We start from the raw sequence: 487,587 nt of genomic DNA, 5'->3' as shown, positions 1-487,587 counted from the left end.
CTACTCCTGCTCCTATTTCTTATGTTCTTCTGTTCTTAACGTCAGTGGAGAGAGCGTTAAGCACAAGTTAAAGGGATGTCTATTGTTTCCAGACAGGACAGTTAGTGAGATTTTGCAAGCCCAGGCAAGTCATGGGAGTTATAGATAGTGTAACATGAACCCAAGACTTGATTACCTGTAAAGACTCACATTCCAACCATTATTTTGTAAATTGAGTTTGTGTCTTCATATACCCTGTTTGTAAATCAAACTCCCACTCACCTGATGAAGGAGCAGCAAGCGCTCGGAAAGCTTGTGGCTTTTGGTATCAAATAAACCTGTTGGATTTTAACCTGGTGTTGTGAGACTTCTTACTGTGTATACCTTGAAACTGAAGCTCTTAGATTTCTCTCTCTGCCGTTGTTCGCTATCTACTGCAATGGTTGAAACTTTGAGCGTGCTTTTGAACATTTGGATTGTTAATATTTGTCTGATAAGCTTGTATAAATGTTTAACAAAAGAAGCACAATGCCAATTAAAGACATTGGCTTACATTCTTTGTCTCCACGGTAATGAGGTGGGCAGGCAAAAAGCATTTCCTGTACCTCAACAACTGGGAGAGCAAGTAACTTGTGGGTGGGACTGAAAGCCAACGCGTTCAGTTAATGTGCTGACAGTCTTACACTTCAGAATTGTTGTGTTGGCGGAAGGATGGCAATGGCAGGTTACAGCTCCGATCAGGATTCACCGCCAGCCAGAAGAGCCAGACACACCGTGAGCTCACACTCCAACTTTGACATTGATTTGAGAAATAGGACACTATCTGTGAGAATCAGTGACCACTTCGTTCAGACTGTCGGCGGGATTATCTGCCCGTTCGCGATTGCAGGGGCGAGTGTTTGTGTCCTCAAGCAGCTGCACGCCATGGCATTACCTGGTGTCCTTAAAGACGTGGCGGAATTTTTCGGTGTGATTTTGGTGGGATTAAGAGGAGGCAGCATCGTAGTCGAGTTTCAGGGAAGTGAACCACTGAGCCAGCTCACCTGTGAACAAGTTCTCCAAAAGCTCCATACCGAGCTGCTGAAACTGATGCCCTCTGGTAACTTCAGGGTGGAGAGGATTCGAAACCCTGCCGAACCTGGAAGTCCACAGGAGCCGCTGGTCTCAAGTAACTGGCTTTAATCATGTTGGGGGGGCGGGGTGGTGGAGTGGTGAATATTCTCATAGATACATGCTTCCCTGATCCACACAAATGCAGCTGCCCAGTGATACAACTGCTGGCCAGGGCAGGGACAGCTGCTGAATCCCTGTCCATTATGGGGGAAATGTGTTGTTTTTGTTGTGTGTGTGTGTGTGGACGATTTGAATAATCAATATCATGTTTTTCCCGGGTTTAAAACAAAGAAATATCATTGTTTAAGTGCTCCCCGATAATTTGAAAGCTGCACTAGCATATTCACACACAAGGAAAGCACGGGTTGGGGAAAATCATGCACTTTTACAAGTTATTAACCAAAATGTAGCAATTCATATTTAACACTGAAGAGAGAAGTGCATGTCTGATGAAAGGCCTTCCTCACACCTGAAATGCTATTTAGGTGAATTCAACCTCTGCTTGCAAAAACTTTTTGCAGGATTTCTGTCGCCACACAATCAGTTTCTTGTAGTCTCGTCACCAGGGGTCACTTTGTCTTCAACAGTCTTGGAGATCTTACCATGTTACAGATTTTAGATTTTTCCCAGACACAGTAGATCTTGCTGCCTTTTCCATGTTTCCCCTTTTCTCTGCAGACAGCACTTCTTCTTTAAAGAATCAAGAGGATAAACATGGCTGCTCCATCATGTGACTCCCCATCGTGTGGGTTCCTTTACCAAATCTGGTGTTATTCTTAGATTGAACCACATCCTTTTTCTCAGTTATGCTCTATTCATTTAAGATACCCAGTTCTAACCTGTGCAGCTTGCTGGGTTACAACAGTTTCTTTCTTTCAAAAGATCCGTTCAATCCAGGAATGCTTTCTGATGGTCCCTCAGGATACTTTTGATTGGATGTGGTTTAGTTACATTTAAGAACATAAGAACATAAGAAATAGGAGCAGGAGTAGGCCAAACGCCGGTCAGACCACGCTGGAAACCGGTGGGAAGAACATAAGAAATAGGAGCAGGAGTAGGCCATCTAGCCCTTCGAGCCTGCCCTGCCATTCAATAAGATCATGGCTGATCTGAAGTGGATCAGTTCCACTTTCTCGCTTTCTCCCCATAACCCTTAATTCCCTTGATCCTCCAGATCATCTGTATAAATGGTAAATAGTTGAGGCCCCAGCATCGATCCCTGTGGCACTCCACTAGTCACCAATCGCCAATCAGAATGGCACCCATTGATACCAACTCTCTGCTTCCTATTAGACAGCCTATCCTCTATCCATGCTAACACCTTACCCCCAACTCCATGCACCCTAACCTTCTGTAGCAGCCTTTTATGAGGCACCTTATCAAACGCCTTTTGGAAATCTAAAAACATCACACCCACCGGCTCTCCTCTGGCTACCGCACTAGTCACATCCTCATAGAAATCCAATAAATGCGTCAAACACGACTTCCCCTTAACGAATCCATGCTGCGTCTGCTCAATCAAACCTTTCTTTTCTAGGTGCCTCGCTATTTCTTCTTTGATGACGGATTCTAGCATTTTTCCAACTACAGACGTTAAACTAACCGGCCTATAATTCCCTGCCTTCTGTCTGCCTTCTGTCTGGCACTTCCTTGGAATCCAGCGAATTTTGATAAATAATTACTAAGGCATCCACTATCACCTCTGCCATTTCTTTCAGAACCCAGCACATTCCATCCGCTCCTGGGGACTTGTCCACCTTCAGTCCCATTAGTCTATTGAGCACTACCTCGCTAGTGACAGTAATTGCATTTAGGCCCTCAACTCCTACCATCCTTCTATCTTTAATATCCGGCAAACTATTTGTGTCCTCCTCCGTGAAGACCGAGGCAAAAAACTTATTTAAAGCCTCAGCCATTTCCTCATCTCCCACCACTAAATCCCCCCTCTCATCCTCCAAGGGTCCAACATTCACTCTAGCCAGCCTCCTCTTTTTTATATATTTGCAAAAACTTTTACTGTCCTTTTTTATATTTAGTGCTAGTTTAGCTTCACAGTCTATCTTTCCTTTCTTTATCACCTTCTTAGTCATTCTTTGTTTATTTTTAAATCTTTCCCAATCTTCTAATCGCCCACTATTTTTAGCGACTCTGAACGCATCAGCTTTTAATTTAATACTCTCCTTTATTTCCTTAGATAACCACGGCTGGTTATCCCTTCTCCTACAGTCCTTCTTTACCATTGGAATATATTTCTGCTGAGTACCGAAAAAGATTTCCTTAAAAATCCTCCATTGTTTCTCAGCCGTCCTACCTACCAATCTGCGTCCCCAATGTACATTCGCCAATTCCTCTCTCATCCTATCGTACTCCCCTCTGTTCAAACAGAGGACACAGGTTCAGGAACCTACTTTCTCATCCTCTATCTGCATCAAAAATTCAACCATACTATGATCACTCGTCCCAAGAGGATCCCTCACAAGAAGATCCCTAATTCTACTTGCCTCGTTACGCAACACCTGATCTAAGATACAGGAGTCAGCTGAGTCACTATCGACTAGAACTGATTAATTAAACAACTGGATTCATCCAGTTTCTGAAGCATTATTTTTGGGGCCATTAAAAAGGGAGGCAACTTTCAGTTGGTGAAACAAGAGTGCTTTAGAGTTGAGTGAAAAGAGGGAGGAGGGGAAGCTGAAAGACTTGATGCAGAGTTCAGGCCAGGCAGGAGTGGACCACGTATGCAGGAAGTGTGTCCAGCTGCAATTCTGGATTGGCTCGCTGTGGAGCATCCGTGATGCTGAGGACATCATGGATAGCAGGTTTAGTGGGCCTGGTCACACCCCAAGCAATGGCTGCACAGGCAGAAAAGCATTGGGTGATCACCAGGAAGAGTAGTAGTTGTAGGCAAATGGTGTAGGAACCTCCTGTGGGCATTCCCTTCTCAAACAGGTACACTGTGTTCGATTTAGTTGAAGGGGATAGTCTTTCAGGGCAAAGCAGCAAAAGACAAGTTTGTGGCAGCATGGTTGGCTCTGCTGCATAGTTAGGGAGGAAAAAGATAGGGAAAGTTTTAATGATATTATCTCAATTATAAGGGGAGCCAACAGACATTTCCATGCCCGTGAATGAGACTCTCAAATGATATGTTGCCTGACTGGTATCTCAGAGTGGCTCAGGTCTTTCTGAAGGGGCAGGGTGAACAGCCTGTGACATGGGCAAAAAAAGGGATGAGGTTTGCAACAGGAGTTTAGGCAGTTAGTTGTAGATTAAAGAGCAGAACTTCTACGGTTGTAATCTCTGGATTACTTTCAGTGTCATGTGCCACTGAATATAGCAATAAAAAGACCAGTCAGATGAATGAGTGACTAAGAATTGGTTAGGACGGAGGGCTTTAGATATTTGGATCACTTGTAGAATTAGTGTTCTATTGATTTAAGACACCCAGTTGTAACTGTGCAGCTTGCAGGGTTACAACAGTTATCTTCTTTCTTTCAAAAGACCCATTCAACCCAGGAGTGCTTTCTGATTGTCTCTCAGAATATTTTTGATTAGGTGTCGTTTAGTTGCATTTCTGATATAGGAGTCAGGTCACTCTCAGCTGAAGCTGATTAATTGAAGAACCAGTTTGAAACAGTTTCTAAAGCATTGGGTGCCACAGTGGTTAGCACTGCTGCCTCACAGCTCCAGGGACCCAGCCAAGGGTCACTGTCTGTGTGGAATCTGCACATTCTTCCTGTGTCTGTCTGGGTTTTGTTCAGGTGCTGCAGTTTCTTCCCACAATCCAAAGATGTGCAGGTTAGGTGGATTGGCCATGCTAAATTGCCGTTTAGTGTCCAAAGATGTGTTGGTTAGGGGGATTAGTCATAATAAGTATGTGGGGATGGGCAGGGTAAGATGATCTTTCAGAGATTTAGTGTGGGCTCGATGGGCCAAATGGCCTCCTTCTGCACTGTAGGGATCCTATGATGCATTGCACCTGAACGGGAAAGGTTGCTGGGAGGTTTACTCATGTTAATGAGGAGGTTTTAAACTAATTTGGCAGGGGTGTGGGACACAAAGTAGATCTGTAGTTGGGAGTGAAGTTCAGTCAGATATAGAAGGAAAGCTAGGTTGGTCCAGAGAAGCAATGGGCATGATAAGGCACATGGGAGGATTGGAAGGCTAAATTGCATCTATTTTAATGCAAGGAGCCTGTCTTGTAAGGCAGATGAACTTAAAGCATGTGGAACTATGATATTGTTACAATCATTGAGTCATGGGTGAAAGGACAGGACTGGCAACTCACTGTCCCAGGGTATAGAGGTTTCAGGCGAGGGATGTAAGAGAGGGGAGGGCATGGCATTATTGATAAAAGAGACCATCACCTCAGTAATGAGGGAGGATGTCTTTGAAGTTCTTCAAATGCGACCATATGAGTGGAGCTTAGAAATTAAAAAAAAGCTATCACTTAGCTGGGATTATACATTGGCCTCCTAACAGTCAGAGGAGGGATATGTGGGCAAATCACAGAGGAGAGAGAGGAATAGGGTTATTGTAGCATTAGCAATGAGAAGAGGTTGGAGAAACTTGGGTTGTTCTCACTGGAACGTAGGAAGTTGAGGGGTGACCTGATAGAAGCCTACAAGATTATGAGACGCATGAACAGAGTGGATAGTCAGAAGCTTTCTCCCAGGGCGGAAAGGTCAATTACTAGGGGCCATAGGTTTAAGGTGTGAGGGGCAAGGTTTAAAGGAGATATATGAAGCAGATTTTTTAGAGAGTATTGGGTGCCTGGAACTCATTGCTGGGGGAAGTAGTGGAAGCAGATACGGTACTGACTTTTAAGGGGCATCTTGACAAATACATGAATAGGATGGGAATAGAGGTATATGGTTCCCTGAAGGGTAGGGGGTTTTAGTTAAGTTGGGCAGCGTGGTTGGTGCAGGCTTGGTGGGCTGAAGGGCCTGTTCCTGTGCTGTAATGTTCTTTGTTCTTAGTAGGGGATTTCAACTTTGCCAATATTAATTGGATTCGCCTTAGTATGAAAGGATTAGATGGGGTGGAATTTCTAAAATGCATCCAGGAGAGCTTTTTGTGCCAGTACATGGATAGTCCAACAAGGGATGGGGCATTGCTAGCCTAATCCTAGGAAATGAAGCTGAGCATGTGGTCAAAGTGTCAGTGGGCTAGTATTCTGGGGATAGTGGCCATAATTCAAAGTTTCAAAATTATTATGGAAATGGATAAGGATGGTGCAGAAATCAAGGGGATGATTCTCCCAAAAAAGTTGTAGGACTAAATTCATGGGTAAACTGGTGTAAATCACAATTGTTTTTTCAGTGGGAATTCACACCAGAATCTCCCACACTCTGTGCAATGCAGGAGCCACAATCATGAATATCATTAAAAGCTCAGAGTGGGTGGGGCCTATTCACGCCAAAGTCTGACAGTTCCGGATCTCAGTGCATGCGCAGTGGCCCCGGACAATCAGCCTGCAGTTTGCTGGCCAGCTCGATTGCTGGTCAGCCCGGGAACCCTGCAGTGCACATGTGATTCTCCCAGCCCGCCACGCTAAACAATTAGTGCATTGGGATGGGAGAGTCGCCACTCAATTATCTGAATTGGGAGAAGGCCGATTTCAATATCATTTGACAGGATCTGGCAAATATAGACTTGGAGCAGCTACTTGCAGGCAAATTTATATTTAGAAAGTGAGAGTTATTTAAAAGTGAAATAGTGAGAGTTCAGGGCCAACATGTTCCTCTAAGAATGAAGGGCAAGAGCAGCAAGTCAAGGAAATCCTTGATGTCAAGAGATACTGACGGTTTGATAAAGGAAAAAAGAAGCATATGGTAGGTACAAAGCACAAAAAATGAGGGTGGCCCTTCAGGAGTATAGAGATTATTGGGGGGGTGTGGGTGTGCTTAGAAAAGAATTTAGGAGGGCCCATGGGTTCCAGGGTAAGTTGATAAATTGGATCAAAAATTGGCTTGTCAACCAGAGGCAAAGTGTAATAGTGGAGATTTGCCTTTGTGATTGGAAGCTTGTGACCAGTGGTGTACCGTGGGGATTAGTGCTGGGATTCTTGCTTTTTGTTATATACATTAATGACTTGGATGTGAATGTAGAAGATATAATTAGTAAGTTTGCAGATGATATGAAAATTGGTGTTGTTGATAATGAGCAAGATAGTCTTAGGCTACTGACTGATATTGATCAGCTGATAAATTGGGCAGAGCATGGCAAATGGAGTTTAATCCCGATAAGTATGAGGTGATGAATTTTGGGAGGTCTAATAAGGGTGATGAATTTTTGAAGGTCTAATAAGGGTTGGAGATACACAATGAACGGTTGGACCCTAGAGAGTATTGAGGAACAAAGGACCTTGGTGTACAAGTCCATAGATCCCTGATGATAGAGCATAGGTAAATCGGGTGGTGAAGAAGGCATACAGAATGCTTGCCTTCATTAGCCGGGGCTTAGAATATCGGAGCAAGAAGAACTTTATGAAATATTGATTAGGTCAGAGATGGAGTATTATGTGCAGTTCTGGTTGCCACACTATGGGAAGGACATGATTGCACCAAAGAGGTTGCACAGGAAATTCTTTAGGATGTTGCCTGGGGTGGAAAGTTTCAGCTATGAAGAGAGACTGCATAGGCTGGGTTTGTTTTCCCTGGAGCAGAGGGGGCTGAGGGAGTATCTTATAAACGTTCTTTCGACTTTGTTTTTTATTTGGGCCATCCCCCTCTTCCTTTTAATTTGTCCCTAAGTTAATTTGAGTTTGTTTACTTGTTTGGTGCCTTAAAAGAGCTACATAATTATGAGAGGCATAGAGATAGGTAGATTGTAAGAATCTTTTCCCCATGGCAGAGGTTTCTAAGGCAAGGGTGCATAGATTTAGAATGAGGAGTAAGTGATTTAGAGGGGAACTGAGGAAAATACTTTTCACCCAGAGGGTGGTGGAAATACGGAACATGCTGCCTGAGAGGGTGGTGGAGGCAGGTACACTTGCTGCATTTAAGAAGTATCTGGACCATAGGTGTAGAAGCCTATGGTTCAAGTGCTGGTAAATGGGAGTATAGATTGATAATTGATGTACGGCATAGATATAGTGGACTAAAGTGTCTGATTCTGTGCTGTATGACTCTACGACTATATGATGTATGTAATTTGCACTTAAGTCTGGAACACACATTTTCTCCTTGTGAGACAGTGGATTAGTTCTTGTATTACACATACCAGGCCAACTGGTGGTCATTTTGTGTCCATTTTAAGTCAGTTCAAAGATTCCACATTGAATAGAGTTCATATTTTTAAAGTCATGTTTATGACATGCCTTTACTGGTGTGATGTTACAATACCTTTAAAAGTTAAAAAAATTATGCTCACAGCCTTAGGTGATGTCATTGTTGGGAGGAGGAAAAAACTGTGGGCAGGTCAGGTGACAAGGGTTCATTTTCAATTTGAGAGTTGGAGTGTTAGCAGCATCAAGCTGGAAGAGAACTCTCTCTCCCTTTTCTTAGAAATTCTGTTGTTTTCCTGAAGGGTGAAAATCAGTTGTATTTGGGGCTGGATCTGAGTATCTCTGCTGTTTTGAGAAGTTGTGTTGTCTTCAAACTGTTCGGAATGAATCCAGAGAACTGCAGGCTTCTACCAAAGGACTTAAATTCCCTTATTACATAAGCAGTAGACTTTGCTGTATTGAACCTGTTTAAAGGGTTTTGTCTGTGGCAAGGGTTTTGGTTTGATTGGAACACATTAGATATCTTTGTTAAGGATTATACATTATAGTGGTTGTTTTGTTTCTTGTTTGGGGTAATTGATAAAAAGTATTGCCAATTTTCTTACCATACATGTTAACTATATACTTAAATAAATTTTGTTTGATAAAAGCTCCCTAGTGGGTCTTTCGAATCATACCAGAAGTGGAACATATGTTTATCCTAGCCAAATTGAAGATGCAAAACTTACGATTCAGTTGGGCTTCATAAAACACCTTGGAGTTTCTAACCTGAACCATAACACTAGGCATGATACTGTGCAACATGGTCCTGAATTTGATCAGTGGTGTGCCATTCAAGATGGTGAATCGGGACGTGCACTCCATTTCCATGCTCTTGCTTTTTCCCATTTCCCATTTCCCATGTGATTACAATTAAAATTTAAAGGGGCATGGAAGACATGTGTGATCTGTGATGGGGGATGCTGTTCATTGTTGAAATCCACTGTCAGTTGACTATGGGTGAGCTATGAAAGAATCTTCTGGTCAAATAGGGAGGTTCTACATTATGGCGAAAATTTTCCTGCCAACTACTTTGTGCTCTCAATAAGTCATTTATTAATGGCAAAGGTAGCACAGGGCTTTTCTTTTTTCAGATTTTAATTTCAAAGAACTACAAAGAGTTCACATTCAATTAGTTTCACTTTATTCATGCATGCATCATCATTACTTGCCTTTGAGCTCAGCCAGAGATGTGAGTGTATCGATACATCTCATGGTTGGCAAGCATGAATGGTTACAGGGAGTTAGATATTCCTATTATTGTGCAAGAAAAAATGGATGGGATTTTCTGGCCGCACTCGCTCCAAAACACGAAAATCTTACCTGAGGTCAACAGACCTTTGCTGACCCCACTCCCCCAGCTCCCTGCCCGCCACCATTCCCGTAGCAGGCCAGATAGGGAAATTTTAGTCAATGTGTTTTTGTGTTAACTCTTTATTGAATATTCATGTTACTGTCCAGTGTTGTACTCAGCATTCTGTGGACATGATTGACCCTGGTGGCTCAGGTGACCCTCCCTTCTATGCACTGTTAAGGACATTGTCTCATATCACTCATGGCAGGGATAACTGAATGTTGTTGCTGAACTCAAACCCCACAGGGACACTGCCAGGCAACCACCTGAGATGGACCCACATGTGGACAGCACTGATCCCTTCCCTTCTGATCCCAGGGGTGGCATGGGGGCACAGCAGTTAGCATTGCTGCCTCACAAGGACTTGGGTTCAATTTGGGCCTTGGGTGACTATGTAGAGTTTGCACGTTCACCCTGTGTCTGTGTGGGTTTCACCCAGATGACCCAGTTTCCTCTAACAGACCAAAGATTTGCAAGTTAGGTGGACATTCTATATGTGTGAGTTTATGGGGATAGAGTGCAGAGGAGCCTGGGTAAGATGCTGTTTCAGAGACACAGTGCAGATTTCATGGGCCAAATGGCATCTTCTACACTGCAGGAATTCTATGATTCTATGATTTTCTCATCTTGTCCACAACGTACAGGACATCATGCACTTCCCACTTCATGTCTGTATGCCCAGCCTGACCCTCTGCCCTGGCCTGGATCCCTCTTTTGCTCCTCCGTGCACCTGAACTGCAACCTTTCAACCTCCACCCCCACCCCCACAGCCTCTGCATTGCTTCCAATGCAAGCATATGCCTCCCTAAGTAAGGAGACCAAAGCTGTACACAATACTTCAGGTGCAGTCTCATATATACATTGTACTGATGTAACAATACTTCCTATTTATACATTCCATCTCCTTTGCAATGAAGATCAGCATACAAAGAACAGTATAGCACAGGTCTTCCCAAGCCTGCGCTGATCATGTCCTATCAAGACAAACCGCCTGTATCCCTCTTTACCCCGCCTGTTCATGTATCAATCCAGACACGTCTTAAATGTCACTAACATATCTGCCTCAACCATCTCATTTGGCAATGCATTCCAGGCTACCACCACCCTCTGTGGAAAAAAAGCTTCCCCTGTACGTCTCCATTGAACCTTTCTCCCGTTACTTAGAACTTGTGTCTCCTTGTAATTGTCATTTCTGCCCTCGGAAAAATCTTTCAACTGTTCACCCTATTTATACCCCTCATAATTTTTAAACTTCTATCAGGTCGCCCCTCAGCCTCTGTCTTTCCAGGGAGAATAATCCTATTCAATCTCTCATCATAGCTAATACCCTCCATGCCAGCAACATCCTGGTAAACCTTTTCTGTACTCTCCCCAAAGAATTGGACACAGTGTGTGACCTAACCAACTTTTTATACAACTGTAACATAATTTGCCAACTTTTATACTCGATGCCCTATCTGATGAAGGCAAGCATGCCATATGCTTTCTTCACCACCTTTTCCACCTGTGCTGCCACTTTTAAGGATCCGTGGACCTGTACTCCCAGACCTGTGTTCCAAATGGTTCTGCCATCTATTTTGTAGCTCCCATTTGAACTGGATCTACCAAAAGGTACCACCTCGCATTTGTCCAGATTAAATTCCATCTGCCACTTCTCCACCCAATTTTCCATCCTACCTATATCCTGCCGTATTCTCTAACAATCTTCATCACTATCTGCAACTCCACTAATCTTAGTATCATCTGCAAACTTGCTAATCAGACCAGCTATGTTTTCTTTGAAGTGAAGAGGTCCCAGCACTGATCCCTGCAGAACAGCACTAGTTACAGACCTCCATTCAGAAAAATACCCTTCCACTGCTACCCTCTGTCTTCTGTGGTCAAACCAGTTCTGAATCCATTTAGCTAGTTCAGCCCTGATCCCGTGTGAGTTAACCTTTTGCATCAGCTTGCCATGAGGGACCTTGTCAAATGCCTTGCTAAAGTCCATGTAGACGACATCCACAGTCCTTCACTCATCAATCATTTTTGTCACTTCCTTAAAAAACTCAATTAAATTAATGAGACATGACCTCCCTCATACAAAACCATGCTGTCTGTCGCTAATAGAACCATTCAGTTCCATATGTGTAGATCCTATCTCTAAGAATCTTCTCCAACAATTTCACTATCACTGACGTCAAGCTCACTAGCCTATAATTACACAGGTTAACCTTGCTATCCTTCTTAAATAACAGGATAACATTGGCTGGCTGAGCTTCAATCTTCCGGGACCTCACTGTTGACAACAAGGAAACAAAGATTTTTGTTAGAGGCCCAGCAATTTCATCTCTTGTCTCCCTCAGTAATCTGGGATAGATGCCATCTGGCCCTGGGGATTTGTCTACCTGATTGCTTTTTAATACATCTAACACTTCCTCCCTCATAATGGTGACTTGCTCTAGAGGGTTTACATACCCTTCCGAGACACTGTCAATCAACACGTCTCTCTTTGTGAATACTGATTTAATTTGCCTCCCTGATTACTTGCTGAACCTGCATGCTAACTTTTGTGATTTATGTATGAGGCCACCAGATCCCTCTGTAGTGCAGCAATCTGGCCTTTCCAATTCCCAGACTCCTTGCAAGCTGCCTTTTCCTGTTCCCCTCCTGTATATGGAAAACCGCTCACCTCAGATGGAGCTGCATAAAGTCGACTGCTGCACATCACCTTTGAAAGAATATGAGCTGGGTGCCATTGGACTCTTGTGCATTGCTCACTTTTGAAGATAGGATGTAATTTAAAAAAAAGGCTAATGAGTATTCGTGCCATGCAAATGTGCTATAAGAATGAATCAACACAGGACAGTCTGAGGCTAGATGTACAATTTCTGATATAATCTCTGCATCTCAACCCACCATGAAAATCAATAATCTGCATCCTCTCTCATCCATTCATCCTGCATATCACGTTTCCTGTTCCTGTGGGCTCCAATAATACCCCCTCCCCTCCCCATCATTGTGTGTGATTCCGGGTGCTATAGTTTTGTGGCAAACTATGTGCATCAGTCGTTCATCTATTGCAGTGAATCAACATTAGAATCTGAGTAAGATCATAACATTGTGAGAAATAGGAGTAGGAGTGTGCCATTGGGCTTATTGAACCTGTTCCACCATTCAGGAAACTTATGGCTGATCTGATTGTGACCTTTTAATAGCGTTTACTTGCCTGTCACCCTTGACTCCCTTGTCAATTAAGAATTTACCTAAATCAACCTTGAATATAATCAATGGCCCAGCCACCGCGGCTGAATTTTCTGATTGTTCACGCCAGTGGGATTTTCCTTTCCTATTGCAGTGAACGCCTGTCACCAGATTTGCTTGATTGTCACCAAATTCTCTGCCTTTGCTGCAGTTGGAGTGAGTGTGAACGGACAGTAAGATTGTGCCAGTCTGTTCACTGGGGAAAAGAATTTCAAACACTGATTCCCTGAGAGAAGGAATTCCTCCTCATTTCAATCTTAAATGGGAGCTCTCTTATCTTCAAACTGTGTCCTCCCCTATTTCTGGATCTTCCACATGAGGAGAACGTCTGCCCAGCATCTACCCTGTCAAGATCTCTCAGAATCTTTTATGTTTCAATGGTATTACCTCTAATTCTTCTAATTAGTGTATATCCATTTCCTCATAAAAGAATACCTTAACCCAGGAATAAAAACAGACAATGTTGGAAATACTCAGGTTTGGCAGCATCTGTGGAGAGAGGAACGGGGTTAATATTTTAAGTGCAATTTGACTCTTCTTTGGAACACTTTATCCCAGGGAAGCAATAGCTGAGTGGTATTATCACTAGGCAGTTAATCCAGAAACTCAGCTAATGTTCTGGGACCACAGGTTCCAATCCCACCATGACAGATGGTGGAATTTGAATTCAATAAAAAATATCTGGAATTAAGAATCTATTGATGACCATGTTGATTGTCGGAAAAACCCACCTGATTCACTAATGTCCCTTGCCTTGTCTGGCCTGGATGTGACTCCAGAGCCACAGCAACCTCAACTGCCCTCTGAAAGAAGACTCTCTGGTCTGGGCAATAGGTGATTCCCTGGGTCTGGGCCCCACGTCCTTCCTCATCCTCCTCTCCTCGCGTCCCTCCTCCTCCTCTGAGCCCTGCGACCCCCTCCTCTTCCTGTCCCATGTCCCTCTCCTCATGCGCCTCCCCTCTGTGTCCCCTGTCCTCATGGTCCTCCCCCCTCATCTGCAGTCTTCCTCCTTCCTCCCCTCCATGCCCCCCATCTCCTCCTCCTCCTCCCTGCCTCCCCCTCCTCCTCCCCCCACATGCCCCCTCTGCTCCTCCTCGTCCTCCCCCAGCATCCCTTCTCCTCCTCCCCCGTCAAACCCTAAACCCGAGGATAGGCCCTCGACCCTGACACTGAGGACAGGCGCCAAACCCTGACCCCGAGGACAGGCCCCAAATCCTGATCCTGAGGAAAGATACTGAACCCTGACCCCGAGGACCCACCCGGCGCCCCCCCCCACCCCCGATCGCTGGCTTATCCCCATGCAGTGGAATCGCCCCCACCGATCTGACTCCCCCTCCCACTCTGCTTCAACTGCCCCCACTCTGCTCCGAACCCCCTGCTCTCCTCCGCCCTCCTCCCTCCTCCTCCCATCCTCCCCCTCCTCCCCTTCCACCCCTTCCCACCTCTTCCCCCTCCTTCTTTCCCTCCTCCTTCCTTGGCAAGAAATGCTGGCCAGCCAGTGATACGCCTGTCCCACAAACGAATAAAGAAAAAAAGGAATCAGCCTTGTGAACCTTCTCTGCAATGTTTCCAGCGCAAGTATATTTCTCCCTAAGTAAGTAGACAAAAGCTGTATCAAGTACTTTGAATGCAATCTCATAGAGCCCTGTACAGTTGTAGCGATACTTCCCTATTTATACATTCCATCTCCCTTGCAATGAAGACCAACATTCCGTTTGCCTTCCTAATTACTTGCTGTACCTGCATGTGAAAATTTGTGATTCATGTATAAGGACACCCAGATCGCTTTGTACTGCAGCAGTCTGCAGGCTCGCACGATTAAATAACGTACTATTTTCATTTTCTTCCTACTAAAGTGGACAACCTCATATTTTCACACATCTTACTTAGTTTGCTAAATTTTTGCCCAATCAATCGTTGCTCTGCATCTCTTCGCAAACTCTTTGAATTGAATAAGAACATAAGAATTAGGAGCAGGAGTGGGCCATCTGGCCCCTCGAGCCTGCTGTGCCATTCAATAAGATCATAACTGATCTTTTTGTGGACTTAGCTCCACTTACCCACCTGCTCACCATAATCCTTAATTCCTTTACTGCTCAAAAATATTTCTATCCTTGCCTTAAAAATATTCAATGAGGTAGCCTCAAGTGTTTCACTGGGTAGGGAATTCCACAGATTCACAACCCTTTGTGTGAAGAAGTTCCTCCTCAGCTCAGTCCTAAATCTGCTTCCCCTTATTTTGAGACTATTTCCCTTAGTTCTAGTTTCACCTGCCAGTGGAAACAACTTCCTTGCTTCTATTTTATCTATTCCCTTCATAATCTTATATGTTTCTATAAGATCTCTCCTCATTCTTCTGAATTCCAACGAGTATAGCCCCAGTCTACTCAGTCTCTCCTCATAAACTCGTCCTCTCAACTCCAGAATCAACCTAGTGAATCTCCTCTGCACCCTCTCCAGTGCCAGTATATCCTTTTTCAAGTAAGGAGACCAAAACTGTACACAGTACTCCAGGTATGGCCTCACCAGCACCTTATACAACTGCAAAATAACCTCGCTGTTTTTAAACTCCATCCCTCTGGCAATGAAGGACAAAATTCCATTTGCCGCTTTAATTAGCTGCTGCACCTGCAAACCAACTTCTTGAGATTCCTGCCCAAGGACACCCAGCTCCCTCTGCACAACAACATGCTGCAATTTTTTACCATTTAAATAATAGTCCATTTTGCTGTTATTCCTACCAAAATGGATGACCTCACATTTACCAACATTGTACTCCGTCTGCCAGACCCTCACCCACTCACTTAGATTATCTATATCCCTTTGCAGACTTTTACCCTCTGCACACTTGGCTTTTCCATCCATCTTAGTGTCATCTGCGAATTTTGACACACTGCACTTGGTCCTCAGCTCCAAATCATCTATGTAAATCATAAACAATTGCTTTAACAATGGACTCCTGCACCAAGGTGCTGTGGTCATTTTCTCATTCTCCCTACTGACTCTGTTTATATCCACACAAGTTGCATGAACTCAAACCTGTTGACAATTGCAAGGGCCGAGGCACCTTCATTGCTACCTAATTGGGTCTTCATAACTGCCTGTCTTACAGTAACATCCTTCTGTCCCGATGCATCACAATGTCCAAAGCTCAGACTCAGCAAGAGTGCAATTGTCAAAATAATGATTAAATAAATGCATATGGAGAAAATGGGGGAATTGGAGTGAAAAAGATGGAATTGTTTAAGGCTAACACTGAGGCTGTGTTTTATGTTCACAAGTTGAATAAAACCACCCCACCGTGTGAAAGGAAAATGCAGAATGATGACTTAGGGCCAGCAATACAATGTTATTACTCTAGTCTCCAAAATTATGGATGGCAAGAGGGCATGGAAATTGAAAGCCATTTTGAAATTGCCAGTTCATAATCTATTGAGCTTGCTTTCAACCCAGTTGTCACAATTTTTTGCCGCATTTAATGAGCATTGGATGGGAAAATGTTTGGGATGCTTTATAGTCGCCATGATGAGGTGGTAAATGGGTGGAAGCAAAGACCTGCCACCAGGACCATGGCTGAATGTAGCAGCAGATTCAGTTGGGGAAGGTGGCAATGTCTGTATGATCTGAATTCACTTATTGACTTTCTTGAGTCATCCATAAGAGATAAAGGCAGACTCAGAAAACAGGAGACCTTTATATTTGTAGCTGGCTCTCATTTGCTGTTTATGTCATAACCCTTCTGCCACATGATGCCCTGTAAGAAGTCTCACAACACCAGGTTAAAGTCCAACAGGTTTATTTGATAGCACAAGCTTTTGGAGTGTCACTTCTTCTTCAGGTACCTCTTCTCACCTGACTTTAACCTGGTGTTGTGCAATTTCTTACTGTGTTTACCCCAGTCCAATGCCGGCATCTCCACAATACAATGTCCTGCCCACACTCGCATTTGGACATGGAACCACTCCTCATTTCTATTTGGCCCCATTCCTGTCAGAAATGACAAATTGGCACCATCTGATGCTTGATTTGCAGAGCTGTAAAGGTTGGAGCAGGAGCAGGCTGGAATAGACGGAACTGTCACTATTGTTCCGCCTCCCTCATTTCACTGAAAAACAGAAAACCCAGCTCTAGGTGCAGTAAAGCTGATGGGCCTAGGCTTCTGTGTTTCTAATGTACAAATGTTCTTTTTTTCTCAAGTTTTCTGATCTCCTCCTTAGTATACCAGAGGAATCGGTTAGTGTATCTTGCAGATTGGATAAAGTTGGGAGATTTTAATTTTCAATTCAAATCCAATCCTAAGTGACTGGGTTTCTTTTTCTTAAAATTAGATTAAGTTCATTTAGAGGTAAAGAACATTATGGACTGGATTCCTCTGTGGAGCCAATTAGTAGCATGGGTCCAACTCAGTCCTAACTCTGACTTAATTTGCTGTGTCAGGGGTTATTGAAGATTCTGCTTCCTGAAGGGAATGTCCCGGTGTCAGTTTTCAAATCGCCAGCAAAGCTTCTGTGGGGCCAACATTGCCCAGGATACTGGGAAAACCGCCCCTCATCTTCATCTCAATCAATATAATTTATTTAATTTAATCAGTACATTGGGGGTATCTATTGAGCAAGTCAATGAAGAAACTGGCTAGAAGTGAGACTTGGATGACTCAGGGACAGGACTGGGTACTTCAGGTGCCAGGATTCAGATGCTTCAGGAAGAACAGGGAGGGAGGCAAAAGAAGTGGTGGAGTGGCACTGTTGATCAGGGACAGTGTCATGGCTGCAGAGAAGGAGGATGCTGTGGAGGGACTATCTACAGAGTCTCTGTGGGTGGAAGTTAGGAACAGCAAAGGGTCGAAAACTTTGCTGGGTGTATTCTATAGGCCGCCCAATAGTGACAGGGAAGTTGAAGTGCAGATAGGGAAACAGATTCTAGAGAGATGTAGTAATAACAGAGTTGTCGTGATGGGGGACTTCAATTTCCCAAACATCGATTGGAATATCCCAAGGGTAAGGGGTTTGGATGGGGAGGAGTTTGTTAGGTGCGTTCAGGAAGGTTTCCTGACACAGTATGTGGCTAAGCCTACGAGAGGAGAGGCTGTACTTGACCTGGTACTGGCGAATGAACCAGGACAGGTGTCGGATCTCTCGGTAGGAGAGCATCTTGGGAATGGTGATCATAATTCTATCTCCTTCACAATTGCAATTGAACGAGATAGGATCAGGCAGGCTAGGAAGGTGTTTGTCTGGAGTAAGGGGAAATACAAAGACGTCAGGAAGTTAATTGGACAAATAAACTGGCATTCTTGGGCAAAGGTACCGAAGGAAGGTGGTGGATATTCAAGGAATGTTTGTCTGGAGCTCTGCACGACAACGTTCTGATGAGACAAGGAGGTTTTGGTAGGTCGCGGGAACCGTGGTGCACGAAGGCTGTGGTGAACCTAGTCAGGAGGAAAAGGAAGGTGTACAAAAGGTTCAGGGAGCTAGGAGATGGTAAGGATCTTGAGGAGTATAAGGATTGTAGAAAGGAGCTTAAAAGGGAAATTAGGAGAGCCAGAAGGGGTCATGAGAAGGCCTTGGCAGGTAAGATTGAGGAGAATCCCAAGGCCTTCTATAAATATGTGAAAAGTAAAAGGATGAGAAGAGAAGGGATAGGACCTATAAAAGGTGAAGGGGGAAAGGTCTGTGTGGAACCAGAAATGGCAGAGGTGCTTAATGAGTACTTTGCCTCAGTATTCACGGTGGAAACTGATCTGGGCGATTTTGCTACAGGTTTGCAGCAAATGGAAAAGATTGAGTATGTGGATATTAAGGAAGAGGATGTGTTAGAACTTTTGAATTCTATCAAGATAGATAAGTCACTGGGACCAGATGGGATGTACCCCAGGTTACTGTGGGAGGTGAGGGAGGTGATTGCAGAGCCCCTGGCGATGATCTTTGCGTCGTCGATGGAGACGGGAGAGGTTCCGGAGGATTGGAGGATTGCGGATGTGGTTCCTATTTTCAAGAAAGGGAACAGAGATAGCCCGGGAAATTACCGACCGGTGAGTCTGACCTCAGTTGTTGGTAAGTTGATGGAGAGGCTTCTGAGGGACAAGGTTTATGAGCATTTGGAGAGGTTTGGCATGATCAGAAATAGTCAGCATGGTTTTGTCAAGGGCAGGTCGTGCCTTACGAGCCTAGTTGAGTTCTTCAAAAATGTGACTGAACACATTGACGAAGGAAGTGCCGTGGACATGGTGTACATGGACTTCAGCAAGGCGTTTGATAAGGTCCCCCATGCAAGACTTCTTGAGAAGGTGAGAGGGCATGGGATCCAAGGGTCTTTGGCCTTGTGGATCCAGAACTGGCTTGCCTGCAGAAGGCAGAGAGTGGCTGTGGATGGGTCTTTTTCTGCATGGAGGTCAGTCACCAGTGGAGTGCCCCAGGGATCTGTTCTAGGACCCTTGCTGTTTGTCATTTTCATAAATGACCTAGATGAGGAAGTGGAGGGATGGGTTAGTAAGTTCGCCGATGACACGAAGGTCGGTGGTGTTGTGGATGGTCTGGAAGGATGTCAAAAGTTGCAGCAGGACATAAATAGGATGCAGGACTGAGTGGAGAAGTGGCAGATGGACTTCAACGTGGATAAATGTGTAGTGGTCCGTTTTGGCAGGACCAATGGGATGAACGAGTACACTATCAAGGGCAGGAGTCTTAGCAGTGTTGAAGAGCAGAAGGATCTTGGGGTTCAGGTCCACAGGACTCTTAAATCGGCCTCGCAGGTGGATGATGTGGTCAAGAAGGCGTATGGTGTACTGGCCTTCATTAATCGAGGGTTGAGTTTAGGAATCGGGAGGTAATGCTGCAACTTTGTAAGACCCTTGTCAGGCCTCACTTGGAGTACTGTGCGCAGTTCTGGTTGCCTCACTATAGGAAGGACATAGAAGCATTGAAAGGGTACAGAGGAGATTTACAAGGATGTTGCCTGGATTGGGAGGCATGCCTTATGAAGATAGGTTGAGGGAGCTGGGACTCTTCTCCCTGGAGAGACGAAGGTTGAGAGGCGACCTGATAGAGGTTTATAAAATGTTGAGAGGAATAGATAGGGTGGATTCTCAGAGGCTATTTCCCCGCGTTGAAATGGTCGCTACGAGAGGACACAGATTTAAGGTGCGGGGAGGCAAGTACAGAGGAGATGTTAGGGGTAAGTTTTTCACTCAGAGGGTGGTGAGTGAATGGAATCGGCTGCCGTCAGTGGTGGTGGAGGCGAACTCGCTGGGGTCTTTTAAAAGACTTCTGGATGAGTATATGGGATTTAATGGGATTGGGGATTATAGATAGGTCTATGGATTGGTAGGTGTTGATGTGATCGGCGCAACTCGTGGGCTGAAGGGCCTGTTTGTGCTGTAGTGTTCTATGTTCTAAGTGTCTGACCTCAGCAGTGGCTGGAGTTCTCCAGTCCCATTTCAGTGAATGGAGATTTTGCAGAGTGCCCAATATCTCTGTTCTCGCTGGCAGGGGGAGTGGGGTGTAAAATATCAGAGAATTCCAGCTTCTAGGTTCCCCCACATTAATGTGTTAATCTTCACAGTATGGCAAAAACTTGCTATCCCAGCTGCCTTTTTAAAAACTGAAGTGTGCGCCTCTTTCTTTGTGTTTTACCTCCATGTTCATAATCTGAGGGAAGAGCTTACAACAGACGTGCTCCTGTCATATGCCCGGCACCACCAACGTCTCAATACAATGATTGTGAGAAGTTTAGTTAAGTACCAGAAACTCTTTTATTCTTCACAGTCAGAGGGGGACAGAATTTCAAAACCTAATTCATTACCAGTTTAACCACTTACCATCTGTATTCTTTTTAAACATGTGAACACATTTTTCTTTAACATACACCCTCAAATCTTATGTGTTCGAAAATACTGAAATATTACATTCTGTCATTCTTGCATGCAAATCTCATTATCTCCTACTTATAATTTTCACCGAGTTTTCCCAATCCCTTGATGTAACTTAAGAACATAAGAACATAAGAAATAGGAGCAGGAGTAGGCCATCTGGCCCCTCGAGCCTGCCCCGCCATTCAATAAGATCATGGCTGATCTGTCGTGGCTCAGTTCCACTTTCCCGCGCTCTCCCCATAACCCTTAATCCCCTCTCTTATCAAAAACCCATCAACCCGCTTCTTAAAAATATTTAGCGAGGTAGCCTCCACCACTTCAACGGGCAGAGAATTCCAGATATTCACCACCCTTTGAGTGACGAAGTTCCTCCTCAACTCCGTTCTAAACCGCCCCCCCTTTATCTTGTTATTCACTTATTGTAACTTGTTTGTAACTTATTGTAACTTTATTGTAACTTGTTATTCACAACATTTCTTCAGGTTTTCCAATAATTTTCTGCCAAAGCTATGGTGGTAATAAGAAAAGTCTATGTCCTGCGCATTTGTCCTTTTGTAAGTTTTTGTATTTCATTTCACCAAAGGGTTGACCTGTACTTCTACTCTCCTTGTGGGAAGTCTTAGGCTACAGAAGTTCAAAAATAACTCATTATAATTCTGATCAACTGAACAGTGTAAGGTAAGAGGCCAGTCAGGAATTGGCCAGAACTCTTTTCTGGTGGAGGTATTCTGGAATGCCAAACATAACAATCATTCTCACATAAATTATTAAAAGCAAAATATCATGGATACTGGAAATCTGAAATAAAAACTCAAAATGCTGAAAGTACTCAGCAGGTCTTGCAGCAGCTGTGGTGAATTGATTATGACTTCTTCAGAACAGAAGGAAGGTAGAAATAACCACTGTCACATTTACCTTATGCAATGCATCAGGCTTTAAATAGGGATTAGGTACTTCATTGTGAAACCACTGTATACTTAGCAAACCTTGTGATCACTGTGGTTACCTTGCAAACTCAAATTTTGACTGGAACACAAAATCAGTTCTCAATTGCCTTAAGCTATGTTCATTTGATGTTTTTTGTAGAGGTGGATTTCGCACGGCACATTCTGAAATCTGTGCGCAATGAACTTGAAGCTAAAGTGAAATTGCTATCAAGCGGAACAGTGGATTGGCTTGACATCAATAATACTATAGGAGATCTCAACTGCCTTATTAAGGAATTTGAAGGAAAGCGTGCTAAGATTTCCATGCTGTCACAAAACGGTAAATAAAATTCAAGTTAAATGTTCTCAGTATCGGTTGCCAGGGACCTGGGTTCAATTCTGACCTCGAGTGACTGCCTATGTGGAATTTGCATGTTCTACCCATGCGTGGGTTTCCTCGGGTGCTTCGGTTTCTCCTACAGTCCAAAGATGTGCAGATTAGGTGCACTGGCCATGCTAAATTGATCATTAGAGTCAGGGGGATTAGTTGGGTAAATACATGGGGTTATGAGAATAGCCTTGGGTGAGATTGTTGTCAGTGCACATTCAATGGACTGAATGGTCTCCGTCTGTACTGTCGGCATTTGGATTAAGGACTCCACCTCTTGCAACAGATAAAATGTTGAAATTATTTGACAAAATAAATCATAAAATTGGAACGTTATCAAGCTCTGCATGATAACGTTCCGATGAGACAGGGAGGTTTTGGTAGGGCACGGGAACCGTGGTGCACGAAGGTTGTGGTGAACCTAGTCAGGAAGAAAGGAAAAGTGTATAAAAGGTTCAGAGAGCTCGGAGATGGTAAGGATCTAGAGGAGTATAAGGCTTGTAGAAAGGAGCTTAAAAAGGAAATTAGGAGAGCCAGAAGGGCTCATGAGAAGGCCTTGGCAGGTAAGATTAAGGAGAATCCCAAGGCCTTCTACAAATATGTGAAAACTAAAAGGATGAGAAGAGAAGGGATAGGACCTATAAAAGGTGAAGGGGGAAAGGTCTGTGTGGAACCGGAAGAAATGGCAGAGGTGCTTAATGAGTACTTTGCCTCGGTATTCACGGTGGAAAGTGACCTGGGAGGTTGTACTACAGGTTTGCGGCAGTCTGAAAAGATTGAGTATGTGGATATTAAGGAAGAGGATGTGTTAGAACTTTTAAATTCTATCAAGATAGACAAGTCGCCGGGACAGGATGGGATGTATCCCAGGTTACTGTGGGAGGTGAGGGAAGTGATTGCAGAGCCCCGACGATGATCTTTGTGTCGTCAATGGAGACGGGAGAGGTTCCGAAGGATTGGAGGATTGCGGATGTGGTTCCTATTTTCAAGAAAGGGAACAGGGATAGCCCGGGAAATTACCGACCGGTGAGTCTGACCTCAGTTGTTGGTAAGTTGATGGAGAGGCTTCTGAGAGACAAGATTTATGAGCATTTGGGGAAGTTTAGAATGATCAGAAATAGTCAACATGGTTTTGTCAAGGGCAGATCGTACCTTACGAGCCTAGTTGAGTTCTTTGAGAATGTGACTGAGCACATTGATGAAGGAAGAGCAGTAGATGTGGTTTACATGGACTTCAGCAAGGCGTTTGATAAGGTCCCCCATGCAAGACTTCTTGAGAAGGTGAGAGGACATGGGATCCAAGGGGCTTTGGCCTTGTGGATCCAGAACTGGCTTGCCTGCAGGAGGCAAAGAGTGGTTGTGGATGGGTCTTTTTCTGCATGGAGGTCGGTCACCAGTGGAGTGCCCCAGGGATCTGTTCTAGGACCCCCGCTGTTTGTCATTTTCATAAATGACCTGGATGATGAAGTGGAGGGATGGGTTAGTAAGTTCGCAGCCGATACGAAGGTTGGTGGTGTTGTGGATGGTCTGGAGGGATGTCAGAAGTTGCAGTGGGACATAGATAGGATGCAAGACTGGGCAGAGAAGTGGCAGATGGACTTCAACGCAGATAAATGTGTAGTGGTCCATTTTGGCAGGACCAGTGGGATGAAGGAATACAATATCAAGGGTAGGAGTCTTAGCTGTGTCGAAGAGCAGAGGGATCTTGGGGTCCGGGTCCATAGGACTCTTAAATCGGCCTCGCAGGTGGAGGATGTGGTCAAGAAGGCGTATGGTGTACTGGCCTTCATTAATCGAGGGATTGAGTTTAGGAGTCGGGAGGTAATGCTGCAACTTTATAAGACCCTTGTCAGACCCCACTTGGAGTACTGTGCGCAGTTCTGGCTGCCTCACTATAGGAAGGACGTAGAAGCTATTGAAAGGGTGCAGAGGAGATTTACAAGGATGTTGCCTGGATTGGGAGGCATGCCTTATGAAGATAGGTTGAGGGAGCTGGGACTCTTCTCCCTGGAGAGACGAAGGTTGAGAGGCGACCTGATAGAGGTTTATAAGATGTTGAGAGGAATAGATAGGGTGGATTCTCAGAGGCTATTTCCCAGGGCTGAAATGGTCACTACGAGAGGACACAGATTTAAGGTGCAGGGAAGCAAGTACAGAGGAGATGTTAGGGGTAAGTTTTTCACTCAGAGGGTGGTGAGTGAGTGGAATCGGCTGCCGTTGGTGTTGGTGGAGGCGTAATCGCTGGGGTCTTTTAAAAGACTTCTGAATGAGTATATGGGATCTAATGGGATTGGGGGTTATAGATAGGTCTATGGCTTAGTAGGTATAGAAGTGATCGGCGCAACTAGTGGACCGAAGGGCCTGTTTGTGCTGTAGTGTTCTATATTCTATGTTCTATGTAAAATAAGGACTGCTGCACAAACTTGAAATTGTGAGAGCAAGGAACTTGCTGAAAGCTATGTGGGAGCTCATGGAATATCATAAAATTAACTGTAGAGGAAAACTGATGATACTTCTGGAATGATTTGGGATGGGAATGTAGGAGTGAGGCCATCCAAAAGTAAGTGCTGTATTGGACAAAGTAAAAATCAGAAAGTTAGTGGAGCATGTGACAAGAGTAATGCACTTATCCTAGGAAACGCTCAACTTCACATAGACGGGGCAAACTAAATGACCAAAAATAGTGTGGAGGAAAAGTTCATGGAATGCATTTGAAACAGTTTTCGAGAACACTTTGTCAAAGAAGCAGAGAAGGAACTGGTTAATCTGGAACTAGCTATGTGTAATAAGATAGTTATTTTATAGTAAAGGAAACACCAGGGAAGTTATTGCAATATTAACTATATGAAACTTTATCATAAGTTTGAGAGCAATGAGGTCAAATCTGAAAGTTTTAAAAACCAACGAAAGGGTGTTAAAGAGGAAAAAACAGAATACGAGAGTAAACAAATAAGAAATTTAAAAAACAAGTTGCAAAAGATTTTGCAAGCATATAAAAAGGAAGAGATTAGTGAAAGCAAATGTAACAGGCACCTGGTAATACCACCAACTGTGGTTTCTAAAGTTTATTAGTGTCACAAGTGGGCTTATGTTAACACTGCAATGAAGTTAATGTGTAAATCCCCTAGTCATCACATTCTGGTGCCTGCTTGAGTATACTAAGGGGCAATTTAGCATGGCCCATGCATCTAACCAGCCCATCTTTTGGACTGTGGGAGGAAACCGCAGCATCTGAAAAAAACCCACACAGACATGGCGACACAAGCAAACTCTGCACAGACAATGACACAAGCTGGGAATCGAGCCTAGGTTCTTGGTGCTGTGAGGCAGAGTGCTAACCGCTGTGCAACTGTGCTGCCTGTTCCCCTCCAAACCACACTCCATCATGATTTGCATTTATATTGCTGTTCCTTCACTCTTGCTGGGTCAAAATCCTGCAATTCACTCCCTAAAAACATTGTGAGTTTACCTCTCACAGCTACAGTGGTTCAAGAAGGCAGCTCACAATCGCTTTTCGGAAGGCAATTAGGGACGGGCAATGTATTGCTGGTCTTGCTGGTGGACCTCATATCTCATGAATGAATTAAAGAGATGATGCATTCTCTGAGACATCATGCCATGAACATGTTTACTGAAGTTGACACCTGTGAGCTGAACATGCATTACTGAACTGATTATGAAAATGACTGAGTAGCAAGAGACGGCAAGTAGGGATAACAAGCGGAAACTCTAATTGGAAGGATGTGGCTAGGGGTATCCCACAGGGATCTGTATTGAAGCCTCAATTGTTTGCTGTAATTATTGTAAGAATTTTGAGTTTTATATGATTGAAATGTTTTGAGGCTGTATCTCTAAGTTAAGGTAAAATGAAAAGGTTCGTGTGACCTGTTCTTGGGTCTGCTTGACAACAGTTCTTGGTAAAGATGTTATTAATGATTAAAGGAAGGCCCAGCTTGTTTAGCTGGGAAGAAAGTGTAGATTTGCACACTTGGTGATAATGTCAGTAGCTTCTGCATTTACATTGGTTAGACTGGTAGGGCCAGATTTATGCGGAGTTGTGGAAACTCCACAGATCTTTAAAAAATTGCAGACAGGATCCAATTCTCAATTCCCAGCACCCTCAGTTTTCACTGGTATGAGAGAAGGGTGAGAACTGTGAGATCACATTCCCAAACTTGTTGGCTCCTTTGGAAACCATAGCTTGGATGCAGAAGTACTTTTGAAAGATTTCTCCAAAATTTCCTACTCATGTCCTCAAGCCAACTCAAGCCCCTAACCAACTCCCAGTGACCACCGAGTATCAACCAATCAGATCTTTAATATATCAATACCGAACTATAAGCACTTGACACTCCTTTATCTTATTTAAATAAGCTTTGAGCCAGTGACAAATTAGAAGACAGAAAAAAGCTTGTATACCTCTCAACTTTTTTTCCCCTGTGTACCTGTTTCAATAATGAACTCATTAATGTGTGTCTAGATTCTCAGCCAAGTGTCATTATTAATGCTTATCTTTTTTTCAACAATTCCACACATGCTATTATTACTGTTCATTAGTTCAGAGTAAATAATAGATGTATGGCTTCGGAAGTGTTATGAATTGGCATGGAGAATATGAGATGCATTAGAGTTCATGAGGGACATAGGTTATTACGCGTTGGCATGGATGGAGCATGTGGCAGAATTAAAGACACAACCTGCTCAGCCATGATTTTATTAAATGGTGCAGCAGGTTCAAAGGGCCAAATGGCCTAATTCTGCCCCAATTTTTTATGTTCTTATGGGCGCAAATTATGCTTCAGCAATATAAAGCCCTTGTTAGATCACACTCGGAATAGTGTGAACAATTCCTAGGGCACTACACTTTAGGAAGAATATATTAGCCTTGGGTGGAGTGCACTGGAATAGAATGTAAGTTAGCGTAATGATGCCTGGACCCCTAGGATTAAATTACAAGGGCAGGTAACACAAATTAAAATTGTGTTCCTGGTATTCAGAAGCTTAAAAGTTGATTTGATTGAAGTTTTTCAAGATATTAAGTGAAACAGATAGGGGGATGAAGAGAAACTATTTCCACTAGTTGGTGAATCTAAACCTAGAGAGCATAGCTTAAAAAAAAGAAAATAAATGATGAAGGAATTTAGGAACCACTGCAACATTCAAAGATTGCTGGAAGGTTGAAACTCAATTCTGCCAAGAGCAATTGATGTTGGACCAGTTGTAAATTTTAAGCCTGAAATCGATAGATTTCCATTGACCAAAGGTGTTCAGGGAAAAGGAGCAAATGTGGGGAAACTGAATTAGGTCACAGTCCAACCCTGATTTCACTGAAGGATGAGACAGGATAAAGGGTCTAAATGGCTTACTCCTGTGCTTATGTCCCTATGATCCTTGCCCATTTAAGGGTCTCAAATGACTCACTGTAACTCAACACCTCATTGCCTTTGGCAAAATTGCAGTGGGAGCAGGGGCTGGATTTAATGTGCGTCCCACCTTCAAACTTGCTGGCAGGGATAGCCTTAAATCTAGCTCTGGGTCATGCATTGTGACTAATAGGTGAGGCAGATAGAAAAGTTGTCTGGAGGTTGCTGAGTTGTTTGATCAGGGAATTAGAGACTGCTGGGTTGCTGTGATGTTTGATTTTCCTGGGATAGGACTATGAGAGGATGGGATGGTGGAAAGAATAGTGTCAGACAGTACAGTGGAGTACTTTTACAGCCACAACCTATACATTTATCTAATATCCTTGTTTAATAATCATACACAACCTGCTAATCTTTTTGTTTACCATGAGTAACCGTTTTTGATTGGATTGTCTTGTTTGTGAGTGTACTAAACATCAGAGCATGGTGATTGGTCAGATATGTTTGTGAATAAATGTTACTACTGTCCATTGATATCCCTTCATGAAATATTCTAAACTGATTATTTTAACAGGAAAAGGAAAAAGTTCCATACTGAATTTCCTCCTGTGTCTCACAGCTGATAATGAAATGGAATACAGGGAAAACAATAAGTACTTGAAGGTAGTGGTCACCTTTTTAATGTGTCAGCAACAAAATGTGTTTGAATTTAGGTAATTTGAACATTTAATTTAATCATTCTTTCTTGATGTATGAGTGGAACATAGGATAACATATGCTGAATGGTAAATATTCCACGTTAGAAATAGCTTATTTGCTCCTCTATAACATTTCCCAGTTAACCCCACTGAGCCATAGCTCATTGTAACCCTCATTCATACCTTTGTTGCCTACACACTTGATGATTCCAATGTTCTCCTGGCCTGACTTCATAAACCTGAGCTCATCCAAAGTTCTGCGGCCCATAACTGAAGTTGCAATGAATCTTGCATTGCTTTCACTCACATGTTCACTGATGTCTAGTGGCTCCTGATCTGGCAACATCTTGGTCGGAACTTTACCAGCCCTTTGGAGATGAGGCTGCAAGTTTGTTGGCTCTCTCTTACGGTTGGCAGTTTGGAGAGACAGCGGTGCTCGTGGTGGTTAATTGGCTGCCACAGATAAAATTGCCCCAGGATCCCGCTGCAGACTCCTGCCCCTTATGATTTTGCAATCAGTCCTCCTCATGACACTGGGGCTGTACACATTCTGCCACCTCTCTAGTCAGGCCTGCTTAGTTTGGCTGGTGACCTTCTCCTGCCACCCAAGGAATAAGACCCTTTGTTTTTGCATACTCCTTCCAATATTACCTCACAGGCTGCATTGGAACACCACAGTGCGGCATGCTATGGTTACCACAGTTAGCTGATATTGTTGACTTCAAAACTCTTTTTCAAGCCATGTCAGTATTCTGCTCAGCTTTCTGCTCACTGCAACTGGTATCTCTTCAGACAATTACTTACAGCTGATTGACAGTGAATTGCCTCTGACAATAACTAAAGTTTCTTTTATTATTTTCAAAGTTTAAAGTCAAATTCAAAATGTAAAGTTCAATTTGAGGTATGCTCATTAAGTTGCAAAGAGTTTCCACTCTTGAAATCCCTAACATTTACACTCTATTTACAATGCATTTCTTTTAAGACTACTGTGTGACCACTCTATACAAATGCATCAGTGAATTTTTGGATTAATTTGAGCTGTAATATTTTCAGTGTAATGAGGTTAGAAAGATTTAGCATGCCGCCAAAATATGACCATAGCGTCTGTGGCAATGAAACACTGGTACCTAAATATCCTCAAAAGATTAGGGCTAATTCCTGGTATCTTGAATAGAGAATTTACACTGTGAGGATGGAAAGTCAAGGACTGTAGATTTTAGATTTTCTTATTGTCAGGAATATTTGGAGAATTAATCTAAAGTTGCTTATATTAAACTTTATAATTTGTGTTTATGTATTCTGTGTAAAAGCTTTATATCTTACTGGTTGTCTACAAAAGCATCATCCAGTGGGTCCAAATGATGTACTATGTTTTCTGAGTAAGTCGTACTATTTTGGTTTGCTCAGGATTTGAGTAAAATAAATGCCAGTCAAGAAATGGAAAAGATTCCTCAAGCCGTGAGTACCAAATTAAATTTAAATATGTTACAACATTGTTTTGGCTATTGTTTGTATGTTAATTGTCATAGACAGCAGGGATTGATTGGTAAGAATATTATATTGAAGATTAAAAAAGATATCAGCTTCCAGGTGGTGGAAACTGAGGCTAGGGGGTTGGTAAAATAGCAGGGAGCACAATGCTGTTCTCCCACTGAGGCGGTTTTCCAGCGAGAGTGACTGTGAGATGGAGCAGCTACCTCCTCCATGGAGATGGGCATCTGAATTGCCAAATTAAAGCCATAATTATGGACTGTTTTATGAGGCTGCAAGCAGTTTTCACAGACAGAACAGACTTCCAGCCTGATCCCATTTGGTGGGGAGACTGCTATCTTCAAGAGTTGACGGGCTATTAGAATCTGAAGCTGGATGAGCCACAGGTAGGAGCATCAGGCCCCACATCCTCAACCATTCCCACAGAGGGAGTTCCTTTTTGCTCCTGCCTGTCTTCCACTATCAGCGCCTAACATATCTCCCTGAGGGCACTTTAATGTGATGCGTTATCAATGTCTCCTGTCTACCTCAGCAATCAGCACATTCCTCAGCAGATTTGCTGAGGCTTTACAGCTGCAGGCCTTCTGACTGAGCTACCAGAATCAACATAAGAACATAAGAACATAAGAAATAGGAGCAGGAGTAGGCCATCTAGCCCCTCGAGCCTGCCCTGCCATTCAATAAGATCATGGCTGATCTGAAGTGGATAATTCCACTTACCCGCTTGCTTCCCATAACCCTTAATTCCCTTATCGATCAGAAATCTGTCTACCCGTGACTTAAACATATTCAACGAGGTAGCCTCCACCATTTCAATGGGCAGAGAATTCCAGAGATTCACCACCCTCTGAGAGAAGAAGTTCCTCCTTAACTCTGTTCTAAACTGACCCTGCCTTATTTTGAGGCTGTGCCCTCTAGTTCTGGTTTCCTTTCTAAGTCGAAAAAATCTCTCTACCTCTATCCTATCGGTATCTTGTAAGCCTCTATAAGATCACCCTTCAGCCTTCTAAACTCCAACGAGTACAAGCCCAATCTACTCAATCTCTCAGTGGCCTACCGGCTATCTTTAATTGGATGTGTGACTTCAGGCAGTCAGTTCGAAAGCTTCTTCTGATAAGATCATCAAGTTGGTCTCAGCAAGTGCGGGCTTAGGACCTGTCATCATTCAGGTCAGAAGTCAGAAACTCCGAAGTGTTTTGTGAAGTCCAACTGGATTATAAGTTTTGTAATTTAAATTTGGCCAGGGTGAGCATGAGATATTTCACTTCAGGTGTGATTCAACTGACCCACTAGGGAGCTTTCATCAAACAAAATTTATTTTAAGAATACAGTTAATATTTATAGAAAGAAAGTTAACAATAAATTTTAACAATTATCAACAAGAATAAAAACAACCATGATATTGTATAACCCTTAATGAATGTAGGAAATGTTCCAATCAATGCTGAATAGAATGAGTCTATTCATAGCAATAGAATATAAATTTGGCACTTCAAACATTTCTGCTGCAGTTCTACCATCAAGCCAGCCACAGAATCGGAGCAGGCAAGGGGCAGACAATGGAAATGTCTGTTGCCCTCGGGCAGGATTTTCCAGTCTTGGGTCTAGCGAAGCTGTAAAATCCCAGCATTCACATCTGGATGTGACTTCTGATCAAAAGTTGGTTTGTCACAAACTTTAGAAATTGAGTATTCTGATTGTTCAGCACTGACCATAATTTTGCTACTAGTTGGAAACCCAGAATTCTTGTCCATTTTGTAACACTTATCTCTCATATTCTTATAAGTGAGCCTTTAATTACATTTCTTTACTCTTCTGGTTGCTTCCAAAGCAGCCAAACTGAGTTCCAAAAAAAACAGATGGAAAGAGTGTATGCTCTTCACCTTTAGCAATTTATAGCATTTTTGAACATTTCATGAATCAACTTGTGAATTTGCAGGAGCAATTTCCCCTGTTGCCATATGATCAATGATGGCTGAACAAATGAAGGCCATAACTTTGCTTACCAAGAATTGGAAATGAGCTTTTCAGACTCAACTCAACTCTGTGAAGTAAAATAATCCCCTCCACCCGCCTCCCCATGGTTCCTGAACCTTTCAATCAGCCAACACATATTCAATATCTGTATAGTCTGACATGAAGGTCTAGGCTCATAAGACCCAAGCTAAGTTATTGAGTATCGGTTGAAGATCTTTAAATGATCATTTTTAATTTTGGGATATTTAGAAACTCTAGGCTGTCAATTGTTTCTGACAACAATTGTGGATAATCTTTATTATGATCACTGACACAGTTTGGAGCACCTACATGTATTTCTAGAAGTTAATTTTGCAGCTATGGTACAAGGTACGTTAAAAATAAATCAAATTCCAGTTCATTGCAAACATTTACTTTTCTAGTCTTGAAGCTTCGCAAATTTGACCTATGATGGGAGCTTGGAAGAAGTTTTCTAATCTCATACTATTGTGGTGAGCCTCATCCAGCTGTAACACGTTGAAAAGATTAGACATAAAATGAGGCTTCTCACTACGAGTGTGAAGTTAGAAAGTTAATCCCTTTGTGTGGGAAATGGTTTTATCATGTACCTTGGATGAAGAGATTACCTGTTTTGGGTGACTCAGGCACCTATCAGCAAATACTCTCCAACAACTCTCTAGCTGCGTGGATTGTCTCTCTTCTGCTCCAAATCAATTGCAGCAGCTGACATCTTCTCCTGTGTTTAGGCACTGCAGATCACAGTTGAAATTTCAAGGTTTGAGTTAAAAAAATCTTTGAGCAATCTCAGTTGTAACCGAAGCTAGACATAATTGTATCCATCATCGGAAAAACTTCAGAACTTGTCATTGTTATAACAGAACACAATAATGAAACTGATTGGAATATAGGAGGCAGGAATTGTGAATGCCACGAAATAACAAATATCGCTCCCTGGAGATTGATGGGGCCCCAACCTTTTATTCTCTGAAGAAAAGTCTTGAGTTTGGAAATTGAATGATTAATTTTATTATGATCATTCCAAGTTAACTTCAGCAATAAAGTTTGAAATCACATAGTAATTTGAGTTGATAAAAGAAAACTGTGAATTTAGTATTTTTTAAATGAGATAATCTGAATTCAGTACTTTGGATGAAGAGCAGACAGTATAGCCAACTTTGTGAATAATACAATAAGCTTGTCTTTGAGTGTATGATGGCACTATTCCCATAATCAGATGTTCCGGGGAGGACCAGTGGTCATAAAGGATCCTGGTAAAGGAAACTTTGGGAGCTCAGCTCCTGATTTTCACCCATTGTTGAAATGGGTGAACATTCAGGATCTATTCTCGCATTTTCCCAAACAGCGCTCCATCAGAGTATGGCAATTCAAATAAAGCATTCAGTTAATTAATCAGCCATAATGTGTACCCATACTGTGTCTTCAAAGATGAGAGAAGAGCTGGAAAAAATGAAGGAAGACGAAAGAACAGGAAGCTTTCAAAGAATGCTTGAAAAATGCGAACGCACATCAACCTTTTCTAATTTGAAGGTAAGTGTTTCATAACTTCATTAAAAATCATAGTTTCAGCTTAATATTCAAATAAAGGGTAAGATAGAATACTGGTAATGTTACTGGACTATAATGTGAACCCTACGCTATCATTTATGAAATGTGAGTGTCATGGGCAAGAGCAACATTTATTACCTATCCTAATTGCCCTGAAGACAGTAGTTCTCGCCATTCCATTGTGGTTCTGGGATGGAAAGGAAGGGGTGCGAAGTGTGGGAAATGAGTCAGTCATGCTTGAGGGCCTGTCAACCTTCCATGACAGCTCTTCCAATATTTATTCCTTTTTACTCAACTGAAGATTCCCCACAATGTTGAATGGATGAAATCATAGGTAAGGGTGCGCTGTTTGCAGATTGAAAGCTAAAAGAGTGAGATGCACGAATACAGCTGAGTTATTATCAAACTGTGGAAGATCTGGAAATGAGGGAGGGAGTAGTGGCAGAGAGTGAAATACTGGTTATGATCACTGGCCATGGAGTTGCAATATTGGATGAAATAGTAATGAACATTCTAAATCTACAGTCTGATTATTTAAGCTAATTTTGGCAACAACTTGAATAGTAAAAACACTGAACAGGGTAGAATTTTTAGACCTGGACCTGAATTTAATGCTCCCTCTGGGGTCCAGGGACTAGGGTCCAGTCCAAGGAATCAAAGTCAAGGGCTTGAGTTCCAAGGCAGACGTCGGCAGCATATATTAATTTTCAGGTGGTACTTTTGGAAGATGGTTTGTGTAGAGAGTGGAACAGGGTTGGAGATAGTACTGAACTTTGGGGAATCCATTGGTTTGTCTGTTCCATGTACTTCTTGTCTATTCAAGGTGAACTCTGAACCGTTGAATGCTCAGCAATATTCCAATGCTTTTAGTTGCCCAGGAGAGGGGAAAGGGCCATGACAGCTTCAGGAGGAGGCTAGTGTATGTGTCATAGGTGTGGTACGTAGTTGTGAGGTCAGGAACATGGCATCTGTCTTCAAGTTTCTCTGAAAGGCGTTTTCAGTGTAAGTTGTGAGGGCTAGTATCTTGCTGAAACCAGCCTGGTTGATGCTAAGGACTTCTACAATTAGGGACATGCGCTGAAGAATGGCATTCAAGGATTTTGTATGGGACTGACAGGGGAAAGATTGGACAGGAGTTAGCAGCAAGTGTGGAGGCTTTTCTTGATTTTGGTATTGCGATGACCTTTGCTGTTTGTCATTTCTTTGGAATGGTGTTGGAATTTATGACCTTCATGTAAAACTGGGTCAGCCAGGCAAGAGCTCAGGGCCCTGGGTGTTTCATAAATTCTGGCACGATATTATCATACCCTCTGCCTTGACACACTTCAAGTCCTGTAAGTCCTTCTTCACTTCTTCAGCCTCAAAGTGGATGTGATTGAAGTCATTTCTTAGTTGACCCAGGATGTTCCTTCTGGTATTTCTGTCCAGATGTGCCTTAATTATGGCAAGCTGGAGACAAGGTTGGGAGTAACTGAGGGGCAGTTTTGAGTGGGTAACCCTTGGGCTGCTCCAAGATGACAGATTAGACAGCTGGAGTGTATGAGGATCAGTTCTGTTAGAGTTTCCTTTCACTTGGTGCAGCACACAAGAAACAAATATCAGATGCACATGAATTTATGGAATTGAGAATTATATGAGAGATACCAATTTAGGTAGCTAGGTATGACTTGTTTGGGAGCAATGAAAGAGGAAGTATTACTTAGAAATAATTATTGCTGTTTAATTTAAATGGGTGAATGTTTAAAATGCTGAAAAGGATAACTTTCATGATTGTGTTATTTTCCTTCAATATCCTCACATGTACTTTGTATTATGTATTCAATAGAACAGACATGTTAAGTACTGATCAGGGAAGGGCTGTTAGGGTTAACATAGGTGAATCTCTAACTATAAAACCTGTGCTAGGCTGCTTGGAGCAACCCAAAGTTCACCCCACCCAAAAGCCACCCACCCAAAATTGCACCTTAAGTTAAATAATTGGTGTGAAATAAGAGAAGGCTAGGGCCAAAATCAAACGGATACTTTGTTACTCTGTCAGTTGGTGGTCATACATTTGGGATGCTGTGCATAGTTCTAAATGATAAGTAGGATATTATTGTCTTGACCGTTTGAGAATATAATGAAGGTGATTTTTGGTATTAGGAAAGTAAATCATGAGGGAAAGATTTCTATTTGAAACAGGCAAATTTTTATGATCTTGAAGAGATTGGCAAAATTGATGCAGATAACTCCTTTCTCCAATAAGATGTTTAAATAAGCACAATTAGAAGTAAGGCAGACAGTAATACAGAAGATTTTTAATCTCCACAGCAATACGGGACATGTACCAGCGATCGCAGGACATATGCAAAATGAAGTTTGCCTACATTTATTGCCATACACTATTGCTCTCTTTTACAATAGAATTTGAGCATTATATTGAACGTTTAGGTCAATGTTCAATATTAGGTCATCCCAGCTACAAATTATTTTCTTTGAAAAATGGGATTTTGTATGTAATTAGAATTAAGGTGAGTGTTTGTCCTAAAATGTGATTAATGTCAGCTGTATTAAAAATAAATTGTTGGTTATTTGATTTAAGATGGAAGAGGCCTTGAAGAATGAGAAAAAATCATTTGATTTACTCCGCAATTATTTAGAGACAGGTGCCCTTAGATCTCTCCAACCTTATTTGCTTCCAGTGTAAGTAAAGCTTTTCATAATGAATATGCCTGCTTAAATACATATGCTTAATCCTGTGGGTATTTTAATATTATGTGATAACTTTTGGTCTTTGCATTTCTGGAAGTGAACCTTCCTCTTAGTACTGCATATTGGAAATTCAATTTGTTCAGAATAAGCTACAGCTCAATTAAAAGAATGGTTGGAAAATTGTAGAACAGATCAATGTTGAAGTTCTGAGAATTGAAGGCAATAGAGAAAAGCTCAAGGATGGAGGGTGGAAGATGATGGATGGCAGGTCAGGGGTAACAGCAGTGGGGGGTGCATTGCAGGGGTTGGTATTGGGAACTGAGGGGGCAGAGCCTGAGGATCAATGATAGCTGGTCCAGGCTGAGAAGGATGTATCGAAGACTGCTTAAAGCCAGGCAAGGGTGATGGAGGAAAGATTAAAGGTGATTGAGGGAGGGTACAGGTTGACCCTGACAGGGTCACTGTGCAAGTGTCCACAGATATGGCTACATTCACAAAAAAAAGTACTATACGGTGAGCTTCGAGGATGGAGTTAGCCACAGTGGGGTGGGTGAAGGTCAAGGTGTGGCTGTTGTACAGAATCGAGTCTCCCATTGATCAAAGGTGATCAGGACAGGAGGCAGGGCCTCAAAGATTGTGCTGACCAGAGCTCTGCCTTTTGTTCACAGTGCAGGCAAGATAGTTCAAGTGCACTCAGTGCTTCTGCTAGCCCTGGTACAGCTGCAGAGGAACTGGTCAAATGTTGCCCAGGACCATCCAGAAATCCATATCAGTTGGAAATATCAACTGGTCATAGTTGGTTCTTATAGGAATTAAGCGTCCACAACTGGTTTTAACAGGATACAACAAGAACATCTGGCAATCACAACTGGAAACCAGTTGGCATCCCCTTTTGTACTGTTGATTTTAACCAGGCCCATTTGTATCTGACTGGAACCAGTTAACTTGTATTATCTTGGATATATCTGGAGCAGCTTAGCATGGAAAGCGCAAGAGTCATGGAATACAGCTAGTCACAGAGTGTGAACTTGGGAATTTGGTGAGTGAGGGAATTTTAAGAATTAATCTTTTTCTAAAATCTAGTCTAATTTGCATTTAGAATTTAACTATAATTTACTGTTAAGGCTTAATTTCTTTCAATCTTTGTCAGGGATAGATAAGCTCCCCCCAGAAGAGACAGCTGCAGTTAGTTAATTAGATGGCTAGTTGAATCTGATTCTCTTGCTAAGAGTGCTAAGTCATACCTGTAGAATTTCAGCTAGTAGAAGTGGTCTTGCTAAGTAATTAGCAATGGCCAGAACAGCAAGAAGAAAATGCCAGTAGTGGATGAGACAACTCGGGATGCTGGTAATCAAGGGCCAGTCAGGTAATTGAATACACTGTCAGTGGTGTAACTACCTGCAACTTTCAGATCATGAAGTGGCTCCCACACATCAATTCACATATTCTACCTGATACTAAGGCCTGTATCTCTCTCCACTCTCACATTTGGATTGCATGATGCCCTTATGAGTGCCACTTTGCTGTGACTTCACAGTGCTATCTACTCTTGATGAGTGCAGGAGATCATTTATCATTTTCTTTCACTGGACCTTTGACCCTGAGTAATGGTGGAAATGTTGACTTCCTGCCCGCCCTTTGTTTGATTTGCTGTGCTCCTCCTGCAAGAATAACTAATTGACTCTTTGCTGCATAGCCAACTGTCCTGCCTACAAGCAGAGGTGTCACACATTACTAGTTCCGCCGCTGGTAACCTCGACATTACCAAAAGATTTTGCCCTGCATCATTGTTTCCCATAAGATATCGGAACCCCTCCTTTGCTCCAAGTGTTTTTTGATGTCAGTATGTGACTCTGGAATCACAAGCCCATGACAGCATGAACAGGTTTCTCAAAAAGAGCCAGCAGCTAGTTGACAAATTTCAGAGCCAATCATTAATTTTACCTACTGGCAATTATTAAATTAATTTATAAGAACGAATATTGTTGTATCTTATAGATAATTGCATTTTTGAATTAACCCTGACTTTTAAATAATCAGTAAGTTAAGATGCTGTACTTGTAACTTATTGTAGAGTTAAATTTTGAAATGCTTTTAGAGAAATGTGATCATATTTATGATTTTTGATGTCATGTATTTTCCAGGAAGAATATAAAAAATATTTATTCAACAACCACAAAATGTGTTGTTTGTTTGAAATATGGCTCAGTTTATCAGATGAAAATAAAATATTTCAGTGTTGAAGAACTGCAAGTAATTCTTTACGAGCTGGTGACCATGATAAAAGAAGGTATTCAGATCACATTGTGTTAAATATTTGTAAATATGCATAAATAGATCATGCTCAGGCGTGGTCTTTCACTTAAGCACTTTAAAACCATTAATGATTGTATTATTTTTATTTAACTAACAGGTAATGATGATGATGGCCCTGGTGTGGATGTACAGCGAAAAAGAACTTCTCGTAGAGCGTTAGAGAAACAATTTTGTCTTCTCACTACTTACTTCCCAGATCACAATTTTAACAAGGTAATGCATTTTAAAAACACCTTGCTTCTTCTGGTTTTCAATAGAAAAGTTGGAAGTCTGATTTTAACTTGTGTTATTTGAAGGATCTATTGCAGAATATTGAAGGTTCATCGTCGATTAAACTTTGTGAAGATGTAAAGAAGTTGGCTGGAACTTGCGAGTATTATGTGGGTGAGGGCAAGAATGTGATGAAGGATCGCATATTTATTCGGGTAGGTTTGTCACATTTAACCAATACCACTAAAATGTCCTTGAGTTTTATTTCCATGTTTCTTCTACTGAAATACTGTGACAGAAATTGAACAAAAAGAGGATGTCCTAAGGTTACAGAATATGGCACAGAATCATAGAATGGAGGCCATTTCCTGTAGCCCTTCATATTTTTCCTTTTCAGATAAAGATCCAATTTCGTTTTGAATTCCTTAATTGAATTTGCCTCTGCCACACTCACAGGCAATTCATTCCAGATCTGAACTACTTTCTGCGTGAAAAATTTCTTTCCTTATGTCACCATTGCATGTTTTACCAATTATCTTAAATCTATGACCTCTGGTTCACGTTCCTGAAATCACTCGAACCAATGGGAATGGTGTCTCTCTAATAATTCTATCCAGGCCCTCATGATTTTGAAGATCTCAATCAAACTTCCTCACAACCTTCTCCAGGGAGGGGAGTCCCAGCTTCTCCAGTCAGCTTATACAAATGAAATAGTCATCCCTACAACCATTTCTGTGAAATTTTTCAGCATAATGCCTTCATATCCTTCTTAAAGTGCAATCCCCAGAATGGAATGCAATTCTCCAGATGAGACTGAACTAGTGTTTCGTAAAGGTTAAACGTAATTCTTGCTCTTGTAATCTATGTCTCTATCAATAAAGCCCAGTATGCTGTATACATTATTAACCATTCACCTTCAATGATTTGTGCACATACTCACCCAGATCCCTCTGCTCCTGCTCTCCCTTTAGCATTGTACCCCTTATTTAAATCATCTTGTCATGTTCTTCCTCCAAAAACCAATCACTTCACATTTCTCTGCATTGAATTTCATCTGTCACCTGTCTGCCATTCCACCAATTTGTCTACATACTTTTGAACTTCTATACTATGCACCTGTGTTCACAATGCTTCCAAATTTTGTATCATCCACAAATTTTGAAATTGTGCTTTGTACATCAAGTCTAGGTCACTAATATATGTAAGGACATAAAGGGTTCTAATACTGACATTTGGGGAACTCCACTAGAAGTCTGCCTCCAGTTCAAAAATCATCCATTAATCATAAAAAATCGGAACAAGAATAGGCCGTTCGATCCCTTGAGCTTCTCTGCCATGGCTCATCTTATATTTTCATGTCATCTTTCCTGCCCTATCAGTGTAACCCTTGACTCCCTTACGATCAGAAATCCATCTATCTCAGCCTTAAATATACACAAGGAGTCTACCTCCACTGCACTCTCTGGCAGGGAGTTCCAAAGACGCGCAACCTGAAGGTTGTGAAATTATGGCCAGTACTCCAAATTCCTACTCTCACTTCCCTCAGGATCTTGGCTGCATTTCACCCAGTCCTGATGCCTTATCAATTTCAAGTACAGAAGTCTAGCCAATACCAGCTCCAATTTAGTTTTAAACATTTCACATGTCTGAATTACCTCCTCTTTCACCATGACTTGGCAGCATCTTCTTCCTTGGTAAAAATAGACGCAAAGTACTCATTTAATACCCAAACCATAGCCCTGCTTTCATGCATAAATCCGCCTTTACAGTTGCTAATTGGTCCTACTCCTTCCTTTAAATCCAATTGGTTAGTCACATGTCTTTTGGATATGATTTTTGGATTCATTTTTAGGTTAGCTGTCAGTCTCTATTTAGACTCTCCCTTTGCTTCTCTTATTTGCTTTCTCAATTCCCCTCTGAATCTTCTGATTTTGGCCCGGTTGTCCAGTGTGTTATTTCCCTGTCTTAAGCAACCTTTTTCTATTTCATCTTAATCTTCTCTCCTTTCATTCTCTATGGAACTCCGAACTTGATTGCCCTTTCTTTCCCCTCCATGGGAATAAACTTTGACTGCACCCGAACACACTCTTCTTTAAAGGCAGCCCATTGTTCAGTTAGTGTTTCTGCCAACCTTTGATTCCAACTGATCTGGGTCTGAGCCTAAATCTTATGATCTTTTTGTCTCATACTATATCTAGTGGCATATAAGGAAGAATAAATGTGGGCTCACATCCATTTCCATAGCTAATTTTTCCTAGAATAGATCAGTAGCCGGAGACCATGGCTTGAGGGGTACCATCAGTTGCCAGAGACCATGGCTTGAGGGGTACCACTCTGCATCAAGCATAGCTGATCAGGAAACTCCCCACTGTTACTGCTTGCCATACATGTATTTCAAGAATTTACTAGTTGATAGTTACCCTGTTTGACCATGTTATGAATGTCCCTTCTGCATCTATCAAATCCAGGAGTAGGACTTGAACCCAGACATTCTGGCTCTGAGACAAGGCTGCTACCACTGTGCTACAAGACCTCCTGATAAAATGTTTATTTTATTTGTTTATTAGTCACAAGTAAGGCTTATATCAACACTGCAATGAAGTTACTGTGAAATTCCTCTAGTTGCCACACTTCTGTGCCTGTTTGGGTCAATGTACCTAGCAGCACGTCTTTCGGATTGTGGGAGGAAACCAGAGCACCCAGAGGAAACCCACACAGCTATGGGAGAACGTGCAAACTCCACACAGACAGTGACCCAAGCGCCCAGGTCCCTGCTGCTGTGAGGCAACAGTGCTATCCATTGTGTCACCATGCCACACCAATGATCATTGTATCTTAAACGTTCTGCTACTGATTCTTGATCCACTTGACTACCTCATTACCAAGAGCCAAGTCTAGCTGTGTCTCCTTTCTCTTCAACTGTGTTACGGACCAGATCAGAAACTCCATAGTATATTATGAAGTTAGCCTAGACCCCAACTTTATTTGATTTTGGCATTAGGATGAGCACAAGGTGTTTTGCTTCAGGCGTGATTCCCACTAGAAAGCTTTTATTAAAACAAACTTCATTTAACAAAAGTTAGAATGTAACAAAATTAATTAGCATATCTTTGGCCAGCCAAAATACTTAAATATGGCAAGGTATAATTCTTAACAGCTACCTATATCTACAGTTATAATTTAAGCAATATCCCCACAAACATAAAACCCTCTTCAGAATTAGCACCAAAAACATACAGGCTCATGTGGATGCTAGGTTTCCAGCCTTGAACCCCTCTGGACAGAGATCCAGAAAGACACCAGTCTTCTGATTCCCATAGAGAAGGATATATTCTCAAATGGCAGAACTTCAAGGAAAGAGACCTAGTTTCTGGTTGACCTGTGTCTTCAGTCTCCTGAGAGAGAAAGAGCTACTTTTCTCTAAAGATCCCAAGCAACAACTGAGCTTGTTTTCTCCCTATAAGCCTAAGAACATAAGAACATAAGAAATAGGAGCAGGAGTAGGCCATCTGGCCCTTCGAGCCTGCCCCGCCATTCAATAAGATCATGGCTGATCTGTCGTGGCTCAGTTCCACATTCCCGCCCTCTCCCCATAACCCTTAATCCCCTCTCTTATCAAAAACCCATCAACCCGCGTCTTAAAAATATTTAGCGAGGCAGCCTCCACCACCTCAACGGGCAGAGAATTCCAGAGATTCACCACCCTTTGAGTGAAGAAGTTACATAAGAACATAAGAACATAAGAAATAGGAGCAGGAGTAGGCCATCTAGCCCTTCGAGCCTGCCCCACCATTCAATAAGATCATGGCTGATCTGTCGCTGCTCAGTTCCACTTTCCCGCCCTCTCCCCATAACCCTTAATCCCCTCTCTTATCAAAAACCCATCAACCCGCGTCTTAAAAATATTTAGCGAGGCAGCCTCCACCACTTCAACGGGCAGAGAATTCCAGAGATTCACCACCCTTTGAGTGAAGAAGTTCCTCCTCAACTCCGTTCTAAACCGCCCCCCTTTTATCTTGAGGCTGTGCCCCCTAGTCCTACTGTCTTTTTTGAGCGGGAAGAGTCTCTCCACCTCTATCCTATCCATCCCATTCACCATCTTATATGTCTCAATGAGATCTCCCCTCATTCTTCTAAACTCTAACGAGCACAAGCCCAGTTTATTCAGCCTCTCCTCATAGCTCAACCCCCTCAACTCCGGTATCAGCCTAGTAAACCTCCTCTGCACTCCCTCCAAGCCTCCAGTCAGTCATATGACTTTTTCTATCAATCAACCTAATTAAGCCCTGCTCTGAAAAACACCAAAAGAAAACATTAAAATAGCAGAACTGCATTAGCCCAGACTAAAACAAACAATCCAGCAATTAGGACCAGTAATGCTTCTGCAGCAAAAATATTTTGGTTGCCAGTTATAGACAAAGAACGGACTGCTTAAAAAGTTCCTGCACAGGAAACATGACACAAATACATTTCTTAAAGGCACACTATCTTCACAACTAGAAACATACTGCTATAGAAAAATTTCCTCAACACACTCTAGGAATTCCTGCCTCTCTCTGCTCTTTAATATACAGCACTCCTAGCCTATATTCAAATAATTAAAGTTCTTAATTATAACAGCTCTATGATTCTCATACTTTTTAGTAATTACCTCAGAAATTTGTTGGCCCAAGTAAATTGGGCACAAATAATTGAGGGCAGAACAGTTGAGGAACAACAGAAGATGTTCAGGGAGATATTGAATACCTCTCAATTAAATATATTCCTGAGAGGAAGATGAATTGTAAAAGGAAGAAAAATGTTCCACAGCTAAAGAAGGAAGTCAAAGAGAACATAAAGGCAAAAGCTAGGGCATTCCAAACTGCAAATGCTAGTGGTAAGCTAGAGGATTGGGAGAACTTTAAGATTCAGCGAAAGGCTACTATAAATAGAATCAGAAGAGCTAAGATGAACTACAAAGTTAATGTGCAGGTGCAGCACGTAATAAAAAAGGCAAATGGGATGTTGGCATTTATTGCAAAGGGGCCTCAGAATTAAAATAGAGAAGTGTTGTTGCAGTAGTATAGGGTGTTGGTAAGACTACATCTGGAGTGGTGTGTCCAGTTTTGGTCTGCTTATTTGAGGGAGCATTGGAGGCAGTTCAAAGAAAGTTCACTAGATTGATTCCGGGGATGAAAGGGTTGACATATGAGGAGAGATTAAATAGTTTGTGTTTATAATTGCTGGAGTTTAGAAGGATGAGAGGGAATCTGGTTGACGTATATAAAATTTTAAAAGGGATTGATGAAGTAAACATAGACCAAATGTTTCCTCTTCTGGGGAATAAAAGGTCACAAGTATAGGTTGGGAGATGGTAGATTTAAAATTGAGATAAGGAGGAACTACTTGACACTACTGGTGAATTTGTGAAACTCATTGCCCCATAGCGCAGTGGAGTCTGAATCGTTGAATGGTTTCAAGAAGGAGGTAGATATATTCCTAATACAAAATGGGACAAGGGGATATGGGGAACAGGTGGGGAGGTGGATTTGAGACCAGGGAGAGATCAAGCATGATCTGATTAAATGGCGGAGCAGGCTCAAAAGGGCGGAATTTGCCTACTTCTTACCTCATTCCTATGTTCGTATGTAGTTGGGAGTAATATAGAGATTTGTACTTTTGAAATAACTTGCAACATAAATCACTAAATATAAAATACATGACATAATATATGAAAGTTCAGCACAGTGGCAAAGTGATTAGCATTGCTGCCTCACAGCGCCAGGGGCCTGGGTTTGATTCCCGGCTTGGGTCACTATCTGTGCAAAGGCTGCACATTCTCCCATGTCTGCGTGGGTTTCCTCCAGGTGCTCTTGTTTCCCCCCACAGTCCAAAAGATTTACTGATTAGGTGCATTGGCTACGCTAAATTCTCCTGAAGTTCACCTGAACAGATGCCGGAGTGTGGTGACAAGGGGACTTTCATCGTAACTTCATTGCAGTGTTAATGCAAGCCTATGTGCGACACTAATAAATAAACTTTAAAATTCACCCCAGCACTATAATTTTAGATTGTCCAAGCTCCATCTAGTGGTTGAAATTTGTTGGAACCACCTGAAATCCTGTGAACACCTGCACTAACCAACATCTGTCACTAGATAGAGGACAGAAGCTTCAGTTCAGAACTGGAGTCAGTAGGAAAGCCAAGAGCACAGCAACTGAAAACTGACCCTTGGAAGATCAGAATGGGAGAGAGTGGAGGCAAGACTGGGATGGGGGGAGACAGTGATTGTTGGGAAGGAAGGGGGCAGTCCACAGAGTAGCCTCCCCCAGTAAGTTGATGCTTTGGAGATCAGGGGGCAGTGATAGGAGACAAGGGTATCAATGGGGGAAAGAGGGAGAGAGTGGAAGTGGTGTGGGAGAGGTTTTGGGCACAGAAGGTAATGTCTGTGGTAAATGACTTAAAAGTGAAACAAGCATTGTTAAATGAATATACAGACATTACTTTATTTCCAATGTTAAAATGAGACATGGAGTGAGACATGTGGTGGGATTTTACAGCCTTGTTTGTCTTGAAACCGTAAAATTGCACCCAAGTTCAACAGACCTTTCATTGTCTGCCCCTCGCCTGCCCTGATTCCTGTGGTGGACAGGACTGTAAAATTCCGGCCTTGAAATCTAGGGGATTTTCACAGTAACTTCATTGCAGTGTTAATGTAAGCCTACTTGTGATACAAATAAATAAACTTAATCTGAGTCAATATTTAGCAGGGACTTGCATATATTTTTGGTACAACTGAGGACCATGACCAGTAGATGCCCCCCTCACAACCCCTCCCCTCTCGGCGTTCTCTGCAGCTCGTTAGTGACTCTAGCACCAGAGAGGCTACACACAATGGTCTCAGAAATGCTTGTCTGTTCTATCACTATTTTCTTCCAATCTTCTTAATTTCCCTTGCACACTTAAGCTAGTCGTGGTGCCATGGACTTTGTTCTGGCTCTACCACCCTTTTATCAATATTCAGACTGGTTGGAAAATGAGATGTACTCGGAGCCTCCTGCACTACCTACCTGCTTCTTCTTGACATCTGATGGTTATCCATACCCTCTCTCCATGCATAGTCTTCAGCTGTGGGTGACCACATCCTTAAATATACTATCCACAAAGCTTTCAACCCTGCAGATGCACCGTACTGATACCAACTGCTGCCAAAACTCTACACCTAGAGCTCAAGCTTCTATATCTGATGACACTTCCAAAACATACGGTTATCCAGGGCACCTACATAAAACAGGATGTATATTTCATGATTGAATACTATTTACTCAATAATCAAAATGACTACTTTATGAAAAAACAAAGACTTACTAGCTATTCCTCTTCTGCTAACATCACTTCATAATGGGAGGCACTTAACCCTTATTTTGCAAAACAAATAGAAAATTTTAATTTCCCAGCTCCAAAGACTAATTTTCTAACTGTGGAGAATCTTTGATCCTAATCTGTCTCATAGTGATCTTTTCCTGCATAGCAGTGTTCTTTAAGTGTTTTCAAATGCAGGAAGGCCAGAACTTTGCTATGTGTTAGTGACTGTTTAGATAACATAGATTCAGAAAGAATGTTCGCGATGTTGGGGGAGTCCAGAACAAGGGGTCAAAGTTTGAGGCTAAGAGGTAAACTTTTAGAACTGAGGTGAGGAGAAATTTCTTCACCCAGAGAGTGGTGAATGTATGGAATTCACTATGTCAGAAAGTAATTGAGTCCTAAATGTTGTCTGGTTTCAAGAAGAAATTAGGTATAGTTCTTGGGGCTAAAGGTACAAGGGATATCGGGGCATCAGGATATTGAATTTGATGATCTGCCATGATCATAATGAATGGGGGAGCAGGCTCAAAAGGGTCGAATGGCGTAATCCTGCTTCTATTTTCTATGCTTCTATGGATCTTGTAGAAACATGGGGCCCAATTCTCCCATTGCGACCCCGCAACTTTTCTGGTGGGTCCGGTCGGGAGAATTGTGTGTTGCCATTTCGTGGGATTCGTGCGTCATAGAATCATAGAAACACTACAGTTCAGAAAGAGGCCATCCGGCCCATCGAGTCTGCATCGACCACAATCTCATCCAGGCCCTACCCCCATATCTCTCCATATTTTACCCCCTAATCCCTCTAACCTACACATCTCAGGACAGTAAGGGGCAATTTTAGCATGGCCAATCAACCTAACCCGCACATCTTTGGACTGTGGGAGGAAACTGGAGCACCCGGAGGAAACCCACGCAGACACAGGGGGAATGTACAAACTCCACACAGACAGTGACCCAAGCTGGGAATCGAACCCAGGTCCCTGGAGTTGTGAAGCAGCAGTGCTAACCACTGTGCTACCGTGCCACCCAGCATGTGCCGGGAATGCATGTGTGTCTCCCAGAGCCGGAGAACAATCGCATTCGAGACCGCACTGGAAACTGGTGGGAAGAGAGGTAAGTCATTTGAATCTTTTTTTAATGTAGTTTAAATATATTTTGCATGTGATTATGTGATTGCACGGAATTTGTCGGGACCGATAGCATCTCCCACCTCATCAGGAGTACTTCATTCCGTGGGGTATAGAGTAGCTCTCCATGTTCAGGGAACTAGCAGGCGAACCTGTCGGAATGAAGGGAAGAATCGTGGCCCCTAGGGGCTCAGGCAGTGGGGGAGGGGGGGAGCCTGGGCATGGGCACCATGGCAGTGCCAGCCTGTGCCCCCAGAACTGCCTACTGGGCAGTGCCAAGGGGCAGGGCCTATTGTGGGCAGGGCCTATGGGCAATCAGTGAGGATGGGGGGATCCCACTGCCGCTCTGTATATGGATCGGTTTGGGCTGGAGGGAGGGCAGTGATAGGGGTGGGCTGGGGAGTGATGGCCTGCTGGGATTGGAGGGGTATGCCTCCAAAGGGGGTTCTGAGCCTGAGAGTGGGGTCAGTGGGGAGTGGGGGCAGAGGTAGGGGTCTGCCAGGGTAGGGGGAGTGGGGGGATTGCCACTGCTGGGGAGGGTGGGCTGGACATTGGGGGGCGGGGAGGGAGAGGGTCATGGCTGGCCCGGAAATTGTTGTTGGGGCTACAATTGGGCGTGGAGGGGGAGTGGTGCTGGAAGGGCAGCACTGCAGAGGTCCCGGGCTGGCCAGTGATTGAGCTGGCCAGCAAATGGAGTGACTGACAGATCGGGACCGCTGCATATGTGCAGAGTTCAGGAATTGTTGGATTCTGGGGCAAATAGACCCTGCCCTGCCCCTCCCCCTCCCAGGTTTTTAATGATAGACATGATTGTGATCTTTGCAGTGCATAGAGTGTGGAGATTTGGGTCTGCAGTTGCACTGAAGAAACAGTCGTGATTTAAAACACTTTTCCCACCAATTCAGCACTTTTGGGAGAATCATCCCCATATTCTCCAGTATTGGAATTTCGAGCATTTTCTCTATTGCTGGTATGTTTATACTAATTATTCTGCCCAAATCCATCTGGAAAGTAAATTTGCACTCAATATGGAATCTCCTTGGACTGGAGAGAGGGTAGGAGATGGGATGGAACACTGTAGATCAGATTCTCTGATTCAGGCTCTCATATACGGAGACTCCATGCTGCAAGTAGACTTGAAAAGTCTCCTGTCTTAATGTTGTTCACACAAAGTTAAATGGGAAATGTTACAGGTAAAGACATGACAGATCTGAACATTAAGTTTGAACTGCCTTTGGAATTTCAATATTAAAATGACCCATCTGAAATTGCTTACTCAGGAAAACCTGCAGAAATATGTAACCATGCAGGAAGTACCAAGCGCAGAAATAGCACTGCAGAATCAGAAAATTGCAGCTTTGAAAAGCATCGAGGTTTATGCTCCATGCAAGATCTTGATTGGGAAAGAGCTTCTAGAAGCACCTGGCGTTGATGAATCGGATCCCTTAGCATTAAAAGAAATTAATGAGGTACTGAGTGAGGTGAGTCATGTGAATTAAATGGTAAGATTTGAGGGTCTTTTACACCTCTAAAGCAGAAACAGACTTGGCAACTTTGCTGTGATTGAATTTTGTTGAGAGTCAGATGAAGTTGTGACAGTACTGTGCCTTTAAGAAATGTATTTTAATTATGTTTCTCTGCAAGATTTTGTCAGCTCTGTGTTGTCTGCAGCTGGTGTCCTCTAATTGTTACTGAAACAATATAATGGATATCATGTTGATTTTAATGTGAACTAATGCAGGGTCCTGTGTTTTTTTAGTGTACCTTGGGATTGCTGAGTGGAGCTTGAGTGAAGATGGTTGACAGGCCAGGTGGTATGCCTGGGGACAGCTTTATTTTTTGCAGAGCATTCCAAGTTTTTAATTTTGTTTCACTTGCAGCCAGGAGCTAGTGGGAGAAGGCAGGGTCTTTCTCTCTCTCTCTCCCTCTCTCCAGAGGCTTTCTGAAAGTCCCAAGGCTGGGGAACAACATTCAAAGGACCAATTCATATAGGTGTTGAAAACTGTAAATCCAGCATCACATGAGCATTCTTGCTTTTTGTGCTAAGTCTGAAGAAGGCCGTGTCTGTGGGACGGTTTTCAACTTGGAATAGCAGAGATAGCTAATTGTTAGGAGCTGTACTGTACCATGTTTAAGTTTTATAATTGGTAAAAGTTATGCTAATTCCTTTTGATATATTTTAACTCTGTTCCTAAATAAACTTTGTTTGATGAAATCTTCCAAGTAAGTCACTTGAATCATATGTGGAGTGAAACACCTTATGCTCACCCCATGCCAAAATCAATTGCAAAACTTAGACTCTAGGCTAACTTCACAAAACACAGATTATATTACATGTGTCAAGAAGTGGGTAGCGGAGTGCACAGAGTGTCAAGCCTCTCTCCCCCCTCTCTCCTTTGGATGTTGTTTTGTTCTGTTTCCTGATGATCCCTGTCTATCTGCAGCATGAAGAAAAAAGATAAGGGTCTCATTTATCTTGACACTTAAACTCTCCCTTTTCTCAATCATCCTTAGCCTTGTGTGTGAGAGCAAGCAGGAATAGTTTCTGTTGAATTTTCTCTTCCCACACCTTGTGGTGTGCGATGCCAACTTTTATCTGTCTCCATTGCAAGGCTTTTCCTGCAGCAGCTCACCAATCTGCGCTCGCTCCTTAGGCTGTGATCTCTGCCTGAGCTGTGCTCCCCCCACTGTGGTGCACTCTTCTATCTCCCCCACCCCACCTTGTGGTGATGTATTCTCTCACTCCCCTCCCTGTGGTGTGCTTTCTCTCTCTTTTGTCTGCCCCCCGGTGGTGAACTCTCTATACCCACTTTGTGCTGTGCCCTTGCTCCTCCTCGTCGCCCTCGCCCACTCTTCCTCATCCCCTCTTCTCCCCATGTTGCACTCCCTCCATAAGCACCAACCAAATCTTTGAAAATTAGCAGTTGTCTTTCTCTGGCAATATTCACTGCTCAATTTCAAATCCTTTCTGAAGTTATGGTTGAAAGGATAAAGTTGGTTGACTGCATTGAAAATGCTCTTGTACATTTTTCATTATATTTTCTGTGTGAATATACACATTACAAATCTGAGACTTATTTGATTTGCAGGTTAATTCGGTTTTGTATGTCTCGGACTACTCTTTCACAACAAGTGAAAAGGAAGTGAAAGAGTTCCTGCTTCAGAGTGGCTTTCTTGACAAATGTCTGGCTACTCAATCAGACCAAAAACTATTTCTTATCGCATACCCTGAAAAGGTAACTCTTGCTTTTTACAGTACTACTTTGTAAGTTAGTTAATTTTAAACCACAAATTACAAACATAAAGTTCCACTGGTAAAAAGTACATTTTTCATATTTAAAAACAGAAGTGGTTTCCTACCTTTTGTATTTAAGTTTTGATGTGGAGATGCTGGCGTTGGTCTGGGGTGGGCACAATAAGAAGACTCACAACACCACGTGAAGTCCAGCAGGTTTATTTGGTATCACGAGCTTTCGGAGTGCTGTTCCTCATTAGGCGAGTGGAGAGTTGCGTTCACAAACAGGGTATATACAGACAAAGACTCAATTACAAGATAATGGTCGGAATACGAGTCTTTACAGGTACAGACGATGCAAGTGTAGAAAGGGATAATCACTGGTTAAAGAAGTGTGAATTGTCTCAAGCCAGGATAGTTAATAGGATTTTGCAAGCCCAGGCCAAATGGTGGGGGTTACATGTAGTGTGACAGGAACCCAAAATCCCAGTTGATGCTGTCCTTGTGTGCAGAACTGGGCTATCAGTTTCTGCTCGGCAATTCTGCGTTGTGTCTTGAATGCTGCCTTGGAGGACGCTTACCCAAACATTGGAGACTGAATGCCCTTGACTGCTGAAATGTTCCCCACCAGAAAGGGAACACTCCTGCCTGATGACAGTTGAATGGTGTCCCTTCATCCATGTTCGTAATGTCTTCATGGTCTCACTGATGTACCATGCCTCAGGACATCCTTTCTTACAACATATAAGGTAGACAACATTGAGTTGCATGAGTATATACCGTGTACCTGGTGGGTGGTGTTCTTATGTTGATGATGGCATCTGTGTTCATGATCCGGAGAAGCTATGACATTTTGTTCGGAGCCTTCAGCATGTCATTGATCAAGATGAACATCTTGCCAAGGTCATCCCCACACCCCTATTAGTTGCCTTCAAACAACCGCGCAACCTCAAACAGACCATTGTTCGCAGCAAACTACCCAGCCTTCAGGAGAACAGCAACCACAACACCACACAATCCTGCCACTGCAACTTTTGCAAGATGTGCGGGATCATCGACATGGATGCCATCATCATTCGTGAGAACACCATCCACCAGGTACACAGTACATACTCATGGGACTCAGTCAATGTTGCAGGAAAGGATGTCCTGAGGCATGGTACATCGGCGAGACCGTGCCGACACTACAATGGATGAACAGACACCGCTTGATAATCACCAGGCAGGAGAGTTCCCTTCTTGTTGGGGAACACTTCAGTAGTCAAGGGATTCAGCCTCTGATGTACGGGTAAGTGTTCTCCAAGGTAGTCTTCAAGACAGAATTGCCGAGCAACTGATAGCCAAGTCCCCACACATGAGGATGGCCTCAATCGGAATCTTGGGTTCATGTCACACTACGTGTAACCCCACCATTTGGCCTGGGCTTTCAAAATCCTACTAACTGTCCTGGCTTGAGACAATTCACACCTCTTTAACCTGTGATTATCCCTCTCTCCACTCGCACTGTCTGTACCTGTAAAGACTTGATTACCTGTAAAGACTCACATTCCAACCATTATCTTGTTATTGAGTCTTTGTCTATATATATCCTGTTTGTGAATCCAGCTCTCCACTCACCTGATAAATGAGCAGTGCTGCAAAAGATCATGATACCAAATAAACATGTTGCACTTTAATCTAGTGTTGTGAAATTTCTTACTGTATTTAAGCTTGGGAGACTTGCTCGCTGAAATATTGGAATTAATAAGGGAAGATTTATTGAACAAAGAACAAAGAACAACCCAGCACAGGAAACAGGCCCTTCGGCCCAAAGAGCCCGCGCCGCTGCATCCTCCTACACTTACCCTGCCCTGCGTGTATGCGAGTGGAACCCCTAACTTAGCCAGATTCAGGGGAGAATAGTGTCAATTTGGTACACCAATCAGCCTAAGAGCACATCTTTGGGGTATGGGAGGAAACCGGAGCGCCCGGAGGAAACCCACACAACCACAGGGAGAATGCGCAAACTCCCACAGACACAGGCCCAAATCCATGTATCTGCACAGCTAGCAGTGCTAGCCACTGAGCTGTTGCGGCGCAGGGGCAGGTCAGGATGATGCGCCTCCTGTACCAGAAGCTAGTCATTGAGAGATATAGCGGGAGCGGAGGGGGGGCTTGCCCTAATTGACACCCACATCCATCAACCTTGACACCCTTGAAATGACTACCCCATAAGAATGTAAATGCATATTGGCATGACTTCTTCTTAATTGTTAGTTGACATTGCCTAGCGCTCGGCTTCTACATGTGCTTTGGACCATTGAAGAAGTAGACTGAGCTTTCCCCCCAAGATGTGCAAGCATGGATGTGCTTTCCATCTGACAAGTCAGTATTCAGTGCACCAACAGACCATATCTAGAAACATAACCACAATTTAATGAGACAACACCACTAATAATTAACATTTATGTACTTGTTACACTGTGATCTCCTGAGGTGATTAGTTCTCTTTGTAACATGTCAATGACTGCGCCAATGAGATGAGATCCCTGCACTTGCAGCTGAGATGGAAGCTTGCTGCCTGGCATGATCTTGGTAGCCATCCTCTGGCTGCCTGAAGCCTGTTTAACAAACTTGTTTGAGCTTTATTTTGATGGGGTAACAGAAAGGGTTAACCAGGCCAATGCTGTTGATGTGGTGTACATGGACTTCCAAAAAGGCATTTGGTAAATTGTCGCACAACAGACTTGTGAGCAAAGTTAGAGTTCAGAATAAAAAGAACAACAACATGGATATGAAGTTGGCTGAGTGACAGGAACAGAGAAAAGTGACTAATGATTGCTTTTCAAACTTGAGGAAGCTTTATAGTGGAGTTCCTGGTGTTAGGCCCTCTACTCATCCTGATATATTTATGACCTAGATTTTGGTGTACAGGACTGAATTACAAGATGTGTGGGTGATACTTAACTTGGAAGTATTGTGAATCATGAGGAGAATAGCATGGCACTTTAAAAAGTTGTTGGAATGGGTGAACAAATCGTAGATGAAATTTAATGCAATATGTGAAGTGAATCATTTTGATAGGAAGAACACAGATTTTCGTAATATATATATGTAAAATAAAACGTATAATTCAAAGGAGTGCAAAAGCAGTTGGACCTGGATGTATATAGGTAGCAGGAGGGTTAAGAATACAGTGAAGAAAGCATTCAGCATCCTGAGCTTTATCAGTAAGCACACAGAGTGCCAAAACAAGCAAATTATGTTAAACTGTATAAAACACTAGTTTGGCATCAACTGGAGTTTTGCACTCAGTTCTGGGTACCAAGCTTTAGGAAGGATATGAAAGCACATGAGAATGTGCAGAAGAGGTTGACGAGAATGTTTCTAGGAATAATGAACTTCAATCACATGGGAAGATGGGACTGTTCGCCTTGCAGAAGAGAAGGTTAAGAATCGATTTGATAGAGTTAATCAAAATCATAAAGTGTCTGGGCAAAATAGATAGAGACGAACTGTTCCCATTGGTGGAAGGATACAGATTTAAGGTAATTGGTAAAAGAAACTATGATGACATGAGGAAAATCTTTTCACTCTGCAAGTGATTAGGACCTGGAATATATTGCTTAACAGTAAAGTGGAGGCAGGTTCAATGAAAACATTCAAGAATGAATTATTTTATTACCTGGAAAGGAAAAGCAAAGAGGAAAAGGTGAGGCGAGGGTTGGCAGTTGGTAAATTGCTCCTTCAGAGAGCTCACACAGACTTGACATGCTGAGTGGCCTCCTTCGGTGCTGCAACCATTCAATAGGCAGGTCTAGTCCCATGGGATATAGAGGGTGCTGCCAACGAGAAACTGCCATCCAGATGAACAATGCATCTTCATGTAGCTGGTGCTGATACACTCCTGGGTCAATCCCTCCCTACAAGGTGAGATATCCTGTATTGCCAAGCAAGCCTCAATGGATTGAGCAGTGCGTAATACTCACCATGGTAGTGCAGAAGAGGTAACTGAGCCGTTTGTGGCACCACTTCTAGGATCCAGGGGTGATCCCATTGTTGCTGCCTGAACTACATGCCAGCTTCCTTATGAGGAGGGCTGGTCCCTTTTTGCCATTCCAGAGGAAGAGAAGTTGCCACCTTTCTGGTACAGCATGGAGGAAAACCCGCAGGGACGGTTTGCTAAACCATGGGACCACCCAGTGTCTTCCCTCAGGTTTGTACTTTGTAGTTTGCTCCCGTAGTTTGTAGTTTGCTCCCGTTAGCTTATTTTTTTACAGCTTTGTTGACTTGTTGTTTCATTTTTACAAGTTTGTGGATCTGAACACAACTTTGTCTGTCTATGCATTTAGAATATTTTGCTATTTATATATTTTTCCTCTGATTATTCTAGAAATATTACTTCCAATTTCTCCTCTCTAAACTCTGTCCAGTTTTGAGTTCCTCTGTCTTCAGCCAATCACTGGCGACATCATTTACTGAAAAACAAGAGACGAGTTTCTGCCAGGGCTCTCTTGCTTGATGGTAGAACCCTGGACAAATAAACAGTATAAATAAACTAACGGTGGATGAGTGGAGAACCCCTGTGGTAATTAACCTCCAAGCTGAATGCCATCAATGAGGAAGTTATTAATTTATACTTGGCAATGAGTAACTATAGGAACATATCCAGTTAATTAATAAACAAAGTCTGAATATATTAAATTCAATTTTGTTTCCTAAGATGGATAACATATATGAGACAAGACTACCTCCTCACATCTTGCTCATTTCCATAAATTGTTACTCAACAGGAAACTATTTTGAATGGCAAACTGATCCATAAAAATATGTTCAACCTGAAATGAAGATGAATTGGTGTTTCTGAAACCTTGTCTCACTCAAAACTAATCAAAGAAATGACTAGTCTTCAAAGTAATTTGATTAGATTCAGAAAAATATTTCAAAATAACAATTATTTTCATTTTCTTTGTAGAATCCTTCCTTGAGCTTATCACTTGATAAAGAAAGTATTATGTCCAAACAACAATTGGATCAAAGGCAAAATGATCTCTTTGCACTAGAACGATTGTGCCAGGTTTGACTCTTGCTGATCATTCTACATCTTAGTTAATTGTTGAAGTTTGTGGTATTGAATTTATATTGGTTTGCTAAGAATACACTATAACTAATGATAGATTGTGAATATCTGTGCTTAGAAGTAAATCTGTATACTCCATTGATGACTCAGTGGGATTACCTTTGTTGCCTTCTTTGGCTATTGCCTGAAGCTTTACTGGATTGTAAAGCTTCAAACGATGTAACCTTGTTCTCCTAGTAGGCGCTGAGTTGTGCCCCCAACATCACACTCTCTCCATTTCCAAGAATGCGCCACCTCCACATTATCACTCCTGCCTCAGTTCATTTGCTGGTGAAACTGTTCGACATGCCTTTGCCCCCTCCAGACTTGAGTATTCTAATGCTTTCCTGACTAGCTTCCCATCTTCCACCCTCTGTAAACTTGAGTTTATTTAAAACTCTGCTTCCAAAAATGTCACCATTGAGTTCAAACGCCTCTATAGCCTTACTCCTTACAGCTCTGTAATCGACTCTATCCCTAGAATCCTTTGAGAGCTCTGTAATCTGGAACGGTCTTTGCCCCATATCCTTTAGTTCACAAAAATCTATCAATCTCTGATTTTTAAGAAGCTTAACAATTGATCAAGCATTGTCATTTTTAGAAGAGAGTTCTGAACTTCTCCTATTCTTTCTGTGTTGGAATGTTTCTTGATTACACTCCTGAATGGCCTGGCTCAGATTTTTGAATCATGCCCCCTAGCTCTAGGCTCGCCAACCAGCAGAAGTAGTCTCTCTCTAATACCCTGAGTATTTATACCAGTGATTAACTAAGTTTGATAAATCAAGAAGGCCCTATTTTCAACAAGCTCTGAGAAAATCTAGTTCTGTGAAATGGGTGCCATGATGAAAGCTTCTATCCAAAAATGCTCCCATATACAGAATCACAAATGATGTAGCAGACATTCAGACTTTTGTCCTGTGCCTCTGAAAGAGACATCCACTCAGCTCCATTGCCCTGCCCTTTCCCCATATCTCTGCAAATTATTCTGAGCAAGTATCGAACCACTTTTGAAAGTTATTATTGAATCTGCTTCACCACCCTTTAAGCTGGAGCTCACCATATTGCAAAAGCTCACTGTGTAAAAAAAAGACTTCCCTTCAATCTGAGCCTTTTGGTCACCAACCCTCCTGCCACTGGAAAGTTTCTTCTCACTGATGCTGTGTCAAACCCTTCATGATTTTAAATATCATGTAAAATCTCCCATTAGTCTTTCATGTTTTAAGGACCATCCCAAGTTTCCTGGACAATTCATATTATTGAAGTCCCACATCTAGGAAACCATTCTAGTAAATCTCTTCTGCACCCTCTCTCAAGACATAGAACATAGAAGAGTACAGCACAATACAGGCCCTTTGGCCCTCGATGTTGTATTGAGTTATGTCCAAACCCAAGATCAAGCTATCCCACTCCCCATCATTCTGGTGTGCTCCATGTGCCTATCCAATAACCGCTTGAAAGTTCCTAAAGTATCGACTCCACTATCACAGCAGGCAGTGCATTCCACACCCCAACCACTCTCTGAGTAAAGAATCTACCTTGGACATCCCTCCTATATCTCCCACCATGAACCTTATAGTTATGCCCCCTAGTAACAGCTTCCATCCACCGGAGGAAATAGTTTCTGAACATCCACTTTATCTATTGCCCTCATCATCTTATAAACTTCTATTAAATCACCTCTCATCCGCCTCCGCTCTGAAGAGAAAAGCCCCAGCTCCCTCAACATTTCCTCACAAGACCTACCCTGCAAACCAGGCAGCATCCTGGTAAATCTCCTCTGCACTCTCTCTAATGCTTCCACATCCTTCTTATAGTGAGGTGACCAGAACTGCACACAGTATTCCAAATGTGGTCTCACCAAGGTCCTGTATAGTTGCAGCATAACCCTATGACTCTTAAACTCAAACCCCTCGTTAATGAACGCTAATACGCTATTAGCCTTCTTCATGGCTCTATCCATTTGAGTGGCAACCTTCAGAGATCTGTGGATATGAACCCCAAGATCTCTCTGTTCCTCCACATTCCTCAGAACCCTGCCGTTGACCCTGTAATCCGCATTCAAGTTGTTCTACCAAAGTAAATCACTTCGCACTAATCAAGGTTAAACTCCATTTTTACTCCACTTTTCGGCCCAGTTCTGCATCTTATCAATATCTTTTTGCAGCCAACTAGAGCCCTCCACCTCATCCACTACTCCACCAATCTTGGTATCATCAGCAAATTTACTGACCCACCCTTCAGCCCCCTCTTCCAAGTCATTGATAAAAATCACAAATAGCAGAGGACCCAGCACTGACCCCTGTGGTACACCGCTGGTAACTGGCCTCCAGTCTGAAAATTTTCCCTCCACCACCACCCTCTGCCTTTTATGAGACATGATGTAGAGATGCTGGCGTTGGATTGGGGTAAACACAGTAAGAAGTCTCACAACACCAGGTTAAAGTCGAACAGGTTCAATAACCCTGTTGGACTTTAACCTGGTGTTGTGAGACTTCTTTCAATGAGACAGCCAGTTACTTATCCAAACGGCCAAATTTCCTTCTATCCTACACCTCCTTATTTTTTTCATGAGCCTATCATGGGGAACCTTATCAAAACGTCTTACTAAAATCCATATATACGACATCAACTGCTCTACCTTTGTCTACACACTTAGTTACCTCCTCAAAGAATTCAGTCAAATTTGCGAGGCAGGACTTACCCCTCACGAAACTGTGCTGACTATCCTGGATTAAGCTGCATCTTTCCAAATGGTCATAAATCCTATTCCTCAGGACCCTTTCCATTAACTTACTGACCACCGAGGTAAGACTAACTGGCCTATAATTACCAGGGTCATTCCTATTTCTTTTCCTGAAGAGAGGAACAACATTCGCCACTCTCTAGTCCTCTGGCAAAATCCCAAAGTAAGGACAGTAAGAACCCAAAGATCAAAGCTAAAGGCTCTGCAGTCTCATCCCTTGCCTCCCAAAGTATCCTACGATGTATCCCATCTGGCCCAGGGGACTTATCCACCCTCAGGTTTTTAAAATTGCTAATATATCTTCCCTCCGAACACCTACCTCCTCCATCTTATCAGCATGTATCACACTGTCATCCTCAAAAACATGGCCCCTCTCCTTAGTGAATACTGAAGAAAAATATTCATTCAACACCTCACCTATCTCTTCTGACTCCATGCACAAGTTGCCACTACTATCCTTGACTGGCCCTAACCTCACTCTGGTCATTCTTTTATTTCTCACATAAGAGTAAAAAAAAAGCCTTGGGGTTTTCCTTGATCCAACCCGCTAAGGACTTCTCATGCCCCCTTCTAGCTCTAAGCCCTTTTTTTAAACTCATTCCTAGCTACCTTGTAACCCTCAAGCGACCCAACTGAACCTTGTTTTCTCATCCTTACATACGCATCCTTTTCCCTCTTGACAAGACATTCAACCTCCTTAGTGAACCATGGTTTCCTCACTTGTCCATTTCCTCCCTGCCTGCCAGGGACATACCTATCAAGGACACGCAGTATTTGTTCTTTGAACAAGCTCCACTTTTCATTTGTGCCTTTACCTGACACTTTACCTGATGTTCCCATCTTATGCTCCCTAATTCTTGCCTAATTGCATCATAATTACCCCTGTCCCAATTATAAACCTTGCCCTGCCGTGTGACCCTATCCCTCTCCAATGCAATAATGAAAGACGTCAAATTGTGGTCACTATCTCCAAAGTGCTCTCCCACAAACAAATCTTAACACTTGGCCGGTTCATTACCCAGTACCAAGTCCAATGTGGCCCCACCTCTTGCCGGCTTATCCACATAAGACATTGACATCCTTCCTAACACAGTGCCCAAGCTGGGCCTTGATATGTGACTCATAGCTTTTTTGCTTTTGTATGTGATGGGGTTCATTTTAAACATTCCCTGACTACCAAAGATGGCCAAGAGGAGGTTAGGGGGGTTGGATAATTCAGCAAACATGTGAAACTTGACCCAATCCATCATGACTATGTCTATTTCTGTTTTAACTATGGTGGGAGGTGAGTCTGTGAATATACTATGTTATCAAGGCTCCATTTCTCAGATTCTGACAGCCATTTCAATTTAACCCTGGCTGTGTGGGTTTCCAAGAGCTTGCGAAATGTAGCAGATAAGGGAGCCAGGTGCAGCTGAATTCAGCCCGTAACTGCTTTTTTAGAGCACAGCTAGTGGGTCATGGGAGCAGAAGTGTTACCTCAGCCCTTCAAGCAAATCTTCTGCAGTGATTGCCTGATTTCCCCATTGTCCTTTCTCCTGGTTCCTGCAGATTGCTGGGCTGAAACCTATAAATCTCACAATCAATTAATGAGGGATTTGTACCACAGGGTTTGCTGCCAGCAGCCTTTCAATATGACTGGCTATGGGACGGAAAAGAAATCAATAAAGACACTGAGGCCCTGTTGTTCAATTCAACAGACTGTGTATTCTCCTCACTGTAAACATGAGGACTGGCTTCTTTCCTGCCTCCCCAGAAGTATTGGGCCCTAAGCTTGTGTTTATAAGGCTAAGAATCGTGTGATTTTTTTTTGAAACAGGCTTCTCAATCTGCCTTGCCACCTTCAAAGATTTTTTTTTAACCTACACTTCTAGGTCTCATTGTTCCCGCATTCCCTCTAAAATTGTACCTTTATGTTGCTGGCACAGTGGTTAGCACTGCTGTCTCAGTGCCAGGGAACCGGGTTCAATTCCCGGCTTGGGTCACTGTCTGTGTGGAATTTGCACATTCTCCCCATGTCTGCATGTGTTTCCTCCCATAGTCTGAAAGGCATGCTAGTTAGGTGCATTGGCCATGGTAAATTCTCCCACAGTGTATCCGAATAGGCTCCAGAGTATGGCAACTAGGGGATTTTCACAGTAACTTCACTGCAGTGTTAATGTAAGCCTACTTGTGACACTAAAATAAACTTAAACTTCTCGTTTATCCTACTAAGTTAAGAGTAATCATTGAATGGTGATCAGGGCCCAGCACTGGGGAGATACAAAATAGATTAACTGTTGTACAATGGAGGCATCTGGGCAACACTTTTTACTGTGGTGATGAAAATTTGAGATCTTTCCACAGGAAGTGCAAAAAAAAGTTTGATTGTGGAGATGAAAACCATTTGCTAGTAAAATCATTGGTACCCACTGCATGAATAGAGGGTAGCAACTATTCAATTCCTTATACCTGTCTGCAAACAAAGACAAAATATACTGCTATTATAAACAAGGCAAAAGAAAAATTGTACCTTAGTCTTACTGACTCTTCTTGTGGTACCATTAAGTATGGCACAAACCTGAATTGGCAAGTATTGACACAAGACATCTGTTAGAAAAACAGCATAATTTGAATTTCTATTGAAATAAAAATCACGAAGAGTCTAGACTGAGTAGATAGGGAGCAACTGTTCCCATTGGCGGAAGGAGCGAGAACCAGATTTAACGTAATTGGACAAAAAGAAACAAGTGACACAAGGAAAACATTTTTCACGCAACGAGTGGGTAGGATCTGGAATTCACTGAGTGTGATGGAGCAAGGAATAATCAAGGCATTCCGAAGGGAGTTAGATTATTATCTGAAAAGGAAGAAGGGTGTTGAATTTTAAAACAGTGGAGTGACGCTAAGTGAATTATTCCTTCAGAGAGCCAGCACGGAGACAACGACCTTCTTCTGTAACCATTCTGTGATTCTGTTGGAATGAAAATCTGGCATTTTTTATAATTGCCAACCTTTTTGCAACAACGCTGGGCATAGATTGAAGATCCATTAATGTTTTTTCCACAGTGTTTGATTTAGAATGCATTGTCTGTACTGGAGGTAGGTTCAATTGAGGCTTTTGAAAAATATGTTGATTGTTCTCTGAAAAGGACGAATGTGCAAGGTTACAGGGAGAGGGCAAGGTAGTAACACTAGATAAATTCTCCTGAGGGGAGCCAGCACCAGTAACAGGCTTAATGGCCTCCTTCTGGGCTGTAACATTATGTAATTCTGTGATATACATTAGCATAAATGTATAAATGCATATTTCTACAGTTTTCAGTTGTAACTGTGTACATTTTTAATTTTATGCGTCATGCATCATATAATTTTATCTCTCTTTTCTCCCCACTTCAGAGAAGTTTATCTGATGAATTTAAAAGGAATTTGAGCACACCAACATTATACCCAGTTTCCTATGCATCTATTCTCATGAAGGCTGTAAGTTCTTTATTGTCTAGAGTACATTATTCTAAAGTAAATGCATATTAATTAAGATTGGTATAATTTTAGAACATGTTCAAACACAGTCCTTGCCCGAAACACGTGACTTTAACCACTTATTTATCTCATAAGGGAAAGTTCTGTAAAATAATAATTCAGTGAAATGTCAGGAAATTTATTTTTTCATAATTCAGCTCATTTAATCTTGGCTGATGCTTTCCAAATATGTTTGCCTTGATTTTTCAGGACCTCTGTATCCTAAATTAGCTTTGACAAAACGATTGACAAATTTTCACAGGGATTTTTTTAGATCTGGCAAGCCAGCCAACATTGATTTTGGTGGGAGATCCTACCCTGGAGGTGGTACTGCAAAATCCCAGCCTTTCAAGAGAAAAATGGTCTAGCAAGAGCATTTATTCATCTTGATTTCTCCATTGTAATGTCCCTCACCACCAGCCCCATTTGTGGCATTGTGATGTTGAGAAATGATTCTGGAGTTTTGCCTCCTGGAAGTTTGTTGCGCACAATTTGTGTGAAGAATTTCATGATATCTATTTTAAAGGTATTTTCCTTTAGTTTAAAACTATGTCCCGTTCTTTTATTCCTGCAGTTTAATTTAAATAACATTCCAAGTTACTTTCTATTGCTGTAACAATCTAATTATAAAATTACCAAGTTGATCCTCCTTTACAAGCTATAAATTCCACATTTCTCCAACTTATTCTCATAAATCTGACCTTGATGCTACAAATGAGCCTTGTGACTCATTGCAGGCACACCTTCTCCCCACGCCCCCAACTGATCTCGAGCAGAGAGCCGTTGGATGCTAGGCACCTACCTCAGCACTAACTTACATGGAGCATGTCTGTTTCGCCCTGATTTTAGATACGTGGACGCGGTGGTAAAGGGGGAAATGCTGGTAAAATTGGGCATGCAGCCCATTAAGTCAATTCAAATGCATGCAAGTATATTTAAATGGCTGGTGTGCTGATCGAGGCAATTTTCGGGCCTTGGTAAAGGGGTACCTGGTGAGAAGGTGGGCGCGGATCACATTACTCGCTTCATGCCCAACTTTACAAAGTCTTTGCGCCCAAAAACGGGCACAACGCGACGGTAAAATTGGGCCCAATTACTTCGATAGAGGTGTTATCACCTGAATGATTACCCCAAACAAGTTGTAATTCTTGAATGTGTGTATTTACACGTTGATCATCACAGGCTCTTCACTCAGAATGCCTCATAGCCAATGTGCTTTATGTGCACATTCTTTGTCATGGTGATTGGGGTGGGGAGCTGGGTGGAGCTGTGGTCCATTTCTCCTTTCCCTAGCCAGACCATATTGAGTTCAGTGTAATGCTCCTTGCCTCTTTCCCCACTACCACAGCTACTTCAATGATAATTCACTTAAACCTGGCTGGGACTTTCTAGCTCTGGCGCAGATGGAGTGAGTCAATTAACCTTGGCAGCACCCTAAATCACCCGGGCGGGTGAGGTCAAAAATCCAGCCACCAGATTGGGAATTAAACTTGTGTGATACATATCATTGAGTACCATACCACTTAACATAGTACATTTAGCCATGAAGAAAACCCTGAATTTACTTTTATATATTTACATCTAAAAATCTCATAAGTTCAGATTCTAAATAATTTTAAACCGCAGATACTTTCAGTAAGTAACAGATATTTCTCCTTATTTCTAGGACTTCCTTTAAGACCCTAAGATGCAAGCCATCAGGCTTTGGGGACTTCTCTGCCTTTTATCCCAATAGTTTGCTCACTACTTTTTGCCTAGTAATAACAATTGTTTTACGTTCCTCCTTTTCATCAACCTCTGCATTAATTGCTGCTATTGGGATGATTCTAATGTCCTCCATCATGAAAACTTCTGGAAATTTGTGTTCCCCATTATTAATTCACCACTCTTGTCTTCTAAGCAATCAACACTGAAGTTAACTACTCTCTTCCTTTTTATATACTAATTGGATCTTTTGTTATCTGTTATAAAATTTTGTGCTGTATTTCTTTCATAATTTACCTTTGCTCTTTTTATTACTGTTTTCGTCACCCTTTGTTGGTCTCAAAGTTTCCCAACTGTTCTACCTTTTAGTCTTTCTGCCCAGTTCACTAAGGCCAGATTTGTCTGTTTGCCTATGTGATTACCTTGATTTAACATCAGAATACTAGTGCGGGACTCAAGCGTATTGCCCTTAAATCGAATTTGTAATTCAAGCAAGCAATGATCATTCTTCCCTGGAGAATCCTTTACCACAAAATCATTCATTAATCCCATCTCATGACTCAATACTAAATCCAGAATAGCCTGCTCCCTGGTTGGTATGGCAACACATTGTTCCGAGAAACAATCTCTAATACACTCTGACTGTGCCCTTGAGGTTATCCTTGCTAATTTGATTACTCCAGTCTGTATGCATATTAAAATCATTCTTGAGTATCATTATACTTTCTTACAAGTCTCCAGTATTTCCTGGTTTCTACTGCAGTATTCTCTTAAGGACCAAGAGAATTCTCCCATCAGGGACTTCTTTGCCTTGCTATTTCTTATTTCTACACAGACTGCTTCTACATCTTGATCTCCAATGCCAATATCATTTCTCAATACAGCAATGATTCCCTTCCTTTACTAACAAAGCTACACCACTCCTTTTTCCCTTCTGTCTAAACTTCCCAGACTCAATATCTCTGGATATTCAACTCCCAGACTTGGTCTTCTTGTAACTACGTCTCAGTAATCACCACTAAATTATAGCCCTTTGTCTTTATTTGTATGTTAACTCATTAATTTTATTCCAAATGCTATGTACATTCAGATACAAAAACTTTAAGTTTGTCTTATTATTAATTTTACTCACTCTAGTATGATTCTCTGGTGTGATATGATCTTCGCACACTCTGTCCCTTCCTTTCATTATCTGGTAACAATTAACATTATCTGGTAACACTTTAATTTTTTAAAATTTCCATGCAATTGAACCCTCTCCCCACTATTTAGTTTAAAGCCCTATCTATAGCCCTATCTGTAGATATTCGATCTACCAGGACAGTGGGTCCCAGCATGATTCAGGTGAAGCCTGTCCCAGCGGAACAGCTCCCTCCTTCCCCAATATTGGTGCCAGTTTCCCATGAACTCAAACATATTTCTCCCACACCAATCTTTGAGCCATGTATTTACCTCTTTAATATTATTGCCTCTATGCCACTTCACCCATGGCTCAGGTAGTAACTGGAGATTATTATCTTTGTGGTTCTGCTTTTAATTTAGCACCTAGTTGTTTGTATACCTTCTGCAGAACCTTGTTCTACCTATATCATTGATACCTACATGAACCATGGCAACTGGATCTTTCCCCTCCCTCTCCAAGTTTCTCTACAACTCAGACGAGCTAGCCTCAACCCTGACATCAAATAGGCAACAAACCTTTGAGACTCTCAATCCTAGCTACAAAGAAGTGTCCATTCTCCTAACTATACTATCCTTGACTATGACTATATTTCTCTTTCCTTCCCCCACTTGAATGACTCCCTGTACCACGGTGCTATGGTCAGTTTGCTTATTTTCCCTACAGTCTCTGTTCTTGCCCAAGGGAGCAAGAGTCTTGAACCTGTTGGACAAGGGCAGGGCCTGAGGTTCCTGCAATGCTACCTCTTAGATCCCTCATAGTCACACCCTCTGTCCCTGACCACTGACCAAATTCAAGTTAATTAATCCAAGGGGTGTGACTGCCTCCTGAAACACAGCATGCAGGTATCTCTTCACCTTCCTGTTTGAAGCTCAGACTCCAGCTCATTAACTCTGAGCTGAAGTTCATCAGGCAACCAAAACTTGCTACAGATGTGGTCACTGAACCACAATAAGGTCCTCCAGCTACACCACATCACCTGGCCTTGCATCCCTGTTTTGTTTAGTTAGATTTCAATTTGTTTTTAATTTTACTACTGATCTTTAGTATTCACTGTGTGACTTTTCTTACCTGACCAAAAATCTTAAAACAAATCAGAAAAAGAGAAATACAGGTCTACTGATCACTTAGTTATGATATCACATAGGCATGTTCACTCAATGTTGCAGAGCTGTTGCAATTTACCTCCCAGCTCTCTGGCCTTGATTTGCTCCCGACCCCACTGATCCAGGGAAGAATTTAGGAAAACACAACACAGCAATCCCTCCCTCCCCCAAATCCTCACCCTCACCTCACACTGCATGCTGGTTCCACCCTAGATCTTGTTTTTATACTCTCTGCCTCTCCTGTTTCAGGAACCAGTCTTAACCAGTTTATTTAACTGACTGCCCCAAATAACTACCCAAGCTACAGCAGCATCTCATATTTGCAATGTTTGTTTTTATTGCAAAGATATTTAAGTGCCACCCTTCAATTCATAGAATCCCGATAGTGCAGAAGGAAACCATCCAGACCATTAAGCCTGTACCCAGGCCTTATACCCATAACCCCACCTATTTACCCTGCTAATCTCCCTGATACTAAGGGGCTATTTAGCATGGCCAATCAACCTAACCTGCATATCTTTAGAGCGTGGAGGAAATCAGAGCATCCAGAGGAAAACGATTCCCAGCAATTAGTACTAAATTTTAAAAAGACAAGAGATCAAGAGTTATTCTTTTGATCTCCCATACATACCTCAGCTCCCAAGCTCCACTCCATGCAGCTATTGCTCTGTGTCCATTCTGTCTACTGTGGCTTTGGATGATACATGGGGGCTGTGATAGGGGGGTTGGAGATATCATGTGGTATGGGGATATGGAGGAGACAGGGGAATCGAGGGAATAGAGGATATGAGAGGGCATGGGAGATATGTTGGCATGAAGGAGATATGGAGGTGCATGGGTATGCAGGGATCATTGGAGGTGGTTGGCTAGGTGAGGGGTAGAGTGCCAGTGAACCTTGAAGATGTTTCAGTGAATGGCGGTGAGCTTTCTAAGCTGCTGGCCTTGGCATCTACCCACTTCTATTCTCTCCCTCCCCTTGGTCTGCTTCCTGGTGGTGGCCCTGACTCCAGCCCCTCTTTCCCATAAGACTATAAGACAGAGGAGTAGAATTAGGGCACTCTGCCCATCAAGTCTGCTCCACCATTCAATCTTGGCTGATACTTTTCTCATCCCCATTCTCCTGCCATTTTCCTTGATAACCCCGATCCCCTTATTAATCAAGACCTAATCGGGCTCATTTTTAACATTCAAGAAAAACTTGGACAGGTACATGGATGAGAGGGGTGTGGAGGGATATGGTCCAGGTGCAGGTCAGTGGGACGTCAGAAAAATGATTTGGCACGCCAAGAAGGGCCGAAAGGCCTGTTTCTGAGCTGTAGTGTTCTATGGTAATAGGTTCCATCTACCTCCGTCTTAAAGACATTCAATGACTTGGCTTCCGCAGCTTTCTGCGGAAAAGAGTTCCACAGATTCACCACTCTCTTGGCTGAAGAAATTCCTCCTCACCTGTTTTAAAGGATCATCCCTTTGGTCTGAGGTTGTGCCCTCTAGTTCAAGTTTTTCCTACTAGTGGAAATATCCTCTTCAGGTCCACTCAATCCAGGCCTCACAGTATCCTCTAAATTTCAATCCTTCTAAACTCAGACGAGTACAAACCCAGAGTCTTCAACCGTTCCTCATACGACAAGCCCTTCATTCCAGGGATCATTCTTGTGAACCTCCTCTGGACCCTTTCCCAGGCCAGCTCATCATGAAGATAGAGTGGGCAGGCACTGCTGACAGGAGGTGGGAGTGCGAGGTTCAGTATTCCTTCCTATTGTAAACTCCACCCCAGTGTGGAGAAACTGTTTCCTCTGGTGTGTAATAAAAAACAAAGAGATATAACCATAAAATTAGAGATCAGTTACTCATGAGCAAGATCAGGAAGTACTTCTTCACACAAAAGGTAGTTGAAACTTGGAACTCTTTCTGTTACAAAGCTATGGAAACTGAGACAATTGCCTCTTTCATGATGGAGATAGATTTTTGTTAAGGAAATCAAAGGATATGGAGCAATAGTACGCAATTGAGTTGATGTACACATCAGCAATGGCGGAGCAGAGAGCCAAAAGCTATTCTTATTATTCCCTTCAGATTCTCCAATTTGAAGGATGTAGAAATTAACCAATTTGTACACTTAATTCAACAGCAATTCCAATTCATAAGTAATTTTATAAGTGTTCAATGTTATTTCTACTTTTGCTTGGACCAGACTCTTTTCATAGTAAATTCTATGAAGTTTAATAGCAAACCTAAGTCGGTGACTTTTACAATTTCAGCCAGTTGCACATATTATAAAAATGTAAGTCACAGAATTCACCCTCTCAGACCTTTGGTCTCAATCTTGTGGAGATTGATGCGTTGTTTTTGTCTTTAGAGTGTTCAAAAATTTGGTTAACGATGAACCCCTGTAGGGTCAGGCTTGTGTTGATTTACTGATTGGCTATAACTATTGCTAGGTAAATTTGTTTGGCTTTTATAGGCATCTTCCTTTCTGAGAACATTTCACCTCAGTATTTCAGACAAGAATCCAATTGGGTTGTTCTACACTGTTCTTTATTCTGATTCTGAATAACTCTATTCATTAAGCTAGACTAGTCCAAAGTCAATCGTGTACTGTCTCATGGATCTTATCAGGATTCCATAAAGATTCAGCTGAAATTTTATGTTTTCAAGAAAGAAGAGATTTAGTGATTATTTATTAATACTTAAATTAAAACCCAGTTTCTCTAATATGATTATTACAGTAATTCATTAATGATTCAATCAAGATTCATTACTTCGACAATCATCTGTTTCAGCATTGGCTGTTAATTAATAGTAATATAAAATACAGTGATTATAAAAGGGCTTCTTCATTCACATGTTAGTGTTAAAATGGCTACCTTGACCTTGTTAGTTATTACAGTGAATATAGTATAAAATGGTCAAGTTCAACTAAAATCTAACTACCCAAAATCTATTTACAGCAGAGGACAGGGCACAAGTAGTAAAAAGCCATCAACTTCTGACTAAACTGCATTTTGCTGCCCTGAAAGTGAAAACTTAGATGGGACATGTGGAGATTCCTGCCTCATTTGCATTAGATGGCTAAATCTTCTTATGGTTCTGGTTCTTCATCCACCTTCAGGGCCAACTTTAGTGATATGCTTCTCTGCACCTTTGTTTGCTTCATATCTGGGAAATGATAGTTCTCTGGGTCTTGAATGTGGTAAAATTTCAATTTAGCCTCAACATTAAGCATGGAACTGTGCAGTCTCACCTCCTTTCAGTGTAATCAACATAATCCTACAGGCTATAATTCAAATATCCAAGAAAAAAAATTAAGATTAACAGCTGCATGTTTGCTTGCCATCATTCTTTTAATGTAATGCACTTTATAATCCAAAATTTACTTCCTGGCTCTCAGAATAAAATTATTTTAAAAAAATGACAATGAAGCAGTATGTCTGTGCTGGTCTATGGAGAGCTACCAAGCCTAACTACATCTTCCTACACTTAGTCTGTAGCTGTGCAGATCATGGTTATGAATGCGATACCAGGGTCTGTCTCAATCATCCTTTCAGACAGTGAGTTTCAGGTCACTACCACTCTCTACATGAATAAAAGTGATTCTTCATCTCCCAACTAATCTTTCTACTAATTTCTTCAAATGCATGACCCTCTGCTAAGATTGTCTGTCTCTATTTAGTCTCTTTGGACCCCTCATTTTCTATACCTTAATTAAGTTACCTTCAGCATCCTCTGCTCCAGAAAAATCATCCTCAGCCTATCCAATCTACCTTCATTGCTAAATTTTTCCAGTCCTAGGCACATTCTTGTAAACCTCTCTGACCCTCAAAGTTTTGCTGTAATGTGCTGATCAGAATTGTACACGATTCAAGCTAACTAGTGTTATACACAATTCTAGTGAAACCTCACTGATCTTGCAGGGAATAAAGGGAAACATGCCATATGTCTTTGGTTAAGAAAAGGTTATCAACCTTTCTTGTTATCTTCAAAAATTTGTGGGCACAAATACTGAGGTTCTTTTTCCTACCGCTACTCACATTCATTTCTACATAAATGTAGCGTTGTTGCATTGTATATATTTAACTTCATTGTTGTAGGAACATCATTTGTCCTACTTCACCTGTCAAAATTCAGTGGTCGCATTTATGGATAAAGTCTATGACTATAATTCTCTGGTTTTGCATGCTCTGCTACGGTTGCCAGTGAGAATAGAGAATCTGGTGCTCAGCCAAATCTCTAACCACAGCAGTGGGACTGGAGAATCCAAGCTGCGGGCAAGGTTGGAGAATTTTGGCCTATGAATATATTAATAGATTTGGGGTACCTGTCATCCCCTTCAATGGCATCATGTTTTTAAAGAGACATGTTGCTGTGTTGTTTCTCATTATATGCAGCCTGTTCCACTCTAGATGAAGGTGAAGACAATGATTTAACATTGAAGGTCATGGTTAACCACCTAATATTCACTGTGTTCTAGTATTTTTTTTTCCTTTTCTTTTCAAGGGAGATCCAACTGAAGTGGTGAGGGAACATGAGAAGATGCTGAAACTCACTGGAATGCAAAGTTTTTTAGAGGAAATTGATCATTTTGCATTTGAGTGTGCAAAATCTTCAGTGGGAGAAGTGAGTTTATCATGTATTGAAATAATCCTGTTTGAAATATAAGTTCATGTTATTCTTATCTATGGAAACACAAAAAATTATACTGTGTATAGCTTTTATGATTTTGATTCAACTTTAAAAAAATACAAAATCATTCTTTTAATATTTTTTGATCAGTTGTGGAATTAAACATTGTCAAAAGTATTTGGCCATCACTTCCGATTCTGAAAAGTGCCCAGCCTACCTCAAATTCCTCTGTGGAGGTCTAAGGGAGGGAGGGGAATGAATGGAGGGGTTTAAGGGGGGGGGAGGGAATGAGTGCAGGGTTTGAGAGGCTGAGTGGGGGGTCTGAAGGGGAGTGGAACATGAGGGAGCCTATGGGGATCTAAAAAGGGAGGGGACTTGAGGGAGAGGGGTCACCCACATGACTGGTGTATTGGGGAGGAGTGGGTGACCTGTTATTTGAAAGGGCAGGATGGGTTGTTCTCTGCTGGTCGGCAAGGGTGGGGTGGGAGGAGGAGGAGACCTAGTAACAATTTATAAACGTCAACTAAATCAAAATTGGTCTTTTCTAAAGATAATCTAATAATTCTGAAATGCTCCTCATAAGATATTCCCTTCGTGCCTTCCATTTTCCTGGTGTCATGTCTTTGCACTCTATAAACTGTATATCTCTCTGAAAATGTGGCTCCCAAACTGTGGATGCATACTCCAGATGTGGGCATACCAGATGCTTATAGTATGTGACATCCCAAATCAAAAAGATAACTAATTGAATTCTGTGTTAATATTAAACAGAAAGTGAAATTTGGGACTATTAGTAGATAGAGGGTGTTAATTTGCAGCCAAAAGAACTTTTTTGTTAAGGATTAAATCTGCCTGAAGAAATTTGTAGTAAGCAATTTCAAATTTTGCCCATAAGATTTTGCTTGAGAATCAGCTTTGCCTCATTCTGTAAAATATTGTATTGTGACATTTTTGCCCTGCACGAATGTAGTTTTTGTTATTAACAGCTCTGTAAAAATAAGAACCTAGAAAATCTAGAATAAGAACCTAGATTGCAACTTCGATGGTTACATTGGATCCACACCCATTGCTAACCTTGCTGGAGTTCGCAGAACTTCAGGAGGAGCTAGCAGGTACCCCCATGGGCACATCTGCAATGTCTGTTTGATGGTTAGGCTACCATTGATTCCACCACCCCCACTCATCCATCCCCCAAACCCACTGAAACTCACCTTCTGGGTATATCAAGTATAATTTGATTGTCTTCATCTACTTCATTACAGTATACTTCACTACTAGGACCCTGTGAGCAAATTCCCCATCAACACACTCCTCCCTCACATCAACTTGGCTGGATTCACTTCCACTTCATCTGATTCCAGATCCTGAGTAAACTGCAAAGTACAAATTCCTGATGTGTATAATTGTCACCCTTGGGTAATCCATTGCCAACACTGATCCAGTGAGAGGAGACAGATTCCAGCCTTGAACAAGGCTGACTGCAAAGTTCCTAAAATAGGGATCATTTGCAACCAAACAGCAACAACTTAAATTTAAGGAAAAATAGGAAACGTAGAGGAAAAGACAGCAGAGAAACAATGCAGCTTTTGTAAAGATATGTTTAGTCATTGAAGTAAACTATATTGCCTGTACTGGAAACCCAACATAACCTGTGCAGATTTCTATGCATTAGGACTGGAATAATGGTCTAAATCTGTCCGGAAGATCCGGACTATTGGACTGGGATAAACACAATAAGAAGTCTCACAACACCAGGTTAAAGTCCAACAGGTTTATTTGGTAGCAAAAGCCACTAGCTTTTGGAGCGCTGCCCCTTCGTCAGGTGATGAAGGGGCAGCAAGTGCCCCGAAAGCTACTGGTTTTTGCTACCAAACAAACCTGTTGGACTTTAACTTGGTGCTGTGAGACTTCTTACTGTGTCTTCCAGGAAGTAGCAGTCATTGGCAGAATGTTGTTCAGCTTGAGCTTCTCCCTGCCTGGTCGTTGCTCTGCCACTCTTGTCAGGTATTCAGAGCCCAGGTTCTCCAGAAATATGAAAAGTACTGTCCATTGAAGAAGTCAGTTGCAGCACTGTAATGTAGGAGGGAAGATGCATGCACTTTTGTGGCACTAGCTACTATTTGATAATTTTAAAGGTCCAGCACGAATGTTCACGGAGATAAATGTTTCCCACAGAGGTGAAGAGAGACATGACTTTCATAGCATTCTCATGTACATTTGGTTTCTGATGATTTGGAGACCAGAAAATCTGGGCCATTGTGCGAAAAGGATAATGAGCAGCTTTGTCACCTGTTCAATTTTCCATTCACTATTTTCAATAGGCTGATCATGATCCATAAAGCTGGCACACCAATGGCTCCCTCTCAATGGCCATGATTCTCCCATCACGATCCGCAGCTTTTCTGGTGGGTCATGGTGGGATATCCGCGTCACTGGCCTTGTTCCAGGATTTGCATATGTGCCAGGAACCCATGCACATCTCACAGCCCCTAGGCATGGGCATTTTGCCCCTTGGGCTGTGCCAGGGGGCACAGGCTGGCACTGCCAGGGTGCCAATGCCCAGGATGCACCACGACCCGCAGCACCTGACCCCTTGGGGCCCTGATTGGCTTCTCCCTTCATTCCAGCGGGGTCTCCCACTTGTTCCCCAAACGCCGGTCAGACCACGCTGGAAACCGGTGGGAAGAACATAAGAACATAAGAAATAGGAGCAGGACTAGGCCATCTAGCCCTTCGAGCCTGCCCCGCCATTCAATAAGATCATGGCTGATCTGAAGTAGATCAGTTCCACTTTCCCACTTTCTCCCCATAACCCTTAATTCTTTTGTCTGTCAAAAACCTATCTACCCGTGTCTTAAATATATTTAGCGAGGTAGCCTCCACCACTTCAACGGACAGAGAATTCCAGAGATTCACCACCCTTTGAGTGAAGAAGTTCCTCCTCAACTCCGTTCTAAACTGTCCCCCCCTTATCTTGAGGCTGTGCCCTCTAGTCCTGCTGTCCTTTCTGAGCGGGAAGAATCTCTCTACCTCTATCCTATCCATCCCTTTCATTATCTTATAAGATCCCCCCCAGATACAGAATGCATTGAGTTCATCGGGGAGGTGTGCATTGTTGCCAGCGATTGTACATGCCTTCACCTTGTAGCCCGTTATGTCATGTAGGCCTGCCATAATCAGCGAGTGTCCGTGTGGCTAGCCTGGGACTTTAGCTTGGTTTGATCCTGTCTCTTGGCATCTTTGATGGTTCTCTGTAGATCACATCTGGATTTCTTGTGTGGGTCAGGAGTCTGTGGCAGTCTGGAGGATTGGGAACCTAGTGCAAAATATAAAAACAGAAAACATAAGTGTATACAAATATATAAAAACGAAGAGGGTAGCTAAAATCAACATTGGTGTCTTAGAGGATGAGTCTGCAGAGTTAATAATGGGAAACAGAGAAATGACTGCGACACTAGAATCAATATTTTGCCTCTGTTTTCACAGTGGAGGACACTAGAACCATCCCAATAGTAACAGGTAATGCAGAGGTTGTTGAAAAGGAGAAATTTAAAACAACTCCCATCACTGGGGAAAAAGTACTGAGAAAGCGATCAGGATTGGGCGGCATGACGGCACAGTGGTTAGCACTGTTGCCTCACAGCACCAGGGACCCAGGTTCAATTCTGCCCTCAGGTGACTGCCTGTATGGAATTTGTACATTCTCCCCATGTCTGTGTGGGTTTCCTCCGGTGCTCTAGTTTCCTCTCACAGCCCAAATATGTGTGGGTCAAGTTGATTGGTCATGATAAATTGCCCTTAAATGTCAGGGGGATTAGCAGGGTAAATATGTGGCGTTATGGGGATAGGACAGGATCTGAGTGGGATAGCTGTTGGTGCAAATTGATGGGCCAAATGGCCTCCTTCTGCTCTGTAGATTCTATGATTAAAAGGCAGGTAAGTCGTTTAGATCTTCTTAAAATATGTTTTAAAATGCCTTTTAAATCTAATTATTGAGAACTTTCCGGTCCTGATTGAATCTCCCACCCTGCCAGGAGTACTCCATTCCACCGGGGTTTAGGATGGCTCCTCACGTTCGGAGAACAAGCGGGAGATCCCGCTGCAATGAAGGGGGAGGGCTTTCCGGACCTCCCAGGGAGTCAGGCAATGGGAGTGGTGGTGCATCCTGGGCATTGGCACCCTGGCAGTGCCAGCCTGTGCTCCCTAGCACTGCCCAAGGGGCAAAGTGCCCATGCCCAGGGGGCACCTTGGCACTGCCCACCGGGCATCAGGCAGTGCCGAGGGGTGGGGCCTTGTGTGGGCAGGGCTAATGGGCACTCTGCAGACAGGATTGGTCTGGGATGGAGGGAGAGCAGCGATTGTGGCAGGCGTCTGCCAGGGTGAGGGGAGTGGGGGCGATCGCCACTGCTGGGACGGAGTGGGATGTACATGGGGGCGCTCCAGGGCGGGGGAGGGGTCAGGGCTGGCCCGGGAATTGTTGTGGGGGCTGTGATCGGACTGTGGAGGGGAGGCTGGAAGGACAGCACTGCAGGAGTCCCAGGCTGGCCAATGATTGAGCTGGCCAGCAAACAGGAAGTCTGACAGATCGGGGCCACTGCGCATGTGTGGAGTTCCAGAACTGTCAGACTCCAGTGCGAATGGGACCCACTTCCCTGGGTTTTTAATGAGATTCCTGACTGGGACCTCTGCAGTGCACAGAGTGTGGAGATTTGGGTGAGAAACTGAACTGTGAAAACAGTCGGGATCTGGAGCAGTTTTCCTGCCAATTTGGTGCTTTTGGGAGAATCGCGGCCAATATTTCAATTGGTGCTCAAACTGCATGGAAATTGGTGTTGTGAGTGTGAAATCGTCAAATTTGCTCCATAGGTGAGCTCCATGTAGATCACCGAGTATTCATCATGTAATGTGGTTGTTCTAAGATCCATTTTATATTAATAAACAAATTTTAAAATATTCAAATAATCACAGTATTTTAATTTCATATAATTTAGGTTAAAGACTTGCTTTGTCAACTGGAAAATAGAGCGGACCAGCATAATCAGTATTACAGAAAAGAAGAATTGCAGAAGATTTTGTGCAACAGAGAGTAAGTACACAAGAAATTCTGTCTTCCACATTTTCATTCAGTTAGAGGAATATGAACGACTAAAGTAAATAGATATGAGACCAATTTTATTTTTCCTTTGGTTTCCTTTCTTTCTGCCAAAGAATATTGGAATATCGGAGCAAACAGAATCTTCTAGCTCATTTAGGTAGATTCATCCCTGAATGGATGATTTTCCATTCACAAATTAGATGCACAAATTAATAGTCTGTTGTGCTGTATAATATGCATTTGATAATGACATTTCTATTGTGCGCTGCTTTTCACTAGAAGTATAAAATTATTAAATTGCTGTTAAGTCCAGCTTTAGGAAATAATTTTACTTGTTTAATTCTACCTCAGATCCTTGCCTCTGAAGTTATGGAGGTTCTCTGATCCTAGCATAAGTACTTGATTCTCTGCCATCTGGCCTTTACTCTTAATTTCATATTTATATTGATATTTATCAATCTTACCATCATTTTAATTCTAATGCAGATTAATGGAATTACTTTCAATCTCTGCCAATAAGGACCATGACAATGTCTTGAAGAATACATTAGCAAAACTGAAGGAAGCAAGAGAGGGATTAATTTTGAACATTGTAAGTAAAGAGATTGTGGGCAAAAGCATGATTTACAGAAAGTAATATTTACCACAACAATGTGACAGATAATCTTCAATGTTGTAGGTTAAACCTTTACTGGGAGCAACAGCAGATGAAGCCATGGAACAATGGGATTGTAATAAATCACAGATCGACAATATAGGTATATTCAATCCATATTTTAATGGCAAACATCCTGCTTACAAGGTATGTAACAATCAATTGGCTGAATGTTTATTATCAAAAATCGATGGGTTGTGGTTTGGTTCAAGGTTTACATTCAAAAACTGCTTCCACCTTGAACTTGTCCAATTCCAGTTTTAAGGAAAACAAGTCAAAGGGCAGTGACGAATTCACTCACAGAAGCTAGGCTAAATCTCCCCTCCCTCCACCCAGCTACAATTAAACTACACACTGACTACTGTCAGACGTTCCCAACCAGCATTGGAATCTTCCTGAATACCGGGGAGGGCACTGGTTTCAAGGGTTGCAAAAATGCCAGATGTGCTACTGTTGAAAATGAGGTCTTGTTCCATTTGCCTCGAGTGATTGATACTTCTGCAGAGCAGGGTTTCAGAACTCCTACTGATCTGAGAAAGAGTAGAATTTCAGGACATCTATTATCCTGCACCCCTTCTGCAATGGGACTCCCCCCTACACAACTTCCCTGCTCCTGCCTCCACCCCTTCTCATAGGATCCACCAAATCTCAGGTAGCTTGGTTGCAGTCTTATGCTCCAGGATTTCATTCCTATAGTCAAAAGCTACAAGACATTCAAGAAACATCTACTTCCAAGTTTCCCAGCCTCAAAAACAGCTCCCTACTTCCTGACATGATTTGTGTCTCTGAGCTAAAATACAGACTATTGCTTCAGTTTGATGACATTACCTATATTTTTGAGTTAATAATAACATTTATATGGCATGTTTAATACTGTAAAATGCCCTAAAGGGTTTCACAGAAACATAGCACACAGTTTGACAACTGTGTAAGATATTCTGGCTGATGACCAAAAACTTGCTCGAAGTGGGAACACAGGTGGAAAGGTTTAGTGAGGGAATTCCAGAGCACAGGATCTTGGCAACCACCAATGATGGTTTGTTTTAAAATTGGGCAGCCAATGTCAGCTGTCCTCCATAAATAGCCTTGTCCAATATCTCTTCCATTCTCAAAGGCCAACATTGATACTTCTGCCAATTAAAATAACAGAGTCACCAGTGGTGCCACTCTATGCACACAAACAGAAAAATCTATTCACAGCAGCAGGACCAGAGAATCCCACCTACAGGTGAGTTTGAAGGCAACCAATGAGTGCCAAATTCTCTATCCTTGTTGGCAGCAGTAGTGGGGCATGCGAAATCAGAGAATTCAAGCCATAATCTGATTTTGCACTGAAATACTCGCACATTAATTGTCAACATACTATGAGCCGCTAGTATCTGTATTAAGCACTTTCTTACTTGCTATCGGAGATTTGCTTCATAATGGGAAATGGCAAGCTGCTTTGGCCTCAGTCAAAGTTTTGTGAGATGCTCCTGATAGTGAGCTCTAGACCAGAGGGAGCTTGACTGCAATCTGCAGAAGCTGACCCAGGGAGGGCATTGGTTTCAAGGGTTGCAAAAATGCCAGACATGCTATTATTGAAAACAGGATCTTGTTCCATTGCCTTGAATGATTGACACTTCTGCAGAGCTGGGGGTCAGAACTACTGATCTGAGAAAGAATAGAATTTCAGGACATCTATTATCTATTCCAGTGGGTTCTCAAAGCTTGTTCTAGATGAAGGAAGTGGATGAGTGAAGAGTATGACCATGTTTGAGAGGCTGCCACAGATTCAACTGCAGCATTCACTTATCTGATCACATGCTTCATGATTGACTGTAGAATATTAAAATCATACCGTAGACCATGATTCAGGTTGATAATAGACTCTTCCACATTTTGCAATGATCCAAAGTTCCTTGGCAGGCAGTGCAACGCATTGGGTTATTACTGATTTTTTTTTAAATTTGTTAATGGGGTGTGGTGTTGCTGGCTGGGCCAGCATTTATTGCTCATCCTCAAGAGCAATTAAGAATCAACAACATTGCTGTGGATCAACATTATAGGCCAGACAAGGTAAAGGTGACAGATTTTCTTCCCCAAAGAAATTAGTGAACCAGCTGGATTTTTATCAGCAATGGTTTCACGGTCACTAGAGACGTTCAATTCCAGATTTCTATTGAATTCAAATTTCACCATCTGCCATTGGTGAACCTGGGTTCCCAGAGCATTACCCTGGGAGTCTGGGTTACGAGTTCAATAACAATATTATCAAGTCACTGTCTCTCCCTGCCTTATCTTTCTTTTAAATTGTGTGCCCTTAAAGTCTGCATCTCTGACCTCTTCAGTCATGCTAAGACATGAGCTCTCCTGGGCACCTGTACATGCTGACCTCTACTCACTCAGTACAGACCCCTCCAAATCATTATGTAAGTTATGTGGATTGTTGATTTCTGTGCTGGTGCTTGGAATGATAAGAGCAAATGACCAAACAAAAGTAAATGACTGGCCAAAATCTTAAGGGTTCTTCTGCTCAGTTTCTTTCCTGAGTTATCTGACGGGCCTAGAAATAAGGGAGAGGCAAAAGAATTGGTAAGTGGTAACAAGTGTAAGTACCAGAAACTGATTGGGATGCTGTGTACCATCAGGCTGTTATAATGAAAGTGAGAGTGAAGAGTAGAAAAAAGAAAAGACGTTCATGACAAGAACAAAAGTCTGGATGTGGCAATGCTTACAACAGACAGGACATGGGAAAATTCACAATCCCATCAACGCATAAGAACATAAATAGGAACAAGAGTAAGTCATTTAGCCCTTTGAGGCCACTCTGCTATGATCAGCCATGATCATATTGAATGGCAGAGCAAGTTAGTATAGTGTACAACCTAACATCTGATTACTCTTATTTCTTGACAGTTAAAGCTATATGATATTGCATATGGATACCTCCAGATGCCCGATTTCAAAACATTCTTGGATGAAACTAGAAGAATTATGGAGCAGTACAAGGTATTTATGCCTTGCATTCTAATTTTGTTTTGTGTTGTAAGAGAAGGTCATTTGGCCCTTTGAGCCTGTTCTGCTATTTATTATGATCATGGTGTTAAGTTTGTTTATCGCGAGACTCTTCCATTCTTAAATCAAAGGCAAACACCAACTGCTGTCCGATCCAAAAGTTCTTTATTCTTCTTACATATGTAAACTGGCAAATCTCTGCTACATAACTTACACTCAGTGCTGGGAGTCAGATTGCAAAGGTGAGCTGGATAATGGGACAGTCCCTCTTTATGTAGCTTTTACAATCATTATGATCACATGCGATTTGATACAATATAGCTAATCACAAGACACCCTTTGTTCTAGTCAGGTTAACCATATCTAAGTTTATAATATTGTTATGTTGAAAGAAAGAGAACTGTTAAAAGGTAAATTCATTAATCACAGATGTCTTAAGCTTGTCATTTTGAAATCAACTCAAAAGTTCGTAGTTGCATGCAATGTTAACCCCTTAATATCTCAATGGCTGATCATCCAACTCAATAGCCTGATCCCATCTCCACCCCACTCCTCCCACTAAATTCCTTTGAACCCTTTTGCCCCAAGAGCTATATCTAACTCCTTCTTGAAAACATACAATGTTTTGGTCTCAACTACTTTTTTGTGGTAGCCAATTCCACAGACTTAACACTCTCTGGGTGAAGAAATTTCATAGAATCCCTAGATATAGAAAGGCATTTGGCCCATTGAGTCTGCACCAACTCTCTGAAACAGCACTGTACCTATGCCCTGTCCTAACTCATAGCCCTGAGCATTGATCATGGCCAATCCACCCTTACCTGCACATCTTTGGACTGTGGGAGAAAACTGGAGCACCTGGAGGAAACTTAATCAGACACAGGGAGAATGTGCAAACTCTGCACAGAGAGTCATTCAAAGCCGGAACGTACAATGTTTTGGTCTCAACTACTTTCTATGGTAGCAAATTCCACAGACTTACCACTCCCTGGGTGAAGAAATTTCATAGAATCTTAGAGATAGAGAGGCATTCAGCCTGGCGGTGTGAGGCAGCAGTGCTAACCACTGTGCCATCCAACTTCTCCTCATCTCAGTCCTAAAATGTTTACCCCTTATCCTTAGACAATGACCCTTGATTCTGAACTCCACCATCTTTCTGCATCTGCCCTATCTACTCCTGTTTGAATTTTATAGGCTTCTATGAGATACCCCCTTATTTTTCTGAATTGCAGCGAATATAGTCCTAACCAACTCAATCTTTTCTCATATGGCAGTCTAGCCATCCCACGAATTGGTCTAATAAATCTTCACTGCATTCCATCTACACCAAAAACATCCTTCCTCAGATAAGGAGACCAAAACTGCACACAATACCCCTAGGGTGCCTCACCAAGGCCCTATATAACTATAGCAAGATATCCCTTCTCCAATACTTGAATCCTCTTGTTATGAAGGCCAACATACAATTTGGGTTTTTTTGACTGCCTGCTGCATCAGCATGCTTACCTTCAGTGACTGGTGTACAAGAACACCCGGATCTCATTGCACATTCCCCTCTCTCAATTTGTAGCCACTGAAATAATAATTGGCCTTCCTGCTTTTGCTACTGAAGTGGATAATCTCACATTTATTCGCATTATACTTCATCTGCCATGCATTTGCCACTCACTCAGCTTGTCCAGATCATATTGAAGGGCAAGGCAGGCAGAAGTCAAGAACCCTGGATGACTCAGGATATTGAGGCCGTGGTTAAGAATAAGAAAGAGGCACATGACATGCATAAGCAGCTGGGATCAAGTGAATCTCTTGAAGAGTATAGGCGATGTAGGAGTAGAGTTGAGAAAGAAATCAGGAGGGCAAAAAGGGGATACAAAATTGGTTTGGCAGATAAGGCAAATGAGAATCAAAAGAGCTTCTACAAATACATAAAGGGCAAAAAAGAGTGACAAGGGAGAGAGTAGGGCCTCTTAAGGATCAACAAGGTAAGCTATGTGTGGATCCACAACAGGTGGGTGAGATCCTAAATGAATATTTCTCATCAGTTTTTACTGTTGAAAAAAGCATGATGTTAGGGAAGTTGGGGAATTAAATGTTGATGGCTTGAGGAATATACATATTACAGAGAAGGTGGTGCTGGAAGACTTAAAGTAATCAAGATGGATAAATCTGCGGGACCTGATAAGGTATATCCCAGGATGTTGTGGGAGGCTAGGGAGGAAATTGTGGATCCCCTAGCTGAGATATTTGAATCATCGATAGTCATGGGTTAGGTACCTGCAGATTGGAGAGTGGCAAATGTTGTGCCTTTGTTTAAAAAGGGCTGCAGGTAAAAGCCTGGGAACTTCAGGCCAGTCAGCCTCACATCTGTGGTGGGTAAATTGTTGGAAGTTATTTTGAGAGACAGGATCTACAGGTATTTAGAGATGCAAGGACTGATTATGGACAGTCAGTATGGCTTTGTAAGTGGAAAATCATGTCTCACAAATTTAATTGAGTTTTTTAAAGGGGTAACCAAGAAGGTAGATGAGAGCAGCACAGTTGACGTTGTCTACATGGACTTTAGCAAGACCTTTGATAGGGTACCATATGGTAGTTGTTGCATAAAGTTAAATCTCATGAGATCAAGAGTGAGATATCTAAATAGATACAAAATTGTCTTCTTGACAGAAGCCAGAGAGTGATTGTAGAGAGTTGTTTTTCAAACTGGAGGCCTGTGACCAGTGGTGTGCCTCAGGGATCAGTGCTGGGCCCACTGTTAGTTGTCATTTATATTAATGATTTGGATGAGAATATAGGGGGCATGGTTAGTAAGTTTGCAGATGACACCAAGATTGGTAGCATGGTGGACAGTGAGAAAGGTTATCTCCAATTGCAGCAGGATCTTGATCAGTTGGACCAGTGGGCTGAAGAATGGCAGATGGAGTTTAATTTAGACAGATGCGAGATAATGCATTTTAGTAGACTGAACCAGGGCAGGACTTAATGGTAGGATGTTGGGGAGAGTTACAGAACAAAGAGATCTAGGGATATAGGTTCATAGCTACTTGAAAGTGGAGTCACAGGTGGACAGAGTGGTGAAGAAGGTATTCGGCATGCTTGGTTTCATCGGTCAGAGCATTGAATACAGATGTTGGAACGTCTTGTGAAGTTGTACAAGACATTGGTAAGGCCACATTTGGAATACTATGTGCAATTCTGGTCACCCTGTTATAGAAAGGATATTATTAAACTAGAAAGAGTGTAGAAAAGATTTACTAGGATGCTACCGGAACTTGATGGATTGAGTTATAAGGAGAGACTGAATAGACTAGGACTTTTTTCTCTGGAGCGTAGGAGGCTGAGGTCTATAAAATAATGAGGGGCATAGACAAAGTAGATAGTCAATATCTTTTCCCAAAGATAAGGGAGTCTAAAACTAGAGGGCATAGGTTTAAGATGAGAGGGGAGAGATACAAAAGCATCCAGAGGGACAATATTTTTCATACAGAGGGTGGTGAGTTTCTGGAACAAGCTGTCAGAGGTAGTAATAGAGACAGGTATAATTTTATCTTTTAAAAAGCATTTAGATAGTTACATTGGTACGATGGGTATATGATAGAATTCTTCGATCAGTTTCAGCTTTGGTCAGGGTCCATTCAGCTCAGGTGGCTGGACGGCTGGAGGGTTATGGGCACTCCGGTTTCCTCCCACACCCCAAAGATGTGCTCTTAGGCTGATTGGTATACCAAATTGACACTATTCTCCCCTGAATCTGGCTAAATTAGGGGTTCCACTCACATACACACAGGGCAGGGTAGGTGTAGGAGGATGCAGCGGCGTGGGCTCGTTGGGCCGAAGGGCCTGTTTCCCGTGCTGGGTTGTTCTTTGTTCTTTGTTCAAATGCGGGCAATTGGGATTAGTTTAGGGGTTTTAAAAAAAAAAGAACGGCATGGACAAGTTGGGCCGATGGGCCTGTTTCCATGCTGTAATCCTTTATATTGAAGCATTTCTGCATTCTCTTCACAGCTCACTCGCTCACCCAGCTTTGTATCATCTGCAAGTTTGGAGATACTGCATTCAGTTAATATATATTGTGAATAGCTGGAGTTCTAGCACTGATCCTTGCAGTACCCCACCAGTCACTACCTGCCATTTGAAAAAGACTCATTTATTTTTATTCTTTGTTTTGTCTGCCAACGAGTTTTCAATCCATTTCAATATACAACCTCCAATCGCCTATACTTCAATTTTACACGCAAATCTCTTACATGAGACTTTGTCAAAGAGCCAAGTAAAAAGTCCAAGTAAACCACATCCACTGGCTGCACCTCATTTGTCAGGCATAATTTTCCTTTCATAAATCCAAGCTGACTCTGTCTGATTCTCCCACTGTTTTACAAGTGTTATGCTATAAAATCTTTGATAATGGACTCTTAAAGTTTTCTGAACTAACAATGTCAGGCTGACTGATTCATAATTCCCTGGTTTCTCTCTTATCTTCCTTTGTAAATAGTGGTATTACATCAGTTACCCTGCAATCTGTAGGAACTATTCTAGAATCAGTAGAATTGTGGAAGATGACCATCAATGCAGCCACTATTTCTAGGACTACTCAAGTTCTGGGATGTAGAGGATCAGGCCCTGGGGATTTATTGATCTTTAATTCCATCAGTTCCTCCCTCTCACTAAACCCTGTGTTCCCTGATATTTCTGGTATGATATTTGTGTCCTCTTTTGTGAAGGCAGAACCAAAGTGAATATTTAGTTGGTCAGTCATTTCTTCGTTCCCATTATACATTCCTGATTCTTACTGTAATGGACCTACATTTGTCTTCACTGATCTTTTTCTCAGCACATACCTATAGAAACTTTTGTGGTCGGTTATTTGTGTTTCCTGCAAGCTTACTGTCACACTCCATTTTCCCCTTCTTAATCAATCCCTTGGTCCTCTTTTGCTGAAATCTAAATTGCTCCCAATCCTCTAGTCTGTTGTTTTTTTTTCTGGCCAATTTGTATGCCTCTTCCCTGAACATAATAACATGTCTAAATTCTTTTGTAAGCCATGGTTTGGCCATCTTTCCCATTTTACTTTTGCGTCAGACAGAAATAAACAATTTCATAGCATAGAACCTCTACAGTGCAGAAGGAGACCATTTGGCCCATCAAGTCTGCACCGACAACAATCCCAACCAGGTCTTATCCCTGTAACCCCATGTATTTGCCCCACTAATCCCATTGGCACCAAGGGGCAATTTAGCATGACCAATCCACCTAACTTGTGCATCTTTGGACTGTGGAAGGAAGCCAGAAACCTGGAGGACACCCACACAGATACAGAGAGAACATGCAAACTTCACATAGGCTGGAATTGAACCCAGGCTTCGGCACTGTCGGGCAGCAAGCTAACCAATGTGCTGCCCACAGTACATGTTCTATGGGTTAACATTGGAAATAAGATTTAGTTATAGGAGGGTTTAAATTAATGTTTCTGTGCCCGGAAGGAACCTTTAGTTAGATTTCATGTTGGACAATGGTGTTTGTATGTGTGGGGGTTTGTGTCAGTTTCAGCTGGGATTCTATTGTGCTTATAGAGAACTGTGGCATGAAAGGTAGACATTGCTTAGCAACTAGAAGCCCTTGCAGAGAGAGAGTTTGAGACAGAGTTTTCTTTGTTCTTTTTAGCTGAAAGCCAGGTCAGTTGGTGACTCTCTTTGTGAGAAGAAAAGTCATACAAAAAAAATGTTTAAGTAAGCCAGTAACCTTTTGTTGTTAAAACTAATTAGTGGTCCCGTGACTCTGTTCCTTCACATTTGATTTAAAAAAAGTAAATCTTCCCACCAGGTTATAACATCAACTAGGATTGTAACACAGTTATATAATTCTTTTTACCTCTTGACAGTCTTACCCGGAAGAGCTTCACATGTCATGTATTGTAATGCACAGACACTGTTACTATGTGCATCAGTTTAGGAATATATGAAATACAGACTGAGAAAAGATCTTCTGCCTGGCCTGGGTTAGATAACTCTCAAGAGCAGTTGATTCCTCCCCAATTTCCTGTCCAGTATCAATCCCTCAGATTTCATCACTGAAACAGATTGCTGCTTTTGGAAGCTTACAGTATGCAGATCGGCTGCTAGAGTTCATAAAATCATAGAAACACTACAGTGCAGAAAGAGACAATTTGGCCCATCGAACCTACACCAACAGCAATTCCACCCATATCCCATCCCCGTTACCCCACATATTTATCCTCCTAATCCCCCTGACACTAAGGAGCAATTCAGCATGGCCAATCAACCTAACCTGTAGATCTTTGCATTGTGAGAGGAAACTGGAGCACCTGGAGGAAACCCTTGCAGACATGGGGAGAACGTGCAAACTCCACGCAGGCAGTGACCTGAAGCCAGAATTGAACCTGGTCCCTGGTGCTATGAGGCAGCAGTGCCAACCACTGTGCCACAATGCCACCCCAAGTCATACAATATGACTTACGTGTTCCCTACATTATGTTCCCTAAAATATGTCCCCTACATTACAATAGCGATTACACTTGTTACAATTGTTGCATTTCACCCATGTGGTCTTTGAATGTTTGCCATTGCTCATCCACTGTCATCCCTTTAAATAACATTTCCCAATCCATTGTAGCCAATTCACAACTCATCATCAGAGTTTCCTTTATTAAGATTCAGGGCCCTATTTTTAGAATCAATTGTGTAACTCTCCATCTTGATGAAGAATTCGAAAGGTAAAGTTGCCATAATCCCAGATAACTGGCGGTGATCACCACACCTCAGGTGAGGGGCAAGGTTGAGAAGCTGGATAAATGTGAACTTGTTCACTTTAGCAGGAAGAATAGAAAAAAGGTATGCTATTTGAATAATCTCAACCCATGCTGTTGGCTTCTCTCTGCATCACTAACCAGCCGTCCAGCCAATTGAGCTGAATGGACCCCGACCAAAGCTGAAACTGACTGAAGGATTCTATCACATTATGGTCAATCACCGCCAAAGAATCTCACACAACAGGATTGCCAGTTATTCATCTCTGATAACATCAGTCTAGGATGGTGTGTTCAAAGTACTTTGATGGTTCCTCAAAGTATTGGTCCAGAAAACTATCCCGTATACATTCCAGGAATTCCTCTGCAATATTGTGACTGATTTGTCCAATTTATATGCAGATTTAAAGTCATCTATAATTACAAATGTTCCTTAATTGCATGCATTTCTAATTTCATGTTTAATGCCATTCTCAACATCACCACTACATTTTGGGGGTCTATATACAACTCCCACAATTTTTTTTTGGCCCTTGGTGTTTTTCAGCTCTATCATATAGATTCCACGTCATCGCAGCTAATAACTTTCCTCAGTAGTGCATTAATTTCCTCTTTAACTAGTAATGCAACTCCACCACCATTTCCTTTTTGTCTGTTCTTTGTAATACTGAATAGCCCTGGATGCTCATTTTCCATTCCTGATCTTTCTGCAACCATGGTCCCCATAATCCAGACTAATTTGTGCCCATTTATATTTATTGCACGATTAATTCATCCATTTTTATTGTGAATGTTCTGCATGTTAAGTCTTAAGGCTTGTCTTTTTAATATTATTTGGGAGAAAGCTTTTCACTGTTTGGGGTCATACCTAACATAAGATAATTGTGATTGTGAAGCCAGTCACCTCAGTTTGGGCAGACTGCTGCAAGACTTCCTTAGGATAGTATCCTAGGCCCATCTTCAGTTGCTTCACCAGTGACACTCCCTTGAAACTTATGACTGCTTAATTTTCAGCTCCATTTGGAACTCCTCAGATAATGAAACAGTCTGTGCCTGAATTCAGCAAGGCTTGAACAGTATTTAGGCTTGACTGAAAAATTCTGCCACACAATTGCCAGACAATGACCTTCTCCAAAGAGTGACTGTCTCATCGCCTCCCTGTGCCATTCAGTAGCATTACCCATTGTTAAATCAATCCTGCCCCCCCCCAAACACACACACACACACACACATACACACACACACACACACCCCACCCCCGCCCACCTGCCTCCACCTGCATCAATATCCTAAAATGGATATCATTTACCAGAAATATAACAGAATTAATCATAGAAGTACTGTGGCTATAAGAGCAGGTCACAGGATGGGTATTTAGTGCTGATTCTCCAAACTGATTACCACTAAAAATGCACAAGGTGGGAATATGATGGAATTCTGCCTCCTTGTATGGATTGGTGCTGCTCCCAACAACACTCATTCAGCATCATCAGGGAGAAAGCCAGCCTGCTGGATTGTTACCAATATGCCCTCTCAACTGCATGGCAACCAATATGGTTGGCAATTGGGTGAAACGGTGGCAGCGGTTAGCTTTGCACCCTCACAGCACCAGGGACCTGGGTCGATTCCAGCCAAGATGTCTGTGTGGAGTCTGTGTGTTCTTCCCGTATCTGCATGAATTTCATCTGGATGCTCTGGATCCCTCCCAAGGTGGGCCTGGGTAAGATGCTCTTTCGGAGAGTTGGTGCAGACTTGATGGGCCAAATGGCCTCCTTCTGCATTGTAGGGATTGTACTATTCCAGGCTGGCTGTGCATAAACCAGTCTCTTTACCACATGTGCCCGACGATGCAAAAAAAATTAAAAGTGGCCGTGCATTTAATTGCTTGTGCACTTGAAACAAGATTGTAGGGAATGTTGATTGGCGCAATATTCGCTACCTTAAATGTTCACTTCCTTCACCTTGCAATATATATCATCATAAGGTACATTGCAACAACTTATTTACTTCTTCAGCAGCACCTCCCAAAACTTCAATCTGTACTCTCTACAAGAAAAAAGGCAGCAAGCATACTGCTGTTCCTCAAGTCATATGCCATCCTGACTTGGACATCCAATGATAAAGCGATGGAATTGTATCAAATTCCAGGAATTCTTTACTGAACAGCACTGTACTTTCACTGTACACACTTCAGTGTTTTAAGAAGGCAGCTCACTGCCATTTTTCTCAAGGGTAATTAGAAATGAAGAAGAAATGCTGGCATCTCCAGAGACCCTGACATCCATGAATGAATTATAGAACATAGAATACTACAGCACAAACAGGCCCTTAGGCCCACAAGTTGCACCGATCATATCCATACCTACCAGGCCATAGAACTATCTATAACTCCCAATCCCATTAAATTCCATCTTTTAAAATCTTTTAAAAGACCCCAGCGAGTTTGCCTCTACCACCACCGACAGCAGCCGATTCCACTCACTCACCACCCTCTGAGTGAAAATCTTACCCCTAACATCTCCTCTGTACCTGCTCCCCAGCACTTTAAACCTGTGTCCTCTCATAGCGACCATTTCAGCCCTGGGAAATAGCCTCGAGAATCCACCCTATCTATTCCTCTCAACATTTTATAAACCTCTGTCAGGTCGCCTCTCAACCTTCGTCTCTCCAGGGAGGAGAGACCTAGTTCCCTCAACCTATCTTCATAAGGCATGCCTCCCAATCCAGGCAGCATCCTTGTAAATCTCCTCTGCACCATCTCAATAGCTTCCACATCCTTCCTGTAGTGAGGCAACCAGAACTGCACACAGTATTCCAAGTGGGGTCTGACAAGGGTCTTATAAATATTTTTAAAAAGTGATGTGACTTTGCTTTCTCCCAAATGTTTCCATGCCGTGGCTTCCATTTGACCTGCATTTCCATCCTTTCCATCCACAAATGATCTATTATGATCTAAAGACACTTCTCATATACATCCAATTTCTGGCCAACTACTTTGCTTGATCTAGTTCATTCACTGGCACAGCACAAATGAATTAGCACTATACAAGTGTCATCATGTCAAAAAAAAGGAACAATGACTAATTCCTCCAGATTTTCTGTATTAGTTCAACATTAGAAAAGATCATAATGTCCATTAGGCCTGGCCTAACCAGCCGACAGTCCAACCTTGTAACCACAAACCACCTGATAACGCTTGCAGCAACAGGAAAATCTGTCTATTTTCCAATAATGGTGCAGTGTATATTCTAGATATTTCTATTCTTATTTCAATAGTCAAGAGTATTTGTTTTAACCATTACCATATAATTTCTCTGAAATTATTCAGGCTCTTTTAACCTACAGGAATGTGCCATTCAAAATCTTAGTGATTTTCTTGCCAAACATTTTGAAAAAGATGCTGACAAAATGCAGCGTTTTGTACGGTTGGTAACGGAAAAGGAATTGGATGCTGCTATTGGCTGGTAAGTGCAAAAGGAGTTTTAAAAAAAAACTATAAATTTAGAATTAAAGACATTTCAAACACCATCTTTTTGATGATGAAATTACCACTCATTCTGATATTTTCCTGCTCTTCTTATTAAGGACAGGGCAGAGATGATAGGGATGGTTCCCCTTTTTTCTGTATGATGATAGTATACTGTCGATACCACAGGTTGAAACACAATTGGGGGATGATTGATATCCCATCAACATTCCAGTTATGATTAGCTCATTGAAAGATCGATTTCCCATTTTCATGAGGCCAACAGGTCAAGTAGTCACTGACCTTTAAATCTCTCCCATTGAAATGGTGAGGAGCAAAAACTTTTTATCAGGAAACCCAAATGGCATTAAATAATTTCCCAATAATATTGTGTGTGACTATATGCCCAGAAGCCACTACAGACGTCACCTCACTTTCCAGAATCCATTTTGTGATGGTACAGTGTCCATTATTCTACATTGCTTTTTTTTTAAAAATAAAACTCCATTTCTCAATTAGCTTTACAGGCATGTAGTGATGGCCTTGTTGCCAAGGAAAGAGAGTTGCAGAATGTCTTATCAGCCAACGAGCTGTAATGTTTTACAGAGCGCATGATTTTGCTAAGGTGCCAGGAGTTGTAGTTGGTACTGTCCCTTTAAGAAATATATTTATATCAAGTTTCTTACCACGGGTATGTTTAGAATACAGATGTTTTTCAGGATGCTGATTTGTCTAGGAAAACCTTTAAATCAGTTGCTGGGAAAACAAGATAAGTACTCATTTTAGACATGGAGTGTTTGTTTAAGCAGAGCTGATGCATTTGAGTTTACTTATATTCCCCCTGGGATTTCAGAGTAGAGTTTTGATCAGGCTGATTGACAGAAAGAGTCATGTGCTTAATGGGAGGAGCTAAGCTTGCAGGAAAGAAATACTTTTGCAGTTCCATTTTAAAATATAAGCAGTTGCTGCCTGCATTGCTTGAAGAAACCCTGTCTGTCTGTCTGTCTCTGTCAAAAGCCTTTCCGAAAGCTCCAAAGCCTGGTAAAATAAGTCACACCAAGTATGCCATTGTTTTACTAACTAATTTATAGAGAGGGTTTAAGTCTATAAGAGGAATGTTGCTTGAATTTGAACTTATAGCAATAGGCTAGCAGTTACGACTTGTATCTTGTCAAGTTTGATAATTGTTCATTTGTTAAAGGTTAAGCTAATTCATCTGTTATAGTTAAACTGTGATGTTGAATAAAATTTGTTGTAATACAAGCTTCCCAGTTTATCAGTAGACATCTTATCCTCATACTAATGCCAAAATAGAAATCGTTGGGATCTATTCTGGCTTCATAATATCTCTTGGGTTTCTGATCTGGTATCCTAACACATGCAAACCATTCAGGTCCTATCTTTTAATCTATTAAATGATGCAATAAAAAAACTACATTCTCTGAATGTGCATCTCTTTCGTGACAAACAGCACAGCGTTCTATATGTAAGTGGTTGGTTTACTGCTGATGCCCTGGTGTTTTAGCACAATCAGCACTCGCCTATCAGTTGTCTGTCATCCAAATATGTCAATGCATGGTAGGCAGCATAGGCTGCCTCCGATCACTTTGATTTTAAACTCTGAGCAGATGCCTTCAATAACTGCACTGCTACATACCTGTGAAGTCTTGATATCAATGTATTCATTCGTCACACCAGTAAAAGAAAACCAAAAACTTAAGGTTTTTCTTCCCCTCCTTGCTCCGTTATCCTCCTCACTTCACTCAGTGCAGTTTTTCCATTCCCACTGTTTATACCTGCAGCTGCACCTTTCTGGACTGATTTGTAGGAGAAGTTGACATAGGTCAGAAGGTCAGGAACCTGAGGCATGTACAGTGAAAGGAGTTGCCCCAAAGCCAATGAATCATAGAATCCTACTGTTGTGGGAAATTACCACCGGAGTCAGACTGGAGGTTCAATGATATAGCTTTATTTCGGACACGAAGCTTCGGGCAGAAAGCACTGGTACTCTGCAGTACTTGGCAGCTACCTTCTCAATAATAAAATAGGAGTGGTTCATTTTTATATTTTTCAGACCTGGATAGTCCAGACATTAGCCAGCTAACACATCGTTACAGTGAGACGTATACAGACATTAGCATTTAACATTGTACTGTTTCATAAAATGGATACATTTCCTCTATCAGTGACTATCAATGACTTAGTTTCAGTCTATATATACAGTAATTGGTTATTCTGCATTTATGTATTCCCGTTCCCATTTATGACTAATCTCTTTATCAGACCATATTGTTCTGAGTCTGTCCTTATCTTTAAAGTGCCTCAAGCTCTTACTGGCTTCTTGCAGTATTTGTTTCCTGTATGTTTAACTTTAAATAACTGTCTCTGCTACATGTTTTAATTTCAAATAGTTGTCTGCACTAAAGTCAGTGCCTGCTTAATGTCTCTTTCTCAGGTAACCATTCAATGTGCCAGGCCACCATTTTGTGTGTCAGGTACCCATCTTTATGATTTTCCCCACTTCACTATAATGCAGAAGGAAGCCATTTGGCCCATCAAGTCTGCACCGACCACAATCCCACCCAAGCTCTATCCCCATAACCCCATGCATTTATCCCAGCTAGTCTCCCTGACACTAAAGGGTAATTTAGCAGGGCCAATCCAACTAAATTGCACATTTTTGAACTGCGGGAGGAAACCAGAACATCAGGAAGAAACCCATGCACTCACGGGGAGAATGTGTAAACTCCACACAGACAGTGACCCAAGCCAGGAATCAAAACTGGGTCCCTGGCATGGAGGTGGCAGTGCTAGCCACTATGCCAACCTGTATGGCTTGTATCGTGGTTTGATACATATTCCTGATCATGTTTTAACTGCCGAATGCTCATTCAGTGGCTGGTAAGCTGGTCTAGTGCAGGCAAGTTCTCTCTTTATTTTTAAATTTGGCCCTCTGTGTACCTTATCAGATGTTTCATCACCTCTTTCTGAAGAACTTACAAGTTAAGAGGACCAGTCCTTTGACATGACTCTCCTGGCCTTTACATATTGTCTTCTCCTGAAAGAGCTTGCAGAAGCAGGAAGCATTTATAGAACACTTCTAATGCACTCAAGTTATCTAAGATTAGGTTGATGCATTGGCCATACTTAATTTTCCCTCAATGTACCTGAACAGGTGCCGAAGTGTGGTGACCTGGGGATTTTCACAGTAACTTCATTGCAGTGTTAAATATAAGCCTATTTGTGACAAATAATTAAACTTCAAAGCACTTGACAGCCAATTGAAGTAAAGCTATAATTGGACTGTATAAAACACAGCAGACAATTTGCTAACATCATGGTCCTCAAAACAGCAATGAGATAAATGAACTGATAATGTTTTACCGTGATGTTGTCAGCTTGTGACTAGAATAAACAAATTGACAGTATATTGACATTAATTTTCAGTGGGCTGGCTTGGGATGTGGGACATGCAAGATGAGATTCGAGCCATTTTCACTTCCACACCTGCTTTGAGCAAAGTACAATAGTCTCCTGCCTGAAAATAGTACATATGATGTCAGGGCCAGTAACAAAGTGAGAATTGATTGAGGAACAATGGAAGAAGATAAAAGAAACGTTGTGCACATTTATATTAATGGAGTATGTTTCCACAGATCGTTAATGAAGGCGCATCTATATCATAATTTCAAACCACAATGTGGAAGTAGAAGTAACTCTGGTTTCTACATTTATAATGCTTGACAAAGAGTAGTCAATTGATGTCGAGAGAAATGTTAAATTGTTCAATTTTCTGCTGATCTACCATATCTCTTTTTTAGTACCTCCTGAACTTGTATACTCTGTATCATAAACATTCTTTTTAAATAGGTACATGGGCAAGAAAAGACTTCCATTTACTGAAGAAAAACTACGCAAACTGTTCAAGGAAGCACTTGTAGAATCTCTGAAATATTCTTTAGTGAAAATTTATGATATGCAAAATATTGAAGAAATGAAGAAAAAGGTATTTAGTTGTTTTACTTTGCACATGTCGAATGTATTAGCATATGAAAATCTGTTTCCATTATTTCACTTCATGTATCCATTATAAAGAATCCAATCCATATTTGTTAACATTTCCAAATCTCCAGTTTTGTTATGAATAATTTGTGTATTTATTCAATCCTTACTCCCATTGTTTTGGAACATTAACCAAGATACTGCTTTTCCTAGTTTTCTCATTTATTGCTTTGATGCCACTTGTGCCTTCTACAGCATGTTTTTTTAAAGTCCATTTCAAAATTTCTCTTTCCCTCTTTCTTCTGCAGATCCAATCCTCTCCCAAAGCCCCTTTGCCCTCCATCCTGAGCAAGGAAACCGAAACCAGTCTTTTTCTTAGTTACAAGTTTATTTTAAATTCTAACACTGCATAGTCACAAACTGTTGATCCGGGCCTTATTCAGTTGTGATCAGTTACTCACCCAGTATTCCCTCTATGTATTGCTCCAGAGGATGTACATTTGAGCTGGTGCCTAGCTGCTTCAAGGAGATGTTCATCTTGCAGAACACTGATGAGAACTGGATTCCTTCATCTGGGATAATACCCTTTCTGTAAAATAGGCACAGGATGAACTCATGGTCATTGCTATGCAGGGTCATGTTAAACTTTTTGCAGCCAGCTGGTGAAGCTGGATCCAAAAGCCATTCTTAACTCCGTTTCAGATTTATTCAGAATGTGAGACACTATAAATGTCTAGCTTCTAACTGATAACTAATGAACAAATAAACTAATTGAAAACCCCTTAAAAGTGCAATAGTCACTTTATATGTGCATAATTATCCAATATTTCCTCCACCAAGTGTATACACTTAACCTGAATTCATTCAATAAATAGTGGAGGCTGAATCATTGAATATTTTCAAGACTTTTGATTGAAAAGTGCGGGCAGTAAAGTGGAGTTATGGCCTAATCAGATAAGGTATGATCTATTGAATGATCAAGCAGGCTTGATGGGCTGAATGGCCGATTCCCATTCCTCTTTCTTATGATTTTTTGATTGTCAGTGAGGTGAAATCTTTAGTAGAGGAAAGACTCTGAATAGTTTTTTTCAAACAGTATGCTCTGTTGGAACACCAACGGCATGGTGGCACGGTGGTTAGCACTGCTGTCTTACAGTGCCAGGGACCCGGGTTCGACTCCTGGCTTGGATCACTGTCTGTGTGGAGTTTGCACTTTCTCCCCATGTCTGTGTGGGTTTCCTCTGAGTGAGCCGGTTTCCGCCGACAGTCCAAAGGTGTGCAGGTTGGTTGGATTGGCTGTGCTAATTTGCCCCTTAGTGACAGGGGCACTAGCTATGGTAAATGCATGGGGTTATGGAGATAGGGTCTGGATGGGATTGTGGTTGGTGCAGTCTTGATGGGATGAATGGCCTCCTTCTGCAGTGTAGGATTCTAACTCTTTCTGTTTACATAGGTTTCCAAAGACCTTAAGACAACTATATTGAAAGTAGTCGAAAACTTTGAGTCCAAGCTTGAATATGATCTTCATAATACAAGGTAAAAATCTAAAACCACAAGAAAAATATATTGAAAGCTATTTTGCACTCCTTACCTCATTAATTTTAAAAACTAACCCTGAGCACTACCTTCAACCATCCCTTACGTTACTAGATTTTCACAGGAAAGCTCTGCTCCCTGTATTGAGTCCCACATATTTGCAGCACAACTCAGAGAATCTGGCACCTAGGTCAGCATGTTGAGATTACAGGTATTTTTCAGGCATTAAAATTAATGGATACAAAATGACGATGGTTAACTTCTTAATTACAGCGTCTTTGGAGTTTGCTTCCAATGAGAGAAGTGGAGGTTGTGTCACTGAATATATCCAAGGCTGAATTAAATAGATTTTTGTTCTACAAAGGAGTCGGGATTATGGGGCGAGGCAGGAAAGTGCAGTTGTCATGTTTAGATCAGCCATGAAGTTATTGAATGGGGTAGTAGGCTTAATGGGCCTAATGAGCTATGCCTGTTCCTATTCATGATTCAACCAAAAATGATATAAATCTTTAGAATTTTCTGCTGGTGAGGACCAGTGCTGAAAATGGCTATATAGTCATTTCAAATTGACAATGTAAAGCTAAAATCAATCTATTGAATCAAACTTTTCATATATTAAGTTTAAATACTAATGTGTACGCCCAAGTAATTATAAAAAATTTACGGTCTACATGGGACCAAAGTCATCTCTCAGGGCTTGCATACCTTTTCGGTGTATGAATAATGGAATTATAAATTCTTATCATGATTTATTTCCACGGGAGAGGAAAGATTGAGGAATAGGGATGTAACTTGTGGCTAAAATGCTGAAGCATAGATTATGTAAATGTAACCAAATCATGTTCGATTAAGGTCATATTTTATACTTTACTCAAAAAAGTGTCAATTTCTACCATTATTAAAATCCCACTGAAAAGTGGCAGATTCTTGCTGTTTTCAAACATCTAATTACAATAATCACTTGTTTATTTATGGGAGCGACAAAAACAGCCATTCATGATGCAGATGGAAAAATAAATTTGGTAATGTTTCTTGGGGTTTTCCAGCTAGAGGGAGTGCAAAATTTATCAGCATTGGTTGAGCAGAAAGTTCAAAGTTCATTTTTTCTTGTAAGCTCCATTGGGTGCTGATGAACTATGTATCAAGGAAATGACAGAATCTTTCAGAAGATGGGTGATCTTGATACAAAGGAGACAAGCATTTGTCTCTTGAATACTAATGCTATTTGTTGATCAGAAGTTGAATTGGACCAGTCACAGCTACATCTGACTACAAGAGTACATGAAGACTGGTTACTCTGCAAATTCGGATCCCTCAAAACTTATTCACCATTGGGAAAGTACTTCTTCCTTGCAAAATCTATTTTATCTGTTATTGTGTTGTGGTTGTATCAGATTGACCATGTTTTATTATGATACTATGTAGGGGAATACTTATGGGACTTTGAAGTATACTCCAGGTTGGTAGGATTATAAAATCAAAATACTGTGGATGCTGAAAATCGGAAATATGCTGGAAATACTCAGTAGGTCAGGCAGCAGCTGTGGAGAGAGAAACAAAGTTAACATTTTGAGTCCCTATGATTGCTTCAGAGTTGAAATGTCAGCTCTGTTTCTCTCTGCACAGATGCTGCCAGACCTGTTAAGTTTTTCAGCATTTTTTTTCTTTTTATTGACAATTTCAATATACATATTTTAGATCTCATTGGGAAATGCTGCAGGCTATTCAGCTGAACAGAGAGCCATTGTTCTTAGTTAAACCCTTGAGAATCTTGTTCTCCATTAAATTTTCCGTCACACAATGCTGCTATGAGTAATTATCGATGTTTCGAGATGGCAATATAAAAAAGATTTTTAAACCCAAAAAGTAAAACTTTGTTAATTCATTAGTTTGTTTGTAATTATGCATTTTCAAATGGAAATGGTGTTGCACTTTGTACTCTATGTTTTAAATAATTTTGCAAAAGAATCTGTCTTTTCACAAATCAAAAATAGCACATAACTTACCAGCCCGGCTGGCCCAACTTAAGTTTAATCATCAACCATTATAATTAAATTGTGTCTGTGATGCTCTCCGTTTGTAAAATGTGCTAACTATTAACTTTTCTTTGATTTTAGATGGAAGTCTTTCATGGGAAAGGTAAAGACCAGGGGCACAAATTCCAAGTCAAGGATATGGCAACTGGTGACCTCATCCCTGAAGAATGAATTAAACAGAAGTGAAGTTGAAAATTTTAAGTCTGACGTCAGAGCTATGATCGGAATGGTACGTAAAGAATTTCATGAGTTAATTTCCACTTGGTAGAAACACCTTTATTCTCATCAGCTGAGTGTGTGGTAATCAGGGAAACAAACATCAAACAATTTCATTTGGAATTATTTGTGCACTTGATTTGCTGACTGTCTGCAATCCTCACTTTCAAGTTAATTAATGCTTAATTAAAATTCTCATGTGACAGTTAAAGTAAGCATGTAAGCTACTTACTAATGTTTTCTTTTCCAAAAATATACATTCATAACATTTTAAAGTACATAAAATGCAAAACAAATCAGTTACAAATCAAGATAAAAGGGGGGCGGTTTAGAACGGAGTTGAGGAGGAACTTCTTCACTCAAAGGGTGGTGAATCTCTGGAATTCTCTGCCCGTTGAAGTGGTGGAGGCTGCCTCGCTAAATATTTTTAAGACGCGGGTTGATGGGTTTTTGATCAGAGAGGGGATTAAGGGTTATGGGGAGAGGGCGGGAAAGTGGAACTGAGCAGCGACAGATCAGCCATGATCTTATTGAATGGCGGGGCAGGCTTGAAGGGCTAGATGGCCTACTCCTGCTCCTATTTCTTATGTTCTTATGTTACTTTCAATGTTGTAAGTTATTAACTACATTTACAATTAACACAGTTACAAATTTCATTGCATGACAAACAAAAAGTCAGAGAGGTTTTGTCCTGTTTAAGGCCCCTTGATGTATTGTGGCTGCAAGGCCTTAGATAGTCACCTATCACCATTGCGCCTTCGTGGCAGCTGAAGTAATCTTTTGCACGTCCACCACCATGTAGTCCTGGATCTTAAAATGTGCTTATCTGCAACATGTGGCCATGTACAACTCTTTGTCTTGGAACACCAGCAAGAATGTCTTTCACAATGTTGATGGTCCTCAACTGTTGTTGATGTTTATATCGGAGGGCGTTCCTGAGAACAGCTCATAGAGCATAGAGCCCTATGCCATAATGATGATCAGGGTGTACGCCGACGAAAATCATTGAATCGCTTTCCAGACCTTTTTGCAATGGCACATTCAGAAGGAGGTAGACAAGAATCTCTTCATCCCTGCAAACATCTCAGGAGCAACTTGCTGAAACAGTGAGACTCTAGGCCAGCAGTAAGACTCTCACAAGGAGGGAACTTCTCCCCACTGGCCAAGCTGTATCTTGATTTTTCTTTCAGAGTTCTGGAGATAAGGCATCCTACCAAATGACTTTGACAGTCTACTCAAGGAATCCAATAGGATTCAGCATCTTCATTTCTCATAGTGCCTTCAGGATGTTATGAATGGGCCATTGCCTGATGGACTTGTGGTCAAAGTGTTTTACTGCAAAATCTTCTCCATGAAAGACAGGTGGTTCAGCATGACCCAGCTGCTTGGAGTGCTCCACAGCAATGTGGCCGGACCTATCCTTTGCAAGACCTGGGACAGCACATCGTGACACTTGTTCTCTGTGTATCGAAGGTCTACACTCAACTTGAAACAGTGGAGCACAAACCACCAGGAAAAATTTTGTACATTATATCCTGGTCCATTTACAATCTCCAAACAAAGGACAAGATGACTTGGGTGATCACCATGGTGCAAGAGTGGGGAATGGATTAAGCCTACGTTGCACACATCAGCACTTGGAACTCCTCAAATCTGGTGACAAGGTTCTGACCTGCAATGGAGAGGAAGCGTTACTCCCACCAATTTTTGTTTCACCATGGCTACCCGCTTTTTCTAGTTTTTGTCCCATGCCTGATCCCTCCAAACAATATCTCAAGCATCTTTAGATAGTCTGACCTGACAATGAAGGGGCAAATGATGGATTGGTCCAATTCTCAAAGAACATAATGTTGTACTTGTTCCAATAAACTTTGGTTGCCAGTGACCAGTTTGAAATGGTCAAAGGTATTCATCAGACTGCACACTGAAAGTGGATCCCTGCAGAAGACAGTGAAATTGTCCATGCACAGGGAAGGTTTGACCTGAGAGCCTCCTCACCCTTCTTTTGCCTGCATCCTTCCTGATGGACTCAGCAAAGGGTTCCATTCAGCACACAAACAAGACAGGAAGAAAGGCCATGCAGGCCGGACTCCAGATTTGATTGGAAAGCATTTAGATTCCCAACTGTTGATTGAAATTGTTCTATTTGTGTACAGCAGTTGGATCCAGAAAAGATCACCAGAAAGCTAAATGTAAATAAATTTGTAGAAGTTCAACAGTACAGTATTATTTTTAAGGAGAGAATGTAAGAAAAGGCTGCTTAAGAGTACAGGTTTTCACTCCAACTTGGGGAATGACAGACATTTGATTTCAAACTTCAAATTCCAGTGTCCATGATTTCTGAGCCTATGCTCTGGAAATCCCTCCCTAAACCCCCTCCAACTTTCCTCTCCAACTTTCCTCTCCTCACTTAAGATCTTTCTTATAACCTTTCAACACTTCCTGACTTATTTAATTATGTTACACTTACAAAGAGGATATAAATTAAATGCACAGCATAGAGATACGATTGATTTTTTTTTACATAACTGTGGGGATAGACTATTTCTCTCCTGGAAGATCCCACTGATAAAGGATGGATCTTTTATACTAAAACAAACTTTCTTTACCAGTTTCAGTATAATTCAAACTAATGAATCAGCTTAACCTTTTACATTTGAACAATATTTAAAAATGAAAGAAAGCAACTTTACTTTTTAGCATATGACTATCCCAATTCCAAATAAGCCCTATTCATGCATAAATCAAATCCACTTTTAAATAAATAGCTAGCAAAAACAGGCATACTTGCTATAAATTATGTTAACTGTTTTGAAGCTTTCAGGGAGAGATGTTGTGGAAAGAGAGTAAGTTCTCAGGAACAGCTTGCACACGCCTCTGACTTTTAGCTCGACCACAACTGAAACTGACTGACGACTGTTTTCTGCTATAGACCTAATTCCTACCATCACCATATCAGCACCTGATTGATAACTCATGGTCCTTTCAAAATCTAATCAAAATCCCCAGGGGAAAATCTCCATCTAGAAATAAAAATCCATTAGCTCTATCCGAAGTGAATACTGCATGGCTAAAATGAGTAGGTACCCTGCTGTTCAAGCACCAGAGCTGCGTTCATTTCAGACACAGTAAAAAGTCTGACAACACCAGGTTTTAGTCCAACCGATTTATTTGATAGTAAACGCACAAGCTTTCGAGGTTTCCCTCTTCATCAGGTGAATGGAGAGTTCTGGCCTCAGACAGAGCATATAAAGCACAGACAGTTTAGAGATTACTGATTAGAATGTGAATCTTTACACCTAACCTGCTGTTCAAGTCCTAAAGTGGCCGACAATGTGAGTGGAAGGAGCACTGATCACAGGTTAAAGAGATGTGTATTGTCTCCAGACAGTACAGTAAGTGAGGTTTTGCAAACCCAGGCAAGTCACGGGGGTTACAGATAGTGTGACATGAACCCAAGATCCCTGTTGAGACCGTCCTCATGTGTGTGGAACTTGGCTATCAGTCTCTGCTCAGCGACTCTGCGCTGTCGTGTGTCGTGAAGGCCACCTTGGAGAACGCTTACCCGAAGGTCAGAGGCTGAAACGGCAAATTGGTGGAATGGCAAATTGCGCGGAGGGTGTGGAGAGTCTGTAGAAGGATCTAGATAGGCTGGGCAAATGGGCCAGGAAATGGCAAATGGAATTTAATGTTGGTAAGTGCGAGGTGGTCCACTTTGGTAGGAATAATGGTAGGAAGGACTATTACTTATGTGGCGAAAAACTGCAGCAGGCGACGGTGCAGAGGGACCTCGGGATCCTTGTGCATGAGTCGCAAAAACCCAGCCTGCAGGTGCAGCAGGTGGTCAGGAAGGCGAATGGGATGCTGGCCTTCATAGCGAGGGGGATTGAATATAAAAGTAGGGAGGTCTTGCTGCGGCTGTATAGGGCATTGGTGAGGCCGCAGCTGGAGTACTGTGTGCAGTTTTGGGCGCCGTACTTACGCAAGGATATTTTGGCCTTGGAGGGAGTGCAGAGGAGGTTTACTAGGCTAATGCCGGAGTTGAAGGGGTTGAGCTATGAGGAGAGGCTGAATAAACTAGGCTTGTACTCGTTAGAGTTTAGAAGAATGAGGGGAGATCTCATTGAGACATATAAGATGATGAATGGGATGGATAGGATAGAGGTGGAGAGACTCTTCCCGCTCAGAAAGGACAGTAGGACTAGAGGGCACAGCCTCAAGATACAGGGGGGGCGGTTTAGAACGGAGTTGAGGAGGAACTTCTTCACTCAAAGGGTGGTGAATCTCTGGAATTCTCTGCCCGTTGAAGTGGTGGAGGCTACCTCGCTAAATATTTTTAAGACGCGGGTTGATGGGTTTTTGATAAGAGAGGGGATTGAGGGTTATGGGGAGAGGGTGGGAATGTGGAACTGAGCCACGACAGATCAGCCATGATCTTATTGAATGGCGGGGCAGGCTCGAAGGGCTAGATGGCCTACTCCTGCTCCTATTTCTTATGTTCTTATGAATGCCCGTGACCACTGAAGTGTTCGCCAACAGGAAGGGAACAGTCTTGCCTGGTGATTGTCGAGCTCGACAATCACCAGGCAAGACTGTTCCCTTCCTGTTGGCGAACACTTCAGTGGTCACGGGCATTCAGCCTCTGACCTTCGGGTAAGCATTCTCCAAGGTGGCCTTCACGATACACGACAGCGCAGAGTCGCTGAGCAGAGACTGATAGCCAAGTTCCACACACATGAGGACGGTCTCAACAGGTATCTTGGGTTCATGTCACACTATCAGTAACCCCTGTGACTTGCCTGGGTTTGCAAAACCTCACTCACTGTGCTGTCTGGAGACAATACACATCTCTTTAACCTGTGATCAGTGCTCCTTCCACTCACATTGTCGGCCACTTTAGGACTTGAACAGCAGGTTAGGTGTAAAGATTCGCATTCCAATCAGTAATCTCTAAACTGTCTGTGCTTTATATGCTCTGTCTGAGGCCAGAACTCTCCATTCACCTGACGAAGAGGGAAACCTTGAAAGCTTGTGCATTTACTATCAAATAAATCGGTTGGACTAAAACCTGGTGTTGTCAGACTTTTTACTGTGTTTACCCCAGTCCAACGCTGGCACATCCACTTCATTTCAGACATACCAACTACCTGTAGAATGAAGCTGAATTTTTAAACATTTCCCCTTAAATATAAAATATATATAGATTGCAGTATTTTCCTCAAACAAGAAAATGTGTTTTTATAGTAGTATGCAGGTTTTGGAATACAGTGGCTGATTGCTAAAAGCCTCAAAAATATCGCTTAGGTGGTGGGATGATTCTTTAAATTTGGTGAATTTTTCCTGTCAGATTGAACAAAATAACACAAAATTTAGACTTACAGAAATAGGCCAAAGAATAGTCATATTGGACTCAGAATGCTAATTCCGTTTCTGTTGCCACAGATCCTGCTAAAAGAGTATTTCCATGATTTTCTCCCTTTTATTTCCTATTTCCAGATCTGCAGTGTTTTGGTTTTATTAAACAATAGACTATTCAGCGAAACTCCATATGTAGGATTTTGTACTCTATGGGAGCCTCCTTCCACCCTCCTATATTTAACTAATCTTACATATCATCTCCTTCTGGGATAGATGTTTCTAACAACATAGAGTTTATATGTTAGGTTTTCCTGTTAGTTGACTTTTTTTTGTTTGCTGTATATGAATGTCCATTTATAACTGTCTTTGAGACGTATATACCCCAGGGTATATTTGATGAAATGAAAAATAATGAGTTATTGTTACATGATGAAAAATTATAGGTTGTGCATGCGCACATTTTTAATCTGCTTTGCAAGTTGATTTGGCTCCTGAAACTTCCTGCCTCCATCACCTCTCTGATATCTGGATTGTGTGCTGAAGACTGTTCGGACTATTCTTACTGATGTCTTGTGTGTTTATTTTCAGGTTGATGTTGCACTGAAGGATACAAGAACCACTTTTTGAGTCACATGTGGGATATGGGGGCCTTGGCGGAGCTGAATTTATTACTCATTGCAAGGTTTTCTGAGAAAGCAGTGACGTACCCTTTCTTTGAATAATGCACTGAACTCTTTGCCTATTTGATATGCTGGAGTCCTTTTCTGGGACTTAAACGCAAAATTATATGTAATCACTTGATATAAAAAGAACTTGAATTGTGGGTATTTCCTCCAGCTTTGCAATTTTTAACAGCTAGCTACAAGTACTATAGATTGAAAGTACTTTTATTTGCCATGCAGAGCTTTTGCTTCTGCTTCAGGATTAAATTTTTTTATAAGAGATTGAATGTGTGCAGATTGGGGGAGTTAGGAGACTGCAAATTGCTCGATTCCTTAGTGAACAATGATTTAATAACCATTTTTCATGTTTGGGATCAGAGAAGACAATTTACAGAGCTGCTACAATCTCTCTTATTTCTAAGGCCTGAATTTTCATGACGGTAAGGGCTTGAACACATCCCCACTGACTCTGACAGGTCCATTATCATTACATATTCAATTCAGCATTCCACCCTGGAAAGCTGTCAGCCAATCAGATTTGGTTGATAGCTGTCCAGTCCCTCCAAGTATAATGCTGCAGTGCCTGAACCTAAGTCCTTGGGGGGTGTGGTCTTTCGGGTCAAACCAAGTAAACAAACTCAAATTACAATAGGTCAAAGAAAAAGGGGGCGGTTCCCCAAAAGGAGGGGGAACGGCCTGAACAGAAACAAAAAGTACAAAGGAAACTTAAGACACGTCAAATCAAAATGTGATTGTCAGGGTCTTTAACACACCTCAGCCCCTGCGGTGCCCAACGGGCGTGGAAGACCTAAGTCCTGGGACTTCAAGTAAGTACAGGAGGTGGGAAATGTCTTCATTTTGATCTGTTGTGGTGTTTAGATTTTAGAAAAAATGGCTTGTGAATAGGCTACGATAACTGAGATATTCATTCTGGATTTGAAATTGAGGAGAAAAGAAGTTGTGTTGCAAGTTTTTTCTCTGGACTTAATAAGGGAAATAACTAAGGTTATACAATCTCATTCGCCCCACTCCTGTTGCCAGTGAGAATGCAGAATTTGGTTCTTAGCCAAAACTCCATTCACTGCAGCAGCACTGGAGAATCCCAGCCGTGGACAAGGCTCTGGTGTAAATTTCTGTAGATTTTATATATTTCTACTCGGACATATTTCTTAATATAGAATGTTTATGGTTTCATCGTTGAAATTGGGAAAAGGCATCTGTTCATCATTATATTTTGGGCTTGTTTCCTTTTTTGCTAACAATAAAAACAATTATTTACCTTGAGTGTAAATGTCTTCCTTTCATTTAGAAATTGAATAAGGCCGTGTTATTCTGAACATACTTTTATATTTGCACACGGAATGTGGATAAATTTGGAAGCCAAGCTTTCCTGCCAATTTCTAATTACCCTGTATCAATGATGGGTTGTCATTTCCCTGAATGGTTGCAGTCTTTGTGGTGATGGTGTTCGCACAATGATTTATATGGAGGGGATTCAAAAATTGAACCAGTGAATTGGAAGGAACAATGGTAAAAGGGAGGCAGTGGCGTTGTTGTGTTGTTACTGGACTAATCCAGAGACCCAGGGTAATGTTCTGGGGACCTGGGTTCAAATCCCACCATGGCTGATTGTGAAATTTGAATTTAATAGAAACTGGAATTAAAAGTCTAGTGATGACCAAGAAAACACTGTTGTCATAAGGATCCATCAGTAATGTCCTTTAGGGAAGGAAATCTGTTACCCTTACCTCATCTAGCCTATGTGTGGCTTCAGATCCACAGCAATGTGGTTGACTTTTAAAATGCTCTCCAGGATGAACAATAAATGCTGGCACAGCCAGTGATGCCCACATCTCATCAACAATTAAATAAAAACTAATGTTCAAGTATGACATTGAAATTTGTAGCACACTATGGTGTTTAAAAGAGAGGTTCTACTTTTTCCCAGTAAAACAGCAACTGCATTTTAAAAGTTTTTTGTTGGCTGTAAAGTGCTTCCTGATATCTCGAGTTGTGAAAGATATTGTTCGTTCAACAATTATTTACATAGCAGATTTCATTGGAAGAAGAGAGCTCTGAAGATGTAGACAAAAACATTCAGAGATAAACGAAACAAAAAAATAGCAGTAGCAAGTCAAAAGCTTCGTGAATAGCATGGATTTTAAGCAAAGCACTAAAAGGAGATGAAACAGAGGGGCCTAAGGATGGAATTCCAGAGTGTGAGGTCTAGTTATTTGAAAGTAATGCATCATTAATGCAATCTCTCGCTTCCTTCCCTATGCATGGTATGTTTTGTCTGTATAACGTGCGAGGAACAATACTTTTCACTATATACTAATACACGTGACAATAATAAATCAAACCAAAAGCAATCACATTTTGAAATGAGTATTGCATGATTTCGACTGTGTATTCCACAGCTTTCAGTTGTGTATTCTTCCCCAAGTCTGGATGCTTCTGTGGCACAAACCACACCTAATATTTAAATGACCCATTTCCAGACGTGGAAGAGGAAAAGTAAAGTTACTGTGGAAAATCAACTCTCCCCATCAACAGCTGCTGGCCTTGCTGAGTATTTAGCTCTGACGAAGGGTCATTCTGACTTGAAACGTTGGCTTTATTCTCTCTTCAGGGATGCTGTTGGACCTGCTGAGATTTTCCAGCACTTTCTCTTGTTGTGGCTGAGCAGTTATTTGGTGACACAGTGGTTAGCACTGTTGCCTCACAGCACCAGGGATCCAGGTTCAATTCCTTGGGTCACTATCTGCGTGGAGTTTGCACGTTATCCCTGTGTCTGTGTGGGTTTCCCCAGAGTGCTCCAGTTTCCTCCCACAGTCCAAAAGATATATATACAGGTTAGGTGCATTGGCTATTCTAAATTCTTTCTCAGTGTACCTGAACAGGCACATGAGTGTGGTCTCTTAAGGTCAAACCAAATAAACAAACTCAAGTTAAATTAGGACAAAGTAAAAGGGGCAGCTCCCCAAAAGGAGGGGCAACCGCCCAAACAAAATCAGAGTACAAAGGAAACTTGAAAATATCAAAATAAAATGTGATTATTAGGGTTGATAATGCACCCCAGCCCCTGCGGTACCCAATGGGCATGGAAGGCGTCAACTGCGCCCACAGACACCATATGCTCCCTCTCCAGGGACATCTGGCCACGAATGTGGCCGAGGTAGAGGGGCAGACAGTCAGAATGATGGCCCCTCAATCGCCCGCTGCCTGGACCTGTAAATGGCACGTGTCACCAGGCCCAGGAGGAGGTCACCATCCGGATCCACCCTTTCCACACTGTGTGGCTGTAGATCAGGAGAGTGGGACTGAAGTGCAAATAAAACATTATTAAAAGGTTTGGCACGTGAGTGTGACGACTTAGGGATTTTCAGAGTAACTTTATAAGCTTACTTGTGACACTAATAAATAAACTTATTCTATTGCACTGAGACTCCAGAGCCATTCACCCAACCGGCTCCACAGCTCCCTCTAACGGCCGCAGCTCCGGGTGTGACAGCCAATCAGCGAGCAGCGCTGCCGCCTGCCCAATCAGGAGCGAGGAATTCAAACAGCGAGGCGGCAATCGGATTGGCCACTGAGTCGCGAGCTTTTACCGGCCGCGGGGGGAGGGGAGAGGCTCCGCGCCCCCCACCCCTACCTTCATCCGGACCCAGTCTCACCCCCCAATCCAACCTCATCCCGACACCATGAGGAAACGGAGCGGCGGCTGTGGCCGCCTGGCTGTGCTGCGGACTTACGGTAAATACAGGAACCGGGCGGTGAAGACCGCGAAGTGGCTGAGCCCGGGTACGGGCAGAGAGCATCTCTTCTCCTCCTCGGACTCGGTCAACAGCAGCAGCCGTTCCCAGAGCGCGGACAGCAGCAACCCGTCCTTCAGCAGCTACAGGAAAAGGTGCAGGAGCTGTCATTTATTTGTTCATTCACAACAATCAGGGCTGCCCTGGTGATACAACTGGACTGCGCCCTCCTTAAGGGCACCATCGTTCAGATACTGCTTACCCTGCAGTAATGATCGGTGATTCCATAGTCAGCGGAAAATTTTGGCGTTTCTGCGGCTGCAGAGTTTATTTACTAGTGTCGCAAGTAGGCTTATGTTAACACTGCAATGAAGTTACTGTGAAAACCCCCTGGACGCCACACCCTGGCGCCTGTTCGGGTACACTGAGGGAGAATTTAGCGTGACCAATGCACCTAACCAGCACATCTTTTGGACTGTGGAAGGAAACCGGAGCACCTGGAAGAAACCCAAGCAGACATGGGGAGAATGTGCAGATTCCACAGTGATGCAAGTCGGGAATTGAACCTGGGTCCCTGGCGCTGTGGGGCAGCAGTGCTAACCACTGTATCACTCAGTGATAGCTGTCTTGCTCCACTATTGTTGGGATCATTGAGTGGCTGCAGAGTGTTGGAGGGGAGAGGGGGTGAACATCCAGAGGTGCTGGTGATGCACACACATGCAAATGACATAGGCAGAAAGAGACCTGTGTTTTGCCCCACAATCAGAATTTGGGGAGCTAGGCAGGGAACAAGCAAGCAGGATCCCAGAAGGAGTCATGTCTGTATTACTCCTAGTGCCATGCACAGGTGAGTTGGGAAATACCATGATAAAACAGATAAGTGCATGCACGAGAGAGGGCTTTTTAAATTCTGGGGCATTAAAGGAGAGTCATATGGAATTGAAATGTTTAACTTTCCACAGATGCTGCCAACATTTCCTGTTTCTATTTATGATGCTTAGTCTGATTGTGGGGGCACGTGCCTCTTTCTACCTATGCCATTTGTGTCTATGTATCATAAAGTTTAGAAGAGGCACAGAAAATAATAAAGAACAATCCAAAGCAGAGTCATTGTTGTAAAGTTTTATAGCACAGAAAGAGGCCCTTCAGCCCATTGTGTCTACACAGGCCAGTCTGTTCTAATCCTAATTTTGAGCACTTGGTTTATAGTCTTGTATTTTACAACATTTCAGGTGGTCATTTGAATGCTTTTTAGATGTTGAAGATTCCTGCCTCCATCACCCTTTCAGACAGTGAGGTCCAGTTTCTCCCACCCTCTGAGTGAAAAGGTTTCCCCTCAAAAAATCCTGCTCCTTTCCTTAAATCAATGCTGTTTGGCTATTGATCTCTCTACTCGGGGGAAAAGTTTCTTCATATCCACCCTCATGATTTTGTTCACTTCAATTAGGTCCCTCACCTCAGCCTTCTTTGCTTTAAAAGAAAACACCCAAACCCAACCAGCCTCTCTTCATGGATGGTTAATCAACTGAGGGAAAGCCAATATCAATGAGAAAAGCATGGATTTGGACCAGGTAAATTGGAATCAAAGGTCAGGGTAAGCGGTATCTGAGTGATGGATACCCTTAAGGGCATAGTCAAGGTGTATTACCAAGAAGGGGAAAGTTAGGGCAAACAATTCCAGAGGTCCCTGGATGATGAAACAAAAATGCGTGCTTATGACAAATGTCAGATGGATAATGTAGTGGAGAATCAGGCTGAATATAGAAGTTTCAAAGGAGAATTGAAAACAAACAAGGGAAGCGAAAGGAGAGTATGATGCTAACCCAAAATGGAATTCCAAGGTTTTCTGTAGGCATGTAACTAGTGAAAGAGTGGTAAAAGAAGGAGGGCCAATTAAGGCCAAAAGAATATTTATTTACACATGAAGGCAGTGAGTATAGCTGGGTATTAAATTCACATTCTGCAACTGTCTTTACCAAAGAAGATGCTGCTAGTTTGGTCATGGTGTAAGAGGAAGTAATTAGTACACAAGCATTTAAAATTGATACGGAGGTGGTATTGTATAGACTGTCTATACGCGAAGTTGATCAGGCACCACAACTGAATGAAATGCATCCAAAGAAATTGCACTAGTCATAATTTTCCAATCTTCCTTAGATGTGGGGTTGTGCGAAGGACTGGAGAATTACAAATATTACAAACCAGTCAGTTTAACTTTAGTAGTGTGGAAAATCTAGAAACAGTAATTTGGAACAAAATTAATAGTCACTTGGATTAATTAAGGAAAGCCAGAATGGAACATAAGAAATAGGAGCAGGAGTAGGCCATCTAGCCCTTCGAGCCTGCCCCGCCATTCAATAAGATCATGGCTGATCTGTCGTGGCTCAGTTCCACATTCCCGCCCTCTCCCCATAACCCTTAATCCCCCCCGGGGGGGTGGTTTAGAACAGAGTTGAGGAGGAACTTCTTCACTCAAAGGGTGGTGAATCTCTGGAATTCTCTGCCTGTTGAAGTGGTGGAGGCTGCCTCGCTCAATATTTTTAAGATGCGGGTTGATAGGTTTTTGATAGGCAAGGGGATTAAGGGTTATGGGGAGAGGGCGGGAATGTGGAACTGAGCCACGACAGATCAGCCATGATCTTTTGAATGGCGGGGCAGGCTCAAAGGGCTAGATGGCCTACTCCTGCTCCTATTTCTTATGTTCTTATCTATTAAGGGCAAATCGTATTAGACTAACTTGTTGGAGTTTTTTGAAGAGGTACTGGAAGTTTGAGGATAATGCTGTTGTGGTGTACACGGACTTCCAAAAGATATTCCTTTTCCAAAAGATATTCTTCCTTCCAAAGTGAATCACCAAAAGGTGATTCACTTTGGAAGGAGTAATAGGATTACAGAGTATTGGGCTAATGGAAAGACTGTTGGTACTGTGGATGTGCAGAGAGGTCTCGGTGTCCATGTGCGTAAGTCCCTGAAAGTTGGCACCCAGGTTGATAGGGTTGTTAAGAAGGTGTACAGTGTGTTAGCTTTTATTGGTAGAGGGATTGAGTTTCAAAGCCATGAGATCATTTTGCAGCTGTACAAAACTCTGGTGCAGCTGCACTTGCAGTATTCCATACAGTTCTGATTGCCACATTATAGGAAAGATGTGGAAGCATTGGAAAGGGTGCAGAGGAGATTTACCAGGATGTTGCCTGGTATGGTGGGAAGGTCTTATGAGGAAAGGCTGAGGGACTTGAGGTTGTTTTCGTTAGAGAGAAGAAGGTTAAGAGGTGATTTAATTGAGGCACACAAGATGATCAGAGGATTAGATAGGGTGGACAGTGAGAGCCTTTTTCCTCAGAAGGTGATGGCTAACACGAGGGGACGTAGCTTTAAATTGAGGGATGATAAATATAGGACAGATGTCAGAGGTAGATTCTTTACTCAGAGAGTAGTAAGGGTGTGGAATGCCCTGCCTGCAGCAGTAGTGGACTCGCCAACTTTAAGGGCATTCAAATGGTCATCAGATAGGTATATGGATAATATTGGAGTAGTTTAGGTTAGAGGGTCATTAGATTGGTTCCATTGGTTGGTGCAACATTGAAGGCTGGAGGGCCTGTACTGCGCTGTAATGTTATATGTTCTATATTTGATACCACACAGCAACAGACTGGTGAGGAAACTTACTGCTCATGGAATAAAAGGGACAGGAGCAACATGAATATGACGTTGGCTGAGTAACAGGAAACAAGGAAGTAGTGGTTAATGTTTAGATTAGAGGAAGGTTTGTAATGGATTTTTCTCAGAGCTGGTGTTGGAACCTTTGCTCGTTGGACAGGAACTGTTATTTTTACTTAGTCTGGCCTAATGTGACTCCAGACCTGCAGCAGTGGACTGGAAACATACTGTTATCCCTCTCTAGCTTGGCCTATATATGACTTCAGACCCACAGCAATGTGGGCGGCTCCCTTCACTGCCCTCTGAAATAGCCTAGGAAGCCATTCGGTTGTACCATACCACTACAGTAAAATCAAAAAGGAATTCCCTCTCCTAACACTGGATGTACCCGCACCACAGCGACTGCAGTGGTTCAAGAAGGCAGCTCGCCACCAAGAAGGGCAGTTAGAGACGGGAAGAAAATTCTGACCTTGTCAGTGATGCTCACATCCTATGAAAAAAGTTATTATCTAGTTACTGCTGTTTGTATTCTTAGGATGACACAAGGTACTTTGAATTTCAAATACAGTTATTATTTATGTTGGTAAACCAATTTGCATAAATTCTGCAACCATTGGGAATCTGGAGTGGAGAGTGTTGTGTGCAGTAGTCTACCATTTTTAAGTTGATTTAGGAGCTCCAGGCTACCTGTGATTTAGCAGCTTGAATGATTGTGTTCCGTGATTACATACATTTCGAGAGGTTATAGTCCCCCACCCCCCTGCCCCTTCATTATTTATAGAAACTGCTTTATTTCTGGTTGCATTTCAGTCCCAAGCTCTTGATGTTTGTCCATCTAGTGAATTGCATTTGAAAGTTACAAGACAGCCACAAGATTTTGATTGCTCTTATTCAGGAAATCTTTCAAAGCTTCGGATATGCTCAAGGTTAGCTTCAGTAGTTGATGTTGGCAGAGAAAGAAATACTGTCTGTGATTTCAGCCTTCCCTTTACTGTAAGATTATCTTGCCTTTTTTCCCTGTAAATTAGAGCGGGGCAGCCAGGCTGGACAACCTTCTAATTGGCCTAGCCAGTGTGTCCATTAATTGGTGCAGATAGAACACAAGTAATGGGAGTGCTTTTTTGCCCCCAGGTAACTGCATCTCCTTTTATGGCTGTGTTTTCTCCTGAATTTTCTTGGACAGGGACCACATGGTGACTAGTACACTTGAGGCTTTTTATCACTGGTGGAAAAGGGAGGAACTGCAGTGCATAATGGATACAAGGAATTATGATAGGAAAAGTTCTTTTCATTTTAGTTTTATTATAATTTGGAACTTTTATCCATTTGAAGTGGAATGTGCGTTTGTGATTTAAGGTTTAATCATTTCCCATTGATTTTCATTATCTATGTTGAATAACCAGTGGAGTAGAACAGTTCTTCATACAGTTACAGACATAGGTATTCAGGTCTTGTCCTCTTTTAAGGTCAAACCAAATAGACAAACTCAAATTAAATTAGGACAAAGTAAAAGGGGCAGCTTCCCAAGAGGAAGAGGAACAGCCCGAACAAAAACAAAAGTACAAAGGAAACTTAAGATGCATCAAAATGTGATTGTCGGGGTCTATAATGCACCCCAGCCCCTGCGGTGCCCAGCGGGTGCAAAAGGCGTTGACTGTGCCCGCGGACACAGCATACTCCCTCTCCAAGGACACCTGGCTGCGAATGTAGCCATGGTAGAGGGGCTGCCTGGACCTGTAAATGGTGCGTTTCGCCAGGCTCAGGAGCAGGTTCACGAGGAGGTCGGCATCCCTCCCCTCCCCTCTCCGCACCAGGTGTCCGTAGATCAGGAACGTGGGACTGAAGTGCAAACAAAACATCAATAAAAGGTTCTTCAGAAAAACAAAAAGGCAGTGCAACCTATGACACGAAACATAGACATGGTCCATGGACTCCACAAGGCCACAGAAGAGGCAAGCTTGGGAGCCCATGAACCAGTGAATCCTATGATTGTGCGGAACTGCTGTGTGCATCACTCTCCACCCCAGGTCCCTGATGTAATTAGGGGAGATCCCTCCGTAAAGGGACCGCCACTGGGGACCTCTGCCGCCTGGCAGCAACAAGGCCTGCCAAGGTGTATCCGGGCGACAGGCGGGGACACAGTAGTGGAAGGTGTACAGCAGCAGCCCATACAGGAAACGCCTCTGCATGGTGGAAAAGGGGCACGGAGGACATTTCCGCGAGACGGCTCATGCTGTGGGGCACCAGACCCGAGGAGAGGGGTTATTCAGGTCTTGTTGAATGCTAGGAAAATGTGATACATTCAGTAAAACATTGCCTGGTAAAGGATCTCTGATCAATCCCTGTCGTTGTAAGTTACAAGGAGCATGAGCATGCTTTTAAGACTGGTCAGTGATGCAGAACTCGAGAATTTGTAGCTTAAAAATCTGGAGCAAAGAATATTTCAGACTTAGGCTAAGTAAATATTCACATTTTATGTTACCATTGATGTTTTTTCACCTGCGTGTTATCTAAAGCTCTGTGGAAACGTTAATTTCTTTTTTATGATGGACCTTGTGAAAATTTACATAATTCTGAACTTTTTTTCAGGCAACGGAAAATATTGCTGGATGTTTCAAATGCTAAGGCAACAACAAAGAAAAAGGCTAAAAAACAAACAATTAGCAAAAATTACATGAGAAAGAAAACTTATCCACTCAGAAATCGAACCCTTAGCACCATTTCCACAGATGATGAAAGCCAAGAAGACTGTGTTCTTGTGGAAGACAAAGAAAATTATTTTGCTCCTGTTACAAGGTACATATTCTTTTTTTGAGGCAAAGGTGACCATGTTCTTTTGGGATATTTGGTAGGGTTCAGGTGGGCATATGGATGACCACAAAGCAGATTATGTTGAACAATTTCTGAATAATGATCTGTTTAGCACATTCCACATTGTAAGATCTGTGGATTTTATTTCTGCAATTATTGACTATTGTCATGTAAGAAAACTAATTACTGCTGGATTATAAAAAGAGTTGATGAGCAAGTAACTGTGAGGGGAGATATCCAGTTGGGGTGTATCATGTGCTTTATTGTGCCTAATAACATGTTTTGGGGAAATTGAACATTTTCCATATATTTAAACTAATGGATAAAAGTTAGCAATTTGTGATTCAGCTTCCTAATCACTGGGGGGCATGATTACATTTCTGCATTGTTAAAAGGGGAAAATCTCTAACCTGTGGTTATTATTGCCGAGGTGGCATTAAAACTAAGGCAGAGTATTAGAATATGAGCTATTTGGGAAGTGAGTTGAAAGTGAAACCTTCAATACTAAGCTGCAAATACATTTTTCAATCCCACATGAGTTCTGCCCCCAGGCATATTTAACAGATTGAAATTAATGCAGAATATTTAAAATCTTATCACATGAATGCATATTAATATGTGAATGTTAATTCAGCCTTTCAGGTAACTTCTACAAAAGTCAGATCAGTTACAGAATAATGTTATACAGCTCAGTATTGGTAGACAAAGCTAAATATAGATGGGCTTTTTTGGGTGGGTGTTTTTGACAGACTTAGTGGGCATAAACCTGAAAATTTAATAAATTACACACAATTTTCCAGTGTTTTCTCCATTTTGGTATAAGTGAGCAGGGCCTAATGTGCATAACTCTGAGTTGGAGGTGAGCGGGGTGGAAGCTTTCTAAAATGATGGAAAAAAGAACAGGGAACTGAAATAATTAAATTTTTTTTGCTTCTGATTTTAATATAACTTCTTAACTTAATCTTTGATGCTTTATTTTAAGGGATTAATGGGAGCATTGTTGTTTCCGAAACCTTGGACATCTATTGCACACTGTTTGAGTTCAGACAAAAATTGTTAAACATCATGGCTTTGTGTTTTTTAAGTACTTGAGTTAGAATGGAAGGAAGATGGATGTTGTGGGTTTAAATATTTAATGAGATTGGCAAAAGAATCAATGCACCACAGGGGAAAGCTTGTTTTTGCAACTCGTGGTTTGGATTTGTAGTTCACTCCCTTTTCAGGTGATGGATGTTGATTAAATAGCACTCAATGAAATAAGTACAAGGTGAAAAATTGCAGGATGTGGGGGAAAGCGTGGAGAACAGTGACTTACTAATTACTCTTCAAAAGAACCAGCACATAAACCAGATGAACATTCAAATTAGGTGTAGGCCATTTGATCCCTTGAACATGCTCCACTAGTTGATAAGATTGTGGCTGATCTAATGATGACCTCATCTGTCCTTCCCTGTTTACCCCATGCCCTTCGATCCTCTGTTCAATCAAGAATCTATCTAACTCGGCCTTAAAAATATCCAGTGATCCTGCTTCCGTTGCTCTTTGGGGAAGAGAATTCCACAGATGAACAACCTGCTGAGGGATAAAATTTTCCTAATTTCTGAATTTAAAGACCCCTTATTTTTAAACTTGACTGCTAGCTTTAGAAGACCAAAACAATACACAGTATTCACAATGTGGTCTCATTGAAGTCCTGTACAAGTGTAGCAAAACTGCCTTACTTTTATATTGTGTTCTTCATGCAGTAAATGTCAACATTCCATTTGTCTTCCTAAGTATTTGCAGTACCTGTGCACTAACTTTGTGATTCATGTACCAGGTTATCCAGATCCCTCTATACTATAGACTTATGCATCATTCTCCATTTAAATAACATACTGCTTTTCTATTCTTGCTGCTAAAATGGACAAGCTCACATTTTCCATATTATGCCCCATCCGTCAGATTTTTGTCTGTTCACTCAAACTACCCATTTCCCTTTGGAGATTCCTAATGTCCTCTTCGTCCTTACTCGCCACTATAATTTTGTCATCATTTAGCTGCCCAATCCTCTAACCGTCCTAATACCATGAGTTCTTATTTTATGATTATGAGAGGAGAGGAGTTCACTGTCTCTGTGTGTTGGAGTCAACAAGGGAGCGAGCTATCTTGGATCTGGTGTTATGTAATGAGGCAGGTGGAATTAGGGACCTTGTGGTGAAGGATCCTCTTGGGAAGAGTGATCATTGTATGGTGGAGTTTCTGATGTAGATGGAGGAGGAGAAAGTGGGTTCCCGGATATGTGTCCTTTGTCCAAACAGAGGGGAGTACGGTAGGATGAGAGAGGAATTGGCGAATGTTGATTGGGGGAGCGCATTGGAAAGTAGGTCTGCTGAGGAACAGTGGAGGATCTTTAAGGAGATCTTTCTTGGTGCTCAGCAGAAATTTATTCCGATGGTTAAAAAGGATCGTAGGAGGAGAGGTAATCAGCTGTGCATAACGAAGGAGGTAAAGGAAAGTGTTAAATTAAAAGCGAATATGTTTAGAGTAGTGGGCGAGAAGAGGATTGGGAGAGGTTTAAATATCAACAAAGAATGACAAAGAAGTTGATAAAGAAGGGTAGGATAAACTATGAAGCTGGGCTAGCGCTTAATATAAAAAAGGATAGAGTTTTTATAAATATATAAAGAGGAAGAGGCTGACTAGGGTGAACGTTGGACCCTTAGAGGATGAGAGGGGGGACTTAGTGGTAGGGGATGGGGAAATGGCTGAGGCCTTGAATAACTTTTTTGTTCCGGTCTTCACGGAGGAAGACGTGAATAATTTGCCGGGTGTTAGCGATGGAAAGATGGTAGGAGTGGAGGGCCTGAATGACATTATTGTTACTAGAGAGGCAGTGCTTGAAAGACTGGAGGGACTGATTGTGGACAAGTCCCCAGGATCGGATGGAATGCATCCAAGGGTTCTGAAAGAAATGGCGGAGGTGATAGTGGATGCCTTGGTGATTATTTTCCAAACGTCGCTGGATTCCGGGGAAGTGCCAGAAGATTGGAAAACGGCTAATGTTACGCCGTTGTTTAAGAAGGGTGGCAGGCAAAAGGCAGGGAATTATAGGCCGGTAAGTTTAACGTCTGTTGTAGGTAAAATGTTAGAATCCGTGATCAAGGAGAAAATAGCGAGGCATCTTGAGGAGAATTGTTTGATAGAGCAGACGCAGCACGGTTTCGTTAAGGGGAAGTCGTGTCTGACAAATTTATTGGAGTTCTATGAGGATGTGTCTAGGGTGGTGGATAGAGGAGAGCCGGTGGATGTGGTGTTTCTTGATTTTTTCAGAAGGCGTTTGATAAGGTGCCGCACAAGAGGTTATTACAGAAGGTCAGGGGGCATGGAGTTGGGGGTAGGGTGTTAGCGTGGATAGGGGATTGGCTGTCAAATAGGAGGCAGAGAGTGGGGGTCAATGGGTGCTATTTGGATTGGCGGTTGGTGACTAGTGGAGTGCCCCAGGGGTCGGTGCTGGGGCCTCAGCTATTTACTATTTATATAGATGATCTGGAGGAGGGAACCGAGTGTATGGTGTCGAAATTTGCTGACGACACCAAGATTGTTGGAACAGCAAATTGTGTGGAGGGTGTGGAAAGTCTGCAGAAGGCTCTAGATAGGCTGGGCGAATGGGCCAGGAACTGGCAAATGGAATTTAATGTTGGCAAGTGTGAGGTTGTCCACTTTGGTAGGAATAATGGTAGGAAGGACTATTACTTACATGGCGAAAACCTGCAGCATGCGACGGTGCAGAGGGACCTCGGGGTCCTTGTGCATGAGTCGCAAAAACCCAGCCTGCAGGTGCAGCAGGTGGTCAGGAAGGCGAATGGGATGCTGGCCTTCATAGCAAGGGGGATTGAATATAAAAGTAGGGAGGTCTTGCTGCAACTGTACAGGGCACTGGTGAGGCTGCAGCTGGAGTACTGTGTGCAGTTTTGGTCGCTGCACTTGTGCAAGGATATTTTGGCCTTGGAGGGAGTGCAGAGGAGGTTTACTAGGCTGATACCGGAGTTGAGGGGGTTGAGCTATGAGGAGAGGCTGAATAAACTAGGCTTGTACTCATTAGAGTTTAGAAGAATGAGGGGAGATCTCATTGAGATGTATAAGATGATGAATGGGATGGATAGGATAGAGGTGGAGAGGCTCTTCCTGCTCAGGACAGTCGGACTAGAGGGCACAGCCTCAAGATAAAGGGGGGGCGGTTTAGAACGGAGCTGAGGAGGAACTTCTTCACTCAAAGGGTGGTGAATCTCTGGAATTCTCTGCCCTTTGAAGTGGTGGAGGCTGCCTCGCTAAATATATTAAGATGCAGGTTGATAGGTTTTTGATAGGCAAGGGGATTAAGGGTTATGGGGAGAGGGTGGGAATGTGGAACTGAGACATGACAGATCAGCCATGATCTTATTGAATGGCGGGGCAGGCTCGAGGGGCTAGATTGCCTACTCCTGCTCCTAGTTCTTATGTTCTTATGTTCCCTAGCTTCACTACTCCAAAGGTCACAGCATACATTGATGCGATTGTTCAGCTAGCTAAATGACCAATTACACGTACTTTATTAATTTCAGAATGTTTGTTTTTTCAATGAACACAATTATTAATTTATTATACAACAAGACTAAACAAGTAGAAAGGCAAAGCTTATTGTATACAGTATGAAACGTGACATGTTCTAAACACACTAATGCATCAAAAGAAAAGAGAAATACTATAAAAATGTTAATGTCTGTAAGGGAAAAGGATAAATGGTGGAGTCCTTGAAATGGTTCCAGGTTACATGGTTGGCTTCTCAGCACTGGCCCGGCGAACAGTGGGTGACATGCACTGCATTTCAGACTAACGTTGAAGTGACCTTGCAGATTATCAATTTCAGAATTTTAAAAGCTTAAGATTTTGGAGCAGCTTCCTTCCGCTCACTTTTGCTTTAGACTGTTTCCTCCGGAGGAGCTTTTGTCTTCTTTACCCAAGCAGTTTCAATCTCTTCCTTTAAGCCAAAATAGCTTCTTAAAGCCTGGTTTCGATGCATGTTTTTTTTCTAAGCCATAAATCAAAGATGTGACCATTTGTAAAAAGCGCACCCAAGGTCAAAGGTCTTCCAGCTTTTTAAAAAAACTTTAATTACTTTTCTTGTAAAATGCTGTGTTTTCTAGGATTAGCCACAGGAGTCCTGAATTAACTCTTAGTCAAAGGTTTTCAAAAACACACGTTCTTCTAAAATGATCTTCATCCTTGAAGATGAACCATTTTCTGTGATGAAACTTTTTAACGATTTAAGACAGGGATTTTCTCTCTGAGGATAGTGAATTTGTGGAATTCTTTACCACAGAGGACTAATAGATGCTGTGTTGTTAAGTATGTTCAAGGCTGAGACACAGATTTTTAATCAGTGAGGGAATCAAGTGTTATGGAGATAAGGGGGGGAAGAGTGGAGTTGGGGATGATCAGATCAATCATGATCGCATTGAATGGTGGAGCAGATCTGATGGGCCGAATGGCCTACTTCTGCTGCTATGTCTTGTGGCCTTTGATGTGATACTTCATCAAATGCTTTTTGGAAATCCAAGTATATCATGTTTACAGGTTCCCCTTTATCGATGTTACTTGTTAACAACCTTAAACAATTCTAATAAATTAGTTAAATGTTATTTTCTTTTCACAAAACCACATTGACTTTGTCCGATTGTGTTATGATTTTCTAAGCACCCTGCTACAACTTTCTTCATGCATTCTAGCTTTATCCTTGGGGTAGATGTTAGGCTAAATTAGCCTATAGTTTCCTGCTTTCTGTCTCCCTCCTTGAAGAGGAATTGCATTCACTGCTGACCTCCTATGTTATACTATCCTGTGATTCTAATACATGCTTTCACGTAGGTTGCTAGGACTTCAGAATGGATATTTTAGCAAATTAGATTTTAACTATTATTTTGCTTTTTGGAGATCAAGTGAGCCTCTGGTGCATTTTTGGTTCATTATTAATATTTTAATAACTGCATTGTTTAAACCTGGTGTTTCTTTCTTTGTTTCCTTCCCCAACATTTTTGGTGCTGTGCGAATAAACACAAATGTAAATAAACCAGGAATAGAGCAGAACAAATGCCAAAAGGATCTCCACAATTTAATTATGTCACTTATCGACGGAAACTGAGGAATTGTAAAGTTGTTTCAAATCAAGTTTTAAGTACCCAGTTTCAAATGAGAAGAAAGGTAAGGTTTTTTACTTGAACTAAATTTGTTAACAAATATGAATCTGACTCCTTTTATTGAGGAAGACTGCACTTGAGTTGCAGCAGAAAAGTTTATTTAATAATGGAACATAAGCATTTTCTCTTTTAGTTTGCCAACTAATCAGCTATTTTACTGTCAGTAATGTACAGAGCTGTGATTATCTGTAGCGCACAATTTGGCATGAAAATAATTCCAAAATTTGTCTCTATATTCCTTGCTCTTCACCTTGTATTGCATTGTAGTTAAAGCACCAATTGGTTTAATTGCATATATAGCAGAGAAATTTTGATTCTTGGTTTCTGTTGAGGTAACTAATGACCAACATGGTCAGATAATGTGCTTTATTTGGCTTGAATGGTCCTGGACAAGATGAAGAAAATCCTGCACCTAATTTCTATCCAGTAACTCCTGCTCAAATGTGATAATACAAGGATGTCAGCTGAAAACACATTCTTTTTGTATATGATGACCAAACATGTTAATTACTGAATGACACCCCCTGTCTTGATTCACACATGAATGTCCATTAAATGTGTCATTGGAGAACTTTGCTTGTGAAACAATTCTTTAGTAAGAGGCAGGCCCTTCAGAGGGGAGAGAAAATTGGAAGAAATTTTCTTAACGTTCTGGTGAAATGGATACTAAAATCAACCAATTCAGCATGGTACAAGGCTGGAACCTGATGCATTCTTGGTCTGTTAACTCTGAGCTCCATACGTTACACCTTATTCAGTTGATGGCAGCCTGTTGTTCTTCTATTGATTTATATATATTGTAGCAGCAGAATAAAATTAACAAAAAGTATAATGCACATAAATGACTACAACCCGTAAGATGTCTGCAATTGTACTTTTTGAGAACATATTTGTAGCTGTCAAAGGACCACAGACCTGAAACATTAAAAGTAACTTCCATTCTCACTAATCTGGCCTACCTGAGGACAGCAAGGAACTACTTTGTTGATTTATCTTTATTGGGGTGGAGGAGGAATTAAAGTTTGAAGTGATGCTATTAAGTTATTTTTACATGTTTCTGATTAACTTTGGGTTTAACTCATTCCCAGTTTGCAATGTTATTGTTAATTATGAATGTTGTGTATTAATGTAAACAAAATGGCTTTGGGGATTGTTTGGATATCATGTCCACGTGAGCTGGGAGGAACTTGTTACGCATCTGTACAGAATTGTGGCTATTATAAGCAAGAGAAATTTTTTTCTCTCCTCACCTGCCCTACTTTTAAGTTTGTGTGACATCTTTATTTTACACTTAAGATCTCAAAGATATTGTAGAAGCAGTGAGTTATTTACACCAGGTCTATTTCAAGGTTAAAATTCACTTGTACTTTTCATGTCACTATCTTTTGACTCTGTAAAATGTCCAAAAATCAACCAAGCTGAAGTTCAGAGCGTAGGGACTAAAGTTTGCAGCCCATAAAGATAAGGTATCCATGTGGGGATGGAGATAGTTGAAGAGCGCAGTGCAAAAGCATAGGAGTAAACAAGTTTCTTGGACTGAAACTAGGTGGTGAGTGGGTTTGTTTTTTTTTTCATTTAGATCTATACTTGGAAATTGAGGGAACTCTAAGGGTTATATATCCATAGAAGGTATGGTCCTGAAGATGGAATGTAGATCCGATGTGGAATCTGACTGAGGATGTATGCATCTGAAGCATCACTTTCTCTTTCTAAGCCAGCTCTTTGAAGATAAATGCTAACATTGCATTGGTCTTTTTTGATTTTTGTTTTGTATCAGTTTATGGTTTTAAATGATTTATGTATATGGGTATCTAAGCCTTTAAAGTTTTTAGCTTCTCAATTTTTAGAAAATATTCAGCTCCTCTCTTGCTGTCTGAAAGGATAACTCACACTTAGAACAATAGAATCCCTCCATGCAGAAAGAGGCAATTCAGTCTATTTAGTCTGCACCAACCCTCCAAAAGCACACCCCATCCAGATCCTCCCCTCCACCCTATCCCCATAACATTGCACATTTACCAACGCCAACCTACCCAGCCTGTATGTATTTGGACTGGGAGGAAACTGGTGCATCCAAAAGAAACCCATGCAGACACAAAGAATGTGTAAACTCTACACAATCACCCAAGGCCGGAATCAAATCAGGGTTCCGCTCACTTAAGTAATCTGCCAGTGTTCCTTTGCAACATATAGCTCCCATCTGCACTACTTGCTGTATTTTGTGTACATTTAATTTTTGGTGTGATTGTAGAGTAAAGCTATTCCAAAACTGCCAGAAAAAGAAGGAAGTGTAGCTTTTGAAGGCGTTATACGATGTGGAGAAATTGTTTATTGAGCACAACTCTCTTCCTTATGGTTTAATATTCAAATTTGATATGGTAATAAATTTGGTGGCTGTTACTCTACACAAAACAATTCTTTATAATTATTTGTTGCAATATAAATCGTCACTGACTTTCAAATGTAGAATCCATACTTTTTGTGCAAGAGGAAATCCATTTAGATCAATATTGAATCAATACAAATTATTGTGTGAAGTATCTTTTTGATTCATGAAATTTAAACATAGTTCAACTTGTCTTTTGATCTGCATTTTTACATTTTAAACCTGTAGTTAAACTAATCACGGTTTGAGATCAGTGAAGTTTGATGCTTTAATATCTAGAGAGAAACCATTCATACATGTAATTTGAATAAGGATATTTTCTAGTGTAGTAATGTATACAACAGCTTTAATTGGACAATGAATATAGTTTGAGCTTCTGTTAAATTTGTAGACAGTTGAATGTTATGTACATGTATGCAAATTAGTAATTTTATAAATGTCCTTTTCCTTTTCCCTCAGGAATTACTTGGGTCACTTTTAGAATCATCAGGATCATCTATTTCTTTTGCTAAACCAAAGAAAACGTACAGAACTGTTTGCAAGGCTGAAAACTCTAACCGTAATTTCAGTTTTGTAAAGAAACTGAATAGATCTCCACTGCAGACTAGCACGCCTTCCTGTACTAGGAAGTTAAGAATCAAGGAACCATCAAGATGTATGATTTCATTCAACAGCGAAAATGAGGAGGATTATGTATGTAAGAACAATGTTGCGTCTTATATTGAGGAAAGTATTGACTACTCCAGTGCAGGAGGAATTTGCTGCTTCCAGAGTAGTAGCACTTCATGCAAACCACTTGCCTCTATAGAACTTTCAAATCATTCAGAGTTTGTTAGATTGCCTCCAAAAAAGTTGGATAGAATTTGCAGTTTTGAAGCTGACTGTGAACCTGTGTCTTTGGCAGAAAATCTCGAACATGTCAATGCAGTAGCTTCTCATTTATTTCAAACTCAGAAGGATGATTTATGCCATACCTTAGACAGTACCTTTAATAATAGCAAAGAGTTGTTTTCTGATGTCATTGTATCTGCTGAATCTCCTGAGGCTGGTTTAATTAATGAAGTAGATGATACTAAAGCAAATGGCAGAAATTCTTTAGCAAAGTCTGGATTGCTTAACAGTGCAGCAAGTCTTGACTTAGTAACTAAGCAAGAAAACTGTGAAAGTAGAAACAGAGTTTCCAAATTGGACTTGAAACCTGTAGTACATTTAGATTACTTTTCAGTACCTAGGTATTTCCTCAAAATGAGATTGTCATCTGCTGAAGATGACTCTTCCAAAGTGAATTCTTCAAGTGCTGCTGGAAAGAAGCAGCAATTTGTTAATCTCTTACTTGAAAAATTAACTCCTCAGAAAACTATGAGAGAATCTTTTAATTGTGTAGCTCTTCAGTCTGATGTGATTCTCAATTCTCTTGAACTACAGTGGTATTTACCAATGAAGAAAGATTCGATAAGAAATCGAGTAAACAGGAGTGAGGCTGATGGTGCCTTCAGTGAACAAAAATGCAATTTTCATCTGCCAGAAAAAGAGTGCAGACACATACATACCCTGAATTTGCAATCGCCTCGTTCCACAATGTACTTTAGTTCCCAAGGTGGAAACTCTGGGAAAGGGTCTACTGCTGAATTCAACTTCTTCAAATCAAAGATAAACCAACAAAACAGAGAAACCATCTTGGTGAAAAATGGCAATTCTTCTGCGTTAGCATTTCAGCAAAACGTGGATCCTGTTTCAATTGCTGTGGAAAGTACAGGAAAGTCCACAATGCATTCATGTGAGCATCCAGAATTGCAAAGACCTGAGGTAAGGGATTGCACGTTTATTCATATGAATTATTTAGGAATATAAAAATTAAGAACATTCAGATTAAGTCTGTATTTCATGCAATCATGGCTGATCTTCTATTTTAACAATTTTCCTGCACTACCCCCATGTTTTTAATCAGAAGAACTCCTTTGATCTCAGACTTGTACATGCTTAACAACTGATTCTCCACAGTCCTTTGGGGAAGAGAATTCCAAAGATTCACCACTCTGAATGAAGAAATTTCTCCTCATCTCAGTTCTAAATGGTCTTTCCCTTATTCTGAGACTGTCCCCTATTTCTAAAGGTCCCAACCAAGGGAAACTTCCTCTCTACATTACCCTGTCAAGTCCTGTTAGAATTTTGCATGTATCAATGAGATCACCTCTCATTTTGCTGAACTCCAGAGAATAAAGGCCCAATCTATTTAATGTTTCCAAATAGGACAATCCCTCTGTCCAAGAAATTAATTTATTAACCCTTGTTGCATTTCCCTTTATTTAGGTGACCAAAGCTCCAAGTGTGGCCTCACCTAGGCTCTTTATAATTGCAGTAAGACATCTTTACTCCTGTATTCAAATCCTCTGGTAATAAAGACCAATATTCTATTTGCTGCCTTAATTGCTTGCTGTACCTGCATGTTGACTTTCATTAACTCATTAACAAGGACAGCCAAATCCATTTGAAGTTCAACACTTCCCATTCTCTCACCATTTAAGAAATACTCTTATTTCTGTTTCTCTTGCCACAAGTGGATAACCTGGCATTTCTCTAGATTTTAGAGTCATAGAATCCTACAGTGCAGAAAGAGGCTATTCGGCCCATCAAATCTGCACCGACCACAATCCCACCCAGGCCTTATCCCCATAACCCCATGCATTTACCCTAGCTAGTCCCCCTGGCATGGCCAATCCATCTAACCTGCACATCTTTGGACTGCATCTGGGAGATGGATTGTAATCCATCTCCTAAATTCCTGCTGACTCGGTTTGCCTGTCCAAGTTCCCTTGAAGCATTTTTGCATCCTCTCGCAGCCCTTACTTCCACCTAATTTTGTATCATCAGCAAAATTGGGACTTTGCATTTAATTCCCACAATTAAATCATTGATTTAGATTGTGGATAGCTGGGGATGTAAGTTTTAATTGACAGGATTGGGTTGTAGAGTTGAAATCAAAAAGGAAAGTGGAAAACGTAATCTCGCTGCTGCATTGCTTCCACTTACTCCCACACGGAAGCAGATTGAAGGGAATCTGTTTGCCCCGCTGTGGAGTCAGGTTGTCTTTAAAATATTACAATGGGTCTGCTTGCCTGAATAATACCAGAAGTGGGAGCGTTAACCCCAGAGCCCTTTGACCCTCCTTCACAATTCAATGGAATTGTGGCTGATGTATGTAAACTCCAATTTCCTGTTTTGTCCCCATGTTATTTGATTCCCCTGGTGATTTAGATCTGTTGACCTCAGTCTTAGGATCTACAATTGTCTGGAGTAGAATTCCAAAGATTCATAACTTGCTAAGTGAAGAACTGTCTCATCTTAATTCTAAATGGCCAATTCCTTATCCTGAAACCATGAACCTTGTTCAACTCTTCAATTAGGGGAAACAGTCTCTATAGGGCTTGATAGAGTAGCTTGTAAGAATTGTAGAATCTTCAATGAGAGAACCTCCTAATCTCCTAAATTTTTGGGAATATAGGACTATCCTGTCCTCGTGAGACAATTCTTTCATTCAATAAATCAATCTGAGTTTTTTTTTGCACCCTTTAAAAGACCAGTATGTCTTGGGTAAGGAACCCAAAACTATACACAGTTCCCCAGGTATGGTACTACAGCTTCCCCTTGCAATAAAGGTCAAGATACCTTTTGCAATAGTAAAACCATGATGCTATAACACACATCTTCAAATAGTTTCTTAATCTGGAATGTGCTCAGATCATGAAAGCTGCTATGTAATAGACAATATGAACTTGTACAGTGTTAATTTCATTGCGTGTCATTGACATTAAAACCGTAAAGTTTATGGGCCAACAGTGACCAATTGTGAATAACCATTTAAACTGGGACAGTTGGAGACACTCACCTGTTTAAGGTTAGCTAATTTGGCACAGACTAAGAATCAAACCTTGTTTTTCTGATGGGGAGGTGTAATTGAATGGGATTAAAATACTTCCAGATTTAATACAAAATGAGATTATAATCTGTTGAAGTTTGAGTAAGAGAAAATAAGGGATATCCTAAAGAAAATGCCTTCAATAGAAAATATTTAGTACAGTACTAAGAAAGTGCTGCTTTTTCTGTATCCACATGAGCTCTTAAGAGAAGGGATTTGCATTTCATCACTGGACATCTGAGTGTTTTGCAATCAATGAGGTACTTCTGAAGTGTTGTAATGTTAAATCAAGGCACCTGCATGTGGCTGGAGGGGAAAAATCCTCTTGGTACTATTCAAAGCAAAGTTGTGGATATTGCTTTATGCAAGCTGGCAATTGAATGCTGAATTTCCCTATGCAACAATCACTGTACTTCAGAAGTCATGACTGTGTCCTGTTTTGCAACATGCTAATGAGATCAATCTCCTTTGGCAGCCTTCCATCTTCTGAGGTTATGTTTTGTGCCTTGGTAGTCAACTCTGTGTTGTTCAGGAGCCCAACTCTGGTAGTTGGTGCAGAATTCACTGGCCTCTGCTTTCTCTGGATGCGCTTCTTGGCCAGCTAACTTTTTCATTTCTCCTTGTCTGTTCCATTGCCCTTCTATACAGTTTAGTCTCGAGAGGCCATGGCTATCAGCGACAGTGTCCCAGCATCTGTGCCAGTATCCATAATTTTATCTGGTTTGCAGGTGTTCTTGTAGCAGAGATATGGATGTCCACTAGACTGTCACCCAGTGTTCATAATCTTTGGATGTGCAGCTGAGCCAATGTAGATGTCATTTGCATAGCGATGAGTGCGTGCTGATGGAAATAGCTTCTTCCATAATCCTCTTGCCAAGAGACTTTCTTGTTCTAGGGTATGTGCATGTTGCTGGCTAGGCCAACATTTCTATTGCCCATCTCCAATTGCTCTTGAGAAGATGGTGGTGTGCTACTGCATTGAACCACTGCAGTCCATGTGTTTTAGGAATACCCACAGAGCTGTTGGGAAGTGGGTTCCAGAATTTTGGGTTGGGGGATGTAGGTTGGAGTTTGGAGGATTAATGGGTAAATATGTGGGGTTATGGGGATAGATCATCTTAATCAAGCCCTATCAGAGAGACAGTGCAGACCCAATGGCCAAATGGCCTCCTTCTGCACTTTAGAATTCTATTATTCTATGATTCTTTCTTGACCCAGCCAGTGAAGGAACAGCAATATTGTTCCAAGTCATGGTGATGTGTGGCTTAGAGGGGAACTTGTAGGTGGTGGTGTTCTCATGCATCTAGTGCATTTTAACCTTCTAGGTGGTAGAGGTCATTTGGAAGGTTCTGTCAACGAACGTTGGTGAGTTCCTATGATAAATCCTGTAGATGTTACATACTGCTGCCACCTGAAGGGCATGGATGTTGAATGTTGTGGATGGGGTCCCAGTCAAGTGGAGAGTGTTCCATCACGTTCCTGACTTGTGTCCTGTAGATAGTGTATAGGCCTTTGGGGTCAAGTGATGTGTTACTCACCACCGAATTCCCAACCTCTGACCTGCTTTTCTAGATACAGTACTTAACTGGCTAGTCCAGTTCAGTTTCTTGTCGATGGTAACTTGCTTGTGGGGGATTCAGTAATGGTAATGCCATTAAATGTCAAGGGCAGATGGTTATATTCTCTCTCTTTTTGGAGTTGTTTATTGCCTGTCACTTTTGTTGCAATTGTTACTTGCCAGTTGTCAGTTCAAGCTAGGCCACTCAGCTCCTAATCTCATTACAGCTTTGGTTTAAACATAGACAAAAGTGCTGAACTAAAGAGGTGAGGTGAGAATGGTTTGTCTTGGCATTAAGGAATAGTTGACCAAGTGTGGCCTCAAGGAGCCCTAGCAAAATTGGAGTCAATGGGAATCAGAGTGAAAACTTTCCATGGGTTGGAGGTCAATCAATCCGTTATTCTGATGATGGTTTACATCCCACCACATGTGGATGTGAAGATTGCAGTGGATGAAATATATACCACTACAAACAGCCTTGAGAATAAACGTTGCGAGACCATGTGCCTCGCTAAATATTTTTAAGACGCAGGTTGATGGGTCTTTGATGAGAGAGGGGATTAAGGGTTATGGGGAGAGGGCGGGAATGTGGAACTGAGCCACGTCAGATCAGCCATGATCTTATTGAATGGCGGGGCAGGCTCGAAGGGCTAGTTGGCCTACTCCTGCTCCTATTTCTAATGTTCTTATGTTCCTCGTGGCCGGGGACTTCAATCAGGCAAAGCTCAAGAGCGTACTACCAAGTTACCATCAACATGTCTCCTGTTCCATCAGAGGCCCAAACATCCTAGACAGTTGCTAAGCAAATATCAAACATGCCTACTGCTCTATTGCCCTCCCACACTTTGGCAAATCAGATCACAAGGCTATGCTCCTGCTCCTGGCTTACAAGCAAAAACTGAAGCGGGAGAATCCATCAAAAAGTCATGCAATGTTAGTCTGAGGAATTGGGATGACCTCCTACGGGACTGCTTGGAGTCAGTGGACGGGTCAGTATTTAAAAACTCTGCGACCGGCCTGAACGAGTATGCCACTGCAGTAATTGACTTCATTAGTAAGTGTGTAGAAGACTGTGCTGAAGAAGCAAATCCACGTATTTCCCAACTGGAAACCATGGATTAATAGAAATATCCACTACTTACTGAAGTCTAGGTCTGAAACGTTTGAGTCAGGTGACCCTAATCTACACAAGAAAGCCAGATACAATCTAAGGAAATCTATCAAAGATGCCAAAAGACAATACCCCAGACCAAGCTAGAGTCCCAGGCTAGCCACACCGACCCCTGCCAGCTATGGTGAGGTCTGCAAGACATAACAGGCTACAAGATGAAGATATGTAAAACCGCCAGCTCCAATGCACCCCTCCCTGGTGAGGTCAATGCATTTGATGCATGTTTTGAGCAAGAGGTCAGCAAGAGCATTCCCTCCACCCTGGAAGCCTTAGATGAATCTGTATCTGAGGTTACTGTTGCAGATGTCAGACCAGCTTTCTTGAAGGTCAACCCATGGAAAGCGACTGGCCCGGATGGGATACCCAGACGAGAACTTAGATCCTGTGCGGATCAGTGGCAGGGGTATTTGCGAACATCTTCAACCTCATTACAATAATCTGAGGTCCCTACCTGCTTCAAGAAGACGTCCCAATACCAAAGAAAAATCAAGCAGCGTGCCTTAATGACTATTATCCGGTGGCTCTGACTTCAATCATTGAAGTGCTTCGAAAGGCTAGTCATTGACACAAATCAATTCCAGCCTACTGGACTGCCTGGATCCAATAGAGTTTGCCTACCACTGCAACAGGTCCATAGCAGATGCCATCTCCCTGGAACACCTAGATAACAAAGACATCTATGTCAGACTCCTTTTTATTGACGACAGCTTGGCTTTCAACACCATTATTCCTATGAAACTCATCTCCAAACCTTTATGGCCCGGGCCTCGGCTTCTCCATTTGCGACTGGATTGTGACCTTCCTCACCCGCAGACTTCAATCAGAGTAAGGATAGGCAACAACAACACCTCCACGATCAATACTAGTGCCTCACAAGGCTGTGTTCTCCACCCCCTACTATACTCGTTATACACCTATTCCCCTCCAACTCGATTTTCAAGTTTGCTGACAACATCACTGCAGTAGGTCAGATTTCAAACGATGAGACAGAGTACAAGAATGAGATAGGGAATTTGGTGAAGTAGTGTGGTGACAATGTCCCTCAACGTCAACTAAATGAAGGAGATTGTCATCGACTTCAGGAAATGTAGAGGTGAACATGCTTTTGTTTACATCAATGGGAATGAATTAGAAAGGGTCAAGTGCTTCAGGTTTTTAGGTGTCCAGATCGCCAACCTGTCTTGGCCCCCCCATGCTGAGACTATAGTTAAAAAAGCCCACCAACACCTCCACTTTCTCAGAAGACAAAAGAAATTTGGCATGTTAGCTATGACTCTCTCCAACATTTACAGATGCACCATTGAAAGCATTCTTTCTGGTTGTATCACAGCTTGGTATGGTTCCTGCTCTGCCCAAGGCCGCAAGAAACTACAAAAGGTCATCATGCAAACCAGCCTCCTTTCCATTGACTCTGTCTACCCCTCCCACTGCCTCGGCAAAGCAGCCAGCATAATTAAGAACCCCAGGCATTCCGGACTTTCTGTATTCCTTCACCTTCCGTTGGGAAAAAGATACAAAAGTTTGAGGTCACATCCTAACAGACTCGAACAACTTCTTCCCTGCTGTTGTTAGACTTTTGAATGGACTTATCTTGCACTAAGTTGATCTTTCTCTACACCCTACCTATGACTGCAACACTACATTCTACATTCTCTCGTTTCCTTCTCTAAGGATGGTATGTTTTGTCTGTATAGCACACAAGAAACAATACTTTTCACTGTTGGTTAATACGTGTGACAATAATAAATCAGATCACAACTTTTCACTGTATACTAATACATGTGACAATAAATCAAATTATCTCAATCCCACGACATCATTGTAGGAGTTCCTCAGGGTAGTTTGTTTCAGCCCAACCATCTTTGGTTGCTTCATCACTGGCCTTCCTTCCATCAAGAGGTTGGAAGGGAGGATGTTCACTGATGATTGTACAATGTTGGTACTGTTTACAATGCCATTTAACATTGTGGTCATGCTATGTAAATGGATGGAGGGCATCCGCCTTGTGAAAATGGGATTTTGGATCCACAAGGGCAGCAGTGTCATGAACAGATTCATCCATGACAGGTGAGGACAAGGTCAAGTAGGGTTTTGCCTCTTGTTAGAACATAGAACATTACAGCGCAGTACAGGCCCTTTGGCCCTTGATGTTGTGCTGACCAGTGGAACCAATCTAATGACCCTCTAACCTAAACTATTCCAATGTTATCCATATGCCTATCCACTGACCATTTGATCGCCTTTAAAGTTGGCAAGTCCACAACTGCTACAGGCAGGGCATTCCATGCCCTTACTACCCTCTGAGTAAAGAACCTCCCTCTGACATCCGTCCTGTGATTACCGCCCCTTAATTTAAAGCTATATCCCCTCGTGTTAGCCATCACCATCCGAGGGGAAAAAGGCTCTGGCTATCCACCCTATCTAACCCTCATATCATCTTGTATGCCTTAATTAGGTCACCTCTTAACCTTCTCTCTAACGAAAATAACCTCAAGTCCTTGTTATTTCCCTCGCTATCTGTTGCAGACCCAGATGAGCGACTGTGTACTTTAGGACTCGGCTATCTTGGTCAGTATTAGTACTGCTGAGCTACTCTTGGTGATGGACATTTAAGTTCTTTACCCTTGTTACATTCTGTGCACTTGCCATCCTCAGTCCAATTGGTGTTCACCATGGAGGATAATTTATTCAACAGTTGAGGATGATGGGAAGGATTGCAATTAGCAGATGGCTTTCTTGCCCAATCTGTCTTGTGGTTTGGAGTTAATGTCAAGACATCCCGGGGCAACTCCCTCCTGACTGTAAATCGCTGGGGCTCTTTTGCCAGTGGGACAGGGCATACACAGAGATAGTGTTGGCATCTGGGCATTGTTTTTAAGGTGTGATTTGATGAGAATGAATTTGCTAGGCTGTTGCTTAACAAGTCTGTGGGACAGCTCTCCCAAATTTGGCACATGCCTCCCAAATGTTAGTAAGGAAGACTTTGCTGCTCAACTGGGTTGTGTTCGTCATTGTTTCCAGTGTCTAGGTTGATATGAGTGGCCCATTCATTTTCATTCCTTCTAGACGTTGTAGCAGTTTCATACAACTGGTGGCTTACTAGGCTACTTCAGAGGGCACTTAAGAGTCAACCATATGTAGGCCAGACCAGGTAAGGATGGGAGATTTCTTTCCCAAAGGGCATTTGTGAAGCAGGTGGGTTTTTTAACAATCAATAAGTTTCCTGGTCACTGAGATTAGCTTTTAATTCCAGATTTATGAGTTGAATTTTAAAGAATCTAGTGTGTGTCCCTTGTGTACTTACAGAAATTAATACAGTTTTATCAATTGGACCAATTACAAATAGATGGAGGTTATTGTGGGATAAAGTTGATGTGGCACATACTGGTGATGGGAAGATGTTCCACCTACTCTAAAATGTCCTGGAGACGTCATGATTCTGTTTAATTGCTTTGTTTGACTGCCGCAGCTAGAATTTTTTTCCAGTATGCAAATTGAGTGGATTGTAAAATTTGATACATTTAATAACTGAAAAAGCAAAAGTTTACAGGGCCTTAATGTAATTCCTGGATAAAATAAAATTTGAAATATCTGGGTGCTATGACACGTCCAAATTTCAGAAATCGGATCAGCACTTGTTTATAAATTTAAAGGGAAAATTTTAGCACTGTGATTGAAAATGTGTTTTTCTAGCGGCATTGTGAATACTCAGCGCTGTCAACAACCACCATTCATGGTGTCACAATATAGGGGAGGGTGGAAGGATACTAAAGAATTTTGTTTCTTGTAAACAGTTGTTTGAAAACGGTGGATATGAGGGATGGTGGGGACATCATTAAATGTTTCGTATACATACAAATGTAATCAGGAAATAGTTAAAAGACACATGATCTATTGAATTGCAGTGTATGAACTAATACAAACATGGTTAAATAAGTTTTATTTTTACACCAAGTCTGCAATGTAATTGGTTTTTTTATCATTTTACCTAGATAAAATCCCTGCAATCGTCATTTATGAATTCTTCAACAGTTTTCACCCCCATGGGCTCACGTAATTGGTCAAGGTTTAAAGCAGCTCATTCAATTCATAAAAGAAAGAAAGGTAACTGTTTGGGTTTAGTTTTGCTATAAATAATTCAAATTTTGCAATAACTGCATTAAAAACAAATCTAGCTAAATATTATATTTGTAATATTGCTAAAAAGGATATTTATGGCCTCTGACATCTTCTAAACAACCACACGTATTATTACTATTATGGGTATTAATATGTTTCTCCTTTGATTTGGTCCAACTCTGGACTATTATTTGGAGGTGGAGCACAAGTGATATGAGTTATATTTTAATAAAGTCTTTAGCATGTGAGATATGAGACAATTGTGCCTCACAACAGCATTGTAATATGAAATGTTGAACTGAGGCTTTTTCCTTTTTCTTGTATTTTTCTCCAATGTTGAAATATCAGTTAAGTCAATGCAATAAATTTAATTCAGAAGCATTTCCAAAATATCTGAAAAAAGTTTGTATTTAGAACCAACGCACCCTTATGAGCCAGAAAGAGGCCATTGGGCCCATCAAATCTGTACCAACTTTCCAAAACTTGCCTCCACCCTATCACCACAATGCTGCACATTTACCATGGCTGATCCACCTAACCTAATCCTTGGACACTAAGGGGCAATTGAAGCATGGCCAATCCATCTAACCTGCACAATTTGGGACTGTGGAAGGAAACCAGAGCACCCAGATGAAGCCCATGCAGACAACGGCCTAAGGCCAGCATCAAACCTGGGTCCCTGGCTCAGTGAGGCAGCAGTGTTAACCACTGTGCCACCATGCTGCCAAAACTCCATTATTATTTAACTTCATAACTATTCAATTCCCTGTGGTAGCTGATTGGTCAGTGTAACAATGCTGTTGTAGTTTGTCCGTAGTTTTGTTTTCAATTCCTGCACTGAAACTATAGTGTTAACTATTTCTTTATACAGAATTGAGATCAAATGCCCAATCATGTTTTAAGACTGGAATTGTAATATAAAGTAAACTTCACCATGAAGCACCAGTGTATATATAGTACTAACATGCATATTTGTGTGTCTCTCTCTTCCAGTCATCATTACACCTTTGAAACCTGGTTGCACCATGCCAGATGAAAACTCTCCAGAATCAACATACCTTTTAAGAAAAAGTTGTAATGATGAAAGCTTGAATAAGTTGGTTTCAATGGCAAATTTATCTCCAACTCCAACTAGCAGTAAAAGAAGACAATTGAGAGGTTCCTTTGCGGTAGATATATCGGCATGAAATTATATCCAGTTAGATCATTTTGCAAAAAGTTAAAACCTGGCCCCAAAAAATTAATTACATCATATTTATCATCTTGCTAGCATTGCAATGAAACTGATTATTTTTGCCCACTTAGTAAGCTATAAATCACTTGTGCAGTCATAATATTACATAGTTATTTTTAATTTTATATTCCAACATCTCAAGAAGAACAGCCTTTAATGTTTATTAAAGGCAAAAAATGTTCTGGGATAGTAAAGTGATATAACTTATCCAAGATGAGTGCATCCTTTTTAACTGCTTAACAGTGAAGAAAAAAAAACACTTAATTAAACAAAATGCTGTCTTTTGTATCTGATCTGTTTATCATTATTAATCATTGTGATGTATTTTTCAGATATTGAATAATTGTTAGAACATGATTCAGACATGCTAGCAGGTTTTGTGGAATAGGGAAAAGAGAGTGATAGATTGAATAAATTGATTATGTTGACTGAAATAATGTTATCCATAGATAATTTTACTCATACCACAAGAAATAGTTCAATGCCTGAAATTGAGATTTTTTTTACAAAATAATGCTGCATAAAGTTATCGTTGAGTGTATATTTCTGAAATTCCATGCAGTAATTATTTGAGACTCGTACATGAGCTGGGAAAGTTACATCAGTTAACCTAAAATATTACCTTGTGTTTCAAAATTACTGCAGCTTAATATGGTCCAGAACACTTGATGTTTCCCACTAAATGATTTAATACTTTTTCAGCCATATTAATAGTGTAACATTCCAAATTGAGCGTGTTTATAGTTTAAGAATATTAGGATATTTAATTAATTATCAACTTGAAACACCAAATATGTGAACAGTTTATATACTAATTATTTCTTATTAAATATCTTTTAGAAGAAATGGTCATCAGTCCTGCAGCCGATGTTCCTTACAGATGAAGAGAAAGTGTACAATGAATGTCATCAGAACGGTCCTATTTCCTTTAAAGAATGTATATCATTAGCCAAACTCAAGAAGTGTGAGAAAATTGGAGAGGGAGTCTTTGGGGAAGTATTTCAGACGACAAATGATGATGGAAAATCTGTGGTTTTCAAGGTACTTTGCCAAGAGATAATATTGTAGAGAATTTGAGTTTGCGTTTTACTTCACTAGAAAAATCATTTGGCCTATTACACTTGTACTGGTTCTCCTTAAAGAGTTATTCATTTAGTCCTATTCTCATGCTGTTTCCTAAAATCCTTGTACGTTTCCCTTTTTCAGATATTTATCAAATTTAATGACCAGAAAGTGGCTGTACATCAATATGTCAAGGTCAAAAATGGCACTGTTAACATCAAATTAGCTTTACATGCTGACTGACATTCCCACTTGCTTAACCTGCATGCTCCAGCATATATGGCAACAAACTACCCAAAAGAAGCACTCAGCACTGCCTGAATTAAAAGTGGGAGCATTGAAAATACAAGCTATGCAACTGAATGTGGTGGCCTTGTACTTTTGTTAATATGTGTTAAGAAATGGATTTGTGACTTGTTAGTTTAATAGAAGATATTCTCCAAGTTATTAATGAACAGTGTAAACCATATGAGGGCCAGAAATGATCTTCACCAGTTGCCATTTGCTTTTGTTTGCAAATAGACACTATTTGCTTGTCCTCTTTCCCCAAACTAGTTTCACCCCTATCAGCTAATCTGATAATTTGAGCCGTCTCAATCTTTCTTAAAAGCTTGACGTTCATTTACTTTCAGAAGATATGAGAAAGTTTATATCCTCTGCATATACTTAACTAATTTAGGAATCTCCTTCAGAAATCACTATTCCTTTGACTGTTGTATTCCAGATTGCCACAGAAAGCATCTTGTATAATGCTGCCAAGCATTTTCACTGCTACAAATAATTTCTCACTTTATCTTTGCCGCTAGTCTTTAATATAATGCAAGGTCCAAAGCTTGAATGTTCTCTCACTTCTAGGATCCTGATTTTGATAGACCACTGAATACAATATTGCACACAAATTTAAGGGACTTTACTAATTGGGAGCCTGTGTTGAAGATTTGGCACCTTTCACCATTTGCTTGGATTTCTGAAGTACTTTCAGGGCAGATGATGCATCTTTTTGCATGGGTGAATTTTAAAATAAATCTCTTCACTGTCACATGCTATTAATTAATAAATTGAAGGCACTGATTAGCCACGATTCTCCCATTTTGGGCTGGGAGATTTTCATGTTGGCTGATTGGCAGGGTTTGCGTCTCCCAGTGCCGGATTTCTGGCAGTGTCTGCCCCCCCACCTGACATCGGTGTGGAGATAAAGGGCAATTTACATGATTAGCTGGCCCAGGATGAAGTCTGCAGCCTGCTAGCATTGCTTGACCCTGCTGAAGTAAAGGGTGGCCATTTGTGACCTCATGTCACCCCTCCCCATGAGGGTTGGGCGGTGGGAGGGATGCTCCCTGGGCATTGGCACCCTGGCAGTGTTAGCATGTCCTGGCACTGCCCAAGGAGCAAAGTTCCAATGTACAGGGGGCACCTTAGCACTGTGCATTGGGCAGAGCCAAGTGGGTGGATCCTGATGCCTTATGTGTATCCTTATGATGGGGACAATCAGTCTGGGTCAGGTGGGGGGGGGGGGGGGCGGGGGGGTGGTGTCCTGCCTCCACTCTGCATAAGGTTTATGGGGGAAGCAGGGATGCCAGCTCTTTGGGCGAGTTGGGGACAGGGGACTTAGCCTGCAGGGGTGTTTGGCTCTCGGGGGTGGGGTTGGGACTGAGAGGGGGCATTACTGTCGGGATGGGGAGAATCATCGCAGCTGGCTGGGAGGGAGGGGGATTGGAGCTGGGCCCTGGAATGGTTGGGGGCTAGTGACTGAGCTGGCCAGCAATCGAGAGGCCATCAGTACAGGGCCGCTGCGCGTGTGCTAATCTCAGCACTGACAGATCGGCACATGTGGTAGCCCGCTCCAGTGGGAGTAGGCCCTGCCCACTGGAATTTAATGATATGCTGGTGATCTCTGCTATGCACAGTGTGGGAGATTTGTCTCTGAACTCCCACTGAAAAAGAAAGTGTAAATTGCTCAATTTTTCATGCAAATTCAACACTTCCAATTTTTGGGGAAAATTCTGCCCATTCTCTTTCTCTCTCTCTCTCAATCTGAAGTTTTTTACTAGTTTAGTCAGCTTTGGGCACTGACAGCCTCCCATGATTCCTGTATTACATTATCCTGTAGCGCCTCACTAGGCTAACCTAACTCTAGCTGTTAGCTTGAACTTGTGCTCATTGTCAATCATGGATTAGTATTTTTTACCCTGGTGCTCCAGTTATGTCTCCTACAACTATTCAATCCATACTCTTGATGCATTTTATAGCTAATTGCGTTCCTCTGTCTATTTTTACAAATTTGTACAGCCTGCATGTATTTAGGTCTATGTTATACTTGCCTATCTTATTTGAAAGTATCCACATAATTTGAATTAGAAGATTGTGGCTTCAAGCCATATTCAAGTTGGATTCGAGCACATCATCTGCATTGCTGCGTCAATGGCATACTGAAAGGCTGCCTCATTGTCGGAGCTGCTGTCTATTGGATAAGACATTAAACTGGTCTGCCTTTGCCAATGATTTGGGTTCTGTTTGAGATATGTTATTTGAAGAAGGGAATTCTTGCAAAGCCCCAGCTCTCCAGTGCCATTGAAAAATTTAGGCCTGGAAGTAACAATAGTAATGACAGCAAAATTATTGATTTTTGCTGTCATTACTCCTCTAAAGTCTGGCAGCGACTTTGGTGATAAGCACATGCATTGTTAAACTCTGAAAACCACTAACTGCTGTAAATGGTTCAATAATTCTGAATTGAAGTTCCCACAGACTGTAATCAATTAGAAATCATTGAACTGACGAGAGCTTGCCCTTTTATGCTAATAGTTCTACTGCAAAAGTCCTTGTTGAATGATGTGTGTGAAGTGCATAATTGCTACTGCACAAATTGGAACTGAAAATCGAATTTTATCTGTGGAATATCAAATGCCTTGTTTTTGGTAATTCCACTTTTTTAAAGTTTGCTATCTGGGGGATTTTTCAATGTGATTGACTGCTTACAATGCTTGATGAAGCTCAATGTTTGGAGATCCTTTTGACTTGGCCCAAGCTTCAAATTAATGTTAGGAAAGGGGAAGTCCATGCTACAGAAATTGCTAGATCTTTAGTGGCAGTTTTCTTCAAGTTCAGTGGCAAGCACTGTTAATTTCCCCTTGATAGCAAAATCTAGGACATAGATTAACTGCTTATTTGTTGAATTGACAATTAAGAGATAATGCCTTGTGCAAAGTAGCTGTTTCTCTTGCTTATACAATTATAACTGCATTTGAAGATAATTTGCAAACACATAATGCCCCTATTTTAGGTGTATATTTCTAATTCCAAAACATTATGCTTTATTCAATGTATTTGTAACAAAGCATTTGTTTGACTGGAACACCTTTACCAGCTTAATCTTTTGAGCTATATTGTCATTTCTACTTTTCAGATCAGTGGCAATTCTTACCACATTCTCCCATCTGCTTTCTAAAGCTAGTTTCAATGTATCCTCATTATATTTGATGGCTTTAATAAGAATGATACTTCTCTCCCCCACCACCAAATTTTATATTTTACTACTTTAATTCACACTCATTGAGGTAATCCCAGCTATCAGGTCCAGGCCTCAGGCAGTTGGCACAAAGAATAGCCATTTTACTCTTTTTTTTGGCTGTAATCCAAGCGCACATCTTTTGGGATACAGAAGGATTAGTAAGGATGCAAAAGGTTTAAGTACCAACTTTTCGTTAATAGTCAAAAGGGAGCACTTAATTTTATGTCAAAAGTGAGAACTGCAGCAATCTGGACAAGAAGCAAGTTGTATTAAGCGGAAGATATTTTGTTCCAAGTAAAAATGAGTTTTGAGCTTGAGTTTTGAATTCTGCATTTTTAATTGATTATCAAATCTTGTATTTAAGATTTATTAAATCTTAATAGAAGTGTGCACATCTGCATGCTTCCCTTATGCTGCCATCTATCACATGCTAAGGTAGCAACATATTCTAGAAGAGCAAATTCAAATCATCATCTATAAGCAACACCACTGTAAAGAGCTGCAAATTGTGTTTTCTTGCACTTGTATCCCAAATAATTCAACTGTGATTAACTTGCAGATAATTCCTATAGAAGGAGAGAAGCCTGTGAATGGTGAACCGCAGAAGAAATTTGAAGAGATTCTTCCTGAAATAATAATTTCAAAGTATGTGTTCATTTTCAAATTGGTCTTTAAGTTTCAAGCTGATCTTTTTAAAAAATAGGAAAAACATTGCTGGATAGTGAAGTGCTTTTCAATGCTCTTAAATCTGGTGCAGGAGAGATGCATATTAAAGTTCCCACTATTCTAGTATTGTTTAATAAAAATCATTGAGCAATCATACCACTTAACTAGTTTTAGTTAAAAAAGCAGCCTTGCCCCTACCTCAAATGCAAATCAAAATTCTGGATGGTGATCAGGAGGACCTCAAATGCATTTTTACTTAACAAACGACTTTCATCAAAGTTTGAAATTCTGATGAAGCATTTCTTTGTGCAGCTTCTAAGTCGTGCCCAGCAATTACAAGCAGTGCTTTCACTTCATCAGTGTGATTGAGAACATTGACCTACCCATTAAGGTGATCCAGACTTGTCCTCCTGATAACCATCCAGAACATTGATTTGTTACTAAATATTCTTGTTTATAAGTGTTGTTAAATTGCTTATTGTACAATCCTGAGTGTGCCAATAGTTACACTAACAATCAATTTAAGATAATTAGAGCTCAGAATATGGCTCCTTTACCCTTGTTTGGAGTGGTATCCATTTGTGTGTGGGAACTCCTTTTAAATGGAAGGAATATGTTGAAGTCTTGTGCCTTTTTTTAATTATCTGGGAACTTGAGGAACATTATACCTCGCTGTTGTTTTCTGCATAGAACTGCCTCAGCTAATTACAGTTGACTTGCTGAACAACTCTTTTCCATGCGGTATGAATTGTTGTGATTGTTTGAAGTTTGCCTTTTTCCGTTTGTCCTGATGGGTGCAAAATGAAGAACTTTGGCAACGTGTCTCACTTAGCAATATTCAAATTCTGTACTACCAAGCAAGTATAGGCATATCTTATTTGGAGTTGGAAACCAAGTGTGGTGTGTCAAAATTGCAGATGACACTAAGATGGAAGAGGAAAGTGCAGAGGACGCTGAAAGCCTATAAGGGGACATAGATAATCTAAGTGAGTGGACAAGGGTCTGTGGATGGAATACAATGTTGGTAAATGTGAGTACATCCATTTTGGTAGGAATAACAGCAAAATGGATTATTTAAATGGAAAAAAATTGCAGCATGCTGCTGTACAGAGGGACTTGGGCGTCCTTGTGCAGGAATCCCAAGGAGTTGATTTGCAGGTGCAGCAGGTAATTAAGAAGGCAAGTGGAATTTTGTCCTTTATTGTTAGAGGGGTGGAGTTTAGAAATAGTGAGGTTATATTGCAGCTGTATAAGGTGCTGGTGAGGCCACACCTGGAGTACTGTGTACAGTTTTGGTCTCCTTACTTGAGAATGGATACATTGGCACTGGAGGGAGTGCAGAGGAGAATCACTAGGTTGATTCTGGAGTTGAGAGGGTTGGCTTATGAGGGGAGACGGAGTAGACTGTGGCTATACTCATTGGAATTCAGAAGAATGAGGAGAGATCTTATAGAAACATTATGAAGGGAATAGATAAGATAGAAGCAGGGAAGTTGCTTCCACTGGCAGGTGCAACTAGAACTAGGGGGCATAGCCTGAAAATAAGAGGAAGCAGATTTAGGACGGAGTTGGAGGAATTTCTTCACAAAGGGTTGTGAATCTATGGAATTCCCTGCCCAGTGAAGCAGTTGAGGCTACCTCTTTGAATTTTTTTAAGGCAAGGGTAGATAAATTTTTGGACAGTAAAGGAATTAAGGGTTATGCTGAACAGGTGGGTAAATGGAGCCGAGTCCACAAAAAGATCAGCCATGATCTTCTTGAATGGCGGAGCAGGCTCGAGGGGCCAGATGGCCTACCCCTGCTCCTAGTTATTATGTTCTTGTTCATATGCCCTGCATATTCAGTAATGGTGACTATTGCTTTTTTTAATTTGCCAATTGAAAATGCAGTTACCTACATCTGAATTCCCAATTCGGCTAAGGTGTAGAGTAACACTGCTATATTCTACCTAACTATTCTGCAATCTTCCTAGTAAAGAAAATGCATACTGTACCAGAATAATTTCTATTTCTTGAACAGGTATCTTTGTGGTCTTTCTGGCCTAAGCGTTCAATTTGCTACTGAAAAATAAGCACTCTTCTGTGTCCACCTAAGAACTGAGTTGATTCAAAGTCATACTGCCGAGCTAGACAGCAGTTTTAGGCCGCATGACACTGCACCATCCGGTGCTCAATTGAATTGTTCTTCAAACAATGTAATTCTAAATGGAAAAATATTTCTCCTTTAGAGAACTAAGTCAACTGAGTGAAGACAGTGAAAACTGCACTAGTGGATTCATTTTCTTACATTCGTAAGTGCTCTTATTTATGAAATTTTGATTTGAATTTTGCAAATGTAACGTTATTACTTTGCTCCAACATTAACATCAGTTAATGATATAGGTGTTCTTTGAAATAGTTATTTGGAAAAAATTCACAATTTCTTTGACTGCTTTTATTAAGATTTGTAAGAATTTCCTCTTGGATCGACCATAATATAACCAATAACACTGAAAAAGTGCTGAACAGGAATCTGACAAATTACAATGATGGTTTTCAGAATTTGGTTTAGAAGTTAACTTCTAAGAGGTTAAGTGCCAGACGTCTACAATCTTTTAATGCCTGATGACATCTCTAGCAAGGTTTAATAATTGCGATGAATATTAATTGTCAGAAAATGCATCAACTTTGGCAACAGAAGCAAATTAATCATTAATTTTAAAAAATGAAATAAATAGCAACAAGCAATTGGATTAATTTTTCTGGTAAGTTGACTGTAGAATCTCACTAAACAAAGGCCATTCAGCCTTTATTGTTTGAAAGATTTACCCGCTGGAATTTGAGCATGTAAATTCATTACATTTTGCTCTTGTTGCTCCTATTTACTTCAGTTTTCCATTGCAGATGTACACACATTTCAAAACATTTAGTGAAGTGGCCAATAACAAATTGATTTTGTATTACTATGCCCATCTTAAATACTTTGGGGCTGAAATTTCACTGCCCTTTGGCCATCTTTCAGGTCCAGCTCCACTGTGGTAGAATGACAGGAAAAAAATTGTGAAAGGCTTCAAACAGATCTAGCCACTCGATTTGGATATCCATGAGATCTGTGAGCCATCAGCAGCAGAATTGCCCTTGACCACAATCTATAACCTCATGGCCCAGTATATCCCCCACTTAACCCCGATCTAATGAAGAGAGCAGGAGGACATGCCATGAGCAACATCAGGCATACCTAAAAATGAGGTGTCAACTTGATAAAGTGACAAAATAGGACTACTTGCATGCCAAACAGCATAAGCAGCAAGTAGTAAACAGACTGAAGAGATCCAATGACCATCGGATTTGATCTAAACTTTGCAGTCCTGCCACATGCAGCCGCGAATGGTGATGGACAATTAAACAACTTACTAGAGAGGGAGGCTCCACAAATATCTTCAATGATGGAGGCGCCTAGAATCATAGAAGTTTACAGCATGGAAACAGGCCCTTTGGCCCAACTTGTCCATGCTGTCCTGTTTTTGCCAGTAAGCAATTCTCAGTTGCCTGCATATTCCTCTACATCCATCTTGCCCATGTAACTGTCTAAATGCTTTTAAAAAGACAAAATTGTTAAAGGCTTTCTGGGAATCTAAATAAATCACATCTACTGGTTTCTCCTTTATTTAACTTCCTTGTTACTATCTCAAAAGAACTCTAACAGATTTGTCAGACACGGCTTCCTCTTGTTAAAGCCAATGCTTACTCAGTCCTATTTTATCATGCACTTCCAAGTACTCCGCAATCTCAACTTTAATAACGGACTCTAAAATCTTGCCAATGACCGAAGTCAGGCTAACCGGCCTATAATTTCACATCTGCTGCCTCCCTCCCTACATTAGCCTACTTTCCAGTCCTCTGGGACCTGCCCTACCTCCAATGATTCCTGAAAGATCACCACCAATGCCTTCACAATTTCCTCAGCTAACTTTTATAGAACCCTGAGGTGTAGTCCACCCAGTCCAGGTGATTTATCCACCTTCAGACCTTTCTGGGATTACAATGGGATTCTGATAGCATTGGGGAGAGTTATAAAACAAAGAGAGATCTAGAAGTACAGGTTCATAGCTCCTTGAATGTGGGGTTAGAACATAAGAACATAAGAAATAGGAGCAGGAGTAGGCCATCTAGCCCCTTGAGCCTGCCCCGCCATTCAATAAGATCATGGCTGATCTGTCGTGTCTCAGTTCCACATTCCCGCCCTCTCCCCATAACCCTTAATCCCCTTGCCTATCAAAAACCTATCAACCCGTGTCTTAAAAATATTTAGCGAGGCGTTACAGGGGGAGAGAGTGGTGAAGAGGGCATTCAGTATACCTTGTTTCACTGGTCAGAACATGGAACAGTAAGAAGTCTCAACACCACGTTAAAGTCCAGATTTATTTGGCAGCACTAGCTTTCAGAGATACAAAAGGGTCTAGAGGGACAATTTTTTCACACAGAGGATGGTGAGTGTCTGGAATGAGCTCCCAGAGGTAGTAGTAATGGCGGGTACAATCCTTGAGGCATACCACTGGTCACAGGCCTCCAGTTTGAAAAACATCCCTCTACAACTGGTCTTCTGTTGTCAAGCTCATTTCTATCCAATTGGCTACCTCACCCTGGATCCTGTGAGATTTAACCCTATGCAACAACCTATCACGTGGTACCTTGTCAAAGGCTTTGCTAAAGCCCATGTGGACAACATAAACTGCACTGCCCTCATCTACCTTCTTGGTTACCCCTTCAAAAAAACTCATTCATGAGACTTAATTTTCCATTCACAAAGCCATGCTGGCTATCCCTGATCAGTCCTTGCCTCTCTAAATGGCTGTAGATCCTTTCTCTCAGAATACCTTCTGACAACTTACCAACTACAGATGTAAGGCTCACTGGTCTGTAGTTCCCAGGCTCTTCCCTGCAGCTGTCCTTAAAGAAAGGCACAACATTTGCTACCCTCCAATCGTCAGGCACGTCATCTATGGCTGTCAATGATTCAAACATCTCTGCTAGGGAACCCACAATTTCCTCCCTAACCTCCTCCAACATCCTAGGATACACTTAATTAGGTCCTGGGATTTATCTACCTTGATGCACTTTAAGATTTCCAGCACCTCCTCTGTTATATGTACGCACCTCAAGACAGCAGTATTTATTTCTCCAAGTTCTCTAACATCCATGCCTTTCTCAACAGCAAATACCGATGAGAAATATTCATTTAGGATCTCGCCCATCTCTTGCGGATCCACACAGATTACCATGTTGATCCTTAAAAAGCCTGACTCCCTAGTTACTCTTTTGTCCTTTATGTATTTATAGAACCTCTTTGGATTCTCCTTTGCTTTATCTGCCAATGCAATCTTATGCCCCCCTTTTGCCCTCCTGATTTCTTTCTTAACTGTACTCCAACAGCCTCTAAACTCGTCAAGGGATCCACTTGATCCCAGTTGCCAATGCATATCATATGTCTCCTTCTTCTTTTTGACCAGGGCCTCAATATTTCAAGTCATCCAGGGTTCCCTACTTCTACCAGCTTTCCCCTTCACTCTAAAATTCTGGTTAACACACTTTTGAAAGCCTCCCACTTACTTAGCTGTTCCTTTGCCTACCAACAGACTCCCCAATCAACTTTTGAAAGTTCTTATCTAATACCATCAAAATTGGCCTTGACCCAATTTTGAAGATCAATGCAAAAGATTAGGCTGAAGCATTCGCAACAAGAGAGGGGACAAAACTTGATCTCCTCTTGGAAAATGAAGAGGGGCAGGTGACTGAAGTGTTAGTGAGGGATCACTTTGGGACCAATGACCATAATTCTATTGGTTTTAAGATAGCTAAGGAGAATGATAGGCCTGGCCCAAAAGTTTAAAATTTTAAATTGGGCCAATTCTGATGGTGTCAAGCAGGAACTTCCAGAAGTTAATTGGGGGATGCTGTGGGAAGGCAAAAGGATGTCTGATAAGTGGCACGCTTTCAAAAGTGTGCTAACCAGGGTTCAGGGTAAACACATTCCTCTTAGAGTGAAGGGCAAGACTGGCAGTAGTTGGGAACCCTGGATGAATCGGGATATTGAAACCCTGGACAAGAAGAAGGAAGAGGCACATGACATGCAAAGGCATCTGGGATCGAGTGAATCCCTTGAAGAGTATAGGGGATGTAGGAGTAGAGTTAAGAGAGAAATCAGGAGGGCAGAAAGGAGACATGAGTTTGTTTTGGCAGATAAGGCAAAGGAGAATCCAAAGAGCTTCTACAAATACATAAAGGGCAAAAGAGTAACAAGGGAGAGAGTAGGGCCTCTTAAGGATCAACAAGGTCATCTATATGTGGATCCACAAGAGATGGGTGAGATCCTAAATGAATATTTCTCATCAGTATTTACCGTTGAGAACAAGCATGGATGTTAGGGAACTTGGGGAAATAAATAGTGATGTCTTGAGGAATGTACATATTACGGAGAAGGAGGTGCTGGAAGTCTCAAAGCACATCAAGGTAAATAAATCCCCTGGACATGATGAAGCATATCCCAGGACATTGTGGGAGGTTAGGGAGGAAATTGCCAAATCATCGATAGTCACGGATGAGGTGTCTGAAGATTGGAGAGTGACAGATGTTGTGCCTTTGCTTAAAAAGGGCTGCAGATAAAAGCCTGTGAACTATAGGCCAGTCAGCCTCACATCTGTGGTGGGTAAATTGTTGGAAGGTATTTTGAGAGACAGGATCTACAGGTATTTAGAGACTCAAGTACTGATTAGGGACAGTCAGCATGGTTTTGTGTAGAAAGTCATGTCTCATAAATTAGATTTTTTTGAAGGGGTAACTAAGAAGGTAAATGAGGGCAGTGCAATTGATGATGTCTGTATGGACTTTAGCAAGGCCTTTGACAAGGTGTCGCGTGATAGGTTGTTGCATAAAGTTAAATCTCTCAGAATCCAGGGTGAGGTATCTAAATGGATACAAAATCGGCTTCTTGACAAAAGCCAGAGGGTGGTTGTAGAGAGTTGTTTTTCAAACTGGAGGCTTGTGACCAGTGGTGTACCTCAGGGATCAGTGCTTAGCCACTGTTATTTGTCATTTATATTAATGATTTGGATGAGAATATAGATGGCATGGTTAATAAGTTTGCAGATGACACCAAGATTGGTGGCATGGTGGACAGTGGCAAAGGTTACATCCAATTGCAGCAGGATCTTGGTCAATTGGGCTGATGAATGGCAAATGGAGTTTAATTTTCGCTGACGAATGGCAAATGGAGGGGCGGCACTGTTGCTTCACAGCGCCAGGGACCTGGGTTGAATTCTGGGCTCCAGTCACTGTCTGTGTGGAGTTTGTACGTTCTCCTTGTGTCTGGGTTTCCTCCCACAGTCCAAAGATGTGCGGGTTAGATTGATTGGCTATGCTAAGAAAAATTGCCCCTTAGTATCTTGGAATGCTTAGGTTATAGAGGGATTAGCGGGTAAAAATATGTAGGGATATGGGGGTTGGGCCTGGGTGGGATTGTGGTTGGTGCAGACTCGATGGGCCGAAGGGCCTATTTCTGCACTGTAGGGTTCTATAATGTATGATGATTATACAAGTGTAAGGTAATATATTTTGGTAGATTGAACCAGGCCTGGCAGGACTTACACAGTTAATGGTAGGGCATTGGGGAGAGTTACAGAACAAAGAGATCTAGGGGTACATGTTTGTAGCTCCTTGCAAGTGGAGTCACAGGTGGACAGAGTGATGAAGAAGGTATTCCGCATGCTTGGTTTCATCAGTCAGAACATTGAATACAGGAGTTGGAATGTCTTGTTGAAGTTGTGCAAGACAATGGTAAGGCTACACTTGGAATGTTGTGTGCAATTCTGGTTACCCTATTATAGAAAAGATTTACTAGAATGCTACTGGGATTTGATGGATTGAGTTATAAGGAGAGGCTGGATAGACTGGGACTTTTTTCTCTGGAGCATAGGAGGCTGAGGGGTGATCTTATAGAGATCTATAAAGTAATGAGGGGCACAGATCAGCTAGATAGTCAATATCTTTTCCCAAAGGTAGGGAAGTCTAAAACTAGGCGGCTTAGGTTTAAGGTGAGAGGGGAGAGATGCAAAAGTGTCCAGAGGGGCATTTTTTTTTACACAGAGGGTGGTGAGTGTCTAGAACAAGCTGCCAGAGGTAGTAGTAGAGGTGGGTACAACTTTGTCTTTTAAAAAGAATTTAGATAGTTACATGGTGTGATGGATATGGGCCAAATGCAGGCAGTTGGGATTAGCTCGGGGGTTTTTTAAAAAAAAAGGCAGCATAGACAAGTTGAGCCGAAGGGCCTGTTTCCATGCTGTAAACCTCTGACTCTAATCATCAGTTGGAAGTGCCAAGAGGATGATCCATCTCAGTCTCTCCAGAAATGCATTCTTCAGGCAATTCGATTCACTCCACATAATATCAAGAAACAGCTGAAGACACTGGATACTGCAAAGGCTAATGGGCTCTGTCACTATTCTGGCAATAGACCTGAAGATTTGTGCTCCAGAACTTGTCGCGCCCCTAGCCAAGTGCTTCCAGTATAGCTACAGCAGATATCGCCCCAGCAATGTGGAAAATTGCCCAAGTATGTCTTATACACAAAAAACAGGACAGATCCAACCCAGCCATTCATTGCCCCATCAATCTACTCTTGACCATCAGCAAAGTGATGGAAGGCATCATCAACAGCAGCAGCACTCTCAACTGCTCATAATCTGCTTATGGGCACTCAATTTGGGTTCAGCCAGGGTCAGTCAGCATCTGACCTTATTGCAGCTTTGGTTTAGACATGGACAAAAGAATTCAATGGCAGAGGTGAGGTGAGGGTGACTGCCCTTGCCATCAAGGCAGCACTTAACATGAGCAGGAGTAGGCCGTCGGGCCCCTTGAGCCTGCTCTGCCATTCAATAAGATCATGGCTGATCTTTTCATGAACTCGGCTCCGCTTACCCGGCCACTCACCATAGCCTTAATTCCTTTACTGTTTAAAAAAAATTTTTCTATCCTTGCTTTAAAAACAACTAACGAGGAAGCCTCAACTGCTTCACTGGGCAGGGAATTCCACAGATTCACAACCCTTTGTATGAAGAAGTCCCTCTCAACTCTGTCCTAAGTCTGTTTCCCCCTTATTTTGAGGCCATGCCCCCTAGTTCTAGTCTCATCTGCCAGTGGAAACAACTTCCCTGTTTCTGTCTTATCTATTCCTTTCATAATCTTATATGTTTCTATAAGATCTCTCCTCATTTTTCTGAATTCCAATGAGTATAGCCCCAGTCTACTCAGTCTCTCTTCATAATCCAACCCCCTCAACTCCAGAATCAACCTAGTGAATCTTTGTGCACCCCCTTCAGTGCCAGTATATCCTTTCTCAAGTAAGGAGACCAAAACTGTACACAGTACTCCACGTGTGGCCTCACCAGCACCTTATACAACTGCAAGATAACCTTGCTGTTTTTAAACTCCATCACTCTAACAATAAAGGACAAAATTCCATTTGTATTCTTAACAAACTCCTGCGCTGCAAACCAACTCCTTGTGATTCTTACACAAGGACACCCAAGTCCCTCTGCACAGCAGTATGATGCGATTTTTTTTTTACCATTTTTAAATGAGGGTCCATTTTGCTGTAATTCCTACCAAAACGGATGATCTCATTCACCGACAATGTACTCCATCTGCCAGACCTTTGTCCACTCACTTAACTATCTACATCCCTTTGCAGACTTTCAGCATCCTCTGCACACTTTGCTCTGCCACTCATCTTATATTTTGGCCTTGGAGGGAGTGCAGAGGAGGTTTACTAGGCTGATACCGGAGTTGAGGGGGTTGAGCTATGAGGAGAGGCTGAATAAACTAGGCTTGTACTCGTTAGAGTTTAGAAGAATGAGGGGAGATCTCATTGAGACGTATAAGATGATGAATGGGATGGATAGGATAGAGGTGGAGAGACTCTTCCCGCTCAAAAAAGACAGTAGGACTAGGAGGCACAGCCTCAAGATAAAGGGGGGGCGGTTTAGAACGGAGTTGAGGAGGAACTTCTTCACTCAAAGGGTGGTGAATATCTGGAATTCTCTGCCCGTTGAAGTGGTGGAGGCTGCCTCGCTAAATATTTTTAAGAAGCGGGTTGATGGGTTTTTGATAAGAGAGGGGATTAAGGGTTATGGGGAGAGGGCGGGAAAGTGGAACTGAGCCACGACAGATCAGCCATGATCTTATTGAATGGCGGGGCAGGCTCGAAGGGCCAGATGGCCTACTCCTGCTCCTATTTCTTATGTTCTTATGTTCTTAGCGTTATCTATGAATTTTGTCACACTACACTTGATCACCAACTTCAAATCATCTATGTAAATCGTAAACAATTGCGGTCCCAGCACTGATTCCTGACACACACCACTAGCCACTGATCGCCAACCAAAAAAAAACATTTACCCCTCCACTCTTTGCTTTCTGTTAGTTAACCAATCCTCTCCATGCTAATACATTACCTGTAATTCCATGCACCTTTATCTTATGCATCAGTCTTTGGTGTGGCGCCTTGTTGAATGCCTTCTGGAAATCCAGATACACCATATCCACAGGTTCCCCATTGTCCACTGCGCATGTAATGTTCTCAAGGAATTCCACCAAATTAGTCAAACATGACCTGCCCTTCATGAACCCATGCTGCGTCTTATTAATGGGACAATTTATATCCAGATATCTTGCTATTTCTTCCTTGATAGATTCAAGCATTTTCCCAATTACAGAAGTTAAGCTAACTGACCTATAGTTACCTATCTTTTGTCTACCTCCTTTTTTAAACATGGTGTCACATTTGCTGTTTTCCAATTGCAGGAACCACTCCAGAATCTAGCAAATTTCAGTAAATTACCACTAGTGTATTTGCTATTTCCCCCACCATCTTTTTTAGAACTGGGATGCATTCCATCAGGGCCAGGAGATTTGTCTACCTTTAGCCTCATTAGCTTGTTGAATGCTTCCACTTTTGTGGTTCTCACTTGCCATAGCCTTCGTAGTATCAATACTCTTGACCGTGTATGGCATCAAGGAGCCCTATCAAAACTGGGATTAATGGAATTGGGGGGAGGGGAGACAGGACTCGGCTGGATGGTATCAGACCTGACAAATAGGAAAATTCTTTGACTTCCAACCATTACAATCATCTCAGCTCCAAGATATCACAGTTGGATTTCCTCAAGGTAGACCCCTAAACCCAGACATTATCAACTGTTTGAAATGATTTTCCTTTCATCGTAAGGTCAGAAGTAGAGATGTTCACCGATGTGCTGTTCGGTATCATTTGTGTCCACTCCTACTGAAGTAGTCCACGTCCAAATGCAGCAAGATTTAGACAACAACCAGGCTTGGCATGAACAGTGGCATGTGACGTTCACACCAAACGAGTGTCAGGCAATGATTACCTCCAACAAGAATGGATCTAACAATTGCCCCATGACATTTAATGGCATTACCATTGCTGGATCCCCTACAATCAACAATATGGCATTACCATTGATCAGAAACTGAACAGGTGGGCTGAATGGCCTCCTTCTGCACTGGAGGGATTCTATGATCATCCAGGATAAAGCAGCCTACTTGATTGCTACCCCTTCTAACATTCAATCCCTCCGTGACTGCCGAACAGTGGAAGTTGTGTGTACCATCTATGATGTGTGCTGTAGGAGTTCACCAAAGTTTCTTAGGCAGCACCTTACAAACCCACGACTACTGCCATGTAGAAGGACAAGAGCAGCAGACACCTGGGAACACCACTACTTGGAAGTTCCTCTCCAAGTCACTCACCATCCTAACTTGGAAATATATCACAGTTCCTTCACTGTCGCTGGATCAAAATCCTGGAACCTGCTCCGAAATAGCACTATGGGTGTACCTACATTTCAGGGACTGTAGCAGTTCAAGAAGGCAGTTTACCACCACCTTCTCAGAGGGCATTAGGTGCTGGTCTAGCCAGCGAGGCTTGCATCCCGTAAAGGAAAAACAATTAAAAGATCATCAAAGGAACCCAGGGCAGAGGAGTGACCCAAATCCCAAAGATTTTCAACCTTGTTATGGCATGATGAAGGCAGCAGGATTGGAACTGCTCATACCATTCCAGAGTGCCAAGGCACTCCTACTCCCTGGGCCTTGAAAATGAGGTTAGATTTTCTACAGCTTGGGGGTTGAAGATTCCTGTTGCCCTATGCTAATGCACACATTTTAGCAATATCTTTTGTTTTATCATGCTGTGAATAACAAAAAGTTTCTATTCTCAATGCTATGTATCTGGGTTTTTAAAAATCTGAATTGTAGTAAATATTACATGAAGAAAGTTAAATTCTTGTTTTGTAGTGTGCATTGTGTGAAAGATTCTTACCCTCTGGCATTACTTAAAGCTTGGGACAAGTACCATCGAACCAAGATATCTGAAAATGACCGGCCAGGTGCGAATCTCAATAGCTTTTTTTGGTGTTACAAATATTTCTTTTGCTCCTGAAAACAAATGGTTTTTTTTCTGGCACAATTTAAGAAAATTGAGATCACTTTCCAAAATTTGGGACTGCCTTTGAAGCTTGAAGTTTACTTGCAGCAAGGAACTGAGCATCAAATTGGGCCAGGAATGTTCTGATTTCTTGCATGCCATTTATGAAAGCATAGCAAAATGCAGAACAAGCAAAGGTCACTCAATCATATCAGCTCTTTCCAAAGTACAGGATCAACAGTGCTTCTATCCTACCATGATTTGCTATTCCATACTACTGATTGGGATTTCTCAAAGGAAGGAATCAACTTCCTTTTCCAACATTGCCAGAATACAAAAGATTGATCAGAATCATTTGGGGAGAAATTGGTCCTTTCCAAAAAGGATGCAGAGCAGGGGCCAGATGCCCCAATTTCATGGTACTGTTTCTGTCAAAAACATCTGAAATATTGATGCCTCAGCAGGCTGTTTAATAAGGGGACCAGGTTCTGTTTTACTAAGGGTCAGACATTTGTGTTAGGACTTGTCTCAGAAATTCTGAGAAGTGCAGGTAGCAGATTTGGGTTAGGATTTTTTGTTGTGGATTTGACCAAGTTACTGCCCATCAGAAGGTAATTTTTTAAAAATCTTTTAAACCATGATTAAGAGTGCTCCTTTTTCCTGAGGGCTAATGCTAGCCCAGAATCAGCCCACCTTCCCAAGATATTAGCTGAGGGCTGCTGCTTGCATGATAGACAACTCATAGAATCTTATAATGGGCAAACTGGCTTTTGAGGTGTGACAGATGAGCATCTTATTTAAATGTATCAAATGAAACCTGAGGCCCAATTTTGAGTGAGCCTTTGGTCTTCTGGTAGGATGCTTGCTTTCAGCATGATTTTGTTTTGCCACAAAATTGGGCTCTAACCAATTCTTAACAAAAATATCTTAACATCCACTAAAATTGGGCTAACATCTTAAAATCTGCTGACAGTGTTGAGTCTGTTTCTTTTCAAAATTTCATCAAACTGCTTGCTACTTCTTTGAATGCCTAGCACTCATTTCTCTCAAAACTTTATAGATTGGACCTATTGTCTTATTGGCTTCTGTAATGCTTTCCTTTCAATTATTATAATGTGTTATTTTCTGTAAATTCAGAAATCAGCTCTTCTACAATATCCTCCTTTGAAAATACTGATGCAAATACTTGACTGCATATCGCTGAATCTCTCAGCGCAGAAGAGGCTCTTCGGCCCACTGAGTTTGCACCAACACATGAGAAATACCAGACCTTATTTATTTAATCCCATTTACTAGCACTTGGTCCATAACCTCGAGTGTTATGATGTGCCAAGTGCTCATCCGGGTACTCTTTAAAGGGTGTGAGGCAACCATCCTCTCGGCACATTCTGGACCATCACCACCCTCTGGGTAAATTACTTGTTCTCACATCTCTCTCCCCGCCCCTCACTTTGAGCTCGTGTCCCCTCGCTACTAACCCTTCAGCTATGGAGAACAGCTGCTCCTTACCACCCACATGTCAATGTGCTGTGTCACCAATGTTTTGATGGGGTAGGTTTCCCTCTGTATTTTTAGTCTTGTTGCTATTGGACAAAAAAGCAGATATAATTATTTTCAAAAAATTGTGTTCGTCGCTTGAAGTGAGTAATTACCATATTTTCTTTGTGGGTTTATTATCATTTGTTTTGCTACCTTCTCAACATTCTTGTTACCTGTCCCAAAGTGAACATTGAAAAGTATTTGTGACAAGTTAAATAGCTTTGAGAAAAATCATTGCTGTAGAAACACCTTTTTTAAAGATCAGAGTAATATGAATTAAGAATTATTGGAGACATAAGCAATGTTAAGTCATGCTTCAGTAATTTCAAGTTATTTGTTATTATGAAATAATCTATATTAAATTTCAATTTTAATACAAAACTGGTGATTGAATATAGTTGCATTACATGTTAAAGATTAATTGTTTTGTAAAACCCCCTGCCCGATTTATTGACATTTGAATGGCATCCAGGTAAAAAATATTTTCTTTTTACTAGATGAATCACACAATGAGCAACTCTACATCATTTTTGAATTTGACTATGGTGGTTGTGATCTAGAAAGCATGAGTACAAAGGTACTGCTTTTAATTATTTTCTATAGATAACACTAATTATCTTTCTATCAAATGTATTAAATCTAACTGTTTCTGCAGATACCTTCCCTTGAAGTAGCAAGAAGTATACTACAGCAAGTGACTGCATCCTTGGCTGTGGCTGAAAATGCTTTAAATTTTGAACACAGGTAAGTGCAGAAAGCCGAATCTTGCAATATCCTTTGCGTAAACAGAGAAGCATTTACTATTTTTCGAGCTTTGCTAGACCACCAAATGTCTGTCCTTTAAAACCGAGGAAGGTTTAGTCGCGTGTAATTAAACAAAATAAGAAGTCACCAGTGAGTACTGAGCTTGCCATTTTCAGGGATCTGTTCAATATTTAAGGGACTCCTTTTCTGAGAAAAGGTTTGCTTCAGAATCTTGACCTGAGTGGTCAATCATTTAGGACTGAGATAAGGAGAAATTTCTTCACTCAAAGGATTGTGAATCTTTGAAATTTTCTCCCCCAGAGGGTTGTGGATGCTCCATCACTGAACATATTTAAGGCTGAGATGGACAGATCTCCGGCCTCTCTTGTATGAAGGAATATGCGGAGTGGATGAAATTACTCCATATTCCCATCCACTTCCCATTCGCATATAGAATGTGAGATATTGAAGATCGGTTATGATAGTATTGAATGGCAGAGAAGGTTCAACATGCCTTGTGGTTCTGTCCTGTTCTCATGGAAAAATTATCCCCAAGCGAGGACACTTTCATGTTTAAGTGCTCCTTTGATTGTTCAGGCCATATTTTTGTGACATTGGAGTCCTGTTAGTTTGTGTGTTTGAGCAGTCACTTCAAGAGAAAAAAATTAAAATGCTGGTGAAATAAGGGCAGCTGTTTTGTTCATTGCCCATAAAACCACAAACAAAGCAGCCGATGTCTGAAGTGTTGTGAAATGTTACTTTCATTGTTAAACCAGCAGATTGACTGGAAGTTCATTTTCCTCCAAGTTGTGACCATTTCATAAGTCAGTATTATGCATTGCATTAAACTTTATGTTCCTTGCATCGTTACCAAATATCATTACTAGGAACTGCATTCCATTTAATGGCCGGCACAGTGGTTAGTGACTATCTGTGTGCAGTTTGCACATTCTCCCCATGTCTGTGGGTTTTTTTTCCCCCCAACACCCCAGTTTCCTCCCACACTTCAAAATTATGTTGATTGGCCATGCTAAACTGCCCCTGAGAGTCAGGGGGACTAGCAGGGTAAATATGTGGAGTTGCGGCAATAAGGTGAGGTGGGATTTTTAATGCTGGAGGCTAGATGGGCCAAATGGCTTCCTTCTGCGCTGTACGGATTCTATGAAAATAAACATGTCTTTGTCTTGAATTTGGTAGCAATATGAAGTCGTAGGAGATAGAGAAGCATAGAATCTCTACAGTGCTGAAGACTATTCAGCCCATTGAACCTGTACCGACAGCAATCCCACCCAGGCCCTTTATCCCATTAACCCCAAGTATTTACCCTGTTAATATTCCTGACACCAAGGAGCAATTTTGCGTGGCCAATCCACCTAGCTCGCACATTTTTGTGACACTGGGAGGAAACCAAAACAGCCTGAGGAAATCCACACAGACAGTGGGAGAATGTACAAACTCCACAGTCACACAAAACTGGAATTGAACTTGCATCTCTAGTGCTGTGAGACAGCAGTGCTAACCGCTGTGCCTCCATGCTGTCCTGTACAGCTGCATTTCTGCCATAATACCCTAATCCAATCGCAAAAACGCTCTAGCATATCATTTGTTATTATTGATTTTTGCTCTCCGTAGCTAAGCTGGTCACCAATTGTGATTTTTGGGAATGTGGCTATTACATTAATGCACATATAGAAACTATAGAAGGGCTTCTATTCCATCGATTTTTATTATCCTGTGAATTATGAGTTATATGGAGAATAAACCACATGCAAAGTAAGCGAATTAATCAAACTGAAAATGGGTAGTTAATTCTATTGCAAGAACAGTTGTTCTTAATCTTGAAAATGCTGCTTGTTTTTCAGTTTAGTTTTATTTTGTCATGGTGTTTTATCTAAAGCAACTAAATTTTTGGGCAGCAAATTCCATAGATTAAGAGGGTGGAGAAGTGATGGGACAGGTCTTTTCATTTGCCACTATTCCCAGCCATTTAAGTTCCAAATCTTAGGACAAAATTTTCAATGCTCAAGTGTAATGGACCTCCACCTGTGGAAGCGATGCCCCAGTGAGATGAAAAGTAGTGGACACCTTTTTGTTTTTTTTTGTTGCTTTGTCGAGTTGAACTGCATGTGATTATGTGGTAATTCCTGACATAACAATAAATCTGACAAAGGTGGGGTCCAAAAGCACCTACCATTTTAGGTTACACATTGTGGAACTTGGATATAGAACCATAGGACATTACAGCACAGAAACAGGCTTTTTGGCCCTAGGCTGTGCCAAACCATTTTTCAACCTATTCCCACTGACCTGCACCTGGACCATATCCCTCCACACCCCTCTCATCCATATGCCTGCCCAAGTTTTTCTTAAATGTTAGAAGTGAGCCCGCATTTACCACTTCATCTGGCAGCTCATTCCACACTCCCACCACTCTGTGTAAAGAAGCCACCCCCTCCCCCAAATATACCCTTTTAAACTTTTCTCCCTTAACCCATATCCTCTAGTTTTTTTCCTCCCCTAGCCTCAATGGAAAAAGCCTGCTTGCATTTACTCTATCTATACCCATCATAATTTTATACACCTCTATCAAATCCCCCCTCGTTCTTCTGGGCTCCAGGGAATGAAGTCCTAACCTATTCAACCTTTCTCTGTAACTCAGTTTCTCAAGTCCTGGCAACATATTTGTAAACCTTCTCTGCACTCTTTCAACTTTATTAATATCCTTCCTGTAATTAGATGACCAAAACTGCACACGATACTCTAAATTCAGCCTCACCAATGTCTTTTACAACCTCACCATAACATTCCAACTCCTATACTCAATACTTTGATTTATCAAGGCCAGTGCACCAAAAGCACTCTTTACGACCCTATCTACCTGTGACGCTACTTTTTAGGGAATTCCTAAATCCCTCTGTTCTACCGCACTCTTCAGTGTCCTACCATTTACCTTGTATGTTCTTCCTTGGTTTGTCCTTCCAAAGTGCAATACCTCATACTTGTCTGCATTAAACGCCATCTGCCATTTTTCAGCCCATTCTTCTAGCTGGTCCAAATTCCTCTGCAAGCTTTGAAAATCTTCCTCACAGTCCACTACACCTCCAATCTTTGTATCATCAGCAAATTTACTGATCCAATTTACCACATTATCATCCAGATCATTGATATAGATGACAAACAGAAATGGACCCCAGCACTGATTCCTGTGTCACAGGCCTCCACTCAGAGAAGCAATCCTTCACTACCACTTCTTCCCCTGAGCCAATGTCTAATCCAATTTACTACCTCTCCATGCATAGCTAGCGACTGAACTTTCCTAACTAACTTCCCATGCGGGATCTTGTCAAAGGCTTTACTGAAGTCCGTGTAGACAACATCCACTGCCTTCTCTCCATCCACTTTCCTGGTAATCACCTCAAAAAACTCTAATAGGTTAAACATGACCTACCATGCACAAAGCCATGTTGACTCTCCCTAATAAGTCCCTATCTATCCAAATATCTGTAGATCCTATCTCTTAGTACCCCTTCCAATAATTTACCTACTACTGACGTCAAATTTACTGGCCTATAATTTCCTGGATATGGTGGAGAGGTGACAAATTGTGAATTCTCTGTTGGAATCACATAGAGATCTGCCCCCAGTCTTAAATGTTGGTTGATTCCTAAATATTTTGTCTTTTATAATCTGCCAGATTATTTTTTGATATTAATTGTGCATTTATCTGGGTCCTTGTTTGAATTCATTTTTAGAGACTTGCACTGGGGTAATGTTCTTATCAAGAAAACTGACATCAAACAGGTTGAATACAAATTGTGTGGGAATATCTACAGCATTGACAGTCATGGATTTATGGCCAATATTATTGATTATACTCTATCAAGAATGGAAAGAGGTTGGTAATATTGTCATACACTTTTATAAAGCTGTGAGTTTTAATTTTTTTTTAATATTCCTGTCCCTTTGATCAATTGAACCTTTTTTTCAGCTCAAACATTGTGGTACTGAATCTAATTAACATAGGAAAAATAAACATCGGGAATAACTTTATAACATAAGAGCAGGAGTAAGCCATTTTCCACTTAAGCCTTTGGTTAACGGAATCCTTTATCACTTTCAGTTAACAGAAATCGATCAGCCTCCGATTTAAAACTCTTAAGTTGATCCAGCATTAATTGCTGTTTGTGAAAAGAAATTCCAAACTTCTATCACCCTTTGATAATTTTGCTAGTAAATCCATTATATGATGTCACAAATATGTACAAATAAACCACACTACTCTCATTAACACTTTTTGTTTCTTCATCAAATAATTCAATTAAGTTATTCAAATACAATATTCCTTCAACACCATGCTGATTTTTTTTATTAGCCCATACTTTTCTGACTACCAATTCATTTTGCTCCTGGTTATTGCCTCAAAAAAAAGAATCCCCACCTGTAGTTGCCTGACATTTCCATCTCTCTTTTTTAAGTAGGGATGTAACTTTGCAATCTTCCAGTCCTTTATTGTTGCTGAAAGATTGTGAACAGAACCTCTATGTACTATATTTTACTATGTTTTTAAATAGATCAGGATTTTGCAAAGGCCTTTACAGTTAATTAAGAACTTCTGAAGTGTAGTCATTGTTGTCTTGTAGGAAAGAAGAAAGCAAATTTCAACAGTCTCCATAAACAGTGAAATCTGTTTTAGGGTTGATTAATAAATGCCATTCAGTACAATGGACAAACTCCTCTACACCTCTTCAAATAGTGCCATGGATCTTTTAAAACCCCTGGCAGGATAGATGACCCATTGGTTTACCATCTTATCAGAAAGATCCAATCTCTGGTACAGTTGGAGTAACCTGAAGGATGTAGTGGTGTATCACTCCTAGCTTTGCTAGGTTATGATTTAATCTGAATACTTTATTTTAATCAGTGTATTGCAATTGCACATACATATCTATTATTTCCCACCTTTAATGTGCTGAAATGGTTTGCTGTTTCCAGGTGATGTTGTACATTTTTGTGATCTTTCCTCTGAGGAAAGTTTCTTTCATGGTCAAGGAGATTATCAATTTGATATATACAGAAATATGAAGAAGGAAAATCTGTGAGTAATTGAGAGTATTTAAGAGTTTTTTCATAGCACACATCCATATCATTTGCATTTGCTACATGATCTGTGGCACTTACAGAGAAAGCATTGATGCATTTAAGGTTTCTGGTATGGTGATGCACATTTTGTGAACTCTGCACTCTTTGAAGATGGGGATAAGTTGAAAAGTCACTAGGTTTAAGTGGGCATAATAGGATATCAAAGGATATGTTTATCCTGTTGCAGGAGCTCACAGGAGCTGTTAGATTATGATCCCATTCTAAATTTCTTGGGTGTGATTTTCCCGTCCCACTATGTTATTTGACCAATCAGCAGGAGGCCAGAAACAGGAATTGCAACATGCCAGATGTTCCTGGTTCTTTTTCTTCTGATGTAATCAACCTCGTTCAGGGGGACACTGAAGGCTGATTACATATGCAAAATCTAACTTAAATCTTTAGCGAGTCCGAGACGCAATAGCCTGGACTCACTAATATTTCCATGCTGCTACCTTCCCCACCCCGACCTCCCACTAGCAATGTCATCTGGAGGGGGTGGGGGTGATGTCAGTGATTGGGTTTGTGATGTTGGGGGTGGTGACATCAGCTGGGGCAGGTGGTAGATGACATCATCTGGGGGTTGGGATGACATTGAGAGGAGGGCAGTGCCAGGAGTGATGACAGCTCGGGGGGGGCAGCAAGGTGACAACATCTCGGGGATGGAGGTAGCAACGACGACTTGGGCATGGAGGCAGCGGCGCAGTGTGGCAACAGTGGAGGTAGAGGGATAACGTTGTGGAGGGGGGTGCCAGAGGAGGGCAGCGATGTCGGGGGAAGGGCAGTGACTTCGGGGATGGGGAAGTGTGCTGACATCAAGGGGAGGGTGGTGACATCTGAAGGGGGCAGGGGTGGCAATGGATGGATTGGGGGCAGTAAGACGTCATAGAGGGTGGTATGCAGTGACATTAGGGAGGCAAAGTGCATTGGCGTTGGGGGCAGTGACGGCGGATATGGCAATGTTGGGGGCGGGGATGGTGCGGGAAGTGGTGATGTGGAGGGTGGGAATTCTTGGGGTCAGTGGCAACATTGGGAGTACGGTGAATGGCAACGTTGGATGTTGGTGGCAATGATGGTTGGAGGGTAGTGAGGTCGGGGGGGGGGGAGGTTGGTGGGGGGGGACTGACGGACTGGGGTGGCAACGTCGATGGTGTGGGCAATGAGTGGTGGGCCAGTGGGGTGACATGATGACATTTTGGGGTTCAGGATTGGAGTGAAATGCAGTGACTGTGAGGAGCAGCAGTGGTGGGAGGGGTGGTGATGAAGTCTGGGGTGGGATGAGGGGATCAGGGCTGGCAATGTCATGGGGTGGGTGTACTGAGAGATCAGCGTATGCACAATGGCTCCCTCAGCAGGCTGTCCTCTCCAGCAGGATTAGGCCCCATCTCCCATTCCTCCTTGTTGGGCACTTAATCTTTTGGGGGAAAATAGCATTCCTTGTGTCCATTTGTGATTCAGAATTATATGGGGATGAATAGGAAGTTGATGGTTTTGTCAGAAATTAGTACCAGTCTGGAATATTTCCTTGGGTTCCTTTTTGATTCTCAGAAGTCTCCGTTCAGTGGTATAATTTCCAATCAATTAGATCCAAGTGTAACAATATTACATTGTTAATAGATTTATTGTTAAACCTCTGTTTAAGAATAGTGCGTAAAGGGATATGGTGCAAACATGAATTTTTCAAATATGTACTGAAAATGCATCTTTTTATGTTTTTGTTTTAATGGATATGAAATTAATAATGTTATAATTGGTGATATGGTGCTTTGCTGTACAAACATGTGGGACATTGATGTTACCAGTGGCAGACAAATAGTTATGGATGCGGTTACTAATGCAATATTAATATTGTCCAGTCTACACATGAAGCTACTTTGCAGCAAGATTTCTCATAGTTGAATCACATAGTTGAATGCAATTTAGGCTGATTGTACAAAATCACTGTTGAATTGGATGAACATCTCTGCCACACCATATCTGAATGATCAGTATCATAAAATTATTATTTCTGGATTATTATTCTAATGCCCAATAAGTTGTTGAAAAGATACCAAATAAAATAATCCTTGGCTTGTTTCTGTATCGATCAATCATTCCAGACACTCTAGAAAATGTAGATTTTTAGGTCTGCTTTTAAGATGATCGACTGACATTTCTTAGTATGAAATTTTTTATTAAACTATTATGGAATAATTATTGCACGCTTTATATTTGAAGTTGTCTGTTTATAGGAATCTGAGAGTTTTGAAAATTCACCTTGAAGTTGCCCTTTAAAACCTGGGTTTCTCTTTTGTCTTCCTTTAAATGAAACTAACGAATACTTCCTCCTTTTGTTTCTCAGTAACAACTGGGCGAAGTACAATCCACACACAAATGTGTTATGGTTGCATTACCTGGCTGACAAAATGTTAAGCATGCAGTACAAGAAAAGAACCACCAGAGCTCACAAGACTCTCAAAAAAAAATTTAAGGAATTCATCCATGAATCTCTAGAGTATCGATGTGCAGTAGATCTACTATCATCGAGTCAACTCTTCCAAAACAGCTAAAATATTATGCCTTTATTTTCAGATTTGTAACTGAAGTCGCATAACTTTTGTGATTTTTAAATATTGTAAAATATCATGTAATGTATTGCTTAAATAAATTTGCAGTGTAAAATGATTGTAGTGCAGTTACAGATTACATCTGGTATTTTGAATTGCCAAAGTGAAATTCCATTCCAGCCTATTGCTTATCACGCAGTACAAGACTAAATAAGAGATTTCAAACAGGGTTTACCATCAATTTTTAATTTCTTGTCTGGTGGCACATAGTGTACTATTAATAGCGCTGGAAATAATCTGTATGCCAATGGAACAGAAGATAAAACAAAATTACTTTGAACCATATCTTTTGTGTATTTTCCTGACTTGAGTTGGTCTCCCCTTCCGCTCGAGCCAGAAGATTGTGGTTTCAACATCCATATTCAAGTTGACACTCAAATGCATCAGAATAGGCACCTGGACCCTCCACCAGTCTGAGACACATCTCTGTGGCTATTACCTCGATTGTCAGAAAAGTCCCACTCGGGTGGTCACCGCATGGATATGTCTGAGTGCACTGGCATTTGGAGAGCTGGGGAGGAGACATCTGCAAAGCCAGAATCCAAGCCAGGCCTCTGAAATTGGCCTTCCAAATGATGCTGGAGAGTCAGCAAAAATGGAATAAAGCAGGTGCATGCCCTTAGCAGGGGTGGCGTGCGAGAAGGACGAGTCTGTCTGCTAGCTGATGAAATGGTGCTGACGTGCATGCACAGAGGTGTCCATGGGGAGAATGTTGGACTGCACAAGATTTTAATCTAGCAGATTCTGCTGGTGATGCACAGACATTTATCGCCACAGGATAGCCTCTGGAGTAACTATGTGAGAGGGGGTAGGGCACTTGAGCTCCCTCCAGTACTACTTCCCCTCAAGGAGTGAGGCAGACACTCAAAGGGGATGGAGGCACCCTGGTACATCCACTCTGGGCTCTCTGAAGATGCCTGACCCTTCCAAATCCCCTTGTGCTGTGATTGCGTCCACTGCAGCAGGAGTAGCTGGCCTGCAGCAGGAGTAGCTGGCCCACAGCAGGAGAGCCAAAGTAAGCTGGGGCCCTACAGCCCTCGGGACCTCTGCCAAGGTCATCCAAGGCAATAGGAGCAATGGGTCAGTAGGCCCTACGGCAGCACCTTTCCTGTGGATGTCAGAGAAGGGTAGGGAGAGAAAAACTAAAAATATGATGTTGCTTGCATAGGTGTGCTAGTGTGTCATAGACATCAGACTTTTGTTATTTACTTGCATTCCCCCAATCAGTCACACCCTGACTCCACCTTGTTATAACACCTGACTGCCCCACTGTCATCTTTCAGCCTTCCCCCACCACCTTAGGAAATGCTCAAATCAAAGAGAATAAAAAACAGTACAGTACAACAGGCCCTTCAGCCATCCAAGTCTGTGCTGAACATGTTGTCCTATCCAGACCAACCACTTGTATCCTTCTACACTCTGCTTTTTCATGTGTCTACCCAGATAAGTCTTAAATGTTGCTAATGTGTTTTCCTCAACCACTTCACTTGGCAATGTAGAGACTGCTTCCTTCCTGGGAATCCCACAGCTATTATTTCTGTGCTTCCCTCCCCCAAATCTGTGTCCACCAACATTTGGCATCCCTTAATGCACTCTCAACCACCCGCATACCAGTTCCCATTATTCCCTTCAAAATCTGCCAACCCCTTTATGTGAGCCCCCATGCCCCTTCAGATCGGCACAAGCTCCCTCTCTGTGTGCAATCAAACCCTCTTCCCACCCTCTTGCTCTGTTCCAGCTGACCCCTTTAAAAGTACTCCCAACCTTCCTTGCACCTGCCATAGGCCTGAACCTCATTTAGAGTACTACCTCAGATCATTGCCACACAACAGTATCTCTTTTAGCCTTCACCTGCAGCTGAAGGATTTGATCCTTGTGCAAAAAGGTCCACTCTGAGTGAAGGCTCAACTCCTGGGAGAAAGCTCTGGGAGGTGAAGATCCAATCCCTGGACGAAGTCATTGCACTGTGAACAGCTACATCCTGGATGCTGCTATGTGGAGAGAGTCTACATGATTGATGCTCTACCTACCCAGTGTTGCCAATGGTGCTCCTGGATCTCGTCGCTGGAGGAAATGACCTTGCTGTACATCTGTGAGCTGTCCAAAGCCTCTCAAGTTTGAGTCCCATGTCTTTTGGCCACTTTGGTCAAGATGTGTTCTGGGCTGGTGTGTTTTCTTAGTGCACAGCAGACAGTCAGGATAGGCAGACAGCATGGGGTGATTCCGGTTGGTCCTTTATCTGCATTCCATTAAGGAGGTGCAGTGGGAAATGTGACCTTTCGTCATGGACCTTAGCAAAAGATCTTGCATTATTCTATACTGGCTGGAAACTGATTTTTGTACTTCTATTAAACCTGCAAGGGAAAATTCCACCCTTAGCCTCAGAATGGGTCAGCTGGAACAAAGAGTGGAAAGAGCCATATTGTGTTACATGTCGGGAGGGGGTTTGTGCTAATCTGAAGGGGGATGGGGCAGTGTAGAGGTCTGAAGGAACATGAGAGCTGTAACAGTGGGAAGGGGTTGACATGAAGAGGTTGTTGGAGTTAATGGTGGATTTTGAAGGGAACAGTGGGAGATGATAGGATAGGAGGGTGAGGTTGTGACAATGTTGCCCATGGTTTTCGTTCTGAATAACGATGTTAGAGTAGTCATTTAATATTTATGTTCACTCTTAATACGTCCAAATTGCTTGCTAGATTGGCACATATTCCCTATCTCAGTTACTTTGAAACAATGGTGATGGAATTCTTAAATCTTTGTAGTCCATGTGCGATTCTGCTGGGTAAGAGTGTGAGCGTTTTGACTAATTGTGAAGGCACAGTAAATGACCAAGTCAGATTGCTGTGTGACTTGGAGCTGATGATGCTTCCAAAGACTTGCAACTCTTGCTGACACATTTGGCTGAACATTGCATATATTAAAGCACAGAACTTTTTAAAAAAAATGCTGTTAGTCAAATGTGTGGCGTGAAGCTGGCTAATGGCTTAAGCACTAACTTCTGAAATAACTGCCAAACTTAAGGACTCCCCTAATGTGAAGTAAATTGGGCTAAAGTTGTTAAATATTGGGCTGAGATTTGGGACTTGCAAAACTGGATTAGGTGCCAATGAAAATGACTAGCTCAACAGTAGAATTCTCACGTCTGGCTCTTACTTGAGAGACTTGAATATAAAATCTAAGCTGCTACTACAGAGTTGTGCTATGTGTGTACTGCACTCAGAAGTATCATCCTTCAAAAGAGGAAAGTGAGGTAATGTTTGTTGGATGTAAAAGATCCCAGGGCACGATTGGGAGAAGTGTAACAGAATATTCCCTGGCATATTCATGCTGGCTAACACTTACTAATCAGCCAACACAAAACCAATTATTTGTTCATGTATTTCATTCCGGTTTGTGGGTGCTTGCTTCATGAAAATTGGCTGCCTCCTTTCCTACATTACAGCAGTGAATACATGCCAGACGTACTTAATTGGCCATATTCATTTTTCATCCAATTAAGTTTGTGGAATTCATTGAGATTTTAAATCTCTCATACTTTTGAAAGTTTACTGCCTTAGTTGGTTGGAAACCCATTTGTGAACATGATCCCTTTATTTGAATGGAGAGAACATTTTGAACTGAAAGGCAACAGAAGTTGGAAGGACAGGTTTGTTTAAATCATAGAAACCCTACAGTGCAGAAAGTGGCCATTTGGCCTATTGAATCTGCACCAGCCACAATCCCATCCAGGCCGTACCCCCCTATTCCTACATATTTAACCACTAACCCCTCTAACCTATGCATCCCAGGACACTAAGGGGCAATTTTTTAGTATGGCCAATTAGCCTAACCCACACATTATTGTACTGTGGGGAAACTGGACCACCTGGAGGAAACCCATGCAGACACAGGGAGAATGTGCAAACTCCAAACAGATAGTGACCCAAGCTGGGAGTTGAACTCGGGTCCCTGGAGCTGTGAAGCAAGTGCTAACCACTCTGCTACTGTGCTGCCCAGTTTGATTAGAGAGATTTAGAATATGTATGTTGTAGCTGATTAATTTACTGGATTCCTTTTGAGGAGGTTAAAGATCTGTTGTGTAAGATGCCTTTTTTAAAAGATCTTTTTAAAAGCAAAAATAAATAATTATGATTGTTCCTGAGGAGCAGCATTGAGAGGCAGCGATTTTTGGGCGTGTGAGGAGGCCGCAAGAAAGGTACATTTTCTGTTTATATTTTTTAACTTTTTATTTCTAGTTTAAAGTCGCGAGTATCGGCGGTTTTTTAAAAATTAGTTAGAAACCGGAAGTCATCATTAGGACGCTTACCGGTAGTTGTAGTTTTTTTTCTCGGGTCCCTGACCCTATAAATTAGCGCAGAGAGGATACCCGATCCTCTACACTGGTAGAGAATCCCACCCTCCCATCTCCTCTAACCTAATTATAAGTGTGTGGGAAGTTTGTTTTTAAATTTTTTTTTTGTTTTTTTTCTGCTGGTAATTGTTTCAGGGATGGCAGTTCAGGCAGTAAGCTGCATCTCCTGTGGGATGTATGTGGTGAGGGACTCCAGTAGTGCTTCTGGTGATTTTACCTGTAGGAAGTGTGTTCGATTGCAGCTTCTGGAGGAGCGTGTAAAGGAGCTGGAGGTGGAATTAGAGGAACTCCGCATAATTTGGGAGGCGGAGGCGGACATCGATAGGAGTTATAAGGAGATAGTCACTCCTAGAAATGAGTCTTGGGTAAATGCCAGGAAGAGGGGAAAGAAGCAATTGGGGGGACAATCCCCTGGGGCTGTTCCCCTCCAAAATAGGTTTTCGGTCCTGGAGGCTGCAGTTGAGGAGGAATCAACTGGAGATAGCCAAAGGGAGCAGGTCTCTGGGGGTGAGCCTATTGTGAAAGCTCAGGTGGTTAGGGGATGTAAAAGATTGGGCCTAGTGATTGGGGACTCCACAGTTAGGGGGACGGATAGGAGAGTCGGAAGTAATGGTAGGGACTCAGGGCTGATGTGTTGCCTCCCAGGGGCTGGGGTCCGGGATGTATCGGAAAGGGTATTCAGGACTCTTAGGGGAGAGGGAGATCAACCCCAAATAGTTCATGTGGGGACGCATGACATAGGGAGGTTAAGGGAAGGGGATAGATATTAAGCAGAAATTTATGGAGTTGGGGTGGAAACTAAAGGCCAAGTCAGAAAGAGTGGTTATCTCCAGACTCTTGCCTGCGCCACGGGATAGTTTAGAGCAGAATAGAGAGAGGGAAAGTTTGAACTCGTGGCTGAGGGGATGGTGCAGGAGGGAGGGGTTCAGGTACTTGAGCAATTGGGGCTCATTCTGGGGAAGGTGGGACCTCTATAAGAGTGATGGTCTACACCTGAATAAGAGGGGAACCAATATCCTGGGGGGTAAATTTGCAATGGCTATGCAGGGAGGTTTAAACTGATTCGGAGGGGGGTGGGATCCTGAGTAGAGGGGGTGAAAGTGAGGGGGGCATAGATGGGGACTGCATTGCACGGCATCGTGGGGGTGGGGCAGAGCAGGGTTTGAAATGCGTATACTTTAATGCGAGGAGTATTCGCAATAAAGTGGATGAACTTGCAGCATGGATCAGTACCTGGGACTTTGATGTTGTGGCCATTTCAGAGACATGGATAGAGCAGGGTCAGGAATGGTTGTTGCAGGTTCCGGGGTTCAAATGCTTTAGTCGGAGTAGAGAAGGAGGTAGAAGGGGGGGAGGGGTAGCATTATTGGTCAAGGACTGTATCACAGTGTTAGAGAGGAAGTTTGATGAGGACTTGTCTGTTGAGGTAGTATGGGCGGAGATTAGAAATAGGAGAGGAGAGGTCACCCTGTTGGGAGTCTTTTATAGACCTCCTAAAAGTTCTAGAGAGGTTGAGGAAAGGATTGCGGAGACGATCCTGGTTAGGAGTGAAAGTAATAGGGCAATTGTTATGGGGGACTTTAACTTTACTAATATTGATTGGAATTGCTATAGCGCTAGCTCGTTAGAGGAGTCAGTTTTTGTACAAAGCGTGCAGGAAGGTTTTTTGACTCAGTATGTAGACAGGCCAACTAGAGGTGAGGCTATATTGGATTTGGTGCTGGGAAATGAGCCAGACCAGGTGCTAGACTTGGAAGTTGGTGTGCATTTTGGTGATAGTGACCACAATTTGGTTACGTTCACCTTAGTGATGGAAAGGGATAGGCATGAACCTTGGGTCAGTAGTTTTAGCTGGGGGAAGGGTAATTGAGGCTATTAGGAGAGAATTAGGAAGCATAGGTTGGACTAGGAGACTACAGGGACTGGGAACGTCCGAAATGTGGAGTTTTTTCAAGGAGCAGCTGCTGCGAGTCCTTGATAGGTATGTCCCTGTCAGGCAAGGAGGAATTGGTAGAGCTAGGGAACCGTGGTGCACTAAAAAAGTTGATTCGTTGGTTAAAAAGAAAAAGGAGGCTTATGTTCGGATGAGACTTGAGGGCTCAGGTAGTGCACTAGAAAGCTTTAGATTGGCTAGGAGGGAGTTGAAGAGTGAGTTAAGAAGGGCTAAAAGAGGACATGAGAAGACTTTGGCTGATTAGGATTAAGGAGAATCCTAAGGCGTTCTATAGGTATGTTAAGAACAGAAGGTTGGTTAGGGCAAGATTAGGGCCAGTTACAGACAGCAGAGGGAAGTTGTGTGTGGAACCGGAAGAGATTGGAGAGGCATTGAACCAATATTTCTCTTCGGTGTTCTCGCAGGGGGACATGAATGTAGCTGAGGAGAACACTGGGTTGCAGGGGTGTAAACTAGACAGTATTGCAGTTGATAAGGGGGATGTGCTGGATATTCTTGAGGGTTTGAAAATAGAAAAGTCCCCTGGTCCGGACGGGATTTACCCTAGGATTCTCTGGGAGGCAAGAGAGGTGATTGCAGAGCCTCTGGCTCTGATCTTCAGGTCGTCGTTGGTCTCAGGTATAGTACCGGAAGATTGGAGGATAGCGAATGTTGCCCCATTGTTTAAGAAGGGGAACAGAGACTGCCCTGGGAATTATAGACCGGTGAGTCTTACTTCTGTTGTGGGCAAGGTTTTAGAAAAAATTATTAGGGATAGGATTTATAGTTATTTGGAGAGTAATGAATTGATTGGAGATAGTCAGCATGGTTTTGTAGCGGGTAGGTCGTGCCTTACTAACCTTATTGAGTTTTTTGAGAAAGTGACCAAAGAGGTGGATGGGGGTAAGGCAGTTGACGTATATATGGATTTTAGTAAGGCGTTTGATAAGGTTCACCATGGTAGGCTTCTGCAGAAAATGCAGATGTATGGGATTAAGGGTAATCTAGGAAATTGGATCAGGAATTGGCTAGCAGATAGGAGACAGAGGGTGGTGGTTGATGGTAAATATTCGTCATGGAGTTCAGTTACGAGTGGTGTGCCTCAGGGATCTGTTTTGGGGCCACTGCTGTTTGTAATTTTTATTAATGATCTGGATGAGGGTATAGTTGGGTGGATTAGTAAATTTGCTGATGACACCAAAGTCGGAGGTGTGGTAGATTGTGAGGAAGGGTGTCATAGTTTGCAGGGAGACTTAGACAGGTTGCAGAGCTGAGCCGAGAGGTGGCGGATGGAGTTTAATGCGGAGAAGTGTGAGGTAATTCACTTTGGTAGGAATAACAGATGTGTCGAGTATAGGGCTAACGGGAGGACTCTGAATAGTGTGGATGAACAGAGGGATCTAGGTGTATGTGTACATTGATCCCTGAAAGTTGGGAATCAAGTAGATAAGATTGTTAAGAAGGCATACGGTGTCTTGGCGTTTATTGGTAGGGGGATTGAATTTAGGAGTCGCAGCGTCATGTTGCAACTGTACACAACTCTGGTGCGGCCGCACTTGGAGTACTGTGTGCAGTTCTGGTCCCCACATTACAGGAAGGATGTGGAGGCTTTGGAGAGGGTGCAGAGGAGGTTTACCAGGATGTTGCCTGGTATGCAGGGGAGGTCCTATGAGGAGAGACTGAGGGATTTGGGGTTGTTTTTGCTAGAAAGAAGGCGGTTAAGAGGGGTTCTTATTGAAACATATAAGATGATTAGAGGTTTAGATAGGGTGGATAGTGATAGCCTTTTTCCTCGGATGGAGAAAGCTAGCACGAGGGGGCATGGCTTTAAATTAAGGGGGGGTAGTTATAGGACGGATGTCAGGGGTAGGTTCTTTACCCAGAGGGTGGTGAGGGATTGGAATGCCCTGCCTGCTGTAGTTGTAAATGCGCCTAGTTTGGGGGCGTTTAAGAGATCCGTGGATAGGTTTATGGATGAAAAGGGATTGGTTCAGGTTAGAGGGTCATTGTTTTTTAACTGGTCGGCGCAACATCGTGGGCCGAAGGGCCTGTTCTGCGCTGTAATGTTCTATGTTCTATTATGCTAAAAATAATACCTATTTCTCTACTGTTTTATTTTCTATCCCCTGATCCTGGCACGTGGGTGCTCTGCCATCTCCCACAACAGTATGGTTGCAATTCAAAAATGTGTATGGAAATAGAAAAACAAATTTATATTTTGAGCACTGAACAAGAAAGTGCCTTATGGTCTCACAAGCTACGTACATAGATGATGCCTGTTTGGAATTTATATGAAGTATACATTTAATTTCACCACATTTAATCATTTGAATTTATGCCCTGCTTCCAAGAATAAATGATCTTTTATCACAATTGCGCTTGGTCAGTAAATGTGTGTGTTCTGGTATAATTGTAGTTATGCAGATTGTTCAAGATCTGTTTGGTATTAAGTTGTACACGTATGTTTCTGGCATTTGTTACCATGTCTTAATTTTTTTGACATTGCTCAAAGAAAATGTTTATTTTTGTTAATAATTACAGCAGTCATTAAATTACATTTACAAAATGTACAAATAGCACCATGTTCCCTAGATGTAACACTATTGTGTTAACATAAAAAATATCGGCGGGGGGGGAGACTTATTCTTGTGCTTCCTGTTGGGATTAATACAACATTAGTTGTAGCTGATAAGTAGCCATCACCCAGCACAAAATCCTGGGTGGCATCCATGGGACCTATGAAATAATCACCTTGTGCGCTCAATTTTCTGGGCATTCAGCTTTGCACTTAGGACCACTTTATATTCCCAAATACAGGAAAATGAATAGCTGTTATCTCCTTGCACAAGCAAATGCTTCAGCCATATTCTTTTTCTTGCAATCAGATTATCTTCTATTGAAAGGACAAATTAGGCCCAAGCCAACATCCCAATGTCCACCATAACAGTATGATCTTTAGGTATAATATGCTCAATTCCACAGTGAATTTTAATGTTCAAATACAATAGATCATATTAAGTGGCAGTAAACAGCCCGTTAGTGGTTACCATTGATAAAGCCTTATGCTTGCACAGGCTGATATATTACTTCATTTCCAGACCCTTTGGTTCTGTACACAATTAGCACCTGTGCTAAAAATGAAGACAAGTGTACTCTTAATAAAGCTGAGTAATTGAACTACTACAATTATCATATAATTAACTGGGCTGTTTCAGTACTCGTGACAACATTTTAGCTTTTGTAACCATCGCTTCAATAACTTTTACGTAGGAGGTAGTCTTTCATTTGCAAACTAAACACACTTCTGGCAGATAAGGCATTATATTCATGCATGTTCTTTTGTATTTGGACTTGCTATTCATTAATCCATCTTATTTCAAGATAACTCAGTTACTGAAAACACCTGTTCAAAATATATATTTAACAAATGCATTAATGTTTTACAAATCATTTTGAATAATATGTCTTCAGAGTGTCTACGAAGCATTTTCTTTATTCTGCCCTGGAATATTGGCCACTTACAAGCTAGGAAAGCAGGGTAATGTGGAGGTGATGGTTTTCTGCCTTCTGGACACTGTCCAGTCCATTGAAGTTGATTTTGCAGGAGTTTTGCCTGAATGCCTCTGGAGCTGGCTTCAAGGAGGATATTGGCATTTGTCCTTGAAGCTCAGCAATGCATCCCATTAAAGACTGAGGAGTCTCCTGTCAGATGAAATTTCTCCACCAAACTTTGGGTCACAACCCTTAAATGATGAGGCAGAGCAGCAACAGAGAATGAAAGAAAAGGAGGCAAGCTTACACTTCATATGCCACAACCTCTTAGGACACCCTGTCCATGTACCCAAAGAATTGTGGGTTGAGAATCAATTTATTCAGTTACATGAAGACTCACGACTGAGAAGACAATCCCAAATTGATGGACGATAATAAGGTAACCAAACCTCTTTTTTTTTACAGTAATGGCAAAAACTGTAAAACAAAAAACTTTTTGCTATTATAGCAGCATGCTAATGTTTGTACTAGAGTTTTTGAAGCATGGGTTGGAATTTATGGAAGCGTTCTCCTGCTGACTAGAGAACTGGTTACAGACTTGCCTTGCTTTCTTTGGGAAGGTCCACTGGTATGAAATGCCACTTGAATAGCCAGCTGGGGTCTTTCCTGGGATCAAGGACTTCATGGTCCTGGCCAGGACAACCCCAAGAGTTGCTATCCACCAGATGCTGGCAGCTCTTTTGACTGGCAGAGACAATGGGGAGCAAATGGTTGCTGCCATTGAGGGCAATGAGTACCATTGGAGGGGTTCACACCGGGGGCACCACAAGCAGGCTATACAGTTTTCTTAATGCACACCATGTCACAGGCCCTACCACAACCACTGAATTAATACCAGCAGCAGTAGGATGAGGCCCTTTAGTGTTATTAATTGACCACTTAAGGGCCTTGATTGGCAGCAGTGCATGAAGTCTTACATGGGTCTTCCCACCCCGACTTAATTCTGGAAAAGCACTGGAATTCAGGAATGTCCTTTCCACTCCCAAATGCCACGAGAGAGGCCATAAAATTCCACCCATGGTATTTTCCACATAATTGCCATAAGACACATTCAGCAATCAGGTGAGCAAAGAGAGGAATTTCCTCAAATAGGAAAACAGAAAGGATGATTTAGTGCTCACATGATGCAACATATTGTAGGTAGATCAGAGTAACATTGGCATATCCTGGTGAGAATTTTGCCTCTACCGTCTCAGATAGAATCTGGCACATGCTGGTTGAGAATAACATCAAAAAGAAAGATAATTGACAAAATGGAAATAAATACACATCCAACTCATTTCTAGAATGAAAAATATTTTGTGAACCATTCCTGTTGCCGAGGATCTCTTCCTTTAGTTTCTTTTCCTTTGGTTTCTTTTCCTTTAGTTTCTTTATTCTCAGCTCTCTCACTTGCAGTGCTGTAATGTGAACAAAAAAAGTTCATTTGCATTATTTTGAAGATTAGATCAGATGTAACACATTTAATAATCTACTTGCAGAATAATAGAATAACAATGTAGTTAACTTGTGAGGACATATTACCTTTATAGTTTTTAAGATAGTTTAAGATAATTTTCTGCGGTTCACGCTGATCTTCTGCTCCTGTCTACAGTGCACGCCTGTGGCATAGAGTGCAGTCAATGGGAAATCCCATTAAGTCGAACTTGAGTTTTATAGTTTAAAAAAAAAGACACTTCATTCTAATTTTAAATAAAACAATGAAGTTGATTTCAAATCCTATGAACAGTATATGAGCCTCTCTGATTTCTTGTAATTGTTCCCATTATCTATTTTAAATGTTGTATCTGGCGTGTGTTTTGTTTCTCCACACAAATGTGAATATCTCCACAATTTTTGAAGATTTCTGGATATGGTTGCTGGAAAGGCTGCATTTGTTGCTAATCCTGAATGAACTCGAAGGTGCTAGTGGGGCCTTCCCCTTGAATTGCTGCAATTCCTAAATGTACCCCTAACAGTGTTAGTTAATATCCAGAAATCCGTGTCTGCATGGGTTTCCTCCGAGAGCTCTGGTTTCCTCCCACAGCCTGACAGACATGATAGTTAGATGCACTGACCGTGCTAAATGCTCCCTCAGTTTACCCGAGCAGGGGCTGGAGTGTGGTGACTAGGGGATTTTCACAATAACTTCACTGCAATATTAACATAAGCATATTTGTGACGAATAAATAAACAGTGGAGGAATAGCTATGTTGTTCCAAGTCAGGGTGCTGAGTGACTTGGTAGGGATATTGGAGATGAAATCCAATGCTTTTGCTCATGTGCTACTTGGAGATTGAGACTGCAGTTTGGAACATGCTATCAAAGTAACCTTGATGAATTGCGGCAGTGTATCCTGCAGACTTACACACTTTCATTCAAAGTACACAGGCAATGCAAGGCAAAACTATTGTCCTAATTGATATTGTATTTATAACATTTTGAAGTTGCACTGATCTATATGGATAGAGAGGATTCCTTTACATTCCTAACTTGAGATTTGTGGAAGATAGGCTTTTGAGGGATTTGGAGGTAAACCACCTATCAGAGTACCCAGTTTCTGCTATTTTAGCTACAGTATTCAAATGGCTAATTCAGTTCAATTTCTAGTCAATGGTTAACCCCAAATCCCTATTACGAAAGAGGTTAATGATGGGAACTTCAGTCAAGGTGGTCATGGAGTGATGGCCATTACTTGGCTATTCCACCACATAAAACATTATCTGGGACTTGTCAGGTCAAGTCTTGATGTTATCCAGGCCCTAGTTTAGGCTAATTTATACTTCATTATCAGAGAAAGTGTGAATGGAGCTGAACATCACATTAGTCAGTGAACAGTTCAAACTCTTACAATAGAACAAAGGTGAAATGGTTGAAGATGTTTGCATAGAGGATAGCTCTGTAAGAAACTCCCATGGTGATGAGCTGGGGCTATGATAATTAGCCACTAATCATCTTCGTAGTGGTTGGTAAGCCCCTTCAGAAACTGAAGATTTTGCCTTGACCCATTTTAACATCAATGTGCTCTGGCTCTTTGACATCATACTTGACCAAATACTGTCTTGATTTCAAAGGCTTTTAGTCTCTTACCGTCTTCTGGCATTCAACTATTGTTTATATTTGCATCAGGACTGTATTTAGATCTGGAGCTGAGTGGTTCTAAGCATTGGTGAATAGCTGCCATTTAACTGCACTGCTGATGACTCCATCCATCATTTTACTGCTGATCGGCGGGAACTGGCTGAGTTAAATTGTTTCTGGTAGCTGGGCAATTTTCTGCATTGTGTAGGTGCTGTGTCATAACTGTGAGAGGGACGGCTAACTCTGGAGCACAGCTCTTCTGTACTTTTGCCTGAAGACAGTTGCAAGCACTTCAGTCTTAACTCTTTCAGTCATGTTGGACTTTGTTGATTGAGGTGAACAAGAGATGTCAATACAAGGGAGCACTTGCTGCTGTTGCATGAATCAATTAGAACTGAAAATGCATGGCATATACAAATAAAAGTGTTGATTTAGCCTTATTGAATTTTGATTTCTGCTTTCTATAAATTGATGAACACTGCCAATAGCAAGAAACACAAAGTCAACTAATGAAATAACTCCCAAGTTTATTTTAATATCTATAAACACCATTTTAATTTTTTTTTCCCACAAAGCTGAGGGTTTTCTGCTTAAAAAAAATATGCAAAATGAAAATGCAAAAAAATACAAATTTGCAAGGTTAAGCATACCTATATGTTTTTTAAATACCTTCAAGGCATTTTCCATCATAGGCCTGTATTGTCTGAAGTTTGGGATTCACAACAGTTTTTGACAGCTATCATGTTCAGCTGAAGGAAACCAAGAAACAAGCAGGCTACAACTTCAAGCATGCAACTGTACTTTATAACTGGCTTAAAATTTTGCACAATTGATAGCAAGACGTTGCTCAAGCAATGTCATCAATTGAAAATCTTTTCTATGGCTTCAATCATCCCTATAATCATTGTTGCGCCAATCTCCTGTTTCCCCCAAAATGTTAGCAGCTTGAAATAGGGCCACCCAAGTTTCTGTTGAGGTCACAAAGTCATATCCACTCTAACACATGCCTACAGTCCCCTGACTTTATTTACAATGCTCTGCATATTTAAATGTAAACACAGCAATGATACATGTTTCTATTGTGCCTATTCCAAAAAACCAAACACATTTAGTGGAAGCTATTAATAGGTTTCGAATAATAAATTGTTTCAATACAAACTAGAGTGCATTAATACCTTGGGGCTTGTTTAGATGGCTGGACTTGTAAAGGCTGATTCAATAATGTTGATGTGCTGCTGAGGCTTTGGTCCAGGCTTGGAGATTTAGTCATTAGAGGGAACTTAGTGGTTGGACTTGATTCTGAGCTTAGAAAGCTTTTTTCATATGAACTCAGGTTTGGAACACTGACCACCCGGACTGGTAAGTCTTCTGTTCTCTTCTTCTAAAGTTAAGCATCATAAAAAAAACAGATTAAATTATATTGTTTACTGCTTGCAAGAAACGTATTTTAATGGCCCAGATTTTAATGACTTAAAATCCATAGTCTGAATGCTATTGCTAATGTGCAAATCTACCAGCGATTTCTGGCATTGAAGAGTTGTCCTGTGAACTGTGAAAATGCGTCAGTCACATCCTTAAAGTTGATTTGATTTTCATGAAATTGCAGCTTCTGCAAGTTACAAATATCTGCCATTTAAAGTGCACTCTAATAGCAAGATTTTGTTTCAGCATGGTTTGCAAATTAAGGGACTGCTTCAATAGCTCTGTGAACCTTGACATCCATTTTCGTTTCATGTTGTTACTGTACATGCATCAAGAATAGCCCATTCTAGGTCTTTAAACACTCTTCTCCTGGGTCTCTTGTTTATTGCTTTCCTCTCGCAAACTCTCACCCTTCGCTCTCATTCTAATATCCCTTGTTGCTTCCTTCTCGCTGTCTAACTATCACCCATTTTTCCAGCCCTTGCAGTGAGCAAGGCTCAGAAAAGGAGCAGCAAGAGGATTGCCAGAGGGGTGGCATACAAGAAGGGTTTTGGGAGAGGGAAATGGGAAGAAGGAAAGTTATAAACAGTGGGAGATAAGTAAGAGTATTAAGAAAGAATGAATAGAAAGAATTTCTGGGCCAGTTAATCTCAAGGCAGTCAATAGGTTTTTAATGTAAAAACTACAGTTCAGAAATGTAACCCACCCTTACTAAATGCTTTGTTATGGGAATTCTTCTGAATACTAAGCTGTTTTTAGGATCATATTCAGAGTGCTAAACAAGGGATAGCTGTATTTACCAATTAAACTTAGTACTGAAAGTTACATCAAGTAATTCATAGGATCATAGAAACCCTACAGTGCAGAAGGAAGCCATTCAGCCCATCGAGTCTGCACTGGCAACAACCCCTCCCAGGCCCAATCCCTGAAACCCTACATATTTACCCTGCTAATCCCTCTAACATACACATTCTCGAACACCAAGGTGCAATTTTGCATGGCCAATCAACATAACCTGCACATCTTTGGACTATGGGAGGAAACCAGGGCACCCAGAGGAAACTCATGCAGACACAGGGACAATGTGAAACTCCACACAGAGAGTACCCAAACTGGGAATTGAACCGAGGTCCCTGGAGCTGTGAGGCGGCAGTGCTAACCACTGTGCTACCATGGCATATAACCCCTCATTAATGTCTTTAACGTAACTTCACTTGCCCCAGAAAGTGAACAATTATAAGTGTGGAGTCTCATTCCATCTGGTTGAGAATTGGACATTTTAAAAGATGACAAAAACAATTGAAAAATTATTTATTTTTGGTCTCTTCTCTTGCAATTGAACTTTTCTTCCCCTCTTTTCCTTCCCTGAACCTGATTTGACATTGAATTCATTTGTGTGAAACATCTTCCTTCTCAGTCCTGTTCATTTCTTCTCCTGATGAAGGCGATAAAGTGTTTGTCCAGTTGTTCACCTTATACTCCGCTGTTATGAAAAATGGCCTTGAATAATAATTTAAAACTACCAGACCAATGTGAGCTCATGCAAGTGCCAAGCCACTTGCAAAGTTGAAGGGCATTGATAGTATGGCTAGGAAGGCACTTTTTTCATTAGAAGGGGACATAGATTTAAGCTAAAAGGTGAAGGTGAAGAGGGAAATTGAGGAGCAACTTTTTCACTTAGAGGGTAATAGGAGTCTAAGTTATTGCCTGAAAAGTTTATTATTTATTAGTCACAAGTAGGTTTACATTCATACTGTAACGAGTTACTGTGAAAATCCCCTAATCGCTACATTATGGCACCTGCTCCGGTACACTAAGGGAGAATTTTCAGGGCCAATGCACCTAACTTGCATATTTTTGGACTGTGGGAGGAAACCAGAGCACCTGGAGGAAACACATGCAGACACAAGGAGAATGTGCAAACTCCACACAGACCATCACCCAAACTGGGAATCAAACCCAGGTCCCTGGCACCATGAGGCAGCAGTGCTAACTACTGTGCTGGCAAATTCAGTCAGAAACTGCAGTAATATTCAAGAAATATTTAGATATTCACTTACACTGCCATTTGGCGCTGTAAATGTCTATGAATCTATGAAAATAGGACATAATGGAGAAGGAAAGTTTTAGATTGCAAGAGTAAGTAAGTGTTGGTTGAAAATCAGAGGAAGTCCAGGATTAATGTATTTTTATACTTATTTGGTGAAATTGCTGATGAAATAATCCTAATGCAAGACATTGATGAATTCTGAACAAGCTTTGATGAGATAGTAAAAGCTTTTGACAAGTATTTCAATTTGCAGAGTGCATAGAGCTTTAAAAGGATAGAATAACCCCAACAAAGGACAAAAGGACAAAACACAATGTCCTAGCAAGCTCCAAGATGGTCACAGGCAACGTCAGTGCAATGAGGTGCATGAGTCAAAGAGTTTATTGAACAGGAAAGTTGTGGCTGAGAAGCAGCCAGAAAGATTAAACGTTGGGCATTTTGAGAACACCGATGACGCATTACCCAAGCTGCAACAGCATGTGGCAATGCTGAGCCATCTGGCTCCAGATAAAGTAGTAGACTGTTCCAAGCTGTGAGCAGATAATGAAGCCACAAGTAGTACAATTGCACAACTGAAATTAAGGACAAGGACAGACGGTGAAAGGAAAGACAGAAACAAGACTGGAAAATGTTCATATCAAAACCGAATTGGAAGACTTGAAACACAAGATTCAAGTTGAGTAAATACCTTTGAAAATGCACAGTGAGCTAAAACTTCAATGAACATAAGAACATAAGAAATAGGAGCAGGAGTAGGCCATCTAGCCCTTCGAGCCTGCCCTGCCATTCAATAAGATCATGGCTGATCTGTCGCGGCTCTGTTCCACCTTCCCGCCCTCTCCCCATAACCCTTAATCCCCTCTCATCAAAAACCCATCAACCCGCGTCTTAAAAATATTTAGCGAGGCAGCCTCCACCACTTCAACGGGCAGAGAATTCCAGAGATTCACCACCCTTTGAGCGAAGAAGTTCCTCCTCAACTCCGTTCTAAACCGCCTCCCCTTTATCTTGAGACTGTGCCCCCTAGTCCTACTGTCCTTTCTGAGCGGGAAGAGTCTCTCCACCTCTATCCTATCCATCCCATTCATCATCTTATACGTCTCAATGAGATCTCCCCTCATTCTTCTAAACTCTAACGAGTACAAGCCTAGTTTATTCAGCCTCTCCTCATAGCTCAACCCCTTCAACTCTGGTATCAGCCTAGTAAACCTCCTCTGCACTCCCTCCAAGGCCAAAATATCTTTGCACAGGTGCAGCGCCCAAAACTGCACACAGTACTCCAGCTGCAGCCTCACCAATGCCCTATACAGCTGCAGCAAGACCTCCCTACTTTTATATTCAATCCCCCTCGCTATGAAGGCCAGCATCCCATTTGCCTTCCTGACCACCTGCTGCACCTGCAAGCTGGGTTTTTGCGACTCATGCACAAGGACCCCGAGGTCCCTCTGCACCGTCGCCTGCTGCAGTTTTTCGCCCCGTAAGTAATAGTCCTTCCTACCAAAGTGGACCACCTCACACTTGCCAACATTAAATTCCATTTGCCATTTCCTGGCCCATTCGCCCAGCCTATCTAGATCCTTCTGCAGACTCTCCACACCCTCCGCACAATTTGCCGTTCCCCCAATCTTGGTGTCATCAGCAAATTTCGACACCCTACACTCGGTTCCCTCCTCCAGATCATCTATATAAATGGTAAATAGCTGAGGCCCCAGCACCGACCCCTGGGGCACTCCACTAGTCACCATCCGCCAATCCGAATAGCACCCGTTGACCCCCACTCTCTGCCTCCTATTTGACAACCAATCCTCTATCCACGCTAACACCCTACCCCCAACTCCATGTCCCTTGACCTTCTGCAATAACCTCTTGTGAGGTACTTTGTCAAATGCCTTCTGAAAATCTAGAAAGACCACATCCACCGGCTCTCCTCTATCCACTGCCCTAGACACATCCTCATAGAACTCCAGTAAATTTGTCAGACACGACTTCCCTTTAATGAAACCGTGCTGCGTCTGCTCTATCAAGCAATTCCCTTCAAGGTGCCTCGCAATTTCCTCCTTAATGACAGATTCTAACATTTTACCTACTACAGACGTTAAACTAACCGGCCTATAATTCCCCGCCTTTTGCCTGGCACCCTTCTTAAACAACGGCGTAACATTAGCCGTTTTCCAATCATCCGGCACTTCCCCGGAATCCAGCGACGTCTGGAAAATAACCACCAAGGCATCCACTATCACCTCTGCCATTTCTTTCAGAGCCCTCGGATGCATTCCATCCGCTCCTGGGGACTTGTCCACAATCAGCCCCTCCAGTCTCTCGAGCACTGCCTCTCTAGTAACAATAATGTCATTAAGACCCTCCAGTCCTACCACCTTTCCATTGCTAACACCCGGCAAATTATTCACGTCCTCCTCCGTGAAGACAGAAACAAAAAAGTTATTCAATACCCTAGCCATATCCCCATCCCCTACCACTAGGTCCCCTTTCTCATCCTCTAAAGGACCAACGTTCACCCTAGCCAGCCTCTTCCTTTTTATATATTTATAAAAACTCTTGCTATCCTTTTTTATATTAAGCGCTAGCCCAGCTTCATAGTTTCTCCTACCCTTCTTTATCAACTTCTTTGTCAATCTTTGTTGACATTTAAACCTCTCCCAATCCTCTTCTCGCCCACTACTCTTAGCTACTCTAAATTTCTCCGCTTTTAATTTAACACTTTCCTTCACCTCCTTCGTTATCCATGGCTTATTACCTCTCCTCCTACGGTCCTTTTTGACCATTGGAATAAATTTCTGCTGAGCACCAAGAAAGATCTCCTTAAAGATCCTCCACTGCTCCTCAGCAGACCCTCCCTCCAACGCGCTCCCCCAGTCCACATTTGCCAATTCTTCTCTCATCCTACCGTACTCCCCTCTATTCAAACAAAGTACGCGTGTCCGGGAACCCACTTTCTCCTCCTCCATCTGCACCAGAAACTCCACCATACAATGATCACTCTCCCTAAGAGGATCCTTCACCGCAAGGTCCCTAATTCTACCCACCTCATTACATAGCACCAGATCCAAGATAGCTCGCTCCCTCGTCGGCTCCAACACACACTGTTCGAGGAAACTATCCCGGCAGCATTCCAAGAACTCCTCCTCGAGCACTCCGCATCCAACATGGGTCGACCAATCAATATGCAGATTGAAATCCCCCATAACTACTGCCGTCCCATTCCTGCACGCCGCACTTATTTGCGCGTTAACAGCCCGCCCCACCTCCAGATCATTATTCGGGGGCCTATAGACGACACCCACCAGCGTCTTCTTCCCTTTGCTGTTTCTAATCTCCACCCACAACGATTCCACCCTCTGCTCCTTGGCTCCAATATCATCCCTTGCTACCACCGTGATGCTATCCTTAATCAGCAGAGCTACGCCCCCCCCTTTTCCCTCCTGCCTATCCTTCCTAAACACTTGATAGCCCTGTACATTCAGCTCCCAGTCCCTGTCACCCTGCAGCCACGTCTCTGTAATGGCCACCAGATTGTATTCATTTGTGTCGATCTGCGCCACCAGCTCATCCACTTTATTCCGAATGCTTCGTGCATTCAGATAAAGCGCTTTCATCCCAGCCTTCACCTGGACCCTATTTGCCGTAACGCCACCAACCATACTCACGCCCCCTACTCCCTCTATTATTGGGACATCCTCAGCCTCTTCCCTTACCTGTACCCTCTCCTTAACTTTAGACCTCGTAACATCACCTACCCTCGCAACCCCCCCCCCCCCCCCCCCCCCCCAACTTAGTTTAAAGCCCTGCCTACAGTCCTCTTTACTCGATTCGCCAGCACTCTGGTCCCAGCACTGTTCAGAACAACCCCATCCTGCCCGAACAGGTCCTACCTACCCCAATACTGGTGCCAATGCCCCATAAATTCAAACCCATTCCTCCCACACCAATCCCTGAGCCACCCATTCACTTCCTTAATCCTGTCAATCCTACGCCTGTCTGTACTCGGTTCAGGCAGTAGCCCAGAGATGACCACCTTGTCGGTTCTACTTTTTAATTCCATTCCCAGCTTTTCATACTCCCTCCCCAGATCCTCAGTCTGCATTTTGCTTACGTCGCCGGCACCCACATGTACCACAACGACCGGATTCTCACCCTCCCATTCCAGGTTCCTCTGCAGCCCAGCTGCGACATCCCGGACCCGAGCACCAGGCAGACAACACACCCTTCTGTGCACTTTGTCATTGTGACAAAGGACAGTGTCAATACCCTTCACCCCACTATCCCCAATCACTACTACGTTCCTTTTCCCCTTCTCTTTGCCTATGTCCTGCTGCATCACTGTACCGTGTGCAGTTTGCTCACCAACCTCACCTGCCTCGTCCTCTTCCAGCCTGGAAGCAAGAACCTCAAACCTGTTATGCAGATTAAGAGGCTGAGGCCTCCGCTCCTCACCCCCCTTCCTCCTCCCAGCAGCCCCTTCTTGTCCCTGACCCTTAGAGTTAGCCAGTCTAGGGGGGGTGGATGTCACTTGCACCCCATTGACAATGGCACCCTCTCTCCCCTTGATGAGCCTCAGTGACTGTAGCTCAGAGGCCAGCTCATCCACTTTGAGCTGGAGCTCCTCCAGCAACCTGCACTTACTGCAGATATGGTCACTGGCATGGACCCTGGGGTCCACCAGTTCCCACATCATACAGAAACCACACATCACATGCCCCTCCATTATTCACTGTAGTAGTCTTGAAAAAAATTTTTTTTTTCCTTGTTTTTTCAAACGAACTCACCTGGCCTTTTTGCACTCCAGCCCTTTTTGATTCTAAGCCCTAATAGCTCACTCTGCTTCCCCCTCACTCCGCTGCCCGGTCCAACGCTGCCCGCTGTCTACACCAGGCCTCCTTTTAAACCTGGCGCTGATTTAAAGCTGTTGGCCCACAACTGCCTTCTAACCACTCCCTCAGAATTCTTAAAGCAGTAAATACAATAAATAAATGCTTTAAACAGTTCTACAAAGAACAAAGTGCTTTAAACTTATTTTAAACAGGTTTTTAACAGGTAAAATCTTAGCTCTCTCTCTGCTCCTTCACTCGTCTGCTCCAGCAAACAATGGAAGGCTTCACCGTGTGGCCACTTGATAATGAACCAACCTGTTCTAGATTGGGATGAACAAATTTCTGATAGATGACGAAAGTACAAAGAAATTTTGAAGGAAAAAGATAGGTTGAGAAAAATGCAAGAAGCAAAAATATGAATTGCATACAGACTTGGTACATAACCCAGAAAAGGAGGTTACAACAATTCTGAATTCCACTGTTGACAATTGAAAGAGGGACTCAATTGAAAGAGGAACTCAATCAGAAGTATAGCCAGGCACAGCAGCTAGCAGAGATGTACTCAAAGAACCTGCTGCTTTGAAAGACTCTTTAAATAATCTTGTTCCCTAGAAAAATATAAGGAAGCAACCTTGCCAAAAACATTCTAAGTGCTGAGTAAGCATAAAAACGGGAGAGAATAGTGCCAATCTTTTGGATACGCTCCCAGTTGCCACCCTGGCCAATGCTAATCCCCAACCCCCTCTACAGAGTATCCTCCTTTCCCCTCCACCAATGAAGCCCCCCTTGCCTCCCCCAGGGGGCCCGCCCCCTTGACACAGTGCAGTGGATACTGCCAGGGTGCCAGGCTAACAATGCTCAAGGGGCATTGTCCAGTCCTTCCCCTGACCACCAGGAAGGTGGGGGGGTGCTTCAATGGTCTTAGTTCCCACTGGTGAGACCATCACATCTGGTCCCTACTGGTGGGGACCATGGTGAGGTCCTTGAACTGGTAAGCAAGTAAGTACATAAGAACATAAGAAATAGAAGCAGGAGTAGGCCATCTAGCCCCTCGAGCCTGCCCCGCCATTCAATAAGATCATGGCTGATCCGTCGTGTCTCAGTTCCACATTCCCGCCCTCTCCCCATAACCCTTAATCCCCTTGCCTATCAAAAACCTATCAACCCGCATCTTAAAAATATTGAGCAAGGCAGCCTCCACCACTTCAACGGGCAGAGAATTCCAGAGATTCACCACCCTTTGAGTGAAGAAGTTCCTCCTCAACTCTGTTCTAAACTGCCCCCCCTTTATCTTGAGACTGTGCCCTCTAGTCCTACTGTCCTTTCTGAGCAGGAAGAGCCTATCCATCCCATTCATCATCTTATACGTCTCAATGAGATCTCCCCTCATTCTTCTAAACTCTAACGAGTACAAGCCTAGTTTATTCAGCCTCTCCTCATAGCTCAACCCCCTCAACTCCGGTATCAGCCTAGTAAACCTCCTCTGCACTCCCTCCAAGGCCAAAATATCCTTGCACAAGTGCAGTGACCAAAACTGCACACAGTACTCCAGCTGCAGCCTCACCAGTGCCCTGTACAGTTGCAGCAAGACCTCCCTACTTTTATATTCAATCCCCCTCGCTATGAAGGCCAGCATCCCATTCGCCTTCCTGACCACCTGCTGCACCTGCAAGCTGGGTTTTTGCGACTCATGCACAAGGACCCCGAGGTCCCTCTGCACCGTCGCCTGCTGCAGTTTTTTGCCATGTAAGTAATAGTCCTTCCTACCATTATTCCTACCAAAGTGGACAACTTCATACTTGCCAACATTAAATTCCATTTTCCAGTTCCTGGCCCATTCGCCCAGCCTATCTAGATCCTTCTGCAGACTTTCCACACCCTCCGCACAATTTGCTGTTCCACCAATCTTGGTGTCATCAGCAAATTTCGACACACACACTCGGTTCCCTCCTCCAGATCATCTATATAAATAGTAAATAGCTGAGGCCCCAGCACCGACCCCTGGGGCACTCCACTAGTCACCAACCGCCAATCTGAATAGCACCCGTTGACCCCCACTCTCTGCCTCCTATTTGACAGCCAATCCCCTATCCACGCTAACACCCTACCCCCAACTCCATGCCCCCTAACCTTCTGTAATAACCTCTTGTGAGGCACCTTATCAAACGCCTTTTGAAAATCAAGAAAAACCACATCCACCGGCTCTCCTCTATCCACCGCCCTAGACACATCCTCATAGAACTCCAATAAATTCATCAGACACGACTTCCCCTTAACGAAACCGTGCTGCGTCTGCTCTATCAAACAATTCTCCTCAAGATGCCTCGCTATTTTCTCCTTGATCCCGGATTCTAACATTTTACCTACAACAGACGTTAAACTAACCGGCCTATAATTCCCTGCCTTATGCCTGCCACCCTTCTTAAACAATGGCGTAACATTAGCCATTTTCCAATCTTCCGGCACTTCCCCGGAATCCAGCGACGTTTGGAAAATAATCACCAAGGCATCCACTATCACCTCCGCCATTTCTTTCAGAACCCTTGGATGCATTCCATCCAGTCCTGGGGACTTGTCCACAATCAGTCCCTCCAGTCTTTTGAGGACTGCCTCTCTAGTAACAATAATGTCATTCAGGCCCTCCACTCCTACCATCTTTCCATCGCTAACACCCGGCAAATTATTCACGTCCTCCTCCGTGAAGACCGAAACAAAAAAGTTATTCAAGGCCTCAGCCATTTCCCCATCCCCTACCACTAAGTCCCCCCCTCATCCTCTAAGGGTCCAATGTTCACCCTAGTCAGCCTCTTCCTTTTTATATATTTATAAAAACTCTTACTATCCTTTTTTATATTAAGCACTAGCCCAGCTTCATAGTTTATCCTACCCTTCTTTATCAACCTCTTTGTTATTCTTTGTTGACATTTAAATGTGAAGTACAAGAAAGCCTGGCGATAGCTTCCAGGAATCACCAATGATATTTAAAGGTCATAGATGTTGAAATTGGTTTGGGCAAGAAGCCAAATTTTGCCAGTGAAACAGTGCTAGTAACATTGTGTGAGGCAAAATACTGGGTGTGAACCCAATATTTTGCCTTTCGCCCGAGCTTACCAGCTTGCTATGCCAATCAACAGGCAGGTGAGCCCATAAGATTGTCCCGAGGAGTTAAAAGGATGTTGAATACTGCTTCAGAAAAAGCTGTGTTAGAACAATCAGTCGTGAAAAAACAAAGCTCTGAAGAGTGAGAAATCAAGAGCTGAAGAACAAAATAAACACCTGAATGAACAGCTGATTTTTTTTTCAAGGTCAAATACAAAAGGAATATACGATCCTTCAGCAGCATGAAGAAACAAAGACTGCTTTGAACTGCAAAAAGAAAGAACAACGAAAAAATGGACGATTCTACTGAATTACAAGTAAACTCAAGCTTTGCAAAGAAAAGGAAATGTTGTTGATGGTCCTTCATATGCTCCTTTTCACGCAGAGAGTGGTGGATGTCTGGAACACGCTGCCAGAGGAGGTGTTGGAAGCAGGCACATTAGCAACATTTAAGAGGCATATGGATAGGTACATGAATAGGAAGGGAATAGAGGGATACAGATCAGGTAAGGGCAGAAGGTTCACTAGGCTGATACCGGAGATGAGGGGGTTAGCTTATGAGGAGGGATTGAATAGACTGGGTCTGTACTAGTTGGAGTTTATAAGATCCCCCCTCAGCCTTCTAGAGACATATAAGATAATGAAGGGGATGGATAGGGTAGAGGTAGAGAGATTCTTCCCGCTTAGAAACGATACCAGAACTAGAGGCACAGCCTCAAAATAAGCGGGGGGGGGTGCCGTTTAGATCGGAGTTGAGGAGGAACTTCTTCACTCAAAGGGTGGTGAGTCTCTGGAATTCTCTGCCCAATGAAGTGGTGGAGGCTGCCTCGCTGAATATATTTAAGTCACGGGTAGATAGGATTCTGATAGACAAGGGAATTAAGGGTTATGGGGAGAAAGCAGGAAAGTGGAACTGATCCACTTCAGATCAGCCATGATCTTATTGAACGGTGGGGCAGGCTCGAAGGGCTAGATGGCCTACTCCTGCTCCTATTTCTTATGTTCTTAAAGACTTTTTCTTTAGTTTTGCACAGACTTGCGGGGCCGAAGGGCCTGTGTTGTACTTCTCTCTGTTCTTTATTCTTTACAAGGATCCGTCTGCTCAAAGTTTATTCCTCTGGAGATTTACATAGAGCAACAAGAATTTAATGTCACTCTGAATGAATTGATGAACCAGCTGACAGAGAAGATTCAGCAATGTTCTATACTCAAGGAGGAAAATACAGGCAGACATCCAGACATTAAAAGAGGGAATATAGCGATAGTAAATTCCTGTTGAAAAGTTTAAGCCAATAAAAACAACACTAAACAACAGGGTCTTGGAACTGCAGGAAGGAAAGAAGATAAAGCATTGTTACGCACAGGAGCAACAATAAATAGAAAACTTACAGCTCCAATTAAAATCAGAAAAAGACTTCACCATCACTTTTACAGCACATCCACATGAACACAGAGGTTCTCAAAATAGAGCATGAAGAATCTCAGAAACAATTAGCACATGAGCAGTGATAGAATGTGATCTTGAAGGATAGCACAATTTGACTTTGCCAAAGTGTTCAGTGCCAAGAACCAACATTCCATGTACGAAAGAAGAGTTTGTTAAGGAAAAAAAAACTGATAAGAACCGAAGTGTCACTCACAGGAAGCAGAATATTTGGAAGAAGACTTGAAATGCCTAAATGATAATCTTATAGAAGCAAATTCAATGAAGCTAGATCTTCAATTAGAACTTGATGAACTTCAAGTATCAGAAGTCTTTATTGAATATCAAGAAAAATGTCTGCAACAAGAGGGAGTGCTGATGAATCAGAACTGTTGGTTGAATGCAGAATTAATTACCAAAATTGATTAAATTCTTGAACTTCGATTCAATTTAAAGAATCTGAAGCATGAGATGCATTGTATGGAAGAGCAAATCCAGAGCTGGGAAAATTGATAAGGAAAATTCTAAGAAACCAACTGAGGATTTAATGAGTGAATTGAGAAAATCTAAGAAGCAGTCAGTGACCATGGAATGGAACTGGATGCCGAGGTGAAGCTGTGAAATCTGTATGGGGAGGGGAGCGGAAATCAGGATATTGAGTTTGATGATCAGCCATGATCAAAATGAATGGCAGAGCAGACTCAAAGGGCCAAATGGCTTCGCCCTGCTTCTAGTTTCTATGTTCTATAGTTAACTCTGAAGCAAAGGCAACTGCACTCACCAGAGTAATTGCAGTGCTGAAAAGATGCACAAGTTTGGAAAATAAGAATAAACAAATATTTGGGTGAAATTGTGAAACAAGTGTGAATAAATGCTTCATTTTTGAAATATTAGTTTCCAGCAAGATTGTGGCAGATCCCATATGGAAAAAGAGAGTCCTAGCTATGAATCAATCGAATTAACATCCTTTGGAAGGCATGGTACAAACCCAGAGAGACCAAGCAAAGCTGACAGGTTGTTGAAGAGGAGAAATTGAACTCTAGGGAGGACGAAAAATTAATAGATGGAGACAATCAAGTTCCTGAAACATAGAATACCACAGTCTCAACTCCGAAACAAGAAAAACTTGCCTAAAGAAACTGGGACTAAGATTCCTCGAAATGTGATCAGAATGGGAAAGGAAGAATTGCCAAGCCTCCAGACTATCTGACGTTATAAAGCCTGAGACATGCTAGTACGGGGAGGAGAAGGGTATCACATTAGGAAAGATTATACTGTGAATATATTCAGGTGAAGGCTTTGGAGGGTTGGGAAGGTGTGGTACAAGAACTTTTGTCCCAGCAAGGGTTAATGTGGGACTAGAGAACAGAGCCACCTATAATTGGGCATAGAGAGACAAAAGAAAGGAGACAAAGTACAGTAGGAATTCAGCATGGAGATAGTACATGGTTAAGGCTGTTCTCTGGAGACATATATAGCATGTTACCAATAAACATCTCATGTTTAATCATAGAAGCTTCCAGACCTCTTAAGACAGTGAACAAACCCTTACAGCAGAATCAACTTCAATGGACTGAAAACTGTCTCCCCACCTGGCCCTGTTTCACAACTTTCAAATGGCCAAGGTTCCAAAGGAGCACAAATAAAATGCCTCCAAGGCACTCGGAAGTACTCCTTGAAGTGTATTGGCTTAATGACTGGGAGGAGCTTTCTACCAGTTGTTCACCTTCAAGTTTATTTATGTGTCACAAATAGGCTTACATTGATACTGCATGGAGTTATTGTGAAAATCCCCTGGTTGCCACACTCTGGCACCTCTTCGGGTACACTGCAGGAGAATTTAGCATGGTCAATGCACCTAATCAGCATGTCTTTCAGACTGTGGGAGGAAACCAGGGCACCCAGAGGAACTTCACGCAGACATGGGAAGAAAATGCAGACTGCACAGACAATGACCCAAACTGGGAATCGAACCCAGATCCCTAGTGCTGTGAGGCAGCAGTGCTAACCGCTGTGCTACCATGTCACGCATGTCCATCAGGGTGCATTATGTTTTGAGATATGTTGCATCTTCCAGATATTTTGAGCCAGAATGAAGAAGAAAAAGGAGTGGCAAAAAGAAGGAAGCTAATTGCATTCCTGAATTTGCTACCTTATGGGATAGCCTGGTCATGTGCCTAAAAGTATGTGTTCAGTCACATGAAGACACATAACAGAAACCCATGACCCTGACTTGACATCATCCTCAAACCACAGGACAGCTGACAATGATGATTATTGTCTGTAGTTCATAAATATTAAAGCGGTAAAATAAATATCAAGTAGAATGATCTTATGCTGTTTCTTCAGTTGGCACTGTTCTTCAGTGGAACAATATTACTTGTTGTTGTTGCATGCATAGGATACTAACCACCACTGCTACCACCCCTTGATAATTGAAGCCAATAATCATAGAAGTCATAGAAATCATAGAAACCCTACAGTGCAGAAAGAGGCCATTCGGCCCATTGAGTTTGCTCTGACCACAATCCCACTCAGGCCCTACCCCCATATCCCTACACATTTACCTGCTAATCCCTCTAACCTATGCATCTCAGGACACTAACAGGCAATTTTAGCATGGCCAATCAACCTAACCCACACATCTTTGGACTGCGGGGGGAAAACGGAGCACCCGGAGGAAACCCATGCAGACACGAGGAGAATGTGCAAACTCCAGACAGACATAACTTTGATAGATTGTAGCTCTGGATATCAGACAGACCACAACTCCAGAATTTCCATTCCCTGTCATTGAAATTAGCAGACCATCATTGTCACAAAGCTGCTCTTCCTCAATAATACCTTTCCTTTCAGACATTGTGGAGCTTTAAATTCAGGAAACAAGACCAATTACGCGAATCCTAAGTGTATTGGGAGAGAGAGTGTGCTCTACACACACACACACACACACACACACACACACACACACACACACACTCCCCATCCACTCACACACAGACAAATGCTGACAGACATTTTCTGTTTTTATTTCAAAATCCAATATCTGAGCATTTCACTTTCGTAGCAGAATAAAAGATTTGCATAACATTTTCCAGATATTTTAACAAATGAAAAATATTTTACCTTCATGGTGGGTGTGAAACTTCCAGAGTGAGGACTTCTGGTAAAAGATCTACTGATGTTACTTTCACTGTTTGCCATGGCCATTTGCTGAAATCTTCTTTCATCCTGACAATTTCGTACAATAATTACTTTTTTATAAAGCAATGAATTTACATATAAACCAACATAAGCTAGAAAAAAATTCAAATAAATATCATCATAAATTTTATTCTAGAGTTGAAAACTCTGAACCAAAACTTAGAACTCAGTTCAGGATTGCAATGAAGTTCTAAGTGATGAAGTAAAAAGCTTCCAAAACATGAAATAATTTTCAGTTTTGACACTTTAGAAAAATAGGCCGGAATCTTACCACCTTTCATGCTGGCCGAATTTTCCCATCCTGTCAAAGTGAACGGAGATTTGGCTGGCTGCCAAAGCCTCCAACTTTGCTGTAATGGGAGCAGTTAAGGATCAGGAGGCCATTTGGCCCCTCAAGTCTATTCTACCTTTCAATGAGGTGCCTGTTCAGTTAACTCCATACACCCACCTTTGCCTCATATCCTTCATACCTTTGATTAACACAGAATCATAGAAATTTACAGCACAGAAAGAAGGCATTTGCTCCATCATCTTGGTGCTAGCTAGAAGGAGATTTCCATCCTAATCCCATTTTCGAGCAGTGGTCCCTAACTTTGTTCCAGGGAAAACAAAAAATCCATCAATCATGGTTGCAAAATTAATAATTGACCCAACATCAACTGTGGAAGGAAGTTCCAAACTTACGGGGAATTTGAATGGGTAAGTGAGTAGAATTGGATGGGGGTAGGAGGTTTGGTGATGATTAGGGGGATCCGATGGTTAGGGGGCAGGTCAGGTGATTGGTTGGGATGGGGGGGTAGTTGGGGTTGGGAGGGCATTTAGAGAATGGGGAATAATGGGGGGTTGTCAAGTGGGCAGTTGAGGTCAAAAGGGCAGTTGGAGGGCTGGGGATAGTTTGGGTGTTAGGAGAGCTATTGAGGGGTTTAAGGTTTCAAAGGGCAGACAGTGGGGTGGGATGTCAGTCGGGTACTCAAGTGGATGGAGAACCAGTCATGGGGGGAAGGGCTGAGGTAGTGATTAGGCAAGAAGTAGGGGGTCAGAGGGGGTATTCAGGGGAGGGTGTAGGAGCAGTCAGGGAGCTCCATGGGGTGAGGGGGGGAGGGTGTTGAAAGAATAGTGCTATAGTTACTCAGGGGTTAGAAGTGGTGATAATTCTAACTTTTCCTTGGTAACTGCTCTTTAAGACAGTCAAAGCAGAGTCTTGGATGGTTCTCAGTGCAGGGTAATCGCCGATCAGAAGTTTGACCTGTGTAATTGCAATGCTAGCCATATGTGAAGAGCTCTGGAGAGGGATCCCAGCACATTGTTATGTACCTTCTGTGTGTGTGATGCTCTGGAAATGGACATTATGGGTCATCGTTTTCTAAAAGTCTCATATTACCATACAGCTAATGTCATGAAGGGCATTTCAATTTGTTCAGTCAGTAAAATTGCTGTATTAAAGAACAGGGAAAGACCATTTAGTCCCTCGAGACAGTTCCACCATTCAAAGGAATCACGGCTGATCTGCAACCTAACTCCATAAACCTGTCTTTTCCCCATATCCCATAATAACATTAGCCTATCAATCTTAGTTTTAAAATGTACAGTGGATTGTAATTCTTAATTCCATTCATAAAAAACCTGACTCTAGTTAGTTGATTATGCCCCCTTGTCCCAGATTCTCCAACCGCTGGAAATAATTGCTCTCTCTCATGCAACTGGAGTACTTCAGCAATGCTTTTGTTGCACAGCATCCATTTGAAGCAATGTTGAAAATCCAATTTCAAAAATCCTTGCCCTCACAATCTTAGGCATCCATGTCCTTCTGCTAACTGTTTACTATGTAGTCCCTCTGCCTGTGTCGTTCTCTTCCATGGCTAAGTATAGGCAGTGCTATGTGAGCAATAGCAGCTTTTTACTGACTGACTGCATCCGAAACTCATGCATGTTCACCAAGTCACCCCCTCCCTTCTTTCTATGGACGCCTCACCCTGATGTGTCTGAATATTCAAATAAGAACAAAGAACATTAAAAATTATAGCATAGGAACAGGCCATTCAGCCCTCCAAGCTAAAATCCCTTACTCTTCCAGCAACCATATCTCTCGATTCCCATCCTATTCATGTACTTGACAAGACGCCCCTTAAAAGTCATTCTCGTATCCGCTTCCACTACCTCCCCTGGCACCCACCCCAAGTTCCAGGCACCCACCACCCTCTGTGTAAAAAAATTTGCCTCGTGCATCTCCTTCAAACCTTGCCCCTCGCATCTTAAACCTATGTCCCCTAGTAATTGACTCTTCCACCCTGGGAAGGTAGGAGTGTAAGCTAAGTGGGTAGGATGGGTGGCGGTCTATCCACTCTGTCCATGTCCCTCATAATCTTGTAGACTTCAACAGTGAGAACAAACCCAGTGTCTCCAACCTCGCCTCATAACTAACGCCCTCCATACCAGGCAACATCCTCATAAATATTTTCTGTATCCTCTCCAAAGGGAGATAACGCTGCAGCACAGAATGGGAAATTTAATGTTTTACAATTCTGGCATGGGACCAGTAATCACAACATTGGTGGGGGATGCACTTTCAGCCCCTATTTATTACATAGGGTTTGCAGTGATGGTTATCATCAGAGGAATGAAACTGATGGTCCAGTAAATGTAGAGTTACAACAAGGAAATGGATCGATGCATCATTGTGGCAGATTCTAGAGCGACGGAGGAGTCTGCTTAAGGCTGATGTTCCTTTTCCCGTTTGAAATCTCTAACACTGTATGCTCTGGAAGATTCCAAATAGCAATTCAAAAGGATCGATCTCAACTATGTACGATAGTGTGAAACTGGTGGTGTGTTGGCAGCTCCTTTTGCATCACTAATGATTTTTATTTCCATTAACTTCAAGTGAGAGATTTTCAAAAACACATTGAACAAATTTTTAGCACCTTTTGAAATTTCTAAAGTTGAAATCTTTTAAAGACATTTCAATGTGTTAAGGGCAATTATTTGAAATGGGAGTGCTTTGGTAAATGGGCAATTTTATAAATGAATTTACAGATCTCAGCACAATGATGGTCACTGAACTAATGCAGTCAGACTACTGCATTGTGCTGCAGTGCTCATGGTTGTCATTTATGCTATTTGCTAAATTGTGCCAAAGTTTCGAGGTCACTCATAACGCAAGACATTCTTTGAAATCATATCTTCAATTTATTGGAAAACTCAAATTGTGTTCTGTGCCCAATATTTTCTCATTTCCCTCTCCATGGTTGGATTTGTCTTCCAGGGTCAGGAATCCGATGTTGGAAGAACCTCTGAGTCCAGACCCCTCACTGTGTCGAAATTGGATCCCAGCACATTTTTCAGTCTCAGACGGATGAATGGTCAGAGACCGTGCTCACTGTCCAATTGAAGATGGTAGGCAGGCTCCTGATGAAGTGTGAGTTATCAATGTATGGAAAAGAGAGACAGAGTTTCAAGACGGCAGTCTCATCTGAATCCTTTTTAAAATACAAAAAGGCCACAGCTGCCAAGTCATCCTCATACCCATCATGATATGGAGGCTATAGTGGTGTCAGTGGTATACTGGGCGTCACCGCGCACTCCCCGCCATCCCCCCTTCTATCTGTCACTGGCGGGTGGGGGGTGGGTGGTTCATCTCCTTTCATTGGCTGTTTCTGTCCACTACATAGGGCCTGATTGCTAACTGGAAAGTTCCAATCCTCACAGGAGAGAGGCTGCAATAGTGTCTTCATTACCTTTACTGACTATCTGCCTGTGTGTTGTGTGAGTAGCCATTCTCTTCTTGACCTAGCCACTTAAAAAATATCTTAGCACCCTAGCTGCGGTAAACATTCTGGCCCTGCCACCTCTGGTCCTCCTCACTTGGGTTTTGAAACTAGAACAAAGAACAACCCAGCACGGGAAACAGGCCCTTTGGCCCAACGAGCCCGTGCCGCCATCCCAACAAAGCATTTTCCTACACATACCTAGACCCGTGTGTGTGCGTATGGTACCCCCATTGGAAACCAGATTCAAGGGAGAATAGTTTAGGGATAATTTGTTACACCAATCAGCCTAAGAGCACATCTTTGGGGTGTGGGAGGAAACCGGAGCACCCAGAGGAAACCCACGCAACCACAGGGAGAAACTCTGGCCTGATGACTCTTACCTTCTGTCTTTTGAAAGATCTGTTTCAAATTCCTCCTCCATCAGTAAGTGACTCTACCCCTCATTATTCTCTTGCACTTATTTTTCATGTACTTTCCCAATCTTCAGGCTGTTGACATCTTTCTTGTCTCCTGTCAGACTTGAAATTCTGCGTTGGATGTTATTTGGGTCATCGTAACATTGACCACATCATTCCAGATCAGCCCATCTGCCGGTGAAATCTTCTTCCATTGCCTCCAGACTATTCCAGTGCTTCCCCAGTTGAATCTCGGTTCATCCAAACATCTGCCACCTGCTTCACATCTCACCAACCAACAACACCCTTCTTCAGTGATCTACATGAAGTCCTAATCCTGTAAGGTTTTAAACTTGATATTCTCATTCTTATATTTAAATTCCTTAATGGCCTCAATTTTCTGATATTTGGAACTCTCTTCAGTGTTACTTCTGGAAATTCTGTACATCTCTGACTCTACCCTCTTTGTGCATCTGCTCTCCCTAATCACCACCAATAGCGACCATGCCCCAGATACCTCTGTTCGACGTTCTAAAATTCTCTCCTTAACTTACTCAGTCTCTCCACATCCTCCTTCAAACCCATCTGGGTGACTTGTAATCTATCCTCCTTTAGTTTGGTGTCCATTTTTACTGTCTTCCATGAAGCACCATGGCATATTTGTCTATGTTAATAGTATAATACAATTTCAAGTTAACAGCCATGTCTTAAGTTTTAAATATCTCTCCGATTGTTTTTATGGCTTTGATACTGCTCGTGTAATCTCTCTGATGTACATCGTGCTTCTGATGCACTTGCATTCTTCTAAACCTCTGACGGTCTTAATACTTCCAAATGTGCTTCATGCTATTTTTGCTAGCCAGGTTCACTTTCTTCTGGATGTTCCCCTCTCCTAATTCAACTTCTTCTTTTAGCAAACAGATGAAAGCAACTGAAGCAAAAGTCTAGAATACCAAACCAACCTTGCATTCATTATTCGTCCTTCATCAGTTGTCTTACACAGTATGATACTTCGATGAAGCTAATCAGTTAGGGGTCCAAATTTTGATACAGCATGCAATCATCTATTCTAAATTATCAACAGATCAATCTATGTCTAGCTCAGTGACAAGACGGATTGTATAGTATTGAGATTGGAGCCAAGAGATATGGGAAGGGATTTTCTGGCCTCCTCGTGTTCCTCATGGTGGGAGGCACAACACCATTCACCACTAGTGGGATCCTCTGCTCCAACCATTGTCAATGGGATTTCCCACCAACTGCACCCCATGCTGCTGGGAACCATCAGTGGGACCAAAAGAGCCGCTGGCATGAACATCCAGAAAATTCCGACCATTGTTTTTTCCAATGCAGAGGAATTGGAATTTAGAATTGGCGGGATTTTCTGGCCCTTCCCATTAGTGTGATCTTCTGGTCCCGCCAAAGGTGACTCTTTCGGGGCAGGTTCTTCAGTGGAGGAGTTGGGCAAACCATACAAATTGCCACAGACCTTGGCGGGACCAGAAGATCCTGCTGGCAACCCGTGGTGATCTACCTTTGCCGCTGGATCCCGCCCATACCTTTCCGGCCCTCCATCCTTACTCACTGCCACAATAAATCTTGATGAGGATAGGGGGAAAGATTTCTTCAGCCTGCTTCTACATCGGTAAATCTGGTAATATTCTTCTGCTGAGCTTAGCAGCAGCCTTGGAAGCTGCACTTTGGAAGGACAAACCAAAGTAGAACATAGGTAGAACAAGGTAAATGGTAGGACACTGAAGAGTGCAGTAGAACAGAGGGATCTGGGAATACAGATACATAATTCCCTAAAAGTGGCATCACAGGTAGATAGGGTCGTAAAGAGTGTTTTTGGAACATTGGCCTTTATAAATCAAAGTATTGAATATAAGAGTTGGAATGTTATGGTGAGGTTGTATAAGACATTGGTGAGGCTGAATTTAGAATATTGTGCGCAGTTTTGGTCACCTGATTACAGGAAGGATATTAATAAAGTTGAAAGAGTGCAGAGTAGGTTTACAAGGATGTTGCCGGGACTTGAGAAACTGAGTTACAGAGAAAGGTTGAATAGGTTAGGACTTTATTCCCTGGAGCCTAGAAGAATGAGAGGAGATTTGATAGAGATATATAAAATTATGATGGTTATAGAGTGAATGCAAGCAAGCTTTTTCCACTGAGGCCAGGGGAGAAAAAAAACTAGAGGACATGGGTTAAGGATGAAGGGGGAAAAGTTTAAACGGTATATTGCAGGGGGCTTCTTCACACAAAGTGGTGGGAGTGTAGAATGAGCTGCCAGATGAAGTGGTGTATGCGGGCCCACTTTTAATATTTAAGAAAAACTTGGACAGGTACATGGGTGAGAGGGGTGTGGAAGGACATGGTCCAGGTACAGGTCAGTGGGACTAGGCAGAAAAATGGTTCAGCACAGCCAAGAAGGGCCAAAAGGCCTGTTTCTATGCTGTAATGTTCTTTGGTTCTATGGTTCTATCCTTCTTTTGAGGAGCTAAGAGGATGCCTATGTATTTTATTTATATGGGCTCCAAGGAGCCAATCAATAAGGTTCAACTTTTAACAAAAGTGCAAGCAACGGAATTTGACACTACCTATTTGCATAGGCAAGTAGGAGCGTATAATGTACATGTACTACAATTGGCAGAACGTGTACTGTGGTGGCCGCTGGTGTTCTATGCATGCTCAGCTTCTCACTATATTTGTAAACATCTTAGGTAATGACATTGAGAGTTTTATATCCAACTTGATTGATGATACTACGTTAAGTGGCACAATACAGTTAGAGCAGAAAGTTGAAAAGGGACGTATGCAGATTGAGTGAGCGGGCAAAACAATGGCAGGTAAGAATTCAATGTGGGAAGCGTGAGGTCATTTACTTTTGGTCTAAGAAATCTAGATTGTGTATTTGCTAAATCGTGGGAAGCAAAGAATGGTGAAGGAATATAGAAATTAAGGAGTCCAAGTATAGAAATCACAAAAGTTAATGAACATGTACAAAATAGGAATTAAAAGGCTGATGGAATGCTGGCCTTCCTCATGGGGTAGAAGTTATGTTACAGCTATGCAGAGCTCTGGTTAGACCTCATTTACAGTTCTGTGCTTAATTTTCAGGAAGCATATATTCGCCTTTGCTGGGTGCAGTGCAGATTCACCAGAATTATATGAAGGATAAAAGGATCAAGTTATGAAAACAGCTGCATAGCTTTGGCTTCTTTTGATGGGTTTTTGATAGGAGAGGGGATTAAGGGTTATGGGGAGAGGGCGGGAAAGTGGAACTGAGCAGCGACAGATCAGCCATGATCTTATTGAATGGCGGGGCAGGCTCGAAGGGCTGGATGGCCTACTCCTGCTCCTATTTCTTATGTTCTTATGTTCTTTACACAAAGGAAATTTAGAACACTCTTGCCCAAAAAGTTCAAGGTAGATTGAAAATGCCTAAACTGAGATTGACATATCTTAGACAAGACAATTGAGGGCTTTAGTACCAAAGCGGGTAGATGGAGCAAAGATACATGTCAGAAATGATGTAATTAAATGGTAAAACAGGATCAAAGAACAAAGAGAAAAGTACAACACAGGAACAGCCCTTCAGCTCTCCAAACCTGTGCCAATCATGATGCCCTAACTAATCTTAAAAAAAACCTTCTGTCCTTAATCAGTATTTCTCTATTCCCTCCCTATTCATGTACCCATGCAGATGTCTCTTAAATGTTGCTATTGTGTCTGCTTCCACCATGTTCCAGGCATCCACCATTCTCTGCATGAAAGACTTCTTTCAAACATCTGCCTTAAACTCTCCCTGACTCACCATGAACCTGTGCCCCTTGTAATTGACACTTCCACCCTTGGAAAAAGCCTGTGACTATCCACCCTCTCTATGCCTCTCATAGTTTTATAGACCTCTGTCAAGTCTCCCCTCAACCTCTTTCCAGTGAAAACAATCCTAGTTTATTCAATCTCTCCTCATAGCCAACACTCTCGAGACCAGTAACATCCTGGTGAGTCCTCTTTGCATTCTCTCTGAAGCTTCCACATCCTTTTGGTAGTGTGGTGAGCAGAACTGTACGCAATACTTCAAATGCAGCCTAACCATGATTTTATATAGCTGCAACGTGGGCTGTGATTCTCCCATTGCCGGCCTTGAATGGGGATTTGCGCTTTGCCGGGAACGCATGCGCATCTCCCAGAGCCAGCGAACAGTTGCCTATCAGACCATGCTGGGAACTGGCGGGAAGGTAGGTAAGTAATTTAAATCTTTTTTGAATGCATTTTAAATACGTTTATTAATTCATTATTGGGAACTTTCAGGTCCTGGAGACTAGCAGGAGACCCTGCCAGGATGAAGGAGGGGCAATTGGGGTCGGGCAGTGGTTGGGGGGGGGTGGTGCTCCCTGGGCATGGGCACCCTGACAGTGCCAGCCTGTGTGCCCTGGCACTGCCCAAGGGGCAAAGTACTCATGTCCAGGGGGCACCATGGCACTGCCCACTAGGCATTGGGCAGTGCCAAGAGGGCAGGTTCTATGGGTGATCAGTGGGGGTAGGGGGGGGTCCCACTGCCACTCTGCAGACAGGATTGCTGTGGGATGGAGAGAGGGCAGCGATTGGGATGGGGGTGGGTGGTCTGCCGGGGGGGGTGGGTTGTGGGGGGTGATGCGGAATCGCCATTTCTGGTGGGGGCGGGGGGGGGGGTTGGGCTGTACATCAGGACATGCCAAGCTGGGGGGGAGGGTGGGGGGGCGGGGAGGTGGTGGGGTCAGGGCTGGCCCAGGAATTGTGGGGGCTGTGATTGGGCCATGGGAGGGAGTCTGGAGGGGCAATACTGCAATTGAGCTGGCCAGCAAATGGGGTGACTGACAGATCAGGACCACTGTGCATGCACAGAGTTCCAAAGCTGTCAGATTCTGGCGCAAATTGGCCCCATCCCCCTGGGCTATTAATAAGATTCACGACTGGGACCTCTGTAATGCACAGAGTGCGGAGGTTCAGGTGAGATGCTGAACTGACAAAACAGTTGGGATTTAGAACCCTTTTCCTGCCAGTTCGGCGCTTTTGGGAAAATCGTCCCCATGACTTCCCAACTCTTGTACTCAATGTCCCGGCTGATGAAGGCAAGCATGCCATTTTTTTAAAATCACTTTAGTCACCTATGTTGCCATTTTTAGTCAATGTGGACCTGCACTCCTAGATCCCTCTGTATGTTAATGTTCCAAAGGGTTCTGCCATTTACAGTATAATTCACACTAAATTTGATCCTCCAAAATGCATCATCACGCATTTGTTCACATTAAATTCCACCTGCCCAAGTCTCCAATCTATTTATACCCTGTTATATCCTCTGACAATATTCGGCACTATCAACAACTTCACTAATCTTTGTGTTACCTGCAAACATACCAATCAGACCCACATTTTCTCCAGATCATTCATATATACTTCAAACAACAGGGGTTCCAGCACTGATCCCTGTGGAACACCATTGGCTACCAATCTCCATTCTGAAAAACACCCTTCCACCCTACTCTGTCTTCTAATAACCAAGCTAGTTTCTGTATCCATCTAGCCAGCACAGCCTGAATCCCATGTGATTTTAGTTTCTGTACCAGTCTGCCATGTGGGACCTTGCCAAATGCCTTAGTAATGCCCATATAAACTACATCCACAAACCTTTCCTCAATTATCTTTGTCACCCTTTCAAAAAACTCAGTCAAGTTGGTGAGACATGACCTTCCCCATACAGACCATGCTGCCTGTCACTAACTAGTCCATTTTCTTCCAAATAAGCATGTATCATTTCCCTCAGTGTCTCTTCCAAAACCTTCCACATCACTGACGCCAGGCTCACCAGAGTATAATTTCTGATTATCCCTGCTTCCTTTCTTAACCAAGGGAACAACACTGGCTATTCTCTAGTCCTCTGGAATCTTGCCTGTGGTCAAAGCCGATGTGCAGATATCTGTTAAGGCCACAGCTGCTTCTTTCTTTGCCTCCCGCAGTAACCTGGGGTAGATCCCATCTGGCCCTGGGACTTGTCAACCTTGCAATACTCAACACTTCCTCCTTCAATATATTGACATTTTCTAGAATGTTCACACATCTTTCCCTGACCTCAACATCTGTCATGTCCTTCTCCTTGGTGAATACCAAAACAAAATATTCATTGAAGATCTCACCCACTTCCTGTGGCTCCACACATAACTTCCCTCCATTGTCCTTGTTTGGGCTTACTCTTTCTCTTGCTACCCTCTTGCTCCTAATGTTTGCATGAAAAGCCTTGGGATTCTCCTTGATCCCTGTTTGCTAAAGACATTTCATGGCCCTTTTAAGCCCTCTTAATTTCATGTTTAAGTTCCTTCCTACTTTCACTATTCTCAAGGGCTTTGTGGTTTTTAGATACCGAGACCTTTTGTATGCTTCCTTTTTCCTTTTGACTAAGTTTACAATTTCCCTGGTCATCCATGGTTCCCGAATCCTGCTGTTTCTATCCTTCATTTTTGTGGGGACGTGCCTGTCCTGCACTTCAATCAACTGGCCTTTAAAAGTCTCCCACATGCCAAATGTGGGATTTGCCCTCAAATAGCTGCTCCCAATCTACATTCCCCAGTCCCTGTCTCTTAGATGTAATTGGCCCCCACCCAATTAAGCACCCTCACCTGAGGGCCACTCTTGTCCTTATCCATGAATATCTGAATTCTTATGGAATTACATTCGCTAAGCCTAAAATGCTCCTCCAATGAAACATCAATCACCTGCCCGCTCATTCCCCAATACCAAGTCTATTACAGCCCCTCCCTGGTTGGATTGTCAAAAAGCCCCTGGAGTCCCAGTCAATATGTCACCCACCACAACTACCCTGCTTTTTTCACACCTTTTCAGTATCTGACTCACAAATGCTCCTCTGTCTCCAGTGGGATGCTGGGAGGTCTCTAGTACACTCCCAACATTGTGATTTCACCCTTCCTATTCCTGAGCTCCACTCATAGTGCCTCAAGATCCCTCCATTGTGACCTCCCTCAATACAGCTTTGATGTCCTCCCTAATCAACAAAGCTAACTACCACTACTCCCACCCCACTTTTGTTGTCCCCTTCTGTCCTGTCTAAAACAATAATATCCCAGAGTGCTTAGCTAAAAGTCCAGTCCCTCCTTTAGCCACGCCTCCATAACAGTAATAACATTTTAATTTCATGCAGTAATCCAGGCTCTCAGTTCATCTGTCTTACCTATTATACTTCTTGCATTAAAGCAAACGCACTCCAGACTTCCAGTCCCACCAAGGCTCTGCCCGCTCTTACTCTGCACTATGTTTATTTCAGTCTCACTTTTTTTCCCAAAGTCCCTAAACTTACTAGCCTGCTATTCTGGTTCCCACTCCCCTGCCACATTAGTTTAAACCCTCCCAAACAAATCTCCCACCCAGGATATGGTGCCCCTCCAGTTCAGGTGCAACCCGTCCTTCTTGTACAGGTCCCACCTTCCCCAGAAGACTTCCAGTGATCCATATATCTAAAACCCTCCCTCCTACACCAGCTCTTTAGCCTTGTGTTCAACTTACTATTTCCTGTTCCAAGCCTTACTAGCGAGTAGCGTGGGGAGTAATCCAGCGATTACTAACTCTAGGCAGCCTGCTTTTTAGCTCCCTTCTACCTCACTGAATTGTCTGTTTACCCTCCTGTTTCAGGATGTCCTAACCCACACAGAGACATTCAAGACCCTGGCACCAGGGACGCAGCAAACCACCCTAGAGTCTTGCTCGCGGCCTCAGAAACGTCTGTCTGTTCAATGGGCTAAATCTTCTATTCCTATTAATGTGTGCCCTTCATGAATATGTGAAAAGAATACAATAACAGCTCCAGGCTGCAAATGAGCCCCAAACTGATAATGTCTAATAACAATCCTTTCCACTGAGTGACAAGACACTGGTATGATTTTCGAATCTTGACAGTTGATGGGCCTCCCTTGCTGTGTTCCTCCAGGCATGGATGCATGCCCCCAGTATGCTAATAATCCATCCTCAAGATTTGGATCTCTCACACCACCAGATTTCTGGTGGCAAAACAATGCTGCCAGAATGTCCATGCTGAGGTGATTTTTAACCAAGGTCAAAATACACCTTTTACCAAAGCATTTTAACATCTTGGCAAACACAAAACAGTAATATTTCAAATACTTTTACAAGAGACAAACAATAAAAATCTGTACGTGGCATTGCTAAACCAGAAAACAGTAACGGCATCACAAGCTGCAGTTAATGGCATTTACGGCAAAAAAACCCTGATGTTTTACAATGTGCTTGGAAGTATTAAGCATCTTACGAAGATGAGCTGTTGTACGGTTGAGACTCTTGTATGTACTCCACCACCTCGGAGGTAAAGTCCCACTTCTCTTTTTGCTTTATGGATTGAAACTTCACAATGACCAGTTTGCAAAATGACAGACTCTGGAAGCTCAACAAATGTATCCAACTCCCTTTTTATCCACTGTCACATTTGAGCAAGGAAGAAAACCAATTGTGTCAGAATGCAGTTAATTGCACAGCTTCAAACATTTGTCTTCGGCAGAAATAAATGTTCTGTTGAAGTGAATAGCATTTTTGTGATAAAGGTTTCCTACTGAAGCATGACAGCTGTCACTGTGGAAGATAATCATCCCCTTTCCCTGAACTGCATTTGAACCTTTATCTCCCCAGTAAAGGTTTGTCATGGAGAATAGCTGTGCAGGCAGCTCATCAGACACGACAGAGAAAATAATCTTTGATTCTGAAGTTTTGAACATCAGATTAATGTTGTTCTTTTTTGTGAAAAAATTCTTGACAGCTGGCCCTTGAATGTCCATTTTCCTATTTAACATTAATGAAGTGAAAAATTCAGGGTACTCGTTATTATAAAGCATGTATATGTTTGAAAGCAAATCTTGTTTTAATTCCTTAAAATGATGGAGATCATTACAGACGTAACATTTAATGCTAGACCTATAAATAAATGAAACACTTTAATTCAGACATTAATTAAATTGGTTGAATGAGAATGGATTATCTTTCAAAGGATGCCAAGTCTAGATTGGAATTTGTTGATCTCTATCTGAACATACTTACCAGAAGTCTTTTGATAACCTGGTCACGTTCAGATAGCTTATCTTGAAGTTTGTTAATGTGGTGTAAATCTTCTGGTTTAGATTCATGTTTCCTTGATTTTTCTTCCATCTCTTTCACTCTGCGAATAATTACAGGTTTGTCACAGACTGTTATGAGTCACTTATCAACACATTGTAATAATAATTTATATTGCAACTTGACAATATAATAATGCTCAAAAAGAGTTAACACTGTGACAAGAAATAATAGTGTGCTGCTTATTCCACCCCATAGTGGGTGAAAACATCTTGCTGTTGTGTCTCTTGTACACAACAAATAAGAAGAGGATGCCAAGTCTGAAAACAATGAGGTATTATTAATAGTACACATCAAAGTGGAACAAATTTCAGATGAAGATGTGAATCGAGACAAGGGAAATAAGTTGATTCCAATTGTGGTGCTATGCTGTTAATAAGATCTTGGCAATTTGTTTTGCATAGCTTCATCTATGTAATAGCGCAATTGAATTTCTGCAGTTGTCTCACTTGTTCACTATAAACTGGCCAGAAATCCCAGAAAATGGGGCTTGGGACTGGTTTTCATCCCAGTATGTTTTACAAGAGGGGGCTGGAGCTTGGTGGCGTCTTGCAAGCTGTCCCCAGTGTACCCTCTAATTCTATCTTTTACTCTCGGTCTGTGCTTTTAAAACTCATGACTGTAACACTACATTCTGCACTCTCTCCTTTCCTTCTCTATGTTTGGTATGCTTTGTATAGCGTGCCAGAAATAATACTTTTCGCTGTATGCTAAAACATGTGACAATAATAAATCAAATGAATTTTGGCAGGTGTTGCAACTACACTCTGGCCTCAGCAATTTCAAACTCTACTGTTTATTTGTGTGGCTTTTAACATTTAGAACAAATTCTGATTTTTTTTCCATTCTAAGTAGATTTGTACTTAAACAGGGAACGCAACACTCACTCAGTTTCCAAGGAAACTATCTTTGCTTGGAGACGGGTTTGGGAGCTGCTGAAATCCGACACAATGCCTTGGATTTCTTTCAGGTGACCTTGTTTCAAGAAGTTGATTTCTTTGTCGTGTTCGGCCTTCAGCTCTTTCTCCAGAGACCTTTGAAATTGATTAAGTGGAAATAAGACAATATTGTGGCAATTCTATGCAAGAAAAACACAATGGCATAAACCTATAGAAGTTATCCACCAGTCATACAATACTATTGATTGGAAAAGATAGGGTTCATACATTTAGAAATGTGTGTTTTTTTTACAGATAAGTGCCGATTTCTGATGAATAATGTCTCTGGCCCTGACAATTTATTTTCCACATGTGGAGTCCCACTTGTTCAGAAGAAAATAAATGTTGCAGCTTAAAAAATAAATTAGAGAGAGCAGTCCTCTTTTAAGTTCAAAGTTTAACTAAAGTTAAGCCAAATTCTCTCCTAAAACCATCCGTATATTCAATCTTTATTTAACTTACTGCACAATTATTTAAGTATAATTTATATTTTTTGTTTAGTCTTTGTATTTAAGTGAGGAATCTTAAATCTGATGATTGAAGAGCCCTTCTACTACTTATTCCCCTCATAGATGCTCCAGGTCCACTGTAAAGGGATGCAGGATCACTGAAATCTCTCTGACAAACCAACAGCGTGTTTCTGGGCAACTCTACATGAGGTGAACAGTGAAAGCTGTTCCCTCAATGCTGGGAGGAACTCAGACATGAAGTGTAGAAGTGTAAATTTTAGCTAATATTTTTAAAGGTTGAACGCAAACAAGATATGAAAATGATTGTTGAAAATCATGTGACCATTGATATTTGAACTACAATCAGTTTCCGGTGTCAGGCAAATGCCTAATTAAATATAGATAGCCATCATGGGAATTCACATGTCTTTATGTTTAAGGATGGACTAACACCAAAGTGCTGTAGAATTTTCAGACTATCAGACACTGTTTCATACTGAACAAAAGGGAAAGTCAAAATTCAATTGATAATAGATGGAAGCAAATGGCTCCCATCATGATCATTATATCATGATGGCTTTTCCCACCCAAGCCAGACTAGGTGCAACTCAAATGTCAACACAGGATGTGAAATCAACACCATCCCTTATTTAGAAAAGGGCTTGAAGTTTTGAAAAAAAAACACATATGGGCAGTCATGTTTTAAAATTCAGCTAAAAGCTGTTTGCAGTTAGTTGTCAGTCATCATTTGTTCAGAAAACCAGACCACAATCTAGCTACAAGTTATCAAACAGCCCAGGTAATTAATAGTAATATCGTGAAAGCAATAGATCCAAACTGAGAAAATTCCCCAAACCTCCCCAGGCTTAAAAATCTGAGAACTAGTCTCTTAGCTATTCAAATATAGGAAACTCACAAACTGCTTCATACTTTCACTTTACAAAATCCTCCCTTCAACTTCAAAGCATCCAAACATACAAGAAACTTTAGGCCTACCATGTGGGAGATCACAGGTTATAAAGTAGAGACCAAAACATCTGTAATAGTACATTACCTTTATCTGTATGTAATTTTTGTATGTATGAGGGGCCTGTGGTTGACCTTGCATTTAATTTTGGGTAGGTGTGAGAATAAATAACTGCCGTCACTTTTAAACTCAGAAAAGCTTGCTGCTGAATTATTTACTTGTAATATGCACTGTAAGAAAACATACATCTCTTTCCATAAACAAACATATTGTTCATGGGAAATATAAGACAGCACATACATTCTGTCAGTGATACATATCATCAATTGTATTGCACCTTCATAGAAGCGGAAAGCATGAGTTTATTCGGAATCAATATGTGATTGGCAGATTTTCTCCCCCTCCCTACTGCTGTATAAAGTGCAAATGCCCTTACTGCTGCCTTAGTTAAGATTATGTCAGTAAGGCCTATGTGACCCATCAAATGTCATGAATTGTTTATTCATCTTGGGAAGGAGCTCAAAATGGTGATATGGCATAGGTTGCCCATTATATGCTCTGTTCAATATTCATGCAGGAAAAATAATATGTGACAGATGTATACTACCCAAGATCAACTCTAATTGTTTAGTTCTCTGATTTTGACATCTAACTCCATCTTGAACACCCCTAATGATTGTTCAGAAATTCTATCCTTAGGAGCTAAATTATGCAATATTATGGAGGTCAAATTAAGCAGTCTTTGAGATGTAAAGTAATGGGGTCAGAAACTCAGTACAGTAGTAAATCAGACACTGAAGTTTCTTGCACTGTAGTTTGACCTAAACCAGTTGCAGGAGAGGCAGATGGAGCCAAAGATGATAGCTTTTTACCTTCAAATCTTAAATTCAGATCATTTATGTACATTGTAAATAAGCATGGTTTAAGAGAAGACTCCATGGAACAAATCTGAAAGTGATATTCTTTTAATCCACACCTTTGCCATTCTTGAATAAAAAAGCACATCTTTTCTGTCATTGGGGTAGCAAAGTCAACATACTACCTAATACTTCACATGCCCTGATTCATCCATTAGCAGAGCGACTGCTGCTCAACTTGATTCAGGAGCCCCCACACAAAGGTGGGAGATGTCTACCTCTGGGGAGTTATGAGGGCTGTTCAAGAAGGAGGTGCATCACCACCTTTTCAAGGGCAATTGGGGATGGAATATAAAGAATAAGGATAAAGAAAAACACAGCTTGAGTGGTTTTGTACGCTAACACATATAGTTGAGGACCATGCTCTGATCGCTTTTGCACTCCACCAGTTAGTGTTGGGTTGTTAAGCTCAATGCTGAGATAGACAGATTTTTAATCAGTAAGGGAACCAAAGGTTATGGTTGGCGATAAGGCAGGAAAGTGGAATTGAGGGTTTATTACATTAAGTCAGTCAGGATCCCATTGAATGGCACAGCAGACTAAAAGGGCCAAATAGTCTACTTCTGGTCACATTGAATATTGCTTCATCAAAAAACAGATTATCTGAACACAATGTGTAATCAAGTGCTTACATTGACATAGGACCTCAGGAACCACCCCCCCCCCCCCCCCCCCAACACATTCGGTCATCTGAAATATCACAGTCCCTATTGGAATATACATCACACATTGCAAACTGGTAACAGTCCCACTTCTCAATGATGCACCTATTGTGCATCCACAAGCTGGTAACTAACTCAAGTGGTGAAGTCCCAGGTTTCAAATATTCACAGAGAATCTGGATAATCCTCAGCCACTTGAGGTTGGGCCAGGGAAGATGTGGCCACTTACTCCACAAGTGGAACATGAGGAGCAACTCAAATTGTGACTGTGACCATCCAAGTCAGACCATAGTCCACATACTGAACTTCAGCCCTGACACATCCATTCCAGGTGACATCCACACTGCGTCAGCTGAAGCTGTTAAATGGATTGATAATCTTGATGCTGATCTATATAACTTCTTCACCAGCCAAACATACAAAAGAATTTAAACAAAATTCAGTCAATGTATTTGTTTGGTAAATGAGCTACCAACTTCTGATGTTGCTCCTCTTTACTTCTGTCCTGGATAGCTTTCTGATTCCATGACTCTAGCTCCTTGTTGAGCTGTGACACAGCATTCTGAAGAAGTGTCTTCTCTTTCTGCAGCTCGGAGGTTTCAGCCTGGGACGTCGATAGATTTTCTTTGAGAGCTTTCATCTGTTTCTGGTAATTATCCTCCTTTGAAAAATAGATTTACACCTGTAACCAATTGCTTATTCCCATAACTACTAGATTTGTTTGTTAGTACAAGTCATGACAATCCTGAAAGAACCCACATTATTCACATCTAACAGGCATCATTACGAGAGGAGCGGAGTTGTTACGTGACTGGATGAGTAATATAACGGCCTGGACTAATGATCTAGAGATAAGAATTTAAATCCCATCACATTGGCTAGAAAATTTTAATTCAATTCTCTGAAATCCACACTTTTATATCTACCCATCATATGAAGCCTAATAGGAATCAAAGCAGATGGACCACTTGGCATCATGTAGTCCAGTCAATCCTGCAAAGTCTCTTTATTGACATCTGGAGATTTGAAAAAACAGACAAGCAACAGTCTGTTCCAAGAGTGATACTGGAGAGTTAATGTCCCAGGCACTCGCATCCCTGTCCCAGGGTTGTCCTGCAGGACAAACCCACAGAAGTGGTGTTACAGCTGTATACAGTCGGGAAAGAGTTCCTTGAATTCCCCAACATTAGCTCAAGAACGCATGAAGTTTCATAGTAGCAGGTCCAGCATCGATGAGCAAACCTGTTGATTACTTCCTCCTTCAGTTGATAAATCAGTACTTCCTGATGTTGAACACTGTTTGGAAGAAATGCTAAGATTGGCAAGAGCACCGAATAGTCTGTGTGGGAAACGTCAATATCCATCATTTGCCATCTGTTATGCCATCTTTTGTTCATGGCAGCTGCCAGATGGTTTCATTATGAATGCCTGGCTGAGTTCCAAGACTGAGTAGTGGACTCAGCTCATTGGGGGTTGTTTGCACAGTGATAATAGGATAGCTAGTTTTATTTGATTGACAGTTTCATGGGCTTATGATGACTTTATTTTTCTTTGAAGTGGTATTTTGATACCCGTAAGTTCATTGAGTCAAGATTAAAAGCTGTAAAGAGCATTGAAGTTTCCTGAATAGGACTTCCATTGGCTGATTAACAGTTTTATGAGAACCTATCAGGGAGAGTACCTTCAAAGATTTAGTAATATTACGTGGTTCATGATTTCTGGTGCTAATGGATATTGTGTGGAGGATACATATGGGGAGGCTTGAGAAATAAGAGGGGTCATGGATAGGCATGGGAAATACGAGGGGACATGGGAGATATGAAGGCTAATGGAAGGGATATGGCTGTCACTGGGGGATGCGGAGATGGGACTGAGGATAGAGGGCCCAACAATCATGAATTGAACAGGACCAGCAAACCTGCTAACCTGTCACCCTCATCATCTGCCCGCCTTTGTTGCCATGCCAGGCATGCATTGGGAGGCAGTGGACACTGAAACCAAAATATCGGGTGAGTGGGCTGACCTTTAGAAGTTAGGATTGCGATGTTTGGAAATGGCCTGACTTGTAGTTCCTGAAATGAAGGTGAAAATGTGACCAAAGTCTTATTTTCACTCTTGGGGCACCTTCCACCATGTTTGTGGTAGTACCACCATACTATATTGGATAGAATAAGAACATCTCTTGCAGCTCAAAACAGGCCATCTATGAGGGCTGGGGGTCAGTAGCAGGAGAACTGTGTTCAACCACAATTTGTGGCCTCGCAGCCCAGCATATCCCTCACCCTATCATGAGTATCAAGCTGGGTGATCAACCCTGGTTCAGTGAGGAGTGCAATGAGCATGAGAGGAGCAGCACTAGGCTTGATCACAATCATCTCTCACTTTTAAGTATCTCTTTTTCTGTTATCTTATTTTTATCCCCTCCCTTTCTCTCTTCTTCTGAGGATATTGACTGTGCTGAGATACAGTGTAACACCCAAGTGGACGTAATTCAACAGGGAGCATGTGCCAACAGGCTATTCAACTGCAAAGGGTACCACAGAAAGACCTGATGTTATTCATTTCTAACATCCAGATGTCCATACAGCAGCAGTTGATGAATAGCAATTAGGAGCAGGAATTGTAGGTGATTTTCCTCTCCCCATCTCAGGAACACTAAGGTCAATTTTAGGCTAATCTACCATTGTTCTAATGAAGTTCTGCTAACTCAGTACAGAGCAAAGCTTGAAACTGTGACCTTCTCAGTCTCTATTGCTCAGATACTCACTGAATCACTGGGGCACCCCAAGCTAAGTAAATACCAGATCACTATAGCTACACATCATGCCCATGCAAATACTCTGAGAATCCTTGTTGATCTTGTGAGGGTAGATTGAATATCAGGTGTAAATCTACAGCTAGACCTTGTGAAAATCTCAATGCTACTTGCCAATAAGAGGACGACTATGTTGGTGTTCTAGGCATGTTTTTAAGCCTTAGGCATGTTTTTAAGCCTTCATTTGCAGTCCAAGAGACTGGAATGTGGTATTAAAAATAACCTATAACAGCATACATTAAGAACATGTATAGCTTCAAATATTAATAATGTATAATTTTATGCACATATTTAGATACATAATAATACATTACAGGCACTTTGATAGCTTCTCGACAGTTTCAATCTAGTCCACAACTGACACTAGTATTTTAGTTTTCAATTCCAATGCTCTTCTTGATTCTGAGTCTATTTCGTCTATATTTGTGTATCCTATCCCACCAGGAAAGCATCTATCAGCAAAGTGAGGAACAAAGGTAAATATTTTAGCTTTAACTGTGAATATTTGTTTCTCAGATCGTAGCTTAATTCCATAAAAGAAAGCATGTTTACCACCATCCGTGGGAAAAGTAATGGGAGGATTATTATATCAGGGAATTTCAATAACAATAGTTTGATGCTTGAAGAGAAACAGAGAATACATTCACATCATACTTTGCAATGACAATATATTTGATACATGCTGAATCTAAAAAGCAGAATTTCTCTTTCAACATAAAATGGGAATAAAATCATTTTTTTCCATAATTATTGATCCTTTCATCAGATTGTAGAAATGCATACTGATTCTGTTCCTCTTTCCCCCATTTCCTATAATTATTTTGTGGTGGGCCATTCGGCAGGAAAACTCTAAAGCTTTGTCTTGTAACCTGAAGAGGTTACTACAAGCCTCAGTGAGCTTTCTGTTTGGACAATGTTGAAGTGTATAGTATTTAGTGGAGGGATGGAGCCCTGAAACTCCGAGGGCTGTTTGAAGCAAGTTGTTCATAATATGCTGGCAATCTCCACTGCTAAGCCCTCTGGAATATCTGGAGTCAGGGAAGGTACAAAATGACTAATAATAAACCCCTGCACATAAATGATAAAGAACATAAGAACATAAGAACATAAGAAATAGGAGCAGGAGTAGGCCATCTAGCCCTTCGAGCCTGCCCCGCCATTCAATAAGATCATGGCTGATCTGTTGTGGCTCAGTTCCACTTTCCCGCCCTCTCCCCATAACCCTTAATCCCCTCTCTTATCAAGAACCCATCAACCCGCTTCTTAAAAATATTTAGCGAGGCAGCCTCCACCACTTCAACGGGCAGAGAATTCCAGAGATTCACCACCCTTTGAGTGAAGAAGTTCCTCCTCAACTCCGTTCTAAACCGCCTCCCCTTTATCTTGAGGCTGTGCCCCCTAGTCCTACTGTCTTTTTTGAGCGGGAAGAGTCTTTCCACCTCTATCCTATCCATCCCATTCATCATCTTATACGTCTCAATGAGATCTCCCCTCATTCTTCTAAACTCTAGCGAGTACAAGCCTAGTTTATTCAGCCTCTCCTCATAGCTCAATCCCCTCAACTCCGGTATCAGCCTAGTAAACCTCCTCTGCACTCCCTCCAGGGCCAAAATATCCTTGCGCAGGTGCGGCGCCCAAAACTGCACACAGTACTCCAGCTGCGGCCTCACCAATGCCCTATACAGCTGCAGCAAGACCTCCCTACTTTTATATTCAATCCCCCTCGCTATGAAGGCCAGCATCCCATTTGCCTTCCTGACCACCTGCTGCACCTGCAAGCTGGGTTTTTGCGACTCATGCACAAGGACCCCGAGGTCCCTCTGCACCGTCGCCTGCTGCAGTTTTTCGCCACGTAAGTAATAGTCCTTCCTACCATTCTTCCTACCAAAGTGGACCACGTGGGTTGGGATGAAGGGGGCAGAAGTTACCACCCATCATTTAGCTTGCTGCAACCTCACTCCACAATTGAATCTTGTGTAGGTCTATCATTGTCCTTGTGGAAAGGCCCAATGATTTGGAAGGAGGGCTAATGCTTTTGGATGTCTAATCCAGTACACAGATCTGGAACCCCAGCTGGCCTTCCTCATCCATTGCCCAGGAGATCAGCGCATCTGTTTTCTCCTGATAAACTGGTCATCCAACAGAATCCAGTTGAAGATAAAGGAAACTCTTGGACAGGGACTTTTTTTTCCGAACATGCATCCATCCTCTGACACAGGGGGCCATGTTTCGGTGGACAGTCCAGGTCCAGTTTTCCTGTCTTTCACCTCACTGTTGGTGGGCTTACACTGGGCGTGTGCTGAAAAAATGTGGCTTCCTTTTGAGAAGACAATTATAAACAAGTCCTTACCACTATTTTCTGCTGTTTGCTCTTTTCTTCATTTTTCAAGACCTGCTCCTTTAGGGTCTCAAGCTGGGATTTCAGATCCTGATTTAATGTTGTGACGCATTGAACATTTTCCAGGAGCTTTTCTCTTTCTTTGTTGAACTGGGACTGAAGCAGCTGGAGAGCATCTTGTGAAGACTTTGTTTGTTGCTCTATGTTCTTCTTCATATTTGCGAGCTGAAATAAAATCAGAAACAAAATTCAAGACATTGACGCTTTAGCTTCATTTTAATCCATTCCTCAACATCTCTAATTTTCAGGATCAATACCATTGATTTCTTTATGAGGCCCAATAGAAGGTCATCAAAGCTAATAAATTGACCATTAAGAGTAAAAGAAAGGTTCCTAAAACACCTCAAGAATTCAGAATTTTCAGCAATTTTCAGAAAACAGAGGTAACTCAAGGCAGTTCTGAAAATCAGTTTTGTGCATTCAATAAAGTTAAATAAAATCAGCTAAACTGAGCTGAAGTCTCTGGTTTATCATGAATAAAGAAACACATATTGGAATTTGATAAAAGCAAAATACTGCAGATTTGGATACTGGAAATCTGAAACAAAAACAGAAAATACTGAATAAACTCAGTGGGTCTAGCAGCATCCGTGGAGAGAAACAGAGTTAATGTTTCAGATCTAAATCACCCTTCTACAGATTTCATAACCCAACAGACTGTAATCAATAAGGACAGGCAATAACACTTCCTCCACAATGACCCTCAACATCCTTACCCCACAAGACTTTGCCCTCAGCACCTTACTATACTTCTTGTGCTCCCACAGCTGTGTGGCCAAACTCCACTCCAACCCCATTTTCAGGTTTGTTGATGACACCTTCGCTGTGGGTCAGATTTCAAACAGTGATGAGACCAAGTACAGGAAAGAGATATGGAGAATATGATTTAATGGTGCGACAATAATAATCTCTCCTTCAATGTCAGAAAAATGAAGGAAATAGACATCAACTTAGGAAAAGTAGAGGACATGCCCTTGTATACATCAAGGTGATGAAGTGGAAGTGGACGAGAGCTTCAAGTTTCTAGTTGTCCAGATCACCAACAACCTGTCTTGGTCCCTCCATGCTGACGGTGTAGTTAAGAATGCCCACAAACGCCTTTACTTTCTCAGGAAGCTTATGAAGTATGACATGTTCGCTACAACTCTCATCAACCTTTACAGTTGCACCGTAGAAAGCATTATTTCTGGTTGTATCACAGCTTGGTATGTCTCCTGCTCTGCCCAAGCCCACAAGAAATATCAAAGGGTTGTGAATGTAGCCAGTCCATCACACAAACCAGCCTCCCATCCATTGACTCCATTGACACTTCCTGCTGCCTCGGGAAAGCAGCCAGCATAATCAAGGATCCTGCGCACCCCGGACATACTCTCTTCCAGCTTCTCCCGTCGGAAAAAAGATACAAAAGTTTAAGATCACGTACCAACCAGCCCAAGAACAACTTCTTCCCTGCTGTCATCAGACTTTTGAATGGACCTACCATACATTAAGTTGATCTCTGTCTACACCCTAGTTATGACTGTAACCCTAAATTCTGCACCTCTCCTTTCCTTCTCACCTATGCACTCTATGAATGTTTTCTTTTTCTGTATGGTGCACAACAGTAATTTTCACCGTATCTCACTACATGTGACAATAATAAATCAAATAGATTACTATTATCCCAATCTATATTCAGATAATTGAAGCCCCCCACCCCCCATTATAAGGGCTCTATAATCCTTGCACCTCTCCATAACTTCTTTGCAAATATGTTCCTTCCAACCAGTTGGTTGCACATGGATTACACTGAGCAATGTAAAAAAAAATTTTAAATTTCTTAGCTCTTGTCAAACAGAATCTATCCTTGAGCCCTCTGCGACATCCTCTTTCTCCAGCACTGTAGTGTTTTATTTAATCAATACCCCCACTTCTCCTTTCCATCCCCATCATATTTTGTATAGAAGAATGCTGGAACTCACCCAGAAAATCATGGTTAGTACAAGCTGCCATATTCAACTGTGTGTAAAGAGGTACTCACCTGCTGTCATGTGATTAAGTCCTTGGGAAGTTACTTTACTGGTATTAGATAGCTATTTTTGTCTACTTAGGTGGTTTTATGGTTCTATATTGGCTGTGTGATCTACTCAACTCTTAGTAATTTCTGGCAATCCATCTTTTCTTCACTCTACTAGGAAGAGAAGCAGCAATATGAGGAAGGAACAGAGCTCAAGCTGCAGAGAAAACAAGTAGAAGGAACACACTACCAGGAGGATGTGGATGGTTTGGAGAGAGTACAGAAGAGGTTTACCAGGATGTTGCCTGGTTTGGAGGGTATTAGCTATGAAGAGAGGTTGGATAAACTCAGTTTGTTCTCACTGGAGCAACAGAGATTGAGGGGTGATCTAATAGAGGTTTACAAGATTATCAGTGGCATGGACAGAGTGGATCTTCAGATGCTGTTTCTTAGGGTAGAAAAGTCAAGTACTACGGGACATAGGTTTAAAGTGCATGGGGAAAAGTTTCAAGGAGATATGCAGGGCAATTTTTTTTTACACTGAGGGTGGTGAATATCTGGAACGTGCTGCCTGGAGAAGTGGTGGGAGTAGGTACAATTGCGGCATTTAAGGGGCAACTAGACAAATACATGAATAGGATGGGAATGGAAGGATACGGAATCCGTAAATGCATATGGTTTTAGTTTAGGCAGGCATCATGATTGGTGCAGGCTTGGAGGGCCGAAGGGCCTGTTCCTATGCTGTACTTTTCTTTGTTCTTTGAAGGGAGCTTAGAGGGATCTCTTAATGAGTTTCAGGCACAGCACAATATAACTGCACTTCTCTGAACAGCAGTGTACAACATGTGCTTCTCTAGAGAGTTTGCCACACAGGCTCAGGCTCCAACAACAAGATCCGCAATGTATTGCTACAGCAATGCTTCTTGTAGACACAGTCACCGCAGCACCAAACTGCTTTGACTCAACCATGTTCCACTTTACTATAGAGTGATTGCAGTCAATCTATACACCTGGCTTACCTGTGTGTCTGTGGGTGACCATCCAACCTTCACATGTTAGACACCAGTTGGTTGCCTCCTTACACCCATATCAGGAGGATAACTGGAGGGTACAAAGTGGCCTGGGAGTTCAAATAATCTGGGACTCAATCTGATATCAGGAGGGGGAGCTGATCCTGGTATCGATCTCCTGAAATCCACAGCCACTTAAGAATCAATCATCTCACAAATCATGATTACAGTTTAAATGGACAGAAAATCATGGAAATTATGCAACCGATTTAATTGCTCCTGGCAGGAAAGCTCCCTGTCAAGAACGCAGTTTTGTAAACCATTCCTTTTATATGTTTCTATTATTCTTTCTTCCATTTACCTCTGTTTCAAGCGCTATTGTTACGCTTTGCCACTTTTCCTGTAAATCTTTCATTTCGTTCTCTTTCTCCTGCTGCAGGCGAGCCAAAGCGGACTGTTTGTCACTTGTATATTCTCGCTCCAACTGTTCCCGTAGTTTGTCACTGTCAGATCTAAGAGGGACATTAAAAGGACAACTATCACCTTTTGATCCTGAATCAGTCTGCTGAAAAGCTTCTCCAGTTCTAGTCACAGATTGAAAATTGCTGGAAAACTGGGATACCACCAAGAGAATATAGTGAAACCAGTGAACTAGGAAAATCCTAACAGATTTGCATCTAATGTCCTTTATTTGCATGTCTTCTCATTTTAAAAGTGGTCATAGCATTGAGGGGAGGCAGTGGCAGTGGCACAGTGGTATTGTCACTATAGGCTAGTAATCCAGAGACTCAGGTCAATACTCTGGGGACCTGGGTTTGAATCCCACTATGGAGATGATGAAATTAAAGTTCAGTAAAATTCTGGAATTAAAAGTCTAATGATAACCATGAAACCATTATCAACTGTCGTGAAAACCCACCTGGTTCACTAATGACCTTTAGGGAAGGAAATCTGTTGCCCTTGTGTGATCTGGTCTACATGTGATTCCAGGTCCACGCAATGTGGTTAACTCTTAAATGCCCTCAGGGATGGACATTAAATGTTGGCACAACCAACAATGCCCACATCCCATGAATGAATAAAAAAATGAATAGCTTGAGCCTAATGATTAGCTTTAACTCCTATAGAGCAGCATCTTTTTATTGCTCTCACTGGGATCATGCCTAATTATGTGATTTGTTTATTTGCTGTTGTTGTGTTGGCAACTCAGGATCATTTTCCAAGGAGGCTATGTCCTTATCCTGGGATCTGCTGTGTTGGCAGCCTGCATGGAATAAGGTGGCTTTGAGAGAGCTGGGGTACATGGCAAATCCCAGACAGTTTGGAATAATGAAAAGCCCTGTCCCAAACCCCTTTCCTCCGTGTGCTGCAGGTGCTAATGTCTGAAATATGAGCAGAATTGGGTAAGCAGGGGCTGTTAGCAGTTCATTAGTACCTGATGCATTATGGAGTAATAGTTGGATATTCCTGGAGCCTTGACATGATGTTTAGATCTCATGACCGGATCATGTGATATCAGGTCATTTGACATCAGATCACATGGCTCTACATGTCTTACCTTATGAAGGTTGGATCCCCTATAACTGATGATACGTATTTGGGGGTTTTGCACCAGTTGCTCTTATATGAGCAAATCCAAGAACCACAAGACCGTCCAAAGGAGCCGAAGAAGAGAAATCGTGGATGGGGAAAGACTGAAAACATTCTCCATTTCTGCCCCATAGCCCAATGCCCCACTGCCATTCTCCTGTCTCCCTTTGTCCCCGAACTCTGTAGCCACTGATGATTTTCAGATGTTCTACAATTTCAGCAACCTCTCCCTGAGACTTCAGGCCACCCCTGTCCAATCCTCTGAAATGTCTGTGCAAATCCTCTCCTCTGCCCCATATCTGCCCTGTGACCTCAGGGAACATGCCTGGGATTGCAGGTCCCCATTCCTGATTTCCTCCAATAACAAGCTGTAATGTAATGCAGATCTTTTACCTAGTATCTATAATGGCAGGGAGATCTTCCTTTCCCTATGATAGGGCATTATATGCATTTAATGTAGTTTCCTTTGCACAAAAGTTATTCTTTTCCCTCACACTTCCACATATGCCTGGCGCGTACCTTGTGTTATAAAATGGCAATGGTGCACTAAGAGACTATGCATAGCTTGTAATATGCGAGTGTCCCATAAGTGGCTGTGCTTTTGGGGAGTATGCTTTTTGGGGAGTTCTGCTTTATACAGGTTTCATTGTGTATGATGTATTATTAGAATTAGATTCAAACGTTGCAGAACATTATACATCTCAAAATAATACAATTTCAATATAACATTCATCTAACTGGTATAAATACTACATCTTATAATGCATATAAAAAATATTATCTCAAGTTTGTACAGTACCATTTTTTTAATTAGTCATGTATCACTAAAGAGCCACCATGCAACAAATCCAAAATGAGGGAAAGATAGTTGGCCCAAAGCTTTTATGTCGCATATGTGTTTTCATCACAAACATTATCACTGAGAATTCAAGATGATGTAATGGAAATATAAAGCTTTTTCATTCTTGTTATCCACATTGGAAACAGTAACAAAATTATAAAAACTAGAGGAAGGAGGATCCCTCAAAAAAGAAAGAAACTGAATTGATTAAAAAGAGAAACTTTCTTTGGTCTGAACTCAAACTTGCTTCTGTTTCTCAGAAGGGTCTTTCAGTCTCTCCTTGAAGGTTTTCTTCACCCTTTTAAATCTAATGTTCATTAACATCAATAACAATTTGTTCTGTCCTCTTTCCACTTTACAATGTCAACAGGAAGGAGCTTCACATTAAATACCTGCTCAAAGTCATCTATGATCAGTAATTTTTGACAGCAGAGCGCTGGAAGATTGGTGCCCTGAGAGCTATGAATAGGTCTAAAGATATCTGGGGCAAAATGATCCCTTTATTATAAAGGAACCAAGACTTTTTCCCAAAAACAATGAGCCATAGCATATCATGCTCTTTTTAGCCTAAGAAATTCTGCTGTTATTAGGTAAAGTACCTTTCAACCAATACTTTCTGCTAAAACAAGACAAAATTTCCATTTGTGCTGTAAATATGCAGCCTTACAAGATTACTAAATTGGTTGTGATGTATTTTTTACTCAAATTATTCTGTTGGAAGGGCAGTAAGAAATTTTGAGTCAGTAACTAAATTTCAATCATGTTTTAACATGCCAAGATGCATACTAATCATACAAATCTCATGCCCAAGGTTTTATGATTGGAAGTAATGGAATAGATGTGAAATAAGGTGTATAACAAAACATAATGGCATTGTGTGATTGCTTCTTCTGGTTACAGAAGTGATTTTATTCATGGATGCACCGAGCACTGCCTTGTGTTACGGATGAACTAGTTGGGAGTTGGTTAAAAATCTCAAGTTGTAATTAAGGGCATGCTGTGCCCAATATCTCCATTTACAGCATGAGATAGCCTTGAAAAGGAATTCATTAAGCACTCTCTGTACCACTATTAAGATTTCTTTTGGCCTAAAGGTTGAATATTTTAAGTCTCTTTTACACACACCAATTTCTTCAATTTTTTTGTTTAATAAGTTTCTGTAAGTGTTTAGTTTTTCTGCAAGCCTTTCCTTCGGTGCATGTTATTTGTTCCTACATTGCACCACTGAATACACTTTGAAGGTACTTCCTTGGCTGTAAAATAGTTTGGGATGTCCTGTGGTTATGGTAGTTATTACATATATGCAATGCTCTCTTTTTTTAAAAAAAATTTGTACTGTTAGTTTGTTTCACACTCTCTTAGTTATCTGTTAGTGTACCTTGAACTTCCTCTATTTCCCTTGTAAGCTAATTCAAATCAAAAAATCAAGAAAGAAAAATTGACGGCTTCAGACAAAACTGCAATACACAGTGATGAAGGGAATTTAATCACATAACACCCAACATGGGGATATCAAGCACTAATATTTATATATAAGGTTTTGGAAATAAACAGGCATTAGAATAATGAATGTAAAACTAATAAGTTTGCCAGTAATTGATTGTAAAACTCAATATTTAATTGCATCAGTGAATTTACTAAAAACACGAAAACTTGATTACAATGCAATGGTACAGTTATGAGCCATGCAGTGTTTAAAAATACAAATTATATAAATTTGTATTTGAGATCAGGGAGTTTAGTCTGGGAATTCTGCTAGATGACTGGGCCTTCAATGAGTAGAAAACTAGTTCTGACTACCCTACAAAATGCCGAATAAGTTAAAAATGTAGCTTTGTATTGATAAGCAACAAGGAACCATTTTTATTGAGGAATATGCTTCTGATAGTTGAATGAACAAATGACGAACCATTATTTAAGGTGTCAGGTTATAATTTGATTTAAGAATGTTGTCATGAATAGATTGACAAGTTGAATATTAAATGTTAAGTTAATTGCTGGGTTGAACCTAAGATAACTGAATTGCATAATTGTTCAAGTTTTTGCCATGAAAGTGGAGATCTGCAGAGAAAACTCAGTGGTGTTGTTGTGTCATTGAGCCTATCTTGAATCTCCCCTACGGCCAAAAATTTTGTTTGTCTGTCTATTGTAGGTTTTTGTTTTGTATTTTCTATGTTTTAATAAAACTAGTTTTAAAAATAACATTTTATTACGCTTTAAAGACTAAGTTTTGTTTACCTTCGCAAGCATTTACTTATCAAAGTTGCTTTTTAGAACTTTCTAAAGTAATCCAAATACCGAAACAGAATTCCCCACTACACACAGAAAATCATAGCAAAAAGGAAATTTGTACCATAATCGCCATGAGCAATTAATTTATATGCAATATTAAAAAATATAGTGCTTGTCTATGACTACAGGTACCTGAGACACTTTTAATGAGATCTATTGAGTAGCCATTGAAGGATTTTCTACGTAAGTAAAAACTGGAATAAGAAGTTATTCATGCATTTGTGCTTCATTCCTTTCAATTACCAAAAACTTCTAAGTGTTGGATGAGCATGAAAATGGGAGAGTTTCAGATCCATTTTTTCAGCAAGGCCACAAATGAAATCTTGTGCCACTTAGTGCAAAAATTGGTGCACGATCTGATTCCAGCCAGTAGAAGGAGTGGACAGAGTCTATTCTTGCTGGAAAGTTGGCTGCATAGTCTAGAGGACACAATCACGCATGCACAGATCTCTCTGTTCTGTACAACAAAACCCCCTCCCTAACTCAGCAATGACTGGCTACTTGGCTGATCAGCCTCCGCCCTCCTGGCTATCACCCCGAGACCACCATATCAAGTCCCTATTGATGGGGACCATACATGATCCTCACCGGCGAAGCCTTTAAGCAAGTGAGACTGGATGATTGCATCCCGGGCTCACTAATTACATGGAAATTCAAATTTAAATATTAAAATCAACCTTGCACCCAGGCTGATCATGCCAGAAATCCAGGGCCAGTAAGATTACGAGAGGCGAGAAACTGGCATGAACCCTATTTTTTACCTTTCGGGTGATGACCATCGTGATGAGCTGGTAAGATTGCACCCGTGAACTCCCAATACAGCTTTACATAGCGTCCAATAGTCATAATTTTTTTTATTTTAAGAAATAGACATAAAATTTGAATTTTATAGCTGTATGGAGTAGTATTTTTGTTATTCATTTACTTTGGTGGAATTAAAACTAAAACTTCTTTATTTGGTGCTTTTCTCTAGGGGAACAAAACAGATTTTGCGACAGGAATATTATTCATTACTTTAGTGACCTAATAGTGTCAACAATATTCTGAATCACCATCTACATTTAACAAACCAAGGTTTCTTAGCATACATCTACTCCTCCAAATTTGTGCATTTGTTCAGATAGATTCTTGATTGATAAGGAAGTAAAAAAGGTATGGGACAGATAGGAAATTGAGGCCACAATCAGATCAGCCATAATCTTATTTACATGGCGGAGCAAGCTCAAGGAAGACTGTCTTACTCCTGCTCCTGTTCCAAACTTGCATGTTGAGGCATTGCAGTTGGATTTGTCTTGAAATTCAGGATGCTCAAACACACCACAGGATGCAGTTTATCAACTGTCAAGAAAATAAACTTCATTAAATTTATTTTTCCTATATATGCTAAAAAGGAAATTAAAATGTTAACCCGGTAATATATTCAGAGTTGATTGAAAATGTGAACTGATTACAAAAGCAATTACATTTTGAAGTTAAGTTTCTGAGGTGATAATACCAATAAAAGCCTCATAACTGACTATAATAAATATATTTTAGGGGAAGAAAAGTGTTACTTTTTGCAAAAGGGTAACATACCGTACTTTTTCTTTCCATTTTGTCTCTATCTGTTGCGACAGTTGATCTCTCATTTTATGCTGTTCTTTCTGTAAGGATGAAACCAAAGCTTCATGTTGTTCCTCCTGCTTTTTCAGTTTCTCCTGATATGACAATCAAAAGAGTGAAATGATCACATGACTTGCTATTACCACTTAAGGGGTTATTATTTATTGGTTGCAATCAATTGAAGAATATTTTCAGAAATGCTGAATGTTCTTGGAGATATATCTTTGTTCTTTATGAGTGGGGAAAAGCGCAAAGCGGAAAGATGGAAATTGACTTCCAACATGGAAAATTAAAGGGCAAATAAATAAATGAATAATATTTGCTCCTCTGATTGCTGAATATTTGATCTACTTGCACTCTATTGTTTATATTTGCATAGGAGTATCAATGTTGGAATATACTGGAGTCTTTAATTCCTCAGTGAGTAAAGTTCTTGATTCCTGGTAGGTTTACAATTACCTTTCTCTGCTCAGGTTATAGTTATGATGGAGGAATGCCGAGGGCCTTTAATGAATGTATCTGCTTGAACTCCTGTTTTCTGTATTTGAAACCTAGGTCACTGCTCCTCTGTCCATTTAGTCTGTTTTTTTGCTCTATGGTGATATGAGAATCTGAAACGTCCAGATTCTGAGAATGCAATTTTATTACAGGGTCAATATGAAAGTTGACGTTCACAAATATTTCACTCTGACCTTGAACCATAAAGTCTACACAAAAGGGACAATTCAGTCTTTTGTGTCTGTTCCAGTTCTTTGCCAGAACAGACAAAATAAATTTCACTCTCCCACGCTCTCCATTTCCACATTGTATCTTCTTCCATCATTCAGAAGGCCGGTATACCTCTTCTATTGGCGTTGCACCTTCCAGAAATGCAGAAATCCTGTGAAGTTGCGACTAGAGGAACTCCCTATATCTGGTTCTCTCTGATTTTTGTTTGTAACTTCTGGTGAAGAAAACTCCCGAACAAATAGCAGAATGCAATCTTTTCACCGAATCATATCAAAGTTACAGTCAGAGGCTGATGAAATGAAGTTTTTTTTAAATGGGCATATCTACCTGCATTTATATTTTTGAATACATTTATGAACCTTGGGTCTTCCTATACAGTTACCGCTTTAGTGTCTTCTTAATGAATTTATGCTCTATTCTTCAATTGTCCATCCAAGATTTTTACTCACACTTTCCAAATCAGAATACACAAGGGCAGCATGGTGACAAAGTAGTTAGCATGTTGCCTCACAGCGCCAGGGACCAGGTTCGATTCCTGGCTTGGGTCACTGCGCAGATTCTGCATATTCACCGTGTCTGTGTGGGTTTCCTCCAGTGCTCCGGTTTCCTCCCACAGTCTGAAAGAGGTGCTGGTTAGGTGCATTGGCCATGCTAAATTGCTCCTCAGTTTTCCTGAACAGGCGCTGGAGTGTGGCAACTTGGGAATTTTCACAGTAACTTCATTGCAGTGTTAATGTAAGCCTACTTGTGACACAAATAAATTTTAAAATCTGCCATTTGACTGCATTCTGCTAATCTTAGTGTCTTTTTGAAATGTTTTATACTCATTACACTGTTTGCCAAACCTCTTACTTTTTTCCTATCAGGGAATCTCAATATTGAGGTCAAAATCAATGACATGCTGAGAATAAAGCCATTTCAACATCTATGCTCCAATCTGAGCAACACTTATCCTTAGTGCATTGTTTCCTGTCTGGATTGCTACATTTTCTCTTATACCATAGGTCTGAATTTTTCTAGCGAGCTTACTGTGAGGCAACTCATGTATGTCATCTGATAATTAATATATCCTATACCTAAAGCATTTTATTATGTTTTTTAAAGCTTGCTTTTAACAAATCCATACCTGCAACCCATCATTAACAGTTCCTATCTAAATAGTCACTAATTTTACCTTAAATTACAGGGATCTGAAACAATTAATTTTCTATAATTAACCCTAACAACTGTTCCATTGCAGTATGAAGTACGCCCACATTTTCATTCTGCAAAATGATAATGAAATCATAGAATGATATTGCATTGAATGAAGCCATTTGGGCCATTACGCCTATGCCAGCTCTTTGGTGCATTAGCCAACTCCCCCTTCTCTTCCCAGAGCCCTTTGAAATTTTCCATTTGTACTGTTGAATCTGTTCCACCATTCTTTCAGGCAACACAGAAGAATTTGCAACATATCGTTTTTCCCTTCTGTCACTTCGGGTTCTTTCACCAAACACCTTCAATCTGAATCCTTTGGTTACTAACTCCCCTGCCACTGGAAACATTTTTTCCCTATTTATCATATCCAAAATACATGATTTTGAAAAGCTCTGTTAATTCTGTCTTAATCTTCTCTGCTCTGACAATAACCAACTTCTCCAATCTCGTGAAGTCACTGATCCTTGGTCATAGAATAGAATTCATTCTAGTAAGTCTCTTCTGCACCTTCTCAATATTCTTAACATTCTTCCTAAAGTGTGATGCAACACCTCAGTTGTCTTAACAATAGTTCCTTGTTTTTGTTCTCTATACCTCAAAGTTAAGGATCTCATATGCTTTTTCTTAAGCAATCTTCTCAGTTTGTTCTGCCATCGTCCAAAGTTTGTATGTGTGAAGATGCTGGCCTCATGACATTACTGAATTAGTAATCCAGGAGCCCTGGCTAATGCTCTCGGGAAATTAGTTCAAATCCCACTACAGCAGCTGTGAAATTTAAATTCAATTAATAAAAGCTGGAATTGAAAACTCATCTCAGTAACGATGACTGTGACAATTATCATTAATTGGCATAAACACCCTCTTGGTAAGTCTGCCATCTTTACCTAGTCTGGTTTACATGTGACTCCAGATTACAGCAATGCAGTTGACTCTTAATTGCTTACGGAACCTTATTTCACTAGAAATAGATGTTTCTTCCCTTCACTGGGTGCCTTCAACCTCTCTATCATTTATTTTCCTAATGCTTACAAAAGCCTTTAGTATTTCCTTTTGTAAAATGTATTATTTCATATTCACATTTCTTCTAATCTCCCTTTTCAATATTACAACACGTTTCTATATTCCTCATGACACTTTTAGTATTTTATTCCTAATTTTATCATCTGCCTGTCTGTTAAGTTTAATTTTAGTTTCAACCTTTCTATCAATTGAACTTTATTTTTTGACTCACCCCATTATAGCTTTAATGGAATGCAATTATTTTATAATCTGTGCCTCACATCTTTGAAGATTCCCCACTGCTGATCTGCGAACCTGTTTTGTAACCTTTCTGTGCAGTTAATTTGTGACATCACTCCTTATATTGCTGACTATGACCTATTCCCAGTGCAGCAGCATTATCTATGGCAGATCAGTTTCCCTTTCTATTTTTACATTAAACTTAACTATGCTGTGCTAGTTTCCCAATCGTTGTACTCTCACATCAGTTATCAATCCCTGTTTTTGATGAGGTCTGAAAAATGTTCCCTATTTTAATCAATGTATTACTTATATTCCAGTCAAGTGAAACTGTTTTTGTTTATCTCTACGAACTATCTGAAATCTTGGCCTCACAACCGCTTCCATTATATGGTGGTTTGTGATCTAATGAAACTATTTCCTTTTCCCATTTCTTAATTTGATTAATTTGAATTTCACTTTTATACAACACATCCAGGGATATCCTATTTTCTAGTGCTGTGATAGAATCCTTTACTTGCACACCCACATCTCCCTATCTCTCTTGAAAATGTAACCAGAAACAAAATCCTTAGTCTTGCCAAAACCGAAGTGGTGATAAGGATTAAGCAATTCTACAACTAATGGTTCAGTTCAAAACTCTGCAGTCCTTCCCCATCCAGTCGTGAATGGTAGTGGGCAATTAAACAACTAACTGGAGGAGGAGATACCACGAATAGCCCTATCCTGAGTAATGCTGCAGTCTCGCACATCACTGCGAAAGCAAAGGCGGAGGCATTTGTGACCACATTCAGTCAGAAGTGCAGAGTGAGTTTCCATCATGGCCTCGTCCTGAGTATCACACATGCCGGTATTCACCTAACTTGATTCATTCTTACATAATATCTGTAAAGAACGAGGAGAGTGGGGGCATAAAGAGCAAGACTTCAGTGAGAATAGTGGGGGATATAGTAAGATAATAGTGACACTCCAGTGAGGAGAGCGGGTGTAAAGAAAGGGACTTTAATGTGGAGAGCGGGCATATAAAGAGTGAAACTCAGTGAAGACTGTGGGGTATAAAGAACAAGATTCAGCAAGGAAAGCCTGAAATCATGTACCAACCGACTCAAGAACAGCTTCTTCCCTGTTGCTGTCAGACATTTGAAAGGACCCACCTTGCATTAAGTTGATCTTCTCTACACCCTAACAATGACTGTAACACTACATTCAGCACTCTCTCATTTCCTTCTCTATGTATGGTATGCTTTGTCTGTATAGCGTGCAAGAAACAATACTTTTTACTGTATTATAGTACATGTGACAATAATAAATCAAATCAAATCAAGTAAAGGGCAAGACTCAATGAGGAGAGCAGTATATCAAGAGTGAGACTTTAACAAGGAGAGCAGACTATAAAGAGCAAGACTCAGGCGAGGAGAGTGAGCCTGTAAAGAGCGATGTTAAGAGAGAGGCTCCAGTGAGGAGAGCAGGCGCCACTGCATTTATGAATCTTAGGGACAGAGGTCTGTGGGTAGTAGAAAGGAGGACAATAGGAGTATCTGTGTTTGTATGTCCATGGTCCATACAGCAGTGCCTGGTCTCCATTCATTTTGCATGGTCTTGCCACTAGACCAAGGCCCTGCTCTGTCAAGCCCATGTGATAGCCATCCCACATTAAAGAACTTGAACACGGGCATTTTCCACCCCTTAAAACGTATGTCAGGACCCTCATGGACACCCCTGCAACAGACAGGAATGGCATATGGCTACCACTGCCCACAGGCTCAAAGTTTGATGTCACCATTCCAAGCAAGGCCTGGCAAGCACAAGAAGGCCAGCTCAAGGGACAATGTGTCAGTAATACTTTCTTCTGGAAAGATAAACCAGAAGAAGGTTGCCACTTCCATGGGGTTGGCTCCACCATTAAAAACAAATTAGTTGGCTGTCTCAGACTCCCCTTGCAGGATAAGTGGATGTCTCATGACCCTTTAGCTTACCTTAGCCCAGAACCCATGCACTACAGTCCTCAGTGTGTACAGCCCAAAGCTGGAAGTCACAGATGAATTCAACCTTTAATCCTTAACCTGAGTCCCAACAGGTGTCAAGCTGGTCCTCCTTGGCGGCTTCAATGCTAGAGTTGAAAGGACACATATCTCTGGGGAGGTGTCATCAGCAGAGAGGGGATAGGGAAATCCAATGCCAATGGTACCCTACTCCTGACACAATGTCTAGAAGACGGCTTGTCATAACCAACATCTTGTTCCATCACAGAGACAAATATAAGACCTCATGGCAACACTCTTGGTCTAAGCACTGGCTCCTGCTTGACGTCATTGTCCAAGTGAGGGACTGCCAGGACGTGCTTATCGCCCACATAAAGACTGGAACTGATGACTGCTGGCAGACCACTGTCCAATCTGCTCTGTGAGCGACACAATATAGCCGAGTGACAGCAACAGAAATAGTGCCATTGGACAAATCAAGGCTGAGGCACTCAAAGTCCCTGATAAGAGAGCTCCATTCAGCTAGTGCCTCACTGCCAACCTGACAACACCCTGTGATCCAGAGATGCAGGATGTCCACAAGATCTAGTCTGCCCTCAAGGCCTCCATAATCAGCCCCTGTGAAAAGATGTTGGTCACTCGATCAGGAGACACCAAGACTAAGTTTTGACCTCATTCTTCCAGTGGAGCAGGCAGAGAGGGGGGCGAATTTGGAGAGGAGAGCTTGAAGGTAAGCTGAGTTTTTGATTTTAACTTACTTTCTTGAAGCTTTATTTTCAGAGCAGCAGGAAACTGGAAGTCGGCCTTGGGGAGGCCTGGTAATTTTATTTTACCTAATAAATTTGAACAGTGAAGAAGTCCAAGATCCTCCCTCCTCCTCTAACCTTAAAAAAAGACTTGGTGTGAGAGCAGGTAAGCTTTTATTTCTTTTTCTAACTCTTCTTACCTTTTTTGGGTGGACAGGATGGCAGTTAGAGCAGTTCAGTACTCCTCTTGCAGAATGTGGGAGGCAAGGGTCATCATTAATTACCCTGCTGACATTATTTGTGGGAGGTGCACCCAACTCCAGCTCCTCACAGACCGCCTTAGGGCATTGGAGCTGGAACTGGATGAACTTAGATCATTCAGGAGGCAGAGGGAGTGATAGATAGCAGTTATCGGGCAGTGGCAACATCTAAAAATGAAGCTAGCTGGGTGATAGTCAGGAGAGGGGAGGGGAGGAAGTATTCAGTGCAGGGATCCCCTGTGGTTGTTTACCCTCCAAAATAAGTATACCGTTTTGGATACTGTGGGGGTGGGGGTGGGGGGGCAGGGGGTTGGGGTGGGGGTGGGGGTGGGGGAAGGGGGAGGTGGGGGGTGCTGGTAAGCCACAGTCACCAGGTCTCTGGCACGGAATTGGGCCAGATTGTGGCTCAGAAGGGAAAGGGGGAGAATAGGAGAGCAATAGTAGTGGGGGACTCAATAGTTAGAGGCACAGACAGGCAGATCTGTGGGCATGAACGAGGCTCCAGGATGGTAGTCTGCCTCCCTGGTGCCAGGGTCCTGGATGTCTCTGAGTGGGTTGGAAGCATCCTAAAAGGAGCGGGTAATCAGGCAGACATCATTGTCCACATTGGTACCAATGATGTAGGCAGAAAGAGCAGGGAGGTCCTGCAAGAGCAATTTAGGGAGTTAGATAGAAGGCTAAAAAGCAGGACCTCTAGGATAGCAATCTCTGGACTACTCCCAGTGCCATGTGCTAGTGAAGCTAGGAACAGGAAGATTGTGCAGCTGAACGCGTGGCTAAAGAACTGAGAGGGTTTCAGATTCTTGGATCACTGGGAAGTCTTCCAGTGAGGATGGACCTGTACAAGAAGGACGGGTTACACCTGAACTGGAGGGGCACCAATATCCTGGCTGGGAGGTTTGCTAGTGTGGTGCGGGTGGGTTTAAACTGATCTGGCAGGGGGATGGGGATCAGAACAATAGGTCAGCAAGCACAGAGACTGGTGATGAGCATGGGGCCAGGACAAGGCTACCTAAGAGGGAGAGCAATCTGGGGGAGGATGAACTCAGTAGGCCTGGAGATCTGGAGTGCATCTGCTTTAATACAAGGAGCGTAATGGGCAAGACAGATGAACTTAGAGCCTTAATGCATGCATGGAACTTGGATGTGGTTGCAGTGACAGAGACTTGGTTAAAAGAAGGACAGGACTGGTAGCTGAATATTCTGGGTATAAATGTTTTAGGCAAGACAGAGGAGGGGCTAGAAGAGGGGAGGAGCAATACTGGTTAGGGAGCATACTACAGCAGTACAGAGGGTGGGTAATTTGGAAGGATCATGGAGCGAGAAACTATGGGTATAGCTCAGATTCAGGAATGGCACAGTCACTTTGCTGGGGTATACTGCAGGCCTCCCAACAGCCCACGGGAAGTTGAGGAACAGTTATGTAAGGAGATTCTGGGCAGGTATGGAAAAAATAGGGTTGTTGAAGTGGGAGACTTTAATTTCCCTCATATAGACCGGAAATCCCTTAGGGCTGGGGGTTCGGACGAGAAGGAATTTGTAAAATGTTTCCAGGAATACAGAGAAAGTAGAAAAGAACTCAAACGGGGAGTTAGAAGGGCAAAAGGGGTCATGAAATGTCCTTGGCAGACAGGATTAAGGAGAATTCCAAGGCATTTTATACATATATTAGGAACAAGAGGGTTGTCAGAGATAGAGTTGGACCTCTCAAGAACAAAGGATGCGAATTATGCTTAGAACCCAAGGAAGTAGGTGAGATCCTAAAAGAATACTTCGAATCAGTATTCACAAAGGAGAGGGACACATTGATTGATTGTGTCTCAGAGGGATATGAGAACATTAGAACAAATCGCAATTATAAGGGAGGAAGTGTTAGGTGTTTTAGGAAGCATTACGGTAGATAAATCCCCAGGGCCAGATTACTAAGAGAGACAAGAGGTGAAATTGCTGGGCCTTTAACAGAAATCTTTGTCTATTCACTGGACACAGGTGAGGTGCCAGAGGATTGGAGGATAGCAAATGTGGTCCCGTTGTTTAAGAAGGTTAGCAAGGATAACCTAGGTAATTATAGGCTAGTGAGCTTGATGTCCATGATAAAGAAATTGTTGGAGAAGATTCTTAGAGATAGGATCTATACACATTTAGAACTGAATAGTCTCATTAGCGATAGATAACATGGTTTTGTACGAGGGAGGACATGCGTCACAAATTTGGTTGAGTTTTTTGAGGAGGTGACACAAATGATTGATGGCGGATTTTAGTAAAGCATTTGACAAAGTCCCTCATGGCAGGCTGGTGCAAAAGGTTAAATCTCACGAGATCAAAGGTGAACTACAAGATGGGTACAGAATTGGCTTGGCCATATAAGACAGAGGATAGCAGTGGAGGGGCTTTTTTCTGATTGGAGGTCTGTGACTAGTGGTGTTCCGCAGGGCTCTGTAATGGACCTCTGCTGTTTGTGATATATATAAATGATTTGGAAGAAGATGTAGCTGATCTGATTAGTAAGTTTGCAGACGACACAAAGATTGCTGGAGTTGCAGAAAGTAATGAGCATTGTTAGAGATTACAGCAGGATGTAGATAGGCTGGAAAACTGGGTGGAAAAATGGCAGATGGAATTTAATCCAGACAAATGCAAAGTGATGCATTTTGGTTGATCTGATGCAGGGAGTTATACAATAAATGGCAGAGTCATCAGGAGTATAGACACACAGAAGGATCTGGGTGTGCAAGTCCATAGATCCTTAAAGATGGCAGCACAGATGGAAAAGGTGGTGAAGAAGGCATATGGCATGCTTGCCTTTATTGGACGGGGCATAGAGTATAAAAGTTGACATATGATGTTGCGGTTATATAGAGCATTAGTTTGGTCACATTTGGAAAACTGCATCCAGTTCTGGTCACCACACTACCAGAAGGAATGGAGGCTTTGGAGAGAGTGCAGAAAAGGTTTACCAGGATGTTGCCTGGTATGCAGGGTATCAGCTATGAACTGAGATTGAGTAAACTAGGGTTGTTCTTCCTGGAAAGATGGAGGTTGAGGGATGACCTAATAGAAGTTTATAAAATTACAAAGGACATAGATAGGGGGAACAGTTGGAAGCTTTTTCCCAGGTCAGAAGTGACAAACACAAGTTCATGGTAAAGGGGGCAAGGTTCAATACAGATATGTGGGGGACATTTTTTACACAGAGGGTGGTGGGGAGCCGGAATGCACTACCAAGCAAGGTGGTTGAGGCAGACATGCTAGGATCATTTAAGACTTATCTAGATAGCCACATGAGCAGACTGGGAATGGAGGGATACAAATGGATGATCTAGTTAGGAACACATGATCCGTGTAGGCTTGGAGGGCCAAAGGGCCTGTTCCTGTGTTGTATTGTTCTTTGTTCTGCTTTGATGAGAACAAACTGAAGATCCTGGAACTGATAAGATGCAAGCACAAGGCTTTTCTGAACCTGAAGCAGCAACTTGAGAGCAAGAAAGCAACTCTACAGAAATCTGAAGGCTAACGTCCAGCAAAAAATCTGCTGCCTAAAGAACAGATAGTGGGTGGAGAAAATGCAGGAGATCCTGCAGTTAATCAACAACTATGACGCGTGATGTTTCTTTAGTAGTCAAGATTGCCTGTGGCCCAAGTACAAAAGGCCCCACCCCACTGCTGCCCAGGGACCGAAAAGACACTCTCAAAGCCTCCTTCGGAAAGGGCAACATCCTTAGCAATACCTGGGAAGTGCTAGCATGAGACCATCAGAAGTGAAGGAAAAGCATCAAGGAAGGAGCTGAACACCTAGTTTCATCATCAAGAGCAAACTGAAGCCAAGTGTCAACAGTGAAAGCAGGAGGTGGCAATGCAGGCACCCCACATACCTTCGGCCCCACCTGTGACAGAAACTTTAGGTCACACATTTCACTCTTCAGTCTCCCGAGAACTAGTTTGAGTGTGGAAGCAAGTCATCCTCGACTCTGAGGGACTGCCTGAGAAGAAGACCATGGAAAGAACAATGGCCCTCTCAACATTCTAGCTGTAGTGCCAAAAGCTTGTGCTCCAGATTTTGCCTCAAGCTATGCCACTCCAAGACAGCTACATTACTGGCACCACAAGTCCAAAGATGTGGAAAATTACCCAGCTGTTTCCTGTCCACAAAAGGCGGACAAATGCATCCCAGCCAATTACCACTCAGTCTCCCCTCCATCATCAGCAAAGTGATGAGAGCTTTCAATGACTGTGCTATCAAGTGGCACTTACTCAGCAACAACCTGTTCACTGAACCTCAGTTTGGATTCCACCTTGGCATCAGATCTCCTTATAGCCTTGTCCAAACATAGACAAAAGAGCTTAATTCCATGTAGTTTAAGTTGGTACTGGGATGATACAAGCGTTGTATTAAATTTATAGTTTAATTAGTTAACTTACTTAAAATAACTACAAAAGAAATCACTGAGTATTTCTAAACTTGAAACCTAATAAATTAAGTAAAACACAATAAAGTTGGCAGGTCAGCTGATGTGTTGCAACTGTTGTACTGGGACTTGTGGATGGGAGAAGAGTAAACTGACCACAGCAGCATGGTGCGGGAAGCCATTCAATTGAACAGTTAAAAAGAATGGGGTTGTAGTTGAGGGATTGTATAGCTTGGGGGAATAGATACTGTCCTCAGAGCAAAGAGCATGCAGCCCAAAGGCTGTGTTGCCTGTCCAGTGCCAGGTTCAAGGACCTGTCCTTGGGGCTGCAGAACTTGGAATGGGAGAGCAAGGATCCAGCTGTTGCGGTGTACATGGGTACCGATGATATAAGTAGAGGTATGAAAGAGGTTCTGCTGAGAAAGTATGGGCAACTAGGAGCTAAATTGAATGGTAGAACTCAAAAGGTTTCTGAATTGCAGCCTGAGCCATGAGCAAATTGGTATAGGGTGAAAAAAAGAGAATGCAAGGTTCAAAGATTGTTGTGGGAGACTGGAGAATTAATAATGGGAAACAAAGAAATAGCAGAGAATTTGAATAAGCATTTTGTATCTGTCTTCTCCTTAGAAGACATAAAAAGCATCCCATGAATAGTAAAAATCAAAAAGCAAAAGGGAGGGAGGAATTTAAAAGAATCACCAGCAGTAGAAAAAGGGAAAACTAAGGGAACTAAAGACCAACGAAGGGTCATAAAAGAAATGGCAAGAGACCATAGGCCAGTTAACTTAATGCATGTCATCAGGAAAATGTTAGAACCCACTAGGAAGTTCAGAGATAGTCACAGAACATTTAGAAAATCACAATGTAATCAGGCAGAATCAATGTGGTTTTATGAAAGATAAATCTTTTTTGACAAATCTATTAGAGCTCTTTGAGAATGTAAGAATCAGAATGGATAAAGGGGAACTGATAGATATGGTAATGTATTTGAATTTCCAAAAGATGCTTAATAAGGTGCCACATTACTATACAAGATGAGAGCTCACATTGTTGGGGTGGTGTATTAGAATGAATTGATCAAGTACCAGGAAACAGAGAGCTTCGATAACTGGATCATTTTCAACTGGAAGTATGTAATTAATGGAGTGTCATAGGCACCACAGCTGAGGCCTTAATGATTTATAATCCATATTAATGATTTTGGTGAAAGGATTGACTACATTGTAGTCAACTTTGGTGAAGGTAAGAAGGTAAGCAGTTTGTGAAAAAGATACAAAGAGTTTGCAAAGGGACATAGAAAAGAGGCATCCTATTGAAGCTTTTCATCTTACACCAATCGGGACAAATGCAAGAATGGAAAATTTCAAAGGGAGCAATAATTTATACACCACGAGGAAAGCATATTGGTTGGCAAGTCAGCTCTGATTGGTTGAGATATTGCCCTGGAGAATGCACCAGGGAGCTATTGCCTCTATGCTTCTACTTAATTCAAAAATGGCGCAACGTCTGGACATGTTCTTTTGCCTGCACGGAACATGTTCCAGTGTGTGAGTATACATAGCTTCCAGTGAATGTCATTTCCAGCCTGAATGATAAACTTAGATTAGTTGCTAGTGTCACTCTTAGCACACTTTGGGTTGCGCAGCAAGTGCTGTTTAATGCCAGCCATTATGTTCTGTAAGCATAAGCTGGTTGAGTACTTGCCTATGGTGACATGAACATGTTTGACATGATCTGCCAGTCTTTGGGGCATATAGCCTATATAACGACATTACACCAACACTGAAATTCATTGACCACATTCTTTATTTGGGTGGCAGGAAGAATATCTTTTTGGCTTGGTGGCAGTATCCGAGAATACCATTCATGTTGCTACTGCATAATAGCAGTGTGAAACAGCTAGCTTCACTGTTTCTCATATATGTTACATACCTGAACCTTCTAGAGTATTTTGAGATAACTGGACACTTTCGTGGTCTGAAAGTGGCAGCATTTGGCACATTTATGAGTAATTAGTTGGTATGCACTTTATATGGCAATGATCTGATTAAGGTTGCCATTATCACACAGGACAGCTTTGATGTGCTTTACTTTGGCGTCAAGCTTGCATGCTTGATTCTATTTACAAGAATACTAATAAGGTCAATCTTATAGTGCTATAAAAGCGCTTGGAGATGTAAGAACCCCAAAATGCATACTGATCAGTGAAGATAGGCTTACAGTGGACAATGTTGGTGAACCCATTAGCTGATTCACTGACTAACACACGGGAGGAAATGGATCTTATTAGACTTTTCCATTTCAAAGGAGAATTTGAACACTGGTTGGAATGTATTAAGGTATATAAGGAAATTGTTAGAAGCAGATTCAAATATAACAAGTGATCCATGTGTTCATTGAAAATATAAGCGATTGGAGCTTAGTGGTCATTTCATCGAACATGTGTTTCTCATGGAAACAGATGAAAATGTAAGGGCATTGAGGCAGTATTTAGTCATGAGCATCAAGCAGCCTGATCAACATTGAAGTGAATGGAAATCAGAACACTTCACTCTGAAATCAAACCCTACAAGGAGAAAGATGTTTGCAATTATTGGAGAACATCGCAGGAGGGGAAAAGTCCCAATCTCTCCTCATTTAACTCGCCAGCAGCATGCTATGACTAGAATGGGCACTTCTAAATTGATTGGCCAGTGACCCACTTTGCAATGGGTACATAGGTGCATCTCTCTGTTATTACTCACACTTTTAATTTCCAATTTTGTTCTGAATGCTTTGTGAATTCACATATATACCATTCAATCTATAATGTTAACTGTTACTCTTTCACTAACTACCTCTTCTATTTTTTGTTATCTCATCACTTTTTCATAGAAATCATAGAAACCCTACAGTGCAGAAAGAGGCCATTCAGCCCATCAAGTCTGCACTGACCACAATCCCACCCAGGCCCTGCCCCCATATCCCTAGACAATTACCCACTAATTCCACTAACCTACACATAACAGGACACTAAGGGGCAATTTAAGCATGGCTAATTGACCTAACCTGCACATCTTTGGACTGTGGGAGGAAATCAGAGCACCCAGAGGAAACCCACGCAAACATGAGGAGAATGTGCAAACTCCACACAGACAGTGACTCAAACAGGCAGGTTCCTCGTTCATTCACGTCGCTGACTAAATGATGGTCAGTGATCCTGCCATTAGCAATGCACTGTGTGGCCTTCCCCACGATTACACAGGTCTGTCTGCCACCTTCCCACCAAAGCAGGAGTGATTAAATCCCAAACATGAACTCCATTTGCCTCCGCAGATGCTGCTTGACCTGCTGTGTATTTCAGCATTTTGCAAATTTCTAGCATCTGCGGTATTTTGATTGATCAGAAATGGCTAATCTGCATTATAGCTTTGAAGATTGCTCACAAACCGACCAATTAAGTTTACCTAAACAAACACATTTAAACTTTCAGTAAGCCTGCTGGTAGCTTCCTATCAGATATGGAACCTAGGTTGATATTTGTCTTTGTTTCAAATGCTAGATTTATCATCAGTCTAATAAGTTACTGGGTTTTAAAAAAAGGTTTTTTCCAACTGAATGGACGTACATTTTGATTTGTTTACAAATATGAGCAAGATTTTATAACATTCTTTTTGGAGCCACAATTTTCCTGTTGCCTCCCTCTGCATTCCAATAAATACCCACTTTTAGCTAAATTACCATATCTCTTGATCACTTTTTCATGCATTTCTCACCTGCAACTTTGATATCTGGTCGAGTGCCTGTTCTTGCTCCCGCAGTAATTTCCTGTGACTATCGTTCAAGTGAACAGAATAGGAGTCAGCTTGTTCTGTGCCCTTATTGCTCTGCTTCATTAAGCTTTCCATCTTGGAAATCTAGAAAGTCAATCAATGCTGAGTAAGCAACATGAGATTAGGTTGGTCCTCACCTACAATAATGCACCTCTGTTAGAGCTCACCTGCTGTAGTGACTCCTGCAGTTTATTGTAAAGCTCCTCCTTTTCGTTTTCCAGCTGTCGTCTTTCATTCCCAACTTTGATGTTAATTTCATCTAATTGATTCTGTAGTTCCTGCAATAGACATATTAATTCTTGTAGAAACGCTTCATATTATCAATTCATGGAATCAAATTTGCCTGAAAGTACTGCTACGTTAATTGTCCAAAAATGTTTCCAAAAATTAGTTTCATTACAATAACTGAAACAGATGCAATTACCCACAGCAGTGTTTTCATATTCTAAATATCACGCTATATTGAGCTTCCAGCCAGAGACACTTTCTGAAATAAGCACCATGACTTTTGTTGCCAGCAGACAAATAGCCTCATGTCAAGATTTACCATAAAATGAATTGACATAAGGTGACCCAGTAGTTCAAATGGTAGGAGCACTTGACACCCGGTGCAAATCCTGATTTTTATGCCCAATGGCTTGCTGTCTGATTCACTCTTTGTTGTGTCAGCTTTCATAAGGGTCACTAAATGGGGGCAGCACAAAGTAGCAAAGTGCTAGATATTCCACCTCCTTTAGGTACATGCCAAAGAGGGCAATGGTGACCATGGACTTCCATTGGATTGCTCCATGATTGCGCTTGGCAAAAATATTGCAGTGGTTTGTCACTGCCTTCTCCAGTAAGGCTGACAAGGACACTCTGCCATGCCTCCCACCTGCCATTAGGCATATTGTAAGCATTCACAAACGGGTTATATACAGACTAATTTGTCTTGTTACTCAGCTCCGACAGTATGGCCGAACCCCATATTCCAAACAGCATTCCTGCAACATTTGTACTTCCCACATTAGCTGAGCCGAAGAACAGGGGAAGCTAAAAAGATCATTGCAATCCAGCTAGACAGGGGTGGTCTCCAACTTAAGCTGCTAGTTTACCGCTAGAGGAGTCCAGAGGAGGATAAGGATGATATTCAAAGCTAGATCCTATGATATTTTAGATCATGGCACCATACATTCTTAGCTTAATAAATATTCATCATCTAAATATTAATAAGGCACATTCAATACAGTACGGTCAGGAAAACACTCAGATACAGTGTGTACCTTTTGCAGTTGTCTTCTTTCTAATTCCATTGAGGTCTGGACTGCCTTAATTTCAGTGGTGTGTTTCTTTACCAGCTCCTCCAATCCTTTCATCAGCTGCTCCTTCAGGCGAAGCTTTTCCTCTTCGGCCACTCGCTTTAGTTTCTTCAGCTCCTCCTCATGTTTTTTGTGGTGCTCTTCTTTGTCACGAGTAAGAATATCAATAACCTACAAGGTAAAGGATTCTTCTGCTTCATCAACAGCATACATAAATAATACTTCAAAATGAATAAAAATATTAAAGCAAAGTATCAACAAGCTGCAAAAACTTCCTAAATGTAAAAGCAATTATTTGCATTTATATAACTTAATTAATGGTGGCATGGTGACACAGTGGTTAGCACTGTTGCCTCACAGCTCCAGAGACCTGGGTTCGAGTCCTGGCTTGGGTCACTGTCTGCGGAGTTTGCACATTCTCCCCATGTCTGCGTGGGTTTCCTCCTGGTGCTCCAGTTTCCTCCCACAGTTCAAAAGACATGCTGATGAGGTACATTGGCCATGCTAAATTCTTCCTCACTGTACCCAAACAGGCGCCGGAGTGTGGCGACTGGGAGATTTTCACAGTAACTTGACTGCAGTGTAAATGTAAGCCTACTTGTGACACTAATAATAAACTTTAAACTTTAACCCAGTAAAACGCCCAACATAATAAACACAATTTGGTATCAAGCTATTTAATAATTATATTAGGGACAGGTTAAATGACAGTAACAACTTCAATTATCAACAAAATATGCAAAATATATTTGAACAAAGAAATACTCCACTGCAGAACTAGAAAGAGGCAATGAATTACAAAACATTAATCACAAAGCTGGCCTCTCTCCAGTCTGTTACAGCCATGAGCTTTGGGGAACATTTTCTTCAAATGGATTCAGAACATGATATTTGAACTTGAATTAGAAGTTGTATTATTCATCTCACTACAAAAAAGAAAAATATTTTATTCAAAAATACTCAAGTGGTACTTGGACACTCAACTTCAAAAGCGCCTTCCAAACCTGGGACCTCTACCATATAGATGGACAAGGGCAGCAGATGCATGGGAATATCATCACCTCCAAGTTCCCTCCAAGCCATTCACCATAGCTTGGAACCATATTGCCATTTGTTCCCTGCCGTTGGATCAAAATCCTGGAACTCCCTCCCTAACAGCATTGTGGATATACTTGTGCCACATGGCCTGCAATGATTCAAGAATGTGGCTCACCACTACTTCTAGGCAAGAAATACTGGCCTAACCAGTCTCACTCACATCGTATGAAGGAATAAGGGAAAAACTAAATTAAATGCAATAACATTTGTAAATTGTGGGCAAGTGTTAGATGATTGAACGCCATGCTATGTGACCAAATGTCTCATGATCAAATTTCCAGGAGTCTGTCAAGCCAGAGTTAGCAATGCTAACTGTGTGGAAACATAAGGGGACTTGTAGCCAACAAAGCAACCTCATTCACACTGCTGGTCATATTCATACATTCAATCAATTTGGACTTAAAGATGATAATTAGCTGTGCCATCTCAGCACCTCCTCAATGGAAACCAAAGGTTACTTGCAGCAATTTTACTGACACCACTCTCTCAGATAGCTGCAAAAGGATACATTCTTCCTTACTCTAATCGCAAGTAATATCGAGGTGAGATTCCTTTGGGTCATACTGCATCAAGTTCAGCCTCTATATGGGACTCTTTTTCTAGAAGGAACATAACCACCTATCTGTACCCAAATCATTCAAACTGAACTAACTCAACAATATTAACTTACCTTTAGTTAAACAAGGGCAGTGATCTAATCCAATTGGATTATAGCTGCAAAATTTAGATGGCCAGTCCAGTTAAGTTTCTGTCAATGATAACCTCCATTTGTGGGAGGTTTCAACCTTTCAGATATGGATTTTATAATAGGAACAGGAAGTCTGTGAAAGGAAATTGACTGAAATTGTAAACATCTTGTTTTCAACAGTGCATTCAGGGGTAGTGTCCAAGGGCCAACCAACTTCAGCTGCTTCATCGATGACCTTCCCTCCTTCATAAGGTCAGAAGTCAGGATGTTTGATAATGATTGCACAATGTGCAGTACCATTCAGACATTCTCAGATACTGAAGCATCTGTGTCCATGTACAGCAAGGTCTGGTTAATATTCAGGTGAAGGTTGATAATTGATAAGTAAATTTGTGCCACACACATGTCAGGCAGTGACCAACTCCAACAAAAAAAATGAACCATCTCCCCTTAATATTCAATAACATTACTATCATTGAATTCCCCCACTATCAACATCGTGGGGGTTACCATTGACCAGAAATTCAGCTAGTCATTTAAACACTGTGGCTACCAAATTAGGCCAGAGGCTTGGAATTCCATGGAGATTAAAAGACGTTCTGACTCCTTAAAGTCAGTTTGCCATCTCAAGGCACAAGTTAGGAGTGTGATGGAATATTTCCACTTGCATGAACGAATGCAGCTCCATCAACAAAGAAGCTCGACACAATCCAGGACAAAGCAGCCCACTGGATTGACATCCCATCCATCACCGTCAGCAATCACTTTCCCCACACCAATGCACAGTGGCAGTAGTGTGGATGCACAACAGCATCTCACCAAGGCTCCTTTACAGCACCTTCAAAACCACAACATCAACTAGATGTATAGGAATACCAAATTCTCCTCCATGCTACACACCATCCTGATTTGGAAGTACATCACCATTCCTACGTTGTCACTGGTCAAAATCCTGAACTCCCTATAGGATATAGGTATCATTGACAAAGCCTGCATTTGTCGTCTCTTATGGACTTCCTGAGCATCACAAAGGGAATGGGCCCTGACAATATTTCAGTAATAGTCCTGAAGGCTTGTGCTCCAGAACAGTGACAACACTGGCACCTAGCTGGCAGTGTGGAAAATTGCCCAGGTATGTCCTGTACACAAGTAACAGGACAAATCCAACCCAACCAATTACCACCCATCTGTCAACTCTAGATCATCAGTAAAGTGATGGAAGGGGTCATCAATAGGGCTATCAAGTGGCACTTACTCAGCAATAACCTGCTCATGGACATTCAGTTTGGGTTCTGCCAGGGTCACTCAATTCCTGGCCTCATGACAGCCTTAGTTCAAACAGGGACAAAAGAGCTGAATGCCAGAGGAAAGGTGAGATCGACTGCTCTTGACACCATGGCAGCATTTGACCCAGTCTGACACCAAGGAGCCTTAGCTAAACTGATGACAATGGGAATCAAGGCAAAAACATTCTACTGCTTCGAGTAATGCCTGGCAGTAAGGAAGATGGCTCTGGTTGTTGGGGTGAAATATCTCAGCTTCAGGACACCAGGGCAGGAGTTTCTCAGGGTTGTGTCCTAGGCTCAACCATCTTCAGCTCCTTCATCAATAATCTTCCTTTCATTACAATGTCAAGTATGGACGTTTGCAGATGATTACATAATGTTCAGCAGAAGTCGTGACTCCTCAGATACTGAAGCAGTCCATGTTCAAGAAGGCGATCAAGAAGGCGAATGGAATGTTGGCCTTTATAGCGAGGCAGATAGAAAATAAAAGTAGGGAGGTCTTGCTGCAACTGTACAGGGTACTGGTGAGGCCGCAGCTGGAGTACTGTGTGCAGTTTTGGTCGCCGCACTTGCAGAAGGATGTGTTGGCCTTGGAGGGAGTGCAGAGGAGGTTCACTAGGCTTATACCAGAGATGAGGGGGTTGGACTAAGAGACTAAATAGACTGGGTCTGCACTCGTTGGAGTTTAGAAGGATGAGGGGGGACCTTATAGAGATGTATTAGATAATGAAGGGGATGGATAGGGTAGAGCTAGAGAGATTCTTCCCGCTTAGAAAGGATAGCAGGACTAGAGGACACAGCCTCAAGATAAGGGGGGGCAGTTTAGATCAGAGTTGAGGAGGAACTTCTTCACTCAAAGTGTGGTGAATCTCTGGAATTCTCTGCCCGTTGAAGTAGTGGAGGCTACCTCGCTAAATATATTTAAGTCACGGGTAGATAGGTTTCTGATAGACGAGGGAATTAAGGGTTATGGGGAGAAAGCGGGAAAGTGGAACTAATCCACTTCAGATCAGCCATGATCTTATTGAATGGCAGGGCAGGCTCGGAGGGCTAGATGGCCTACTCCTGCTCCTATTTCTTATGTTCTTATGTTCAAATGCAACAAGACCTGGGCAATATGCAGACTTGGGCTGACAAATGGCAAGTAACCAGTTCGCACCAGTTTGATGCCATCCAGGACAGAGCAGCCTGCATGATTGCAACAGCTTCCACAAACATTCAATTCCTTCACAATGAAGGACAGCGGCAGAGTGTGTACCTTCTATAAGATTCACTGCAAGAACTCACAAAGGTTTTTTAGGCAGCACCTTCCAAACCCACGATCACTACCATCTAGAATGACAAGAGCAGCAGATACCAAGTCACTCACCATCATGATTTGGAAATGTATTGCCATTCCTTCACTGTCATTGGGTCAAAATCCTGAAATTCCATCCCTAACAATGCCTCAAGAACTGAAGCAGATTAAGAAGGCAGCTCACAACCACCTTCTCAAGGGCAACGAGGGATGGGCAATGAATGCTGGCCTAGCAATAAAGCCCAGATCTTTTGTGATGATAGTATGCTACTGCTATGGATATATATATTGTTTTTTAACATTTAAAGGGACACTGGGAAGTCAGTGCTAAGTCAAACAACTGAGCCATTGCAGGAAGCATATCCTGGGATATTTGTTGACTGTGTGGTAATAAGATTACAAAGCCACAGGTTGAGACAGGAGAAGAAATCAAAGAGTAATGAGGTTGAGGTTCAGTTATCTGAAACAATCTTTGATCAGGTGGTTGATAAAGAATAAGAACAGATGGAGAATAAAGCAGATATCTTTAGTTCAGGAAAGTTGGCAGAATTAAAGCAGAAAGATATAGAGATAAGGCAGTTGTGTCAGAACCACATGCACAGAAGGAGAACCTGAATGTATACCAAAGCGTCATTACGGTAGAAATAGAAGGAGAATCAGAGTGTATATTAAAGTGTTAGAGCATTATTACATTAGAAACAGTATCTTAATGAGGAGACGGAGACGCTTACATATTAAGGCCGATGAAAAACGGACATTAGTTCATCAAATTGTATTAGCAGTGAGTTATAGAAAGGAGATATAGGGGTTAGTGCAGGAGTTTTCAGTAGGAGGACATTTACGGGTAAGGAAAACTCAAGCAAAAATACAATAAAGTTTTAGATGCCTGTACTGCATAAGGATATGGTTGAATTTTGCCACAGATGTCATACATGTCAGAAAATAAGAAAACCTCAAGCAGTAATCAAACCAGCACCTTTCATACCCATTCCAGCATTTCAGAAACCTTTTACTTGAGACCTAATTGATTGTGTGGGACCCCAGCCTAAAACAAGGAAGTGGGAATCAATATTTGTCGACCACAACAGATAGTCTACTAGATTTCTGGAGGCCATTCCATTGTGCAATATTATAGCTAAGAGGGTTGTAGAGGAGATACTTATTTTTTAAAAATCAGATACAGACTACCCCCCAGAAATCTAATCAGATCAAGAATCAAATTTAATGTCAAAGTTATTCAGGGAAGTTGTGGATAGCTGAGAGTAAAGCAATTTAAATTGACCGCGTATCATCTAGAATTGCAGGGAGTGTTAGAATGGTGGCATCAAACTTTAAAGACCATGCTGAGGGCCTATTGTTAGGATTATCCTGAGGAGTGGGATAAAGGAATTCCTTATGTACTTTCTGCAATTAGGGATGCACCTAATGAATCAACTAAATTCAGTTCATTTGAATTGATTTTTGATATGAGGTAAGAGGACCGGATAAGTTGATCAAAGAAAAATTGGCGAGTCAGCGTTTTGAGACTACATTGTTGGACTACATGTAAAACATTAGGGGAAGATTAACTAGTGGTGGTTAGTTTGGCTAGACAGCATTTAAAAGTGCTACACTATGTGATGAAAAAAGAAGTGGATAAGAGATTAAAAATTTATAGTTTTGTTAGTGGGGAGAAAGTATTAGTATTATTACCAGTGGTAAATGAACCATTAAAAGCAAGATTTAGCAGGCTTTTTCAAATCAAAAAGAATACTTAGTGAGGCAATTATTTAATAAGAATGCCAGATAGAAGGAATACTCAGTGTGTCCTGTTAATAGATATTTTGATAGGGGAGGAAAGCAGGAGAAGAATGTGTTAGTTGTGACAACTCAAGGTGAAAAAACAAATCTAGATGATTTTGAATTTGACGTTTGACAAATTAAATTTGACAATGGGGTAAATTACTGAGTTACCTTGCGTTGGAAAATCAAAATAACCTGAAAGAGTTATTCACATCGAGCTATGTGGGAATAAATTAGGAAGTACAAAAGTAGCTATGCATGATGTAAATATCATGAACATCCACACAGATGTAATCCATTTGGTGCAGGTTCAGAAGGCAATTGAAAGCAAGCTTAAGAAATGGTATCATTGAAGTGAGTTACAACGTTTGGAGCTCATATGTAGTGATGGTATCAAAATATGGACCAGATGGTATACAATGGTTATGTGTGAACAATAGAAAAATCAATGCTGTCATGAAGTCAGATTTGTATCTAAGTTCTCGATTGGAAGACTGTATTGAAAAGGTGAAATAAGCAAATTTTATTACTAAACTTGATTTACATAAAGGATGCTGGCAAGTAGCTTTATCAGAAAGAGCAAAGGATGTTTTGGCTTTTGTGACGCCAAACGGTCTGCATTAGCTTAAAATCACACTGTTTAAAATGAATTTTGCGCCAGCAACATTCCAAAGGCTAACTAACAAGGTCACTTCTGGAGTAAATAAATGTGCAGCTCACATAGACAATTTGGTGGTTTTTAGTCAGACGTGGAAGAAGCATTTGGAACATTTAAATGAATTATTCATTCAACTACAGGAGGAGGCATGGGCGGTAAACTTGGCTAAAAGTGGATTCACAAGAGCCAAATAACTTTTTTCATTTATGGGACATGGGCGTTATGGGCTGGCCAGCATTTATTGCCCATCTCTAGTTGCCCGAGGCCAGTTGAGAGTCAACCACATTGATGTGGCTCTGGAGTCACATGTAGGCCAGACCAGGTAAGGAAAGTTAGTCCTTCCCTAAATTACATTAGTGAACCAGATGGGTTTTCCCAACAATCGATAATGGTTTCATAGTCATCAATAGATTCTTATGTCAGATTTCTCTTAATTGTAATCAATTTTCCACCATCTGGACAAATGGCCCCACGGAATGAGAAAATTTATTAGGGAGTTCCCAATACTGTCAACGAGAAGAGAAATACTGAGATTCCTAGGTATAAGACATTTGTATAGGAAATTTGTGCCAAATTTGAGCAATGTAGTTGCTTCACTGACTGAACTGCTGAAAGCACAGGGAATTTCAGTGGACGTCTGAATGTGAGGAAGCATTTGACAGTCTGAAAACTGTTATCCACCATACCAGTTTTGGCAACACTGAATTGATTCAAGTTGGCCATTGACGTGAGTGATGAGGGCATTGGTATAGTACTGTTACAAGGAGATGACAAAAGAATTGGTTAGTTTTCCAGAAAATTAAATATTCATCAAAAGAGAATGACTATTGAGGAGATATTGAGTTTGGCATTGGCATTGCAACTTTTTAATATTTACGTTGCCAACAATTCATCAGAGACAATGATTTACACTGACCACAACCCACTAAAGTTTCTGAAGACGTTTAAAGATGAAAATGCAAAACTATTTGGATGGAGTTTATTATTACAGCCATTTAACTTGAAGATTGTACACATGGCAGGAAGAGAGAAAGTGATTGCAGATGTTTTATCATGACTTTGATGTTAAAAAGGATGGAACATTCAAAGTTGGACAAGACAGACTGAAATGTACTATACTACTGTTTAAATTTGCATGTCTAGATGTAATAAGAGATATACCTTGTAGCGTACTAACAGTGTGGAGGATAAAACTAAGAGGCTTGGGAAAATGAAGCCATCATTTCACATTGTTGGTTTACTTATTTTACAGAAGTGGGGTGGAAAAGAGGTGTACTAATAGTGTGCTATTGTTATGGTTTTTTTTATGTTTAAAAGGGCTTTATTTCAACAGGTAGCCTGTACGTCTGGAGGGAGTGCAACTCAGATGCTGGGAAAGCAGAATAATTACTCATTTTAACCATGGAGTGTTTATTTAAGAGAGAGTTAATGGACTTTAGTTTACAAAAACAGAAAGATCCCCTGTTTTGTTTTAAACAAGAATGGAAGGTGGTTTTAGATTGATAGGGTCACGTGATAATGTGGTTAATGGGAGAAGCTAGGCATGCAGCAGAGAGAAAATAGCCTTTGCATCTTGGCTGGGTTTGCAAGCTGCTCTCTCCACAATACCTCTCTGAAAGCTTCAAAATTGACTATACTTATAAGAAGCACTGTTATGGTTGCTAATTGTATTTAGTGTTTTTTGAGTCTGTATGCAGAATGTTGTTTATTTGGAACTAAAACAGTGATAATCTGGAAATTGGAGTAGTTTCATTCCTTATTTAAATACTGTTTGAATGGATAATAATTAAGTTGCTTCATTTGTTATGGAACTGTGTTAAATAAAGTTTGTTCTTATTTTAAAAGATCCCCAATTTGTCAGTGGAATTTCTCCTGGAATAAAGCATTCTATCCTCACATTTATGGCAAAGTAGAAAAAATGTTGGGGCCTAGTCTGGCTTCCTAATTTAATTTGGGATTCTGGTCCAGGACCTTAACACTTGTAAATTAATTAAAAAATAATGATGGTCAATAAATGCTGGCCTAGCAGCAAAGCCTGCATCCTGTGATTGAATAAATAAAAAAAAGAGGGCATTAGGTTTCTGGAAGAGATTGGCTTTTGGAGTAGATTTATTGGATTTCAATGAGGAGATAACTAATCTAATAGATAGGAGGAAAGATAATTAACATTATCTACCTGTATTTTCATATTTTCAGGTCTTTTTTGATTTTTAATGGAACTTGTTTAAACAGCCCTTTAGTAACATCTTTGGCTATACTTCAGGGTATTTTTGCACTCATTTTCTCTTCAATCTCTTTTCTAGTAACTTCCTCAGGAGACTTTGCATCATGTGAATGAGCATTTCCATTTTTTTCCCCACATTAATATTTTACAGTGAATTTTCCAATGGCAATTTCCCTTTATTTGCTTTTTTGGATGAAATAAACAAGGAGAATTGGAGAAATAGCAAAGAGGCCAGGATGCACTAGAGGCTACTGCTATTACTATTGTAAAGATGTGAGCGTATTTCAGTGTCACAGTGAGAGATAGATCGTTAAAAACTGACCTAACTGCAGAATGACTTACGTACAAAGAGTATCTATGGAAGATTATAGCAAAGCAGCTGGGGGCGATTCTCCCATCCCACTGTGTTGATTTGTTAGTGCAGCAGGCTGGGAGATTCAAGCTGGATTTGCACAATCTGTGCTGGGCGTCTAGCCCTGACCACTTCTCCCAGCGCTGGATTTCTAGTGCAGAGCTGCATTATATTTGCAGCCTTCCATTTCAATCTGTTTTAAATGTACTTAGTAGGCCCGGGACTGAAGTCTTCCGGCCCACTAGCCTCTCCTCCTGCCAGCAGTATTTCACTCCAGCAGGGATTACTGTAGCCCCCCACTTGTGGGGAGCTTGAGGCCGGGCATGCTTGGGAAGGGCCAGCATTGCAGGGTCACAGGGATGGCCAACAATCGAGCTGGCCAGCAATTGGGAGGCCAGCAGACACGGCCACTACACTTGCACCAATCTCAGCATTGGCAGATCAGCGCATGCACAGTGGTCTGTTCAGCACTACGCCGCTGGCCTCTCCAGCAGGAATAGACCCTGCCCCCGATTTCTAACGTGATTTTCACTTGTGCGCTCAGCAGTGCGCAGAGTGTGGGAGATTCTTCTCTAAACTCCCACTGAAAAAACAGCGTGATTTACTCCAGTTTTCACACGAATTTGACACTTAGAGTGTTTTTGGGAGAAACGCCCCCGTTCTCTTTGTCTGAGTCATACCTGTGTCAGCTGTTGACTGTGCTCAGCCTCAGCGTCTTTACTCCCCTGGTCTTGCTGCTGTTCGAATACTGTTAACTGTTGCTTTAGCTCTGATAGCTGGATCTTTAAGTCTTCCATCTCTACTAGAGCATTGTGTTTGGATATGGACAGAGCCTTATTCTCATCTAGATATGAAAATAATATATTATATCATTACGGGATGACATACAACAGGTCTGATAATCATGAGAAGTAAATGAGAGTGCACAAGATATAGCTTAAATGTTAAATTTGATCCATCTGTGCTGCTTTTCAAGTCTTTATTTTGAAAGCTATGACTTCAAGGAATAATAAAAACAATAATTCAAAATCTGCTCATGCATTTTAATTATCAATTTAAATTTATCCTGTATTGTTACTACCATCGTCAGTATATATTTAACCCTATTTAGCAGCATACTTGCCACACTTAGTAACAGCACAGCTTTTTCATCCAGCACTATTAGGCAAGCTCTGTGAGTATGGAAGTAATGTGGCACTAGCAATGCAAGCAACTAAATTAAAATAACATTTTGGCAACACACATCTCAGAAATAACATAAGAACATAAGAAATAGGAGTAAATTGTTGTGAATATCTAGTTCATGGTTCATGTGTTTTAGACTATAATTTTTAGTTTTAGGAATTAAACATCCTAGTAAGGAAATTTGCCATGCTTACCCAGTCTGTCCTACATGTGACTCCAGAGCCACACAATGTGGTTTACTCTTAATTGCCCTCTTAAATAACCTAGTGAGTCAGTCAGTTCAAGGGCAATTCCAAATGCTTCAATTTACATAAGAACATAAATAATGGGGCAGAAGTAGATTGTTTTGCCCCTCAAGCCTGCTCCACAATTCAAGAAGATTGAAATCTTGAGACCTTGAATCACTTTCCTGCTGTCCTCACAACCTTCAAAAATCTATCTAAATCAGCCTTGAATATATTCAATGTCACAGCTGCCATTGTCCACTGGGATAATGACTTCCAAAGCTTAACAATCCTATGACAGAAGTTGTGGGGCATGGACAGTGTGGATGTGAAAAGGGTGTTTCCTCTTGTGGGAGAATCTAGCACATGGGGTCACTGTTTAAAAATAAGGGGTCACCCATTTAAGACAGATGGGGATTTTTTTTCTCTGAGGCTTGTGATCCTAAGAATTCTCATCCTCAAAAAGTAATAGGTGCAGAGCCTTTGAATATCTTTAAGGCAGAAATATATAGATTCTTGATAAACAAGGGACAAATGTGGGATTGAGGTTAAAATCAGATCAGTCATGATTTTATTGAATGGCAGAGCAGGTTTGAGGGGCCAAGTGACCTATTCCTGCTTCCAATTTTTATATTCAGATGTATGCTGAAGAAATTCCTCTTCACCTCTGACTTTGTGAGACCTCTTATTCTGAAACCCTCGTTGTAGATTCCCTGGTAAGGATTTGACTCAGTCTACAAAAGGGTTAAAAATTTAACTCAAGTAAAATACAGCTAAAAATCCTTTCAGAAACTCACATACATTAATTTCACGCCTGTATAAACAGATACTAAAGCCTTGAGAACAGGCTCTGCCAGAGAGGGAACTATGCTTAAGTTGGTAGCATTACACCTGCTTTCACTATTTGCTCAGGCAAAGACATATAACAGTAAAACAGGCAATACTCATATCATTCAAACACAGCACAAACTTAATTATTCAAATCAGATTTTGTAGGAACATCATTGAGTCACAACCTTAAGAAAGGTTTCCACATAGCTGAAATGAAGACCTGAAAACTACATTTTATACTTTTGATTGTAAGTGTAAAACTAGTTTATTTGCATACCCTACCAACTTTTATTCTCTATGTAGATTTGAAGTTTGCATTTTCTATATTTAGTTGATTTTGCATTTATGCACTATAATGTTTAAAATGTTACTGTAACATAATCCAAGATTTAAACTTATAATAAATTATAAACCATCATAAAATGTTGTAGACTCAGTCTGTAAACCTCATGGAACCTGATTCTTCTACAATTCTTAATTATGATGATTTAAAAATTCCTTCAGTTGACAATTTAAGCTAACAGTAAGTTAGACTGAATAGATTTACATTGCCGGGATAGGGATGGGGGTGTAGGTTAAAGATAGAAGAACCTTTACATTTCCACAAAGGGACACATTCTCTCAGCATTTACTCTGTCAAGCTCTCTCAGAATCTTCTGTTTCAATGGGGTCACCTCTCATTGTTCTAAACTCCAATATATACAGGGCCAACCTTCCTTCATAAGGTAACCCCTTCATCCTAGGGAACTTCTATGAACTGCTAAAAAGTATATTCCTCCTTGAATCAGGAGACTGTGCACAGTCCTCTAGCTGTGATCTGACCAGTACCTTGTACAGCTGTCACATGACTTCCTTCTTTTATACTCCATTCCCCCTTGCAACAAAGGACAATATTCTATTTGGCTTCTTAATTATTTGCTCTATCTGCATGCTAACTTCTTGTGATTACTCAGGTACCCCAGATCCCTCTGTACTGCAACATTCTGTAATCTGTTTCTATTTAAATCATATTTTGCTTTTTTATTTTTCCTATTAACGTGGACAATCTCACATTGTTACACGTATTCTATGTGCAAAATTTTTACACATTCTCTTAAACTATCAGTTTTCCTTTTGCAAACTGTGACCTCCTTGCAACTTGCTTTCCTATTTTCCTTTGTACTACCAGCAAATACACTACCTTTTCATCTAAATCATTAATATAGATGTAGATGTAGATAGTTGAGGCCACAGCACTGAGCCTTGTAGCATGCTTTTAGTTACAGTTTGTTAACCTTAAAATGATCCATTTATCCTGACTTTGATTCATGTTAGTTAGCCAATTCTCTGGCAATTTTAATATATGTAATGTGCCAAGTAAAAGCAACCTTTTATTTGGCACCTTATCAAATGTGCTTTGGAAATCCAAAGATTGCCCTTTATCAATCTTCAAAATTTCTAGATTTCCATAGGCTTTTGACATAATGCCACATCAAAGATTACTGTACCAAGCAACAGCTCATGTGATAGAGTGTATCATATCAGTATGGATAGAGGATTAGTTATCTAATTAGTTAGGAAGCAGAGAGCAAGGAACATGGGTCATTCTTGAGTTGGCAAGATGTGATGACTGGAATGACATAAGGATCAGGGCTGGAGACTTAACTATTTACAATTTATATCAATGACTTGGATGAAGGAACTGGATATATGATTGCTAAATTTGCTGAGGAAACAAAGACAAGTAGGAAAATAAGTTGTGATGAGGAGATAAGGACCAGATTTTCCAGCCTGGCCATGGTAGAACCATCACGGGAGTGTAGCTATCCAGCTAAACATAGTGACTTGGATCTCAGTGGCAGGTGGGTTCTGGAATATTCCAACCAAACAATCTGCAAAGGGACAGAGATAGATTCAATGAGTGGGCAAAAATTTGCCTGACGGAGTACAATATGGGGAAAGTGCACTCACCCACTTTGGCAGGATGAATGGAAAAACAGCATGCTATTTAAATTGAGAGAGATTACAGAACTGAGATACAGAGAGATCAGGGTGTCCTTCTACATGAATCAGGAAAGAGTTAGTATACAGATACAGTAAGATAGAATGCTGCTGTTTATTTCAAGGGGAATGGAATATAAAAGTAGGGATGTTTTGCCACATGTGTACAGGGCATTGGTGAGACAACATCTGGAGTACCATATACAGTTTAGGGTCTCCTTATTTAAGGAGAGAGATGAATGCGTTGGCAGCAGTTCAGAGAAGATACATTCAATTGATACCTCGGGAGTTGGGGGGGAGGGTGTTGTCTTACTTGGAAAGATTGGATATTCTGGGCCTGAACCCATTGGAGTTTAGAAGATTGATAGGTGATCTTATTGAAACAAACAAGATCCTAAGGGGACTTGACAAGGTAGATGCTGAAAGAATGTTTCCCTATGTGGTACATACTTGAACTAGGGAACACAGCATGTCTCTTCTCTCAGCAGCACTCAATTCAGAATACATGAGTAGTTCTGTATCTTTTGCAAATTATGAAAATGTGACAGTACATCCATGTCTAAATCATTAATATAAATCAGGGAAAGCAGTGTTCCTAGTACCCGACCACCAAGAGATCCACTGAATACCTTCCTCCAGTCTGAAATATAACCATATATCACTACTTGATTTCCTGTCCCAAAATCAACTTCATAACCATGTTGAGATGAGGTTTGCGTGCTTCTTTGAACCATCCCTGGGGTACAGCACTTGCTGGTCAGCCCAGACTTCCTGAATAAGGGCCTCAATGGCCCTTGTGGTGGAAGTGGTTCTGCTGCCTTCTTGAAGCTGCTAGCCTTTTTCACCTGGGTTATTGAATACCTGCACTATGTGGTGAAGACAGATGGGTTGGAAAGAGTGATGGTGGGTGGATGAATCAGCTACCGGCCTGCAAGGTGATTTGGGGGAACATGCCTGTGCATAATTAATAAACTTACAAGTGCAGAATCCGGCACTGGATCCTGCCGATCTGTCCAGCAGGAAAGATGCTGCTGCTGGAACTGCCCGCAACTGCACTCAGTCTCAAAAATGGTGAATTCCACTCAAAGACTTTTCCAATTTAGATCATGCTCACACACATTAATGTGAGGTAAACCATGATAATAAAAAAAAACAACCCATTTTGAGGATTTCAAGCTTCAGCCACCTATAATAAAAATGCTGTTTCCGTCAAATATTAATGCAAGTTTACCTCTCACCAAAAACTACTTCTGTGCAAGAAACGTGGCTCAGCTGGTTGGTGTATGATATACTGCTACACATATGGAAAATGTGGCTTGAGAGCAGTGGAAACAATGAGCCTTGTCATTGTAGTAATTGTTTTTCATCCCACACCTAGTAGTGCACAAGGCAGACTTTCATCTGATTTCATAGTGAGTTATTACCTGGAACAGGTTACTCATGGCTTTAGCTTGAGGATACCCTCCACACCAAGCAGAATTGGGGTCAAGCATGGCTGACCAGGAGTCTCTCCTGTTTTTACTGCCTGCACTTGGCATATTGGAAGAAATTTGCAAGTTGACCATCAATCTGATGGCTGCATTATGAGTTTGCCTTCCTTGGCCATCAAGTCCTGTGTGGGACTGGAACCCAGAGGTTCTGGCTCAGAGGCAGGGACATTACCCACTGCACCACAATACCTCCTTACTCATTGCAGCAGGCTACCAGCAAAGTCTTCTACTTACCACAACTCTATTATAAAAGCTCTCCAGAAGTAATAGACAGAAATGGGTCAAGTGTCTGAGAGCAAAGCATCCCCACCACGCAAATCACTTCACAATTTTTTTGTACAAATCTCTGTATCTGAGTGATCTTTAAAATAGGTTTAGCAATATAGTATATATTATGCGGATGTAAATGCTTACATTTAGCTCTGTACTCAACATGCAATTTTCAACAAGCACCAGCTACAGCTTGACTGGTTTAACAGAGGAAACACTCTCCCTCTGCAGAGCTACGGTAGTTACATTTATTAAAAATGTGATGAATCCACAAATTATTAGGAAATAATAATTGCTGAAGGGTGCATCTGGATTTCCTTCACTTGGCTGAGCAGTTTGGAGAAAGCTTCAATTCTCATTCTGAGCAGCTGATCTCAAGGATGTGTGCCTGAAGCAATTAATTCCATGGCTATTTTTGGTCCTAGATTAAAGAGTTGTAGATTTCTACTTCTGCAAGCTTTGCTCTTATTTGAATTAGAAGGTAGTTTGGCTCAGTATTCATTTAGCCTGGCAATGTGGAGACACTGAGACAATTCAAAAGTCTGACGTATGTGAGAGATCATCATTATCATGTGTGCTCTGCTCAGAGGCAGGCCCTGGACTCCTGGCATCATTTCCATGTTTCTCTTTCCAATGCCAATCTTTTCCTTTGTCAATAGAGCAGTTCAGTTTTCAATTAATTATACTTTTCTTCCTTATTGTCTTCTTTTTCATCTTACGTTCAAGTAGTGCTGCCTCACAGTGCCAGGGACCCGAGTTGAGATTCCTGACTTGGGTCACTGTCTGTGTGGAGCTTGCACATTCTCCCCTTGTCTGCATGGGTTTCCTTCAGGTGCTCCAGTTTCATCCCACGATCCAAAGATGTGTGAATTAGGTTAATTGGCCATGATAAATTGTCCATTAGTGTCAGGGGATTAGCAGGGTAAATATATGGGGTTACAGGGATAGGGCCTGGGTGGGATCATTGTCGGTGCAGGTTCAATGAGCCAAATGGCCTCCTTCTGCATGGTAGGGATTCCATGAGTTATTTTCATTCTCTTTCCTCAGCATGATCATTGGTTACATTTTCAGTTCAGCTGATCTGTTCCAGTTTTCTCCAAACTCGCATTTCAAAGCTATTTGAGACATTGATCTCCTCCTTCTGTAAAGTCCAATTAGAGAGCAGGCAGTTCAGAAGACTAACCAGAAGCATCAATAGTGGTGGATATTGTTGAGGCTGCATCACCAGGGAGAAGGTGCCAGACTGCCAAGATATCCTTTAGAATAAGTTGGTTAATGACAAGATGGCTGAGGAGGGCGAGGTGCTGGTTCATTGTGCACCAACTGTGGCCTCGGCTCGGAGCAGCCATTGTTGCCAGAGGTTCCCTCCATGGGCCATGGAGTGCTCATAAATAAGACCCTCCCCCAGGAATCAGCTGGAAGGTGCCCAGAGTTGAACCTGACAATTTCCCCATGTAATGGTATACATTCTTGTGGGGCAAGAAGTGTCCCTTAGACTAATAAGTGACTTAATTGCCCACCCAGTGAGTAGCCACACCACTATGACTCCCACAATATGTGGGAACTGGTTGGTTTTCCCCTGCAGTATTGCAAGCCTGCCCATCTTTAATAAACCAGGAAAATTCAATTCAGGGAATTGTTTTTAATAATGTTTTTATAAAGCTTATCATACTGTTTCCTATTCTTTCCTATTGGGTGTCTGCTGTACTCAAGAGTGACTGTCTGTCCCATGCTCTGGCAATGGTTTGACTGTCTTGTCAAACCAATACTTGGCTTTCTGCCATTTCACCTTTATTTTTCCACTTGCGCCTGTCACTACTTCTGGTTTCAATATTATTTTGATATTGGAAGAGTCATTTGCATGTGGTATGATATTAGTCTTTGTACTGGACTACTTCCCATGCTTTCAGTTTCCCCAGTATACACCTGTGCTAGGTTTGCTTAATTTCTTGATGATTCCATTGGTGATTTTTACTGCCTCTTCAGCCCTTCCATTCATCCAAGGATGTGGGGGTTAGGTGGATTGGCCATGCTAAATTGCCCTTTAGTATCAGGGAGACTAGCTAGGGTAAATGCATGGGGTTATGGAGTTAGGACGTGGGTAGAATTGTGGTTGGTGCAGACTCGATTGGCCAAATGGCCCCCCCTTCTGTACTGTATGATTCTATGACTGGAGATAGTGCAGAGATGATGTGTAGTGTTGGATTTCCCAATCCTTTAAAAAAATGGCTGAATTCTTCACTCATGAATGGAGGACCACCATCATTTATCATAATGCCTGAAATGCTGTAACTATTGAAGCGTGTTTTCAGGTTTTCCACTATTTCTCCTGTTTTTATTGTAGTTAGCTATCAGTTCATCTGGGTTTGCCTAATATGCTTTTGTGATCAAAGATTTGTCCTTGATGCTCTCAGACCATTCATCCATCACTACTTTTAATATCTGAAGATTTGCATCAGGCTGGGTAATTGATTTGATTTGAGAAAGACAGATTCAGTGTTTCTGCTATGTTGATGACTACCGCACACATATACTAGCATACAAACAGATGAAATAGGAGTAGAAGCATTCAGTCCCTCAAGCCTGCTCCACCATTCAATAAGATCATGGCTGAGTAGTCTGTGTTTCCATCTATTTCTGATAAACTTTGATTCCTTCTCCCAAGAATCTATTTACCTCTGCCTTACAAATATTCAGTGTCCCCACTTCCAAGACTTCTGAGACACTTTCACCAAAGTTGCACAACGCTCTGAGAGAAAGAAATTCCCCTCATCTCTGTCCCAAAAGCCTGACGCCAGGTTATGAAACAGTGTCCCCTACATCTGCACTCACCCACAAGAGGAACCATCCTTTTCACATTCACTTTATCAAGACCATTCAGGATCTTAAATACTTCAATCAAGTCACCCCTCAATCTTCTAAACTCTCAGTCTTCTAATCTCCAGTGGAAATAGGCCCAGCCTGTCCAATCTACCCTCAGAAGACAACCTGCTTATTCCAGGTGTCTATCTAATAAACTTCCTCTGAACTGCCTTCAATACATTTATATTGTTCCTTGAAGAAGAGCAAAACTGCACACAATGTCCTTTGGTCTCATCTATGGTGCTTTATTTAGATCCTTTGGGTCTAAACATACTCTCAGCTTTCCAGGTTATTTCACTGCTACCATGCTGCTAATCCAGTCTGTAGGAACTGTCACTTTCTTGATTATTCCATTCTTTTCCAGCTCTTCTATCCTGTCTTTAAGGCTTGACTTGAGGGCAGTCAGAATGCTTGGCAGAGCCATCTACTTCCAGACAATATTCTTCTGCTTGGCATCCCACCCTGTACTTCTCCAGTATCTGTTCAGCAGTCAATAGTTTGGTGTGCTGCAGCATGTTGCCAATCTCCACTGGCATGCTCAGGGTTACCAGATCAAGATTTAGACTTGCTTCAGCTAAGATGAGCAGCCATTGCACTCCATCTACGATCTGGAATGCTAGATCACCCTTCTTATCATTGTATTAGGCTCTCTGATTAATTTGTACTCTCAGCAGGAGTATCTCATGAGCCATCATATAGGCTCAATTTCGAGGGCTTCATTTCTGAATTTCCATTCAGAGCTCCTTTGTACAGGTCTATGAAGGTCACTATGTTGCATGAAGCACCAGCGTTTACCTGATATTTCTTCACTTGATATTCTTCTTCTGTCGTCATCATTTTAACAGTCATTTTTCAGCTATAGACATGACTATAGACATGACTATAGCTGAACCAACCTACTGCATCAAGTATAGTTCCTCAACAGACACTTCTGCTGATTTCTCTCTGGTAGCCATCAGTATCAGCTTGTTTTACTTCTTTTTAGCCAAACACTTGTGTGTGAAATGATTCCGCTTCTTGCAGAAGAACACTGTTTTTCCCCATGCTGGGCAATTCTTCTTTTCCTTTGTATGATGTTCTCCACAATATCTGCATCCTTACACTTGTCTGCGATTACTCTGTTGACCTGGAGTGTCTCTCAGCATAATATACCTCCTGGTCTGCTCTGCCATACATGTGAGCTCGCATTTCTACACACATCTGTTGCTTTCCTGAGCATAAGTTTCTACTCTTTAAGTAGATCCTCTCTCACTGAGGAGTTTTAAATGCATTAGACTATTCGATCTTTAATCGGATCATCTCATGATTCTACAGGCTGCCTCACTGCACTCACACATTGTCCAATGAACTCATTTGCACCTTAGTGTTGAATACATAATTTTCACAAGTAATGTTCATTTGGGGTTCAAAATGTGCATTCAAGGCGTTCAAAATCACTAGTGTATGTTTCCTTTGTTCGTCAGTTAGATTTAGGATGGTATACAATTTGTAACAGTTTCTCCACAACATTGTTAGAAGTGTGCCTATTCTAATCAGTTTTGGCTTGTTAACTAAACCTGTTGCAAGTTTGTAGTCATACCACTGTAAGTGGAAAATTGCCATTTGTACCACCTAGCACTTTTAATTTCCACAGAAGATGGGAGGGGGAAGTTTACTACAGCCATGTTAAATCAATCGATATTGAATAAGTGAGGAGCGATGGATTAAGCATTAAGCAGTTTGTGAAGAGGTGGGAGTCAAGGTGTGCCAAGCCATGGGAGAGGCTGCGCATTGGGGCAAGGCTTCTGATGGGCCACCAGGAGGGACCATTCCCTGCCCATCACCAGCCAGCCTGGGGAAACCTACTGGGCTGACTGCTTGGCCTGGGCCTTTCCCATCACTGATTAAGAGTTGGTGGCAGCCAGATAAGGCCCTTAAGTGGACATTAGTTGCTTATTTGAGAGTCCAAATTGGCCCAATAGTGGGTGAGCCATCTGATGCCCCCTCTCTGCTGCTGTAATTACAGTGGCGGCAAGGGAGGGTAGCTAAGGGCATGACGCTGTTCCCTGGATTTAAACCTGTCTTCAAACCTATTGGTGGAAGAGCATTAAAGTTAACCAATGGAGTTTGTATCAAGGCCTAGAAATGTGTTCAAAGTATCTTCTGATGTGCTCTGAATGCAAGTGTTTCCATACCTGATTTATGCAGTATTTCTGCTTCCTGTTCTAAAAGTCGCTCCCTCAAGAGTTCAGCTTCATCTTCCATTGTTTGTAGCTTTGCATTTGATGCTGTCAATTTCTTATCTGCCTTTTGAAGTTGTTTTTCCAAATCCTAAAATGCATAATAAAAAGTCTGATTTGCGGAAAATTTGTTTTGAACGTGGTATCAATAGACTGCAGAAAATTGACTGGTCCCAGTCGAAGGTAATGTTGTCTTTATTAGTCCATGAAGCAATTTTTCCTTCTTTAAATCTTTCTACATCAGTATTTAAACATTTTAGAAGGTTTACATATAATTTTAAGCCTATGTACCTTGTAGATTTAAACCCATGGTACATTTTCTTTTACACACAGTAAGTTGTGCTGGCTATGGGCAGAACCTTCATAGTTCAGCAAAGAGGGACTTACAGGTGGGACTGGGAGTAATATTGGAAAATCTCATGTCAGAGGGTCTTTCCAATGGATTGCCACTTCAAAGTGATATTGTTGGAGCTGAGCTTTGACCGGCCTGCTGTAGTGGATTGCTGATTATCAATAAAGTGCCTACTTAGGGGGGAAATTGGTGACACTGCAAGAATTGGCCAGTAGCCAAACCACCCACTGAAGTTGAAGCCCAGTAGTTGACTGAAGGGAGCAATCTGGTGATGAGCTTGGCTGGGGACAATCAACACTTAATTCTTTATCCCCACCAAGCCATGGGTTCTAGCAGATCACAGCAGTGGCCAGAGCTCCTCTTAAGAAGGAGTTTTCTGTGGCTGTGGCCACACTTACTTTTAATAATTTAACTAATTTTCAGAAGGCAATGAGCTCACAATCTCCTGCCTACATCAGCAGAGCCCACCTCCTGTGGTGGCATTGTTAGCTACCCACAGCCTTGGGCAGTCTGGTCCTCTTGCCGCACCGCCCACCCACCATGTTAATTGGATGGGGCTCCAAGAGATGATCTGTTAATTGGCCCCTCGGGGAAGATGGTGCAGATGGATGGGACTTGGACATCAGTGGGATTGGGACCCACATACAGTTCCAACACCTGGGAATCTTCGATTCTGTCTAACAAGAGCATTGTGCAGTAAGGGTGCTTCCTATCAAAGTTGTAGATTTTTGTTGGACAAACACAAAAGCTTTCCAATTCTATTCTGCAGTTTGTCTCTCCTTCATTTGTCACCTACTTTTTAAGGAAAAAAATGAATGCAGGAAAACTGTTCCCTGGCTCTGCCGTAGACAGATAAAATGCAGAACAACTTCCCAACAAAATTAGATAACTTTAGGTTAATTAACTCCTTTAAAAAGCAACTGTTGGTAACAGTGGAGGTCTTGTGGGTAGTTAAGGTCCTTGCCTCTGAGCCAGAAGCTCTGGGTTGGAGTCTCACTTCAAGTGGCCATGGACGATGCGTGCATAACAGCTGGCCAAACAGGCTGATCAGCAACCTGCAAATTCTTTTGCTTCTGACAGGTGATAAGAGCAGGAGAGTCTCATGTTCAGTCTTGCTTGAAGCAAAATAATGCCCCTCAAGTTATAATCCCTCACTTCAAGCTAGCAATTTGTTCCAGGAAAAGCAAGTTATTGAAAACAGATGCAAGCATGTGCTTTGTTTGCCTGATGTGGCATTTATTTGTCGTCCCTTTATAACAGTATTAACGAAACAGATAACGATATGTAGATTAGGTGGATTGGTCATACTAAATTGTCCCTTAGTGCCCAAGATGTGTAGTTTAAGGGGTTAGTGAGGTAAATATGTGAAGTTACTGGGATAGGGCCAGTGTAAGATGTTCTGTTGGAAGGTCGATGCAGAGCCAATTGGCTGAATGGCCCCCTTTGGCACCATAGGGATTCTATGATAAAGGCAGAGGTACTGGTGGGGTAGATGGAGGGAGGGCCTGCCAATCGCAGCAGTACATGGTTGGAAAAAGAGGTCCATGAGTATATACAGGGAAAGAGTTTGCTTTTATTATACTTGGACATAATGAGAATTGCCTTGAAGCCAGCACATTGAAGAACACTTATGTAACACAGCCCATGTGAATTTCTGCTCATTTTAATTAATTGGAGGAAAAAAAAGGTGGACTCTGTTACAATTATTTGAACTTTCTCGAACAATTTTCTTCTTGTTATTCTACGGGAATGAACTATGCTGTCGGATTTGTCTCTATGTTCTCCACTCAGGCAAACTTTTGCACTCACATAAAATAAGAGGAAGATAAACCAATTCTGTGTCTTCAATTTATTATTTTTCAGGATCGTGAAATTCTGGACAGAACCTAGCTGCATTATTTCCAGCTAAAAGTTGTAAATCACCAAATGTACATCATGTGAAGCAGATGAAACACAATTGATGGCACACATCGTGTGGGTCACACTTGCCGTTTGTAAAAGTTAGTCACAGAAACTGCAAAGATTCCTTGTATTGAAGGTCAATAGGTTTACTACAATTGGTCAGGGTGCTCCTGAACACACACCAGCCAGGTTTACAACTGGATCCTAATACATTGACACCTGCCAGAAAATGCTGATATGTGAATGACAGGTGGGAACCAAATTAGGCTTAGTTGTGGTGCACACCCAAGATCAGAATGCCAGCTGAAGCAGCCTTAAAGTTCATGTAAGAATGTGATGTGGGCTAGTATGAGTTCCGACTTACCTTATTGTTGGGCAGGGAATTCTTGACAGGACCTGGGAGTTTCCACGCATGCACAGACTAGGAAAGAGCAGCACATGCGTAGTACAGCATTTGGAATTCTTCGGGCCAAGGATACGGGTCCAGTGTGCCTGCACAAAAAGAAAATGGCACGAACCCCAATCATGCGACTGGAAGCAAAACACCATAATCAAGAAGAGTCCCAGGCAGGGGACAGAGGAGAGCGGATTGGGAGAAGAGCCAAAATAGGATTCAGATGCTTGGAACAGGGAGAGAGTACAGGGAGAGATCCTAGTTAATAAGAAGGAAAAAGGAGAACAAAGAAAGAGGCTCCAAGCAGAAAAAAAGGCTGTGATTGGCAGACTTGGGGACTCAGGAGAAGATCCAAGAACACAGCAATTGAAGGTTGTGGCTCCATGCTGTGGGCTATTAGGGTGAAGGTAACCCTTTGGAGCAGTAGTATTCTGCTTGGTGTGGCTGAAGAGCTGAAGTTGAGTTTGTGACTTTCTGTTTGAGCGCAGACTCAGGAATTCAGTGGGTGAGATTTAAACTATGTGAGGTGGACCATTGTTAAGCTGTCTGATTTTGAGTGACTTTGGAGGGAATTCCAAGTTAAGATCTTTGAAGGTGAAGAGTGGATGAGAGAAATAGTTTCAATGAGATTGGTTGATTCAGTGTTTACTCACGTCTGGGTGGGTAGTGCAGAAATCTGTGGAATCTGCCATTTATAGTGTAAAAACAGAAACATAGCAACTAGAAGCAGGAGTAGACCATTCAGCCCTTCAAGCCTGCTTTGCCATTCATTTTGATCATTGCTGATCATCGAATTCAATATCCTGATCTCCCCATCCCCCTCATATTCCTGATCCCTTTAGCCCCAAGATTAGCCCCTTTAGCCCCAAATATCTAATTTCTTCTTGAAATCACACAAAGTTTTGGCCTCAATTACTTTCTGTGGTTGTGAATTCTAGACATTCACTATCTTCTGGGTGAAGAAATTTCTCTTCACCTCGGTTCTAAAACGTTTACCCCTTATTCTCAAACTAGTTCGTGACTTCCCCACCATTGGGAACATTCTTTCTGAATCTACCCTGTCTATTCTGATTAGAATTTTCTAAGTTACTATGAGATCCCTTCTCACTCTTCTAAACTCAGTGGATATAACCGACTTAGTCTCTCCTCATATGACAGACCTGCCATCCCAGGAATCAACATGGTAAACCTTCACTGTACTCCCTTGAGAGCAAGGACATCCTTCCTCAGATAAGGACACAAAAACTGCACACAATACTCCAGGTATGGCCTCACCAACCCCTATACAATTGCATCAAAACATCCCTACCCTTATACTCAAATCCTTTCGCTATGAAGGCCAACATACCATTTGCCTTCTTTACTGCCTGCTGTACTTACACTGTGTTCCACCACAGTTTACCTGTTAATTCATATTTATCTCATGTTAACCTTGAATATTATAGTACAAGGTAGATATTGTAAACTGTTTTATCTTTCTGACTCTTTGTAAAGTTTATCCTTGTTTATTCAAGGTCTATGAAATCTTTTGGCTTTATTCACTGAGCAAGTGTCTTGAATCTCAACTTTGTCAACTTTAAAGATAATGTTGCTGGTCCCTAACTGGTTTGTACCAAACATTTTGGGTTTGGTCCAGGATCATAACAAAGCACATTTGGAATTGTAGATCAGGATGACTGTCCGTCTTCTGGAACAGGTTGGGAAAAGGTGAGGAAGAGCTTTGCATTACGACAATAAGAATTTTTGTTTTAAATAAGGGTCAGGAACAGTGTTTTCAGGTCAAGGGATCAAAATGATTTTTAAAAATGGCAAAAAATAATCCATTCTAATGGGCTGTAATAAAGCAGAGAGCCCACAACTTGCAGAAATACAGCTGCTTTAACTGTAAAATCAAAAACATCCTGAGGTGTTTTCACAAATAGAGTCATAGAACCATACAGCACAGAAGAGGCCATTTGGCCCATCTAGTCCACATTGACACATTCAAAACACTTAATCCCGTTGCCAGCACTTGGCCCATAGCCCTGAACGTTATGATGTGCCATGTGCTCATCCAGATAGTTTTGAAAGGATGTGAAGCAACCGGCCTCCCAGGCAGCGCATTCCAGATCATCACCACTCTCTGGATAAAAATGTTTTTCCTCACATTCCTCCCCTTAACCTCCAGCCCTTCACCTTGAACCTATGCTCCCTCATGACTGACCCTTCAACTAAGGGGAACAGCTGCTTCTTATCCAGTCCATCCACATCCCTCATAATCTTGTACACCTCGATCAGGTCACCCCCTCAGTTTTATCTGCTCCAACGAACACAACCTAAGCGTATCCAACCTCTATTTATAACTTAAATGTTCCATCCCAGGCAGCATCCTGGTGAATCTCCTCAACATTCCCTTCAGTACAATCACACCTTTCTGATAATATGATGACCAGAACTGCCCAAGTACTCTAGCTGTGTAAAGTTCTGTACAACTCCAAAATGACTTCCCTGATTTTGTAAGCTATGCCTCAATTGATAAAGGCAAGTGCCCAATATGCCTTTTTCACCTCCCATATTAACATGCCATTCCACTTTCAGAGATCTGTGAACTAACATGCCAAGGTCCTTTTGTTCCACAGAACTTCCTAGTGTCCCTGCCATTCATTGAATACTTTGTCAAATTACTGTTCCCAAAGTGTACCACCTCACAATTTTCAGGATTAAATTCCATCTCCAATTTATCTGCCCATTTGACCATTGTGTCTATATCTTCTTGTAACCCAAGACACTCCATCTCACTGATAACCACCCTTCCAATCTTTGTGTTATTCGCAAACTTCCTAATCCTGTCACTCACATAGTCATCAATGTCATTTATATAAATGATGAATAATAGAGTCCAACACAGATCCCTGTGGTACACCACTGGACACTGGCTCCCATTCACTAAAGCAGCCTTCTGTCATCACCCTCTGTCTCCTACAACTGAGCCAATTTTGAATCCACTTTATCAAATTTCCCTGTATCCCATGTGAATTTACCTTCTTTACAAGTCTCCCATGTGAGACCTTGTCAAAGACTTTGCTGAAATCTGTATAAACTACATCAGCTGCATGACCCGAGTCTACACACTTGGTCATCTCCTCAAAAATTCAGTCAAATTTGTGATGCATGACTTCCCTCTGACGAAGCCATGCTGACTATCCCTGATCAAGCTTTGCCTCTCCAAGTGGAGATAGATGCTCTCCTTCAGAAGTTTCTCAGATAGTTTCCCTACCACTGATGTGAGACTCTGGATGGGTACATGAATAGGGAGGGAACAGAGGGATGTGGTCTGAGCAAGGGCAGAATGTTTTTTAAATTTGGTTAGGGCATCATGATCTGCAAGACAGATCAGTCATGATCTTATTGAATGGCGGGGCAGGCTCGAAGGGCTAGATGGCCTGCTCCTGCTCCTATTTCTTATGTTCTTAAGGCTTGGAGGACGAAGGCCCTATTTCTGTGCTGTACTTTGTTCTTTGTAATGGCCAAGAGCAGAACAGGGGGAATGTGATGAGGGGGTTGGGGGGGTGGGGAGGGGTGGGAACACTGAGGATAGTTGCATGGGTAGTGTTGAAGTTATTTGTCTCAAAAATCCATGGAATATATTTTAGTACTTTGAAGTAGTAGCAAACATTTCACCCGCAAGTAGCAACCTTTAAAAGTATAAATGTCGATTAAAATGTAAAATAAAATATATTAATTTGACCAATAGTGAAGGATAATACTGCTCATAATCTTCTACAAAACCAGTTTGTTTCAATTTTTTATTGCATTCTCACCTGGATTCTGAACTCTGCAGTGTTGAGTAGTTCCTGTAGTTTCTGACATTGGTTTTTAAACTCATTCATCATTTGACATTTGACTTCCATTTCACTCTCCAATTTCTTCAGTTTTAACTGCAGAGTTATCTCTTGAGCTTGAAGACTCTTCTTTTGTTCTATTTGCCACTGTTTCAGTGTTTCCGTGACTGATTGCTGGAGAGCTTTTTTCAAAGTTTCCAGTTCCTTTTGATGCGAGACTTGCAGCTTGCTCACTTTTTTCTCAAAATCAGTAGTTAGCCTCTTTTTCTCAGATTTCAGGATTTCCAACTCATGATTCAAACTTTGAACATCCAGCTTGTGCTTTTCTTCCAATTTAATCTGTTCATCAAAACAGCCCCTCAGTGCTTTGCATTTTTCCTGAAGGTTTTCGGACTCTTGGTTTACTTTCACAATCTCTGTTATGGCTGACTGTTTATCCTGTTCTAACCTACGTTGAACTTCCATGAAGTGTTGGAGGTTGCTTTCAAATTCCTTCTTAATGTCAAGCATTTCCCTGGACAGTGCCATTATTTTTTCTGCATGTTCTCTCTCTGTATTCTTTTCCCGTTCCTCCACCTGCTGCTTGTAAACCTCAAAGTCAGCCAAGACTTCTTCCTCATGTTTCTTGCTCTTCTGCAGGGTATTTTCAAGGGATTGGATTTGGTGCCGCAAATCCATTTCTTCACCCATTCTGTTTTTGTACTGCAAGATCTTTCCTCGGGTCTCAGCAATGATATGCTGGACCTCCTCCTGGTGAGCTTCCTTAATAGCCTGCAGGGCTGCCTCATGCTCATCACTTTTGTTGTTTAATGCATATATAACCTATTAAGGACATTAACAAAAAACATGTTTAGTGGTTAAAGAAAACGTGGCGGCAGACACCTAAAATAGAAACAAAATATGCTGCAGACATGTTGCTGGTTAGGAGTTAAAAGAGAGAAAGGATAACGTGGAACTTTCCATCAGAACCCTCGATTGCTCAGAGGTGGTCTGAGGTGATGGGTTTTCTGATTTACTTTAGTGTCTGGATTCTTGCAGCAGGATGGTGAAGTTATGAACACAACGAGCAAAGGATCATGCTGGATATTCCTCAATGGAACTCCAATTAGCTGCACATCCTCTGCCAGTTTGGAAATGTTTTCTTGAACACAGGTCACGTCACACATTTGAGTTTACTCCAGCACTGCAAATAAACAACAGTGCCTAGAGGGAATGCAAGCTGCAAGGTTGTAGGCTTGATGCCTTAAATGATCTATCCACTCATGGTGGAAAATCACCCATTATGAGACAGTAATATCTCAACTTTCACTGCCTGCAAGTCCAGTGTGCTCAATTACAGAAAGAATGTTTACGAGAAAAACACACGGTGCAAGGAACTGACAGTTGTCTTGGGTTATCTCTGGAATGCGAGGGTACACAATCAGCTTCTGTTATAATAGAAGAACAAGATGAAACTTTATCAAATCCTGAGAATGCTGCAAAACACTTTACAACCAAAGGATTACTTTTGAAATACATCGTCTACTTTTGTATATACAAATATAACAGCAGATTTGTACAGAGCCAAGTTCTTGTAAAACATTTGAATGATCGACACTTGTGTTTTTGGTGATGCTAGTTGAGGGAGCAAGGTAGGCCAGGACAAATTTCTGCTTCAAACAAAAAGCACCAAAGGTTCTTTTACAGCTACCTGAACAATGTAACAGGATCTCAGTTTGATATACCATCTTCAATATTGGTCCTTTTCTGAGAATCTAATTAAAGTTATTCATTCAATTATTTTTCTGTCTTATACTTAAAGTGCTTTAGCTTTTCTCCAAAGTGTGCCTTAGTCTTGCCTGTGGCTGTAAATCTATTGGCTGAATTTCAAGCAGTGTACTTAATTTTCCAGCATTTATCAGTGCTATCCAGTTGCACTGATAAAAATTTCCTTTATCTTCCTCCACTTCCTACACAACTTTGAAAAATCATAGGTAAAATTCATACTGATCTTTTATTTAAACAGAGAGGCTTGCTGGGATTTTCCAGCCCGCTGTGGCAGGATTGCAGCTGTTCAAGAAGGCAGTTTACCACCACTTTCTCCAAGGGCAATTAGGGATGGACAATAAATCTCATCCTTCCTCTTCCAGCAGCTTGTCCTGCTTTGTGTCACCTCTGGTCATTTGACCTGGTATGCTGTATTCCAAGGGAGATGTAAACCACTGCATCAATGCCTTGGAGCAAGAGGTCTGTGCAGAAACTTTGGAGTCTACCAGCACATGTACACTTCAGGAACTTTAGACAACCCCAGAAACCACCAAACACCTGTACAATTGCAGCAAGAGCTAGCAGAAATCAATTAGAATCTGACCTGAAAGCAATTGATGATTCCTTGGCATATTGCTGGTTGTGGGAGGTGAAGGCTACTTCCTACTACTGAGCCTGTGTTCAGATGGATGTGTTTAATAAAAGATAGTAGCTAGAACATTGACTATCAAACTGGAATTCTTGCATCAAACCATCAGAGATATAGGCAGGCTGCTTGTTCCCCTGCTCTGACTCCTCAGGTGTTATGTCTGACATTCTCTGCATTTTGGAGCCCTTGAGAGCCCTACCAAGGCCTGTCCCACCTGCATCAAAGCAGATTCAGCCATTGCGAGTGGAGGCAGCATATGGGGCTTTGAGTGAGAAGTGGGGGGAGTGGAAGCACTTTGAGCAGTGTTCACACTTGCAGCTGCTCCTTCTCTATTTTCCCTCTCATGACCAACCATACCTCTACCAGCCAAGAGAACATTTGCTGTATGCCACTGCTTAATGGCCAAGATGAGGTTTTCCTTCACACTGGTATGCAGCCCGTTAGTGAGTGCCAGCATGTTCTTAGTTACTTGCTGCATCAAGTAACTGAGACAACTGTTTCAATGAATGTAGGCATCACGCAAATGCCTGGGACATCATGGATGATCTTCTCTAATTGTCATCCAACTGTGTACAATATCTCTAGTAATGCTGATATGCTCTCAGGCATTTTCAGCTGCCATTCCAGAATAGTGCTCTTCAATGATGACTGGATGCTTAGCATCTACATCTAGCTGACTAGAACTTGAAAGGTTCTACACTCTCCAACGGGAACATTAATGCAGTCCCCATCTCCAAAAGTCACGCATGCTCATTCTGACTACCTGTTTTGGAGGCCTCACCAAGGTGTGCATATCTGAGCTGGTGGGCGGTGTGCAAAAATTGTGTGAAGGCCCTTCCTCTTAAGCACATGGTCTCCTTTGAGGAGTTTTTGTTTTCCTTTGGCATAACCTGAAGAATTCTTGTGGGATCTGTTGGAAATGAAAAATGTGAACTAGAATTGATGAAGTGGAGAAGGCTCAAAGTTAACCTTGAAGGCCAATTTATATTTCAGTGATTGCTGACATCAGGTCTACATGACTCAGTGTTGTGCGCCACGTGACTGTGTTATATTTAATTCTGTCAGCTGGGAGACTTCCATTTCTCCATTGTCAATGGCCATGAATGCCAAAACTGTATCTTTCTTGCATCCTCTGTAATGATCAGGGTATCAATGACTGGAGGGCCACACAATATCACCACCATCACCACCACCATCCTGGAGTTCTGTGCTGTTCTCCTGCAAGGAGAAGAAATGAGAAAACTATAATTTTGAGAAATGTGCGAGAATGGACCATTTGCAGTGGGTTGTTGTGAGGGGTGAGTGTGACATTGCAACAAGATGAAGATGAGCGGTACTGATAAGTGGTCAGGTAGGGATGTGAGAAGGTGCCTCAAAAGAAAGAGGAATGCATGCACCTTCAAACTGTCTTGGTCTAAGGAATGATTTGCAGGAGATGGTTGCTGGAGAAAGGATGAGGCAGGTTGCACTTGGATGTGGCATGTCTCTTAGCTTTCCTGTGCTGATCAGGTCAATGAACCTCTTACAGCACCGTATACAGGAGCGAGGCACATACTCCAGAAGTTCATCTCCTGTACCACTTATGGCCACACCAGCTCAATACCTAGGCAAGTTCCTTCTTCCTATCCGTGACAAACAGAATCTCCCTGTGGGCTCTTAAAGCCTTCAGCAGGATGTGCAGTGAAGAATCTGAGAACCTTCTTTCATTGACCCTCCATCTGCCAAATAGATGCCTTTGTCCTGTGACTTGTAGAATACTTTCTCTGCACTCTGACCTTTCCTTTAGTGAGGCTTCAACAGTCAGAATGGATTGTCATAGGACTGCTCCTTATAATTGGTCAGGAAACTCAGAAATTGGATTTTAATGCCATGGTTTAGTTAAGAAGCCACTGACATGCCTGCTTCTGAAACCTCCAGGTTCACAAACAGCTGTTGGCCTCTCCCACTGTGAGCAGGGCAGAAAGTAAAAGGCAGCCTTTAAAGTATACACTGTTTACCAGGACGTCTCCAGTTCAGTTTGAATGAGGACAATCAGGTTTCTCGCATGGACACTCTAGTTCATGTGACATGAATATGGCAAATTCTTGAGAAATTTGCTATTGTCACAGGCCCTTCATCATTGCGAAGGTGCCTTCACAGATTCTGCAAAATCTCAACTGCATCAGTAGTTTAATAAGTGGTGTTTTAAGAAAAATCTTTAATGGAATGTGAGTGTCACTGGTTAGGCCAACATTTCTTGCCTGTCCTTAATTGCTTTTAAGGCAGTGGTAGAGAACTGCCTCTCGAACCACTGCAGCCCACTTGGTGTAGGTACACCCGCAGCACAGTTTGGGAGTGTGTTTCAGTTTTTGAATGAACAACAGGAAATGAATAGCTATGTAGTTCCAAGTCAGGATGCCAATGTCCTTCTAGATAGGAGTGATTGCAGGTTTGAAGGGTAGATGCCAGTGTTGTAGATTGTGATGGAATCAGTGAATTCAAAGCATGTAATGTTTTCTGAGTCAAAACCTCATTGAAAAGAAAATTGAAACTTCAACTTTCTAAGGTATGTGAGGATGAATGTCATTTTTAAAAATATTGTGTTATTCTGTAAAGAAGGCTGTGTGTCTGCATGATTTAATTAATCTGGGGAAACGTTAATAGAAATGCTTTCCCTGGGCAATTTGAGAGCTAAGGGGTGGGATTTTATGGCCTTGTTCAGGCAAGACCAGAAATTCCTGCTCGAGGTCAACAGAGATTTCCGTTATTGAGCTCTCAGCTGCTTGAATTTCATGACAGGCAATGTGGTAGAGTTCTAGCAAAAAGGGGTAAAGCTGCTAAGTGCATGCTTTTGTAATAAGGTACCATGGTGAGTGGGTTTATAAATAGGTTGGGTTCAGAAATTTGCATTAGGAAATAGAGAAGGACTTGACTTTTCAGCTCTTAAATTTCAAAATTGGCAAAATAATGCACAGAGTTTTTACCTTGGGTTTGGATAAAGGTGCTTCTGGTACAGTCATCAAGATTGTCATGAGCAGAGTTGACAAAGTTTTTCAGGGGTTCAGGGTGCATGTGGAGCTCAGGTTGATTGAGTGCTGCTGTCAGCTGGGCATCTAAGGCAAAATTCCTTGAAGAAAATGAGCTGAAATTCTATTGGAGAAAGTTGAGAGCTGAAGGATATCGTGGCTGAAATTAACATCATATACCGAATAAATCTGTGATTCTATCTTTGTTGTATCTGCTATTTAATGTGCAATTTATAGTTTATATTGACTTTAAGGCGATTCATGTTTATGTTGAATTTGGTTTGATTGTTAAAGTTATCTTGTCTATCAGTTTTCTCACAGGAGTCATTCAGTAAATTTGGTTCTTTTGGTTGGTTGGTTTTCGTGAGGATCCTAACCAGCTGAATTGGAACAGCTTAGCTTAAGGGCATGGTTTGTTCTGCAGCATAATTACCACTACAACTCTGTTATTGTGACATACACATGTAAGAGAGGTGAAAAGAGAGTAGGATAATAATTGTTAATCGACAGTAAGGCAATTGCTTTGCTTTGCTTTTTAAGAAGAGACAGGAAGAGTGTGGGGTGGCCCAAAATGGCTGCACGGGCAAGGCCAGGTCGGGAAGTCCTGTCATTCTTAATAAGAAGGTCTTAATGCCCTATTATAGCCCTGAATCCTAGCTGGCAGACTTCCAAATGGACAGAACTGACTGGGAGGCAGCAGTAAATACTTGCAGCAGATAGCTACAGTAGCAGATGAATCCTTGTCCTGCAAAGGAAACTTCAATCAGCAAACTTGACTGCTGAGACACTAATAATGTTGGATTTGTATTATTTGATTCCAGATCTCAGTTTGAGTCAATACTGATAATGCCATTGATATTAAAGAAGAACTCCATTGACAAAAAGTTATATTGGCTTCTGAATTTATTATAGTATAATATCACTTACTTATGACTACGATGGTAGATGAAAGAAATGTGTTTTTGTGTAGTATATATCCCCCTCTTTACTCCATTGCAAATTCCAGAAATTATTTTGTACCCTATCCTTAAATCTTTATACTTGGTCATGTTTCCTCACAGAAGAAATCTTTTAGATATTAAGATTCCAATAGAAGGTCATACATAAAGTATATGTCAATATTTTCAGTTGTTAAATATGCTTCTCTGGTAGACTGATTGTCAACATCCAGATCTTGATTCCTGACAGATGGTCAGGCAGGAGATTTTTTAAATCACTTGTCAGAACTGCTCCCTAACCATCTGACAGGTGAGAGTCAAGTAGGGTTCCATCTCAGGGCCATCTGGGAACTGACCAAGAAACTGTGCTCTTGTATTCTATCACAGTTTAAGAAAATCAACAGTACGTGCTAAGGGCAGTAAAAAATAGCGATGTGCGATATGAATTTAGCCTTCCAATGAAGGATGACAAATTTAGTCTGGAAAGCAATTCACACTTGCTCAAAAAGATGAACTGCATCCTAAACTATCAGTGATGTTCATTAGGTTATTTTTCTAATTATGTTGAATGATATTTTTACTTACTGCCTGCTGAGAAGATCAAAATAAGAAAATGTAAGCACAAATAGTAGAAGTGCTGTGGATGTAAGATTCTATTCATGCATGTGTCTCTGTGCCAAATATAAACCTGTATTCCTACTGTCGCCAGGAGATGAATGCCACCACTAGATTCCGGATCACTGGTATCTGTCTAGGATAGTGTACATAAGACAGTTGCATCTGAAATAGCAACATCTCAATTTAGTATGTTTATACTTAATTTATTATGCCTGTATCAGATTGATATTTTGAAATTAGCATGGAAATGTTATCTTCCTTAGTAGTTTGTAGAATACATTAAAATCATTTGCTTCAATACAAATCACCATATACAGAATATACAGTATCCAGTCTATAGACTTAATACAACTCTTGACAATGTTGTCCAAGATGATACATTTATAAACTTTGTATCATCAAAGGAATAGTCTACAATTCCTTTGTAATTGACAGACTTATTTTCAAACCAGGGTAGTAGTTTTGTAGGTTAAGTACAGAGTAGCCTTGTGGTTATTTTCCTGGACGAGTAACCCAGTGACCAACAGTCCAAACTAAAGCAAGTTGAGACCTTTAAATTAATAAATGTTGAATCTGGCAGGTTACCTATCAAAGCTGTTCAAACTGAACCAGAAGAGCATTTGCCTTTCCTATTTGAAGTTGAAATCAAGAATCAGCCATAACTTTATTAAATGTGATGTGGATTTCTGGCTTTGGACTTGGGTGGACACAGTAAGAAGTCTCATGAGACCAGGTTAAAGTCTAACAGGTTTATGTGGTGACACGAGTTTTCAGAGCACTCACTTGATGAAGGAGCAATGCTCCGAAAGCTCATGCTACCAAATAAGTCTGTTGGACTTTAACCTGGTGTTGTGAGTTTATTAAATGTGGAAGCGGCTTGAAAGACCAAATGACCTCCCTCTGCCTCTACTTCTCCCATTTCTACCTGGTTTAGCCTGTATGTGGCTCCAGTTTTATATTACGTGTTTGATTCTTAATGGTCTAAAGCAAACAGGGCTGGGCAACAAACACTGGCTTGATATGTTGTCTATCAAACATAACTCGGACCCAGCAGATTCTGCACTAAAGTCAAAACTGCACCTTTTTAAAAATGAGTCATACTTTGCTAGTTCCAAAGTAATTTGAATGTTACTTTTTCGTAGCTGGGGTTAAATCCTGGAATACCTACTTAATAACATTGTGAAAGCCTGGAATACATTTCAAGGTGGTGGTGGCTCATCACCGCCTTCTCAAGTGCAATTAAGACTGATCTTAACACTCACATTGCAAGATTTTTTAATACTCACACATATATGCAAACAAGCTATTGTGATGTACATTATGTGCTAACTGTGACTGTGAAAGCAGACACAAGGACACAGGAATCAAAACCTGTATTGCAGACCAAAAAAAAATCAGCTGAAATGTGTCTCTTTTAAAAAGCATGTTAACTTGTTGTTTTGTTTCCAGATTGACTAACCTTGACCACTCTAACAGCACATAGTAAGAAAGCCATAGTGAAGTGTGATCATCAAATAAAATACAGATGTCTTCCTAACCAGATTATTCTGCTTATTGACCATGGGGCTGCAGATATACCAATTATTTATGGCACATGAAAAAAAAACTTGTTTAAAAAGTTTAAAATCACTTTTTAAAAAGTGTATTGCAATGTCAGGTGCATAATTGTCCTAACAAAGAATTCATTAATTAACTGTATTTAGGTGATTCCTTACTTGCAGTTGAGAATGAGTAAAGCTTTAGCTACAAGCATAATCATGTGTTCCTAATCAGACATGTGTTCCTTGTATATTCAGTGATTTCCATTCTACATATGCAATCCAGAGCTATGTGTGAAATGTCACAGATCTGTATATGACACCAGCCATCAAAAACTCAGCTGCGTGAACTGGAATTTGCTGTTCTGCCAATATTTTTTCTTGCAGATTCATGTATATGTGAACATACAGTTGCTTCCTGTTGACATTTTTGTCAACATGCTCCATCATAAATTCCTATATCCATATTTATGATGGAAATTGTCACTTTGCAATTACATTTCTCCAAATTTACAAACTTTGCTGCAGAGAAACAATTTTGTTTCAAACAGTTCAGCTTCTTTACTTCACAAATAGGTATTTGACTTTATTTAGTATTTTGGTTTGATATAACTTAATGGTAAGTTATGCCTATGTGCTGATGTCGCATTGCACAGCACACAGACAGTCCAACAGTGCTCTTGAGATGAACTAGGGTTGTAGGGCTTGTTATAATGGACCAGGAGCAGTGACGTAAGATTTTCAATGAATTTTTTTTTTAAGCAGTACAGAGAAGACTTTACAAGGGTAGTTTCCATTATAACTGTGCACACCAAAATTTACAGTGGAAGAAGTTAACATAAAAATGTCAGACAACAAGATATTGTAGGCATATGACATTTGTCATCCTGTAAACAGATAATATTGACCAGGATTGTATGACCTCGCTCAGGTGAGGTTTATAAAATCCCACCCGAGGCCAATGGAGAATTCTGTCCTTGGGAGCCTTGCCCACTTGCTGGTAAAATTCCAACCATTATGTTAGATCTCAAACAATGTATATGATCCTAACATTATCCACTAAGTTAAAAAAACAGAAAATGCTGGAAATATTCAGCTGGTCAGGCAGCATCTGGGGAAAGGGAAGGAGTTCACGTTTTAATCTGTGAGCTTCCATCAGAACACTATTTCTCACTTCACAGATGCTGTGTGACCTAGTGAGCATTTCCTGCTTTTATTTCAGATTTCCAGAATCCACAATATTGTACTTATGTACTTAAGCATCAAATTAATTTATTCACTTCATTGGTACAACATCTTTCATTTTCTTTCCCTGTTTTACTCTTCTTGATAACCACACCCAGATGACATGCTTTGGCATGCTTTAACTTCAAGGAAAGTGGGGTAATCTGATAGTCTTTTTCGTTTCTTCACCCACACCATACTGTATGGCATGTTTGAAATTTTTCTGTTTGTAATAAAAATCAAAGTGCTCCAAGTCTTATTTACAAATTGTGAGCAATTTTATGCTGTGGGTTTATTTTCATTGTGAACTAGATTCAGGCAACACAAAATTAATGCATGTATCAGCCATAGTCAGTAGAGGAAGGAGACTTTCAGCCCATCTCTGTTGGTAATGCAGTGCAACGTCCAGTTGGACTAAACATTTTGTTCCAAACATATGTATAAATAAACATAATCCCATACACGCAGCATAAATTTACCATTGTCCTTAAAAATCTACAACTTTGAGGAATTACAATTTGAAGAATCAAGATATGTGAATTTAACCTCTTGAATTATTCTCCTTCTCCTGATGCCATTTTATGGATTTCAGCAACACAATATGATACATAAGCAAAAGAATATTTTAGGAAACAACCTTGTTCAGTAAGACGATCAAGGACTGTGGACATAGAAGATCTGATGCCATTATTCAGAGAGCAACAGTTGTCTCAATACCCCAGCTAATATATGGTTCCTAATTCACATTAGTAAAACAGATAATCTTGTCATTGTTCTCATTGCTAGTTATGGAACCCTGCTGTAAATTTGCTTCTATGGTTCCTTATAAGGCAACAATGACTATGCTGCCAACGTGCTTAATTGCTTGTAACAAACTTTGGTGAGGCCATAAAAGGTAGCATATCAATACAAGCTCTTTCAAATACTGTGAAAATGGAAAAAAAGGTTATGGGGGCTGGATTTAATGCCCCCGCCCCCCTTTGGTGGATTTGAAGGCAAGGGGCTCATTAAATCCAGCCAGCAACCTACCTACTGCCTCCCCATCTAATGTTGCCACCACTGCAATTTCATTCAGAGGTGGGGATGATGTGGGGCAATTGGCTGTCAGTGGGCCAATTGGAGCCCTTAAGTGGCAATTATTTGCCCATGTAAGGGCTTCATGCCATCGCCACTAAGATTTAACTGTCAGCAGGAGAGGCCAGCCCAGTAAGTTTCCCTGGCTAGCAGTGGGTTATCATTACATCCAACTCAATGGAAATGATATTTGAGGGTCAGCCGCAGGAAATGCAACCTGCCATTGATAAGGGGAGCAGAGATTACAAACTGGTTTTACCAATTTTTGCATTTCTGCAAGATTTCCCACTGTCATCCATCATGACTGCCACTGTAAATGGTTGAGGAAAATCCCAGCCTATGTAGTTATAAAGGGAGATTTTAACTTGTACATAGATGGAGAAAAATAGGAACTTCAAGTAGTAAAGGCACTGAATTTAGTATAATTTACTGGAAAAATATGCATTAGAACTGACAAAGAAATAGGCCACATTAGATTTAGTGATGAACAACATAAAGAGTTAGTTGGAAATGCAACGTTAGTACGCCTTTAAGAATTAAAAAAAATCATGTTCTCTGCAGCTCTCTCAGCCTCAGCCTATTTGTTTATTTCATTATTGCCGAGCTGTTTGTCGAAGTCCTTTTATTGCTCCTTCAGAGGCTTAGCTAGGGTTTTGTTTACTTTTGCTATGAGCTTCAGGCACTTTCTGGGATTGTTTTACGACCCCACATTGTTAGGAAGAAGACTGGTTGGCAGATCATGTGTTTTGGACAGTTTTCTTTCTGCATAGTAAATTTAAGATTTCATCTTCTGTTTGGCTGCTTGCTGCAGTTTAAGTTTAGTTTAGAAGGGAATGGACACAGACTGAAAGCAATGTTTCTCTCCCTGCTTTTTTGGAAATTCTGCTGGTTAGCTGAATACAAGGCTTCTTGCCTACCTGGAGTGGAAAAGCTGCTGTTGGTGGTTGGCTTGCCTAGAGTCTCCCCCTCTCTCCCTGGTGTTCTAGGAAGCTGCTCTGACTTCAAACTGTTCTGGGTAAATTCAGAGGGATGCTAGAAGTTACAAGGCTGAGAAGTCAGAGTTTCAATTCCCTAACTGTAGGACTCAGTTCCAGTATCACATGAGCATTTGTGTTTGCTGTATTAAATCTGCAGCAGGACTTTTGTCTATGGGAAATTTTGTTTGATTGGAACATTTTAGATATGTTTGTTATGGGTTATACATTATCATGGTTGTTTTATTTCTTGTTTGAAATTGATAAAAGTTATGACTAATTTTCTTTCTATACATGTTAACCGTATTCTTAAATAAACTTTATTTCATAAAAGTTCCCTAGTGAGTCATGTGAATCATACTTGAAGTGAGACATATCATGCTTATCAAATTCAAAGTGCAAAACATACGATCCAGGCAGACTGCATAAAACACTTTGGAGTTTCTGACTTGAATTATAACACAAGTAAAGGAAAATCTTGCAAATTATCATCATACCCAGACAGCATTGATGTGAGGGAGAAGAGTTCCAAACATTTAAACACTAGTCTTTGAAGGAATAAAAAAAAGTATTTGAATGTAGTAAACTAGACTGAACTTTTAATGGGGAAATGTACAATTAGTGGGAAGTATTCAAACACGACATCTGATACAATCCAAAATCAGTACCATCCCTAAAAAATGAAACCTCAGTCATGGTGAATGAGGTAAGGTAGGGTAGGGAAACTAGAAGCAAGAACCAATACAAATGCAATGGAAAGAGGAAATCTAGAAAACTGGGAGAATTATAAAAAAGGGATATAAATCAATTGATCAAAAGCTGCAAAAAAATGAAAAACCCTTCAAATTTTACAAAATATGACAGTAAAAAATGTATTCATAGATTAAGGGGAAGTGTTCAGGGAAATGAAGGCTGATGAAAGTTAGATGTGATACTATAAATAAGGAAGTGACAGACTTCTTAAGTGAAAAGGACAAAATATTAGCAAGGTAAAGAAACTAGAAATAGGACAAAAGTAGAAATTTAATGCAGTTAATATGAATTTTAAAGTAAGAGAAAATAATGGATCTTTCAATGTACAAATATCCAAGGATTCATGATTTCTGGCGAGTTAGTCATATTTCCCCAAAACTTTCTAGATTCAGGAGTTGTGATTTTGGATTGAAAATTGAAAAAGTCACTCCATTATTTAAAAAGGGAGAAACTAGCAAATTACTGACCCTGTCAGTTTAAGATTAATTGTAAATAATCTATAATCAGGGACAGTTTAGTTTCCATCACATTATGCTTCAGGAAGCATGTCAAGATTTGAGAAGATGCAGAGGTGACTCAGCAGAATTGGTACCAGGGATGAAGGACTCCAATTATGTGGTTATGGAGAGAGAGAGAGATTAGAAACCCTGCAATTGTTTTCCTTGGAGATTAATATGAGATTTAATAGAGGCATTCAAAATTCTGAGGTGATTTGATTGAGTGGCTAGAACTAAACGGTTTCTATTGGCATATGGGTTGATTATTAAAGACCATTATCTTGAGATAATTGACAAGAGAACCAGAGAGAGAGAAATCAGACTTTTTTTAAATGCAGTGAGTTATGATGATCTGGAACATACTGTTTGAAAAGGTGATGAAGCATCTGCAATAGAAACTTGAGATGGAATTGAATATGGGGACAGGAAAGATTTGGAGAGCCATGGATAGAGCTTTGAAGCATTGGAATGGGAATAGACTACTCAGCCCCTTGAGTTTGCCTCACTCTTTCAATTAGATCATGGCTAATCTGCATTTTAGTTCTATTTACCTGCTTGGTTCCAAAACCCTTACCCAACAAATATCTATCAATCTCAGGTCTGACCTTTAAGTGACAGCTTATTGGGGACAGAATTCCTGATTTCCACTATCTACTGCAGGAAAAAGTGTAGCGGGATTTTCTTCCCCCTCTCCCGCACCCCTAGGGCATGTTTGGCAGCCTGTCATTGGCTGGCGGTGGGATCTTCTAGTCCCCCTCCAATCACCGAGAAACAAGTGGTGGAGTTTCACCATTAGCACAACCAAAAGATCCTGCCAGCAGGAACAGCCAGAAAATTCTGACCATGCTTCCTCATTTCATGCAGCCAGCCTTATTGGAGTTTTAAGATCATACTCCCTTGTTCTGGATGCCCCCAACAAAATATTTATGTCTATCTACCTTATGAAGCTCTCTAATCATCTTAAACATTTTAAATAGATCACTCTTAACTTTTGATCTTGAAAGGGAAACCTGCCAAGTCGATGCTGGCTCATTGAACAATAAGTTTGTTCTTCTTATTTAATACTTTGAGCCATGGTATCTCTTAGTTATTGAATCAGTCTCACTCAGGAGGAGAGTCTGGGAATAATTGAACTGCTGTTTCAAAAAGCCAGCACAGATAGCCCAGCAGCTTTTGCCTTTGTTTTCAGGTGTGAACATTTTATACTTCCTCCCAGCAATTTTAACCTTGACCTCTCCGTCCCCATAGTAACCAAAAAGCCCAGGATGTTATTGAGCAAAATTTGAAGCAGATAACATGACTCCCTTCACTCCTCCAGTTTAACTGGAATAAAAGAGATAGTCTTTTCTTATAAAACCTCACATCCATAAACGGACTTCTGGAGCTTAATTCATTTGTGGGACATGGGCATCGTTGGCTAGCTAGCATTTATTTCCCATCCCTTGTTACCCTTGAAGGCGGTGGCGAGCTGCCTTCTTGAAACGTTGCAGCTCATGTGCTGTGGGTTGGCCCACAATGCCGTTAGGGAGAGAATTCAAGGATTTTGACCCAGAGGCTGCAAAAGGATGGTGATATATTCCAAATGATGGTGAGGGGCTTTGAGGGGAACTTGCAGATGGTGGTGTTCCCCTGTATCTGCTGCCCTTGTCCTTCAAGATGGAAGTGGTCGTGGATTTGGAAGGTACTGTCTCAGGATCTTTGAATTGCTGCAGTGCATCTTGCAGATAGTACACACTGCTGCTACTGAGCGTTAGTGGTGGAGGGAGTGGAGAAGATTAAATCTTATTTAATAAGATTGTGCAGGGTTATTAGTGTCAATTAAAGTGCATGGAATTAGCTGTAACCTTGCAACATGGGTCTGTAGTTGGTTGAGAGATAGGAGACAGAATAGGTACGTAGGTAAATAAACTCCAATTGGTGGAATAAATCAAAATGTATTCCCAAAAAACTGTACTAAAGTCATGTCTTTACACTCAGGAGGGACATATAGGCTTTGAAGAAGTTACAGCACTATTCACCATAATTATACTAGGGCTTTAAAGGTTAAACTAGTTGTGAGGTTATTTAATGGTAGTGTTTAAAATGAAAAATAGATTGGTTTGGATACTCAGGAGGAACAATTTGCTCTGCCATCATATTCCAGATCAAGAGGTCACAATCTTAAAATTAAAACTAAGCTATTGAGGAGCAAAATAAGAGAGCACTTTTAAAGGTAGTGAAAATCTGGAATTCTCTTCCCCAGAAGGATGTTGAATTGGGTCAATTAAAATTTTAAAGATCGAGATTGATAGATTGTTGTTAGGTAAAAGTATCAAGGGATATAGATCAAAGGCTCGTAAATGGAGTTGAGTTACAGATCCCCAGCATCTGATTAAAATAAAGAATAGGCTTGAGGGATTGAAAGGCCTACTCTTGATTCCTATGGAGATATGCTGGGATGTAAAAACTAGTCATCTACTGAGCTAAATGCATTAACTGGGGCAGTATAAAAAGAACCACATCTGTTGAAGGAGCAAGCTATAGATCGCACATCTAAACTATTGGCTTTGTTTTAGCTCCAGATTCCCAGACAGTATGTTGTTAATGACATTGCAGATATATTTGTGGCGCAAGTTGAAGCAAATTGTGCATTTATTATTAGATTGGCGATCTTCTTTCAACAGCATAAAGATGATCTATGACATAAATAGCAAATGAAATGAAATCATCAACAAATTGAACTGAGTTAGATAAGCACAGCCTGAATTAATGATGGAAGTGTAATGATGTGACTGAATTTGTTCCTATACTTCTCACATAGGCTGGAATTATTCATTGCAAATTATGCCTGCCAGTGGTAGAGTGTATCCATGGAGACCAGAATATTTTAGTAAGAGCATTATCTTCAAAATATAATAAACATGCCTAGCCTTAATTTAACTCTTGAAGACCTCAGCAGAGATTAACCTCAACATAAAATATTCCAAAAACAGTACGTTTCAATCAATTCAATAAATTGCTGACTGTAAGATAGAAATTTTGTGGACCCATTTGGTAGATGTGCAGTAGGGCAGGTCTTCCACCCACTGACCCTGTCTCAAATACTAGGGTCAGTTACGTAATTGATGCAGGCACCTGCATCATGGAAAGGGCAGCAGCTTACCACTCTGCTAAGGAGGGACCAAGGCCTGAAGAGAAAGGGTTGCAAATTATTTTACCTTTCATCAAGGAATATTGGAGTTTCTCTTCAACAATAATGAATTTCTTAGGGAATGACTAACAGTTGCTTTTTAAACACTGGATCCATCACACGTCCTAGAACAGGATCTAAACTTGGTCTCGACCGTAACTATTAGGGTGCTTTAGACAGAAATTCCCTCGGGAGTCCAGGAACGTCCCCAGGCATGACCCAACATGCATGGGATAGGTAGAAGAACCACCCATCCCCTGGAATGCACTTTGCTGTTGAACCTTAGAGAGGCAGATCTAGATTTCACCCCAAAATACAACCTCTTCCCATCAGAAACATGGCACAATTATACCTCTGGATGATGCAATTCCTAATTATTAACAAAATGGGGAAAACAGTCGTAAGGAAATATATGAACATTGTGATAAATTACGAACTTTCAGAGGGGAAATAAAGCAAAATACTTCAATTTAAAAATGTGTTTATTTTGCAAAATAAATGCTAATTATTCATTTTCACAGACATCATAGACCAATCTCCTAATGGTGCAGGAGAATGTAATTTAATACAGGCAGCATTAATAACTCAATCGATAAAAATTAAGTCGCTGCTGTTCAGCCGTGTGAATGATCTCAACCTACATCATAAGCAGCTTTTCTACGACTACCCAGTCTGAATGAATACTCTGTGTATTCGTTTACAAAAGCAAAACCTTTGAGCAAATCTCTTGGTGCACAGTAAATGAAAGTAACTATAATCCTCATTGTTTACTTAGTTGGACTCACGGGAAGAAAGCTGGAAAGAAAAAGAGAGGAACTTTTATTTATATAGCATTATTCACAATGTCAACATATCTCAATGCACTTTTCAGTTGACAGAGTCCTTTACTAGTCATTGTTGTCATAGGGCAGCACGGTGGCACAGTGGTTAGCATTGTTGCCTCACAGCACCAGGGACCCAGGTTCTAGAACAGACTGGCACAGTCTCAGTACAAGGTGACAATTATTTAGGACTAAGATGAAGAGAGAGTTCTTCACTCACAGGGTTGTGAATCTTTGGGATTCTCCATTGTTGAATATAGTATTGGAGAATGGAGACTAACCATAATGAATTGTAATAATTATAATGAAATACTCTGAGAGTTGTTGACATTCGAGCAGGTTGCCCAGGAAACAGAAAGAAACGTGGAATACAAAGGGGTTCTGTTTCTCCTCAAATGCCTAGGTATCAACTGGATTTGGTAATTCATGAAGAACTATAGGCCACAGAATAGATGCTTTGAAATTAACTAAACAACGTAATCACAAGTTAGGAAATATCTCAAAGGAAGCTGGCAGTCCAAAGGCTTTTCCACTCTGGTAAATGATCCATGATGTAAAACAAATGCAGTTGTAGGATTAATCTGGATGGCATGAGCAAGGGAAACTCTGATTGCTGCTCTATGCTTGGTTATCTATACAGCAAAAATCAAGTTTGTTCCTTATATTTATCAGTCTCCTGTTTACTTGAAACACTTCACTTGCTGTGACCCACACAGGAGAAGGAGGCATATATTAATGTTTTATCTCTACACCCCGCCCCTTCTTTATTTCTAGATTATCCATCTGGGAAGCAATACAGAAAATAAACTGCAGCTTAAGTACAGATCTGAACCTACCTTATATGGAGAGGCTGAATTGTATTCCTTAGAGCAGAGGAGGTTCAAGAAGAGATCAAATATAGGTATTCAAAATGACAGAACAAGTAGGGAGAAACTGTTTCCTCTGGCGAGTGTAGATTGGAAAAGGAAAAATGGGAGTTTTCTTTTACATTGAGGATTGTTAAAATCTGAAATGCACCATCTGAAATAATTAGATTCTATAAGAACTTTCAAAAAGCAATTAAATACATAGTGGAAGGTGACCATTTGCAAGATTAAGGGAGAAAGCTGGGATGTGGGACTATATTGAAGAGTTGTCTCAAAGAGCTGATCTGTGCTATGGGAGAATTCTAACTGCAGTAAGAAATCTCACAACACCAGGTTAAAGTCCAACAGGTTTATTTGATAATAAATGCCACAAGCTTTTGGAATGCTGTTCCTTCGTCAAAAGAGTTAATTGGACTTCAACCTGGTGTTGTGAGACTTCTTACTGTGTTTACCCCAGTCCAATGCCAGCATTTCCACATCAGAATTCTAACTGGCCAGGACAGGCAGATATCTGTGCATTGGCAGGAAGTAAAAAAGAGTTGCATTTGTTGGGGAGCCATCAGAAACCCATTTACTTCTGCATTCAACTGCAGCCCATTCAATAGTGTGCAGGAAATCACCAAGAGACGGGCGGGTTGCTGTTTACATATCCTAAAGGGCATATGAATTTTAACCCTGGATTCAGTCTTTAACCCCCACCATATAGGTTTACTGGAACTCAACAAGTAAATCAAAGCAAGAGGACAGGAGTGATTTAAAAGATTTTAAATACTGAGATGTAACAGCTGTTTTTTTCTCTCCTAACTGGAAGGTTTGTGCTCACAGGACTTGTTTTCAAAATGTGATTTCACTATTTCTTCTTTAACTTTGCATGTCATTTCTGCCACCTTGGAAATGTTTTATTTTGGACCTGCACTTCCCAACTGTGAGTCTTCTCAGCCACATGGACTCCACTAATGTAGCTCTGCCTTAGACCTCTGATGAGAAAAAAAAGGGAGGCGGCATTACCAGCAGGTGTAGCACCAGCCATAGGACTGACAGAATGAACACAGGGCTTCAGCTTGAAGGAAAAGATACCACAATACAGGGCGACAGGATATACAGGCAAAGGATTAGCTTTCTAAGATGTGACATAACATTCATGCCACACAAATGCCAGACAAAAACCACCTCCAAACACCTCCCCTTGACACTCAACATCTTTACCAATGCTGAAAATGTAGGGTTACTATTGACCAGAACCTTAAGTGGAGCAGGCATGTAAACACTTTGGCTACAAGAGCAGGTCAGAAGCTGGGAATTCTGTGCAGAGCAACTCACCTCCTGACTCTCCAAAGCCGTCCAACATCTACAAGGCACAAGTCAGGCTGTGATAGAATAAATCTTTGCACGAAAGCAGCTCCAACAACACTCAAGAAACGTGACACCCTCCAGAACAAAGTACCCCACTCATCACCTTAAACACACTCCCTTCATATATGAACCTTAAAACCTAGGAACAGGAGTAGGCCATCTGGCCTCTTGAGCCTACCCCGGCATCTAATAAGATCACGGCTGATCTTTTTGTGGAGTCAGCTCCACTCACCCGTCCACTCACCATAATCCTTAATTCCTTTACTGTTCAAAAATATATCTTTGCCTTAAGAACACTCAACACGGTAGCCTCAGCTGCTTCACTGGGCAGGGAATGCCACAGATTCACAACCCTTTGTGTGAAGGGAGTTCCTCCTCAACTCAGTCCTAAATCTAATCCCCTTTATTTTGAGGCCATGACCCCTAGTTCTAGTTTTCTAGTCGAAATAACCTCCCTGCTTCTATCTTATCTATTCCCTTCATAATTTTATATGCTTCTATAAGATTCCCCTTATTCTTCCAAATTCCAATGACAATAGTCCCGGTCTACTCAGTCTCTCCTCATAAGCCAATCCTCTCAACTCTGGAATCAATCTAGTAAATCTCCTCTGCATCCCCTCCAGTGCCAGTATATCCTTTCTCAAATAAGGAGACCAAAACTGTACACAGTACTCTAGGTGTGACCTCACCAGCACCTTATACAGCTGCAACAAAACCTCGCTGTTTTTAAACTCCATCCCTCTAGCAATGGACAACATTTCATTTGCCTTCTTAATTATCTACTGCACCTACTTTTTTGCAATTCATGCACAAGGACATCCAGGTCCCTCTGCAAAGCTGCATGCTGCAATTTTTTACTATTTAAATAATAGTCCTTTTTGCTGTTTTTCCTGCCAAAATGGATCACTTCACATTTACCAACATTGTATTCCACCTGCCAGACTCTTGCCCACTTAAACTATCTATATCCCTCTGCAGACTTTGTGTCCTCTGCACATTTTGCTCTACCAATCATCGTAGTTTCATCTGCAAACGTTGACACTCTACACTTGGTTCCCAACTCCAAATCATTTATCTAAATTGTAAACAACTGCAGTCCCAACACTGAACCCTGAGGCACACCACTAATCACTGATTGCCAACCAGAAAAACACCCATTTATCCCCACTCTTTGCTTTCTGTTAGTTAACCAATCCTCTATCCATGCTAATACATTACCTGTAACGCCATGTACTTTTAGCTCATACAGCAGCCTTTTGCACGGCACCTTGTTGAATGCCTTCTGGAAATCCAGATACACCACATCCACCAGTTCCCCATTGTCCACCATGCTCATAATGTCCTCAAAGAATTCCAGTAAATCAGTCAAACATGACCTGCCTTTCATGAACGAATGCTGCATTTGCCCAACGGGACAATTTTTATCCAGATGTCTTACATTCAAGCATTTTCCCCACTATAAAAGTTAAGCTAACCATCCTATAGTTACCCGCCTTTTGTCTACCTCCGTTTTAAACAGTGGCATCACATTTGCTTTTTCCAATCTGCGACCGCCCCAGATTCCAGCGAATTTTGGCAAATTACCATGAGCACATTTACTAATTTCCCCGTCATCTTTTAGTATCCTGTGATGCGTTCCATCAGGGTCAGGAGCCTTGCCCAACTAGGGGGCACAGCCTCAAGATAAAGGGGAGGCGGTTTAGAACGGAGTTGAGGAGGAACTTCTTCACTCAAAGGGTGGTGAATCTCTGGAATTCTCTGCCCGTTGAAGTGGTGGAGGCTGCCTCGCTAAATATTTTTAAGAAGCGGGTTGATGGGTTTTTGATAAGAGAGGGGATTAAGGGTTATGGGGAGAGGGTGGGAAAGTGGAACTGAGCCACGACAGATCAGCCATGATCTTATTGAATGGCGGGGCAGGCTCGAAGGGCTAGATGGCCTACTCCTGCTCCTATTTCTTATGTTCTTATGTTCTTATTTCTAGGTCCTCACCTGCCATCACCAGCACACAGTAGCAGCAATGTATATTATCTATAAGATGCAGCAACTTGCCAATGTTCCTTCAATAGCACCTTCTAAACGTGTGACCTCTATCACCTAGAAGGCTTGGTATCACCACAACTTGCAAGTTCTCATCCAAGATGTTCACCATCTTGACTTGGAAATATACTACTGTCACTGGGCTTGGAACTCCCTTCCCAAAGCACTGTGGATGACAGTATGTTACATGGACTGCAGTGATTCAGAAAGGCAGCTCACCACCACCTTCAGGGGAAATTAGGAACGGGCAATAAATACCAGTCTTGCCAGCAAAGGTCACATCCTATGAATGAATTTTTAAAAAATGACTTGGTGACTGACCTTCAAGAGGCTCAGACTAATGCATCCTTGTCCTCACCTTCCACGCCACCAGCTTCCGTATTCAACAGGTGATTTTCTGCTATTTCCACCACATTCAGGGTGATGCTACCACCTAACTCAGCTTCCCTTATCTTCCCTTTCTGCATTTTGATGTCCTCATCCACTTTCTAATTGCCCCTACTAACCTGTCTCCATCACAAAACACTTTTCCAATGCAGAGACAGAGCAGCACAGTGGCACAGTTGTTAACACTGCTGCCTCACAATGCCAGGGTCACAAATTCAATTCCAAGCTTGGGTCACAGTCTGTGCGGAATGTGCACTGTCTCCTCGTGTCTGTGTGGCTTTCCTCTGGGTGCTCCGGTTTCCTCCCACAGTCCGAAAGACGTGCTGGTTAGGTGCATTGGCCATGCTAAATTCTCCCACAGTGCACCCAAAAAGGCACTGGAGTGTGGCAACTAGAGAATTTTCACAGTAACTTCATTGCATTGTTAAGCAACCTACTTGTGACACTAAAAATTTTAACACAGGAGATGTAACATTGCCCCATTGTTCTGACCTTTAATGGCTTCAAACACACTTTACCGGTTAAGCAGGACTTATTGTACGCTAAATTGAAAGATGCACATGCATCAACATTTCAAGTTATTGCAGTTTAACATCAGCCAGTCAATAGGGCCCATGTTGACATTTAGCATCAGGAGTTTCATTTTAACATCTTTTTGCACTGGGTTGGGTTTGGAGTCACGTGACCAACTGGCGTCATTTTGGAATGCCTCACTTATTCTCTGACCCCCTCTCGCTGTTGATCTTCCCTCTTGTCAATACTCCCGTTGGCAGCTTTCCTGAGACTAGTTGTCATATAAATGTTAATTGCAATATATCTCAATTTGCCCTTTGATTTCAGGGTTGTTGTATTCTCTCCAAATTCGTGCACAGATGGAAAATGTATTTTGTGCTAAACTCATTTGTAGATATCTTGCACCTTGCTTGTTTTGAAACCATTTTTCTCATTCTCTGCCAGGAAAAACAGGTGGAGCTCCATGTACCTCACTGAAATTTATAAGCCATTTCTGGAGTTACAGTGAGTTGTGAATGAGAACTAATAATTTTGAGAAGGTCAAAAGCTAAATCACGGAAATTCAAAAACAATTCTCAAACATATTTTGCTAAAAGATTCTAATTATTGCTTCTTCTATGGATTTGTCTGGCTACACATTGCAACTTGCATACAGAATATAGAATATCCATCCTCATATTGTGGAATATCCGTACTCATATTGTCTGCCTGAGAAATATTTGTTCTCCACTGTTTCAACATAATCTTAAGGTGGAAGTGCCAGTGTTGGACTTGGGTGGGTACAGTAATAAGTCAGGTTAAAGTCCAACAGGTTTATTTGGAACCAGGAGCTTTTGGAGCGCTGTTCCTTCATCAGGTGAGGACTAGTGCTCCAAAAGCTTGAGATTCCAAATAAACCTGTTGAACTTTAACCTGGTGTTGTGAGACTCAATATAACCTGACCAGTATTGGGAACTTGCAAAATCAGAGAATCATAGATGCGAACTTCAACATTCCACACTACCCATCAAGAAGATGCATCCAGTAAATTATATCATAATGCCAACAATCCATTCATCTTCCATAGCTGACACTGATGTCCAGTTGCAACACTTATGGATAATGTTACTGTTCGATCACCAGAGATCTGTAACAAAGGTAGGTTTACTTTGTATGTTTGTACTGTAGATAGATAACCAACTGTCATTTATCAGGTGTTGCAAGAGTGAAAGGAATACTTCCTAGTACATTATGTTACCATCATCATGGCTTGTTAGTGTTGCTGTCAGCTTTATATATATTATATATGTACATCCGTGTGTACAGGTTTGGTCTCCTTACTGGCAGGATATATTGGCACTGGAGGGGGGGACGGAGGAGATTCACTAGGTTGATTCCAGAGTTGAGACGGTTGGCTTGTGAGGAGAGACTGAGTAGACGGGGACTATAATCATTTGAATTTAGAAGAATGAGAGGTGAAATCCTATAGAAACAAAATTATGAAGGGAATAGATAAGATTGAAGCAGGGAGGTTGTTTCCACTGGCAGGTGAAACTAGAGTAAAAAGTCTGACAACACCAGGTTTTAGTCCAACCTATCTATTTGATAATATACTCACAAGCTTTCGAGGGGACTGCCTCTTCGTCAGGTGAATGGAGAGTTCTGGCCTCAGACAGAGCATATAAAGCACAGACAGTTTAGAGATTACAGTAATCTCTAAAACCTGGTGTTGTCAGACTTTTTACTGTGTTTACGCCAGTCCAACGCCGGCATACCCACATCAGGTGAAACTAGAACCAGGGGGCATAGCTTCAAAATAAGGGGCAGCAGATTTAGGAGAGGAACTTCTTCACCCAAAGGGTTGTGAATCTATGGAATTCCCTGCTCAGTGAAGCAGTTTAGGCTATCTTGTTGAATGTTTTAAAGACAAAGATAGATAGATGTTTGAACAGTAAAGAAATTAAGGGTTATGGTGAGCAGGCAGGCAAGTGGAGCTGAGTCCATGAAAAGATCAGCTATGATCGTATTAAACGGCAGAGCAGGCTCGAGGGGCCAGAAGGCCTATACCTTATTTTGTAATACTCTATGACATGCAGTTTTACTAAATCAATGGTTTCAATGAATACTGCCCCATTGTCCAATGATCCAAGTCAATCTTTGCATGGTTGTTGGTACAGCAGTTCTTTGCAGGGCCCTCATGGACTCCAAATCTCAAGAGGGAATCGAGCATTTGTAAGAGCAACCAAGTGCACCTCCAGATCCCTTGCCAGACACCTGAAACATCTTCAACTTGCTGATGCCTTGTTCAATGATGCATCTCATTAGCTGGGGTCCCATTGGGTGCTATCAACCACCCTTAGTTTGCAAGCAGTCAGCAGTAAGTCTGCCTCAAGGTGCAGGGATATGAGTGAGAGTAGACTGTCACAGGCTGGAAACATCATGGCAGCTTCCCAGTAATGCCATATGCACCTGTGATCCTGCACAAACCTCTATCAAGAACTTTGTGGTTATGTACCAGTTGACAGAGTGGAAGCCTTTACAATTGTAAACAGTCCTGGATGACAAATGGACATTCTGACTGCCTCATTTACAGTTGATGACATCCTGAATCAAGTGTGAAGCCAACCAGAGCTGCAAATCCGACCACTGATCATTCTGACTTGCGCATCTATGGCAAAGTTTACATGATTGTCAGTCTGGGCAAGCAAACGATCAGACAGAACTTATAGATTTGATGACTTGGAGATTGTGAAAATATCTCCGACAAAGCTTGGGGAGGATCCAGAAACAAAGAGCAGTGATTGACATCCATATGTAAAGACTGGCCAACCTTGTGTTTCAGTGGACTGCAAATATCTGCCACTGCCTGGCTGAAGGAACTGAGTCTCCTCAGACACTGGCATTCTGATGTTTTAAAGCAACTTATCCTCTGCCTGTAGACTGTGTGTGCTGGGTGTGGGCACCTGTGAGCTGGATCTCTTAGTTGGTCCCTCTCTCCTGTGGAATCACAGATGTCTGTGAATTCAGTTATTGCTGCTCCTATTGGAGCTGCTCCTGCTGATGTGGTTTCTACTCCTAATGGGTGGCACTGTGGCACAGTGGTTAGCATTGCTGCCTCAGTGCCAGTGATTCAGGTTCAATTAAGGCCTTGGGTGTGGAGTTTGTTTCCTCTGGATGCTCTGGTTTCCTCTCACACACCAAAGATGTTAGGTAGATTGGCCATGTTAAACTGCCCCTTAGTGTTGGGGGATTAGGAGGGCGAGTACAGGGGTTACAGGGATAGGACCTGGGTGCGATTGTTGTTGGCGCAGGTTCGATGGGCCAAATGGCCTGCTTCTCTACTGTAGAGATTCTACTATATTCCTGCTGTTGCTGCTCATCTGATGACTAAAGTAACACAGCTTATGCAGTATCCACACTTATCTGATGAACCAGAACTTCAGATCTTGCCACTTCCAAAGTTGTCAAGTTAACATCTCAACCAGTACTGTGAACAAAGCCTTTCACACAAACAGGCAAGAAGGCAGCTGTGAGCTTCCAATACTCCTCAGCATATTTCTCTACCTTTAGTCCCATCAACTGCCGCTGAGTTCTCAGCTTGCATTGCAGTTCCAAGAAGCTTGTGACCCCACAGTTTGCAAAAGCTGTTAACATTGCATTGATGGCCTGATTAACACATGGAACTTGACAACCCTGCCTACTGGAAGGAGATTGCTTGCACAATTAAAATGTGGAAGCTAGTTGGCTGGACCACACTTCCCAACAGATGTTAGTTAACCATTTTCACCTTCCCAAATCCTGCACATTAAAATTCAGCACGCTGATTATATTTTTCATATGGCCAGGAGGATAAAAAAGAATACAACCAAATATATATGGAACAAGGACTGAAGTCGCATGAAAATTGACAGTGATATTGCCATAGCACTGAATGACCTGAAGAACGAGTACAGAGGCGCCAGCAAGTCAAAGGTTTCCAATGGCCTGATAAGCATGCTAGAAACCCTGGCTTAGAAAATAACGTTTGACTTGGACTAGCATTTACAAAGGACAGAGTTAGAGGCAATAAAACTGATATGGGAGAGAGAGATTAGATGTTTAAGGCTTTGCTATTCATGTTCATGGCAGATATAGAATATTTCAGTTTCCTTGATCCAACTATCTTCAGTTGCTTCATCAATGATTTTCCCTCATTACAAGATCAGAAGTAGGGTTATTCGCTAATGATTTCATAATGTTCAGTTCCATTTGCAACTGCTCAGACACTGAAGTAGTTTATACTGGCATGCAGCAAAACCTAGAGGATATTCTGGCTTGAGCTGATAAATGGCAAAGTAACATACAAACCAAATAAGTGGTAGGCAATGACTACCTCCAATAAGAGAGAATTTGACTATCTCCCCGTGATATTTAACATCATTAGCATTGCTTAATTTCCCACCATTAGCATCCTGGGCATTTTTGGTGACTTAAAAATCTTGGGACCAGCCATATATACACTGAGATTATAAAAGCAGGTTAAACGTTGATCATTCTGTGGCAAGTAACTCACTTTCCTAAAATCTGTCCAGTATCTGCACAGCACAAGCCAGGAGTGTGATAGAATGTTCTCCACTTGCCTGAATGAGAGCAGCTCCAACAACACTCAAGAATCTAACACCATCTGGGACAAAGCCATCTGCTTGATCACCCACCCAGCACCTTAAACATTCACTTCCTGCATCACTGGCACACAGTAGCAGCAGTGTACACCATCTGTAAGATACACTGCAGCAACTCACCAAGCCTTCTTTGACAACACCTTCCAACTTAGGTACAGAGGAGATGTTAGGGGTAAGTTTTTCACTCAGAGGGTGGTGAGTGAGTGGAATCGGCTGTAGTGGTAGAGGTGAACTCGTTGGGGTCTTTTAAGAGACTTCTGGATGAGTACATGGGATTTAATGGGATTGTGGGTTATAGATAGGCCTGGTAGGTAGGGATATGATCGGCGCAACTTGTGGGCCGAAAGGCCTGTTTGTGCTGTAGTGTTCTATGTTCTAAACCTGTGATCCACCACCTTGAAGGACAAGAATGGTACACGTTTAGGGACGCTGCCTCTTGGAAGTTCTCCTCCAAGTCACATGACATCCTGACCAGCAACTAAATCACCATTCCTTCACTGTTGATGATTCAAAAGTAGGAACTCCCTTCCTAACACCACTGTGGGTGTGCTCAAGGGCAATTAGGAATGGGCACTAAACGTTGGCTGTCCAGTGATAATCACAACCTATGAATGAATGAAAAAAGTGCCTTTTACGGCTCATCTCACAAGGCTTACCTGTTTAAGGTTTGATAAAATAGAATGCCAATCCTACATGAATTGTTCTCTCCCGCTGCCAGTAAAACCTATTTCGCTCAGGTTACTCGTTGCTTGGGTCTTTCTACGGCACGGAGGGACAGTGATTAGCACTGCTGTCTCACAGCTCCAGGAATCTGGATTTGATTCCCAGCTTGGGTAACTGTCTATGTGGAGTTTGCACATTCTCCCATGTCTGCGTGGATTTCCTCCGGGTGCTCTGGTTTCCTCTCACAATCCAAAGATGTGCAGGTTAGGTTCCTTGGCCATACTAAATTGCCCCTTTGTGTCCCAGGATGCTTAGTTTAGAGGGATTAGCAGGATGAATGAAGAGTTACGGCAATAGGGCTTGGGTGGGATTGTTGCTGGTGCAGACTCAATGTGCCAAATGGCCTCCTGCACTGTAGGGATTCTATGAGGTCCTCAGATGGACATTGAGGCAGGAATGTTCAAATTCACTACTCTTTTGCATTTTGGACAACATTTTACCATCACCATCCTAAAATTCCCACAGCATTTTTCAGTTGCACTGTTTGTGCGCATTTTCCCTACATGGCAAGAATTAACATATCTATTGTAACAGCAAGCTTCCTTGTTCATATGCAAGTCTAGTCTCATTCCAAGAATACTTTACGTTGGTGTTGTGTGTTAATTTACCTGGCAGAATCCCATTTTTTTAAACCCTTGCCAATTTGTGCAACCCACAAGGCTGTAGAAGAGAGAATTTGTCAGTACGGCTGAGGGAGTTCATCTGTTGAACAATTCTTCGAAAGCTATCGCTCTACCATCACATCTTCTAAATGTTTTTGAATGATTTCAGTTTTTTTGCATCCACTAGCTTCTGCAAGACCGAGTTAGGTATTATTCAATGTAAAGAAGTGTTTGCTGACATCAGCTCCGATATTGCCTTTTTTCAGTTTGCACCTATATCTCCCAAGCCCAAGAGTTTGTCCACGACCAGAACTTGTCAGCAGCACATTCTAAGCTGTCAATATTGATGATGTGAAATGTGCAACAATTGCCAAAGCAAACGTGGTCTTCTGCAGACTTTGAACATCAGGGCAGCACAGTAACACAGTGGTTAGCACTGCTCTCTTACAGTGTCAGGGACCCAGGTTCAATTTTGGCCTTGGGTAACTGTGTGGAGATTGCATGTTCTCCCAGTGTCTGTGTGGGTTTCCTCTGGGTGCTCCAGTTTCTTCCCGCAGTCTCAAGATGTGCAAATTAAGTTGATTGACCTTGCTAAATTGCTACTTAATATCCCAGGATGTGTGAGTTAGGTAGATTAGTGAGATAAATACTTGGAGTTATAGGGATGGGGCCTGGGTAGGATGGTCTATTTGAGAGTCAGTGCAGGCTCAATGGGCTGATTGAAATACGAGGAGGAAGTCTGCCTACCAAACTGAAAGCCAGGAGAGTAATAGTTCTGCCTACTCTGCTCTAAATAAGCAAAACTTGGACTCTGTACTGATTGAGGAGTTCAATCATTTTCACTTGTGCTGCCTTCAGCAGCTTCTGGAGATCAGTTGACAGCACAAAATACCAGTCAGAGGTACTCACCCAAGCTGGCATGCCAAGCATCCACACTATATTAAGAAAGTCACAAGTGAGTTGGGCTGATTGTGTAGACCTAATATCTGACATTCACTTACCAAGTTGAATCTTCTATGCAGAAGGTGAGTATGGGTTGCGCTCTCCCCGTAGTTAAAGGGCGCACTTCACTTAGGAGTTTTGATATTGACTTTAAGACCTGGAAAATACTCACCCAGGATTTCTGCATTTGGTGCAACCAGATAAAAAAAAGCGGTGCAGCCTCCTTTGAAAGTGCACACATATCAGAGACAGAAAGAAAATCCTGAACCCACAACTCATCCAAAATTCACTAGTCTGTGGAATTCTGTCCTAGTTAAAGCAGAACCTTCAGGAAACAGGTTCGCCTTAACATCAGCAATGCACCCATGATAACCCTACCAAACACGCAGGTGAAAATCACCTTTGCCTTGAAGACAAACTACATCCCACCCATCGTCTTGTTTTAGCTGAAATAAATCTTTGGATTAATCTTTTTTAGTCCATAATTACCCCTGCAAGGTCCTTCTCATATTAACTTCCTTTCAAGACTAAATGGGTAGGCAAAACTATGGCAGATCAAATGCAATATGGGGATGTAACAGCTCATCCATTTTGGAGCCAAGAAAGACAAATTTGAATATCTTCTTAATGATGAGAGACTCAGACACTTAAATCTCTTTGCTGCTCCACAGCTCCCTATATACAAATCACTCAAAGCCAATACACAATTACAGAACTAACAACAAAGGTTAATGAAATTTTGTTTTGCTCATGCACTAGCCACCAATTAATATACACACCAACATTGTCCTTATGATGCCAGAGAGGAAGAGAGAATCAGCTCAGACAAGGAAGTGGATTGCAGTGAAGGCACAGATTGCCAAGGACAAGGAAACAGTAATCCAAACACAGGACTGACTGCATGTGAGAAAACATAATGGAATGCATGACAGCCTGCTGTGATTTCAATTAGTCGTTCTTCTCTATTTAATCACAGACAAATGTACTTACTTGTTGCAATTTTTTTATATTAGATAAGAGGATGATTTCTAATCAGCATGGTAGCGACAATGAAGACAAATGGGAGGATATCTTACAACAGATCAACTTCACTGTAACTCACAGAAGCATTCACTAAGAAATTCAGATCACACAGAGTCAATTATTGCATAAACGAATAACGCCATCAAGACTTGTCAAAGTAAATCAGCTCTGCACTGAAGTTTGCCATTTTATTTTGAGTTTTTACAGGTTTAAAGTTTATTTATAATTAGTCACAAGAACGTGCAGACTCTGCACAGACCCAAGCCAGGAATTGAACCTGGGTCCTTGGCACTGTGAAGTAGCAGAGCTAACCACTGTGCCACCGTGTCACATAGATTAGAATTATAGACTGTCATGGCATGGAAGAGGCTATTCAGCCCATTGTTCTACCTCTTGGATACAGCTATCCACTTCTGTGCTATTCTCCACAGCCTTGTAAATCTTTCACTGCCAGTGAACATCTAATCCCATTTTGAAAATGACTGATGAATTGGTTTCTACCATTCCTTTTGGCAGTGTATTCCAGATCACAACAATCTGGCATGTCAAACAGAATCCTTTGGGTGCCTCTGGTTCTTTTGCCAATCTTTTTCTCTGTAGTTATCATTCTTTCTACCACAGGAAACAATTTCTTCTTCTTACTCTGCTAACACTGATCAGGATTTTGGATCTGAAATCAAAGGAGTCAGCTTTGGCAAAGAGTCAGCTGAACTCGAAACGTCAGCTCTTTTCTCTCCTTACAGATGCGGTCAGACCTGCTGAGATTTTCCAGCATTTTCTCTTTTGGTTTCAGATTCCAGCATCCATAGTAATTTGCTCTTATCCAGGATTTTGGACCTTTTCTCTAACTTTTTTTTCAGAGAACGACCTCAACAAATTCTTGAGTAGGAAGTTGAGTCAGTACTTGCAAATTGACTGTGACTCTAAAAGGTGTCTCAGCGTAAACAGTATCTGCTGATGCACAGAGTAGTTCTAAACAGAATGCATTTCAAACACAGTAGTGTAAAAGTTGGGAGTTAGGTACTAATGGGAATTCAAGGCAGAGGGAGAATGAATTGTTTTTTGCTCCCAATTCTTGGGAGTGTTTTGTATTAAGAACATAAGAAATAGGAGCAGGAGTAGGCCATCTAGCCCTTCGAGCCTGCCCTGCCATTCAATAAGATCATGGCTGATCTGAAGTGGATTAGTTCCACTTTCCCGCTCTCTCCCCATAACCCTTAATTCCCTTGTCTATCAGAAACCTATCTACCCGTGACTTAAGTATATTCAGCGAGGTAGCCTCCACCACTTCAATGGGCAGAGAATTCCAGAGATTCACCACCCTTTGAGTGAAGAAGTTCCTCCTCAACTCCAATCTAAACTGCCCCCCCCCCCTTATTTTGAGGCTGCGCCCTCTAGTTCTGCTATCCTTTCTAAGCGGGAAGAATCTCTCTGCCCCTACCCTATCCATCCCCTTCATTATCTTATATGTCTCTATAAGATCCCCCCTCAGCCTTCTAAACTCCAACGAGTACAGACCCATTCTATTCAATCTCTCTTCATAGGCTAACCCCCTCATCTCCGGTATCAGCCTAGTGAACCTTCTCTGCACTCCCTCCAAGGCCAATACATCCTTCCGCAAGTGCGGCGACCAAAACTGCACACAGTACTCCAGCTGCGGCCTCACCAGTACAGTTGCAGCAAGACCTCCCTGCTTTTATATTCTATCCCCCTCGCTATAAAGGCCAACATTCCATTCGCCTTCTTGATCACCTGCTGCACCTGCAGACTGGGTTTTTGCAACTCGTGCACAAGGACCCTCAGGTCCCTCTGCACCGTAGCATGCTGCAGCTTTTCGCCTTATAAATAATAATCCCTCCTACTATTATTTCTACCAAAGTGGATAACCTCACACTTGCTAACATTATACTCCGTCTGTCAGGTCCTCGCCCACTCGCTCAGCCTATCCAGGTCTCTCTGCAGACTTTCCACACCCTCCACGCAATTTGCTTTTCCACTCATCTTCATGTCATCAGCAAATTTCATCACCCTACACTCAGCCCCCTCCTCCAGATCATCTATATAAATGGTAAATAGTTGAGGCCCCAGCACTGATCCCTGCGGCACTCCACTAGTTACCAACCGCCAACCAGAATAGCACCCATTGATACCAACTCTCTGCTTCCTATTAGCCAACTGTCTGCTTCCTATGTTTAAATTAATTCTATTTATAACTTAAACTAGCTCAAGCAAGTTCATTAAATCCATCAATTTTAAATAATTAATTAAATAAAGTAAGGATAGATAAGGATGGCAGTGCAGGTGGTGTACCACAACTACAGCATGTGGGAATTTGTGGAGAACATTGCAATCCTGAAAACTCTGTCTGCAGGACTTTCAGCTTAGAATTGCACACACAGTGACACCCTTTAAGTTAGGAAATAATGCTGGTCTGGTTAGTGGCTGGGGACTGGAGGGTGTGATTGTAAGTCAAGTGGGTAAGGGGACCCCAGGCATTAATGAATCAAGATCTTTGCACTCATCAACAGATAGCCTGTGTGAATGAGGTTGAAGACTGTGGGTTGTATGAGTGAACTGACCATGGTACATGAGATTATCCAAGGAACAGGAATGGAAATGAATGTGGTAGTGGACATGGCTCTGCAAGCATGACCGGGAGTTCCAAATGTTGTCGTAACTGCCTGGTGTCCAGTTATCATCTCCCTGCAGCTGGAGAAGAATTTGAGATAGCAAGGTAGGATCCAGTTGGTCAATGTAGGAACCACCAACACAGGGAGAACAACGAATGAGAGTGTTTGAGGCATTAGGTCAAATTAACGAGCAGGATCTCAAAGATAATTTCTGCAAAACAAACTCAGTCAAGCAGAAATTAACATATGTTCAAGCAATAAGAAAATTGAACATATGATTTGATTTATTGTCACATGTATTAACATACAGTGAAAAGTATTATTTCTTGTGCGCTATACAGACAAGACATATCATTCACAGAGAAGGAAACAAGAGAGTGCAGAATATAGTATTACAGTGATAGCTAGGGTGTAGAGAAAGTCAACTTAATGCAAGGTAGATCCATTCAAAAGTCTGACAGCAGACCTCTTTGAACTGTGATTCAAAGTGTAGAGTGGGAGACATGACTGGCACTAGCACTAGGAAAAGAGCGAGCTGTTTCGATGGAACAAACACTACCTAAACAGGGCTGGACACAGTGCCCTGGCAAATTGAATAACGAGGCCTGTTGGTGCGGTTTTAAACTAAAAAAATGAAAGGAAGAGGATCCAGATTAATGAAAATTAATATATCTAAAGAGACAAGTCAAGACTACCGAGCAGTGTAGCAACTTGAGCAAAGGTAGGTAATGTGACAGGAAGGGAAATAGAGTTTAAAAGTAATACTGAACATACTGTCAAACCAGGGAAAATAATAAGTTAAAATTAAATTCATATAAAAGAACACAGCATTCATAACAAAATAGACAAATTAATGGCACAAATAGTGATAAATGGCTTTGATCTAATAGCCATCATAAAGACATGATAACATGGTGACCAAGGTTGGGAACTAAATATAACAGTAACAGACGTTTAGTAAAGCCAGATACATTGGAAAAGTTAGGAGGAGAGGGGGAAACTGGGCATTGCCCTGATAAAGAAAGGTGATGCAAGAATAGTGGGGATGGACGATCATGGCCTCGAAGAGCAAAAAGTAGAATTAGTATTGGTGAAGATAATAAATAACAAGGGGCATAAAATACGGGTAAACATATAGTCTTCAGACCCCTCTTTATCAAGAAACAAGAGGAATTGTAACAAAAGCAATCCAATAACTATTGGGGATTTTAATCTTCGTATAAACTGAAAAAATATAATTGGCAAAAGGATGAGTTCATGGGAGTGCATTCAAGACAGTTTTCAAGAACAATGCATCATGGAGCCAAATGGAACAGGAGTTAAACTTCAACTAGGCACAGAGTTATGATCAAAACTTGGTGTCCATCTTTTGCAACATGGAATGCATGATGCAGCATCTGAGGACCAAGGTCACAGTTTCCATTGCAGAACATCTTCTTTCAAACCTCTGATTGCTGTATTGGAAGCTCAGAGTGCTGCCATCCTGGTTGCAGCTAGTCAGTCAGCTCCAAACTCCAAACTTCAAACTCCAAACTCCTGGCATCCGAGTAGTTGAAGCTAAACCTCTTAAGCCTTGAGCTGCTGCAAGTCACTCTCCAAGGGTTATCATGTGGTCTCCTCAATTGAAAGTTGAAATTAAAAGTGAGGTTATGCACTTTGGTAGGAGGAATAAAAGATGCTGAATATTATTTAATTGGAGAAAAAAAAGAGTGCAGAAAGCTGCAGTACAGAGGGAATTGGGTGCCTTCGTGCTCAAATTAGAAAAAGCTAGTATGCAAGTTCAGCAGGCAATAGGTAAAATAAATGGAATGTTGGCTTTTTTGTCAAAGGGAATGGAATATAAAATTAGGGAAACCTATCAATCTCAGCCTTGAAAATGTTCAAGGACTCTACCTCCACATCTTAGGTTAAAGGATTCCAAAGATTCACCACTCAGAAGAAATTCTTCCTCAAATCAGTCTTAAATAAGCACTCACTTATTCTGCAACTACACCCTCTTGTCCTAAACTCTCCCACAAACATCCTCTCAACATTTACCCTGTCTAATCCCGTAAGAACCTTATGTTTCAATCACCTGTCAATTTTTCTGAACTCCAAGGAAAACAGACCCAACGTGTTTAATCTTTCCTCATATGCCAGTCCTTCCATACGTGGGATCATCCCAATAAACCTCCTCTGTACTGTTTCCAACAATAATATATCATTTTTTAAATTGGGGACCAAAACTGTACAATGTATTCTAAATGTGGCCTCACCAGTCCATTATACAGTTGCAGCAACACCTCTTTACTCTTATACTTCAACCCCCATGAAATAAAAGCCAGCATTTCCTATGACCTTCTGTTAATTTTCTGGGTTTCATGAACAAGGATCGGCAAGTTATGAACAAGGACAGCTTTCTGCAGTCCCCCTTCATTTAAATAATAATCCATCCCAAATGAACAATCTCACATTGAATTCCATTTGCCAGTTGTCTGCATACTCACTTAATGTGTCAATATCTCTCTGTAAACTATCTATATCCTCCTTATAATCTTCCTTCCCTCCCACCTTTGTATCACCAGTGAATTGGCACTTGTACACGGTTGCTTTCTCCAAATCATTAACATAGTTGCACTGATCCTTGTAGTACTCAACTGGTTATTGGCCTCCAGTCTGAGAAAGACCCCTTATCACTACTCACTGTTTTCTGTTAATTAGCCAATCCTCTACCAATGCCAGAATATTATCTCCAACACTATGAATTGCTATCTTGCATAGTAGCCTTTTATATGGCACTTTATCAAATCCTTTCGAAAATCCAAATATACATCCATCTACTCGAGTTGATACTTCCTCGAAGATCCTGGGGTTCATATCCACAGATCTCTGAAGGTTGCCACTCAAGTGGATAGAGTCGTGAAGAAGGCTTACAGTGTGTTAGCATTTATTAACAGGGGGTTTGAGTTTAAGAGCCGTGGGGTTATGCTGCAACTATACTGGATGTTGGTGAGACCACATTTGGAATATTGTGTTCAGTTCTGATCACCTCACTATAAGTAGGATGTGGAAGCATTGGAGAAAGTGCAGAGGAGATTTACCAGGATGCTGCCTGGTTTGGAGGGTAGGTCTTATGAAGAAAGGAGCTGGGGCTTTTCTCTTTAGAGCAGAGGAGGAAGAGAGACGACTTAATAGAAGTTTATAAGATGATCAGGGGGATAAATAGAGTTGATGTGCAGAGACTATTTCCTTGGGTGGATGTAGCTGTTCTACAGGGCATAATTATAAGCTTCATGGTAGGAGATATAGGAGGGATGTCCAAGGTAGATTCTTCACTCAGAGAGTGGTTGGGGTGTGGAATGCACTGCCTGCTGTGATAGTGGAGTCGGACACTTTAGGAACTTCCAAGCGGTTATTGTATAGGCACATGGAGCAGACAAGAATGATAGGGAGTGGGATAGCTTGATCTTGGGTTTGGACATAGCTCGGCACAACATTGAGGGCTTAAGGCCTGTACTGTGCTGTACTGTTCTATGTTCTATTACTAGTAAATTTGTCAGACATGATTTTCTGTTCATGAAACCATACTAACTCTGCTTGATCAGATTATGACTTTTCAAATTCTTTCTCTTTTTAAAATAATTAATTCTACTATTTTTCTAATAACTGAAGTTAGACTAACTAGCCTGTAGTTTCTTGTATTTTGCCTCCTTCCCTTTTTGAACAAGGGTATCTCATTAGCAGTTTTCCAATCCTGTGACAAAGTTCCAGAATCCAAGGATATTTGGAAAATGACTACCAATGCATTCAACAGCCTCTGCAGCTACCTCTTTTAAGATCCTGGATGCAAAAGTCCAGGGGACTGGTCAGCCTTTAACCCCATTAGTTTGTCTAAAATTGATTCTATGGTGATGGTAACTGGCCTTCCCCACATTGTTTTTATTATTTCTGGAATAGAGTCATAGAGGTTTACAGCATGGAAACAGGCCCTTCAGTCCAACTTGTCCGTGCCACCCAGTTTTTACCACCAAGCTAGTCCCAATTGCCTGCATTTGACCCAAATCCCTCTATCCATGCTCGTCATATCTCATCCTGGCTCTAACACTGACTCATGGGACTGTCTGTGATCCCACAGTGGCCACTGCTCCCTATGGTAGTACAGGGACAGAGTTTGTCAGCCATATTGTCCAACAGCTCTCTGTCTTCCTTTAGATAGAGTTTCAGTCCTGGCTCTGCTTGGAGCATTAAATAGTAGCCAGCATTGGCAGAGATGCATTCCCTGATGACTCTTCAAGTGGTAGGACAGGAAATCCCACTGATTGTTAAATTCATCCCATGGCATAGAAATTTAAATGATGTTGTTCACCAGCAAGGTACCAACCTGGAAACCAGCTGTGTCTCAACCCCAGGATAATGAATTCTCAAAAAAAAATTACGTAACGGAAGGACTATGACAGCAATATACAAAGTATATAATCTATTTCACCTTTCTGCTGATGTTTAGAAATAACTTAGCTGAATTCCTGCCTTATAATTTACGCCAGCCAGTTATTATCATTGATGTATCACATTTTCTTTGTTGTAAAGGTCATAAGTATAGCATCTATGTTCATGAAAAGCTTCAGGAAAGAGTCTATGAATAGAGCCGTGTATACCTGTCACAAGAAAGACAAAACACAAAATAGTACTATTGCAACTGGCATCAAGTTCAGTATTCTTGTTGGTAATGCTGTTCTGTTCAAGGAGCTCAATCACTGATCCAGAATTTCCTGGAAGTATACACACTGGAATGGTACATCCGCATCATAAGGAAGGTTAAATGGCAGAAAAGAAAGAGGAGATTATGGACTAAATCAGCAATGCAAACTCCCTTGGATGCTGCACAGATCTGCTGATTACCTACATGAAACAGTTCAAAGATCATTACTATATCTCTGACCCCCATTCACGTGAATGAAGTTTGTGAATTTCTGGAATTAACACTTGTTTTCTCAGTGCTGAAAACTAGGAGAAATTTTAACTTCAAAGATGAGTTTGGGAGGAGGTGGGTGGTCAAAAGTGAGGAAAACAAAACCGGTGTATCAATAAAACTGTTCCATCTACTAACTTCGGATTTAACTCAGCTATTTGTAGGAAAGCCTCTGAGTAGAGACAGGCTACCAATGTAACTTGGGTGCACAGGCTTCATTGCACTTGCTGGGGAAAGACCACATGGTGACAATAGGGAGCTGAGACCTTTCACCTGCTCAGATGCCTAAATGTATTGTTTATGCTCCCAGTATATGAGCTGAGAGAATGCCTATACAACTTTGAAGATCATTTCCATTTCTTTGGAGGTGACTTTCAGGGTAACAGAGGTTTTTGTACAAAAACTTGTGTTTTTTCATGTTTGATCGTCACTTTCTATCCGTTAGATCAGATCAGCATAACTGCTACTTATGCCATTTTACCTTAAGGCCTCAGATGAGCATCAACACCAATAGCACGAGTAGCAGGGGGGCTGGGTTCAAAACATCCCTATCACAGCCAACAATTGCTCAACTCCAAGTCATTACTTACCCTTGTTAAACAACAGCCTTAAAATTGTGTTAAACACCCAAGTCTGTACCCTTGTGCAACTACAAATCTTTATCCTTCCTTTTTCTTATACTCCTCATCAGTTCAACCCCTGTGGCTTCAGCAGAGATAGAAACAGGCTGCTCAGATCCCTACTCTGACTCCTGAGATACTTCTAGCTGATAGCCCAAGCCAAACAAAAAAGGCACCTATTCAGGGCAAGCTCAACTAGGATAGGAGGCCGCTTGTGGGACACTGGTAAGAAGTGTATTGATTAGAGTCACAACACTTCTCTGCTACCAAGGAGCTGAAGAACACTTTTGCACATCAGTGGAGCACTAACACTCAAGGTTAGTTTTGATCAATTCTACTTACAGTAGCAGAAATGTGCAAGACAATGACAAGATCCATCATGGACTCTTTGCACTGCTGTGTGGTGTGCAGCATTTCAGTAACCACTTGATCATGGACATAAATATCATCACAGAAAGGCCTGAGACATCGTGTTTAAGATAGACTTCTCCAAACATGCAAGATGCTACTGGAAAATCAGCCCGAACATTTTTTTGTTATTTCTCCAGACTGATCCTCTTCATCACCAGCCTCCAAAACTCAGCAGCTGTGTCCAGAGTAGAGCTTGGAAGGTCTCGCAACGAGGACTTTACTTTTGTCTCCATTTCCACCACTTGCTCACTTGTGTGAGACACCAGGTGAAAACACAACCATTTTACTGGTCCCACTGAGCTGTGGGCATCTGAGTTGGTGCAAGAGTGCACATGAGTCCTGTGACAGCGCATCCTTCTCAGAATGAGCAACTTCCTGAGGAGCTTTTGCCCTCTTCAGGACCAACTCCCAACAGGACGCTTGATGGGCCTGAGGAAAATGAAAAACATGATTTAGAACTGTCAAGGCAAGAAGGTGTTGAGCCATTGTGCACATCATAATGTTTCACTGGTTGCTGACATCAAGTCACGAGTGATCTTTGTGTGCCATATGGTTCTGTGATATTAAATTCTGTCACTAGGTACCTGGGAGACTACCATCTCTTCATCCCCAATGGCAATGCACCTAGTTCTCTGCAACTTTCAGTATGGGGATGGCTGGAGGACCATTTCCCTGATGCGCTGTAGTCTCTTCTCCTGCAAGGAAGGAAGTAAGGAAAAAAGAAACCTATACGAGTAATGGGATGTGCTGAATGGATAGATGGACAATGGTTGTTAAAGACTGATACTAGGGGATGGGCAGTGTGCAAATTAAATTGTGAGGAGTAATGTGTTGGTGCAGGCTTGAGAAGGCAGAGGGAGAGTATGGAGCTGATACATTCATCACAATGTAATTAAATGTGCCACTGTACTCAACTTTCCCACACTGATTAGGTCATGAAAAGGCTCCAGGATTGTAGGTGAAGTATTAGATTAATTAAGAATAAAAGGGTTAGTGTGAGATTGGAGAAATAGTATCACATATATAAGAGAAACACAAGTGTTGAGGGGGAGAATGTTTGTCTTAGACTGAGTAACAGCTAATCATGTATACCTCACCATAATTATATTCATCCAATAATCAGCTATGGTTCAGACATAAATATATCTCAGCAATTATTAAGTTAGGTAGCATGCCACAAGCAATATACCACAGTATCTAGGAGCATGGCACCATATACCTGCTGCAAAACTTCCTCAGTGACCTCCTTTTGTTCGGAGACAGGCTTATTCATCTCATTAGCAGAGGAGAGAATCTCCTTGCAGGTCCTTACAGACTGAAATATCAGGTTTAGGGAGGTCTTGATGAATGAAGATATAACTTTGCCACAATGGGTATAACAGTTTCCTCTATTCCATCACATACACAAGACTTCAGCTAACATGTTCACAACAGTTCTTCAAATAGTTCAACTGAAATAGGTGTCTGTGGGCATTAACTGACCTACTCATTGGTTGGAAAACCCAGAAGTCAAATGCAAATGCAATGGCTGGGTTAAAAAGTTGCTGACAAACATGTTGCAGGTAGCTCTTAGGTTCTCAACAGTCTACTTGACGGCCTTGCTCATGGTGGGTTGAAATGTTAAAATTTCCATCTTTGGTCTTAAAAGTAATGATCCCTCGCGATCTGGTGGTGACTTGATTTATTGCATAAAGATTTGTTTTCTTCAAAAGATATTTCCAACATTCATAAATACTTTATAATGCACTTATGCAACTACAGTTAGGCCTGATGCATTACATCTGCAGTTAGGAAACTGTTCAAAGTATACAATAGGCAGCACTTCCACTTTATGAGTTACTATTAACAAAGCAACTTGAATTTGCTAACGTTAAATGATTAGAAATATTATTGCACACAGACTCAATGACTTATGTTTGTCCTTTCCATTCTTGCTATCATCTAGTGATCAACTAGCCATAATAAATCTAATCAACTCTTCATGGTTGAGACAGGACATTTTTTAAATATAAACCCCCTTCTTCAGATCTTGACCGACAGCTATGTCACTGGATACCACTAGTGATCTGAACGGATGAGGTAAGATCATTAGTCCTAAGCTTTTCCAGATACATTTTTGTGGACTATTAATTTGCCTAAATATAATGTGGTAAGAGATCACTTTTCGGAAATCTTTCTGAGATACCGAGCCTCTGGATTACTGATCACAAAACAGAGTTAATCTTATGAGGGCCCATTGCAAAGATTTTGTTTTGGGGCCCTTCAGGTATGATGCACACATCCATATATACAGCCACACCAAGAGATGTCCTGTCGCTGCTAGGGATTGAGAAATATTTATTGCCCAACATGGTCAGCACAAGTGACATCTGATGACAAGTAGCACAGAAACAGCTCACACACATCCAGAAAAGAACACAAGCCAGCATCCATTTCTCTTCATCATTACTTACCCTACTTCACCAAAACAATAACTAGCATAAAAACCATTAGAACACACATGAAAAAAAAATATTAATAAGGGACATTTCACAATCTTAAGAATGTTTCAAAGTGCTTTACAGACAATAAAGTACTTTTCAAATGTAGTCAATTTGTGCAGAGCAAAATTCCACAATAAGTTGGTTGAGGGATAAATGTTGACCAGGACACAAGGGTGAACTCTCATTCTTCTTTGAGAAGTGCCATCGGATTTTTTGCATCTTGTCTGAGAAGGCAGATAGGAACTTGGTTCAATGTCTTATCTGAAGGGGGCACCTCCAACAGTGTAACACTCTTTTAGACTGCTACTGAAGTATTAGTCTAGATTTTGTGATCAAATTCTAGAGCTTGAACCAATGTCTTTTTGGGTCAGTAATCACACACATGGCAATATACTTCTGCTGAAACCTATACTTGGCATGCAAATCACTAAGCAACAGTTGGAAAGACAGCTTTACAGTTGACATTGGGTCTATTCTTTCTTAAGACTGACATTGATCGCCCATCTTTAGTTGCCTTGGTGTGGTGTTGGTGGGCATTCCTGTTGAATCAAAGCAGTTTTTCTCTTTATAGCCATTTATACGACCTAATGGATCACTATAGGCCACTTCAGTGAAGAGTCAACATGTAGTGGAGTTACATATTGAGCCCACAGAGGTCTCATTGTGCAAGTGAAAAACAAGTTTATATTGCAATTGCAGCAGTTTAACATTTTCTTCCATTTATTCAGTTTCAAATGAAACCCCATGCAGACTTCAAAGTGCTAATTAACTGCTGTTAGTCCATGTTTTTATTTTCACTACAGCTTATTATGCTGCAGGGATTTGAAATTGTCACTAAGTTATTTTGAAAACATAATTTCTAATCACTTCCAAATAAAATTACATAGCAAACACAATGATTATTACATGCATGGGAGGATCTTAAACAGAACTTATAAGGACTTGAACAATGGATTAATCATCAGTGTGATAGAATAAACCTCCAGTCTATTGGATTGAAATTGTGTTGTATGAAATGCACAAATATTTTAACACATTTCTATGTTGAAGAGAACTTTATTTGAAGAGATGCATCTATTACTAGACAATGAAATTTCAAACTAAAGATATCCAGTATTAGGTCTACTCATATCTAAATGTCCCCTAGAATCACAGTTTGCAGGTGTATAAACTAAAAACCTACTCTTTGTAAATCAAAGATTACAGAAGGTCAGAAAATAATGATTCTATCTGCTGTTATAGTCTTTCCACCCACGTTAGCTGAAAAATTTCAGTTGACAACCAGCCTGCAGCAAACTAATTTCCAGCTTCAATGAACTGAAAATTAAATACTGTGTTTATCTTCTGATCTCCAGTCATTTGTTGCTCTACTTTTGATTGAATCTGGCTTTCTTTTGTGGCTTATTGCAGTTGAGTGTACTGACCGGCTCATTTTCTCTAACAAGGCTTTACAGTTTTTCTTTTCAAGTTACTTTACCACATCTAAATTTGAATAAACAGTTTTGCTGGCAGAAAACTTCAGGCACATTCCCAAAAATAGTTAAAATACTTGCAAATCAAGGCATATGTGTTTGATATGAATTGGACTGTGCACCTGACTAAAGTTTGCTTCTAACTGGTTGTAGAATTGTGGACAACATCAGGGACATACCCATAGGAAGGAGAGAAATACTACCCCACAACATATTCATACCAAAGGCCTCGCCAGCAATTTCTAACCTATTAGCTGTGTTAATTCAATAATTGTACGTGGAGGAGAAAGGAGTCTGAAACTAGCCTGTACCTTAAAACAGATTGATGTCCAAAAAAGCAAAGTCACAGAATCGCTGAGTTCCTTCTGGGTGAACTAGTTTATAAAAATGATTTCTTAATCTTTCCACAACTGGGGATGGCTGTACTTAATTAACAAACTTAAAGCATTCATTGCAACACAAATTCATCATTAATAGGCTGTAAGATAATCTACAATTTATTTTCCCAAAGGGAGTCCAGTAAAAGGTATTTTATTTTAAAGATAAGAACATAAGACATAGGAGCAGGAGTAGGTCAGAGACCCTCTGAGTCTTTTCCACTATTTATGATCATGGCTGACCCTCAACTGCACTTTCCCATCTAATCTCCATATTCCTCAATTCTCTTAAAGAGTCCAAATATTTATCAACCTGTGTCTTAAATATACTCAACGTTTAAGCATCCAAAATGAAGAACTTTCTCCCCATCTCAGTCCAAAATGATTGTTCCTTATCCAAAAGCTGTAGCCCAATTCTAGACTTTGCAACCTCTCCATATCTACTCCGCCATGCCTTGAATGGTTCTTATAATTCTATGGGAGCAGCTCTCCTGCTAAAGACCAGACATGTAGGCCCATTCTATTCTCACTCTTTATGGGACAACCTTCTCATCTAAAGAAATCAATTTAGTATTTTTTTTGTATCCCCACTAAGGCAAGTATATCCTTTCTTCGGTACAGAAACTGTACATGGTACTCCAGATGTGGTCTCAAGTTCAAAATGTATTTATTAGTGTCACATTAACGCCGTAATGGAGTCACTGTGAAAATTCCCTTGTCGCCATATTCTGGCACCTATTCGGGTACACCGAGGGAGAATTTAACATAACCAATGCACCTAACCAGCATAATATAAGTCCCTTATAATTATAATAATAGGTTCCTTATTGTTATACACTCTTACAATAAAGTCCAACATACCACATACAGCCTTGTGTCTACATTAACTTTGTGTTTCTTCTACAACAACATAAATCCCTCTGAACACAGACATTTAATAGTTTCTCAAGTGTTCTATTTTCTTCCTACCAACCCAAATAATCTAATTTTCTCCCAGTATTAACTAAGAAAGGAGTCAATTATTATAGAAACTTCTTTGACTGTTCCTCAACTCTACTTTTTGTCTTCATAACTTCACCAATTTTTGTTATATACTGAAATACTAACTGGTCACATTTTACATCTTCAGTATTAAGTTTTTACAAGCCTTTCTTTGATCCTCTTGTTCCTCCTCTTGCCATATGTTCTGATATTGTGCCAATAAATACATTCACCTTTTATTCCCTACAGATTCTATTTGCTCATTATGTACTTCTACCCTGAATCTTCTCGTTTTGTTGCATTTTGTTGACAGAATGTGTCACTGTAAGGCAATGTTCATTCCTCACCTTGATTTTGTCTGCTCTGCCAAGCTCCTTATATTGCATGGGGACATATTCGACCGTTAACTGTAAAATAAAGGCTAACTGTACCTTTAAGGATCTTAATCTACAATTGGGTGGGTAGCTGTTCCTCTTGGACTGCCAACTCCTGTGCACTGAGACAAGAACATGACAGGGTTCAAGCCCAATGCTCATCTTTCAGATATTTTCCATTTATTGCCAGCAAACATTAGGGGTGTGAAATTCATTGCCGGAAGTCTAGCACTGCTTTTTGGGGCATGATATATCAGCATTAGTGTCTCATGCAGCATTCTTTTTTATTTATTCTAGGGATATGGGCATTGCTGGCTGATTAGCATTTATTGCCCATCTCTAATTCCCTAGGAGAAGCTGGTGGTGAGCTGCCTTCTTGAACTGCTGCAGTCTTTGTGGTGTAGGTACATCCACAGTGCTATTAGGAAGTTTCAGGATTTTGACCCAATATCAGCGAAGGAACGGCGATATAGTTCCAAATCAGGATGGTGAGTGGCTTGGAGGGGTACTTCTATTCTATCAGGAAAACAGTGCACAGGGGAATCTTTGGCATACACTTCAAATCTACAAATAGGTATTATCCTGAAGACAACTGACTAATGCAATGTTAAGATACCAAACTTGGACCATGCAGAACCAGGCAGTGAATCTGTAATTCACTCAACTAGATTTTCCACTATTAGACACCTATGTTCTGCTATAATACAAGTAATTTGATGAAGGTACTTAAAATTAAGAAGGGATGGGCAAGAATGGATTGATTCCAGTGGTTGCGTTCTAACAAATATTGACACATCAAAATGTAAGCGATCTAAGACAAAGTGCTGGAAAAGGAAATCTAAGAACAACTTGGCAACCATTATTTAATGACCACTTGCATTTTCCGGTGTCATTACTCACTTCAGTAAACATAAGCATTTCACGAACCGTAAAGGAGGCAATACAATTTTTAATCTTCCCACATCCAATCTGTGGTTCATGCCGTCATTATGCACACATCCAGATCTTCACTTGAATGAATTAATCCCAGAAAAACCGGTGCAGAGAGCAAACTTCCATTTGAGTCCATATAAAACATGCGAATAACCATTCCAGTTCAAAATATGTCAAATATTGGAAGACAGAGGCTAATATATCATGAACATTTATCTGCTTCATTTGGCAGGTAAGTTCAATTTAGCATTGTGTTATTTCTATTACTATGTTTTTTTTGTTGGTTTACAGATGACTTTTCCTCCCACAGGCATTTTGCTTGTTGTGATGATGTGGCATGTTTGGGTTTATTAGTAGCAGTGACGTGCATGCATTTTATGCCCTGCTGAACCTTATTCTGTCTGATTGTAATGAAACTGGATCATTATTATAGCAAGAGCATTATATTCTATTTCAAGTACATTCACTTCCGGCAACTAAAAGTTGCTGATAAAATGAACAGACTGCAAAATTAAAGCCAATTCAGTCAAAATGTATTGTATTCTATGAAAATTTCCTGTTACCCTTAAAAGAATACATTATAGCACAGCTCCAAAAATCTGCTGAAAGACTACAGTAATTACATTTTCACATTTCAGTAACATGAAGTGTCCAATCTGATTCAAATATACCATAGCCCAAGGTATTGCAAGACTCTGCAACAGCATGGAAAATTTTGTTTATTTATGGTAGCAATCTCAGAAGTTAACTATTAATAATTAAAAATCACATTATTGAAAAATATTTTATTTTAGTTTTGTAGAACAAGTATTTTCCTGAATTACTTTGAAAATTAACATGCAACATACATCCAAAAATACAGATTTATGACATGCGTGCTATTCATTTGTCAATTGTTACTGGTTGATTTTTTTTAAAAAACAAGATTCTTGCTGTTGACACCCTTCCCAAAATTAATACTGAATGATCAATGTTGCATATTTAAGTCATCCTTGAAATATTTACCCGATTTCTTCCTCTCGCCAGAATTTTTTCGTGCTATTAGTTGACTTTTGAATGTGGTTTTTAAAAGCTATTTGTCTGACATAACAACAACATACATGATGACCCAATGGATTACAGCCATGATTTTGAAGTTAGTTACGTTGGTGCATTAAAGCACTTTGATGCTTACTGCAGCATTTTGACATTCAATCTGACACTCATTCTGCCTTGCTACTTAATTTACATATACCATATAAGTACAGATAAGACAGGCCAGGTAGAAATTTAAGCACAGAAGATTATATTTCTGTAACTGTTGTTGACCTTTTTTTAAGCAGCTTGTTGTGTCATTGAGCCCAGGTTTTCTGGCTATATAGAAATGTAATGAGGGCTGTTATAAACACATCATCCTGCAATGGAGATACTACAAATTCTAGCTAAAGGGACTGGGAAATTAAAAAATGGAAGTGTGTCAACAAACTTGGCTTTAAAAGAAATGTAACTTGTTTCTGAGCCATCAAAGGATGTGATATAAGCAAGCTTCTGGGATCCAAATCTAAAAAAAAATCAAATCTTGTTTGGCTGGGTTCATTGAAATTGTTTACATTCTTTATCCTGAGACTGTCACTGAAGGATGTAGTTAGTAAAGATTAAAAGAACAGTAAACTCAAGGTCTGGGAGATTTTTTAAAAAAATGACCAAAAAGCTGATAAAAGACAGATCTGCATTTATACAGTACTTTTCATGATATCCAAAGCATTTTTTAGCCAATTTTTTGAACAGCAATCACTGTTCTAGTTTAGAAAGAAATGGCAGCCAATCTGAACACCGCAAATTCACACAAACAGCAATGCAAAAATGACCAGATAATCTGCTTATGTGATGATTGAGGGACAATTATTGGTCAAGCCACAAGACACAACTCATTTGTTCTTCTTTGAAATAGTACCACAGGCTCTAATGTTCCATTAGGAAGTAGATGGTGCCTTTGTTTAATGTGTCCTCCAAAGGACTGCATCTCCAACAGCGCAGCATTATGAGTGCCAGCCTTGATTTTTGCGCTCAAGTTCAGGTGAGGGATTGGAGCCTGAAATTTTGTGACTACTGAGTCGCAGACATTTAAAGAAAAATAACAGGAGGGGAAATGAAGTAGTGAGAAATATAAAAACAAGTGTAAAGGAAAAGCAAAGTAAAGTTTATTTATTAGGCACAAGTAGATTTTACATTTGCTATGTGAATCGCTTAGTCGCCACACTCCATGCAGGAAGTTTTACAAATATGAAATAAAGGTTAGCAGAAGTAAATGTGTTCTTTAGAGGCTAAGACAGGAGAAAGTGTAATATCGAATAAGGAAAACGGAAAACATGTTAAACAAATATTTTGTGTCAATCCTCACAGAAGAAGGCACAAAGATCATAGCAGAAGTCATGGAGAGTGTCTAATGAAAGTACTGAATACCATAATTAATTAATATTGGCAAAGAAAAAATATTGAAGAAATTAATGGGGCTAAAACTCTACAAGTCTCTGGAGTTAATGCGTTTCATTTTAGAGTTTAGTAAAAACAGCTGAAGATTGTGGATGCTTTGATTTTGAGTTTCCAGAATATCCATACGCAATGAATTGGAAGACAACATGTGTACTCAAAAGGGAGGGAGAAAGGAGACCAGAGATCAGTTAGCCAGACATCAGTTTTAGGAAAGTGAGTGAATTGAATTGACTGAAGACTGGCATTTGTAATCTGGTAACCTCAGGAGGAGGCTGAGATGGATCAATCACTCAGCACTTCTAGCTGGAGGTTGTTGCAAATTCTTTAGCCTTTTCTTTTCTCAACTTCACAACACGTTACGGTAGGACTGCAGAGCTTAGATCTGACCCACTGCTTGTGGGATCGCTTACCTCGGTCATTTGCGTGCTGCTTTTGCTGTTGACATGCAAGTAGTCCTGTGTTTTAGCTTCACCAGGTTGATGCCTCATTTTTTAGGTATACCTGGTGCTACTTCTGGCATGCCCTCCTGCACTCTTCATTGAATCAAGGTTGATCCCTTGGTTTGATGGCAGTGATATAATGGGGTGTATGCTGGTCCATGAGGTTACAGATTTTAGTTGCATACAATTCTCTGCTGCTGATGGCCACAGCACCTGGATGCCCAGTTTTGAGTTGACATATGTATCTCATTTAACAAAATGACATAGCACAACAGAGATTTTTTTTCAATGTGAAGACAGGACTTTATCCCCACAAGGATACTGTCATGGACAGATGAATCTGCAGCAGGCAGTTTGGTGAGATGTGATGATGAAGTTAAGTAGGTTTCTCCCCCTCTCATTGGTTCCTTCACACTAGTCCAAGTTTAGCAACTATGTCCTTCTAGGACTCAAATAAGCTTGGTCAGTAGCGAAGCTACCAAACCACTCTTGGTGATGGACATTGAAGACCACACTCACTCAGAGTCCAGTCTGTGCCTTTGCCATCCTCAAACATCTAATGTTTAACAGCTGACGAAGGGTGATAGATGGTAAAACAGGGAAGTTTCCTTGCCCATGTTTGACCTTATGCCAGTCTGTTGCTTGACTCGTGGGACAGTTGGTCCAATTGTGGCACAAACCTCCAAATGGTCTCATACACCATCAATAGACCTCTGAACAGAAAATCAGCAGCAAACCTCAATGATTTGACATAACAATGTAAATAGCTAATAACCATCTTTTATCTTATCTCGGTATTGTCAATGCTTTGAAGAATTCATAGGCAGATTTCTTTTGGTTATAAAGCTTATTTTGATGACTCAAGGATTAAACATAATAATCATGCTTCTCAGCTTGTTTTCTCTGAAAACTAATGGCAATGGAAGTCACTCGTCAAATCCCTGACCAATTAAAATTTGCTAATTAAGCATTCATTGTTCTTCAAAGGATCAATAATTTGAAAAGATAGAGTTCAAAGACCAGATACCTGATAAAATTCCTCAAGCAACAAATGCAGTAAGCTTTCCCTTGAGATACTGCCTGAAAATCATTTCAAATTCTCAAGCTAAATTAGAGCTAAATTTAGCTAAATTAGCTAAATTCTCTAGCTAAAGTTTGTAGGAATATAGAGATCACATATTTTCAGAAAAATTCACTGTTGCTCCAAAGATTGTGCTTATAGGAAATGAATGTTGGGGGTAGTGTTAAAAAGGCTTTAACTTTTGTTCTTTGGAGGCTTTGGATCAGTGTATAATTAACCCCACTCCAATTCATTGTAATAGAAGCATCAAGGTGCCCAATTATTTAAGTTATAGTTAACTGTGGTGCTGAATGCATGCGTGTCTTAACAAGTGATCCAAGTTCATGCAAATTGACTACAATTTACAGCTAGCTACACTACTTAAAGCCAGTCGCACCTCAAACAGGAAACTGCATTCAGGCTGCAACTGGAAGTAGCTGGGAAAGACCGTCTAAACTACAAGGGTGAAGGCATAATGAGACCTTGGTAAAGAGGGAAGCAGTACGAGAAGTCCTCCCTCCACAGGGTTCCAGGAGGCCTGCCAGATAGGCATGGAGAATGGAGTGAGCAGATAGACATTGCTGTCAATACATGGAGCACTGCATCAAAAACCTTGATGCAGTTTTGTAGGAATAATTGTGTTAAAGGCTGAGCTGTAGTCAATAAATAGGAGTCTGACATACATGTCTTTGTTACCTAGATGTTCCAAAATTGAGTGCAGGGCCAGGGAAATGGCATCTGCTATGGACCTGTTGCAGTGGTAGGTGAACTGTAGTGGATCCAGGCTGTCCAGGAGGCTGGAATTGATTTGTACCATGACCAGCCTTTCGAAGCACTTCAAAGTAGTGGATGTCAGATCCATCGGATGATAGTCATTAAGGCACGCTGCTCGGCTTTTCTTAGATACTGGGTGGTCCAGAAGTGTTTCCTGTCAATATTGAAAAGGTGTTTGACATCATCGACCCACTTTTGAAGAAAGTAGGGGAATCACCTGAAAATTAAAATGGATCTCTAGGAGCTGGGAGGTGGACTTCCTGAAAATGAAGGTGGATCATTCGGACACTGGAAGATGGACTCCTCAATGACACTGAAGCTGGAAGGTCTACTCGTAGATACTCTCCTCCACCCAATGCTGTGGTATTCCACAGGTCCAGGATTGCTGGTGGCCTCCATTCAGAATTCTGGAGCAGCCCCAGGCATTGTTCAGCTGAGTCTCAACTACTGCATACCACCTTATTCTAGGTTAGTTTGTTTTCCCATTGGTGTTGCAGAGAATTAGTGGCCAGTGAGAAAATTGGACAAAATAGCTAAAATAAATGAGAGAGAAATTAGAATATGAAAGAAGGCTTGCTAGAAATATGAAAACAGAAAGTAAGAGTTTCTGAGGTACTTAAAAAGGAAAAGGAAATAAAGTGAATGCAATAGTGGAAAACAAGGAAATGTAGATGAATTCAACTGATGTTTTGCATCTGTCTTCATTGTAGGCGATGCAATAAAATCCCAGAAATAACTATGCACCAGGAAGTGAAAGGGACAGAGGAACTGGAAACATTTACAAAATCAACAGGGGAAAGGTTACTGAGAAAATTATTACAACAAAAAGCTGACAAGTCCCCAGGTCCAGATGCACTCCATTCTGATGCTACAAAAAAAATGCTGCAATGCATTGAGAGTTTATAGGACGGCACAAATAATCTCAACGCAATCAGATAGAGTCAACAGAACTGTGTGATAGGGAAATCATATTTGACTAATTTATTAGAGCATGTGCCCACTGCACCCACTTATAGTTTATACCATAATTTGTCATTATGACTCCCACTGCACGAGTGGAAGTGATGTCCGTTTCTGGTGCTGCTGTCAGCAGCAATGCCCAAAGTTCCTAGCTTATGTTAGAGAAATGAAAATTCTTTTACTGAGGAGCTCTCTCAGCCCCTCTTCCTCCTCCCTCTTTGAGCAGCTTGTTATCTTGTGTTCCACCTCTGCTCAATCTCTTTTTCCCAGTTGTCAATGGGGTTACAACTACTTCATGACTGGGAGCAGACCACTTAAGCCAGAACCAAGGCCTTTACCACACGCAGTACCGAAAGGTAAAGTTCCAGCTGACCATAGGCTGTGACTGGTGGTAATTTAACCTGAGGATCACCACACATCAGGCAAGGGGCAAGGTTCAGAAGGCAGGTCTTCATGAATAACCTCAGCTGGTATGAAATTGAACCCACAATGTTGGCATCACTCACCAGCTGTCCGACCAACTGAGCTAAACTGACTTCCAGCATAACACCCAGACAGAGACTTGTACACCGGACTCAGTACAGCTTCCTGTAGGGATCAGCAACTTGAAACAGCACTTCTACAAGCTCAGTAGAAATGGAAATTAACCTCACAGAGTTGATGATCCCATTAAATATAGTGCTGGTGGTGGGGTAAGGGACTTCTCCAATGCTGCTTAACACATGTTCAGCTACACATGTTCAAAACGGACAGATCAGAAAAGTCAAACCAGCATTATAAGCTGACTGGTGTCATGATGTACTTACCCTGCATACTTTCAGTGTGTGCTGCTTATGCCCACGTTAACTTCCTCACCAAAATGGTGTCTGGCACAAGATGCCCTGGACATGTCTGTGCACGGCACAGTTAATATTTTGCTACTAACACTGAAACTATGGGCATTTTATTTTACAGCCTGTAAGTACTGGTACGCTGTTGCGAACTGGGGGATATTGCCTATCACCACCACCACCACCCCCTCCTTCCCCTTCCCCTCAGGTCCCTCCCACTCTTGGAAGGATCCTGCCATAAGAACTTTGACATTAATATTTGGTTTGAAGGGACTGATGTGCTTCGTGATCATCAAAAGCAATTCTAAAAATGCAGTCTATCTTACTGAACTATATATGTCCCTGCATAACTAACACAATGACATGGATAATTGTCAACTCAGTCTATATATCTCACTGACGCTTTCAAAGTTCACTGGAATCTGATAATATCCCTGTGGATTGGCCAGTAATGTGTGTGACTCATCTTTAAAAAAAGGGGCACGTACAATCCTCCAGACTTATGAACCTTACATTGTGGGAAAAGTACTCAAGCCTTCACGAAAGAGTGAGCAAGAAGTCAACTGGAGTTGGCAGAGGCTGATCCAGAGCAGTAAAAGAGGCAAATGATATTGGACTAATTTGCTGGAGGTCTTTGAGGACGTTACAGAGCTGGTAGTTGGGGATAAGGGATTGGATATTATGAACCCACATTTCCTATGGTATAGAGACTCAATGCTGTCAGGAGGGGAGGTGGGGGGGGGGTGACAGAAGAAAGGGTACAGACAGGCATGCCCTGAAGGCTGATAGCTACTTTGGAGCTACCTTAGGGATATGCAGCGCTGCAAAAATGAAATGAACGCAATAAAATCCTGTAAACTGTGTCAATACTTTAAATTCAAGCAGCTGACAACAGACCACATAGCAGCTCATCTCTCAAACAGCTTTTATTTTATTTAACCCCAGATATTTCATCCTGTCCTAGATGGAACTGACAAAGAAAACAAAGGCCACTTGGCCCACTGCCAAGAAGTGGACAGATTATGTAAAATTGCTGACAATTGGCTCCTTATGCACTCAAGTGCCCACTTAATTGTTGGTGGGCATGCTTCCAACTTCTGCACGTTTGCCAGCCATAATGTTGCGTGCAAGCACAGTGGTGTCAGGACACATGCTTGATGTCTTCCTGTGTAATTCTGACCCACAAAAAAAATGTGGCTAGGATTTTAGCAGAGCTACAAGACTGATTCTAAACTCGAGAGCTGTATTATGGGGAGAAATTGTCCACCATGATACATGATAAAGTCTTCATTCACAATGAGTGATGAAAATGAGATTGGGTACTGAAGTGTAAAAACTGTAGCCTTTGTGTCTGAACACTGGAAATTGTTGCTTGTAGCTAAGTGTCATTTCCAAATCCTAATTTCATTCCTCAAAAGCAAACCTGTCAAGACTTCTGCATTTTCTTTTGTATTCGGCACAATATAAATACCATTGCCTCTGTGCTAAGGGGAGGCATGCACAAAGGCTGCGCGGAATTTTGAGAAAGAAGCTAGTAGGAGTAAATGTGCCGAAGCTGGCAAGATGAAGCGAAGTAGTTATGTCTCTCAAACTCTCTTTTGTTTAAAAATATATAATGTCCTTGGCCCAGCTGCTGCACATAATCAGACCTTCACCAGACATTTACAGCTGCTGGCACAAAGTCAAGCAAAGTCTACATTCATATATTAAGTGTAAAATGCATTGCATTTAGCAAAACAGCAGTACTATTTGGTTAATGAATGCATAGAACAACAAAACCCTCAGTTATGCTTGTCAAAAAAAACCATAACACTAGCTGTGAGGTTTGAGTCTGGTAAACATGCAGCATATGAAATATACGGACAAAATTATCAAGAGTGATGGAGCTGGAAAACGGCCAGAGATTGAGCCTGAACATCTGTTTGATAATTAGCAAGACATTCCAGCATAAGTAACTGAACCCATCTATTTAAAGACTTTCAATTCTAGTAAGGGTTCAAATTATACCTTACATGTCAGCTTTCCCATCATTGAAACATGACTTGTATCAATTCCAAAAAAAAAATAAACGGATCATCTCAGTCTTGTGTGGAGCCTCTCAGACAGGAGACAGGAACATGACACGATGATATATCTAGATCTCCAAGTACAGAAATGAGGCTGCTCATGCTGCAAATAGAAGATTTTGCACTCCTGATTATTTCTTTGGGATGGAAACTTCCTGGGTCCCCCGGCAGACTGTCCACAGTGCAAACCAGTCACTGAAAGTTGGTTTCTGACCCTCTTGGGAAAAGGAGAGGAATTTATAAACGCTTGTCAACTTACACAGAAACAGCACAGAGGATTACTCCAATTTTGGCTCAGGATTTGTTGAAGAATAACTAGGTTCCATTCAATTTAAAGATGTATAGCTCTTAGGGTGATTTAATTAAAGTATATTCGCAGGCTATTTCTTGTTGCTAATGATGGATTATTTCAATTTGATAGCTTGGAGAAAACTAGGCATCATGTGTGTCGTATTAGGGTGCTCAGGGTTGAAAGGGTTAATGTATGGGTTGGAGAAACAGCACCATCCATGTGATGATGCAAGACACTCATGACTGGACTCGGAATCAAGAAGGAAAAAGGTCATGACTTAGATTGACTAAAACCTAGAGTGAGATTTTTCACTCCCCCCCCACCCCCCGCCATGACACAGCTCTTCGTTGGCCAGGGGTGGGAGCTTCCAGTCCTGTGGATGTCTACAACGTTGTGCATGGAGACCAAATGACCCCACCAGCGGGAAGGGCCAGAAAAACCCACCCTAAGTCTTTCACGTTGTTATGTTCATCCAATGGACCACTCACTGTTCAGACATTTTCATGTCTCTGCATTTGTTCCTCAGACAGACACAAACAATAAACAGACAATATGGTGGCAGCTCTGAACAACCCCAACATTTCTGAAAACAAACTTTAAAAAAGGTTTGCAAGTCTGACCTAAAAAAAAGCATCAAAAGTTTTACATCTCCAAAATGGCTCCATGGAAGACTTGGTTGCAGAAAGAAGCAGAAAAATTAACCTTTCAGTGCCATAGCATGTGGTGATCATGTGAAAAAAATCCCAATCTAGAAGCAGCATCACCACATCGTCATCCTGCAACAGCAAAACAAGACAAAAATAACTGCTGTAATCTAATTTCATTAATAGAATATACACAATTGCAGGCCTTCATTACTTACATTATTATCTGATCCCTGTTCAGGTGACCCAAATAAGTAGAGTATATCCTATCATTTCTAATACTGGAATCCAATGCTACAGTCTGTCTCCAATATGACAAATCTGGCAATGATTAAGGGTGAGAAAACTTTGAAAAAGGGTTTAGAATCTTCAGATTGATGGTGCACAAATCAGGTAGCACTAGGAAAACATTCAATTTCTCGCAAGCATGGGTTTCTATACCCCCCTGCAGTTTGGATTCAGGGTTGGTGCCATTACACGACTGGAAGGCCACAATTGAGAAAAAAAAAGGCAGCTTAAGAGGAAAGCAGTGAGCAGAGTTTCACAATAACTTCCACAAATTAGTTTGAAAATTCTGTAAAGTGTAGAAATGATGACCAAAAACGGTTATGGGCTGCAACAGGTATCAGGAAGAAACGAGTCAGTGTGGGAAAACACTTAGTGCAGCACAATTCAGAAAAAAAAGCGAACTTCTCAAAAGCTTAAAACAGTGATGGATTCCAAATTTATCTTATCAGACCAGTTTGGGCACAGGAAAGGGTCAAGTCAAACAGAATTGGGCACTATGATGGAAGATATTTTGAAGATTCAGAATTTATTGCAGATTGGGCAATAAGTTTGAAGCTGAACATATGTACTCTATCAGAATAACTGCAGATGTTATAGCAAGTCAAGGCATTAATGAAGTGTTAGACTGGTTCATCTGATTCAGAACCCAGATGAACTAGTAGATACCCTTTATCAATAACCTGTATTGACTGGCTGAAAGTTGCAAATGTGGCAATCAATCATATTGAAGGCAGAAAAGAGGGCTTCAGGACCTACACGTGAAATCCCAAATGGGCCCTTTGTAAAAACAGCAACTTAATGTATTTTAAGGCTTGTTCTACAAAATTGGGTAGCCCTGAATCCAAAACTAAACATTGCCTGTACAAGATTCAATCAACAATAGTAAAACCTGAATTCACATGAGCACCTTTAATGTAATAAAGCATTCCAAGGCACTTTGACATGATAAAAACCATGGGCAACATTACGTCCTCAAATTTATAGGGAGTAGAATGCAAGAGGCTAGCCAGGAACGTGTCAGGATAGTCATGTCCTAAGGTAACAAAAAAGTATGGATGAATATTTCAGCAGATGAACTGCAGCAAGGACAAAGTCGGTTGTTGCTATGGAGGTGGAAATAGACAGTCTTGGTGATGGTGTGGATATGTGGTCAAGAAGCTCATCTTAGATCAAATATGATGTCAAGTTAATGAATTGTCTGGTTCAGTATCAGACAGTTGCCAAGAAAAGGGATGGAGTTAAACTTTATTAATGTCACAAGTAGGCTTACATTAACAGTGCAATGAAGTTATTGAGAAAATCCCCTAGTCGTCACTCACACTGCCTTTCTGGGTACACTTGGAGAATTTAGGCGTGGCCAATGCACCTAACCAGCATAGCTTTCAGATTGTGGGAGGAAAACCATGCAGACACGGGGAAAGCGTGCAAACTCTGCACAGACAGTGATTCAAGCTGGGCGCTGTGAGGCAGCAGCGCTAATCATTGCGCTGCCATGGAATTCCTGAATGCAGTCTCAGGGCCTGTGGTCAGAAGACTGGGAAGGAATTGGAGGCCTGCTGGGATGGAGACCAGAGGCCACGCAGGTGTGGGGAGAGATGCTCAAATTCTGCTGAGGGATGGATTGAAATTGGAAGCTGTGTTATGATGGGATCAGTGTTGGGGTGGTGGAATCTGAGGTTTTTTTGTGGTTGGAGGGGGTTGGGGGAGGGCGAGGGCAGAGGAATGAGGAGCAGCTGGTACTGACAAGGTCTACTCATCTCTGCACAATGCTATGTTTCTAATTATCAGGAATGCAAAATTAACTATTTCTCTTGTGTTTATACATCCTTGAATCAGAAAACAAAAATTAAACTGTCTAATGTTCCCAACTGTTTCCCACAAGCTTTGAAAGAGTTTAAAAATGCTACTATCTTCCCATCTTATTTGTTCAGGGATGACATGAGATAAGTCTTGTGTATCCCTAAATCCAATTATTTCTGAGCAGTCAGCCCCAAAGAAATAGTTTGACTTCATTATTCTAGACGTAAAAACACAGTAAATATCATTAGCATTGACATCAAATGATTGTAGTACAAGAATCTAATCAAGACTTTCCATACAAGTGAGGACAGCATTGCAAATTAAAGACTTGTGGGATAGATTTCCTACTGGTTTGAATTCAGTGGTATCACAACAAGTACCAGAACAAGATATTAGGTTACATCCAGGAGGCAATGCAAGAACCTAAACATTCAAACAATATAATAAATAAATAGCCAATTACATAGTACATAGGATATAAAAGAACATAAAATGGCCATTTAGTCCAACCAGTATTTATGCACATTTGAATTTCCTGCCATCCTTTTACTTTTAATTCTATCAGCATAAACCTCTATCCCCTTCTGCTTTGCAGACTTATCCAGCCTTGCTAAACTATTTGCCTCAAGCATAGAGTTCTAAATTCCACATTCTCACCACCTTCTAGAATAGATAAAGAAGTCCAGAGATGTGTGGGTTAGGTGGATTGGCCTGCTAAATTGCCCCTTAGTGTCAGGGAGACTAACTAGGGTAAATTCATGAGGTTATGGTGATAAGGCCTGGGTGGGATTGTGGTCGGAGTGGACTTGATGGACCAAATGGCCTCCTTCTGCACTGTAGGATTGTATGATCCTATTTGACTTCTTGAGGGCTAATTTAGATTCATAGCTTCAAGTTTGTTCCTTTCCATATTTCTTCTCTCTATCCACTTTCAAAACCTTTCATAGTTTTAAATACCTTTAGGTCATCCCCCAAACTTCCTTTTTCGATAGAAAAAAAAACTACCTTGTTTATCTTTTCCTGACAATTTTCTTTTGTACTCTTTCCAATTACTTTATTTTTTTTATTTTGGCAACCAGAACTGTGCCCATTACTCCGGTATGGTCTAACCAAGTTTCAATATGAGTTTAGCATGACTTCTCCACTTCTTAATGCTAGGTCTTTAGAAATAAATCCTAAAGCTTGTTTTTTTTAATGACCTAATTAAATCAATTGTGTATTTATATTCCCAAATCCCTTTTCTTCCCTCCTATACTTAGACTTTTACTTTTTACACACTGAACTTTTTTCACAAATAAAGCTCACTTACCTGCGCTGAAATTAACTTGCCAATTGTGTCCATTTTGTAAATTCATTAATGTCTTCTTGTAAATTGTTGCAGTATTGACATCCTTCCCTGGTAACTCAGTGTCATCAGCAAATTTTAGAATTCTGCTTTGGTTCCAAAGTTGTTAACATAAATTGTGATCAACAGTAGTCCCAGCAGATTCTTGAGACCAACGTTTTACTTTCTACCGAATTCTGCCAACTCTGAATTGCTATGGCTCAGTTGGTAGCGCTCTTGTTTTTGACTCTAGTTCTGGTTCTAGTGCCATCGCAGGTCTTGAGCACAAAAATCAAGGCTGGCACTCACAGTAGTGAGGGAGTACAGTACTGTTCAAGGTGCTAAAGAAAGGCACCAGCTTGGCTAGATATAAATAATATCATTTCAGAGAAGGGGTTCTCACTAGTGTCCCTGACAATATTTATTCCTCAAATCAGCATCACTAAAAGCAAATGAAGTGTTGGGAATAGCCATTTAGCATGTCCTTACGGAATGTGTTTCCTCCAATATCATTACGCTAGTATTGATGAAGGGTTATAAATGAAGTGTTAATATACTCTCATTCCAATACATTTTGAATACTGTTATCCCCGGTATCCTGATTAATATGCATCTCATCTCATCCATCAAGTGGCCATTATCACATTGTTGTTTGTGTGAGTTTGCTGTGTGCTAAGAGGAGACACAGACTCAAAACATTAACTCTGTCTCTCTCCACAGAAAATGTGGCCATACTTGCTGAGATTTTCCAGCATTTTCCACTTTTATTTCTGTGTGCAAATTGGCTGTCATGTTTCCTACATTATGACATTTCCAAAATATTTCATTGGCTGTAAAAGGCTTTGAGACATCCAGTGGTCACGGAAGGGTTTTAATAACACCCATCTTTCTTACTCTCTGTTTCTGTCTTGCAACCAGTTAGTTATCCTTTCTTGTATTTATCCCCTCACTCAGCACGTCCTGGCTTCATTCATTAGTTGTTTATGTAGCACTTTATCAGAGGCTTACACCAATTGAAACAAAATAATCTCTTACCTAATGCAAGCTAGTGTTTGATAACTGTTTGGAATTGATGAAATAAAATTTTAAAAGATGTCAAATTCAATTCATACCCAATATGTTTGCACTGCAACTTTACGTTATCGCTGGCAGGATCTTCGGGTCCCGCCAATAGTGAACCCCTGCTATGGGTTTCCCAGCGGCCGACTTTGCATAGAACAGGAAACCCTGTTGACAACAGTGTGATCAAACAATCCTGCCTCTGGCCAATGGTGGGGATCCTCTTCAGGGTGGAAAATCCCAACCTTTGCTTCACTGGGATGTTAAAGGTCATTCCTCGATAAAATATAGGTGTCATCTGGCAACAAATGATGCAATCCCATTCTATATTTGAACACTCATCCCGCGTGAAACCTAGTTTTAAATATTCCCATGGGCTTCAAGGACACCTTTCTATTTTTGAAAGAAGGTTTGGGTGAAAAGAAACACTGGATTTTGTCTCAGGTGGACCTATTTGAACGAGAAAGATATCCAACAGGTGGAATTTTTGAACAAAAAGGTCAAGTGTTGGGTGCAGTCAGAAAACTGGCAGGTTCCTCCCCAGAGAAACAGGTAGGTTTTCCTATGAGATCTTCCTACACTGCCGTTTTCTTTGAAGTGGGGCATGTTTTGCACCAAAATTGAGAGACGGGGTCGAAAGATGCCAGCATGCCCAGTTTTAGAGCCCTGAATTCAAATTTAATTTAAAGGTACATTGATGACATGTTCCCCTCTTAACATAGATGATTGGCAATATCCCCCTCTCCACCAAACATAGAACGCCAGCAGGGTACCCACTCTCTTCCAGAATGCTGGCATCAGGACCCTCCCAATTGGTCACCCTATAGTCCTGCCCCTTAGCAGTGCCATGGGTTAGAACCAGGATGCTGCCCTACCCCTGACCACCTGTAAGGTACAATGGCCTCTGAGCCACCTGGCATGGTCATCATATCTGGTCTCTGTTTGTGGAGACCAGTAGTGATTCTCATCAGCATTACGTTATGTAGAAAGATGGGAACATTTGAAGCTCTTGCAAGAGTCGCTGTTAACCACCAATTTTGAATAGGTAAGTACATTTAAATGTTTGATTGACACCTTGCTGGAATTGAATCCAATTCAAGTCTGCTGGGAGGGCCCAGGAACAAATTGTTCTGTAAATCCCATTTCATACTTTCCTAGGATTTTCCTGACATTGTGGGATTTTTTTCCAGGGGTAACAGGGCTGTAAAAAAAAAGAAATCACCCCCAACATTTTCAAACGTTCATTCGAACTAGCAGGAAGAAGTTAGACGAACACCTTTACAGACATGCTAATTGGCTATTTCCAAACATTGGCATGGTCTTTAAAATAATTCAAATCTCACCTTCCATTAATATTCAGGAAATAAGAGTCATCAGAATTTCTTAACTATGAAATTGTTACAAAGTATGATTAAGTACAATTACATTTTTATTTTTGCCCATTTCTTGACTTTTAAGTATCATATTTAAGGGTATTTCTGTATTCTCCCAATTCCAACACATTAATTAAAAAAAATGAATATTTTATAGAGGTTACATCTCTTCAAAACTCCACAAATTCCCTGGATTTTCCTGCTAAGCAGAGTGTATTGAATAAACTTTCTAATGTGCATACCTAGTGCAGTGCTTTGATGCCTTTTTAATCTGGAATTCAGCCAAGGTGGTCAGTAAACTCTAGGATCCAGACAGAACATCCTGAGGATCCCCATTTGGGGTCGAAGGCCACCAGCCAACACAAGCTGCATGAAGGGAGATCATCAACTCAGCCAATACAAATAAGGAAGATGTTTGCTTGGATTCAGAGGTTAACTCCATGTGGTGGCCATGGATGGAAAATGCAAACTGGAACATCCACCTTAAAGGTGCTTCCTTGTAGCTAACTGTCACAGATGCAGAGGGTAGAACCTAATCTCCAGGTGATTAGATAAGTAAAGCCCATTTGTAGGTTACTCTAGATTCTATGGCCCCATGTAGAAGTCATGGAGTGAGAGTGATAGCTTATGAGGAGTAATGGTTTGCTCAAAACTTTATCTCAGACACTGGCTAGGAGTGTTAGACTCTGTGCTACCAGATAAGAAACATAAGAAATAGGAGCAGGAGTAGGCCAACTAGCCCTTCGAGCCTGCCCCGCCATTCAATAAGATCATGGCTGATCTGTTGGGGCTCAGTTCCACATTCCCGTCCTCTCCCCATAACCCTTAATCCCCTCTCTTATCAAAAACCCATCAACCCGCGTCTTAAAAATATTTAGCGAGGTAGCCTCCACCACTTCAACGGGCTGAGAATTCCAGAGATTCACCACCCTTTGAGTGAAGAAGTTCCTCCTCAACTCTGTTCTAAACCACCCCCCCTTTATCTTGAGGCTGTGCCCCCTAGTCCTACTATCCTTTCTGAGCGGGAAGAGTCTCTCCACCTCTATCCTATCCATCCCATTCATCATCTTATACGTCTCAATGAGATCTCCCCTCATTCTTCTAAACCCTAACGAGTACAAGCCAAATCTATTCAGCCTCTCCTCATAGCTCAACCCCCTCAACTCCGGCATCAGCCTAGTAAACCTCCTCTGCGCTCCCTCCAAGGCCAAAATATCCTTGCGTAAGTACGGCGACCAAAACTGCACACAGTACTCCAGCTGCGACCTCACCAATGCCCTATACAGCCGCAGCAAGACCTCCCTACTTTTATATTCAATCCCCCTCGCGATGAAGGCCAGCATCCCATTCGCCTTCCTGACCACCTGCTGCACCTGCAAGCTGGGTTTTTGCGACTCATGCACAAGGACCCCGAGGTCCCTCTGCACCGTCGCCTGCTGCAGTTTTTCTCCACGTAAGTAATAATCCTTCCTGCCATTATCCCTACCAAAGTGGACCACCTCGCACTTGCCAACATTAAATTCCATTTGCCATTTCCTGGCCCATTCGCCCAGCCTATCTAGATCCTTCTGTAGACTCTCACCACCCTCCGCACAATTTGCCTTTCCACCAATTTTGGTGTCATCAGCAAATTTCGACACCCTACACTCGGTTCCCTCCTCCAGATCATCTATATAAATGGTAAATAGCTGAGGCCCCAGCACCGACCCCTGGGGCACTCCACTAGTCACCATCCGCCAATCCGAATAGCACCCATTGACCCCCACTCTCTGCTTCCTATTTGACAACCAGTCCTCTATCCACGCTAACACCCTACCCCCAACTCCATGCCCCCTGACCTTCTGCAATAACCTCTTGAGGTACCTTGTCAAACGCCTTCTTAAAATAATTATGGCTGAACCCTTTTCTGCTATCTAAAAAGTACTTTGCAGAGTTTAGAAACTTGTAAAATGCATGCTGTATTTGCATAAATCACAAAACCCATTTAAACCACATTTCCTTATTTTCAGCATGAATCAGCATACAATTAGTGCAAGGTTACTTTCTCCAACAATACCACAACTCAATCAAGTTGATTTTTTTTTTACATGTAATATTGAAAATCCTTATTTTTGGGCAGTATTACATGTTTAATATCAGGCATATTACATGAAGTTGGCATTAAGTTTAAAAATTGGTTTCAGAAAAAGTAAAAAGAAAAGATGACTTTAAAAATAAAGTTGCAGTTATTCAGGTTCTTAGCTATCTCACCCTCTTAATAGTTTAAAATCAGAGCTAACAGCTGGTTTAATAGGCAAGAGTGAGAAACATTCCGTAGCTTACAAAATGTAATTTTTACTCTGTAGAAATTATATGACTAAAGAACTGTATTTGCTTAAAGAAATGGTTTCAGATGAAATTGAGTGGAGGAAAAATAAGCATCAATGATGTATCCTAAGCTGATGCAAGGTTGCACATCTTGCAAGTGAGTGTACTATTTCCTCCAGGGACTCTGCATTTTCTACATTGAGGGTTATTTCCTCTGGGTTTGCTAAGAACCTCCAGTGGTTCTGCTCCACTTCTGTTCGTCACCTGCCTCTTGATGAAGTGTTGGAAGTTTGAAAAGCACATTGCAATGCAAATGGCCGCCATGTTTCCCAAAATATGAATCAAACAATATGTATGCAGCATGCAAATTGCCCTGAAATGCAAAGTAAATGTGCCTAAGTATTCAGGAGTAGATTTCACATAATTGTAAAGCTCTCTTGACAGCTGGTAGACGTGTCGTGCATCCAAATGGAGTTGCTTATGATTGTGTGCAAGGAACTAAAAGATGCTCAAGTAACAACCATTGCACCATGCCAGCCTGTATGGGTCACCTAGTCACACCCACTTCCATTTGAAATATTGGAGGTGTTTTTCATTTAAAAACTGGTCTCTGTAACAGAGCTACTAAAACTAATTCAGAATCATGAGACAAAGGCTCAATCAAATGGTGAGAGAACAGAAGACAGTCATGAAGGAAGTGTGGAAAAAAATTGTAACTATTAAAAGAATGGTTGTTCTAGACAAAAACCAAACCTGCCTGCTTTTGCATTTGAAACACTTAGCTGACTGTACTCCTTCTCGACAGTAAAAAAAAGCCTCATGAATGCACTACGGTACACAAAGTACTCTAACAGCATCAGTTCGTTCAGTGACGACACATCTAAAAACAAGAGCCAAAATTCTGTTTGCCTGAGCATTAAGAATTGAGGTCAATTTTACACTTGCTATCATCAGGCCTAATGCCACAGTCCAAAATCATAGTTTAAACACACATCATCTGACTGAAAAAGTACAAATGATTACCACACCGGGGAGAGGGGCAGAAAAATCAGGTTTGCACCCAATTTCTCACCTCGTGATTTTACTGGCCTCATTCTGCCGGACAGAGCAACCTTATGCCGGGTGATAGCATGAAGCTGATTTAAATATTAATGACATGTTGAGCCAGGATGCAATTGTCTGGGCTCACTTACCCTAGTCCTATCGCCAATCAAGGTCCTCAATGGCGATGATCGCAGATGGCGCCACCAAGGCAAAAGGGGGAGGTGGTGGGGAAATGTCCAACCCCTGAAAGCCTGGAGGGGCTTCAATGATCTCCAGTCCTAACAATGTGCAGGTGGTAAGTGTAAGTGACCCTGAATGCGTCTAGTTTGGGGGCGTTTAAGAGATCTCTGGATAGGTTTATGGACGAAAAGGGATTGGTATAGGCTAGTGGGTCATTGTTTTTGTAACTGGTCGGCGCAACATCGTGGGCCGAAGGGCCTGTTCTGCGCTGTAATGTTCTATGTTCTATGTTCTATGAATGTACATTTAAATTTCTGATGAATATTAGTTTATTAGTCAGAAGTAGGCTTACATTAACACTTCAATGAAGTTACTGTGAAAATCCCCCAGTCAGCGCATTCCAGCACCTGTTCGGGTAACTGACGGTGAATTTAGCACCTAACCAGCACATCTTTGAAGTGTGGGAGGAAACTGGAGCACCCAGAGGAAACCCACGTAGACACAGGAGAATGTGCAAACTTCACACAGACAGTGATCCACACCAGGAGTCAAACCCTGAGAGGCAGCAGTGCTACCACTGTGCCAGCCTATAATGTTGAAATTGGCTTCACACCCTTTATCAGTACAAAGGGTGTGAAGCCAAACAGCAGGCAGAACGGGGTTGGTAACAAGAGAGAAAAGAGAGACCAGGCACGAACCTGATTTTCGCCTCTCACCTAGTCTTACTGGCTCACCATGCCAATTAACTAGCATGAGATTGTGGATTCCAGTCCCATTTGAACAAATTGAGCATAGACTGTAGTGTACTAATGAACAGTATTACCTGAAGGTGCAATGCTTTGACCTAGGCTTCACCTGCATTCAGCCAAACATTAACAAGTCCAATGGAACAAGACGAAGAAGAATGGGGAATTTCATGGCATCCTGCCAAACATTTACCCCTCAATCAATATTGAAAATAGTTGATCTAGTTTACTTTATTGCTGTTTGTAGGGCTTTGCTATTTTTAAATTGCTTGCTATGCTGCATTCCTACTTTACAACAGTAACATCATGTCAAAAGAACTTCATTGGTTGTAAAGCACTTGGCATCATGACTGCAGAAAGAATATGCAATTTCTTAAATCTGGCTTTCCATCTGATTTCCTCAGACCAAGCATCAGCCTCATGTATTCAGACTGCATGTCCTCTCTGAAGCTGAATATCCTCACTATAATGTGGACCAAATTTTACATATAATTGACAGACATGGCTCAATATTTATCCCAAAAGAATCATTATTCATCTACGCAGATGCAATTTCTAAGTATAAAATTATCCAAGTTTGAAAGGAGCTTTTAAAAAATACAGATTCAAACATGCACTGAAGGCAAATATTCATATAATTTTAAATAACATTGTAGAGATTCTTGGCTAAAGGAGGAAGAACTCAAAATGGGTCTCATCTTTTCCTACGTTTTACATATTTTTTGCCATTATCTATACAAGTCCCTTGTCAGGTGAATAGTAATGATAAAAAATTGCACAGTTTGCCTGTATAACTTCTTTTCATCTATCTATCTGCAAATGGTAAGGACATCATCAGATGAGTAATTTTTCAGATTGTACTGCCAGTGAGGAACCTTGCCTGTGCGGAACAAATAATTGAAATATGAGCATTCACTTCATGAGAGCTTTTTCTAGGCATCTGAATAAGTTCCAGTACATGCTTCTAATTGGCAAAGCTCTCTTCCTGCAGTGACAAGTTGGAAAATTGCAGTCTTGTACATTAATATTGCAGGAACCAATCACAAAATCCATGGTATCCTCAGAGCAGATTGACTGCAAACTTTGCTCTAAATTTGTTCAATAAAGATATGCAAATTTTCTAAACTTCTGTTCCCAACTCGCCACTCACCACTGGGGATCTCTACCTTTGACTCATTGAAGGGGGGAAGGGGGTAACCTTACATCTTGTCATGCTGGTCAATCTTATCAGCCCTGGATTGCCAGTGTGATTCAGATATTTAAATCCTAATTTTAATGGCCTTGTCAGTGAAGGTCCTCATCGATGAGGATCACGTACGGTCCCCACAATTGGAAGCCCCTCAGATGGTCGGGGCAGGGCCAGCTGGGACCCTGGCATGACAGCAAGCGGCTAGGGAGACTGACAGATCTCAGCATACGCACAATAGCACCTTCTAGCATTCAGCAGCAGAGTTCCCTGCAAGAATATACTCCATGCCCCCTACAGGCATGAATCACACTTTGTCTCTATTTTGCACTAAGCGGCACAAGAGCTCACCCCCAAAAAAGGGTGTGATTCTCTCCTCATTCGGCGTGCCCCCATTGTGTTTGAAAAATATCCAAATAAGATCACAAAATACAGTAGGCCACTCTGTCTATCATGTCTGTGCTGGGTCTTTAGAAGAGCTAACTAAAAAGTCCCACTCCTCTTTTCCCATTTTCCTTTTCCAGTATATATCTAATCAAGCTATTGCTGAATCTCCTACAACCTTTTCAGGTGGTGCATTTCAGATCATAATATATATGGAGACAGTGGGCAAGATTTTAAATTGACAGTCCTGCCATTTAATTGGGAATATTAGTTGGTCGGTAACCCACTGGAAGATCCAACAGACTTTGCTGTTGAACTGAACCTCATCATTAACATCCCTGTTCCCCGAGTAATCAAGAGAGTAGGTGGGGTGACATGCTGGGTGTGCCAAAGGAGTTCTAATTAAAGAGATCATGATATGGATTACAATAACTGATCTGTGCTTATTTGAGGCTACATCAATCACAGGATTCGAACAGGGAGTAGAAAAGCTTCTCCCTCAGTATTTCACTGATACCTGGAGATCCTTGCCAATTTGAGGGTCTTGAGTGAAGTCACCTTTCCTAAGAACATAAGAACTAGGAGCAGGAGTAGGCCATCTGGCCCCTTGAGCCTGCTCACCATTCAATAAGATCATGGCTGATCCTTTTTGGACATAACTTCACTTACCTGGCCATTCACCATAACCCTTAATTCCTTAAGTGTTCAAAAATTTATTTATCCTTGCCTTAAAAACATTCAATGAGGTGGTCTCAACTGCTTCTAACTGCTTCACTGGGGAGGGAATGCCATAGATTCACAACCCTTTGTGTGAAGAAGTTGCTCCTCAACTCAGCCTCATAATAAGGGGAAGCAGATGTAGGACTATGTCCCCTAATTCTAGTTTCACCCACCAGTGGAAACAGCTTCCCTGCTTCTATCTTATCTATTCCCTTCATAATCTTATATGTTTCTATAAGATTTTCCCTCAGTCTGAGTATAGCCAGTCCACTCAGTCTCTCCTCATTAGCCAATCTTCTCAATTCCGGAATCAACTTAGTGAATCTCCTCTGCACCCGCTCCAGTGCCAGTATATTTTTTCTCAGGGAGACCAAAACTGTACACAGTATTCCAGGTGTGGCCTCACTAGCACATTATACAGCTGCAACATAAATTGCTGTTTTAAACCCCATCCCTCTGACAAAGAAGAATAAAATTCCATTTGCCTTCTTAATTACCTGCTGCACCTGCAAACCAACTCCTGGAGATTCCTGCACAAGGACACCCAGGTCCCTCTGTGCAGCAGCATGCTGCAATTTTTTACCGTTTAAATAATAGTCTATTTTGCTGTTATTCCTACCAAAATGGATGACCTCACATTTACCAACATTGTACTCCATCTGCCAGACCCTCACCCACTCACTTAGATTATCTAATTCTCTTTGCAGACTTTCAGCATCCTCTGCACACTTCGCTCTGCCGCTCACTTTAGTGTCATCTGTGAATTTTGACACACTGCAGTTGGTCACCAACTCCAAATCATCTACGTAAATCATACATAATTGTGGTCCCAACACTGATCCCTGAGGCAAACCACTAGTCATTGATCGCCAACCAGAAAAATACCCATTTACCCCCACTTTTTGCTTTCTGTTAGCTAACCAATCCTCTATCCATGCTAATACATTACCTGTAACACCGTGTACCTTTATCTTATGTAGCAGTTTTTGGACATAAGGAAGAGGCCAACTTCTCTACCTAAGGAAGAGTGGATGGAAATGACTGAGGAAGCCAGCAGGAGTGCGATTCCTCCAATCTAGACAGTGCATTGAGAGGATCAAAAACTCCAGAAGGTGACAAAGGTAAATTGCTTGGCAATTGCAGACACTAATATACACATCGAATTTACTAGCATTCGACTGCGGTCCACTCCTTGCAGCGGTGCTAATTCCGCTTTCTTAAAACAACTCAGGACTCCATCTGAATAGCTAACACTCACACTTTGATCTTTCCTTCGTCACTCTGCTTCTCCCCCACCCACAATGAAGAAAGCACATAACCTCAGGGAGAAACCAAATGTGGGTGTGGGACAGGGGAGTGGTGCAGAAGGGAGGGTGGCCCTTCAGTGGCAGACATTTTGACAGTCATTAACTGAAGGAGGTTTTGATCAAAGAGGCTGCAAATTTCTAAAGACTTTGAGCTTCCCAAGGCACAGTTGCTCACTCATGTTGAGGGGCAGCCTGGTAGCACAATGGTTAGCATTCAAGTTCAATTCTAGCCTCAGGTCACTGTGCAAATTCCAAGCACTCATTCTCCCCGTGTCTGTGTGGGTTTCTTCCCACAGTCCAAAGAAATATAAATTAGCCATGCTAAATTGCCATTTAATATTAGGGGATTGTTGTTGGTGCAGGCTTGATGGGCCAAATGGCCTCCTTCTGCACAATAGGGATTCTGAGTTGATTCTCTGTCTCTAAACACCCCCCGTCCCCCAAAACTCACATTGGGGCCTTGCTCCCTGTAGCTGGATCTCTGTCCATTATGTTAGGGTCCTGAACCAGAATATTAGAATGCCAGACTGGACCCCTACAGTTTTTTCTGTTTGGCAAAAATGTGAGGAAAGGATGCTCCAGTCCAGGAGTAACTCCACTGACAAATTAGGGATCTTTAGTAAAACAGTTTACGTACAATGCTAGCAAAATGAAATGGCTTAATTATATGGAAACAACTTTAATTTCTAACTTATCATTGTTTACAGTTCCAAATAAGTAACATCCTCTTATAGAACATAGAACATAGAACATAGAACACTACAGCACAAACAGGCCCTTCGGTCCACGAGTTGCGCCAATCACATCAACACCTACCAATCCATAGACCTATCTATAACCCCCAATCCCATTAAATCCCATATACTCATCCAGAAGTCTTTTAAAAGACCCCAGCGAGTTTGCCTCCACCACCACTGACGGCAGCCGATTCCATTCACTCACCACCCTCTGAGTGAAAAACTTACCCCTAACATCACTTCTGTACTTGCCTCCCCGCACCTTAAATCTGTGTCCTCTCGTAGCGACCATTTCAACCTGGGGAAATAGCCTCTGAGAATCCGCCCTATCTATTCCTCTCAACATTTTATAAACTTCTATCAGGTCGCCTCTCAACCTTCGTCTCTCCAGGGAGAAGAGTCCCAGCTCCCTCAACCTAACTTCATAAGGCATGCCTCCCAGTCCAGGCAACATCCTTGTAAATCTCCTCTGTACCCTTTCAATAGCTTCTACGTCTTTCCTATAGTGAGGTGACCAGAACTGCGCACAGTACTCCAAGTGAGGCCTGACAAGGGTCTTATAAAGTTGCAGCATTACCTCCCGATTCCTAAACTCAATCCCTCGATTAACGAAGGCCAGTACACCATACGCCTTCTTGACCACATCCTCCACCTGCGAGGCCGATTTAAGAGTCCTGTGGACCCGGATCCCAAGATCCTTCTGCTCTTCAACACTACTAAGACTCCTGCCCTTGATAGTGTACTTGTTCATCCCATTGGTCCTGCCAAAATGGACGACTACGCATTTATCCGTGTTGACCTCCATGCAGAAAAAGACCCATCCACAACCACTCTCTGCCTTTTGCAGGCAAGCCAGTTCTGGATCCACAAGGCCAAAGGCCCTTGGATCCCATGCCCTCTCACCTTCTCAAGAAGTCTTGCATGGGGGACCTTATCAAACGCCTTGCTGAAGTCCACGTACACCACGTCCACGGCACTTCCTTCGTCAATGTGTTCAGTCACATTTTCGAAGAACTCAACTGCCTCATAAGGCACGACCTGCCCCTGACAAAACCATGCTGACTATTTCTGATCATGTCAAACCTCTCCAAATGCTCGTAAATCTTGTCCCTCAGAAGCCTCTCCATCAGCTTACCAACCACTGAGGTCAGACTCACCGGTCGGTAATTTCCCGGGCTATCTCTGTTCCCCTTCTTGAAAATAGGAACCACATCCGCAATCCTCCAATCTTCCGGAACCTCTCCCGTCTCCATTGACGATGCAAAGATCCTTGCCAGGGGCTCTGCAATCACCTCCCTCAATTCCCACAGTATCCTGGGGTACATCCCATCTGGTCCCGGCGACTTATCTATCTTGATAGAATTCAAAAGTTCTAACACATCCTCTTCCTTAATATCCACAAACTCAATCTTTTCCATTTGCTGCAAATCCGTAGCAAAATCTCCCAGATCAGTTTCCACTGTGAATACTGAGGCAAAGTACTCATTAAGCACCTCTGCCATTTCTTCTGGTTCCACACAGACCTTTCCCCCTTCACCTTTTACAGGTCCTATCCCTTCTCTTCTCATCCTTTTACTTTTCACATATTTATAGAAGGCCTTGGGATTCTCCTTAATCTTACCCGCCAAGGCCTTCTCATGACCCCTTCTGGCTCTCCTAATTTCCCTTTTAAGTTCCTGTCTACAATCCTTATACTCCTCAAGGTCGTTAACATCTCCTAGCTCCCTGAACCTTTTGTACACCTTCCTTTTCCTCCTGACTAGGTTCACCACAGCCTTCATGCACCACGGTTCCCGCGACCTACCAAAACCTCCTTGTCTCATCGGAACGTTGTCGTGCAAAGCTCCAGACAAACATTCCTTGAATATCCGCCACCTTCCTTCGGTACTTTTCCCTAAGAATGCCTCCTTCCAGTTTAATTGTCCAATTAACTTCCTGACATCTTTGTATTTCCCCTTACTCCAGACAAACACCTTCCTAGCCTGCCTGATCCTATCTCGTTCCAATGCAATTGTGAAGGAGATAGAATTATGATCACCATTCCCAAGATGCTCTCCTACCGAGAGATCCATCACCTGTCCTGGTTCATTCGCCAGTACCAGGCCAAGTACAGCCTCTCCTCTCGTAGGCTTATCCACGTACTGTGTCAGGAAACCTTTCTGAACACACCTAACAAACTCCTCCCCATCCAAACTCCTTACCCTTGGGATATTCCAATCGATGTTTGGGAAATTGAAGTCTCCCATCACGACAACTCTGTTATTACTACATCTCTCTAGAATCTGTTTCCCTATCTGCATCTCAACTTAAGATTTAATATTCTACAACACCAGGGGCCTGACTTCAGTCTTAGCCTCAGGTGACTGTCTATGTGGAGCTTGTACATTCTCACGTCTGCATGATTTCCTTTGGCAGGTTAAGTGGATTGGCCATGTTAAATTGCCCCCTAGTGTCACAAGGGCATGTAGGTTAGCTAGATTAGCCATGGTGAATGTGTGGGTTTATGGGAATTGGGCCTGGTAACTGTCAGAGAGATAGTACAGACTCAATGGGCCGAATGGCCTCCTTCTGCACTGTGGAGATTCTGTGAACTAGTTAGCAACCATAAATATACTTGCTATAAACTGGTATACATAAATAAAAGTTTTCAGTGAAGTTATTTTCAGAACAGTCGCAGACCTGTTTTTAAAACCTCCCAGTCAGAACTGAAAGCTGTTTTTCTGTTACCAATTGAGCTCCTCCCATTAATCACATTATGTGACCCTGTCAATCAGCCAACCTAATCAAAGCCCCAGAGGAAATCTTCATCTATAAACAAAAATCCATTGACTCTTTCCAAATGAACACTACATATAATTATCTTGCTCTCCCAACATCAGAGTTTCACTCCATCTGGACATACCAACTTATTTGCTGAAGCACCGCTAAAGGTGAGTGACTTCCATGGGGTTGTTAATTATCTACAGAACACTGAAAAGAGTGTTCAGCAGTCTTTCACCTGGCATTGACTGGAGCTCTTTGTTTTCGTTGATAGAAACATAGATAGCTAGTCAATTTCGCTGGATCAAAATCCTGAATCTCCTCTGAAATAGCAATGCAGGTGTATTTAAACCATGTGGACTTGGGTAATTCCCAATCCACCTTGAGGGAAACTGGAGATGGGCAGCAAACGCTGGCTTTGCTCGTGTTGCCCACATCTTGTGAAAACCAAATCATTAAAGAGGCACTCCCCATTATGCACTCACACTGGTGACCTTGGAGAATTGCTCAGGATGTTAGCGTGGATAAAGGACAGGCTGTCAAATAGGAGGCAGAGAGTGGGGGTCAATGGGTGCTATTCGGATTGGCGGTTGGTGACTAGTGGAGTGCCCCAGGGGTTGGTGCTGGGGCCTCAGCTATTTACCATTTATATAGATGATCTGGAGGAGGGAACCGAGTGCAGGGTGTCGAAATTTGCTGATGACACCAAGATTGGTGGAACAGCAAATTGCGCGGAGGGTGTGGAGAGTCTACAGAAGGATCTAGATAGGCTGGGCGAATGGGCCAGGAACTGGCAAATGGAATTTAATGTTGGCAAGTGCGAGGTGGTCCACTTTGGTAGGAATAATGGTAGGAAGGATTATTACTTACATGGCAAAAAACTGCAGCAGGCGACGGTGCAGAGGGACCTCGGGGTCCTTGTGCATGAGTCGCAAAAACCCAGTTTGCAGGTGCAGCAGGTGGTCAGGAAGGCAAATGGGATGCTGGCCTTCATAGCGAGGGGGATTGAATATAAAAGTAGGGAGGTCTTGCTGCAGCTGTATAGGGCACTGGTGAGGCTGCAGCTGGAGTACTGTGTGCAGTTTTGGTCACCGTACTTACGCAAGGATATTTTGGCCTTGGAGGGAGTGCAGAGGAGGTTTACTAGGCTGATGCAGGAGTTGAGGGGGTTGAGCTATGAGGTGAGGCTGAATAAACTAGGCTTATTCTTCTAAACTCTAACGAGTATGAGGGGAGATCTCATTGAGACATATAAGATGATGAATGGGATGGATAGGATAGAGGTGGAGAGACTCTTCCCACTCAGAAAGGACAGTAGGATTAGGGGGCACAGCCTCAAGATAAAGGGGGGGGGGGGCGGTTTAGAACGGAGTTGAGGAGGAACTTCTTCACTCAAAGGGTGGTGAATCTCTGGAATTCTCTGCCCGTTGAAGTGGTGGAGGCTGCCTCGCTAAATATTTTTAAGACGTGGGTTGATGGGTTTTTGATAAGAGAGGGGATTAAGGGTTATGGGGAGAGGGCGGGGAAGTGGAACTGAGCCACGACAGATCAGCCATGATCTTATTGAATGGTGGGGCAGACTCGAAGGGCTAGATGGCCTTCTCCTGCTCCTATTTCTTATGTTCTTATGTTCTTATAAAATTGATCTCCTGGCTGGTAAAACTAGAATACTGTACCTGACCAAAGCATAGCTTAATAATCAATTTAAATATTTAATTGCCTTAGCCGGTAGTTGCTGCATGAAAATTCCACGCTCACCTTCAAACTCACCCTGGTTAAAAGAGCAGGATGATGTTGCAATCCTGACCCAGTGACACTTCAGGTGATTTAAATTCCCATATACATGCAAACCTGTCTCCCCCATCTGTAAAAATTCTCTCCATTTTGTCCAACACATCTCTGCATCCATCAGTGTGACATCACCATCCACATAATCTGCATCATGATGCAAGTATAGGTGGACCCCTAACTGATCAATCAGCCTCCAACTGAGCAAAGCTTAACAACTACATCTTGATTTTGTGATTTACCAATTATATAAACACAGCGGCATTTTAACACAGGTTTACAGGAATCAACATTAAAATGGTGTTGCTTACTTCCATTTCCTCTTTGATCAATTTCAAGCTGCAATAAGATTTAGTTTATTCATGTTCAATGTAACAACTAGATGAGTACTTTCCAAAAGCAGCCCTCTTCACCACCAGCACCCCCCCCCCAACACTTTAGTTCAGTTTTCCCTCCAACTCTTCCAGTTCACAGAAACCCTTCCCACCCAACTCTCTTCAGTTTGTCAAAGCACTCATCTTCTCTCCTCAACCCCTTCCGTTCACATAGGCAATATTCTCCACTCCATTAAATTCATAAGGGTTTCTGCCTCCTTCTTCATTCTGTGATCCTTAATGGCTCCAGTTCCCACTGGACCTTGTTACAAGTTAATGCTGCCAATTTGATGCTAAATAAACAGAATCTCAATAATCAACCAGTTGTTCTAATGCAAATTCCTGCCAATGCACCTATTCTTGAATGGCACATTCTAATGAAGGAAGGGGTGGTGATAGAATCCGATTTATTTGCACTGGCATTATACAAATAATACTGTACAACATGCTGATCAATAATTTAGAACTGAATGTGTAATCCTGCACCAATGTTTGAGCTAGAAGGAGTAATGTTGACTGATTTCATTTGACCTGAAATATGAGAGAATGAGATAAAAGCATCAATACATTAAATATAAACTGCTGCTGGAATAAATTAAACACCTGCAGAGTTGATTAACGACATGGGAAATAACTTAATATGTTTACTAAGCCGTGCTCGAATGATCAGAGGACTCCAGACAGACAGATCAACACCAGAAAGAAAGTATAGGCATGCCAATCAATCTTCTGACTTTTGGACATTTAGTTTGATTCTCCATGCACTGAAGCTTGAGAATTGGAGCATAGTGGTTGGGAAAGCATAGAACCACATCCAGGATGACCAGTGTGGATTCCAGGGATGGAGAGGGGTGAGAGAAGTAAATGGCATTATAGGATGAACGAGTGAACTCAGCTCAGAATTTGGACAAGGAATATTTGGTGGATTTTATGATCCCATCATGGTAGGAATAGGCCTGGAAAATGTGGTAAGTTATTCAAAAATCCATTAACTTTGGCGAGACCAGATAATCCCACTGGTAGGAGGGGTTGCAAAATTCTGCCCTATTTCTTTGTTTGTAGATTTTGAAAAAACATTTGATTGGGTTGATTAGATTAAGCTCTAGACAGTGCTGAAATACAGTGTAGTAGACTGGAGAGATGGACAAGAAAACTATACATGGGGCAACGGGGAGAGTTGCAAACTGGGAGTTTAAACCACATGTAACTAAGAGGAGTTTGTTGGTGTTCATCATGATTGCTCTTCAATGCCTGCAGAAATAATGAGCAAAAGTAGTGTTTGAAGCTGCAGAATCTAACATTAAAATGGGAGTGGGGATGATGAAGCGAAAGATATCATAGAAACAAAAAGCAGGAGTAAGCCATTCAGCCCTTTGAGCCTGCTCTGCCATTCATTTTGAGCATCAAATTCAATACCCCATCCCTCTTTCTCCTGACAACCCTTGATCCTTTTAGCCTCAGTGGTTATATCTAATTCTTTCTTGAACTCACAATGTTTTAACCTCAACTACTTTCTGTGGTACTGAATTCTATAGATTCTTTCTGGTTAAGAAATTTCTCATCTCCTCACCCTTATCCTGAAACTATGATCCCTAGTTCTGGATTTCCCCAGCTCCGGGAACATTCTTTCTGAATCTACCCTGTTTATTCCTGTTAGAATTTTAAGTTTCAATCAGATCCCCTCTCATTCTACTAAACTCCATAACTATAATCCTAACCAACTTAGTCTCTCCTCATATGACAAACTTGCCATCCCAGGAATCAGTTTGCTAAATGAACTTGGATTAGTTGGGGAAGGCAATAGTGGGAGTGATCTACAGACCCCCTTAACAGAAACCGCACTATATAACTACTCAGGATGAGTGGCAGTCAGATGATTGGTCAGAATAAATGACTGAAAGGTTAATCAGCGAAAGAATTTCAGTTCGAGGGGAAGCTAGCTAGGAACGTAAAAACAGGTAGCAAGAGATCCCACAGATATTTAAAAGGCAAGAGCAAATAAAATGAACACTAATCCTCTACATGGAACGTTAATAGTTGATAAAGAAAAAGCGGGTGAAATGAACAAATACTTTGTTTCTGTCTTCATTATAGAAGATAAAAGGAACATTCCAACAATAACTGTAAATGGGGTGGGATGGGGGGTCAGGGGCAAAGAGAGAGGGGAACTTGGTGATATTATAAATAGGTAAGTGGTACGAGCAAACCGATGGAGCTGCAATCTGACAAATCTAAGGTCCTGATGGATTTCATCTTAGAGTCTTAGAGATGGGGTAGCACATGCATTGGTGCTAGATTCTGGAAAGGTTCCATTAGAATGGAAAGTAGCCATTATAAACCGTCTATTCAAGAAGGGAGGGAGGCAGAAAACTATAGGTATTAGCATGACGTCTGTCTTGGGAAAGGTGTTCGAATTGATCATTAAAGGGGTTATAGCTAGACACAAACACAAGTAAATTGGAAGAGAGAACATGGTTTTGTGAAAGGGAGGTCATGTTTAACCAATCTTTTAGGATGTTTTGAAGAAGTAATTTGTGCTGTGTATTAAGATGAGCATGTCATAGAGGTTTACAGGATGGAAACAGGCTCTTTGGCCCAACTTGTCTATGCTGCTTTTTTTTAAAACCCCTAAGCTAATCCCAATTGCCCACATTAGGCCCATATCCCTCTATATCCATCGTACCCATGAAACTATCAAAATGCTTTTTAAAAAATAAAGTTGTTCCTGCCTCTACTACTACCTCTGGCAGCTTGTTCCAGATACTCACCACCCTGTGTGTGAAAAAACTGCCCCTCTGGACACTTCTGTATCTCTCCTCTCTCATCTTAAGCCTATGCCCTCTAGTTTTAGACTCCCCTACCTTTGGGAAAAGATATTGACTATCTACCTTGTCTATGCCCCTCATTATTTTATAGACCTCTATAAGGTCACCCCTTAGCCTCCTATGCTCCAGAGAAAAAAGTCCTAATCTATTCAGCCTCTCCTTATAACTCAATCCATCAAGTTCCAGTAACATGTAACTGTACTATATTTAGATTTCCAGAAGGCATTGGATAAGATGCCACATCAATGGTTATTATGGAAAATAAAAGTTCATGGTACAGGATGTAGCATTTTGGCATGGACAGAAAATTGGCTGGCTGGCAGAAAACACAAAGTGGGTCTTTGTCTGATTTGCAGGAGGGGATGAGTGGAGTCCCACAGGACCTGCCTTTTTACAATTTACACTAATGACTAAGAGGGGAAATAAGACATGACTTCTGCAGAAAATGCAGATGTATGGGATTGAGGGTGATTTAGGTAATTGGATCAGGAATTGGCTAGCGGATAGGAGACAGAGGGTGGTGGTTGATGGTAAGTATTCGTCATGGAGTTCAGTTACTAGCAGTGTGCCTCAGGGATCTGTTTTGGGGCCACTGCTGTTCGTAACTTTTATAGATGATCTGGATGAGGGTATAGTTGGGTGGATTAGTAAATTTGCTGATGACACCAAAGTTGGAGGTATGGTAGATAGTGAGGAAGGGTGTCATAGTTTACAGAGAGACTTGGACAAGTTGCAGAGCTGGGCCGAGAGGTGGCGGATGGAGTTTAATGCGGAGAAGTGTGAGGTAATTCACTTTGGCAGAAATAACAGATGTGTAGAGTATAGGGCTAACGGTAGGACTCTGAATAGTGTGGATGAACAGAGGGATCTATGTATGTGTACATAGATCCCTGAAAGTTGGGAATCAAGTAGATAAGGTTATTAGGAAGGCATACGGTGTCTTGGCGTTTATTGGTAGGGGGATTGAATTTAGGAGCCGCAGCGTCATGTTGCAACTGTACACAACTCTGGTGCGGCCGCACTTGGAGTATTGTGTGCAGTTCTGGTCCCCACATTATAGGAAGGATGTGGAGGCTTTGGAGAGGGTGCAGAGGAGATTTACGAGGATGTTGCCTGGTATGGAGGGGAGGTCCTATGAGGAGAGACTGAGGGATTTGAGGTTGTTTTCGTTAGAAAGGCGGCGGCTAAGGGGGGACCTTATTGAAACATATAAGATGATTAGAGGTTTAGATAGGGTGGATAGTGATAGCCTTTTTCCTCAGATGGAGAAAGCTAGCACGAGGGGGCATAGCTTTAAATTAAGGGGTGGTAGTTATAGGATGGATGTCAGAGGTAGGTTCTTTACCCAGAGGGTGGTGAGGGATTGGAATGCCCTGCCTGCTGCAGTTGTAAATGCGCCTAGTTTGGGGGCGTTTAAGAGATCCGTGGATTGGTTTAGGTTAGAAGGTCACTGCTTTTTAATTGGTCGGCACAACATCGTGGGCCGAAGGGCCTGTTCTGCGCTGTAATGTTCTATGTTCTATGATAAATTTGCAGACAATATAAGGTAGGTAGGAAAATATTTTGTGAAGAAATAGATAAAGGTTGAATGAGTGGGAAAAAATCTGGCAGATGGAGAATAATGTAGCAAAATTGTTCACTTTGGCAGGAAGAATTAAAATGACCACAGAATTTAGCAGGATCTAGGTATTCATAGAATCCCTACAGTGCAGAAATAAGCCATTTGGCCCATGGAGCCTGCATTGACAACAACCCCACCCAGGTCCTATCCCCGTAACCTGACAAATTTACCCTGCTAACCCTACTGACACCAAGGGGCCAATTTACTTTGGCCAATCAACCTAACCTACACATCTTTGGACTGTGGGAGGAAACTGGAGCACTTGCAGGAAACCTACACAGACACAGGGAGAATATGTAAACTCCAGGCAGACAGTCACCCGACTCCAGAATCGAACCCGGGTCCCTGGCACTGTGAGGCAGCAGTGCTAACCACTGTACCACCCATGTTCTATTGCATAACTCAAAAAGTTAGTATGCAGGTACAGCAAGTTATCAAGAAGGCAAATGAAACGCTATCCTTTGTTAGGGGAGGAATTGAACATAAAAGGAAGGATGTTATGCTTCAGTTATATAGGGCATTGCTGAGACTATATCTCAAATACAGTGTGCAGGTTTGGTTTCCTTATCCAAGGAAGAATATAAATATGTTGAGAGGTGGTTTACTGGACCGAACAGCTGGTATTGAGGAATAGATTGGACAGCTGGGCTTATTTCCAATGGAGTTTTAAAAAAGTGTGCTGACATGATTGACGTACATAAGATTCGGAATGGTCTTGACATGGGTGTGGAAAGGGTGATTCCTCTTGTGGGCGAGCCCAGAACTGGGGGCACCATTTTAAAATTAGGCAGCCTTACTGGACACAGATGAGTTTTTTTTTCCCCCTCATGAGACTTTGGAACTCATTGACCCAGAAGGCAGTGAAAGCAGGATCATTTAATATCTTTAACGTGAGGTAGGTAGAATCAAAACGCATCAAGGGTAGATGGGAGTGTGGAACTCAAAACACACAGATTAGCCATGATCTTGTTGAATGGCAGACCCATGTTTGTAGGGCTGAATGGCCTACTTGTGCTCCTATTTCATATGTATATCTGTTCATATTTGACAAGCTCTTGTAACAAACACAGAAGAAGGATTACAAGAACCAATAGATGGACTAATAACAGCAAGCATGAGTTTTAGAATGAAGGTGAACAGCAGCAAAACCAAACTAATGCACATCTCATTATCTCAATGTTCCTTTATTCAAGAAAGAGAGTAGAGATAGCCCTGGAAATTATAGACTGGTGAGTCTAACCTCACTGGTTGGTAAGTTGATGGAGAAGATCCTGAGAGGCAGGATTTATGAACATTTGGAGAGGTATAATATGATTAAGAATAGTCAGCATGGCTTTGTCAAAGGCGGATCATGCTTACGAGCCTGATTGAATTTTTTGAAGATGTGACTAAACACATTGATGAAGGAAGAGCAATTAGATATAGTATTTATGGACTTCAGCAAGGCGTTTGATAAGGTGCCCCATGCAAGGCTTATTGAGAAAGTGAGAAGGCATGGGATCCAAGAGGACATTGCTTTGTGGATCCAGAACTGGCTTGCCCACAGAAGGCAAAGAGTGATTATAGATGGGTCATATTCTGCATGGAGGTCAGTCACCAATGGAGTGATCTGAAGGGATCTGTTCTGGGACCCTTACTCTTTGTGATTTTTTATAAATGACCTGGATGAGGAAGTGGAGGGATGGGTTAGTAAGTTTGCTGATGACACGAAGGTTGGAGGTGTTGTGGGTAATGTGGATGGATATCAGAAGTTGCAGCGAGACATTGATAGGATGCAAGACTGGGTGGAGAAGTGACAGATGGAGTTCAACCAAATAAGTGTGAAGTGTTTCATTTTGGCAGGTCAAATAGGATGGCAGAATATAATACTAATGGTAAGACTCCTGGCAGCGTGGAAGATCAGAAGGATCTTGGAGTCCAAGTTCATTGGACGCTCAAAGCAGCTGTGCAGGTTGAAGCTGTGGTTAAGAAGGTGTATGGTGTACTTGCCTTCATCAAATCGAGAAATTGAGTTTAGGAGTTGAAAGGTAATGTTGTACCTATATAGGACCCTGGTCAGACCCCACTTGGAGTACTGTATTCAGTTCTGGTCGCCTCATTACAGGAAGGACGTGGAAGCCATAGAAAGGTTGCAGAGGAGATTTACAAGGATGTTGCCTGGATTGGGGACTATGCCTTATGAGGATAGGTTGAGGGAGCTCGGCTTTCTCTCCTTGGTGAGACGAAGGATGAGGGGTGACTTGATAGAGGTGTATAAGATGTTGAGAGGTATTGATCGAGTGGATAGTCAGAGGCTTTTCCCAGGGCTGAAACGGTTGCCACAAGAGGACACAGGTTTAAGGTGCTGGGGAGTAGGTACAGAGGGTAAATTTTTCACTCAGAGTGGTGGGTGAGTGGAATGGGCTGCTGGCAACGGTGGTGGAGACAGATTCGATAGGATCTTTTAAGTGACTTTTAGATAAGTACATGGAACTTAGTAAGATAGGGGGTTATAGGTAAGCCTAGTAATCTCTAAGATAGGGACATGTTCGGCACAACTTTGTGGGCTGAAGGCCCTGTATTGTGCTGTAGTTTTTCTATGTTTCTATCTCAAAATCACCAATATTCATAAATTCAGAGAAGGAAGAGAACTAGCAGAGATGAAAGAATGCACGTGTTAGGAAACATAATAGTTGGGACTTTTTGACCTCACTTGTCCCGAAACAGTAAAATCCCACCCGAGGTCAATGGACCTTTCCATGGTCTGCCCCTCATCTGCTATGATTCGTATGGTGGGTGGCAGAGTAAAATTCCAGCTAATTTCTGATGATGGACTGCACAAAACAGAACAAGGAGAGCAATAGGACAACTGTTAGTAAGAGAGAACTGGAAAGATGAATAAACAACAAGAACTATTTGGAGCTTGATACGAAATGTTCTTCTCTATGATCTTGCAGAAAAATGAAAAACTTGATAAATGCCTTTGAAATCTGAGCTTGGAAAAAAAAATAAAAAGCACCAGTTGGACGCAAAAATAACAAACGATCAAGTGCTAAGGATACTGAACAAAGAAATGTGCTGGAAGGTATTAGGGACTGAGGGGGCTCATTAAGAAGAAACAGACCCATAAGAGACACCATGGAGTGAAGATTGCAAGGAAAAGGAAGCAGGAAGAAATGGCAAATGAAATGACTGGTAAAGAAGAGGGTAATGGAAAGAGTATGAGCCAAGAACCTGCCTTTGGGCAGAGCACACATGATGATGGATCCTGCTCAATACACTTTGCAAATAAAGATATAACTACGCGAGCAGCTCCTCATCTGCCATCAAGGCAGTCATTATGCTGACTAGAATGCACTAGATTTTTTATTCATAAGAGACAGAATGTGTGTGGTATTACTGGACTCATACAAACAAATATTAGGGTTTTGCCAGTTGCCACAATGTTCTTCTGCATAGCTTCAGGAACAAATCTTTAACTGTTATCAACCAAACTTTTTAAACTTTGGAGGCAAGTCAGCAGAACCCTGGGCATGTTTAATTACAGAGGCAATTTGAGAGTGTTGACATGCTGGCTCTGGCTGTAATAATGTCTAATTCTCAGTGCTAAAAGGGGCACAGCCATACCAGCTCACTGTGCTGGTCGATCAGCATGGCAAGCAGTCAAAAATTGGTTTTATGCCTGGCTTCTTGTCCCTCAATCTTGCCTGCGAAAATCAGCCCTGTGCTCAGGATTTCAATTTTAAAGACATGATTAACATGTCATTAGCGAGCCATGAATGCTATCATCCAGGCTCACCTATCTTAGTCCCCTCACTGGCGAGGATCACAGATGGTCTCCATCAGCAGGGACCAGATGTGATGGCACTGCCAACAAGACAGGAGTGGATAGATCTCCCAGTGTACTGTGTGTACAGTACAGAGATTAGGGCACCTGCACAATGGCGCACCTAGTGCTCAGCAGCTGATGAGCTGTCTGGCTCCAGCATTTCAGAGAGCCGTAAATTTCCATTACTTGCCTCGCTTTAGCCTTTTAAACAGAATTTGAAGAAAATTCCACCCATCATTCACAGTAACTGCACCAACTGTATAAGAATCGGGTAGATTTTGAAGGTCTTCGAAGAAATTTTTTGAAATATTATTTCACAGTCACATATTTCTTTAATAATCCAAGAATAAAACCCACATGGCCGACTAGGTTTATTCAAATCTTATGAATACCACATTAGCCTTCACCTATTCCCTAAAAGTTGGGATGTCAGATAAAGTTCAAATCCTGTTGACTGTACAACTGTTAACGCAGGTAAAGCAAAATTGTGAACTTGTCAGTGAATCCAGAGGATCAGCAGCTTTACAGAGCTTTTCAGAGTGAAGACAGGAAATGGTGTCCTTATTCCACTCTTGGCGCGACATGGTGGCTCAGTGGTTAGCACAGTTGTCTCTCAGATCCAGGGACCTTGGTTCAATTTTCAGCTTGGGTCACTGTCTGTGCGGAGTTTGCATGTTCCCCTCACGTCTGCATGGGTTTCCTTTGGGTGCTACAGTTTCCTTCCACAGTCCAAAAGATATGCTGGTTAGGTGCATTGGCCATGCTAAGTTCTCCCTCTGTGTACCTGAATAGGTGCCGGAGTGTGGCGACAAGGGGATTTTCAAGGTAATTAAAAGATCTGGACAGTTAAAGGTAAATTTGGCAGCAGAATTATACAGGTATACAGGGCAAAAATAACAGATTCCAAAATGTAGAGGCAGGAAACTAAATGTGGTTAGTACTGGAGAAAATCTGCACTTGGACAACTGTTTAGAAGGTCATTGAAGGGGAAGTGGTTACTCCATGGGCTGGGTGCAAGGCAGATTGGTCTTTGGTTGCTCCAGTGCAGCATGCATATTGAGAAAGTACAGTCAGAGCCAACATTATGGGCCTGAGCCTCTGCAGTGTAATAATCAAGATTGGATTGTTACTTCACTCCCAGTTACATGGATCAAGCTGCTCCTTTCCTACCTCATCTTCTGACTCAGACTGGGTGAGTACTATGCAAGGCAGTGTGCTAGGTCTTCGGTACTGGAAATAAGGAAGCCATGTCCCTTTCTTGCAGCAGGAACTGCTAAAAAGCAAGTAAATTTAAAGGTCCATCCACTTGGATAAATAGGAAAGTTTGTAAGGTCAGTGGGAGTGGTCAGCGAGTCAGGTAATCAGTTGGGAGATCAGAGTGGGTTAGCACTATGGTTACTCAGGTGCTAGAAATGGTCTTAATTCTAACTTTTTCTGGGTAACTTTTACTGTAAGATAGTTGGATCCATCTGAAGAAGTGTGATTTACATCATACATTTGGATGCAGATTGCAGGGTCATTGCCCAGTGGAAGTTTGAACGGCAATTGCTAGACAATTCCTTATCTGGGGAATTCTGGGAAGGGGAGAGTTCCCTAAAGAATCTTTGGGATACTCACTCTTATGACTCCTAGAAGCTTGGAAGTTATGGACATATATACTCCAACCCCAGGTCTTGGGAACATTCACAAAGAATACCTCACAAATGATGTCAAAGTAAGATTCCAAAATAATAACATTTATGAGAGCTAGTCAGAGATTGGATGCTGCAAGGTAATGACTGCCAACCTGTTCTGCATTTTCTGCTCACACGTACCAAGTCCTTTCAGAACCCTGCAACACATTTGTTATTAACCATGTATATCCAGCATTCAGTGGTGCACAAATTGTGAAATACAACTGGAAGTTTAGGCATACTCACAATATCAAATACATCATATAAATCACTAACAATCTTGCTGATGAGGTGAAATCACTTCTTGATGTACAGGACAGAAGCAGATTGTCACACATCAATTTTTAACCTTCTCTTTCAACATGTCAAATCTACTTCTGTGCTTCCACGTTCAGATGCCACATCGAGTAAGGGAAGAAACTGTAGAGGAGGAAGGTTCAGAAATTTCAAGCTCTAACTTTTTGGGAAAGAGTACAGTGGACGTCCACAAATAGAAAATCATGGAAGGAGTTGAGAAAGGTGAAATCATAGGCTTCCCCCTCAGATTCAGGGCAAATAAAATGCTGCTCTTTGGTCTTGTCCACATGGATACACAGATCACGCAAAGCACTTTTTTTAAACAATGCACACTGAAGATATGTCCTGCTATCACTATTCTGTGACCTATACAATGTTATCTGGCAGTACTACCAGTTGATTAGCGCAGGACTAGTGTTGCCAATCTTCTATGATTGGCCAGGAGTCTCCAGGAATTGAAGGTCAAATCTCCAGGACACTGTTCTGTGCAATCCTGTAGAAAAATCAATAGGGATTGGAATTTTTTGTCATTCTCTTTACCAGACATAAAGATATAGAAAATTGGAGAAAAGGCTGTTCGGCTGATGGTCATGCATCATCCTTTTTGCATTGTAATTGGAGCAGAAAGGCAGTATAGCACAAAGGTGAATGTGTATGTTGGCGAATGGCCGGAGTGTGGATGCATGTCGTGTAATGAAGCTTCCAGGAATATATTTAATCACAGTTGGGAACCCTAATCAGGACAATGCCTAACTGCATGCTACATGTCTATCACTCCTGTTGCTATAGAAGAAAATATGACCATACTGACAAGTGATCTGATATATAGATAACTTATCGATTGATCAGTAAGCAAGCTTAGAAAGATAATTGTAAAGTTGACAACAGAGATGAATTTGACTGCCACAAAACAATACTGTCCTTACTGTATAGGTTAGCTACCAACCTCCTTGCAGAAGATGATACAGCTCTACAACTGGCTCTGCTGATTTGAAGAATGCAGATATCCTCAACTGCTGATTATGCCACAAAAGCAAAAATCTGCAGATGCTGGAAATCTGAAATAAATCAAAATGCTGGAAACGTTCATCAGGTCCAGCAAATCTGTAGAGTGAGGAATAGAGTTAAAGTTTCAGATCAATTGTCAAACTGAAACGTCAGATGGGATCTTCAGTTCTGGAGACTGGTGGCAATCGTACTGTGGTAATCAATAGTGGTTAAAAAAAGTGGCATCTTAAGCAATGAACCCAAGCCAGCATCCCAAAGTAAGAAAGACTAAAATAAGCTAAAGCTTATCTAGAGAGGCATGCACATAAAGAAAAAAACTTGAAGGTTGAAGAGGCTTCACTACAGACTTGAGTGGACGTTTGTTCAAAGATCCCACAAGTTGGAAGAACAAAAATATCAAAAAGAGGCGGTACTTGCATTCTAGAGGAAGCAATCTAAGAGGAAGAGCATTCTGGGGAAGGATGACCTCAGTGGGCCTGGAGGTCTGGAGTGCATTTGCTTCAATGCAAGGAGCGTAACAGGCAAGACAGATGAACTTGGAGCCTTAATGCTTATGCGGAATTTGGATGTGGTTGCAGTGACGGAGACTTGGTTAAAAGAAGAACAGGATTTGCAGCTGAATATTCCAGGGTATTAGTGTTTTAGGCAAGACAGAGGAGGAGCTAGAAGAGGTGAGGGAGTAGCAATACTGGTTAGGGAGCATATTACAGTAGTGCAGAGGGTGGACAATTTAGAAGGGTCATGTAACAAGTCACTGTGGGTAGAGCTCAGAAACAGGAAGGACGCAGTCACTATGTGGGGGTATACTACAGGCCCTCCAACAACCCATGGGAAGTTGAGGAACGGATATGTAAGGAGATTCTGGATTGGTGCAGAAAAAATAGGGTTGTTATAGTGGGAGACTTTAATTTTCCTTGTATAGACTGGAAAGTGCTTAGGGCTGGGAGTCTGGATGGGGAGGAATTTATAAAATGTGTACAGGAAGGTTCTTTGGAACAATATTTTGATAGTTCAACTAGAGAGGGGGCTACTGAGGAATGAGCCCGGTCAGGTCATCAAAGTTTCAGTAGGGGAACATGTGGCAAATAGTGACCACAATTCTGTAAACTTTAGGATAGTAATGGAAAAAGATGAGTGTTGTCCTATGGGTAAGGTGCTGAATTGGGGGAAGGCTAACTACAGCCGGATTAGGCAGGATCTGGTGGCTGTCGAGGGTAAGTCCACGTTTGGCATGTGGGAGCCTTTTAAGGAGCAGTTGATAGGGCTGCAGGACAGGCATGTGCCTGTAAAAAGGAAAGATAGGAAAAGGTAGGATTCAAGAGCCATGAATAACCAGGGAAATTGAGGGTCTGATCAAAAAGAAAGAGAGGCATACATAAGGTCCAGGCAGCTAAAAACAGATGGAGCACTGGGGGAATACAGAGAAAGTAGGAAAGAACTCAAACGGGGAGTTAGAAGGGCAAAAAAGGGTCATGAAATGTCCTTGGCAAACAGGATTAAGGAGAATTCCAAGGCATTTTATTCATACGTTAGGAACAAGAGAGTTGTCAGGGAAAAAAAGAAAAATCGAACCTCTCAGGGACAAAGGAGGGGAATTATGCATAGAGTCCAAGGAAGTAGGTGAGATCCTAAATGAATACTTTGCATCAGTATTCACAAGGGAGAGGGACGTGTTGACTGGGAGTGTCTCAGAGGCATGTGTTGACCCGTTAGAGAAAATCTCAATTACAAGGGAGGAAGTGTTAGGTTTTCTAGGGAACATTAAGACAGACAAATCCCCAGGGCCTGATGGCATCTATCCTAGACTGCTCAGGGAGACAAGAGATGAAATTGCTGGGCCTCTAACAGAAATCTTTGCCTATTCACTGGATACAGGTGAGGTCCCAGAGGATTGGAGGATAGCAAATGTGGTCCTGTTATTTAAGAAGGGTAGCAGGGATAACCCAGGTAATTATAGGCCAGAGAGCTTGATGCCCATGGTAGGGAAATTGTTGGAGAGGATTCTTAGAGATAGGATGTATGCACATTTAGAATGGAATAATCTCATTAGCGATAGACAGCATGGTTTTGTAAGAGGGAGGTCATGCCTCACAAATTGGGTTGAGTTTTTTTGAGGAGGTGACAAAAACGATTGACGAGGGAAGGGCCATGGATGTCATCTATATGGATTTTAGTGAAGCGTTTGCCAAAGTCCCTCATGGCAGGTTGACGCAAAAGGTTAAATTTCATGGGATAAAAGGAGAGCTAGCTAGATGGGTGGAGAACTGGCTTGGTCACAGATGACAGAGGGTAGCAGTGGAAGGATCTTTTTCTGGCTGGAGGTCTGTGACTAGTGGCGTTCCACAGGGCTCTGAGCTGGGACCTCTGCTGTTTGTGATATATATAAATGATCTGGAAGAAGGTGTAACTGGTGTGATCAGTAAGTTTGCAGATGACACAAAGATGGCTGAACTTGCAGATAGCGATGAACATTGTCAGAGAATACAGGAGGATATAGAAAGACTGTAAAATTAGGCACAGAAATGGCAGATGGAATTTAATAAATGCGAAGTGATGCATTTTGGTAGAACTAATGTAGGGGGGAGCTATACAATAAGTGGCAGAACCATTAGGAGTACAGACATACAGAGGGACCTGGGTGTGCAGGTCCACAGATCCTTAAATCTGGCAACACAGGTGGAGAGGGTGGTGAAGAAGGCATATGGCATGCTTGCCTTTATAGGACGGGACGTAGAGTATAAAAGTAGGTGTATGATGTTGCAGCTATATAGAACGTTGGTTAGGCCACATTTGGAATACTGCGTCCAGTTCTGGTCGCACACTACCAGAAGGACGTGGAGGCTTTGGAGAGAGTACAGAAAGGTTTACCAGGATGTTGCCTGGTATGGAGGGTCTTAGCTTTGAGGAGAGATTGGGTAAACTGGGGTTGTTCTCCCTGGAAAGACGAAGGATGAGGGGCAACCTAATAGAGGTGTATAAAATTATGAAGGGCATAGATAGATTGAACAGTGGGAAACTTTTTTCCAGGTCAGAGGTGACGAACACAAAGTGAGGGGGGGCAAGGTTTAACACAGATGTCAGAGGGACGTATTTTACACAGAGGGTGGTGAGGGCCTGGAATGCACTGCCAAGTAAGGTGGTTGAGGCGGACACGCTGGGATCGTTTAAGACTTATCTAGATAGCCACGTGAACAGACTGGGAATAGAGGGATACAAACAAATAGTCTAGTTGGAAGCATGAGCGGCACAGGTTTGGAGGGCTGAAGGGCCTGTTTCCTGTGCTGTATTGTTCTTTGTTCTAGAATAGGTAGCAGCCCAAAGGCTCAGTATCCAGAGGTCTGTTGAAAGACTGAGAAAACCTGCAGAAAAAAGGCTGGCAGAGTTAAATACACAAAAGTGCAAAACAGATTTAAAAGAGAGAAAAAGCCTGCAGAGTTAAAAAGAACTGCTGCTACTCTGAAGATTTTAAAAAAAGCAATCAGAGCTAACAGAAAGCTTGCAACTTTAAAGGGAAGCACACTCACCAAAGCTCAAAAGGAGAGGGACCTACAGAAGCAAAAGAAAACATGACCTTGAAATTGCTCCTTGCAACACAAAAGAAAAAGAGCTGCAATTTTTTAAAAGTTAAGTCAGGACCACAATTATGAATATCCCAAAAACATGAACAATGTGATTACTGTCTTAAAGCAGCAACACAATTAAACTGGTATATTCACAAGATAATGGCTGTGGACAGTAAATTAGAAGAGCCAGGCGCATTTGTTTTATGGAAAGGGAGTTCTAGGAAAGGCAATTTTTGAAATGTACAGGATTGAATTAAGAGAATCAGAAGAAGTACAAGTTGACAACTTTTTATTCATCTTTGGTATAAGTACTCCGCAGCCAATGTATAGATTGATACTCCATTTGGTGAGACTTTAAAAGGTTTGACAGATATCTTAAATTTCAGGTCTTAGAAGAAAGTCTTTCACCCTCCCAATAAACTGCTAAGGGTAACAAGAGGTCCCCTGAGAGGGAGCACTCTGCTGAAAACAAGAGATCCCAGGGCAAGAGGTACCTCAAAAAGAAAACAAAAAATATAAATGAAGCTGTTTTTCAGGACTATGTTCATGTCAGAGTTGAACTAGAAGATTTAAAGTCCAAGGTTTAAGCTGCGTTTATACTTCTGAAAACACATGATAAAATGAATTCTTCAACGAAACAAGCAGTTTGAGATTAGAACAAACACATTTCAGAGATGACATAAAAAGGTATCAGGAAGAAAATACAATCCTCAGTTGATAAATCAAAGCAAGAGTTGTCAAAATTTAACCAATTGTACAGCCAAGCAGAGAATGCCAAGTATCACAGCAGAAAAGGCTTTGCACTGAAGACCAGAATGAGTTGGCAAGAAATCATCAGGAAAATAAACAGTTGATTATCCTTCAAGATCAAATACAAAAGGAACAAGACTATTCTGCACCAAGGAGAAATTACAACTGCCTTAAAAAGCAGAATGGAAGCACAACAGAAAAACAAACGGAGGCTCAGTTCAATTGCAGACAGCTGAAGATGAAGCAAGCTAGCTTTGTAAAGAAAAACCAGTAGAAGGACCTTTACTCTCTACAAAGTTTATTCTGGAAAATTATGAAGAGAAGCAAAATGAAATTAAGGTCATTTTGGCTGTACTGAAGAACCAAATCACCACAAAAGATTCAGCAATGTTTCATATTCCAGGAGGAAGCTGAAGCTGTAAAAAAATATAAAGACTGCAGAGCTAAAGAAGCAATTGAGTGAATAAATAAAGAAGCATTGACAGGAAAAGCAGATAATGAAGCCATGAGTAGAACAACTAGAGCTGAAACTAGTCGAACTTTGTCAGAGACAGAACTGGCCACTGACAAATGAAGCCCAAGGACAAAGAATAAAAAAAAATGAAATTTGATCAGAAAACATAAACCCAATATACAAGGCACTAGAGAAAAAATGCCAGATGTCTCAGACATCTGAAACCATTTCAGCTGAATGAAAAGATTTAAGCTCACAAAATGACTTGAAAGTAAACTAGCAAACAAACGTTTGGCTAAGATTGTGAAACAGGTGGAAATGAAACTTCCATTTGTGGAACATAAACATCCAGCAAAAACATGGCAGAACCACAGAAAAGACATTTTGACTTAACTCTAGGATTGAACGGAATACCCATTTAACCTCAGAATGAACAGGACAGACCGAATGCCCAAAAACAAAAAGCAGACTTGTTAACAAAGACAAATGCACAAAAAGCTAATCAAATGGAGATCACCAAGTACTACAAACATAGTACTTCTCCATTATTCTAAATGTGATAAGCTTGGCAATTCTTGCACATGTTAGCCCATCTAAATTTATAGAAGAAAGAGACTTGAGCTGGGGAGGCAAGGATAGCAAGTAAATGTTGTATTACAAATCATTATACTCTGAAACTTTTCTTCAGAGAAGGGGGTATTGTGGAATGCAAAATGGAAACAACCTCCAGTCTCATGGTTCCCCTGGAGACTCTCCTCCAAGTCATCCAGAAAGGTGGAAGGTCCTCTTTGAGGGATGACAGCAGGAAGCCCTCCCACCTGACCACACCAGCCTGGGAGGTGGTCAGTAGGGAGGTTAACATCAGTGGGGCCTGAAAAAGGATCACCATTCAGTGCAGGAAAAGGATGAGTGATCTGCTGCAATACACCAGGCTAGGGGCACTGCAGAAATCATGACCCTCGTAAGGGCTTAAGACAGCCTAATGGTTAGAGTCCACAAGGAAGTCACAAACGGATACAAAATTGGCTTGATGACAGAAGCCAGAGGGTGGTTGTAGAGGGTTGTTTTTCAAACTGGAGACCTGTGACCAGCAGTGTACCTCAGGGACCTGCACTAGGTCCACTGTTATTTGTCATTTATATTAATGATTTGGATGAGAATATAGGAGGCATGGTTAGTAAGTTTGCAAATTACACCAAGATTGGTGGCATAGAGGACAGTGAAGTAGATTATCTCAGATTGCAATGGGATTTTGATCAATTGGGCCAGTGGACTGACGAATGGCAGATGGAGTTTAATTTAGATAAATTGTGATGTGATGCATTTTGGTGGATTGAACCAGGGCAGAACTTACTCAGTTAATGGTAGGGCACAGGGGAGAGTTATAGAACAAAGAGATCAAGGGGTACAAGTTCCTAGCTCCTTGAAGGTGGAGTCACAGGTGGACAGGGTGGTGAAGAAGGCATTCAGCATGCAGGAGTTGGAATGTTTTGTTGAAGCTCTACAAGACATTGTTAAGGCCACACTTGGAATACTGTGTATAGTTTTGGTCACCGCATTATAGAAAGGATATTATTAAACAAGAAAGAGTACCAAAGAGATTTACTAGGACTTGATGGTTTGAGTTATAAGGAGAGGCTGGATAGACCGGGACTTTTCCTCTGGAACACAGAAGGCTGAGGGGTGATTTTATAGGGATCTATAAAATAATGAAGGGCATCGTTCAGCTAGATAGTCAATATTTTTTCCCCAAGATAGGGGAATTTAAAACTAGAGGGCATAAGTTTAAGGTGAGAGGGGAAAGATTTAACAGGGTCCAGAGGGGCAATTTTTTCAGAGGGTGGTGAGTGTCTGGAACAAGCTGCCAGTGATAATAATAGAGGAGGGTACAATTTTGTCTTTTAAAAAGCATTTAGGCAGTTACGTGGGTAAGAAAGTATACAGCGATATGGGCAATTGGGACTAAGCTTAGGGGTTTAAAATAAAAGAGCAGCATGGACAAGTTGGGCCGAAGGGCCTTTTTCCATGTTGTTAACCTCTATGACTTTATATGACAGCGGATGGGACATCAATATTGAATGTGTACTAGGCACTTTAAGTTCACCATCTAATATCATTAGTTCTTAGATCAACAGCTGCAATAGGCACGCATATTTCTGAATTGTTCATTCACCCATTGACCTCAGAGGCAATCCTTCTGCCTTTCTGCAAGACAAGGTAACCCAGGGTAAGGTGGTGGCAGTGATGTCATCTACTAATCCAGAGGTAATGTGCTGGGGACCCAAGTTTAAATCCCAACATAGCAAAATAGTAATATTGGAATTAAAATGTGGAATTTAAAAAGTGTAATGGTAGTCATGAAACCATTGTTGACTGTCCAAAGACACGTATATGTTGAACCAATGTAATTCAAATCAATTAATAGGCTTTGGTCTTTAACTTCTGTGTATTACAGAATGCTTAAACAGAGGTATAGCGCTGGATTTTCCAATTTCAGATAGGAATCATGTGTCAGGCCATTTCCCATTGTCACAAATCCTGCCTTTATCCAGCAACATCCCCACCACACTGGTGAGGATGCAGCGGAATCCAGAGCTAGCACCTCCCAAAAGTAGACCCTGGGTGGAAACCAAGGTGGGTGGATGCAGACATGGCCAGGTTAAGCCTCCATTCATTGGGATATCCCAACTCTGTACCTGAGTGTTAGGCATCCTAGCCATCACCCGATCCAACATCCAAATTCCTCACATCTCTCCATGCCACCTCCATGCTTCCAATGCCCACCCACCTGGTATCCTCTATGGAATAGGACTCATGAGTTCCATAAGATCATTCCCAATATGATAATGCTAATATAAACAATAATTCAAAAAACCTCTGAACAACATTAAGCCATAATGGCATCATGGCATCATAAAGAGTCAAACAAAATAAAGCCCAGTCCCCTTGGCAGTGGAATCAACTGCTGGGCTGGTTTCATGATTATTGTTACACATTTTAAATTCTACATTTTAATTCCAAAATGGCTCCTGGGCTGAATCCATTAGTGGGTTTGGAGCCCAAGTCAGGCTGTTCACAATAAAATCCAATTTCACAACTAAAGTAAAGCCTCCAGAGCTGACCATATTAAAACTTTTGAAGTAGTGGAACTATCTTCAAAGGCACAGAAGACTGAACTATTCCATCAAGGAAGTCAGCCATTTCACTTAATTCAAAGGCCCAGTAAATGCTGGATGGGAAAAAAGAACAAAGAACAAACAAAGAACAGTATAGCATGGGAACAGGCCTTTCGGCCCTCCAAGCCTGCGCTACTCATGCACCCAACTAGACCATTCATTTGTATTCCTCTATTCCCAGTCTGTTCATGTGGCTAAGTCTTAACTGATCCCAGCATGTCCACCTCAACTGCCTTGCTTGGCAGTGCATGCTACGATGCAGAGGGACCTCGGGGTCCTTGTGCATGAGTCGCAAAAACCCAGCCTGCAGGTGCAGCAGGTGGTCAGGAAGGCGAATGGGATGCTGGCCTTCATAGCGAGGGGGATTGAATATAAAAGTAGGGAGGTCTTGCTGCAACTGTACAGGGCATTGGTGAGGCCGCAGCTGGAGTACTGTGTGCAGTTTTGGTCGCCGTACTTACGCAAGGATATTTTGGCCTTGGAGGGAGTGCAGAGGAGGTTCACTAGGCTGATGCAGGAGTTGAGCTATGAGGAGAGGCTGAATAAACTAGGCTTGTACTTGTTAGAGTTTAGAAGAATGAGGGGAGATCTCATTGAGACGTATAAGATGATGAATGGGATGGATAGGATAGAGGTGGAGAGGCTCTTCCCGCTCAGAAAGGACAGTAGGACTAGAGGGCACAGCCTCAAGATAAAGGGGGGGGCGGTTTAGAACGGAGTTGAGGAGGAACTTCTTCACTCAAAGGGTGGTGAATCTCTGGAATTCTCTGCCCGTTGAAGTGGTGGAGGCTGCCTCGCTAAATATATTTAAGACGCAGGTAGATAGGTTTTTGATAAGCAAGGGGATTAAGGGTTATGGGGAGAGGGTGGGAAAGTGGAACTGAGCCACGACAGATCAGCCATGATCTTATTGAATGGCAGGGCAGGCTCGAAGGGCTAGATGGCCTACTCCTGCTCCTATTTCTTACGTTCTTATGTTCTTATGCATTCCAGGCCCCCACCACCCTCTGTGTAAAATACGTCCCCCTGACATCTGTGTTGAAAGCAACACTTGAGTTCAATCAGCATGTTAAAATCAGAATCTCAACACTATTGAATGTAGAATAGCACTTAAAAATACTCAAATGATTACATGGCATTTATAGAATCATAGTGATTTACAGCATGGAAACAGGCCCTTCAGCCCAATTTGTCCATGCCACCTTTTTGTTTTAAAACCCCTAAGCTAATCCCAATTGCCCGCATTTGGCCTATATCCCACTACATCCATCGTACCCATGTAACTATCTAAATGCTTTTTAAAAGATAAAATTGTACCCGCTTCTACTACTACCTCTGGCAGCTTGTTCCAGACACTCAACATTCTCTGCGTAAAAAAATAACCCCTCTGGACACTTTTGTATTTCTCCCCTCTCACCTTAAACCTATATCCTCTAGTTTTAGACTCCCTTACCTTTGGGAAAAGATATCGACTACCTACCTTAGCTATGCCCTTCATTATTTTATAGACCTCCATAAGCTCCAGAGTAAAAAAGTCCCAGTCTATTCAGCCTTTCCTCGTAACTCAATCCATCAAGTCCCGGTAGCATCCTCATAAATCTTTTCTGTACTCTTTCTAGTTTAATAATATCCTTTCTATAATAGGGTGACCAGAACTGTACACAGTATTCCAAGTGTGGCCTTACCAATGTCTTGTACAACTTCAACAAGACGTCCCAATTCCTGTATTCAATATTCTGACCAATGAAACCAAGCATGCCGAATGCCTTCTTCACCACTCTGTCTACCTGTGATTCCACTTTCAAGGAACTATGAAGGTGTACCCCTAGATCTTTTTGTTCTGTAACTCTCCTCAACGCCCTACCATTAACTGAGTAAGTCCTACCAAAATGCATCACCTCGCATTTGTCTAAATTAAACTCCATCTGCCATTCATCAGCCCACTGGCCCAATTGATCAAGATCCCGTTGCAATTAGAGATAATTTAATCATGACACGTGAAGCGAGCAATAACTTCACCATGCCTCATAACCTCTGACCTGATGCGGTGTACACATACTTCAGATATCTGTCAACCTCACTTTTTATCTCAAACTCAGATCAACACAAAATTGAGGTAGATAGCAGATTGCAACCTGCTAAATTTTGCATACCAGTCAAAAATGGCAGCTGGCAGGATTGAGGCTGCAATTTTGGATTTCCAGTTAGAATCATAGAATCCCTACAGTACAGGCAGAAGCCATTCGGCTTAGAGTCTATACCAATCACAATCCCACTCAGGCTCTATTCCTATTACCCTCATCTACCCTGCTAACGCCTGACACTGGGATCAATTTAGCATGGCCAGTCCACCTAACCTGCATATCACTGGGCTGTGGGAGGAAACCGGAGCACTGAGAGGAAACCCACGCAGACACAGGGAGAAAGTGCAAACTCCACACAGATACGACCCAAGGCTGAAATTGAATCCGGATCCCTGGCACTGTGAAATAGCAGTGCTAACCATTATGCCACCAACGTTTTCACTTAACAAATATATTTTAAATACACATTGCTCTTCATGTGAATAGTAATAAATACATTTTTGCAACTGCCCACACGTTCTTTAAATTAATTGTATTTTAATTTGGGATCAATTATGTTGAAACCTGAGCAGGGATGAGCACAGCTACTTCAATTATTTTTATTTGAGTATCAGGAAGTTCCAAAAATCAAGTGTGAAGAAAACATGAGCACCAATTAATGCATGCAGCATAGCCATGTAAGAAATACAGATTTAGATATGCAAACCATTGTGACTTATTTAGCCTCATAAGTAAGCTTTTTTGTAGTTTTTTTTGATGTTTAAACAGAGGGCCGTACTCCAAAATTAATGTATGGTATGAACAGTTGTGGCATTGCTTTAGCATTGTTCTAACTGCTGTTTCTTTTATTGCTGTAATTTCCAGGCATGTCTTTTTGTATGTCATGTCTTGTCTTTCAACCCTGGTGCCCAGACTCTCATGAGTGCAATTAAAATATCAACCAGGTGTTAAACATCTGCGGTTCCTTGAAGCACGAGTTAATTAGTATTCTGCTATATTATTTATTTTAAATGACTTACGGATGCTGGTAGCCTGCTTTTTGGAAGAAATTTCACAGAGAGTGCCTTGTGTAAAAGTGATGAGAAACCCAATTTAGTGGATTGCAATTAAGAAATGATTTTAATTAACCATAATTAAATGCCAATCACTCCGCTATTTCATTTTTTCTTTGTAGTGACACTTTTTCAATAGTTCAAGAACCATGAACTTATTTTGTGCATGATACAGGTTGTTTTCACCTCAGGAAGTTAAGGCTGTTCAGATTGTTAGCTATGTTTTTTTCTTGAACAGTATGGTTAAATTTCTGAAAACAGTCACATCAGCATTCAAAAGTGAACATTTTGTAGACCATTATCTAACTTTCTCATTGGACTGTCACCTTCAGTGACTAATTTTGGGAGTGTAATGCTGAGGTCTACCAGAAATCTTCAACTACCAAAATTCACGGTCCTCTTAGCTTATATCTCATGCCACCCCACACGCCACTCCCCACTCTCGCCATAATTGCACAGCAGCAGAAGACATGCAGCCTAAAGCTGGTCCATCTGATGGATACAAACACAGCAATTAGGAACCATCTGCAGCTTAACAGTAATCTAAAGCTTCCACCTTTCAGCTACAGTGCACAAACGGAAAGTGCATTTTGAGTTTGACAGTGACAAATGGAAAGCTGTGCAAAAAAAATGTTGGCGCAAACCACACTTTGTGCAATGTCCTTTGTAGCTCATGAGCAGATCAGGTTTCTGTAGCTGACGGCGTGGATGACTGTAGTTGAATTCTGAATGGTTTCATTCAAAAAGACAGCTGAGGGATAGAATTTCCAAATGCCTAAAGTGCTTACAAGATTCCACCAGGTGTACCTTCCAGTAGAAACATGACTGCTATCTGCCACAATGATTGTGATACTTCTGCCAGATTGTAATGAAGAACATTTCTTGTGTAAACAGTCAAGCCTCTGCTTTAACGTACCTATCATGGTGGATGGAAGAGCATAATTCTATCGTTGCACCTCTCTCAAAGTAAGCAGAGAAGTGTCATTAGCTGTAACAAAATGGGTAGCTTGTCTTCTAGCAGCTAGTTCTTCCTCAAAAGAAGCTTATGCTGATGAGACATTAAATTAGCAACCTTAAATTGCCACTTGAGGCAAACACATTGGATGGGATTTAATGTATGCCATGGGGGCCTTGCCCACAAGCTGGAGAGCACCCAACCCTATCATGATTCAGGAAGGCTCACCACTGTCCCTGGGATCAATAACCACACAGTACGCTAGCTACCAAGCACTGCCAGTCAGAGGCCTTTCTTTGCTGTGGAGGCAGTGCCAGTGGAAAGGCAATGGCTGCTACCAGGAATAACCAATTGCATCCCAAGATTGCCAAGGCACCCAGGCAAGTGGTGGCAAGAAAGAGTTGCAGAGTGGGAGTCACAGAGATTTGGGGGGGGGGGGGGGGAAGGGGAGTCAGAAGTCAGAGCAGGAGTGGCCATCAGTGGACTCCCTTTCAAATGCCAAGTCCTTGCATCAGCTCATGAATGAGGGAACACCCCATCACTGAAAGTCCACAAACAACCCTAACAGTATCTTTCTGGTTTTCCCACATGGCAAGTCCCCTGTCCATGCTGGGTGAATGTCAGCAGCAGCAGGGTGAGGCTCTTAGATGGGCATTAGTTGTTCATTTAAAGGTTTTGATGGCTGCAGGGATGGACTAGAATTATGATACACCAGATGGCAGATTGCCTTCCCTGGAGGACATGAGTGAATTAATTGAGTTGTTACAACAAAATGGCACATTTCATGGTTAATGTTCTTGGTGCCAGGCCAAAAATTGACAGACATCTTGTTGTGAGATGTGAACTCTTGACACTTCAAGAATTTATCTGTTACATGGTGAAAAAAAAATCACACTAACTCTGATGGGAATAATGTGCAAGAAAAAAAAAATCAAACAATACTGGACTGAATCTTCTAAGGGCTGGCAATCATCATAGGATTGCAGTAGCAATCCAATAGTTGAGCTCTACATTTCTTACCTAAACTTCCAAACTCAGATGTTCTGAAACAGTCTGTGGATTCTACACATGATATTTGGTTAGCAGACAGATGACAGTCACACTCCAGTATCTGCTTTACATTTGTTGAGTAAGTATGGTGTCCCAACCCCTCTCATGACTGTCTAACACATGACTGACTCATATCTATAGTACATCATAGATCTATGAACCCTTTATATTACATGGGCCTCTAAGAAATGTAGATCATTGCTGTTTTCACAGCGGTTCCACATCAGGGAAGCAAAGTGAAGCCTGTTACCTTTATATGGTACTAGCTGCCATACATCAGCAAGTAGAGATTTGTAAAGATTCCAAAGCCACTTTCAGAAACTATGCAAAAAAGACAAGTGTGTAAGGAGATAGAGTGGATGAGGGGTAGGCTAGCTTTTAAGTTTGAGAGGGGGTAGACAGCAGCAGTGATAGGCAGGGATTCTCAGTAAAGAGTCAATAGTATATTTACCCAGGATTTAGAGCAGATTTAATTCTAACATTTTCTGGGAAACTATTAAGATTAGTGAGTCAGAAATAGCTGAAATTTCCAACATGGGGACACAATTCTCAATTTTTGAGAAGTCCATCACCTACCAGATCTCATGCCCTACTTGGTCTTTTACTCATTATATCTAGATGGAGCACAGGAACTGCTCTGTCCCAGCAGACTGGTGAACATGAATCAAGATCAGCACAGCATTATGGCAGTTAGGCTTTGTTGCATTCAACTTGAAGTCTCTTGCAAACTGAAGACCACCTTTTGTACCCCACTCTTTACAATTGGGTTTTAGACCAATGTAATTTCTCACTGGTGTGTGATGATGAGAAGGCCTGATGAGGAACTTGCAGGCCACAATTTTAATGAGCATTCACAAGATACAAAGAGTGTTCATATTACCAATCACTGGGAGACCAACCTGCCATTAACCCACCACTGGGAAATTACAAGGCAATTTTGGACTTTTTGATTCCTGCTAGACTCTCTACACCTGCCTGCCATCAATTCTATCACAAACAGGAGTTTCAGATGCAAGGGAATTATCTATCAGAAGTTCAGACCTCTTGGAAGAATTCCTGTGTCGTCAGTGCATCAGGACTTGAGAGCATCATCACAATACTATCATGCTTATTGTAGCTGATGACATAAAACCTCAAAGTGCATCATGACATGCTGCATTATGCAATGTGCAACTTAACTTCCATTTTAAAAAAGGTGTAAAATAGTCAGGAGAGCAAATATTGGCCAATTCTTAACACTCTGGCTCACCCTAGATCACAAGACCACCGAATCTTTTTAACAGTTAACATACTTTGACACAGTTACATGGCATGAAAAATGCAATAACCGACAGTAAAACTTTTCACTATTTGACAGTGCTCAATCCTGAAAATCTACAAGTCCAAACCAGGAGACTTTTTTTTAAAGCAATGAATCATAACATCACAAGGGGTCAGGCAACAATATAGGTGGGATTCCAAAACATAAGATATCCAGAAGTCCAAGTAATAAACAATTCATTAATTAATCAAGGTGAGAGCACATAGCCAAGTTCATAGCTGTGAAAACAGAAATGGCTCTAATTGCCAAGGTAGTTCACATCCAGTCCTTAATCAAATTCCAAGTCAGGCTCATTATCCATAAGGTTCACAGTACCAACCTACCACCTTCCTCCATTAGCAGGGCTCTGCTTATACAGTCTGATAAGATTGCACAGCTGATCCTTGCTTGCACTGATTCCTCATCAGTCTGTCATGTGACTTCCTGTGGCAATCTTGGTGGGTGTGACTGCACCCAGCAACCATGTTACCAGAAAGACCCCACCCTGCTCCCCCCCAGCAACCATGTTGAATAAGGGATGGATATAATCAAGAAAATGGAGGGACAAGTATTGGAAATATTGCCCATTCCCTCCCCTCCAAACTCTTGTGACATCACAACATTTATAAATGTTACGCATAACACGTGTATTTCTGTTTATCAACAGAGATGATAATGTTGTTTCAGTAACTATATTTGCAAAGTTGGTATCATTACTACTGATCCAGAGAGGCTCCACATCAGCAGGTGAAAATCTCTATGCTCTTCCTATTGATGGACTCAAGGCTTATTAAAAAATAACTCCATTGTTTTACTGCAAGCTTATGATCGCAACAAATAGAAATGCTGTCATCTGGCCAGACAATTATATATTCACAGGATCTGGTGTCAAATATCATTATAAAATAGGATACCGGCTTTTGAAACAAGTGTTTAAATGAAAAGTTAAAATTATAATCAGCACATGATATTAGAAAGTATAAAGTGATAGCCACACCATCACTAAAAGTTCCAGACACAGTGTCATATATATGTCTGTAATTAAATGCTCTAAAACATCACAAAATAAATTTCCCAAAGCTAATCTGGTGAAAGTATTAATTTACAAACTTTGAAACTATAACTATCTGTATTGCCTTAAGAAGAGTCTAACAACCAAGGGCTGGAGTTTCCATTCAGTTCCACTGTTTTTCTTGGCACTATTTGTCCCATTAGCACAGCCTATGCAAAAAAATCTAACTTTTTAATTGCAAATTTTATTTAATGCAAATTGAATTTCCAAGATCTTATGACCTAGTTTTTAAAAATTGCAATAGTGGTTGGCCCCACTACAATTTTGGCCACATCCCCAGGCTGCATTAATCAGGAAGAAACATTCAGGCTTGGGCTGGCGAGTGGCAAATAATATTAATACCACACAATTGCCAAGCAAATCACCACCTTCAATGAGAAACAGAGAAAATAGTTAGCTATTTTCCCTTGACATTGAATTGCTGAATCCCCCACCATTACAATAGGACCAGTGAGTATTAATACTGGATTTACCATTGACCAGAAAAATGGATCAGCCATATTGTGGCTGACATTCAGGCAGAGATAGAGTTTATTTATTGGTGTCACAAGAAGGGTTACATCAACACTGTAGTGAAATTACTGTGAAAATCCCCTAGTTGCCACATTCCAGCACTTGTTTGGGTACACTGAGGGAGAATTTAGCATAGCCAATGCACTTAATCAGCATGTCCTTCGGTCTGTGGCAGGAAACTGGAACACCTGGAGAAAATCCATGCAGACACGAGGAGAACGTGCAAACTATCGCAAACAGTGACCCAAGCTGGGAATCGAACCCAGGTCCCGGGTGCTGTGAGGCAGCAGTTCTAACCACTGTGACACTCTGCCACCCCTGGGATTGGGAAATCTGCAGCAGATAACTTACCTCCCAACTCCTTAAAGCCAGTCCACCTATCTATAAGGCACAAGTCAGGAGTATATGGAATACTCTCCATTTGCTTGGGTGAATGTAGCTCCTGTTATAATTCGGGTCAGAAACTCCAAAGTGTTCTATGAAATCCGCCTGGATCATTAGTTTTGCAATTTGAATTTGGCTAGGGTGAGCATGAGTTATTTCACTCCAAGTATAATTCAACACTAAGGAGTGCTTATCAAATAAAGTTTATTTAAATACACAGTTAACATACGTAGAAAGAAAATTAGCAATAACTTTTACCAATTACAAACAAGAAAAAATCATTGATATTATATAACCCTCAATGAATATAAGAAATGTTTCAATCAAACAAATTCCATAAACAACCCTTTCCACAGGTTTAACACAGCAAAACACAAATGCTGATGTGACACTGGAACACAGTTCCCTGAGCAGACAATTGGAACTCTGACTTTTCAATCTTGCATCTTCTGGCAACTCTCTGGATATACAACCAAATCAGCTTGAAGTCAGAACAGCTTCCCAGAACATCAGGGAGAGAGAGACTTAAGGCAAGCTAACAACCAACAACAGATTTTTCACTCCAGGCAGGCCAGGAGACCTGCTTCCAGCTAACCAGCAGACTCTATAGTACCAGGGACAGAGAAAGCAAAACATTGCTTTTCAATATGATCACCCCTTCTAAACTAAATAGCAGCTCAAAACTAAAAACAAAAGAGCTCCCGTCACCTGACCTGTCAACCGTCTTCCCCCTAACAATGAAGGGTCATAAAAAATCCCAGAAAGTACTTCAGACCCATAGTAAAAACAAACAAAACTCAATTTAAGCCATTGAAGGAGCAATAAAAGAATTTCTACCAGCCAGCCTGGTAACAATGAAAAAAAACTGAAGCTGTGATAGCTGCAGAGAACATGATTTTTAAAAAATTTCTTAAAGTTACACTAACATCACATTCCAACAACATGCAAGAAGCTGAGCACCATCTAGGAAAAAGCAGCCTGATTGGCACCCCAAGCACCACCTTGAACAGTCACTTTTCCACCACAGGTGTGCAATCACCCACAAGATGTGCTGCAGCAACTCACTATGGTTTCTTCAACAGCAGCTTCCAAACATATTCCTTTAAGCAATAGTGACTGCAAAGGCAGCAGGTGTGTGGGAACACCATCACCTACAAAATTCCCACCACATCCTTACTCGAAAAGGTATCATTTCTTCATCATTGCCAAGTCAAAATCCTGGAACCCTTTTCCTAACAGCTCTATAAATATTCCTGTATGACACAAATGACAGCTGTTTGAGAAGACAGCTCAGCACTATCATTCCCCCTAAGCTGCATGGCTGTGCAGCAACTCAGAAGTTCCCACACAAATACAAGTTAGTTCCTTTAAGTTGGGAGCTTTGCAAATAAATTTAAAGGTCCCACACTCAGTATGAAAATAAATTAGAGCGGATATAGTTCACCACTACCTTTTCAATAAATTAGAGGGGATATACTCACTACTACCTTTTCAAAGGCAATTGGAGATGAACAATTCCCAGTATTGCCCAGTTCCCATGAATGAATTTAAAGAATATTGCCATTACATGACTTCATGAGTTGCAGTAATTTTCAGACCTTCAAAGAGGGTCTAAAGATTAAGCAGGTTAATTTAGGTGAAAGGATACTAACTGAAACATTTTAAAAGCCTTGAATGATTTTTCTTTGATTTATTAAAAGACTGATCACTGCACCCCAATATAACTAGCAAATGGTTCAGTATATTTTCCAAAGTCATCTTCAGCTATATAAAATTAGGTTACTCATAAGTGGTGGACTGACACTGAGAATACAAATGTTTAATTTTTGTAATAAGTCCATTTTAGCTAAATTAATCATACTGTATCAAGTTACCCTTCTTAAATATAGCAATGGATATTTTAACAACCTTTGCTGACACTACATATCACTAATTGCACTCGCTCCTAGCGGAATCTGTGCTTGGTAATGAGTAAACGAATCTGACAAGAAACTCATGAAAACACTTCTCAAAACAAGCACAACCTTCAGTGCAAGTTGCACTCTGACCACCGATTTTGGATGAAGTGGAAATGTTACCTGTTCAACTCGAAAACAGGGCAGCCAATGTTTGAGAAATATTATGGGTGGATTAAATCAGTAAGGATAGTGGCAGGAAAAGCAGAGCAAATGGTGAGAAAAGCTGACAGCTGACTCCCTCCTCCTGAAATTTAGTTAGCACCAATTAGAATTAACCACCAATATTCAGCCCTTCTACATATAAACCATGACAGAGTCCACATTTCGGCTCTATTTTCCTCTCACTCACTGCTCTTCCCTCTCCCCAGAGGCACAGTGAGATGCCCAAAGTCTTTGCATGGAGGGAGCAGGTGGAGAGTGGACCCTTGACACTCTTGTTTCAGTTTGATCCCACAGTTACGAAGGTCTTGAGTTTGTTAGCAAAAGCTGGATGCATTCTTCAGACTCTTCGACAGTTTTAAGACCTTTTAACCTCTTTTTTTGCTGCAGTACCAGTCTCAATGCTGCACAAGCCCCATCCTTGCAGCATGGGCTCCTATTTGCTAATGGGAACAGGTGCTGGTGACCTGACCCTCCAATATAACACTCCCAGATTCAAATAATTACTTGGCTTGGGGCTGTGGGTAACATTCAAACAGATCACATTTTCAGCCAAAACAAAAAAAAAACTTGCAATCATGTAGTATCCTTAATAAATCCAATGTGTGCCAAAATATGCCTGGTCTGCTGTTTACAAGCCATTCCCTGACTGTGAGAGACTACAACAATTTTACTCAAGTCTCAGTACATGCAACACTTTCCCTCACATTAATGCACCTTTATTTTCCATCTCATACCACCAAGCTAGTCTGATCAGACTGTTGTCAGCAGAGATAACATTTTCTAATAACTGCAACAGTCAAGATATTGAAGCTTACATCCAGCAATATAAGAGGGATTACAGTGTTAAGAGTAGAATTTTTAAGAGCATTAAGAACTTACAGACAATGGACTTATGATTTTCAATATTGCTTCCAGACATGAGAATTCGGACAGTAATCCTGTAAAGTCATAAATCTTTAAATACTTCAAGTCCTTCTTCGTTGTTGGACATGCAGCAAGGGTCGGGAGAGAGGGATGTGGATGTCTAAATTGCAGACACTGGCCCAAATCCAGTGCATGGAATTATTTACATTCCTTGTTTTGTTATTTCATGTCAGCACCACTCAGTCATTTTGCTCACTGAAGTTGAAAATGGTTACTAGCAACTGGAAAAGAAAGTACGGGATGGTGAGGCATGGGGAAATGAGCAGAGAATCTGCCCTTAGGAAGATCACCACAACATTACACTCGCAGTACATCAGCCTTATATAGAATCTATAACACTGGAAACAACATCAAAAAGCTTTGTTTGCTAACCCAGTGAAAGAGGCATATTTGTAATAAAATGAAAATTAAAAAATAAATGCCACAATTTCTCGGTTGCCATATTGTCAAAAAAAAACTTGTTCAGTCACTATCTGTGAAGTTAGTATGCCGCATCATGATTACGTACTTTCCTTTGGCCAGAAGAAAAGTTGAATTAGTGTGTATTATCAGTCTAATCTTGGTTCTTTCAATGTCAGGATGCAAGGTTCAGCAGAAAATGTGTCCCACTTCCGTCTGAACTTTGGAAAAGGTAGAAACCAAGCAGAATGAGATTCCACCAAATGTTCTGACTGCCCTGTGACAAAGTTCAGTCCTCTTTAGATCAGAGCTTTCAGGGCCATAATCCTTTTAAATAAATTACAGAGGTTATAGGTGAATGTATTTGACAATAGTTATCAGGCAGAATCTTTTGCTCTTGCTGGTGCTGAGAAGGGCAACGAATTAGGTGTGACAGTGACGTAACAGAACACTCCTGCCTTCCCACCTCCGCTAGAATTAAGCTGTGTGTGGGAGGCCCATGGTCAACCTTCCTGCCCCACTACTTGAGATCCTTACATAGCAAACGAATGAGCAGTTAAGGGCCTGCCGCTGCTGGAATTAACTTAACTGTAGGAGAGTGTTGCTGTCCAGCATACATAGCAACTAAAACTCTGCGGCCAGCTTGTCACCTCTGGAGGTAAGGAATCCCTTGGTCAGAGGCATTCAGTGCCTGTTCAAGAAGCTTAACATCGAGAAGGAAGGGAGCCACTGGGAGGTATCCCATCATCTTCTTACCCTTGCTGCTGACCCCTCTGCATGTCTCTCCCCTATCTTTCCCTGCCATTCCGACATTACTTATTTGTGGTCTGAGTCGCTGCACCATCCTGGGACTCTGGTACCTGTTCTTCTGGTGGCAACCATAGCCTCCCCAGTGGCAATGCTGAATATAGGAGCTGCCGGCTTCTGATTGGCCAGCAGTTCTTGGTAGGCAAGCCTATTTCCCCTGAGGCCTTGATTTCCGGGGATGACCTGCCAGTGGCCTCACCACTGCCTGACTGCCTCTTTTTGGGAAGGCCCACCAAACAAGTTAATGTGGGTCTCTTGCCTGTTGTCCAGCTGGCAGACAAGATCCGCGATCCTGCAATAAGAATTTGCCCACTGAATTTCTTTGTTGGCACCTTAACTAGCCAAAATCAAATCATTTTACATAATATGCAAGGAATTGAGAAAAATAAGAGCTGTGGGATGAACAATAAAACAAACCCAAAGTTGAACAAGCTAATTTTCGACCATTCTGCTAGAACATGAAATAACAATGATGGAGTTGTTGCCTAATGAGAGCAATCAATCTGTTTACAACAGGTATAAAGCAAGAAAGCTTTCCACCACAAGAAGTTTTAAGAACCATAGGTCCAAAGTCACGTTCTTCCCAAGCAAGCAAACAGTCCAATGATGTGTAGGTTAGATGGATTAGGCATGGTAAATGTGGGGGATTCGAGAGATAGGGTGGGTTCGTGGGCCTGTCAGAGAGTCGGTACAGATTTAATGGGCCAAATGGCCTCTTTCTGCACTGTAGGGATTCTATGAATTTTATGCTATACATATCCCATCTCAAATTATTCACAGAACTACTGAATCATACGGCACAGAAGGGGGCCATTCAATCTGTCATCTTTGCTCTGGTTCTCTCTATGAGCAACTTACTCCTTTGTCTTCTTTCCATAGCCTAACACATTATTCCTTTTCAAATAAAAATTCAATTCCATCTCAAGTGCCTTGATTGAACCTATCTCCACCCCACTCTCAGGAAGTGCATTCCAGAACCGAACCACTTCCTGCGTGAAAAAGGTTTTCCTCATGGGCTAATGCTTCCTTCGCCATTAACCTTAAATTTGTGCTCTCTTGTTCTCCATCCTTCTACTAATGGAAACAGTTTCTCCCTATCTATTCTTCCCAGACCCATCATGACTTTGAATACCTCAATCAAATCTCCCAGCCAAACTTCCCTTCTCCAAGGAAAACAGTCCCAACTTCTCCAAGCTAAGTAACTAATTTCCCCATCATGCTTGTGAATAATCTCTGCACTCTCTCCAAGGTCTTCACATCTTTCTGAAAGTCTGATCCCAGAACTGGATGCAACATTCCAGTTGAAGCCTAACTAATGTTCAATACAAATTTAACACAACTTCCTTGTTTTTGTAATCTCTTCCCCTATTAAGTGAGCCTGGGATACTGTGTACTCTGCTAACCACTCTCAAACTGCATATACTAAATTCCAAGACACACATTTCTAAAAGGAAATTGTGACAATTCTCAGAGTCTGATAACTTTTAAAAATAGATCAAATTTCCCAAACAACCAGCAGAAGTAATCCAAGGACAAGATTTCACATTTTAAGATTCTTCCTTTATCAAACTGATATTAACACAGGTCAAACATCGCTTAACAGGCAACTAGTATACCAAACTAAACAAATTAACACTAACTAACATAAACAAGACACATCTTACACCACTCTCACTTTGTGCCACGCTTCTGGCAGATGTGTAGCATTACAAGAACAAGACAAATGTCCATTTCTCCACACTACAGTAGGTTGCAACATTCAGTCTCTTTCAAAAGTTGTTCCACTCAGCCTGAGTCTTCCAGATCTGACTTCTATCAGCAAGCTCCATTTAGGTGAATCCTTTTTCCGTAAATCTCCAAAGGACTAATATGTTCCTTTCATGTCCTTTCAAACAGAACGTGAACTCTAACAAGCGCACTGCTTCTCCACAGCTGTTGTTGTTTTCTCTCACTTCCTATGTCTCACAAACCTGCTGTCCTTCTCTCCGAGATGCTGTTTAAAGCTGTAAAACCTGTAGCAGGAGGATGGTACTGTCTCTCCCACTTGAGCTGGGCCCCATGGTGGCTATGGTGACTGTCAGACAGGTCCCCACCAGCAGGTGGCAATGGTGGTACTACTGGACAGCACCAGGTTGGGAAATATTTTGACTGTCAGAGCTCCTTTGGGAAAGGGAGGATTTTCTTTGGTGGGTTCACAGAGTTGGGGCTTAATGGGTCCAGAAAGAACCATTAGTCACCTTAATGTAAAAGAAGAACACCTACGCGATCCTGTGAGAGTTCCACAAGTGGGAGAATGAACCAGACACCGGTGCTGATCTCCAATGAGCCTGAAGCTGAAATGGAGAAAATGTGGGAGGTAGAGATTCCTAAGGAGATAGAAGGAGAGTTGAGACAGCAGGAAGAGCAGGAGTAGCAGTGAATTGGATAGGAGAAAAGAAGAGTTGCTGAATAGCAGAGGGAGAAGAGAGAGGGTGAGAGAAAGAGACAGGCTTGTGCCACAAGTGTGGGCGGATATTTCAGCTTCCAATTGGTTTTTGGATTTTCAGAGTTATCAAACAACAGTCACTGTAAGGAATTTGTTTTGTTGAGAAAGCCCTTTTTGATGTATGTACTTATTTTGTTGGGTATCAATGCGCTAAAGAGTTACTGAACTAGAATCTGTGTTCAGTGTGCTTTGCCCTACATTACAAAGAAAAAGAAACTTACAGCACAGGAACAGGCCCTTTGGCCCTCCAAGCCTGCACCGACCATGCTGCCCAACTTAACCAAAACCCCCTATCTTCTGGGGACCATATCCCTCTATTCCCATCTCATTCATGTACTTGTCAAGACTCCCCCTAAAAGTCACTTCCATATCTGCTTCCACTACCTTGCCTGGCAATGAGTTCCAGGCATCCACCACTCTCTGTGTAAAAAATCTGCCTCGTACATCTCTTTTAAAACTCACACCTTAAACCTTTGCCCCCTAGTAATTGACTATCCCAACCTGGGAAAAAGCTTCTGACTATCCACTCTATCCATGCCTCTCATAATCTTGTAGACTTTTATCAGGTCTCCCCTCAACCTCCATCACTCCAGTGAGAACAAACCAAATTTCTCCAACCTCTCCTCATAGCTAATGCCCTCCATACCAGGCAACATCCTGGTAATCTTTTCTGTATCCTCTCCAAAGCCTCTACATCCTTCTGGTAGTGTGGCGACGAGAATTGAACACTATATTCCAAGTGCAGCGTCAGTAAGGTTCTATAAAGTGTCAACATGACTTGCCAATTTTTAAACTTAATACCCCGGCCAAGGAAGGCAAGCATACTGTTTGCCTTCTTGACTACCTTCTCCACCTACATTGCCATTTTCAGTGACCTGTGTACCTGTACACCCTGATCCCTTTGCCTATCAATACTCCAACGGGTTCTGCCATTTACTGTATATTTCCTATCTGTATTAGACCTTCCAAGATGCATTACCTCACATTTGTCCACATTAAACTCCATCTTCCATCTCTCCACCCAAGTCTCCAACTGATCTGTATCCTGCTTATCCTCTGATGGTCCTCATCGCTATCTGCAAATCCACCAATCTTTGTGTCATCCGCAAACTTACTAATCAATCCAGTTACATTTTCCTCCAAATCATTTTGTATGCAGCGCCCCACTGATTGGAGAAATTAAGTTGTTCTGGGTGAGCAAATCAGTGGGAGGTTGCCACAAGTGTGGCACGATTTAGATGGTCAAAAAAAAACTTTAAAGAGGCTCAATGTTCCATGAGATTTCCCACTGGCAGGATTCACATCGGTTCCTGTAAGAAAGCCAACACTTTACCAACTTCTAATAAGAGACTGCCCAAAATTTGAGTGTTTTAGACATTTGAGAAAACGCTCTAAACTGCCTGAGTTATTTGGAGACGCTCATTGGGAGAGATACAGTGCTTTTTGGGAGAGTACAGGTGTATTCTTAAATTGTCAAGAGTCAACATAAATGTGCATAAAAAGTATATAAGCTCAGTGGAACTATCAAGCTGTCAAGGCATATAATTTTTTTGAGAGAAGCCACTCTGCTGCAGTTGCTTGCAATTTCACTAGCTTTCTGTTGACAAAAGCCTCAGTGTTTTCACTTTAGGATTAGTGTTGCATGAATGATTCCACAACCTATCATTATCACAGTGGGGGACCTGTACATACGCATTTTGACTGACAGCTCCAAGTGGATATATAGGACAGAATGCTCTGGTCTCACAAGCCCTTGTTATCAGGAAGAACGGAGAATCTGGTGCTCAACCAAATCTCTGTTCACTGTAGCTCGACCAGAAAATCCCAGCCGCAAGTGAGGCCAGAGAATTTGGACCAAAGTCTTTGATTCGAAGGTGGGTATGACAAACCTTTAGGATAGTTGTAAAAGATGTTGAAGAATGGACGTCAAGCTGCAAAAGCTTTTTGAATTTCAAGTCCTTAAAAATAAAACTGTCTGCCTATGTCAATGAGAGGTAAAGAGACTCAGGCTGACAACTTATTTTTTTAAATAGGCTATGTCAGTGAGAATTTTTTTAAAAACTGATCAGCAGTTAAAATAGCAGTTTGTTGACATTACCCCAAGGGTTATCATTGTGTCATTTTTAATAGTTGACTGCTTTCCTCAACATACTTCTATCTTCATGGGGGTTTGCAGGTTCACAATTTGATTGACATCTCACAGAAGTTATTTAATAATTAGGTGTCTTTGATGTGGGGTTATGAATGCAACAATAAGGGATTAAATACTTATGATTTAAATGTTTTAATGAGCTTTCATGAGTGGCAGTTTTTTTAATATAGTAAAGGTTATAATAGATATTCAGATCTTTGTTTTATTTCATTTAAACATGGCTCCTTAGGGCATACTGGATATTAGATGAGCTGGCATGAAAGGTTTAAAGGTAAGCAAGGGTGGGGGGGGGCGGACACAGGTGACAAGGTCCACAGGTGTATAGGTTAGCATGCGGACTTTGGGGGCTATGGATTGACATGAGTTGTCATTAATTTGGCATGGAGTGTATGAAAGGTCATAAGGGTGGGTGTGGTGGCATTAGTTGACAAGGATGGGGCTTTTAGAGTGACTGAATGATGAAGTGTGAGGGGCAAAAGTGATTCATATTTAACAAAACAACTGGAAAAAAGTCCCAGAGAACTGAGATGGGCAGGAGGGGGTCATTTGGCCCTTCAAGCCTGCTCTGTCATTCAACATGATCATGGCTGATCTGGTTACGGTCTCAGCTCCACTTTCCTGTCTGCCCCTCCATAATGCTTGGCTCCCTTGTGTAACAAAAAATCAATTACAGCCTTGAATAAAATTAAAGAGCCAGCCTTCACTACTTTCTGGAGAGAAGAATTCCACACACCAATGACCCTTTCAAAGAAAATAATTCCCCTCATTTTGGTCTTAAAAAGGCAGACTTATTATTTTTAAACAATGTCTCTTATTTTACTTCCCCCCTCCCCGCACCCCCCAGCAACAAGAGGAAACATCCAAGTCCCCTCGGGCTCCTCCTATAAGTTTCAACAAGATCACTTCTCATTCTTCTAAACTCAAAAGGGCATAAGTCTAATTTGTTCAACCTTTCTTTGTAGGTTAAGCCCTTCATCTCAGAGATGAGTCGAGCGAACCCTCTCTGAACTGCTTCAAATTAATTATATATTTTTTCAAATAAGGAAATCAAAACTATGCATGGTACTCCAGGTGTGGTCTCACCAAGGCCCTGTACAACTGCAGTAAAACTGCCCTACTTTTATATTCCATTCCTCTTGCAATAAATACCAACATCCTATTTGCCTTCCTAATCACTTGCTGTACTTGCACACTAACTTTATGTAATTCATGTACCAGGATACCCAGCTCCCGCTGTACCACTAAATTCTATAATATTTGTCCAGTTAAAAGCATACTGCTTTTCTATTCTTCCTGCCAAAGTGAAGAAATTCACATTTACCCACATTGTACTCCATCTGCCAAATTTTTGCTCACTCACTTAACCTATCTATATCCCTTTGCAGACCTACCTCCTCTGACAATTTACTTCCTTACCTATCTTGGTGTCATCAGAAACTTTAGCTACTACACATTCAGTACCTTAATCTCTTCATCTAAGTCATTGATATAGATTTCACTCCACTAATTCCAGCCAGGATTCTGCCAATCCAGAAAAAAAAATTTATCCCTACGCTCTGTTTCCTACAAGCTAACCAATCTTTTATCCATGCTAAGATATTACCCCTGATACCATATGCTGTTATCATGTGTAGTAGCCTTTGATGTGGCATCTTACCGAATGTCTTTTGGAAATCTAAGTACACCACATCTACAGGTTCCTCTTTAACCCCCTGGAATATTACTTTGGCGCTACCTAATCACATTGTCATTTTCTAAGTATCCTGCTATAATCTTGTTAATAATTATAATTTTAATCCATTAATAGCATGTTCTCAGGTAAGTTCCTCTTAACACCAGCTTTCTCGCGCTCTCACTCATTTATCTGCTTGATTGTGCATGGCACACGTAATATTCATCTGAATGCTTTTATTTAGATGCTTATACGAGCTTTGTCATGCTTCTTGATGGTTCAGCTTTCATAGCCATACATTGTCACCAGCCACACAAGGCCTTTAAAAAGACAAGTTTTCATTGCAGTTGAGATGCTGTGGCTACTCCATACTTGTTTAAGTGAATTAGTGGTGACTAGTGGGGTGCCCCAGGGGTCGGTGCTGGGGCCTCAGCTATTTACCATTTATATAGATGATCTGGAGGAGGGAACCGAGTGTGAAATTTGCTGATGACACCAAGATTGGGGGAACGGCAAATTGTGCGGAGGGTGTGGAGAGTCTGCAGAAGGATCTAGATAGGCTGGGCGAATGGGCCAGGAAATGGCAAATAGAATTTAATGTTGGCAAGTGTGAGGTGGTCCACTTTGGTAGGAAAAATGGTAGGAAGGTCTATTACTTACGAGGCGAAAAACTGCAGCAGGCAACGGTGCAGAGGGACCTCGGGGTCCTTGTGCATGAGTCGCAAAAACCCAGCTTGCAGGTGCAGCAGGTGGTCAGGAAGGCGAATGGGATGCTGGCCTTCATAGCGAGGGGGATTGAATATAAAAGTAGGGAGGTCTTGCTGCAGCTGTATAGGGCATTGGTGAGGCCGCAGCTGGAGTACTGTGTGCAGTTTTGGGCGCCGCACCTGCGCAAGGATATTTTGGCCTTGGAGGGAGTGCAGAGGAGGTTTACTAGGCTGATAGCGGAGTTGAGGGGATTGAGCTATGAGGAGAGGCTGAATAAACTAGGCTTGTACTCGTTAGAGTTTAGAAGAATGAGGGGAGATCTCATTGAGACGTATAAGATGATGAATGGGATGGATAGGATAGAGGTGGAGAGACTCTTCCCGCTCAAAAAAGACAGTAGGACTAGGGGGCACAGCCTCAAGATAAAGGGGAGGCGGTTTAGAACGGAGTTGAGGAGGAACTTCTTCACTCAAAGGGTGGTGAATCTCTGGAATTCTCTGCCCGTTGAAGTGGTGGAGGCTGCCTCGCTAAATATTTTTAAGAAGCGGGTTGATGGGTTTTTGATAAGAGAGGGGATTAAGGGTTATGGGGAGAGGGCGGGAAAGTGGAACTGAGCCACGACAGATCAGCCATGATCTTATTGAATGGCGGGGCAGGCTCGAAGGGCTAGATGGCCTACCCCTGCTCCTATTTCTTATGTTCTTATGTTCTTATGAATTCATAATGCCACGAGTCTAACCCGAATTTCTTTGGTAGGATCTACATCGTCTGTGATCAGTGACCAAGATGGCACATGATATCAGTTTGAACTTCCTTAATCAGAATCATTTACATCTTTCCAACTATCCCCATCATCTATCAAAGAACAAATAAATTTAAATAACAGATATGACAGATATGTTTCAGGGCCACAGTACGCTTAAACTGGACCGACTGATGGGCAACATGACAGCTCAGTGACTATCACTGTCTGCTGTGCAGATACATGGACCTGGGTTGGATCTCCGACTTGGGTCAGTGTCTGTGGGAGTTTGCACATTCTCCCCATGCTTGCGTGGGTTTTCTCCGGGTGCTCCGGTTTCCTCCCACACCCCAAAAACGTGCTTTTAGGCTGATTGGTGTTAACAAATTGTCCCTAAATTAGATCTCCCTTAATCTGGTGCACATATAATTCTCAAAATTTGCACCCCTTTATTGTGGAGTCCAAGAGGCATAGACAAAAGTCGTAGGTAGAAGAAGGATGGGAATGAGGCACTCACTAAATGTTAAAATGGGCGGCACAGGCTTATAAGGCCGAAGGGCCTGTTTCCCATGCTGTGTTGTTCTTTGTTCTCTCTGTTCTTTGTTCTTTGTACACTATTTGGGAGTCTGTGGACAGTGAGGCCGTAACAGATTCCCACATCTTCAGAGATGTCTCTACTTTCAGCCACCAGCTCAGGGTTGCTAAGACGCTAAGCGACTCAGAGGCAATCCAACAAATAAGGGATGGAAAAGATTTTCTGTAAGGTTTAAACCAGAGCCCAGGGGCAACGCAATGACTTCAAGGAGAGATTGATCTGACCAGGGCAACAAAAACTTAGGAGAGGTTAAGAAAGAGATTGAATAGATGTTTATCCTGTTCAACAGCTGTGATATAATCATTACCTATGAGAATAAGGGGAAAAATAACAGGGAGAACAGACACATTGCAGATCAAAAGCTGCATTTGATATGCCTTGTTTTAAACAGGGCAGGTGTCCACCTCACCATCTTCCCTCGTGAACTCACCCCCCAATAATACAGGCAGGGGTGTGCCAAAATTGAGCCTGCCTGCCATATTTAAATAGATGGTCAAGGGTCAATTGGGCTTGTTACCAAAGCAAATGACCCTGATGGTATGCTGCAATGCCATTAAATGGTTAGTATGGGCAGTCAACTGAGAGTGGGCAGTCCGATTTTAAAAAAATGTCAAAGGGCAGGAAGAAGAGGGGGACTATCCTCATGGGCTGCCCTTTGTGGATTGGTGCAGCCCCCTAGGTAGAACCCTCCCCACATTCTTCCCACCTGTCTGCTGCATTAAACACACCATCACCCCTCCATAGTAACCCCACCATCCCCAACCTACCCAAACTCTCCCATCACAGACTCTGGACTGATCTGTCTCTGGGATCTATTGGACTGTCTTCTTCCAGGGTATGATCCTGGCAATACACTCTTGCTACTGAATGCTGGGACTGATGGAGTTGCTGGCCAATCAGATTGTCTGGCAGCTCCTGAGGGCAGAACTTTCTCCTTGGTGAGGAGCAGAAATCTTGTACTGTTCTGAATTGGTCTATCCACAGCATGGGCTAGTGTGTCTCCAGAGTGACTCTGGTTCTGGGCATAAGGCCAACTCCCTCATAGTATTTTGTGCCAGGTTCAGCCAATTACCTAGGGGTTGGAGAGTGAGTGGGGGAAATAAGAAATGAACAAATCTTTTTTTTACATTTTCTCCTCAGTGCTTTTTGGGCTGCAATATTGTCCTTTGTATAGAGGTGGATTCAAAACATTTAACTGTCCTCTTAATGCTACTGGCCCAGATGGAAGGTGAAGTACTGAGCAATGGATTGGTTAATGGAATTGAGCTGGAATTTTTTTTTTTACCAAGGTATATTCGCAAAAAGTAGAAAGTGCTGAAGATGTGATATGCTTTTCTATGGTGATGTATTTTGTGTGTGCAGGAGAAAGTAAGGTGTGCTGTAAACAGTTGACAGACTCGAAAATGGCACCAATGATTTCAGAGATTGCTCTTTTGATAATTGACATTGATGGCTTCTGCTCTGGCAGGTGAAAGTAAGGAATTTTTAACATCCTGTCATTCTTAGAGACAGGTTGCAATAAAACTGCAAAGGCACTGCATTCTCTAATAGTGTTTGTACCTGGACTGGTTGAGAAATTTTACTGCCAAAGCTGAGTGCCTGAGAGCTCTACATCGAGTAACCTAAAGTCTGTTGCCAACATAACCATGAATTAAATGACACCCACTATTATTACTGTGCAAAGCTGTCCAGTGACTTGGAGGAAGGAAGAGATAGGCATGAATCGTCACAAGTTGTTGGAAGATTAGTGCCACATTGGTAACTACGCACATGTATGCAAACTCCCCAACATATACTGCATGCATAAACCTAAAGTACACAACATCAGCCAGCTTGATGTTATGCTGAAGTACTGATTTGGTGAAACTCATTACATCCAAAACAGTTAAAGCTTTTTATATTAACCTTTTTAAAAAAGCCACAGATTTGTATCTAGCAGGGAATTGTTCTGAAGATTATAAGAATAATAGATCGAGATAGTGAAATAAATTACAATGCCAGTAGTCTGGAAAATAATCATTTTATTGATGAATCGCTATTTATGTAAAAATAGTTGAAAAGTGGATTGTGAAATTGGATAAACATTCTGCAGTTTTGCATCATTAACTTTTTAAGAGCTCAGGGAGACAATTTCTCAGGAGATTTGAGAGACATAGTAGATTTGGTTGCACATTTTCCTTGCATTACAACAGTGCCCACACTCCTCTTTATGTGTTGATCTGTGAATAGAACAGGTTGATGAACTGATTATCTATTTTCATTCTCAGCTTCCTTGTGTCCCTCTGCAGTTGGACTTTAATATTTTAATTAGGAAGATTAATGTTGAGATATTGGTGAAAATAAACAATCTTGTTTTTGAGGTTAAAAAAACCTTAAGCACAAAAGTTAAATATATCATTGCTAAATTCCTCCATGATCATCAGCAACTCCACAAGAACTGCTGTTTTCCAAATTGGATAACTTAGCATTGGAACATATGATATAGCAGCAGAAGTAGGCCATTCAGCCCCTCGAGCCTAATTCAATTAGATCATGGTTGATCTGTTTGTGATTCAAGTTTCACATTCACATCTAAGCTCGGAAACCTTCGACTCCCTTGCCTAACAAGAATCTATCTACCTTTGCCTTAAAAATATTCAAGGAGCCTGCGTCCACTGCCTTCTGAGGTGGAGAGTTTCAAAGTTGCATAACCCTCAGCTTTATATAAAGCTCCTGCAGATCTTGTTCAGATTTATATATATTTTATCCCAGGGGCTGCAAATGCGTGAGCTCTTGATGCAACTGCTGATTTGTTGCTGCAAGGGATCTGACTGCGAAATTGCTGCCTTCTCACTGACAGTATCAACTTCAGTTCATGCATGACTTTGCTCCGACAGCAGGCACTGCAGGAGGCTGCAAATGGGAATTTCTACTTTGAAGATGCAACAGGAATTTCCATCCATAGGGATTGCACTCAAAGCAGCGTCAGGCAAAGAGCAGCATCCAGTACCGGCAGGACCCATCAGAGGGAGAGTGTGTTCCTGAACTGAGTATAGAGCATCAGTATGCAATGGAGATGATGAGGGTCGGTGGGGTGCGACATGGTAAGAGAAAAGACTGCTTGTCTCATCTCAGAGGTGGAAAAGTGCCTTCGTAAACTGGAAGGAGCATGGGGAAAGTGATGGTCTGCATGTTCTGTTAAATATTGATTACCTTTTGTGTTTATGACATTTTCTGATAAAATTTTAGATTAAAAATCTACAAATTCAAATTTAAGAAAGGTATTTAAAATTCAGGTGAATTCAGCATTTTAATGCAAAAGTGAAACATTATCTGGGCATTCATGTCCCTGAGAACTGCCCTCCTATCTCATGAAACAAGTGTGTCATTGGGCATTATAGAGATACAAGAAGCATTTCTATACTTCTAACCATAATGTCCATGGTAAATAATCTTACTAAAATGTTTTGCAGTCACGGTTGCTTCCTCCTCTGCTCACCTAGCAACAATCTATTTTAAATTGGTTTATCACAACGATGTGTACTGCTGAAAATTGAACATCTAATGAAACTCATTACTTTAAAGAACAGGCGTTTGCAATCACTTGCATTGTTATCCACTAATAATGCTGCAGATTAAAAGATTCAATGTGCTTCACGTACTCTTACTGGTGAATAAAACCACAACTTATCACATGCCTCGAACATGCTATTTATTTTTACTAACAATACAACTTAAATTTAGCTCAAGCTGACATGGAAGTATGTAAATAACTAATATAAATATAATCAGGCCAGAGTGTTTTAAAGCAGAGTAGCAGCAGAGTCAGAATGTTATTGGACCAGTAATCCAGAAACATGTTCAAATTCCACCATGGCAACTGGACGGATTCACGTTCAATTAATTACTAAATTTTGAATAATAAAAAGTGAGTCACACTAATAGCGATCATGAAATTACCAGATTGTTGTAAAAATAAAGTCTGCTTCCCTAATGTTCTTGAGGAGCAGAATTCTGCCATAGTTACCTGATCTAGCTGACATCCAAACCCATTGCAATATGGTTGACCTTGTGAAACAACCTAGGAAAACATTCAGTTGTATCAAACCGCTCAACAATATTACAAGCAGATAGACTTCCCGGCATCAAGCTAGGCACTGGAAATAGCTCGGGCGCATCATGTCCAGTCAATGCTGCAATGTGTTCCTCACTATCAGTGGACTTGTGCCAAATTTGGGAAAGCTGTCTCACAGATTAGTCAAGCAACATCCTAACTTAAGTCATACTCATTGAATCTGACTTACAACCAATGTTCCAGATTACTCAATCACTATTCCAAGGTATGCCCTGTTCCCACTAACAGGACAGACTGAATTTAGAGGCGAGGTGAGAGTGACTAAATTTAACGTCACAGGAGCATTTGGCTGAGTGTGGCATCAAGGAGTCCTCACAAAACTGAAGTCAGAGAATAAAGGGAAAGATTCTCCACTGGTTGGAGTCATAATAAACACAAGGAAGATGATTGTGGTTATAGGAGACCAAATCATCTCAGGCCCAGGACTCAGGTGTTCCACAGGGCAGTACCCTAGGCCCAAATATCTTCAGCTGCTTCATTAATGACCTTCTCTTCAACTTAAGGTCAACCTGGGAATGTTCTCTGATGATTGTACAATGTTTAGTAGCAGTCACAACTTCCCAGATACTGAAGCAGTCTATGCCCAACTGCAGCAAGACCTGGACAACATTTAGGGCTTTGAGCTGATAAGTAACATTCATGCTACTCCAAGTGCCATGCAATGACCATCTCCAACAAGAGAGAATCTAATCATCTTCCCTTAACATTCAATAGCATTATCACTGCTGAATCACCCATTATCAATATCCTGGCATCGCCATTGGTCAGAATCTTACCTGGGGTAACTATCTAAATACTGTAGCTAAAGGAACAGATCAGAGGCTGGAAATTTTGTGGTGAGTAACTCACAACCTGACTCCCCAAAATCAGTCCACTATTTCAAGGTACAAGTTAGGACCGTGATGAAATTGCACTTGCCTGGATGAGTGCAGCTCCAACAACGTTCAAGAAACTTGACATTAGCCAAACTTCTTCGATAATACCTTCCAAATCTATAACCTTAACACCTTGAAGGACAAGGGCAGCAGATGCATGGAAATGGTACCACTGACAAGTTCCCTTTCCAAGCGACATACATCCTAACTAGAAACTCTGGCCAGAATTCTCCAGTCTCCTACACCCTACCACTGCTGCCTGTTAGAATGGAGAATTTTGAGCTCAGCCAAATGTGCATTCACGGCAGTGGGACCAGAGAATCCCAGTCACGGGCGAGATTGGAAAATTCCAGCCTCAATCATACACTTTCTTCACATAGGGAAGGAGTTCCAGAATTTTGCCCCAGCAGAACAGCACTGCAGGTGTACCTACACAATATAGACTGCAGCAGTTCAAGAGGGCAGCTCACCACCACCTTACCAAGGACATTTCAGGACAGACAAGAATGTTGGTCTTGCCATAGATACTCATCCCATAACTGAAAAAACTCAGTAGCTAATTTTCCCGTAGCAAATTGATAAGTACAAGGAAATCTCAATATACACAAATGCAGATCGACCCATAGCGCCTGATCACTAAAAGGACAATGTCCCATGATTATTTCCCTGCGATTTAATAATCTCTGATAAAGTATGAACATAGAACTTGATATTTAAAAGTCAAAGAGACATGATCTGTTTATCAAAACCATCTTTTGAAAAGCTTTTTCGAGCTGCGCTACTTTCACCAACCCCGCCTCCCCAACCGTAAAGAATACAGAAACGGGAATAAAAAAGTACAGCTACTCCAAACTATGTGAATTTCCACTAACTATTTAAAAAGATAGCAGTGTGTCGATCATGTTTATATTTTCCCCTGGGTATCTTGCATTCAACAGTCTTTACTTTCAAGTCTGAAAGTCATGTTGCACTCAAACCAGTTCAATAAACGAAAACACCTGGAAGAGGGGTGATGGGGGATTGTTTTATTTTCTTGCTGTTGCTTCATGCGGAGTTTTCATTTAGGTACCAGCAACCAAATAAGTTTGGTCGATGTATTACTGCGTTGAATGAACAGTGTGGAAAGGCAATCTCCCGTAAAAGGCGAACATTACCCCCAACTCAAAAATACCTCACCGCTGTAATGGACTGATGTAAATTAACCTGTTTGAATACACATCTTAGACATTTCAAAATAATCTTAAATGTTATTCAGAATGAATTGGGTTTAAATTTTGTTCCTTTAAACCCAGAAAGTTTCCAGTATTCAAAATTAACTGATAGCAAATACAACTGCACACTTATTCCCTTCCATACAGTGACTGAGAAACACCTCTTTAATTTTGCAATCTGTTTATTAATCCTTCGCTGATCGTACCTTGGTTAATTGGGCGATCTTCTTGCTCATTTTCAAGTGCAGCTCGGAGTTGTAGTGTTGCACGGGGTCTGGCAGAGTTGCTTTGGAACCATTGCATTTGGCACCAGGATCTGTCCGGTTCACTCCCGTCGCCATAGTTCCCAGGCTAGTATAGAAGTGGTGCGAGCAACGCGCAGCTCCTGTGTCTAAAGCAGGCTGAGAGAAGGGGGTTGCTGTCCAGATGATCGTTCTGGCAGATGGGCAAATCCTTCTTCGGAGGGACGGAGCCGCTGAGGAATGGAAGCGTGTGCAATGCCAGAACCGTTCTGTCAAATGGCTCGTTCAGTGCCAGTCATGCAGGCTGAGTGAGGAGCTCTGAGTGGCTGCATGCTGCACATTCCATAGTAGGCACCGTCTGTCTGCAAAGTTTTCAATGAAACGAGACCCGTGTTTTAACACCATGTGATAAACACAGAACAGCAACGCCTCCGAAAGGAGGAGATTATAGAACTGAATTGTCCCAATTATTACAACTTGCTCAATTTTTAGGCGCTTATTTCACTGAAGCGCACACAGTCATTAATATTGCGCTTCCTAAACACTCAATTTATTGCTGATTTTATGCTTCAACGTCCTATCAATATCTAGGAGTATGGGGTGGGCTGGTCTTCCAAAACTGAAGATTTTGAAAGTCTCCAATGCTTCAAACATGAAGGTCGTTTACGATTAGCTAACTTACTGCTAAACTCCCATAGCCTCCAAAATAGTGAAAGAATTAAAAAATATAAAATGTCAGCGGTATAACTTTTAGTTCCTCCTCCTTCATTTCCCCAGCTGTCAGCCTCACTGAAAATTCCTCAACTTCTCCTTTATAATGTGGATTGTTGCAGCTCGCATACAAGTTTGTTTTACAGTTGGCCAGTAACTTTTAACCATGTGATCTACAATTCTTGGTTAATGTTTCTTTGAAATCGTTTTCACTTTTTGTATGAAATCAGACCTGGCTATTCATGTCCACCTCAGTAAAATCAGTCACCTGACCGATCATTTGGCAAGTGGGTTTTGAGATAGTTGGTTGATGACTGGTCATTGCACATGATGATCCTGACAGATGGAAAGCAGGTTGATCCTTGGTGAATGGATTGGCTGAACCTGGGTCACCTGGAGAGCAGGCAGTTGACCTCAGTTGGTTAAAACCCACCTAGGCGGCACTTACCCGCTACTGAGTTGAAAGGCTCTTGGCGCGATTGGTGGCTTAGCACCTGCTAGTGGTTATGATGTGGAGATGCCAGCATTGGACTGGGGTGGGCACAGTAAGAAGTCCAACAGGTTTATTTGCTATCACAAGCTTTCGATGCACTTCTCCGTCCTCAAAGTGAGTGGAGATTTGGGTTCACAAATACAGCCAAATGGACAGAGATGTAATTGCAAGATAATGGTTGGAATGTGAGTTTTTGTAGGTAATCAAGTCTCTACAGCAGCAGACAATGCGAATGGAGAGAAGGATCATCATAGATTTAAGAGGTGTGAATTATCTGAAGTTAGCACAATGAGTAGGATTTTGCAAGCCCAAGCCAAATGATGGGGGGTTACATGTAGTGTGACATGAACCCAAAATCCCAGTTAAGGCCGTCCTCATGCGTGGCTATCAGTTTCTGCTCGACAATTCTGCATTGTCGTATGTCTCGAAGGCCATCTTGAAGAACGCTTACCTGAAGATCGAAGGCTGAATGCCCTTGACTACTGGAGTGGTCCCAACAGGAAGATAACACTCCTACCTGGTGATTGTCAAATGGTGTCCATCTGTCGTTGTAGTATCTGCATGGTCTTCCTGATGTGCCAGGCCTCAGGACATCTTTTCCTGCAGTGTATGAAGTAGACAACGTTGGCTGAGTCGCATGAGTATGTACCGTGTATTTGGTGGGTGGTGTTCTCATGTGTGATGGTGGTATCCGTATTGATGATCTGGCACATCTGGCAGAGGTTTCCGTGGCGAGGTTGTGTGATGAGGAGTGTTCCTGATTCAACTGGTCCATGGGTGCTGAGTTTCTATAAGAAGTCCGTAGTGTCACAACAGAAGCTGGGGATTCCTTGTAAGATGGGTTTCAGGATACCCTCAACGTAGCCAGAGAGGTTCTCACACAGGGTCCCATTGCTTGAGACAGTGGGGTGGCCGGGTATGTTGGCTTTATGTATCTTTGGGACACAGTAGAGATCTCCAATGCAGGGAGCACGTGGGATGAGAGCATGGAAGGTGCTCTGAAGATCCAGATCAAAGGGCTTGGTCAGTCTGTTGAGTTGGCAGGTGTGATCTTTGGCTGGATCTGCGAGTAAGTCTGTAGTGTTCCTGGGTGTTCAGTTGTCAGTACACTTCTTTGCAGTAATCTGTCCCGTTCAGTATGATGGTGGCCCCTCCTTCAGGAAAACAGCGACCATGTCACCACACAACTGTACCACGTCAACCTCTGCAAGATGTGCTGGATCACTGACACAGATACCACCACCACACAAGAACACCATCCACCAGGTACACGGTACATACACATGGGATTCAGCCAATGTTGTCTACCTCATACACTGCAGGAAAGAATGTCCCAAGGCATGATACATCAGCAAGACACTACGACAATAGATGAACAGACACTGCGCGATAATCACCAGACAGAAGTGTTCCCTTCATGTCGCAGAATACTTCAATTGTCTAGGGCATTCAGCCTCCGATCTTTGGGTAAGTGTTCTCCAAGGTGGCACTCAAGACACACAACAACACAGAATCACTGAGCAGAACCTGATAGCCAAGTTCCGCATGCATGATGTCAGCCTCAACCGGGACCTTGGGTTCATGTCACACTTGATGTAACCCCTACAAAGTGCCTGAGGTTTCAAAATCCTACTAATGGTCCTGGATTGAGACAATTCATACCTCTTTAACCTGTGATCATCCCTCTCTCCACTTGCATTGTCTGTACATGTACAGACTTGATTACCTACAAAGACTCACATTCGAACCATTATCTTGTAATTGCATCTCTGACTATATATGCTATGTTTGTGAACCCAACTCTCCATTCACTGGAGGAAGGAGCAGCTCTCTGAAAGCTCATGATTCCAAATGAACCCTGTTGGACTTTAACCTGATGGTGTGAGACTTCTTACTGTGCTAGTGGTTAGAGGCAGTAAACCCAGGTTGTCTCCTGGGTTGAGCATCACCACCCATGGTCTTATTATAGTGACTCCGCTATGGTGAAGTCTGTGCTCTGCTACATCATTGTTGTTTGATTGCTTGGGGGATGGCTGGCTGGACCAACATTTATTGCCCATCCCCAAAGGCATGCAAGAGTCAACCACATTGCTGTGAATCTAGAGTCACATGTAAGCCAAAACAGGTAAAGGTGACAGATTTTGTTCCCTAAAGGACATTACCGAGCCAGATGGGTTTTTAATGACAATTGTTTTGGACTTTTAATTCCAGGTTTCTATCAAATTTCACCATCTGTACCCTGGTCCCCTGGGTCTCTGGATTTTTATTCCAGTGATAATACCTCAATGCCACTGCCTTAGGCATAGGCATACAAATTCCTAATCTTCCTGTGTAGGAATGATGTGAAAAATTGCAACCAAACTGTTGATCAAGAAACTGAAATAGACAGTAGCTGATTTCCTATCTTTTTATTGTAAAGACAGAAATCAAGCAATGTAAATCTCAACTGAAAGAACCACATTATTTACAAAATCGAACAACCCTTCTAACTCATTTACAGGATGTGTGTGTCACTGGGCAGGCCAGTATTTGTTGCTCATCCCTAATTGTTCTGGAGAAGGTGATCTGGCTTCTTGAACTTAATCTCAGAATAAGGGGTTGCCCATTTAAGACAGGGATGAGGAGGAGTTTCTTCTCTCAAAAGGTAATGAATCTGTGGAATTCTTTACAGAGGGCTGTGGAGACTGGGTCGTTAAGTACTTTCAAGGTTGAAATAGATTTTTAATCAGTAAGGGAATCAGGAGTTATGGGGATAAGACGGAAAAGTGGAGTTGACGATTATCATAACAGATCAGTTGTGATCTGATTGAATGGTGGGGTAGACTCGATGAGCTGAATGGCCAACTCCTATGTTGCATGAATAATTGGAGTTCAAGGAAACAATGCCTTCTCCAACTTTGGGGAAAAAATACAGTGTGCCAAGGATGGTGGAGGTGGCACGGAAAGAAACAGTCAACGTAGTAACAAAGTAAATGTGGCATCACTGAGAAGTAACGTGCAGTGGAATTAAAGCAAAACTTACAGACCAAAAATGAAAACTGGCTTTATGACTAACGAGCACATTCCAAACCCACAATCTCTACCACCTAGAATGACAAAGGAATATGGGTGCTTGTGGACACAACCATCTGTAGGTCCCCCACCAAGCTACACACCATCTTAACTCACCATTCCTTCATTGTCACTGAGTCAGAATCCTAGAACTCCCTTCAATGTCTTTTGTCCAGTTGACCGCTGTTCATAAGTACCTGATTACTGAGGTCAGAAGCTGGGTAGGCAGTATAGCCCTGGAACAGCAAGAGGATCTACATCGGCCTCCACTACCTATAGCTCATTGTCAGCAACAAAGAACTCAACAAGTTACTGGGAGGAGTTATTGTAGTCCAAAGTGAGGTCCTAGCCAACAAAATGGCCATGCCTGGCCAAGAAAACTGACCAATAAGGTTAATGCTTTAAGGTGAAAGATCAGAGAAAGGTGAAAGATAGTGTAAATCAAATTTTTTTAAAACTAGTACATTGCCTAATGCATTAATATGTGGATGAATACCACAACCTTGCTGCACCCCCTAGTCATTTTCGGATCTTATTTCCTCTCTCATAAGCCAGCAACATCAAACATGGCTCACACCCTTTCCCTACCCCTCAGGTCTGTCGGAAATGTACTTACAGTTGACTGTGTACCAGCCCTCACCCAAGTCTCAGGTCCTCTTCCAAACAGCATCTCAAGACTTGGCCAATATACAGCTCATCCTCTTATAAAATAATGGACTAAAGTGATGATTAACACTAAAGAGATTTCAATCACTGAATGTGCAACTAGTCTGCAACCACAGGCAAAGAATCATCCATGCGTGCTTGCTTCCCAGGAAGCTCTCATGGCTCATGCATTTGGGTGACTCACAGCTCCCAGAGATTTGAGACCTCAGCCCAGGTTAACAGAGAGGTCCACCAATGAATACTCATCCTTGACACATGATGCATGTTGCTGGCACTTTAAGTTTTATTGGAATTGTAATACTTAAAGATTGCATGATTGCTTTAAAAGCTGATCACATGATTTGATGGTGGTGACATCACTGGGGTGTTTCAGTGATTCTTGCTTTTAGTTTCAGTTTACATAGTCAAGTGGTCCCAGAATAAATCTGGTATGTTAGTTTGAATCTATGTGTGCAAACCACATTTTTTTGTTTAAAGTCCACAACCCTTGATATAGCTTTTTGGCATCTTATAGAAACACTACTCATGTGACTTCCCAATATTCACCTGCATTACTACTTTTAAACAGAACATTGAGAACTATGTTTGATTTGTTATTACCTTAGATGGAAAGTGAGGGCAATACAATGCTCATTTCAACAAGGAGATTGAATGTCTATTCCTCTTTGTTAGGACATCACATGGGAGTGGACTCCTGACATAAGAGCAGAAGTGATGCCCACTTCCAGTTCTGCCCACTTCATTCTTATTTATTTAGCCAGTTGAGTCAACTGAAAATCAATTCTCATTTACAAAATTGACCTGGCCAAGAGGCTAACACCGCAGCAATAACAATTACACAATAATACAACTAATTTAAACACTAAAAAACAATAAAATACAAATTAGCAGTGAAAAGAGAATCAACAGTTTAGCAAGTATAAGTATTGGTCAAAAGAGCCTTAACCTTTCAGTGAAAGGCATCAACAGTAATGAAATATGCTTCAGTTTTAATTATACCTTGTTGTACCAAAGATTGCGCTCACACTTGGAGTGACTTGATCAAAATTGATTGCACAACCTTGGATTATGAGACAAAACAGTAAAATGTCACAAACTTTTCATATAGGCAGCTATTTTCACTTGCACAGTTCAACAAATTAACAGAAGCCAGCAAGGTCGTGCCTTGTATGGAATGAGGGCCAGTTAATTGGGGATTATAGGTCATAGTGATAGGTGTGAAAAGGGACACCAGCCACAAATCTAGTTGCAATGTGAAAGAGGATGTCTAACTTAATAAGAGAAGTTTTGGAGGCCATTTTATGAATGAGGTCACCATAATCAAGAACAGACAGGATAGACATCTGAACTATGGTGTTGTGATGCAGAAAACCAATTCTAGGCCCATGCTTTGCTTGTAAAATATCAATGTGGAAATTCAAAGTCAAAGCATGGTCCAACCAGATGTTCATCTGGCAGTAAGATACTCCAGTAGCAAGCAATAAAAGAACTAACTAAGTAAGTCAAAGAAAAAGTCTAATAAAGAAACTTCATTACATCACAAATTGGGCCACAAGTGCTGTCTTACAATTCCTATCTGCTTTCTTTTTATACCCGGTCAGCTGACCACCATTGGTTACACTGTCAACCAGTTCAGCTGGTCAGTTGACCTCACAGTATGTTATCACTGGTTATGTATAACAGCAGTTTCCAAGATACTTCTAAATGGAAATTTGCTCAAGTTCAGAGTTGTCAAGCATTAAAATTTTCTGACCACAGGTAGAGTAGGACTTTTTCCTATTAAATAGCATAAACTTGGTTTTAGTCGAGTCAGCAGAAGATGAAGACCAAATAAAATGCTTTTGCACATTAGTAAAACTGAGTTGCAATTGTGCAAAACAGATGGACCTACAGAGTGCAAGATTGTCTGCGTACAGATGGATAAAAGAGCTCCGTTACTTGAACAATATTGTTTATAGGAATAGGAAAAAAAGAACAGGACCTAAAATAGAGCCCGGTGAAACACCCTTTTTAACTTTGAGGGCTAGAAACAAGTTGTCTGATTTAACACATTGAATACGTTAGAAATGTAATTCACTCCCAGCTCTGCCATTGTGATAGGCACATCACAGATAAATTACCATCCACTGTCTGAGGCTTCCCCAGCCTGTCAGCTTCACAGAACAAACCAACTCCAATGTGCTCTCGCCTGTTTGACCCTGACAAGTTCCTCACAGCTGGCGAAACCTGAGCACTAATTCAGAACGCTAGTTTAAATCCTCAGCAATTGCCACTTTGAATATTTTATTACTCCATGTGGATTTCCTGCTTACCTGCAAACCCGTCCAGATTGAACCCAGGAGTGAACAGTATTGTGGTGGGTCCTGACTAGACACCGTTTTTCAGGACTTGAAATCTTTCCTTCCTATACCCAAATATTGTTGCCCACCACCCACCCTCCACCCCCAAAAGAAAGTTAACATTTTACCTACGATGTCTGACACAGTCCTCCAATATACAATGGGTTATCGACCATTTATGACGTTTTGATAATATTTACAATTTGCTTTATGTTTGATTTTACTTTAGGGCTGAATTTGTACTATGAAATACATTAATCCATGAATCAGAAATGTATTTACCAAGGTATATATCAAAATGTAGCTCCTATTTGCTTTCTTCCATTTTCTATCTTATTTCTTCATTTTTGCTTCAATATGTTTTGATTTTTTTTTCTCTACTGTGAATTGCTGTTTCACTTGTTCTACTTGGCACCTGCTGTTTCACCTGTCAAGTGTTTGATTTAGAAATGACAATTCAGATTCTGACGGAAACTAGATGATCAAATTCCTCTTTCATTACCACCCCTCCACCCCCCCACCGCACCCCTCTCTCCAAACTCCTCCAATAACTTGTCTTGTGATGATTTGGAAATGTACTGCATTTAAAAAAAAATCTTTCTTGGGATACAAATGTCACCAACTGGACAAGCATTTATTGCCCAACCCTAACTATCCTTGAAAAGGTGACGATGAGCTGCCTCCTTGAATTGGTGTAGTTCATTTGATGTGACATCCACAGTACTGTTAGGAAGCGAGTTCCAGGATTTTGACATAGTGAAGGAATGGCAATATAGTTCCAAGTCAGGATGGTGTGTGGCTTGTAGAGGTGGTGTTCCTATGCTGCTCTTGTCCTTCTTGGTGATAGAGGTCACAATTTGGAAGATGCTGTTGATGGAGACTTGGTAAGTTGCTGCAGTGCATCTTGAAGATGATATATGTTGCTGACATTGTGCTTTAGCGGTGGAGGGAATGAATGCTTAAGGTGGTTGATGGGGTGCCAGTCAAATGGGCTACTTTGTCCTGGTTGCAGTCAAATTGATTGGGTGTTGTTGGAGCTGCACTCACTAGACAATTGGAGAGTATTCCATCACATTCCTGACTTGTGTCTTGTAGACAGAGAGGCTTTGGGAAGTCAGGACGTGAATTCCTCACTACAGAATTCCCAGCTTTTGACCTGCTCTTAGTGCCACAATATTTATATAGCTGGTCCAGTTCAGTTTCTGGTCAATGGTAACCTCAGGATACTGTGAACAGTGGCAATGCCATTGAATATCAAGGCAAGATGGCTAGATTCTCTATTGGAGATGGTCATTGCCTGGCACTGTGAGGTTTGAATGTCACTTCCACTTATCAGCCCAAAACTGAAGGTCGTGCAAGTCTTGCTGCATATGGGCTCTGATTGATTTAGTATCTGGGGAATTGTGAATTACGGTGAACATTCAACAGCAAACATCCCCACTTCTGACCTTATGATGGAGGGGAGATCATTGAAAAAGCAGCTGAAAATGGTTGGGCCTAGGATGCTACCCCAAGGAACTCCTGCAGTGATGTCTTGGGGCTGAGATGACTGACCCCATGATAACCATCTTTCTTCATACTAGAATGACTCCAATTGGAGGGAGTTTTTCTTCTCATCTCCATTAACTCCAGTTTTGTTGGGGCACCTTGGTACGATATTTAGTCAAATGTTGCTTTGATGTGAAGGGCAGTCAATCTCATCTCACCTCTGACATTCAGCTCTTTTGTCCATGTTTGGACCAAGACTGTAATGACGTCAGGAGCTGACTGACCCTGGCAGAACCCAAACTGAACATCAGCAAGCAAGTCATTTGAGTAAGTACTGCTTAATGGCACTGTTGAATGGGGTGGTTGCGGGGGGTGGGGGGGGGGGGGGGGCGGCATGGTGGTGCTAATTGGTTGGATTGGATTTGTTCTGTTTTGTTGTTTACAGGACATACGTGGGAGATATTCCACAGTGCTGCATATATTGCCAGTGTTTCAGTTGTACTGGAAGAGTTTGGCTAAGGGCACCACAAAATCTAGAGCACAAATCTTAAGTACTATTTCTGGAATGTTGTCAGGGCCCATAACGTTTGCAGTACGTAATGGCTTCGGTCATTTCTTAATGTTATATGGTGTGAATTGAATTGGCTGAAGACTGGCATCTGTGGTGTGGGGCTTCAGGAGAAGGCAGAGATAGAACATCCAATCAGCGCTTCTGGCTAATGATGGTTGCAAAAGCTTCAGCCTTGCGATTTGCACTGATGTGCTGAGCTCCTCCATCATTGAGGATGAGGATATTTTTGGAGCCTCCTTCTCTACTGAGTTATTTAATTATCTACCACCATTCACAACCGGATGTGACAGAACTGCAGATATTAGATCTGATCTGTTGGTTGTGGGGTTGCTTAGTTCTGTCTATTACATTCTGCTTACATCTGCTTACTTGTTATGCAAGTGGCCTTGTGTTGCAGCTTCATCAAATGTTACTAATGTTGCTAACATGTTACTTATTTGACAATTAAGACTTGATGCTGAGATTAAAAAAGTTGTTTTCAACATTTATCTGTGTTTATAAGAACAGGAATTGGTAGCTCTGAAGAAAGTGATGTGGACTCAAAGTTAATTGTTTCTCGCTGCCAGGCCTGTTAAGTTTTTATTTCAGATTTCTAGCATCTGCAGTATTTTGCTTATTATAGGAGTTGGTTAAGCTTGGTCCCAGCATTCAATGAGATCATGGCTGATCTGCAATCTAATCCTCTTAATTTAATTCAAGAAGAAAAAATCTTTCAATCTTAGAATTAAAATCAACAATTGATCTACCATCAGTTTTCATTTGTGGAATAGGATTCCACATTTATAACCAACTTTTGGAGGTGCAATTCTACCAAACTTCACTATTTGTTGGCATATCTGTATTCGTGCCAAGAAAATCCTCGGACACACTGGTGAAGACACCAAGACTAATTTAATTAGAGCAGTGCAGAAACATGTAAACTCGTGCATTGTAATGGACAGCATTCCAAAACCTGGCAACAGGATCCACACACCACAGTAAAGAAAACCACCCACCAGACAGCTAACAGTCATAGAGGTTTACAGCATAGAAACAAGTCCTTAGGCCCAATTTGTCCATGCTGCCCCCTGTTTAAAAAAATCACTAAGCCAGTCTCAATTGCCCATGTTTGGTCCATATCCCTCTATACCTAACTTACTGGCTAAATACTTTCCAAAACACAAAATTGTATTCATGCTGAAATTCAAAGAAGAACCTGTGATTTGAAGGACAAATGGTGGATAGAGATGTCTGAGAAAATGCAAATCCTTGCTAACATATCCATCTTTTCTTGAGACAAGCAAAAAGATCTATGGACCCTGAACACATAGACTAACACCGGTAAGACCTAAAGATGGCAAGACGTTCAAACATAAAGACGGTATCAACATCCGTTGGAAAGAGCATTTTCAGGAACCACCAGATCGGAAGCCCACTTGGGGGAGGGGGGTGGTGGTGACAAGAGAACCTCCCACAACAAACAAAAGAGGAGAAGCGAGTTAAACAATGATCCAATGTTCAGCGAAGTGATAACTGCTGTCAACTTGATGAAAAAACAAGGAAGCTTCTGGTGCTCACTATCAATGCAAATGTACTGAAATATGGAGGAGACAAACCAATCTCTTGAATACATGCCCTATTTGTGACCTCTGCCAGAATGAAAAAAATCCAAGTGACCTTCGAGATGCTATTCTGTTCACAACATTCAAAAAAGGAGATAAGTCAAACTGTAGCCACTATAGAGCATAGCATTTCTCTCAACTATTGGCAAAGTCCTAGCTAGATTACTTTTTTGCTTCCTATCAATTGCAGAGAACGTCCTTCCAGAGGCCTAGTCAGCTTCTGACCTAGCTGAGGAACAACCAACATGATCTTCACAGCATGCCAACTTCAGGAAAAAGTGCAGAGAGCACACATACCTGGCTGTCTTCAATCTCACAAAAGTCTTCAACTTGGCGAACAGAACTGCCCTTTGGAAGGTACTATAGCAATATGATGGCCATTAGCTAATTTCATAAATCATCTGTCTCCTACATGACAATATGGAAATAACAGTACCATGCAATAGCTCCATGATAGACCCCTTTCCTGTCAAAATAGGTGTGTCATTGCACAACACCTGTTCTCGATCTTTCTTGTGCAATTTACTACTGATAGACTCCCTCAGGAGTCATAATGATAAATTTAGCATCTGTGCAAGAGGTTAAGTTCAAGCTGGTTGAAGGCCACAACAAAGATAATAAGAACATAAGAACATAAGAAATAGGAGCAGGAGTAGGCCAACTAGCCCTTTGAGCCTGCCCCGCCATTCAATAAGATCATGGCTGATCTGTCGTGGCTCAGTTCCACATTCCCGCCCTCTCCCCATAACCCTTAATCCCCTCTCTCATCAAAAACCCATCAACCCGCGTCTTAAAAATATTTAGCGAGGCAGCCTCCACCACTTCAATGGGCAGAGAATTCCAGAGATTCACCACCCTTTGAGTGAAGAAGTTCCTCCTCAACTCTGTTCTAAACCACCCCCCCTTTATCTTGAGGCTATGCCCCCTAGTCCTACTATCCTTTCTGAGCGGGAAGAGTCTCTCCACCTCTATCCTATCCATCCCATTCATCATCTTATACGTCTCAATGAGATCTCCCCTCATTCTTCTAAACTCTAACGAGTACAAGCCTAATCTATTCAGCCTCTCCTCATAGCTCAACCTCCTCAACTCCGGCATCAGCCTAGTAAACCTCCTCTGCACTCCCTCCAAGGCCAAAATATCCTTGCGTAAGTACGGCGACCAAAACTGCACACAGTACTCCAGCTGCAGCCTCACCAATGCCCTATACAGCCGCAGCAAGACCTCCCTACTTTTATATTCAATCCCCCTCGCGATGAAGGCCAGCATCCCATTCGCCTTCCTGACCACCTGCTGCACCTGCAAGCTGGGTTTTTGCGACTCAAGCACAAGGACCCCGAGGTCCCTCTGCACCGTCGCCTGCTGCAGCTTTTCTCCACGTAAGTAATAATCCTTCCTACCATTATTCCTACCAAAGTGGACCACCTCACACTTGCCAACATTAAATTCCATTTGCCATTTCCTGGCCCATTCGCCCAGCCTATCTAGATCCTTCTGTAGACTCTCCCCACCCTCCGCACAATTTGCCTTTCCACCAATTTTGGTGTCATCAGCAAATTTCGACACCCTACACTCGGTTCCCTCCTCCAGATCATCTATATAAATGGTAAATAGCTGAGGCCCCAGCACCGACCCCTGGGGCACTCCACTAGTCACCATCCGCCAATCCGAATAGCACCCGTTGACCCCCACTCTCTGCCTCCTATTTGACAACCAGTCCTCTATCCACGCTAACACCCTACCCCCAACTCCATGCCCCCTGACCTTCTGTAATAACCTCTTGTGAAGTACCTTGTCAAACGCCTTCTGAAAATCCAGAAAGACCGCATCCACCGGCTCTCCTCTATCCACCGCCCTAGACACATCCTCATAGAACTCCAGTAAATTTGTCAGACACGACTTCCCTTTAAGGAAACCGTGCTGCATCTGCTCTATCAAGCAGTTCCCCTCAAGATGCCTCGCTATTTCCTCCTTAATGACGGATTCTAACATTTTACCTACAACAGACGTTAAACTAACAGGCCTATAATTCCCCGCTTTTTGCCTGGCACCCTTCTTAAACAACGGCGTAACATTAGCCGTTTTCCAATCTTCCGGCACTTCCCCGGAATCCAGCGACGTCTGGAAAATAACCACCAAGGCATCCACTATCACCTCCGCCATTTCTTTCAGGACCCTCGGATGCATTCCATCCGGCACTTCTGTATCAGAAGTGAAATATACCAATAATGCACAATTTGTTGCTCACTCTGAAGAGCTAAAAAAGAGGATTTCCATATTCACTGAAGCTTACAAGAGCGTAGGACTTGCGCTGTACACGAAGAAAGCTAAAGTCCTCAACCAACCCACATCAAATCCATACTTTGAGTTGAGATTCTTGAAGTGTTGGAAAATTTCTCTCACTTCCTATATTTTGGAAGCTATGTGTCTCAAAAGCTGGCAAAGAAGAAGAGACGCACCACTGAATGCATGCTCAGCCTATAGAAAAATGTGCTTGAGTTTCTGAGAATCATAACATTAGACCTGACACTAAGCTGTCTTTTGTGCAGCGGTTCTCCGCATACCTCTCTATGATGCTGAAGGTTGGAGATTGCTAACAGATATAGAGAGATATGCATACATTAATTCATGATGTGTCAACTATTTTCAACTTTGGGCCTTATTTGCGTTTTTAAGCTGCTGGTAATTGGTAATTAAGCTGCTGCGTGCTCAATGAGCACTGAAGAGCAGCTCACTGATTCAGGAGACTGTGAATCTTAAGGCTTCATAGCAAGGCCAAACTAGAGGTAAAACGTGTAGAGAAGGGAGGCATTCAGTGCTGGGGTGAGGGTGGTTGCTAAGATGTTGGCAGCACCTCACAAAACACACACAAGCATTTCCGAAGGCCATTTTGTAAGCAGGCTCCATCAGTGCCTCTAAGTTCAATAAGCCACTCAAACTCTAGAACTAATGAAAAAGGATCCCAATTTTTTAAGTAGGCTCTTACCCATTTCAGACAGGAACACTGAGCACCCATTTGTAGGCCTCACTGAAGCCTGCGACTTGGGCAGGTGATTTAAACAAAAAAAAATCTACTGTTGACTGCAGTGATTTCCAGCATTTTCTAATTATTTGAGAGTGAAAGTTGTCCCATAAGTATTTAGTAAAATAGCAAACAAGGAGTTCATATAAAATGGATTAGACCATTAAATCTTTTAGTGTTTTATATAATACTCTCTTTCCTTCAGCTTTCGGGAAAGAATAAATTGCAACTCCTCTTCTGAATCTTGCCAGTCATTAATGGTACGCCTGCTCATCTTACTCTGGTCTATCTGCATTGTTCTGGGTCCCACACACTTGTATGCTGTGTACAACTTCTCTCCACAAGTGACTTTTCCACCATGGTTGAGACCTACCTATGAAGGTGGCTGAACATCTAAAGTCAAATAGGTTTGTATATGTTCAAATTGAACAGGTTTCAAAAATAGATCACCTGAATTATGCCAAGGCAAGGGTTTGGGAAAGAAAATTAGCCAGAGTGACCTTAGGCTGCTTTCACTAACAGCTATTAAAAATTTTGGTCTTAAAAGAGACAGGGAAGCTTAAGCATAGCTGTTAATAAAAAAAACAATAAAATGAGTACATTCATTATAAAATAGCATATCATCCAATTTATTACCAAAACTGGTACAAGAGATCCACAAGAACACATAAAAGTTTTCACAGAATCTAAGGCATATTATATATAAAAACACTGTAAAAAAATGAAAAGCAATAATTTTAACAATCTTATTTCTCTCCCTTACCAGAAATGTACCAGCAGTTTGAGTGAAAAACTTTCCTCACCAAGGGACAGTTAAACTGTGATAGCACTGGGCAAAATTAAACACAACTTTATCTTAGCAGCAGAATAATGCATTACTGATTATAACCTCTTGTCACTGCAAAATGGCCTACAACCAACCTACAGTAATCAGAGGAGCCGCTAGCTCACACATATGTACATTCTTCCCCCATTTACACCATCCTTGCTTATCCTGAGCCATCCCTTATGATGGATAAAAAGTGTTAACTGCTGTCAATTACCCTCTGACTAAGGGTCATCCAGACTTGAGACGTTAGCTCCATTCTCTCTCCATGGATATGGAGCGTTTTCTGTTTTTATTTCAGATTCCAGTATCTGCAGTAATTCGCTTTCATTACATTGGTATTGCTTAAACCATACGAAGCAAGCTGGTTACTCCAGGTATTATAAGCAGCTGTTCACTCTGTGATTATCCAGCCATTGTCCTAACTCTATGTGAGTCCAAACAAATGGCGTTAATTGTTTATTGGGAATCAATTTCCCTGCCCAATAAACTGCTAGTGACTAATATGCAACAGTTCTTGAAAAATTATGTCAGTTGAATAGGAAGTGATTGGGTTATTGGAAATATGATAACTCATGTTACTATTTGCTCCAGATTCAAGGTCACCTTCCATTGGCTCCTGTCACAGTCTAACTGCCTCTTAAACCAGTCCAAGGCTTTAATTTTAGTAAAATTGACATATTCAGTGATGTACTGAATGCTGACACAATACCCTCTCATTGTTGGAATGCACTTTTTTTTTAGAAAAGTAAGAGTAAGCAATAGCTTGTCCATGATATTTATCTCCATTTAATGGGATTATGAGAAAGTTCACTGGATTTACCATCTATTGAGCATAACAACCAAATTGCATTAGTGTAAACATGCCTGTTACATGTGGTGAGAACTATACATCAACATCATATTTATCTCACTGTCTGTTCCACTCCACTGAGACGTTAACTAAACATTTCCTCTGGTATTTCCAATGTTAAAACGCCAACATTTACCAGTAACCATTATTCTTCATGTCACTGGATGAAGTTTTAATGGGAATTCCACCGTTTAATATCAACACTGACATGTAATGATTATTTGTACCCTTGTATGTTTACCACCTACATGTCATTTAAAATATTTGCTGAAAAATAATCAGGTTATTTGAATTGCTTAACTGAAATTTCTAATGTCCGAATTTCTTTCTCACGGGAAATGTTACAATAACAGTGGGTAATTATCAGGTTCATGGCTTCATGATGTTCTGAATATATTAATCACATTTGCTAGCCTTTAGTCCTTGAGTACGACTCAAATACTCATGAAGAACTAATACATATGAATCTGGAACATTGGTAATTTCTTCCTTTAATTATTTGAAGATTGTAGGATATATTCAATCTCTCCCAGAAGTCTTTTGTGGATTTAACCTCTTGCAGTTTCTAATCAACTACCTTTACTAACTCCTATACATTATTGTTTAGACGTCATCTTCATGATAAATGTGAAAATCAATTCAATATGTGCGTCATAGCTCAATGATCTGTTTTATTCAACTTATCCATGACTGGATTATTTTACACTGGGACAAATGAAAGGAGTAGCAAGAACAAAATAATGGAGTGCAAGGTACAATGTAATCAGTGAAAATATTAATCTTCATTGCCAAGAGCGTAAGTGATAGTCGAAGTTGACCAGTAGCTGAAAGTAAGAAAATACTTCGTGAGGATAAAGAGAGATGGAGAAGATGGATTACTAGTCAATAATGGTATTGTGTTTCTGTAAAAAATGGATGTCTCAAAGATACTAAATTGAAATAATAAGGATAGAACTAAGTGATGATAAAGACAGCAAATTATCCAATTACAGGCACAGTGCAAGGTAAGTAAGTGAATTGGCAATTACTTGGGTAAAGAAGGAGTCCTACAGAACATTATAATGTTTGAGCCATGGTAAAATGCAACATTTCAGCAGTTGTTACTCTCAGCCTCACCAGGAATTCTTCTACTGCCTGCCAGAAACACAGCTCTTCACCAGAAATACTTTACTAGCAATTTCTTTCCTTCATTTCATATATAGTCACTGTCAAACTGTTCCAATACTTGGTCTTTTCCTATTACCTCTTCATTTGAGCAACCAATAACTTCCATCCCTCATATTTCTCTTTAGAGTGTGCATTGCTCACAAATCAACATCCATGTTGACATGTTCTCACTCCACTCTAGTTGCAGTCTCTACACCAAGCAACTCCCTTAAGCCACTCCTTCAACATCAGTGCCTCATTTATCTTTTCTCAATAATACTTTGTAAATTGACCTACCCATTTTTATCCACTCCCTCTACTTTGTCATCAATTATGGCTTTTCATAAAATCCCTACAGTGCAGAAGGAGGCTATTCAGCCCATCAAGCCTGCACTGACAACAATCCCACCCAGGCTTTATCCCCATAGTCCCTCGTATTTCACCTTGCTGGTCCCCCCGACACTGAAAGGCAATTTACCATGACCAATTAACCTAACCTGTAAATCTTTGGAATGTGGGAGGAAACTGGGGCACCTGGAGGAAACCCACACAGACAGAGGGAAAACATGCAGACTCCACACGGTCTCCCAAGATCGGAATCAAACCCACATTCCTGGCACTGAGAGGCAGTTGTGCTAACCACTATGCCACCATGACACACCTTTTATAGCCCCCAAACAATTTCTGATCATTTTCTCATCTCCCCCCACATCCCTTAACATCTTCCGATCCCTATAATCTTACTACAATGCATTAGACAAAATGTTTGTTCAGAACCATCACAAACTAAGATCAACTTGCATTTATACGGTGCCTTTAACATAAAAAAAATTCTAAGATGTATAAGTGTCAGCCTTGGTTCAGTTGTTGCACTCTGACTTCCGAGTCAGAAGGCTGTCAATTCAAATCTCTCTGGAGACCTAGGTACATTCTCTAAGCTAAGGCTTCAGTACAGTACTGAGGGAGAGCTGGAATATTAGAAGTTCTCTTTGATCTCTGAGAGCAATGGCAACATGACGAAAATTCTTGTCATGCGCTGGCTTCGGTCACTGTCTGTAAGGAGCCTGCACTTTCTTCCTGTGCCTGTGTGTGTTTCCTCTGGGTGCTCCAGTTTCCTCGCACAGTCTGAAAGATGTGCTGGTTAGCTGCATTGGCTATGCTAAATTCTCCATCCGTGTACCCAAACAGGCACCAGAGTGTGGTGACTAGGGGATTTTCACAGTAACTTCATTGCAGTTAACGTAAGCCTATTTGTGACATGAATAATAATGAAAAAAATTGTTTGGGATTTTGAATGCATCACCTAGGAGTGTGGTGGATGCAGATTCAATTGAGGCTTTCAAAAGGGGATTGGATGATTAGACTTTCTTTAATTTAACAATTAACTAAAAATGCAGTTTGAGTTAGAAGAAGAGTTTTAGTGCAGCTTTAAAACAGGACTTATATAGGCTCTGCTTGCTACAGGTTTTTAAAGGTTACATTCAGTTGAGCGCAAAAACAGGTGATCTTACAGTGCAGATTTGGACTGCACTTGAGTGCTTAATTTGGAGTTTGGTGACTGAGGGAGTTTGCAAGGAGGGAGTGAGGTGATCCTTTCCTTTTCTATCTTTCTTCAGAAAGAAAAGTGACAGCCTTAGTAAGTAAGACCCAGTGAGTATCTTTACTGTCCTTAGTATATCCTGAACAAGTGGAAGTAAAACTAAACAGAGTAATTTAAGGGTAAGACATAGCAGATCAGCCCTAACTGTGTGGAATGCTCCTCTTATGTGATGTGAGAAGTCAGGGACTCTTCCAGTGTCCAGGATGACTGCACGTGCAGGATATATTGAAATCCGCTTTTCAGTGTTGAAGCTGTGTCGAGAATCACTGTGGAGCTTCTGTAAGGATAAGATCTTCGTGGATAACATGTAAAATGAGGTGGTCACACCACAGGTAAAGAGTACCCAAGCAGAAAGGGAATGGGTGACCGTCAGGCACTCTGTAGACAGTGCAGGAAACCCCTGAATCCATTTCTCTTTAACAGGTTTTCTGTTTTGGATACTGTAGGGGAGGTTGTTTCACAGGAATGAAGCAGGTAAGAAGAGGGATGAGGTCCTGGGGTGGCACAGCGGTTGGCATTGCTGCCTCACAGCATCAGGGACCTGGGTTCGATTCTGGCCTTGGGTGACTTCTGTGTGGGGTTTGTACATTCTCTCCATGCCTATGTGGGTTTCCTTTGGGTGCTCCAGTTTCTTCCCATAGTCCAAAAATGTGTAGATTAGGTGGATAGGCCATTCTAAATTGTTCATTAGTGTCTGAAGATATGTCGGTTAGGGGAATTAATGGGTTAAATGTATGGGGTTAGGGGGATAGGGCAGGAGGGTGGGCCTGGATAAGATGCTCTGCTGGAGAGATTGTGCAAAGTAAATGGGCCAAAGGGCCTCCTTATGCACTGCAGGGATTCTATGAAAGCAGAATGTAGGGAGTTAGGAAATTGATTAAAAGGGCTTTCAAAAATAATAATCTCAGGACCATTCCATAGCCATGTGCCAGTGAGTGCAGGAATAGGAGAATAAACCGGATAAATGTGTGGCTGGAGAAATGGTGTAGGAGGGATGGATTTGGATTCCTGAGGCATTAGGACAGATTCTGAAGAAGATAGGACCTGTTTAAGCTGGATGGTTGTGCCTCAGCAGAACCAGGACCAATATCCTCACATGGGTATTTGCCAGTGCTGTTGGGGCAGATTTAAACTGGCGTGGCAAGAGGTTGGCAACCTGAGCAGGGAGATGCAAGAGAAGAAAACAAATATAGAAATAAAAGACAGAAAAGTAGAAAGCAAAAGTGAAAGGCAGAGGAAATCAAGGCTGGCAGCAAAAAGGGCCTGGTACAAAATCTATTTGCAAAAAATGTTAAAAAGACAACTCCTAAAGGCATTGTATCTGAATGCATGGAGCATTCACAATAACGGAGACAAATTAGCAGCACAAATTGAAATAAACGGGTACAATATGGAGACATGGCTGCAACGCAGGGAACTGAGAAACCAAGGGTATTGAATATTTAGGAAGAACAAGCAAGAAAGGTGAAGGAGGTGGAGTGGCATTGTTAGTTAAGGATGAAATCAGTGCAATTGTGAGAAAGGATATTAGTTCAAAGAATCTAGATCTGGGCAGAGCTAAGAAGTAACAACGGGGGAAAAACATTGGTGAGAGTTGTCTGTAGGGCTCCAAACAGTCGTGGTAATGAAGAGGATAGCATTAGAAATTAGAGATGCATGTAACAGGGGTGCTACAGTAATTATGGGTGACTTTAATCTACATATATTTTAAGCAAACCAAATTAGCAGCTAGATCCTGGAAAATGCAAGTGTTTTCAGTATCTTGGGAGGCTCCTCTCAATGAAGATAGGCACAGACAAGAAAATTTATCATTGCCTGCAACATGCAACTCATCTTGCAGTTCAACTGACAGAAGTATACTTGAGGATCAGAACCTCAAACCTGAGACTATGGTCATGGTTTACCAGGCAGCAGTGATCCCCATGTTCCTTTTACTTCAGAGACTTAGACAATTTGCATCAGGCACCTCAAAGCAATGGAGTAGTGCCATCAGTGATGCCATCGCAAGATCCTCCAAATTCACATAGGTGGTCCAACAGCAGCATCCTCTCCCAAGCCAACTTGCCCAATAGGACAAGACATATCGTTTGTATATCTGATACCAGACTCGCAAAGCAACTGCTCTACTCTGAACTTGACTACAGCGGGTGACTTCCAGGGGGCCAGTGGAAATGCTTTAGGAAGGCCTTATAGCATCCCTGCTGACCAGTGGGAGACCCAGATATGTGACACATTAAAATGGAGAAGGCTGATTTGCGAAGACACAGAACAATGGCTAAAGCAAGACTTCCCTTAACAGTGTAAATTGGTATATATGGGTACAATACGATTGCAATGACGTAGATATGGCTGCCAGGTGACCATAGCTAGGAACTGAATATATAAGGGTACGCATTATTTTGGAAGGGCAGGTTTACTCAGTGGTGTTACATTAGCTGTTTTCCAATCAGCTGGCACCTCCCCAGAGTCCAGTGAATTTTGATAAATTACAACTAAACCATCTGCTATTACTTCTGCCATTTCTTTTAGTACCCTGGGATGCATTCCATCCAGACCCAGGGACTTGTCTACCTTTAGTCCCATTAGCCTACCCAGCACGACCTCTTTAGTAGTAGTGATTGTTGTGATTAATAATGACAAATCACAACTTCTTCTAAAGATTCAGTATCACTTAATTCTGACTGGGCGAACTGCTGTCAACACTTCCAACAACACAGGACTTCCACTAATTCTACTGTAAAAAGAAAATCAAAAGCACCTCCCCTCTAAGTTGATTGACAGTGCCTTTAAATAATAATGTCTGAAGACTCCCATGAATGTTTAAGAGGAGGTGTTAACAGAATTGCAAGATCCAAATCTGTGTTGACATTAAAATTTGCCCACATTTCAGGCTTCCAGCACCCACATGGGATGCCCACACTGTCTTCCAAACATGGTAATTGGCATGGGCCAAGCTATAATTGTTGGGAGCTAAGCCCCGTCATTTTTTATCTCCCTGCTTCAGTAATGCTGAAATCACAGACCCATAGACCTGAATTTTGCAGCCAAACTCTTTCCATTAGGGGTAAATAGTCTCACTCAGTTACTTCAAGTGACCAGTTTGGAATTACATATGGTGTCCCTAGAATCAGATTGTGTTCTTCTGGCTGCAACTAATTCATGTCCTGAAGAAACCAGTGAAAAAGTTGATTGGAAAATTATTTGAATAACCTCAACTGGTAAGACCATACAATAATGTATGTAGGGATTCTATGACATAACTAAAAGAAGAACTACTTGATTATGTTATTAAATGACTGAGTTTTGCACATGGACTATTTTATCATTAATTCTATGTGTCGTGAAACAATTCTTGTCCGATATTGAGAATATTTATCGAATTATTGCTATGTTGTAAGTTGCTTCATATTATACTGTCGCCTGCTGCTCTCTAGTGGAAAATATGTGAATCTCTGAGTATGGTTTTGCAATGACTACAGGATGAAAAATAAGTTGGTAAAGTGCAGAATCAGCCCTCATATTTGAGATGTTGATCAAAACAGGGTTATTTCTATATTTAAGATGATGATATCTAAAAGCTGGGAGACCAAAGTCCATCAGAGTAAACCAAGTCAACTGACATAAATTTTCCCATGGATGTGGCACTTGAATGAACATCAAATCATCAAAAACTTGCATTTATTTAGTGCATCTCACATTGTAAAACATCCCAAGGTGTTTTGCAAGAGTGATTATCCAATAAAATCTGACAGAGCTACACACCAAACATTCCTTCAATTCTGGCTTATTCTGCACCTGTAATTCCCTTCACTCTTCCATTGGCAGTGTTCCATTAGTTGTATAGTTCCTGAGTGATCTGAATTCAATCCCTATAACTGTTCACCTTTGCACATTTATCTCTTCCTTTGTTGCTCCTTAACATTTTCCTCTTTAATCAGAATGAATAGAACTCTGTTTAGATTAGGGTACAGGCAGCAGGCTTTTGGATCAGCTCAAGTTTATAAAGGATGGAAAATGGAAGAGGGTGGGATTTATTGATTCTGGTGGCAACAAAAGCATGAGCTGAGGAGGATGATACAGGCTTACCTGGCCTTGGAGGTGCACAAATATAATGCTTAAGAAATATCCTTCTAATAATAAAAAACAGAATTTTATTAGGATTCACATTTTGAATATGTTTTCCATTGTCAGCTTATGTCCAGACCTTCTTATATTACAAAACTTAGGCAGAGGTTCAATTAAAACCAGGTTTCTTTGGTGTTTTGATGTTCAGGAATAAGGTGAATAGTATCCAGGAAACAAACTGAGAAAGGGAGACTTGACAAATACTGAATACAAAAAACGGAATAAAATCAGGAGTTCAGTTCAGAGAGAGTTTAGCTGTTCCTATGGCAAGTTGACTTAGCAACGTAAGTTGTTAATGTGGGATAAATTTCAGGGTAAATTTTATGTATTTGTGCTGCTGGTATAGAGCAACATACATTGGGAACTTGTGGCAGGAATTCAAATAGGGGCCATTAGCAAGCCCATCAGGATAGTCCCTCCATGAATTAAAATGGCCAAAAAATCATGTAGAGTCCGATGTTTTCAATCCTGAATTAGTAATATGAGATACACATTTTTACAATTTATTCCATAAAGTGAGAGTTAATTTGAACTGAAATAATGACACTCATGAAAACCAGGAAGTGTTTGTAGAAGTGAAGACTGAAATTACTTCAATGTTTGGTTTTGGGACATTTTGACCTGACAGTGCAGTTACTTCTGGAGCAAGAATATCATAAGTATACTTAAATGGAAAGCATATTTGTCAGATATAACATACATACAGATGATTGCAAGCCACAAAATGTTGCATGTCAAATTTGCTCCATATTTATTGTGCGTTCATGCCACACAATTTTTTTTACAGCAGGACACCGATGCAACATTCAATTGGAAACCTTGATACACTCACAGCTATCACACTTCAATCACTTACCAACACTTCGGCTCATCTTCAGATTGGACATGTATCTGCTTATTGTTTTAAGTTTATTTATTAGTATCACAAGTAGGCTTACATTAACACTACAATGAAGTTACTGTGAAAATTCCCTAGCTACCACACTCCAGTCCCTGTTTGGGTACACTGAGGGAAAATTTTAGCATGGCCAATGCACCTAACCAGCACGTCTTTGGACTGTGGGAGGAAACCCATGATGTGGAGATGCCGGTGTTGGACAGGGGTAAGCACAGTAAGAAGTCTCACAACACCAGGTTAGAGTCCAACAGGTTTATTTAAGAACGTAAGAACATAAGAAATAGGAGCAGGAGTGGGCCATCTAGCCCTTCGAGCCTGCCCCGCCATTCAATAAGATCATGGCTGATCTGTCGCTGCTCAGTTCCACTTTCCCGCCCTCTCCCCATAACCCTTAATCCCCTCTCCTATCAAAAACCCATCAACCCGCGTCTTAAAAATATTTAGCGAGGCAGCCTCCACCACTTCAACGGGTAGAGAATTCCAGAGATTCACCACCCTTTGAGTGAAGAAGTTCCTCTTCAACTCCGTTCTAAACCGCCCCCCTTTTATCTTGAGGCTGTGCCCCCTAGTCCTACTGTCTTTTTTGAGCGGGAAGAGTCTCTCCACCTCTATCCTATCCATCCCATTCATCATCTTATACGTCTCAATGAGATCTCCTCTCGTTCTTCTAAACTCTAACGAGTACAAGCCCAGTTTATTCAGCCTCTCCTCATAGCTCAACCCCCTCAACTCCGGTATCAGCCTAGTAAACCTCCTCTGCACTCCCTCCAAGGCCAAAATATCTTTGCGCAGGTGCGGCGCCCAAAACTGCACACAGTACTCCAGCTGTGGCCTCACCAATGCCCTATACAGCTGCAGCAAGACCTCCCTACTTTTATATTCAATCTCCCTCGCTATGAAGGCCAGCATCCCATTTGCCTTCCTGACCACCTGCTGCACCTGCAAGCTGGGTTTTTGCGACTCATGCACAAGGACCCTGAGGTCCCTCTGCACCGTCGCCTGCTGCAGTTTTTCGCCCCGTAAGTAATAGTCCTTCGTACCATTCTTCCTACCAAAGTGGACCACCTCACACTTGCCAACATTAAATTCCATTTGCCATTTCCTGGCCCATTCGCCCAGCCTATCTAGATCCTTCTGCAGACTCTCCACACCCTCCGCACAATTTGCCATTCCCCCAATCTTCGTGTCATCAGCAAATTTCGACACCCTACACTCGGTTCCCTCCTCCAGATCATCTATATAAATGGTAAAAAGCTGAGGCCCCAGCACCGACCCCTGGGGCACTCCACTAGTCACCATCCACCAATCCGAATAGCACCCGTTGACCCCCACTCTCTGCCTCCTATTTGACAACCAATCCTCTATCCACGCTAACACCCTACCCCCAACTCCATGTCCCTCGACCTTCTGCAATAACCTCTTGTGAGGTACTTTGTCAAACGCCTTCTGAAAATCTAGAAAGACCACATCCACCGGCTCTCCTCTATCTACCGCCCTAGACACATCCTCCTAGAACTCCAGTAAATTTGTCAAACACGACTTCCCTTTAATGAAACCGTGCTGCGTCTGCTCTATCAAGCAATTCCCTTCAAGATGCCTCGCAATTTCCTCCTTAATGACGGATTCTAACATTTTACCTACCACAGACGTTAAACTAACCGGCCTATAATTCCCTGCCTTTTGCCTGGCACCCTTCTTAAACAACGGCGTAACATTAGCCATTTTCCAATCATCCGGCACTTCCCCGGAATCCAGCGACGTCTGGAAAATAACCACCAAGGCATCCCCTATCACCTCCGCCATTTCTTTCAGAACCCTCGGATGCATTCCATCCGGTCCTGGGGACTTGTCCACAATCAGCCCCTCCAGGCTGTCGAGCACCGCCTCTCTAGTAACAGTAATGTCATTAAGACCCTCCAGTCCTACCACCTTTCCATCGCTAACACCCGGCAAATTATTCACATCCTCCTCCATGAAGACAGAAACAAAAAAGTTATTCAATACCTTAGCCATATCCCCATCCCCTACCACTAGGTCCCCTTTCTCACCCTCTAAAGGACCAACATTCACCCTAGCCAGCCTCTTCCTTTTTATATATTTATAAAAACTCTTGCTATCCTTTTTTATATTAAGCGCTAGCCCAGCTTCATAGTTTCTCCTACCCTTCTTTATCAACTTCTTTGCCAATCTTTGTTGACATTTAAACCTCTCCCAATCCTCTTCTCGCCCATTACTCTTAGCTACTCTAAATTCCTCCGCTTTTAATTTAACACTTTCCTTCACCTCCTTCGTTGTCCACGGCTTATTACCTCTCCTCCTACTATCCTTTTTGACCATCGGAATAAATTTCCGCTGAGCACCAAGAAAGATCTCCTTAAAGATCCTCCACTGCTCCTCAACAGACCCTCCCTCCAACGCGCTCCCCCAGTCCACATTCGCCAATTCTTCTCTCATCCTACCGTACTCCCCTCTATTCGAACAGAGGATGCGTGTCCGGGAACCCACTTCCTCCTCCTCCATCTGCACCAGAAACTCCACCATACAATGATCACTCTCCCCAAGAGGATCCTTCACCACAAGGTCCCAAATTCTACCCGCCTCATTACATAGCACCAGATCCAAGATAGCTCGCTCCCTCGTCGGCTCCAACACACACTGTTCGAGGAAACTATCCCGGCAGCATTCCAAGAACTCTTCCTCGAGCCCCCCGCGTCCAACATGGGTCGACCAATCAATATGCAGATTGAAATCCCCCATAACTACGGCCGTCCCATTCCTGCACGCCGCACTTATTTGCGTGTTAACAGCCCGCCCCACCTCCAGATCATTATTCGGGGGCCTATAGACGACACCCACCAGCGTCTTCCTCCCTTTGCTGTTTCTAATCTCCACCCACAACGATTCCACCCTCTGCTCCTTGGCTCCAATATCATCCCTTGCTACCACCGTGATGCTATCCTTAATCAGCAGAGCTACGCCCCCCCGCTTTTCCCTCCTGCCTATCCTTCCTAAACACTTGATAGCCCTGTACATTCAGCTCCCAGTCCCTGTCACCCTGCAGCCACATCTCTGTAATGGCCACCAGATCGTATCCATTTGTGTCGATCTGCGCCACCAGCTCATCCACTTTATTCCGAATGCTTCGCGCATTCAGATAAAGCGCTTTCATCCCAGCCTTCACGTGGACCCTATTTGCCGTAACGCCACCAACCATACTCACGCCCCCTACTCCCTCTATTATTGGGACATCCTCGGCCTCTTCCCTTACCTGTACCCTCTCCTTAACTTTAGACCTCGTAACATCACCTACCCTCGCACCCTCCCCCCCCCTAATTAGTTTAAAGCCCTGTCTACAGTCCTCTTTACTCGATTCGCCAGCACTCTGGTCCCAGCACGGTTCAGACCAACCCCATCCCGCCCGAACAGGTCCCACCTACCCCAATACTGGTGCCAATGCCCCATAAATTCAAACCCATTCCTCCCACACCAATCCCTGAGCCACCCATTCACTTCCTTAATCCTGTCAACCCTACGCCCGTCTGCACTCGGTTCAGGCAGTAGCCCAGAGATAACCACCTTGTTGGTTCTACTTTTTAATTCCATTCCCAGCTTTTCATACTCCCTCCCCAGATCCTCAGTCTGCATTTTGCCTACGTCGCCGGCACCCACATGTACCACAACGACCGGATTCTCACCCTCCCACTCCAGGTTCCTCTGCAGCCCAGCTGCGACATCCCGTACCCGAGCACCAGGCAGACAACACACCCTTCAGTGCACTTTGTCATTGTGACAAAGGACAGTGTCAATACCCTTCACCCCACTATCCCCAATCACTACTACGTTCCTTTTCCCCTTCTCTTTGCCTATGTCCTGCTGCATCACTGTACCGTGTGCAGTTTGCTCACCAACCTCACCTGCCTCGTTCTCGTCCAGCCTGGAAGCAAGAACCTCAAACCTGTTATGCAGATTAAGAGGCTGAGGCCTCCGCTCCTCACCCCCCTTCCTCCTCCCAGCAGCCCCCTCTTGTCCCTGACCCTTAGAGTTAGCCAGTCTAGGGGGGGTGGATGTCACTTGCACCCCATTGACAATGGCACCCTCTCTCCCCCTGATGAGCCTCAGCGTCTGTAGCTCAGAGGCCAGCTCATTTACCCTGAGCTGGAGCTCCTCCAGCAACCTGCACTTACTACAGACATGATCACTGGGATGGACCCTGGGGTCCACCAGTTCCCACATCATACAGAAACCACACATCACATGCCCCTCCATTATTCACTGTAGTAGTTTTGAAAATAATTTTTTTTTGTTTTTTTTTTCCTTGTTTTTCAAACGAACTCACCTGGCCTTTTTTCCTTCCAGCCCTTTTTGATATTAAGCCCTAATAGCTCACTCTGCTGCCCACTCACTCCGCTGCCCACTCCGACGCTGCCCGCTGTCTACACCAGGCCTCCTTTTAAACCTGGCGCTGATTTAAAGCTGATGGCCCACAACTGCCTTCTAACCACTCCCTCAGAATTCTTAAAGCAGTAAGTACAATAAATAAATGCTCTAAACAGTTCTACAAAGAACAAAGTGCTTTAAACTTATTTTAAACAGGTTTTTAACAGGTAAAATCTTAGCTCTCTCTCTGCTCCTTCACTCGTCTGCTCCAGCAAACAATGGAAGGCTTCACCGTGTGGCCAGTTGATAATTAAAGCTGATGGCCCACAACTGCCTTCTAACCACTCCCTCAGAATTCTTAAAGCAGTAAATACAATAAATAAATGCTTTAAACAGTTCTACAAAGAACAAAGTGCTTTAAACTTATTTTAAACAGGTTTTTAACAGGTAAAATCTTAGCTCTCTCTCTGCTCCTTCACTCGTCTGCTCCAGCAAACAATGGAAGGCTTCATCGTGTGCACTAGCTTTTGACACTAGCTTTTGGAGTCTCAAGCTCCTTCATCAAGGGAGTGAGGACTTGTGTTCACAAACAGATCTTATACAGACACAAACTCAATTTACAAGATAATGATTAGAATGCGAGTCTTTACAGGTGAAGTGGGGAAAATCTTAAAGAAGGGTACCTGACACATAAAATGGCTGTCTGGCACATGAAAAGGTTACCTGGGGGAGAAACATTAAGTAGACACTGACTTTTAATGCAGACAGCTACTTGAAATTAAAACATGCAGGATAGACAATTATTTAAAGTTAAACATGCAGGAATCAGTTACTGCAGGAAGCCAGTAAAAAGCTTAAGGCACTTTAAAGATAAGGACAGACCTAGGATAACAAGGACTGATAAAGAGATTAGCCATAAATGAGAACAGAAATACATGACTGCAGAAGAACAAATTACTGTATGTATAGACCGAAACTAAATCATTGACAGTCACTGAAGGAGGAAATGTAGTCATTCCATGAAACAATGCGATGGTAAAAGCCAATGTCTGCATATGTCTGGCTGTAACCATGTGTTAAACTATCGATCCTACTCAACCATAACAATGTCTTAAATGGCTAATGTCCAGACTATCCATTGTCTGAACAGTATAAAAATGAACCACTCCTATTGTATTATTGAGAAGGTAGCTGCCAAGTACTGCTTTCTCTCCGAAGCTTCGTGTCTGAAATAAAGCTATACTTTTGAACCTCCAGTCTGACTCTGGTGGTAATTTCCTACAACGCAGGTAATCAAATCTTAAAAGTACAGACAATGTGAGTGGAGAGAGGGCCAAGCACAGGTTAAAGAGATGTGTATTGTCTCCAGCCAGGACAGTTAGTGAGATTTTGCAAACTCAGGCAAGTTGTGGGGGATAGTGTGACGTGAACCCAAGATCCCGAATAAGGCTGTCCTTGTGTGTGGAACTTGGCTATCAGTTTCTGCTCAGCGATTCTGAGTTGTCATGTGTCGTGAAGGCCACCTTGCAGAACGCTTACCTGAAGATCAGAGGCTGAATGCCCATGACTGCTCAAGTGTTCCCCGACTGGAAGGGAACACTTCTGCCTGGTGATTTTCAAGCAGTGTTCATTCATTTGTTGTTGTAGCGTCCACATGGTCTCCCCAATGTATTATGCCTCTGGACTTCCTTTCCTGCAGTGTATCAGGTAGAACAACTTTGGCCGAGTCGCAAGATATGTACCGTGTACCTGGTAGATGATGTTCTCATGTGAGATGATGGCATCCATGTCGATGATCCGACACGTCTTGCAGAGGTTGCTGTGGCAGGGTTGTGTAGTGTTGTGGTCACTGTTCTCCTGAAGGCTGGGTAGTTTGCTGCGGACTATGGTCTGTTTGAAGTCGTGTGGTTGTTTGAAGGCAAGAATCTCATCAAAACTCATTACTTTGGGATATTCATCAACATTTTGAAACCTGTAGGATCCAAATTTCAAGAATCTAATTTTCAAGAGAGGAAATCGTTATCAGCTTAATTGACAGTTCTACTGGTTTACTCATGTGTCTGTATAAGATCCAACGATAACATGTTGAAGGCTCTGGAGAAGATGTCGTAGCTTCTCTGCTCCAGGAAAGTACTAGATGACGGAGGATACTCTGTGCACTGTGTCCTGTATTTGTCTTCTGAGGAGGTCGGAGCAGTTTTTCACTGTGGCATGTTGGAACTGTCAATCAATGCATCAATTGCTACATCCTGTTCTTATGAGAGTGTCTTTCAGCATCCGTAGATGTCTACTGCGATCCTCTTCATCTGAGCAAATTCTGTGTGTACGGAGAGCTTGTCCATAGGGGATGGCTTACATCAGGAAGACTGTAGGTTTGATTTCTAGTTTGCGAAAGTTAATTGATCACATTTGCTGTGGATGTTGAAGCCATACAATTAGCCTCAATGACATGGTATTATAAGCATCCCCGACGTGTGGTTCAACAATGACTTGGTGTCACATTCCAGGGTGTTTCAGCCATTGTGGTATGGAAGGATTTAGTATGGTTTATAGTGAAACATTACTTGTTAAGTTGAAATGAATTCACAAGAAACAGTAAGAGACTTGGATTAGATAGCATCCTTCATGACCTCATGATGTCTGAAGAACATTAAGCCACTGAAGTACTTATTGAGGTGTGGTCATTGATATAAATGTAGGGTAACAATAAATTTACACGCTTCATGATTCCACAAACAGCTTGAAATAAATGACTAGATTGTCAATTGTAGATGTTGGTTCAGGGATAAGTATTTGCCAGGACACCAGGAGATAATTCCCTTGCTCATTTTAAAGTAATGTCATTGGATATTTCAGGTCAACATGAGAGAACACACCTCAGTTTAACATCTCACTCAAAGGATGGCACCTCTGACAGTCCAGTGCCCCCTCAGTATTGCATTAAAATGCTAGCCTCGATTATGTGCTTAAGCCTCTGAAGTGAGACTGATTTATTATTGTCACATGTATTAACATACAGTGAAAAGTATTGTTTCTTGCGTGCTACACAAACATACCATTCATAGAGAAGGAAACGAGAGAGTGCAGAATATAGTGTTACAATCATGGCTAGGCTGTAGAGAAAGATCAACTTAATGCAAGGTAAGTCCATTCAAAAGTCTGACAGCAGCAGGGAAGAAGCTGTTCGTGAATCAGTTGGTGCATGACCTCAGACTTTTGTACCTTTTTTCGGAAACAAGAAGGTGGAAGAGAGAATGTCTGGGGTGCGTGGGGTCCTTAATTATGCTGAGGCAGCGGGAAGTATAGACAGAGTCAATGGATGGGAGGGTGGTTTGTGTGATGGATTGGGCTACATTCACAACCTTTTGTAGACCCTTGCGTTCTTGGGCAGAGCAGGAGCCATACCAAGCTGTGAAACAACCAGAAAAAATGCTTTCTACGGTGCATCCGTAAAAGTTGGTGAGAGCCATAACTAACATGCCAAATTTCCTTAGTCTTCTGAGAAAGTAGAGGCGTTCTTAACTATAGTGTCGGCACGGGGGTATTAGGACATCATGTTGGTGATCTGGACACCTAAAAACGTGAAGCTCTTGATCCCTTCTACTTTGTCCCCACTGATGTAGACAGGGGCATGTTCTCCTGTACCCTTCCTGAAGTTGATGACAATCTCCTTTGTTTTGTTGACATTGAGGGAGAAATGATTGTTGCTGCACCAATTCACAAGATTCTCTATCTCCTTCCTCTACTCTGTCTCGTCATTGTTTGAGATCCGACCCACTATGATGGTGTCATCAGCAAACTTGAAAATCTAACTGGAGGAGAATTTGGCCACACAGTCATAGGTGTCTAAGGAGTATAGTCGGGGGCTGAGAACACAGCCTTGTGGGGCACCCTGTAACATTTTTATTCACAGGTAGGAGTGTTACTACTGAGCTAAGGATGACCCTCAAGTTTAAAACCCACTCTGTAGCCAGAACAATTTAGAGAAGGTGGCCTATTCTCCAAACAAAATTAAGTTTTCCCTATTACTCATCAAAACTCATTATTTTGGGATATTCATCAACATTTTGAAACCTGTAGGATCCAAGTTTCAAGAATCTATTTTTCAAGAGAGGAAATCGTTGTCAGCTTAATTGACAGTTCTACTTGTTTACTCATGAATACAAATCATAGGTTGAATTTTCAACTTTCTGCCCCCCCCGGTTGACGCCACAAAACAATGGACCCATATATCAGACAGTAGGGGCTATTGAGCAGGCCAAGGCTTACTTAAGTATTTAAGAATATGGAGTTTTGCTGGAAAGAAAAATAAAAATTTTAGTAAATCCAGTAAGTGCAGCAGTAATAGGTTATTATTTTATTTGTACCAGGAAGGAATTAAATAAAAGTCAGGTAAAATCTTTTATAAATACAGCTATGTACATTCACTAACTGTAAATGAAACAACTCATATCTGGTGTGCAGATGCCTATTGCAATATTCAATCTTACACCTCTAGGCTACACCACTGTTCATTTAGATGTTACGAAGCAAAAGTAACTTTAGTTATGGGGGATATGAGTCTGCTCATGGAAGAAGGTGGTGACATTAACCCAAGAAAATAAGTGAGGCAAACCTGAGATTTGTTTCACATGGGTTGGGTAATTGTGCAGTGATATAGATTCATTGGTTTGGACAAAAAACTGGGAGTAAATGCAGTCTTTCTTGTCAAAGAAAGTTTAATTACAATGAACATGAACCTATCTGACTATGTTAAAAAAAAGGAAAACCTGTGAATAAGGATGAAGGGGAGACTCGTGAGAGATTATGAATTTTTTGACACCAATTGTTGCTGACAAGGAGCTCTTAAATTTGTTTAAAAGAAATTAGGTGCTTAAAGTAATAAATATTTAACGTTACTGAGAGCAAACAGGAGAATGAGCAGAAGCCAGGTTGTCCTATACCTTACTGACAAGCCATCTGTGGTGAATTGAATTTTTGATGATGAAATGAATAATGGGCACCATCAATGTGCGTATAAAAGAATTATATGGCATACCAAAATATTAACATGATCATATCGCTTTATGTTTTATCTACTAAAATGAAGCGTAACAATGGACTTCAGTACCATGAACCTGCAACAATTTAAAAAAGGGAGAAGCAGTGCAATGTAGTCACATACTATAAGCAGCGCAATGTCCAATTATGTTGCTAGCATGTGAACTGTTCAGTGTGTGTCCTTCTTTGCAAGTGTCTTCCATTATGTAACAGCAGATATATAAAAGTCATAATTAGGTCACAGATCAGCCATGATCTGTGAATGGACGGAGCAGACTGGAGGGCTAAATAGCCTATTTTTGTTCCAATAGCAAGTACATCTCAAAATTCTGATGAAATGTTATCCTGACTCGAAATGTTGGCTCTATTCTCTCCACAGATGCTATCAGACACGCTGAGATTTTCCAGGATTTTCTGTTCTTGCTTCAAATCTACTTCACTGATTGTAAAGTGCTTTGGGGATCTGGAGGTTGTTAAAATACTTTTTTTATATTCATTGGTGGGACATGGGTGTCACAGACTGATCAGCACTTATTGCCCATTCCTAGTTGCCTGAGGGCAGTTGAGAGTCAACCATATTGCTGTGGCTCTGGAGTCTCATACAGGCCAGACCAGGTAAAGATGGCAGATTTCCTTCCCTAAAGGACATTAGTGAACCAGATGAGTTTTTCTGACAATTGACAATGGTTTTATGGTCATCGGTAGATTTTCAATTCCAGATATTTTTTATTGAATTCAAATTGTACCATCAACCGTGGCGGGATTCAAACCTGGATGTTCAGAACATTAGCTGAGTTTCTGGATTAATAATCTTGCAATAACACCACTGGGACATTACCTAGTTATTATTATTATTTAGAATCCCTAAAGTGCAGAAGGCGGCCATTTGGTCCATCAAGTATGCACCACCCACAATCTCACCCAGGCCCTATCCTCATAACACCACGTATTTACCCTTGCTAATCCCTCTGATACTAAGGGGCAATCCACCTAACCTGCACATTTTTGGACTGTGGGGGGAAACCAAAACACCTGGAGGAAACCCACGCAGACACAGGAAGAATGTGTGCAAACTCTACACAGAAAGTGATCCAAGCCAGGAATCAAACCCAGGTCCCCAGTGCTGTGAGACAACAGTGCTAACCACTGTGCCACTGGTTTAACACAAATTATTTTTCATTCAGAGCATAGGTGTAATTTTTTTTGTTTTACAATTCTTGTTATATTTTCTGAGCTGCTTTGTCTAAATCTTTCTTGTTTGAAAGCATCTGTAACTGCATGGGACCAGTTTGCATTGGAGTTAATCCCACTAACTGGAGATCTGACAAGGGTCACCTAGACTTGAAATGTTGGCTCTGCTCCTTCTCCACAGGTGCCCGGATTAGATTTTCCAGTATTTTTCTGTTTTTGTTTCAGATTCCAGCATTCGCACTATTTTGCGATTATTTATCATATATGTGTGTGCCTGTGAACTGTAGCTCTGAGGCGGTCCCTTCCCTAGGTTCGTGTGCGGTTGATTATTCCTCACTCAGTCTGCCTCTCTGCAGTCCTTACTCCAGAAGCCAGCTCAACGACTAATCCTCGCCGACCAATCACCGGCTCCGCTGCGCCTCGAATTGCCGTCATTTCCGGCCCGACCGTCACCTCGCGAGAGCCAGTTTGAAATTTCGGGCGGTTGTTGGCGGCTCGCGCCAATTCGGATCGTTTGAAAACAGGAATTCTGAATCTGACAGGTAAAGAATCCCCCACCCCTCGTTTCCCCTCCCTACCTCCATCCCTTTCCCTACCTCCATCCCTTTCCCCTCCTCCACCCCCCCACTTTCCCCTCCTCCTCCCCCCACTTTCCCCTCCTCGGCGGGTGAGAGTGGGAACCAACCCTGGGGCAAGGAGGGAGAGTCTGCTCCTGGTGGTGTGAGGGTGTGTGCGGCGGGCAGAGAGTCCGGAGGGAGATGTGATGATCGGGTTGATCTCTCTCAGTGTAGTAGAGATTGGAAGAGGAAAGAACATAAGATAATGCAGTTTAGTAATTTGTGAGAAGGGGGATGATAGCCCAGGTCATCTTGCGAGGTGGGAAAGAATAACCGTGAAGGTGGTTGGAGAGAGAGTTTGGGTAACCGGCGGAGGGGAGACAAGCTGGTAATCTGGAAGGAAAAAAAAGCCATGGGGCCATGTTTTGGGGGTTAGTGGGGGCGGGAGGTGGTGAGACAAGGCGTGAGAACCCGTCTACTTAATCAAGGGAGTATACAGTGACCCACAACCAGTGAAGGTGTGTGATAACCTCGGTGCTGAAGGAGTGAAGAGATGGGATCATCAGCAGTGAGGGTTACTCGGGGTCTGCTGTCTGCTGTGTCAGTTGTGTTTTTTGTCAATTCAAACACTAAAGGAATTTGTGACACCCTCTTGTGACTCAATCAGGACCTGTGAGCTTGGAACAATCTGCCCTCTCTCAGCATCAATACTGATTAAGAAATCTGTTGTTAAAGACTGGGACATCCACACTAACCTGATCCCAAGTTAATATTTTTGCTAAATTGCTAGAGGTCTTAGAATAAAATGTTTTCCCTTGTATGCTCCTTGCCCTTAACTTGCAAAAGTACATAAATATTTTTAAAGTAGATTTATTGCTGCTTTAAAAACATCCTATTGAACAGTGATAATTTATTAATAGTTTTTATTTCAGATTATATTGCGTAAATGGGGATGCAAAAAGATGAACTGGTCCAAATTCGACAAGCTTTTGAAAAGGCTCAGAAAGGACATCAAAATTTGGCAAAACTGGTGGCAGGACTTAAACAAATTTATAATAAGGTACAGTGCATTGCGTTGCCTCTGGACAATAACTATGGTAATCAAAAACCTCTGCTGTACTTATCTGGATTGATAGCTTCAAAGTGTGTTTTAACAGTTTGTATGGACTTTTGAATTTGAGTCTTATAAATTAGAATTAATAGGGTCCAGGGACCTGCACACAACACTTCCCTTTATTGTGACTTGCTCCCGTAACAATGAGTCAATTATCCTTTATTTGTACTTCGGAAAACCAAATGTTTTGTTGCGCGGAACCTAATGTGAGCCAATATGAACCTCCCCAATATTTTGCGCAAGAATTCTGTGACCTGAGCTGACTGAATATAAGACAAATGTACAAGCAGAAACCAATGTTGATGTGGTGGATGAAAAGGGAAGAAGTCTCAGTAGAGTACAATGACATTTTGAACCCTTTAGCTACATAAAAACTGAAAATATCTGAATACTATACCAAAATGCAATTGGCCCCAAGGGTTTTGAATAAAGGATATTTACTTCCTTTCCTTCACTTGCTTTTGCTATTTTGTTCTCATTTCTTTTTGCCTTAATTTCCACCATTTTAAGCTTAAGTACTAAGCTTAAACTTCTATTTGGAAGTTTAGGCATGGCATGTTTCACTGTGCTTTAGATGTGGCAACCTCAAAAGGAAAGTCAGTTGATCAGTCAGACTTTTCTGCTTCTGAATCAATACTGGCCGCTATTTATTAGGTTCTTGTCACACAGTTTCAGCTTGGTTCAGTAGGTAGCGTTGTGGTCCATAAGAACATAAGAAATAGGAGCAGGAGTAGGCCATCTAACCCTTCGAGCCTGTCCCGCCATTCAATAAGATCATTGCTGATCTGCAGTGGATCAGTTCCACTTTCATGCTTTCTCCCCATAACCCTTAGATTTCTGATATTCAAGGGAATTATCTACCTGTGACTTAAATATATTCAATGAGGTAGCCTCCACCACTTCAATGGGCAGAGAATTCCAGAGATTCACCACCCTTTGAGTGAAGAAGTTCCTCCTCAACTCCGTTCTAAACTCCCCCCCCCCCCCTTATTTTGAGGCTGTGACCTCTAGTTCTGTTTTCCTTTCTAAGCAGAAAGAATCTCTCTACCTCTACCCTATCTAGCCCCTTCATTATCTTGTAAGTCTCTGTAAGATCCCCCCTCAGCCTTCTAAACTCCCAACGAGTACAGACCCAGTCTATTTAATCTCTCCTCATAAGCTAACCCCCTCATCTCTGGTATCAGCCTGGTGAACCTTCTCTGTACTCCCTCCAAGTCCAATATATCCTTACTCAAATAAGGGGGCCAAAACTGCACACTGTACTCCAGATGCAGCCTTACCAGTTGCAGCAAGACCTCCCTGCTTTTATATTCTATCCCCCTCGCGATAAAGGCCAACATTCCATTCGCCTCTTGATCACCTGCAGACTGAGTTTTTGCACAATGACCCCCAGGTCCCTCTGCACTGTAGCATGCTGCAGCTTTTCACCCTTTAAATAATATTCCTTCCTACTATCATTTCTACCAAAGTGGATAACCTCACATTTGCTAACGTTATACTCCATCTGCCAGGTCCTCGCCCACTCACTCAGCCTATCCAGATTCTCTGCAGACTTTCCGTGTCCTCCACGCAATTCACTTTTCCACTCATCTTCGTGTCATCAGCAAATTTTGTTACCCTACACTCAGCCCCCCTCCTCCAGATCGTCTATGTAAATGGTAAACAGTTGAGGCCCCAGCACTGATCCTTTGTTTACTTGAGTGAAGTGGAGAACAATACAGTATAGAATTGTGTGTGTTAAAATTACAGAAGATATGAAAAGATGTGCCGAGGGAGATATAAGAATACATGTTAGTTGCATGCTAGAAACATGGCTACTAAAGCGAGTTATTTAGATAGGATGAGATCAAAACGGAAAAATGGTATATCAGTAGCAGGGTTAACTCTACTGGAGGAGGAGAAGCAGCTGATGAGCAGCTAAGATTATATCCATGCCTCATTGGAAGCAGAAGTTCTCCCAAAAGCAGGATTCTATGTTGGAAGATGCTGGTTGAAAACTTCAAAGTCTGCATTGAATTAGAAGAAACACTTCCCAAAATTAAAGATACAACATGCATGGTAGTAATGTGTTGGATTTGCCTAATTGATTTCAGCAGTATGTGATGTTATTTTGGGATAAGAGACAGAGTTAATTCAAGGATTGTGTGCATGTGTGTTTATACATATCACACGTTATGATGATCTCGTTCATGAAAATTATTCTGTGAATTATTATTTGGGCATATTTTGCATTTATCCTCAATTGTGGCTTCACTTATGTCTTTCTAGGTTCTCACCTTTCCCTAGTTTCTTCCTAAGACTGATATCTTCCTTTCCGCTGGTACATTAGTTGTGCCCATTTCCTAGTTTCATTTTACCCCTCAGATCACTCTTTGGACGTACTTAAGTTTTCTTTTACTAATTTTGGTGGCAGTCCCCTAACTCCCTTCCATACCATTTTTTTCCTACAGAATTTATTGAACTTTTTTCTGCATTTCACTCCTGATTGATTTGTTCATCATTTTGAAACATGTTTGTCCGCTTGTCAACTTGATTAATTATTCAACATGTATATTAGTATTTCTTTATATTCTGTGTGTTTAACACTTCAGGCAAAGCAGTCTGCCTGAACAGTTTGAGCTTTCCTCATTTATCTTGTTTTATCAAGACATTGACAAGTGTTGAGTTGAGACTTCTTGGTCAACAGCAACTACTTGAGAATTCATAGGCCAAACTAATGAAAGTCAACAGATGTCAGAATTGGTCATTGGACAGGAATCGAGAACATTTTTCATGCAAAATTTCCAGTGCTCCATGTGAAATCCAACTGATTAGCAGATAACAATGTAGACATTAATGGTGAATTAATATAAAATACTCATTTGACTGAGTTCCCTCTTTGTCAGATATTTTACTGACTTTTAATCATTTCTCTGAAGCAGTTAAATAAGCTCAGGTGTATTCATAAAGCAATTTGTGTAAGGTCTAGTGGAAATAGAAGTTTGAATGGGCTGAGTGGCTTTTTGATTCTGTACCTTTTTCTTTTTAACATTTTCCTAGCAAATATCTGTTTATATTATTTCGATTATTAATACTATTTTTTATTTAAAAGTTGCAGGATGAAGATAAAAATACATTTCATGAAGAATTTATCAATTTGTTGAAATATCCCATGACCATTTATAAACGAGAGCCAGCATTAGAAAGGATGATTGAGTTTGTTGCAAAATTTGCCACTTCGTTTGAAGATCCAATAGATGAAGAAAGCAATGAGGAAGAAAATTGTTTCATGCTGTTCTTATTTCACTTCCTGCTTAAGGTGCAGTATTATTCCTAAAGTTATTGCATTCAGAAACATAGAATTCCATGATTTTTGTTGCTATTTCATTTTACTTGGTTGATAGTTTTCTTCATGGAAATCTTTAGATTACACATATCTAACCTAACAGCAAAAACAGTATCAATTCTTCTTGTACTTTTACTGAAATTTGCTTTGTTGCCCAAGAAAGTGAGCTAATTATTATTTGGTATGCTAAGAACTAACATTTAAAAAGTGACAAACCTTTTAATTAGTTGAGTTTTGGAAATTTTTTTGTTTTAAAAAGAATCAAAATATATAAAACCAAAAGTACTGCTTTTTAAAAGGTTGGTATTTGCTTGTTCGTCTACCAGAGTTTCAGTCTCATTGAATTGTTGTAATCTTTAGTTTTTCTTTAAGAAATATTTGCACTTAACTGCAACTGAAATACTTGTTTGTTATTTGTGGGGCCTTGTATGCAGTTGTCGCATTTACCTACGTGACAGTAACTGCACTACAAAATGATAGTGCTTTTTGATACTCTAGGACAAGTGATGTGATTTTAAAAAAAAGTCAGCCCAATATAGTGGAAATAAATTGCATTGTTTTTGTTTAGTTTTTTAATATTTAAAGTATTTTTTTTTCCTGAACCTTGGGCATTTATCCTAGAGGAAATTAGCACCCTGCTTTGTGCTAGGTGAAGTTGCACAGTGGTTAGCACTGCTACCTCACAGCTCCAGGAATCTGGGTTTGGTTCCCATCTTGGGTCACTGTTTGAGTAGTGCTGTGTCTGTGTGGTTTTCCTCTGGATGCTCTGGTTTCCTCCCACAGTTCAAAGATGTGCGGGTTATGTGCATTGGCCATGCTAAATTGCCCTTTAATGTCCTAGGATACATAGGTTAGAGGGATTAGCAGGTAAATATGTGAGATTACGGGGATAGGACCTGATGGGATTGTTGTCAGTGCAGACTCAATGGAGCGAATGGCCTCCTACTAAAGATTCTCTGATATGACACATACAATTGTGACACAGCTAATTTCTAATGTGTAGTAAAGATTTTAATGAAGACAGCAACTTTTATAACGTTTGCCAAATTGACATATAGAAATTGCTAACTAATGTTATGAATTCAAGATAAATCTCTCAGATCTTTGTTTGGATTTAATGATCTTGGTTCTAAACCACCTCTCAACAGTCTCACAGTGCATGTAGCCACTCTGTTCGATTCCGTGCCTGTCAGCTGATCAATAAACTTCTTGGTAGCATGTCAGAAAACGCACAGATTGATGATGAGCTATATGACCATATATATGAAGCTATGCTGGTGAGATTAAAGGACAAGTTTCCAAATGTGCGAATACAGGCTGTGCTTGCCTTGTCCAGACTTCAAGACCCCACTGATGAAAATTGCCCAGTTATTGATGGTAAGTATTGACCTATCCAGTCGATATGAATGTTTGCTATTCAGAAGATTTTTTTCATTTGTATGACATGTAAATTGAGTATTCACTGTTTTATGAATATCTACTTCACATTTTTAAATTGCATGTTATGAAGTAAAATTTTCAGGGCAAATTTTACATATGCATGATGCAGATTTTTTTGCATGATTCAGTCTCTTGGCCTGGACTGCGTGAAAATTGTGGGGCCTTTGTTTTTATGATTCCTTTATAATTGCAAAGAGATATAGTCATAAATGGGTCTTCTATTCTGGTTTTTGTTTTTAAAAGTGTTGTTCTAAAATGTGTACATGTACTATTGAAGAAAGCTTCTTCTGCAAAGCTTGCTGTTTTATGAAGTCATTGGACTGTTTTGCAGTCATTGGAAATACAAGGGTCTTTGTAGAGGCTGCTCACAAAGATCTAATGATCTCTGGTTGAGATTTCCATTTTCTTGACAGCAGTTTAAATCTGGTGTCAATGAAGGAGATGCAGTGTTTGGCAGTAACAGTGAAGTAGTGAAGACATGTTTTCACCACATTTAGCAAGGAATAACTTTTCCTAGGGCTTTTAGAGTGGAAACTCTCACTAGTCCATGATGGCAAGAGTTAGCTGTCTGTGGGAGCCTCGACAGTGCATTTCTATGGAATGTAGATTTACTGGTGGCAGCATCTTGTTTTCTGCATTGTTTTGCATGTCTGAGTGCCTGAAGTTGCTGTCAGTTTCAGTTGAGTGATGATGTCAATACTAACATTTTGCTGTCATTACCGCAGCAAAATCTGGATCGTTGCTGGTGACTAAAAGTGGATATGCTGTGTCTTTGGCTTGTTGAAATGTAGTATAGTAAAAAGATAGCTATTGAAGTTCTTGGTGACGAAAATATTAAAATGCATTAATTTTAATTTTTGTCTTAGCATACTTACATTTAATTGAATGTGACACCAATCCAGAGGTGAGGCGAGCAGTATTGTCCTGTATCGGACCATCAGCCAAAACTCTTCCCAAAATAATTGGGCGAACTATGGATGTTAAAGAGAATGTCAGAAAGTTAGCCTATGAGGTGGGTGAATATTGGTGTGTGCTGGCCCTCATGTTGAATCCTACTCTGTTCCTTGTCTTTCTGCCATCATTTTTAATATTAAAAATGACAACTAATAGACAATGCTTAACTCTTTAAGCTCGATGGAAAACGTGATTCTTCCACTAGATGTCTGTGCTTTCATTATAAGCTGCTGTATTTAAAAATCTTAAAAATATGGCTTTGGTACTCAAAGCCTAAATGATCCAAAGAAGTGGGATTGGTGAGGAAAATGAAAACCTTTCACTTTGCTCTCTCTCCCCCTGCCCCCCAATTTTGTGGTTTCTTTCTTTGCTACTGCAGCCATTATAAGTTAAAAGGATTGTTTGAGCTTGGGCATTATTAGGCATACTTCTTCCATTTGAATGTGCACAGTTTTGCTGGATTTCTTTCGCCTTAAAATATACCAGCTAGAACTTGATAGAATGTTAGAGCAACCTTTCAATGTAGGAAATTTAGACTTCCTTCCCAAAATCATTCTTGCTTTAAAAGAATGGCAGGCTTTGGTGCAGTCCAACATGCCAACTTTGCCACATAGAAAATTCTGAAATTCTCTACTGCAGTGATTCACCAAGATTACTTTGGCAAGTGACCTTTTACCACCTAGAAGGAGAAAGGCAGCAGACGTGGTAGAACACCCTGGCCTGCAAGTTAATCTTCAAGACAGGGGGCACAGTGCTTAGCACTGCTGCCTCTCCTTGCCAGATTTCGATTCCTGGCTTAAATCGCTATGGAGTTTGTCCGTTCTGTGTCTGTGTGAGTTTCCTTCCACAGTCCAAAAATGTGCGAGTTAGGCAGATTGACCTTGCTAAATTGACCCTAGGACTAGCTGGAGTAATTGTATGGATTTATGGGGGTAGGGCCTGTGTGGGATTGTGGTCGGTGCAGACTCAATGGGTCGGAAGGCTTCCTTCTGCACTGTAGGATTCTATGATTCTATGTACATCATCCTGATTTGGAAATATGTTGCCAGATCTTCACTTTTGCTGTTTCAAAATAGTATAACATTCTGCCGAACAACACTTGTAACTGTATGTGCATCTAAACCTCTGGTATTTGACTCAAAAAAGCACCTCATCACCACCACCTTGAGGGAAACTAGGGAATGGGCGTACATGCTGTTCTTGCCAATGATGCCCACATCTTATGAAAAAAAACCTGTGTAATACTTACTTCTAGTGTATCTTTAACTAAATTGCATTATATGTTTATTGATGAGAATGATGCAATATTTCTATCATTGTTTGGATAATGTTGAAGAATGAAAAACTACAGTCCTTTTTATTGAAATAAAAACATTGTGCATGAAAATCTCAGCAAATTGACAGTATCTGCGCAGAGACCAGCGGAGTAAATGTTGAGTCCAGTGTGACTTCTTGGAACAAACGAGTGTTGTATTAGACTTGAAACATTATCTGTGCAGAGAGAAATAGAGTTACTGTCAAACCTGCTGAGCTTTGCCTGTCCTTTGTTTTTATTTCAGGTTTCTAGAATCTATAATATTTTGTTTTGTTTTATTCTTTCGTGTTGAATGCTACATCTTAAATGAGAATCACCTGCCTTTTCTTCACTATTGGCAACAGTACTTGGAGACACCTGGACCTCAAACTCTGGAATTCTATTTAAACCCTTCCAACTCCCTCTCCTTTCAACGCTTTCCTTGAAACTTATTTCATTGGGGGGCAGGGGCATTTTCCCAGCCTGCTATACTGCTATAGCAGAGCAGTGGGCCGGGAGACACACCCGTCCCCATTCCCCAAGCAGTTGGGGATAAGGGGCAGGGGTGCACCCTGGATAGTGTCAGCCTGGCCCTGTGGCATTGCCGAAGGAGCAAAATGGCAATGCTCAGGAGTCACCTTGGCACTGCCCACCAGGCGTTATGCAATGCCATGGGGATGGGACGAGATTGATTGATTGGGTTGCTGGGTCCCGCTGACACTCTGCCCTCAGGCTTGCTGACTGAGGGAGGGAGGCCAGTGATTGGGATGGGGGCCATCGGGCTGACCATGCCCACTGCCTTTTTAATAAGGCTCAGGCAAGGGCTTTCTGCAGTGTACAGAGTGTGAGAGCTTCATTTTGAAAGTTCCGCTGAAAGAAACAGCGGGATTTACTCCAGTTTTTATGTGAATTTGACACTTAGAATTTTTTATGAAGAATCCCACCCTTGGTTACTCAATATTTCTTTTCTTTAGCTTTGCATTCATTATTTTAAATGATACCTTAAAGTTTTGGAGTGCTATAGATGCAGTTTATTTTGATTGTAAATTAAAATGTTTGATCTTTTTGTTTCAATGCAGAGTTAAAAACAATGTGATTTTTGTTTTTTAACATTTATATTTGAATTTGCCAGGTGATTCAGTAAAGTTACCACTTGTCTATCCTTTTAGGTTCTAGCAGAAAAGATACATATAAAAGCATTTTCCATTGCACAGAGGGTAAAACTTCTTACGCAAGGCCTGACTGACCGGTCAGGTATGTTATGTACATATAACATCGCTAATAATCGAGCTGACACCAAAGTCTATACAATTTTAGATTGTATCGTTATGATCAATGTTCATTGCATTTTATGTCTTGCTAAAAGAAAATTACCATCCAAAGTCATTGCATTCTAACAGAGGTGTTTCTAGTTTGGAAATATTCAACTGAAAATGGTGATCCAAATTTAGTAAGTTTACTTTGTTAACTTATATTTACAATATCTTTAATCCTAAACGGTTGGGAAGGCAACCTGAACAGAGCTGGTAATCTCTGATGATTTACGCACTATTCTATAGACTTTGAGATAGAAGATGGAGAACTTGAATCCAACATAACAAGTCCTCATTAAAGTTGTGACTGCATCGTTGAAAATTGTAAGTTTAAGTATAACGTTGATTCTGTTAACACTTCTGTAGAACCCTCCTCAGCAGGAAAAATATTTTTATGTGAATTTGATGCTTAGAATCTTTTTGGAAGAATCCCACCCTTAGTTACTCAATGCCTCCTTTAGCTTTGCGTTCATTTTTTAAATTTACCTTCAAGTTTTGGAGTGCTACAAATGCAATTTATTTTGATTGTAAATTAAAACCAAAATATGTTTGATATTTTGTTTTTGTTTTTAACTTTGCATTGAAACAATGCAATTCGCATAAAAACTGGAGTAAATCCTGCTGTTTTTATTTTATATTTTAAAACTTATTTTATTCATCAATTTAGGAATTCATCAAAATATTTCAATTCAAGAGGGAGAGGGTATAATGTTTTATTAATTTTTTTTTCCTGCTAGGGAAAATTCTATGGAACCCAACTGCAGTGTTAACAAAATCTATGTTATTCTTAAAGTTGCAATTTTCCTGCTCCCTGAACCTCCTGATTACTGCGGACTCTCCTCATTTCCAATCTAAGAGTTGTGACTTTCTTTCTCCTACCCAACTCCAAATTGCACCCACCCTCTGGCTGAACCTCCCGCTCCCTGGCTCGCCCTTTCATTGCTTCACTCTCCTGGACCTGCATTCCTGTATGAAGATCCAGATCCAATTCAAAGCTGTATCTTCAGAAGTTGTGTAATGTGAGTCATGATGGGTGCAGCTGGGCTGCTATAATCCAGAAGTTTTTTTAAATGCTATTTCTAGCGTGGGCTGAGGAGAAGGGCAGCTAGACAGGAGCATTAAAAAAAACATGGATTAGTTGCAGTCCCAGGAGGTTACAAAGTTAGGGTGATGCGAGGCCTTGGAAGCATTTCGGCACTAGAATGAGAATTGGAGGCTTTAGGAAAGTAGGGTTCGAAATGGCTGAGTACTGAGCCAACTAAATTTAAGTACTATCGTCCTTGTGCAAAATGTCATTTCGTGCCATGCTTTTTAGATGGTGCCTTTGTTGCATGATGGACTGTAGTGCACCAATGTCCTCCTGGCTAGCCTCTCGTTTTTCACTTTCGGAGCTTGAACCTTTTGAAACTATTGCCTGCGTCCAAACTCACTCAAGTCCATTCGATATTAGCTAGTCTAATTCGGCTCCTGATCTGAAAGCACCCAACTTCACAATTATTTAATTATTTTGCTCATTCACAACATGGGCTTCGCTGGCTAGCCCAGCAATTATTGCCCTTGAGATAGTGATGGTGAGCTACTTTGTCAAACCACTAGTCTCTTCCATGATTTTCTTCTGTCCTATCTCTGTAATCTCTTCAGGCTGTACAACCAACTAAGATTTTTGTGCACCTCCAATTGTGCCCTCATGCACGTTCTTGATTCTAGTCTCTCCATTGCTAGTTAGCTGTCTAGGTTCTAATTTCTGAAGTTCCTCCTCAAACCACTCTGTTGGCCCCTTTAAGACTTCTTAGAACTTATTTTTCTTGTCCTTATGTCCCCATGTCCTAAAATCATATGTGGCTTGGTGTCAAGTTTAGTTTGGCAACTCTCCTGGAACCTCTTGGGAAATTTTACAATACTGAAGGGTCAATATAAATGCATGTTTGTTTTGTTTTTACCTTTGGGGATAAGCATATTTAACCACTACTGACATATTTATGGCACCATGTTGGCTTGCTGTGTGCTTCTTGATCAGAACGACGTGTGATATGAGTTTAAATGTCGTGGTTTATCTTTTCGAGTCATGTGGTGATTATGTTCGTGCTATCTTTAATTTATAGATGCTGTGAAAGAAGTGGTGCAAAAGAAGTTGTTGCAAGCTTGGCTTCGCACAATGGAGGGCAATGTTTTAGACTTGCTCCATCATCTGGATGTGGAAAATTGTGTTACTGTGGCTGAATCTGCGCTTAATGCCTTGTTCGTCCAAGCCCCTCTTGAAGAACTCGTTGAAAACTGTCAAAATCTAAATAATGGGTGCGATAGTCTCTTTGCTTTGGCTACTGAAAATAGTTTACTACTTTCAAATTTATAAGGACAGCAAATGAATGGAAACATCATAAGTTTCCTGCCAAGTCACTCATCATTCTGACTTGGAACTACATTTCTGTTCTTTCACTGTCGCTATGTCAAAATCCTGGAGCTCTCTCCATAACAGCCCTGGATGTACGTACACCACATGGGTTGCAGTGCTTCAAGAAGTTCACTATAGCGATTCAAGAAGTGATTTGCCATCTTTGAGGGCAGTTAGGGGCGGATATTCAAGGCTGGCCTTGCCAATGACCAGATCTCAAGAACAAAATTACATTTCATGCTGTGGCTGCTGAATTTTCTTAAGTAGCAGTTCCTTCTGTCCAAAGGGTAATTAGTTGTGAATTGTATGAACACATGATGTCCTAAATATGCAATAGCTACTTTAAAAGTTAAAATTTATTATTCAGTGTAAGATGATTATTTGTAACTTTTTAATGCCATGTGTTGAGCTGACTTGTAAAAGTATTGTTCTATCTTTCAGAAAAGTGATATCAGTTGAAAATCTAACTTGTGAGAATGCTCTGTACTGGAGATGCCTCTGCAAATACATTAAATCAATGGACGATGAAAGGGAAGAAGCTTTGGAAAAACTTCTACCTGAAACAGCCATTTATGCTGAATATCTTTTGAGGTACATGTTAAATTAACTAAATTTAAAATATGGTACTGTTGATCTTCAATAGAAACTATTTTGATTTGTGGCGGTTTCTTATTTAAAGTTATCAGCTATTTCTCATATCTCATGATTATACCATCATCTTTCTCATTTCTTAAATTTTGTATTAGTGCAGTTTTTAAAAAAAATCAGACATTTTATTTGGCCAGTTTTGATAGAAAAGGATATTTAGGGTGGCAGTAATTAAAGTAAATCAGATGTTGAGCTGCATTTAAAAGTCTATACTGAACTGAAATAAGAAAGTTACCCTAAATATCAATTAGTCTAGATGGTAGTCAAATACTGTTATTTGATTATCCTGATGGAACATGGAATATTGTACAGTTCTGGTTGCCACAGGACAAAAAGATATTGCAGCAATTGAAACTATACAAAAGAAAATAAACAATGATTTGAGAGGATGGAGGGCTTAAATTATGAAAAATGATCATGTAAATTGGGAAGGTTCTTACTGTAGAAGAATTTTGCAAAGTGATATGATTGCTGTCCATGATCCTAAGGACATTATCTAATGTAGGCTATGATGACCTGTTTCAGCTTATTCAAAGCTGTAAATGCAGAGGATGTAACCTGGGCTTGAAAGGGGATAAATTCAAAACTAAATTGTGGAAATGTTATTTTGGTGAGTGAGTGGTCGTTCGTGTAGGCTCCCCAGGCAGACGATCGAACAAGATATTATTGATTTGTTCAAATAGATTTCTTTCAATAATAGTTTGAGAAGCAAGTGTTTAGCTGGGGGGATGAGTGATTTTGAATAAATGGCTCCAAAGCTTTCCTCCACTGGAGAATCTAGCTGCCTCACCTTTTGGCTATATTCTTGACTAATTGATAGAGATTGACTATTTCTATTAGTCAGTAGCTAGCAGGAATGGTAGAAGGTGAATTAGATTATCCTTTGTCTAGCAATACCCATATGTAGAACATTACTATTTCAATAGTTTGAGGGAAAATGAAGCTAAAATCTACAGTTAGCTTAAAATATTATCCCTTATGTCATTAGTTACCTGAAAAACCTTCCTATTCTGCAAGAATCACAGAGAGCTGACTTTACACAAATTGAGGAAGTAATGAAGAAAGAATTCATAAGCCAACAGCTGGTCATTCTTGTTGGTTGCCTGGATACATCAGAAGAAGGTGGCAGGTAAATTTTGTTGTCATTTGAGCTTTTGAGTATAGGTGCCTGTGTCATTTGATACTTTAAGCTGCAAATTTTGCAACATAACTGATGAAATGAAATAACTCCCAGAACAATTAACCAGACAGTCAAAGTTGGATGTATGTCTATGAACTATTTTCACTTATAGTAACAATTTGTGTTTCATTAATTCAACTTCAGCACTGGAAATAGAATGGAGCAGACACCATTATTCAAGTATTTATCCAATTCCCTCTTGAAAGCTATTGTTGCCTTTTCAGGCAGGTTCCAGGTGCTAAAATTTACTTTTTTTTTACACGTTTCCTTGTTACGGCTGATTTTTGTCACATGGTAAATCTGTTTGGCTTGGTATGACAGAACTTGAATATTTCTGAAAAGAGAGAAATGTTGTAGCTTTTCATCTTGTGCACATCAGGACAGAAGCAAGGTGCCAAATTTCAAAAACTAAACAATTGTATACTGCATTGAGAAACAGGTGCTGTATACTTGGTAAGTTGGTTGATTACTTGAGACAATGCTATGATGAATGCATCAGGGAGCTATTGTCCCTCAAGTGAACAAAGAGTAGGCCATTCAGCCCTTCGAGCCTACTCCGCCATTTAATAAAATATCCTGTCCACTCCAGGTATCCTATCAAGCCCCTTGCTTGCCAAGAATCTGTCCATCTCTGCCTTAAAAAAATATTCAAAGACTCTGCTTCCACCACTTTTTTCAAGAAGAGTTCCAAAAGCCTCTTGTGCCGAAAACATTTAGCTTCATCTCTAAACAGGCGACCGATTTGTTTTTAAACAGTGACCCTTAGTTCTAGATTCTCACAAGATGAAACGTCCTCTACTCATCCACCCTGTCAAGACCCCTAATGTACTTCTATGTTTCAATCAAATCACCTCTTACTCTCCTAAACTCCAGCAGATACCAGCCTAACCTGTCCAACCTTTCCTCGTAAGTCAACCTTTCCTCAACTTTCAATGCATTTCCAACCTCAAATAAGGTGATCAACATTATACACAGTTCTCCTAATGTGGTCTCACTGGTGCTGTCTCTATACAACTGAAGCATAAACTTCCTACTTTGGTATTCAAATCGCCTCTCAAAGATGATTTCATTCTATTAGCTTTCGTTATTGTTTCCTGTACCTGTACACTAGCCTTTTGTGATTCATGCACCAGGACACCTAGATTCCTCTGCAATCTCTCTATTTTTATAATACACTTTTTTATTGTTCTTGTCAAAGTGGACAATTTCACGTTTTCCCAGATTATACTTCATTTGCCAGATCTTTGCTCACCCGCATAACTCATCTTTTTGTAGTCACCTTGAGTCCTCTTCACAGCTATCTTTGTTACCTATTCCTTCATCCAAATCATTCATATAATATTTAAATTGTTTGAGGTTCCAGCACTGGTCCACTTGTTACATCTTTCTAACCTGAAAAAGTCCAGTTTATGCTTACTGTCTGCCTCAGCCAATCTTCTTTCCATGCCAATATGTTGTCCCCTACACCGGGAGCTTTTATTTTCGGCATTAACCTTTGATGTGGCACTTTATCAAATGCCTTCTGCTGTATATGCATTGGCTCTCTTTTTACCCACAGTACAACTTCCTTTTCATAAAACTATGTTGATTCTGCTTGATTACCTTGAAATTATCGAGTGCCCTGTTATAACTTCTTAAATAATGACTTCTAATATTTTCTCTATATCAGATGTTAAGCTAACTGGCATGTAGTTTACCATTTTTTTTGTCTTCCTCCTTTTTTGAATAATGGACATGACATTTGCTGATTCCAGTCTAATGCTAGGTAGGTTTGGAAATTAAAACCAGTGCATCAACCATCTCACTAGACACTTAAGACCCTAAGATGAGGTACATCAAGATCCTCAGACTTTTGCAATGTCAGTAATTTGCTCAATACCACATAGTTCTCTGACTGTAATTTTCCTCAGTTCCTTCCTCCCTTGCAGTTCTTGGTTTATAGTTGCTTCTGGGATATTACTTGTATCCACTATAGTGAAGACTGGTGCAAAATACCTGTTCAGTTCATCTGCCATCTCGTTGCTTTCTATTGTCATGGAATCTTGTACTTTTGTTTAATTATTTGGGTAATATTCCTTTTGTCTGCAAAGGGCAGGTCCCTGCATATGAATATGTGGAACTTCTGTCAAGAGTGTGAGCCATATTTCGAGCCTGAATCAGTTATAGTAATTCTAAGCATACTTTGGGCAGTGCTTGCTGTTCAATCATATTGTGGAATCATGCCTACTGTTAAGAATATAGGAGTATTAGAAATCACACACACATGCACGCACACTGACTGCTTTCTGCAACACCGGCCCACATACCATTTGCTGTCCCACTTACCTGCCGTGCGTCCACATCTGCTTTCAGTGACTTATGAGTAAGGCCACCCTATGGACATCTGTACTTCCCAATATCTCCTCTATTGAAGATATACTTTGCATTTTCTGTGCATGTGCGCATGCTCATGTTTGCTCCCTTGGAAGTGTCCTTGCATTCTCTTGGCAACTCGTTCCAATCTGAGAATGAACTATTTTTTCTCTTTTTATATCCATTAACCAATTCTCAATCCTCCCACCACCCCACGCCCCAATCTTTTTTTTTCTAATTTTGCTTACTGACCTGTGTGGGAAGTCTTATGAAAACCCAAATATACCACATCCACTGATTTCACCCTTATCTATTTTGCTAGTTACATTCTTAAAAAACTCAACAGATTTGAAGGCTCAAAAGTCTGTATTGTCTACTCTTGGTTCTATTTCTTGTGTTTGTCAAATATTATTTTCATTTCCTAAATCCATTTTGACTCTGTCTAACACTACCTTAGCTTTCTAAATGTCTAGTTATTATATCTTAACACTTTCCTTACTCCTGATAGCAGGCTTAGAGGTTTGGAATGCCCTGTTTTCTTTCTGCTTTGTTTTTTAAATAGTGGAGTTGCATTTGCTACCTTTCAATCTGCAGGAACTGTTCTCAATATAAAATTTTGCATGATGATTACCAGTACATTAGTTATCTCAGCAGTTACCTCTTTCAACAGTCTACAATGTGCATCATCAGGTCCAAGGGATTTATCAACTTTCAGTTGATTAATTCCTCCAGTAATACTACTATATTGACATTAATGTTTTCAGTCTCCCTCTTCCATTAGTTATCTAGTGTTCCTGGGAGGGTCTTTGTATTTTCCTTTACAAAGGCATACACAAAATATTTGTTTAGTTTCTCTGCCATTTCCTTATTCCCTATCTCTGCCTGTCTCTGCCTGTAGTGGGCCCACATTTGTTTTTGATAATCTTTTCTCTCTTTGCATACCTAATAGAAGCTTTTGCAGTCTGCTTTTGGTTTTCTCACTTTATTTACTTATACTGTTCTCCCTTTCTCAGTTTCTTGGTCCTCCATTGCTGATTTCTAAAATGCTCCCAATCGTCAAGCATGCTACTTTTTTGGGCAACTTTGTAAGCTTTCCTTTGATCTAATACAGTGTTTAACTTGTCTAATTTCTCTTGTTAACCATGGTTAGGTCATCTTTTCTATTGGGTTTTTGTGCCTGTTGGATATTTATGTTTTTTTAACATGCTGTTTGTTATAATCTGCCAGTCATTTGTCTCTTGAAGGATAAAGCATCACAAGTGTCAGCAACAGGTGAAGCTAGATGTCTAATATTGCTACTATGCTGTTGCAACACAAATAGAATTCTCCACTATCAGAGTGCTGCTGTCAGACCAAAAAGACATTGTTATCCACACAAATGAATAATGTGACAGGAATTTCCATGCCAGTGTGATGCCAGATACCTAGGCTGTACATCCCAGTGGATTATATCAAACAGCATGCCCCTTTAGCTGATTACAATTGGCAGAGTAGTGATGGCATTTGACAAACTTGTGCTTGTAAAACTCAGAGCATAATGTCTGATGTTAAATGTGATTCCGCAGTTCAGTAGCACTTGCTGAGCAATCCTGTATGCTAAGAATTACACTAAACAATCAATTGAAGAATATCAGCGAAGCTCGCCATCTATACAGCTCACTTACGCTTTCCAGAGGCTCTGTTATAGTCAAACACAGGGATGTGTCCCCTGTAGGCAAAAGGAATATATCCAGACTTTACAGCTATTTCAATTAAACAGAAGCATAAAGAACAGTAATTCTGTGATGTATTTGCCATGGCATTATCCAAACTAATCGGTATGTATGGCATCCAGCCAGCACCTTTCTCTCATGCAGTATAAATTGTTGTTCTCTTTGAAATTTGGCATTCTTGTATCTGTTCTGATAAGTGCAAGTTGAAAAGCTTCATTTTCAGTAATATTCAAATGTATCTGTTCTCTATGTTGCCAACTCTTTCTTTACTCTTTTGAAACAATACCAGTTTCTCTTGCCTCTTCACGTACCTGAAATTTCTCATCCATGATACCTTTCTATTAAATCATCTCTGTACCCTTTCCAAAGCCTTGACGTACTTCCTGAAGTATGGTGCCCAGAATTGGTCACAATACACCAATTCTGATATATACGGTGTTTTAAAGATTTAGCATAATTTCCTTGCTTTTGTTCTCTTCCTCTATTCATGAAGCCAAGGATGCTGTCTACTTCTGCTGTCTCCATGCCTGTTTGCAGCCTTTGTAACTTGTCCTGTGATCTTCAAAGATTAGTGAATGTTAACCCCAATGTCTCTGTTCCAGCACCCACTTTACAAGCTAACTGATAAAATTTTACTGCCTTTAATTCTTAAGACCAAAATGTATTGCTTCACGTTTTTCAGTTCAAATTATCCTGCCATTTGTATGCATATTTCACAAATCTACATTTCAGAATTTAGTATTGGCAAGCTTGAAATTATGCCATGTATATCCACATATCAAAAAGAGCAGTGGCTCAAATACTGCCAGTGGGCTGCACCATAATAACTTCCTTCCCTTGGAGAAACAACTATTCAGTATAACCCTTCATAGCCACTACCCTTTTTAACCCCATGGGCTTCAATTTTGCTGACATGTCCATTATGTGGCACTTTATCAAACATGCATTCTGAAGTCCTGGCCTGTAGAACTGCATGGGAATTCTTTCCGTCAATGAAATAACAGGTAACGAAAGAGAAAAGGAGACCTGACTGAGGAGGCAGTCTCCATTTTAATGCTTACTCTTTGAAATTCTAATTATGTAGCTTAATTTACTAGGAAGTGCCTGGTCTCCACATTGCAAGAAATTCTGATTTTGTCCAACACACCAAGTTCCCTTATTGCATTATTGATGGAACAATTGCTACGCATCCAGAAGAATGATGACCGAAGGATTCGTCTGGTAAGAGTGCAGTTTTGCTATGATTTTTTTAGTTGTGACAAAAATGAATGCCTTATTTAACATGGTGAATTTTATCATTTTTTTTTTCTTTAGTTTAAAAACAAGCACTATAGCTACATATTTTCAACCTGGGCAACTCCTTTTGCTTCATTTTTGCACCTTTTGTGAGTTGAGAACATCCAGCAGAATTGGCCAATTTCAAAACACCTGAAGACTTGATTGTCAGTAAGAAAGTGCGTGTAACACCGAAGATGCCAATGAGTCTGTTTGCACTCTTCCCACTGTGGCATAGTAGTAACCCACTAGAATATCATAAAACTGGATTGATGAGTACTGGAAGAAATGTGGCCACAAAGGCACACTCTGGCTCTGCCCTAACCTGCAATTTGATAAGGGCAGCCTGGGACTGGGCTATTTACAGGTGAATTGTGGCATGACTGACAAAATTACATCCCACTCTGCCTACTCCTGATTTCTCCATGCTTGCCACTTATTTACAAAGTCCCACATCCTGGGAAGTGCAATACAAAGCAATCTTGATAGAAATGGCCTTCTATAAGTCAGCCTAGAGACACACTGCAGTTCACAACTCAATATTGTCAACCTTCTAATACATGGTTCCTGGGGGTACAATTTTGAAAGTCCACTATTAGACGATAAGCTGGGTTCACTGCCTTCATCTCTTGAAGAATGAGTGGCTCAGTTCAGAATTCTGCACCATGCATAACATTGCAAAACCTTAGAAAATTCCATCCAACTATGGCAGGCTGGAACTGGCGGAACCATCAACAGGAATATATTGGCCTGCTGCCGTTGTCCTTCTAGACGGTAGCTGTTGTGGATTTGGAGCCTTGACTGAGTTCCTGCAGTGTATCTTGTTGATTGTACACACTGCTGCCATCATGCAGTGGTGTTTGGTGAGAATAAATATTTGTGGCTGGATACATTCGGAATTAAACCTGACTGTGTTGTATGACTATATGGTTGTGTTTTAATTGTTGTTTTATTTAATACCACAGGTTGCAGAGATAATATCAGATGTCCGAGAACCAGTTGCTCAAGTTGAAATACCAAAAAATGCTGATGAACAAAGGAAGAGACAAGTTGAGGTATACATTTTGAGGATTATGGCTATGCATTGTTTGGTAATATGAATTATTATTTAAAAACCAGAAAAAGAACCTTTATAGTTTTTTATACAATAGACACCACTGATTTACAAATTAAATAATGTACAAGATTTGAAAACTGAAGAACTGATTGATTTGTTAGTTATAGATTTTGGAAGATTAGTTTGTTTTAATTGCTTTTGAGAGAATTTTTATGGTGCCCTCTAATTGTAATGAAACATCCCTTATCAACTAGGCATAAGGGAAACCAATATTGAGCCAGAGACAGGTTGAGAACAGTTCTCATGTTATGATTAGGTCCATAACCATTTGGAAATCATAATGAAGAGCCAGGCTAATGGTGTTAAGATACAAAGGGCAAACTGAAACCTAAGTCTGAAGGAATTTGGCTTGAATTAACACAGTGGCTTAAGAGCAAAGAAGTACAGATTTGGCACCATAGCCTAAAGGTTATGCGTGCAACATAGTCAAGAGTTCAAATCCCAAAATGAAAACTTGTGATATTGAGTTCAGTAAATCTTGCATTGTAACTTGGCAAAAGAAAACGATAGACTCAAAATATCAAGCTGTGCTCCCATCCAATTGATGTTGCAATCATAAGATAGAATAGACTGAATGCCCTTACAAGGCAGTCTAGAAGATCACTCATTTTTAAAAACGGAACAATAATAATTGCTATTCGGAGGCATAATTATCAAAGTAACTGCAGAGTTTTGAAAGACGTTCTTCAGCAAACAACTTTCGGTTATATATAAAATAAAATGAAATGCTGGAAATGCTCAGGTATGGCAATAACTATTCAGGTCAATGAACATAGGAACAGGAGTAGGCAAGCTTGTTCCACCATTTAATTAGATCGTGATTCATCTGTGGCCTAACTTTATGTACCTGCCTTTGGCCTATATCCATTAATACCTTCACTTAACAAAGAATTAGCTCGGATTTAAAGATGGCAGCTGATCTAGCATCAACTGCCGTTTGTGGAAGAGGGTTCCAAACCTTTGTGTGTGTAAGTACTTTCTAACATCACTCCTGAATGGTCTGGCCCTAATTTTTAGATTATGCACCCAAGTAATAGAATCTTCAATCAGTGGAAATAGCTTATCTTTATGTACTCTGTTTTTCCTGTTAGTATAAGAACATAAGAAATAGGAGCAGGAGTAGGCCATCTAGCCCTTTGAGCCTACCCTGCCATTCAATAAGAATCATGGCTGATCTGATAGTGGTTCAGTTCCACTTACCCACCTGCTCCCCATAACCCTTAATTCTCTTATTGATCAAAAATCTATCTACCCGTGACTTAAACATATTTAATGAGGAAGTCTCCACTGCTGCAATGGGCAGAGAATTCCAAAGATTCACTACCCTCTGGGAGAAGTTGTTCCACCTCAACTCTGTTCTAAATTGACTCCCCCTTATTTTGAGGCTGTGCCCTCTAATTCTTGTTTCCATTCTAAGTGGAAATAATCTCTCTGCTTCTACCCTGTCTAGCCCATTTTGTTATCTTGTATGTCTTTATAAGATCTCCCCTCAGCCTTCTAAACTCCGAGTACAGGCCCAATCTACTCAATCTCTCCTCATAAGCTAATCCTCTCATTTCTGGAATCAACCTGGTGAACTTCCTCTGCACTCCTTCCAAAGCCAATATATCCTTTTGCAAATAAGGGGACCAAAATTGCACACCGTACTCTAGTTGCAGCCTCACCAGTACCTTGTACAATTGCAGCAAGACCTCCCTGCTTTTCTACTCCATCCCTCTTGCGATGAAGGCCAACATTCCATTTGCCCTCTTGGTCACCTGCTGCACCTGCAAACTGAGTTTTTGTGATTCATGCACAAGGACCACCAAGTCCCTCTGCACAGTAGCATGTTGTAATTTTTCACCATTTAAATAATAGTCCATTTTACTATTATTCCTTCCAAAGTGGATAACCTCACACTTGCCAACATTATACTTCATCTGCCAGATCCTTGCCCACTCACTTAGCCTATCCAAATCTCTCTGCAGACTTTCCAGTCCTCCATGCAATTTACTTTCCCACTCATCTTTGTGTCATCTGCAAACTTTGTTACCCGACACTCTGTCCCCTCCCCCAGATCATCTCTGTATATGGTAAACAGTTGAGGCCCCAGCACCAATCCCTGCAGCACGCCACTAGTCACCAACTGCCAACCAGAAAAGCACCCATTCATTCTAACTCTCTGCTTTCTGTTAGCTAGCCAATCCTCAATCCACGCTAACACTTTATCCCAACTCCGTGTACCTTAATCTTATGCAGCAACCTTTTGTGAGGCACCTTATCGAATGCCTTCTGGAAATCTTAAAAACACCACATCCACCGGTTCCCCTCTGTCAACCGCACTTGTTACATCTTCATAAAAATCCAGTAAATTCGTCAAACATGACTTTCCCTCCACGAATCCATGCTGCGTCTGCTTGATTGAACCATTCTTTTCTCGGAGTTCTGCTATTTCTTCCTTAATGATGGATTCCAGCATTTTCCCAACTATGGATGTTAAGCTAACCGGCCTGTAGTTACCCACCTTTTGTCTACCTCCTTTTTTAAACAGTGGCGTTATGTTAGCCATTATCTTGAAGAATTTGGTCAGATCACCCCTTAATGTTCTATTTTCTAGAGAAAATAGGTCTAATTTGTATAATCTCTCTCGTAATTAAACCCCTGCAGTCTAGACATCATTCTTGTAAGCCTGTGATGCTACACTCCCTCCAAGGCCAATATGTCCTTCCTAAAGCATGGTGCTCAGATTTGCTCACAGTACTCCAAGTGGTGTCTTAGATTTATTTAACGGGGCTTTGAATTCTTTTTGGGCATGAGGCCGCTCTCACCAGTAAAACAGGGTTGAAAGAATACGAGGCATGAATCAGATTTTTAGCCTCCCATGCAATCTTCCTGGCTCACTACACTATCAACTGGCATGGCGAGCCGGTAAAATCATGTCCTCCTGGGTGGTAGGGGTGGAAAATGCTTGGAGAGTTGTTGTAGTGCATCCTGCATATGTGGCTTTCACTTTTATGATTCATTATCTTGATTAAATTCTTTACAACCAAATATGCTAATGAATGTATTTATCTTGATGTTTATAATATAATATTTTAACTTTACCCATTTTTCATATTACAAACTCAAAATCAATATAATAACTGTCTCCTTTATATGCCGTTGCAATGTCAACAAATTGGAATTGAGAACTAAAGTGATGCATGTAAAATAGGGTGGTTAAAATATTTTTGTCAAGAAAAATAATTTGATAGCTATCATTACAATAGTTACAATCATTTTTCTTTTCTGTTTTGCAGCTTGCCAATATCAAAGTTCAGTTGATAGAAGCAAAGCAAGCACTGGAGGAGAGTATAGCTCAGCAGGACTTCATTCAAGCTTCAGAGCTGAAGCAGAAAATTGAAGAACTAGAAAATTGCAAAATTGAGATGATAAAGGCAGCTGAAGAACCAGAATTCAAAGAAGTTTATACTGAAAAGGTAATTTTTCTTAAAGGTAATGAAAATTTTAATCAACCATAGTAATTGTGAAGATTAAGTAGGTGAAATACCAGTATATGTTAAAGTTATTGACATTTTAGCATGAGTTACTGTCTAATTACAAGACGGTTTTTATTGTGCTTGCCCACTCCACATATTCCCACTATCTACAATTCACTGATTGAGGGGGAGGCGGGGGGGAAAATGCTCATCAAGGTTGTGATAATGTCAGGACTTAGAATGCCAGCCAGCACTTTTGTATCTCAGGTGCTTTGTTCGGCATTTCAAAGTCTGGTGTAGGGCTAGCTGTTCACAAAGAAAAACTCTTATATCCTACTGTTAACATATCCTTTTCCTGTTTCTGCAGCAGTTCTTTTCAATAGCCATTATAAAAGGAACTACTAACTAACATTTTCTATATTATTTGATCCCAACAGATTTTGGTATGCCAGTTTGGAATTTATTTTTAAATTTGAAAGTTTAAACAAGAAAACCCAGTTACCAGTTTTTGTTTTGTGGTAGTAAACCAAAGTATCTTCCACTTTTGTGGATGGCAGAGCTATTTAGATCCCATTACTGGGATAGTTTCAATGTCTAATTTCATAGATGAAAACCTGGTGATCTGCTGTAAAAGCTGTTTATGGTCATTGAAAAACGTTTTTGTGAAAGGACCAAAAAAAAATTCCGAATAATGAATGGCTTATTAAAAGTAGTGTTCAACGAGTTAAACTAAGCTAAGTATTTGACTTTTTTTTATTCTTTCATGGATATGGGTGTTGCTGATAAGCGCAGCATTTGTTGACCAACTCTGTTTGACCAGCAGTTTGGTGCTGGGAAATGAGCCAGACCAGGTGCTAGACTTGGAAGTTGGTGTGCATTTTGGTGATAGTGACCACAATTCGGTTACGTTCACCTTAGTGATGGAAAGGGATAGGCATGAACTTCGGGTCAGTAGTTTTAGCTGGGGGAAGGGTAATTATGAGGCTATTAGGAGAGAATTAGGAAGCATAGGTTGGACTAGGAGACTACAGGGTCTCGGAACATCCGAAATGTGGAGTTTTTTCAAGGAGCAGCTACTGCGAGTCCTTGATATGTATGTCCCTGTCAGGCAAGGAGGAATTGGTTGAGCTAGGGAACCGTGGTGCACTGAGAAAGTTGGATCGCTGGTTAAAAAGAAGAAGGAGGCTTATGTCCGGATGAGACTTGAGGGCTCAGGTAGTGCACTAGAAAGCTTTAGATTGGCTAGGAGGGAGTTAAAGAGTGAGTTAAGAAGGGCTAAAAGAGGACATGAGAAGACTTTGGCTGATAGGATTAAGGAGAATCCTAAGGCGTTCTATAGATATGTTAAGAACAGAAGGTTGGTTAGGGCATGATTGGGGCCAGTTAGAGACAGCAGTGGGAATTTGTGTGTGGAGCCGGAAGAGATTGGAGAGGCACTGAACCAATATTTCTCTTCGGTGTTCACGCAGGGGGACATAAATGTAGCTGTGGAGAACACTGGGTTACAGGGTTGTAAACTGGACAGTATTGCAGTTGATAAGGAGGATGTGCTAGATATTCTTGAGGGTTTGAAAATAGGTAAGTCCCCTGGGCCGGATGGGATTTACCCTAGGATTCTCTGGGAGGCAAGAGAGGCGATTGCAGAGCCTCTGGCTCTGATCTTCAGGTTGTCGTTGGTCACAGGTATAGTGCCAGAAGAATGGAGGATAGCGAATGTTGTCCCATTGTTTAAGAAGGGGAACAGAGACTTCCCCGGGAATTATAGACCGGTGAGTCTTACTTCTGTTGTGGGTAAGGTTTTAGAAAAAATTATTAGGGATAGGATTTATAGTTATTTGGAGAGTAATGAATTGATTGGAGATAGTCAGCATGGTTTTGTGGAGGGTAGGTCGTGCCTTACTAACCTTATTGAGTTTTTTGAGAAAGTGACCAAAGAGATGGATGGGGGGAATGGAATTGACGTGGTATATATGGACTTTAGTAAAGCGTTTGATAAGGTTCACCATGGAAGGCTTCTGCAGAAAATGCAGATGTATGGGATTGAGGGTGATTTAGGTAATTGGATCAGGAATTGGCTGGCGGATAGGAGACAGAGGGTGGTGGTTGATGGTAAGTATTCAACATGGAGTTCAGTTACGAGTGGTGTGCCTCAGGGATTTGTTTTGGGGCCACTGCTGTTTGTAATTTTTATAAATGATCTGGATGAGGGTATAGTTGGGTGGATTAGTAAATTTGCCGATGACACCAAAGTCGGAGGTGTGGTAGATAGTGAGGAAGGGTGTCTTAGTTTACAGAGGGACTTGGACAAGTTGCAGAGCTGGGCCGAGAGGTGGCGGATGGAGTTTAATGTGGAAAAGTGTGAGGTAATTCACTTTGGCAGAAATAACAGATGTGCAGAGTATAGGGCTAATGGTAGGACTCTGAATAGTGTGGATGAACAGAGGGATCTAGGTGTATGTGTACATAGATCCCTGAAAGTTGGGAATCAAGTAGATAGGGTTGTTAGGAAGGCATACAGTGTCTTAGCGTTTATTGGTAGGGGGATTGAATTTAGGAGTCGCAGCGTCATGTTGCAACTGTACAAGACTCTGGTGCGGCCGCACTTGGAGTATTGTGTGCAGTTCTGGTCCCCACATTATAGGAAGGATGTGGAGGCTTTGGAGAGGGTGCAGAGGAGGTTTACGAGGATGTTGCCTGGTATGGAGGGGAGGTCCTATGAGGAGAGACTGAGGGATTTGAGGTTGTTTTCGTTAGAAAGAAGGCAGCTACGAGGGGACCTTATTGAAACATCTAAGATGATTAGAGGTTTAGATAGGGTGGACAGTGATAGCCTTTTTCCTCGGATGGAGAAAGCTAGCACGAGGGGGCATAGCTTTAAATTAAGGGGTGGTAGTTATAGGACGGATGTCAGGGGCAGGTTCTTTACCCAGAGGGTGGTGAGGGATTGGAATGCCCTGCCTGCTGTAGTTGTAAATGCGCCTAGTCTGGGGGCGTTTAAGAGATCCGTGGATAGGTTTATGGATGGAAAGGGTTTGGTTTAGGTTAGAGGGTCATTACTTTTTAACTGGTCGGCGCAACATCGTGGGCCGAAGGGCCTGTTCTGCGCTGTAATGTTCTATGTTCTAACTCTTGCCCTTGAAGATACTGGTGGTGTGCTGCCACCTTGAACTGCTGCAGTTCATCTGGTATGACTTTTTTATAGCGTTTGGTACAATTGGGTGCTTGCTAGGAGATTTTAGAGGGCAGATGAGAGTCAATCACATTGCTGTGGGTCAGTGGTCACATGTAGGCCATACCAGATAAGGACAGCAGATTTCCTCCTCCTAAAGGATATTAATTAACCAAATGTATTTTTACAATTGATTATAGTTTCATGGGTCACCAAGTCTTTCAATTTCAATTATTAATTAATTGAATTTTAAATCCGCCACCAGCTACTGTGGTGGGATTTCAACTTGTCCATAGCATATTAGCATGTGCCTGTGGATTTCTAACCCAGTGACATTACCACAATGCCACTCTCTCCCCGAACTGCACTGAAGGTACAGGTTTGTTAATATTTGCAGTATGCTGGCTGTTTTCCGTCAGATTCGAATAATTGGCTCATCTTTTGACTTTTCATTGAATAATGCATTTTCATTTGTGTTTTTTCCCTTTTTTAATACAAAAGGATGACCCTGAAACTATGTTAAAATGCTTGATCATATGCTATGAGCTTCTCAAACAGATGGCCATTACAAAGGGAATTGGCTCAACTCTGAATGGAATAACAGAAGCTTTGGTATGTCTTTCACATTACTACTTGGTTTCTTTACTGTAATCTAGATTTCAATTATGTAATAGGAAGCATTAGGTTAGAGCGAATAACAAATACAAAGCTTGCATCCATGTTCCCATTTATTTTTTATATTGATGCCAACAGATTTTGGTGCGCCAGTTTGGAATTTATTTCTAAATTTGAAAGTTTAAACAAGAAAACCCAGTTACCAGTACTGTACTACCTAGACTTCAAAGACTCCCATTGTCAGAAATATGTCTGTCTTTCTTTGAGCTTTCATCAGAAGCACCATTCCCACCAGAATCCCCTACCTGGTTGCATTTAGTTCCATTTTACTTGTGACTTCCATCAGTAGCATTTGTCACAATTTTAAGATTTTTGCCATGTTTGCTTAACTAATTTTTTTTAACAATTCAGAATCTCAATTTTTGCTAAAAGAATTCTACAAGATATGCTCAAAAATATATTAATGACCTGCTCTTAGCTGTTCATACTTCCTTAGCAGAACCTGTACTTTGCTCCAACATAATTGTTGGTACCCATCTGGAGAAGGACAATTGGATCCTTCCCCCTTCTGCTACAAGTTCTTTGTCATCCTGAGAGTATGTTCTTAACCCTGGCATCAGACAGGTAACTTTGCCTTCAGAACTCGTGCTTTTTGGTGCATTAAATCATAGCTATTCCCACTAACTATATTGTCCCTGACTCCAACTACATTCCTTTTCATTCCTCCACTTGAATGGCCTCATGCGGCATGTTGCCATAGTCAGTTTGCTCATCTTTCCTGCAGTCCTTTGCTTTCATCTACACAAGGTGCAAGAATATCAAAGCTGTTGGACAATTGCAAGGTCTGAGGTTCTGTCAGTGTTGCCTTGTGGATCCCCTACCTGCCTCACTCCCAATCACACCCTTCTGTCCCTGATCATAAACCAAATTTGAAATACATAGCATAAGTGATGGGATTTCCTCCTGGAAGTGGGCAAGTAACTATCCTCCACCCTGATGCTTCAGTGTCTAAAGCTCAGATCCCAGCTTAAGTTCCTCAAGCTGCAGGCACTTGTTGCAAATATGGATGGTGTGATCACATGGGTGTCCACCAGCTCTCGCATGCTAGAGCATTACCTGTCCTGCCATCTTAACTTGCTTTATTTAATCCATTAAGTTTAGAAATATGCCATGATTATATAAAATGATTTGACTAGAAAATTTTAATGCTGTACTTGTACCTCCCCAATACCAGTTTCAACTACAAGGTGAGTTGCTATTCCATGGAGTTGACACAAATATGAGGGGTCAAATGGCCTCCTGTACTGTGACCTATGATTCTGTGCTGGCCCTATAACAAAACATTCCGATCCCCCTGCAACATAGAGTTCTACAATGTGTCTCCATTTAAATAGAGAAAGTGCTTCAAACTTGCTAACCATTTACTTACCTGCTTACCTAATTAATGCATGCGGGCTTCATCTGTGAAATCCTGCTGATGGTCTCCAGCTCCCTTTCTCAGACCATTTTGTTTTGTAAAAGGTCAACAATATTATCTCCCCATTCCCTGTCTCACCAAATTCCCAAGCTTACACTGTGTCTCAAGCTACATTCAGTTACAAGCTGTTTCTTGTGCTTGCTTAGGGAAGAAAGCAAAGAACTACCAAAAGACCTTGGTGGAGACAGGTGCAAGATTCTGGTTGAGAGGAAGAAGCATATTAAAAGTTCTGAGTTGTATTGAGGCCATGGGGCTCAGTTGTGTTAGTACTTGACGTTATAATGTGACTTTGTGTTTCAGGAATATATTCCATCAATAGATACTTGCACTCCACAAGATAAGAGCACATGGTGGAGGAGTAATATATTGCCACAGATAAAAGATTGGTTAGCTTATAGGAAGTAAAGAGTAGGAATAAATGCGTCAAAATATGATTGGCAAGCTTGTAACTAGTGGAGTGCCACAAGGATCAGGGTCCTCAACTGTTTTCAATTTATAGCAATGACATGGATGAAGCTACAAATATATGGTAGCTAAATTTACCAAGGATACCAAGGTAGGTAGGAGTGTTAAGTCCTCGGGATGAGGTGAGGTACAGAGTCTGCTAAGGGATATAGACAGTTTTAGGTGAATGGGCAAAACTTTGGTATGTGGAGCATAACGTGAGTAAATGTGAAAAGTCCGTTTTGGCAGGAGAATAGAAAAGCAGTATACTATTTAAATGGAGAGAGATCACAGAACTCGGTGCTGCAGAGGGATCTACGAGTTTGGGTACATGAATCCCCAAGTTAGTATGCAGATATAGCAAATGATTTGGAAAGCAAAAGATAAGTTTTCAGTTATTGCAAGATCAATGGAATATAAAATTGGGAAGTTTTACTGCAGTTGTACAGGGTCTTAGAGAGACCAGATCTGGAATACTGTGTACAATTTGGTCCCCTTATTTGAAGAAAACATATAATTGCTATATAATTGCTAAAGAAGCAGTTCAGAGAAGGTTCATCTTATGAAAAAAGTTGAATAAGTTGGGCCTATATCTATTGGGGATTAGAAGATTGAGAGGTGATCTTATGGAAACAAAAGATTTGAGGGATAGATTGGATACCAGGAGGACTGGATAGGGTGGATATCAGGAGGATGTTTCCTCTTGCATGGGGAAACTAAAACTTGGGAACATTGTTTAAAGAATGAGAAGTCTGTCTTTTAAGATAGAGATTTTGAGTATGGCCTTCTTCCCCAGAAGGAAGTTGAGGGTTATGGTTGCAGGTAGGAAGGTGGAGCTCGGATCACAACCAGATCATTCATGATATTATTGAGTGGTGGAGCAGGCTTGAAGGGCTAAATGGCCATCTTGTTCCTTTTCCTATGGAGGTACTTTGCATTATGTAACTTGTTATTTTGTAAAATTGTCCTGTTTTTCTTACAATATATTTCTGTGATTTTAGATACTTCCCAGTATTGCAAGTGTTAATCCTGCAGTAAGAAACATGGCAGTCTTGTGTTTGGGTTCATCTGTGTTGCACAACAAAGATTTTGCAATTCAGCACCTGCCACTGTTGTTACAGGTAATTAGTAGACTGGTCTTATCAACCTTGCATGATTCTCTGCTTGTGATTTTCTGAAGTACTTATAATGCAATATGGATCAACAAATAGAATTGTTTCATTCAGTCCTGTGTTAATGCATGTTTTTCCATTTTTAATTTTGAAAGAACTTTTATCAAAAAGGAGAATGTATAAACACTCGAATTCTGGGATACTGCTGCATTTGTGGTGGAGGCAAATCTTGGAGGAAAATGGGATGAAGTTTGAGGTGTGTGGGCAGCAGGGTTATCTATAGGGCAGGGTCACTTTGATTTATCGGGGGGGGAAAAAAAACTGTGGGAAGGTACTGTTGCTTGTGGAGTAGCGCGCATGGTTTCCTTTGAATTTGAGGCCCTTTTAATTGGCTTAGAGACTGGTAACCCTTAAATGGACAGGAACCAGTGGGCTCCCAGACCTGGGGATCAATCAGAGGTCTCAACAATGGCTGCTATTCTCTGAGCTACTTCGAAACATCTAATCCGTGTTGTGCGCTCAACATATCAAACACTTTCTGCTTAAAAGCTGTGAATAAGACCTTTGATGCTTTAAAAACATCCATCAAGTCTGCGATTTTACAAAGTCATTTAAGATTTATCTCACTCTTGGTGGAGGCACCTGGCAGAGTATGCTGCAGTTCTGCTGGACCCTTTGCCACAGCAATGCTGAGCTCCATTCTGCTGGGACTACTTAACATCTCCTTTCAATGCTGCCATTTGGTCAGTTGTCAGTTTCTTTGAAACCTTTGAGAGGAGCAGGCTAAAATGGCAAGTTACAGAGTGGGTGCTTCAGCATGCAGATACTCTTTCACCAACAGTTTTTTTTTAAATTTCAATTCAAAAATGATTCCTGCAGTCTGTCTCATTTAATTGTTCCTAGTGAGCCTAATTGGCTATCCATTGTGTGGAATGTGCTACCCTTCAGCCCCGATCCCACCTTTGCTAAAGTGGTTGATGCAGGAAACCAGCATGCCAACTAGTGCCAGTATTTTCAAGCTGTGCCATTCTGGTCTTTAGCAGTGTCTGAAAATGAAGGCCCTTGGGTCAGTTAGCAGTGAAGGGAGAAGAAAGGGACTTATTTTGTGATGTGTAAATAAATTTGAGCAGAAACTGAAAAATAGTTTTCAAAACTGGTGCAATTTGCACTTGCATGGTTATATCTAAAGTAAGAATTCTTGCCTAATCAATCAGGAAGGAGATAATTGAAACTTGTATCATGATCGTTGACCAGGTCATGATCAAAGAACAGATTATAATTTAAACATATTGGGCTGAATTCTTTCCTTTTGCAGTAAGAATTGGGAATTGTCATTTCCTGCCATCACGATTGCACCTGCCCATCTTGTTTCGGCACCTCGCTCGCCCTCCCTCTATTCCACCGCCCCCCCCCCCCCCCCCCCCCCCCCCCCCAAAACTGTATCCACTACATACAGAACTCCTGAGCTCTATCATGCCATGGGAAAGTCTTTGCGATGTTTATAAACAAGTTAAACAAATCATTTTAAAAACATACCCCTATTAAGGGGGCATCAACTTTCAAGATAAACAAACTTGGAGTTCCCTTGACAGTTGAGTTAAAATCCCCTGCTAAGCTAAATCTATTAATTGGGTTTGGAGCTCAGCCAAGCATCCATAACGCAATTCAATTGCAAGCTCAGCTGTCTATTAAATCTTCAAAGGAGTGGAACAGATGTTTAAGCTGTCATTTGATGAAAATATTAAATCTCAGATGACTAATCTCAGTCACATCTAAATATCACCATGTTTCAATGCAGAAGAGCTCTATTGTTTTGACAGTGTGTTCTAATGCACTTGAACACTTCTCTGCTATCCCAAAGCTGATAAGGCTATGTTCTAATAATGATCTTACTAGAATATAGCCCTATCTGCAACCAATGAATGAAAAACATATGTAACTTATCATCCAATGGCATCACATTATAGTTTATGAAGTTGTCAACATCACCTGAACAGTTCCTTACTCTAGACTGTTCTCCCATGGTCTGTGACACCTCTGAGCTGACGTGCACCAGGTCACCTTCAGAAGCTTGCCCAACTCCATCAAAAATATGGGGTCTCTAAAAGGCCCACCCAGCAATGGAGCCAGCAAGGTCAGGAATGCTGATGTGTGGGCTCACAGACTGCCATGTTTCCCATGCTAAAAATTGCTAGCAATCGGAATAGGGGTGAAAATTCCAGAATCAGGCCCCACGTGTCTCCATTTCTGCACACCCGATGTGGGTTTACTGCATGTCAGGACAGGAAAGTATGGCCCAAATTGTCTCAACAAAAAATGTATCTTTTGTATTATAGATTGCTCAACTTGATACGATCAATGTGAAAATCAGTGCATTGCGGGCAGTATTTGACATTCTGCAGGTATTTGGGATTGAAGCTTTCAAACCCAGTCCTCATAAATCCCAGGAAATAGAAAATGAAGAATTGGAGAGTGAACTTGAGAAATCAAAAGATGAGGAACCAAAAGAGCCTGTTCCGGAAACTGACACAGTTAACAGTATCCTTACACTCCTCTTGGGATACCTAGATAATGAGGTATGAATTACAGTGGCTTTTTGAACTGCTTATGGGATTTTCTACATACTTGATGTGAGGTTGTCATCGTGGCATAAGGGATGTTGATCTTGGTTGTGAGATACACATACAAAATATTATTTCTGTGGGCACTCCTTACCTGCGGCACTTCATGCTGTCACATTTTTGACATGCATTTGTAACTATATGCTTGGTTAAATTGGTGAGTTTTACAGAAGGATCAATAGTGGTGACAGAAATGATGAAACAGGGAGTTATAGAATGTGGAACCACACAGGTGACCACCAGTGGTAGAATGAAGCAGGGGTGACAGTGAATGCATAAAATAAAGGAATGAAGTGTTTGGAGGAAGGGGTTGAGGGCTGGAGGATATTTTTGAGATGGAAATTATTAATATTTAAAACAAGATAAGAATTTTCAAGTTGAAGAATTAAATTTAAGGAACTGTGATAATGTAGGTCAGCAAAGACAGGGCGATAGGTGAGTAAGATGTAGTGTGAGATAGAATGTGTGGAGGATGGGAGGCCTGCAAGAGAGAATTGGAATAGTTAAGTCTTGTTGCTAGCTGCCCCTCGGTTCAAGGATGGTGCCTTCTCGGTCATGAATTTCTGCCATCTGACTGACCAGGCTGGTTCTCAACCTGCATATCTTTGAGCACTTGGGACAGGATGTGAGATCTAAAGTAAGGGATTTGCATTCTCTCTTTCTCTGTTGCTACTTTGCCCCATCACTAAGATGTTGGGACAAAAAAGGACAATGCAGAATTGTTGCTATTCTGTTTAACAGGTAGAAAGCTCCTTCCAGTCATTAACGTCAATGCTGCTGTGCTTTGGGCAGAGCTTCCAATTGTTTTTGAAGCATTTTCCTTGCCTTCCCTGGAACGTAGGTCTTTTGAGAGTTGAGAAAACAGGACCAGATGTGGGAAATGGTTTTCAGCCAGCTGGACGATCCAGTCCAACAAAGTTGATTTTGCAGGAGATTTTCCCGAATGCTTATGGAGCTGACTTCTTTGATCAGTGATCATCCCATTGAATTCGGAGAATGTGATGGGAGCATTTCTGATGAAATTTCTCCAGTGTTCTTGTGTGCCACTGCACAATCCCAGTCTCACTGCAGTTGGGAATGTGATGATAGCAGTTGCTCTGCACACTAGGACTTCTGTTGACTTGTGGAGATTTTTGTTATGAAACATTTGCTCCCGTAGTTTGTAGAGGGTTGAGCTGGTGCAGCTGATCCAGAGTTGGATCGCCTCATCAGTAGTGGCTTTTGGAGAAGGGTGGATGCCATGGTATGGGAAGTACCTATTTTGGAGTCTTTCCTTCAGTCTATGTGGGAGGTGGAATATTTGGTTGATCTGTGTGGGTTGATATATATAAATTTTCATACATCGAACTCCATTCCAGAGCATTAGGATCAAATACGTTTTTTACGTTTATTTATTAATCATAAGTAGGCTTACATTAACACAGTGAAGTTACTGTGATGATCCCCTAGTCACCACACTCCAGCGCCTTTTCGGGTACGCTGAGGGAGAATTTAGCATAGCCAGTGCACCTAACCAGCGCGTCTTTTGGACGGTGGGAGGAAACTGGAGCACCTTGAAGAAACGCACGCAAACATGGGGAGAATATGCAAACTCCACACAGATAGTGACCCGAGCAGGAATTGAACCCGGGTCCCTAGTGCTGTGAAGCAGCAGTGCTAACCACTGTGTCATCATGCTGCCAACTTTATCTGGATTTGCTGCTTTTAACCAAGTCCGAAATAAAGTCAACTGTACTAGTCTCCTATGCCCATATCATTAGAGAGCATTGTTGCTACCAGGGCTGGCTCAGTGAAAATGCTAATCAAATATGTGATTTCCTGGAATAAGAACAAGTAGCCTTAATTGCCTGGCAGAACAGCCCAAGGTCGCAACTCAAAAAGGAAGAATTCCCCAAAGATAAAGGATATGTGATAGGAAGGAAGAACCCAACAATATGCAGATCGTAACTTGCAATGCTTTTACAAAAGCACCAGAACTATCTATAGATTAAAGTTAAATGGAAGAATTTCCCTTTGTCCACAGGATGTTTTTTAAGTTGAATCTAGATTTGAATTAATGCCTGAGGTGGTGACAGGCATTGTTTGGAAGCAGACAGAATTTGTGAAGGGCAGGAAATGGAAGCTCAACACTTGTTTATTTTTCTCTTTCTTTGCTTTCAATTGGGATGTTGTGACTGGTGTGGTGGAAAAAGAAGATACAACTGGCTGCATTTTGGCTTATAAGCAAAACATTTCTCAAATAAAAGCAAAATACTGCAGAGGCTGGAATCTGAAACAAGCAGCTCTGACTAGATTTGATATGTTGGCTCTATTCTCTCCCCACAAATGCTGAGAGATCTGTTGAGTTTTTTCAAACATATTTCTCAACTTGCTGTTTTCAACCAAGTCCTCAAAAATTTGCACTCTCTGCGTTATTTACCCCTGACCTCTCAAACCGACTCTTCTCTCTTCCCAGTTGCTTTTCTCTTTATTCTCCTCCCTTGTCTCCTCTAAATCCTTTCTATTACTGTCTGGCAAATCCTTCCTTCTTTGCTCTTTGATCTCTCTCCTCAGTGCGTATAACTTTTGTGCTAATAATTGCTTATATTTTCAGGCAATGGACCTCAGGACTGTAGCTGCTGAAGGTCTTGCTAAATTGCTTTTCTCGGGAAGACTCTCTAGCCCCAAAATTCTTACCCGGCTTATTTTATTATGGTATAATCCTGTGACTGAAGAGGACACTTTTCTTCGACATTGCCTTGGAGTTTTCTTTCCTCTGTTTGCATTTATGAACAGGTTTGTATTTAATTTCCTGTATATGTTGATGAATACTGGTTTTGCCAGAGTTGATGAGGCTGAAAGCCCCACCTGAATGAATTCCGAATTTGACATGCTGAATTTTCTACTGTTGCTTTTGTCTCTGTGCCAAGTCCTTTTTATCAGTAATCTTCTTCCCCTGCACAGCTGATACTTTCTTTCAACTTTAGAATTCTCATTCTACCTGACCATCTCTTTCTGGCATCTTTTCTTCCTTGAAATAGATCTTCTCGTTTGGAAATGCCAGTGTGGCATCACTTATAAGAACATAAGAAATAGGAGCAGGAGTAGCCCATCTAGCCCTTCGAGCCTGCCCTGCCATTTAATAAGATCATAGCTGATCTGAAGTGGATCAGTTCCACTTTCCCGCTTTCTCCTCATAACCCTTAATTCCCTTGTCTATCAGAAATCTATCTACCCGTGACTTAAATATATTCAGCGAGGTAGCCTCCACCACTTCAATGGGCAGAGAATTCCAGAGATTCACCACCCTTTGAGTGAAGAAGTTCCTCCTCAACTCTGTTCTAAACTGCACCCCCCCCCCCCAATTTTGAGGCTGTGCCCTCTAGTTCTGCTATCCTTTCTAAGTGGGAAGAATCTCTCTAGCTCTTTCATTATCTTGTAAGCCTCTATAAGATCCCCCCTCAGCCTTCTAAACTCTAACGAGTACAGACCCAGTCTATTCAAACTCTCTTCATAAGCTAACCCCCTCATCTCTGGTATCAGTCTGGTGAACCTTTTTCTGTACTCCCTCCAAGGCCAATATATCCTTTCTCAAATGCGGGGACCAAAACTGCGCACAGTACTCCAGTTGCATACTCCACTTGTCTCAATTTGTCTACTCTCATTTCACTCCAACAGAACCCTACTCTGAACTTGCAGCACTCCATTCTTTTTGATCCAACGCTAAAATTATCATTAAACCTGTTGACAAGGTTGACACTTGTTTGGTAAACAGATGACCGTCATGGATGCTGAACACTAATCTTCAATACCTCCTTTCCTACCATTGAATATTAGTCATCATGAGCCAGACTTTCTTAAAGCTCCCCTCTTCGGGAGATCACTTTCCAATCACCCATGCCCCCTTCAACTTCTCAGTCCTTCAACCACATAAAGTCCACTTCTCTCCATCCCAAGATACACAAACAGGAACGCAATGGCAGGCCTTCATGTGGCCTATTTTGCACAGTTCTCTTCCCTTCCCTTCAACTTTTCTACCTACATTTCTGTCAGTATGCTGCTGAACAATGTGTACTTACAAGCTCACTGACTACCTTCATTGCTCTTCGCCCACCCTGCTTCTTGCAAGGAATCTTTTCCACTCTCCCAGTTTTTTTGCTTTTGTTGGATGTGTTCTGATCTCACCAATGCTTCTGATCTGTTTTTTTTCCTCCACTGTGGTTGACCAGGTCCTCAACAGTGTTCTTCCAACTTTGCGCACATTTTCTCCCACCTCTCACCCTCATTCCTACAGTAATGATAGGGTTCCCCTTGTCGTCAGCTTCCATCAGTGCCTCCACATTCAACAGATAATCGACCACCGTTTCTGCAGCATCACACCACAACCAAATACATCTTCCTGCCCTCTTTCAGCATTTCTAATGAACTGTTCCATCCACGAAACTTTTGTCCTCCGCTATCTCCAATACATGCTTGCCTTATCACAGCATCTTTCGTGCAAGCACAGAAGATGCAACAGTTGCTGATTCATCGTTACCATTCTCGACTTTCCAAGGTCCCAAACCCTCCTTCCAAGCAAAACATATATTTAATGCGTCACTTTTAATACTATATTCACTGCTAATGATGAAAGAGACCAAATACATATTGGATGATCACTTTGCTGAACACCTCTGTTCATTTGACAGGCCTGACCCTGAGATTACAGTCAGTTACTATATTTTAATTTTCCACCCATTCCTGCTCTAATCATTCTGCACCCTATCTCTTGCATTATCCCAGTGAAGCTCAAGGAACAGTGTTGCAGCTTTCAATTAGAACTTCCTGGAATTGATATTGAGTTCATTAATTTCAGAGATTGTACCTGCAAGCAATGATTCTGCTCTTCATTTAATCAGTTTACCTTCCATCCATAAACCTTCCACTTAATTATTTCCCCCCAGCTCTTAACCTTTTCCTTATTCAATACTTGCTTAAAATCTATTGAATGTGTTAAAAATTGAGAAAGTAAGTATTGTTCAGCAAACTGAAATAGAAATGATGTTTAATATTGTGGAAAACTTGTCTTTCCTAGGAAAAATCAAGAATGTTTTCAAGAAGCATTCCTGCCTACTTTGAGGACTCTGTTCTACGCACCAGCTTCTTCTCCTTTAGCTGAAGTTAATGCACTTAATGTAGCAGAATTTTTTGTGGATCTGACCCGAGCCAGTGAAGTTAATCACCAAAACAAGCAAATACAGGACTATCAGGTATGCAGAATTAAATTTTATTTCATATAGATTGTGCAACTATTCAACACACAGTAATACTTCGTTTAGATAAAGGAAATGAAGTGTATTTCTCTCCCTCCATTCCCCAACAACTGAGTTATGTTTGCTGTAGTTTGTAGGGCATCCATTTGATTAGACACTGTTTAATAAGTGTACTGTTAGATCCTACCCTGCCTCCAATGCAGTGGTGTGAAAATTTGCTGCATTGTATTAATCCAGACCTCAATTAAAGCATTCCAACAGCTGGAAAAAAGTGAAACAAAAAGGCAACTGCAGTTCTGAATTCCTTTGCTATTTTGATCTGAAAATGGTTTAGTACTACACTAAATACATATTGGACTAAATAAATACAATGCTATGTGCATTGGTCGTTCAGTGGTAGAATTCTTGCCTGCATGCGTGAGTTCCCGGGTTCGATTCCCGGTCAGTGCAAAACCTCTTCTTTGTGGGCGGCATGGTGGCACAGTGGTTAGCAGTGCTGCCTCGCAGCGCCAGGGACATGGGTTCGATTCCTGGCTTGGGTCTGCATGCTTGGAGTTTGCATGTTCTACCTGTGTCTCTGTGGATTTCCTCTGGGTGCTCCAGTTCCTTCCCACAGTCTGGAAGACATGCTGGTTAGGTGCATTGACCCGAACAAACACCAGAATGTGGTGACTAGGGGAATTTCACGGTAACTTCGTTGCAGTGTTAATGTTAAGCCTTAGTTGTGACTAATAAATAAACATTTTAGATTTAAATACAGAGTGCATGTTTGTGTTTATAACTTATTATAACACAAATGAGTGCTGAATTACAAGTTTACAGGTGGAGTGTCCAGACTCTCAAAGATCAGGTGTGCGCAATCAACCTGTATTAGTGCTTGTATATTGTAGCAGTGAATAGTAAATTGTTATCACTGAAGGAGGGTACGTTCATTCTATACGTCAGATCAGATGAGACACAGGCTTGCTATAGCAAGTATTGAAGAACCTGTACTATAATTCCTGTCAGAAGGAAATTGGAAACAGTCATATTTGAGAATTTTGGGTTTGTGGTAAGCTGATTTATTAATTCCACTTAGAACTTGTAACTTTTCAATGTATAGCGGTTGTTCTCGGTATGTGGGCAGTACTGACAAGGCTATATTAATTGTCCCTGTTTGCCAAAGCAGCTGTTTGTGCAGCTGAATGGCATGCATTTCAAGAGGCCATTAAAACTGTCAACATAATGTTAGCTGGACATGTGGGAGGCTGACTCCCTCACGTGAATGATATTAATGAAATAGTTGGGTTTTTAACAAGAAGTCAACAGCTTTCTGATTTCAATAATAATGTTCAAGCATATTTTGATCTCGGTTGCACAGCTTCCAATGTTGGGATTTGAACTTGGTTTGGACTATTAGTCTAAAACTTTACTACTACTTTTCCTATTATGTATTTGCGTTCAGAAGTTCTTTGTATATGACTTAAAATTATTGCCTAAAGTTTGTATAGGAGGAGCTCTAGATATAATTTAGGGGAGTCTCATCAAAGTTACTTAAAATAGAATGCTAGTTTTTTTTCCATTCTTCAAATTAATCTATATTTAGTGAGAGACATTTGTTGTGCTTATGGTTGGTCCTATCATAGGATACTCTTGTAAAGCCAATTTATTGCAACTTTAGAAAAAAATCTGTGCCAGTATTTAGTAGAAATTTAGTCTGCTCATTTTGCCAAAACAGCTTTACAACAGGTTTGGGCTGTGCTCTCTCTCTTGGACAGGGCAGTAACATCTTGTGTTGAATGTAATTTATATTTGGTATTCTGGAAATGAGCTTGCTGTCAGGGTTTGATTTTGTACCTTTGGTCATGAGCTGTAATTCAATCATGTTTCCAAATCTTCATTTGGTCCTCACTTCCTTTCTATTTTGTTTGGTTTTTATGATTGCATACTTTAGAATGTAACATTCGTTTATTTTTATTGGGAATTCTGTTCCTCCTTTCAATTGTTGCTGGATTAACCATTGTAATTTTTGACATGTTTCCAACCAGAGTTTGAGAGGCTTACGTGGTGTCCTTTTAAAGGATGCATTCATTGCATCCTGTATGTCTTCTGTTTCCTACGTTGTTTCAAGGTTTGATAAGTGTTTGCAGCAATGTGCCTCTTTAAATAAAATTAAATAATTGGATGTTGGATCCTAAGTCAAAGTGACAGAGGATTATAATTCTGTTTTACAGTGTGGCATCTGTAAACTCCTTGACAAAGAACAAGCTATAATTTGGTTTGATCTGTTTGACTTGCTTCAATATGTGAAGGTGTAGAAGTAATTATATTTAGCAAATAGTGCATTTTACTTCAAGGATTGAGGAAATGCATGCTGCTGTCAAATTACTTTACTTTTGTATTTTTCCATTAAAATCTTGGTTGCTTTTCATGAACACTTCTGGACATTAATTGGCAGCAGGATTATTGCCGTAGAATTAGGGAACAACATGGGTAACAGCAAATTATAAAAATAGTTCCAAGATAATGCTGGACATGGTAAAAAGTGAGCCTGATACTTGAGGACATCCTGAAGGAGAGCCCCACCACTTTTTGTGGGGAAGTGGTCGCATTTAGCAAACATATTGATCCTCTTCTTGATCCTTTATCTTGTTAGCAATATTTTTCTAATTTCTTTGCAGGATGTGGGCATTGCTGGCCAAGGCAGCGTTTGATACCTATTACTAGTTGCCTTTGAAAAGGTGGTGGTGCGCTGCTGCCTTGAACTGCTGCAGTCCAAGGTGTAGGTACGCCCACGTGCTGTTAATGGTAGGCCTGAACATGGCAGCCATCTGCTTTCGCTTTGTGCATGTGTAATGAAGAGCACCAAAAAATCTTGAAGATAGAGGACTGGATCTTGGATATTGGCAAAAGTATAGAGCTTTTAGTGGAAGCTGAAGTTGTTGACTTCAGTCTTTCCAATTGCATAACTAGGGCTGCAGGTAGGACTTTAAAAACTAAATGGGGGCGGGGGGAGTTCAGTTGTAAGGAGAAGGAGCCGAGGACTCGAGAGGTTAGTAAAGTTTCCGGACCACATAACGGAACAGAGTATAAAAGGTGGCAGGAATCTAACCTCGGGCTAAGCGAAAATGATGTCAAGTATAAGAGAGATGGTCAATGCAGGACTGAGCGTTTTGTACCTAAAATGCACGCAGTATATGGAACAAGTTAAACTAGCTTGTTGCGCACGTTGAAATTGGCGTACGATGTTGCGGGCATCAGAGAGATATGGCTGCAAGGGACTCAGGGCTGAGATCTAAATATCGAAGGATGTGTGGCCAATCGAAAGGACAGGCAGATGGGCAAAGGAGGCGGGTTGCATTGTTAGTAATGAATGAAGTTAAATCGATAACAAGAAGCGATACAGAATCAAAAGGCACAGCATTTCTATGGGTAGAGTTGAGGAATCGCAAAGGTAAAAAGACCCTGATGGGAGTTACGCCCAGGCCCTCTAGCAGTAGTCAGAATGTGGGGCAGAAAATAAATTAGGAGATAGAAAAGGTGTATAAAAAAGGCAATATTACAATAATCATGGGGGACTTCAATATGCAGTTGGACTGGGAAAATCAGGTAGGTGGCGAATCCCAAGAAAAGAATTTGTGTAATGAATAAGAGATGGTTTTTTGGAGCAGATTGTGACAGAGCCTGTGAGGGAACAGGCAGTTCTGGATTTGGTGATGTGTATTGAGGCAGAGTTGATTAGGGAACTTAAGGTGAAGGAACTCTTAAGGACCAGTGACCATAATATGATAGAATTTACCTTTCAGTTTGAGAGGGAGCTGCTGGATTCAGATGTAATGGTATTATAATTAAAAAAAGGTAACAAAGACATGAGGGAGGAATTGGCCAGAGTTGATTGGAAAGGGAGCCTAGCAGGGAAGACAGTCGAACAGCAATGGCAGAAGTTTTTGGGGGTTATTCAGGAGGTACAACAGAAATTTATCCCAAGGAGGAGGAAACATGCTGAGGGGAGGATGTGGCATTCATGACTGACAAGGGAAGTTAAGGACAGCATAAAAGAAAAAGCATACAAAGTGGCGAGGATTAGTGGGAAGCCGGAGGATTGGGAAGTCTTTTAAAAGCAAGCAGAGGGGAGAAGATGAAATGAGGGTAAGCTAGCTAGTAATATAAAAGAAGATGGGAAGAGTTTTTTTTCAATCTGGCAAAAATAGACACTGGACCACTGGAATATGAGGCTAGAGAAATAATAGGAAACAAAGAAATGGCAGGAGAATTGAATAGTTACTTAGCATCAGTCTTTACAGTGGAAGACACCAATGGGATGCCAGAGCTCCAGGAGAATTGGGGGGGGGCATCACTAAGAAGAAGGTTCTGAGGAAACTGAAAGGTCTGAAGTTGGATAAATCATCTGGACTGGACAGACTACACCCCAGGGTTCTAAAAGATAGCTGAAGAAATTGTGGAGGCATTGGTGGTGATCTTTCAGGAATCACTGGAGACAGGGAGGGTCCCAGAGAACTAGAAAGTAGTTAATGTAGCACAGCTGTTTAACAGAGAGGGAGGCAGCAAATAGGAAATTTATAGCCTGGTTGGCCTGACTTTAGTCACTGTCAAGATTTTAGAGTTCATTATTAAAGATGAGATTGCGGAGTACTTGGAAGTACATGATAAAAATAGGACCAAGCCATCATGTCTGACAAATCTGTTAGAGTTCTTTGAGGAGGTAACAAGGAAGTTAGATAAATCAGGTCCCTGGTTCTCCATTATGTAAATTTCCAGAAGGCCTTTGACAAGGTGCTGCATAGGAGACAGTTAACTAAGTTAAGAATCCATGGTGTTAAGAGTAAATCGTGGCATGAATAGAGGATTGGCTGACTGGTGGAGAATGGGACCATAACGGTTTTTTTTCAGGATGGCAGCCAGTGACTAGTGGTGTGCCTCAGGGGTCAGTACTGGGACCACAACTTTTCACAATATGCATTAACGATTTGGAAGAAGAAACTGAAGGCACTGTTACTAAGTTTGCAGATGATACAAAGATATATAGAAGGACGGGTAGTATTGAGGAAGAAGGAGGGCTGCAGAAGGACTTGGACAGGTGAGGACAGTGGGCAAAGAAGTGGTAAATGGAATACAGTGTGGAAAAGTGTGAGGTTAAGCACTTTGGAAAGAGGAATGGAGGCATAGACCATTTTCTAAATGAAGAAATGCTTAGGAAATCAGAAGCACAAAGCGACTTGAGAATCTTGAACAAGGACTCCCAAGGTTAACGCGTAAGTTCAGTTGGTAGGTAGGAAGGCAAATGGAGTGCTCACATTCATGTCGAGAGGGCTAGAACGCAAGTGCTGGGATGTACTTCCAAGGCTGTATAAGGCTCTCATCAGATCCCATTTGGAGTGTTGTGAGCAGTTTTGGGCCCCATATCTAAGGAAGAATATATTGGCCTTGGAAAGGGTCCAGAGGAGATTCACAAGAATGATCGATCTCTGGAATGAAGAGCTTGATGTATGAGGAATGGCTGAGGACTCTGGCTGTGTACTCGGTGGAGTTTAGAAGGATGAGGGGGGGCATCTTATTGAAACTTATAGGATACTGCAAGGCCCGAATAGAGTGGATGTGGAGAGGACTAGGAAAAACTAGAACCAGAGGGCACAACCTCAGACTAAAGGGATGATCTTTTAAAACAGAGATGAGGGGGAATTTTTTCAGCCAGAGAGTGGTGAATCGATGGATCTCTTTGCCAGAGAAGGCTGTGGGAGCCAGGTTATTGAGTATCTTTAAGACAGAGATAGATAGGTTCTTGATTAGTAAGGGCATCAGAGATTATGGGGAAAAGGTAGGAGAATGGGGATGAGAAAAGTATCAGCCATGATTGAATGGCAGAGCAGACTCAATGGGCCGAGTGGCCTAATTCTGTTCCTATGTCTTATGGTCTAATGTTTATCTGGAGAACAAGCAGTCTGAAAACAAAGGGTGGGTGGAGAATCATGAGTGTGTGTGTGTGTGTGTGTAGGGAAACTGACATCAGAAGCTGAATTCTCTATTGCCGGAAGTGTCTGGACCTAGTGTGGGCTTGATTTTAAAAATCACAAATCTCGAGATCCCAATGATTCAAGATCTGGGAAAATCTGGAATTTACAAAGCGCTGGCATGTGTGGGAAGAACAGGAAACCTGCTCACCTCCAATTAACAGCCCATTAAGTTACTTTGAGTTTATTAATGGGTTGGGAGATGGAAATTTAAATGGTGATTTGGTGCGTGTCAGTGTACAGCTATCAGGTTTGATAGAGGGTGAAGGAAAAGTTTTTAATGTTAAAAGTTATTGGGTCCTGAGTAATTTGTGCTGCAATGAACCCATTACCTCAGTTTGGCCCATTTACCCACAGTCTGATATATTTAGCTTGTCTTCCCTCTGAGCAGCTGCCTGCTTTCTTCAGCAAGACATTGGCAGGCTATTGCCTGTCTTTGCTATGGCATCAAACAGGCAATTTTTGCGTCCTTAAGGTGGTACCCCTAATTGAACAGCGTGTAGTTGATGAATAATTAGGTGTCAAGGATAAATTTTTGGGGGACTCTGAAGGTAATGCTGAGAGCTTGGGGTCATTGCTGACCATAATTTGATGAAAATGGAACTAACCACTGCGCTGGACAAAGGAAAGAAGTTAGTTAGTGGTCAACACTGTCAAAGGCTGCAGATGGGCAGCGATAATGCCAATGTTGTTACACTGGTACATAATAGCTTTATGGATGATTCTATGGAAGTCAAGACCTTGTGCACATGGATATGTGGAAATGGACAGGAAAGGCTGACTCAATGTTTGGAGGGTGGAGAGAGTGCCAGTGTGGAATAATCATACTGTAGGGATGGGCAATAAATGCTGGCCTTGACAACAATGCTCATACCTCATAAATGAATTAAAAATAAATGGAAGACATGTACACTCTTCTGTACCTTGCATTTCTATCCAAAATGTTGTTTTATTTGCATAGGTGTTTACAGTGCATGACAACCTGGCTGTGAAGATCTGCAATGAAATATTGAAGGATCCAGATTCACCAGACATCCGTATTTTGGTCAAAACTCTGGGATTGCTTGAACTCTCGACAGGAATGTCACCGTGCACAGAGCAGTTGTGTGTTCTCCTAAATGACGTTAAGGTTATACTTATGACCTTTTCCATGATTATAATCGGGAGGTTTCTCTATCAGATTTGGTACTATCAGATTTTGTTTTGCTGTTTGTTGTAATGTGGTTCTGAATGAGTGAAGTATGGAAAGGTAAAGTTGCTAATTTCTGTGTTTTGGTGTAAGAAATAGCTCAAGAGTTCATCGGAAGAAAATAACTGATACTGCCATCCATTCTTAGTCATGTTAATCATGACCCTAGTAAGAGCAAAAAGGAATTTCCTGTCTGATTGAAAAAAAATCATTTAAGAATGTTGCCCATACTTCGTGTTTGGTGAGCTTCTTTAGTCCCTTGATTTTCATCAACTCACCATGATCAGTACCTCGTTCCTTTGCCTCTTTTGCAAAGCACAGTATTTGCTTGTTATATTCTTATAAATTAATGTGATAAGTTTTCTAAGGTTGCTTTGATATCTGCTACTTGGAAATATCTGCTCTGGGAAGATATTTTTATATTAAAAAGAATAAATTGGCTTTTTCCTATGGTACACTATTGCCACCCAGGTATTTCTTGGGTAAGTGAAATATTTTTCTTGCAAGTATACCCTCTTCCCACTCCCCACTTCCAACAATGATCCAATTTAAAACATTAATGATGCAGTTTTAATCTGCAATTGCTAGGTGGCAGTATCTTTGCTAATTTCCAAAGTACTTTAGAAATATTTAATAGCATTATCTAGCCTATCACACAATATTTAAATTATAACATTTATTTTCTAAACATTAGCACGTATGTTTCAATAAATAAAACTTATTCAAGCAGCAGGTATGTAATGTCCTTGGATAAATGGACTGTGTATTTTTGATATGCTTGAATTGGAACTTTAGTCAAAGATCCTAATTATAAACAATGTAAGGATGGTAATTGCTTTATTGAGATTCTGAATTTAGATGTTAATATGCGAATGCTGATTGAACTGATCTCCTTTCCAGGAATTGAAAAACAAAGTAAATCAGCGAGTCATTGAGAAAATTATGAATCACTTAAATGGAGGATCAGGAGAAAATGAGAAGAGTAGATATGACACCACAATAGAGGGAACAACTGAAAATGACAAAGGTATGGACTACTTCACAAAATTTCTTAATTGCACATTAATGATATCACTTCCAATCTCCATTTTTCCTTCCTCTGCAACTCGGTTATGATTTGATTTGATTTATTATTGTCACATGTATTAGCATACATTGAAAAGTATTGTTTGTTGCGTGCTATACAGACAAAGCATACCATTCATAGAGAAGGAAAGGAGACAGTGCAGAATGTAGTGGTACAGTCATTGCCAGGGTGTAGAGAAAGATCAACTTAATATGAAGTAAGTCCATTCAAAAGTTGATGGCAGCAGGGAAGAGGCTGTTCTTGAGTCAGCTGGTATGTGACCTCAGACTTTTGTACCTTTTTCAGTTATGACAATGCAATGAATGTCTTAAGATGCATTAAATACATTAAGGCAACAAAATTTTTAAGCTTCTGCACTGCTTGGGCTGACTGTTTTCCACTTGCACAGACTAATCTCTGGGTTCTCTGTGAAGTGATTAGCTATGCTAAGTGGATTCCCGAGGCAAGGGTAAACATCTTTTTTTTTCATTGAAAAAAGATGTCTGCACTGCAGAGCCATCTTTTGTATAATCAATGGCATGAGTATTGTGGTGTATTGGAAACCAGAATTTACAAATCTAATAGGTTTGCTCCAAATGAAGGATTAAGCATTATTAGATTGGTATGTTCATCTGAATAAGTGCATTTATTAAAAGCCCTGATGAATTTGTTGAAGGATTGGAACTAAGTGTCCAATCGAGAACTTCTTTCCAAATTATAAAGTTCAGCGATTTAGAAGACTTCATGTAAACTTATACAACAAAAAATATTTTTATAATTTTGCTTGGACAGTTGAGGCACTATATTACAGTTGAAAGCTGAATAAAAATGTTTGGTTTGTTGGCTGTAGTGATTGATGGCTGCCTATGACCAGATGAAAGCTGAAAGCTGCATTAAGGCAGTGATGAACGTGAACAGCACATGTGGAAAAGCACTTACCTGACTCTTCCTTGTATTGCTTGCATTCCGACTTGGTTGTGAAGCAGTTGATAATTGTCTGAAGCCATACACATCATGCTATCATACTATGGTTTTCAGTGCTAAGATTCCCTTGGAAATAGCATAAAATGTATAGGCAACAGAAAGGATGTTGACGTAATAAAAGTGTACTTTATGTTGCCCTTTTAATGTAGAAATACAATGAGGTATGAGAACATAGGTGCCAAGTTGAGGGTAACACACATATGTATATACATTTTCGATTTGCATTCAGTCAGGTCTTGTGAGATTGTTACTGGTGATACTGTAACCCAGTGCTACCTGCCCTATTTTTTGAGTTGTATTAGCATCTAAACTGGCACCATTGTGGAAGGCAATGGCAAACTACCACTGAAACATCCAGTACAAATAAACAACAATTACAAGAGTTCCTGTCATAAGTATTAATCTGCTCGGTGAGGGAGTGAGGCCTCCCAGGTTATTATCCAGTGAAATCCTCATAGACAAGCTTGTCAGTATTAAAAGAATGTAAATGCAGAGTAGGCAAACAACAAACACGAAAAGAAAGCTAGAGAACCTAAAGCAAGCAATGGAAAAGGATAAAGTAAACATCTCAGGGTTGTGACCTACAGTGATTTCACGAGTGATGAAATGAGAATGATGTACTCCAGAGGAGATGAATGTGAGCAAAGTAGCAATAGTGCTGAGAAAGGAAGCAGTTAACTTTGAGCGAATAAAACTAAAGGAGCAACCAATGGGCAATAAAATAAAAACAAAGTGCCAGGAAAACCCCCACAGGGCTGGCAGCATCTGTGGAGAAACAAAATCTGATTTTGTTCTGAGTTTGTCCAGCATTTTCTGTTTTTTAAACCAGTTGATGTGTATATCCATGTGCAAACATCCAGATGCAAAGGTTGATGAAATGCACAATAGAACTAAAAAAACTAATCAGAGCGGGAAGAGCTATGTGATTGTTATGGGAGATTGGAACAATATTGCTGGAGAAGGGTAGGATCATATGGACTTGGATATGAGTGAGGCCAATAACCAGTAATATTTTACAGAAGAACAGGACTTAAAACAAATGCCTGGTTTAGGCATCATTAAAGGATGATATAAATGGAAAATGATTTCAAGTGGACTGTATACTGATGAGACAAAGATATAGGAATAGTATTAAGAATTCTGAAAAACTGGGAGCTGGGGTGGACTCTGATCATAATACTGTGAAAATGAAAACTGTATTCCAATTGAAGAAGATCCAAGATGAAATATGCAGAAAATGCTAGAACCTAGAGAGGCTGAATCAAGTAACCGAAGAATTTAAATGAAGTAACCAAAGCACTAGCTAAAGATAAAGATACCAACACCAATGAGCTATGGAAATCTGTCGAGGAAGAAGGGGGAAATAGTAAGATTTTTGAGAAAAATTGATAAAGGAACCACGAGTTATGACTGCAATGTTGCAAATTCATAAGAAATCTGTACATGGGGCAAACAGCAAGAGTAACCAACTAGGAGCCAGAACCATGTGAAATTGGAAAAGGAATTCGACAAAAGTGTTGTTTATCACCAGTTCTCTTCAATGTCTGCAGAAATAACAGTCAAAGAAGCATTTGAAGTCAGAATCTGACTTTAAGGTGGGGATGATGTGGATGTGCCGGCGTTGGACTGGGGTAAACACAGTAAAAAGTCTGACAACACCAGGTTGGACTAAAACCTGGTGTTGTCAGACTTTTTACTTTATTAAGGTGGGGAACAGGGATAACGTATGATAACATAAATTAGATTTGCACATGATAAAGCTCATGTAATCCTCCTGTACTTGCTACAAGAACCATTAGATAGACTAGTAACAGTAAGCATGAACTTTGGAATGGAAGGGAACAAGGGAGCATGATGGCAGTGGTTAGCACTGCTGCATCACATGCTAGGGACCTGGGTTCAATTCTGGCCTCGAGTCACTGTCAGTGTGGATTTTGCACGTTCTTCCCGTATCTGCATTGGTTTCCTTCGGGTGCTCTGCTTTCCACCCACAGTCCAAAGATGTGCGGGATTGGTTGATCGGCCATGCTAAGTTAACCTTAGTATCAGGGGATTTGCAGGGTAAATATATAGGGTTATGAAATAGGGCCGGGGGGGAGCGGGGGTGGATAGTGGTCGGTGCAGACTCAAAGGGCTGAATGGCCGCCTTCTGCATTATTCTATGACCAGCAAAACCAAATTGATGCGTATCTCAATCAGCAAGAAATATTCATAAATTCAGATGAGAACTAGAACAGGTGCAAAAAAATCAAGTATTTGGGAAACGCATTATAAGAACATAAGAACATAAGAAATAGGAGCAGGAGTAGGCCATCTAGCCCTTCGAGCCTGCCCCGCCATTCAATAAGATCATGGCTGATCTGTTGTGGCTCAGTTCCACTTTCCCGCCCTCTCCCCATAACCCTTAATCCCCTCTCTTATCAAGAACCCATCAACCCGCTTCTTAAAAATATTTAGCGAGGTAGCCTCCACCACTTCAACGGGCAGAGAATTCCAGAGATTCACCACCCTTTGAGTGAAGAAGTTCCTCCTCAACTCCGTTCTAAACCGCCTCCCCTTTATCTTGAGGCTGTGCCCCCTAGTCCTACTGTCTTTTTTGAGCGGGAAGAGTCTCTCCACCTCTATCCTATCCATCCCATTCATCATCTTATACGTCTCAATGAGATCTCCCCTCATTCTTCTAAACTCTAACGAGTACAAGCCTAGTTTATTCAGCCTCTCCTCATAGCTCAATCCCCTCAACTCCGGTATCAGCCTAGTAAACCTCCTCTGCACTCCCTCCAGGGCCAAAATATCCTTGCGCAGGTGCGGCGCCCAAAACTGCACACAGTACTCCAGCTGCGGCCTCACCAATGCCCTATACAGCTGCAGCAAGACCTCCCTACTTTTATATTCAATCCCCCTCGCTATGAAGGCCAGCATCCCATTCGCCTTCCTGACCACCTGCTGCACCTGCAAGCTGGGTTTTTGCGACTCATGCACAAGGACCCCGAGGTCCCTCTGCACCGTCGCCTGCTGCAGTTTTTCGCCACGTAAGTAATAGTCCTTCCTACCATTCTTCCTACCAAAGTGGACCACCTCACACTTGCCAACATTAATTTCCATTTGCCATTTCCTGGCCCATTCGCCCAGCCTATCTAGATCCTTCTGCAGACTCTCCACACCCTCCGCACAATTTGCCTTTCCCCCAATCTTGGTGTCATCAGCAAATTTCGACACCCTGCACTCGGTTCCCTCCTCCAGATCATCTATATAAATGGTAAATAGCTGAGGCCCCAGCACCGACCCCTGGGGCACCCCACTAGTCACCAACCGCCAATCCGAATAGCACCCATTGACCCCCACTCTCTGCCTCCTATTTGACAACCAATCCTCTATCCACGCTAACACCCTACCCCCAACTCCATGTCCCCTGACCTTCTGCAATAACCTCTTGTGAGGTACCTTGTCAAACGCCTTCTGAAAATCCAGAAAGACCACATCCACCGGCTCTCCTCTATCCACTGCCCTAGACACATCCTCATAGAACTCCAGTAAATTTGTCAGACACGACTTCCCTTTAATGAAACCGTGTTGCGTTCGCCCTATCAAGCAATTCCCTTCAAGATGCCTCGCAATTTCCTCCTTAATGACGGATTCTAACATTTTACCTACCACAGACGTTAAACCAACCGGCCTATAATTCCCCGCCTTTTGCCTGGCACCCTTCTTAAACAACGGCGTAACATTAGCCGTTTTCCAATCTTCCGGCACTTCCCCGGAATCCAGCGACGTCTGGAAAATAACCACCAAGGCATCCACTATCACCTCTGCCATTTCTTTCAGAACCCTCGGATGCATTCCATCCGGTCCTGGGGACTTGTCCACAATCAGCCCCTCCAGTCTGTCGAGCACCACCTCTCTAGTAACAGTAATGTCATTAAGACCCTCCATTCCTACCACCTTTCCATCGCTAACACCCGGCAAATTATTCACGTCCTCCTCCGTGAAGACAGAAACAAAAAAGTTATTCAAGACCTTAGCCATATCCCCATTCCCTACCACTAGCTCCCCTTTCTCATCCTCTAAAGGACCAACGTTCACCCTAGCCAGCCTCTTCCTTTTTATATATTTATAAAAACTCTTGCTATCCTTTTTTATATTAAGTGCTAGCCCAGCCTCATAGCTTCTCCTACCCTCCTTTATCAACTTCTTTGTCAATCTTTGTTGACATTTAAACCTTTCCCAATCCTCTTCTCGCCCACTGCTCTTAGCTACTCTAAATTCCTCCGCTTTTAATTTAACACTTTCCTTCACCTCCTTCGTTATCCACGGCTTATTACCTCTCTTCCTACTGTCCTTTTTAACCATCGGAATAAATTTCTGCTGAGCACCAAGAAAGATCTCCTTAAAGATCCTCCACTGCTCCTCAGCAGACCTACCTTCCAACGCACTCCCCCAGTCCACATTTGCCAATTCTTCTCTCATCCTACCATACTCCCCTCTATTCAAACAAAGGACGCGTGTCCGGGAACCCACTTTCTCCTCCTCCATCTGCACCAGAAACTCCACCATACAATGATCACTCTCTCCAAGAGGATCCTTCACCGCAAGGTCCCAAATTCTACCCGCCTCATTACATAGCACCAGATCCAAGATAGCTCGCTCCCTCGTCGGCTCCAACACACACTGTTCAAGGAAATTATCCCGGCAGCATTCCAAGAACTCCTCCTCGAGCCCACCTCGTCCAACATGGGTCGACCAATCAATATGCAGATTGAAATCTCCCATAACTACTGCCGTCCCATTCCTGCACGCCGCACTTATTTGCGTGTTAACAGCCCGCCCCACCTCCAGATCATAATTCGGGGGCCTATAGACGACACCCACCAGCGTCTTCCTCCCTTTGCTGTTCCTAATCTCCACCCACAACGATTCCACGTTCTGCTCTTTGGCTCCGATATCATCCCTTGCTACCACCTTGACACTATCCTTAATCAGCAGAGCTACGCCACCCCCTCTTTCCTCCTGCCTATCCTTCCTAAACACTTGATAGCCCTGTACATTCATCTCCCAGTCCCTGTCACCTTGCAGCCACGTCTCTGTAATGGCCACCAGATCGTATCCATTTGTGTCGATCTGCGTCACCAGCTCATCCACTTTATTCCGAATGCTTCGTGCATTCAGATAAAGCGCTTTCATCCCAGCCTTCACCTGGACCCTATTTGCCGTAACGCCACCAATTGGGACATCCTTGGCCTCTTCCCTTACCTGTACCCTATCCTTAACTTTAGACCTCGTAGCGTCACCTACCCTCGCACCCTCCCCCCCCCTAATTAGTTTAAAGCCCTGTCTACAGTCCTCTTTACTCGATTCGCCAACACTCTGGTCCCAGCACGATTCAGACCAACCCCATCCCGCCCGAACAAGTCCCACCTACCCCAATACTGGTGCCAATGCCCCATAAATTCGAACCCATTCCTCCCACACCAATCCCTGAGCCACCCATTCACTTCCTTTATCCTGTCAACCCTACGCCCGTCTGCACTCAGTTCAGGCAGTAGCCCAGAGACGACCACCTTGTCGGTTCTACTTTTTAATTCCATTCCCAGCTTCTCATACTCCCTCCCCAGATCCTCAGTCCGCACTTTGCCTACGTCGCCGGCACCCACATGTACTACAACGACCGGGTTCTCACCCTCCCACTCCAGATTCCTCTGCAGCCCAGCTGCGACATCCTGTACCCGAGCACCAGGCAGACAACACACCCTTCTGTGCACTTTGTCATTGTGACAAAGGACAGTGTCAATACCCTTCACCCCACTATCCCCAATCACTACTACGTTCCTTTTCCATTTCTCTTTGCCTATGTCCTGCTGCATCACTGTACCGTGTGCAGTTTGCTCACCAACCTCACCTGCCTCGTCCTCTTCCAGACTGGAAGCAAGAACCTCAAACCTGTTATGCAGATTAAGAGGCTGAGGCCTCCGCTCCTCACCCCCCTTCCTCCTCCCAGCAGCCCCCTTTTGTCCCTGACCCTTAGATTTAGCCAGTCTAGGGGCACCCTCTCTCCCCCTGATGAGCCTCAGTGTCTGTAGCTCAGAGGCCAGCTCATCCACCTTGAGCTGGAGCTCCTCCAGCAACCTGCACTTACTGCAGACATGGTCACTGGGGAGGACCCTGGGGTCCACCAGTTCCCACATCATACAGAAACCACACATCACATGCCCCTCCATTATTCACTGTAATTTTTTATGGGGAAAAAATTTTTTTCCTTGTTTCTTGCTGTAGTAGTTTTGAAAAAATTTTTTTTCCTTGTTTTTTTTTCAAACAAACTCACCTGGCCTTTTTTCCTTCCAGCCCTTTTTGATATTAAGCCCTATTAACTCACTCTGCTTCCCACTCACTCCGCTGCCCGCTGTCTACACCAGGCCTCCTTTTAAACCTGGCGCTGATTTAAAGCAGGCTGGTCCACAAATGCCTTTTCACCACACCCTCAGAATTCTTAAAGCAGTAAATACAATAAATAAATGCTTTAAACAGTTCTACAAAGAGTAAAGTGCTTTAAACTTATTTTAAACAGGTTTTTAACAGGTAAAATCTTAGCTCTCTCTCTCTCTGCTCCAGCAAACAATGGAAGGCTTCACCGTCTGCAGATTGAAAGTGCAGTAAAAAGAAGAGCAAAGATAATAAAGGGAAAGTCTGTGAGAAAGGATAGTTGCTGACTGATAAGCTGGATAAACAATTCAAGAAGCAACTTTTAAGATGAGTTGCTAAATATCTTTAAAATATGGGCGATATGGGTGGCACAGTGAATGAACCTATCCAGTTAAGCTGATCTTTTCACCCTATCTGTGACTGCATCCTATCCTTTCCTTCTCCCTCATGTACTCTGAACGATATGTTTTGTCTGTATAGCGTGCAAGAAACAATACTTTTTACTATCCCAATATATGTGACAGTAATGAATCAAATTTCCAATCACTTTTTACATTTATTAGTGTCACAAGTAGGCTTACGTTAACACTGCAATGAAATTATTGCGAAAATTTCCTCGTTGCCTTACAGTGCCGGGGACCCAGATTCAATTCTGGCCTTGGGTGACTGTCAGAGTGGAGTCTGCACGTTCTTCCCGTGTCTATGTTGGTTTCCTTTGGATGCCCCGGTTTCTTGTCACAGTCCAAAAGATGTGCTGGTTAGGTGGATTGGCCATGTTAAATTCTCCCTCGGTGTACCTGAACAAGTGCCAGAGTGTGGTTTTTCACAGTAACTTCATTGCAGTGTTAATGTAAACCTACTTGTGACACTCATTAAATAGATTTAAAATAATATGAGGTACATGGAAATTTATTATTGGCACATGTATTGGGAAACTGAAAAGTATTGTTCCTTGCACACTATACAGACAAAGCATACCATTCATAGAGTACATAAGGGGAGAAGGAAAGGATAGGATGCAGAATATGGTGTTGCAGTTGCAGATAGGTCCATTCAAACGTCTGATGGCAGCAAGCAAGAAGCTGCTCTTTAGTAGGTTACTATTTATTCTCAAACTTTTGTACCTTTTTCCTGACAGAAGAAGGTAGTAAAGAGAATGTCTGTCTGGGCTGCATGGGGCCTTGATAATGCTGGCTGCTTTTCCAAGGTTAGCAGGAAGTGTTAACTGGGTCAGTGGATGGGAGGCTGGTTTGCATGATGGACTGAGCTACATTCACAATTCTTTGTAGCTTCTTGCTGTCTTGGGCAGTTTTTAACTAGGCGGACCCAAATAAAATTGACTCTTGTGTTGCTTGTGAAAGTGCTATTTTAATTGTCTAAAAGACTTGATATTTTGATCATTTATAAGCATTATTGTTTGTCAAGAAAAATCTGTGTAAGTTGAGAATTAGTAAGCATTAATGTGTCTTCTGCAAACTTGGGAAACCACCAAATTTGATATCTTGCAACGGTTCACATCTAGTTAATAATTACAATTGAAAAATACGTACAAGGTCACTGACTAGCAATTCATTCTTTAAAAGAAGCATTTTTGAATGATTTACAGCACTGAAAGAAACATGGTAGCTCTGCAAATCTGTGCCTTTTTTCTTTCCAGATGAAGATGTATCTCAAATCATTGGGAATGTGGGTGTTTCAGATCAACAAAATAATGAAAAAGTAAATGCTAAAGGAAGGAAAGAGAAGAAGACCAAGAAAGAAGGTAATTTTGATTCATTCTGTAAAATGTGATGGATATTAGAAGCTGATGAGTCCCATTGTTGATTATTGAATGTACAGCATAGAAGGGGGTCATTCTGCTTTTTGAATGCAGAACTAATAATGTTTTGGATTCTTTTTGATTCTGTGTTGTTGGAATGTTGGATTGGATGTTACAAGTGGATTTTGTTTGACCAGATGTTACCTCGTAACCACCTAAAGTGATCTTGTGTATACTGTGCTCTCTTTAGAAAAAGGTTTGTCAACTGCCAAGTCTGTAACCAAAAGCAGGACTAGGAGAGCAGCGCGATCATCTGATGAAAGGCAAGTATAGTATCAATGGATTGTCAGTCATCAGACATTATTTTACCATCTACGCTATCCATAAATGCTCTAATTTGAAAATAATTAACACATTTCAGCCAGAAATGGAAATGACATTTTTTTGGTTTGATATTTCAAGCCCTCATACCACTAGCTCAAGAAATCTAGTTCTATAAGCACAAATGTGGAGTGCATATTGGAACAGGCTGTGAAAGATTGATCCAGATATACACTAGAGCACAGATCAGCATTTACATTCATGGGATATTAGAAACCTAATTCCTGTTCCTAGGTTTGACAGCTAAAGAAAAGTTGGAAGCAGAGCTACTGACCTGAAGTTGTGTTAAACATCTTGTTGAGTCAGGAAGCATATAAATTGACAGATGAGGTGAGGTTCCTTGAGCTTGTGTTGAGCTTCATTGCAACAGTGGAGACAGAGGACAGAGAAGTCAGATGGGTGGAAAATTAAAACAGTAAACAATTGGAAGCTCAGGTCACATTGAGGAGTAAATTGAGGAGTTCCAAAAAGCATTTACCCAATTTGAGTTTGATCTCCCTCGTATGGAGGAGACCATACTGTGAATGATCACAACTCGATTGAACAAAGTCAGTTGTTAGTTCACCTAGTGTTTAGAGTTCAACAGTGAGAAAGGCAGAGGTAAAAGAGCAAGTATTACATTTTCTATGCTTGCATGAAAAGGGAAATGGGTGATTGATATGTGGATGAGGGTGTTGTGAAGGGAATGGTACTTTTTGTATAGTGAAAAGGGGAAGGAAGAAGTATGGTTTCTGGCATTTCTCTGATGGTGGCTGAAATGGAGAACAATCCATTGGTTGTGCAGACTGGAAACTGAGATAAAGGAAACCCTATAATAGAGAAAGAATAGAGAATCATAGAATCCTACAGGTGTAGAAGGCGGCCATGTAAGAACATAAGAAATAGGAGCAGGAGTAGGCTACCTAGCCCTTCGAGCCTGCCCCGCCATTCAGTAAGATCATGGCTGATCTGAAGTGGATCTGTTCCACTCTCCCACTTTCTCCCCATAACCCTTAATTCCCTTGTCAATCAAAAACCTATCTACCCGTGACTTAAATATATTTAGCGAGGTAGCCTCCACTACTTCAACGGGCAGAGAATTCCAAAGGTTCACCACCCTTTCAGTGAACAAGTTCCTCCTCAACTCTGATCTAAACTGCTCCCCCCCCGCCACCCCCATATCTTAAGGCTGTGCCCTCTAGTCCTGCTATCCTTTCTAAGCGGTAAGAATCTCTACCTCTACCCTATCCATCCCCTTCATTATCTTTTTACGTCTCTATAAGATCCCCCCTCATCCTTCTAAACTCCAACGAGTACAGACCCACTCTACTTAGTCCCTCTTCATAGTCCAACCCCCTCATCTCTGGTATCAGCCTAGCGAACCTCCTCTGCACTCCCTCCAAGGCCAATATATCCCTGCGCAAGTGCGGTGACCAAAACTGCACAGTACTCCAGCTGCGGCCTCACCAGTACCCTGTACAGTTGCAGCAAGACATCCCTACTTTTATATTCTATCCCCCTCGCTATAAAGGCCAGCTTCCATTCACCTTCTTGATCACCTGCTGCACCTGCAGACTGGGTTTTTGCGACTCGCGCACAAGGCCCCCCAGGTCCCTCTGCACTGTAGCATGCTGCAGCTTTTCGCCTTTTAAATAATAATCCCTCCTACTATTATTTCTGCCAAGGTGGATAACCTCACACTTGCTAACATTATACTCCATCTGCCAGGTCCTCACCCACTCGCTTAGCCTATCCAGATCTCTCTGCAGACTTTCCACACCCTCCACGCAATTTGCTTTTCCACTCATCTTCGTGTCATCAGCAAATTTTGTCACCGTACACTCAGCCCACTCCTCCAGATCATCTATATAAATGGTAAATAGCTGAGGCCCCAGTACCAATCCCTGCGGCACTCCACTAGTCACCAACTGCCAATCAGAATAGCACCCATTGATTACCAACTTTCTGCTTCCTATTAGACAACCAATCCTCTATCCACGCTAACACCTTACCCCCAACTCCGTGCACCCTAACCTTCTGTAGCAACCTTTTATGAGGCACCTTATCAAACGCCTTTTGAAAATCTAAAAACACCACATCCACCGGTTCCCCTCTGTCTACCGCACAAGTCACATCCTCATAGAAATCCAATAAATCCGTCAAACATGACTTCCCCTTAACGAATCCATGCTGCGTCTGCTCGATCAAACCATTCTTTTCTAGGTGCCTCGCTATTTCTTCTTTGATGACGGATTCTAGCATTTTTCCAACTATAGACGTTAAACTAACCGGCCTATAATTCTCTGCCTTTTGTCTGCTACCTTTTTTAAACAGTGGCGTAACATTAGCCGTTTTCCAATCTTCCGGCACTCCCCCAGAATCCAGTGAATTTTGGTAAATAATTACTAAGGCATCCGCTATCACCTCTGCCATTTCTTTCAGAACGCTGGGATGCATTCCATCCGGTCCTGGAGACTTGTCCACCTTCAGTCCCATTGTCTGAAGAGGTCTATTGAGTCTGCCCCAACTACCATTCCACCCAGGCCCTATCCCATAATTGCATGCATTTACCATAGCTAGTCCCCCTGACAGTAAGGGGCAATTTAACATGGCCTGTCCACCTAACCTGCACATCTTTGGGCTGAGGGGAAACCGGAGCACCTGGAGGAAACCCACACAGACATGGGGAGAATTGTGCAAACTCCACACAGACAGTGCCCCAAGCCAGGATTTGAACCTAGGACCCTAGCCTAACCACTGTCACTGCCACCCTAGGAAAGGAAGAAATTTGCACTAGTCCTTTGCCTTCATGTGACTCTTCCCTTCCTTGACTGCTCTGTCTCCATTTCTGGATAGGCTATGAATTAATAACCACTAAGCCTACTTCTACTGCAATCTTGGCTACACTTCTTACCATCCCAATCTCTGTTGTATCTGTTCTGCCAATATGCCTGAATTTTTCCTTGACCAAGGAATTCACCCACTGGTTGACAGATGTCCCCATTATGTTCCATTTTGCACATTTCTGCACTACTGTTGCCCCCTCCCTCCCAAAGAGCAACTTAAATGTGTTCAGTACTAACATCGATTACATCTATCCAGTCTTGTTTTTTCAGTTTTAATCCATTAACAGTGATGCATTTGGATTTTGAAAAATTAATTGCTGGTTGTGTAATTCTTTTTGAAGGATATTTAAATCCCCTGAGTTTTGTGCATAACCTGCATTCTCAAATATGTGTAGATGTTCATGTGTTGAAGTGCAATATGTTTGCTGCCTTTTGAACTTTATTTGATAATTAATGGCATGATCTTTTGTTTGCAGTAGTCAAGACTTTGCAACTCCAGCACCTTCAGTACCAACAAGGCCTTCAAGAAGAGCAAAAACAGCAGCACTGGAGAAAACAAAAATGAATCTCTCTCGATTATTGAACAAGGGAGAAGATTAGTCCAAAAGCTAGATTTCACATACTTCCATATTGTTTCCAAGAAACCATATTTTGTAATTTCTCAATTTAGTGTCATATAAGTCATATACCTGTCCTGCAAGATTATAATATGCAGTGTTAAAATGAGATGCGACTACATTTGGAAATCTTTCTTTTTAGCTTTGTACCTTAGCATGCCAATATTTCTTGGAAGGCATGAACATCTTTCTATTATGCTAATACAGATATGTTTCCTGAAGATGCTACTTGTATACCTTGAGCAAAAAATTACAATAATGACAGCAGTAGATTCAGTAGCAATGTTGTGATTCTAGTGAAGCGTATACTTTAATTGATCTGGGAGCCAAGGATGTGTTTGTCAATCTTTAGATTGTGGATTTTGGTGCTATCTGATTCATATTTTCAATGAACACCCATTGAAACGATAAAGGTATATTATTAACTGAACTTTATTGGTAATTTATGACAACTTAATTTCTAGTTCTTACAAGTTGAGATGCTCCAGAACTAAGGAAATGTATTGTCCTTGGTGAGATCAAACTGATATTAGGTCAGTTGGGACTTGTATGGCTCCTACTTTTAAGGCTAATATTTCTCTTCCCCTGAAGTTCATAGCATTTTTCATTCAAGCCTAAAATAATGTTAGCAAAAAAATAATTTAAAATCAATTCCTTATCACATAACTAGAAAATAGTCATGACTGTAAATGACTTTATGGGTAAGTGTGATACTATCTACTAATGGCAATTTCTTCTCAGTTGTTACAAATTATCTTCCAACATTTTCTTAATTACAATTTAATGAGCTTTTATGCTCCAATCTTTTAATGCATGCACTAATACAAAATGTTTTTAAACACAACTTTGTTTGTTGGAACAGACTGACCTCACTCAAGAGGTACATGCCCTATTTATATAACCCAGTCTAAACCATAATTTTATTCAGCAATCATGTTGGGTGAAGGAGTTCGTGTGGCGATTTTGCTTTTCCCTCTTGTCAATTCAGTAGGAAGGCATGTCAAAAACTAACGCATTTTGTATTGAGTAAAAGGGTATTTTAGGGAAATAAAAATAATATTTTGTACTCTGCAACAGAATATTAAAGATGTGTAAGCAGTCCCAGATGGTTTCATTTGCCTTATCAAATCTTCGAACTTTTCACATTTCCTTGAAATCAACCTTCATGAAAACTGTCTCTTCTGACTGGAATAACATGCTGATAAATGAAGAGCAGAATACAATTATGTGTGATGAACTTGAGTATTGAAGTAAGTGTTATTTTCTCTTGTAAACATATTCAATATTAGTATTTTTATTTTATATGGACAGCTGTGATCAGAACCTGATAGAATTTCACATTCACTTTGTACATGAGAAATGTGATTAATTAGAACATGGCTGAGCTGTATCTTAACCCCATCTAGCTATCTTGCTTCAGTAACTCCTAATATTTTACCAACAAAAACTCAATTTTCAATCATCTTAGCCTTTTTAGGGGCAGGTTCCAGATGTCCATTATCACTTGAGTGCTCGCTATCGCCTCTGAATTGCCTAGCTCTAATTTTAAATTACTACCCCCTTATTCTGGACTTCACCCATCATAGTGGGTAAATAGTACTGATCGCTAAGTGAATCTTAATTAGCATTTTGATATTAGACTAGGATTTCCTAATTTATCTCCCTTGCACACTAAATATTTGGAATGGTTTTCTAATGCAAGGGGGACAATTCCTGAATTGTTTGTTTTGAAAGATCCCAAATAGAATTAGAATATTTGTAATTTACTCAAGGTCAGACAGTATCTGTGCAGAGAAATGGAATTGATGTTTCAAAGATGGAAAATAGGAAAACAAGGTTAGTGGGGAATGCGCTCCTGTTGATAACAGTTGCATCACAGTCATTTAACATTTGGCAGTGTCTTAATTAGCCCACCTTCAACCCTAATCTGGAAGTACTCTCTTCCAAAACTGATGGATAATTGGATGGTTGGCACTTCTATAGGCCTAACAATGCCTGTTTGTACAGTGGTCACCTTTGTGAGTGGCTGTTGCCCAGCCATGAGGAGTTAATGGAAGACAGATTTGAGGTAGGTGTGGGGTATTGAGAGGCCTGCTTGCCTGACACCTGAGCTGCCTGACAGGAGTGGGCCACCTCTTCCTGTGGATAAGATAGTGGCAGATGGGAAATGTGACACTTGCTATTCATTGTGGCCATTTAAAGGCCTCAATTGGCCCTTAAGAGCAGGTGGGCCACCTTGGTGGAAAGCAGACAAGTGCTTCAAACCTACCGGTAAGGGAACCTATAATTCCACCCTTAAAAGTTGGTAAAGCATCAGGACTAGATACGATACATCCAAGGACATAGGAAAGTGAGAATGGAAATTTCAGAGACATACTACCATAATTTTCCAATCTTCCTTGATGCCAGAAAACTGGGGAATTGCAAATTTTACATGCCTGTTTTAAAAAAAGGGTGTAAAGATAAACCCAGCCTCTGAGCCAGTCAATTTAATTGGTGGTGGAAAAGACTTGAAATTTCAAGACAGGGGAAAAATAGTTTTTCACTTGTGAAAGCAGAGAACAAGAGGGCACAGATTTAAGTTAATTGGCAAAAGAAGCAATGGAGCCACAAACATTATCATGCAGTGAATGGTTAAGATTTAGAATGCTTTTTAGGAAAGGAAATCTGCTGTCCTTCCCTAGTCTGGTCTACATGTGATTCCAGATCCACTAGCAATGTGGTTGGCTCTTAAAGGCCTTAGCAAACCACTCAGTTGGAAAGGCAATTTAGGGATGGAAATAACTGCTGGCCCAGCCAGTGACACCCACGTCCCTTGAATGAATATATATATTAAAAAATCAAGGATTGGCTATGGAAAGAGAGGCACCAGGTGAATTGCTCCTTTGGTAAGCCATTTCAGCCACAATAGACCAAATGGCCTTTTTTTTAATGCTTATCCATGTCAGAATTTGGCATTTTCATCCACTGTATTGAAATCTTTAATGTGTTTGCCACAGTCCCAATGTTTACATATTTTGATCAACTTACAGAACCTTCCCTCAGCACTTACCTGCTTTACCATCCGAGATGATTAGTGCTTTATCTTCATTTTACTTTTGTGATTATAAATTGTTATTTTAGCATTCTGCCTTTCTTCCTTTGATCAATTTTTTTTTCTCCTCCCTTTCTCTGGCTGTTTGTTTTTTTTTTTAAAAAAAAGTTGCATCTCAAACTTCTTCTAGTTCTGATTTTAAAAAAAAGTCAATGACCTGAAACAACTCGTTCTCTCCACTTTCTGCCTATCCCATACCAAGTCTCACTTACCCATCACTATCTTTGGCTTCACTGGCTCCTGGTCCTCCAACTTAAAATTATCATCCTTGTAATTAGACTTCTTATCCTATCACTTCCCTGACTCTAAGGGATTGTTCTGCTTACAATGTTGGTGGATGATGGAAGTCCAACTAGTACTATATACTTTAAGCTTTGCAAAGTTTGAACAAATAGGAGTACTTCATAAGGCAGAGGCTGTAGTTACTGTTGTTTGCACTGTTTGAAGTTTTGAGAGAGTAGAAAATTAGAACTTAGAAATTTAGTTTTTGGCACTACTTATGTTAGAAAAATCAGCTTGCTAACATGTTAGTATCAACTTGCAATTAGATGCAATTTTTTGTGAAAATGGATTTAAACTTCATAGGTAAGATTTTCCCTTTTCTCCTAGTTCAGCAACTGTTTGGTGGTTGGGAGGGAGACATGCATGGCAGTTCACCCAGTTTTTTTTGGGGGCTTTTGCTAAAGTTACAGTGGGAGATTAGAAGGACCATACTGAAATTACTGGTGTCTATATTTAACAGTGCATTTCAGTAAAATGGACCTTTGGGTTTAGGCACAAAAAAAACAAACTAACTTTCTACAGAACATTTGATTGTATAGCATTAATTATCAGTAAAGTGCCTTGAAAATAAATCCTTTTGCTCTGCATGTCGTAGTTGCTGGATTTCTTCTCCGGCATGGATCCTCTTGTTTTATGTTACACTAGAATAGCAATAAGGGATTGTAGCAAAGTCCCTTATTTGCTACAATTCCACTGGCTAGACAGTGGAATTTTTAAAAAGTGACCAAGCAAAACTGGTCAGAGACTTTGAAATGAAAGTTAACTCATGGCATTACAATGGAAAGTTCCTTAAAGGCCCAATAACCTTAAAAATCCAGGAATGATTAATAACCAAATACTTCAGGAAATCAGGTAAAAGACCTAACTTGGATATTAAATTCTTCAGCAGAAACTAGTAAGTAAATATAGAACTAAATCTGATGTTTTGGCATTAAAAACATACCTCTGATCAGCATAGAATAAAGAGTAAAATTTCTGATTTAAGCTACTGTACCTAAAATTATCCTGTCTCTACATAGTTTGGAAAACAAATGAACTGCCATTAAAGTCAGACTTTAACATTCCTGTTGAGTTATCATTGGCTGACTTCACATGAGATCATTCTGATCAAAATATTTGGCCTCACATCAAGATGTGGCTTTCAAATCAATGTTAAATACTTGACAAAGGAAATCTCATGAGCATTAGTTCCAACAGTTGGAGCCATAATGTGAAAACCACCTGGAGAGAAAGTGGCTTATGCAAAATATTCCATTTCAAAATACAGTCCACTTATAAAGCTATTCCGGTTTCAGGTCTGGTTTATTTCATCAAATATTATTTACAGAGTCAGACATCTTAGAAAATGACATTTAAAATAAAATGTTTGCTAAAATATAAAATATTTTGCAGTGCACATACAAACATATTCCTCCAATATTTGACTTTAGGAATTTATTTTGGTAAAAGTAGTAGGTACACAAAGTAGCACCAAGATAAACAGGGTAGCAGATTTTCTCAGAAGTTTTCACAGTTTAAAGATGTACCCAACTGACCCAGAAGGGGAAATAAATTCATAAAAAGCACAGCACCGCACATAGGTTCCAAATCAAGTAAAACTGTATTTATTTTCTTGCCCTAAAAAAATTAACATTCCCCTTGTGAGCACAAGAAAAATAACCACTGGTATAAGATAAAGTCAACCATTCTTCAATTTGGGTCTATCTTGATTGAATTAATACTTTCTTCCAATTTTACTGTTTATCTATTAATTTACAATTTCATCAACTGTGATTATTAAAATAATCAGTCTGTTGAAATACAAACTCTTTAGACTTTAACGCACCACTTAGTTTTCACATAACTTGTTTTCATAAATAGAGGGTTATGATGAAAAGTTTTTGATTTGAACTGTTCCCCTCTCCACAGATGCTGCCAGACCTGCTGTGTATTTCCAGCATTTTGTTTTATTTTGGATTTCCAGCATCCATGGTACTTTGTTTCTGTATTTATGTGCATTATTTGCTAAATCATCTACACAATCCAATTTTAATAAATTACAGTAATAAGAAGGCCAAGCTAAAATTTTGAACCTACTAGTTTTGAAATACTGATAGTTACTGAGACTTTCAATCTTAGGATGTATATGGCAGTTAATATGGCATTTTCTTGTGGGGGAAATCTGGTAGCTTTAACATTTTGAAACACCTAGTCAGAATAAAAGCCAGAATAGGTTTATTCACATTTTTTCTCTTCATGGCTTCACTCTTCCTTTTAAATTTCTACAAACCGCTAAGAATACTGTTTACCTCCAACTCTGCCCTCTTTGCATCCCCACATCATTGGCAACTGCGCCAATCTTCAGGCCCAACTTGCCCAAACTCTTGGCAGACCTTTGCTGCAGTAACAATGCTTACTATCATGTAGTGATCACAGCATAGCAAGGTTCAAAATTAGGATTAATTGTGCCATAAGACAAAGACTAAGGAAACAGTTTGGAAAAGAGCAAATCAAGAAGTAGTAAAGGTTGAACTTAAAGTAGGCACAATGGGAGAAACTGCAAAACAACATCTTTAAAATGGTAAGAGATCAAGTGAAATGTATTTCATGAAAAACCAAAAACAAGAAAGCTAATTATAGGGCTTTATGGATGAATTAGAGCCAGAAAAAAAAGAATTAAAAAAAGGCAAAAACTACGAGGTACTTAAGCAAAGGAGAATAAAAAGGAATAGAGGATTTGGGTTAGAATTAAAAAGAAACTTAAGGTAAAGAAATTACAAAATAAAAAACCAAAGGAGAAAAAGTATTCTCCATTGACACAAACAACAAAAGGTAAACTCATAGGTAATGCTAGAGGAAATATTGAATTACTGCTCATCTTTAGTAAAAACTGAAACAAACAAAATAAGCACCAATAGAGAATCAACTTAAAAAAGATGAATACAGTTGGGATTGAAATAAAGAAAATAACTGACAAACAAAACTAAAAGAGAAAGAAAAAACTCTTGGTTTGGATGGTATGCACATAAACATACTAAGGAGAACGTAACAGGACTATAGTGCTGGAGAACTGGTGCACAGCTGATGTGTCTAAATATAACTAAACAGAGCTATTCAGTGTTTAGGAAGGACAACAGAAAGGAAAAGGTGATTGAGTTGCATTATTGATTAAAATTGATACAATATCAATGAAAAACATTAGCACAGAAGAATCTACATGGGCCAATTTAACAACAAGAGGCAAAAACCATTGGTGGGGTTGGTATACAAATTGCCAAACTGTAGTGGTAATGTTCAGAAAAGCATTAGACAGGAAATCAGAGATGCATGTGTTAAAGGAACATCTGTGATTATGGGCAACTTTAATCTGCATATAGATTGGGAGAGTCAAATTAGTCACAGTACAATAGAGGAGGAATTTCTGGAGTGCATATACAGGATGGTTTTCTGAAGCAATATGTTGAGGAACCAATAGGGAACAGGCCATCTTGGACTAGGTGTTGTGCAATGAGAAAGGATTAGTTGGCAATCTAGTTGCAAGAGAATCCTTGGGGACAAATGACCACAATATGGTAGAATTCTTTGTCAAAGTGGATGATGACGTAGTTGATTCTGGGACCAGGGTCCTGAATCTCAAAGGTTACTATGATGGTATGAGGCATGAATTGGACATGATGGACTAGGAAACATTATTGAAGGAAGTGGACAGGCAATAGCAGGTAGTTAAAGAACAAATAGGTGAACACCAAGAGTTGTTTATTCCTGTTTGGCGCAAAAGTGGTAAGGGAATTGCTGCCACACCATGGCTTACAAGGGAAATTAGAGATAGAATCAGATTCAAGGAAGAAGCATACAAATTGGCAAGAGAAAGCAATAGCCCTGAAGATTGAGAGCAGTTTAAAATTCAGCAGAGGACCAAGGGATTGAATAAGGAGGGAAAAATAAAGTAGGAAAGTAAGCTAGCAGGGAACATAAAAAATGATTGTAAAAGGTTTCTATAGATATGTAAAAAGATTTGACAAAAATAAATGTAAACCCTTTACAGTCAAATGGCAGAATTCATAATGGAATAACAAAATGGCTGAGGAATTAAATTTGTACTTTGCTTCAGTCTTCACAAAGGAACTCATGAATATACCAGAAGCTCTGAGAGAAACATGTTTTAGTGAGGAGCTGAAGGAAATCAACATTAGTAGAGAAATTATTTTGGGGAAATTGATGGGACAGAAGGTGGATAAATCTTCATCCCAGAGTATTTAAGAAAGTAGCCCTGGAAATAGTAGATCCATTGTTGGTTATTTTCCAAAATTCTTTGGACTCTGAAATAGTTCCTACAGATTGGAGGGTAGCTAATGTAAGCCCACTTTTCAAAAAGGGAGGTAGAGAGAAAACAGGGAACTATGGACCAGTGAGCCTAACATCAGTATTGAAGAAGTTGCTAGAATCTATTATCAAGGGTTTCGTAACTTAGCATTTGGAAGGCAGTCGTACAATCAGACAAAGTCAGCATGGATTTACCAAAGAGAAATCATGCCTGAT

General features: G+C 41.4%; 4 protein-coding genes across 12 annotated transcripts; 3 read left to right on the top strand and 1 right to left on the bottom strand.

Moving 5' to 3' along the window:
- Positions 1 to 618: 618 nt before the first annotated feature.
- Positions 619 to 104,177, top strand: LOC145343471 (uncharacterized). 5 transcript variants are annotated; one of them, XR_013886715.1, is made up of 23 exons: positions 619 to 1,147; positions 21,910 to 22,089; positions 28,075 to 28,163; positions 29,606 to 29,656; positions 33,113 to 33,214; positions 35,814 to 35,914; positions 38,068 to 38,213; positions 38,337 to 38,452; positions 38,536 to 38,664; positions 48,201 to 48,401; positions 50,010 to 50,156; positions 55,110 to 55,211; positions 61,375 to 61,458; positions 69,982 to 70,101; positions 75,099 to 75,193; positions 75,689 to 75,794; positions 75,882 to 76,004; positions 78,756 to 78,848; positions 88,963 to 89,081; positions 92,954 to 93,089; positions 93,575 to 93,676; positions 94,539 to 94,621; positions 96,739 to 96,754. XR_013886715.1 is itself a non-coding variant. In XM_080189717.1 (23 exons), the coding sequence occupies exons 1-23, from the start codon at positions 691 to 693 to the stop codon at positions 102,856 to 102,858; spliced, it is 2,967 nt and encodes a 988-aa protein (XP_080045843.1). In that variant the 5' UTR covers positions 620 to 690; the 3' UTR covers positions 102,859 to 104,177. The 5 variants fall into 5 exon arrangements, 2 of the variants coding, with proteins under 2 accessions (XP_080045850.1, XP_080045843.1); XM_080189717.1 differs by lacking the exon at positions 93,575 to 93,676 and adding an exon at positions 102,820 to 104,177 and having other exon boundaries at positions 620 to 1,147; positions 96,739 to 96,886; XR_013886714.1 differs by having other exon boundaries at positions 93,575 to 94,621; positions 96,739 to 96,781.
- Positions 104,178 to 106,561: 2,384 nt separating this feature from the next.
- Positions 106,562 to 161,707, top strand: haspin (histone H3 associated protein kinase). Of its 5 annotated transcripts, XM_080198657.1 has the most exons (16): positions 106,562 to 106,803; positions 112,895 to 113,101; positions 119,209 to 119,335; positions 122,177 to 122,410; positions 123,143 to 123,523; positions 132,355 to 132,466; positions 133,475 to 133,650; positions 134,556 to 134,756; positions 138,848 to 138,933; positions 141,182 to 141,244; positions 151,305 to 151,396; positions 153,471 to 153,550; positions 153,629 to 153,717; positions 157,470 to 157,612; positions 158,710 to 158,812; positions 161,195 to 161,707. In XM_080198657.1, the coding sequence occupies exons 1-16, from the start codon at positions 106,598 to 106,600 to the stop codon at positions 161,400 to 161,402; spliced, it is 2,508 nt and encodes an 835-aa protein (XP_080054783.1). In that variant the 5' UTR covers positions 106,562 to 106,597; the 3' UTR covers positions 161,403 to 161,707. The 5 variants fall into 5 exon arrangements, with proteins under 5 accessions (XP_080054783.1, XP_080054754.1, XP_080054746.1 ...); XM_080198628.1 differs by having other exon boundaries at positions 122,177 to 123,523; positions 134,559 to 134,756; XM_080198620.1 differs by having other exon boundaries at positions 122,177 to 123,523.
- An 8,770-nt stretch (positions 161,708 to 170,477) lies between these two features.
- LOC145349929 (protein FAM184B-like) lies at positions 170,478 to 385,748 on the bottom strand. The gene is made up of 16 exons (XM_080198605.1): positions 385,614 to 385,748; positions 264,762 to 265,604; positions 258,269 to 258,404; positions 247,933 to 248,096; positions 237,832 to 238,038; positions 236,737 to 236,847; positions 236,513 to 236,653; positions 222,169 to 222,290; positions 216,232 to 216,382; positions 212,817 to 213,029; positions 208,128 to 208,312; positions 204,606 to 204,752; positions 203,644 to 203,761; positions 190,305 to 190,409; positions 175,531 to 175,736; positions 170,478 to 172,695 (listed from the first exon to the last, which is right to left on the bottom strand). The coding sequence occupies exons 1-16, from the start codon at positions 385,746 to 385,748 to the stop codon at positions 172,578 to 172,580; spliced, it is 3,102 nt and encodes a 1,033-aa protein (XP_080054731.1). The 3' UTR covers positions 170,478 to 172,577.
- A 34,361-nt stretch (positions 385,749 to 420,109) lies between these two features.
- ncapg (non-SMC condensin I complex, subunit G) lies at positions 420,110 to 480,929 on the top strand. The gene is made up of 22 exons (XM_080189706.1): positions 420,110 to 420,189; positions 421,137 to 421,264; positions 424,410 to 424,616; positions 425,792 to 426,020; positions 426,950 to 427,095; positions 429,501 to 429,585; positions 431,747 to 431,939; positions 432,478 to 432,627; positions 433,673 to 433,813; positions 439,026 to 439,149; positions 440,169 to 440,258; positions 443,599 to 443,778; positions 447,449 to 447,559; positions 450,485 to 450,604; positions 452,932 to 453,171; positions 455,810 to 455,991; positions 458,270 to 458,444; positions 465,417 to 465,584; positions 466,545 to 466,671; positions 475,769 to 475,873; positions 476,121 to 476,193; positions 479,553 to 480,929. Exons 2-22 carry the CDS (start codon positions 421,151 to 421,153, stop codon positions 479,674 to 479,676), a joined length of 3,084 nt encoding a protein of 1,027 aa, XP_080045832.1. The 5' UTR covers positions 420,110 to 420,189; positions 421,137 to 421,150; the 3' UTR covers positions 479,677 to 480,929.
- The last annotated feature ends 6,658 nt before the right edge of the window (positions 480,930 to 487,587 follow it).

This window comes from Carcharhinus amblyrhynchos, chromosome 1 (genome assembly GCF_965287045.1).
Source record: "Carcharhinus amblyrhynchos chromosome 1, sCarAmb.v2.hapA, whole genome shotgun sequence".
Taxonomy (NCBI): domain Eukaryota; kingdom Metazoa; phylum Chordata; class Chondrichthyes; order Carcharhiniformes; family Carcharhinidae; genus Carcharhinus; species Carcharhinus amblyrhynchos.
Note: the sequence above shows the minus strand (reverse complement) of the source record. Positions and strands in the feature narration are given on the sequence as shown.

Excerpts from the sequence above, each read along its gene's own strand:
- haspin (XM_080198620.1), top strand. The coding sequence starts at position 106,598 with ATGAGGAAACGGAGCGGCGGCTGTGGCCGCCTGGCTGTGCTGCGGACT. Across the intron at positions 113,102-119,208 it reads TATTTTGCTCCTGTTACAAG|GAATAGAGCAGAACAAATGC; the intron begins GTACATATTCTT and ends TAAATAAACCAG. Across the intron at positions 157,613-158,709 it reads TCTATCAAGAATGGAAAGAG|GTGATGTTGTACATTTTTGT; the intron begins GTTGGTAATATT and ends TGCTGTTTCCAG.
- ncapg (XM_080189706.1), top strand. The coding sequence starts at position 421,151 with ATGGGGATGCAAAAAGATGAACTGGTCCAAATTCGACAAGCTTTTGAA. Across the intron at positions 426,021-426,949 it reads AAATTGCCCAGTTATTGATG|CATACTTACATTTAATTGAA; the intron begins GTAAGTATTGAC and ends TTTTTGTCTTAG. Across the intron at positions 458,445-465,416 it reads AGCAAATACAGGACTATCAG|GTGTTTACAGTGCATGACAA; the intron begins GTATGCAGAATT and ends TTATTTGCATAG.
- LOC145349929 (XM_080198605.1), bottom strand. The coding sequence starts at position 385,748 with ATGGCGACGGGAGTGAACCGGACAGATCCTGGTGCCAAATGCAATGGT. Across the intron at positions 213,030-216,231 it reads CAATAGCGCTTGAAACAGAG|CTCGCAAATATGAAGAAGAA; the intron begins GTAAATGGAAGA and ends ATTTTATTTCAG. Across the intron at positions 190,410-203,643 it reads AGGTTATCAAAAGACTTCTG|GATGAAAGAAGATTTCAGCA; the intron begins GTAAGTATGTTC and ends CGAAATTGTCAG.
- LOC145343471 (XM_080189717.1), top strand. The coding sequence starts at position 691 with ATGGCAATGGCAGGTTACAGCTCCGATCAGGATTCACCGCCAGCCAGA. Across the intron at positions 48,402-50,009 it reads TTAATGAGGTACTGAGTGAG|GTTAATTCGGTTTTGTATGT; the intron begins GTGAGTCATGTG and ends TTTGATTTGCAG. Across the intron at positions 55,212-61,374 it reads CACTAGAACGATTGTGCCAG|AGAAGTTTATCTGATGAATT; the intron begins GTTTGACTCTTG and ends TCCCCACTTCAG.